At 54.4% G+C, this 541821-nt stretch overlaps 44 protein-coding genes across 61 annotated transcripts; 22 read left to right on the top strand and 22 right to left on the bottom strand.

The window, feature by feature from the left end:
• The first annotated feature begins 9431 nt into the window (after nt 1-9431).
• CPLX2 (complexin 2) lies at nt 9432-25292 on the top strand. 2 transcript variants are annotated; one of them, XM_059483968.1, is made up of 5 exons: nt 9432-9633; nt 14022-14118; nt 22954-23061; nt 23525-23700; nt 23866-25292. In XM_059483968.1, exons 3-5 carry the CDS (start codon nt 23031-23033, stop codon nt 24061-24063), a joined length of 405 nt encoding a protein of 134 aa, XP_059339951.1. In that variant the 5' UTR covers nt 9432-9633; nt 14022-14118; nt 22954-23030; the 3' UTR covers nt 24064-25292. The 2 variants fall into 2 exon arrangements, with proteins under 2 accessions (XP_059339951.1, XP_059339952.1); XM_059483969.1 differs by lacking the exons at nt 9432-9633; nt 14022-14118 and adding an exon at nt 20639-20656.
• Nucleotides 25293-26593: 1301 nt separating this feature from the next.
• On the bottom strand, nt 26594-29688 carry THOC3 (THO complex subunit 3). The gene is made up of 6 exons (XM_059483575.1): nt 29462-29688; nt 28933-29089; nt 28004-28208; nt 27517-27678; nt 27328-27428; nt 26594-27001 (listed from the first exon to the last, which is right to left on the bottom strand). Exons 1-6 carry the CDS (start codon nt 29642-29644, stop codon nt 26838-26840), a joined length of 972 nt encoding a protein of 323 aa, XP_059339558.1. The 5' UTR covers nt 29645-29688; the 3' UTR covers nt 26594-26837.
• Nucleotides 29689-29729: 41 nt separating this feature from the next.
• SIMC1 (SUMO interacting motifs containing 1) lies at nt 29730-37231 on the top strand. Of its 2 annotated transcripts, none has more exons than XM_059483592.1 (10): nt 29730-29881; nt 31238-31957; nt 32107-32327; nt 32928-32997; nt 33381-33526; nt 33990-34145; nt 34616-34744; nt 35650-35806; nt 35886-35970; nt 36466-37231. In XM_059483592.1, exons 1-10 carry the CDS (start codon nt 29780-29782, stop codon nt 36684-36686), a joined length of 2007 nt encoding a protein of 668 aa, XP_059339575.1. In that variant the 5' UTR covers nt 29730-29779; the 3' UTR covers nt 36687-37231. The 2 variants fall into 2 exon arrangements, with proteins under 2 accessions (XP_059339575.1, XP_059339576.1); XM_059483593.1 differs by having other exon boundaries at nt 32110-32327.
• Nucleotides 37232-37875: 644 nt separating this feature from the next.
• KIAA1191 (KIAA1191 ortholog) lies at nt 37876-44783 on the bottom strand. The gene is made up of 7 exons (XM_059483470.1): nt 44674-44783; nt 44400-44590; nt 43017-43140; nt 41744-41868; nt 40480-40586; nt 40033-40163; nt 37876-39599 (listed from the first exon to the last, which is right to left on the bottom strand). Exons 1-7 carry the CDS (start codon nt 44699-44701, stop codon nt 39391-39393), a joined length of 915 nt encoding a protein of 304 aa, XP_059339453.1. The 5' UTR covers nt 44702-44783; the 3' UTR covers nt 37876-39390.
• A 615-nt stretch (nt 44784-45398) lies between these two features.
• NOP16 (NOP16 nucleolar protein) lies at nt 45399-47662 on the bottom strand. The gene is made up of 5 exons (XM_059483794.1): nt 47477-47662; nt 47228-47339; nt 46571-46640; nt 46014-46120; nt 45399-45779 (listed from the first exon to the last, which is right to left on the bottom strand). Exons 1-5 carry the CDS (start codon nt 47581-47583, stop codon nt 45636-45638), a joined length of 540 nt encoding a protein of 179 aa, XP_059339777.1. The 5' UTR covers nt 47584-47662; the 3' UTR covers nt 45399-45635.
• Nucleotides 47663-47722: 60 nt separating this feature from the next.
• HIGD2A (HIG1 hypoxia inducible domain family member 2A) lies at nt 47723-48369 on the top strand. The gene is made up of 2 exons (XM_059483796.1): nt 47723-47877; nt 48052-48369. Exons 1-2 carry the CDS (start codon nt 47763-47765, stop codon nt 48216-48218), a joined length of 282 nt encoding a protein of 93 aa, XP_059339779.1. The 5' UTR covers nt 47723-47762; the 3' UTR covers nt 48219-48369.
• A 1436-nt stretch (nt 48370-49805) lies between these two features.
• Nucleotides 49806-56212, bottom strand: CLTB (clathrin light chain B). Of its 2 annotated transcripts, XM_059483390.1 has the most exons (6): nt 55950-56212; nt 54378-54421; nt 53149-53266; nt 52752-52863; nt 52316-52369; nt 49806-51815 (listed from the first exon to the last, which is right to left on the bottom strand). In XM_059483390.1, exons 1-6 carry the CDS (start codon nt 56131-56133, stop codon nt 51644-51646), a joined length of 684 nt encoding a protein of 227 aa, XP_059339373.1. In that variant the 5' UTR covers nt 56134-56212; the 3' UTR covers nt 49806-51643. The 2 variants fall into 2 exon arrangements, with proteins under 2 accessions (XP_059339373.1, XP_059339374.1); XM_059483391.1 differs by lacking the exon at nt 52316-52369 and having other exon boundaries at nt 55950-56209.
• A 165-nt stretch (nt 56213-56377) lies between these two features.
• Nucleotides 56378-70851, top strand: FAF2 (Fas associated factor family member 2). Of its 3 annotated transcripts, none has more exons than XM_059483541.1 (11): nt 56378-57082; nt 62805-62873; nt 63292-63426; nt 63897-63973; nt 65120-65258; nt 66552-66637; nt 66718-66809; nt 68203-68380; nt 69253-69424; nt 69611-69754; nt 70322-70851. In XM_059483541.1, exons 1-11 carry the CDS (start codon nt 57020-57022, stop codon nt 70502-70504), a joined length of 1338 nt encoding a protein of 445 aa, XP_059339524.1. In that variant the 5' UTR covers nt 56378-57019; the 3' UTR covers nt 70505-70851. The 3 variants fall into 3 exon arrangements, with proteins under 3 accessions (XP_059339524.1, XP_059339525.1, XP_059339526.1); XM_059483542.1 differs by lacking the exon at nt 56378-57082 and adding an exon at nt 57318-57393; XM_059483543.1 differs by lacking the exon at nt 56378-57082 and adding an exon at nt 60684-60797.
• Nucleotides 70852-73266: 2415 nt separating this feature from the next.
• On the bottom strand, nt 73267-89587 carry RNF44 (ring finger protein 44). Of its 2 annotated transcripts, XM_059483529.1 has the most exons (11): nt 89447-89587; nt 77755-77935; nt 77150-77366; nt 76497-76664; nt 76148-76324; nt 75806-75967; nt 75604-75728; nt 75364-75451; nt 75101-75222; nt 74911-75010; nt 73267-74722 (listed from the first exon to the last, which is right to left on the bottom strand). In XM_059483529.1, the coding sequence occupies exons 2-11, from the start codon at nt 77859-77861 to the stop codon at nt 74660-74662; spliced, it is 1329 nt and encodes a 442-aa protein (XP_059339512.1). In that variant the 5' UTR covers nt 77862-77935; nt 89447-89587; the 3' UTR covers nt 73267-74659. The 2 variants fall into 2 exon arrangements, with proteins under 2 accessions (XP_059339512.1, XP_059339513.1); XM_059483530.1 differs by lacking the exon at nt 77755-77935 and having other exon boundaries at nt 89447-89488.
• A 1427-nt stretch (nt 89588-91014) lies between these two features.
• On the top strand, nt 91015-100705 carry CDHR2 (cadherin related family member 2). Its single transcript, XM_059483690.1, has 32 exons — nt 91015-91106; nt 91520-91578; nt 91896-91961; nt 92041-92180; nt 92377-92430; nt 92616-92705; nt 93182-93271; nt 93577-93699; nt 93782-93925; nt 94068-94143; nt 94343-94449; nt 94529-94759; nt 94851-95006; nt 95230-95397; nt 95666-95727; nt 95808-96048; nt 96149-96385; nt 96664-96733; nt 96821-97435; nt 97722-97793; nt 98067-98116; nt 98232-98383; nt 98572-98674; nt 98754-98842; nt 99042-99116; nt 99204-99281; nt 99361-99421; nt 99528-99652; nt 99831-99944; nt 100056-100133; nt 100237-100297; nt 100492-100705. Exons 1-32 carry the CDS (start codon nt 91015-91017, stop codon nt 100609-100611), a joined length of 3999 nt encoding a protein of 1332 aa, XP_059339673.1. The 3' UTR covers nt 100612-100705.
• Nucleotides 100706-102720: 2015 nt separating this feature from the next.
• Nucleotides 102721-104681, bottom strand: GPRIN1 (G protein regulated inducer of neurite outgrowth 1). The gene is made up of 3 exons (XM_059483357.1): nt 104667-104681; nt 104266-104447; nt 102721-104152 (listed from the first exon to the last, which is right to left on the bottom strand). Exons 1-3 carry the CDS (start codon nt 104679-104681, stop codon nt 102721-102723), a joined length of 1629 nt encoding a protein of 542 aa, XP_059339340.1.
• Nucleotides 104682-113442: 8761 nt separating this feature from the next.
• On the bottom strand, nt 113443-118000 carry SNCB (synuclein beta). Of its 2 annotated transcripts, none has more exons than XM_059483868.1 (6): nt 117856-118000; nt 117124-117251; nt 115654-115692; nt 115190-115308; nt 114359-114448; nt 113443-114213 (listed from the first exon to the last, which is right to left on the bottom strand). In XM_059483868.1, exons 1-6 carry the CDS (start codon nt 117891-117893, stop codon nt 114181-114183), a joined length of 447 nt encoding a protein of 148 aa, XP_059339851.1. In that variant the 5' UTR covers nt 117894-118000; the 3' UTR covers nt 113443-114180. The 2 variants fall into 2 exon arrangements, with proteins under 2 accessions (XP_059339851.1, XP_059339852.1); XM_059483869.1 differs by lacking the exon at nt 117856-118000 and adding an exon at nt 117456-117546.
• A 294-nt stretch (nt 118001-118294) lies between these two features.
• Nucleotides 118295-119987, top strand: EIF4E1B (eukaryotic translation initiation factor 4E family member 1B). The gene is made up of 7 exons (XM_059483870.1): nt 118295-118478; nt 118632-118717; nt 118825-118920; nt 119035-119098; nt 119278-119391; nt 119493-119632; nt 119749-119987. The coding sequence occupies exons 1-7, from the start codon at nt 118461-118463 to the stop codon at nt 119861-119863; spliced, it is 633 nt and encodes a 210-aa protein (XP_059339853.1). The 5' UTR covers nt 118295-118460; the 3' UTR covers nt 119864-119987.
• Nucleotides 119988-136718: 16731 nt separating this feature from the next.
• On the top strand, nt 136719-141589 carry UNC5A (unc-5 netrin receptor A). Its single transcript, XM_059483358.1, has 15 exons — nt 136719-136989; nt 137119-137262; nt 137337-137440; nt 137552-137732; nt 137846-138013; nt 138202-138366; nt 138452-138640; nt 139059-139358; nt 139450-139537; nt 139617-139785; nt 139857-140090; nt 140185-140334; nt 140430-140594; nt 140679-140854; nt 141062-141589. Exons 1-15 carry the CDS (start codon nt 136719-136721, stop codon nt 141219-141221), a joined length of 2664 nt encoding a protein of 887 aa, XP_059339341.1. The 3' UTR covers nt 141222-141589.
• Nucleotides 141590-141745: 156 nt separating this feature from the next.
• HK3 (hexokinase 3) lies at nt 141746-147059 on the bottom strand. Of its 2 annotated transcripts, XM_059483396.1 has the most exons (20): nt 146950-147059; nt 146684-146836; nt 146528-146564; nt 146288-146450; nt 145827-145975; nt 145539-145670; nt 145311-145431; nt 145155-145238; nt 144898-145081; nt 144573-144728; nt 144220-144453; nt 143827-144131; nt 143610-143749; nt 143341-143460; nt 143160-143255; nt 142938-143037; nt 142632-142815; nt 142404-142559; nt 142015-142248; nt 141746-141887 (listed from the first exon to the last, which is right to left on the bottom strand). In XM_059483396.1, exons 1-20 carry the CDS (start codon nt 147057-147059, stop codon nt 141746-141748), a joined length of 3000 nt encoding a protein of 999 aa, XP_059339379.1. The 2 variants fall into 2 exon arrangements, with proteins under 2 accessions (XP_059339379.1, XP_059339378.1); XM_059483395.1 differs by having other exon boundaries at nt 145155-145431; nt 146962-147059.
• Nucleotides 147060-147884: 825 nt separating this feature from the next.
• On the bottom strand, nt 147885-187385 carry UIMC1 (ubiquitin interaction motif containing 1). 5 transcript variants are annotated; one of them, XM_059483964.1, is made up of 14 exons: nt 187249-187340; nt 185843-185897; nt 182875-183032; nt 174855-174942; nt 169725-169849; nt 168246-169403; nt 164682-164746; nt 162103-162191; nt 161116-161192; nt 157737-157905; nt 152264-152342; nt 150627-150747; nt 148817-148880; nt 147885-148376 (listed from the first exon to the last, which is right to left on the bottom strand). In XM_059483964.1, exons 3-14 carry the CDS (start codon nt 183022-183024, stop codon nt 148123-148125), a joined length of 2439 nt encoding a protein of 812 aa, XP_059339947.1. In that variant the 5' UTR covers nt 183025-183032; nt 185843-185897; nt 187249-187340; the 3' UTR covers nt 147885-148122. The 5 variants fall into 5 exon arrangements, with proteins under 5 accessions (XP_059339947.1, XP_059339948.1, XP_059339946.1 ...); XM_059483965.1 differs by lacking the exon at nt 185843-185897 and having other exon boundaries at nt 174855-174939; nt 187249-187385; XM_059483963.1 differs by lacking the exon at nt 185843-185897 and having other exon boundaries at nt 187249-187385.
• A 330-nt stretch (nt 187386-187715) lies between these two features.
• On the top strand, nt 187716-196117 carry ZNF346 (zinc finger protein 346). Its single transcript, XM_059483596.1, has 7 exons — nt 187716-187786; nt 187958-188061; nt 188149-188244; nt 189470-189620; nt 191089-191328; nt 193848-193941; nt 195201-196117. Exons 1-7 carry the CDS (start codon nt 187726-187728, stop codon nt 195304-195306), a joined length of 852 nt encoding a protein of 283 aa, XP_059339579.1. The 5' UTR covers nt 187716-187725; the 3' UTR covers nt 195307-196117.
• Nucleotides 196118-200034: 3917 nt separating this feature from the next.
• FGFR4 (fibroblast growth factor receptor 4) lies at nt 200035-205981 on the top strand. The gene is made up of 17 exons (XM_059483387.1): nt 200035-200139; nt 201042-201311; nt 201416-201505; nt 201618-201784; nt 201871-201994; nt 202266-202456; nt 202568-202706; nt 202790-202983; nt 203236-203381; nt 203498-203619; nt 203719-203829; nt 203966-204156; nt 204560-204682; nt 204756-204826; nt 205029-205166; nt 205233-205338; nt 205425-205981. Exons 1-17 carry the CDS (start codon nt 200067-200069, stop codon nt 205569-205571), a joined length of 2403 nt encoding a protein of 800 aa, XP_059339370.1. The 5' UTR covers nt 200035-200066; the 3' UTR covers nt 205572-205981.
• Nucleotides 205982-212446: 6465 nt separating this feature from the next.
• Nucleotides 212447-214093, bottom strand: LOC132080284 (basic proline-rich protein-like). The gene has a single exon (XM_059483360.1). The coding sequence runs from the start codon at nt 214091-214093 to the stop codon at nt 212447-212449; it is 1647 nt and encodes a 548-aa protein (XP_059339343.1).
• NSD1 (nuclear receptor binding SET domain protein 1) lies at nt 213850-268716 on the top strand. The gene is made up of 23 exons (XM_059483924.1): nt 213850-213926; nt 214138-214787; nt 228324-228456; nt 231395-231567; nt 233473-236047; nt 239376-239497; nt 239642-239936; nt 241668-241777; nt 242822-242891; nt 243206-243324; nt 246818-246961; nt 247398-247521; nt 248283-248483; nt 249869-250048; nt 250362-250518; nt 250814-251019; nt 251571-251683; nt 254122-254391; nt 255634-255750; nt 256932-257073; nt 257486-257592; nt 260712-260916; nt 263857-268716. Exons 2-23 carry the CDS (start codon nt 214158-214160, stop codon nt 266190-266192), a joined length of 8529 nt encoding a protein of 2842 aa, XP_059339907.1. The 5' UTR covers nt 213850-213926; nt 214138-214157; the 3' UTR covers nt 266193-268716.
• Nucleotides 268717-272687: 3971 nt separating this feature from the next.
• Nucleotides 272688-275274, bottom strand: RAB24 (RAB24, member RAS oncogene family). Its single transcript, XM_059483926.1, has 8 exons — nt 275110-275274; nt 274672-274740; nt 274494-274572; nt 274298-274365; nt 274120-274219; nt 273707-273757; nt 273544-273606; nt 272688-273101 (listed from the first exon to the last, which is right to left on the bottom strand). Exons 1-8 carry the CDS (start codon nt 275224-275226, stop codon nt 273037-273039), a joined length of 612 nt encoding a protein of 203 aa, XP_059339909.1. The 5' UTR covers nt 275227-275274; the 3' UTR covers nt 272688-273036.
• An 80-nt stretch (nt 275275-275354) lies between these two features.
• PRELID1 (PRELI domain containing 1) lies at nt 275355-277134 on the top strand. Its single transcript, XM_059483611.1, has 5 exons — nt 275355-275516; nt 275757-275982; nt 276060-276173; nt 276390-276468; nt 276862-277134. Exons 1-5 carry the CDS (start codon nt 275425-275427, stop codon nt 276996-276998), a joined length of 648 nt encoding a protein of 215 aa, XP_059339594.1. The 5' UTR covers nt 275355-275424; the 3' UTR covers nt 276999-277134.
• A 92-nt stretch (nt 277135-277226) lies between these two features.
• MXD3 (MAX dimerization protein 3) lies at nt 277227-278639 on the bottom strand. Its single transcript, XM_059483738.1, has 5 exons — nt 278485-278639; nt 278378-278407; nt 278163-278277; nt 277900-278065; nt 277227-277812 (listed from the first exon to the last, which is right to left on the bottom strand). The coding sequence occupies exons 1-5, from the start codon at nt 278637-278639 to the stop codon at nt 277703-277705; spliced, it is 576 nt and encodes a 191-aa protein (XP_059339721.1). The 3' UTR covers nt 277227-277702.
• Nucleotides 278640-279569: 930 nt separating this feature from the next.
• On the bottom strand, nt 279570-282956 carry LOC132080519 (lateral signaling target protein 2 homolog). The gene is made up of 12 exons (XM_059483723.1): nt 282846-282956; nt 282232-282372; nt 282022-282159; nt 281745-281947; nt 281573-281662; nt 281380-281469; nt 281157-281258; nt 280605-281074; nt 280300-280413; nt 280047-280145; nt 279798-279913; nt 279570-279718 (listed from the first exon to the last, which is right to left on the bottom strand). Exons 1-12 carry the CDS (start codon nt 282885-282887, stop codon nt 279587-279589), a joined length of 1737 nt encoding a protein of 578 aa, XP_059339706.1. The 5' UTR covers nt 282888-282956; the 3' UTR covers nt 279570-279586.
• A 1620-nt stretch (nt 282957-284576) lies between these two features.
• On the top strand, nt 284577-292278 carry FAM193B (family with sequence similarity 193 member B). Its single transcript, XM_059483653.1, is given in 11 exon segments — nt 284577-284606; nt 284608-284901; nt 286150-286389; nt 287036-287258; nt 287436-287645; nt 287894-288308; nt 289245-289440; nt 289822-290058; nt 290571-291579; nt 291688-291763; nt 291908-292278. Coding segments are annotated over 11 exon segments (3027 nt in total). The 3' UTR covers nt 292005-292278.
• Nucleotides 292279-292467: 189 nt separating this feature from the next.
• Nucleotides 292468-298596, top strand: DDX41 (DEAD-box helicase 41). Its single transcript, XM_059483806.1, has 17 exons — nt 292468-292505; nt 292591-292689; nt 292780-292939; nt 293022-293096; nt 293432-293492; nt 294161-294297; nt 294455-294527; nt 294672-294825; nt 294921-295057; nt 295232-295394; nt 295483-295614; nt 295788-295859; nt 296077-296173; nt 296481-296630; nt 296761-296832; nt 296930-297040; nt 297258-298596. Exons 1-17 carry the CDS (start codon nt 292482-292484, stop codon nt 297392-297394), a joined length of 1854 nt encoding a protein of 617 aa, XP_059339789.1. The 5' UTR covers nt 292468-292481; the 3' UTR covers nt 297395-298596.
• On the top strand, nt 298037-300985 carry DOK3 (docking protein 3). The gene is made up of 5 exons (XM_059483808.1): nt 298037-298144; nt 299419-299712; nt 299836-299929; nt 300015-300187; nt 300269-300985. Exons 1-5 carry the CDS (start codon nt 298088-298090, stop codon nt 300983-300985), a joined length of 1335 nt encoding a protein of 444 aa, XP_059339791.1. The 5' UTR covers nt 298037-298087.
• Nucleotides 300986-301233: 248 nt separating this feature from the next.
• On the top strand, nt 301234-319299 carry PDLIM7 (PDZ and LIM domain 7). The gene is given in 30 exon segments (XM_059483814.1): nt 301234-301291; nt 302536-302642; nt 305847-305998; nt 306307-306337; nt 307931-307947; nt 308539-308693; nt 309018-309054; nt 309148-309312; nt 309314-309449; nt 309451-309530; nt 309641-309679; nt 309785-309939; nt 310296-310332; nt 310981-311019; nt 311138-311292; nt 311648-311684; nt 311828-311901; nt 311904-311925; nt 312146-312184; nt 312314-312459; nt 314196-314232; nt 315004-315042; nt 315165-315319; nt 315664-315700; nt 316622-316680; nt 316765-316999; nt 317084-317264; nt 317417-317537; nt 318001-318116; nt 318396-319299. Coding segments are annotated over 29 exon segments (2688 nt in total). The 5' UTR covers nt 301234-301291; nt 302536-302537; the 3' UTR covers nt 318483-319299.
• A 2626-nt stretch (nt 319300-321925) lies between these two features.
• Nucleotides 321926-333647, top strand: DBN1 (drebrin 1). Of its 2 annotated transcripts, XM_059483453.1 has the most exons (15): nt 321926-322133; nt 326205-326260; nt 326363-326475; nt 326658-326732; nt 326809-326955; nt 327108-327185; nt 327261-327412; nt 327723-327786; nt 327901-327960; nt 328119-328233; nt 329385-329522; nt 330626-330748; nt 332078-332667; nt 332746-332848; nt 332931-333647. In XM_059483453.1, the coding sequence occupies exons 1-15, from the start codon at nt 322048-322050 to the stop codon at nt 332999-333001; spliced, it is 1971 nt and encodes a 656-aa protein (XP_059339436.1). In that variant the 5' UTR covers nt 321926-322047; the 3' UTR covers nt 333002-333647. The 2 variants fall into 2 exon arrangements, with proteins under 2 accessions (XP_059339436.1, XP_059339437.1); XM_059483454.1 differs by lacking the exon at nt 329385-329522 and having other exon boundaries at nt 321987-322133.
• Nucleotides 333648-333785: 138 nt separating this feature from the next.
• PRR7 (proline rich 7, synaptic) lies at nt 333786-338524 on the bottom strand. Of its 3 annotated transcripts, none has more exons than XM_059483732.1 (3): nt 338244-338524; nt 334549-335198; nt 333786-334419 (listed from the first exon to the last, which is right to left on the bottom strand). In XM_059483732.1, the coding sequence occupies exons 2-3, from the start codon at nt 334850-334852 to the stop codon at nt 334031-334033; spliced, it is 693 nt and encodes a 230-aa protein (XP_059339715.1). In that variant the 5' UTR covers nt 334853-335198; nt 338244-338524; the 3' UTR covers nt 333786-334030. The 3 variants fall into 3 exon arrangements, with proteins under 3 accessions (XP_059339715.1, XP_059339714.1, XP_059339713.1); XM_059483731.1 differs by having other exon boundaries at nt 333786-334446; XM_059483730.1 differs by having other exon boundaries at nt 333786-335198.
• A 1368-nt stretch (nt 338525-339892) lies between these two features.
• Nucleotides 339893-355080, bottom strand: GRK6 (G protein-coupled receptor kinase 6). Its single transcript, XM_059483729.1, has 16 exons — nt 354993-355080; nt 351978-352073; nt 349461-349573; nt 349102-349179; nt 348800-348900; nt 347496-347588; nt 347178-347241; nt 346466-346606; nt 345604-345794; nt 344838-344875; nt 344612-344701; nt 344288-344496; nt 343431-343568; nt 343081-343218; nt 342807-342941; nt 339893-341285 (listed from the first exon to the last, which is right to left on the bottom strand). Exons 1-16 carry the CDS (start codon nt 355042-355044, stop codon nt 341235-341237), a joined length of 1728 nt encoding a protein of 575 aa, XP_059339712.1. The 5' UTR covers nt 355045-355080; the 3' UTR covers nt 339893-341234.
• A 3338-nt stretch (nt 355081-358418) lies between these two features.
• LOC132080545 (alpha-2Da adrenergic receptor-like) lies at nt 358419-359447 on the bottom strand. The gene has a single exon (XM_059483759.1). It carries the CDS (start codon nt 359445-359447, stop codon nt 358419-358421), a length of 1029 nt encoding a protein of 342 aa, XP_059339742.1.
• Nucleotides 359448-360260: 813 nt separating this feature from the next.
• On the bottom strand, nt 360261-364347 carry SLC34A1 (solute carrier family 34 member 1). 2 transcript variants are annotated; one of them, XM_059483587.1, is made up of 13 exons: nt 364296-364347; nt 363966-364167; nt 363621-363803; nt 363155-363283; nt 362934-363077; nt 362709-362820; nt 362422-362617; nt 362140-362235; nt 361931-362030; nt 361549-361716; nt 361276-361392; nt 361004-361128; nt 360261-360898 (listed from the first exon to the last, which is right to left on the bottom strand). In XM_059483587.1, exons 2-13 carry the CDS (start codon nt 364069-364071, stop codon nt 360344-360346), a joined length of 2031 nt encoding a protein of 676 aa, XP_059339570.1. In that variant the 5' UTR covers nt 364072-364167; nt 364296-364347; the 3' UTR covers nt 360261-360343. The 2 variants fall into 2 exon arrangements, with proteins under 2 accessions (XP_059339570.1, XP_059339569.1); XM_059483586.1 differs by having other exon boundaries at nt 363966-364085; nt 364296-364341.
• A 1514-nt stretch (nt 364348-365861) lies between these two features.
• Nucleotides 365862-374016, bottom strand: RGS14 (regulator of G protein signaling 14). Its single transcript, XM_059483605.1, has 15 exons — nt 373862-374016; nt 372527-372548; nt 371288-371442; nt 371090-371182; nt 370451-370594; nt 370151-370300; nt 369866-369986; nt 369664-369788; nt 369384-369587; nt 369210-369286; nt 368571-368697; nt 368224-368305; nt 368003-368061; nt 367674-367788; nt 365862-367405 (listed from the first exon to the last, which is right to left on the bottom strand). Exons 1-15 carry the CDS (start codon nt 373904-373906, stop codon nt 367176-367178), a joined length of 1749 nt encoding a protein of 582 aa, XP_059339588.1. The 5' UTR covers nt 373907-374016; the 3' UTR covers nt 365862-367175.
• Nucleotides 374017-375744: 1728 nt separating this feature from the next.
• Nucleotides 375745-377927, top strand: LOC132080529 (ADP-ribosylation factor-like protein 3). The gene is made up of 6 exons (XM_059483737.1): nt 375745-375913; nt 376249-376392; nt 376480-376596; nt 376703-376753; nt 377436-377621; nt 377693-377927. Exons 1-6 carry the CDS (start codon nt 375896-375898, stop codon nt 377738-377740), a joined length of 564 nt encoding a protein of 187 aa, XP_059339720.1. The 5' UTR covers nt 375745-375895; the 3' UTR covers nt 377741-377927.
• A 1141-nt stretch (nt 377928-379068) lies between these two features.
• LMAN2 (lectin, mannose binding 2) lies at nt 379069-383345 on the top strand. The gene is made up of 8 exons (XM_059483516.1): nt 379069-379222; nt 379303-379421; nt 379500-379617; nt 380025-380104; nt 381231-381392; nt 382082-382196; nt 382579-382698; nt 382845-383345. The coding sequence occupies exons 1-8, from the start codon at nt 379081-379083 to the stop codon at nt 383003-383005; spliced, it is 1017 nt and encodes a 338-aa protein (XP_059339499.1). The 5' UTR covers nt 379069-379080; the 3' UTR covers nt 383006-383345.
• Nucleotides 383346-383614: 269 nt separating this feature from the next.
• Nucleotides 383615-386319, top strand: B4GALT7 (beta-1,4-galactosyltransferase 7). The gene is made up of 6 exons (XM_059483709.1): nt 383615-383698; nt 383875-384228; nt 384701-384926; nt 385146-385229; nt 385393-385497; nt 385661-386319. The coding sequence occupies exons 1-6, from the start codon at nt 383652-383654 to the stop codon at nt 385814-385816; spliced, it is 972 nt and encodes a 323-aa protein (XP_059339692.1). The 5' UTR covers nt 383615-383651; the 3' UTR covers nt 385817-386319.
• Nucleotides 386320-389193: 2874 nt separating this feature from the next.
• Nucleotides 389194-394278, top strand: N4BP3 (NEDD4 binding protein 3). The gene is made up of 5 exons (XM_059483642.1): nt 389194-389317; nt 390893-391336; nt 391518-392072; nt 392250-392507; nt 392909-394278. The coding sequence occupies exons 2-5, from the start codon at nt 390923-390925 to the stop codon at nt 393479-393481; spliced, it is 1800 nt and encodes a 599-aa protein (XP_059339625.1). The 5' UTR covers nt 389194-389317; nt 390893-390922; the 3' UTR covers nt 393482-394278.
• Nucleotides 394279-394518: 240 nt separating this feature from the next.
• On the bottom strand, nt 394519-395828 carry NHP2 (NHP2 ribonucleoprotein). Its single transcript, XM_059483829.1, has 4 exons — nt 395595-395828; nt 395431-395500; nt 395256-395361; nt 394519-394781 (listed from the first exon to the last, which is right to left on the bottom strand). The coding sequence occupies exons 1-4, from the start codon at nt 395740-395742 to the stop codon at nt 394656-394658; spliced, it is 450 nt and encodes a 149-aa protein (XP_059339812.1). The 5' UTR covers nt 395743-395828; the 3' UTR covers nt 394519-394655.
• A 780-nt stretch (nt 395829-396608) lies between these two features.
• Nucleotides 396609-400934, bottom strand: LOC132080285 (bromodomain-containing protein 8-like). The gene is made up of 6 exons (XM_059483361.1): nt 400890-400934; nt 400310-400492; nt 398949-399094; nt 398170-398272; nt 397760-397828; nt 396609-396831 (listed from the first exon to the last, which is right to left on the bottom strand). Exons 3-6 carry the CDS (start codon nt 399010-399012, stop codon nt 396609-396611), a joined length of 459 nt encoding a protein of 152 aa, XP_059339344.1. The 5' UTR covers nt 399013-399094; nt 400310-400492; nt 400890-400934.
• Nucleotides 400935-405093: 4159 nt separating this feature from the next.
• Nucleotides 405094-419771, bottom strand: BRD8 (bromodomain containing 8). Its single transcript, XM_059483828.1, has 21 exons — nt 419731-419771; nt 419391-419487; nt 418487-418556; nt 418174-418223; nt 417476-417598; nt 417241-417321; nt 416753-416817; nt 416038-416174; nt 415401-415616; nt 414042-414186; nt 412689-412898; nt 411997-412277; nt 411052-411507; nt 410615-410708; nt 410358-410404; nt 409807-410021; nt 409455-409547; nt 409203-409271; nt 408327-408504; nt 407585-407689; nt 405094-405507 (listed from the first exon to the last, which is right to left on the bottom strand). The coding sequence occupies exons 1-21, from the start codon at nt 419747-419749 to the stop codon at nt 405448-405450; spliced, it is 2811 nt and encodes a 936-aa protein (XP_059339811.1). The 5' UTR covers nt 419750-419771; the 3' UTR covers nt 405094-405447.
• Nucleotides 419772-420001: 230 nt separating this feature from the next.
• On the top strand, nt 420002-430522 carry KIF20A (kinesin family member 20A). The gene is made up of 19 exons (XM_059483578.1): nt 420002-420036; nt 420419-420590; nt 421050-421139; nt 421252-421371; nt 421811-421949; nt 422045-422232; nt 422321-422465; nt 423185-423385; nt 423617-423728; nt 423833-423904; nt 424443-424586; nt 424664-424829; nt 425060-425224; nt 425772-425911; nt 426008-426110; nt 426770-426977; nt 427365-427456; nt 427701-427838; nt 428633-430522. Exons 2-19 carry the CDS (start codon nt 420435-420437, stop codon nt 428903-428905), a joined length of 2652 nt encoding a protein of 883 aa, XP_059339561.1. The 5' UTR covers nt 420002-420036; nt 420419-420434; the 3' UTR covers nt 428906-430522.
• Nucleotides 428972-451028, bottom strand: SFXN1 (sideroflexin 1). 2 transcript variants are annotated; one of them, XM_059483579.1, is made up of 12 exons: nt 450929-451028; nt 449996-450096; nt 442118-442292; nt 441351-441521; nt 440275-440373; nt 438917-438992; nt 438275-438360; nt 436922-437049; nt 436351-436400; nt 431292-431341; nt 430602-430649; nt 428972-429350 (listed from the first exon to the last, which is right to left on the bottom strand). In XM_059483579.1, the coding sequence occupies exons 3-12, from the start codon at nt 442279-442281 to the stop codon at nt 429254-429256; spliced, it is 969 nt and encodes a 322-aa protein (XP_059339562.1). In that variant the 5' UTR covers nt 442282-442292; nt 449996-450096; nt 450929-451028; the 3' UTR covers nt 428972-429253. The 2 variants fall into 2 exon arrangements, with proteins under 2 accessions (XP_059339562.1, XP_059339563.1); XM_059483580.1 differs by lacking the exons at nt 428972-429350; nt 430602-430649; nt 431292-431341 and adding an exon at nt 434645-434732.
• A 10769-nt stretch (nt 451029-461797) lies between these two features.
• Nucleotides 461798-466511, top strand: DRD1 (dopamine receptor D1). Its single transcript, XM_059483923.1, is given in 3 exon segments — nt 461798-462702; nt 462705-462720; nt 463446-466511. Coding segments are annotated over 3 exon segments (1482 nt in total). The 5' UTR covers nt 461798-462606; the 3' UTR covers nt 464816-466511.
• The last annotated feature ends 75310 nt before the right edge of the window (nt 466512-541821 follow it).

Consider the following 541821-nt stretch of genomic DNA (forward strand, 5'->3'; position numbering starts at 1 on the left):
TAATCCAGAATCACCACAGGTTTCTCTGCTGGCCCTGCAGCTCCTGCCTCTCACTGTGTTTGGGGGAAATTTGAGGGTGGGCATTGCACCAGTGTTTGCCCACAGTGCCAGGCTGGGGGGAGGCAGGGATTCCCCTGGCTGCATTTCTCATTCAGAGCAGGCTGGCCGTAGTGCTCGGCTCTCCCCAGAGATTCCCTTCATAAGAGGGAGCAAATTCCACTTATCTAACCAAGCGAAATTTGCATTTTAAATATCCCAACTCCAAATGTCACCCAGTTTGATCCCCTAAGCTGAACAAATGCAGTGGAGCAGGGAGGGGGCCAGGGTGGCTCACCAGTGTGAACAGGCAGGAAGAAAGGAAATAAAAAACAAGGTTAAAAGCATGTTCAGATGTTTAATCTGTGCTGAGGGTGAGGAAGGGAGCAAACATGGCAGAGACCTTCCCCCTCTTGCAGCCTCCATGGGGCAGGACACGGGGGAACAGGTATCCGAGGCTCCAACCATTAAGGATTAGGGATTTCGTGTTGGAGATTTTGTTTACACAATAAGACTTAAGACTGCATGGAGTGTAGGTGGATTCTCCCCAGTGCCTGCAGAGGGATTAGTGCCTATAAAGCAGCCAGAACGAGCTAAAAATTGGAGAGATCAAAGTGCAGGAAGAGGAATCACGTTCTCAGGGATGGGAGGAGAGGGGAGGAAGAGGGCAATGGTCAGGCCTGAGACAATTGCAGCTGCTGGCCCTGCAGAGCGTGGGGAAGGCCTGGAGCATCCTCCCACTGCAGCTGCAGCGATGCCAGAAGGGATCTCAGGGAGCAGCTGGACCCCAGGTGTTTTCCATCCTCTCCTGAGGCTGCCAAATCTCCCTGACCAGCTCCAGTCTGCAGGAGAGGGACGACCCCAGCCCTTCCTGAGCTCTCTGCTGCCCCAGGACCATCTCTGGGGAGCAGAGCAGGGGAGGGGTGTCCAGCCTGAGCCACTCTGCAGTGCTGGGGCACGGGGAGAAGCTCCGCTGCAGGGAGGAGAGCCTGATCCTGATGTTCCTACCAGTCCCCTGTGACCAAGGTGACACTGCCACGAGTGAGCCCATGCCACACGAGGAGGGGACACACTCAGCAGGGCCTGGGGGGGCTCTGCCAAGCCCTGGACCTGCAGTGCTCAGCCTGCTCTCCCTGCCTGGCTGAGCAAATGAGCCTTCTCCTCTTCACCTCATTAAAGCCATGAGCTGATTCGATTAAATCGGGGCACCAGCCCCGGTCCCCAGAAGGCAAATGGGATGGATGTTTAAGGCATGAAGTTTTCTGGCCCCAGCACCTCATTACCACTCCAACCCCCCTCCAGTGCACAGGGCACTGCCTCCTGCCAGCTCCCTGCCTGTTCTGCACCTGGGGACAGATACACTCACCTGGGGCACAAGCAGTGCCAGCCCTGCACTACTCTTGGCCCAGGGACTCCAGCCCAGTGGGGCCACACATGGAAAAGCAGCCAAGGCACAGCAGGCTTAGAGTCACCTCCAGCACAGGCACTTGGGGGTGCCTCTGGCTGCAGCAGCCCATGGCTGTGGGGCTCACAGGTGTACAGGCAGCCCCTTTTCCTCCTTGGCATCTGCAGTGACTGAGTTTGCTCCTCACTCTGGGTTTTGGGAGGCACAGGCTCCCCTGCACAGCCTCCCTGCAGCCCGAGCCTCTCCCACACTCAGGCACAGGACTCAAGTTTTATCCTCACCCCTGTCTCCCAACCTGCAGGCAGGCAGGCACTCCTTTGCCAGAAATGAGTCTGAAACGGTTCAGAGAACTAATTCCCTCCCTCCTTAATGCATGGAAGCTTCTTACACTAAATCTATACAGACACAATTAGCATTATTCATATTCCATATGCTCCACTCCCTTGTGATGAATATTAATCTCCTTCCCGCTCCCAGGCATCAGAGATAACAGCATTGCTGCAGTGGCACAGAGGGTCTGAGGCAGTGATGCTGCAGGTGCAGACAGCCTCATCCCCATGTCGGGAAGGGCAGATTTTGTGTCCTCTTGGAGCTGGTTTTACAGCTGCAGGGCAGGACTGGGCTGGTCAGGGCTGTCCTTTCTGCTCCCACTCTGAACTTGTCTCCTCTGGAGCTGCTTCAGTCCCCCTAGGGCTCGTGGTTGCGTTGGGCATCATGAAGCCCCAAACCTCCCTGCACCTTCCAACTGCCCACAGGTTTTGGAGGTGGAGTAGAGCTCAGTCAGACCGTCCTGCTTCTGCCAGCTCACATTTCACAGCATTTATTAGGCTGAGAAGTGGACACGGGCATTGCAGGAGCTGAACTGACGCCTCTTGGTGCTGCCCGGGGCAGGAGCAGCTTTGCCGGCATCCCAGAGCATCCCAGAGCATCCCAGAGCATCCCAGAGCATCCCTGCTGCTGGGACTTCATGCCTGGAGTCAGCACAGCTGGGGCACTGTCCCAGGGCTGCTCCCAGCTCCCTGCCCAGCATCTCGCCCCAAACGGGGCACGGCAGCACCGCCGGGGCTGCGAGAGGAGCACAAGGAGGAAGCGATGCAGGCGATGCAGCTCATGCACCGCCGCTGTCACACGGGGACAGGCGGCATTCGCAGGCCAAGGAGGGGCCACCCCGCACGCAGGCAGGGCTGCCCGGACCCTACACAACCCCGTGTCCGTCTGTCCGGCCTTGCTTGCCCTCGGCACGTGGCTCCAGGCCAGGCCGGGGGTGCTGCGGATGGAAACGCCATTCGTGTGGTGGGGGTGGCGGGGATGCAGGCCAGGAGGCTCCGTCTCCACACACCCATTTGCATGCCTAATCCGCCGCCGGGGAGGGGAGCGCCAGGTCCCCCATCTGCTCCGCAGCTCACATCATTAGCTGGCTGGTTTCCGAGCAGAGGTGGGAGTGGAGCAGAGAGGGGAGAACGGAGGCTGCTCCCATCCCCACGCACCATCACATGTCGGCAGGATGGGGAGCTTGGGAGGATCCTGCCCCTTGCCGGAGCTGGTGGGCAGCACACAGGGGACAGAGAGGGGCGTGGGTGGAAGAGGGGGTCCATTCCTATGGGTTCCTGGGATGCTGCTGTGCTCCAGCTTCCCCCTGGGCAGTGTGGGAGGCACAGGGCATCTCCTCACCCATCACGGGTGCTGCCCACACTTTAACTTTTCCCCGGGGCAGCAAAAGTCCCCATAGGTTGTTCTTTGCTGCAGGCAAGCCAGGAAGCACCCAGAGCCAGCAGCCCACTCACGGAGCTCCGCTCCACCTCGGATCCAGCCACATCAACCATCCCCACTGCCACCAACGCGCTGTGACGGCCCTGGGACACAGCCCCTTTAAATCCCCACACTCACAGCCTGGGCTGGGACACTGTAAAGGGAAAAATAAGGCAAAGAAATTATTTTCTTCTCGCCAGCAAGGCTGGATTGCTGCCCGTTCCTCGGCTGCGCTGCCAGCCCGCCCACGCACGGCACAGCGAGCACTGCAGAGGCCAGCGGGGGCTGGGGGTGCCAGGGGGGTCGGGGGGCAGCCAGGGACCCCTCCCCATGCTGGACACCTCTGCTCACTGGGATGGCACGGGGGGAGAGGTCCCACGCGGCCCTTGGCTCCCTGGGATGCACAGAACATTCTCTGCCCCTTTCTCTGGGGCTGTTCCCGTCTCCAAGCTCTAAAAGGGCTCAAAATCTCTGCTGAACTGCCGAGGTTGGGGCCACAGTGCTGGGTAAATGGGGGTTTCTCAGCAAGCAGCAATGAAAAGGGGGTCAGAGGGATGAAGGGGATGGGGGACAAGGGGAGCAGGGAGAAAAGAACCACACATTCCCCCAGGGTTACTCCCCCCCTCTGCTTTCACGCCTGGCTGGGTTCCTTCATTACTTACCCAAGCTGTAAATTGTCTCATTTGGAGCACACCATTTATCCCTGATGTGCACTTGAGCAGCCAGATTTTGTTTTCAGGTGTGTAATTAATTTTTTTTAACGTGATTTCTCTCCTAGGAAACTGCAAACAAACAGTTCTGGCTTTCATGGCTGGGCAGCTCGGGTGAGCGTCAGGGCAGGGATTAGGCAGACAAGGACCCGAGGCCGGATCTCAGAGGATGTGAGGAGCTGGGGTTTTGCAGAAACCTCTTGCTCCTACTTTCCAAATCCTTCATCCTTCAGTGCAGCCCTCTGCCTCCTCCAACATCACCACAGTCCCCATGGGCACTGGAGAAGGCTTGAAAGGGGAAGCAACAGCCACCTCCCCTGTTCCCAACTCAATCTGCTGGGAATTACCATTTTTATTAAGACCTAACATGTCCTTGGCTGCTGGGGATGTGATTTGCTCCTGGAATGAGATTACAGCAGCTCCCGTGGATCCCATATCAGCATCCACCTCACTGCGATGATGCTCCCACCCCCAGACAGAGGTGTCTCCATCAGTGGATGCTCACAGGCATCTCCACCAGCAGGAGAGGTCGTGCTCAGGCACAGTACAGATCCATGGGGATCCCCCATCCTGAACTCTTTGCCCTTCTTCTCATCATCCCTGGGATGTTTGCTGTCTGGGAGTGATGCCGGCTATTTTTGCATCACCCCTCACCTCTCACAGGGCAGGCACAAGGCAGGATGGAGCAGAAGCAGAGCCGAGGGTGGGTAATGTCTGCCCCTCTGCACGTCCCAGAGCCCCGCTGAGTGTGGCCCGGGGTCACAGGGGCTCCCTGAGCTGCTCTGCATCCCGAGGCAGAGTCATCCTCCTCCGATGGAGAATCACCTGCTGTGAATGCGAGAGAGAAACCTCTGCAACGCTCCTGCTGCCAGGGAAGTTGTTAGATGAGTTTTGCCGGCGGTTTTCCAGATGAAAGGAGGTGAAAATCACCTCCATTAGTCGGCAGAGGCAGGTGGGAGGGTGTGTGGAGAGCGGGCTGACTGTGCAGGTCCCAACCCTCTGCCCTGACAGCCCCCCGGGCATGGGGTGCCAGTTTGGGGGCAGGATTTGCTCTTGTGCCACCCCAACAAGGGCACCTGGGATGGTGCTGAGGCTGAGGGAGTTTTGGGGTGGCTGTGGGGAGCAGCCATGAGGGACCATGCAACTCCAGCTGGTGACACCCCTGGGACAGGTCCCGTGCATTCCTCTTCTTCCTGCCCCACCAGCACTGCCCCACCAGTGCCCCTCAAAATGACCCTTCAGGAGTGGATTTTGGCCACCACAAAACAGGCTGTGACCTCTTGAGGGGGGATTCCACCAGCCAGACCTCCAGAAACACGGGCCAGACTTCCTGGGGTTTTTTCCCTATGAGTTTGATTATCTGTTGTGACTTTTGGGAGGAGACAGCGCAGTCTCCAGGGGCCACAGGAGGGGGCTGAGTGCTCTGCTCCCCCATCCTGCTCCCCTTTGTTCTTTGAAGCTGCTTTCCAAGGAGCTGCTTAGCATCCGGAGCAGGCGCCCACACCGATTCAGGGCAAAAACTCTGGTTTGCCTTCAAAAACACATCAATCTTCTGCAGCCTGCCATGAAGGGCAGCTCCTGCCCTCCAAAACAGGACAGAGGGCACATGCAGGCTGCCTTGGCTTTCCCAAATGTGTGTGGTGTAAAATGTGCATGCTCCATCCTACAGCCCCTCACCCATCACCGCCCAGCTCTGCAAGCCCCTGCCTTCAAAGGAAAAGGCATCAAAACCCCAATCTCTTCCATCTCCTTTTGGTCTTTTTTTTTCCCCTTCTCCACTGAGGGAGTTCAGCTCTCAGATACTGCATGCACAGACACTGAGAAGAAAATTTCCAGGAATTGCTGCTCTCTCTGGGAAATTCATCATAGGGATCCAGGCAGCTCAGTTGATGCCAGGCACTCCCTGCCCAGCGTTTGGGGCTGTGGGCAGGCTGTATCTGTGTCTGTGATGAGCTGTACCCTAGCATTCACCAGAAACCAGCACTTTTCCCACCAAGGTTTGGTTCCACATGAGGGGTACAAGCTCATCTTCCTAAGGAGAGTGTCTGATTTATCTGCATTCCCTTTCCTGATGGAGGCCTGGCTGTGGGCTCACCAGGCGGAGGAGGCAATACTGAAACAGCTTCTTTTCTTATACTTCACGTGGGGATTATTATTATTATGCCTCTCATGAGTCCCCCCTCTGCTGCCAGCACAGGAAAAACCCCCGTGGTGTCACCATCAGCAGCCCTGCCACCAGGCAGGATGGGGCCGTGTCCCCTGGCACTGCAGCCTGGCCCCTGGCACCATGGGCTTCCCTCTTCCACCCACACACGGTGGGAACATCCTCCCAGGCACCTGCAGTGGCACAGGCAGAGCTTGGAGCTGAGCATCTCCTCCTGCACTGCACCTGTGCAGCACTGCTGGCTGCCATGAGGGGTGAAATGTGTCCCTGCAGGGGGAAAATTCCCTGCACAACACAAACCCTCAGACCTTTGCTCTGAAACGTTTATTTATGACTAATCACAGCTATCCCAGCGCCAGCTGGGGACCAGTGCCCCCTGTCCCCCTGGCCTTGGCAGCCAGCAGCTCACGAGTGCCTGGTGACAAAGCCCCAGGCTGTGACACCACCGCAGCTCTCAGGGACTCTCACCCTAAGGGTGCAAAGGAAGAGTGGGTCCAACCCCAGCCCACTCATGGCCATCTCCCCTGGCAGCTCTGGGCTGGTGGCAGGGCTGGTGGCTCCCATTAGTGAGGTGAAAAACGAGTATTGATCATTGCTGTGAGTCCAGCACGAGGCACGCACAGCCCAGGGCCGGATCGATGGAGCCGGGGAGGCTTCTGCTCTCCCTGAGGTTTTGTGTCCGTCTGGGGCTCCGGGAGGAAGCCTGAGCTGTGCCAGCATCCAGCACAGCCCCTGCACAGCTCCATCCTCACAGTGCAGCCTCTGCCCAGCTCTCCAAGCCCATATTTCCACCCGGAGGAAGCTCCAGGGTAGGGATGCTCACATGTGCATGGCAGGGGTGAGAGGGCAAAGCAGCCATCCCACAGCTGCAGGCTCTCCATCCCTCAGTTTCCACGCTGGTGGCATGGAGACAGCCCCAAGGATTGTCTGCCTGGCAGGGCTTCCTCTCGGGCTCCCATCTCGGCAGGGATGCTCTGTGCACACAGGCTCCCCTCAGAGCTGCGTTCCTGTCCTGCTCCACATCCCCAGGGCTGACTGTCCTGGTGTTCCATGGGGTGCCCAACCTTGGTGCAACTGGAGGAACGGGCTGAAAATTCGGGATTTCCGTCCCTCCGGAGAAGGATGTCGGCAGAGGATGAAGGCAGAACTACACTTCCCAGAGTGCTCCTGGCACTGCCGGGGGAAAGGCTGAGGGACCCAGACACCAGCTCCTCCCTGCTCCTATATTATTCTCCTTCTTGTTTATTTGTGGGTTTTCTGCACTTAACTGTCTGCCTCATCCACTTAATTGGGGGATTATTGCCGCTACCTGCCCGCCCGCCAGAGCCCAACTCATTACTGGGGTTTATTTATTAGCAGCGAGGCTGCAGAAGCGCACCCTGCAGCTCCCTCCTCTGCTCCTCGGGCACAGACGGCTGGAGGCCATGCAGGAAAGCGAGCAGGAGCCAGTTTGGCCAGGAGCAGGTCAAAGCCAGCCTCTGCCATGTACGGAGGCATTGCAGCATCCTCCTGCAGCGCCTGGCACCTGCTGGGGCACCGCTGCTCTTGGCAAAGCACAGGAGGAGCACCAGAAGCCTGGCTGCTTTTTAAAGTGTTCCCTGAGCTCGGGAAAGGCCAGCACAGCACTGTCCTTCTGCTCACAGCACGGCACCCCTGTCCTCGGCACGGTGGCAGCTGGTGAGAGCCGTGTGGCAGGGAGGAGAAGGGACCACTGCCCTCCGAGCCCAGGAGGAGCCAGCAATGAGCGCCCCACGGCTCCTCTCCAAACCCTGCTCCCGTTTCCAGCCGGGAGAATCTGGGGGAAATGTGGGACAGCAGGAGAGAGCTGCATATTGAGCGCTTTGATAAATAAAACATGTGCAGAAGGCAATCAGAGCTGCCCACTTGGCTGCAGCAGCAGCAGCAGCTCCGTCTGCGGCGGCTGCACGGGGGGAATTCACAAATTCACAAGCGGTGCCGCCCCGGCCGCCAGCCCCGGCGCTGCTCCTCCGCTCGCATCCAAGTTTTGCAGCCTCAGCACCGAGGGGGATTGATTTATTCATCAGCCTCTCTCTCCATCCCGCAGCAGCCCTGCAGGAAGGAGTGGTGCAGTGGCTGCTGCGCGATGTGACGAGCGGCACGGCGGGAGCAGGGAGGGACAGCCGGAGGTGGCTCCCGGGTGACCCGCGTCTGACCCTGCGGTGATGCCTGGGGAGGAGGAGGGATTCCCCAGGGTGGGAAATGGGAGCAGCAAACTCCCCTGGGGCCGTGGTGCTGAGAGCTCCTCGGGCATTAAGGCACAGCTGTCTTGCACCCCCTTTTCAGGAGGGAGAGACAGGACCCCCCTGTTCAGAGAGAGATCAGAGATCACAATGGCCAAACAGATTGCAAAGACAAGTTGCAATGCAAGGAGCCCACCAAGCATCTCCAGGGCTTGGTGGGAGCTGTTCTGGGCATCCACAAACCCAAAACAAAATCTAGGGAGAAGAGGGCCTCAGCTGCCTGCCAGGAACACAAGGGAGCAGCCTGTGGGCAGGGACTGGGAAGGGGAAGGATGAGCTCCAGCCCCTCAGGCCAGTGGGGATCTTGCAGTCTTCTTGGCCATGCTCTGCACCAATCCCTGAACTAGAGTTTTGGCTTCTTAAAGCCTGTGTGGACAAGTTCTTGCTCTTCTCACGCCCCCTCCTTCTGCTGTTCCCCACTCCATGCAGCAGCACGTGGCCAGCCTGGCCATGTCCCCATCCCGGAGCTCTGCAGCTCCCGGAGCAGCCCCTGCTCCAGCCCCTCCACCTCCTCTGCTCCCCCCTGGCTTTTCTGTGAGCCCTGCAGGCTCCAGCAGGTTCATGGCTCTTCATCATCCCATCCTCAGGACACCCTGTGAGAGAACCTGGGCAAGGGCTTTGTGCAGCAGGGATCTCTGATCTGGGGAGCACCTGAGACACCCAGGGGTGCCCTGTGTAGAGACCCCTGCTCTGGGGGCTTGGCAATGCCACGGGAGAGGAATCACCAGCTCAGGGAGGCAGAGAAGCACCGGGGCCTGTGGGGAGACAGCAAATATTAGAAGGAATGGCTGAATGGGGAGGAACTGGCAGGGCCAGGGGGTCCAGAGGGATGGCTGGGGAGTGGGGGGAATTGCTGGGCACTGGAGAAACGGGTGGCCAAGCAATGGGGTACTGGGAGACACGGCCACGCACTGGGGGTGGCCGTCATGGCACCGGAGGCACAGGCGGTACCGGGAGGGACGCTCCATACCGGGGGTGATGCGGGGTGAGGGGGGCACAGCCGGGCTGCAGGGGCGGATGGTTGAACAGCGGGGTGAGGCCATCTCGGTACCGGAGGAGCAATTACCGGTACCGGAGGGAACGCGGCCGGTAGCGGGGCGGAAGGCCGGGCCGGGGGCTGCCGCCCGGGGCGCGGGGCGGTCCGGAGGCGGGCACGGAGGCGGCCCCGCCCGGGAGGCCGTGCGGCGGAGGGGGAGCCAGCACCGGGCCCCCCCTGTACCGCTACGGCTCCCGCCTCCCTTCCGGCGGCGGCTCCTTCTCCGCGCCGGGGGCGGACGGGGCGCACCGGAGCCGCGCCGAGCCAGCCAGGTGGGTGCGGGACCGGGCCGGGCCGGGCCGGGCCGTGCCGTGCCGCAGAGCCCGGGGGGGGCGGCGATCGGCCCGCCGAGCCTCCCGGGGCCGCCGGCTTATATAACGGGGCGGCGGCCGCGGAGCGGCGGGATGCGGCATGCGGGGCGGGATGCCGGGAGGATGCGGGGAGGATGCAGGTGATGCGGGGAGCCCGGCAGGTGATGCGGGGTGCGGGGAGCCCGGCAGTGATGCGGGTGCGGGGAGCCATGCAGAGCTGAGCGGCGCCCCCCGGGTGCCCACCCGCAGCTCTGGGGAGGGGGGACACGCCGGCGTGCAGGGATGGCAGGAGAAGGGCTGTCACCCCCGCACCGGGCTTTGGATGCCCCTCCGTGCTCGGCCATGCCCTGCAGGAGGCTCCGCAGAGCGGGGCTGAGGGCAGGGAGAGGGTGAGACCTGATCCCGCCATCACCCCCTGCCCGCAGCCGGGGGCTCCGTGCTCCTTTCTGCCGTGGGGATCTCGGTACCTGCCGGGCTCCTCCCGTGCCTCCCCATCAGGGGCTCCCTCCTCCACCCTGCTCTCCATCCACGGCTCAGTCCAACCACTGGTGGAGCATCCCAGCCTCACCGTTCCCAGTCCCCTGAGATTCAACCCCTCTCCCCTGTGCACTGTCCCCACAAGGCTGAGCCCCCCAGCCCAGCCCTGTCCCCGCCGTGTCCCCAGCAGCACAGGGGCAGGTGGCTGCCGCCATCCAGGCCTTGGCACACGCGGTGGCAGTGCCACCCGCATGGCACCGGCGTGACCGGGCAGCCGCTGCCCGAGGCTGGCAGAGCAGTGAGTCAGAGCACAGAGGCAGGGCTGGCACCTCGCTCAGAACAGGGCTCAGCGCTCAGGGCTTCTCCTGCAACCTGCCAGGCTCCCTGCTCAGGCTCCAGCAGCTGCTGGCCAGGGCTGCTGAGGGAACCGGAGTGGTTGGAGTCAAGCTGAGGGGCTGGGTTTGGAAATCGAGGATGAGGAAGGATGGGCTGGACTCTCAGAGAAATGCCCTCCCTGCCAAACCTGCACTTGTGCCTCTAAGGCTGCAGGACCCCGAGGGTTGCCAGGACAGGCTCCAGCATGGAAACAAAGGAGCTCAATCCCATCCAGTAGCACTGCTCACAGTGTCTGATCCCCACTCCTGGGGAAACTGGAGATGGCTCAGCTGAGACAAACTGGCACAGAAAAATGTCTCAAAGTCTCACTTGGCTCTGGGCCGAGTGTTTGTTTCTTCGATTGCCTTGCTTGATGACATTAGTATTGAAATGACCCGGAGCAGACAGAGCTCAGGACACCTCACTGCCCTGGAGGGTGATTGTGGTTCACACCTGGGCTCTTCCCTGGGCTTCTGCAGGGGCTGCTGCCAGGCAAAGCCCACCAGGCCCATACCAGGAGCCAAGGGCAGCTGTGCTGAGTTGCCCAGCCTGGTTTATGCTCTGGAGATGAGAAGTCCCTGTGGAAAACCCCTCTGGGGAGGAGGTGGTGATCACTGGCAGTGTGGCACATCTCCATTCCTACCCCTGGGCACCAGTGTGCCCCTGTGGCTGGAGCTCTGGAGCTCTGGCATGGCAGGAGAGCATGGTCACTGCAGCCCAGGCTGCATGGCACCGAGCCCAGGCCCTTGGGCATCACACACTGCCCCAGCAGCCAGGGCTGGACCCAGAGGATCTTCCCCGTGGCCAGAGGATCTCTGCTCTCACCCACAGCCTCTGTGCTCCTGGCCAGGCCTTCCCATTTGTTCTTATGCCAGCATCATCCTGGAGTTTAAATGCTCCCTCTCCCTCCCTGGTGTTTATTCTCTGGGTGTATTTATAGAGAGCAATCAGGCCTGCTCAGCCAGGGTAAACAAGCTGTGCTCCTGCTCCTGCTCTCGCCTGAGCGCCCTCTGCTCGTCCCAGGAGCTTTCCCCTCTGCTCTCCTGCTCCCCCCGAGCCTCCCTGCCTGCAGAGACCCCGACCAGTGCCTTGTCCAGCTGTGGGCTCTGCCACTGCCACCTTTGCTGTGTTGTTCTGCACCACCCTGCTCGTCCTGCACACAGCCAGAGCAGCAGGTCCATCCCTCCCTGGCTGGTGCCACCAGCCCCTCTGTGGCACTCAGAAACATTGCTCATCCCAGTCACATCCCAGAGCCCCACAGTGGTGCAACCCAGACCTGCCCCAGTGTGAGGTGGGAGGAATTGTGCCAGAGCAATTGAGATGTTTGAGGCTGAGGATCTTTGCTTTTTGAAGGCAAGGCAGGACAGCTCAGGTGCAGACCTCACCTGGGGAATGCCTCTGGGGGCTGCCCAGTGTGGCATGGCACCCTGAGTCCTCTGCATCCTGCATGAGAGCCAGGACAGCACGCTGCCAGCACAGGCTGTCCCCAGACATTGTGACTCTGAACCCTCCTTCTCATCTGCTGCCCAGGCTGGAAACTGGTGCCAGACCCAGGAGCATCTCCCTTAGGCAGGGGAAGTGATTTGAGATGTGCCTGAGTTTCTCAGCCTGTGCACCTCAGTGCTCACCCTCCTCCTTCCCCAGCCTCTCCCCTCTCAGACACTTGCACAAGCTCAGCTGCTCAGGCAGGGTGCTGAGAGCTGGATGTGCCAAAGCAGAAGAGCTGTGGGCTCACTAATGTCTCATCTGGAGCATTCAGTTTTCCCTGGGTGCTGTGTCTTGTGTCCAGACTGGATCAAAACGTCCCTGCCAGCACCTGGGGGCACTGCTGTCCCTGGAGCTGTTCTGGCACCATCACCCTGCTCTGCTGTTCCTGTCCTCTGCTTTGGCTGTGCTTGGTGTCTGGCTGCCTGGACAGACAGACAGACTGAGCTGGTGCAGCTGCCCAGGTGAGATGCATCTTCATGGTACTGCCAGGCTCTGCCTATTGCAAAGGAGATAAAAACCTCTTTGGTCTGGCTGAAATAAAAAATACCCTGCAGGGATTAGAGCAGCACCTGCAGGGATTAGAGCAGCACCCCTCAGGACTCTCTGCTTTCTCTCAGGGGCCTGGGCAGGGTGTTCCTGCCCTTCCCACCCTCTGGGGTTTCAGCAGACAAATCTCTGCTGCTGTGCACCCCAGGCCATGGCAGCAGAGCCACCCTGCCTCTCCCAGCCCAGCTGTGTCCTTGGCACGGCGCTGTCTGGAAACCAGACGCCCCCAGGAGCACATCCCTGCAGCTCTCTGCATGCAGCCCGTCTCACCCTGCTCCAGAGCCTTCCCACATCCCAAAGGAGGCAGTGGCTGTCCCCAGCAAAGGTCACCTTCACACTGCTGCTGCTGAGCCCTGTGCAGGCTGAGCTCTCTGCACTGCATTTCCCAGGGCACCAGGCACCCTTCTGGGGTCTCCCACTGGGGGCCCTTTGCCTCTTCCCACAGCCAAAACCTCCCCAAACCTGTTCCCAGGGGCTGTCAGTGCCTCCTGCTCCAGGGCTGGGATGAGGCATCCCTGCTCTGTGAAGCTTTTCAGAATGCAGGCTCCATCCTTCCATGGCAGCCCTGCTCCTCCACAACATCGGTGTTTGCCTGGGTTTCCCCTGGTTCACAGATTTATCTCCAATTTGCCAAAGCCTCCCTCCTTCCCCAGGGTGGAGGAAAAGCCTTTGCTTGAAGTCAGGATGAATTTGTAACTTCCCCAGGAACCTGCTCCTCCAGTGCAGAGGAGAAATCACACTCATGACACATCTCACAGTGACATGAGCCACACCACAGGGACAGCCCACCCCAGAACTGCCAGCGTGGCACCCAGAGCTGGCACCCAGCTCCCTGCACAGCCCCTGCCCATGCCAGCATCTCCCCAAGCCTCACAGGGGCATTTCAAGGGCATTTAGGAAGGGATGAGATCCCCAGACAGAAGTTTCCTGAGGCCCAAAGCAGCACCAGGCTTCCTCCAGTTGCTGAGTCTGAGCAAAGACTTCTGTCTGCTGGCTTGTTTTAACTTGCCATTATGTTCTCCAAAGGAGAAATTCATCATGTGCAAGCTAAGGAAGGCAGAGTCAATGTGAAATTTTAAAACCTTTAAAGAGTTGAGAGCCTTCTAAATTTTTAATGAAGGCATCCGAACTGCCAGGTACCTGCAGAGATGGCCAGGAGCCCTCTGCCAGCAGCAGAGTGGGTGCCCCTGATCCAGGAGAGGAAGAGCTGCCACCTCCTGCACCTCCTCACCCTCTGCACGCCCTGCTGGGCTCCCTCCTGCAGGGACTTGGTGGCTCTGGGCAGTTGCTCCATCCTTGCAGATGGGGATGCAGGGAGCACACAGAGCCACCCAGGAAGAGGAGAGGGCAGCAAGCAGTGGTGTGCTCTGTCTGTCCCCCATCAAGTGGCTCCCCTTTGTGTGTCCCCCCGGTGCTGTGGCCCCTCCAAGGCGCTCATGCTGTCGCTGTTGGTGTCTCTGCAGGCCCTGCTCTCCCTGCGATGCCCAGCCACCCCCACGAGGTCCCTGTCCCCTGCGTTAGGTGCTGAAGCAGCAGGCTCCCGGTGCTGCACACACCAAGGTAGGCAGCGCTGTGGCTCTTGGGGGGCTGGGGGGGCCATTTCACTGCCCGTGGTGTGGGGGGCACAGCAGAGTCATGGGGTGGATGGGGAGGCTCAGAGGTACCGCCTGGGGCTGCCTCGGTGGAGCCAGTCAGGTCACCCAGGATGGGGGGGACTCATCTTGGTGACACTTTGATGCAGGCAAGAGACACCTGAAGCAGCTCAGGGCCAGGGGAGTGAGGACCAGCTCAGGATCTCAGCAGATGCTGGGCACGGTCCCACCTGGAGACCATGGCAAGTGATGGTGACTGTGGAGGTGGCACAGAGCCAGGGCTTTTTTTCTTTCTTCCTTTCTTCTTCTTCTTTTTTTTTTTTTTTTTTTTTTTTGGTTCTTTTTTTTTTTTTTTTTCCATTTGAAAGCCCCCAGATGGGAAAGGTACGAGCCAAACCCCTCTGAAAGCAGCCAAGAATGAATTTCCTGGCCCGAGCCCCAGCAGCTCTTGGAGCAGCACGGTGCCTGTCCGGCGTCACGGCGCAGCAGAAACCCCCAGCACAGGCAGCTGGGGGGCAGCAAGCCCCACACCCAGCCCAGCCACTCCTGGGGCCCCTCCCCAGCTCCCCAGGCAGGGCAGTCAGGCTCATCCTGCTGCTCCCACCGAGCTGCAGCTTGGCCCCAGCCCAGGCACCCAGATGTCCCCCCAGGCTGCCACGGAGCCCCCACCATGCAGCCATCTGCTGCCAGCAGGGTGTTCCTGGTGTTGTCCCCCCTTATCCAGCTCTGTTGCCCGGGCCATGGGGCATTCTGGGCTCCCAAATCCTCCCTCTCATGGGATACAATGAGCCCTTCACCCACAGAAGGCAGGTGCTCTGAGAGTTTGGGCCAAGCATCCCTGCTCCTCACTCCCTCCCACCCCCCAGCACTGCTGGTACAGAGAGGGGTTAAAGCACCCCTGTCCTCAACTCAGGTGCCCCAAAGAGCTTACAGGATCTTTACAAAATCAATGCTTTATCAACATGAGGCTGAACCTCAGGGGGCAGTGCCAAGGGTCTCATTTTTAGGGTGTTTTGGCTGGAGAGGGGACAGGTGGGGGCTGCCATTGCTCTGTTCTGACCTGGCTGCCCAACCTTGAGCCAATCATGCCCTTGTCCTTCATGTCTTTTTCCTGCCAGTGAGATGAGGGTGTGTACAACCGCTTTCTGTGGGGAGTGGGTGCCCAAATCCCCTCCTGACACAGAGCCAGGAGATGATCCCTGTGCATCCACCACCCACACAGTCCTGACCACCTCAGTCTGTGGTGTCTGCACAGGCCCTGTCAGTGTGGCAAGGCTGAAAATCCGTGTGTGCACAGGGTGAGGGGCTGGGCAGGCAGCACAGGGGCTCAGGGGGGTTTTGCTGCTTCCCCAGCAGAGCCTGGTGTGCTGTGCCCAGCCCGGCTCCGCGCCGGCCCTGCAGAGCTGCGGGTGTGCGTGCCTGCCATAAATATTGATGGGGTGCACTCGGCGCCAGCGTGCCCTTGGAGAGGCCATGGGGGTGGAAATGCTGTCCCTGCTGCGTGGGCAGGGCAGCACAGCCTAGGGGAGAGCACCAAGGGGAACACAGAGTCTGTTCCAGGGAGGTGGGAGCCATCCTATAGGGATGGGGGCTTGGAAGCGGGCAGGTGAGTGAGGCCAGGGGTCATAAACCTGTTTGGGGAGCTGGCCAGACCTGCAGTGAGCATTAATGTGGCAGCTGAATGTGCAGAGAGCCACCAGGGCCTGTCCCCAGCAGCCACAGCAGGATAAACAGCGAGGGGCTGCAGTGCCTCTGTTTAACAATGCACAGCACAGAGGCACCGGGCACACGCAGGGAGTCGGGAGTGCAGGCGTGAGGAGTCACCACTGCAGCACTCCAGGGGCAGGGTCCACCCCAGCAGGGACCCCTGGCACTCCCAGGTCCATCCTGGTGTGCCTCAGTGCTCATGTTGTCTCCTTGGGGTTCTGGGTGGCTCTGAGACCAGGGCTGGGTGAGCAGAGGGCTCAGAGCAGTGGTGGCAAAGCCAAGGTGCTCGGTCACACCGTGGCTGACAGCCCAGCCACACTGGAGTGTTCTTAGCTGGAGCCTGGAGCTGAGTCCCTGTCCTCTTGGGAGGTCCCGCTGGGAGATTCAGCCCCTGCAGCACTGTGTGACACAGATGTGGGTGTAGATGGCAATTTTGGGGAGCTCTGGAGGGCTGAGCAGCACTGGGAGCACCCCTCTCTCTCTGGTACCCTCCGGGGGCACTGCCATGCTGGGAACAGCTGGAGTTACGGGCTCGGTCCTCTCCTCTCCCCATCCCTGGCTCAGCCGCAGCCTCCCCGGCCCGCAGGCAGGGCTGGGATGAGCAGGTGTGGGATGGGGCCCTGCAGGCAGGGCTGGGATGAGCAGGTGTGGGATGGGGCCCTGCAGGCAGGGCTGGGATGAGCAGGTGTGGGATGGGGCCCCGCAGGCAGGGCTGGGATGAGCAGGTGTGGGATGGGGCCCCGCAGGGGTGAGCTCACAGCCGGCTCCTGTGGATGCCCCGGGCTGTGCCCTGTGAGCAGCACTCCCGTGATCCAGCCCCATCTGCTGTGGCAGCTCCCTGCACCCGCTGCTCCCCAAAGCACACTGCACCCCGAGAGGGGCAGGATGGGCTGGGGGTGCCCCCTGCACCCCTTGTCCAGCCAGGAGAGAGTGGCAGTGACAGGGCTGTGGCAGCAATGCAGATGGGCAGTAATGCAGAGGGTTGTGATGCAGGGGATGCAGCAACAGCCGCAGGGTCGGCCCAGAGCCCCTCTGGCTGCAGGGGTGCACAGGGGGGGCAGCAGGATCCCCCCCAAGCCAGCCAGCAAAGCCCAGAGCCAGGGAGAGCCCCAGGGCTTGGGGCTGGCAGAAGTTACCCCATAAGGGTGGGTTTTGTCTATTTGCTGTGTCCCTCTCTGTGAGCTCAGGGGGCCCTGCCACAGCTGGAGCTTCATGGTGGAGCGGGGCTCAGGCTGTGGCATGTGCCCACCGCCCTCCCCCAGCCCCAGGGCTCCTGGTGAGTGCTGAGCAAACAGACCCCACTCACACCCCGTGTCTGACCTGGCTGTGATGAGGGCTGAGTGGGTGCTGGGGTCTCTCTCACGGTGCTGGGGGGTCTGTGAGTTGCTGCAGGGACACGGTGGTGGCCGCAGCATCCCCAGGGACTGCACGTGGGTGGCTCTGGGCACCACAGAGTCTCCTGGCCCTGACACAGCATGGGGGAGTGACGCCGGGTCCCGGCTGTCCCCAGCAGTCTGTGCTCAGCGCTGAGCTGGAGGGGCTGCTGTCTCCAGACTGACCCCACAGCACGGCTGGTGCCTGTCCCTGTCCCTGTCCCCCCCAAGGGACCAGAGCTGCTCTTCAGAGGCTGCAGCTGCTGCATGTTTCGTGCTGCCTCTTCCTCTTCTCCCCGCTGCTGTTTTTGTTTTGTTTAAGAGGCTGGGTTACGAATTTTAAACAGGCTCCTGAAAAACCCAATTACCTCCAGAAGACAACCTGATAAAAGCTGCCTAAGTGGCACTGTGGAAATCGCCTTGTGCAGCAGCTGAGGGAAAACCAACATAACAAAGCCTTTGGAAATGGAGCTAACCACTTTTAATCCCTCGGTGCAATGAGAAGGACCAATAATTATTTTCTGCAAAGATGTTGGGGGGCGGATAAGTGGAATAACTGCCCTGGGCTAATGGGTGACAGCAGGCTGGGCTGCAGTGCTGCAGGGATGGGTGCAGCTATTCCCTCTGCCTGGGGGCTTTGAAAGGGCCCACAGAGGCTGTGACCTTGCAGAGTCCCTGTCTGGCTGTCAGGGGACAATGGGGACGATGCCAGCAGGCAGGTGCCACTCAGGGATTGCTGTGGCTGATGTGGTGGCACCAGCCAGCCCCATCCCCTCCCTGGGTGCCAGCTTGGAGCGGAGCACAGAACTGCTGGGGCCCTGGCACCTGTGCTGACTCCACAGAGGCGTTTGCAGGGTTTGGAGGTGCTGAGAGCTTCCTCCTCCTTTTGGCTACGGTGCTGCTCCCCAGCCCCTCACACCTCCCCACATCCCTCCCCTTCCTGCCTCCCCAGAGCTCCAGGCAGGCACCCAGCAGGTGACACTGCCCAGGATGATGCCAAGGAACAGCTGGGCCTAAAGGAATGCCCACACTGGGCACAAGCCCCGGGAGCATCCCCCAAACACCAGCTCAGCTCTGGGACTGCGGGGGTCCCCTGGATCCATCCCTGTCCCACAGCAGGGGTGTGCAGGGTAGGAGGCAATGCCCAGGGCTGCTCTTCCCATGGGATCCTGGCCAGCAGGGCAGAGCAGGGAGCCCCCAGCCCAGCAGCTGCGGTGGCACTGCCGGCACTGGCAGCTGGAGTGCTGGGGCGGGCGGCCTGAGCTCACACAGCCTCGTGCTTCCCGCAGCAGCAGGGACGGGGGCTGCCCGCCCACCTCCCCCGGCCACCCAAACCCACGCGGGGACAGTGCCTGGGGACAGTGCCTGGGGACAGTGCCTGGGGACAGTGACTGGGGACAGTGCTTGGGGACAGTGCCTGGGGAGAGTGACTGGAGACAGTGATTGGGGACAGTGCTTGGGGACAGTGCCTGGGGACAGTGCCTGAGGACAGTGCTTGGGGACAGTGATTGGGGACAGTGCTTGGGGACAGTGCTCCAGGCCCCTGACCCCCAAGAAAGGCAAGCCCGATTTAGCACTGGGCGCTTGCACAAGGGATGTCCCTGCCAGTTTGGCCTGAGCTGATACTGGGAGCAGTCCTCTCTGGCACACTGGGATCTACTGGAGGAGGATGTGCTTAATGAGCCGAGGCATCTCCAAAGATTGAAAGACTCAAGGACCCATCCCAGGAACAAAAGGAGGCGTTTGTCAGGCGCTGAGAGACGGGCTCGTTAATTCCTCCTGGCTGTCACACTTATCTGTAATGAATTTGTGCTCCGCTGTATTATTTTTAATACAATAGGAGCGGTGCCGCCCGCCCACCGCCCGGCTGCCGGGAGCGCTGACGTCAACGCCCGGAGCAGGGCTGCCGCAGGACGGACGGACGGACGGACAGACGGACGGGCCAAGCACAGGCCTGTCTTGCCGCCCACGTGCCCGTCCCGCCAGCTGCCAGCAGGCAGAGCGGGGCCGGGCACAAGGGCAGGAGGGGTTTTTACCCTGGAGGTGGAAGAAGGAGTTGTTGGTCAGTGCCAGGCTGAGGCCTCGGGGCTGCTGGACATGGGTTGTGCCAGGGGGTGGTTTTGGGAGCAGTGAGAGTGGGTGAACAAGAGGGACGAGTCCCTGATGTGCTGTCCCTGTACTGAGGTGTCCGTGGCAGCGGCCGTGCGGTGAGGCAGGAGCTGGCAGCGGCTGTGCACGCGCAGATCTGCCAGTGCATCTCTCTGGAGGTGGCACTTGCAAGCCAGTTTTGTCCCCCCTAGCTGTGAGATGTCCCCCCACTCCTGCCCCACATCCTGCATCTCCCCCAGCCTTAAACAGCAGCCCCAGCAGCATCTCCTGAGCCCACCCCAGGGGGCAGCTGCAGCCTGTCCCAGCTCCCTGCAGCCTCCTGCGTTTAGGGGGGGCCATCCCTGAAAGGACCCTGCACCCCGACCCTCTGCAGTGCCCTTCTGGGCCCCCACTGGCTGCTGGTCCAGAGCGTCACTATCAAACACGGGCTATCCCAAAGCCCGGCTCCAAGTGCCGCTGGTGAGATTCGCACAGGGCTCATGTTGTCTCTGAGAACCCAGGGCTGCATTAATGAGGAGGCACCGGCTGTGTGAGGAGCACACAGCGTCCCTGAGCGTCGGGACAGGGGTGGGGAGCCCTGTCCCGCACTGCAGAGGATGAACACAGGAGGGGCTGCAGGAGCCCATCTGCATTCGGGCAGGTGCAGGGGGGCAGGCAGGGTGGTGCACCCCGTTTCCTACCCAGGAACCCTTCGCTGAAGGGGGTTCTGAGCTCCGTGGGCATCATATCCTCGATGCCACTCTAGACCCCCTCCGGCATCCCCTCCCTGCCCTGGGAACCCCGCGGGGGGAGCAGCACCAGAAATCGAAAGCTGGGGCCCCCGAGCGGCAGCTCTTGGCGGAAAGGGGAGGGAGGGTGATATGATTTATCAGGGACTTTAATTAAACTCCCGCAGCCGCCCCGCATCGCTGCAGAGGAGGCCGGGGAGCTGCGGGCCGGGGGTTGAGTGAGGGAGCCGGGGCTGCGGGACCGGGGGCACCTCGGGCTGATGAGCGCCCCGTTTCCCCGGTAATTGCGGCGGCGGTGAATCATTAACCCCGCGCGGGAGGCGCTGCCCCGCGGGTGCTGTCCGAGGGGCCCCGTCCCGGTGAGCGCTGCGGAGCTGCCCGGGACGTTCCCGGGGGTCGTGCGGCGTTTTCCGGCAGGGGTCCCACACCCCGCCGCCCCCGCGGGGGCCGGTCCGCGCGGTGGCGGTGGCGGTGGCGGGGGGTGTCGCTCCGGGCGGGCCCACGCGTGCCGCCGGGGGCGGGAGGGGGCCGGGCCGCGGCGGGGCGGGGCGGGGCGGAGCGGCGGCAGCGGCGAGCGGCGGCGGAGCCGGTGAGTGCCGGTGCTGAAGGGACAGCGCCGCCGCTGCGGCACCGGGCGGCCCCGGGCGGCGGGCGGGGCCCCGCGCCGCAGACCCCGGGGTGGGCTGGGGGGGAGAGGGGTCCCCGCGGCACCGCGGCCCCTGCGCGACCCTCGCCCCCCGCGCGGCTCCCGCCTTCCCCGTGTCCCCGCGTTCCCCGGTGTCCCCTGCGCCCCCGGTGCGCGTTCCCCGACCCGGGTTCCCCCCTCGTCGTCCTTGTGCCTGCGCCCCACCTTCCCCCGCTCCCCACGGCGGCGCGCCCCCCGCGTCCCGCACCCCGCTGCGGTGCCGCTGTCCCCCGCATGCCGGGTGTCCGCTGCGTCCCGTGTCCCGTGTCCCCGCTGTCCCCCGCCTTCCCGGCGCCCCCCCGTGTCTCCTGCGTCTCTGCAGCCCCTGTGGCCCCGGTATCCCGGTGCCTGCCGGTGTTCCCCCCGTTTGCTGTGTTCCCCATGCGTCGCCCGTGCACCTCCCCATGTCCCCCGCTATCGCTACGAGCCCCCCCGCGACGCGACCCCCGTGCTCCGGTGCTCCCCGTGATCCTTGCCAACGGTCCCGGTGTCCCTGCGCTCTCCGGTGTTCCCCCGTCCCCGGTCCCGCCAAGCCCCCGCTGCAGTCCCAGGGCTCAGCACTGTACTGAGCCCCCCCAGATTGTCGCGGGGTGCCCCGGGGCTAGCAGCAGCAAACTTCCCGGGGTCACAGCTCCCCCAGCCCCAGGGGGGTTCCGGGGAGCCGGGGTGGGGGTACCCGCTGGGCTGCAGTACCCACCGGGCACGTTCACACACACTCACACACACACACACACACTGCAAACTGCACCCCCAGGCTCTGAGCACAGCCTGCAGCACCCCACTCACACGGGGCACGTGGGGGGCACGGGCACCCCCCCCACACACACCCCCTGCCGTAATCCCCCGCATGCACACACAGCACACAGGCAGCCTGCAACACCCCCACACGTACACACACGCGACACAGTCTGCAAATTTGTGTGCTCAGCCCCCCGTGCAGCCTGCAAACCCACGGACCTGCACACACAACCCCCCCACACTCACACTCGCACCGCCTGCAGCACCCCCCGAGTGTGCAAACTCACGCACACCCGCAGCACAAACACCCAGCGGGCAGGCACAGCCCGCAGCCCTGCGTGCACACGCATCCGCAGAGCCCGCAGACCCCAAAACTCGCGCACGCTCGCGCTCCAAGCTGGCAAACAGGCTGCAAACCCGCTCATCACGGGGGCACACGCAACCTGCAGCCCCACAAAGTTACCCACACGCACCCCCCATGCAAACACAGCCTGCAGGCACCCGCAAACACACCTCTTGAGCAAACACAGCCCGCACGCAGAGCTCACGCGCAGCGCGCGCAGGCACGGCACACACCCGCTCCATCCTGCACAGGCAGTGCCCCTGCACAGTATCACCCACCTGCACAGGCAGTGCCCCTGCACGGTGTCACCCACCCGCTCCATCCTGTACAGGCAGTGCCCCTGCACGGTGTCACCCACCCGCACAGGCAGTGCCCCTGCACAGTATCACCCACCCGCACAGGCAGTGCCCCTGCACGGTGTCACCCACCCGCTCCGTCCTGCACAGGCAGTGCCCCTGCACGGTGTCACCCACTGCACAGGCAGTGCCCCTGCACGGTATCACCCACCCGCACAGGCAGTGCCCCTGCACGGTGTCACCCACCCGCAGCACCAGCACGGATCACACACACAGGGATCACACACCAGTCACAGGCTGCTGCTGCCTGCAACCCCTGCAGCCCCCAAGCGCTGCCGCAAGGTGCCAACAGCCTCTTCCCCATCCCTCTGCAGAGCACTCGTGCTGCTGTAGACACACACACACGCACACACAGCACCCCAGGTCCCCCACACAAGATCTGTCACCCTCTCCTGCAGAGCAAGGGCACACAGTGCATGGTGGCGTGGTGGGTCCCCATCCCACCAGCCCCCAAGCAGCACACCAGGGCTCCTGGTGCCACACCAAGGGCGGTGCTGAGGTGGAACATCCCTCTGGAGTCCCTGCCTTGGTGCCTCCACAGGTCCTCAAGGCCAGAAGGGATGTAGGGAGGGGGCTGAGGGGAGCAGGCACTGTCACTCTCTGCCTGCAGACCCCAGAACTTCCTTCTGCCCATCCTGGAAGGCATTTGGGCTGAGGATGCAGAGGGTGCAAAGCACAGCCCCAGAGATCATTCCATCCCTCAGCCTGGGCAGCAGGGAACCTCAGTGTGGTATCCCCAGCCTTGTCCTTCTCTGCCTGCACAGGTGGCCCAGGTCAGCCAGCCCGGAGAGCGGTGGATGAGCGCTGGGCACTGGCCTAGCCACACGCACACACCGGCACCATGGACTTCGTCATGAAGCAAGCGCTGGGCGGTGAGTGGGGGCTGTTCCCCCTCAAGGGTCCCCATCTGTGAGCAATGCTGGCCCAGCACCCCAGTAGTGCAGTGGGAGGGACATGGCAAGGGGACAGTCACACAGAGAGCCACCAGCAGTGGGGAGCTGCTGTTGGAGCCCTCCAGGTTTCCCACTTCCAGTGCTGTCAGCGGCTGGCTGGGGAATCCTGGCTCTTCTGCTGTTAACTGGGATTCCCCAGCAGGTCCCCTGGGTGCTGAAGAAGGAGCTGCTGGCATCTCCCCCAGCTGACAATGAACTAGGGCAGAACATCCAGCCCGTGGTACTCCCCATCCCCACAGCCTCCCGAGCCTGCACTTCAGCGCAGGTGGCCCTGGGGATGTCCCAGGTCCTCCTTGCCAGGGACCTCCTTGCCCTCCCTGCTCCTGCAGGAGCTTTAGCAGCAGCACACTTGGGGACCAACCAAGGGTCTTATTATGTGCAGGGGCCACCAAGGACATGGGGAAGATGCTGGGGGGCGAGGAGGAGAAGGATCCCGATGCGCAGAAGAAGGAGGAGGAGAGGCAGGAAGCCCTGCGCCAGCAGGAGGAGGAGCGGAAAGCCAAGCACGCCCGCATGGAAGCGGAGCGGGAGAAAGTCCGGCAGCAGATCCGTGACAAGGTGGGCACACACCTCCCCTGGGCCCTCCCCTGTGGCAGCCGGGCTGGGGCTGGGACAGGGAGCGGCATGGCCGGGAGGAGGGCGGACGAGCCGGTGGCGATGGGCACGGGGCACAGCACGGGCAGTGCCCACTGCCTGCCCTGCTGAGAGCCTGTGTCCCCTCAGTACGGGCTGAAGAAGAAGGAGGAGAAGGAAGCAGAGGAGAAAGCTGCTCTGGAGCAGCCGTGTGAGGGCAGCCTGACGCGCCCCAAGAAGGCGATCCCGGCAGGCTGTGGGGACGAGGAAGAGGAGGAGGAGGAGAGCATCCTGGACACCGTCCTCAAGTACCTGCCCGGCCCACTGCAGGATATGTTCAAGAAGTAACAGCACCGTCAACCCTGCCATAGGGTGCTGGGGCACGGGCGCCCTCTCTCCTACAACTCCTCCATCAGTTCCCTTGGCCCCGGAGAGGGGGTCCCCACACCCCCTCCCGTCCCCTCCTGCCCTGTCCCCCGACCAGACCAAAAGCCCGCCCCGTCCCGTCCAGGCAGGGCCCCCCCACCACGCCAAAGGGGAGCAGCCCTGGCCGGACAGGGCGAACCGGGACCAAATGCACTGATGTAACCTCGCGGCAGGCGAGGGGCACCCAGGCCCTAACGGCCCCTGGGGTGGCTCCTCGTGCCCCCTGCCCTGCCCCTTCTCTTCTCCCAGGGGACCCCAGGAGGCCTCTGCTCGCCTGCCCCCGTCCCCAACACTGCCATCCCCCTGCCCCCTCCCGCCCTGGGCCAAGCCCGAAGCACAAAGCCAGGCGCCCTGCCCGCAGCTCCCCCAGCCCCGGTCGTCGGGCACGGGGGTCCCCCGGGGCTGCCCGGTGTGCTCCTGCATCGGGGGGTTGGAGGGGACCCCCCTCCCCGCATCTCTGGCCCCATAGTTAAAGCCATATCAGTTAGACTGCAATACTTCAGCACCGGGAGCAGCGGGCGCCGCGCTCCGCCAACCGTGTACAAAGGCACGCGCGGGGCAGGGGCCCCCCTGCCCCGTCCCCGTCCCCGCCGCTCGCTCGTCCGTGTCTTGGCCCCGCTGGCCCCCGTCCTCGCATTAGTGTCTCCGTGCCAGGGTGCGCCCCGTCGCTCCGTGCGTCCTCGTGTCCGCTGCTCTGACTCCCACCCCCGCGTCCCCACTGTCCCCGGGGGCCGCTCGCGGCGCCCTCGCCGCGCTGCGGGACCCCCGCTCTGTCCCCTGCAATAACGCCAGCGCGGGCCGAGGGCTGCCGGGCCACTCCCGGGTGGGGACACCCGGCTGCCCTCACCCGACGCTGGACACGTGGGTCCCCGGGCCTGGGAAGGGATCCCTGGGCAAGCGCCCCGGGGTGTCCCAGGAGCCGCTGCTTGCACCCCAACCGGGGGAGGCAGGGGCACAGCCCCATCCCGGCCCGTCTCTGCCACACCGTGCTCCCCCTCCCTCCCTCCCTGTGCTTCCTCAGCCACGGCCCCCGGCCGCTCCCCAGGGCCCTCCCGGGAGGTGGCGGGCAGCTCGGGGCCCCACAGACATGCTGTGACCATCCTGCTCGAACTAGTCTTTGACGATCTAATAAAATAAAGGGATTTGTACATTGCTCCGGCCTCTTCTCATCCGTTGCTTTCCTGGGCCCCCGTGTCAGCTCCCTCACACCCCACCAACCTCAGGGCTGAAATCTGGTAGCTCATCACACCTGGGCTGGCCCCCAGCCAGGCCCCTACACGTGCAGGAAGCAGCCACATGTGGCTCCCAGAGTTCTGCTCATTCCTACTCCACAGGCACCTGTCCTCTCTGGGGTTGGGGACAAGACAAAGGGGATGTCCCACAGACATGGCATGAAGGTTTCTCCCCCTTCCAGGACTTCCCTCACTGAATGACTGGGTATACCCAGGGCTCCAAGGGCTGTTTCTGATGGGTCTCAGCATTCCACCACTCCAAGGGAGGAGCATGAGGCTCTGGGCATGGTGCATCTCATGCCCCCACACCGAGGCAGAGACCCTGGCACTGCCCAGGCTTGGCACAGCTCCGGAGGCTTCAGCCTGGTGCCAGCCTCAGCTCTGATGATGTGCCATCATTTACCAGCAAAGAGCTCAGCTGTTACCCAGGCGGCATCAGCAGAGCAGTCACCCAGAAAAGCTTCTGTCAGAAGGAAATACGAGGGTAGAGAACGGCAGAGATCTCGCAGGCAAGGTCTCCCCTGCAGGCAGGCTGTGCCCTGTGACCCGGCACGGTGCAGGCAGGCAGAAATCCCCAGAGCCCTCGCTGGGCACGGGGCAGGGGAAGGGCTGTGCCCGGGGATGGCAGCGTGGCACGGAACCCGCAGCGTCCTCCATGTCCCGATCCGAGCAGTGTCCCCGCTGTCACCTGTCCCCACCGCGGGGACGCAGCGCCCCCTGGTGTGGTGACATGGCAGGACAGGGGACACCGAGAGCGGGGACAGGAGCGGGGACAAGAGCGACAACGCCCGACAGACCCCTTGCCAGGGCCCTGCTATGGCCAAGGGAAGGAGGCAGGGGAAGGGAGAGCAGCTCAGCACCCCCCTTTTTTCCCTTCAAACAGCCACAGGCACCTTCGTTAAGGAAGAGGATTTATCAAAATTAGAAAAAGACATCACAAATATTTTAAAAAAGCCCCAGCTGGGAAAACATCTACCAGTTCAAATCCCCCCACCCACCCTCCCCTCACTGCCCCAGCACAGGGAAGGGACATGGGATGTCTGGGAGAGGGAGAGGCAGGCTGTGTTCCCAGAGCTGCCCTTGCCACCAGGCTTTTGGGGACAAGGGGACAGTCACGTATCTCATCACTGCTGGGGAGCCTGGTCACAGCAGAGCAGCTCCCATGGGAGGCTCCTCAGCAGCCGCCTTCAGTGACTGATTTTCTTTGGCCACTTGCCTTTGGAACGAGCCCCCCACGCCCCAGAGAGGAGGCAGCAGAGGGGGAGCCCTGCCAGAATCCCCCCATTCTCCCCAGCACACAGCTGCCTGTTTATGAAGCTCCCAAGAAGAGGACACACCAAGCTGAGCCCCAGGTCACAGCCCTGCCAGGCTGGCAAGGAGATGAGCCAGCTCCTTGGCCCACCTGTGCCAAGCTCCCACCCTCGAGGGCAGGCAGGTGTTGCCTCCCTGGGGGCAGCAGCTTCATCAGGAGTCATTGGGGAGCCCGAAGAGCTTGACAGTGCCAGCCTCCCTGCTGCTGTCATATTTGCCATCTTTGTCGTCACAGGCGAAGGCCAGCAGAGGCCTCTTGGGGTGCCAGGCCACTGTGAAGGTGGGGGACTCACACTGCACCTCCCAGAGCTTCTCTCCTGCATGGAAAAGGAGCCACGTCAGCCTGGAGAGCCTCCAGCCCCCTCTGCTGCTCACCTCCCCGAGCCAAGCACCTGCTGCTTCCCTCAGCGAAGGGGAGAGGCAGCACAAACGCTGCTCCAGCGCCTTTTAGACACCCAGTGACAAGGTACAGACATGACAGGCAGGCCTGCCACAGACTTCTTAGGCACAGGCTCCCCCTCATGGCATTCTCTGCACAGGAAAGCTCTTCCTTAGCAGACAGATTCTCCCTGTGTGCTCCCAGCTCCACCAGCACTTCTCCATCCAATTCCCTTCTTACTGTTCCCCAAAATAAAACCATTACCTGTCTCCACTTCAGCAATGTCAATGAAGTGATCTTCTGATGCTGAGGCCAGCATCTTCCCATCATGGCTGAAGCTCAACGTCCGCACAGGCCAGTCGAGCCTGCAGCAACCCAGGGGAGCAGACAGTGAGGCACTGCCACCACAGTCCCCAGAGAGGGGGAAAACAATTCTGGGACAGCTCTACCTACCTGGAGAAGCACCTCACACACACCAGCTCATCCACGTCCCAGAGGCTGACCAGTGCATCAGCACTGCCCGTGGCAAAGTACTTCCCCATGGGATCAAACTTGATGCAGATGCAGTTGGAAGGATGGGCGTTGATGGACTGGATGGGTTTCAGCTCTGGGTAGCTGTGGAGGAGAAGGGAGAGGGCAGGGAGCAGTGAGAGAAGCGCAGGGATTCCCTACACCAGGGCAGGCATGAGGCACACCAGGACTGGAGCAAACCCTGCCGAGGCAGGACTCACTGAGTGTCCAGTGAAGGAGGCAAAGCACCAGGGACCATTCTGGGGAGCTGAGCCCAGCCCACAGCTGTGGCAACCTGAGCTCCAGGCAAGCTCATTCCCACCAGAGGGCAGGGGATTGCTGGGATGTGGGGCTCAGCTTTCCCAAAACAGCAAAGGCACTTGCAAATGACTGCAGCCAGCCCAGCCCGCCAGCAGCCAGGGGCACCTGCCTGAGGATGTTGATGCAGCCATTGCCATTGGTGAGGAAGAACATGTTGTTATCGTTGTTCCACGAGATCTCGTTCACCTCAAACTTGAACTGCTCCTCAGCTTTGGAGCGATGTGTCTTAGCATCAATGAAGGTGACCACATCATCCTTGTTCCCCACGGCAATGGTCTGCCCGTCAGGGCTCCAGCAGATGTTGATGTTCTCACCTGAAAGGACAGAAAGGCAGCAGGTCCCACTTCCACTCCAAACCACTCACAAATGGGAAAGACTGCCAGTTCTTCAGTCTAACACACAAACCCTGCACAGCAGCTATCCAGCAAAACCAAACTTGTGACAAGTACAGCTTGAAGACAATATGCCACAGCCCATTTCAGCCAAGATGGGGCCACAGCAATCACCAAACAAGGTCACGCCAAAGATCCTCTGAATCCAGTCATCTCTGAGATCCAGAAGATGCAGAAGCCAAAAATACCTTTGAATAAAGGTAAGAACATGGCAGGTTGCTGTTATACGACTTTACTGTGCCATTCCCAGCCCCAACAACTCAAAACTGGACAGACCATAGATGGTATTTGGGTTAAACATCATATGAATTCAAACTGTTTTCTGAGTCCACACAAACTTTTATTTCCACCACGGTTCTCTATAAACATGCTCTTCCCCAGTGTCCAGCCTCACAGCCCACTGACTTCAGAGACAAGTACAAAGAACATTTTAACAGCCAGCAGCATATTTCAGCAGTTCTACCAGTCCTGACCCTACAGGAAATCAGCTCTCACATGATGAGTGCAACACAAATATAAAGCAGTGAGCAAAGATGTCCCAGTCAGAAATAACCACAGGAAAGGTGCAAAGAAGCTCTGTGCCACTGCAGATGGGTCCCACACAGCTGAGCTCCTGCCAGGACCCACTTGGGAAGGCAGGACTCACCTTTGGTGTTGACAGTGGCGATGCACTTGGTGGTGCGGACGTCCCAGATGCGGATGGTTTTGTCCCCTGACGCTGTGACAAACAGGTCCGGGTTGCTGGGGTGCCAGCAGAGCTGATCCACGCTGTCCCCGTGGCCGCGGTAGTTGTTCTCCTTCACCTGGAGGGAGAGGGCAGGCGACGTGAGGCTGTGCCCAGCCCGGCTCCAGCCCCTGCCCACATCCCAGCACGCTGCATCCCCGCTGGGACACATCAGGAGGAGCCCCAGCCACGCTCCCGCCCACGGCCGGCCAGGATGGAGAACCCCGCCGGGCACCGCCAGCTCCATTCCCGGCCCGCAGCCCCGGCCTGCGCTGCCCCGGCGCTGCTCCTGTTCCGGTGCACACCGGGTACCCACCCAGCCCCGGCACCGACCACCGGGACACTCTCCCGCTCCCGGACCCCAGCCCAAGCAGCCGCGCCCGGGCTGCCCAAAGGCTCCCGGTGCCGACCCGCACCGCCCCCGCCCGCCCCGTGCCGGCGGATCTCTCACCAGCCGGTCCTTCTCGAGCAGGAACACGCTGGCGGTCTTGTCGAAGGAGCCGGAGGCGAGGCGGCGGCCGCAGCAGCTCCAGGCCACCGAGTGCACCTTGGCGCCGTGCGCCGGGAACTCGCGGCTGCGCGTGTTGGCGCGGAACAGCTCCTGCATGGCCTGCACGTAGGGCGACACCGCCATGGCGGGGCCGCCGCCACCGGCACCGCCGCCGCCGCGCGCGCCCCGCCCCGGCACCGCGCCTGACGCCACTTCCGCCGCCCCCCCCGCGCCCGGCGCGGCCCCTCCGGCGGAGCGGAGCCGGCGCCCGCCGCCGCGATGGACAACAGCGTGGTCCTCGTCAGCGATTCCGACTCAGAGGGCGCCCGCTCGCCGCCGCTCCAGCCCTGCCGCTCCCGGCACTCGCTGCCCGGCCCCGCCGTGAGTCCGCGGCTCCCTCCGGGCACGGCGCCCCCGCCCCACACAAGATGGCGGCGCTGCCATGGCGGGCAGGGACGGCGGGCGCGCACGGACGAGCAGCCTCGGGGGCAGTGGAGGGGGTGGCCGTGTGTTCCCCGGTCCCGTCCCGTCCCAGCCGCCTCCTCAGGGAGCTCCCACCCTCTTCCCAGCCGGGCTCGGGTCGCCGCGGTGCCTCCCGCCAGCAGAGCCCCGTTCCACAAGCGCGCTCCCCGCAGGGGCCCCGGCCTCCTTGGCCATATACCCTCAGAAAGAGCCCGGTGCCTGCCATAGCGTGTCGCGGTGCCCTCGCTGCACCCCGAGAAGGGTCCGGCCCTGCAGGGCTCAGCCCCCGGCGGGGTCGGGATGCGGTGGGGCGGCTGCCGCCCCTGCTCCCCGTGCCGCTCCTCGGCCCTGTCCCGCTCCGCCGGCGGCTGCGGGGCCGGTGGGGCCGTGCGGCGGCGGTTCCGGCACGAGGCTCGGGCCCGGACGGGGAAACGGTCCCCGGTCCTGCACCGCTGTCCCGGGTCCTGAGGCGGTTGGAGCCCTGTACCTCCCTCCCTCCCTACCTCCGCAGCTCCTCTTGCGTCCCGCAGCCCGCTGGGCTTTGCCCTCTGCTTGGGGAGGCAGCAGGTTTGAGCCGGGGGAGGAAAGTGAATTTAAATTCTCTGCTTTGAGGTGCTGAGGGAGATTTTTTTTTCCCCAAGAGTAAAGAGGCTGTGACCCCTCCTGGGCCTGTTTGGGAAGTGCAGTGTGTGGTCTGCTGCTGGTGCAGGCACAGCTGCCTCCCTTGCTGCCCCTCGGAGCCTGCATTGCCCAGCGAGGCCCAGATGGGAGTCCCCAAAGTGTCAGGGTTGCTGTAGCTCCGATTGGTGCCACAGATCAAAAGGCAGCTTTGTTTCCTGCCACTCCTGTCCTCCAGAGCAGGCGATGTGATGCAGAAGAGGTGGCAGGGTTTGGATCCTGTGCTGTTCCTGCCAGCACCTGGATACAGGAGAGCTCCCTGTGCTTCCGTTGCCCTCCCTGGACATGGCAGCAGGACTGGCATTTCCCTGTCGTGGGAAGGAGCTGAGCAGGCAGCCAGGTCTGCTCTGAGCCAAGGCACGAGGACATGAGCCCTGAGGGGAGTGGGGAAGAGCCTGGGTTGGCTCAGGCTCAGCTGTGCTGCCAGGGGAGGCTGATCCCAGAGCTCAGGGCCACAGTCCCCCTTGGACAAGCAGAAGGGTCTTTGCCCCTTTTCTAGGCTAGTGCCCTTTTCCCTCTTAGACTGGGACTACAGTGCCACCATAGCAAGGGCTCCTGGCAGGACAGGACATTGACACTGCTGCTCTGTCCCCACAGGAGATCATTGACCTGACCTGTGAGGATGCAAACTCAGACCCAACAGCGTCGAGCAGCCTCGCCATCATCGACCTGACTGAGGACATGTGCAGCCTTCTCCATTCCACCCTTGGTGCTGCTCAGAACTCCAGAAATGCTGCCCCAGCAGCACACACGTCCCATGCCCAACTCTGCCCCACTGCAGAAAAAGAAACACAGGCAGTGCCAGAGCCAAGCCCTGCACCAGCATCACACAGCACTTCTGAGAAGCTCAGCTCCACCATGGTCACAGCAGAAACCAGGGAGAACTGCAGCTGCCTTTCTCCTGTCTCTAGGCACCACAGCTGGAGCCTGGAGCAGGATTACAGCACTACTGCCTTTAACAGCAGCTTGGACTCAGAGTCAGACTCAGACTGCCAGTCCCCATCTCCCCCCAGCCTGGACAGCAACAGCAGCATGGGAGCTGATGGCCCAGAGGAGGATCCTCCCCAGCCCTGCCTGGAAAGGAACCTCCCCCCAAGGCTGAGTCCTGCCCCAACCATTCCTGTAACACCAGGAAAGCCCCAAAGGTCTTTGCCAGAAGCAAGTGACTTCCCAGCACACCAGCCAATCCAGCAAGCCACCCCAGCCAGGACTGATGCCGACAGCAAGGCCTTGCTGGATAAACTGCACAACTTCCGCAGAAGTGGAGTCCAGCACCTCTTCCTCCAAGGCATCACACCCAACAGGGACACACAGAAGGTAAACAGGGTTTGGAGCAGCCCCTGCTCCCCTTTGCCAGGCAGTTGGGGGCTCTGGTTATTGCAGATCCCTTCACAGTGGGCCCCACATCACAGCTGGGTTTCTCTGTGTCTGGGGAGCTTTCACCCATTGTCTTGCCTTGCACACAGCAGAAACCTGGGCTCATCCCCAGGGGGAAGCTGAGCATGGTGCACACCACCATGGAGGAGAACATCCTGGAGGGCACCTTGTGTTTCCTGAACGAGTTTGTCTCCTGCCAGCACCGTCCCCCCAAAGATATCATCTGCCACCTCATCAAACAGATGCTGTTGGACACCCATGAAGGGGAGGTCCTCAATGACATCTACGCAGTGCTGATGAAGATCCAAATGTATGTGTTCCCCTTGTCCCAGGGCTGGCTGGTTGTTCCCAGGGGTCTGCCCAGCCTAAGGGTTATTTTCTGTGGGGCTCACCCACAGAACAGAGAGTGATTTCCCCTTATAACCCAGGATAATCCTCCTGCCAACTCAGGCACACCCTGGGCTCTCTGAGGGTGGCTAAGGGACAGCTTGTGACACAAGGGAGCCCCTGGGGACAGAAGAGTGTGTTTGCTTTGCCCTGAAGCACAGGTCTCATTTTTCACTGCTGTGACATGGCAGAGGTGCCTTTCCTGGGCTGCAGCAGCACCAGCAGTGGCTGGAGCAGCTCCCTCAGTTTGCTCAGGCTTCCCACAGAGAGGTACAATGTTTTATGAGGCCACAGACATAGGAGTCCTGGGCATCTCCCTGGAGTATAACCCCTGTCTGGTACTTCCAAAAAATTAATGTGTTATGGGCAGGAGAAAGGGTGAGGGCAAAGATGGAGAGGGGAAGGCAGGGAAGGCACCTGAGCAGGTGGGACTGGGAGTGGCTGGGGAAGGGCTAAGAGGCTGCCATGCCTCCAAGCAGAGGGTCAGGCAGTTCAGCACAAATGGACATGGCTGTCCTTGCAGGCTCCATCCAGCCAACATCACCACGGTGGGATGGGACTGGACACTGGTGAAATTCATCATGGAGCAGCAGGTACTTGGCACCTTGTGTGTCACAGGGGGCAGGGATCATCGAGCACATACTGCCTAAGGGAGGGTGAGTGTTCCTAAATGCTTCCTGTGGCTGTGCTCTGCTGCAGAGCTGGCCAGTCCAACAGTGAGTGCCAGCTGGGAATTCCACATTCATCCACAGTGCTCCCTTACTTAGCACAGTTTCAGGCAGTTTGTCCCACTGAAGAAGGTGCAGATAAACTCTGGGTCACAGCACCAGTGCAATGCCCAGCAATGCCCCTCAGGCAGCTCCTCCTACAGCTACTCCTCAGTATGTATATCAGTACATTCCCAAGCCAGCCAGCTTCCCTGGTGTCCCTGGGCCTGTGGTCCCACCAGACTCACATGCTCTCCCTCTGCCCCCAGGAGAAACCCCCTGGCTGGCTCCTCTTCCTGCAGTACGTGGTACAGACCCTGGAGGATGACTTCCAGCACAATCTGAAGTCATACCAGCTGCAGAAGTCAATTGCCAAGAAAGTGCTTTCATGTGACTTATGCTTCAACAATGTCAAGTAAGGGACACCTCCTCCTTGTTGTCTAACCAGAAGCTCAGAGGCAGGGCCTTAGGGAACATTTGTCAAGACTCCAGCCAGAGTTTCAGACTTTCCAAGAAGCAGACTTGGGAGACAAAGGAAGCGTAGGGCCAGCTATAGGGACTAGGAAAATATTTACAAAAGCAAACCACCACAGATGATGCAAGGCCTTTCCAGTCACAACAGAGTGGGCTTTTTCCAGGGATGAGGTCAGATTTGCACTGCTCAGGACAGGACTGAGAAGGAGGCAGTCTGTAGGCAAGTGTACAAATCAAGAGAGCTCTTTTGTTGAGCTGTTCAACAGAGCTACTTCCTAACCTGTCCAATTGGGTGGAACATAGTCTTCATAGTCAGGGCCTTTCCTCCAGTTCTAAGTGGATCTAGAGGTCAGAACACAGCAAAACGAGGCACATCCCCAATAAAATTCTTGTTTTTGTTCCAGGGAAGTGGTCAATTGGTTGGTGGCAGCAGTTACAGGAGTTGGGTTCTCTCAGCCCCGGGAACAGCTGCAAGAAGCCAGGGCTGAACACAGCTCATCTTCACCAAGGCTGGCCAGCACTCAGACAGAACAGGCCCAGACTGCTTTCTTTGCCCAAAAGTAAGTTCCAGAATTCCAAACTCCCTGCTGGCATTATCATGGACCCAAGGCAGGCAGAAGCCAGAGTCACTCTCACTGTCAGTTCAGGGAAGCCAGGCTGTACCTGTGACCAGTTTTGCTGGTTCTTCTTTGGGTTAAAGACTTGGTGAGCAAAAGACTCACCTGATAGAAAAGTAGCTCAGTGTCATCCTCTTGCATGCAGTGTAAGGCTGGAGCTTGTGGCCCACAGCTCAGGCAGCCCCATGCTGCTCCCACACTCAGGAGAGCCACCAAGACTTCCAAGGGTCAATCTGGGGATGAGCTTTGCTTGCAAAAGCATCAGATTCAGAAGCCACCAGGAGACACCAAACCTGGCCCACTGCATTGCCATACCCCTCACCACACGAGGCTGAAGCAGGGGCCATTCCCAAGGCTTTGCTTGGCAAGCTGAGGGGCAGAGCCCCCTGTGCTGACTGTCCCCTCTCACCCAGGACAATGCTCCTGCTCCAGAGGATGTTGGCCATGGCAGTGGAGGTGGACAGATCTCCCACCTGCAGCTCCCGCAAGATTGCAGACGACATCTTCCCCTTCATACTGAATATCCCCCTGAGGAGCCAAAGGTGAGACAAGCATGTGCAGGGCAGCATTTGCCTGTGTGATCAATTATCTTATTCCAAATTCACATCCAAGTCTGGATGCACAAAGTTCTAGAGGGTATAGAAAGGCCAGGCAGCAGCAGCGTGGCTGTGTCTCCCATGGAGCTGCAGCATCACCAGCTGAGCAATGATGTGTTGATGGAAACACACCCAGGTGGTGTGATTCTCCCACTTGGTAAAGTTGTGACCTTAAAACTGTAAGGAGGATCTGAAAAGCAGTACTGTGCAGCACAGCCAAGCACTGGCAAAGACATCACTATTCCCATGGGCAAGCAGGTAGTCAGAAATATGATGCAGTTCCTACAGCTTTGCCTTGACATCTTTTGTTTGCTTCTTTAAGAAATTCAAATGTGAAGCCAAAGCACAAGGGAGTGAAGACCACTAGCCCCCAAGCATTTCAAACCCATCTTTCAATGCCCAGCAAGCAGCCCTTGACATCCTTTCAGCAGAACTCTGTGCACACACCAAGTACAAACCAAGCCAAAGTGACTCTAACCAAGGTGTCACTTTGCCCAGGACAGATATCAAGCCTTCCACCCCTGACCCCAGGTCACCCTTGCTTGGCTGGGCTCCCTGCAGATCAGCAGGAATGAGCCACAGCCACACAGGCTGCTGGGCAGGGTGCAGTGAAGCAGCTCAGTTTGCTTTAGAGACTGTGCTCACTTCCAGCTGCTGCAGGTCACACCTGAGGAGGAAAACATGGCCAACAAAGGTCTCTCACCACATCTGGTGGTCTTCCTTCCAGGCCATGGCTGGGTAGCCCCTGCAGTCACCCCACATCTGCACTAGGTCAGCAGGAGCGAGCTGGAACAGTTGTCTCTGGTCAGGCTGTGCTGTCTCAACCAAAGTAAATTCCTTTTGTGTTCCAGGGAAGCTTTACTGAACACCATGGAGAGCCAGCTCCTGCGCTGCAGACTGCTGGAGCTGCTATTCCAGCATAGCTGTGACGTGCCCACAACCGCATCCATGTCTCTGGACAAGGTCCTGTATTTCCTGAGCCACTCCTCTGTGCTGCCACAATTCCAGGTATCCAGTCCAACCTCTCCTTTGACTTCTTTTCCCTCTGAGAAAACTTCTAACAACCAAATACTGTCTTCTGTCCTAGGATGAAACAGCAACGTGGCAAAGGTGGGATGAGATGCTGCAGTACTTGAGTTTGCTGCTGCTGAGTTACCACAGTGTAAAACTGGGTAAGCAGTGCTTGTTCTGGCCCTAACAGTCTCATCAAGAGGCTGCAGCAGAACAGCCAAATTCCTCTTCCTCCTCTCACCACTACTGGTCAGTGAATCTTAGAAAGACAGTGTGCCTCTCAGGGAGAGTGAGACTTTGCAGAAGAATCCACCATCATATATGTAAAGTCTCACTCCCCCTGAACTCCTAGAATAATGACTGTTGTTGGGCTCTTTGGAGACTCCTTTGCAGCTGCCCATTTTGCCATTCACTCAGAGACAAGGATTATACAAGCCTTGTCCCTTCCCCATTCCCTGGGCTCTCTCTCTCTACATGCCAGATGAGCTCCAGGAGGGGCCAGTTCCTTCTTCCCAAAGTCTTGTGCAGAACCATGGAGGATAACAAGAGGATCAATCCCATTTCCAGCACTGCCTGTGGCACACTGGGTCCATCCCAGCAGCTCAGGCAGCCCTTTGGGTGCTGCCTCTCCCCAGCAGCATTTCCTGTTTCCCCAGAGCACCTGCGGACCTCTGTCAGCGACCGGATGAAACTGATTGCTCAGAGAGCCAAGGCCAGGCTCCAGGACAGTGATGACATCAGCCAGCTGGACATTCAGCTGAAGATGAATGACTTCATCAGCAGAATGCAGAAGACCCTGGGGGAGCCTTTTCCCCCACAAATTCAGGAGAAATTGTTCATGCTGCAGGAGTTGTTCTTCATTGTCACTGCTGCCTGATGGAGACAACCACTGCAGCAAGGGGACAAAACTTCATGTTCTCCCCCACATATAAACCCCCACATCTCATACTGCAACCTCAGCATCATGAGGTTGGTTTATACAGTTCTTTTGAAAGACTTTTGGTTTATATTGTCTCCAAATGTCCATTCAAGTTTGCCTTGTTGTGCAGTTTTGCAAAGCACTTTGTACACTTTAAAAAAGTGAGTTTTTTTCATGTGTGCTAAGACATTTTGTTTTAATGCCAGCACTGAAAGTATTTGCCCCTACAAATCCAGGAGAAATTGTTCAAGCTGCAGTTGTTCTTCACAGTCACTGCTGCCTGATGGAGACAACCACTGCAGCAAGGGGGCAAAACTTCATGTTCTCAATATAAACTCCCCCATCTCATACTGCAATCTCAGTATCAGGGAGGTTGGTTTATACAGTTCTTTTGAAAGATGTTTGGTTTACATTATTTCAGAATTTCCGTTCAAGTTTACCTCATGCAATTTTACAAAGCACTTTGTAAATTTAAAAAAATAAATTCTTTTCATATTTGCTAAGAGTCTTTAGTCTTGGTGCCAGCTCTGCCCAAAGTCCAGAGCTCTGTCAGATCACACCACAAGGCCATGCTTTAAACCCCAGCCTTCCAAATCCATGAGATTCACTTGTGTAATCAGAACCACAGCAGCAGCTGTACCTCAGTACCTGAGTCTGTTCCATGACTTGGAGCTCAGCTACACTCCAGGAGCACAGGGAGCACCAGCATTCAGAGCTGAGACTTCCCCAGCCCAGGTCAATCATCCTCCATCAGCAGCACTTTAAAGGGCAACACTACAACAGCACCAAAGGGGAACTGGACATCTCTAGGGAAACACCAGCCTAGTTCCCACACCTGTGCCCACCTCCACAGTACAGGTGGAAACAGCACTCAAGCAACAAGAGACAAAATCTCAGGAACATGAATTTGGATTGCTCAAGAAAACACCAAGATGTCATGTTTAGTTTCACCTGCACAAGCCCTAAGACAAAACTGAGCCTGGCTGTAAACCAAATCTCCCTGTGAAAGGGGAGTGTATGGGCAAGTATTTCACCCTAGAGAAGTGCTGCCAGAGCCTTATCCACCAGAACCTTGACCCCACACTCACTGGACAGCCCCAGATTTCTCCCACAGATGCTCTGCCAGCACCAACACACACTGTGAACCTCCATTCCACAAGGATTTTATTGTCCTGTAACAAACATACACACACATTAGGAGACATGAATACAGTCAACAAATAAATTAATGTCAAATGAGAGCCTGATTGCCAAGGTGCAAATGAGTGGTGACAGAACTGCTGGTTTGGTGGGAAACTTTCACACAACACATCACTGGCAGTGCTGCTGAAGCTCGAGAGAAAGCAGTGCTACAAAATGTGCTGCTCAGAGGGGCCAGCAGCCAGCCAAGGCAACCTCAGGGAGAGTGTTTGGTTTAAGTGAGAATCTCCAGAGCTCAACAGTTACCACCTGTTAAGTAACTTCTGTAGAATGTCCTGGCAACAGAGAAGCTTCCACTTCCAGATGCAAGGCTGCTGCTGGCTGAGGGACTCTGCAACACTATGCTGAGATCAAGAGCAGATCCATTTGCCACAGCACAGGTGACGATTCCAGAGCAATGCTGCCTATCATGCTTAAGGGATTAGATGGTAGGCAGGAGTTCCTTCCACTTTCCCTGAAGGCTGGTGTTAGCTGTTCCCAGGAACTGGTTCAGACTAGGTCAGGGATCACATCCAGCTGGACCTTAGCAGGGAGATATGTTCAGCCTTGGTCTGCCCTCAGTCCTTCCCCAGCCCTGCAGAACACACTTAATGCTGATAAAACAAAATACCCTGTCTGAGAAGTGTTCCCAGTGTCTAATACATTCTATACAATTCCAGGGGAAAAAACAAACCAACAAAAACAAATCAAGCAGCATCCAGAGTGCCAGAACACGTGCAAATCTGCTGTCTAGGACACAGGACAGGGTTGTTTTGCAGAACAAAGAGAGGATTACTTGCTTCAAACCTCACCAGCTTTGACTACTTCCACCTTCCTAGGGGAACGTGGAGAGTTGGAAGAAAAGGAATTCTTCCTCATTACTTCAAAGCTCCATTAGATTCTGCTCCCTGCCTTTCCAATGAGAGCATCTTAGAATAGTCACTAGTCCCTTTTCCCTTTAAAAAACACTCCAAGAACAAAAAACACTGGATAGTGAGGGAGTGCCACATTTATACTGACCTACCACACACCCCATCTTCCTTCTGGCAGTTGATGGTCCAGTTTTCAGTCCTTGCTTGTTCACATTGTTTTCTGCTTGATCTCTTGACAGAACCAGTCCTCCTGTGGGTCCTTCAGCACTGAGCAGGACAAGATAATCAGATTCCAGGCATAAAGCCAGGTGCTCACACACCACATGGAAACCTGTCCAAAACAAACAGGCTCAGGGTTTCACTGTGGTGGGGTGTACTGGGAAGCACTGGCAGCCCAAACCAGTGCAGTGCAGCAGACAGGACAGTTTACATTGGTTTAGGACAGTGCAGGAGTTTTTCCAAGACTGGCTTTAGCAGGACAATCAGGACTGTTTCTTTTTCTGAGATGAAGAGCTGGAAAAGGAGCCTTTCCTACTTTAGTGCAGCACACAGGACAGGGAAGCAGAGCCTAAGACACCCTGTAGCCTGCTAAAGACACTGGAAGCTTTCCTCTAGAACCCAGTGGGAGTGAGCACGTTCAGATCCCGAGGTTTGATATTGTGGGAACGTGGAGATTGTTTCCTCCCATCTGTGCCTGGAATGTCCATTTTGGGTGGCTTGAAGGTGCCTGGATCCTCTGTCATCCTTGTAGCCTGAGCACGCATCAGCTCCATTGGGGATGGCTTCTGGGCACCCTTATAGGACTGAATGGTAAATCCTCCTGATGAAAAAAATCACAGTAAAAAACAGGAAAACCAGTCAAATCCCCTTCCAACTGCTGCCAGGAGGGAGCAGTGTCACTGACACTCAGCACCACAGACAGCCTATGCAAATTCCAGCAGCTTTGTATGATCTGAAGCCTATTCCACATCAGGAGTGGGCACTTCCAGTCTTGTTTGCATCACATATCAGAGAAAGAGTAAAAAGCTGTCACCCTCACACCCTGCCCCTCCCACTGCAGCTCACTGCAAGTTATTTCTACTTGCAGATCCTTGGCACAGGTTTTACCCAACTGCTCTATATTTAGGCACAGAAATTCTATGACTAACACACATTCCCAAGGTGGTCCTGGGGAGTAACAAGGCAAGCAGGAAAGGACTCCAGAAAGAGCCAGCAAGTTCCCTCCTTGGCAAGGCAGATTTTCAAGGACATACCTGCATCACTGACTGATTTCTGGACAGCTCTGGGTCCAAAAAAGCTCCATCTCTCAGATCTGTCCCCACCACCTTCCATAGCAAAGTCTGAGCCAGTGATAGAAGTAGAGGATCCCTGACTAAACCAGCCCCTATGGAAAAAAAATAATTGAGTTTAAAACGTGAGAATAAATACAAGTGACATAAATACAATTCAAGTGACCCCACTATGCCAGGAACTTTTCATGTAGTCAAAAGGGGCAATTTAAGAAATCTTAAGAGGTTTGTTACCACCCAGGATAAACTATGCACGCTCAAGTTCCAGAGGCTTCAAACTTTTGGATCAACCTAACACAAATCCTCATGAGGCTCTGAATTTCACCTTGTGCAGTCTCTCACAGGATTGGAAGGTTATTTGCAGCAGCTCCCACCCCAGCAGCCTGCAGGAAACCAAAGGAGGCAGAGTACCTGTTTCTGTGCCTGGGGGAGGAGTGGGGGGTGCTGCTTGGAGTGGACTGAGCAGAAGAATTCTGTTTGTCATCTTTTGTTGTGTCTCCATTCTGCATTTTTAGGTTCTGTCAGGAGAAGCAAGAGAAACAGAAGCAACACAGCTTAAATATTGGACATGAGGAACAACACCCAGTTTTTTTTTACCAAAACCAGACTGATAAATTGTTTTTATCACAGGTGATAAAGAATAAGTGTCACCACACCTAAAGTTGTATCCAGTATTACAGTACCTGTGTACACCCCCTTAAGTTTCTCTTCACATCAAATATAAGCATTTTTAAAGTTCTTTTAGGCTACAGAAAGGAACACCAGCCCTCATAGGGAGGTTGTGGATGCAGCAGAGCTCACTTCAGCTACCTGGTAACTGCTCTAAATGCCACAGCATCCATTTGTTTCCAGCACTAATCAGAGCAACAAAGCTTTCAGTTGTCTAATGAGGGTGAGACCAGTTCTCACAGAAGGTACAAGATCATGAATACCAGACCCTGTGAAGCAATTAGTGTACACCAGGATGGAAACACTGCCCTGGAACAGAGATGAACCTGGGCACAAAATAAACAGGAACTGCCTGCATGCATGTTATTTACAAGCTGGACAGTACAAACTGAACTTTGAAGAAGTCATTTGAAGGGCAGTTACAGTTCAAACACAAAATACACCCTGTAATGTTTCCTGTGGCTATTCAAGCCACACTAATGCAATTCATGGACGCAGGCACTGAGACTTTGGCCGCCTGCGAGGACACTGCAAGGGTTGACCATTAAACTCCAACTGCAAAATTTTTTAAGAGCTCAGCAGCCCACAGTAACAGCTTCATTCAAGACTTTTGTTTTCACTAAGACACATCTGCTAACTTCCACAATGGAAATGTACACTTTACAAGTTCTCTTTGGACACATAGTTGCAGAATTCAACTGCAGGGCACCATTCAAAAGTACAGCAAGAAATTCGATTGTGTAGGGTTGTCTCCACTTGGAAAGACAACTGTCATAGTTTGATATGACAGTGAAATGTGACAGATTTGAGAATAAAAAAGCTGTTTCAAAGCTAATGTTAATTTTAAAATACAACTGGGTAAACTTTACTACACAAAGAGCTAAAAGCCTTCAGAGGAAGCAGCTTAAGGAAAGTTTTAGCAACACACTCCAGAAGTTCTGTCAGCAGGTAAATGTTAAACCAGACCCATCCTACACAGAGAAATGCAGTGGAAAACAAGCCTTACATGGACTGCCTCAGCCACCCGGTGGTACTTGGTCTCCTCAGTGGTGAGGCCTTTGTGGGGTGTGTAGCCAGCTTCCCTCAGCCCTGCCTGCTGCTCAAAGCGCTGGATGCTCTCCTGAGTCTGCTCTGGAACACACAAGAGCACAAAGTCACACAGGAATGCCACCACAAGCAGTTCTAGCAACTGAATGTAAACCCTTTTTCATCCTTCACACACTGCAACAAGCTGAGGCAGAAAGATGTAGCTGGTGAGATATTCTGACATGCTTGAGACAGGGGCTAAGTGAGATAAGCAGTGATTTGTCCCAAATCACCAAACACATCACAAATGCAACACCTGTAATTAATCCCATCTCACCCCAATACTGCACCACTCCGACTCACAGCTCCATAAAATCCAGGAGAACCCAATAAGTTGGACACTTTAAGTGGCTCACTGCATTCAAGGGAGCCTTGCAGGTCATGTTTTAAAGACTCCCAGTGATTTTAGACCAGGTAAAATATGCCATTTCAGCCAGACACAGAGCCAGCATCTAATACACTGATATCAGCTTCAGTTCTGGAAAACACAAGCACTCCCTCCAAACCCCAGCATAAGATGTTCATTCCCTGGTGGAACAAGGAGAAAAGTCAAAAGGAATCAGAGCACAAAAAGGTTAGTGGAAAAGCCCACTGTCTTCTTTAAACCAGATAACAATCCCTGTGTTTTGTAGCTGCTGAAAGAGGCAGCATGGACAGATTAACACAGAAATAATTCCTCTTATTGCAGAAGGGCACATCTTCTCTGCAAACATAACTGACCCCATTTTATTTTAAAGCATCATGGGTCATGTTTAGAAGTGTTGCAGTTAGCAAGGCAGCTGCTGCTATTAACAACATCAATGCCAGAAGTGCTCCATTAGCACAGTGTGTCAGCTCCCCTCGCTGCCTGGGTCAATGGCAGAGCTCTGCCTGTCACTCAGAAATAGTTAATAAGAGTTAATAATCAAACAGAGCAGCAGCAGCCTCTGCACCCCAGCAACATGGACTGTCAGCAAACAACAAACTCTGCACTCCTTCCCCACCCCTGCAAACACACAAGCACCACATGTGGCCTCTTCCCCAGTTCCTTGCTTCCTTCCAGAAACATCCTCTGAAAAAAACAAACTCACACGGCACCAGAGCAGAGCCAGTCTGAAGCCAAGAGCTCTCCAGGAATTACCCTGAGGCATCACCAAGCTGGAGCCCCCTCAGTGCCCAAACCACACATGAGAGAGTGAGAGGTGAGTTCTTACTTGTGATGAGGGAGTTCATGATGATGTGAGTGGCCTTGGCCTTCACCACAGGCACCTTGTTCACACTTTCAGTGGATGATGAAGGAGTTATGACAGGCTTCATGTTGGCCTCCCCTTCCTCATCCTGTGGGGAAGCAGCAGGGGACAGTTTGAGATGGGGATCTCAGCACCTGGCAAGGACACATCTCTAACTACACAAGTGAACAAGGCCATGCTGCTCTGGCAGCCAGCCTTCATCCATGGGAGCAATCCCTGGGCTGTGCACACTGCAGCAGGAATGGTCAGAACCTCAGAATTCAGGGCAACGAACAAGTGAAGTGACTTCCATCCAACATCTGAGCCCCTACCAGGCTCAGAGCAAACAAGCTGTTAGTCCAAGTACAACAAAGTCAACAGGCAAGAAACCAGAACATCTGTTCTTCTCCTAAATGCAAACTGGACTTCAAGGTCAACTGGGCAAAAGCAGCAAGAGCACCTTCCCAGGCAGCTCAAGCACCAGCTGTTCACAGAACGGCAGGCACAGAGCAGAGCCTGGAGTGAACAACTTGTTTTCCCCCCTTATTCCTTACATGTTTCTTGCTCAGTGTGTCTGGTGGTCATAGATCAACCACTAGATCCCAGCAAAGAAACAGAAAAGAAATGCTAGAAAACAAAGTATCCTGTGAAACACTGACTTCAACCAACCAACACACGAGCTCCCTACTGGAAAGTTTATTTTTTGCACCAAACCACAACTTCTGGTTGTCTCTCACAAGAGATTTAAAAACCAAGGAGGTTTAAAGTAGAGGTTAAAGCTCAAAGGGATACAGAATTACATTCTTCCATCCAACAACATTTAGTTTCATTTCAAACTTAGAAAACCGCCTCTACATTTAAAAGGGCTGGTCCTGCACTCAAAGCACAGAATCCCAGAATTGTTTGGGTTGGAAGGGATCTTAAATATCATCCAGTTCCAACCCTCTGCCATGGTGGGGGGACACTTTCCACTAGAGCAGCTTGTTCAGAGCTCCCACCAACCTGGCCTTAAACACTTCTAGGGATGGGGCAGCCACAGATCCCCTGTACAAACTGTGCCAGTGCCTCAGCACACTCATCGTGAAGGATTTACATCCAGCCTAAACCAGCCTTATGCTCTACTTTAATTACACCTGACTGCTGGGGATTTTTTTAACCACTAACACGGAGGAGACACTCAGCACACGTTTGTCCCATCCACACTCCATGTGCGCATTGCAAGGCCAGGCAGCAGCGCCGGGCTCTGCCCCCAGCCCCTCCCGAGGGTGCTGCTGCGGGGGCAGGAGGGTGCAAGGACGGGGGGATGCCAGGGCACGGTGCCAGAGCTGCGGGGCACCCAAGGACAGCCGGGGCCAGCCGGGCCCGTACCTTCGAGAGCTCCTGGTACTTGCGCTCGGGGATGACCGGCTGCTTCCAGAGCACGCTGGCGCACAGATCGGCGGGCGGCGGCGTCATGGGCGCCGTGTCCTCCAGGGCATCATCGTAGCTGAAGGCGCGGCGTGGAACGCCGAGGGGCAACGACATCCTGCCCGAGCGGGGCCCGCCGCCCGGCTCCAGCGCTGCGGAGAGAGCGCAGCGCTCAGCGCCCGCCGCCACCGCCGCGCCCGACCGAGCCCGGCGGGGAGCGGGTGCGGAACCTTACCGGGAGCGTCGGGCTTCCCAGAGCTCATGGCGGGGGCTCAGCGGGGCTCGGTGAGCGGCGGCAGGAACAGGCCCGGGGCGGCCATAGCGGAACCGCCGCGAGTCTCCTGAGCCGGAGGCTACTTATCCCTGCGGGGGGCGGTTTTATAGGGGCGAGGTCTCGCGAGATGTGGTTTGGCGCGGGGCACGCTGGGAGCTGTAGTTCGGGCGGGGAAGGCGGGGTTTGCCCGTTCACCGGGGCCACAGCGCACCCACGGCCCGGTGGCGGGGCTGGGGTCGTGTCCTGCCCAGGTGTGCCGTCCTCCTGCAGACAGGAGGTTGCTGGGTCAGTCCACAGAGCGTTAGGTCCTGGAAAACCAATCCTGGAAGCTGGCAAGCCCATCAGGAACAAGAGTACGTGGCAAAGAGTCTCACTGTGACACCTTTTCTACAGCTGCTCCTTCCTCTTTATCAATGAAAGGCTGACTTCTCTGCTGCTCTCCAGTTCCTCGGCAGGAAAGGGACCCCAGCCGGCTCTCCCAAGCTGCAGGTACAGGGAAAGGCCACAGCACATGGCCCTGCTCCAACTTACCCTGCCTACAGGACAATCAGCCAAAGTCTGAGTGCTGCCCACACCCAGCCCTGTCACCGCAGGGGGGACACGTGTCCAAGGCCACCATCACCAGGAGCTCTCCAAAGCAGGACTGCACCAAGCCAGAGCCCACAAACAAGACATTCACAAGCAGCTAGAAAGAGTATTTTATTTTAGCAAAGCTAAAGAACTGCTGGGGGCAGTTCTTTCTGCTGCCACACAGAAAGTGAGCAGAACAGCACAGTCAGTGCCAGTGCCAAAAGAGTCTTTCATGCATAGTTAAACCCCCTCTGCCTAGTGAGGGTTCTTCCTCCATCACCAGAGGCTGTTTCAGTTTGGAAAATATTCACGTCAAGCCTGCACTTGCAGGTAAACCTGAGGAAAAAGAGCAGTCACTGCACTTCCATTTTTTCTGGCTTGAGCGATGCAATAAAATTCTTGTACTCCTCGGGATAGAAATTCTTGTACACATTGATCTTCTTCTTAATCTGTTTGGGAGTATCCTGGTAGTAGTTCTTCTCATCTCGAGCCATTTCCTGTGACAAAGCAGAAGGTAAGTGAGAGGAGCAGCCCCAAGAGCAAACACCAACCCAGCCCACCCCCACCAGTGCGATCACTGCCTGACTCAGATGGAGCTGGCCACAGTTCAAAGTGGTTTTTCCCCTTAAGAATCAGCTGACTGCAAAACAGGATCCAGGACAGAAAGGATTAGCAGTTCTCATGCTGCTGTTTGGTAAATCCAGGAGTGAATCCCTTGCTCTGGACTGTACCTTGTAGTTCTCCCCATGGTTCTGGATCATGTATTTCACGTAGTCAATGAGGTCCCGTGACAGCGTGTTCGACTTCTTCTCAGGGAGGCTGGCCTCCAGTTCCATCTCTGGGCAGAGGGCAGAGGCAGCATGAGGGAGGGGAAGGAAGCAACAACACCTTAGAGGTCTCCAACCTCCCCTCAAGGTTCACCCCAGCCACACAGCCTGGGGTGACATTTCCCAGCAGGTTGGTGCAAGAAAACAGCCCAGACAACACCCAGGCCTGCACTGCAGCTCTTCTCCACCTCACACAGGAGCAGACCCTTTCAGCCCAGGCTGCTCAGCCCACCACTGAAACACCAAACACTGCCTCAGGGCTTCTTGTCACCCTGGAGCCATGCACCAGCACATCTCGCAGTGACAAGAGCCCTCCTGAGGCTGCAGGGACAAACACTGTGGAAAAGACATGATCCTCCACGAGGTTGGATAAGAAACAACACCCTTCCCTACCCCTGGCACAGCACAGAGTGACAAAATAGCCCAGAGGGGCTCAGGAGAGCCCAAAATGCAGCACTGACCATTCACCACGTACGGCTTCCGCACTATTTTCTTTCCTGGCTGTTGTCCATCACTTTCCACTTCCATTCCCTGAATTATAGCAGAGAAAAGACAAATTAAGAAAAGCACAATTGGAAGAGTGCTGTGTCCCCACACATTGTTCCCAAAACTCCAAACTGCTTCTACATGGCTGCAAGGGCAGGAAATCCCAGATGGCTTAAGCAGAGCTTTACTTGTGCCATTAAATGGGCTTGTGGGTGAGGCTGTCAGCTGAGAAACCCTGTGTGAATGGAGACAAATGGCAAACAAGGTCATTGCTACTTCTTCCTTGAGCTTCTGGGGGCCACCTTTCACCTGAAAGTGCTGCTCTCTTACACAGATGGGCCTGGCTGGCACTGCTGTACACAAAGAGCCCTTCTTTGTTATCAGGAACAACTTGGCTGCAGCGCACCCAACCCCCCCGTCTCTGGCAAGTCTCAGGACTGACGTTTTTATATTTGTTCTAAAGTCCATTATGTCTCCAGAGCGCTGTAGCTCGTTCCCACGCCAGGATCTTGGTGAGATAAGCGCGTAGATCAAGATAAGAAACTTGTCCAGTGCAAGAGACTCATCCAGACTTAACCTGCCCAGGATACCTCCCCCAACAAAGGAGCGGCCCGGGCCAAACCCTCCCTTACCAGCTGCTTCTTCGGGATGGGGACAGCCTTGTTGGGATCCTCGGCGAGGCCCATCTCGGCCAGGTTCTGCGCCACCGACTTGTGCGGGTCCCAGGCATGGCGGATGTGCGAGCTGCGAGGGGACAAGCGACATCACGGCCGTGTCCCTCACCCCGCGGCCCCGCGCGTCCCCCTCCCCACCGACACGTGCAGCGGCTCCCGGCCGCCCTGCCCCAGCCCAGGCCGGCCCCCCGTGCCCGCGGCGCTCACCAGGCGATGCGGGGCGCGGCGCGGCGGCGGGCGCTGCGGTAGAGCCGCTTGCGGTTGAGGTTGTAGGAGTATTTGTGCCGCCGGCTCTTCCCCTTGGCCTTCGGCATGGCGGACACGCGCGGGATGGCCACGGGGCTGCGGCGCCGGCCCGGGGCACCACGGGAAGTGTAGTTCCGAGAATGCAGCGCCGTGCCGTAAATGTGCGCGTCGGACCGCAACCCCCGGCATGCACTGCTTCGGAGGCGGGGCTACGGCAGCCGGAAAGGGCCTTGCTGTCACCTTGGCCATGGCGGCCGGGCCGCCCCCGCCGCTGGAGCCCAGCCCGCTGCCCACGTTCCCTGAGGAGGGATTCGCGGACAAATTCCTGCGCAAGACCCGCGAGAACCCCCTGGTGCCCCTCGGTGAGGGTGGGGCAGGGGGTGGCGGGACGGAGGCGGAGTGAGGGGCGCGGGCCGGCGCGGTGGCCGCTGGTGAGGGCCGGTCCCTCAGCCCCGGCCGGCTGTCCCCGGGAGGCGCGGCTCGGCTTTGGGAGTGCGGGGGAAGCCGCGCCTCACGGCCCCCGTCCTTCCCCGCAGGCTGCCTGTGCACCGTCAGTGTCCTGGTCTACGGAATCATCTGCTTCAAGAAAGGCAACACTCGGCGCTCCCAGCTGATGATGCGGGCGCGTGTCATAGCCCAGGGCTGCACCTTCGCCGCGCTGCTGGGGGGCATGGCGGCCACGGCCTTCAAATCCCGACAGTGACCTCGGACAAGAGCGAAGCGGCGGTCACGGGCAGGTGTCTACCAGCAGCCCTGGCTGGGGATGGAGTTTTCTGAGGCTGTTGTGATGTCTCGGTACAGCCAGTTCTGGAGCACTGGAAATGGGGTGAATACACTCTGTGATTAACATGTAATTTAGGCTGTGGCGCTTTTTTTTTGTTTCTCCAAGAGCTCTCCTGCAGCACTGAGGCTGCATGTCACCCTGTCAGACTTCTTGTTCCTGCTTGATGCTGTCACAGGCTGATAAAATTGTGCCTTCTCGGTCATGGTCTGAGGCGTGGTTGTAGTCAGGCAGTGACCAGCATTTGAGAAATGAGCTGCCGATGAGGAAGGAACACTGCTTATGGCTTGGTCCTGGCAGGACAAAGTCTCTAGGCACTGGGGGAGGCAGTTTGGGAGGTTGTGTGAGCTGTGTAATTAAAACTGGTGAGTAATAAAGTGAATTGCAGCAAGATTCTGACTGATACTGGATTGCAGAGCACTGAGAAGCCATAACAGTAAACAGTGAAGGGAGAAGAAGGAGTGGGCATGGCTGTCTTGAAGCTATGGTGATGCAAGAAACAAGACATGAAACTCCCTGTGTAAACAAGTGGGGAACTCACATTTCTGAAATGAGGTCTGGCTGTGTTCTCTGGGATGTGCTGCTGCTTTGGCTGTTCTTGCTGAGGAGTCAGCAACACCTTCTTCTCCAGGGGACCTGCCCTGCCTGTGTCCTGGCAAACATGGTCCCACTGTTGGTTTTGGATCATACCAGGGCTTTGGTGATCCATGAGGCTTCGCCCTCCCATGCCAGGGCCAGAGCTGGGAGGACGTGGGGCCAGGGTCTCTGTTCATTGCACTGTGGCTGCAGCAGCTCACACCTGCAGGGGAAGGGGCACAGACACCTCTGCCTGTGCTGAAACACCTCACCCAGCAGCCTGGGCTGCTTCCAGGTGCTGTTCTGTGAGGTGGTGCCTGTGCCACGAGTCCCTGTAAGGATGTGCTCAGGGGTGAACCCTCTGTCTGCAAACAAGGACATGCATTGTCCTGTCCAGGGAACTGGGCTGGTGGGCCTTGGCAAGGAGAGGGAAGGCTCTTGCTCACCAGAGCTGATCTCTGAGTTGTGAGGGTGGGCATCAAGCCATCACCAGTGCTGAGCAGGGTGAGCTCCACCTTGGCACAGGGAGTCCAGGGCCTCTGTTCCTTCTACAGCTGCCTGCACAGGACATCCTTCACAGAAGAAACTGCTTCTGCCTGCCCCACTGGCACCTCCAGCCCAGCCAGCTTGGGGCAGGGTGTGAGGAGCAGCAGGTGGACAGATCCATGAGCACAATCCCTTGGCAGCTGGAGAAAGGTGCAGTGGACAGGGAGCAGCTCAGCCAGTTTGGACAAGTCAGAGCTTGCAGTTCCTTGGGGATAGTCAAGCCCCAGGTCCTGCCGACATGTTTTGTCCCCCTCTGGCCTTCCTCTCACTTTTTTTTCCTGAAGGATGTTCCTCTTCCAGCCCCATCCTTTCCACACGAGGCTTCATGGCTGTAGGTTCTCCTAAACACAGCGTGCATCCCTAATGCAGAAATACAACAGTGCCCTGTAGGATTGGAGATGTTGGTTTATTGTAACAGGTAATTTGGACAGTCACAGATACCAAAGCTGAGGGGATGTAGAACAGCTGTGGGCACGGCTCCCCGAGAGCTGCCCCGGCCTGACACGGAGCACATGGCAGCTGAGGCACCCAGGGGCCCAGCTGCCTGCAGGGCTGGAGGGACAGAGCACAGGGGGCACAGTGTCCCCCACAAGTAGCCAGGGGTGCTTCCTGCTGCTCTGCAATGCAAGGCTGAGGCAGGAGCTGAGTCCCCAGGTGTCGTGCAGCACAGCAGAGCTGCCTACGCATGCTGGAGCTCAGGGGGCCGAGCAGGAATGATCAGCCCTATGGGCAGGGGGCACAGTCCCAACACACAACAGCAAGTGATTCCCTACACACCCTTTTACCTTCCCAGCCCACTGGTGAGATCATGCCCCAGAGCCCTGGGTGCCCAGGCACCCCACAGCTGCAGCAGCAGGAGTGGTGACATTCTGGCCCTGGAGCCATAGCTGCAGGGCAGGAGAGCTCTGCACACTCGATTTCCAGCTGAGCAGGGCTCTGCAGAAGGGCTCAAGTGAATGTTTGTGGGCTCTGCTCTACGTCCTCCCAACCTGCTGCAAGCCCTTCCCAAGCCTTCAACAGGCCAGACCCAGAGCAACTGCTCAAGGCTGTCCCTCTCCTGCTGCCCAGGAGTTGTGCAGGTTCCCAGGACTGGTGCTATCCCTGCCAAGCAGAGGAGAAAAAGTTTGAGCAGGGAGCAGGACTGAGGCATCTCCCCACACTGCCTTTCGTGGGCAAAGCCAGGGGGCAGAGCAACTGCAGACAGATGTGCAGGTTGTTCCTAGGGCCAGTACAAGCCCCAGCACCAGAACTCTGCCCAACCCTGCTCTGGGTCCCTAGGTTAGGAAGATGGGGGTTTGACCTGCCCCACAGCAGCTGGACCTTCCTACCTCCTTCCCTGCAATTACACAGCCTCCATCTCCCTTTCTGGTAGCAAGGGAAGGAGCAGAGCAAAGCCAAGGGTCCCCCAAAGCCTGGAATCCCACATTCCCAACTGCTGGTGTTCATAGGGGAAGGAGAGGAAACATCCTGAACACTCCACAGTCCCTCCCAGTGGCCCACACCACTGTGCTGCCAGCACTGCAGGATGGATGGGACATGGACACTGGAGCTGCACCAACGTTTCAGGGCATAGCCAGGCTGGGCAGAGTTCTGATGGGCTTGGGGCAGCCACTGGCAGTCCAGGCCCAACCTGGGCACCTGTACTCACATTCCTCAGTCCCTGCCAGTCTGGCAGTGCTGCAGCCATGCTCCCTGCAGGACCCAGCCGTGTGGAGACAAGCCAGGGCTGTTTCTTCGCCCTCCCAACCCTGCTCCAGCTCTGCTCTAAATCCCATGGGAAAGGCAGACAGCAGCCCAGGATCCCATTGGGATCAGGACTGAAGCCTATACATGGGGCTGCCAGGACAGCTGCAGGCAGGTTTATTCCCAGCACAGGGCTGAAGTGGGGAACACAAGATGGGATATTTCTGCTCATTTAGCCAGGCCCTCAGACATAAACTCCTGAAGAGCCTGGGCTGGGACTTCCCCACTAACTCAGCTCTGCCACCCAGTGCCACTTCCCGGGGAAATGCCACAGTGATTTATAAATAAGTGTAAAAAGAGACCAATGCACCTTTTAAGCAAAGGAAAACCATGGGGAGAGTTATACAACCAGTGACTCGAGCACAGCCGAGGCGCAGATCACGGAGCAGGGGGTGGGAGGCCCTTCCTGGGCCAGTCCCTGAAGCCACCTGGCTCAGTGAGCCCAGCCATGCCCGCTGTGCTCCCAGCTGTGCCAGGCACAGCTAACGGGACAGGGGCGTCTGTTTGAGGGAGATGAGCACCGAGCGCATCCGCGAGACATCCTTGCTCTGCTTGCTGCTCTTGGGGTTGAAGTCACACAGCTGGGCCACCTTCTCCCACTCAGAGCCTGGGGTCTCCTCCTTCGACTCCTTCAGGAATGCTTCCTCCGAGGCCCTGCAAAGATATTGAGGGTTGTCACTGGCAGACCCCTTTCCAAGGAGATTCTTCCTTCTGTCTTAAAAACCCTTGTGTCCCTGCTTCCTGTCCCTTTACTCCAGCTGATGAGCTCAGTGTTCTCTGGGACCAAGAGACACACGATGCTCAAGTCTGCCTTTGGCTGCACTCACCCAAAACATTGCTCATCCAGGGGCGCAGGAGTATCTGCCTGCTCCCAAGACTTCACCCCCATAGAGCCATCCCCAAAAAGAGGCATAAGAACCCATGGCTATGCATCTTCAACCAGCTCCCATAGAGATATTTCTAGGAGCTCCACTCATCTCCTAAAACTCCACCATTTGGAGACGCTCAGCTGCATCATCCTCCCTCTGGTACCTCACCAGGCCAGTGGTGATGCCACCTCCCAGCATCCCCCCTTCCCTTGGCTGGGCAGGCAGTGCTGGGGCCAGGACCCCCAGAGCCTTTGGGGCAGGATAGGGTCTGTAAGAGGCACATACACGTAGCCAATGACATCGGCGTCCGGCTGCTGGTAAAAGGCTTTGTCAGCGATCCTAGCCCCGGGCACAGAGAGAGAGAGAGTGGAGCGGAGTGGAGCGACAGGCAGGCAGAGGGTTAGAAAGAGAGAACAGAGGGGGTTAGTCCTCCCAAAGAGTCACCCACACACTTCAGCACACCAGGAGAACCTGGAGCCCAACCCTGCCCCCCTGCGAGCCCCATGCAGGGGCAGGAGGCACCGAGATCCCAGGGTGATCCCAGTGTGGTTCCAGCCAGAGTGGCTCTGCACAGCCACCAGAGCCACTCCAAGACCTGGGAACTCTCCCCTTGCTTGGCAAGGCTCTGTCCCTGCAGGGCTGGACCCCACTGTGGGCAAAGAGGCCCTCAAACATCCCAGGGAAGCAGACAGTCCTTTTGGCCATGCTGACCACAACATACCTGTTGTTTGCTCGGTTCTTCTCCATCTGCTCATTCTGACGCAGGTTCCACTCCTCCAGGTCCTTCTTGGCCTTCTCACGCCATTCCTGCTCAGTCACCTTCGATGCCGCATCTAATGCCCGAGTGACACAGAGCCCATCAGCCACACTGGCACCTGCTGGGTGTGCTGAGCAGCCCCTTGGCAGGCAGGACAGCTGCAGCCCCTCAGACCCATCCCCAGTCCCCACCAATACTGGCCAAAAAGCACCACAGCCCCAAGGATGAGAGATCTTTGGCAGGGGCACAAGACCTCTGGGATGCAGCAGGGTCACCAAGAGGTGAGGTACCCCAAGGGCCCTGACTGCCATGTCACAAGGTGCCACAAGCACAGGGGGCTACAAAGGGCCTTGGGTCTCACCCAGCTCCTCCAGGCGCTTCTTCTGCTCCTCCCTCCACTTGCGGATGCTCTCGGGTTCCTGGGTCAGCCGGTCGGCCTTGGCTATGGCTGCGTAGGCATCCGTGGGGCCGTTGGACTCCTGCGGCACACGAGCACCTCACCATCAGCACCAGTGTCCCCAAGAGCCCAGCCCAGCCACCTCTAAGGGCTGGCAGCAGTCAGGACTCCACACTCCCAGCACTGACAAGCCAAGACAGGAAGCAGGAAGGGTGACAGCTTGGGACATGTGGGACAGCGTTCCCAAAGTGCTGCTCAAGCCCAGCCTCAGGCTCTGTCACCTGAAGCTGTCCCAGCAATTCCCTCCTTGACTTGCTGCTCACTGCCACCATAGCTCTTGTATCCTCCGGGCAGCCCCAGGGCACAGGGCAGACACCAGCCTTGGAACTGCTCCCCAGGGATTCCTGGCCCTCACTGGGGCCCAGGCAGCTCCTGGACTGAGCTGCTTCCCTCACGTCTGAGCTGAGGGCCCTGTCAGGCCCAGCACCTCCCTTAACACCTTCCACTGGCCACATGCCCAGTCTGACACCAAGCTCTGCAATGGGATTACAGCTTTCTTCCAAGATCCTCAATCTAATTAAGTCTGTCTCATTCCTGATGCGATTATCATCCTGTAAACCACGCCTGGGCAGGGCATATGCTCCACTGCTGGGTACAAAGTGGGGTGATAGGCTAGTGAGAGGCTGGCACTGCTGACAGCAGAGCTGGGCTTCAGGCTCCCAAAGTGATTTGAGATCCAGGTGGGTTCCCCCAAAAGGCCCCTGGCCACAGGGCAAGTGGTTTTCATGGGAGATCCAAGTCCCATGGCAGCCCTATCCTGTTTCTGGCCTGTCAAGAGATGGTCCTGCCTGCCCCAGAGGCCTCCAGAAGCTACCCAGGCTGGAGAAAGGGGACTTCTTGAGGAATGGGCAATTTGTCACCTGCTCTTAGGGCCCAGGCACTCCTTCATGGCACAAGCCACCTGCAAACAGATGTGGGGCAGATCATGGCAGGTGGGACACATCTTCTCTTCAAAGAGAATGGAGCAGCCAGGACTCCCACGGGAGACCCAGACCTTTCCAGGAGCACCGTAGCTGTTCTGCAGCTGGATAGCAAACTCCAGTCAATGCTGGGGGCAGAACAACAAATTGCTGGCCCCATACCCACCCAATGTTCCTTAGCAGCCCTGGGCCAGCAAAAGGCTGAGCTCTCACCTGAAAGACATCTCCATTGACAGTGGCTCCTCCATTCTGAAAACCTGCTCGAGAAAAAGGAAAAACACAACTATGGCAGCTGCAGGTAATCCCAGAGGGGCTGGTGTCCATGAAACTACATCAAATCAGCTCCTGGGAGTTTGTCTGTGCCTTTTTCAGCCCAGCACACCCATGGCACAACACCCTCCCACTGTCCTGGCCTTGGTGGGATTCAGCAAGCACCTCTCACTCTCCCACACAAACTTCTGCAAGTATTATGTCTTTATGGTGTTTTCACTGGTATTTAATCTTATCTGAAGATTAGGGAAACTGCTCCAGCAGAAGACTGACACAGGCTGCTGCTCTGACTGTAGAAACACAACCTGACCAAGCCAAACCTGCAGATGGACACAGCTGATGCCAGAGCTGCCGGCCAAGTGCCAAGGCAACTCTCCAGGGACACGGCCCATGGAAACACTCCTTGTGCTCCACCAGGACAGGAGGGCATGCCTGCAGGCCCAGGTCCTGGGAGCCCACCTGGGATGAGCTGCAGGGTTAGGGTTGGTAATGAGGCACCCATCTACCTGCACAGCCCCAGAGAGCTGCACACCTGGGGCACAAAGCCAGCCCAGGCAGGGGACTCTCTGCTGCCAGGAGAGAAAAGGCTCTGAAGGATTCACGCCCCAGGCCCTGAGCTTTCCCCAGTGACCACAGGGCTTCTCCTGGCCAGCCAGCTGCAGGCACAGACCCAGGCCAGCACTGTCCCCAAAGTGCTCAGCCCCATGACTACACCCAGCTCCAGCCTGTCTAACTGCATTTATCACTGTGGCTGACAACACCTCCCCAGGCCCAGATCTGCCTCCATGGCCCTGTGTGCAGAGCTCTGCAACCACTGCTCCACAGACAGCACGAGGAGACCCTGTGGGGCTGGGTTAGGGGAAGGAGTCAGAGCCCTGTGGCAACAGTGCCCCCATGTCCATACAGAGAGCAGATGCCAAAGCCCCTGCAGACTGGAGACACAAGAGAGCAGAATTAGCACATTCTACCTGCAGGGCCCGGGACCACAACGTTCCCAATGGCAATGTCTTCCATTTTGCATCCCAAAGGGCGCTCCTGTCTGTGGGGACAGTGACAAGGCTGTCACTGCTCCTCAGTGCCGCCTGGATGCCTTTTACACTGCCATAGCTGGGAGCACTGAAATATGGAGTCGGGAGTCCATTCAACCCGGAAAACCCAGCACAAGGGGGAGAAATCCCCCCACGGCTGGCACATCCCAGCTCAGGGTTCACCCCACATCCCCGAGGCTCGAGAAGTCCTTTGGGCACAAGCAAAGGCCCAGATGACCCTGGCTAGGATGCCAGCGTGGCCCACAGAGTCACCCCGCCACCGGCCCATGAGATGCCGCACAGACCCCATCACCCACCGGGGATGCTGTGGATCCCCCGGGGACCGCAGCCCCGCGTGGATGCGGCCCGGAGGACGCTTCCCTGCCTTCGCGGCAGAAGGGGGACAGCCCTCCGTTACCCCACAAGGTCGGGAGCCCGCCCGCAGCCAGCGGGAGCGCGGCCGGGCGGCCCCCGCGGGCGTGCTCACCCTGTTCCGGCGGGGCCGCCTGCCCGCCCGGGGCGGCGGCCGCCTCGCCGTCGGTCGGCCCGAAGCCCTCATCGTTCTCGATGCCCGCGATCTCGCTCTCCTGCTGGGCCAGAAAGGCGGCGGCCGGGTCCTCCTCGGCGCCAGCGCCCTCGGATGAGGAAAAGAAGCCGAAGTCGTCGGCCATGACCGGCCCGCCCGCGCCCCTCCCGGTCCGGCTGCGCGGCTCGGCTGGGCTGGGCCCGACTGCGCCCGGGCGGAGCTGTCGCTGTCACTGCGGCGGCGGGCGGGGCGGCCGCGCTGACATCAGCGCCGGGGCGGGCCCGCTGGCGCGTCCCGCCTCCCCGCCAGCCGCAGCGGGCACGGGGAGCCGGGGCTGCGCGCCTGCCTCCCCTAGGGCTCGACTGGCCGCGGTCCCGCCGCACCGACCCCTCACGCGGGCGCTCGTAGCTGCGGGTGGGAGCGGGGCCCCTCACAGCCTCCTCCATCTTAGCGGCCGCCGCCATCTTGGGCCCGGCACACGGGCGGCCCAGCGGGACGAGGGGTGCCGGCCAGTACCCACCCTGGGGGACCGGAGGTAGCGGGCAAGACCCACGCTACGGGACTGGAGGTGCCCGGACAGGACCCACTCGGTGTCCGGCAGCCCCCGCGGTGACGGGAACACAGCCAGCTCCTGGGGGTCTTCGGCTCATATCCCCCCACTCAGGGCCCGCTCCCACAGCAACAGGCTGCCCCCTCATCCCCGGCCTGTTCCGGGAACACCCGAGCAGCCCTTAGCACGCTTCGGAACTCCTCGTTTGTCCGCCGGGAACACCCGAGCGGTGCTCGGCACACTTCGGAACTTTACGTGCGCCCGCCGGGGACACCCGAGAGCGGCCAGCGCCGCCGATGGGATTCGGGCATCTCCGGACAGGCCCTAGAGCGCTTCGGTTGTGTCCGGAATGCGGCGCGGCAGTTCCGGCCGTGGCCGATAAACAGCCATTGGCCGCGCCGCGCGGGGCTGGGGTGGAAGTGGGGCCGGCCGACGTCACTTCCGGAGAGTGACGGAGCGGCGGGTCAGAGGCGGCAGCAAAATGGCGGCGCCTGAGGAACGGGAGCTGACGGCGGAACAGACCGAGAAGCTGCTGCAGTTCCAGGTGCCGCGTCCCGGGGGGCCCGCGCCGGCCGGCGAGAGCGGGGGAGGCGGTGCATGGACACGGAACGGGCTGAGCTGGGCCCGCCCCGCCCGCGCTGGGGGGTACGGGGCTCACGGAGCCGGATAGGCCCGTCCTGGAGAGGGGTGTCGAGCTGGGCGTGAGGGGACGGTGGGAGGAGAGACACCTGTGGGCCCAGTCCTGGCCAGGGTGAGTGAGATTTCCGTGCCCTTAACGCTTCTTTGGGGCGATGTTCTGTCATGGCTAATTGAGAGCTGCCTGCTCAGTACACTCCTTGCAGGAAAAACTCCTTGGTAAGTCCCGGCCATTTTAATTAGTCTGAAAATTTTCCTTGTCGTAGCTGGAGAGCCTTTCCTGGCACCGAGGCAGAGTTATGCAGTGGGTTTCTGTGGAACATGGTTCCTGCCCCTCACGATTGGGTAACGCCGCTGGAGACTGTAATGATCTAATCTGTGTCTGCTACACAACGCAGGCAAGGTCGCTTAACCTTTGCTTTGCGAGGCCCGGGGCTGTGTGGCAGATGAATGATCACAAACACAGTCTGAAGATGTGGTTTATTCGGGAGAAAACAGCGCTGGGCAGCTGAAATTCCTAAGGTTGCTCAGTGATTAGTAACTAAACGTGCTGAGCTATGAAAATTACCTTCAGGTGTCTTGGGTTTGTTTCTGAGCTGTAGGACACCATGTGGCATCCCTTGGATTGCAGTTCTTTTACAAATACCACGATCACTTTAAAGAGTGCTTTGTCTGCTTTTGTTGCTATACATTATCTTTTAAGGCTGTGCATTGGAAGTTTGGTGTAACTGTAGATTTAAAGGGGCTCAGAGGCATCTGGCCCTGCCTTCCCCAGGTGACCCAGTGCAGGTGTTCATCATCCACTCATTGACTTCCCCAGCCTTCACCTGATTCACAGCCCCTGACTTAATTACTGTGCTGAGCTGTTTTCCTGTGACTGGACCCAGGAGGAAACTTGTTTTACAGATGTCCCCTCTAAGGCTCCTGCACACTGAGCTCTTTGGGCAGTCAGATTAAATACAGACTGAAGGCACAGAGCAGTGGCAGCCATTGCTGTCCCTGTGCTGCCTGGTGAGGGTTTGGCACGTGTCAATGTCCCATTCTCTTGCTGTGACAGATCCTGGTTCTTGCTCCTCTGCTTGATCTGGACAGGTAGCACCAGCTGCTCACACCACTGCCTCTGCTGCTGTTTTCAAACCCCTGTGGGCAGCTGGGAAGTGAAATAATCCTATTTCCCAATGCTGCCTGGTGTTGTCATGGACAGAGGGCTGCCAAGAAACCAGAAGGAGGGATTCATGCTTTAGTCCAGCTTCCTGTCAAGCTCTGCTTTGAGGCACAGGGAAACACTCCTCAGGGTGTCAAGGGGAGACATTTTTTCATTTAGACCACTGCTGTGCAGAGCCAGATGTGAAAGCTGTGGTCCAGAAGGCTTGGATGCCAGCCAGGATCCTCCCTCCTCTGGGGTGTGTTGGATCAGCTCCCTCCAGGGCTAATGGCAGCCCCCACTGGTGATTCCCTCTCCTCTGATGTGTCCCACCTAGCTGAGAAGGGCTCAGCTGTGAGTCCTGCTGCTTGCTCAAAAGTAAATCAGTCCTCTTGGAAGAGATTCTTTTTCTCAGACTTCAATAGGAAGAATGAGGTGTTTGGAGAGATTAAATAAGTGTCATTAAAATAATTTGTACATTGCTACAAGTCAGCTCGGAAAGCCTTCGGGGATCCCTGCTGACTTTGCAGGGAACAAACATTTCAGTGTTTTCAAGGATAATTTCCCACTTTGTGATGTGGCTGTGCAGCATTCCATGGTGACAGAGCCCTGCCCTTCCACAGAAGGGTCTGTCCCCCTGCACTGTGCTGAGAGCAGCAGAGCACGCCAGGAAAGAAGGCAGGATGGCAAGGATGAGGTAAGGAATAGAGAAGGCCCTCAGTGAAACTGAGATGCAAAGGGAGGGAAGCACTGAGCAAGGACTGCTGCTCACCCAGCAAACAGCTCTTGGGGGGAAATGCTGTTACCCTGAGCTGTTTATCCTGCCCCTGCTGCAGTGTGCACCTCTCCAGGCAGAGGTGAAAGTGCTGTCCTGTCCTGCCTGAGCTGTGGGGCACAGCTCTGTGTTAGTGCCTGCTCTGCGTTAATCCCACTGCTGTTTGTGTGCTGGCTTCTGTACTGCTCATACAAACAGCTGTGCTGGCAGAAAGCTGAAACCAGCAGCTTCCTTCTCGTGGGCAGGGCTGGGACAGGGCAGCTCTCTGCACCATGCTGGGGCAGCTTAGTAAAGGGAATAAAACAGTAGAAAAAACTGGGATAAACTTGAAATGAAAGCAACAAAGCCTCTCGCATGCTTTCAGCCTCCCATTTACTGCCAGAGAGCTGGCTAATAATGTAAGGGAATAAAAGCACTCAATTTTTCATCTGTCAAGACCTTGCTGTCCTGACATTTGGAGAGAGGAGTTTGCTGTGAACAGTTCAGGAAAGCTGTGGAGATGTGATTCATTTGGGAGATGGAAGAAGCAGCAGAGCAGCTTTTCTAGGATCTGGTTATTGATCTGTGCCCATTACACTTGGGCTGATGTCTGATATTGTAATATGCTAATGTGAAGTAATGGAGTGTTATTTGCAAGAGAGTTGGCACTCATAATCTCTGACTTCAGCTGGGGAAAACAGAATGCTCAAGGCTGGATATGGCTCTGATTTAGGGGAAGGGGGAAACATGAAACTCCAGGCAGCTTTCCCACTCAGTGAATCGATCACAACCCTCAGAAAGGCATTTGCTGTAATATGCAATGAGAAACTCTTGGTTAAGGCATTTTCCAGTTAGAGCTCAGATGTTCTTTACCCTTGGAAGGTAATTCTCTGGATTTGGCAGTGGGTTGGGAGGGAAGAGCAGTGCCAGGCAGCGCTGTGGGTTTGCATCTCCTGTGCTGCGGATCTGTGGAGGCAACGCTTTTGTCAGTCCAGTTTACAGCCTCTGTCCACTCAGGGTATTCCTTTACTTTTGAAGCATGAAATTGTGCTTTCCACTGCTTCAGTATTGAGAAGATTCTGAGCAGTCTCAAAGGTGAGAGATACAAATCATTACCTCCAGCAAAATCTTCCTGATGCTTTACAATAACACTTGCTTTGTGTGGTGGTCGAGAAGGCACTGTTGAACTTTTCTGGCATTTGTGGAATTTAATATTTTGTTTTAGAAATATTAGCCACTGTGTTGAGCTTGGATTTATTGGAAGGTTTGAGAGTGCTGGTTTAATGGGACTAATTTTAACTACTTATTATGTCTGTGAGATCCATGCTCCTAAAGACAGCTAATAAGAGGTGAGAGCAGCAAGGTTTGAAGATGCTGGTTATTCTCTTAGCCCTGATGATACTAAGCATGTGCTGGTTGGCCATGTATGTTAGTTTGCAGCTGATCAAAGTTCACCAGAGATGCTGAGGCAGTGGAAATAATGTGGAGTTTCAAGTTTCTGATCTGTTTCCATGACTTGGTGAAGCAGGGGCCGTAGGAATGCCCTGGGGGTGATAATGACCAGTATCAGCGTTTGCCAGCAAGAGCTGTCTGAAGTGGCAGTTGAACTGTGGTGCTGCCATTCCTCCCATCGGGTGTGGGTCATTCTGAGCCCTGCTGTCTCTCCCGGAGCCTGGTGCAGCTGTGCTAAATCCAGCGGAGCACATCAGAGTAGCAGCCAGCAAGGTACCGAGTGTTAAAAGCTGCCTGTGCTGGCAGCTGTTCCTGCAGTGTTTAATTGTTCAGCCTCATTGGTCAGACAAGTGGCAGGAGCTGCTTGGAGTGGCTTTGTCACTTCTGGTTGGAGTTGAGAGCAGCTGAATTAAGATGCTAAGGAAAAAAAAAGTAAAAGGAAATTCACCTCCCTGAGAAGTGGCTAGAGCTGCCTGTCACTGTGGTGGTCAAAAAGGACGGAGTTGGTTGGCTCTGGTGTTTCTGTGGAACTCAGATGGTCTTGCAAATGCTGCAGTGTTTCAGTGCTCATTAAATGCTTGTTGATAGCTCTGCTGCTTTCTGACCTAAAACTGCAGAAGAATTTTGCATAATTTAAAAAGGAGGGAATGCTCGGTGGTGTTCTTAGTGCTCACAGATAATCCAGGCATTTAGAAACAAAGGTGTAAATGAGCTTCTGAATCTTGTAACTTTGTAAACACCACCAGAATTTCCAGAATATTGGGGAGTGGTGATCAGAAGACTTCTAAGGCTCTGCAATAAACACATTGTGACTGTAAAATCAATTAATTGAGTAGATTGCAGGTGCCTTTAATGGTGTCCTTATAAAAAGACAATGAAGTGCCTGCTGTAGGAATTCAGGTTGAAAAAATAAAGTCAGAATGCAAAATAAATTGAATAAAAAATAAAGTCAGAATGCAAACCCTAAATTTTACTCTGTGAAGCACATCTTCAAAGAAAGATAGCTAAACTAAACATTAAATGATGAAACTGCATGATAATCAAAGGTATTCTAGCAGCAACAGCTGAGTTCACTGAGCTTTATTTCTTCTGTGAAATCCAGTTCTGCAGTGTTCCCTTGCAAGGCTTGCTGCAGACTTACTTTTTAATAAATATTTATACACCACTGAACAGTGACTTGAAGTGGTTTTTTTTTTCTGAACTTCTGCAGTCACAATGCTTTAAACAGTCTGATTGGTCTGTGCAGCAGAATGAAACAATGATTTTTGCCCAGTAGATTGGAGAGAAGGTGGTGATGTGGAGATTTGGTGAGAAAGAAGCCAAGAAATGCTCAAAAGTTTGAACTGAGCCCAGAGATTGAATAGGGCATTTGTGCACAGTGTTTGTTGCTCGGGTGGAAATGGCATGTGGAATGTATGAATGGGGGCAGGGAGGGGAATACATGCACCATCCTTCTCCAGTAAAAAAACAATTCAGTGCATTCTTAACTGGTCAGCCTGTCAGGAGCTTTTCAAGAGAGCAAGGAACACATCTGCTCAGGCCTTAAAGCACCTGCAGTGGGGAGAGATGTGTCTGTGGCACAGTGACAGGGGGGTTCCTTCAGCAAACGTTTGTCTCTGTTCAGGAGATACTGATGTGGCTTCCTGCAATAACCAAATAATGGTTTGATCTCTTGTGCAGAAATTCTGATTGGCACAGGGCTAAAATCCACCCAGTGGCTTTGAGGTTTGTCAGTGTGTTTGGACTTTTTCTGTTTCAAGCCCTGTGTTGGACTGTTCCTGCTTTTTTTACTACACTGTTTACTGTGCTTTTTTACTTCCCCTTTGGTGCTGGGAACATCACCTTCAGTAATGCCTGGCTCGTTTTGGTTTTAGTTTCTGTTTACGCTGGCAGTGAATGGAGTAACAGTCATCTTGAGTTTTCAGAACTGCTTTGTCAGTATTTTGAGTTCAAGATGTTTGAGGGCATTGGCCCAGCACATCTTTTCAGAGTGAAGCCTGTGGGCAGTACTGTGTTAAACCCTTGACCGTGCTGAGTGCTGCTGTAGTGACAGACCTTGGGCACACTGAGAGTTGGCTGCTGCTGGCAGAGTGCAAAGGCCTGTTTGGGGCCTCCTGTGTGTTTGCAGGTCACTCTGCTCTTAAACTCAGAGCAGGGCACTTAAAAACGGAGCACTGTGATAATGTGTTGTGGTAACTCCTACCATGTGCTCAGGCCTTGTTAAGAGCAGTCAGGATGCAGCACTTCTGGCACTCATCTGCTTTTATTCTCCTCCTTTAGGACTTGACTGGCATAGAGTCCATGGACCAATGTCGCCACACACTGGAGCAGCACAACTGGAACATAGAGGTACCACTGAAAATGAGACTTGCAGCACTTTCCAAGTACCTGGATTAAATGCAGCCCTCTATGGGAGGGGGGGGCCCTACCACTCAGATTAATCTGTTCCCCCCTGGATTTACCCAAGTAGCTCTTTAGAGCTGTGTCTCCACACACCTGCAGAGCTGGTCTCAGCCAAGCACAGCAGAGTTGTTATGGCTGTGAACAATCCCTTGAGTGGCACAGGATGTGCCTCCCGTGGAGCCTGTGTGCTGGCTGCCATGGAGAAGCCTTTCCACATGGAAGGGAGCCCTGGGGGTTCCTGTTTGTCTGGAGCTGTGCTTATCCAGTGCCCTGGGGCTGTGGACAAGGAATACCCACTGTCACTGTCCACAGTATAAAAACCACACAATGCCTGAAACTCCCTTTGCTCTTTCTTGTGTCAAAGGCAGCTGTGCAGGACCGACTGAACGAGCAAGAGGGTGTCCCAAGTGTCTTTAATCCTCCTCCGCTGCGGCCGCTGCAGGTCAATACAGCTGACCACAGGATCTACAGCTACGTTGTCTCAAGGCCACAGCCAAGGGCAAGTTATCTTACAGTGGATTTTGTCCTGCTTCTTGGCTCACTCTCTATGAATACAGAACTTGAAAGCAGGGAAAGAAATTGTTTTCTTTGCATGCTCTTATCTCCTTTCTAAATATTTTATCTTACAAAAACAAAATGTAGAGCTATTCCTTCAGTTTCTGTTACTGCTGTGGAGATTTTCTACATGCTGTGATTCACAGTATGAGGACTTTTTTTTTTTGTCATAGCCTGTCTTGTTGTGGTGTAGTAAAGCCTTTAGATCAGTGGAATTGGAACAAAGGACTGTCCCTTCCATGTGGCAGTGATAATGTTTTTCTTTTTAGAGCTCCCCTTAAATGTGTATTAACTAGAATACAGTATTACTTTCTTTAATATTTTACAAACAAATTTGCACGAGCACCTGTAAGACTTGGTACCGTTACTCTTTTTGTATAGGTAAGAAAATTAATTATTTCTTTGTAATTGCAGGGCCTGTTAGGATGGGGCTACTACTTCATAATGCTTCCATTCCGATTCACCTATTACACGTTACTTGATATATTTAGGTAAGTCCTTGTTTGTGCTGACTCACTTATTGACTGCATCAGGGAACACACTAGCTGGGATTTGGCTGGAGCTCTGTCACTTAGATCTTTAAGCCTCATGGCAGATTTTCCATTTGTTTCCTTAACTGGCATTATCTGTGGCCTTGTGAAGTTCCTATGCTGTTTAGGAAGAAATAAATCTTGTTGCAGAGAAACAGAGCAGCTTGCAGCTCTGTAAATGAAGTGTTTAATTGGATCTCTAACTCCACTCAGCCTTGCAGTCTGAGTGCCACACAAAGGGGTTGCAAAACAGTGTCCAGCTGTTTGGTGTTCTTGGACAAACATCAGAATCGTGTCCCATTGGGCTGGGCTGCAGATTAACCTGCCCTAATTCCTGGACGTTATTTGGCAAAAACCAAACTGGAAACACCTCTGCTTTATTCCCTTTGTGTCAATTGTCTCTTCTCCCTTTACTGCCCCAAAGCACTGATTCTTGTCTTCTTTACAGCATTGTAGAGGGAAAGGGCATGGTAGTGGTGATCAATAGCCAGGAGTCCTGCCATCTGCCCTGGTTTGCCAATTTTCCCTGTTGTATTACTTTTTTTCCCCATTAAAGATATTTACAAAGTTCAATGTATCTTCTGTGCATCAGTAGAACTAAACAGCACTGATATCTGCCTTGCAGTGAAGCTGTTTCAGCTTCAGAGGAAGGACAGTTTCATAGGACTCATAGTGTAATGTTCTCTTTCTGCAACTCTTTGTACACTGAAATTGTTAGTTCTGGATTGGCAGAAATGCAGTTTTCAAAGTTATCTGGACAAAACCGTGTGGCTTTTAACAGCCCATCTTTGACTAAATTCTTCAAACCTCCTACTGTTGGTGTGGCTTATGCCTGATGCTTCAGAGGAAGCTGAAGCTGTTTAATCACACAGAACTTGGATCCTTACTGATCCCTGGCATGAGATGAATCTTCACTTGGGGCTGGTTCTGTAGCAGTGGTATCAGTTTGGAGTGGGTGCCAGTTTAGGTTCAGATTATAAATGTTCAAGGGTCTCAGCTATGACTTTTTTCCTCTTTATGAATCCCAGTGACTATCTGTAGAAAAGAAAACCTGTGCCTCAAGAAGTCAGTGAGCTGAATTTGCAGTGTCCTTTGCTTCCTTCCTAGGTTTGCTCTGCGTTTTATACGCCCTGATCCTCGTAGTCGGGTCACCGACCCAGTGGGTGACATTATTTCATTTATTCATATGTTTGAGGAAAAATATGGGAGGATACACCCTGTCTTCTACCAGGGAACTTACAGCCAGGTCAGTGTCATGTCTTGGTGCCTAGGTCCTGGGGGGTGATCATTTTGCCACATGGTATCAGGGCCTGCATGGCAAAATTGCTTTTCATCTACAAGCCCAGCATTTATCCCCAACTCTCTTAACAGGGTAATGGAGAGCTAGTGAACAAGTGTACTGGGAAACCAGTGTCTGCCAGGCTTGATGGTTTGCCAAGCCTGCAAAGTTGGAAAGCAAAGCTACTCTGGCTGTTCCTCGACCGTCTGTGTGACTCTGTAGCCGACAGCTTTTCTTTGTAATCCTGCCTTTGTTTTTATAAACTGGTGTGCTGTGCCAGAGTCTGTCCTTCTGTTCCCCAAATTGGGATTAACTGCCTGGGCTTGTATCACAATACAACTTCACAACAGTTCAGGGCCTCAACATTGAGAGGGACCCCCTAAGAAATTGTGGGAGGTGAGTGTGCCATATATCAAATCTGAGGGGGCTCTCTGTAGAAGAGGGACATCCCCATGGACAGTGCCTCTTGCACAGCTGCTCTCAGCCTGGCCAAGGGAAGGGTCTCCTGCAGAGCATCCCATCAGACATTGGATCAGCACTGCTTCCTTCCCAAGTGCCTGGGGAAAAGCTGTCAGTGCCTGTCTGCTCCACACTGCACAGTGATGGAGCTCACCGCCTCTGCAGCTCTTACAGGCTCCTCTGTAATGATTCCAGTCATTCCTGGAATCCAAACTCAAGTAATTGTGGAATGGTTGGGCTACCAAAACTCAGTGCCAGTAAAACAGGGAGCATATTGTGCATTTAAACTGTGATTTTGTTAAAAATGCTCTTGGGTGGGTGGAATCCAGACACTATAGATGTGGAAAGGGAGGGATTCTTTTCTTTGTTGTCTGGTTTTTTGGAGGCTTGCAGCATTATTTATTACCTGTTGTAATAGAATTTTCATTTGATGTGATCTGAGGATTGTGTCCTGCACAGGCCCAAGGGAAAGCTCAGGGGATGAAGGAGGTTTTTCACTGCTAGCTGAGTCTGGGGAGGCAGCTCAGGTGTCAGTCCCTGTCATTGCCTACCCAGTTTCACTCTGAGTTCAGTGTCCCCCAAAGCCACAACCTGAGAGGACATGAGAGAACACCCCTGTAGCCCTCTTAAACAGAGGCTCATTTAGAAGGTCTGACAGGTTCATCCTCCACTGCTGCTTCACTCAAAGCACTCCAGTGGCAGAGTAAAGGCCTGGGTCTCACAGGCCGTGTGGGTGCTGCATTGCTGCATTCCCCTTGCCCAGATCCTGTGTAACTTTACCTGCTCTGCTCTTTTGCCAAGGCACTGAACGATGCCAAGCGGGAGCTGCGCTTCCTGTTGGTGTATCTGCACGGGGATGACCACCAGGACACAGATGAGTTCTGCCGGTAGGTAGGAGAATTTCCCACATAGCTGTCCTTGGATTTGAAATGCAGCTGCCCTCACATGGTCTCTTCTCATCCCCCAGCAATACACTGTGTGCACCTGAGGTCATCACCCTCATCAACACTAGAATGCTCTTCTGGGCTTGCTCAACCAATAAACCAGAGGGATACAGAGGTGAGTGTGTCCCTCCTGGGCTTTACCTGTCCCCTCTTGCCTCTGGAACAAGCCAGATGCTCTTTGACACATTTACACATGAAACACACTCTTGTCTACTTGAACAAAATACAACATATTTCAGGATTTCATGGGGGAATACATGTGTTGGTTTCCTGGGATATCTCAAAGGTTTGGATGCCAAGGAAATACATTCTGATCTTCACCTCCACTATTCTGTGTGTTCCTGGGCAGTTCTGTGCTCATTGCTGTGGGCATTTAGGCTGCTTTCAGTGCCTTGTCAGTTGGAGTTGGTGGGTGTGTGCTGGGGATAAACTGAGTGGAGAAACAAGTGTCCAACTAGATCTGTCCTTAACCCTGGCTCCTGTGATGCCTGAGGCCAAGAAAGACTTGTTAGGTGCATTCTTTCCCTTTCTGAGACAGTCACCTTAATCCACAGCCAATCTCTGTGTCTCCTCAAAAGCCCACAGTGTCTGGGAGCTGTTGATACCTGGCCAGACAGAAGTTTGGTAAGGATTTGCTGCAAGTGGAGCCTTTTCCCAAAGTTCTGTTAATGGCTCCTGTGTTGTTCTCACCATTTCTGGTTTCATGGTCAGGAAAATGCTACATTTGGGTCACTCTTTGCTCCATAGTTGTGCTCCCAGTTATCAACAATTGGAGAGAACAGCTCTCTGAGGAGACAGTCTTTTACTTATTCCTGTTTCATTGCTGCAATGCTTTGGAGTCACAGCCTGGGAAGCAGAGCTGGAAGGGACCACGATCTTCCATTTAATCCTTGAGCTGCTGTGGTTTTGTATGGGGGCCTCCATTGGTAACAAAGGCTCCAAGTTGCACGATATACCATGTGTGTTTTAAGGAGGGCTCAACAGCCATATATGAGCAGTAACTTAAGCACACCATCTGTTCCATTCCCTGCTTCAGACAGAGCCTGCCTCTAGCAAAGCCAACTTGAGTTTGTTCAGAAATGTTCAACATGGACATACTCCCATTTCCCCCGTGACAGTTTCTTCTAGAGTCCAGCTATCCCTAATCACCTGAGCAAATGCTTACATGTACTTGTCCTGTGTTTCTTTTCCTGCAGTTTAAACCCATGGCTTTATCCCATTTTCAATAGGCATTCAGAGCCATTTACTTCCTTCCTGCTTGAGTTAAAAGTGCCTTTTTTGGTTACTTGAAAGCTTGGGTTTTTCCCCATCAGTCTTTGTGCTCCCAAAGCCATTTCCTCCCTTTGCTAACTTAGAGTTTGATTTTCAAAATGGAGCCTGAGGCCTTTTTTGCCTTGGAAGAGAGAATATGTGGGGAAGGTGCTTTCCTTGGCCCTCAGTGATGGGGAGCCCCTGTGCTGTACCCTTGGTGGCCCTGGTGTGGGGTGGTGACGTTTGTGCCTGTTCAGTGTCGCAGGCGCTGCGGGAGAACACGTACCCGTTCCTGGCCGTGATCATGCTCAAGGACCGCAGGATGACCGTGGTTGGGCGGCTCGAGGGGCTCATCCAGGCTGACGACCTCATCAACCAGCTCATGTTCATCATGGATGCCAACCAGACGTACCTGGTGTCCGAGCGCCTGGAGAGGTACGGTGGGACCGGAGCTCCAGCAGCACAAACCGTGCTGAGGCAGGCTCTGCTCTGTGCCCTGCCTCCCTCAGACACCGAGTGTAGGCACACAGCTCAGCACCTCCCCTTCCGTAACACAGCCCCACGGGCTCTCCTCTTACCAGGGACACCATCAGTGCATACATTCAGGCCAGATGTGTTGCACACACAGTCCCACCACTGAAAGGTGGATGTGAGTACTCTGTTCTCTGCAACTGGAGCACACCTTTGGCATGCTGGAGCTTTGCAGGGAAAGCTTGGACAATAACCTGTAGGATCCAAGTGGGAGCAAAGGCATTGCAGGCAGGAGAGCTGGTGTCCACAGCTGTGTGCTGCTGCCTGGGCTGGCTGTGCTGAGCTCTGGCTGCTTTTCTGGTGGGGCCTCACAAGTCCCTGGTGACTCTTAGGGATGTACAGGTTGCATCCAAAACAGGATCCTACCATTTGACTTCTGTCTGTCCCTCCTCTGCCCCACGCCCTGTGTGGGGACCCAGTAACACATTCCAGTGTATGAAATGGGCAAGGAATTACTTGAAGGAAATGAAACCAGGAGGAGTCTCAGGTACGAGGCAGGAATCTTGAGCATTGTTCTTGTGCTGTCTGTCAGCTCTGCCAAGCTGCAGAGGTTCAGAAGCCTTTTAAAGGGTTACCCACCCTTGGAAGCAGTTTGATTGTGAGGGATTGTGGGGACCTGGCTTGGCCTTTTGGGAGCTTGTGGTACCCCAAGGCATTACCTGCTGTGTGCTTCTGTGAGTTGGAGGCTGTCCCTGCCCCCTCGGGCCTGCCCTCAGCCTGCCATCCCCTCACTCCAGGGCCTGTTAGCCCTGACCACTTCCCACTCGTGTTTGCAGGGAAGAGAGGAACCAAACCCAAGTGCTGAGGCAGCAGCAGGACGAGGCTTACCTGGCATCCCTGCGTGCAGACCAGGAGAAGGAGCGCAAGAAGAAGGAGGAAAGGGAGAGGAAGAAGAAGAAGGAGGAGGAAGTGCAGCAGCAAAAACTGGCAGAGGAGAGGCGGCGGCAGGTGAGAGCAGAGGGGCTGCAGGAGGGGCTGCAGTGTCCTTGGGATTCCTGGCCTGCAGGAGGAATTGCTGTGTCTTGCTTGGGGCTTGAGCATTCCCGAGGCTCCTGGAGCAGCTGTGCTGCAGGGGACAGGCACCAAGGTCAGCTGAGTGCACAACCATTGCTCCTGTCCCTCCTTGCCTTGCAGACACTGCAGGAGGAGAAGGAGAGGAGGTCAGAATGCCTTCCTCCAGAGCCACACCCCGATGACCCAGAGAGCGTCAAGATCATTTTCAAGCTGCCCAATGATTCCAGAGTGGAGCGGCGATTCCACTTCACACAGTCACTGACGGTGAGCTTGGGGCAGAGCTGAGGGGCCTTCCAGAACATGGGTAAAGAGACTTGCAGGTGGCTTTTTTCCCTTGGACTTGCCAAATGAGGGCCTTTGCTGAGAGCCTTGGCAGGCAGAGCTGCTCCTTGGTAAGGAGAGTGCTATAGGGCCTGGTTCCACCAGCTTGGAAGAGCAGAAAAAGTGGCAGAAGCTTTTTTTTGCCTCCTGAAAAGCTGGAAGGTGTCTCTGCCCATGATCTCTAGTCCCTCCCAAGAGCAGGGTGGGACTAGATGATCTTTTGAGTCCTTTCCAACCCTTAACATTCTATAATTATATAGAAGATATATATTCAATTATAATTCCACTGCTCTCCATGAAATAAACGTGTAGGAAGAGTCAGAAACAGTCTGGTCTCCCCGGTGCTCTGTGCCAAGCCTAGTTTCATGTGTGCCAAGGAAATGGCTGTCTCAGGTCTACAGTGCAGTGATGGTGCAAATTTGGGAGCCTTCCCCCACGAGATGCCAGGGAGTCGCTCTGGCTGTGTCACTGCTCCCCTAGCTGGCAATTATTTCTGTGCTTCTTTCCCAGGTGATCCACGATTTCCTGTTCTCCTTGAAAGAAAGCCCTGAGAAGTTCCAGATTGAGGCCAACTTCCCTCGCCGTGTCCTGCCCTGCCTCCCGACAGAGGAGTGGCCCAACCCCCCGACGCTGCAGGAGGCAGGACTCAGCCACACAGAAGTCCTCTTTGTGCAGGACCTCACGGACGATTGACACTTCCTTTTTGGTTTTGTTTTTGTTTGTTTTGTTTTTTCGTTGTTTTTTTTTTTTTTTTTTTTTTTTTTTCCAGAAGACACAAAACGGAAAGAGAAATTCATATTATTATTATAATACAATATTTTTTTTAAAAGACTGCGTACAAACGAGGGATCAGAGACCACATGGCCCGTGCCAGCCGTGTGTGCGCTGGCGAGAGGACACACGGCCATCCCCTGCGCCGGGGGGCACACGGGGGGAGCTGCTGTTGCCCCTCTGCCCTCCCTGGGGAGGAACAGGAATGGCAGCTCTTGGTAATTATTGCTTTTATTGATGACAATAATAATAAAACCCCAGCAACCCAACATCTTGTGAAGATTTGATACTCTGCTGCTCCTGAGAGACACAAGACCGAGCACCGGAACGTGCTGGGATTGGGGTGGGGGGAAAGGGCTGGACAGACTCTCTTCAGCTTCCCTCTGTGTATAAATACTGTTCTTTTAATATTTCTCTTGCTTTGTAATGACCAAAGGAGATTGGGGTTGACTATAGTATTAACTTTTTGATAAAGAGCTGGTTCGATTCTTACCCATGTGGGGCCTTGCCCAGGGTTCTTAGCCTGCGTAGTGTAATAAACTCTGCCTCTAGCATGTCTGTGCTGGTGCTTTCTGCCCTGCCCGGGGAGGGGGGCAGCTGCTGTGGCACTTGTGGCTCCCAGGAGTGGGGGTACACTCAGCCTCTGCTCTCACACATGGGATTGTGTGCCCATGGAGCTGTTGGGTGAGATGAGAGAGTGCCCAGCATGGGCCACGGCAGGGCTGGCGTTGTGCTGTGCCACCTCCTGTGGCATCAGCTCTGGGCTTATGAGGCCGGGTCAGCCCTCGTGGAGCAGGTGGGAGGTGGAAAAGGTGTGGGAGGGGAGTGTCAGGCTGGTTCCTGCCAGGGCTGCCCCAGGGCAGAGGGGCGGGAGCCTGTTCCTGCAGTGACCTGTTCTGGAGCCAAGAATGGTTGGGGGTGGAAGGAATCTCAAAGAATATCTCATGGGCAGGAGCACAGGGTTAGCCCCTTCCCTGGCCCAGCATGGGAGTGCTGGGATGGAGCAGAGGTGGAAGGTGTCCCACTGCTGTGGCTGGAGCCACCCAGGGAGCTCTGCTGTCCTGGGATAGCAGCCAGGAGGAATTTCCCATCCCTGTGCAAACTGTGAGGGGTCGCTAGGTGAGAAGGAGGGGGTGTGTGGTGCTGCTCAAAAGCAGATCCTGCTGGGGCAAAGCAGCCAACCAGTCCTGCTCCCACCCTCGGGCTCTCCTGGGCTCTGCTCCAAGCCTCTCTCCAGGGCCCTTCCAGCTGCAGCAGCTCCTTCCCATCCCTGGCCCCCACTCTTCCCCTCAAGCCCCCATGGAGACAAGAGCTGGGCCCAGCGTGTTGGTATACATCATACATTTATTAGTGAATATCCCTCTCAAAATCAGCCACAACATTAAAAAAAATAATGATTGCACTACTTGGTCAAGCAGAACTAGCAACTTTCATTTTAAAAAAAGTACAAATCTGTTAAAAATTTCAATCAGTATAATACACATATATATAATACAACATACTAGTTATGTTAAATGCTACAAAACCAATATGATTCCAATGGAATGGAAAAAAACAAACACTTTTAGAGCTTTAAGAACCTTTTTTTTCTATATATTAGCCTTTTTTCAAATACATACATGGGAAAAATGAGGTAACTGTAAAATGTGCAAGTAACAGAGCAAAAAAAATTATATATATATATTTATATATATATATATATATATAAAAACTTTCTAACACAGAACACACGTCCTAGCACCTTCCGGGGAGCCGCGGGGAACGCGGGGGTCCCACCGGAGGGCCCGGGGACTGGTATAATAGAACAGTAAACAGTCCACTATCCCACCACAGGAATTCATTGGTAAACAGTGGTATCTACAGCGCAGTCAGCAATCACAAACACCCTAAATAATTGTTTTTTAGGTTTTTTTTTTTGTCATTTTTTCTTTTTGTTATTTTTTTTTAATGATACTTTTAGCTGCTCATTGGAATAAATTCTGCAGCACACGAGCTGTGAGCTTTCGAGTCGCCGTCAAAGGACCGTAAGGCTTTCCTGGCTCCCTGGGCACCGCGAGGGCGGGAGGGGAGGAGGGGGCGTCTCCGGGGGCGCGAAGCCGGGGACTCCTTTGGTTATCTGTCACTGAGAGAGGGACGGGGAAGGGGCCGGGGTCCTGCCCAAGGGGCACCGAGCCCAGCGGTGCCGGCACCCGTGCCACGGCGGAGCGGGCGGCGCCGGGCCGGGGCGCTCGGCCGCAACGCTCCGGCCGCCGGAGGGGTGGGAAAGGGCGGCGAGGGGGAGCCGGCCCGTAGCCCCCCACCGCTCGCCACCCCCCGCGCCCGACCGGGCGGCGTCCGGGGCCGGCCCACGGTGGCCGGCACTGCCCTCTGGCCCTCAGCGCGGGGAACAACGCCACCGTGCCCGCCCGGCCCCTCACCTCGCAGCCGGCCGAGCCGCCGCCGGGGCCCGCCCCGCGCTGCCCCCCGCCCCGCGGGGAGCGCCCCCTCCCGCCCCGGTCCCTTGCACACGCCGCCGCCGCGGGCGCGGACCCCGCGGGGACGGCCCTGAAAGTCTCACGGTCCTGCTGTGGCGTTGCGGACATGTGCAGTACAGTGCATGGCAGTATCAGCTGAGCACAAAAACCCCTCTCCCCACCCCCCTCACCCCACAGCCGGCTAGACGTAGCCAAGACCACGTTCCAAGCTGGTCAGACATGCATGCATATTTGTGAACATTTACATAGGGCTGGCGTCCGCTCGGAAGCTCCCAGGCGTCAGCGACGCGCCGGGAGGGGAGGGCGGTGCTCTCACCACCACCCCTGCCACCGCCTCCCGTCACCCTCCTCGCTAATTAATCATGCAAAACAACGGCCACGCGGGATTGATGGAGCCGGGCGGCGGCGTGGCGGCTTCTCCCCCAGCGCCTGCGAGGGCAGGGGGATACGGTGGCAAGGGGACCGCTCACAGCTTCCCCCGCACCAGCCGGGCCAAGGCCAGGGTAGCACTGAAAATACTCCACGAAGTTATGAATAAAACCCCCCCGCTCCGGGGGCCGCAGCCCAGCCGGCCCCTCGCTGCCCACGGCCGGGGAAACCGCGCCGTCCAGCCAGCAGGACGGGGCACGGGGCTACCTTGATTTACGTCGTCGGGACAGAGATACGAGCAGGAGCCGGGGGCCGGGCAGCACACCGGGGACACCACATGCCCAAAGCCCTAGGGACGGGGTTGGCGTCCCCTCCCCAAGCTTGGCTGCCTTGCGGGATGCCACACGGCCTGGCCCCGGGAGCTGCGCTGCCCAGGCACAGGGGAATGAACAGGGAGAGGGGCCAGGGCTGCGCCAGCACCATCCTCCCACTGGCGAAACACCCCAAGCAGCCACAGCCCTCTGGGGGGCTCCCCGGGGCAGCCGAGGCAGGAGGGAGCCGTGCCAGGCTGCGCACAGGAGCGGGGACAGAGGCATTCCTGTGTTCCTGCCTTTCTGCCCCAGCCACGCCGCGGGGTTGCTGGTGTCCCACCTTGGCCACACTCCGCCAGCCTCCTTCTCCGGCTGTCCCCGGGGCCGGGGTGCTGCCGGCATCAAACCCGCAGCGCTCCCTCCTCTCTCCTCCCCGCGTCCTCCGAGAGCAACGCTGAGGGGAGGAGCCGCCTGCGTGCCCCTAGGGCAAACGGCCAAGGAACCAAAAACATGACGGAAATGAAAAGGAAACAAGGGGGAAAAACAACTATCGTAAAAAAAAAAAATAGTGACAAAGGGAAAAACCACTAATTCCCTAGGAGAGTACAAAGACCTGGAAAGTGATGGAGCAACAACAGCGTCTTTGGAGGGCAGAGAGCACGGCCACGCACCTCCCGCCTCCAGCACAACACGATTCGGGGCCCTGGGAGCGCGGCGGGCAGGCGTCCGGCTGAGTCCATGCCCTGGCGGGGAGGAGGAGGGCTGGCCGGGAGCCCAGACTGCTCAATGCTCACCACATCCGAGGAGAGGCTTTGGGGAGGGGGGGTAAGCGCAGGGTCAGGCCCCAGCAGCGGGCAGCAGCCCCCGCCCCAGCCCGGCGTCCTTGTCCTCTAGCGAATTGTGCGGCACAGCGCCCGCCAGCCTCAGTCCGCCTCCCGCTGCACCTCCGACGCGTCCGCCCGGCAAATCGGGCACGTGCGGTTCGCCTGCGGGCAGCCAGAGACGGGGCAAGTGAGCAAGGCTGGAACCACAGCCCAGGACTGCCTGATCCTGCACAGTGCTCAGCCCCAGCTCCCAGTGTGTGCAGGGCACTGAGGCCACCCAAAAGGCAGCACCCCACACCCACAGCACCCCAAGAAGCCACCCCGCTCCCCAGAGCAGGCACAGGCAGTACCTTTAACCATTTGTCGACACACTTGGCGTGGAACTCGTGGTTGCAGGGCAGGACGCGGAGAAGCTGCCGGGCCTCGAAGTCGCTGAAGCACACGACGCACCTGGGGGAAGCCGCCATCAGTACAGCCCCACTGCCAGCCAGCGCCCCCAGTCCCTGCCAGGCCCCCCATGTGCACCCCGAGCTCACTCACAGGGTCTGCTCAGACTGGTGGCTCTCAGGGTTGAAGCGGTAGGACGGGAGGTGCTCGATGTCTGCTTTGGTGAGTCCCCGTGGCTTGGCCTCCCCCAGCCGCTCGGCCAAGTTCAGCAGTGCCTGGAGGGAGATGCAGAGGCCGGCTCAGCTCAGCTCCTGTTCTGGCACAGCCTCCCTCCAGGCTTCCCCCTCCCAGCACAGCAATCAGCAAACCCCCCAGCTCTCCCATCTCATCACCGTGAGGAAGCCAAGCAGACTCACCTCATAATTCTCCATCTCCACATCATCCACGTCCAGGTCTAAGCTGATCGTGGGGCCCACGGCTGTTGGCGACACAGGAAGCATAGAACTGGGGGGAAGGACAGGGCAGTCAGCATGGGGCTGCAAACCCCAACATCCACCCTGGCACAGCCCCCCGTGCCATCACAGTGCCACTGCGGCCCTCCATCCACAGTGCCACCCCTGCCCTACACATGCTAGAATACCCCCAGCAGTACTCACAGGAAATAGGGCAGGAAGCTCGGATAATACGGAGGAGGCGGTGGAGGGGGTGGCGGTGGGGGCAGCGCCTGCTGCAGCCGGTACCGCTGGGTGTTCAGCCGCCGGGGCATCATGTGGGGGTATGGCTGCAGGGAGAGATGGGGCACTCAGAGTCGTGCCAGCCCCACAGCGCTCCCAACCCCTCCCCAGGATGGGGACTCACCACGCCAAATGGCAGTTCTTGGTGCAGCGGGTCGTGGGGGAGGTAATGCAGCGGCATGGAGGGCGACAGCGTGGGAGCGTGGTGAGACGGAGGGTATGTGAAGCCTGCGATGGGGTGCTGCTCCCCTCGCAGGTCCACGTCATTGTCTATCCTCTGCAGAGGCTGCGGGGAAAGAGTTAGGCAGGGAGGAGCATCCCAAATTACGCCTCCCCGATGCCATGAAGACAGAGGCACCCTGCCCACCACCCCCAGCTCAGACCCACAGGGGTTGCAGAAGGACAAGACCCCAACCAAGGTGGTGGGTGCATCATGTCCCCAGGCTGTCCCTCCACCCCAACTCACCATACGTGGATGCTGGGCTTGGAGAGGTACGAACTGCCCCAGGGGGGCCATGTGGGGCGGCTGGTGGGGGGGCACTGGTGGTGGGGGTGGGTGCAGGATGTAATGGTCGCTGGAGATGATGGGGGGGAATGTCTGGTAGGAGACGGGAAGTTGTTGCATGGCACATGCCTGAATCAGCTGTGGGGAGAGACAGAGAGAAAAACAAGGGTCAGACACCCCTGCCCCCTCCCCAGGGCCTCCAAAGGACCCTGTGCTCCCAGAAACTTGCACTACAGTGGGCCTGGGTACCCAGAGGACTCTGGGCACTCACGGCCCAGGCTGTCCCCAGGCGTCCCCCGCTGTGACTCACCGGGGGTGGGAGGCAGCAGAGCGGGTAGTGCTGTCCGCTGAACATCACTGAGCATGCTGGGAGCTGCTGGGTGCTGCACCCAGGGATGTGCTGGCCAGCGTGGATGGGGAAGCCTTGCGTCGTTACGGTGGTAACCGTGTAGGAGAGAGGGACAGGTCCCTGGTGCACCTAAGGACAAGGTGCCGAGGGCACAGTCAGGGCACAGCCCTGTCTGAGCTGTCCCTGTCCTGACAGGGTCACAGCAGGACACTGGGCACTCAGCACTGGAACAAAACACCTGCATGCCCATCCTGCTGGTGTGGCCAGAGGAACGGGCTGAGTGAGGGCTCAACTTGAGGGAGTTTTGAGCCCTTCTTTCCTCCACACAGACAGGCTGTGTAACCACCATTACCATGGATTATGATGACAGTCGTCACATGAACGACCCTACAAGGGGACTGTGCCCAGCCCCTGGGAGCAGGGACCACCCTGGACATCCCCAGAAGGCAGAGGGACCCCAAGATTTAAATCTCAGAGAACCAGAGTACCAGCAGGCTCAGGGCTGGGTGATCCCAGCAGCAAGTGGCCAGGGGGGACCCAAGGACAAGTCACCACTCCAGACAACAGCCCCCAGGATCACACTCAGGAGTGGGGCTGGGGGCTGCAGCACCTACCTGGTCATGCAGATCCACCATGAATGGGTTCTGGTGGGGTGGGTGAGCGGCTGGGTGAAGCATTCGTGGCGGCGTGCTGGCAAGAGCGTAGGCACGGGGCTCATCTACAGGGACGTGCGGCTGCTGGGGGAAGGCAGGGTGCACCTGGGGCTCATCCTGGCCCAGCAGGGTTGCCAGAGGTCGATCGCGTCGTCCCCACTGACGCCTGGCAGAGGGGCTGTGGGGCCACCGCAGGAGAGAAACAGAGCAGGAGTGACCCCCCAGGCCAGAGGGGCACCACAGCCCCCGGCAGGATGGCTACAGGATGATCAGCCCAGTGCCCAAGGTGACATACTCAGGGCATTGTACCGGGCCACGTCAGGCTGGACAGCTCCAGAACCGGCTTTTCTGCTCACCCTGCAAGTGCCCTCTCCGTGTCCGCAACACAAAAAGCACCCCTGCTCCCCAGGGACCCCTCATTTGGGCCAGGTGGATCTGCTTCCCTGCCAATGTCCCCCCAAGGCCCGCTGGGAGCCAGCCGGTGCCTTGCCCCAGCAGGAGCAGAGAGCCGCCCCGCAGCCCCACGTGCACAGGGGACGGGCTCCACACGGCCCTGCAGCCCGTACCTGCGCCGGAGGTGGTCGGGGCTGCTGCAGGGTCCCCCCGAGAAACGGCGCTGGGCAAAAGGGGCAGAGGGCGGCCGCCTATTCACTGCCAGTTCCCATGGTCGCATTGGTGACGTCGGGAGGCGGGTGGGCACGCGGGACCTCGGGCTCCAGGCAGGGCAACACACCAGCACCTTGGACTCTGCAAGAGGGACAGCGGGTCATGGCACTGTCCCGCCACCGCTCAGGCTGCTGCTCCATCCTCACAAGGATGGCGGAGCTGACAGCTGCAGCTCTTGCTGCTCCTCCACCCACCCCATCTCCCGGGGCTGCATATGGCCCTGAGAGGGGCTAGGAAGAGCCTGTTCCCAACTCCCTTGTTACTGTTCCTCCCCTTCGTGGCCAGAGTCACCTCCCATGCACAACACAAAGAGAGAGAGAGCCTTATTTTTGCACTTATTTTTGGCACAGAGGAAAGAAAATGATGAAGAGCCCTGTGGCTGTGGCAGCATCCCAGCCTGCTCACCGGCCAACAGGGAACCTAAGCATGGCATGGGGAGTTCCCAGCAGGTCCTTGATGCTGCTCTGGGGGGTGCTCTTTGTTGCTGAGCTCCTGCACATCCTGCTCTGGAGTGACACTGCTACCCCAGTGACCAGCACAGGGGCTGGTGGTGGCAGCAGGGCTCATGGCCCCTCTCTGTCAACTCCCTGCTGCAAACAGGGCGCAGCCACACATCCCCACAGAGCAGGGGACAAGCATGGGCTGTGCTGAAGCCATGGAGGCAGCTCTGCTCCCCCAGACGCTCCCCAAGGCAGTGGGACAGTGGGAACACTGCCCTGGCCCTGCCCCATCTCCCCTCCTGCACCCAAGCTGACTGGTGCTCCTGCACCAGAGCCCCTCCCAGGGCACAGCCCAAAACAACCCTGGCACTGCACAGAGGAGACACCTGCATTTGGGGCTGGGCTTCCCCAGGCTCTGCTTTCCAGGTCCCAAAACAGCCTTCCTTGCCTCCATGTGTACCCAAGATCCTCCCTGGGTACCCTTCCAGTGCCCAGCGTCTTCAGCTTCCACAGCATCAGGTCAGGCCAGCACACGGCAGCAGCCTGGCCTTGGCACCACACACCCGTAAATCCAGCTCACTGCAGGCTGGTGAGGTCCCCCCCAAAGCTTCTTCAGCTCCACCTCCTCCTCAGTGCCCATGGCAAAGACACACCCGGGACAGGAAAGACACTCGGGGGACCTGGAGCCTGGGGAATGCTGCTCAGCACGGGGATCTCAGCCCAGCAGAGAGAAGCTGCAATGTCACTTTTGGGTGATGGGTATCAACAACCACTGGGACAAGTCCTGTGCCACACACAAGTCTCTTCTTAATCTCACCTTCATCTCCACACTACTGTGGAAGCTGAAAGCACATTTCTCTCTTTGTTTTGGTAGGAAAAAGGAAGAAGAAAAGCAAAAGCCACAGGCTGAGCCCTCCCGGAACCTGTCTGTGACTGTCACCAGGGAAGGGGGTGTGTCTGCCCAGGAGGTTCCTTCCACGGGGAGTTTATTCTGCCCACCTCAAAGCTCTGCCCAGCTGCAATATGCCCCTGAGTGGGCTGGCAGCCAGAATGCAGCAATAACCCAGGTTCAGCCCCACTCTGAAGCCTCCCTGAGGTGTTACCGCTTCCAGTTCCACATCCTCACTCTCGGAGCACACGTGGTGCCAAGGTCCTGTGTGATCCAGCAGGCACCTTCCAGACCACGCACCACAGCAATGGGCTTGGGGATGGGCAGCACGTCCACAGAGTAACACTGAAGCCATGCAGGGGCTCGCCTGTTCTGGGACCTCCAGAGCGGAGGGCTGCCTGCGCTCCTGGAACCCAGCACGGCACCCGAGGCAGGACGGCACCCCCGACTTGCGGGACAGCGCTGGCCCGGCCCTGGTCCTGCCACCAGCAGCACCCGTGAGGTGCCCACCCTCCTGTCCCAGGCGGGCACACCCGGCTCCCCCCGCACCCGCGGCTGGAAGCCAGCGGCCACGCCGAGCAGGGTGACCGTGACGCCGCGTGGGGCACCGCGGCTCCGAAAGGAAGGGGATGGCGGTCCCGCAGCCCCTCGGAGGGGCGGGGGGAGGCGGCTCCCGAGCCCCACCGAGAACAAAGTTAGCAGCGCGCCAGCGCTCACGCCCGGTGCCATCTGCTCGGGCAGAGCCGGGCTCCGGGGCTGCCGGGGAGCCGCCCGCCCCGGGGGTCCTGCCGCCCCGCTGCCACCCACCGCCGGCTCCGTCCCGGCACCCCCGGAGCCCCTTCCCCGCCGCTCCCAGGCGGGCGCCGCCAGCTCCCCCGGGAGCGGGGTCACCGCTGGCCCCGCCGCACCGGCAGCCCCTTCGGAAGGCCGACCCCGACTCCCAAGCCCACCCCAGACCCGACCCGCACCCGACCCTCGGTGTCCGGGACGGCGGCGCACGGCGGGGCGAGCAGCACATCCCGGAGCGCACGGACGGAGCGCCCCGCCGTGCAGCAGCCCGGGGAGGCACCGCGGCCACGGCAGCCGGGAGCGCACCCAGCCCGCGCCCCCCGCCGCGGAACCCTGCCGGTGCCGGTGCGGATCTGTGGCTTTAAGAGCGGCCGCTCCGGGGCCATGTGCTCGGCGCCAAACAAAAGCAATAACAAAGGCGGCCGCCGGACCCCGCCGCCGCCGCCCGGGGCAGGTGCCGTCGGGGGTCCGGGGGGCGGCCCCCGCCCCCGCCCCGCTCCCGCCCCCCCCGGCCCGCACGTACCTGCACCGATGGCCTGGGCCGCCGCTCCGGTGCCGCTGCGGCGCCCCCGCCCCCTCCCTCCCGCCGCTCTTTGTTCGCCGACGCCGGGCCCGGGCCTGCCCCCCCCGCCGGCCCGCCGCCGGCCCTCCCCTCCCTCCCTCCCGCCCGCCTCCCGCCGGGCCGGCCCCCTCCCCGCCGCCGCTGTTTCCGGTGCCTCTTTGTTTTCCGCGGCGCGGGGCGGCCGCGGCGGGCCGGGGTGCGCGGGGGGCTCCTGTCCCTTTAAGAAGCGGCGGGAGGCACCGGACCGAGTCACGGCGCTCGGGGGCACCGGGGGCGCGCGCGGCTGGCGGAGGGGGGCGGCCGGGGGCACCGGGGGGGGGGGGGGGGGCGGCGCGGCGCGCGCGCGTCCCACGTGACCAGGCGTGTCACGGTCCGCAGCCATCTTGGAGCGCGGGGCCGCCACGCGGGGCAGCGACCCCCGGCCGGAACCACCGGGCTGGGCCCACAGCCGAGGGCACCGGGCACGCACCGCCCGGCCCAAGTGGCCTGGTGCCGCTACCGGCCACCTCGCCCCGCTGCGACAGCCCCTAAGGCTGGTGGCACCGTACCTGCGGCTGTGCCCCCGCATCACTCCCGGGCCCCTGCTCACCGGGCGGCAGCTCCGTGGGCCCGGTGGGCCGCGGGAACGGCAGTCCCGTGTGCCCGGAAGTCACCGTGCTTCTGTGCTGGTGGGCACAGGGGTGGGGAAGCAGGGCCTCGGCTCCCCAGCACCTTCTGCGCTCGGACGAGAGCGTGGAGGAGCTACTCCGGTCCCGCTTAGGACATCGAACCCTTTGCCCGCACCGACAGCTCTCCCACAGCATCTGTGGCCAGGTCAAACTTTTACGCAACAGAAAAGCCCCTTTTGCTTCAGAAACGCCTCCTATTCTCTCACATTAATTAAGCAAGAAGCAGGAACTACTCGGACCATCTGCACACTTCCAGCTCACCTGAGCGAGTCACCCGGCTGGTGGCTAACGCTGAGAGCTGCACACCGAGAGGCCGAGCCAGCGGCTCCCCGGGAGCTGCACACCGAGAGGCCGAGCCGGTGGCTCCCCGTGTGCCCCAGCAGCACCGCTCAGGCACCAGTCAAATCCCCGTGCTCAGGACAGCACATCGCAGCAGCTTCGCTGAGCACCAGATGCTGCATCCGAGCCAAATTTCCCCCGGTTACAACGCACACTTAGAAATTCCCAGGTAGGCGAGCGAGCCAGCCGGCAGCCCTGATGTAATGCCTATAAACCAGCCCTCCCCTGACAGCTGGGCTTTAAAGTGCTAACAACCAAAAGGGAGCTAATTAATTTGTAGCATCACCCCTTTCAAAGAAAACCTCAGATTGACAATTTAACAATTCAGTAGCTCGTTGTTGCCATGAGCAGTCGGATTCAGCTTTGCTCGATTCCAGCCCTGTGCCCAGGTCCCTTCAGGCCCCTCTCCAGGCTCTCACCTCTTCACCCCAAATCCAGGTGTGCAGGAGGAACTACACCAGGCTCAAGGATCCTCCAGGACACAGAGCATTCTGGGGCAAGATCACTCTACCATGACTGTCAGTAGCACCACAGCCAACTGCTTCTGTCCCCATGGCAGGGGACACACAGGACAGGAAGGCACCACAGCAGGGCAGAGCTATGATGGTGTCAGAGCCACGCACTCAGGCAAGAACTCCAGAAGGAAGAGCCAAAGGATTGAATCAGCCCAAACCTGAACAACCACCCTCCAGGTCTGTTCCACTACAGCCTCTTTGCTTCAGGAGCTGGGGAACTACAGGGAAGAGAAGGAAAACAGCATTCTGTCCTTTGACCTTGCCATTGTTTGTGGGCAGAGGCAGCACTGCACCTTCACAAGACTGCCAGGACCTGGTCTGATCCTGGGCAGAGCAGCGGCAGCAGGCAGAGGCCACAGATGGTGGATATCTGTGCAGACACTCCCTGCAGACCCGCTCCAGCAGCACCAGCTTCCCCGTGGGCAGCAGCTATCGATGTCCTCAGGAGGCATCAGGAGAAGCCATCGATGGGACACAGCTCACACGCTGCTCACGCTCCCTGCCCAGCCAGGCTGGATCATTCCCCTGGCACAGCCACGCTGCACATGGCTGTGCCCAGTGAGGATGGGGCACCACACATCCAGCCACAGGATCAGAGCATGCGGCAACAGCTCTGCCCACACTGTCTCAGGGACACAGCCATGCACACAGACCCCACATCACACTGTCCCAGGCACAGAGCTCTGCCTGAAAAGCCATGTGAGGGGCCCAAAGGAAGCTACAGCAAGGCTGGTAAGGCTGGTCAATGCTTCTGGGCCAGGACAAGCGATCCCAGTGCAGCCACAGAGACCTGTGACACCCCTGGTGAGTGGGACAGCCTGTCAGCTTTAGATAGCTCCCTATGTGCAGGGGCTGCTCAGGCTGAACCTGGATGCTCTACAGCCGACAGGTGGCCCATCCTTTCCTTCAGGATAGCCAGGGGCCAACAGGACAAAGTCTCCCTGAGCCCAGGCTCTTTAAGAGACCATCTGCTGCTACAGACATGCCACCTCCCTCGCCCCATATATAGGTCAGGTCTGACTCAGGATTAGCCAGGGTGATCCAGTGGTGAGAACACATCTCCCACTGGAGGCTTGGTCTGCCCTGTGCTCTCCCCAACACTCAGCATGCCAATGCTTCATCTCCACACTCTCCTGGGCCTCTCACACAAGTCCAGGGAGAGAAAGACACCAGATCTTTTCTCCCCAGGGCCCAGAAAAAAAGCCTGAAGAAACTGTCACCAAGAACACAGAAGCTCTCAGACTGTAGGGAGGGAGCAGCAGTGGGAGTGTCCCTACCCTATCCAAGGCCCAACGCAAGCACCAGGGGACATGGGACACCCCAATATCAGCAGGGTAAAACGCTTCTCCACTATGGAGATGGGGGAGCAAGGAGCTCCCTCCCTGCTCCACACACCGGGTGGAGCTGAGTTCACTGGCAGTGGAGGCAGGACGCCTCTGCCATGATCACACACCACCCACTCCCACCCCCGGGCTGACAGCACTCCCATCAAACGCCTCCAGCCACACACACGTGGAGGATGCTGACATGAGGAGCGAGTAGCTGCACAGGCAGCGGAACTGATAACGCCCAGTTTCCTGTCGATCTCTCCCACGTGGATTCTCTGATGTCTAATAGCATGGCTGAGCTGCACTGCAGAGGGAGAACCAGCAGCACCCCTGAGCCAGAGCCTGTAGCAAGCCAGGACCTCAGAGGCAGCATCCACACCTGACACCTACCCCAACTGACACCATCCAGCAAGTTCAAAGCAGAGTGAGCACAGATAAACAGTAAGCTTGCAACAAGCCTTCATTTCCTTAGAACAGGGTAAATAATCTGCAGAGATCTCCACCTTCCTTCCTTTGCCCTAGAAACACCAGCACAACCTGAATAGCATGACCAGAAGGCTGCAGGTGCAGCAACCGAGTCCAGCTTGGCCACCTCTGTAGCTCAGCAGCACTAAGGAATGGGTTGTGTCCTCCTCTCTCCTGGGTGGCCTCTTCTGCCCTGAACAGAAGCATGCTGAACTACACACACCTCTGTCTGTCCAGGTATCCCGCAGCAGCCACTTCCACAGTTCAGTTGCACATGGGTGGGAGGAAAAGAGCAAATGCCACCATGTCCATCTCCAACCTGCTGCCTGGGTAGACTCCCTGGTCCTTCCTTTCCTTCCTACTGCAAGATGCTGCTTTTCAGGACTCCACACTCCTCTGCCCTTCACTTTAAGTTCTCATTTCAGACAGCCCTTTCCTAAACCAGACCCAATCTCTCCTGGGACAGAGGCAGCACAGGGAGGAGGGATCACCCGTCTGTCCTTTCCCCACACAGCATCCCTGGAGTCCCCCAGCTCATCTGTCACTGCTCCACAAGTATCCCTCTGAGTCCAGCCTGCTGTCTACAGGCTGTGGACAGTGTTAATGGCATCTGCCAAGTGAGTGGCCAAGGGTAGGAGGGGCCAGGCTCCAGACACCTTCCCCACTGCTCTCGGTCAGAGCAGCTCCTGCAAAGGGACACAGGCAGAGGCAGGAGCTGGGGGATGGCAAAGAGCAGCTTCGTTACCACTCAGCAAAACGAAGTGTCTCTTGAAAGCGCTAGTGACAGTCAGGAAGTTGGGCTGGGTGGTTTGTTTTGCATTTTAAGAAGCCTGCAGGGACACGGACAACCTGCAACGATCATTTTCAGAAAGGAGCTCAGAGAAACTCAGGATTTTCAGCAACCATTTACCCTCCTTTGTCCTTGATTAAAAATTTGCCAAGAGACTGCTTATAAGATGCACCAAAACAGGGAGTGACCACTACCTTAAGTGCAGAGGAGGTTTGCTGCAATATGTCCCCGTACATCACTCAGAAAACCCCACACCAGAGCCTGAGGTTGGTTTTAAGAACAAAAACACGACTTTCGAGCTGACAGCCCCCGCGCACAAAGCGCAACTGCGGTGACAAGAGAGCAGCCTGGGGCACAGGAGCTGCCTGACCTCTGCTACAGCTCTCAACGGCAGATTTTTATTGTTCACCACTTTCCCAAAGCACAGGCATGGAGAGAAAACCAACTAAGACACTTGTCTCAAAATGCAAATACAGCTAGGGAGCCCCACCAGCCCAGCAGGGGAAAGACAACCTGCTGGAGGGGACCGTGCCTCAGCACTGCCAGGCTCAGGGGAAGGAGGACCAGAACGTGGCCCTCCCTTCCCAGGGGCAACAGTGAGAGATGCCAGAGGCCTGGATCACCAGGACACAGGCTCACCCGAGAGAAAGCAGCTCCTAACACACAGTACTGCAGGCCAGTCCTCTGCTCTGCATGGCTGAGCTAAAATCCTACTTTCCAGGGTAACCAAGGAAGACCCAGAACTACAGCTCTGCAGCCAGTGAGAGCAGGTCTCCAGGGACCAGCCTGCAGCTAGAAAATAATATTCCCAAAGCCTGCAACGAGTGCTGTTTGTTGGGGACACTGTTCAACCTCACGCTCTGCCATGCACAGAGCAAAGTGTGGAGCCCTCCCAAACCACCCCACTCCAGAAAACCCAGACATGCCACACTGGACATGGGACCCATGGTCTGCTTGTGCCCTCCAGGAAACAGCTCCGGCCCTGAAATGCTGAGGACTTGCAGTTGCAAGGGTGGAGGAAAGGATAAGCACCATGGTGCAGCTCTGCTGCCCAGAGAGTCAGCAGGCTGACTTCTCCCAACACCCTTGTGAGCTGACAGCACAGACCCACACTGCTCCCCTCGGGAACTGACCTGTCTCAGGGAGCCACGCAACATCCTCATGCAGCTCCATGACCACAGGGCTTGGCTCTCCCAAGTTCCTGTATCAATGTCAGAGGGCTCTGGCAGAGCTCCCCAGCACCAGCAGCTTCCTCGGATGTTTTAGCAGCCTCTGGACAATCAGACTGGCACCCTACATGCTGTGCCTGCAAGGTGGGTACACAAACCCCTTGGCCAACCAATTACCTACACACAGCAGGTGACAAACCATGCTTCTCCAGACTGGTCCAAGCATGGAGCCACGGGATCGTGGGAAAATGTTGTGTCCCAGCTCCTCAATAAAGGGGTGAAAACCCCAAAAGCATCTGGGAGCCAGGCTTTTCTGCCGAAAGCCAGCGCGGTGCCCTGCCACCAGCACCGAGCCGTGCCCCGAGGGCAGCCTCACGTGACAGTGGAGTGGATGCACACAGGAGGAGTGGCTGTAGTGACAGCGTTACAGCTTGTGTCCAACACACAGCTGAGCCCAGCAAATCCCAGCGCTCTGCAGCTCTCCCTCACAAACTCCACACACTGCGCAGGTACGCGAGCGTCAGTGAGAGCTCAGTGCCCACAGCCCCAGGAAATGACACCTACAGGGAGACAGCCCAGAGAGTACAGGGCTCCCAAACTCTCTGCTGTCCACGAGCACAAGGACTGCCCCACACCAAGCCCCAGGGACCAAGGACAGCTGTTCTTACACCAGCCCCAATGGCCAGGGTCAGCCCCTCTGCTATTTCAGCACACGTACTCCCAGCAGGAAGCAGGGACACCCAGCAGGATAAGCAGGACTCTGTCTAACTCTGCTCCAAGTGACTTTACATCATTCCCTACTCTACCCTGGGTGGCAGGACTTGGGCAGTTCTGCAGACAAACCTGAGAGAAAAGTGATGCAAGATGAAGCCCAGCCCTTACCTGCCAGCTGTTATTTCATTCCTCTAACAGGTCCATAAACCAAGGATAATTAAATCTCTCCTAAACTCTCTTCCATTTAAAATAAAAATCTATAGTCCCTATTTCATTAGCTGGCTCTAGGTTTTACAGCTTGATCAATTCCCCTCACAGGGCCCTGGTCCTGGACGGGCAGATGCAAACACGCAGCTTCCATGGTGTGGATCAATGGGATTCACAAAGTCTCCCACCCCATTCCTTGTTCCTCACTCACCAAAGGGCAGCAGGCAGGGACAGTGTGTTTCACTGCTCAGGGGAACACCACTGCCACGCATGGCTTCAGAGGTGGGAGTGAGCACCTGGCAAGAACAGAGGCAGCAGCGACGCTCCCTCTCCTGAAGGGCCCCAAGAACGCAGCCGTGACCCTAAAGGTGAAGCAGCCCAGCATGCCAGCAGGGTGACATCTCCCTGATTGCTGCACAGTGCAGAGGGACAAGGCTCAGCTCCCACAGCTGACAGCTGGAGCCAGAGCCCACCACAAGCACCAGCTGGGAACCAAGAGCAGCCACCACCTCTGTGACCTCCCTGCACACAAAGCGGAAGGGACTCGTCACTGAGAGCCAGGCACACGGGCTCGGTGCTTCCTGCCCTTCCCAGCCCTCTGCTGCTGCCCTGCCACACACACAACACCTTCCCCCTGCCGGCCTGCCACAGCAGCAGCCAGAGCTGCACCAAGAGCATCCAGGCAGAGCCCCGGGAGTAGACATCAAAGTGCTGGGCAGCCCTTGGACAGCACCCAGGTGCCCCCCAGCACCTATCACATCATTTCCCTCTGTTCCAGGTGCATATCCCTCCCTCCCACCTCTGCACAGAAAGCAGCAAGTTGCCAAAGTCTGAGTCCTGTCAGTGCCAGGACACACCATGGCAGCACCACAGAGGGAAGGTCCGGCAGCCCCAGCTCCGTGAGCTCTGCCCTGGCCACACAATGCCAGTGCTGGACAGACCACACCACCAGGGCCCAAATCCTGATCTGTACTAAACCAGCTGGTACTTGCCAGAGGATATCAGGAAAGATTTCTGTGCACCACTTGGAGAGTGCCCAGCTCCAAGCAAGGCTGGGGAACAAAGCTTTGCCATCCCACCAGGACTCCCTGCATGGCTGCATGCAGGGAGGTGGCACTGGAGCCTCCCAAACACACACAGGTGCCTCCTGCCTCACCTGCCATGCCAACACCTGCCCTGTCTCCACTGGCACCGTGTCCCAACGCAGGGGGGAACGGAGGGTTCACATTTCACCTGCTAAACCTAACCCACTGCTAGAAGGGTGTGACAGCACCCGGCCAGCCCCAGAGCAGACACCCAAAGGTGACAAACAAAGGCGCCCAGCAGGCACTCCGCATTAGCAGTATTTTTAGACACCACTATGGAGCCGGCCTTATTATTTTCATTGCAACGTGCATAATTACCCACCATGCACCGCAGTGACATCAGACGCAGCCGGCTCTCCTCCGACAGCTGCTCCTCCTCCTCCCGGGGCTCCTGCTGGCCCCGGGGACACACCTGCCCCGCCGGGCCCTGCCCTGCGCATCTCCCCGGCACACAGGACCCCACCTCGAGGGCGGCCTCGAGGTCCTGGGCCATCAGAGCCGACATGGGAGCAGGTGATAGAGGGACAGAGCAGGGCACTGGCACAGGACAGCCAGAAGGCAAGCACAGGGATGATGTCTGGAGCTGCAGGCACACACAGCCAGTTGTGCTGGAGCACGGGGCCGGTACAGAGCTGATGAACAAGGTACCAGCACAAAACAGAGCCACGCTCCTGTGAAGAGGGGCTGACCCCAGACAAGAGAAACAGAACCTGCCTAGCCACAGAGCTCAACTCCTGCCCGATACAGCAAACCCTGGAGCACATCCCAGCTACCCACAACGCGGTCCCACACGTCCTCCGTGGGACAGGGCTGCCACGGGCCCACACACAGCCCGCGGTGCCAGCACAGATCCTGCCGGGCCGGCAGCACGGCTTGTGCCACTGCCACCACCCCGTCACCTCGGACTCATCTGTTTCCTACCTCCTCCCCAGGGACAACTTTCCGAAGAGTTTCACCACTTCCCCTCCCGTCCCCCGTCCCACACCGGAGCTTGCCCCGAGCTGGCACAGTTTACCGGGTCCGGGGGAACGGCGGACGGGACACCGCGAGGTGCCAGGCGGGACGCGGATACAGCCAGTCAGAAGCCCCCAACTGAAGCCAGACAACCACCTCAGCAGAAGCCCCTGACTCCGCCCGGGGCCGGGGTCGCGGGAGACCCCAGGAAGGGGCTCCGGCCGGGGCAGGCTCGCACAGCCCCCACGGGCAGCCGCGCTCCGGTTCCCTCCCCGCTGCCCCCCCTGTCCCCGCGGGGCTCCCCCAGCAGCGGGGGCTCCTCCCACCGCCCTGCGGCTGCACCGGGCCTGGCTGCGCTTCACGGCCGCTCCCCCGAACCCCAATGCCCCGGCAGCCGCCACCCCCGCCCGCGCCGGCAATCCGCCCCCTCCGCGCACCGGGCCCGGCCCGGCCGCCCCCGCCGCACCGGGCCGCGCTCGCTCCTCCGCCCGCCGCACCGGGCCCCGCAGCCCCGCATCCGCCCCATCGCTCCGGGCCCTGCCCGCCGCCTTCCCCGTCCCGCTGCCCCGGGGCCGCCCTCCCCCTTCCCCCAGCCCCGGGCCCTGCCCGCCGCCTCCCCCTGGTGCCCCGGCCCTGCCCCGCACAGCCCGGGCCTGCGGCCGCCGCCGCGCCCCGTACCTTCGGGAGGCGCGCCCCCGGCGCTCGGTGCCGTGCCCCGGCGCTGCCCGCCCCTCAGCCCGCTCGCATGGCGTGGCGGCCGGGCCCGCCGGGCTCCGTGTCCGTCCCGGTGCCGGTGCCAGTCCCGGTGCCGCTCCCGCTCCGGCCTCAGCCCCGCCTCATGGCGCCCCCGCGCCCGCCGCGTCGATGGAACCGGCCGCGCCGCGCTGCCCCCCCCTCCCCGCGCAGCGCCGCCTCCCCCCCCGCGCCGCGGCGATGGGCGCGCCCGCCGCCTCCTGCCGTAATAAACCGAAGAGCGGCGCAGCAGAAATGCACCGGGGGATCGCGGCCGTAATGCTCCGAGCGGCAGCGCACCCGCTGGGACCGTCACCGGAATTACAGAATCACAGAATCAGTTCGGCTGGAACAGAGCTCTGAGATCATGCAGCCCAGCCTATGACCCAACACCACCATGCCAACTAAGTGCCACATCCAGTCTTGCCTTAAACATCTCCGGGGACAGTGACTCCACCAACCTCCCTGGGCAGCCCATTTCAGTGCCTCACAAACCTTTCCGTGAAGAAATTCTTCCTGATGTTCAACCTAAACCTTCACTGGTTGCCAGAGGGAAGAGGTCGAGTCCCACCTGGCTACAGCCGCTTTTCAGGAAGTTGTGGATGCCTCAGGACAGCCCTGGGAGGTGTGGAAGTGCCACAGGACAGCAAGGGGCAGTTTGCAGAACAATGTCCAGCACCGGCCCCAGGAATCTCAGGGGAGGCAGCCCAGGACAGCCCTGGGGGACTCTGGGGGTGACCGCAGGCAGCTCATGGGGTGTCTGTGAGGATGTCCTGGAGCAGCCTTTGCAGGAGCTGGGCTGGCCCTGGACCCACTCAGGAGAGCTTTGCTAAGGGGTGCTCACAGTCTGTCCCCTGCAGCCCCTGCTCTGGGGGTGCTCTGACCCAGGTGTGGGGTGAGATGGGAACCTCAGAGCAGGCTGAGTCTCTGGAGAGGCTCCAGAGTTTCTGCAGTATCCAGGCCCTGTGGGTTCCCCAGGGAACAGGGCCAGGGATGCAGGGGTCCAACAGGCTGGCCATGCCCCCCCCAGCGCCACCTCCCAGCCCTTTTCTGCCTCAGCAGAGCTGGACAATCCACCCTTGTCCTAGCGGGTCTGAAGTAGGTCAGGGAGACTGGGCCAAGCTCCTGGGAGGGGAGTGGGTGGCAGGGGGTGCAGAGGGCCCCAGGCACCCGCCCCAGTGGCCACACCACAAGGCTGGTGCCCAGCCCCTGTCCTGGTAGGACCCCAGTGTCCCCAGCCCAGGGGATGCAGGGCATTTCCCTAAGCCCCCTTTTGGTCTCCTGGGGTGGTTTGGGGTCCCCCTGCACCCCTGCAGGCTCCACACCCCTGCTGGGAGCTGGGGTCCCATGGGTGCAGGCTGGGGTGGCTGAATGCTGAGGGACAGCACCCAGCATGGAGAGCTGGGCACTTGGTTTGGGGAGTGAGCCTGGAGATGAGCTGGGTGGGAGCTGCGGGATGAGACCATGCAATACAGAAGAGGGGGGAGGGATTTCTCACCCCTTAATTGCAGTTAATGATTGACGAACATGTTTACTGCAGGAGGCAAAGGTCTGGCAGTGTCAAGATGAGCGAGCAGAGGCAGCATCCCCAGGGACACAGCCACAGGTAAGGGATGGCAGCCCCTGCCGCGGTCCCCACGGGCACCCTGCTGCAGGGGGGGGTGTCTGCCAGCTGTGGGGGTGCCCACAACCCTGGTCATGCCATGGGTTACTGTTGGATTCAAAGCTCTGCTTGGAGAGGCCCTGTTGGGCACAAGCTGTGGAGCTCCAGCCATGCCCAGGACAGGCTCCTGGGGTCCCCCAGGCACACCTGGAGGTCACCCCTGCCCTCCCATGCCGTGTTCTCAGAGAGCCCATGGCCAGAAGATCAGTGTGGAGCCCGGTGTCTGCTCACCAGCCCAGCTCAGCAGAGGGGACTGTCCCCACCAGCCCCTCTCCTGCCCTGCTGGCTGCTGCCCAGGAGGGGTTTGGGGGCAGCCTCAGCCTCTGAGGTGCTTGTTCCCTGCTGTGTGCCCACAGGCATCCTGGCAGGATGGCATGGCGCTCTTGGCTGCTGCTCCCCTTCCTCCTGCCAACAGGTAAGGGCTCTCTTGGCGTTTGCCATGGGTGGCTGGGAGGTGTTGGAGCTGTTTTCAGCCCCCAATACTCTTTCTCCATTCTCTGGGGGAAGCTGTGACCCCAAATCAGCTGCCTGCCCCGCTGGAGATGCAGGGCAGGGCAGGGCTGGACAGCAGGGAGAGCGTGGGGGCTGCAGGTGTGGGATGGGCACGAGGGGTTCCCCTGCCTGCCATGGAGACCCAAAGCATGGCTGGGAGCTCAGGTTGGAGCTGAGGAGGTGCTGCCAGGCGTGGGTGTGCCCAGCACGGTGATGGTGCTCAGCTCCTCTTCCCTGTAGTTTCAGGAAACACCGTCCCCATCATCAATTCAAGCCTCTTCTACGTGCCTGAGGACCTGGAGCTGGGTGAGTAGGGGGGTCTCCAGAAGGGCCTGGGGTGTCAGAGCAGTGACTGGGGGGGTTCTGACACTGCCTGTGCCCCCAGGCCAGTTTGCTTTCCAGCTGGAGGCTTATGACCTGGACCACGACCCCCTCACCTACCAAATTGAAGGCACAGACGCCTTCTACTTCTCTGTGGACTCCAAATCAGGCAGAGTGACACTGAGGAACTCCCTGGACCGTGAGGTGAGGGCAGAGCATGGGGTCAGTGTCCCTGCCTGAGTGGGAATCTGGGGGTATGGATGGAGGGCAGAGCCTATGGGTCACTCCCCGGCCCCAGAACCCCAGGAGGGAAAGCTGTCCTCACAGAGATTGGGGCTCAGCCATCCGAGGATTGAGCTTCACCTTGGCCCTGACCAAGTCCTGCCTTGTGTCCCCTCAGCTCCAGGCCAGGCTCACCATCACTGCCAAAGTGTCAGATGGTGTAAACTCTGAGGTGAGTGCTGGGGCAAGGGCTGGGGGCTGCAGGGGTAAGGGAGCCCCCATGGGCAAGGGGAGGCAGTTGGAAGCAGGTGGGTGATGCTGGCTGGCCAGCCAGGGTGGGCACAGCATGCCAGAACTGCACCCAGCTCTGCTGGCCACCATCTCCCACATCCTTGGGCCCTCTCTGACACCTGGCAGGTTTCCAAAAAAGTCACCGTCATCGTGGAGGACCGCAATGACAACGTCCCCGTGTTCCAGCACCTGCCATATAACGCTGATATCCCCGAGGTACCTCGAGCAGCAAGGGCAGGGGTGCTGGGTGGCTCCCGGGGCATGGGTGTGCCAGCAGTGGGACAACAACGGGCTGGGAACAGCGTGAGCTTGCACCTGGGTGTGTGGTGACAATGTGTCTGGGCGTGGGGGTGCACTCTGTCACCAGGGCAATTCCCAGTGGGAACCTGTGTGCCACCCTGAGACAGCTGGGACTCTGCCCTTGCAATGAGCTCAGGGTGTGCCCAAGCTTCCTGCCAGCCGGGGACACCGTGACACTGGATCAAGGGGTAGATGGGGCGTGGGGCTGGGTGGGTGTGCCCTCCCAGGGACGGTGGGGAGGGGGTCCAGCCCTGCCCGGCCTGAGCGAGGGCAGCAGCTCATCCCATGGCACCGGGCAGTACCTGCAGCCCTGAGCATGCCAAGGCAGGGCTGGCGGGGTCCAGGCACAGCATCACCCCCTGCTCAGTCACCATCACCCCCTGTGTGCCCAGAACACGACTGTGCACAGCATCATCTACACCGTGTTTGCCAACGACAGCGACACCGGGAACGCCTCCAAAGTCAGCTACAGAATCCAGGAGGTGAGCACAGAGCACTGTGGAGGGGTCACGCCACAGCCAAACCCACCACTGGGCCACCCCTGTGCTGCTGAGGTGCTGGGGGACACGGCCAGGACAGACTCATATCTCTGGGGGTGCAGGGAGGTTTTGGGCAATGGGTGGAAGGTGATTTCAGTTTCAGGCTGGGGATGAGCCAGGTGGTTGGGTGTAAATGTCGGGGGTCCCCATGGGCCAAGCCTGGCAGAAGGATGGGGATGGAGCCCCCATCTCTGCTGCAACACTTCTGCTCCCTGCCTTGGTGACAAAGGCTGATGTCCCCTGCTCAGGTGATCCCAGACAACGTGAACAATCTCCAGCTCTTCTACATCCTGAGCAATGGGAGTCTGGTGCTCAATGGTTCCCTGGACTATGCCAAGAACACTTTCTACCAGATCAAGATCCTCGCCCAGGTGGGGACCATCCAGGCTGGGGGTGCAGGGCTGCCAGGTAAGGGGGCTGTGTGACTGACAGCTGCTCTGCTCTGCTCCTCAGGATGGTGGAGGATGGCTGCACAACGTTTGGACCGTCCAGAGTAGCTCTACTTACCTGTCCCTGACCATTACAGATGTGCCCAACCTGGACCCACGGTTCCTCAATGAGCCCTACTCGGGCTCTGTGCCTGAGAACTGTGACCTGGTCAGGAGCCTGCCTGCCCCAGTGTCATGTCCCTGCCCCTGGCCCTCCTTGGGGGCTCTTATGCCCTGAAGTGTCTGGGCCAGCATGCCTGTGGGCAGCTGGAGATGCCATAGGTCCTTCCCTGATGGTCATGTCCCCACAGGGCACCGTTGTGCTGACTGTCACCGCCATGGACCAAGACACAGGGGTGAATGACAACATCTCCTACATCATCACCAGTGAGTGATGGGGCAGAATGGGGCAGGCAGGGGATGATGACACGGTGGGAAGAGCAGGAGGGGTGGTCACGCAGCAAGGGGTACCCTGGAAACTGGTTCTGGGCACCCAGGCTCTGCCAGCCTGACCTGCTGGCAGAGGGAGGGTCAGGCCTGCCTTTCCCAGTGGCTGCCACTGGTTCCTGCTGTCCCCTTGTCCTAGATGCCAGTGTTCCTTTTGTTATCAACAATACAACGGGTGCCATCACTGTGAGTGAGCCCCTGGACCGTGAGGAGCTGCCCAGTGAGGAAGTGCTGCTGCAAGTCACGGTGAGTAGGACACAGCAAGGGGAACCCCATCCTCTTCCTCTCCCTGGGCCCCTCCAACCTGCTCTCCCCTTCTCCCCAGGCACGTGAGGAGCACCCAGATATCTACGGCAAGAGGGCCCAGGCCAGCACCCTGGTGACAATCTTGGTGACAGATGTCAATGACAACAAGCCCCAGTTCTACAACTGCTCCCTGTCCAGCTGCAACTTCTCTGCCAGTGCTCAGAACAACTTCATAGGCAGCATCATAGAGCACTCCTCCACCAGACTGCCTGTGTCCAACCTCAACATTGTTGCCTACGACCCAGATAAGGTAGGAAGGAGCCTGTCCATGGTGCTGGGCTGTGGTGCTGGTGTCTGTCCTTGCTGCACCACTCACCCTGGCTCTTGTCCCTCCCTGACAGGGCATCAACAGCAGTTTTGAGCTGAGCCTGCAGGGTCTGAATGCCAACGCCTTCACTGTGTTCCCCACAACGATTGTGGGTGCAGGGGAAGTCCAGATCCTGGTGCAAAACTCATCCTTAGTGGACTACGAGATAAGCCATGTCATGGTGGTGCAGGTGGGACTTGTAGGGCTGGCCTGCTCTGTGGAGGCAGCTCCTGCTCCCTGCCTGCATTGGGCACAGTGGGGACATGACCCTCCTCTTGCAGAGCTCAGGAGTAAAGCAGAGCAGGGCTCTGCCCTGGCAGTCTGTTTGGTGTAGGGGAGCTGGGCTGGAGTGTGACAGGTCTCTCTAATGTTTGGGGGCTCGTGTGAGACACAGTCCCTTTTCAATCCTGCAGATCATTGCTAATGACACAGGGAACCCTACAGACTGCTGCTCCACGGCCACCGTGACCATTGAGCTCATCGACAGCAATGACCACATCCCTGAGTTCCCCCAGAGCACCTACAGCCTGTCTGTGATGGAGAACAGCCCCGACGGCACCGTCATCTCCCCAAACATCACGGTCAGGCCCTGAGCAGGGAGAGGGCACACCTAATGTCCCCAAGCAGGGCCCTGGGCACACCTAGCACTTCTAGTACAGCTTGTACTGAGGGCACTGATCACTCCATGCACACAGGAAGGACTCAGGACCAATGGGTACTCAAGGATGGCACCCCTTGCCCATCAGCGCCACATTTTTGGGGTGCTCACTGCCAATAGCCACTGCCCCACACTCATCACTGCTCTGAGGGCTGAAACAGACTGACCAGATGGTTCCTTCTGTCTTTCAGGCCTATGATCCAGACAGCGGTGTCCTGGGCCAGATCACCTACCAGCTGCTCCCAGAGAACATGTACGTAAGGACAGAGCCAGCCACGACCAGGGCATCACCCTGGAGGGTGGGCTCCACTGAGGGCTCTGTGTGTGCCACAGCCACAATGTCTTCATGGTGAACGCCACAAGCGGGGCCCTGCTGGTGCACAACGGGAGATTGCTGGACAGGGAGACTCGCTCCATCTACTATGCCAACCTGCAGGCCAGGGACGGGGGCGGCCTGGTGGGCACCACGGTGCTGGAGATCACCGTGCTGGATGCCAACGACATGGCACCCATCGTCATTGGCTCCTACTTCATCTCGGCAGAAGAGGGGCAGAATGTTAGCACACAGATCCAGGTATGTGCCAGCAGAGGTGGGAGGGTTGACAGGGCTCTCAGAGGGGAGAGACTGTCCCCAAGGTGACCCACAGCCCTGTTCTAAACGCTGACCTTTTCAGGCCATCGACAATGACATGCCTGACAGCCCCAACAGCAAATTGGGCTTCATGATCTTGCCAGGACTGTTCAGCAACAACTTTACCATCAATAGAGACACAGGTGAGATGCACAGCACAGAGCCACTGGACCGTGAAGCCTTGGAGGATGAGCATGGACAGATGGTGGTGACAGTGATGGTGTATGACCACGGCGAGCCACCGCTGAACACCACGGTGAACGTCACCATCACCGTGGGGGTGAGCCCTGGGCACAAGCAGGGACATGCTGGGGCAGGCTGAGGCTTGGAGCTGGGATGGATGGGCAGGGCAGGGCTGTGGAATCCTTGGTTGTGGCAGAGGTGCCGTGTCTCCAGGCTTTCTGTGGGGGCAGAGTGAATAGTTGATGCAGGGAGGCAGGAGAGGGCTTGTGTAGCTCCTGCCTGTGGGCAGGCAGGTGCCCACACTCCTGTCCCCAGCTGGCTGTGGGGAATCCTGTTTCCTGGAAGGGCTACAGCCATGGGCTTTGTCTTCTGCAGGACCTGAATGACAACATTCCCGTGTTCCTCAACCAGTCCTATGAGTTCTCCGTCTTTGAAGAGTCTCCAGGTAGAAGTTGCATGGCCAGGTTTGTGGGACCAGCAGTGGCCCTGAGTCAGTGCCCACTGCCCACTCAGTGTCTGTCTCCACCTGCAGGGTCCTTTGTGGGTGAGGTGAATGCCACAGATGCCGACAGGACGGAGATCAATTCCCGCATTTCATTCCGGCTTGAAAGAGACTCTGGCTCCAGCAACTTCTTGATCCGCTCAACCCGCCTGGGGCCAGGGAACTACAGTGGGCAGCTGTCTGTAGACCCCGAGATATTCCTGGACTACGACACGCTGGATCAGAAGTTCTTCACCCTGACGGTGCTGGCAGAGAACACGGCTGCAGACAACGCCAGGGACAGGGCCAACGTCTCAGTGACAGTCCACATCCTCGATGTCAACGACGAGCCCCCCACCATCCAGCCAGGCTCGCTGCAGGACGTGTCAGTGGCTGAGAACGGGACACAGCAGGGCCTGATCCACACACTGAATGCCTTCGACCCTGACACAAATAACTCACTGCTCTTTGAGGAGCTGGCAGTTGCCTGCTTCAAGGGGGACAGCAGTGCTGGGGACGTGTGCTGGGACTGGTTCCTGCTGGCACCCAATGGCTCAGTGCTGGTGAACAGCTCAGACATCGACTACGAGGTGTGTGACAGGGTCCTGCTCACACTGAGGGTGGAGGATCTGTACACTGAGAAAGGAAACCGCTACAGCCAGAACGGTACGGCCCCAGTGCCCCCTCTTCCCCACCATGGGCAGGGCAGGTGCTGGGTGGCACGGCCCCAGTGCCCCCTCCTTCCCCAGCACTGGGCATGGCAGGTGCTGGGACTGCCTCTCCCACCTCCCACAAGAAGCTGGGAGTTGGATGGTTTGGCTACAGAGGGAGGGTGTCCCCAGTTCTCTTGACCTGAGCTTTTTGGGAGAACAGAGCTCCCACAGGAAGCAGAGGATGGTGCTGCAGGGCTGCTATGTTGGTGATCAGAGCTCTGCTTTTGGGACATTTGCAGAAACCCTGAGGATCACCATTACTGATGTGAATGACAACGCGCCAGTCTTCGAGGCCATCTCGGAGACTTTTGGTGAGCAGCTGGGGTTGGCACATCTCGTGGGCTCCTCACTGCACCCACACATGCCCTGCCACATTCACCAGCAGCGAGGATCTTCCCCAAGCCCGGGGCAGGGCTGAGCAGTGCAGGGGCCAGGCTGGGGTTACTCAGTGCTTTCCATGGAGGCTGTGGGGCCAAGGGCAGCAGGGGGTGCTTGGAACCCTGGGGCTGTGTGGGCGTGGGGTCTGCAGCAAGTCTGGCTGCTCACCAGCATGACTGCACCATCCATCTGTCTGTTCCTGGCAGTGGTTGTCCCCGAAATCTCTCCTGTGGAACTGCAAGTGGCCACTGTGAAGGTGAGGAGCTGCCCTACCTGTATCTGTCAGTCCGTGGAGCCTTGCTCACTTGTCCCCACCGTGGGCAGGCCGGGGCCATTCCCACCCATGCTCCTGCCATGCTCTGTCCCTGCAGGCCACAGATGCTGACACAGGGCTGGGGGGAACCATCGCCTTCTCCATCGTCAGTGTGGTGCTTGTGGAGGACAGCGGGAGCAGTCGGCCCTTCGAGAACCTCTTTGGGGTATCCACAACACCTGACAAGGGCGCCTACATCGGGAGTATCCGGTGAGCCCCTGGGGCTGGGCCGGGCTGGGAGAGGGGATGCAGCTCAGCTCCTGCTTGCTGCAGGGCCAGCACAGGCTGGAAAGGGGACAAAGCCTTTTTGGAGTCCTGCCTAGGCATGGAGGCAGGATGGGGCTTGAGGGATGGCAGGGCACAGTGCAGTGGGATCACTGGTGTCCCTGTCCTCACAGAGTGGCCAGCAACCTTGATGAATCTCTGAAGGGACAGTACAAGGTGACAGTGGAGGCTAAGGATGGTGAGGAACCAGTGCACAGAGCCCAGACCGTGCTGAGTGTGAGTGTCAGCCCCAAGCCCTGTCCCAGGACACCACCCACGCAGGCCAGCTGTGCTCACCCCTGGTCCCCACACACAGATCTTCACAGTGGATCAGAGCTACCGCATTCGGCTCCAGTTCCTGACAACGGTGGAAGAAGTCCAGAGTAACTCCGAAAATATTAAATTGTAAGGGGTGCTGGGCTGGGCTGGGGGTGCATGGATGGACCCACCAATGTGATCTCTCAGCTTCATGGACTGTGAACAGGGTGGGCCAGGCAGGTCCCCACCAGAGGAGGGGGCTTCAGGGGGTCAGTCTGCTTCCTGTGCCCGTGAGCAGAACAGCAGGATGTCCAGCCCAGCTTCCCCCCCTGTCTCTTGTTCCTAGGGCCCTGACCACTGTGACCAAGGCAGCAGTCTACGTGGTGGCCATCCGAGGCGTGGAGGACACCCGTGACACCGAGTGAGTGCTGGTGGGGAAGGGGACACGGTGGTGGCATCAGGGGTGTCACCCCAGCACCTCACTGCCCCCATCTCTGTGGCTCTGCAGCGTGGATGCCAAGTCGGTGATGGAGGCCTACTTTGTGTACAGCAATGGCACTGCCCTGGATGTCAATGACCTGATCACGTGAGTGCTGGGGCTGTGCACAGGCACTGCCTCGTGCTGGCACCAGCCCAGCTGCTCACACCTCTGCTTTCCTTGGCAGACTCATCCAGTCCGATCCGGTGGGCTTGGCTGAGCTGGTGAAGCTGGGCCTGGCTGTCATTGTGAGTGGGGCCAGGCAAGGGGCAGGGGGAGAGGGCAGCAACCCCTCTGGGGCTGGCTGGGGGGTTCCCCTGGCTGGAACTGTGCCCTAACCCTGCTCTGTGCCAGGGCCCCGGGGAGGTGACAAAGCCCACCAAGGAGGTGGAGCTGATTGGCATTATCGCAGGGTTGGCAGCATTCCTGCTCATCTTCATACTCATCATGACCCTGGTTTTGGTGCTCACCACCAGGAGGTACTTCACTGCCTGCACCCCCTCCTACCACCCCCCACCACCTGCATCCTCACCAGCACCCCCATCCCCATCCCCATCCCCATCCCCATCCCCATCCTCCAACCTGCTTCAGCCCACCCCATCCCACAGCCCAGCTCCTCCCTGCCCCTCTCACCCACCCCATCCCTGGGCTTTGCAGCTACAAGAGGAAGCTGAATGCCATGAAGGCTCTGAAGGTGGCCACAACATTCAACCCTGCAACAGCACAGCAGGGAGCTGGCATCCCTGGGACCAACCAGTACAACGCTGAGGGGTGAGTGAGGGGCTCCCTGCAGCAGGAGGGGAGACACCAGGCTTGTCCCCACATCCAGGGGCTGCAGTGCCCCAAGGGGCAGCACTTACCTGGCCACCCATCCCTGACCAGGGCCAACCCCATGCTGAACCGCCCGCTGGATCCCTCCCATGACCTGGGCTTCCACGAGGACTCCATCTCTGTGACCAGGTGAGCTCTGTGGGCAGGTCCCAAAGGCCACAGGCTGTCACCTCATACCTCACTTCTCCATTGCCTGGGTCCATTTTTATCTCCCACCCTCCATTCTCCACAGCATGAATTCCCTGGATGAAAATACAGTAAATGCACCAGCAGATGACAACTTTGAGGTCGAGGTAAGTGTGCACAGAGAGTCCTGAGAGTCCTGCCAGAGAACCCTGCATCTTCTTCTCTCTGCTATGGTCCCCAGGGCCTCATGGACCCCTTATGTCCTTTACTCTGCACCCCTCAACAGAGGGGAAAGGAAGGACAGGTGTCTCTGCCCTCCATCTCTGTCCCCATCCCTTCTGACCACACTCTCCTCCTGCAGCAGGTCAAAATGCAGCCAACAGACCCCATGGACAAGGAGGTGCTGGTGGCTGCCCTGAACATGAAGGAGCCCACTAGAGCAGCATACCTCAACACCACCTTCACCACCACGGACTTGTGAGCGGGCTCACAGGGCGCAGCAGGGCCAGAGCAGGACTCAGGCAGCTGCTCCAGTGTTGATATGTTCGGTGTCTGGCAATAAAACTGTTCCACGGAGGTCACAGTGTCCTGTGGTCATCAGCCCATGTGCCTGGGGGGCTCAGTCAGCTTGGAGTCATCTCTCCCAGCATGAAGTGCTGCTTTTGGGCCAGCTGGTGCCAGAGGGGAGGTGCCACTGTGGGGCTCAGCTGGGCTCCTTGTCCCCAGGACCCTCTCTGCCCCGGGGGAGGGAGGTGCAGGCAGCCCCCAAGAGGTTTGTGCAAGGTTTTATTACCCAACATCCACATTGACAGACTGATCCTCCCGCCCCTTCCTCCCCCCGCCCCACCCCCAAAAGAAATGAAGAGGAGAAAAGGAGAAAATGGGTGATGAAGCTGCAGCGCTGGTGTGCCAGAGCTTGGCAGTGCAGGGCTGGAGGGGAGCACAGCCTGGGGCAGGGTGGCAAGGGGATGCCCCAGGGCTCCTGCTCTCCCTGGCACGGCCGTGGCACCGGTCCCACAGCCCAAGGCACTGAGCAGAGCCAGGTCCCAGCGAGTGCCACGGCACTGAGCGGGCACTTGCCACGGCCCTGGCTGCCAGCTGGCACTTCAGCAAGCCCTTTGCAGCCCCACAGGGACAAAACAAGCCCAGGATGTACAGTGTGGGTTTAGGTGGGCAAGAATTTACCTTAACAAGGGAAAACGGCCGCAGTGGTGACTCTGGCACCTCCTGCACTTCTGCCCAGAGGGGATGGTGCAGCTCTCCAAGCACCCCTGGTCTGCAGCCTCCTGCCCATCAGGTGCTGGACATGGCCTGGGCCCCCCTTGCTGTGGCACTGTGGGGCTGGTCCTTTGTATGAGGCCAGGCTGGGGGGACCAAGATCCACATTTTGGCAGGACACTGAGGTGCTGCCAGCCACAGGGATGTCAGCCCAACCACAGGGATATTCACCCCCCTGCAGACTGACCCCTCACTCCCAATGCTCTTCAGCCTAGCAGAGCACAGGCCACGTAGGAAGAATGTTTGGAAAGATGGTCTCAGCCCCACAGGCCACCACGGGGGAGGTGGCTCCAGGCAGGATGCTCATGGCTGAAAGTGTCTCTTAAAAAGCTCCAAAAATGCAAACACAGTTCAATAAAAGCTCCCTCCCCCCCACCCTGTAAAACCCCAGCTGTAAAAAGTGGCAGCGTTTGCAGTCACCGTGTCCCAGCTGCCATTGAAGAGGAGAAGCCAGCGGGCCCAGCAGGACATGTCCCCGTGTCCCCAGCACAGGGGGCCTTTCCAGCACCACTGGGGCAGCTGGACAGGCCTGGAAGCAGGGCAGGCTCCATGTCCACCACCAGCCATGGTCAGGATGTGCTGCTCCCAGGCAGGTGGGGCTGGGGGCCATGGGGACAGACTCCCCAAGCACCTCCAGCCACGGTGACAGGCACAAGCAGCTCTCCATCACACACGGGGTTGGCCTCTGTCTCTCTCAGATTTGAGATCTGTCCTGGTGCCCTGTGTGGCCACATCCTCCCAGCTCCAGGGCACCCACAACATGGCAGTGGGGCAGAGAGAACAGGGAAGCTGGGGGATTGGTGCTTGCCATGGGTGGCTGTGGGGACCCACGCACGGGCTGGTTGGAGGGTGGCCAAGCCCTGGACAGGCAAAGCAATGGCAGGGTGATGCACCAGTGTCTCTCCAGCATGGGAAGTGATGCTGCTGCTTGGGGTGCCAGAGTTCAGGGCAGCCAGCAGCACACACCCTGAGCCATCTTCAGACCTGTGCCACGGGCAGGAGACGCACAGGAGCAGCTGCCTCCATCTGGAAGGAGCCACGCGCTTCCTCGTGCTGAAAAAAGCCACCAAGCACAAAGACAGGGCACCAGTCTCATGTCCCAGGGCACCTCCACGGGGCTACACTCACGGGGGAACCCCAGGCTGACAGGGAAGACCCCAGCAAAGGAGATACCCTGTGCCAGTGTGCAGTGCTCCATCACCAGCACAGCCCTGCACACTGGCACCGGGTGTCTCAGGACGCCAGGGCAGGGACCCATCCCCAGTTTGGAGAAGCCCCGAGGCACCCCCACCCTGCCAGCACGGGCAGCAGCTCACTCCATGGCAGGGCCGGCACGGGAGCAGCACCGGGGCCGCCGGACGTTCTGCAGCAGAGCCCGAAAGACGCTGGGCGGCCGCTTGGGCTCGCCCTGGCGGGGCCCGCCCTTGACGGAGCCGGTGCGGGTGGCCTGCGGGGTCACCACCCCCTGCCGCCCGTGCTCCTCGATCTGCTTCTCCAGGTGCTTCTGGATGGCCATGCCCAGGACCTCCACCTCCATGGAGGCCCCGTACACCTCCCACGTCATCCCCTTCTCATCCCAGCTCACCTCCCGGATGGGCTCCGGAGGCTCCTCCTCCACCACCTCCGGCACCGTCCCCTTCACCTGCACCTCGGGGTACGAGGTCTGCGGGGACTTGGCCACCGGTGTCATCGGCCCCGTGGCCACTGAGCGGGTCTCCACAGGCATGGACACCTGCATCTCCGCGTCCTTCTTGGAGGGCTCCAGGCGAGAGGCTGCAGAGGCTGCCTCTCTCTTGGGGAAGGTGAAGGCAGCAGCCCCACACGGGGGGCTCATGGGGCTTAAGGCCACCGACACCAAGGACACACGGTTGTCCACTTGCGTCCCCATGTCTTGTGTCCCAGTGTCCTGGGGCGGGGTCACTTCAAAGGAGTAGGATTCACAGAGCTGCTTGGCTGTGTGGGGCTGCTGGCTGCTCCCAGCGCCCCCACCCTGGACTGAGCTCCCCTCAGCTTTGCCCTGGCCCAGAGCAGTGGAGCTTGGTCCTGCCTCACTCCGACCCCCAGTGCCCGCGGTGCTGGTGCTGGGGGGGTCTGCTGTGCATCCCTGGGGGTCCTTGGGAGCCTCACTGCTCTTTGTCTGGGGAGCAGCACCCAGGGATGTCCCTTTGCTGTCCTGGGGCTGCTCCTGGCTTGGAGGCTCAGCTGTCCCGGTGCTTGCAGTAGGCTCCACGAATGCCACGTGTTTGGCAAGAGCTGCCGTGCTCCCCATGTCCTTGCTGGTTGCCTGGAGGCAGGGATCAGAAACAGGGGAAGTGGGGGCTGCTGCATCCTCCTTGTGGGTGTTGGGGACCCCCATCCCTGTGGCACCACAGGCAGAGGCAGCACCACTCGGTCCTCCGCAGCTCCCTGTTGCTGCTGCCACACTCTGCTCTGTGCTGTTGTCCTGGAGAACTGTGCCAGGAGCTGGTCCTGCTGGTGATGGCACCTTCTTCTCTGCCACTGAGTTGGCCTTGGTGCCCTGAGACTCTGCCTCAGGCACACAGCAGGTCCTCATGGCACGGGCTCCCGCGGCACAGCCGGAGCCGGGCAGGCACTCGCCTGCCACGGGGCAGCCCGGGGAGCTGGCACTGGGCTCGCAGGCGTCCTCAGCCCCAGCCTGGCAGCTCAGCACCTGCAGCCCCTCGGGCTCCTTAGCGCTGCCCATGCCCAGGGAAGGCTTCTCCCATGCTAGTCCCACCACGGGTCTGCAAGAGAGAGGATGGGGCAGTGAGGAGCGAGCAGCACACGGATCCCCATCACACCTCAGCTGCCCGCTGCCTTTCTCCATGCCACCCCTGACAACAGGTTGGGTGGCCACCTGGAGCACTGGCTGTCCCTGGCACAGCCTGTGTGGTGGCACACGGTGCCCAGGCACACGGAAGGGAGGAGCAGTGTCGGCTGCTTACCGTAGAAGTCAGCCTCCTCCCGGCGCAGCAGGACCGGGAGCGGGATCCAGGCGCTGCTGGGGCTGCTGGAGCGGGAGACGCGGTGCAGGCACCCCTGCAGAGAGAGTGTGAGCTGGAGAACGGTCCTGGGCACCAGGCTGAGAACCGGGGGCTCGGCAGCCCCCTCCCGTCAGTGGGAAGCTGGGGGGCAGTGAGGGGTGAGAGCAAGCTGGGCCTGGGGTCCAAGGGAGGCTGAAGAGAAAGTCAGGAGCCCAAGCCCTTCCCTCTCGACATGAGGGGAACACGGTCCAGTGTCACCTGGCTGTCCGCAAACCCTTCCCAGCCCCATGGGGCAGAAACAGAGCAGGAAGCCCCAAACATTCCGGGAGCTCTGGCAATGCCAGGGAGTCCCTGCAGAGCTGGGAGCACATGGGTCCCGCAGGCGTGGGGCACTCCATGCCTCCGGACACGGCCACCCGTGGGTCCCGAAAAAGGCAGAGCCGAGCGGACACAGCTGGAGCCGAGCGAGTTCCCCCAAAGGGAGGCGACAGGAGCGGGGACCAGGCGGTCACCGCTGTCCCCCAGCAGGGCTGAGCCCGGAGGCGATGATGCCCGCCCCGTCTGTGGGTTCCCACGGATCACCCCGATCCCCGGAGGGCCGCGCCGCCCGACCTGCCCCGACAGCACCCCGACCCCGCGGGATCAGTGCCGTGCCCGGTACCGATGCTCCGCCAAGGAGCTGCGAGCCCCGGCACACGCGTGTGCACACGCACGGGCACGCACACGCCAGCACATGGCCACGGGCACACCCGCACGCACGGACACGCGTGTGTGTGCACGCCCCGGCCCCTGTTCCCCGGCCGAGCCCCGGACAAAGCCGGCCCCGCGGCAGCCCCGGCCGGGGGAGGCCGACCCGCCCTCGCCGCCCGTCCCGGGGCTGCAGACCACCCCCAACCCCCCCGCCCCGGGGGTGCCGGTACGGAGCGGGCGACGGCAGCGCCCGGCCCGGTCCCGCCACGTGCGCCCCGGGGCCGCCGGTACCTGCGGCGGATCCTCCGCCCGGTGCCGTCCTGTCCCGTCCCGTCCGGCCCCGTCCCGCTCGGCTCGGCTCGGCGCGGCGGCGGCAGCGGCGGCGAGCATGCGTAGGGCGGTGGCGGCGGGGGCGGTACCGTGCCCCGGGCCGCTCCCCCCGGCTGCCGCCCGCCCCGGCACCCCCAGCAGCAGCGGGGAGGCGAGGGACAGCCGGCTCCGCGTGGGGAGAGGGGGTTCTGGCACTCCGCATGTTCCCCGCTGTCACCGCTGTCACCACAGCGGCCCGCCCCGGGAGCCCCCCGTGGTCCCAGAGGCCCCCGGTACCCAAAGCATCCCCGCGCCGTGTGCCCCGGGGACGAGCATCCCGGCTCTCCCGGTGCGCTCGGGCACAGCAGGACACACAACCGGCACCGGCAGAGTCAGGGGATCCCAACCCTCAGCGCAGGTCCCGCGGGTGCGGGTGACAGCAGCACAGAGCCCGGTCCCGCTCCTACCTGGTGATGGAGGCGGCCGCTTCCCTCCCGGGCATTCCCGGGGCCGCGGCTGCGCCCCGGTCAGCCCGAGGGACCGGGCCAGCGTGCCAGCGTGGCGGGATGGAGATGGGCTCCCGAGTACCCCTCGCCCGAGGGTGGGGGAGGACGGGGAGGGGAGAACGGCCCCGTCTAGCTCCCGGCAGCGCTTGCCTCTGCTCCCGGGCTCAGGCTTTGTCTAACTCCTTCCCACGCACTCCCGCTCGCGCTGCGGGGGGGAAGGCGGCCTGCTCGCCTCACCTGCATCCCTGCATCCCCCCCAAAACCTCCAGCATGACCCCCAAACTGCCCCTCAGCGCCCTATGGGACCAGGCTCTCCTCCCGGACCCAGAGATGTCAGCTCAGAGACAGCAGCTATCGATCTATAGGGTCCGGAGGGGTGGGTGCTAAGGTTAGGCAGGTGTCCCCATCTTGGAGATAACGTTAGCACCGGTCCCCCAGCCCTACAGATCTATGGGGTAAGGCTGGTTCCATGGGAGCTGGCACACCTGGTTGCTTGGAGACAAGGGAGGTTGGAAATGCTTCTTTCAGTAAACAGCCAGCCTGGAACAAAACCCCGAAGGCTAAAAATAGGGAGGCAGGATATGGAAATTAAATAAAAATCCTTGCCCCCCTCCCTCTCTGGGGCAGAGCGAGGCACTGCAATGTCACCAACGGGCACTCTCAGATGGCTGGAGAGGCTGGAGTGCAGGGTGTAGCCCTGCACCCATTCATGTGTCCCCTCCTCAAGGTGCTGGTCCCCACACTTGGTCCTGCCTGCTGCTCCCAGTCCTGCAGCATTGACTGGACCCAACTGCATGCCTGCAGCCGTGGGGGAACTAACTCCCTGTGGGGCACAGGTGTGGGGTTACATCCCATAGTGCCCTGTATGGGATCAGACCCAGTCCCCAGCACATTCCTTTTTGGGTCCAAGGGACACCGTGGACTGGGACAAGTCCTGGCAGGGGAGGGGACAAACACCCCCCGGCCTCTGGCTGGGACTGTACCGCAGGCAGGAGGCTGCGGGGTCACATCCTGCTGCCATTTGCTTCCACTGCCCCTCTAAGCCCCGCCAGCAGCGTCTCTCCCCATCCCCATCGGCACCTTGCCACCAGCGTGTCCCCGTCCCGCCAGCGCTGGCCGGGGCTTGGGGGGCCGGGGGGGGGGGGGGTGGATGGGGGGTGCCATGGGGAGCATTTTTCCCTCCCCGCAGGCAGCCTTCATCCCAGGCTGGCTGCCTTCTCCTCCTCCTCCTCTCCCCGCCCGGGCACCTCAGGGCTGGCAGGAGAACAATAGCGAGGAGGATGAGTAAGATGGTCCCCATCGCCTTGGCAACGCACTCCCGCGCTGCCGGCTCGGGAGGAGCCAGGCAGCTGCCTGAAAAGCGCCTTCTCCCTCGGCGGAGGGGGAGCTGGCGCAGGTAGCGCCGCACCCCCTCCCCGGGCCCTGGCCCACCTCCCACGCCGCACGGGCAGCGCCACGTGAACGCGCACCGGGCTCCCCCGCAGCCGCCGGGCCCGCACACGGCGGAGCGGCAGCGCCCGGCCCCGCACGGCCCCGCGCCCGGCTCAGCCCTGCCCGGCTCCCATCCCCGGCTCCGGTGTGCCCGGGAGCGGTGGGACACAGCCGGCAGGCGCTGCTGCGAATGTGACCCCTGCCAGGAGAGAGGGGGTCCCACGGTCCCTCGGCGGGCAGAGGTGTCGGGTGAGGAGGTGGTGGGGTGTTCACAGATGGCAGTGGCAGGGCATGCCCAGGGGCACCAGGACTCCATCTCCAGCCACAGCCATGTGTCCCGTGTTGTGCCCCAAGTCGTGTCACCGGCAGGAGGACCCTCAGCGTGCCCAGCGCTGTGAGTGCCTTGGGATGTTACCCAGAGACCCTGTTACCCAAAAGCACCAAGCACCCTAAAAACAGCGCTGTTTCCCCAGCTGCCTCAGTGTGGATATGCTGGGGGGGGATATCTGATCCCTGCCACCACCTCGTGTCCCAGGTGCCCCAAAACACAGCCCTTGCCACAGCCCCGTGGGATGGGAGAGCACTGCATCCACAACACTGCAGCCTGGTGGCTGAGGACATCACTCAGGGTGTTCCTGGGTACAGACAGGGATGTGGCCCCAGGGCCAGCTGGGGCAGAGAGAGGGACAGGGGCACAGAGAGGCCCAGCTCTGCCAGCTGCTCTGTGCCACTGAGAGGGACCCAAGCGCGGCATCAATCAGCCAGAGCTGGGTGGTGACACTGGGGAACAACCCAGCCACACATTTCACCTCTCAGCACAGGATGAGGGAGAGCTCTGGAAAACAACAAACACAGAGAATCATATAAGCAATGAATGGTTTAGGTTGGAAGGGATCTTAAAAATTATCGAGTTTCAACATCCCTGCCATGAACAAGGACACCTTCCACTAGATCAGGTTACTCAGAGTCCCATCCAACCTCACCTTGAAGGGATGGGGCAGCCACAGCTTCTCTGGGCAACCTGTCCCAGGGCCTCACCATCCTCACAGGGAGGGATTTCTTTCCAATATTTAACCTAAATCTATCCTCCTTCAGCTTAAATAATTCCCCCTTGTCCTATCACTCCACACCCTTGTAAAAAGTCCCTCTCCAGCTCTCCTTAGGTACTGGAAGGAGCTCTAAGGTCTCCTCAGAGCCTTCTCCAGGCTGAACAGCCCCAGCTCTCCCATCCTGTCTCCACAGCTGAATGCTCCTGCCCTCTGATCATCAATACCCTCATCTATCACAACCAGATGCTGCTGTTCCAGAAGAGCAAAAACCTTTCCTACAGTGCCTCTGTGCCTTTGTGGCAGACAGGCAGGGACTCTTCACCTCTCCTCTCTCCTTTCCCAGGGGTTCATTTCAGCAGCTCAATCCATGCCCATGAAGTGAAAGCCTGGCTGCATTAACAGCACACAAATGCACTGTGGTGGGTCAGTACAAAGGGAACAAAAAGCACACGGTGACTTGGGCATGGGATGGGGCCACGAGTCAGAAAAGCTCATTAGGTGCTGTGAAAAACAGCTGGGCTTTGGAAGAGCAGGATGCCCCCCTGGGCACAAATGAGTGAGGGCAGGTCTTGCTGCAGAATACCCCCCTGGCAGCCCGGGATGCTGGTGTTGATCAGGAGGTGTCCAGCATGGTGCTCCTCAGATCAGCCTCTGTGCCTGGGTTGTCATGGATTCAGCTCTGGCTGGTGGCATTTGTGGCAGGCTCAAGGTCCGTATCCCATCCTGCCTCCAGCTCTGCTCTGCAGAGGCTCCATGGCATTACCAGGGAGCCACGTGTGGCACGGGGGAGCCGTGGCCCCTTGCCTGGATTCACCAACACGGTCACGACTGCCAGAGTCACTTCCTCCCCCTGGGGAGCAGGTGAGCTGGCAGGGAACATCTGTCTGCCTCACCCAGCCTTCTCCAGATGTTCCTTTTTGTGTTGCCATGGTGGGTGTGAGGATGAATCCAAGGAAATGCTGGGTGAGTTCACTCCTCGTTTCCCTGCCGACAGCCCATATCTCACGCTCCATTTGCACAGCCCTCCCTCTCCCGGTGCCAGTGTGCTCTGACGAGTGGGGGGAGACGTTTGTAGTGAGTAACACTCACCCAGCACTGTGAAAAGCAGCTTGGGGCGGCACAGGGGGGTGAACTCTGGTTTATGGGTCGGTGCATCTGCCTGGAGACACGCTGAGGGAGCCTGGACTGGGGATGCTCCCACCCCTGCCTGCTGTGCGGGGGGAAGGGGCAAATCAGCACGGGCTTAGAAGGGCAGTGAGCAAAGGGAGCAGAAGTTCACACATCTCTTTATCTCTTTTTTCCATTCCTGGGTCCCCAGCTGCTGTGACTAAACTCCCTGGAGCCAGCAGGCAGGGCAGGACAGCTGCTGGATGCTGTACTGAGCTCTGTGATTTTTCCTGGGGCCTCTAGTAAAAACTGTGTTTTGTTGTTCTTGCACAGGAACACGAGCCTGAGAAAATAACAAGGCCTTTTACTACAGAAAAGCCAAAGAAGGAGTTTGTAGGTGGTGGGTTTGTCCCTGCTCTGTAAGCAGTGTGTGCTGGCAGCCAGGGGAGCAGGCAGCAGCTGCCTGGCCAGGCAGATACAGAGGATGCCACCATCACTGCCTGTCACTGTCCTGGTGCTCCACCATCCCTTCACACCCTCCTTTGCCTGCACTGAGAATTTGGGGTAGAGGGACTCAGAATTGTCCTACTGGGCAGGGCCTCACTTGGACATTATCCTGTACTCCCTGCTCAGACTCAGGCAGGAGTGAAGGCTTTTCCTGCCTCAGCATGTGAGAGAGAGTTCAGTGAGTGCTGATCACAAGGGAGAGACCTCTACACTCCCTCTTGGTAAGGGCCAAGGCAAAGACCCTGTGAAAGCCAAAGCCATTCACACCTGAGGAAATCTGGGGTGGCCCTGGGACATGGGTAGCACCACATTTTGGTCAGGGGTCTCCTTGGTGTCTCAGAGACCGTAACCAGCCTGTGGAAATCACCCAGTTCTAGATATGCTTCAGTTGGAGCTCAGCAAATGAGTTGCAGGACAAGACGTGGCTGATTTTTCTACCTCCACAGGGCCTGGGATTGGTGTGCTGGCCCCTGATGTCAGTACTTGGGGAGTGGGAGATGGATAGCCAACAGCTACACCCGCTCAGTGGGGCACCGGGTAAACTCTGATAGCGCCAGTTTGGAGCCTGGGAGCTCGGTGGACCCTGAGAGCACCAGCACTGCATTTTTTCCTCTCCTCCCAGGGAGGACCTGCCCTCCCTTCCCTGCAGACCAGGTCGAGCTCACAACTGCGGTGAGGTGCTTCCCCCTGCTGTAACTCCAGGAGCTCCTGCTCCTGGCCAGGCGCTGCTGCCCCGATCCAGCGCCCGCAGCTGCCCATTCCCAAGGCCATTGACAGGGAGGAATAAACTGGAAAACACACAGCTGGAGTGCTGCTGGCACTCTGTGCATCCCTCCAAGCCCTCTCTCCTCACAGCAGCTCCCTTCCCCGTGAAAGAGGCTTTGAACCAAGGCTGCACCCTGAGCTCCTGCCCGCAGGAACGGCCCTGTCTGTGCTGATCCTTTTTCTCTCCAAACATCCTTCTGCTTCGCTGGTACAGCTGATACAGCAGAGAATGAGACAGCTGGAAACCCTGACTACTCTGCGCATAGTTCTGCTGAGTTTTGGGACTCGTTTTGCAGTGTCAGTTTTGCTTTTAGGAGCTGTACCAAGCTGGTAAGGGCTTCGGGGCAAACAGTGGAAAATCCTCTGTCCCAGTCAGGAAAGTTGATGTCCCTCATGGCCCTGCTCTGTGCTGGTGCTGCGGCAGCCAATGGCACAGGAGTGTGAGGTGCAGGATTGCTCAGATTGTGTCTGGATGCTGCGTGGTGCCCACCAAGGGACTGTTTCTCACTGGATCTGTTTTCTATCAGGATTGGCTCCTAGGAGCTGAACAGTATGCTGTGCTTGGAACACCACGTCCAGGAGCTCTGTGGTGATAAAGACAGGATGAACTGGAAGGTGAGCCGACTCTGCTTTTCACTATCCTCCCACCAGCCAAGGAGATCTCTGTCCTGCCAGGTCCTAGTCTCCATCCAGCCAAAATATTCACCAAGAACAGCTATGCTGAGGTTTCTATTTGTGCTTTTCAGCAAAAGCTCCTGAGAAGGAGTTGTTACCAGCACAGAGGGTCAAGTTAAATGTTTGTCCCCACAGCTTCCCTCTCCCCACACCCCAAATCTCTGCTCCATGTCACTGGAGGTTTTGGCAAAGTGGGCTGAACACCTGCACACTTGCAGGGAGCAAGGACATTGGAATGACCTTGCCTGGCTCTTCTCCATTCTCAGTCTCCATTGTTTTATTAGATCTTCCCCCAGGGCAGAGGAGAGGATGCTTTTGAAGGTAGTGGGGCATCAGCCTGTTGGCACTGAAAATCATGGGCAGCATAAAAAAGTGAGCAAGTTATATTTGGACAAACACCAGCTTCCTCCCACCACTGTGTGTAGGATTGTCCTGCACCATGGAACAGTCAGCTGAGGTACCTGAGGGCTCTTTGCCTCACCCATCCTTGTTCTTGGGCTCTTTGCCTTGCTACAGAGACCCTTGGCTGTATTTGAGGGGTTCCCACCCATGGCACCTCATCACAGCTCCTGGCAGGTCAGCACAAGGTTCATCTTCCCACAGTGACTCCATCCATCTAGGATAAAGCCTCATGCTCAGCAGCTCCTTGTTGCTGCTGGGTCCCTGTCCCTGTCTGTGCTCCCACAAAGCTGTGCACCCCATTTCCAGGGTTGTGCCAGGCTTGTGCCTGGTGCTCACACCTGGCACTGCCCACATGGGGACCTCTGCCCCCCTTTCGCTGCCAAACCCTCCTCACACACACCAGCCTCACAGCTCTGCCCTCTCTAGAAAATTCCAGCCACGACTCAAGTCCAGCCTGGGTGTGGGCAGGGAACCTGGAGCAGGTGTTCACTGTGAGCAGTGAGGGCAGCTGCACCCACAGACACAGCACCAGGGGAGCTGCCCCCTGAGGGTCACAGCCCTGCTGTGCAGGGGGTGTGCGCAGAGGGGACACCCTGCTTCCTATAAAGCATGGTTTGAGCAAGTTCCCTCCCTGCTCTCTGGCTTCCAGCTCTCACAGCTCTCCTGTCTCCCCCCACTCTGCCCCTGCCCCAGCCCCAGCCATGCTGCTCCTGGTTTGGGTCTGCTTGCCCATGGATAGCAGAATTGGCAAGGGAAGGAAAAAACGCTCTAGGGAACAGCCAGGCAGCCCCCAAAGAGCTTTTTCAGTCCTTCCAATAACACAGAGTGAGTGCTGTGAGCACTGCTGCAACCAGAGCCAGGCTGGGATTTGCTGGCATCAGCAAACCTGTTGTGAGGCCATGCTGACGGCTGCAGCTTCACTCCTCGCTGGCAAAGCTGGAGCCAGCACAGGTGGGGGATCTAATCTGATATTCATGGCAGGGACACTCAGCCCAGCCTCTCACCCCAGCTTGTGATGCGGTCAAGGGACTAAAGGCTAGCTGAGAGCCTAGGCTGGGCTGGTGGTCCTGCCCTGGGAGAGCTGAAGACTCAAGAAAGGCGCTGTGGGGTGAGCACAGAACCCTGGACCCACAGAACCCAGGGACCCCACAACCATGACAAACATCCCACAGAATGTGCGACACCCACCTGCCCTTCCGGTGGTCACACTGCATCTGAACAAGCTGCGGGTGACAGCCATGTCCCCTGCCTCCTGAGGGGAGTAAGGGCATGTAAAGAGAGGGGAACCAGTGCTGGAGCTCAGGGCTGTGTCTCTACCCTCATCCTGGCTTGTTGTTCTCAGCCCCACAGGGCCCCCTGCAGATGCAAAGTCCTGCAGACAGGCAGGTGCTATGGGGACACTGCCTGCACCCCAAGTCTCAGCCAGAGTCTGGCTGGAGTCAGGGCACAGTGACCTGCTGTGCTGCAGCAGGCAGCAGACAGAAAGGCATCTTGTCCTCATGAGCAACCAGCCCTGCCCGCTCCCCCAGCACCAGCCCCAAAACTTCCCCTGCCACCAAAGCATGGGGCCAACCCCTCCCCAGGGACCCCACAAGCAGGACCAGGGGGCTACAGACAAGAGTTGGCTTTATTCACGGACACGGGGGCAGCTGTGTCACTGGCAGCTGCCCTCGTATTGCACATCCAGCGACGGGGGAATATCCATGCCACGTCACAACACAGCGTCGGCACTATGGGACCTCGGGGGAGGCGCGGGCACCGCCACCACCCAGCAGGCTGGGGAGCAGGCTGGGGCGCCAAGGGTTCACAAAGGCAAAAGACCCGTCCACCCATAGATAGAGAGAGATATATATATAAAAAAAAATAGTTCCACGATGACCAGAGCAGAACCACAGGGACACGCGTGCAAGCGAAATGTACAGCAGCCCGCGAGCAGGTAAACATGCTTTGTACACACACAGACACACCGGGACATGGCCAGGGTTTATGGTGCTGGGAGGGAGACAGAGCCATAAACCCGGGCCTCACACTCACACTCACTCACACTTACACTCACACACACTCACACTCACACACACCGGCCCCTGTGGGCAGTGCCCACGGCTCGGCCACACGCCAGGGCTTGGGGGCTTGGACACAGCGGGTGTTTCTCACTGCTAGACATGGTACGGAGACACGGACACGGTCCCTTGGAACGGAACTGGAGGAAGAACTCGTGAGCGAACGGGGCAGGGATGCCCCTGCTCCTCCCCGGCGCACGGGCACCGGCCGGGGCCGGCTGGAGAGGAGCAGGGGGCTACCGGCGGTTCGTTGTGCTGCTGGTGGAAGAGGCAAGGATGGGGGTCCATTATGCCTCTGGCTCGTATTCCTGGTATTCCTCCTGTGGGATGGGGAAGGAAAGAGCCAGTGTGAGAGTTCAGGTGGGGCACAGAGCCCCTGTCTTCTCCAGCCCAACAGCAGCTTTGCTCTGGACAGTGCACTGACCACTGTCCCACTGTGTCCACCGTGCCACCCTGTCCCCTCACCTGTGGGGGTTCCTCGTAGTTCTCCCCCTCTGGCTCCAGCAGCGGCTCAACCAGTGGCTCCTCCACAGCCTCCTGGGCCACCTCCTCTGCCTGAGAGTGAACCAGGAGGTCAGTGCCCCACATACAGACACAACACCCACCCTGCCTACCCCTGCCAGACCAGCAATGCACCCAGGATACAAGGTGCTCCATGGGGAGCCAATGGGATCCTGGCACACAGCACCCAGCTGGGAGGTGACATCCATGAGTCTGTGGGATCAGGGGCTGTGTGTGTATGTCCCTATACACACTATTCCCAGCCCCAGCCTCGGGCAGGCAATGAGTGCTGGCACCACGTGGGCCTCGGCAGGCTGCAGGAGCTGGCAGGGAGCTGCAGGAGCATCCTGCATCCCTGGCAGGGGAGGGCGGCGCTGGGTAACCCCTCCCCGGGGCTGGCAGCCGGGAAAGGGGGGCAGCCAATCCCCCCGTGCAGCGGCGGTGGCGGCGGCGGTGGCCTCATTTCTTCAGCTGATGCTATTTTGGGCTAAGCTGGAAGCCAAGGGCTCATGGGGCGGCGAGCTGGAACCCGCTGCCCCTCCCGCAGCTGTCAGGTCACCTCGCAGCACTGGAGCGCCGCAGGCCCGGGCCAGGCCCGGCCGCCATGGCAGGCCCTGAGCGCGCACACGTCCGCACAGGCCGCGCACGAGGCCGTGCCCGCCCGGGGCACGAGGAGACCACCTGGGCACCCTCATGCTCTCTGCTTTGGGGCTGGGCAACAGCCAAAGGGCTCCTTGCCAAAGCCGGGCACGTGCCAGCCTCCCCACAGGCATGGCAGTGCCAAGGGACTCTCACCTTCAGGTCTGCAGGGAACTCCTCCTTCTTCACCAGCCCGGTGGCCGCCGCGATGTTGCCAGCACCGGTGAAGGCGGCCTCGCCCAGCTGGGACGCCTGCTCCTTCGCTTTCTCAGCCACTGCAAGAGCCAGGGGTGCCCATCAGTGCCCCCCGTGCCACAAAGGGTGCCCAGCAATGGCTTCATGCCCTGTGCCACCCACAGGGGAGCTGGCGGGGAGATGCTGGGCAGGATCAGGCTCTCCTCACTTCCTTGCCCTGGTGGGGAGGGGAGGGGGCCGTGACACTGCTCTGCAGCTGGGCAAGGAGTGTGAGCAGCCGCTGCAAATCCTTGGTTGCCAGCCCTGTTATATAAGAGGCTTTAGCAGAGTGACATCAGCCCCTCAATTAGCCTCTGATCTTGTTAGTGTGGCCATGCTCTCAGGGCCGGAGGGGTACCGCGGGAGGAACACAGAGGGGCTCGTACCTGAGGTTACGCCTTGCACCACACCTTGGGTTTTACTCCCTGAGGGTAGAAAGAGACAGAGATGGGGTTAGAGGGACTGACAGCTGGGCTCCAACATGTGCCATGCCCAGACCCTGGCAGGGCTCTGATCCACGACAGCAGCCTGTCCACACCCCATGCCAGGGCACCTGGGGGGCTGAGCACTTGCCTGGCTCCCCTCAAGGCTCCTGTTGTCCCTGCAGGAGCCAGAACTGGGGCAGCACGGAGCTGCCACCACGTGCCAGGCAGGGCAGAGACCCCAGGGCCCAGCACTGTGTCAGGGCACAGCCAGGCAGGGTGAATGCCAGCAGTGCTGCTGAGAGAAACCTTCCACAGGATCCAAACCTACAGCTGGTGCCAACAGAGCATGAAAAGCCCCACAGCTGGAGTGCCTGGAGTTGGGTGCTGCTGCTGGCTGTGCCAACCCTGCCAGGCTCCCTCGAGCAGAGCAACACCACCCAGGATACCCCACGGAATGGGAGTGGGGTGTCTAGGATGGAAGGAAAGGAAGGGCTGGGCAGCCCCTGTAGGATGGGGCCTCAGGCTGTTCCTTGAGCTGCTGTACCAGCAAATACACCCTAGTGAGGATGGGGACTCAGGGCATGCACCCACCACTGCCCAGGGGAACAGTTTTGGGTCCTCAGCTCTCCCACAAGAGCTTGTGCCCTCTGGAGCAGAGCAGAGCCTCAGCCCTGCACCCTCCTCCCTCCCACTGCAAGCAGAGCTGGCCTCAGCTCCCTCCCTGGGCATTCCAGCACCACAGACTGCCCAGGAACTGCTCCTCCTGCCAGCCATGTCTTCGAGGACTTGACCCCGAACAGATCCCGCCCCCGAGGGGCAGCACGGAGGGACCCCTCAGTCACCAGCCGGGGGCAGGGGAGATGCCGGTGTGGGATCAGCGCCAGGGCACTGCCTCTCCAAGGGGGACAAACGCGGTCCCCACCCCCCTGCCCCAAGACAGGCACATCCCAACACAGGGGTCACCCCCTCCATCATGGTTCCTCTGCTTTCCTGCCCCAAATCATCCCGGGCACAGAGCTGAGAGACCCTCAGGCTGGGAGCTGCAAGGGGTCCGATCCCCGAAGGTTCCATCCCCTCAGCCTGGGGACCAGCCCCCGACTCTGCTCCTGCCTGCGGAGCCCACTCTCCTGCCCTGCAGATTCCCGGTGGGCAGCGAGGCACTGCGGGCACCGACCCTGTGCCCCGGGGCACTCTGCCGCAGGGTGGTGGTGGTGGCGGGGAAGGAGCAGGGGACAGGGGGAGCGGGGCCGGGGACAGGTGGGAACGCCAGGGGGACGGCAGGGGGATGGGCTGGAGGACGCAAGGGCAAACGCAGGAGCAGGCAAGGGCAAGCAGAGAGAGCCGGCAGGGCAGGCAGGGACGGGCAGAGATTAGCCGGGGATGGAGAGGCAGGGGGCAGGCAGGGGGCTGGCAGGGCAAGCCGGTCCTTACCGACATAGAGGACCCCTTCCTTGGTCTTCTCCGCGGCCTCGGCCACCCCCTGCTTGGTCTTCTCAGCTGCGGCAACCACCCCCTCCTTGGCCTTGGACAAGCCCTTCATAAACACCTCCATGGCGGCTCTGCGGGGAGAGGCCGCAAGGCTTCACCCCGCCCCGGCCCCGTGCCCGCCCGCGCCGCGCATCCCTTCCCCGCGCATCCCTTCCCCGCGCATCCCGTCCCCGCGCATCCCGTCCCCGCGCATCCCGTCCCCGCGCACCCCTTCCCCGCGCACCCCTTCCCCGCGCATCCCGGTCCCGCGGCCCCGGCCCCGCAGCCCGCCCGACCTGGCTCGCTGTCGGCGGGGACGGGCGGGCCGGGCCGGGCCGGGCCGGGCTGCGGCGGGGCGGGCTCAGTGCGGCTGTGCCGGGGCCGCGCTGCGCCGCGCTGCGCCGTGATGCGCGGGGGGGACCGCGCCGCGCCGGGCTGCACCGGGCTGAGCCGGGCTGAGCCGTGCTCGGCCGTGCCGAGCCGTGCCCCGCCGCCCCGCGCCGCCCCGCGCCGCCCCGCGCCGCCCCGCACGGCAGCGGTGCCCCCGGCCCTTCGCCGGCCCGGCCCCACAGGCTCCCTCCCCGCGCTGCGCGTCCCCCCGGGGCTGTCGTTCTTCCCATCCCCATCGTTCATCGCGATCCCACCCCATGCTGTCCCCACGCTATTCTGTCCTGACCCCCATCGCGTCCTGCCTACCTTCTCCCGGTCACATCTCCTCGGATTCCTTGTCCCATCTCGTCCCGATCCCACTGCTTTCCACCTACAGGCTGCCCTTATCCCATTACATCCTTACTGCCATCCAGCTCCCTCCACATTCCACCCTGTCTCTATGCCATTCCCATCCCCTCCTCGTCATGTCCTCTCCCCACCTCATCCCACCCCATTCCCATCCCACCACATCCAGTTCTGAACCCATCCCCTCCCCATCGCATCCTGTCCTGACTCCATCCTCCCCATCCCATCCCATCCTGTCCCTCCCTTCCAACCCGCTGCTATCCCACCCTCCCTGGGTACCATCCTGCCCTCCCCGTACCACACCATGCTCCCCACACATGGTGCCCAACTTACACAACTCTACTCCCTCATCCCGCTCTGAGCCCCTGTCCTCATCCCCCAGCTCCCTGCCCTAGAGAGGGATCCCCATCTCTCTGCTCCCCAGGAGGGGCAGGACTGGCTCCGTCTCCCCAGGACACCACCCACCCTTCCTCCCCACCAGGTGCAGCTGGGATAGCTCCTCATCCCCACCTGCCTGTGGGTACTTAAGGGCCGGAGGCAGCCTAGGAGAGCCTCTGCTGGTCAGGATGGCTACAGGGGAGCAGGTGGGTGCTCGCCCTGTGGGCTGGGGAGGCTGCAGAACACAGAGAGCCCCACCGGCCCTCGGGGTGCCCAGTCCGGGAGGCGGCTGGGGGGCTGCAGGCTCCCTGTTGGGGTGCTCATGGGGCTCCTCGGGGCTGTCCCGCCTTCCTCTGCAGAGGCACCAGGAGCGCCGCCGCCAGAGGGCTCGGCAGCAAGAGCTGCTCCCGGCAGAGATCCAGGGCAAGCACCCCCTGCAGAACAGGTATGGGAGGCCTGGCCATGGGCAGCCTCTCCCAGCACTGGGAGGGGTGTAGGGGCCGGAGAGGGACTCTGGCATGGCTGAACACCCCATTTCCCCTGTGTCCCCAGATGGGCACTCTGGTTTTTCAAGAATGACAAGAGCAAGATGTGGCAGGCAAACCTGCGCCTGGTCACCAAATTCAGCACTGTGGAGGATTTCTGGGCGTGAGTGTGCATTGGGTGGGCACACCCACCGTGTCCCTTCTGGAGCTGTTCTGGTGGGGGGGTCTGAGCCTGAGGCACCCATTCTCACCTGCTCTGTGTCTCCATCTAACCCAGGCTGTACACTCACATCCAGCTCGCCAGTAAGCTCGCAGCTGGCTGTGACTACTCCCTCTTCAAGGTATGACACCCATGCTCAGAATCCCCCAGCACCCAGCATTATGGGGGTGCACTGGCTGCTGGTAAGGGTGTCAGCATGCCCTGCCATAAGATGGGAGGGGAAGCCTGGCTGGATGCAGCTCCCCAGGCCAGCTCTGGCCAGTACTTGGTGCTCCTGACTGTCCCTTTGCCCGCCCCCAGGATGGCATTGAGCCCATGTGGGAGGACAGCCAGAACAAGCGCGGTGGGCGCTGGCTCATCACACTGGCCAAGCAGCAGCGGCACACGGAGCTGGACCGCTTCTGGCTGGACACAGTGAGTGCTGCCCATCCCAGGGTCCTGCTGGGGCTGCTCCCCCTGCCCCAGGGCTGAGCCCCAGTGGGGACTGTGCCAGGCTCCCCTTCTCCTCCCAACAGCTGCTGTGCCTCATTGGGGAGATGTTTGATGAGTACAGCGACCAGGTGTGCGGGGCCGTCATCAACATCCGCACCAAGGGGGACAAGATTGCCATCTGGACCCGGGAAGCAGAGAACCAGGAAGGGGTCACCCACATTGGGTAATGCAGCTCTGGGGGAGGCTGCACGGGGCAATAAGGGCTCCCCCTGCTTGGGGGAACAGGCACAATGGGAGTAGAGGTGCTGCCCTGTTCATGCATGCCCTTCTCTCCTCCAGGCGTGTCTACAAGGAGCACCTGGGCCTGTCACAGAAGGTGGCCATTGGGTACCAGGCTCATGCAGATACAGCCACCAAGAGCGGCTCCCTTGCCAAGACCAAGTTTGTGGTGTGATTGTGGGGAGCTGCCTATGAAGTCCCCATGTTCTGTCTCACAATAAATTTCTGCATCTGAGCATGGTCTTTGTCTCCAGGGCTCCTGGCAACCTCGGATGGCCCATGTTTGTTGGGGACATTTCCTGGGAGGAAGAGGATGATGTGCCAAATCCTGGCACATTCTGGGTGACCGGGGCCGGGAGCACAGAGCTGGCATTGTGGTGGGCTTGGGACACTGCACATGTCCCCTCACCTACCCTAGAGCCTGGGACCAGTGCCCCTCTCCCTGAGGCTATGGGGGTGTTTGCTGTGTTTTGGGGGGCCTTGGATAGCTGCCAGAAGGTCCTGTCCTCCCCTGGCCAAAGCATGGGCACAGCTCACTGCCCTGAAAACCTGGGCATGGGAGGGACCAGTGAGGCCCAGCTCATCTGGGTCAGCTCAGCCTGGGGAGCTGGTCCACTTTTCTCCTAAGTCCCTGCACATGTGTGGGACATGGGTCTGCCTTCTCAGGAAGATCTGAGGGCTGGCAGTGTCCCTGCAGGGTGGGTGTTGGGCTGCAGCACAGCATGGTCCCCAGGCTGCATCCCCTCCCACAGACACTCACAGCACAGGTGCTATGAAGCTCATTTCCTTCCCAGGATTTTGTTGGTGCCAGACCTGCAGGTTTACAACCTCAGTCATTTGAGCCCTGGGACTTTTCTGACTCCTCCTTTCCATGGCCCATGTCTTCTGCTGCCCTTTCTGGTGCTCCTGGCCTCCCATACTCTCTTCCAGCCCCACCCCACACTCTGTCCTTTAATCTTTTGTGTGTTTGATTGTTGTATCTGTGCTGCCCTGCCTAGTCAGATTCCAGAGGGGGAGCTGTCTGCTCACCCCCTGACAGTGCAGCTGCAGTTCTGCTCTCATCCAGGATATCTTCCATTCTCTCCAGCAGCACCCAGGTTCCATCTCAGCCCAGGGCTGCACCTGCTCCAGGGCCACATGTCCTTAACAGTGCCACCTCATCAGCCCAGAGCCAGGGCGGCTTGTCCCTGCTGTGATGGCTCAGTGCCTGCAGACAGGCTCTGCAGAGAGCTGTCCTGCAGAGGGATGAGGTATTGACCACTCTCTGCTCTTTGAGTGTTTGTGACCTGTCTGCTCACAGCTTGACAGGCAGCTGCTGTGGCCGCGTCACCCCAGGTCTGGCCTGCCTGCAGTGCAGCCTGCAGTGGGGTTGGGCTTGCTGAGCCCTGCAGCTGCCATGGCTGCAGAGAGCTGTCCCTGGGACTCAGCTGCCTTTCTCCAGGAACATCAGCCTTGCAGCTCCCCCAGGGCAGTGCGGGGCCCTCCACACCCAACATTGCTCCTGTTCCAGGCAGAGGATGATGCTAGAGACTGAAGACAGGGGCTCATCCCTGGCAGACAGCGTGTCAGGCCATGTCCCTGTGTCCTTGCATCGTGTGATGGCTTTGGGTCATTTCTCTGCTTTGGGTCATTTGTGCAAGGGCAACAGCACAGCACTGCCCTCCCCAGCAGGGGCACGGGGCTGGGGAGGTCTGCAGGCAGCAGGACTGGGATGAGGAAATGGAGTATGGGGGAGATAGCACCCCACACTGGGGGTGCTGCTGGTGGCAGGGCTGGGATGAGGGGATGCAGTACGGGGGGTAGCACCCCACACTGGGGATGCTGCTGGTGGCAGGACTGGGATGAGGGGGTGCAGTATGGGGGGCCAGCAGGACTGGGATGAGGGAATGGAGTATGGGGGCAGCAGGATGGGGATGCAGTATGGGGGGTAGCACCCCAAACTGGGGATGCTGCTGGTGGCAGGACTGGGATGAGGGGATGCATTACGGGGGTAGCACTCCACACTGGGGGTGCTGCCAGCAGGGCTCAGGGGTGGCTTTGCCCGCCGGTCCCGCACGGGCACGGTGCTGCCTGTACCGCCGGAGCCTCGCCACGCGATGGTGCCGCTCGCCCGGCCTTGGCGGCTCCGGCGCGGCAGGGATGGCAGCCTGCCCTGCCTGCGGTGCGGTCTGGCTGTCTGTCTGTCCGTCCTGCCCTGCCTGCGGTGCGGTCTGGCTGTCCGTCCTACCCTGCCTGCGGTGCGGTCTGTCTGTCCTGCCCTGCCTGCGGTGCGGTCCCTGTCTGCCCTGCCCTGCCCTCCCTGTTTGGGTCCCTGCCTGCAGTGGGGTCAGCGCTACCCCAGCCGCCCCCACTCCAATCCCCCCCAGAATGAGAGACAGGCAGGGCCACGCGTGGGGCTGGCAAAGCTGAAACTGGAGGAGGGATTGCAGAGACCCCCTGAAATGCACCATTAATGCCCCTCCCCAGCAGTGACAGCATGCAGTGTGTGAGAGGCAGGGGTTGTCTGTCCCTTTGTCCCTTCAACCTACTGCACTGTGTCACATGGCCCTGTCACTGCCCCTCTAGAGCACCCTGCAGCCAGGCTGTCCTTGTCCCATAGCCCAGTAAGGGCGTTGTGCCCATGGGGTGCCCTTGCCCCATCACGTCACAAGGCCAAGGTCAGCTGGGGCGGGGGGGGTGCAGAGGCTGCTGCAGTGCCGTGGTTCATCACCATTCTCATGTAGCCACAGTGGGATTTCTTTTGATTGGAAAAATAATAGGAGCCATTTATCTCCATGGCTTTATGGGTTCCCATCAGCCCTGCAGCCCAGCCAGGCTGGGGGGCTGGCAGTGCCCACCCAGAGCCTGCCCTTTGGGGACACAGTGACCTTCATCCTCAACTTTTGCATCCCACAGTCCCTGTCTGAGGACCAGAGGGTGCTGGGGGGCACAAAGTCACCCCCTGGGTGGGGACAGCAGTTGCCAGGAGTCACACAGGGAGTACAGCAGTGCCAGGGCTGCCCCTGGCCTATCTCATGCTGGGCAGCTGTCCCAGCTGGCAGCCGAGCTGGCAGCCCTGTCAATAATAATAATTAAAAATTAATACTAATCAAAAGGGAGAGGCAGATGGCAGCAGACATGCGGCAGGGCTGGAGGTGGGGGTGGGAGGCAGGACAGACAGAGGGGCTGCAAGGACAGGGCTGGGGGGGGGGCAGGAGTGCTGTGGGGTCTGGTGGGGATGGGAGGAGCAGGTCAAGGAACCCACATTGGCACAAGAGGGGTGGGGGATATGGGGCTGGGGCTGCTGTGGGGCACAGCAGGAATGGGATGGACTGTGCTGCTGCAGGGATGGGGTCCTGTGTCCCCATTTCCGTGCAGGACTTGTGGGTCAGTGGTGCTGGGTGCCCACGCTGGGTCACCTTGCCAGCAGCTGGCATGCAGCCATGGCCAGGCACTGCCAGTCCAGCTTCTCCCTGAGCCCCCAGCTCTGGCAGCAAGGACAGATCATGCCCCTAGCACACCTCTGGTGCAGGCACCCATTCCTGCAACCAGTGAGTGCTGCAGGGTTAAAATCCCCCAGAAAACTGGGGAAGGAGCTGCTGGCTCCGTGCAGGGCGTGTGGGCCGGGGAGGAACAGGCAGCGCTGGCTCACCGTGGGAGTGGGCAGGCAGCGTGGCTGCCAGCACTGAGGCTGTGCCACGCTGTTCCCGCAGTGCCTGAGCCCACCTGCCTACCCTGTCACCCAGGCAGGGCCCAGGGGACTCTGCACCTTGCAGGAGAGCTGTGGGTACACAGAGGACCTCTGTCCCTGGCTGCCACCCACATCCGCCTGCATTCCTGGAATGGAGCTCCCCGTGCCCTCCCTGCCAAGCCCTGGAAGGGCACAGGCTGTGCCCACCCTCCATTCGGAATCACCGTGGCGTGCAAGGAGGGGTACCCAGGGTGAGGGGTACCTACAGCACACCGTTCCCATGACAACCTCCCGGCAGAGACAGCAGCGGTGCGGGAGATGCGGGAGGTGAGGGGCCCGTGGGCCTGGGCAGGGCTGGCAGGACACAGAGGGGCACAGCACAGGGGCTGCACCTCTGGTTCTTGCTCCCCCACTCGGGCTCTGCTGCTCCATCCTGTTTCTTGCAGCCTGGGACAGGCACTGCTGCTGCAGGGCTGCTGCTGCCCTCCAGCTGCAGCTGCGCGGTGGGGAAGGGGTTAAATGCCTGCAGGGCCGTCCCCAGTGCCAGCAGCAGAAGAGGCAAAGACGGGGACAGAATCTCCTGCCCTGCGCCTCAGGGAGTCTGTACCTGAGAAGGGTCCTTTGCTGTCACTTCTCATCTGGGCGGATAGCGGGCTCCGAACACGGCTGAGCACTCTCGTTCCCCGCAGGGACGGGCTGGCGCTGCTCGCCCGGCAGCGGCGGGCGGGGGGAGCGGGCGGGTGGGATGGGGACAGGCATGGGCACAGGGACGGGAGCTGTGGCCACAAACCTGCAGGCATGACTGCGGCACGGGGCTGTGCAGACAGTGCCACCAACCCTTTGGGGTGCGTTATCACGGCCTGGGTGCCCCCCAGATGGCTGCACGTGCCCACAGAGCCTTCATCTCCACGAGTCACCGTGTCCGTGCTGTCCCTGAGAGTCTGGTACTGCCCCCGCCCTCAACCCCTCCCTCAGCGCCCACAGTGGATGCCTCAGCTCCGAGGGACCACCCTGACCTCCCTCAGCACAGACACATCCAAACATCAGCACCACCACGGGGAGCGGCCGCTCTCCCGGTTCACAGGGGAGCAGGTGGCAGCCCCGAGGCTGCGGGGACACAGGGCAGTGCCTGTCCCTTCCCTCCTGGCCCTGTGCACCCCGGTGTGCCCTCACAGGGCGCTGCCGATGCTGCACCCGCAGCCATCCCTTTCCCGGGGCCGGGGCTGCCAGGCTCCTTGCGTGCCCCAGCTCCTCAGCTCTGGCGGGGAAGGCTGGAGTTTCCCGGGCGGTCGATGTGCCCATCGATCCCCACAGCTCTGCCGGCTGCTCTCCCACCGCCCTGATAATTAATTGGCTGCTGCTGCTGCTGTGGGAGTGCTGGGCACGGGGTGCTTGGGCTGCCTGCATCGTGCCCTGCCTGCCCCCTGCCTCACCCTGCCTGTAAAGCACAGGGGCTTTGCCCCACTCATGTCAAGAAGCCAGCACCCACTTCAGACCCACCTGTACCACAAAGTGGGGGCTCTGTGTTAGGCTGGGAATGGGACTGATGGGCCCAGGGCAGGGTGAGTGCTACAAAGGATGCTTGGGGACAGCAAATGGCCACTTGCAGCCCGCTAGCTGCCCATGCCCAGAGCAACCTCGCACTGTTCACAGCTGTGCCCACCCTGCCTACCCCCAGCCTGCTGTGGGGACAGGGATGGGGACTGCCTTTGTGCCAGTCTGTAATGAGATTTCTGCTTGGCTGCCTGGATAGAAAATCCCAGCCAGAGGATGTGAAAAGCCTCTCCAAGCCCCAGCAGCCTCCTGCCCCTGCTCAGAGCATACAGAGGTGCCCCTGCCCCAGCACCCACAGTGCTCCCAGGGGGGCATCAGCACCAGCTCCATCCTGAGCACCCACTGCAGTGCTTGGAGTGGGTCATCCTGGGTGCCAGGATCTGCATCCCACTGCTGGCAGATGTCAATTCTCTGTGGTGAAGTCCTGGCACCCTGGTACCGTGTCTGCAGAGCTTGTGTTTGCAGAGTGGCACCATGCTGTGCTTCTGGCCACTTCATTTTCCCCCACAGCAGCAGCAAATCCATCTCCTCAAAAAGCTGGGAGTGACTCTTTGGGTGCTCAGGGCTACAAGGAACAGGCTGTGCCCAATGGGCTTTGTGCACATCCTAAAGGAGCCCTTCCCACCCCCAGCACTGTGCGTCGTTAATCTACTCTTGCAAATGGCTAATTTTGAAAATCCTCTTATCAGAATTAGGTCCTCAACATCCATATTTATTTACTTTTCATTTTCATAATCTTTCTGCTCCTTGTGTGGCTGGGGTTGTTCTTACTGGCTCCATTTCTGAGCATCCCCGTGCAGGATGACACCTGGGATGTCCCACACCATGCCACGTTATCCCAAGCCAAGCTGTCCCATGCCAGGCTGTGCTGTGCCATGCTGTCACCTGTCTGTAACACAGCACACGTGTTCCTCACACCTTTGGCTCTGCCAGTGGTACCATCAGCACCAGTGCCCACCCTGCTGGAGCACCCTCTTGTCCCATGCCCTACAGAGCCCTGCCTGGTGCCAGGGCTGCCACATGCTGCCCTGGGGCCCTGCATTATGCATTGTTTACCCGTCAGCACCTTCCCTGTTTGTAACGCAATTAAGCAGGCGCGGTTTTGCTAATACAATGGTGTTTAATATTCGCCTTCCTTAAATACCACAAATGGAGAGGGAGGCAGCGCACGGGCGATCCATTATACATGAGCTCAAATATCTACTTAAATATTTGATGGGAGTTTAGAAAATCTCAGGGCTGGCCTTGCCCGTGGCTGCCAGGGCTGGGCAGGAGGTCGGGCAGGGCACAGGGCCCTTGCCAGGCTCCGGGGGGGTGGGAGCTGCCTCACCCCAGCTGGCCCAGGCTAAAGGGGCACCTGGGGCGTGTGGTGAGAGGTGAGCAGTGCCAGGGAGCTGGCATCCCCAGGGAGCTGGCAGCTGCAGCCCACAGAGGCTGGGTGTACCACTGCTCACCAGGTGATGCCCTCCCCCCGCCTCCACCTTAATCCAGTCATTTTCAGAAGAAAGCCCTGACACAATGGCTGCAGCACGTGGCTGAGCCATGACCGCGGAACACTGGAGAGGAGAATTAATTTTTAATTCCACCTAATTACTCTGAGTAATAATCCATTTACAGCACCCAGTGGGACCGGTGTTTCTGGCATCCCCCTGGGGCTTGCAGGACACCCAGGTGCTGAGCATGTGGGGTTGGAAGCACTGGGCCAGCCAGGCTCTGCAATCTCCTCCTCAAAGACTCTGATTCCCGTGGCTCCCCATGTGCTGCAGCCCCTCACAGCACCCTGCAGGTGGGCAGGGGTCCCAGATGCCCCCACGGGCGTGAGCCTGGCAGACACTGACCCTTGGCAGCAGGACTCAGGGCTCTGGCAGCTGCAGAGCAGGATCTGGCTCATCCATCCCTTCAGTTTTTCCTCAGCAAGAGGGAAAGCAAGTGGAATTAAAAGTGATCTCCTCAATCTGTATTAATTAGAGTTTGTTCATTCGTCAGTGCACCCTGCCACTTCTCCACTGATGACCCAGCCACGCTGGCCCGCAGCACAGGAGGGACAATGCAGGGTGACACCACACAGCCTTGGCATGGCACCGAGGGAGCTGAGAGAAGCTGAGGCTGGGCTGGGCACCACCAGCACCCCCAGCTGGGCACGGGGACCGGGAGGATGCAGTGGGTGCCCAGGGGGTGGGAGTGTTGTTGCTGGCACTGCCGGCGCCGTGCCAGGAGCAGGAGCTGGAAGCCATCCCGGGAGAGAGGTGCAAGGAGCAGATGGGGCTGGGCTGGCACCGCACGTGGGACCCCCAGCCCCCTCCCCACCAGGAGGAGGGGAGCCCCGTGCTGGGTGCCCACCTCAGGTGGTGCCATCTGCACTGGGCACCCCACCTCGCCCTGTCCTGCTGCTTGCCTGGGGCTTTGGCACCGGGGGAGCCCGAGCTGGGGGTCCCGGCGCAGCGGGAGCTCGCCCCCGTTCCCATGGCAGCCCCCCGAGCTCATGTGCAGAGCGGTGACTTCAGCAGGAGCAGATGGAGCCGCAAGGAGTAAAAACATCCTGTTTCCATGCAAATGCCATCAGTAATAACGAGCCAGCCTGAAGGAGGGCTGTTATTGCTGCACCACAGCTCTGCTCACAGGGGCTGGGGGGCTCCTCTGCCGCTGGCCCCCACCAATGTCCGGGCAGATGTCCCGGGACTCGTGGATCTGCCTGGGGCAGCATGGTGGGATGAAAATGGGCACCCACGGGTGTCACCCCACAATCTCTGCCCTACCTGTGTGCATGGCTGGTCCAGGACTGCATTGGCACAGGAGGTCCCAGGAGGTGTGTGGTGATGGGAGATGGCTCTGACCTCGTCCCAGAGCAGTGCTGGCAGTGGGCTCGACTTTGCCTGGCACTGCCAGCATTGCGCTGGGGTGGAGAGAGGCCACAACACAGCCGGTGCCACCCGGGAGAGCTGCGCTGGCTTCACACACGCTTCAGCTCTTGGAGGCATCAGAGCAGTTGTTAATTGTTCCTGATGCCGCTAATGAAATTATTGCTGCACGACGCTGGGAGCCACTGCCTGGCCCCTGCTGCTGGGGACAGGGCTGCTCTGCACAGCTGCCACAGGCTTTGGCTGCACAGGGTTTGGGGAGCACCCCGGGCACCCCAGTACGGCCTCAGCCCGCTCTGACCTTTGCCCCTTGCCCACATTGCCGCTGCCCGCTGGTGACAGCAACGCTGCTCGTGGGCACCTTGGCAGGGTGCAGGGAGGGGACAGAGAGGGAAGGGGCCACATCCTGCGGCTGCATCCCCTGGGAGAGGCCAGTGTGGCTGAGCATGGGGTACCTTGAGGCCAGCAGAAAGGTGGGGTCCCACAGGTGACCCACGCTGCCGCAAAGATTGTGGTCCCTCTTCTGTGACATTTCCCGGGGGATGCCAGGCTGGGCTGGGGTGCATCCCTGGGCATCACCCGGTGGTGCAGCAGGGCTGGGGGTAGGGTTGGTCGTGGAGGGGAGATGAAGCCGTAGCAGGTGTGAGCTGTCCCGGGGGTGTCCCGGGGTGTGCAGAGCCCGAGGGCGGCCCGGAGAGGGGAGTGCCGCCGTGCCGGGGATGCGCCGTGCCCGGGGGGATGCAAGCCGGGGGCGCCGCGCTGCTCTGCGCTCGGGGACGGCGCGGACCCCCCGTGCGGGCTCGGGTGTGTGTAGAGGCGGGGGTGCGGAACCAGCGGGGGGAGCGGTGCCGGCGTTGCGGGCGGGGGGCGGCGGCGGGGGCGCGCCCAGCTGTTGCGCCGTCCCTTCCGCGGGCGGGTCCGCGCTCCCGCCCCGCATTGGCGGCGCCCGGGCGGAGCGGAGCGGCGCGGCGGCGGGCGGCAGCCGCGGCGGGGCCGGTGGCGGTGGCGGGGGCGCCATGGCCCGCTGAGGGCGGCCCGCCCTGCTCCCTCGGCCCGCAGCGCTCCGCGGGGCGCGCCATGGGTGCGCGGCCGCCCCGCCGCCGGGCCCCCCCCGCCGCCGCCGCCGCCGCGCCGGGGCCGCTCGGTGTCCTGCTCGCCGCTGCCCTGCTCGCCGCCGCCGGTGAGTCACCGCCGCCGCCTCCCGCGGGCACCGCGCTCTGGGCGGGAGGGGGGAGCGGCGGCGCGGCGGAGACCCGGCACCGGGACTGGGCGCCGGGCAAGGTCACCCGGGGAGCGGCGGCGGGTGCGCGTCCTGCGGGACACCGGAGCCCTCCCGGGGACGGGGACCGCTCGTTCTCCGTGCGGGATGCCCGCTGGCTGCGGGAGGTTCGGGTGCTGGTGGGGCGCCCTCCCGGAACGGGGATGTGTCCCCCGCCCCGCGGCGGCACTGCCGCCCCCCGCCCCTCGCCCGAGCGTGTCCCGCCGGCGCTGCCCCGCACGCTGCCCGCACCGGGGCGTTCTGGCGCTCCCCGCTCCCCCGGGGCCCTGGCAGCGCCGGGCAGCGGTGCCCGCAGCGCACCTGCCCCACGCGTGCTGTCCCTGCCCCTGCACAGCATCCCCGCCGCTGGCACGGCGTTCCTGCCGCTGCCATCACTCGGCCGGGACACGGGGGACCGCGGTGACGGGACAGCCCGGAGGGTGCCGTCACCCCGCGGGGGTGCGCGTGGGTGGTCGTGACGCGGGGAGCATGCGGGACTGTATCGGTGCTGCTGCAGACGCGGACGGTCCGGAGCACGGCTGCCCCCGGCGATGCCCCCCAGGGCAGGACCCGGCGGGAGCGGGAGCGGCCGCGGGGACCCCCGGGCTCGGTCGCTCCGGCGGCCGGTGCGTGGGGTCGGCGGGCGGGAGCGCGGTGGGTGCCCGGGGCTCGCAGGTGTCACGGCAGACGGGAAGTGGCGGCTGCAGACAAAGGACCGGGCTGGAGGCGGGGAGCTGCGCGGGGCTGGACGTGAGCTCTGCGGGGTCCCGTGAGGGGGACGGGACCCCCCCTCTGCGCCCGAGGGTCCGCTGACCCCCCACCCGCCAGCAGAGATGTCCCCTGGTGTGGTTTCAGTGCGCTGATGGGCACGGCAGACGCTCAGAGGGGCTGCAGCCCCAGTGCTCCCACAGCCGTGTGGGCATCCCCAGGGACCTGCGTTCCCAGCATGGCCCCGTCTGCAGGGGGACGCTGCAGAGACGGCGCGGTGGGTGGGCACCTCTTGGCGGCAGGGGACTCTCTATGGAGGGTGCTGTGGGTCTCCAACCCCAGCTGGGCACGGACACGGCTGTCCCCGCAGCACCCGCGGGAGCTGTGAGGATGGATGAATGGATGGATGGATGGATGGATGGATGGATGGATGGATGGATGGATGGATGGATGGATGGATGGATGGATGGATGGAGGTGGGGGACAGAAGGGCAGGGGGTGCACCAGAGCACCTCATGCCAGCTCTGTGAGGAGGTGTGAGCAGCCCGGAGGTGCCAGCCTGGCTCGGGCAGTGTGGTGTGGTGCTGGTCCCCATCTCTCGCCTGGCACGCAGCTCACAGCCAGCCACGGCACGACTGAACCCAGTCACCTGCACAGCCACTGCCTGGCACAAACGGGGCAGGCTGAACCTCTGCTCCAGCCTGGCAAGGCATGGCACAGCGTGGCGTGGCACAGCTCCCCTCACCAGGCTCGTCAAGCCACAGGCTGGGGACAGCAAACCCAGGTGTCCAGGCAAAGGGCCCCTGCCTGCTGGTGGAGCAGCGTCCCTGGCTGTGGGCTGCTCATCCCCTGGAGCCCGCAGGGGCAGGGTGAGAACAGCAGCGAGGACTGGGGGTCACCCATGGGAGGCAGGGAGAGGCGAGCCCCCAAGGTGGGGTCTGCCCTGCTCGGCTGCTGCGCCGGCAGGGGGACAAGGGCAGGGGGGCAGGGTCCTTCCCAAGAGCTGCCCCTGGCCCAGTTGTGCCATGAGCCCTTCCCCTTGGCATCATTGCAGCCAGTGCCAGGCCCTAGTCCATCTGCTGCCCCGGCCCCACAGCGGCTCCTGCTCCAGCTCCTCTGGTTGGGGCCAGAGACTCTGCTCTAACAGCACAGGAGTCACGTTGTGCTGCTGACTTCCCCAGGCTGCCAGGGACCCTCAGGATCCAGCAGACAGCCCCCAACCACTGCACTCCACAGCCTGATGCCCCACAGCCTGGCGCCCCGGGTCATTGCATCATACAGCACCTACAGCCTGTGCCTGGCTGGGCACAGGTGGCTCCGTGGGGCGGGCAGGGCTGGAGTGCGCCGGGCACCAGGGATCTGCCGGGCACCGGGAATCTGCCGTGCCATGCCGGCTGTCAGCACGAGCACGCGGCAGACGCAGCCTGCCCAGGGCTGTTTGTTCTGGCTCGGTGCCACGCGGGGCTGGCACTACATCAAAGCGTGTGGAGCCTGGCAGGTGCTTGCGGGAGGGAGCCGGGATGCTGACGGTGCCACCAGGGGCTGGGCACCCCCGAAGTCACTGCAGGCTCCTCATAGCCTGGCCCACCGGGTGGCCAGCAGCACACCAGACCGCCCTGTTAGTGATGCTGGTGCCCAAGGTATGTTGGCATGGGGATTGATGGCTGTGCATGTCCCACTGTCCCCCCTTCCCTGTGCCCAGGGCTGCGCCCTCCGTGCCAGCACTGCTCTGTCTGTCAGCACCATCGCTGGTGCATGGATTGCATGTCTGCCTGTGGGAAGGCTGAGGTGGGCTGGCTCCAGACTGGGCACACTGGGACCCTGTCCTCACCCAGTCAGTCCCAGTTGCCCAGGACCCCTTGGCTCTGCCATCTGCCTGCTCTTTGGGTGCTGCTCCCAGGGGGTGTCAGGCAAGTTGCTCCCCATGGGTCCCCAGACCCTGCTCTGCTGGGGCTCCTGCAGGATGGGGTTCTCAGGTCCCAGGTCCCTCAGACAGCCCTTGCTGCCATAGGGTTGTGAGGTGCCAGGGCTGCCATCACCACTGGGTGACACCCGTGGGTGAGAGGGGAGAGTCTGTGCGGCTGGACACTGGCGCTGGGACTGTTGTCCCCTGCCCGTTCTGGTGGGATGCAGGACTGAGGGTGACCTTGACACTCCTCCCGGTGGGACCAGGGCTTGGCAGAGCTTTTGCTTCCCATTGTCAGTTAAAGGAGAGCCAGGAAACCCTCTCGGCTTCCCGGGATCGAGACCCCAGAGACAGCTCCTGCATGTTGCACTGGGCCAGCCTTGTGTCCTCAGCTGGGCTGGGGGATCCCCTCATCCTCCACTGAGCACGGGACCCCTTCCCCATGCCGTGCTGCTGAGAGGGGCTGGCAGGTCTTGGCACGAGTCCTGCTGGCACAGCACAGAGGGTCTGGGCTCTGTGGGGCCCTTCAGCTTCCCAGAGCTGGTGGGAACGTGTCCCCTCTCGGGCTCTGTGTGTGCCTGGGGCAGAACACCCAACACTGGGTCCTGGAGCTGGTTTAGCCCTCAAGCAGGCAGAGGTGGTCCCTGGGAAGGGGCTGCCAGGTCCGGCTGCCTTTGGTGGCACTGGCACCATTGTCCTCAGCCCCTGGTCATGGTGCAGCGGGGTCATGTGCGGGCACAGCCAGGGCAGGCAGCCCCGGGCGGGCGCTGGGAGCCCTGCCCGCCCTGGCACATGCTAATTGCATGTAATGGGGAGAGCAGTATCAGCTCAAATCCCTAATTAGGCAGCTCCATTGTCATGCAAACCCGCCTAATTCATTCACAACCAGCACTCGCTTCATCAGCGCCCAGACGCTGCCAGGCACTCACCAGGAGACGGGCACCCCCACCCAGCCTCCCCCCGGCCTCGGGGCTGGCACACGGGGGCCACACACCCGAGGGGCCCGGACAGTGGCCAGCTCGTGGGGACACAGTCCAGGGTAGGGGGAGCACGCCCGGGACACGGTGCCCATTGGAGCGTGGAGGTAGCGTTGGCATCGTGTGCCCATCGTGTCCGGTGCTCAGCACGCACCAGGCTGGCCAGGAGCCAGGTCCTGCTGCCCAGCACTGGCATCCGACCCTGCTGGCGCTCTGCCCAGCCCGGGCTGGCACTGGCACCCGCCTGGCGTTGCTGTGGGGCTGTGTGGGGTGGGTGTGAGGGAAGTGTTTGCCGATGTCCTGATGCCCCGGGTGAGGCTCAGAGCAGCTGGGCAGTGCTGGGCAGTGCTGTGGCCCTCGCCTGGGGGGTCTCCCAGAGACAGCAGCAGCTGATCGTGCTCAGAGCCAGCCTCTCCCAGCAGGACGGTTCCCAGCTCAAAGCCTCAGACGAGCTTTTTGATTGTGGTGAGTTGTGCCAGTTCCCTTCTCTGCACCCTGCAGAGAGCAAAGTGCCAGCGACGGGGACTCCTGCGTGCAGGGCTGGCACCCCCGGGCTCCCCTGGGAACAGCTGGGCACCCTCTGCCCTCCCCCTGATGCCCACCCTTCCCTCGTTAAGGCCGGAGCAATCAACAGCAATTATGGCTTTAATTACCTGATGCTGGGGCGAAGGCTGAGCGCCAGCAAAGTGCGAGGAAATCTTTCATGTTAATGGTGTGCCAGGCCTGGCACACTCCATGGATGGGGCACCAGCTGGGAGCGAATCTGCGGCTGCAAAGCCCACGGGGACTCGGGGAGGTCCATGAACGGGCACAGGGCTGCAGGCAGGGGCTGGCACTGAGGCCCCAGAGTGGCAGCAGCAGGCAGGGGAGCACGCAGAGGGTGGGGGCACAGGGAGGATGGGGTGGGATGCTCCATCGAGGGTGGTTGATGTGGTGGGCAGCAGTGTTCAGGCAGACGCGTGCTGCTGTCCCACTGCAGGCAGCCACCTGATCCCTGCCAGGGGCAGCTGTGGCTCCCTCGCAGGGGCAGCTGTGCCCGTGGGCACCCAGTGGCGGTGCCGGTGCCGGGGCTGGTGCTGCCGCAGCCTCTCCTCACCAAGAGCACGCTGACCTTCTTCTCAGTGTCTCCCCGCGGCAGGCACGGAAGCACCCACCAGGCTGCTCCCGGCACTGCTGGGGGCTTTGGCACCATCACCCAGGCAGGGTCAGCCCCTGGAGGGGCAGAGGGACCATACTGGGGCACCCATGGGAGCCTGGTGTGTCCCATCAGTGCCCCCCCCACCCCCAAAATGGGCAGTGCGGTGTCCTGCGGCCTCTCCTTGGCCAGAAACACCAGTACACCTGGTGTTACTGCTGCTGGGGAGAGGCTGTGTGACCACCTGGGGTGGCAGAAAACGGGGAGCTTTGTGCATGGGGGGCAGGAGCAGCTGGGGGTCCCACAGTTCTGTGACGAAGGCAGGGGTGGGTGCCAGAGCTCATAGTGGGGTGTCCCCATCCCCTCTGCACCCTGAACTGGCTGTCGCAGACTCGTTCCCCAGCCCACCACCCTTCCCCTCCATCAGGCACCGCTCGTTAGCCCACGTGTTGGGGGGATAATTGATATTAAAGCCCTGCTTAATGCACCGACTTTGCAGGCTGAGATTTATCGGCGCTGGAGCAAACCGTGCTCGCAGTCACTGCTCTGGCTGCGGGGAGAGCGGCCGAGGCTGTGCCCGGCCACGGGGAGGGAGGGGCGGGGGGCGGGTGGAACCCAGGGCCCCCCTCCCCTCCCCGCCCGCTCGTTCCCCGCCGTCCCCGCCGAAGTTCCCCGGTTCCCTTTGCCAAGGTGACATAAGCATCTCGCCTGTTTCCATGGCAACGCAGCGGCAGGTGAGCGCGAGGCGGATGCGGGAGCCGGCACGCGCCACGTGGGGGCCGCTGCCCACGGGGCGCCCACGCTGAGCCCGCACCCACCCAGGGCTGGGGGGGACCCACCGGGCACGGAGGGGCTGCAGAGAGCGGGGCAGCCGTGGGGTGCAGGGAGCCCGTGCTGGGGGAGTGTCTGTGCCGTGGGAGATGCCCACGCTGTGGGGAATGGCGGTGGTGTGGAGGGGCCCACAGGGCATGGAGGGGGCTGAAGGGCGTGGGGATGTGAGGTGCCCACAGTGTGTGTGACATGCATCCACCGTGCATGAGGTCGCCGAGGTGTTTGGATAACTGTGATGCGTGGGGTGGTGGCCATGGTCCATGGGATGGTCACAGGGTGCGTGGGGGGCTCGTAGTGCCCACGGTGTGTAGGGTACCCATCATGAGGAGCGTGTCTGTGGTGCACGGGGTACCCAGATCATAGCTCCCCTGCTCCCTCACAGGGCTCCTGGCTGTGCCACATTGCTCCATCCATACCCACAGCACAGCACAGAGCCTGGCACAGTGCTCAGCAGCCAAGCATCCAGGCTGGGCAGCATCCTGCCTCTGCTGCTCACTGCACATCCCCAGCTCTGTTTGCTGCCCATGCCCCCCCCCGCCCTGCCCACAATGCGCCCAGCACCCCGCTTGGGTGGGCAGCTGCAGGGGCTCCATCGCCATCCTGCCTCCTCCTCGGCTTGCCGCTGGTCCCAGGCTCCCTGCGCCCCTGCACTCAGCCGTGATGGATAGACACGCAGCTCGGCAATCGCTGTACTCATTTCACGTGTGATTAAAAAGCCGGTCCCGCAGCACAGTTCACCCGGCGCGTCTGCCGGGCGGGAGGCAGCCGCGACGCTGTGCAGCAGCAAACATGGCATTTCATAAATAAATTGGGTTTATTTACCCGGAGCCCACATGCCAGCACGGGCAGCGCAGTGTGGGCACCCGGGGTACCCGAGCAGCAGGCACAGCGGTGGGTGATGCGGCAGGGACAGCACCGCAGCGCCGGGCACCGCAGCGCCGGGCACCGCAGCGCCGGGCACCGCAGCGCCTGTCCGTGCCGTGACCCCCGGGCCGGCCTCAGGCTGCGGCTGGGGGGGGTCGTTAAACCGGTGAAATATGAAATGCCTGTATATCCCCGACAGGAGTTTTAATTAAATTAATTGCCAGTGACATTGTAAAAGTGCTGATGGGGTAATAACCGGCGCGTTATGGTCGCCGTTTATCTTCCCCGCGTAAATTAGCTGCCGCACCTTGCCCGTCCCGGCGGGCATCGCGGCGGGCTCGTCCGCACCCGCTGCCCGGCTCCGAGGGGCCTGAGCCGGCCGGGGGGAGCGGCAGGGCCTGGAGCCTCCCTGGGGGCTCAGGCAGGGCCCAAGGGACCCCCGTGTCGCTCCCGTTCCCGTCACACAGGCGGCCGTGCCGGGCGGGAGCCAGCCGGGGTGGGCACAGGCAGTGGGGTCCCACGGGCACATGGGGAGTGGCTGGTGGTTGCCAAACGAAGGTACTTAATTACTGCGCATTCCATCCCATTTAATTGCTTATTAAATCCTAACCAGCCAATTAGCAGCAGCAATTACAGCTTCATTCAGTGACACAATCGCTATTTTATCGTTTCTTAATCAAATGCTTATTTAGGGCCCTGGTTTATTAACTCTTTCCACAGCAGGCACCGGCGGGGTGGGGGGAGTAGAGACACCTGGCCTTGTCTGGGTTGGGGGATGTGGATATCATGGGAGTGTGCCATGTGTCGTGTCCCCAGCACTGCTGTCCCCATGGGGGCATGTGTGTCCAGCACTGAGCCATCCTCACCACCCTGGTGACAGCCAGCCCCCATGTGCTGGGTGTCAGGGCCACAGGATAGGGCACACTGCTGTGCCACCCTGCTGTGTCACCACCACTTGCCCAGCATCCCTGTGCCACTCTGGGGTGCAGCAGGGCAGGATGTGGCTGGTCAGTGTCTCTCAGTGTGCTGGAGAAGGGGGTGGCAGGCGCCCCAGAGGCGTGAGCGATGGCCCTTGTTGGTCACACTACATTTCCTTTTCATTAGTGCTAAGTGTGGACATGAGGGATCGGCAAGGGTTCAGCGGGCACGGCCACTGCGTGGCTGCTTTCCCTGATGGATGGCAGGGTGGGACAGGGCTGCCGCACTGCTGGTGGAAGGGACACTGGGGAGGCACAGGGCCACTGGCACGTGGCTGTGCCAGCGTGGGTGATGTCCCAGCCAGGGCACGTGGAGGTGGCCGAGCCCCATCTCCCCACAGGTGCTCAGCAAAGCGCGACCGTGGCCAACCCGGCGTCTGGCGCATCCTCGGACCTGCTGCCACACTTCCAACTGGAGCCGGAGGATGTCTACATTGTGAAGAACAAGGCAGTGAGCCTGGCCTGCCGTGCCACCCCTGCCACGCAGATCTACTTCAAGTGCAATGGCGAGTGGGTGCACCAAGGTGACCACGTTACGCAGCACAGCACCGACCGCAGCACCGGTGAGCGCCAGCAGGAGCGGCGGTGCCAGCCCCACTCCTGCGGAGCCACATTTGGCAGGGCTTGCTGGGGCTGGGGCATCGGGGACAGCTCCTGGCATGCCAGTGTGACGTGCCACTGTCCGGTCCCAGGGCTGCCAGTGATGGAAGTGCGCATCGAGGTCACCCGTCAACAAGTGGAGAAGATCTTTGGGCTGGAGGAGTACTGGTGCCAGTGCGTGGCCTGGAGCTCCTCCGGCACCACCAAGAGCCAGAAGGCCTTTGTGCGCATCGCCTGTGAGTGTCTGCGGGTGTCTGGACTCTGTGGGGCACCGGCCCCAGCCCCCCATCTCACCCCTGTGCCTCCCCAGATCTGCGCAAGAACTTCGAGCAGGAGCCGACAGCCAGGGAGGTCTCCATTGAGCAGGGCATCGTGCTGCCATGCCGCCCTCCCGAGGGCATCCCCCCGGCCGAGGTGGGTCCCTGCAGCTGGGCAGGACAGGCTGTGGCTGGGGATACCCCTCACCCAGGGCGATGATGTGTGTGATCCCAGGCAGGCACCCAGTGACATCCCTGTGCCCTACAGGTGGAGTGGCTCCGCAACGAGGAGCTGGTGGACCCAGAACTGGATGCCAATGTCTATGTGACACCAGAGCACAGCCTGGTGCTGCGTCAGGCCCGCCTGGCCGACACCGCCAACTACACCTGCGTGGCCAAAAACATCGTGGCCCGTCGCCGCAGCGCCTCCGCTGCCATCACTGTCTACGGTATGGCCCCTCCACGCCAGTCCCCACCACGCTGCCCTGGTGTCACTCTCCCTGTCCTGTCCCTCCCTGCGTCCCCTTAGCGGCAGGGCGCTGACGGGTCCCTCTCCACCCAGTGAACGGCGGCTGGTCGACGTGGACGCAGTGGTCAGGCTGCAGCACCAGCTGTGGACGGGGCTGGCAGAAGCGGAGCCGGACGTGCACCAACCCCACACCCCTCAATGGGGGTGCTTTCTGTGAGGGCCAAAACGTGCAGAAAACTGCCTGCACCACCCTCTGCCCAGGTACCTGCCCTGCTCGGGGCACCGCCACCGCCCCGTCGTGCCGATGCTGCACTCCCCACTGCGCCCATTGCAGTCCCCATCCCCACCAGGTGTCTTGTCCTCCAATTCCCCTATGTGTCCGTCTCTGCCAGCCCCGGGGCAGGGAAGGGGGGTGGCAGCAGGGCGCTGACCCCAGGCTGTGCCTGCAGTGGATGGCGCCTGGTCGGAGTGGAGCAAATGGTCGGAGTGTGGGGCTGAATGCACCCACTGGCGCAGCCGCGAGTGCTCGGAGCCAGCGCCGCGCAACGGAGGCCGGGATTGTCATGGCCCCGAGCTGGACACCCGTAACTGCACCTCTGAGCTCTGCACCCATGGTGAGCACGACGGGGATGGCAGGGTTATCCCCTGGCAGAGGGGACCAGGGGGTGACCATGTGTGCTGATGCCCTGCCCCACACAGCTGCCCCCGGCGCAGAGGACGTAGCGCTGTACGTGGGGCTGGTGGCCGTGGCCGTGTGCCTGGTGCTGCTGCTGCTGGTGGGGGTGCTGGTGTACTGCCGCAAGAAAGGGGGCCTGGACGCTGATGTGGCTGATTCCTCCATCCTCACCGCCGGCTTCCAGCCCGTCAGCATCAAACCCAGCAAGGCTGGTGAGTGAGAGTTGCAAGGACAGTGCACCCACACTGGGACGTGGTGTCCCTTGGACCTGCAGGTGGCCATACCTGCCAGGGGGTCTCTGGGCAGGGCCTGTCTGCTACAGGGCATCCCCCGTAGGTGGGAGTCTGTGCCCTGTGGGTCCCTGATCTTGAGTTGACTCTTCACCATATGGGGTATCCTGACCTAGGGATGGGAACTCTGCATCTTAGAGTCCCTGACTGTGGGATCAGTGCTCTATGCCACATAGGGTCAGATCTTCAGGGGTGGTGGCTGTGCCCTATGGGGTCCTCACTATGGGGCAGAGATTGTGTGCCCCATGCCCTCTCAATCTGATTGTGCCTGTGTATCATTGCTGGAAACCCCCTGTTTCCTCCTTGCCCTGGCACCACAGTCGCTTGCTCTGTGCTGCAGACAACCCCAGCCTGCTCACCATCCAGCCAGACCTCAGCACCACCACCATGACCTACCAGGGCTCGCTCTGCCCACGCCAGGACGGCCCTGCCAAGCTCCAGCTGCCCAACGGGCACCTGCTGAGCCCGCTGGGTGCTGGACGGCACACGCTGCACCACAGCTCGCCCGCCGCCGAGGGTGCTGACTTCGTGGCGCGGCTCTCCACGCAGAGCTACTTCCGCTCCCTGCCCCGCGGCACCAACAACATGGCCTATGGCACCTTCAACTTCCTGGGGGGAAGGCTCATGATCCCCAACACAGGTACAGCGGGGTGGGGGTTCCAGAGCACTGCCCAGGCCAGGCAGGGTCCTCATGGGGCTCACCCCCTGCCTGCACCCCTCTTCCCACCCAGGGATCAGCCTGCTCATCCCACCCGATGCCATCCCACGGGGGAAGATCTATGAGGTCTACCTGACCCTGCACAAGCAGGAGGAGGTGAGGTAGGTGCTGGGGCTGCTGGGGCACGGGGCTGTTGGACGGGGTTCTGTCCTCACTCAGCTGCCCCCATCGCTGCCCCAGGCTGCCCCTGGCTGGCTGCCAGACGCTGCTGAGCCCCATTGTCAGCTGTGGCCCCCCCGGGGTCCTCCTCACCCGCCCCGCCATCCTGGCCATGGGGCACTGCGTGGAAGCCAGTGCTGAGAACTGGAGCATCCGGCTGAAGAAGCAGTCGTGCGAGGGCACGTGGGAGGTGAGCAGGGGCGAGGGGTTTCAGGGATGGAGGAGGGACAGGCAGGGCTGAGGTGCATCTCTGCCCGGTAGGACGTGCTGCAGCTGGGCGCTGAGCCGTGCACAGAGCTGTACTACTGCCAGCTGGAAGCGCAGGCTTGCTACGTGTTCACGGAGCAGCTGGGGCGCTTTGCCCTGGTCGGGGAGTCCCTTAGCATGGCGGCCTCCAAGCGCCTCAAGCTGGTCCTGTTCGCGCCGGCCGCCTGCCCCTCGCTCGAGTACAACATCCGTGTCTACTGCCTCAGTGACACCCAGGACGTCCTCAAGGTACAGGGTCCCCAACCTGCCCGTCCCGGCTTGGAGCGAGAGCTGCGCTCCTGGTGTGCGGCATCTCCTGCCTGACCGCTGCTTGTGCTGGCAGGAGGTGATCCAGCTGGAGAAGCAGCTGGGAGGGCAGCTGATCGGAGCCCCCCGGGTGCTGCACTTCAAGGACAGCTACCACAACCTGCGCCTCTCCATCCACGATATGCCCAGCTCCCTCTGGAAGAGCAAGCTCCTCGCCAGCTACCAGGTGAGGAGTCTGGCCGGTGTGTGGGGATCTGGATAGAGGTGTAGGGAGGTGTCCCTTCAACTCTGACACCCCCCAGCTCTGTCGCCCCACTGCAGGAGATCCCCTTCTACCACATCTGGAGCGGGCTGCAACCCTTCCTGCACTGCACCTTCACCCTGGAGCGCTTGAGCACCAGCACTTGTGAGCTGGCCTGCAAGATCTGGGTCTGGCAGGTGGAGGGAGATGGGCAGAGCTTCACTGTCAACTTCAACATCGCCAAGGTGAGGGCAGGACTGGGCCACTCCTTGGGGTGGCCATAGCATTGCCTCACATCCCCTTCCCTCCCTGCTCATGCTCTCCCCTAGGACACAAGGTTTTCAGACTGGCTGGTCCCTGACGAGGTGGGCACGCCGGCTCTGGTGGGCCCCAGTGCCTTCAAGATCCCCTTCCTCATCCGCCAAAAGATCATCAGCAGCCTGGACCCGCCGGGCACACGGGGAGCTGACTGGAGGACACTGGCACAAAAGCTCAACCTTGACAGGTAATGCAGACTGAGGAGAGTTCTGGGCATGGGTGGTATGCTGGATGGGGGCAGGGGTTCTGGCCTCATCCTGCACCTATGGATGGATGCTGGAATGCTGTGGGATCCCAGCAAAGGGCTGCTGAACAAGGTGAGGCTAGCACGGGGCTGATAATGGCATGTGGAGCCATCCCTGTGCCCTGACATGGTCCTTCTGTCCACTTCCAGCCATCTCAGCTTCTTCGCCTCGAAGGCCAGCCCTACAGCCATGATCCTCAACTTGTGGGAAGCACGGCACTTCCCCAATGGCAACCTCTCCCAGCTGGCTGCCGCCGTGGCCGAGGTCGGCAAGCAGGACGGTGCCCTCTTCTCGGAGGCTGAGTGCTGAGCATGGTGGGTCCCAGGGGACCACCACCATGGGGCTAAGGGGGGCCCTGGCTGGCCCACCAGGCTCCTACTGCCCCACAGCGCACAAGGAGGGCTACCTGGCCCCCTTGGGAGGGCAGGATGCCCCTGCCCCATGGCAGTCAGGCCCCTCCAGCACTGTGGCATCGGGACTCAGCCCAGCCCTGGGGTCCCAGAGCCCCATGGTGGGGGACTGGGGGGGCACAGGGTGTGCGTCGTGCGTGCGGTGCCGTCGTGGTGTCTGCGTGTGGGGCCAGGCGGCCCCGGGCCCCGTGCCGTGTTGTGTAAAGCCCGTTTTTTTAATTCTGTATTAAGTGCATTCAAGTATTTACACTTGGCCTTATGTACATAGCGGTGCCGCGGGCGGGGGGTCTGCCGGACGTGAATGTAAATAAATTCGATATATATTGCTACGTGGGGCTGTCCCCGGCCATGCGCTGCCCCACGCCCCTCATGATCCCCCCAGAAGCTGGAGATGCAGACCAGAGAGCTTTATTGGAATGGTGACTATTCCTTGGCTTTGGCAGCGCGATCGGCCACAGCTGCTACGAGCGCGGCCCCTTTCCCTGAGCCATCCTCTGATAGCATGAAGGTCACATTACACTTGGGTGCCAGGTCCTTCAGCGTCATCTGGAGGTTGTTGGAAAAGCTAGGCAGGATGGAAGGGGACGGTGAGGACTGATGCTCCCACCCTATGCACACCATGCCTCCCACCACAGATCTCTTCATTGGACAAGGATGCCCCATGGGTGCCTGCTGCCCCTGGCCCCACTCACCATGGGTGCAGCTTGTACAAGGTGCCATCCACCCCAACAGTGACAGACAGTTGGTCCACGCCTCGGCTCTCCCGCATCTTCTCCACCACAGCAGCCAAGCCAGCAGCGCAGAGCTGGGCCGCGCGCAGGGACACGGTCTGGCACACCTCCCGCATCAGCACGCAGTCCTCAAAGCTGGCATCAAGCTCCAGTTCGTTCAGGATGGTCCGGATCTGACGCAGGGCCAGCCCATTGCTGTCCAGACCAATGCCATTGTTAGCAGCAGAGTCCCCATCCCCATCACTGTCCCCATCACCCTGTCTGTGCCACATCATGTAGCCTGGCTCCTCACCTGGTGTTCTGACACCCCCACCCTGGGTTCAGGGAACCCATAGGAACCCAACACTCACAGCTCGATGGTAGAGAGGAATTTGGTCTTGAAGATGTCCTTGGTCTGCAGTTTGGGGCTGGGTTTCCCTTGGAACAAGAGCTCTTTCTCTGTCATTACCACCAGGATCTGACGCACGATCTCGCCCAGGTACATGCCGCTGATGAGCTTCTCAAACCTATCCAACGCACAGCCTCAGCTAGGCACAGCCACCCGCTCCCACCCTCTCTGCCCCAGGGCCCTCACCCACCTCTGCTTGCCCGGGTTGATGGTGGTTTCATCCACCACCAGGTCGAAGTGGGTGAAGAGATGGTCTAGGCAGCCGTTGTCCCCAAAGGCCCCCCACTCCATGTTGATGCACATGCGGCCCTGGTCCCCCTCCACAGTGCCCACGTTCTTCATCTCCTCCATGTAACAGGCATTGGTCCCTGTCCCTGCAGGCCCCATGCTGGTGTCACCCCCATAGCAGGTCTGGTAGAGGCATGTGGCCATGCCGTGGGGGGTAGAGGGGTGGTGAGGAGATGGGGAACTTCCTGGATGCAGAGATGCTCCTCACCCACAATGAGGCCAATTTCACATTTGGGGTCATCATAACCACAGGCCATCATGGTTCCCACTGTGTCGTTGACCAGAGCCACCACCTGCATCCCTAAGTGCTGCCAAATAGGAGATGGAGACACGTGGTCTAGTGGCATCCAGACACCTCCTGGGGCGGACACTGTCTGGATGCAGGTCCCCCTACCCTAAAGACAGGGACAGGCCACCAGACATTCCCTACCCGTTTGCGCTTGGCAGCATCCCGCAGCAGCTGGACAACATCCTGTCCGACGCAGCCTGAGGCGCTGAAGCCTTTGGTCCAGGTCAGCAGCAATGCCTGCAACAGTGGCCAGATCAGGAGCCAGGGCAGCACACATCCTGGGGTCCTTCCCACCATCCTGGTGCTGGAGCCACCCCCTCACCTTATCCAGGCCCACTTGCTGGCAGGGGAAAGAGAAGGTGAAGCCAAGAGGCAGCATCTGTGCCACCAGGTTCTGCTTCGTCTGGAAGTCTATGATGCAGTCGATGATGTGGTCGAAAAGCTGTGGAGAGTGAGCATGGTGAGCATGGCCTAGGCTGGGGCAATGCTGGGGGGCCTCTCCCAGCCCCATCATGGCCCCATGGAGAGCAAGTAGGGAGGCAATGCCCACACCCTCGCCCCAGCCACTGGGTCACAGGTCCTCAGTCTCACCTCCTCGCCACTGCCCTGCATGACGCCAACTGGGATGACGTAGATCTCGCTGGCCATGGTGATGCCAGCCTCTGCAATGCGTACCACCAGCACACGGAAATTGGTTCCCCCCAGGTCCAGCGCCAGGAAGTCACCTTTCTCTGCGGGGAGCCAGCACAGTGCATTAGCAGGGCCACAGCCTCCTCAGCACCCCACTGCCAGTGTCCCCGTTCCTTACCAGTGCCATCAGGTGTGTGAGTAACGTAGGTGGGCAGCATGCGGACAGAGGCACTGGGATTGGTCTCCTTACCCAGGCCCCGATCCATCTCCTGCCTCATCAGTGTCTGGACTTTCACCAGGTCATCGCGGCTGAGCCGCAGCGGGCCCAGCACCTCATTCACTGCACGGCGCTGGGCTGCCAGGCGCAAAGCCACTGCTGTCACCATGGCTGCCCCCCGCCCAGAGCCATCTCTTGAGGCCAGGATGGTGGCCATGCACTCAGGGGCCAGTAGCCTTGACACACTCACCACGATCTCCTCAAACCTGCCCAGGATGAAAAGGATAGCATGGGCTGGGTGTGAGGCATCCCACTGGGGTAGCACCCCACTGGGAGCCCTCTGTTCCTCATCACCTGGAGTAGCCCGCGAACAATTCTCCTTCCACCCCCACGTTGACCATCAGCGACTCCAAATCCCGGGTCTGGCACATGTAGCTGAGGATGGCAGCCAGCCCAGTGGCGTGGAATGTGGCAGCACGCCCCATCACTGCCCGGCAGATCTGCTGCATCCGGCCGCAATCCCGCTCGCTGGGCTGTAGCCCCACCGCCTCCAGAATCCTCTTAACTTCAGTTATGCTGTCCTCGTTGCTAGAAGGCAGATCACAGCCTTGCAGCAATCTGCAGGTTCACCAGCCCGCAGCCAGGAACACCCATCCATCACCCCCCATCCTCCCACCCCCGGCAGCTCCTGGTCCTCAGACACTCACTTGACAATCTCTTGAAGATGTTGCATTGTGAACACTCCCTTCTCCTTCAGGACAGCAGTATCAGTCCCAGTGAACATAGCTTTCTCAGCAGTCAGGGCAATCAGCACGTGCCTGACAATCTCCCCCAGGTACAGGGTGCCCACCATCTTCTCAAACCTGTGTGAGTTTGAGTCACCATGGGAGTCAGTCATGCCTCCCTAGCAGCACCTCTTGGCCCTTTAAGAGCACCCAGGAGCATTGCAGGGGAATGAGTGCTCCTCTTGGTGGGGCCTGACATGCTCAGGGATAGATAGGGAGCCTGTCTTTTCTCGGGAAGAAATAGCACCTCTTTTCCCCAGGGTTGGAAGATTCCTCATCCACAGCTTGATCGAAGGGTGTGACGAGGTCTTTCAGGGCGCCATCATCCCCAAAGCAGCCCCACTCAGTGTTGACACACATCCGCCCGCTGGTCTCCTCTGTTGTTTCCACCAGGTACGCCTCGGCCATGAAGCAACAGTTGGAGCCCTTGTCTGCAGGAGTGATGGGGCTGAGCACCAGCACAGCCCCCCCACCACCACGGCACATGCCGTGCCCAGGTCTCACCTGCAACCATGGCGACCTCACAGGCTCTCCCCTCCATGCTGCAGGTCATCATGGTGCCCACAGTGTCATTCATCAGGGCAACGACTTCCACATGGCGGGACTGGCTAGGAGCAGATTGAGAAGATTTCCTGCCCTTAAACCAACCGCCTCCCCCACTGGGCTCCCCCTCCTTATCTGGCCAAGCGTGCTTATCGATGGCTGTCTGCAGCATTTCCACCACGTCCTTCCCCACCACGCCACTGCAGTTGAAGCCCTTGGACCAGGAGAGGAGTTCTGCCTGTGGAGAAAATGTAGCAGAGCCATTGACCTCCGGCACCAGGACGGTTCCTCTCCCCACTGCTGCTGTGCTGTGGTCACAGCCTGGGGCAGGGCTCTCCCCCTCACCTTGTTCAGCTGTGTCTGTCGGCAAGTGAAGGGGAACACAAAGCCCAAGGGAAGGTATTGCTCAGAGTTGGTGTCAGGGCTGGTGGTCTCAGACAGGAACTGGGTCACGCATTGTGCAATGAAGTTAAAGAGCTGCAAAGTTATGACTGGGGGTAAGGGCTGCTTGCTTTTCTCAGTACCCAGGCTTTGAAAGGCAGCCTTGAGCTCCAACCAGCCCGGTGCCCTGCCGAGCCTCCGTGATGCTGGGCAGCCCAGCACCAGCCACCCTTTGCCATGACCTCCTCATACCGCTTGCCCCTCGCCCTGTGTGATGCCCTCTGGCAGGTCGTAGATCTTGTACATCATTTGGGGACTCAAGTTTCCATCTCCGTAGAGGGTCACCAGCAGGGTCCGAACCTGGGTCTGGCACAGCTCCACCACCAGAAAGTTGCCCTTCTCTATGGGGAAACAGAGACAGTGTCAGGCAGAGACCTTTCCTGTGGCAGATCTCCCAAAATCTGCTCCTTGCCCTCTCCCAGGGATAGTCACTGACCCAGGGAGGAAGATCCTGAGATCCTGAGACTCTAAGAGGGGCCAAGGAAACAAGCCTCTGGCTACTGCCCCTGCACTGGGGAGTGGCAGAGAAGCTTATGGACCCTATAACTCATCCAAGAGTGGTTTACCCCTCCCAGCATCCCCAGGTCAACTCCAGTGAGGTGTGCAGGGCTGCCGGTAGCAGAACAGTTCATCCTCAGGCTGGGCTGCCTTACCAGTGCCGTTGGGAGTGGAGCAGATGTAGGTGGGCAGCATCCGCACTTTGGCGTGTGCATGTGTCTGGCGGCTCAGCCCCTTGCACATGTCCTGTATCATGTGGCCCTTCATAACATGCAGCCTCTCCAGTGGGATGCTGAGTGATCGCAGGGCTCGTTGTATCTGGGGATGGTGCATTAGGGCAGAGGTGCAGAAACTAAGGGCAGGGAACTTACGACAGGAGCAGGTACAGGCCTTACCGGTGTGCTGTGGGAACTATCAGGATTGCCCCCTGACCTGCATGGAGGGAGGTGGCATGTCACCCACTGAGCTCTGGCCTGCAGGACAGGACAAATGCCTGCCCTTGCCCAGGCACACAGTGGGGCTGAGGGGCCTGTACCCAGCTCTGCTCCCACCTGCTGTCTATGTCCATGGCCATTGAGGGGTCCATATGGTCGTCCTTGTGCGGTACCTTCCCACTGCCTCTGCGGTCGTGGAGGAGAAGGCTCTGCCCCGTCACGGTCATAGGGCTGAGTGTGGGGGCGGAGGAAGCAGAGGGTCCCCACGACCTGCAAGAGGCCAGAGGCTGATGTTTGTCCCCTGCAACAGCCTGAGGGATCCGGGGAACCTAGCGGCCCCTCCCGGGCCCCACAGCGCTCTCCGCAGGGCAGGAGCCGCTCACCGGCCCACGTACCGGCTGTCCTGCTCGTGCGCGCCCAGGCCTTGGTCTGCTCTATCCGCCCCGCCGGGCCGGCCATTTTGGGATGTGGGCCGGGTGCTGCGACTGCCCATGGCGGCGAGGCAGGGGCCGATGGTGGGGGCCGGTGTTTGGAGCCGGTGTGGGGCCGGGGCCGGCGGTGGCCGTGGCCGGGGCCGGTGTAGGGGCCGATGGTGGCCGGGGCCGGTGTAGGGCCCGGTGGTGGCCGGGGCGGCGTGCGGGGCCGGCGGTGGCCGCGGCCGCTGTGAGGGGCCGTTATGGGGCCGGCACCCGTGCCGGCGAGAGCGGGGCCGTTGCCGCCGCCGTCACCCTGGCAACAGCCGCGCCCAGGCTCGCCATTGGTCGGCCCGCCGCGAGCCGGCCCCGCCGCGGCCAATGGGCGGCGCCGCTCCGGGCCCCACCCTCGTGAGGGGCCGCTCCCCGCTCCGCGCTCCCGGCCGCGCGGCAGCGCCGTTTAAAGCCCGGGTTTAATGAGCTCGGCACCAGCTCGTGCCATTAATTAGCCACGGGTCGCCCTCCCCCGTTCCTCGTGAGGATGCTCTCGGGGAGCAGATCCCTCTAAGGCCCGGTGCGAGACAGGCAAAGCCCCGGGGAGCGACAGGGGACAGGGAAAGCACCAAGGACACGGGGACACCGCGGCCGTGGCTCCTCCGGTCCTTGCATCCGCTGACTGCGGCTGTCAGCTGGCACCAAGGTGCCCTCTGCCCCTCCCGGCTGGGAGCGTCAGTGCTGTGCTGCTGCACAGAGCACAGGACACTGCAGCCTCTGCCCCGAGGCCTCCCCACCAACCCCAGCTCCCTGGCAGTGGGATTGGGGACCCATTGCCCGCTGCTTCTTCTCTCCTCCCTCCCGTGCCCTCCCATTCCCCAGAGAAAGCCAGCACAGCTCTGCCGTGGTGCTGCAGTTTCATAAAAACATACATAAATATATTTCCATTTCTGTAAGAGAGAGCAAAGCTGCACAGGCACCTATAAAACACACAGTCACTTCTCCACCCAGCGCTCCCAGCACAGGTCGTATAAAACATATAAAAGGGGCGCAGGAGACAAAGGCTGCAGGTGAAGCAGGGGTACAGTGCCAAGGAGACCCTCGCTGGGGCACAGGGAGCAGCTGGGGGTCCCTGCAGCATTGCCACCCTCAGAACTTGTGCCTTCTCCGGCGGCAGCCTCTGGGCCGGTGCTGGCTGCCTGCACGGAGAGCCGTGCATGGCTCCGAGTCCACCACGCCATCCATGGCTTCCAAGGAGATGCCGGGTTTGGCGGGGGAGCCATGGAAAGGGAGGTGCTGAAGGGAGATGGGGCTGTCTGCTGACGGCTCCCCATCGGCGGCTGAGAGTGTGGGAGAGGAGTGCTGGTCTCCTAATCCAGTGAGGGGAGTCCCCGCGTCAGCACCTGCAACAAAAGCACACATCAGCCCTCCTGTGTGAACCACGGGTGCTGCCAAAGCACCTCTCCCCCCTCTTCTCCTCCTGTCCTTGGATCCATGGAGGGAAGCACTGGTGCACAGACAGGGACAGCAGAAGTCTCCCACATGCCCCAGGAAGCTGGACATGTCTTGGGGCAATGGTTCAGAGGACCCCCCTACTCCTGCAAGGGCTCTGGTGTGGGTCCAGTGGGCACACACCCAGTGGGTACTGGCAGGAATGTGTGCAGCCAGCTGGGGAATGCTGACAGCCAGCTAAGCCCACAGCCCCCTGCTCTGCTCAGAAAGAACAGACCCTTCCAAGGGGAATTTACTCTCCCAGAACAGCCCAGGCTGAGCCAGGACCAAAAGGGGAGAGCTGGGAAAAGCAGCAACAACCCAGCCAGGCTGGAATAGGAAGTTTTTCCACCTTCAAATTTGCTCTCCGAGAGCTCCAGCATCCTGAGGAGTCCTCTCTCCTGCCTTCCAGTGTCCTGCCAAGGAGAGGAGAACAACCATCACAGCACTGCCACGAGGGACCCCTTAGCCAGGATGGTGCCCCCAGCCCGCAGGGTCAGGCTGGGCACAAGAGGGACTGCTGCCACCCAAGGGAAGGGTACTGCTCTGTGCCCAGCCCAACCAGTGCTCAAGCAGAGGCAGCAGAGAGCAGTAATCAAGCAGAACCTGGTGAAGAGGGAGGCCAGGGTACAGGATGCCACCCCCAAGCCCAGCCAGCAAGCACAGGGCTGTGATAAAAGGGGGCATCAGGGGCTCTGACACCACTGGAACACATCCCCCAGCACTGCATGTCCAAGGGCAGACTCAGCCCACTCTGTCCACGGGTATTGGTGCTTGGTGCTGGAGGGAAGGGTGTTCCTTCAGGGCACAGCCAGACAGGGAACACACCTTGTGCCCTCTCTCTGCCCCTGGGAAGATGCAGCCATGCTGGTCACACATGCTAGGGGAAGATCACTTGGCCTGACTGCTTTGAGCCTCACTGGCCCAGCAGAATCCCCCCTCCTGGCTGCTCCCTGCCCCCAGAACTGCTCTGGAAGGCACTGGCATCCCAGCTGTGGTGTTGGAGTTGCAAATCCCCCCAAAATGGGCCACTGCAGGAAGCTGCAAGCCTAACTGTGCCATTAGGAAGCTTTGCAATGGCCCAGCCAACATCCAGGCTTCCCCAGTGAGCTGCCACTGCAGTAAAAGACAAAGCCAGAGGTAACAGCCTTGCTGAACCTTCTCAAAGAGCCCCCTGGCTTCAGCATCTTTCCCCCATCCCCTGTGCCTGCTTGCAGGACCCACACACACCAGCCAGCTGTGGGGCACAGGGACAGAATCAGAGCCCCCACAGAGCTGGTCACATGCAGGAGCAGCCATGCCCTGCAGTACTCTGAACCACACAGTGCTTGGCTGTATCCCAGCCAAAATCATCAACCAGAAATCTCATCATTTGCATCTGAATCCCCAAAGGGCTGAGGTCTGTGATGGATTTAAGGGATTATACAAAACTAAGACATCATGTTGCATCTTCATGCCGTGAATCACATTTCTGAGCGCAGGCAAAGCCGCAGCACGAGGCTTTTGCCTGCAGGAGCCAGCAGGAAGGCCTGGAAGGACCCTCTGTGCTCCCCTGGGACTGCCACGAGCAGGAAAAAACACGGTGGGGGCTAACACCTGGCGAGTGACTGTGAGGCAGCTGCCACCCACGCTCCTGCCTCCCACCTCCTCTACTCTAGTGAGGCACATTCCCCACACCCAGCACACCTCCACTCCAGCACACTCACTCCCCCACAACTCCCCTGGGACATTGCTGCTGCTCGCTCCCAGCACTGAGCATTTCCCCTGCTCTGGCTCCAAAGCCTTCCCCAAGGGAATGGGCCTGTGGATATCCAGAGAGGTTTGTCATGCTGACGCTGGCCTCCCCTCCATCGACATTCAGCAGAAGAAGGCTGCAGGACTGAGGCTGTGCTGGCTGGCAGCAGGACAGCCCTGGCTGCCTGCCCACTGGAGAGGCTGCTGGCAGCTCTGCTGGATTAGCTCACCCCTGGGACCGCTCCGTGCTCCCACAGACCGTCGTGGGAAGGAGGGCAATGAGTTCTCTGTCCACAGCAGCCCACAGGGACAGGCAATCCTGCACCAGGTCAGCTCATCCCTGCCAGCCAGGCAAGCAGCTCCTGCTGCCAGCCCGGCCCCACAGGCAGCACAAAGCAAAGGAGATGGTGTGCAGGGGCGCCCCTCACCTTGGCTCTTCGCAGCCTCCTGGTTCCCTGAGCTTGCCTAGCAGCCTGAAGGCAGCTGTCCACGTGCCTCTGATACAGCAGCAGTGGCACCAGTGACTTACAGAGGTAGCACTTCTCACACCTGCCAGGCAGCAAAGGACAGAGCACTGCATTAGGATTCACCCTGCACCGGGCTCCCAGACACCAGCAGTGACTCCTCTCCCCCAGGCCATGCTGTGGAGAAGACGTGTCACCAAATCCAGTCTCACCCAGTGGGGTCAGGCCGGCACCAATCTCAAGGACTGAGTGATTATCAGTTCTCCCTCCCTGCTCCTCTGTGTCCTGCTGCTGCAGCAGCGGGACAGTAATCAAATCTGCTCATCTAACTATCTCAAACACCACTGATTTTTCCCCAGACATAAAGCACCCTGTCAAAATCTACAGAAATCAAGTGCAAGGGCTTTGCAAAGGGGAGTTAAATTCTGCCTGAAAAGCAAACCAAGTGTGTTAAATCAGAGAGACATTTTACCAGGGCTGGATGAACTTGTCTGACTAGTAAATCAAGCCTTTCTCTGCACTGTCTCCATTTTACATCGTGCCATGCAGGGAGAGGAATTGCAGAGCACATGCTCCTGCTGGGGGGTTGGCTCAGCTTGTTTCTCAAACCCCCTCGTTAGGGGTGGAAGATGCTCAGGCTCATGCAGGACAACTGAGTGTTCTTGGGAAGAAGATTATTCTGGGTGAAAGGAGATGAAGGTCAGGCATAGATTTACACAGCTACACTCACTTCCACACCAGCTCTCAGCAGGGACTGAACCCTGCAGAAGAGGACACTGGCTGTTCAGGAGGGAAGCTGCATTCAGGAATGGACTATCTCCAGGAAGAGACAAAGCCCCCAGGGACCGGCCCCAGCTACATTGTGTTCAGTTTGATAGTGGTACTCTCTGAGTGAAACACCCCAGGCTCTAAAATGCATATGGAGAGCCCCCATCGAGCAAAACTCTGCAGCACTTTTTCCCGTATTTTCTTTCCAGTCAGTGCTGATTACCCAGATAATGTGTCTAAACAGAAGCTGTCCTCTCTATAATTAGCCTAATTCCATTAGTGATGTTGCCATCCACTGTTTGTAACAGCAAAATTGCTTCCATAGCAGGGATTTTACTGTCAGATCCTCTCTTATGATGCTTTGTGTGGGTGGCAGGAGGAGGGGCTGCATGGAGAGAGATTAAACAAAGCCACTGCTATTCTGAAAGTCTAATTTAATTAAGAATATCACTACAGGTGCCATGTTGACATCCTCCATGTCCTGGCCTCTTCTTTTGCAGGGGTTACCAAGCTCAAACCTCCCATCAGAAACTGGCTGAGTTAGCACCATTTTAGCTACAGCTCCCCCCCAGAAGCCATGTGCCCCTGACCCGTCATGGATTGGGCTGAAAGGAAATCAGTGCAAAAATAAACAATCTGAGAACAGCAAATTCCTCTTGCTTCTGTTTAAATATAGCCAGCACTGCAACAAGAGGCACTGAGGAAAAGCAATTTCTTAGGGAAACACTGTTATAAGGCCAACGGCCAGCATACGTACAGGAATAAAGACATCCATAGCCAAGCTAGTGCAGAAGCACAGAGATAATCTTGGAGGAGCAGGCATACCTACTTACTTGTCAATGTCTGAGGATGGTGGGCTACTTTTACCACTGGCAGCTTTATTTCTTGCCTCTCTCTGACGCCGGGTGAGCACTGGAGAAAAACAGAAAGGGTTAACAAAAAGGGTTACTACCATTCACCCCAAATCATCCCTACATCATGCTCAAATGCACCAAGTTTCAATCACTTCCACTCAAAGCTGCAGCAGTAGTGATGGCAGAGGTGAAGAAGCAGTGGACTGGGACAAGCAGGGTTTTCTTTCCTACAGAAGAGGTTGCTGGACAAGTGTCCTTTTTTCCTGGGGGGATACTGAAAAATTTACCTTTCCCAGACTGGAGAGCCAGCTGACCACTTCACACCTAATTTGCCAGAAACAGCTGGATTGGCAGTCTGTAGTTTACAGGAATTTCAGAGCTGCTGACAGCAGTGTGATAGCCTGAGAGCAGCGTTACCCAGCTGCTCTGGCAGCACAGCCCAGCTCCCTGCCAAGCCAGGCTCCCGTGCCTGCTGCAGGATGGGACAGTGCCAGCTGTGGGCTCAGGGGAGTGCAGAGCCGAGGCAAGGGCTCTGCAGAGGCACCAGACCTTTGATGGAGAGCCTGGCTGGGAAGGGACACAGCTCACACTGGAAAGGGAAGTTACAACATTAGCCCACACTCACTGCTTTCCCACTGCCCACGTGAACTGTGGTGCTGTTGTCACAGACAGCCCTGGCAGTCCCTTGGATGAAGATCTCCAGCAGGAGCAGTGCTGCTCTCCAGAAGCTCCAACACATGAGCAGCCAGTGAGATCCCAGCTGAGCAGCTGATGACGGGCCCAACCATTTCTGCTCCCCCAGCAAGCCCCAGCAGCCTTTCCCCACTGGCTCTGCAGGCATCTGCAGGGAGCACGTTGGAGTGTTGTCCCTTTCAGTTGAATTCCTCTCAGCGTATTCCTGTTGACATACCACCAGCAAAGATCCTCAGGGAACATTTCAGATAGCTTAGCTTGCTTCACCAGGGACGTTCAAGACTCCAGCTCCAAAACAGATGTCACAGTGAGCGCTCTCAGGCATGCTGGCTAAGGGGACAATGCAGGGAGCTGTTTTACGGCTTGGTGATGCTGCTTCCCATACTCATGAGGACAAAAGTCTGACTCCAAGGTATAGACACAACAAACCTGTTATTGTTAGCACATCATCTGTGATAAAGAAAGCGAAGCACAAAATTCTGTGCGGAACAAAGAGAATTCTCCCGAGTTTTAGCAAAACTCCATTTCTAGAATGTTGGGCAACCCCAATATCTATCCACAATGCAGCACAGCCTTTCTTTCAGCAGCAATCACTGATCTGCAGCTACAACCAGCAATGTGCTGTGAAGTGCTCAGAGCTGGTGGGGCTGATGGGAGACAACCATGCTGAAGAAACAAGCTCAAGGCTTCCTGGGATGTGGGTATTGTCTCCTAGGCGATGACTGATACCAACAGCTCATCGCTCACAGGAACTAAAGCAAACGCCTCTCTTCAATATAGCCTGGCCCAGATTTGAAGTGGCAGCCTGACTAGGATGACTGGTAACAATGGCCACCCCCCAGGCCATCCAGCCTCCCAAGAAGCCAACCAACACGTGTGTTTGACAGCGTGGTGAGAACTGCTCTCCAAATCAGCGTGTGCTCGTTAATATTCTTTAACGAGCCTTGTGCACCAGCTCAGGTGTTAATCACTTCTATTTTCTTCCAAAAGCAGTGAACACATCTGGCATAATGGGCCCATTAGAGATGTCTGGGACTAGCTCTGCAGCTGCCCAGGAGGAGACCCTCAGCTGCAACGCTGAAAGAAGCATCAGAGGAGAGAGAACAGGGCCAGCTGGTGGAACAACCCCTGCCCCCAAGAAGGGGGTTCTGAACACAGGAAAAGACTTGCCACAGGCAAAATCTCCACCACAGAGCAGTGCTGACCTGCTTGTGTGACAGGAGCCTTGTAACCCTCCCAAATGCAATGCTCTTTGCTGGGTCAGACATACTCCATGGCCCAAGAACAACCTTTTCCCTCGCTCGGCAATAATTCTGGTTGACAAGTCATTCTTGGCCTGTTTGGCTCCAGCATTCACTCTGGGGAAGAGCAGCAAACCCTGCCCAGTATGGCCCTGCTATCAACACACTCAGCCTGGGCACCTCCTGAGGCTGCCAGCTCTGGCTGGCATGTGGAGCAGTGAGGTCAGAGCCACTGAGCTCCTCACCTCCCTGCTCAGCCCACCTGCAGTCTGATCCACCAGCTCCCTGTGCTCTCTGTGCCACCTCCCTGCAGGATCCATCAGTGTCTGGCTCATGGCATCTTCTCCCCTCTCAGAAGCCACACAGTTTTCCTCTGCACCCATTTCATTACTCTTTCTGCTGTATCAGTGCCACTTCTACTGATGTGAAGAGCTTTTTAACAGCATCAGTGCTGCTGCTGAAGACTGACAGCTGCATCAAGACTGCATTTGAGCCTTTGGGAGGAAGGGATATACCAAATCCTCATTTCCTGGGCTCGCTTGGGAACTGAGAATGCTGGATGGATGTAGATGAAGGGTGAGAGGCATTGAGTATGTCACAAAGCCCAGGAGTATTTGCTGTACTCAGCTGCAGCCAAGACTCCCTTCCAGACTGAGACCAGCAGATCCCTGCACTGGCAGCAGCAGTGGGAGATGGATGTGGTGACTCCAGCAGAGCCCTCTCACACAAGTGAGCCCCTTCAGTTGAGTGCATGAAGAAAGAGGGAGCTGGCACAGAAATTCCACAGCTCCACTCATTCACTTGGAATTAACACCAGTCACTGAGCTGGAAACCCAGGGCCTCAGCCCTCCCCAGCCTGGTACAGTGGCTAACACAACATCAGGCTCTTCTTTTTATTTACTCAGATCACAGGAAAGTGGAAATTCATGATAAGATTTTCATGCTGCCCAGGTACGTGGCGGTCTGGGCATCCAGCCAGGTTGACCATGTACGTAGGGGAAGCAACTGTAGCTCATCTTGCCCAGCTGCTCATTTGAAAACTTGCCCTTAGATATCAGCCAGACTGACTGGGCTCCTGAGACCTAAGACTGAGAGACTTTGGTGCATGATTATAAGAAGGAAGAAGAGAAGTAAAACCAGCAAGACCCCATCCTTTTGTAGTATTAAAATGAAAACCACTGACAGCTATAGTTTGTAGGGCTGCAATTCCAGAGACATCAGGAGAAAGGCTAATTAATAAATCTGAAGACAGACTAAGAACCCCTGATCCAGTGCACCAAAGGAAAACTGAAGCTATTTTTTTCTTAACAGATCAGGGCATGGCTTAGAGGGCAGAACTCTGACTTCCTCTCACACAAGGCTGCTGCTGTGCTCCCGAGGAAGCCAGCAGCCAGCCAAGAGCACACAGGGCTGCAGCACTAGAGAACAGCTTCTGGACCCACACAGGAGCTGGCATTTGATTCAGAAGACAATTCTCTCACATCTTTTTTCTCCCCATGCATTAGCTTTACCTGTGGATGTTGTGCTAGTGGTGGATGCCAAGGCAACAGCCCTGGAAACAGAGTCCTTTTGTACCTGCACAGCTGTGCCAGGCTACTGTCTGGCCTCTGCTCAGAGCTGAACATCATCTCTGCCTATTCAACCCAAATCCCACAGACTAGCCCAGCAGCTGAGAGCCCCTCTGGGTGCATTTGCCTTCCAACAGCTGTTGGAAACTGGCCTGAAGTGCCCCACGAGCCAGAGCCCCACAGGCAGGCAGGATTCTGCCCAAGCCTGGGAAGCCCATGGTACTGCAAAGAGCCTGGGTGCAAACAACACAGGTGGCTTAGACTGTTATGGCTAATAGAGCCTGGTCTCTACAGGGAAAATACTAGAATAACTGGCAATAGAAAACTCAAATTACTGTGATTTTTGTCCCAGGCCCATTGCTCTGCTTACAGCCATTATTACAGAGCAAAATTCCTTTTATTCCAGGCTGGTTTCCTTACAGGAGGATTGTTCTGAACAAGCCAGAACAGCAGAGTAGCAATTCCAAAATAATAACCCTTACAAACATCCCCAAGGAGACCAGCCTGGAAGCAGAATGGAGAGGCCAGCCTTAAACTCTGTCCTGCTGAAAGCCAATGCCAAAGAAAAGAACAAATTCCCTTGCACTGCCAAAGACTTCAAAGCCTTTTCCTGATCACAGTCGGGATTCCCCAGGATCAATGGATACACTCTCAGTCCAGCCACACCAGGGACCAGAATACCACAAGGCCAAAAACATTCCTGCTAAAAGGCACACTAGAAATTCTGCTCCATTTTTTAACACAAATAAGACCTTTATCAGTCTCGAGGATGGGAGAGGAACTGTGATAATTTGTGATTTGCCTGAGCCAAATGCTTTGCATCAGTAGCTGGGCTGTGCCTGCAGAGACAACCTTCCACCAAAATTAAGCACCAGCAAGCATCAGCCTTTACTCTGGCTCCAGTTATCTTGACAGGACCCATGTCACATTCCCAAAGATTTAGTATAGCAGGAACCTTTTATTTTTAAACTACATCAACTCTGCATTAAGATTACATGGTGAAACTTCCTCCTGCTAGAGGAATGCAGAAGTTACAGTTCTTGTACTAGCTATGATTTGCTCAAACATCATAGATTTAGGCTGCATTTAACAAGCCAGTATGTAACTGAAAATTATATATTCACAGCCTGAAAAGTTAATCTTATTACAAGCTACTACTTTGATATTACCTGACATTGTGCTAACACAGATTTTACATTTCAAGCAGCAGCTAAAACATAACTTACTGAATATGTTGATAACCAACCAGTGTATTTGTTCACTTAAGCTCTACAAAGGTTGGCTATGGAAAACTGATATGAAAAAGAATAAAAAGAGGATTACTATGGGCATTCTGACAGTGCTTCTATGCCTCATTCTTCACATGAAGGAGAAAAATCCACACCTCTAGACTGATAATTATCATTTTGCAATTTTAGTGAAACAAGAGGGAAACTTTTCTGCAGTCTCTGCCACCCAAACAGGCCCTTTTTGCACAAACAAATGTCAGACTCCATGCAGAGCACAGGCCATTCTTGCAGTAGTACAGAACATTTTCCCCTCTCAACAGCCCTGAAGGACGACTGCCCACATGGCTCAAGCCTTCCATTTTCTACCACTGCCACATTCTTTGCAGGTCCTCAACAAAGCACACAATAGACAAATCTTACAAGTACTGCTTGAAGCATCCAGGACTAGATCCAGGGGTAATAATATTCAGGAGCTGATAATGTGGTGAATTATTGTGTGAAGTCAATCGGAAATGCCATCTCTGTGCAGGAGATGCTGGAAATACCAGAGCCTCCAACAACGCTCCTGGGTAGCGTGGAGATGGAACAAGGCAGAGTGAACAAACCTCCCAACACTCCAAATATCCTGAGAGAGACAAGCCTGCAGCACCTGCCTGCCAAGTACCAACAGGGAAGGGGGTGAGCATGAGGAGCAAAGCCGTGGAAGCAGCACGTGGCAGACCTGGAGCGTCCTGGGCAGGCTGCGGTCGCGCCGCGCCGTCGCAGTACATGGCGTGCACCTCGATCTCCTCAGCTGGGAAGCTGTGGTCACACAGAGGGCACGACACAGGGCCACCAGCTGCAGGACTGCACTCAGACATAGCCCTGCCAGCGTCTTCATCCCCACCAACCTAAGGAAGAAGAAGAAAAATTAGCCAGACAGAGGAGTTTATTTTACTTTGCTTAGCTGCAGAGCTCCATGCTGTCTGGTAGCCGCTCACCTTCACACAGACTCAGATTTTCTTGATAACTTTTACTCTTCCTTCATCACCTAGTGCTCAGAAATAACACCACTGGCTAAATGAACTACACTGCACTAATAACTAATTTTTCTTGCAAAGGCAACATGTCCTTCTGAATCATGGTGAAACTCCCTGCACAGCCATGCACACCATTTAAGGCAAACATCACCTGCACTAAAGTGGAAAAACGGCAAAGCTTCCATTAATCAGGAAATCTCAGAAGCGAAACTGATGGAAAATTCATGGGGCAAAGCAAGAGTTCAACACCTGACTTGTGCTCATCAGTTTCTGGACATGATCCATGCTACACAGGCAGCATTGTCTGGGAACACAGCTTCCCCCAGGATGAAAGGAGGCTGCTGTGGTGTTAGGAACCCTGGAGAGATCACTTGAAGCTCCTCCTTTACAGAGGAGGTGACTGGAGCAGTCATGAGAGGGGACACCGATCAAGGAGAGAGGGAATACCATTAAAAATCCGCGTCACACAGAATTACTAGCAGAGGCTTTTCGCCAGGGCAGAATGTCACAGCTCGTGTACGTTCTCAGGGTGCCACTACCACTTATGGACACTCTCTTTTTGCATTGGTGACACAGCTGCAAAGGTGCTCCACTACAACCCACAGAGACCCAGCCTGCTCCCTATGCCACTGACATTCCCAAATGCAGCAGACTGCAGCCATCTCACTCAGAACTGCATCTCTGCCTAGTCAGGCTTGCTGTAAGATTTTACCACATTTAAGGAAAAAACCTTCCCTTCCCCACGATGATTAAGAAAAGCTATTTAAATATTAACCACGTAGAGAAACCTATAGAAAAATAATATGGGAGAGGTTTCTGTCCTTAGAGCTAAGCAGTGACATGTGGACAGTGCGCAGCAAAACTGCTGTCTGCTTCCCTCCAACAGTATCATTTCAGGGAAGCAGTAATTGGGGTCAGCCAAGATGCCCCGTGCCACTGGAGCGCTTTGCTGTATTACTCGCTTTATTACTTCCTTTCCCAAATGAGGATCTGATCCTGATTTTTATGCCCTAAAGGGAAGGAGGGTGCTTTGTTGACTCAGGAGGTAAGACAAAAATTGCAGTTCTGGGATTCAAACTGAGATTCTGACTCTCAAAATGCATTTCTCCCCAATACCAGTGAAAGGCTACAATGGCGAGCCCCAGGAACATCCCTCATTCCCAGGGAGGCTCTCTGCCCTGAATTTCTGCAGAGGAGTTGCCACAAGAGTTCCTCCAGCCAAACACAGGCTGCTGAAGTACATCACTTACAGCATTAACACTCGTACCCCTCTCTCACATCTCAGTGTCATTACATCTTGTGAAGTCCTCACTGTGGGGCATCACACTCAAGAGCCATAAAACACAAGACGTGTCAAATATGAATGATCAGATCAAACCTGTGCTACACAGACAACACACATAAAAATATGATGGGAAAAGCAGCAGGCACTGCTCCTTCTAGCTGCCTTTCTTAAAGCAATCTTAGGAGATCACCAATTCTGCACACCCTGCCCGCCTACATTCAGCGGTAAATTACTAATTTTAAATGGAAATGCAACATTCTGTAACAAAAGACTGCTTGTACAAAACCTTGCTGTAACAGTCTGGAAAACCTCAACTGCAGAACCAATCACCCCTGTCAGAGCCAGAGACAGTTGCCTCTGCTTTTTAGCAGAGGAAATTGCCTACAAGACATAGTACTTGCAGCCAAGAGCCAGCCAAGAGCAATGCTAGAGGCTGAGCTCAACAAGACTCCTGTGTCCTGGCTCAGCATCTGCTAGGAAGAAGTCAGTCCCAGTGCTCTCTGCTTGGCTCCTGCAAACCACTGATGCCATGGTAGCTGTTTCTGCTGTTTCCTGAAAGGCTGCAGGCTCTGGTCTGGGACCTGCTGCCAGCCATAATGATGTCAAACAATCCCTAGGAACCTGCTCCCCACCCCACCCAGGCCGAGGTGTGAGACACAGGGCACCCTCTGCAATGCACAAAGGGACAGGGCAGTGTCCTGGCCACAGCCAAATGGGTCACAAATGTGCTTTGGTGGCCAGCTCAGGACTGCCTCTCTCCTTGCTGCAGTCCCTAATTGACTGAGCAGTGCTTGGAGATACCTGCAGAATGAAAGGCACACGAGAGCAGAAGATGGTTTATTAAGAGGCCTCTGAGAATGAGACATTGGAACTGCAGACGTGCTGTACAAGCTGCAAACTCCCAGAATGAGCTTTCCACAAATGAATCCTCTTGTCAAGAGCTGTATGATTCTGTATTCATGTACCCTGCACCAGAGGAGTACTTGGCAACCCCTTTGATATCGCTCTCTAAATTAATAGACAAAGGGAGTTTTATCAGAAGCAGGAACTGAAGTCAGATGTTGGTACAGTGACAGCTGCAAAGCAATTGCTGTGCAGGTGTGACAACATGGGGAAAGGGGCTGCACACAGCAACATCTGCAGCAAGAGGTAAGAGGATGGCCCTGCCACTGACTTGCTATTAACTATTACTGCACAAAACTCAAGATTTCCAGACTCAGGACACTCTGCTTGGCCTGAAAACTACCACCAGCCCTCAACACTTCAAGCACATCTTTACACCAGTCTGACCTCTGGGTGAAGCTCTCCTCTTAGCCTCTTGGATATAGTCTGTGGAGAGCAAACTGGGGTTCAGAGCACTGTAACATGAAAAAGCAGGTGACAGCACAAGTGACTGAGGTTTACTTGGACTCCCCTCAGAGCTCCTGGGGTCTCTGTGCATTGCTGAGCATCACAGCTTGTGCCCCTGAGCATGGGCAAGCACAGCACTGCCGCCCACGCTGATGGCATCCTCCAGCTCAGCAGCACTGGGATATAAAAGAACAGGCTGGAATTGATAGCAGCTCTCCAGCTATAGGACTGAAAGGCTTCAGAAGCAGCTGCATGCAGTCCCCAGCCAAAAGGGACTGGAGATATGAAGCAGCAGAGAAAAGCAAAGAGGGAACTGATTGTGAGGATCCAAACAGCAGAAGTCCAAGCTTCCAGCTACCCAAAGGGAAATGCCAGCAGAGCTCAGCTGAACCAAGGTCTAAAAGGTAGGATTGGAAACAGAACTCTTCAATTTTAAGCTCTTTTACCTGCATTGGTGCACCTCTGCTGTCTGAACAGAGCTCTTCTCTCTCCTCAACAGCTTCCAGTGGGCTTGGCTGTGTCTCTGCAGAAAAACAGCTCCATGAGCAAAGGTTTGCAGCCCCCAACTATCTCTTCACTTGTTAATGTAGCTTAGTCCTTAACGCTTTTTTAGAGTTTTCACAGTTTCAAGACATTCTTTAGACCTGTCACAAATGTTATCAGACAAAGTGCAACAACACAGCCAGATGAGGGGTTAAAGTCACAGCATGGTAGTGTGAGGATAAAGGCACTGCAGCTGTGCAGCTTCATGGGGAGTGAGATTAGACACAGGGAATGTGTGTGGGACACTTGCTGGGATGGAGACAAAGCAAGAATAGAGCTGCTTTCACATCAAGACAAGCACAGCTCCCATTCCATGCTCTGTCTCGCAGTCACACCTTCTTCAGACCTCCACATCTTTGTTAGCAACAAAATATGCCTCCAAGCACCACCATGATCTATCCTGCTACAGCTGCTTGTGAACAGGAGCAGCCTCTTCATTATTTTTCTCCCTTAAAACCCTGGACCAGAAAATCTCAGACACGGTAGGAGAGACCAAGGAAGAAAAACTCCTTAGTCCCAAACATGCTTAATTAATATAAACAAAAATTATTTCAGCTCTCATGCTTTGCACATTATCTTCACACTGAAAAATCTGAAAATTTGATTGCATTGCAGAGACACCTTGTTTTGAGTGATCCCTCCATGCCCAATGCACATCCAGGTGTCTCTTGAGCAAGTCTCCAGCAATCCCTGTCACAGAACTGCCTTAGAGGAAATGGGTCCAAAACTAGGAGCTCAAACTAAATTATCTGAATAATTTTAGCCTTGAAAAATGGAGAGGGGAAAGAAATCTCATTTTGTTGAAATAACTTGAAAATTCTCTTTTCTCTGAATTTCCTAAGCGTGTAACTTGCGGTACAAAATTCATAACAGTCTCAAGTGCCTCTTACCTGGGCAAACAGAGATCTCTTCTTCAGCTGAGTTTTCTGTGGCAGTATCTGGGTTCCTTTTACTGCCAAGTTGGGTCATTGTGGAGATGCTGTTCAAAACATAAATATAACATGAGTCTCCAACCCAGTAGGAGTGAGTGCCACACCTGCCATTCTCACACAGTTCAGAACAGCAGATGATGCCATAATTTCCAAGTGGTCAATATCTGACAGCCAGAAATGACCAGAATAGCAGCAAAATATGGGTCTAAAATGCCATCGTAAGCAAAAACCCAAAAGGGAACATTATTTTCTTCTAGAAAGGCAGAAAGGGTCATTATCTCTCCTCAAGGGAGTAAAAATACCTGCTCACAATTGTGGGACTCTCTGTGGGAGAAGTGCAGGTACCAGCACTGTGCCTCTTTCTGGCTGGGGAAGGAAATCCTCACAGAGGAAAGACAGACCTGCTTTATCCCACATTATCCTCTCCCTCCTCACACTGCTCATTTTCTCCCTTATCCCTGTGCGGCCAGCAGCAGCATGGATGTGACACAAGGCATTTTCCTGCTGCAAAGCCCTTACAGCATTAGTGTGGTGGTTCCTCGGAGCAGCACCCAGCACTGCTCCTCTCATTTCGACCTTCGGATTCCTCCTTTTTTATTTTTTTTCTCCCACCTCACTGCACAATCCTTTTTTTTTTTCTCCCACCTCACTGCACAGTGTCTTTCTGACACAGACAGGCATTGCTGAGTAAGTCTGGCACCCATGCTGACACACTCTGCGCCTTGCGTGGCTCTCTGATTAGTCTGATCAAGTATGCAAGAACACACTTTAAAAACATGAATCCCCACACTGACAAACACAAGATTTATTAAGCTCAACCACAGGCCTTAGAGAAGAGAGAACAGCCACTGCTGATTTATGATAAATAACAAAATTCTGATAGGAAATCACAAGTGGCTTTTCTCTCTAAATAAAGCATCTCAAAGCATTTGTTATGAATCCAGGCTGAGCGTGTTTTACTCTGTGTCTAACATCAGGGCTCTCTTCAAAAGAACTCACACAAAACAACTTGCTATGACATTTATAAAATGGGCTAATCAATTTGAAGTCAAACCACATTTCTTGCTACACCAACTATCTCCTGGTAACAAAGCCTATAATCATTTATTAAAACCCCAATCTTCCATGCTCTGTACAAAGCGTGGAACAAGCGGGGAGAGCAGCCCACAGAAAGCAAAGCAATTTCTTCACAGGACTGGCACTTCCTGAACTGCTCCACTCCCTCCAGACAGCTCAGAGCCATGTTTTCCTATTAAGAGCTGCTGAGGCCAGCCAGTTGGGGTGCCTGAGCCATACCCAAGAGAGGCCTGCGCTGGCAAATTACCAGGAGCCAGATGGCAACACTTAATGTGCACAAAACTGCAAAGACTGCAGCCATTTCTTGCCTTGCTGATGTTCCAGCTGCTCGAGGAGGGGCCAACACATCCAGGTGCATCCCACCCCAAAGCAGGCAGCCAGGAGCTCCTGGGCAGCTTGGGGAGTGTCCCAGACTAACCCCACCAGCTCCACCAGAGAAAAGACGTTCCTGTCCCTTCCTATCCTCCCCACCCTGGGCTCTCAGGCCCCAAGCAGGCGGGAGGCCAGCGCTGCAGAGCACACACCTCGCTGCCTTCCACGCAAGCTCAGACCTCAGCTGGCACAGGCTCATCAGCCTCAGCCTGAGCAGCAGCTGCAGGTTCCTCCTGCTCCCCAAGGCAGGTTTTAAGCTTGTTAGAAAGGTGCAAGCAAGAGGGATTTTCATAGTCTGCATATTGATATTAACTGCTCAGGCCAAATGCTGTTAGATCAGAGGAAACCTGGCAGTTTTGTTCCAAAGCAGGTTTAAATTATAAAACCCAACAAATTAAAAACATAACATTATCTGGCCTTTCTTGTAACTTGCTCCCTGAATCCTCTCCCATTTGTCCTTCTTCTCCATAGCCTTTGATGCAGAATTGCATCCCACAGGAAGGAGAGGGGGAAAAAAAGGAAAAGAGGAGTAGGCTTAAATCTGAAGAAAAGCATGTTGACTTGCCCCACACCTGTCATCTGCTGAAGTGGCTTTTCTGGAGCACTGCACTCTATCTTTGGCTGATAGGCAGTGCCGTCTGGCTTCCTCCTCCCTGCTTTCCTCTTCAGCAGCAAGGCAAGAACATAAAAATACACACAGAAATCCAGTAAACCCTTCCCCATGCTGCCTTCCCCGACAGACAAGCGATGGCACGGCTGTAACTCACCTCCAGCTCCCCATGGCCTTACTGCACCACGTCACCGGAGCTTCAGAGGGCAAGGAGCAACTCCTTCAACTTGTACAATAAGGCACCTTGCACATCTTATCAAGTAACAACAGCAAATGATCCCTTCTCCTCAGCTGTGCCCCTCCTCTCCCTTGCTGCTCCAAAGGCATCTATTTCCAGGGATACTTAACAGCAGGGAGTGCAGCCAGCCTTTCCATCAGGCTGTGGGAGGACTGCACCCCAAAACACTCCAGGGAGAGTGGAAGAGCCCATATCACAAGAGAGAACCTGTGAGCCCCACACTCTGATCACCCTACTCACCTCTGCGCAATTTGCATGGGTTCCCCATCTTCAGGCACATCCTCTGCAGGCAGTACCTGGGAGGGCTGGAAAGGGAAATTCTGGTGTTACATAAAACAATGTGCACAGCTGACTGGGGTCTGCTGGGTCATTGGGCTCTGTCCATGACACTGCAGCCAGTCTGCTCCATATTTTTATCTGAAAATGGCTCAGTATCCATCCGAACGAGTCAGCTTTTTCTCTCCATCCCTGCTTTTGGCAAGGTGCTCCCTGCAATAAAGCCTGGCAGTACTTTTTGTTACCTTGCTGCCTAGACATGTTCCTGGACAGCCCATGCCCATCCACTCCTCCCAACATTGCCCATCATCTTCCATGCTCTCTGCCTGTTCTCAGCATCCACCTCAATGTGTTTGTAAGCAGCAATCATAGCTTTTCTCCACCTCTACCTGTGCTGAGCTTGAAACAACCCAAAGTTTTTAGTGTCCCCTACATTCCCCCAGGTACCCTAGCAGCCCTCACCTACTCCACTTCAAAATTTATTTTCCTAAGCCAGAATGACCTGATCAACTGGTACAGCTGATGCCTGACCATGAGAAGCACTTTTCTGAAATTTCCTAGAGATAAAATCTGTTGCATTTTTCTTGCCTGGGAAATCAGCTGTCCCATCTAAGGAGGGGAATAGATTAACCTGCACAATCTACAGCTGGAAAATCTGTGTGCATTTTATCCAGTTTTTCATTTAGCTCTACGACTCCACTTATTCTTTCCTTTAAAATTTGTTCAAAAGCCTCATGCACTGCTGAGGTCAGGCTAACATGCCAGCCATTACCCAGATCCCTTTCTTCTTCTGCAGTGTACACGCTACACTTGCCATCCTCTAATCAGGTGGAATTACAACGGTTTATTAGCAGTCCTTGCAGTCAGGCCTACAATTTCTCATGCTAGGTCTCAAAGAAACCCAAGGAGTTTTCCTCCCCCTTCCTTGAGTCTATCAAATGCTGTGAGCTTGATTTCCACCAAAGGTTTCAACTTCGATCAGCTCCACCCCTGGAGATGCTTCCCTAGCAAGTTCCAAATCAAGGCCTCTCCTGTCAAATTTCCCTAACATGACTCCAACCCCCAAATATCCCATTTTATCTACACTTTCTTTACTTCTTTACAGCCTAGCTCATCATTAACATAAAATACCACACCTCCTCTTTTATTTTTATTTGTCTTTGTCCCATATTGTGCATTTCTTAAAAATACCTCTGCCCTGGTCATGAACACTCATCCATGTTTCTGTTTTTCCTTGTACATCTGTTATAAAATATGGCACTAATTCAGGTCACCAGACTCTAAATCTCCAGAATTGGATCTTTTCCCTCTGAATCTTTTAAACACCGAGAGTTCCCTAACCTTATATGAAAGGCTCTGAAAAAAAATTGATTCTATTAGCACTGAAGTTTGTTAGTGCAGGTTCACAGGCTGTGAGATCTCCTGACAACCAGGATTTGCTCTGTGCAAACAACCCCTGGCTGTGGGAGGCAGTGGCAGGAGTTGACTGCTGCCAGGGTGGAAGGTCTGTGCCCATTGCAGGTGAAGGTTTCAGGGCAGGAGTAGAGGCAGCCTCCTCAAGCACATCATTTGCACCTTCATTTCACACATGGCATGAGGCCATGTCCTTTTTCAAGGACGGTTTTGAGTCCTCAAGGATGGTTTCTACACTCAGCACAGCCCAGTATCTCCCACCAGCCCCACCAGCAGAGCAGCCCTGGTGGCACTGGGGGAGCCCCAGGGCAGCACAGGCAGCAAAGGGTCTCCAAGAGACGCAGCAAGGTGGAGACATGACAGCTCTGAGCCCCTCCTTTGTCACTGCCAGTGGAATTGTATTTGATAGAGGGAAAAAAAAATGGAGACAAGGCACAAGCAAACATCAAACATATTGATTTTGCAAGTAAATCACCTGCTCTGGCCTCAGTGTGCGACTGCACAGAGAGGCGAGAGAAAGGAGCTGCCTCTCATGCTGGGTGTGATAAAGCAGATGAAAAGGCATTTAGAAAATATTTTCTCTCGTGTAAATAAAAGACTGGCAAATTTTAGGCTATGGTTGAAATTGTAAAATCTGCTCCCCCTCCTTTATTTTTGCACCTTGAAAATATCAGAAAGGCTACATCTCTGGGCTGTGGCTCTGAGACAGCTCCCATGGTCAAGAGGAGTAGGTTACAAGTTACCACTCAGCACCACTAAAACCTCTTTTCTCCCCAAGAATTAATTAGGTATTAGCATTAAACAGATAATATTTTAAAAAATACCACACAATTTTCAGTACTGATTAAAAGTTCATGCCCTTCCCAGCTGCTGTAGCTTCCCAAGGCTTTAGAGTACACATCCAAAGACCTCTAGTCACCCCAATCTTCCAGCATAATGACACCTTCATTTCCAGAGGAAAAGCTACAGAAAAAAAGTGCAGTTTGCTTTAAGAACCTCTCAGGTCTTTTGTATCTATCCTGAGGAAATGAAAAAGGGCACAAGTCAGTTCCTTTCCTCTGCAGATCACCTCTAAGGCTTGTTTAAATCTCCATCTGCTAAACCCGAGCCAAAGCACTGTCATGAAAAGTCACATCTCAGCACAGGCTGCTCTGCTCTTTTTCTGCAACCAGAAAATGCAGACATGACGTTTTTCCTAAGTGTTCAATATTACAAGACAGAATATAAATATCACAAAACAAGTTAAGTATCTTTCTAACACCAGGGTAAATGATCAAATACACTTGAAAACAGGAACAACAGAGCCAAGGCTTCAGTCATAGAGAAGATAAAGTTATACAATGATCCGGGAGTGAAGTCATTATGAAAAATGAGGGTTGGAAAAGGCTGACACAAACCTAAAATACAGCAGTAATAAATACTTCATCTGACTAGCAATCTGTTTAAACTTAGCAGTGACAGAAAGCTGCCTTCCGCTCCAGCAGGAGAGCCCTGACAGAGACAGAGGCTGACACCTAGTGTCTAACACACCCGAGCCTGGTGCCCAACACCAGCACAAGGACAGGGAGCACCACCGTGCTGACAGATCACCAGGGCAGGCAGAAGATGCCTGTGACCACACAGAGCCTCTCCCAGCCACGAGGGAGAAGAGCACTTCCAAAGTGAAGCACTTATGGATGCAGATAAGCATGGAGGAGCAAACAAGAAAGGCTGTGCTGCAAGGACAAACCCACATCTGTCTGCAAAGGGAAACCAAAAGCTCCCCACACAGCCACAGGTTTATAAACCAGAGCTGGTGGTGGTCAGCATCACCTCTGTGTCCTCTGCCTTGGCACACTGCCAGGCTGCACCTTTCAAAGAAGGATCAGCTGGATGTGTTGCTTTCTGCAGCATTAATGATGACTGCCACGCTGCTCAAAGGCCCCTGTCTTGTGAGAACTGGGTGTCAGCCTGTACACTTCTCTCCTTTCCACACAACCTGTGTGGCTGGGGAAGGAAGTCCCTAAATTTAAGAGGGGCATTAAATAGCAGTGCCTGCTTTGCAGAAGGGACTGAACCATAAAAAGGACAGAAGGGCATGGCTGCTCAACCTCTGCTCAGTGACAAAGCTCTTACCTGGCAGTAGCTGGTGGTCGGTTCATCATCAGAAGTGGAGTTCTTCTCTTCTTCCATGCTGTGCCCTGGAATCTCTGCCTCCCTCCTCTTTGAAGGGTGGAGCCAGGTGATGTTTTCAGACTCTTGTCCTTCTGTGTCTCCATCTTCTGTACCATCAGCAACCCCATTCTCCCTGCCTATCTCTTCTCCTTTCCCAAGCTCGTTTTGGCTTAAGGAAGGACTGGGCACAACCGGGTTACCAAACTCCTTCTTATGCAACAGCTGCCTCTGAGCCTGCTTCAGGCTCTTCTGGTAAACCTCCAGCTGACACAAGATGACTTTGGTGTACTGGTTGGGGTCCACCCCTTTGGGGCAGAAGGGGATGCCCCAGTAATAGTGCACTGTGTTTCTTGCCTCCTCCTGTTTGTGCTTTTCCTCCACAGTCAGCATGGAAAGATCTGGGGTACTGCCAGACCCCTCACTCTGCTCTGCTTGCTCTGTGGAAACACAGACCTTGGCAGTGTGCCCAGGCTGTGAGCTGTGTTTGGTACCTGCTCCTCCAACACTCCTCCTGGGGCTGTCACACTGTTCTGTGGTCCTACTCTTCCAGAGTGGAGTGGCTGAGCTCCCAGCACCAGCTTCTCCTGCAGAATGGCCAGTGCAGGGCAGGAGCTGCTCTTTTGGTTCATGGCCTGCTGCTTCAGAAGAGCTGGAGGGGCTGCTGAACAGTCTCCGAGGTGTGAGTCGCCAGGAGCCTCCTGAAGCCACCTTGCCAAAGGTGGGACTCAAAGACATGAAGTCCCCTCCCAGAGTGCTGGGTAACATGTTACTGGAATCACTTTCTGCTGGTGAGGAAGACTTTTCACTTGACCTTGTCACAGGCTGGCCCTTCCCCGGAGACACGATTATGCTGGATACTAGTGAGCTTTCAACGATTTCCTGGCTCAACCTCCTCAACACTACCAAGGGGCTCCGGGCGACATCCATCTGTCCATTCCCATCAGCTCTGGAGCTCTGTGAGTGGGAGCTGCAGTCAGAGGGAGGGGTGTCAGGGCAGAATGCCAGGTCTCCCAGGAGCTCAGAGCCTTCTCTCTCAGCAGGCTGGCTTGGGCCCTGTGAATCCAGTGCTTCCACTGACAGATGAGGAGATGCAGTCGATGAGTCTGAGGGCTGACAGCTCTGAAAAACAAAAGGTTCACTCTCCTACAGATGTGTTCCCTATCAGCACAGCACAACCAAGGGCTACCCCAGCACACTGGACTGCAGATCCCCCTATCCCAAATCAGAACTCAGTACCCCAAAACAGGGACAGCTGGGGTTAGACTTCATGTTCCTCTCACGAGGAACAGTATAAAGCAACTCTGCAGCTGCCGTCATTCCAGTTTGTGCTGGGAATATCTATGTCCCCCAGTAAAACTTTCTTTTGCAGCATGGTAAAGCAAGCAGAGACAGCAATGTTGCTAAGAACCCTAGTGAGCCTCTTCACAGAAGTGCACTTACACTAAGGCTCTCAGCAATGGCCTTCCTCAAGAGCTCCTCCTCTTCCTCTTCCTGACAGTTCACTTGTCTAGCCTCTTGCTCACTCATTTTCAGGGCCAGTGCAAATTGTTCCTCTTCAGTCATCTCTACAGCAGAAGAAACAGGATAATGTCAAGTCACAGCTGCAGGTGTATGTAAACACTCAGTGAACATCCAGCATGTAGGGAGAAATGGGTGAGAGCCCCACCTTCCCAGGAGGAATGCAGAGAAAATCATCTAAACCTCAGCTGTCCTGGAAAGGTGTCAACAAAACTGGAGCAGGCAACACTAAATGAGAAAGGTAACTCAGGTCAGGAACTTCACCTCAGGTTTCTACAGCAATCTAAGCTCCCATTCCCCGAGTATATTAACTGCAACATGACATTTTATTTGCCATCAAACAACACACACTGCAGCTGCAGAATGCATGTTCAAGGAGAGAGGAAAAGGACAGATTTCTGAAGTGTGCTCATTTTTGTATTGGCTAGGCTCAGCAGCAAAGCAGGATAAACAACACATCTTTAAGATACTTTTTTACTAACTGAGCAGCACACCTCATTGTCTTCTGACACAGATACCTGCAATACCACAGGAGACCTATCAAGAGAAAAAGAGCTACATGTTTTTCACCCGAGCCTCAGGTGGAAAGCTCTATGGAGGATAATGTTACTTGCTTGATGGTATTATAGAGGATATTTCACATGCATACAACCCCCTTCTGCTCACATCACCACTCTACTGCATCACTAAGTCAGTCATGCATGGGAAACAGGTTTCCTACAGTTGTAACTGCTATTTCAGCAGAAAATTTATTCCTGAAATATTCCTCACTCCAATCAAACCAAAAGTCTAGACTGGCTATGTAGAAACAAAGCAGTTAGTTACTTTGGAAAACACTTATTTACTGAGATTCAATCCAACACTTTCACTCTGTTTAAAATATACAATGCCTGCAGAATGGAGTGCAGCTTGAAAAACAACTCAACAGCACTCTCAGGAGCTGAAAAAATACATCTTCTCACTTGAAACAAATTGACAGATTTCCTTCAGAACCCGCTCCCTCCTCCAGGCAGAATCCTGCACGCGCCATCTCATGCATGAACCAAAGGCTCGCGCTCTCCGACGGCTACAACATCTTTAAGACATGCCATTTGAACAGGGAGGCTGCCCAGGCACACAACATGCCCTCACTGCAGCCAGCTCCAGAGACAGGCATTTCCCTGGATAAAGCTGCATTCACAAGTTGCAGGCTCCCATTTTCCATCCCATGCTCTCCCCAACACAGCAGTGCAGCCGCGCTCTGGCCGTGCTGCAGCCTGTCCATGACAGCACTGCTGCAAGCAGGAGCATCCACAGAGCACAGCTCTGCCCTTCCCCCAGCTCCTGGATGGTGGCAGCCTCCTGCTCCCCCACCCAAGCAGGGTCTGAAGCGTTTTTGGACTGATTACCTTCAGATTCCTTTATGTGTCCTACTACAACAGCACATAGCTTCAGGTTGTTGGTTTGGGGTGGGGTGGGGGGGGTAATTTATTTGAAAATTAGGAAAGGGGTTGAAGGGAAAGCAGACTGCAGCGCTTTCAGGGCTCGTGGGGATCTTTTGTCCTTGGACAAAGTCACTCAATGATGTTACAGCCAGGAGGGACCAGGGCAAAAAAAAAAAAAAAAACAACCATTCTTTAATGGAAAGCACAGTCCAGCGTATGGAGAAAGCTCCCAGCCCCAAGAACAGCAGCATTAAACAGCATATCACAGAGTCAGTTAGGTTGGAAAACACCACTGAGATTGAGTCCAACCTTTGACCAATCACCACCGTGTCATCCAGACCATAGCCCTTAGTGCTACCTACAGTCTTTTTTATTCCCATAACACCAAACACCTTCTGAGCATTCAGAAAGTGTGTGCTGATTTGTTTTCCTACCTAAACCATGGCAGCAACCAGGCTAGAACCTGTAAACTCAGACGTGCAGGAAAACTCGTGCACATGATCAGCACCCTGCAACACACGACTTTCCACGTGCTTCAACAGGGGCCTGAACATTTGCCAGTTCAGGCTATCAACATCCATGAAGCTTAATAAAAAGAAACATTTTTTGGCGAGTTACTGCTGTACATTTTGTTTTCTTCTCCCTCCCTGGCACAGCAATTTCCCCTCTGGGGACAGGGAATGTGCCAGACAAATGCTGCCTCTGGCAAAGAAACCAGTGACAAACAAGATGCGCTTAGTGCACGTTCCAGTTGAGTAGGTGCTCTGGAGATGGGGAAAACTCGAGTTTAAAATCCACCTGGCATTACTGTGGGGAGAGCAAAGAGCAGCTCTGCTCGTGCCTTCCAGCAGACCTGACCTGCTTTAAGTGAAGCTGACAGTATTTCATGCTCCAGGACTGATCACTTCTCAGCACCGTGTGTTTTATTAAACTTGATGCTGATTGCAGCCGTCATAATTTATGATGATTAGAAACCCAGAGTGCTGCGTTAGCCCCCGACCACTGTGTGCAAACAGAGCTGGGGAGAGAGCTCAGAGCGTGTGGTGGGGGCTCCACAGATCCCAGGAGAAACGAGCCCTCTCCATCTGGAGCGATGCTCAGCTCACACTCATCACTCGCCTGCCTTGCAGGAGCCCATCCCGGGGGAAGCACCGGCACTGGGAATCTCACACTCCAAAATCCTCTCGTGTCACAGGTCCATCCCAGCGCGGCAGGAAATCCCAGCGCCCCTCTGGGGACCGGGGCATCCAGGAGACCCGCAGATGGCAAGGAGGGGTCAGAGAGAAACTGTTTTTAAGATACTGCAGCCCTAAACAAATTAAACCGTTTCAGAGCCTTTTTAAATGCTAATACGGCAATTTGCAAAGCGATTTATGTTCCATTTTGACATTTGCAAAGTGAATTAGATGCAAAACCCCACTAGTTGTAGTTATAACACTTACTAATAAGAGATTTACTCAAAAATAACAGAAATGCGGGATCTCAGTATTTTTACATATCCAAAGCGCAATTACAGTAAAAACATTCAAATGTGCTTTAAAGCACTGACTTCCTCTGGAAATAGAGAGAGACTTCTTTAGGTTTTGTATTTCCATTTATCCTGTCAGGATGAAACGTCACAGATATATTTTAGTTATGGCTCTAGGTTAAAATGAATAAAACCACAACAAAGCAAAAAAGGGAGGATACGCTTTATAACGAGTGCCTGCCAATATCTGAAATTTTCCAGTTTTGAGGAGAAAGAACTTGCTCTACCCAGAAGCACCCAATCTTTACAAAAGACCAATTTGCCTCGCAATTCAAAGAATTTATTTAAAGACACTGGGAAAAATAATTACTACTTCAAGTCTTAATTTGCCTAAAAGCAAACACCAAAAGTCTAATTATAGCTTCCCACAAATGAGAACAGCCCCACCATCACACGTGCTTAAATAAGCCCCTGCTCGCCGACTGTGTGGTGCCAAGCACCCCAAAACTCAGACAAGCACACTAAGCAACAAAAAAAGACAGCTTGTGCCCCAGGAAAAGAAAAACTATTATTAATAATTTCAACATCTAGAAACACAGCAAAACTCCTTTTTTTACACAACGTCTGGAGAGCCGGCCCTGTCTCCTGTGGATTTTCTGGAGCACACTGAACACCTTTTGCACAGCACCAGCTCCTGAAACCCTACATGCTCAATGATGCAACGAGGACATCCAACTTCAGCAGATCCCTGCTCTTAGCACCATATGCTTGGTCACATTTTAGTGGCATCTCCAAGGGGGGGTTTCAGCTTTAATTTGGTGCTCTGTTTCCTTTGGGAGAAAAAGAAGAATGAGAAAAAGAACTCTTTTCCCATCTCTGACTTTGCTATCTTACTTGCTCAACACTGACATGCACAGTGGGTTGCAGCTCCTACAAAGAGCTGGGCTGTTCTGTGCTATGGCCTTAGGCCTCTATTAAAAACAATTTAATTCACACAAGCCCTGTGAGGACTGACAAGCCCAACTGCCGCTGCTTGCGGAGCACTGGCATGCTCCATTTTGTTCAGTGATTGCTTTGGGTTTTGCAGGAGGCAACATCCTTCCCATTCTAAAAAAGTCCTGAATTTTATGTGCTGGATGGACCACTGCCTCACAGAGCACAGGATCATGAGTGGGGACCCTCTGGGGCCTGGCTGCTGTAATATGTGGGGCAGTACAGGGAGCAGAGGTATGGTGGCCATGCTCAGTGGGCCCTTCTGCCTGTACATCAGAATATGAGCAGGAACATCCCAGCCTTTAGCATCTGTTCACAGATTTATTGTTCATGAATGCATTTAATCCCTTATTAAAGCTGTTGATGCTGACCTCTCCATAACCTCCTGTGACACAAACTTCCAGGAGTTCACCCCATGCTGTGTGAAGCATGAGTGTCCTTCACCCATTTTAAACCCATCTATTTTTTGCTGTTTCCACTGATACACCCCAGGAGCTGGTAAACAACAGCTCTGAGCTCAGCTGAGGCGTTGCCTTCCCAATGGGAACTTTGATCCTACCATTCTCTCCTAACAAAGCAGCCCCAATCTTCCCAGACTCTCTTCACCAGGCAGCTTTTCTACCCCTCCATGACTTGGGCTGCCCTTCTCTGGATGCACCACTGTGTCCTTGCTATGCAGAGGCCAGCACTGCACACAGCACTGTGACAAGGGTGCACCAACACTTTATGTAACAGCAAAATTACATCAACCAAATCCCTTAACACCCTTCCTTATGATGCCCAGCGCTGCTGGTGCTCTGGCTGCCCCCACACTGTGAGCTGATGATTTCAGAGAACTGTCAGCTGCGACTCAGATCCTTCCTGAGCGGCAGCTGTCGGGTCAGAGCATGGTGATGTTTCAGGGACAGACAGGAGCAGAGGGGCCTGGACAGGAAAGCAGTTTGTGACTGACGACGCTTTCACATCAGCCTCAGACAGCTTTGAACCCGGTGAGGTACCAACACCCTCGCACACTGATTTTGGAAGTGCAAAATTTAGCCCTGTGAAGGGTCTTTTCTGCATCCCCAGCCATGTCACAGCCTTTCTGCAAGGGAAATAATCTCTTACACAAAGAGCAGAAGCTGCTCAGCACCAGACAACTTCCCCAGCCCCACAGTCGAGACGTACGTGCAATTTTTCTTTTAGCAGCAAACTTTGTTCGATCCAGCTGCTTTGTTCTCTTCTTTTGCAAGCCACTCTCTTCCTTTGACTCCTGCTGCAATGGAAAAGAACATGGTGAGTGCATGCAATATGTAAGAAATACTACCAGCCCCCTCCCCCAAACTACTCAGACACAAACACTGGTTCAAGAACAAGCGTCTATTTGAGTGAAATTTGAATTTCAAACGTAATTCAAACACATTCTGTAACTATTAAAAGCTGTGTGATAAGCATAACGAGCAAAAAGAGTTACAGACTGACATAAACAGAGAAGTAGGAGAGACAATAGACTTCATGCCAGTCACCACCATGCACTGCACCTGCTACCCATGATTTTACAGAGAATTTGTTTGGCCTTGCTAAAACATTGATATTTGTAAGCACTCAAAAGACAAAAACAGAACCTTTTTATAACTGAGCATCACACACCTGCAAGCCAGGGCTGTTTCCTGCAATGCAGCCTCTAGTACTATGCCCAGACAATCTTAGGTGGTCCAAACCAGAAGCCCTGGCCACTTTTGGAGACCCACACCAATGCAGCCTGAGGGCAGGAGGGCCAGCTGTATTTCTTCCTCATGCTATTCTCTCATTGTATTTATAGAATCAAAGAATGGTTTGAGTTGGAAGAGACTTTAAAGATTATCTAATTTCAATTCGGCCATGGGCAAGGGCACCTTCCACGAGATCAGGGTGCTCAGAGCCCAATCCAACCTGGCCTTGAACACTTTGAGGGGCATCCACATCTTCTTTGGGCAGTATTGCCAAAAGTTTTTCATTTTTGAAATTTGAATACTTGAGAAACTTGTTGTCTCGAGGCTCCCTGGAACAATACTCCCACGAACAACTTAAATGTGTGTTGCTTTAAGCACAAGGATTGCAGCACAAATGGGCACAGGCTTAAATGACACACATTTCTGCAAGTTGCTGTCCTAATGGCTTAGGCAAGGGCACACACATTACCCAAGGCTGGCACTGGACCCCTTCCAATTTGTGTCTCTAAATCAGGTAGGATTAGAATCAAATCCAATGTTTCAGGCAGAGACCCATGCTTGGCCAGGATGGGCTCTGCACTGCTTCCTCTGCAGCTACATTGAGTTTTGCTGCCCAGGAGACACATGGGCCACATGCTTGTGCCTCACTCCACCTCCTGTGCCAAGAGAAGGGTTCAGGGAGGGGCACATGGCTTGGGCTACTTTAACACAAACAGATGTAGTGATTATTTTTGAGTGTCATCCATTTCTTTTGTCCTTTGCCCATGTTTCTGAACCTGTGAAGTCTTTCAGACTGCATCTGTGTGCTGAGTTTTGTTGAAGACATCTCTGGCTTTAGTGTTATCTGTAGATTTTATTAATCTATATACACCACTTGCTCCCTCTTACAGATCATTAATGAGGATGTTAAAAGACACACAGACCTAATATTGATCCTCTTGGCCTCAGCTTTACATCTCCCCCAGATGAGCCTCTCCTTTGTTCATCAGCAGCTCTTGCTGACAGTCTTTTAGCAGCATTTCAATCCAGGAATGCTGCTATCTAGACCAAATTAAATTATTTATCTAACTAAGATTTTGCAAGACATACTATTAGGTGGTTTCCTGAAACCTTAATACATTACAGCTTTTGCATGCCCTAATACCTACACCATTCCTCACTTCCACTGACTTAAGAATCACCTCACAACACAGCAGCAATCATGCTTGGCAAGCCCACACACACTCATGCTTGTGCCTAAGGGTTTTATTCTGTGAGTGATTTCTTCTCTTCCCCACACAGACTGGTTTAGGCACCCCCTTTCCAAGATCTGCCACTGTGTCTCCAAAAGGTTGCTTCACATACAGAGTCTCTCTTCCTAGGAGATGGATCCCAAGCTCCTGCTCAGGAGGTGAAATCCTCTCTCTTCCTGGCATAGTGCCCCTCTCCACAGCTTTCCATAAACCATGGGATGTCCCACCCCAAACTGCCCTGCCTTGGTCTGCAGCAACAGCTCCATGCTGACCTCGTGGGCTGCTCCCACCTCAGGGGATGGGGAACAGCCCGTGGGATAACACCAGGACTGCACTAGTATTATACACTGGAGGAGGTTCAGCAATAGCTCTCCTGCCCTCCCCCAAAACCCTGCCTAACAATGCCAAACCCAGCCCAGCTTAAAGCAGGGGCAATTTAATCCTAACAGGCTCTGTAAATCCCCAGCTCTTCTCTCTAGGCATCAATCTTCCCCTCATCACTCCTGCACTTGCTGGAAGGTCAACCCTGACACTCTCATCTGCAGCTCTCTTGCAGGGCACGGATGTGATTTATGAGCACACCAAACTTTGCATGGCTGGGAGTGCCTGCTCTGTGCACAGAGACACACTCACAACTCACACCAGGGCACAACGTGGGGCTCCAGCACCTCCAGGGCTCCTGAGGGGAGCAGAGCACAGGACACACTGCCCGCACCCACAGCACAGCCAAGTACGTGCCTCGCTTCCCTGTGCTGCTCCTGAACAATCTCAACATTTACATCAGTGGCAGGAGCAAAATTATTGCAGGACACGTTGTTGTAGGAACCTCATACATTCGAGAAGGATGTTTAAATTGCTCAGCAGCGTTCACGCTACAGTGAACCGCTGAAGCAAATCCAATTAATCCTGATGGGCCAAAATATATACACACATCTCAATTCCAAGAATTCTCAAATCTTTTTTAGTTTTAAACTCAGAAAATAAAACATACCTTTTAATTAGGATTTATGGCTGTTTGTACCTCTGCTGGGAGAGAGCCCCACAGGCCCCAGAGTGCTCTGCATAAATGCAGGCGGGGATGGTAGAAACAGAAGGGGCCAAGAAAATTCAGAGAAGACAACAGGGCCTGCTCCTCCTGACCCAACCTTTTAATGCTCATCTATCTACAAGGATAATAGGAACTCAAGGGGCCTCTCAACCAACTGCCTTTCTAATAAGATCACTAGTCCAAAAATAATCTTAATCAATTAAAATATTCCCAAACTGCAGCCAATACTCTCAGTTACAAGGTCATCTCCAATACACATATCTTCCAAGGGAAACTAATTATTGTAGTGGAAGCAAGGTAGGGACTGCACACCTCTGCTCAGTGCCAGACAGGAGAGCACCCCTCCTCCTCTGCTGTCAATTCAAGGCAGAACGGCCAGAAGGAACCCAAATTCTCTTCCTGTGTGTCAGGCTCTGCACTTTAATTTATGATGCTCTCTTATGAGCAATTTCACTGTCAGCATTGTACACAGATGAAGAAATAGACAGGTTTCCAAAGTCTTCCACACATTTAGTGGAAGGCAGCCACTATTATTCTTCCTTGTTTTTGTAACCTGCTTGGTTTCACCAGACAGCAGGAAATCAAATTCCCATTTTAAAAATGCTTTTGCACATACTTAAGAGAACCTGATTCTGCCAGCAGAAACAGATACAGCTCCAGTAATTTCTAAAAGCCCATAAATGGAAGCCAGTAGCCAGAATCCCACATCCTGCTCCCTCAAATCCACATGATAAACCACAGAAATCAGCTTCTACTGACTCAGGGAAGAAAAGGCTACAGCAGAATGTCTCCACCCCTAACAGTGCAGACTGCAAAGTCAAAAGGTCTGGGTAATTTTACTGCTCAACAGCAGTTGGGACCATCTAACAATAGGGCACAGCCAAACAGCACACATCCTGCATGGGAAATATGCAGATGAAAACCAGACTAATTTATTTTTAAAAGCCAATTAGATGTTGGAATTACCATGTTTGGCTCTTGCCAAGGCTGCTGCTGAAATTAATATCACACCCTACTTTATTAGTCTCTGACTTCAGTTCAGAATCTGTTTCAGCTTTGCTCTTTCAGCTCATTAGAACAAACCTGCTGGAAGTGGAGATGAACAACAAGACACAACGGGGCTCATGCCAGGATATGCAGTTCCTGACACAGGGAGAGAGGACTCTGTAGGAAAAAGGGCTTTTACTGGGCTGTGAGGAGCCTGGATTCACATCAATCTGATTTTCAACAAGTGAGCTCAGCAGAGCCATGAAGCCTCCTCCAGAACCAACTCACATTGCATTCTCCCCTGGGAGATGGAGGCACTGGGTCCCTTGGCAGCAGCAGAGCCCACGGAGACAGCAGGGCACTGCAGCAAACTCCTGTGTGGCTCTGCTTTGCTCCAATGGTCAGTGGTGTGAGGTGGTGTCCTGGGATTAAGTTATTTTTATTCCAAGAGCTGGTGCAGTGCTGTGTTTTGGATTTAGTACAAGACTAATGTTGATGGCACACCAATGGTTTATTTGGTGCCAGGCAGTGCCTGCTCTAAATCAAGGACTGTTCAGTTTCCTGTGCTCTGACAGTGAGCAGGTGCACAAGGAGCTGGGGGAACTGGGCAAAGGGAAATTCCACAGCACAGAACCTCATGGCCAGAGTATGAACGGGGGGAATTGGCTGGGAGACACCGACTGCTGCTCAGGGACTGGGTGGGCACTGGTCAGTGTGTGGTGAGCAACTGCATTGTGGCACTGGTTTCTTTTGGGTTTTACTCAGAGAATCATGGAAAGGTTTGGGTTGGAAGGAACCTTAAAGATTATCTCATTCCAACCCTCCTGTCCTGCACACTTCCCACAAGACTGGGTTGCTCACTGCCTGGCCTTGAACACTGCCAGGGATGAGGCATCCACAGCCTCTCTGGGCATCCTCTTCTAGTGCTGCACAACCCTCACAGTGAGGAATTTCTTCCATATATCTAACCTAAATTTCTCCCCTTTCAGTCTGAACCCATTCCTCCTTGTCCTATCACTACAGTTCCTGATGAAAAGCAGTTCCTCTCTCCCTTCTTTTCATTACAATTATTCTTGATATTATCATTAGGATTATTAATAGTATTATTATATTTTATCTTGTTTCAATTATTAAGCTGTTCTTATCTCAACCCACGAGATTTACTTTTTTCCCCACGATTCTCTTCCTTGCCATGGGGTGGGAGTGAGCAAGCAGCTGCCTGGTACTTAGCTGCTGGATGGGATTCAACTATGACAGGTGGGCACTGCCATCCTGGCTGTGACATTTCCAGTGCCACCCTTTCCATAGCAAGATCTCCCTCAGGCCATGCCTGGTCCTGAGGTGAGTGTCCACTGTCACAGATGATGGAAACAGGGCAGTGGTTGGGTATTAGCCAATGCCTAAACAGCCAAAATCTGATCTGGAACACCAACACATGCTGCTGATTACCCCGACTGTGAGCATCTCCAAACACAGGAACACTCAGGCAAAGGGATGTTCCACACTGAAGGGAAGACAGGCCATGCAGAAATAGATGGCACCATCACCCTGGAGTCTTGTCATATGTTCCCTGAGGGCTGGCAGAGATGATGGATCTGGCAGAAAGAGCTTGTGAGACTTGATGCCAACTTTCTAAGTGCAGGCAGGTACTCTCAAAGCTCCCAAAGGATCTATCCTGGCAAAAGACCCTTCCAAAAGGTCCCAGACCAGTTCAGCAGCATGTGAGGATCAACTGCACTAAAGGCTGCAGATCAGTCTAACAGGTCAGCACAACTTTTGGGCTGTGCTCAGAGTTCATGCTTGGCCAGGCTCTGTGCTGAGGAACAATCATCATTCAGACATGGCTTCAGGGGTCAAACCAACAGCCCAATGCAAGCATGAGGTTCAGGAGACCAGGAACGGTCATGCTCAGAGAGCATTGTTGGGCACTACTTGAAATATTGTGTGTTTGTGAATGAACATCCATCTTCTGGCACAGACAACCAATTCCCAGTGGGATTAAACAGCCAAGGGAGATGGGAACCACTCTACTCATTCTGCATGTCTGCATTTTCAGAGACACAGTCTGCACAAAGAAGGTCATCTCCTCTGGATTCCACAGAGCCAGAGAGACTGTTCTTATTTTGTCTGACCCTTTCCAAAAGAAGAGAAGTGTTCCCCGAATCCAGGATTATATATAGCAGATATCAGAAAGCCTCACGTCCAGAAAACTTTTTTCTGATGCAGCTCTGCAGATGCCACAGCATAGACATGAGCAAAGAAAGGGAACTTGGCAAAATAACATGGATGAGCTTGATAATCCAGTATGACTGAAAAATTCCTGGGAGAGGCAGTCTGCCAAAGATCATCAAAAGTGAGAAGCTGGAGGCTTTCCAGGTGCAGCTGCTACAAGATCTGCTGGTCTGGAAGCAGAACTAGGGACTTGTTCTATAGATACCTGCCAAGAGACTGCCAAGGAAGAAAGCCATCGAATCAATGATGCCCAAATTGTCCTTGTAGCTTTTGATTCATAAGGAACCATGTCCTAACAGATGCAAGATTAATTGAGAATATATTGTTCTCTAAAATTGCTATTGATCTGAGCTTCCCACACCTCTTTTTGAACACACAACAAGGTCTTACCAGTGCAAGAACAACAGTTACAACGTCCAAAATTGAAATTCAACTTGATGTACACAGAAGAACTGAGACAGTTACAGAAGGCAGACAGTTATTTTTTTGAGATCCCAAGTAAATCAGTATTGCGTTTGATTTTGCAGAAAACAACACGACAAGAGACTGTGGCACTGGATCTGGAAGCTGATGACTCACAGAAAGAGAGTGAACTGAATAAATCCACTCATTCAACTGACTGAACTGTTGTCACTTAAACACAACCTAATTGGCTCTTTAACGGCCTCTCTGAGCATATCCTTTTCTGTAATATGACCGATTATGCCATCAGAATTTATTGTTTATAGACAAACTTAGAGAACAGTGAGGGAGCCTAACCTTTTTATAGATGTGTTTTAAGAGACGTTTGTTTCCTCTTTTTCAGATACGTGCACATTGAGATGAATAATTGCAGACAATAACAGGTCCTGATCTTTTATGTACTGCAGCAGCTCTTATAGCTGCTGATTTCTTTTTTCCTTATAGGTTTCACAATAAAGGCCAGTGATGCAGCAGACATCTGAAGTTAACTTAGCATATTGCAGAGCTAAGGGTTTAACCCCACTGAACTATTACTGCCATATGTTCCATTTCTTTCAGGGAATTTCCCAATGGGAAAGAACTCAGACAATGTGAAGAAAAAACATCCAATATCGTTTGCCCTACAGCTTCTTACTGTTTATTTCTAGTGATTTTCCCCTCCTCACATGATAATCGCCTTATTGGAGAGCAGCACACTGCAGATGTGGGAGCAAAAGGGACCTGATTTAAGATCTACAGCTTGAGAGTGAACTGAAATGCTTTTGAAAATGGTGGAATTACAAAAAGCAGCTTAGGATCCCCAATCACCAGCAAGACAGAGCAAAGCTGTACGAGTCACACATAAAAAACTGATTGTAATAATTTCCTCTGGTGAGCCTCACTCAGTCAGGCACAGGTTCTGAGGGCTCTGGGTTTCCCCCAGGCAGGAGTTCCCATGCTCATGCCGTGTAACCAACACAGACATTTCAATCTTGAGGGTAATGCTGATGTGCATAAGCTGACGCTGGGGATCAGCGATCTGAGCCTTGATGCCTTAGCCAGGCACTCCCACACCACATTCACCTTTACATCCTTTGGAGCTGGGTTACAAACTCAGGCTCCTGTAATTCAGAATCAGTTTACCAGGCACTGCCTGTCTCTGAGCTACTCACAGCCTGAGTTCTGAATCATTTTCTTATCTATTTGCACATAATACAGAATCATGTTGCTAAGGTTTAGCTGGAAATCAATCAAACAAAAATTATGAAAAAAAAGATTTGTAAAGGGATTGAGGAAAGGTTACTTTTAAATTACATTTCAGATTCAGTTCTGAGAGGATTTGGTTATCAAATCCCAGACTCATAACTCACCCTCATGAAGCACACCATTCATTTCCTAGTCAAATAGGATTTAATTCATCTCATATGTAAGAAAAGGAACAGCACAGGACCCTCTGTGCAAAGCCTGACCCCAGCACGACAGCAAGGGCTGCTCTGGCACTGTCCTGCAGCAGCAGGGCCCAGCCCAGGCTCTGGGCACCCCAACCCATCACTGACCTCTCCATCACTGTCGGATATAACAATAAATGCATCCACAAAACTGCGCTTCTTCCTGGCATTGGCTGAGTTCTTCTTCTCTTCCTCCTCTTCCTCCTCATCCTGACCTCGAGACTCCAGGCCCTCTGCAGGCTTCTTCCTCCTCGGCATCCTTCACTCTGAAACAGAGGGAAAGATTAAAAGCCATTTGTTTCCTTCTGATTTAGATTTCCCCTAGCACTTTTTTTTTTTTTTGCTATATTTAGGCAAAAGACCCCAGGCACTGAAACCTTATTACAAAGCATGGTGGATTTAGTGTTACTGGGAGCCACATGCACCAGTCACCACTCATCTAGTTAAGAACACTTTATTACAGCTGATTGCTAAAAAGGGGTTTCAGGGGAACAGCAACACAGACCAAAGCCACTCTGAATGCCTTGTTCCAGAGCAATGAGGCTTTCCTCTAAAAGCCCATCAGCAAACTCCTCCACAGCATCACTTCACAGCGGGTCTGCCACCCTCCAACACAACCTCCCCACCTCAGCCCCACATCTTGACCAAAACAAACCAGGCTGCGGCAGTGAATCAAGCTGACATTTGCACACCAGACCAAGAAACCACCACAGCACAGCCCTTTGTCAGCTTTTGTATTTGACAAAATCAGGGGGAAAGGCATTGTGCGTTCAAGGATGCTGTCCTGCTGTCTGCACAGCTCAGTGCATGGCTGCTCCAGCACTACAGACAGGGAAAACACAGACAATGGCAGCAGGCAGGCTGGAAACAAGACAACAGGTTTATCTGGCAGTGTGGATTTCTCAATGAGCAGCAGCAGCCTCCGGAAGAACTCCATCCAGACATGCCCGAACCATCCGCATTAACGAAGGCACTTAAAGAGCAGCGAGCAACCTGCTGAGTGTTATTAGTGCAAACCTGAGTGCATGGAACAATTGAGAGCAGGTGCCCACACAATGCAAACTGGTACTTCAGCATCCCTTCCCTTAGCAGCCCACAGACTGATGGAGAGGGATGCACAGCAAGCATTAGCTGTCTGGATCCATAAGAGCTCAGAGGCGAGGATTGGGAAGAGATCTCAGTAAAGGAGAGCAGCAGGATGGCACAGAGTTAAATCACCCTTTCCTGCCTATGCTTGCTCTTTGCCTGGTAGCTCAACAATAACATTCAGTGCTTCTTGAACTGTGATGTAAAAGAGCCTTACAAAGCAGGCTGAGCATGACCAGCTCTGCTGAAGTTCAATTAAACATGAGCAGACAGAGGTTGAACAACAAGCCCCTGGTTCCACATCAGGGAACAGCAGAGCTGGAAATGCAAGTCAAGCTGGCCAGTTCCCAGACCAGTGTCCTTCCCCAGAATCACTCTGCCTTCCTTCAAGATCACTGAAATAGCTCAGATCTGTGCAGCGATCTAAAATAAGAGTCAGAGAAGATGCAATAGAAACCCTGCATCACCCAGGATAGAGCCAAACCCTTCTCTGTAACACCACAAAATTGCAAACAGCCACGACGTAGAGAAACACTAAGGGAGGCCAAAATCCTCATCAGCACCGAGAACAGCAGTGCATTGCTCCATCTACAGTCCGAGCAGCAAGGTGAGGAATAACCACTCTCCCTATCTGCAGCCTTCCTTCTGCGAATACATGCACACACACGCCCAGAGACAAAAGGTGATTATCCTGGTGAGTCATGATTTGCACCAAAGGTTTGCTGAGCCCTCTGAAAGCAGAAGGTTGCACAAATGGGCAGTCATGGCGCCAAAGTGACTGCAAGGACCTCTGCAGTCCTCCAGTGCTTGTCTGTTGAGGAATGATAGAATGGTTTGGGTTGAAAGGGACCTTAAAGATCATCTCATTCCAAACCCTTTCTAAGACATCTTCCACTATCCCAGGTTGCTCCAAGCCCTGTCCAACCTGGTCTTGGTTGCTCCCAGGGATGGGGAAGCCACAGCTTCTCTGGACAACCCGTGCCAGTGTCTCACCACTCTCACAGGGAAGAATTTCTTCCTAATATCTAATTTAATCCTGCCTTCTGTCAGGATTTGGAGCCATTAAAGGAAGGGAAAATAAAAACAAGCTCAGCTTTTGGTGAAGCACTGGCTCTTGAAAAACAAAGCTGTTCAGTTCCAGCTAAGCTGAACTCCAGTGCTGTCGGAATATCCTCACTATATGCTCTCCATTTTTTTCTCTTTTGCTACAAATGGTCTCTTTGCCCTCCCTGCTCAGGGAGATGAGCCAAGCCTCACACCCAGCTGCTGTAAGCTGCCTCCACGAAATGCATCCATGGTGGTGGAGAATGTTCCCTTATCTTTGGAAAACCACTCACTCATAAGCCATGAGGAGCACAGAAGGGCCGACACAGGGTCACTGAGGCTTTGGAGAGGCAGCCTATAAACCTTCTTACCCCCACAACAAAAGCAACAGCAAAAAACAACTGCTGCGCTGCCTCTTTTTTTTTTTGTTTTTGTTTTCAATCCATGCTGGTATCACCATCGCTCCTCTGACTCTGCGATACATCTTCTCCTCTGTGCTCTGTGCTAAATAAGAGATCACTGAGAAATATCAGCTGAAGTTATGATGAGTCACCTACCTTCAACATTTAAAGGAGAGAAAAGAGGAGATGTAAGAGATGTAACCACACAACTCCCACAGTGCTTCTGAAAATGAAGGGACTTGTGGCAAAGAGAGTCTCTGAAAATGTAACTAAGGGAACAAGACAAGTAAGAGATCACTGGTAGCTGTGCTAGTCTGAAGCTGTGAGTAGGAGAGCAGTAATAGCTTTTATTAGACAAGCTGGTGTAGCTGAGGGAAGACAACACGCATCAGAGCACAGACCTCCTCTTCAGGAAGCGAAGTTGAGCATATTTTGCTTTTAGCACTCTTGGAAAGGATAGTTGTGAGTGCCTGAGGGGAAGGTACCTGCTTTCAGACCCAGCAAAAAAAGAGAAAAAGGCCAGAGACTGAATTATCTAAAATTACCTTTGCAGTCCAGTCTGCAGACTCATTTTGCAGTTATCCAGATTTTTTTCCAACTCTGAATTTAAGAGAATTTCTTTGTAAACGCTCTGACAGCAAAGGTGACCTCCTGACAAGGAACTCGCACATGCCACGCTTCTCCAGTCACATTTTTAGGGATATCCTTGAAGATCCCCAACTTGTGATTATTTGTCATTTTCCCTCTCATCTATCATTTTGATGAATCAGAAAGCAATTACCGACAGAATAATTCTAAATCTTGACACTGCAGCTACAGACCTGCCAAGCTGTGACAGCTTGAAAAATGCTCGAAAAAACCAAGCCAAAAAAAATGAATGACTCTCATCCCCGGATGAGTTCCTGAGTGGTTGGAGACACAGGCTGTCGCTTTGTAAACAACTCCCCCCACCTCGGGAAGCAGAGGCACGACGCTCCCCGCGCTCAGGAGGGTCAGCACCACCCGCTTCCATGGAAATACCATCCCCAGACCCTCGGCTCGACCCCGCACGCAGGGCCCAGCTGCTGCTCCGTGAGCAGGACACGAGGGCTGGCAGCGCCCCGGGGAGAGAGAAATTGTTGAGAGGATTGATCCATTTAAAGAGCTGGCTCTGCACAGAGGGGACAGGGCACTGCAGAGGCCACGCATGGCCGGGCGCATCCGCGCAGGCTGCTGAGCTCTCGGGAGATGCTCCCTGCTCCAGCGCCCTCGAGTCAGCCCGCAGCATCTCCCTCCTCCAAGGGCAGGGGAGGAAAATGTTTTCGTCCCTGTACATGGAGGAAAAGCGACCCTCACCCCAGAACCCACCTACGGTCCTTTCCCTTTACCCGCTGCCTTCGGGCACTGCGTGGAAATTTACAAGGATGGGGTCAGGGATACTCGACAGGCTGGGGAGAAGCATGGGGGATCCCCGGCGGGAGAGGCGTGAGCTCTGGGGAAGGGGATCGGCCACAGGTGGGCAAACCTAAGGGAAGGGAGCGTGCAGAGGATGCCCAGAAAAAGGGGAGGGAGCCGAGCCTGGCAAGAGGAACAGGAGAGGCAGAAGCACCTCGATCTTAGGGGATGCGATCAAGGCAGAGCTCCGGTTTTCTGGTCCTCTCCCCAGGGGACGGTCCAGGAGGAGTTCCAGGGCATCCCCAGGGACAGCACCTGAGATCCCTCCAGGCAAAAGACAGAGGAAGTGCCCCTAGAGGGAGACGCAAGGTGTCCTTTCCCCAGGGGACAGCGCTGGGGGCCAGTCCCGGGCCGCCGCGGGCGGGGACCGGAGGTCATACCTGGGGGAGGTCAGCCCGGGGGCAGGGACCGGAGAATGGCCCCGGGCGAGGGAAGGGGTTTCCCTGGCAGCCCCGGGAGCCCCGCGGCTCGCCCGGGACCCAGCAGCGGCATGCCCCGCAGGGCACAAGGTACTCACCGGGCCCGGGCCGCCCCGTTGCCCGCGGCCTCCCCGCCTGGTCGCCCGCACCGGCCCCGGTCGGCGGGCCCCGCACCCGCGCTCAAGTTGGCGGCGGAGGCCTCATTGCCCTCAACCAAGATGGCGGCAGCGGCTTCGCTGCGTTTCACGTGGGCATCGGGGAGCTGAAGCGGGCAGCGCCATGTCCGTGGCTGGCGGACAGCAGGCCCAGATACATCTAAGGTGCTCGTGGTCTCGCCCTTATATCATCCCGGACGCCGCTTCCTCAAGAGAAGGATGCGCTGCGTCGCTTAAACACCCACACAAACGAGCCGCCACGGGGCTGCCGCAATACCCCTGTGCCCATAACCAACATGTCCGCCGCCACCTCCCTTGGAGGGCGCGGTGCTCTCGCGGGATCCGCCCCGCCGTTGCTAGGCGCGGAGGGGGCGCGCGGGCGGCTTCTCGCGAGAACAGCGTGAGGCGGCGACGGCGGCCATGGCGGACGGGGCCGGTAGCAACGGGGACGCTGCGGGGCCGCTGGTGGGCAAAGAGGCGGGTGAGGCGGCGGCACCGGGAGCGGGCGGGTGCTCGGGCCCCACGTGGTGCCCTCTAGCCCGGTTGGATCCTGCGAGGTGCGGGCATCCCGAACAAGGACGGCCCGCACCTCGCGGGGTCCCACCGGGCCGCTGACGCCCCCGTTTTGTGTCTGACCCCTCTCACCCCACAGTGGAGCGGCTGATCCGGGAGAACGGACACATTTTCACCGAGGCGCAGTGCAAGGTGTGCAGCGCCCTGCTCATCTCCGAGTCCCAGCGGCTGGCTCACTATCAGGTAAGGAATGGGGAGCCCCTCGCCTCCCCCCCAGCCCAGCCCCGGGCTCGGCCAGGCACCGAGCGGGGCTTTCTCTGCTTTCCCCAGAGCAAGAAACACGCCAACAAGGTGAGACGCTACCTGTCCATCCACGGCGGCGAGGAGGGTGCCCACGGGAAGAAGATGAAGCTGGAGGTGAAGCAGGTGAGAGGAGAGCTGATCAGTGTCTATAAGTAATGTCTATAGTGTCTTAAGGTCTAGAGGGTAAGTCCTGTGAAGAGCAACTGATGGGGATGTTCCAGAAATGTGAGGTCCCTCTTACTGGGGATATTCCAGAACCGTTTGGATACAATCCTGTGCAAAGTGCTGAGATGACCCTGCTTGAGCAGAGAGGTTGGACCAGGTGGGCCACTGTGGTCCCTTCCAGCCTGATCCATCCTTGTGTTCTGTGAGCACGGGATCCACCAGGGCTAAATACAGCTCTGTGGGACCTGCAGGGCTCAAGGCAGTTGCACAGCCTTGTGAGTTAACAAGGAAAATGCTCTCAGAAAGGGCTTTGTGAGAACTGAGAAGCTCAATGGCAGGTGTTTCACCAGGCCATGTCCCAGTTCCTGCTTCCCTCTCTGCTCTTTGAGCCTGTTCTCCCCATTTAAACAAATGCATGTTCCTCTTTTTGATAGTCTTGCTCGAAATGACAGAGAAAAAACAGGAGCAACAGCTTGTCAGGAGAATCGTTGTATATCATGCAGAGCACATTGGGTTCATCATCCACAGGAATTCTCTTCCCAGAGCGTTCTTTATTTTACTTATTTAGGTTCCTTCAGCTGGTAGCTGGAGCCTGTTGGTCAGTGAAGGCCCCACGTTCCGTTCAGCCATCTGTCTGCCCCGTGACTCCCTTGGGGAACAGATTCTACTTTATGATTGCTTCAGCTGTAATCCCCAGCTCTGGCATTTGCGGGGAGCTGGGGGATAACAGCAGATGCCTTTGCACATAGTGTCAGGCTGAGAACTGCCTGCTGCTGCCTCCTCAGCTGGTGTTGTGTTGCAGATGACCCAGCTGATAGTGATGTTTGTGCTGCTCAGTTCGCGTCTTGCAGGGGATGAGGCTGTGTGGTCCAATTTCGGCAGCCACAGGCTTAACCTTGTCCTTAACCCAAACAGGCCAGAGCTGCCTCTCTGCCTGGAGTGTTTGCCAACAGGTTAAAACCAGCAATCTGGTGTAAGAACACTCTCCAGGGAGGGAGAGGGTGATGCTGCATCATGGAAGTTCTGCCTAGTCACGCTTCATCGACTTAACACCCAGATGTCTTTGGTGATTTTTATTTAGACCCCCAAACTGTAGTGTTTCTCCTCAAAACCAGGAGGCTGGATGGGATGACCTGCAGAGGTCCTTCCCAGCCTCTGCAGCTCAGTGTTTCTCTGTGCACAGGACAGCAAGCAGGAAGGCAGCAATGGGGAAGACAGGAACAAGTGTTGTCCCATCTGCAACATGACCTTCTCCTCTCCGGCCGTGGCAACTTCTCACTACCTGGGCAAGACTCATGCCAAGAACATGAAGCAGCAGGCCCCCAAAGCAGAAGGTATGAGTGTCTGCAGCACCTTCACGTTGTCCCAAAGGGCTGTTGAGATGGTTGTTGAACCCCAAGTGTGAGCTCTTGTAAGAGTGTGTGCTCTTTGCCATGAAACAGATTAAGCCAGCAGTGCACCTCCAGAGAACTGGCTGTGCCGGCCTGCTCAATGGACTGGGATTGGCAAGAGGTTGTGTGGGGTTTTTTTTTTTGCTTTGTTTGGGGGAAATGCAGGTGGCAGCAGGCACTGTACCCATCCCTGTATGCAGGGACCAGGTGTGTGATGTTAAGATGTAGCACTGTCTGCCACAGGGTGTGATGCTCATTAAATGTTAGAGACTGAAGTGACTGGTGAAACTCTGATCTGGCAAATTCCCCAGGGCTGCTCAGCTACAACAATGTGGCCTCTGAGGTTCACAGACTCAGGAGCTGCAGATTGCTGGGGAGAATACAGCTGGGGACACATCAGTATGTGCTTGTTCTGACCTTGTCTGCCCCCACACAGCTGCCTGTGTGTCCCATCCCTTTGCCAGCAGCCAGAAAGGCCTGGTGGGTGAGGAGTGACACCCTCTGTCCAGGGCAGGCAGGGGTGGCCATGGGCCAGGGGGGCTTCAGCTGGCCAGGACAGAAGGAAAACACAGCCCTTGAGTGCACCTGAGATGGCAGCTTGTGCTAATTCCAAGCTGGGGACTTGTGAGTCACCCAGACTCCCGACTCCTGGGATCTTCCAGGCAGATGTCTGTCCCAGCATGTCTTCATGACTTTGCTAAAATGTGTGCACAGCAAAGCCCACCTCCAGGATCTTCTTGTTCTTTGGAGCTCTTGCTTTTAGGTATGATAGGAGCCTGCAGGAAGATGTTCACTGAGCAGTCTGGTGTGTTCATTTGGTGAGAGGAACTGTCTGATCCCTAGCAGGTTACTCACTCTGCTGTTTGGCACCCTGGAGTGAGAGGGTGCAGGTTTCTCCACCACACAGAAGAGCTGCTTCCCTCTGTGGATTCCCTGTGTCAGACCTAGTCCCATTTGTGCTGTGTCTCATAAGACAAAACTCCTTATGAATTCAGGATCAGGTCCTGTTGCTGCACGGTGCTTCCAGAATCCTTTCCAGAATGCCTTTGCTGTGCAAGGGCTTGTGCCCATGTTCTGTCTGGGAGATGATAACAGCAGGTGGAAGCTCATTCATACCCAGTGTTTCTTGAATAGAGTCATGCTTATGTTAAGGAGAAATATGCAAATCTGTTGGATTTTTTAAACCCTGAAAGTTTTCCTGGCATACTCTGAGTTATGTTACCACATCTTTAAATTCTGCAGCATTAAGGGAAGAGCTAGCAAAATCATTAATTGATTGAGATATTTTACATTGGCTAGGTTTGGGGTTTAGATATAGTGTGTTACTGGTTTTAATGTGGGTTTGGGTGAAATAAAGTAGTTTTTACCTGCGAGTTCTGTGACTGACCAGGGGTTTGGATTCACCCTACAGAAACGGTGCCCCCACAGAAACACCCTGCTGCCCTCCCCACCTCTACTGCATCCTCTAATGAAGAGAACAAGGACATTACTGACCCGGACAAGTTCTGTAGCCTCTGCCATGCCACTTTCAACAACCCCCTTATGGCAAAACAGCACTATGTAGGCAAGAAGCACAGAAAGCAGGAGACCAAACACAAGCTGATGGCACACTATGGACGAACCCCTGATGCACCAGCATCATCCTTCATGGGTGAGTTCTCAACAGGGAGGTTGATAACCAGCTGAAGAGCAGAGTGGGAGAGGAGCAGAATGTCTGACAGGCCTTTGGACAAGAGAGTGTGTGGGGAGGGAGCAGGGGAGTATTGCTTGTGATGAGGAACTTGATGATACACCCTAAGATTGATTTGGTTGATGTTGTAACCCCCAGCAGCAGATGTTTTAGACTGTAGCTACTCGTGACAGGCTTTGGGTTGTGTTGTGCGGTGCTGTTTAATCGGGGACGTGTCCTTTTTATTCTCTGTGCGGATAATCCAGGGATTTTGGCCAGTACTGTTTCTAGTTAGGTGATTGCATCCAAAATGGAAAGATAAAAGTGGCATTTGATGCTTAAAAGTCGTCTTTGAGGGGACTAGCCAGAGATGGAAGGAATAGGTTTAACTGCACCTGCTGCTTCAAAGCACATGAAAGCCAGAAAGATTTCTCCCTGAATGCCTTTCTGCCTCTGTGTGGGCACTTCCATCTGATGAACTAATGCAGCTCTCTCTGGAGCAAGCAGGAATGTGGAAAAAAAAGCCCCAGAGCTATTAAGGAGGAACTTTAGGCAGACAGTTAAAACTCTTTTGGTTTATGATCTGCTGCTTATGAGCACTTGTACGTGATGAAAGCCCTCTGAGTCCAGTGAAAGCATTAGGCGCTCACAGAAAACTCCTTTGTTCCTCCCAGCAGCCTTCTGTTGGGCCAGGAAGTCTTAGTACCTGCTGGATACTTGAGGTAAATAATAAGCAGACAGATCATCTTAAAATCTTCATCAAGAGCTTCTTTCTCTGTCATAAAAACCCACACAAGCAGAAGATTAATTATTCTAATTCTTTGCAGGCCACCTTTAGATACCGGTAGCACTTATGACAAATGAGGCTCAATTAGCCAAGTAATGTTCTCTCCCACATTGCGTGGCCGTGTGGGAGATGGAAAAGGTGCTCAGTATCTCACGTTACCCATCTGCTCTGCACCTAATTAGTGGGGTCTGATGAATGGTTCCACTTGAGTGTGACTCAGGTGCTGACAGGGGCAGGAGCCCCAGCCCAGGCAGGCTGGGTAGGTGGGCAGTGTTTTTGCCTGGGTAGGTGGGCAGTGCCCTTTCCTGTGTGATTGATGTGTCCCAAGAAGTGCCTGCAGAATGGGAGTGTGTACAGTCACATCTCCAGGGCACTTCAGCTCTTCAGCAAAGGTTTCAGAGCTGGGCTATTATCAGGGGCTTCTCAGATGAGATGGGCTGCAGTCAGGGATGTTTTGTCCTTCTCTCATTGCCTGTGTCTCTGTGCCAACAGCCACAGTTGTCCCTAAACTCTCTGCTGAGACCTGACTTGTAGCAGATAAAGATGTGTTCTTTGCAAATGCAACACTGAGGTGGTTGCCTGCTTAAAGTTCTTTGGGAAAAAGTGGTTTGGAGTTGAGGAGTGGAGTTTAGACAACTTTGTTCATGTGCCTGTTGGATGGGTTTGCAACAGAGAAACCTTGACATTGATGGTGCAGGGAAGCAGACCTGAAGGCTGTATCAGCTCCTCTGACCTTTACTGCCCAGATCCAGCTCCATTTTGAGAGCTGAGTGTCCCACTGGATTCTGACATATCTGAGGTGCAGCAGCCACATGGCAAAGTGTCTGCTGCATCCAGAGTTGAGCTTCCCAATGATTTACTGCTCTGCACTCCTGGAGTCCATCTCTCTTTCACCTTAAGGAAATGTTTTCCTTGTGAGAGTCCCAACCAGAGCCCTTCCCCAGTGACCCAAAATTTAGGAGTGCTTACTGTCTTGAGGACAACTGCCAGGATTTTTCCCTGTTTGAGACTCCTGTGCTGCAGTACTTGCCTGTTTGGTATCTGTGACCTCCTGAACTTTCAGTCCAGCTGGAGTTGTCATGTTACACAAAACCAATGATCCTGTCAAGTACCACTATTGTTGGAAACGTTTTTTTCCCTGGCAGTTAACTGATCCACTGACTGTAACCAAACTGCTTGAGGACAGAGCTTAATATCCTCAGCTGGCACCTCAGCAAGGCTTAGCAAAATGCTGCATTGTGGAGCTGGACAGTGGGTGTAATCTCCTCTGGCTGCCTTTTTTATTGAAATGTTATAAGCTTACAAGTTCAGTATAGCTTTATTTTCTGTTTTGAGTTGTCCAGATGAGCAGAAGTGGGAATATGGGAGAGAAATGGAGTTGCAAAGGCAGTATAGCCTTTGGGGTTTGGGGTCCAAATCTGAAACTTTTACTATGCCTGATGCTATGAACTGTTTGCAGGGAACATGTGTGTGTTTTTTAGCGATGAACAAACTGTGTTCTGATCAGGAAAGCTTTTTTAGTGATTCCCTTGCAATAACTGGCTCATACACGGTGAGGTAGTAGGATTCTGTGGTCTCCCTGCCTGGTCAGATTGTTGACTGTTATTTGTGTTTGTTTAGGGTTTAATAAATCAGGTGATGGAGTATCTTGCTTGTTTCTAGCTCAGGCTCGGGGATTGGCTTCTGTGTGTGTTAACATTGCTGTCTGTTTCAGCTGGGAAGGGCTACCCCTGCAACACATGTAACATAGTGCTGAACTCCATAGAGCAGTACCAAGCTCACATCAGCGGCTTCAAACACAAGAATCAGTAAGTAATGTTCTTGTCTAAGTGTGTTTCCAGCCTTGCTGTTCAAATCGATGGCCTAAATATAACCTAAAATGCAGTTTTGAGCACGTGTTTCCAGCTGACTTCCAAACAGAGCAGCAGGGTCTGTGCAGGCTCTCTGTGTCCTGACGCTGCTCCAGGAGCTCCCTCTGCAGACAGCCCAGTCGTGCTGCCGAGGTAGAAGTGCCTCCAGTTGCTTTTGGTTCCTAATAGTTCAGCTCAGCACAGACCTTTGCAGTGAACCTGACACCTATTAAACACAGTTTCTCTTAACAACTGAGCTTTTAATTTAATTAAGGACTGGCTCAGTGGAGATCTGCTTGCAATTCTAATCCCCTTTGGGATTGCTTGTTTTAAAATTTGGCATATAGTCAGCACGCTCCAGAAACCTGGACTGTATTGCTGAACTCACTCTTGCAGCTGGCAAGTTAAATAATGGCATCCCCTGCATATATTATTAATTGAAAAAAATTATGCTGCCAGATGATTAATACCAAAAATACTTGTTCTGGAAACTGCCAATCTTTAATTTAAGAGCCTTCACTTAAAGAGCCTGGGTAATGAGCCTGGGTTGGTTAGAAAGCTTTTTAAAAGGAAGAAGTATTAGGAAATCCTACCTGAAGGGAGAGCAGGCTCCTAGCCAAATTCCCCAGAAGGGATAGGAAGAAAACTGGAATCTCTTGTTGCATGTCTGTGGAATAACAGCCTCCTGGTCCCTGAGCTCTGGGGAGTACTTGATGGGAAGATGTCTTTCATCCCAGGGAAGTTCCAGCTCTCAAACAGCGCAGTTAGATCAGTGTATAGGAAGTATCCCATTCTAGAGAGAAAACATGTTCCCAACACACACATTAATGTTCTCTTTAAGGACACTGCTGCTGTCAGAGCTGTTGCAGCCACACAACTCCCTTTCAGAATGCTGCTCTGGATTCAGCTGTGCAGTCCTGTTCCAGCTTCTGCAGCCTGCAGAGAGGCAGGATGCTTGCTTTGTAATGGGAGCTCTTTAGCAGCCCTTGAGCTCTGCCGCAGCTAATTCTGCCATGCTAAAGGTGTCTGTTTACACACAGGCACAGAGAGCAAGGATTCACTTGGAAGATTTTCTGGCAAGTTATTGCCTTGGCTGCAGTAGGCTGTTGCTCTGCTGACAGCCTTGCCTGCTGAGCAGTGATTGCAGCTGGCACATTTCAGAGCATTTGTGACATTGTCTCCTTTTTTTCCTTTCTCTTGCTCCCTTCAATGTGCAGGATGCCAGGAGCAGTGCCGGTTGTCGGACCGTTCCCGCCACAACAGTATGTCCGGGAAGAGTCAACTGGCCCAGGAGGCTACAGTTACTTCAGCCAAGACCTCTAGAGCAAGTTGCAGCGCTATTCTTGGAGTTGTTGGTGGCCCCAGAACGCACATCCTTTGCCAGCCCACAATGGTTTCATTATCCCTCTGGATAAGCAAAGCCCTACCCTCCTGTATACACCCGTTGAGCAGAACGGGGACTGAATCTGTCAGGAAAAGGATCCAGCTGGAAGAGACTTGCTAGACAGCAAATACTTCACTCCCTTAGAGTAGTTTTCATTGTGTAATTGCTTCCTGTGAAGGTGGGTGCGGTGTAAGAGGAAGTGTCTATCTGGTGTAAGGAGGGTTTGGCAGCAAGCTGGTAGTGGCACCTTCTCCCTGTCCCCTCTGGGGGGCTGCCCATTCTGCTGCTGGGCTGCTCTCAGAGGGACACCAGCACCCATGGGCACTCCCAGGCATGACAAGAGGGGACCTCGAGCCTGGCTGTGGGACCAGAGCCACCCACATGGCCAGGAGGCTGAGGATGGAGTATGGCCCTTGTCCCTAGGTGTGCCCTGGTGTTGGTGCTGTTGACCCAGCTCTGCTCCTCCCTGCCCTGGGCCAGGGCTCTGGCTGCCTTGCCAGTCTGAACTCCATTGCCTTCTGGGCTGGCAGAGGATAGAGCCACCCACCAGCCACATCCTCCACAAAAACACCACAATCCCCTGCCCAGGCCACAGCCAGCTCTGTGGAGCCAGTTGCTCCTGCAGGAGCACACCCAGGGTCCCTGCCTCAGCCAGGAGAAGCTCAGTCCTGGCCACAGCCCCAGCCACTGCCATCCCTCGTGGCCCCTCAGGCTCCATTGAGTAAATCAAGTGCAGATGTGGAGTCAGGACCGGGTGCCTGCTTACAATTAGGGGCTGGGAAGTTTGGGATGGCCCTGTTCTTCCTTTTCAGTTCCTTGCCATGGCTGCTGCTTCACTGGGCTGAGCCCCCAATGTTGTGCAGGGGACAGGGCTGGTGAGCAAAGCTCCTGCTTTCTTGGCCCATAGATCAGCACTGTGGTGCCCAACCCAGCACATGGTGTGTGCCATGTCCCCATGGGGAGCAGGACATGCTGGCCCCATGCACCTCGTTCCCTGTGCCAGCTGTGACCGCAGCACTTCCCCACACAGAGCAGGAAGAGGTGGCTGGGCTGCAGCAGGACAAGGCATGACGCTGCCCACCCTCCTGCCATATCACCCTCAACTTGTATGTTCCCTGCCCAGCCTTTACTGCCCAGATTTGTGGATGCTCCTGTGCCATGCTGGAGGCTAGAAGGAGCCTGGGCCCCTGGTGTCCCTGTCCTGCAGCCCCTGCACTGGGCCCCACATTCTTGGCTCCCCAGAGGGAGCAGCAGGTTTATGTTTGCCAAGTTCTGCCTGGTTAAACCTTAACCGAGCTGGGTTGCTCCATGAGTCCCTCCCAGCTGAGATAAGGATGGGCAGGCAGGACCAGGGCCTGGTGGGACGCACTGCCCCAAACCTGGCTGCTTGCCTCCAGGGCAGGACCCAGCCCCTGCAGAGCACCGTGCCCAGTCTGGAGCAGCTGCCTGCCTGCCCAGCTTGCCCCCTGCCTTCCTCAGCAGGTGCCCACTGATATGAGGGCAGCAGGTTGTGGCTGGGCTGGAAGCTACCCCGTTGAAGCCCGTAGGACTGCATGGAGCTGGAAGCCCTTGTGCTGGCGCTCACCCCTTGCTCCAGGGCTGACCCACTCCCTCAGTGCCAGAAGGTTCACATCACCCCAGCCCATGGAATGAGCCTGCTCAGCCTCAGATCCTATGCACGTACAGGGTACTGTGAGCTGGGGCTTCTGTGCCCCAAACAAGAGCCGTTCAGGGGAGGCCAAGAGAAACTTCCAGGAGGAAAGAGCCCCCCAGGCTCCGGCCCCCACAGGAGCCACCGTGCTGCGCGGGCTCTGGCTGGCCGCAGGTGCCACCACAGCGGGAGTGGCGGCAAGTGCTGGGGCCAGGCACAAGGGGCGGCTGTGTTCCCGCAGCTCCGGCTGCCTTCCAAGAGCAATATTGTTGGCACCAGGCAGGCTCCCTGCACCGGCAGCACATACATGGGCCTTTCATGAGGAGAGTGGGGATGATTTACTGCCTGGGGGAAGGGGCAGGGGCGGGAGGATGGAGCCCCAGCACGCCGGCGCCCGGCCCCTTGTGCGTGCTCGCTGCCGCGGGGCCCCGCACACATAACCAAGGCCAAGGGTCTGGCCAGGGGGTCGTCGACTCTCCCAAGGGGACATGGGGCAAGAGGGATCCTTCTGCACCATCTGTGGAGTTCTGAGAACACACTTCATCTCTGGGCACCCCGCTGTGTCTGAGCTAAGTAACCACGGGTCACACATCGCTTGTGCCACAGTGATGGGGGCAGCTCATGAGCTGGGGGACACAGGGGCACCAGAGGAGGGTGCTGGGGCAGGGGTGCACCCACAGCACAGTGCTGTGCTGGCACAATCCCCCCTTGTTGAGCTGCTGGCGTGGCAGAGGCCGCTGTGGTGCTGCCGGCAGCGGGTGGCAAGCGGTGGGGCTGGGCTGCTGTGAAGGGCTTTTTGTTTGCCGTCAGTTGCTGCTATAAATCAAGCCAGGCAGCCCAGCCCCAGCCCTGCACTGCCCCACGGCAGGGAGGTGACCAGTTCCCAGCCGCCTACAGCAGAGCCTCACCAAGCCCTGGACTGTGCCTGGCATTGTCCTGGCCCAGTGGGGATGTTCAGTGTGACACTGGGCAATGTGCCCACACTGGTCTGCTTGCCCTTCTTCCACTCAGCATTGGGGAGCCCTGGGATACAGGGAATCTTTCCATGTTCATCCCAGGCTGTGGCTCCCACAGACTCCCCAGAGTCCCAGCTCTCCCTCGTGTTCCCAGTACTGGGAACATCCCCTTCTCTCTGGTTTTAATTTGGTTTTGGTTCGAATTGAGATGAACCCAACATTTTTCTGTGCTTCCGGCACGCTGTGAACTCTGCAGGGGCGGCTGCTGCTCCATGAAATTGATGTTCTCGTCCGCTTCACGCGTCAGCAGGAATGAACAGCTGCTGGGGGCTGCTGGCCCCCGGGACTGCTCTGTGCACCTCTGCACCCCAAGGGGACACCAGTACTCCAGATGGGGGGCAGCACAGAGTGGATGGTGCTATGGGAGATTGTAGCACCAACCAGACCTCACAGTGAAACCGCGTCATGCTGGATGGTTTGGCACAGCATAGCATGAACAAGGCTGTGCCCAGGACTCACAGTGTGGCCCTACAAAATGAGGGGTGACAGTGACAGTGTACCTCACTCACAGGGCCTCAGGATCCACACCAGACATGGGCAAGGCTGTGTGTGGGGCTCAGCTCAGCCCTGGAAGATCTTGCTGGAAAGCAGGTGGCGAAGCAGACAGTGATACAGGAAAGGAGAGCAGCTCTAGGGCCAGACCCTGGCCATGTACTGGGGGACACTGACCCCTTTTGATGGCAGCAGGATGCTCAGGGGACATTGTTCTTTGGGATCACACCAGCTCAGATTGTCTGAGGCCAGGCTTGCCCCAGTGCCCAGGGGTCTTGCATGGCCCAACGAGCAGCAAGGCCAGGGCATGGTGGGGTCTGCCTGCCCCAGCCGAGGCAACAGCACAGGGAAGGTGAGGGCAAAGTGTTTATGGGTTGGATTAGGCCACTCCAACGCTGGCTTGCACCTTAGCCACGTTTTATGGCACTCCGTTATGGGCTCCTAATGAGGGTCACAGCCACTTTATGGCACTGACAGCGATAACGCTACAACTAATTATGGCACAATTAGCGTGTGGGCTGCTGGGCACCCAGCAACGCTCAGCGCCCAGCCTGGGCCACCACACCTGCTTGAGGCTGGAGTGCTCCTCCTGCCAGCAATCGGGGGGAAACGGGGGTGGCCTTGCCCCCTGTTCCATCTGCTGCTCCCCACGCCTGGAGGACAGCACAGGGGAGCCCCCGGGTGTTTTGCACCCCCCTGCGTGCCCCACCCGCGACGGGAGGCTGCACCGCCGGAGCCGGGATGGAGGGGCCGGGGCCGCATCTCGCTGCTGGGGGGGGAAGGCCGGTGCTCCCCCCCCGCTTCCCCCGTCCAGCTCGGCGGCAGGTCGGTTTGCAGAGATGCCGGAGAAGCGGGGCCGGTCCCCGTCCCCCCCTCCCGCCTCCCCAGCGCTCCGGGCGGGGCCGCTGTAACCCGAGCGCGTCCCTACAAAGTGCCCGCGCCCCCGAGGCGGCGGCAGAGCGGGGCCGGAGCCAGCCCGGAGCGAGCCCCAGCCCTGCCCGCAGCCGGAGCCGTCCCGAGCCCGCAGCCGGAGCCGTCCCCGGCCCTGCCGCCATGGGGCCGCGGTGTGGGGCTCGGCGGCGCTGAGCCCGCTGTCCCCGGACTTTGCCCCGGCCCGCGCAGCGCAGGCGGCTCCACCGCGGGACCCCGTCACCGCCGGTAACCTCGCCGACCGCGACCCTCGCCCCCGGTGCCGTTCGGGCCCCCCGTTCCGGGACACTCTTCCCCCTCCCTGGGATCCCCCGCCGTCCCCCGCCCCCGGTTAGCCTCCCCGAGCGCCCTGCCCAGGCTGCCGCTGGCTGAGAGGTCGGATTCCCGGCACCCAAACGGGGTGTTCCCATCCCGTGCCCCCTCCCATTCCTGCCCAGGGACCCCCGTGCTCTGCCTCCCTTCCATGCCCGCCCACCCTCGCGGTGACCTGGGGACCTCGCACTGCTTCTCCCCGGTGCCTCGGGAGAGGAGGGGGCTGCCCGCCCGGATCCGCTCACCCGACCCTGCCTGTCCCGCAGGGTGGGACCCCCGCGCTGGGGGGGCCTGGAAGATGCGGCCCCTCTTGCAGGTCGTGGCGGGGCTGCTGCTGGCGGCGGCTGCACGGGGCAGAGCAATGGAGCCAGGTACGGCTGCGGGGGGCGAAGCGGAGCCGGGGGGCGGCGGGAGTGGGTTTGTGCTTTCTGGGGCGGCGACCCCACGGCTGGGATGCGGGTGCTTGCCCTGGGCACGCAGCCCCACCGCTCTGCCTGCAGGGCAGGGCTGGCGGGAGCTGAGGACACGGCATAGGGACCGGCGTTTCCATCACTGACAGGGGCAGGGTGGCTCCAGCCGGGCTGTCCCTGTGCTGCGGGGGCTTGGCTCGCTCGGTGGACACGCGTGGCAGAGAGGGGTTGCGAGACCGCTGTGGGCTGTGGCTGCTGTGTGTGACTCCTGGCGAAATGCGGGCACTCTGTGCCTCGAGGTGGTGGGTGCGGGAGAAGCGTCCCCTGGGACCAGAGACCAGCTCCCCCACATCCCTCCTGTGCTGGCCATGACCTGGGCTGGAGACACACTCGTGCGCTCCGGGCTCCTTCCCGTGGGCAGTCGGGCTGCCGTGGGATTGCTGTGCTGGCGGCCAGGTTGTTTCTGCCCTCCAAGTGCACATGCTGCTGCTGGCCGTCGGCAAGCTGGGCTCCACTACCAGGGACAACCCGGCTGTACATGCTTGGGGCATGTAGAGGTCTGACTTTGGGTGTCTGGAGGGGTTTGTTAACCTCCTTCAGTAAGGCAGAGCAAGCCGGAGCACCCTGTGCCACTGGGAGTGGTGGAAGACAGTGGCATGTGTGGCCTTGGACGGGGACATGCCATTGGGGAAACCGTGTCCCTGTGTTCAGGGCAGAGTCCAGCCCTTACCCGCTTCTGGGGTGGCAGAGCCAGGCTCTGGGCTGTGTCACACCACATGCTCTGCTCTAAGATGGGCATATGGAGGGGTCCTGCTGTCAGGGAGGGGTGAGCACTGGGGTGGATGCTCACCACATCTCTCCAGAGCTATTTGAGAGACCCTTACTGGAGTCAGAAGATGAACATCTCCTCCTGGACCCCGGCAACACATTGAAGCTGTACTGTGATGCCAACCAGAGTGGTGCCAGTGTGGTCTGGTACAAGGAGTCCCGGCCACTCCTCTCGGGGGGTCGCATCCATCTCCATCAGGGCCTGCTGGAGATCTCAGAGGTCACCTACAAGGACTCAGGACTCTACGTGTGCCGGGCACGGGGAACTGGAGAGGTCCTGCGCAACTTCACCATCTCTGTCGTGGGTAGGAGCCCAGCAGCACCCAGCTACCCCCGGGGCAGCGAGGCAGCCCTTGCCCGCCCAGCCCTGTAGGCAGGGATGTCCCTCCCAACCCGGTTCCCTTCGCAGACTCCCTGGCGTCAGGTGATGATGATGAAGATAGCGATGGGGACGGTCCCCACGGAGACCGAAATGAGGAGTCAGTCTATGTGCACAGAGGTCAGTGCCACGCCGGGGCACTACAGGAGAGGGCAGGTGGGGCAGAACCAGGGGCAGGGGGCACTGCTGCTCCCTGCACAGCCCCTCCCACTGACATCCTGCATGTCCCCAGCTCCTTACTGGACTCACCCGCACCGGATGGACAAGAAGCTGTACGCAGTCCCTGCGGGGAACACGGTGAAGTTCCGCTGCCCGGCCTCGGGCAGCCCCAGCCCCAGCATCCGCTGGTTCAAGAACGGGCGCGAGTTCCGAGGGGAGCACCGCATCGGGGGCATCCGGGTACAGGCCAGCTCCTCCCACCACAGCTTCCCTCCCAGGAGCCATCCTCCCCAGCTCACCTCACTGCCTTTCCTGCCCCTCTGCAGCTCCGGCACCAGCACTGGAGCCTGGTCATGGAGAGCGTGGTGCCCTCTGACCGCGGCAACTACACTTGCCTGGTGGAAAACAGGTTTGGCAGCATCCGCTACAGCTACCTCCTGGACGTGCTGGGTGAGGGCTCCTCAGCTTGGTGCTGATCTGGGCTTCCCTATGCCTGGCAGAGTCAGGAAAAGGGGTGCAGGAGCCTCTGTTTGTGGTCTATCCACTGGTGTAACTCACATGTCCCTCACAACCCAGGGACATGGCATGGAGACCAGGCTTGGGTTGCACTGGTTTCTTTTAGGGCTCGGGAAGGGCTCCTTGGTGGGTGGAGGAGGAGGGAGAAAGGAGCCTGTGCTCTGGGCCACCATGTCAGTGACACTGCTCTGCTCCCCGTGCACAGAGAGGTCCCCGCACAGGCCCATCTTGCAGGCTGGGCTGCCTGCCAACACCACAGCCCTGGTGGGCAGCGATGTGGAGTTCTTCTGCAAGGTCTACAGTGATGCCCAGCCCCACATTCAGTGGCTGAAGCACATTGAAGTGAACGGCAGCAATTACGGCCCCGACGGGGTTCCCTATGTGCAAGTGTTAAAGGTAACAAGGGCTGGAAGCACTCAGGTCCCAGATACCCACGCTAAAGTGGTGACAGGGGTGCACAGAGCTCCCTGAGGAAGAGGGATACTGACCTCCATCCCTCTCTGACAGACTGCAGATATCAACAGCTCTGAGGTGGAGGTGCTGTACCTGCGCAATGTGTCCATGGAGGATGCTGGCGAGTACACCTGCCTGGCAGGGAACTCCATCGGCCTCTCCTACCAGTCTGCCTGGCTCACCGTCCTGCCAGGTAGGGGTGGGGTCCTGGTGTGGGGTCTGGGATCCCCAGCACGCAGAGGCCATGCCTCAGGCCAACTCACTCACTCCCTGCAGAAGAGGAGCTGGTGCGGGAAGCTGAGGCCCCTGAGACCAAGTACACGGACATCATCATCTACACCTCAGGCTCACTGGCCGTGGCCATGGCCATCATTATTGTGGTGCTGTGCCGGATGCAGACTCAGTCCAGCAAGCAGCACCTGGAGCCTATGGCAGTCCACAAGCTCTCCAAATTCCCGCTCATCCGACAGGTGCGTACCAAACTTGAGCCCTAGTAATGCAGCTAGGGGACCTTGGTGACCAATGGGCTCCAGGAGTGCCACTTGTGCCAGTCACACCTTACCCTGCTGCCAGCCTTGGAGCTGCCCTTCCCACTTCCCCCTGCAGCTCTCTCACCCCATTGCTCCAAGTGAGATCTCTGCTTTTCTGTTGCATCTTTGTTGGGCCCTGGATCATGGGATGAGATGGGATGGATGGCTGAGGAGCTGTGTCTCTCTCCACAGTTCTCCCTGGATTCCAGCTCTTCTGGGAAGTCCAGCACGTCCCTGATGCGGGTCACTCGTCTCTCCTCCAGCTGTGCCCCAATGCTGGCTGGTGTCATGGAGCTGGACCTGCCCCTTGATGCCAAGTGGGAGTTCCCCCGGGACAAGTACGGTTCTACAGGGCAGGGACACGGGCTGCAGCATGCAGGTCATGGATGGGGAGGCCTCTGGCCACCATCAGGCCATCCCTGTGATCTCTCATGGCTCTGCTTGTCCCTGCCAGGCTGGTGCTGGGGAAGCCCCTGGGGGAAGGCTGCTTTGGCCAGGTGGTGCGGGCAGAGGCTTACGGCATAGACAGAGACCGGCCAGACAGAGCTGTCACCGTGGCTGTCAAAATGCTGAAAGGTAATGGCTCCTGTGCCAGTGTCCTGGGAGCAGAGGTGGCATCAGCACTGGGCAGGGGTGCCACCCAGCTGGCATCGTGACACAGCCTTCCTTCCCTAGACAATGCCACTGACAAGGACCTGGCTGACCTCATATCTGAGATGGAGATGATGAAGCTCATGGACAAACACAAGAACATAATCAACCTCCTGGGAGTCTGCACACAGGATGGTGAGGGGGCTGTGCAGGCAGGGTTTGGGCAGGGCATGGGCATGGAGCAGAACTGGGGATGCAGGCACTGGGGTCGGTGGCTAACTGGGAAGGGACAAGGCAGGGCAGGAGCTGAACAAGTGGCCACCCTTCCCAGGACCACTGTACGTGATTGTGGAGTTTGCTGCGAAGGGCAACCTGCGTGAGTACCTCCGTGCCCGCCGCCCCCCGACACCTGACTACGCTTTTGATGTCATGGCAATGCCTGAGGAGCAGCTGTCTTTCAAGGATCTGGTCTCCTGCGTCTACCAGGTGGCCCGTGGCATGGAGTACCTGGAGTCCAAACGGGTATGGCTGGCATGGCCTGCATGGCTACCTGTGCTGGGCACAGCAGGGGAGGGCATGGCAGTGACAGAGGAGCTGTGTATCCCCGCCGACCCCACTGTCCCTGTGGAAAGGGAGCCCAGCCAATTCCCATGGGCTCTCCAGAACCTCCCAGCCCCATCCAGCAAAGCTCAAGGCAGTACCTCCCCAAAAATATGGGACTCAAAGCCTGGCCCACCTCCTGGGGAAGTGTATGTGGCTGCCCCACTGTGCCTGTCACTGCAGCCAGCCCGGTGATGGGATGGCCCCACCACTGCAGAGGTGCTGGGGGGTGTGTGGGAGGGAAACAGTGATTTCAGTGTTGAAGGGGACATGTGGAGCTGGAGTCACCATGTCACACCCCTGTGGGTGTTGCTCCCCCTGGCAGTGCATCCACCGTGACCTGGCTGCCCGCAATGTGCTGGTGACAGCGGAGAGCGTGATGAAAATCGCTGACTTTGGCTTGGCCAGGGACGTTCACGACATCGACTACTACAAGAAAACCAGCAACGTGAGTGGGGCTCCTGGGACAGGGGCACAGGGACCCCCACCAGGGCTGAGCTGAGCAGGGGTTGCTCTCCTAGGGTCGCCTGCCAGTGAAGTGGATGGCCCCTGAAGCCCTGTTTGACCGTGTCTACACCCACCAGAGCGATGTGTGAGTCCTTGGGGGAATGGGGGTCTGTTGGCTGTGGGTTGAAGATGCTGTTGGTGTGGGACAAGGCAGCACTGTGGGGTTATGCATGTGCTGGAGGGTTCCCGTAGCAGAATGGGGATACTCCGTGGGAACAGTGCAGGGTGCAGTGGGCCAGGCTGGGGGAGAGCCTGTATTGACCCCCCTTTGCTATCTGTGATCCTAGGTGGTCCTTTGGGATCCTGATGTGGGAGATCTTCACGCTGGGGGGCTCCCCATACCCTGGCATCCCTGTGGAGGAGCTGTTCAAGCTGCTGAAGGAGGGGCACCGCATGGACCGGCCATCCAACTGCACCCACGAGCTGTGAGTACCAGCCAGGGGGTGGGCAGGGGGCATGGTGAGACCCTGCTAACACCCCCTTATCCCCAGGTACATGCTGATGAGGGAGTGCTGGCACGCCGTGCCCTCCCAGCGCCCCACCTTCAAGCAGCTCGTGGAGGGGCTGGACAAGATCCTGGCAGCTGTTTCAGAGGAGGTGAGAGGAGGGGAGTCTGGTGGGTGAGGGGTGGGCAGTGTGGGCATTGACAGCACTGGTAGTCATGGCACCATCCCTCCTTGCAGTACCTGGACCTCTCCATGCCCTTTGAGCAGTACTCGCCCTCCTGTGAGGACACTGCCAGCTCCTGCTCCTCTGACGACTCCGTCTTCACCCACGACCCGCTGCCGCTGGCTCCTCACCTCTTCTCCTACCCCAGCGTGAGGACTTAAGGGAGGGCAGGGAAGGGTGATGCTGAAGCCACCTCTGCCCTTGCAGGGAGGGGGTCCGAGTTACCAAAGGTGCTTTGTCCGGGCTGAGCAGTGGGTGGGCAGGGCTCTGAGCCACAGCACCAGGGCAGGGTGTCCCTCTCCCCAGGCTCCTTTTGGGCACTGAGCCATCAGCCCTGGCTGAGATGTGCCTGGTATTGTGGGGCAGCAGGAGCCAGAGCCTCTCCATGTGGGCACTGCCTGGGATGCCCGTGGCATAGCCCAGGGAGATGGGCTTTGGCCAGTGCTTCAGTGGAAGTGTCTCTGGGCAGGAGCCCCACTGCTGCCAGGCTCCTGCTGCATCTGTACATAGCCACAGAGATGAATATTTATGTACATGAAATTTCAACCTGATAAATTATTTTTTTGGAATACACCCTGGTGCAGTTTCTGGGCTGCTCTGGAGCACAAAGGGCTCACCTAAGCTTGGAGGGCAGGTCAGGGTGTGCCTCCTCGCTGCCTCCTTGCTCTAGCCAGTTCAGGGGCTGCAATCACTCCAGGGGGACACAGAGACAGTGCCACAGGTGCAGGAAGTGATGTCCCCACTTCTGTGCCTCCAGGCCTGCTCCAGCACAAAGCACCCTTGCATCTGTTCCCCATTAGCCACTGCTGCACTAAGCCACCGTGAACTGCGCTACCAGCACTGCCCTGAAACTGATCCCCCAACTGCCACGGGCTCCCAGGCTGGGAAAGTGCTCTGGGGCCCAGCCCCACGCACTGGGGACCCCCCGCACCCTCCTGCCCAGGCCGGCCCAGCACTCCAGATTAAAGTGAGTTATGGGCTCTGTCTCCCCAAAGCCCATGGGAGCACAGGTTGGGGGTCTCCAGCCCCTGCTCTCTGATGCCTGTGTTGGCCCCCTTGCCCTGTGGTGCCCAGCAATGACGGCAGCGTGGGCAAGGAGGGCTGCAGCTGTCTCACCCCCTCCTGCCAGCCTGCTCCCTGGTTCTAGGGTTTCATCCAGGCCCAGGCTTTGCCGGCCGTTAGTCCCAGGATCTGGTTTCCTCCTTCAGCTCCCAGCTGCACTCACAGCCCCCCGCCTGGAAGCTGCCTCTTCCAGCATGGAAGCTGGCTCTGTGGCACAGCCTGCCCCAAAACAGCCAAGGTGATGGGGGCTGCCAGGTGCTGTGGGGCAGGACATGGGCCCAGGGCAGCTGGAAAAGGAGTCCCTCAATCCTGGCTGCTGCTGTGGTAGTGCCCAGGTCTGGAGTCACAGGAGACACAGAACTTGGGACTTGACACAGCCCTGGGTGTTGTGAATTCTATGTGCTGGGAGCCCAACAGCTTTCAGAGCCATCCTGGTGTCCCTTCCTTTTCACAGCCCCTCACAGGGCTGCTGTGGGTGTCCCATTCCAGTGTCACGCTTGCAGCCTCCATGTCCAGCCCAGCTCCCCTCTCTGCTGGGAGGAGCCCCCCATTCCCCAGGGCGGGTGGGGGCAGACAGCCCCCTGGCAGGTGTGAAACCTGCCTGTGCCGGCAGCCTGCCTGCCCGGGAAGGATCCCAGCTGTCCTCTAATGTGCCAGAACCAATGCATTTCGCACAGCCCTGAATGGGGCATTCACACGCTGAAGGGCAAATTGCCCAAGCTGCCCACAGGGGCAGCCCAGATCCCGGCTGGGACTGAGACTGAACACGGGGAGGGGCTGTGCCCAACTTGTCCCCACCTCACTCCAGACCGGGGTTTCTGTGCTGAGGGCAGCACACAGGGCAGGCAGTTCTTGCTCACCTTGCACTGCCCTTTCCCTGGGTTCAGGGGGAGGCATAGGTGGGTTTGCTAACGCTTAATACTAAAGGGAAGGAGTGGGGCAGAAGGGGACATTGTGAGCAGGGACCTGCCATCCCCTGCCAAACCTCACTCACTCCCTGCACATTTAAAAGTCTTGCCACAGGTGCAGGCATTGCCTGCTACCCAGAGCCCAACAACCCACACCAGTGCAGCCCACAGGGTCCTGGCTGTGCCCAGCACTGTGCCCACCTGCCTGCCCCAACTTGGGGGAATGGCCCTCAGCACATCCCCAGGCACCACCACATCCCCCATTGAGCCCCCAAAGGATGGGGCAGTGGGCACATGGGCTGTGCCCGAGCCAGCTCTGCCAGGCACAGGGCAGCCGAGGCCACGGCTGGGCAGGGAAGCAGCCCCACGACAACTGGAGGCAGTTTTTATTGTTTAACATTCCTGGTATTTTCTGTCAGGGCTGAACCAATTGTCCTTAATCCGCCAGGCTCTGCTGGCCAAACAAGTGTGGCTGAGCCACCAGCATCCTGTCCGCACGAACAGGCCCCTTTTGTGAGGGGGATTTAGTGTGTAGCCCAGTAAATCCTGCTGGTTTCCTGAGGCAGCGTTCCCACACCCCCACCATTACAGCCCCCCTTGTGCCTGCTCCCAGCCCCTGGGCCCTGGCACAGATCCCTGCCCGGCCATGCCCACAGGCATCCCGTCTGCCCAAGTTCTGGGGCCATGTACCTGCTGCTCCCCCAGAATCTGCCGCTCCGGGGCTGCAGATTCCCCTTGTGTGTTTCTGGGATATGTCTGTGAGTCCTTATGGGATGTGGGGTGTTGGTGGGGCTAAGCTTCACAGCCACCCCACTACACTGCTGGTCCTTCATGGGATGTCGGGTCCCCTGTGGGGAGTACAGTGGTTCTGGAGGGGTGCTGTGCTCCTGGAGCAGATGCTGTGATCCCCGGGAAATGCTGAGCCCTAGGGAAGGTGGTTCTGGTCTGGGGTAGGGGAAGGGTGTGTGCAGGGAAGATGCTGGGTCCTGGGGGAGCTGCTGTAGTCCTTGGGGAGATGCTGAGTGCTGGATCTGGTTCTGGTCCTGGAAGGAATGCTGAGCCCTGGGGGAGACAGCACCCCAGGGGCCAGGACACCAGCTGGTTCCTCATTCCAGCTCCGGGATGTGGCTCCCAGCCCCTGCCCGGAGATGCCTTTGCTTAACGACTCTGTTGTTTGGCCGGGAGCTGATGTTGTCTTTTCTCCACAAAACAAAGGCGACAGGATTTTATCTCTGGGGAGAATCTGGTTTCTGTGAGATGCAGAAAGCCTCTGCCCCCGGGCAGGAGAGGGTGAGGCTGGCAGGGTGGAAAGGCACCAGGCTGCCGTCTGCCCCACAGCAGGAGGAGCTGGCACTGCCCCTCTGGCTGCTCCTGCCTGCCCTAGCCCTGCTCCCCGACCTGCTGTCATTGTCCCATGCCTGTGCCCCGTGTGCCCAGGCAGCGACGGGAGGGAAGAGCCCCCATGGGCCAGCGGGCAGAGAAAAGGGGCCCATGAGCCCCCACACATCGGAGTAGAGGCTGAGGCACGGCCCCATCTCTCCTGTGGAGGAATCCAAACATTGGATCCCGCCAGGGACACCTCACACACTGATGTAGGCACACGCAGAGATGTAGGCATGCACCCGGCCCCCATATCCATAGAGAAGCACCTGCACACTCACCTCCATGTGTGCACACTCACTTCCATGTGTGCACACTCACCTCAGGCACACCTCCAGGAACATCTCCCCATGCGTGCATCCACTTCCAGCTACGCACATACACTACATCCCCCACAAAATCCCCATGCATCCTCACACATCTGCATGCACCCACTTGCACGCACACACATGTACAGCACAATCCCTGTCCACACACACACACGCACACGCACACACACACACACACACACACACACACGCACCTCTGCACCTCCCTTCATGCACCCCCAGCGGCAGAGCCGAGGCTCCAGCGCTACTGCGGACCCCCAGCCCCACATCGGACCCCCAGCCCCATCCGGACAGGCCAGGCTGGGGGTGCCGGCGAGGGCGGTGGTCCCATGCTGCGGACCCCCCGCCCGCCGCCCGGACCCGCCGGTGCTGCGGGAAGCCGCGGACTCTCAGCCCCATCTCCCGGCCGGCGGGAGGAGCTGCGCGGGGCGGGCAGAGCGGAGCGGGTGAGCGGCTCTCCTGTCGCACATCCCCCGTATTTGGCTGGTGACAGTGGCCTTCGCGGCAGGACAGGCACGGGACTGTGTTGGAAGGATGACAAACGCAAGTGGGAAAAACGGTCTGCGGCATGGGGATGAATCCTGGCTCTGCTCTCCATCACCCGCACCGATGGATGGGGCTGAGAGCGGGGCAGGGCAGGGGCTTGGGCTCCAGAGCTGTGTCCCAATGTGCATCTCTTTGTATCCTTCCAGGTGACAGGAGCAGTGTGGGGAGGGCAGCCCATGGGCACTCGAGCCTGGTGAACCTGGCTCTACCTGGGATGGATGGATGGATCAAAGCCCAGCGTGAGCTCAGCCTCCTTGCTCGCGGCTGAGAGCCCTGCGCACCCCCTAAGCTTGAGGATGGGGGGCAACCCGAGGGCTGGGGAAGCAGGGCAGTCCCGAGAGCAGCTGCAGCACCCAGACGGGCTCCCTGGGCCTCGGCCCCTCGGGATTATCCCCATGCTGCATATGGCTGCTGCAGAGAGCAGCCTCCAGGTGACAGTGCAGCGACAGCTCTTCCGCGCCGGGCGGATTTGCTCAGCAGTGATGGCTCCTGTCCCCTGCAGCTCCTGCCAGCGGTCCTGCCCGCACCCACCGCCCTTGTGTGTATCTGGGCTGCCCCCGCAAGGTTTCGGGGGGCTATGGAAGCACCTGGGCAGGGGGACTGCGAGGTGAGGGACCTGGGAATCAGAGGTCACCCCGGCAGGAGGAGAAGCCCCCGAGCCGGGGACACCGGGCCGGTGCAGCCGCGCCTGCGGGCACGGAGCCGGGCTGAGCCCCACCCATGGCCCCGGCTCCAGCCGCTCCATCCCTGCGGTTTCAAGCCACGCAAGCCGCTTCCTGGGGGAAAGGGGGCCCCAGGCAAACCCTCCGGGCAGGATGCTCTCCGCTCCTCTCCTCCTCTGCTTCCTTCCTCTCCCTTGGCCGGGCCAGCCCTCCCCCTGCCCGCCGCGACTCCTTAACCCTTTCGCCCACGCTCCCGGCCGCGATCCAGCCCCACGGCCACGGATTCCAGCCACCGCCCCCGGCCCTTTGTGCAGGGTCCCGGTGCTGCCCCCGGGGTCCGCGCTCCCCCCAGGCCCCGCCCCGGCGAACATCCGCGGCCGGAGGCGACTCGCAACCAGCCCATCCTGCCCGCGGCTCCCGCGGGATCCGCACGGGCCACGGCTCCCTCCGCGCTGGGGTGTGGGGCTCCCCGCTCCTCATCTCCCTCGGGGAAACCGCGGGGGAGCCCCCGGTGCGGGGCCGCGGTGCCTCCGGCATCCCCGCGGGGGCGGAGCGGCCATGACGGGAGCCGGGGATGCATTCCCGCCGGGCGCGGGGGCACCGGGCCGTTCCCGTGGGGGCGCCGGGATGCGATCTGTGCGCGGGCACCGGGGCCTGCAGAGGGAGCCCGCAGTACCGGCGGTTCCGTGGCTGCCGGCCTGACCGGCCATAGCGCTGGGCGCGGGGCTGGGCTGGGGGTGAGCACGATGGCGGGGTGGGGGCTGAGGGCGAACCCCGCGGTGGGGCGGCCGCAGCCCCCGCGCCCCTCGCTGCAGCCCGCAGACAAAGCCCTGAGGCGGCGGGGCCGGCCACGCTGCCCGGCGTGCCGCACATCCGGGCGGGAGCGGGCGGCAGCGGCCGGGATGCCATTTCCCTGTTCTCCGCCGGAAGAGACGGGCCGGAGCAGGGCCCTTCCTGCGGGCCTGGCCGTGGCACGGGCAGAGGTGACACAGCAGATGGGAAGTGCGTCTGAGGGCACCCCGCCACCGCTGCCCTGCTCTTCCCAATACCCACAGGGCTGCAGGTGGATCGCTGCGGGGCCCCGCTGGGACAGCGGGGTGTGGACGTGCCTCGGGTGTGCGGAGCTGCCCGGGCATCGCTGCCCAAGCAGGACAGCCCCTGCACACCAGTGTCCCATCGGGGTGTGCTGTGCCCTGTGCCCACGGACCAAGGGCTCACCGGGGGAAACCAGGCTGGGACGTGTCCTGATGGTGGCCCTGGCTCTCCCCCCTCAGCCTAAGAGGGGGCACTTGTGCAGAAGAAGGGCAGCTGGTGACCGTGCCCAGGGTACAGTTCCTCTGCTTGGAAGAGCCCTAAACATCTCCCCAGGTTGCTCACTGGGCCTCAGATACCAGGCTCTGGAAAGACACCAGGCATTCCTGCTCTTCACACGCCCTGCCTGCCCCTGGGGGGTATAAATAAACCACTAGCTTCATTTTGGGAACGTGGCAGAAACGTGCGTGGCAGGTGGCTCCAATGAGAAAGGAGGAAACTTGGCTGTTGGGGCCTCTCCCAGGTGTGCCAGGCTGTGGCTGCCAGTTGATCCCTGAGAGATGGACAATATATTTCCCCCATTCAGGTGTAAACCAAGGGATCCAGGCACACTGGGTGATGCCCCAGTTCTCTGAAGGTGGGAAGACCTGTGTCGATACTGGAACTCAGTGCCAAGTTCATTCACAGCGTGGCCCCAGCTCCCACATGTCACCATGGCACATGAGCATGGAGGGAAAGGGCCTAAAATAGGTCAGGTGGCACCAGCTGAGCCCTAGGCTGGGACCTCGAAGGCACAAACATGTCACGAGCTTCCTGCCGAGCCACCCCACCCTCCGTGGGTGTGCTGGAGTGGCATGAGCTGAACATGGCAGTCTCTCCTTGGCTGCAGCACACCAGTGGGGTGACAGTGGGTCGGGGACCTTGGTGTGGCTCCTCAGGAGAAATGGTTGCTCCATTACCAGCCACAGACAGGGCAGAAGGAGTGCATGGGCAAGACGGCAGGGGCACCAGGAAGGCAGGTGCCCTCAGTGGGGCTGCCAAGGTGCGCAGGCAGGGAGGAGGCAAGTCTTCAGTGCCCCGCTGAGGTGCCAGCCCGCAGCCGCTCCAGGACAGCATTTCAGCGGGGAAAAGCTGCGCCTGCGGGGCAGCGAGGCCCGGGCAGCGGGCGCTCCCTGCCTGGGTGCGCAGAGCGGCTGCTCCGGGGCCCAGCCCGGCGGGGGGAGCGCGGCGCCAGCACGGCCGGGGGCTCCCGCACGGCCGGGACGTCGGAGCGGGGGGCGAAACAAAGGGCAGCGTTGGCGGCGGGGGGAGCGGGTCCGCCCGGGCAGCGCCGCGTCGAGCCCCGCGGCGGCACCCCGGGGGGCGGCAGCGCGGCCCTGCCCCCCGCGCGGCCCGGGCAGCACCGCCCCGGTGCCACATCCCCGCGCTGCCCCGGCTGCCCCCCGCCCCGTGCCTGCCCAGCCGTGCCGGTGCGGCGGCGGCGCGGCGCGGCGCCCGGACCCGTGCGGCTGGCGGCGGAGACCCCGGCCCGCAGCGGAGGTAGCGACGGAGCCGCCGCCCGCCGCGGGCCGGTTGCGGGGGGCGGCGGTGGCAGCCCGTCCCGGCGGAACGGGCGGGCGCGGGGCCGGTGCGCGCCGCTCGGCGGCGGGAGGGCGGGTGGGAGCGCGGCTGTCCGGGAGCGGCGGAGCCCGGCGAGGACAGCCAGGCCGCGGGCACCCGGCGCCGCTCCCCGGCGGGCGAGGCTCGGGCAAGGCTCGCACGGCTCTGCACGGCAGCCCCGCGGACGGCGACGGCCCGGCCCGCCGGTGCGCGGGAGGGCGGCGGGGGAGCGCGGCGAGGGCGCCGGGCCGGCCCGCGGGGCGCGGCGGACAATGGCAGGGGGTAACCCGAGCCCAGCGGGGGCGGGCGGCGACCCGCGCCACCCGCCCCGCTGACCGCCCGCGGGCACCGGGGCCGGGAGCGGTGCCGAGCGGTGCACGGGGACCGGCTCCGCCCGGGTGCCCCGCCGGGGCGCAGGGCCTGGCGGACTCCATTTTGTTGGCGCCCGCTCTGCCGCCGTTCGCAGGCCCGCGGCCTGCCCGGCGTGGGGGGGAGCGGCGGGGGAGACACTGCGGGGCCGCCCCGTCCCGTCCCGGCCGGTGCCCCCTGCCGCTGCCTGCGATGGAGGTGCGGGCGGCGGCCCCGAGGCCGCGGTGCCGGGCGGGGGGATGCGGGGAGCGGGGCAGGCCGGGCCGGGCCGGGGCGCGCCGGGGGGGGGCAGCACTGAGCGCCCCCTCCCCACCTCCCCCTCCCGAGATGGGGGGGGGGCATCGGGGGGGGTTGCTCGTGCGGGGGGGGTGGAAGGGGGGGGGCAGGCCCGCGCGGGCGCGCGCGCGCTGATTGGCCGCCGCCGCCGAACCCCAAGAGCGGGGGCGCGCGGGGCGGGCGCGCGCCCTCGCGGGATGGCGGCGGCGGTGGCGGCGTCGGGCGCGCGCATGCGGGGGAGGGAGGAGGAGGGAGGCGGCGGAGCGGCGGCGGGGCCTGGCCGGGCCGGGTCGGAGCGTCTCCCCATCCGCCCGCTCCGGGGGCAGGCGCCGAGCCGCCCGCGGCACCCGCAGGTGAGCGGCGGCCCTGCGGCAGCGTTCAGTAGGGGGAGCGACCCCGGCGCCGGCCGTGCCGAGCCGAGCCGAGCCGGGGTGGCCGGGCCGCGGCCTGGGGCCTGTAATCCGGCAGTGGCGGAGCGGGGCCGGCGGAGCCCAACGCGGCCCCCGGGTGCGGCTGCCATTTTGCGGTGCAGGCTGGGCTGACCCCATTGTGCTGTGCCCGCAGGTGGATGCCCGCCGCTCGGCATGGAGCAGGCCTGCGAAGTGAGCCGCCGCAGCTGCCTCGTCCCCTTCGGCACCTCGCTGTCGGCCGCCGAGCCCAAGGGCGGCCCCTTCGGCGAGGCCCGCGGCCCCGAGCCGCCCGCCATGCAGCTGGCGGCCGCCAAGCCCGGCTACGGCCAGGACCCGTCGTCCTGCTACATCCCGCTGCGCCGGCTGCAGGACTTGGCTTCCATGATCAACGCCGAGTACCTCGGCGGTGCCGCCGACGGCGCTGAGGCCCTGCCCGACCCTGGCTCGCCGGGGCCCCGCCTGCCCGCGGCGCAGGACCCTGCGGCCGAGATGCCCCGCGGGGCCCGGGCCTTCCCCCTGCTCCTGCGGGACGGTGCAGAGGAGGCGTTGGAGGAGGAGGAGGAGGGCGCCGAGACTCCGGAGGAGGAGGAGGAGGAGGACGACGACGACGACGACTACGACGACGACGACTACGAAGAAGAGGACGAGGACGACGACGAGGAGGAGGCGGCGACAGAGCCCGGCCCGCGGAGCCGCGGCCGCTCAGCTCCGCAGCGGGGCCCCGACAGCCGCCTGCAGCCGGCCGAGTCCGTGCCGGACGGCGGCCCCGGGGAGCAGCCGGAGTCCTCGGCCGCCCTGCAACTCGTAAGCACTGTCGGGGCGCGGGCGGGGGGGCCGCGGCCGCTGCCATTTTGCGGTGCGGCAGGGCCGGGCCGGGCCGGCCGCGCTGCCTCCCTCGCCCCGGCACCCCGGAGGATGGGAGCCATCTTACCGAGCGAGGGGAGCCTGCCGGGGCCGGCGCGGGCTGTCACCGCGCTCACCGCGCACCTGTGTCCCGGCGCGGCCGCCCGCGCTCCCCCCACCGCTTTTTCTCCCGTCAGGAATAAGAGGCATCATCCTTCTGCCCAGCGACTCGCTGCGGAGTTCGGTGGAGTTTTTTTCCCCGTTGGAAGGGGTTTTTTTGAGCGCGGTGCAGATGAGGAGGGCAGGAGGGAGCGTTCCCATCTCCTGCCGCTCCGGCTGAACGCTGTCAGAGGCTCTTTGTCTGGCCAGGCCTGAGGTTCCCGAGCTGTGAGACCTTGGCGGTGGCCGGGGAGAGGCCGTGTCATGGCCTGACAGACCTCACGGGCAGCAGACCTTGCCTCTTATTCAGGCGGACTTTTTTGTTTGTTTCTTTTAATTCCTCTCTACACTCACAAATTCCTTTAATTATAATATAATTAATAAGAAGCAGAACTGATGGAACTGTAGTAGGAGTTCTGAAAGGAGATAGATGCATTTAGTAATTTTTTTGTGTAATTTGCTTTTGAATCCAAGTATAAGAGATGTTTCTCAGTGTAACCTTTCATTTGCAGCCATATATGTATATTTCCTTCAGTTTTCGGTTGTGTGGGGTTTTCCTTGTTTATTTCTTCAATATGTTTTTCAACCTCAAGGTTCCCTGCGGGAGGATACTCTGGACTTTAAAGTATTGATGCAGGGTTTGAAGATTAGCTCCTTTGACTAGGACTAATACCGAAACCATCTTGCTCTCTTAATTTCAGTAGAGCCGCTGATGCCGGACAGATCATGCTGTGGGAGGCAGGATTGTGTTCCTTTGGGAACACTCCGTGTTCCTGCTGCCTGCTCTGGGAGGTGGGCAGCCCTTGTCACAGAGTGCCCGTGCAAGGGGCGATTCCAGGAAGATGCTGACAGCAGCTGAATTTGTTTGTGGAACAGTTTTTACTCTTCAGCGTTCCTTGGGAAGAATCCCTCTGTCTCTGGTGGTGAGAGGCTGCTGTGGGTCTGAGGTTTGAGCATCTCTTCAGCTTTGTTTTGCAGAGGAAAGCGGGGAATCTCTCGCAGACATGTGCTCGGTGATGCAGTTGTGGGAGGGTCTCACTTTGTAAACAGAAGCTCGCAGAGGTACTTTCACAACACTTGCCTTTACAACGTGCTCCACAGAACTGCAGCTGGTAGAGTGACAAAACCGTCCCAGTGACGGGAGCCTGTTATTTGAATATGCAACGAGGGTTGACTTTTCAGTGAAACTGCCTTACCTGTGTGCTGTAGTTAGCCTTGCTGAGTTGTTCTGGTGACTTGAGAGCACAGCTGCATTCCTAAAAAAATGCAAATAAGAAAAGCATTTTTTAGGCAGCCTGGGGTCCTGCTTTTCCTAAGTCTTGCATTCTTTCTTCAGTGAGTAAATGCAGTAGTCCTTCATTTAGTCCCACTGCTTGTGGAATGGGAAAAGACAGGGCCAAGTGCCAAGTTACCTCTGAGGCAATTTAAATCTTTTAATGGTTGAACATGACATAGTAGCTAGAAATATCCAGGTTTGCTCTTCAGGTCATGTATTCATTTAGGTATTCAATGCCAGTCTCATCTGTGTTTGGTAACTGGAATGATTTTTTTTTTTTTTTTGAGAACTTGCTAAAACTTGAAACAAAAACCCACCCCAAAAAGGGCATCACGAATCCCTGGGAGTTCTGCACAGCTGTCTGTCATAGCTGGGCTACTCTTAACAGGTATCAGCTTTATGCTGCTTCTTGATGGGTCTCCACCTTACAGCATGACTGTCTCAGAGCTTTCATTTTTGAAGCTCATGGCTCTGAGTGTGCCACTGCTGCTCAAACTTCCTGTTTTGCCAAGAGGGAAGTGTGTGTGTGTATTTCCCATGTCTGTGTCTGCCCCTTGTAAGAATTGATGCTTGCCTTGAAAAGGCACAAATGTCAAGAGTGCTCGGAGCAGAAGGGCCAGAATTTGGTTTAGTCTTAAGTGAGATGCAAAATACAGCATTTAAGTAATGCCTCTGGGCAGGAGGGGTGGTGACAGGTATTGTTTTGCACGGGGATTTGTTAATAGCCCTGGCACCTGCTGCTCTCAGACATTTCCCCAAACAGGGGACGTTGCTCAGGTGCCATTCAGTTGTAAAGAGGGATGTGCATATTCTGAACTAAAACTATTTTAAGTGCCACCTTAATCTTCCCTTAAGGGTGTCTGAACTTTCCAGCCGCTCCTGACAGATTTTGTGTTGTGGAGAAGGAAATTATAGCATCAATTCTTGGGTCATGTTCTCCAGAGGTGGTGAAACAGTGACTGCTGGCAGCTGCTGGCTTGGTGCCTTGTGCACATGTTGGGCGATGGCCATTTAAATTTAAATGGGTGGTTGTTCTTGGTATCTCTGTTCTTTACCATCCTGATGTGAGTTTGTCTGTGGTGCTCTCCTGGCATTTCCAAGTTGCAGGGGCCCTGGGCAGCATTATGTACGTGAGACCAGACTCCAGTGCTGGGGAAGGTGAAACTCTGAGTGCCATAGATATTGCTTGAATTTAGATGCTGAGGAATTGGAGCAAGGTGGGCTTGTTTCTTGCAGAACTGTCACCTGAAAATTTTGCTCTTCTAATGTAACTTTTGATGCCTTAATGCTTCAGTTTGTTGGCTTGTTGGCTTTTAGCTAGTACACACAAAGTATGTTTGAATAATTCGATTTGCAGAATTGAGCGTTCGAGGAAGCAGAGAGTTCTTGGATTCAGGTACATCTGGGCCACTCCTGCTGTGCATACATTTTGCATTCTCAAGCTGTTTTCTCCATGAGACCCTGATGGTTTCAGACTTCAGGATGTGCAGAGGCTTGCATGAGGCTCAGTGTTGCTTTCATTATCATTTCCTTGTCCATTCCCACGATGCAGGACTGTGATGTTCGGGTAATGATAGTGAGGAAGTGAGGTACAGGGAAATTTAGAGCCAGATGTTTTGTCCCTAAGAATTGCTGCTTCCAGAGGCTGGGTGTGAGGAATGAGTGAGGCATGTTTGTAAGGTTCCAGGAAGGTTTTTGCTTTACCAGAATCACACTGTTTGCACTGTGTTAGAAGTACTGAAGGCCAGCAGAGTCCTCTCTAGAATTAATCCATTATGACCTTGAGTTGTGTTCTAATCTGCAGCTGTGGGAGGGTACTTTTATTATAAAGTGTTGGTGTTGCCTGTGTGAGAGTTACTCTGGTGCTTGGTCTATTAACTGATGTGTCTGGTGCCATTTCTCTCTCTGCTAAAAATAAAATGAAGGAACTAAAGCCACGTGATCCTCCCTACTCCTGTAAACATTTCTGAAAGAATCTCCTACTACAGACTGTTGCTCCCAGGTGTAACTAACTACTGATAACATTATATCCCTGAGATACAGCAGATATGGCAGTGGTTTGTTTTAGCAGGGAACATAAATTTCCTTGGTCAATTGACATCTTCCTGGTGAGGAGATGAATTCTGTTTGGCTCTCAGTGATTCCTGCAAGCATCATCTCCTGCTCTGTGCATCTGGAGAGAACGGGGTCTTTGTGTGCTACTGTCCCCACGCCTGTGATCTGGCACACATCCCCCTTTGCCACTAGGATTTACACTGTTTGGAAGATGGCATTATTTCACAGAAAAGAGCTTGTAGCTGGATCTTGCCTTGCTGTGCAGCCTGATGGCACCCACCGGGCCTTGTACTGAGGGGCATTCCTGTTTCAAATAGCTCTAAACTCACCTATAAAGGACTTCAGCCATGGTGAGTGTCCAGAAGATTGGCAATTGCCACCGTGAGGGCCCTGTCCTTGCCTGTGTTATTGCTTGAGAATAAATTTTCAAGGTCCTTAATGACTTTATTCTTTCACGGTGTGGTGATGCTGCATTGCCCCTTGGTCATGGGGAGGTGTGAGTGAGGGGGTGTTAGGAGCTGTCACAGCAGGACCTGCAGTGTGTGAGAGCAGCTCCTTCTGAGGGTTTTGAACAGTCTGCAGGATCCAGAGCTCTCTTGCACAGCCTGTTGGATCCTGGAAGTTTTATCATAGCATTTGGCTGAGATTGCCCTTCCTCTTCTTGTTTTATTGTATTTGTTTTCTGATTGCTGATTAGGTGTGAAATATCTGTGTACGTGGTTTTACAGGAAATGACTTGGTTTCTCTAGAAAATACCTGGTGTGCTGTGTGAAATTTGAATGACTGATGCCTTTGCAGTTCATGCTCTAAAGCTGAACCTGTCTGTTTGCAAATAGCAAAACCAGAGGTATGTTCTTGCAGATGGGACAGTTTTGAAAGTGATGTTTTACTGCATTTAATGACAGAAGCCTCTGTGTAATTTCTGCTTACCAAATTTAAAACTTACTTTTAAAACTTGAGCAGGAGAGAAGCTGTTCAAGCAATGTCCTGGTTAATATCCTATTTGCAGTTGTGAGTCTGGCAATAGTAGCAATTAAATTGGCTTTTGCAGGTGTATTTTTGGGCTGGATGCTGCCTCTCAGACCCTGCAAAATGCCTATATGTGCTGGGGATTTCTTTTGGAAGAGTGTGTCTCCCACAACTTGAACCTTTTCTTCCTAATGAGTCTTAGGTTGTTGAGGGTAGTCATTCAAGTTTTACTGTTACAACTCCTCCTCAAGCCTTGGTAAAATTAAAATCAATGATAGTGGCTCAGTTTGATGCTGTAGCAGTAACCTTTGACCTCAGAGCAGCATATTCTGCATGAAGTCATGGATTTGTTTATTGCCTCTTGCAATGTAGCAGCTTCTTGTTGTACCTTATTACACTCTTGTTCCCAGAAGTGGGGTTAAACTGTGTGATGTACAATTATTAAGTGGTTTTTTTTTTAATTTTTCCCAAGTTAACTGAACAAATCTGTAGCTCACTCAAGAGGTGAACTCTAAATATGTCAAGTTACTTTAGCCCTAAGAAAAAAGCAGTGTTCTCTAAGATATAATTGAGATGGTATTAAAAGTATATTTGTAACTCAGAAATTTGTGTTATAGATGATGGTCAATTTTCAGTGCAGTTGCTTGGAATATACTTCTGCTTTTCTTGCCTGCGAGTGCCAGCTTATGTATAGTAATTTTGATTGCTTTTCAATTATTTGCTCTGGCATTTAGAAAGGCAAAGGGAATAGAAGCATCAGAAAGAAGAAATCAGGGAGTTGTCCTAGGAGTTAAAAAACTCAACAGCTTAGGTGAATGCCACTTTTAAGACCAAAAAACGATGACCTGTGTTTGTTCTGTCTGCACAGAGCCATCTGGTGAAGAATGGTAACACGGGGGAGTTTGTCTTGGCTGCAGAGCTGTGGTGCCATGCTGAGGAAAGCAGAGGTGCAGAGTTTGGAGCCCCAGTGGTTCAGTCCTGGCTAGGAGCTCAGGCATTGCTTTGGCTGGTCTGAGTGGGTGCTCCTGACCCCAGTGCCAAGGACAGGGGAAGATGCTGCCCTGTGCTGGAGCAGGTGCCAGCTGAGGTGCTCTGTTCTTGTTGCATTAGAAATCTGGTTCCAGTGTGGCTGCTCACAGCAGTGATTAAATGTGTGACAGAGATAAAGATGGCCTGGGTGTGCATCCATCTCTTTTGTGTCCAAAAGCATTGATGAAGCCCAGAGGAATTTCAGCAGTGTGTCTTGCCTCTACTGAAGGATGGTAAAGCACTTGTTAAAATTGACGTGCTGCCTCTTCTTGGTTATCATTAAGATTTATCTCACACAGTTCTTTGGAAAAATGGCAGAGAAGTTGGGAGAAAAGTCACCTTGTGTATCACTTGTTTCCCTCTCAAGGACAGGCTGGTCCTGGCTGGGTGCCTTCACTGCTGTCTCTAGCACAACCAGAGCAGAAGGGTTGTGCTGAGTTGTCCCAGCTCATTGCCTGCACTGGTTGTAGCCTTGGCAGTGATGGAGCTGCACAATCCACAGGTGGATTCTGTGCTTTTCCAGCAGCATTCCTTGCTGTCTCTGTGGGGCTGAGGTGCTGCTGGGGTTCTGGGTGGAGAGCAAGGCTGCAGTGGAAGGGACACCACTCGAGTGCCATCAGGGAGGGGAGAGTTTTGGGAGCTCTGTTGGTGGCTGAATCACAGGGAAAGGGCAGCACATCTCTAGTCCTGGAGGCTTCCCCTGTGTTCTCCCATCCTCCTCCCCACGGAGTACGCCACCGGGGTAGGAAGGGTTGGCAAGAAAAGATTTGAGTGAGTTCTTGGTAGGGAATTTGTTCTGTTGGTCACGTGCAGTCATTGGGACAGCTGTGGATGCTGCTGGAGATAGCTCATCCCACTGCTGGGCTCTTCAGGAAAAACAGCTTTACAGTAAAATAATTATACAATAAAATAGCAGAGTAATTTGTTTTAACCTTCAGACACTCATCAGAAATAACGCACTGGGACTCCTTTTATATTTTCAGGCATTGACTTTTGCATGTGAGACACCAGAAGTGTTGAGTTGGGTGGAGCAATTCAAGTGTTGCATCCAAGCCAGAGGATGGAATGCCTTTTGGTGAGGTATTCTTTAGGAAAAAGTGAACAGTGAATTTCCTGCACAGTAGTATCTCAGCACACTGGAAACTGCCAGTTTCTTTTTCAGCTCCTGTAGTGCCTGCAGTGTTGAGTGTGCAGGGAGGCTCTCACCCTCAGCCCTGCTTGAAGCTTCCATGTTCCACTTGTTTTGGAGGAGTGTGTTCATGACTTTCCCCTCCCATTGTTGATGGAAAGATAGAAACCTGCTGTTGCCTCACAAGAAGGGTGAGGAGCAGAGTGGTTATCACCCTTTTAATAGTTCCTCCCCTTGCCCTGATGTTACTCTGTTGTTTGATTTTCCCCAAGCACCTGTTCAGACTTCCTACTGTTCTGGCTAATGTGACTGCCCGCAGATTCCTAAATAACAGCAGTAAAACAAGTCAGGTTCCTCTTGATTGTGGTTGGCAGTCCTCTCACAGTGTTCACCATGTTTAGGAAGCTGGATTCATCACAGAAAGGTTTGGAAGCATAAGTTTGTAGTACCTGGTGCCTGAAGCATGAACCTTCCCCAGGTCATGGCTTTGAGTGTGGATGTAAAGAAATAAATAAGCACCAGATAAATTTGTTGCCCTGTTAGTGTTCAAAAATTCTGATTTCAATATTAGTAGGAGTTCAGAAAAAGCAGTCGAAGTTATAAGTGCAGATTCAAACTTAATTTTGTATGAATAGAAATTTTGTTTCTTTTGGAAAAATGGTGGTTTTGGGTAGGGGGACTTACATGCTGAATGCCATCTCATTTTCAGGAGGTTATGGTTATGTGTAAGAGGCATATCTTTTTATTTGGACTAGCAAAGTGGGATCATCCCTTCTTTCCTGTGGGTAAATAAAAACTTCTGCAGAAAATGAGATTTGTAAGCCCCTCCTTAAATGTTTGTTGCTTTTAAAGAATCCCATGGACTTAAACCCAAACAGCATCAACAACCAAACCAAGCAACAAGCCAGTTCATTTTATTTAAATCAGCCCAAACTCACACTTTCTAGCTCTTGAGGTTTTATTACAGTATTCACTCTTTGCACTGTACATGTTGTTCTCTAGTTCTGCTTCATTCTGGTTACAGCTTAAGCTGTAATGAATAGAACATACATATATAAATGAGAATAGCCAAGTTTGAGAATAGCCAAGTTTCATTTTGCACAGTTTGAATCTGTTTTTCATTTTATAGATTTAGAAACTTCATGTCTGAAAAATGGGTGCTGTGTTTAACCAGTGTCTTGCTTGTGAGCAATTTGATAATACATAGAGGAGCACAAAAGTAAGGCTGAAAAGGGGGAAAATCTGATGACCTGGTTTCAGTTTGTGGTTTTTTTGTTTGTTCTCTGACACAAGAAGATATTTGTGGGTAATTGTTCTTTGTGAGAATTTGCAAACTTTTGGTAATGCCAGCGGTTCCTCTCTCACTGAAACAATTAGTGCTGATTAAAAGAGCCAGATTTAAAGAGAATGTGGTTTATAATTTAAAATGTGTGCAGATAAGCAAGTGTGAGAGTCTGTCCTCTGCTTCAGGCTCCTGGAAGTGGTCTGAAGTCTTCTGTGTGTGAGTGGATTTCTCTCCACTGGGATCTGGATGAGTTCACATCCCTTCTCTCCCCCTTCCTCCTCCTGTCTCTCTCAAACCTTGCTGTCAGGTGCATTTCTGGTAGTTGGGGTGCTGAAGTGCCAGAGCTTTCTCTTGCACTGCTCTTCCATCCAATCTGTAAGGAAAACTATTTCCACTGAATGAAACAGGGATGCTGTTACCCAGTTATCTTGGAGACTGAAACTTTGTGTTCTCTCCTCAGTACATTCTTTATTTAATATCTGTACGTGGATAACTCCTGAACTTGATAGGAATGTTTCAGGCTGTAGGAATTACTCAAAGTAGTCCAATCTGCTCTCTTGATTTTAACCTTTCAGGATGGTTCATAGCTACATATGGACCCTGAAAAACTTCAGTACCCTGGAAGATGGTAGTAAAAACTGGCCAAAGACAGCAAATAACCTGCAAGCATGTTGATAACAGAAGTTTGGTCTGTATCATAATTTTTGCTGTATTTTTTGCTGGTGAATATTTGATTAGTGAGTATTTAACGCTTCTGGATGATAATGATCCCAGATAAGAGGTGGTGTCATTCTCAGACATGAATGTAGGTCAGACGCCTGTTTGCTTTCTGCTGCAGTGCTGAGGCTGAAGAAGACTGGAGCAGTTGGGATGAAGAGCATGTCCCCAGGTCCCAGCAGCACAGGCTGCCCATGGGCTTCCAGCAGGCTTCTCCAGCTGCTCTGTTTGATTTGAAGCTTGCCATGAAGTGCCAGTGTGATTATTACTCTGGTTTCTTCAGATATGCCATTGTGTGCTGTGGTTTGGGTGGAGGTTTTGTCCATGTGGGCTCCAGTTGGGCCTGCCCCTTTCCCTGTGCAGGGATCAATTCCTGGAAGTTTTGTCACAGGGAGTGCAGGGTCAGCATTGCAGCTCTCTCTGTAAAGGCTTAAAGCTCCTGTGCTTGGTAATGGTACTTGGTATGGAGGAAACTTTGGTGATCTCTTGCTTTGTTTCAAATATCTCTTAAGCTATCAGGCACATACTATTTAATTATCTTTCAATTTTTGGTGGGTTTTTTTTAATCAGTTTGGGTTGGATTTCAGAAAATGTTCTTTAAAACGTGAATCTTTGCTAATGAGAATTATTATTTCTAGCTTCCATCACAAGGAGTTACTAATTTTGCTTTGTTGTTGTTCTTAGTCTCCTCCTTTTTACCTTTCCATGCAGCATTCCCAAGCAAAGGTTATTTCCCAATTCCTCTCCTTCTCTCTGTGTCTGTTCATTTCTCAGTGCCGGAGTGCTGGGGCTGAATGAAGTAATGAACCATGGATCACTCAGACTTCTTTCCATTCTCCCTTCATTAAGAGCAGTGCAGAGGTGGGAGTTGACCTTTTAACTATCTGTCAGCAGCAGTCACTGCATGGGAGTTGCATCCATTGCTGCTTGGTTTCTATGAGCAGAGTTAAAGGATGTGGATCCCCTGGGACAGGAGCTGTATGGACAGCTCAGTGCTGAGGTTATAACTGCTCTGCTTTGTATTAAACTCTGCTAACTCAGTGACGATGTGCTGTAGCTGAAGGGAAGTTCCATCTCCTGAAGACTCTTGGGGTAGCTTTAGCAATGCCCTTCCAGGCTTGTTCTGGAATTATTTTAATAGGAAAAACTTGCCCCAGTTGCTGCCTCTCCTTTGTGAGGGCAGAGGGTGAATAACCTGTTCTGCTGAAATGGCAGGAGCTGGGAGTGGCCTGTCCTAGGCACAGGGCACCTGTGACACCACTGTGGGGTTGGTTGTGTCAGTGGGTAACTTCTGTATAGAATCACAGAATGGTTTGGGTTTGAAGGGGCCTTAAAGGCAATGCAGTTCCAATGCCCTGCCATGGGAAAGGACACCTTCTGTTAGATGAGATTGCTCAGAGCTCCATCCAGCCTGGCCTTGAACACTTCCAGGGGTCCAGGGGCAGCCGCAGCATCTCTGGCTACCTGTACCAGGGTCTCACTACCTTCACAGGGAAGAATTTCTTCCTCACATTTAATCTAAACCTACTCACAGGTTATGGCCATTCCCCCTTGTCCTGTCACTCTGTGTCATTCTAAGTCCCTCTGCAGCAGACTGTCAGGCCCAGGCTATCCAGGTGCCTTCAAATGTCTTTCCCTCAAGTTCACTTTGGTAGGGTTTATTTCTGGTAAAAAAGCTGGTGATCTTCAGCCAGTTCAGCCATATCTGGCTCACAGGAATTGGATGGGCTTCTTATCATCTCATCCTGTTAAGAAAAAATAATGATCACCAAACTTCAAGGCATAAGAGGTGGTGATGGGGGCAGGCTGTGGACTGATCCTCAGCAAGCTTCCAGTTGTAACTAATAAGAAATAGGTATTGGGAACAAATTTGTCCTGGACATAGATGGAATGCAGAGAGAAGCACAAGAGTTGCTGGCCTGGGAATGAGACGTTTGAAGAGAGCACTGGAAGTTTGTGGGGCAGAGTTGTTGCTGTTTGTGCCCCTGGCAGTGATGTTTGGGCCAGCTCATGTGTGGGGTGTGACTTACCTGCAGCTACCAGTGTGGTGAGATCTGCTCAGGAGATATCCCCGTGCCATGCTGCTGCTGCAGGGCCCTGGGCAGGTATCTGCTGTACACTCAGAGGAAAAGATTATTAGTGTCATTGTTTACACTCTATTGGTTAATTACCCTTTGGATGTGGCCACCTCCTTTTATGTTCATCCTTGGCTTTGATTCTCTTCAGTTCGTGCCTGAAACAGGCTTGGCAGAATCTTCCTCCATTATTTTTGGGGGATCAGTGGCTTCTTTCTTGCTTTACTTCATCATCCTTTACACACAGTGGTTTTTGCTGCCCCAGCCTTTCTGCAAAACATGTTCTGTCCCTGGCTTCATTGAGTAACATTGTTTATAATTAAGTCAGGAATAAACTGTAATAGGGCATTCTTGGCCAAGTATTTCCATGATGGCTTTCCAAAGCAGGTCAGAATTGGGAGTGTGCAGGGCTCCAATGACTGCAGATCACTGCTTTGGGGCTATAATTTTTCTATCATGCTGCAGAGTTTAAAGGAAGCGACTTAACTGTACCTGGGAAGGACAATAATTGCTGCTTTTGCTCCTCTGCTCTTGGCTATTCAGTGTTACACCTTTTGAAAGTCTAGCAGATTTTTTTCTCCTGTAAAGAAAAAAAGTGTTAAGGCATCTCTGGCAGGTTGGTAGGATTTAGGGAGACTGGAGAGGAAAAATATGCAAGACAGTGACCTGCTGCAGTGCATCCTGTCACGAGGCTTCCCTCAGGACATGATGCTTCCTGATCTGCCTCTGTGCCCCACTGGTGGGGACTTTGTGGTGGGTGATGGTGAGTCCAACACCTGACTGCTAATGCTGGGGAAATGAGAGAGGAAACTGGGCAGGAATGAGAATAGCTGCTGACTTCTTAGAAAGAGGTTTAGGCATTGTCTGAATAGTTTCTTGAAAGCCACCTTTTCACTCGGCTGGGGTGTTGGAGGTTGACAAAGAGTTGATTTAAATGCAGACTTGCCTAAGGGCAGGGGCTGCGGGTGTCGTTCAGGTGGATCAATGTGAATGGCTCTGGCAAACCTCCAGTGAGGTTTTACTGCTCTGTCCAGTGCCTGTGCTCAGGTTACAGTTGTCAGTAGGATGCACATCCATTGTATGTGTATGCACAGCATTGGAGATAATCAGCTGGAATATACCTGTATCCCTCAAAACCCAGGCTGGAAATCTGTAAAAAAAATTTTAGGCCAAAGTGGCATTTACAAGAGCTCAGGCAAGGGGTTTGCATCTGAAAGTGCATCTGCATTTTAAAGGAACAGCTGAGGCAGCACCTCTGGTCCTGTGCTCACAGATCCAGCTGCAGACACAGAGGGTGCAGCAGGGCAGTGGCAGAGAGGGGCTGCAGCCCCTGCCCCGTGCTGTTCACATTCCCTGTTCCTGAACTCCTGCTCAGCAATAAGTTATTGTGTGGCTTTTGATGAGTGAGTGAGAAGAATTTCAATAATGTAGTGTGTAACATCATTACGTGCCTTTTTTCATGTGACAGGGTTTATTCTTTTGTGTTTTCTTTAACCACATGAAGAAGAGCCATAAAACTCAATGAGAAACGGAATATACCTTTTATTAGAGAGGTCTGTTGTGTTTTAGTTGCTGGGATGTTGAACTGGGTATGGCAAGAGACGTGCCTGGAGCAGGGTGGTTAGCAGGATGGAGAAGAGAAGCAGAAAGGTGTGTGTTTGTGCTCTGACAACTTTAATGAGGAGCATTACTGGCAGGAAAAATACCTGGGGTGCTTCTTGGAGCTCTTAAAATGCTGAACCCACCTGGGACATGTTGGTGGGTGCTGCTAAAAAGACAGGATACCCCACAGCTGGGTATAGGGACTCTTGTATCCTGTGAAAACCTATTGTATCTCATCTTGGCTCAGTTATTCACAACACCAAAGCTCCTGGATCCTCTCCTTGGCACAGGTCCTGCACATGCAGCCAGAGAGGCTTCGTGCTTCACAAACAGCTCGGGATCTGCTCTCAGCTCCTGGGCAGTGACACAGAAATGGCATTAAACACTCTAGGGTTTGTGTATTGAAAGATTTCGGTGTTCTTGTGGCTGCTGCGCAGCCCTGAGAAGCTGAGTGGATTTGGGTGACTGTGTGTGCAGAGTTGATAGTTGTGAGCAGCTTTTGGAGACAGGCAAGGTCAGTGTTGTGTGTGTGTCCTGGAGGGGGGTGCCTGCTGTTACACTCCCTTTCTGCTCTGTAGTTATGGAGCAAAGCAACACCAGATCTGCTCATACAAGCTAAACATCAGAATATACATTTTTTTGTGATTGTGTCTGCCTTTGGTTTCAAATATTTTCTGGTGAAGCTTTTTCCTGAGCACATATGAGAAGCAGGAAAGTTACTAACTTGTACATACCAACCTTTTTTTTTTTTTTTTCCCTAACTGATAAACACTTGCTGTTTTATCATGTTTCAGTCAGGAAAATTTCACTGTCTCTTACTGTTACTTTTTCAGTATGTTGCCACCTTCGAAATTAACAAACTAGTGGTGGTGAAATAATGGGGTCTAGTAGTGACTCCAAATATTTACCTGTTCAAATGTGTGAAGTTTGAGTGCAGTAATTTACCAGAGGTCACGATATTTACTAAAAAAAAAATAACAAAAAACCTTCTCAAATCCTCTTATTGTTTTGTTCTTGCAGAAGAATGGGGAGAACCATTGTGTTCTTTGAAGGTGTAGGAGCCACTAAGTAAAATCAGGACTTGCTTTTTAATGTAAATGTCTCTGCTGTCCCGTGTAATCTGCACACAGGGGGGGAGGCAAATCTCTTCAAAAGCATCTGGAGCTTTAGTGATTTCTTGTGTTCTGGTTTTTCCCCAAAGATCCGAGTCAAGAAGAATCCTCCAGTGAAGTATGAAGTTGGGGATCTTGTTTGGGCCAAGTTCAACAGACGCCCATGGTGGCCATGCACAATTTGTCATGACCCAGTGCTGGACTGTCACTCAAAAATGAAAGGTACTGTATCTACTCAGACCACAAAGTGGAGGTGTTGTGTATGGCAGGATGCTGCAGTTTTTAATTAATTTTAAAAGCATTTCTGGCCTTTGAAAGGTGTGAAGAAATAGACTCTGCTGTGGAAAACAAGACCTGGGTCCATAAAGTAGAGCTAAATGAGGGAGGTGGCAGGAAGAAGAAGGGGCTGGGGGTGATGAAGTGGCACAGATATCTGTGGGGCATTTAGGCTGTTCTTCCCAGACTGTAGGAAGGACAGATAGCTGGGCTAAGCTCAGGGCAGTGCAGAAGAAAAAGCAACCTCTCAGAAAAGTTATGCAGAGAAGAAGGAGATGGATCAGAGCAGTGGAACAGGTGAGGAAGCAGAGCTGGGAAGATCGGAGTGTGTGAGGACACAGAGTTGTTGTTGGAGAATGGGAGGCTGGAGAGGCTGAGGAGTGGAGTGTGGGGTAGTGCAGTGTAGCTGCTAAGTGCCTGAGGGTGTGATGGGAACACGTGCATGGAAGTGAAATTTTTGGGTCTTATTTGGCACAAAAAAGTAAGGGGTTGTTGACAGGAAATTCTGGAAAAACCAAGAGATGGAGCCATGTATGTGACTGTTCAGGGTATAGTGTGAGTGAGCTGAGTGTGAGGAGGAGAGATGGGCATAAACAACAGAGCTGTGTGTGCTTGGCCACAGGAGAGAGCCAGGAAGGGAGAAAAAGAGTCTTGAAAGATCAAGGCAGAGATAGGTGAGTGATGGAGAGAACAGAAGGGAAATGAGGAATTGTTTGCTTTTACTATCATACCAGATGCCACGGGGAGACTGCCACAAACAGAAAGGCTTATTATTTGTTCCTGGTTTCCCCTTCTGATTCTTTCTGTTCTCTGGGCAACTCGAAACCCCTTGAACAGGTGTCCTCTGCCACTGACAGCTCTAGACTGGTGAGATTGCCACTCACTACTGGTTTTGTGTCCAGGTTTTGTGGCCCTTGCCAGCCTAAGCACAAGTGCTGTGCATGAGTGGAGTTCTTTTTGAGTGGCCATCGGCTCAGAGCCACGGCTGTTTCTCTAGACATGAAGTAGCTTTTCCTACGTGATGCTCACATAATCCCCAAGCCTGCTTGCTGAAGTCTTCTTTCTTCACCTCCCCCTTCATCCTTTGGGGAGGCATTTATCCTGATTCTAGAGAATAGTGAATGTGCTATTTTAAATAGTCTGTTTCCAGCTCTCAAAATCCTGTCAGAGATGTTTCCAGAAGATATGCTGATATATATTGTCTCCCAACATCCCTCCTCATGAAGTTTTGGGCAGGATTTAATGTACATAGCTGTCCAGTATTCCCCTCTCAGCCTGTGCATGAGGATTGACAATAAAGGAATTCTGCAGGGAGGAAAAGCTCTGTCAGCAAGTTCCAGGAAGGCCTGATCTCCAGCCACATGAGGGACTCTCCCACCATTGTTTTATCTGTGTTCAAACCAGTGGAGCTCATGGGAAAATTATATTTTCCAGCTGTGGCTGTATGTAATCTGCTTGTCCTCCCTTCCCAATGCCAAGGTGGCAAAGCAGATGGATCAGAGCTCGGGCACTTTTGGGCAGGAGGAGCTGGGCTCTGTGTGCACTGCAGGAAGCTCAGTCCTACTGCCTTGGCTCTCCTGTTGCCAAGGGAACAAGCCCTTCAAAACAAGGCAGGTCGCTTCAACCTTGTCTCTTGTGCTGAAAGCTCTTCTCTTGGGATTTCAGGAACGGTGTTTAGTTAAAGGCAGTTTACCTTTTCTCAGCAAGCTCTTGGCTTGGAAGATTTTTGAAGCTGGAAGGTGTAGGCTCAGTGGCTTGAGTCCCAGAACTGTGAATGGGGTGGATGCAGCCTGTGATCTTTGCACTTGGTTTGATGTTGTTCTGGTGGTTGTTTGTCATCCTCTCAGTGGTCTTGGTTAGAATCTCAGTTTCAACATCACTTAAGGCCAGGCTGCCACACTGTGCTGGCACCCTGGAAGAGGCAGCACAAACCAAATGGGCTGGGAGTGTAGTCTGCCTGTTCAGAGGGTGAAGGTGTTTCCAGGAGAAGGTTAATGCATTGCAGCAGACTGTAGGGAGAAGTTTGTATCCCATAAGTGTTGTTTGCTCTGTTCCAATGCTTGTGACCTGTCCTTTTAAACCCAGTACTGATTCAGTCTTTATTTGTACCATGTGTGTTCAATTTTCTTGCATAGAAAGTACCTTTAAAGCATCTTTGGATGCGCCCCTATGATTGAATTTCTTCTCTTTCTCTGCACCTCTTGTGTCTGAAGTATGGAGAAACTTACTGCAACTAATGTTGTGTCATATTGCACCTAATATTTTCAGTGTGTGTGCACGTGTTTGCTTAAATCCTGCTGTTCATGTTTTATGTTCCAAATAAGACTTTGTTTGGTATTAAAACATGGAAGAGGATGGGATGTGTTGTGATGGGGGAGGCTCAACCTGTGTGAGTAAATCCTATCCAGAAGGATGTCAGTTCTGGGTGTTCCCAGCACTGTTGTGTTTTCCCAACGGTCAAGTGCTCTGGACTGTTTAATCATTAATCAGGGAGTAGCAGGAAAAAATGTTCTGCCTGGTGTGTTGTGTCTCTCAAGGAAAAAAAAAAATAGATATTTTTACCTTCTCTTTTTATGCAAGCAATCTTTGCTGTAGGAAGATGACCAATCATAGGCGTGTTAATCAATTGTTTGTAAAAACCAAAAAAAGCCCAAACAATTTAAAAATAGAATAGTAATGTAGAGTCTAAATATAGACAGTAGCAAACAAAGGGATCTGCCTTAGTTGTGAGTAGAAATCTCCAGAACTGGCATTTATGTGGGAATGTTGTTAAGCAAAATTTAATTGAAAATTACTTCTCCAATAGTTACTGTTTTCTGTGTCTCTTTTTGTGTCTTTATTCTGTTACATACAAGGGATAATTCTGTTAAATTTCTTGAAATAGTTTCCAGTGGGAGACCATACCGAGAGTATTATGTGGAAGCCTTAGGAGAACCTTCAGAGAAAACCTGGGTTCCTGGGAAAGCTGTTGTCCTCTTTGAAGGGAGACATCAGTTTGAAGAGCTGCCTGTTCTCCGGAAAAGAGGAAAGCAAAAGGAAAAAGGATACAAACACAAGGTGAAAGAGCTGTTTTGTGTAATATGTTTTTATTTCTTTGAATCTGCACAGTACAAAATATTCCTTTATGCCTGAATTTGTACTTTGACAGCTTCTGTGAGACTGACTGCAGCAAGTCAGGGAAAGGATTCTTTGTGTCCTTACAGCAGCATAGTTTATAAACTGCCAGGAGTTTCCAGGCTCTCTTCTATGCTGGGGTGTGGCCTGCTGCTTCTATTGCCCTGGACAGCTCTGGAAGGCAGAGGAATCTGGGCTCTGTTGGTGTGGGATCTGTTTAGCAGCACAGCCCTCTCCTGCTGTGGATTGCAGCACTGCTAAAAAACTTCCATGCTCTCTGGCAGCCTCCTTTGGCTGCTCTCAATCAGAGGTGGAGTTGCATGCTTCACTAGATCACTGGCTGAGATAAAGCAGTGGGGTTTTTAGCACTGCTTCGGTAATTCTCTTTATAGAAACCTGTTAGGACTTATAATTTGACTTGGAAAATGCTTTGTCAGTGAGCCTGTGGGAATGAGTTTTGTGGCTCATCGCACCATCTCCGTTTCCAAACATAACAGCCCTGAGCAGTTGTAGCCAGTTAATGTAATGTGACACAGGGGTCTGGTCTATGTCTTTAGGAAGGTGACTGCAGAAATTAACTCGTTGGAATAGCTGAAGTGAGGAACTGCAGAGGCTACTGTGTTGCTGTGAGAGAGCAAATAGTTACACTAGGCAATGGTATCTGGTTTTTCTTTTTTTTTCCTACTCTAAAGCTTTATAACCTGTGTTAGTGCAGAACCATCAGATTGAATGTGCTCTTGCAGATGTGAGTCCCTGGGGGCAGTGGCCTTATTTGGTTTTTCTTTTCCAAGGGCATGTTCAGTATCTTCTTAAAGGACTTCTCTCCTTGTGCTCTCAACAACTAGTGACTTGCTCCCAAGTAACTTCTCTGGTCCTAGAAGTGCTGCGTGGCTGAAATCTCATTCTAAATGTAAATGGAGTGCCAGCATGCCTGCAGTTGAGGGAATCAAACATTTGTTACTCACATAAATGTCCAGGTTTGCACCCCTGGAAGCCAAAATTGATGCAAAGCTGAGAGTATTTGGCTGGATTGCTATCAGGTTTTCTTGAATCTGCTGAGATGAGACTTTGTTGGTTTGGGTTTTTCTTTAGGAAAAAAGTGTCAGCAATGTGAATTGTTCCTCCTGCCTTGGACTTGGTTTTGATTTTAGGAGCAATTGTGAAGCTCTTGGTTTGCTGTTGTGCAGCCAAAAACTATACATGCAGATAAGAAACAAGTTTCTTATTGATTTTGAGTGTTAGCAGAGGTTCCTGTTAAGTATGCAGAGAGCTTTCTGGTTTTCCTACAGATACAGAGTTATACTGGGAGAATTCCCAGGAATGAACATTGTGAACTTGATAGAGCACATCTTAGATGTGTGTGGAGCTCATGTTAGTCCCGAGGTGAGTTGATGGAGAGGGCAGATCGTGCTCTGAATTCAGGGGATGCAGGAAGAATCAACAATGAGGACAGCAAGCAGCTCAGATATTTTGAGGAAAACCGTGCTGCATTTGCCTTGTGAGGCTTGCTGGCTGTAGCTTTGCATTTCTGTGCCAGGGATCCATACCATATTCATTGCCCTTTACAGGCTGTTGTGTTCAGGGTGTGTTGGCATGCCAAGACATCCGATTCTTCAGAGACCTTTACTTTCCAGGGACCTTTTTACTGTTCTGGGAATGCACAGGGCTCAGCTGGAATGCAGGGTGCTTACCCAGGAGCAGTACTTCCTGTGTCTGCCAGACACAGTCCCAGGGAATTGTCTTAAAGATGCAAAATGCAGGAATGTCTCTCCGTGCCTTGTGCTCCTTGCTTTTACCTCTTTAAGTACCTACTCAAATTTTGTCTTCTTTTTGTCTCCAACTTTTAAGGTTCCTCAGAAATTTAGAGCTAAATGGGAAGTCAGTGTTGGACAGGCAGAAGACATTCTTCTTGGGGGTCCAGAGGATCAGAAGTGCAGCCAGAGCTCGAGTGAGCCGGACAGCGAGAAGGACGTGCAGCTGGAATACTACAGCAATGGCCCTGGGGCAGAAAGGGACACGCAACTGAACGGCTGCTTAAAATCCTTGGCTTTTGACTCCAGACACGTGGCCAGTGAAAAAGGAAAATTGCACATCAAGCCACAGGTGAAAACAACCTCTGAAAGCAGAAAAAGGACTAGAGTAAAAAAGAGTGGCGCCAGAGGGGAAACATCGAGGGAAGAAATCAAAGACAAAACACCAGAGAGCGTAGTTAGAAACGTGATTGTTGGGGACCTACCAGAGAAGCACGCGTCTCACGAGCTTCGGCGCATTGCCAACAGCCTGACAGCAGCCAGCAGCACCAGGGAAAACCATTTGCTGTCCTCCTTTGGAGAAAGACGCTTTGAAAAGACACCTCTAAAACCAGACTATGAGAATCGTAAAAGTGACACTCTGAAAAGCACCCTCCAAGGAGATTTGTTTTCCAGCCCATCTTTTGAGAGAGAGAAGAGCTCTCTGGGCATTTTGTGCAGTTCCAAGTTACAAATACACTATTCTGCATCTGATGGTGGTGTTGAGAAAAAACAAACTGAATCAGATTCATCCTCTTCCCTCTCTGATGGTGGGAACAGCGATGTAGATACCATGGACCAAAGTTCAGAGAGAGCCTCTAGTGCTCTTGAAGTTAGTGATTCTTCAGATAAAGTGGAGAAGGACTTTGCTATGACATCAAGTGGAAACATTAAACTTTCCATGTATCTTTCTCAGAAGAGCAGCAGAAGGGCCAGGAAGAAGTCACACAGAGATCACAAAGCTCTGGGAGGTTTGGTAACCAACAGACTTGATGCTGAATTTGTGGATGGGGAGCTTGAAGTAGGTTTGTCTGATGCTGAGATGCCATTGACACCTCTCGAGTGCTCTTCAGATGTGAGAAATTACAATCTTTCCCTAGCAAACAAGCACACTACCCCCCAAAGTGTTTCCAAGGATGGCTCCTGGCCTGCTGTTACAAATCAAGCAGTCTTGAAATCAAAAAGCGTGAAATTACCCGGAAGCAGAAGTATAAAATGTAAACATAAAGAAAAGGTTGCTGGGTTGGAGCCTTCTCTTGCGGAAGAGGAGGGTGGTGTGAATCACTGTTCTTCAGATACCAAAGGTTTCTCTGGCCTTTCAAGAGATTCTCTTCAGAGAAGTGGAAAAGTTGATGGTCAGAAACTGTTAAACAACATGCATGAGAAACCCAGGGATTCTGCTGAAATTGAAACAGCCGTGGTGAAGCACGTTCTGTCAGAGCTGAAGGAACTGTCCTATCGGTCCATGAATGATGATGCCAGTGACTCTGGCGCTCCAAAGGCCACAGTACCTTTGCTTTTCTCTTCTGCTTCTGGTCGTTTGCCCATTGAACCAGATTACAAATTCAGCACCTTGTTAATGATGTTGAAGGATATGCATGACAGTAAGACAAAAGAGCAGCAACTGATGACTGGTCAAAATATAGTCCCATTTCGAAATACCAGCACAAGTGATGGTTCTGGAAGCAATTCTGCAAGTGGTCTCAAGTCTTTGTCCATTGTAGGTCCCCCATATAAAATAGAAAAAAATGGAGATTGTGTCCAGGAAACAGTAACTCCAAACTCTGCTCTAAGCAACTCCTCATTTTCACGTGGTCCTCCAACCAAGTTGACAGGGATTGGTACTGGTAAAAGGGAGCCTGCGAGTGCTGCTGTTTCTGGGACAAACGGCACAAATTGCCTGTCCAAACGCAACTGTTCAAAATCTAAGCAGTCATCAAAGCTTGGAGATAAAACAGTTTCAAACAGAAAGGACTTAAAACCAGGAGGGCCAAGTAAGTTGCTAAGTCGGTTACCCAGAGATTCAGGAGAACGTTCATTCCGTGGGCACAGTTCGGTTACCAGTCCTCTAGGGAATGAGGCAGAAGATACTGAGAGGAAGGAGTGTATTGATTTAACAGAGCATTCAACTGATGAAGACTCTGCCTGTTTATCTGATGACAATTTAGGTCGTATTGGAAGGAGACCTGAAGCTGGTAGAAAAAAAGAGAGCTGCAATTCTACTGAAAATGGGGAGAGTCCAGACTTGGATTCAGAGGCAAATAGTGAGAGCTCTCTTGGTGATGAGTCTAATGATACCAATCACGTAGCACCCAAAAAGCGATGGCAGCGTTTTAACCAAAGCAGTGCTAGATCTAATAAGCACACCAGTAGATCTAGGGAACAAGGAAACTTGGAGAGTGCCTTTGGCCTGAATTCTCGTGGCTTTTCACTGAAGGGAAATGAGTGCTTGGGACGTAGGCATTCCCCTCATTCAAAGGTGCTTGAGGGAGACTTGGCAGTTCAGGACTTTGAGAATCGTTTAGACTTAGTTGATAAACGTTTGAATGTATGTGGTAAGCCAAACACCAGTCTGATGGACTCAGAAACAGAGCTTGGCAACTTTGCTCCCCAGTCTGAATTCTCTGCACAAGGTAAGGGAGCTGGACTTGCGCCAGAGTATTTGTATACATTTTACACTTTTTCATTTAAAGGATAAGTTACAGAACTTGTGGCTGACAATGTGAAGATATCTACATCTGAGCAGAAGAAAGTGTGGGACCTTGGTTTGAGTTCTGTAAGCATGGAGGACAAAGGAGGCAGAGTCATTATGAGTTTGTACTCAGGTTATTGGTCAGAAAATTTTGCACACATTAAAAATCTTTAGTTCTTCCACAGTGAAAGGTAAAATAAGAATCCTTCTGACCCTGGGATTTTTTTTTTTAACTTATGCCTTCATAATGTGTTCCTTAGAGCCACAAATTTGATGTTAGTGGGGTAGGTCAATGCTAGAAAGTTCCAGAAAACTGAGCCTCAATGGCTGCTCTGTTCTTTATCTTTCATAGTCCTCTTTGACATAGTTTGTCTTCAGTTGGTTCTGTAGGATTTCCTCAAGACAATGTGTTGGGAGGTTTTTAGTTCTTAGTGTGGAATTTTATTAGCTGCTCATAGTGACTTGTGGAGCCCTACAGATTTCCTAATTTACAGTTCTGGTGTGGCTGCTTGATGGGTGAGAGAGAACAGAAGAGAGGGAGGCTGAGCTGGAGGTGGGTCTGGAATATGGCAGGCAGAAGTAAGGCAGCAGCACTGGAAGGGAAATGATCCAAGCAGGAGGAGGCTTCTGAGGGCCTCTCCCACAGAGGTGGGGACATTTGGTTAAAGCCAATGGAAGAAATAAAAGAGTGTGTGGAAGAATAGGGCGAACAGAACCTTATTCAACATGTACCATCTTCTGGCTTCTGCAGGGAATCTGGGGAAACACACCTTAATAAAACCAATAAAATTAGGTTTTTGCATAGGTTTCACCACACTAATTGCTCTAATCTAATTGTGATATCATAAAATGATACAACTTATCATTATTTTGAGCCTGTGTGCATTCTGTCACTTATGTGTTCTCTCAGTGCAGATTTTGATGTGTGTATTTTGCTTTTTGTGGTTGCTGGAGGCAGCCTGCACTTCTGTTACAATTGTGGCAAAGACAGCTCTTGGCTTGGTGGTTGTGGGACCTGCCCAAGGCAAGTTGCAGCAGGCACAGAAAACAAGCCTATAGGGTGTAACACCTGGGGTAGAAGTTCTGGTTTTCAGTCATGACCAGCTTAATCATTCACTGACTCTGGCTGGGTCTGTGTGTTTTTGAGGACTGAGGTCTCTGTAGAGCAGGTGAGAGGATGCACGTTCTGGGGGTTCTTCCTTCACACTGAGATCCTGGCAGGTTCTTACAGCCTCATGGTGGTTTGGCAGTTGAAGCATTCCTCTGTGATGCTGTGTGAGGTGAAGATGAAGGTGTGCAGAGTGAGCTAGGGAAGAGGAGGTGCTGAGAGGCAGTAAAGTTGGGAGGGCAGTGCCAGAGGAAGGCAGCAGGCTCTGGGGAGGTGGCAGCAGTGTGAGGACTGTACAGGGATGCAGCAGCAGGCAGGGCCTGGGTTTGCTGACAAAAGTGCCAGATCAACAGCTGCAGCATAAACTAATTCCCCTGCCCTACACAGCACGTGGGCTCTGTACCCACCCACCCCCTTTGTACAGATGTGCTGTGGGGAGGCACCAGTGCCACTGGCAGGGCTGCTGTGACATCCCCAGTGCAGGTGGGGCTGAGTCAACCTCTAATGCTCTGTTGAGACCATTCCTTTATGGTGGGCAAGGTCTAGAAAGCAAAGAAGCTGATGCTGGAAACTGGACTGACTGCAGTGCTTTGAGATGTGAGCAATCCTTGCCCACAGCAAGCAGCTTCAGTGTAAGAGAAAACAGATTGCAGTCACAACTGTCCCATTTCCACTAAGCTCAAACTGCATAAAGTCTTCATCATAGTTAAATGGCAGCATTGGGCATAATTTTGCCACAAACCTTGTACAGTGGTTTAGAGCAAATAAGGCAGATGTGAAGATTGGTGGATTTGGCTGATGTAAGCCAATTTTATAAATAATAGTTTCATCAGGTCTGTGATTTGCCACTGTCAATCTGCATTTGGGATTCTTGTATGGGATTCCTTTTGGGAACAAAAAGCAGTTAAACCAGCCCTTCTGGCACAGTGCTGTGTATTCTGCTGCACAGTTTTGGAGCTCTAAATAGTTGCCTGGTGAGGATATTCATCCCATAACTGCTTATGTGCTGAAATATGTGTTTCACTCTGACACCTGTGCGGAGTGTTAATAGAGGCTGAAAATAGCTGTGTTTGAGAAAGTTGTTTCTTTCTTCTCTTTTGGCCAAGTTTGACATTTTCATGCTTGTTTAACCACAAAGCCACAATAAAATGTAGCAATCTTGTCCAACATCCCTGTTCTGAAGCATTGCATTGAAATGCTTTGTTATAAAATGCTTCCGTTTTAAAGAAGAAAAAGCCACCTCCTACAAATGAAATGAAGCAAAGAGAATATTTATTGTTTGTTCCAAAACTTCCAGGAGATGCAGGTATATTCCTGACTAGGGGAAATCTTTGGGCAGTATTATTTAATGACTTTGAATGGTAAAAAGGAGAAAAGTCAGAGATATTCAGAGGTATTCTGAGAAGTGAGAAAAAGACATAAATGTGCATCACCTTGCTTTTGCAGCTTGCTAAGAAGAGTTGTTCTAGTGTCAGGGATGAGTTTTTTGGAGCTTGCCTTGTGTTGTTGTGTCGAGGTGGTGTGGTTAGGGTTGTGGTGAGGAAACACCTTTTACCTTGCAATGCCACCACACTGTGCAGAGACAAGAAGTGCTGCAGTCACTGGCTCCCTGATTTCACTGTGGAACAAACAAAGCAATAAATGGGCTCACAGCAGCAGATGGGGAATTTGTAGTATATAAAAAAATGCCAGGGAGGAGGAGAAGGGAAGGAATTAAGCTTATGTGTTCCTAGTGAAACTAGTGACTGAACTGTGTTATAGGAAAGCAGTATTTTCCTGTGCCCCTGCACTAAAACCAAAAGAGTTTGAGTAAACAGCAAAAGTGTAACGAGTTGCTAATGACCTTTGGTTCTGGTAGAAGTACTGCAGGCAAGTTAGATGTAGCTTGTAGGGACATGTTGGGTGAAATTTCAGGAGTCTCTCAGTCTGATGTGTTTTGATTTCTTACCTGAACTGCATGAAGTCTTTAAAAATTCCCCCCTGCTAAGTTGGGATTTTGGAAAATAGGAGACTCAAAAATTCTTTGGGCTGTCTCTGAGAGAGAATTATCAGCTCTTCCCACATGGAACCTCTGGAAGAGAAGGCAGGAACAGCTATTATCCACAGATGTCTTGTGATCATCTCAGAAACACAGTCTTGAAGCTGCTTTCCTTTTTCTTAGCACATTCAGAGAGGAAGCGCCTTAGAAAGCCGAGTAAACGGCTTCTGGAATATGCAGAAGAATATGATCACTTGTTTGCACCCAAGAAAAAATCAAAGAAGGGCCAGGAGCAATCACAAAAGGTGGGTGAAGGCTAACGAGCTCTTTGTGGTTATTTCTCCAGGGCTCTGGTCTGTGTGTGTTTATGTTCTTTGTGGTTGAGTGTTCTTGCTGTGTGCAGTGCCATGCAGAGTGAATGTTTTCACCAACATATTTCACCATGGCAGGTGAATTCTGTGGCGAGGTCTGAATGTGAAGGAGGTGCTCCTGCACAATGCAGTCCTGACAGAGAGACCCAGCGGGGGCCAAGTTCTTTGGTTTCAACTCCATCTTCAACCAAAGAGTCCCCTCCTGTCCTTGAAGCAGAGTGTTCCTTCTCAGAACTAGGATCCCACTCCACTGATCCCCCTAGTCAAGCTCAAGGAGGATCTTCAGATTTTCCAGAGGTGGTGGTTCTGTCTTCCTCGGATGTTTCTGAAGTTTCTGCTTCTCCAGATGCAGAAGAGGGATTCCTGAAATCAGGTAAGTGGCAGGTGGTGTGATGCTGCTTTTGTAAGTGAAAGTAACTCAAGTTCCGTGAAAAATCATTCTTGGGACAGCATGAAAAGATCAGTGGCTGTTGCCACTGTTTGTTCTTGCCTTCTTCACTCACTGACTGTTACTGTGTTGAGAAGAGAGAGAGGGCAGGTGCAAGGGTGTCCAGTGACCTGGTACTGTTGGCTTCCTATAGACTGTGGTGGTCCTTCTTAGATCCTTGCGCAGAATGCTTCTTTTGTCCATATAAAAGAAGCCACAACTCCTTCTCTGAGTCCTTTCTGTCTGTGCTTCCAAGCAGTGACATTCCTTCAGCCTGACAGTTTCTTGTTGCTGTAAACCCCTTTGGATGGACATTGCTGTGCTGAGGGTGATGCACAAAGTCTGAGCTTCATGGAGTGATCTTTGCTGTCCTAGAGAGCTCAGGGAGCTGTAGCACAAAATTCCCTCTGGAAGAACTTCCTACTTAATTGGTTCTAAGCATCTGTAGAAATTTTTGGGGATTTGTGTGAGCAGCAAGCCAGGTTCTTGGTCTTCAGTAAGGCACAGTGTAGAAGGAGTGTGGTCTGAGGGGCCTTTTCCCTTTCCAGCAGTGTCAGTCCCAGAGATTCCTTTCAGTGTGTTTATTCTCTGATAGCATCTAAAGACGTGTCCAGAGTTAAAGCCCTGGTGTTCTGGCTGTGCTGGCTTGGAGGGAACACTGTTCCTAAAGGACTTGCAGTCAAAGAAAATAAACCAAGTCAGCAGATTTTTGGTCAGTGGGAGGTCAGTTAGCCTCTCATGTGTGAGGGAAGAGGAATTGCCTCTGGAGACTTGTGGGTGTCACAAGGAAGGGAAGTTGGAGAGGATTAAAGGAGGAAAACTGAGAATGCAAACCCAAGATTGGAGAGGCAGGAGAACACAACAGGCTGCAGCAGTGGGAGCAAACCTCCAGTCTGCAGAGGTTGTGTAGCTCTTTTCAGTCATTTCCCCTCACCTTTTGCTGAAGCACACAGAGTGGGCAGAAGCTTGTCTTGAGGGTTAGGAGTGTGGTGGATGAGCTGTGCCTGCAGAGGTGTCAAAGGGCACAGCTGAGACTGTCGAAGGCAGCGGATGAATGGGGTGGGATGGGTAACAGGCTGTGTCTGCAGAGTGTCTGCACTCAGCATCAGCATTTCCTGGTTCTAAGTTTATACTGTTGCCAAAATTAGTGAAGGAACCCAGGTCTAGCAACTTGCTACCTCCTGAGGGCCAGGATAAAGCTTGAGGAGGAAATAGTTTTGTTGGGTTATCTTTTCTCAAGTAGTTTTAACCAGGATTGTGATCTTCAGCCTGTTTACTGCAGCAGCATGAACACTGATGTGAGGGGTGTGGGAGTGTAGGCAGGGCTGTGTCAGTGGTAGGACTGGCTTATGCAGATCAAAGTGTTTGGGAAATTATGATGTGAATTGGGCTGCCAGCATGTGTTACTTGCTGGCAGTGAGTTCCCAGCCTCTCTTCTGTGGGTGGATTTTTATATTACATATTGAGGTGAGCCTGAAGGTCATGACAGACTGAGGTCTGTTTTTATTGAAGTTGTACAGAAGCAGGTAATTGGCATCTCTGCCCTAGGAGCTTATGATCTCAAAGACAGGGTGAAGCAGATTATTTTGAACTGTTGGCTGATATTTACTTAATGGCCTCAATCTGATGGAAGACAAGAAAACCCCTGTTTGTCTGATGTGAAGGGTTTCATTGCAGGAAACTTCGAAAGCAAGCGTCAAAGGAAGCCCACTAAAAAGCTCTTGGAATCCAATGACTTGGACACTGCCTTTATGCCAAAGAAGGAGGAATGGACTCCCCAAAAGAAGGTACTTCCCTTCCAGCTCTTTTGAAAACTAGATAGAAAGCAGGCCCAGACAGCAGATCCTGCTAAACAGGACACAATGCAATGGGATGTGGTTTTTTGTTGGCTGCAGCCCAGGAGCAAAGGTCCACCCTTCCCAAAGGTGCTGGTTGCTGTGTTATGATGAAATAATCCACTGTCCCCCACCCCTCTCCACTTGTAAAGGGGGATTGGGTAGTTTTGGTTTAAAATCTTCTTTTTAAAATTGATTTATATGGAAAAGGAGTCATCTGGATGCTGGCTGAAAAGGTATGAGCAGAAATGTTCTGCACAGTGGCTTTCTGTCACGTTACAATGTAGCTTGAACTTGAACTCAAGGCTTTGTCCTTTTCCATCAGATTTCCTCTGAGCAGTATTTTCTTTGTTACCTTCCCAAGTGAGCTGGTAAATGCATGTAAGTGCAGAGCTTGAAGCAGGATGGAGGCTTGAGGTGAATGATATGTAGGATACCTTGTTTGGTTCAGATTTTTAAAGAAAATGCTGCTCTTCTCCAGTGAATACTCAAAATTCAGTGATGTGGTTTGGAAAAATGCAACTTATTTATTTCAGATCATGTGCCTGCACAGAACTTGTTGCCACTGTTCCTAAAGTTGACTAATAACACTTCTGTCCTTTTTCTTTCTCTGTGAGGTACAGTTATCTCTGTTGCAGTAATGTAGAGGCCAGTGTATTTCAGTCTTAAGGTGTGTAAAAGTGTAAACTCAGAAGAGAATGTCTTCTCCCATCACCTTGCAGAGTATTAGCAGCCTTTTTGGGAGAGCATAGGAAGCAGTGAATGGTGTTGATGAGCACAAGACACATCAGATTCCACATTCCTCCCTTCACAGAGACAGACTTTTACATGTGTGTTTTATCACACACACAAACCAAATATTTTCTTGTAAAATTTCTGATGAATTCATGAACTGGATGGTAAATTAGGTATTGCAGTCATTCCAAAAGGTTTCACAGCTGAGGAGAGTGTGCCTCTGTTTTCATCTGGTGACTTGACTCTCTCTCCTGTTTGTAGGGTACTGGCCCTTCAGAGAGTGACAGCTCTGAGCTCTACTCACCAGCTCACTTCCAGGACGTGGGAGAAGGTAAGTGAAGGCAGGGATAGCAGGGCAGACTGTTGGGATATTGGGATCAGTGCCTGTGGAACTGTGTGTGTGTAAGTGCTTGGTGCTCTGGGTTCAGCAGCCCAGCAAAAGTTGCTTTAACCAGTTTGAGTTGGCGTTTGTGTGGTGGCTGCAGGGCAGAGGGCTAAGTGCCTGGAGGATGGTATTGCCCCAGCCCTTAGGCCCTCAGAGAATACAGGACCCAGCCTGAAGCTCTCAGGCTGCAGAACTTACTGGTGTCACCTGCAGCAAAAGAATTCTTTCTGCATTTTCCTTGAATGGTTTTTCTGTTGCAGCTTCTGAAAAGCTCTTGGAGAAGCAGCGGAAGCGGAAGAGGCAGCGCCACACCTCTGCTGCAGTCCATTCCAAGAAGGAGAAGAATGAGGAGGGGCTGGGGGAGACCCCACACTCTGAGGTACTGTTGGATCTTCGTGCTCTCATCCCTGTAACCTGTTTGCTGCTTCCCAGGGTACTTGGCAGAGCCTAAGCCAGAGGCATCTTTGGGCCTGTCATTTGAGAATTTGTCCCACTGATGCAGCTGCATGAGCTGGGGTTAGGCTGAAGATACTGCCTTGATCTAGTTGCTATTTTATGATGATGCTTAACTCAGGCTCTGTTTTCAAACTGCTACTCAGCTAATTCTCTGTGAGAGAGGCTGTTCTGAATTCATGGAACCAGGTTTTACCTGGCATCTTGCTTTGCACCTCAGAAAATCAAACTGCTGTAAAAGGTCTTCTCTGGGGGTGGGTCTCCTGTCCTTTTACAAACTAGTTTGAAGCACAGGCACTAGACTGGACTTCAGCCCCTTCTGCTTGCACTGGAACACCAGACTGAGCCAAGAACCCCATTGGAGGGGCTGGGAGGGACTGTGTGACTGCTCACAAGAGCCTCTGGTTGCATTCTGCCATTCAGCAGAAAGGGATAACTGGGGCAATTCCCTCTGCTTCATATTAGCAGGTCAGTGTACAAATATCTCTGACAAGCACATTTTGCCTTTTAGGAATGAGCCAGTTATCAGCAAGTGTAGGGGAAGCAAGACTTCCTGGGAGAGGCAGGACACCTCTGGGCCTCTCGCCATCGCCTCTCACTTCCAGTGGCCCAGGTTCAGCAGCAGGCAGGATAGTCAGTATGTATTTCAGGAGCCAATTATAGATCAATATTGTTATATTTGTTGTTGTAACCACAGTTTACAGGAGAACACAAACCTTACACCGCTTTAAACAGTTCCAGCCATCCTGTTGCATTTTGGAAAGGGCGTTTGTGATAAAGTTGATAAATTGGGGTAATACCCTTGGTGCATGTAAGCTTTCCTGTGCTGGTGTTGGTGTTCTTTTTTGAAGTGTGCACAACTGGACTAATGTTTTAAAACAGCCTGTACAAATACCTTTGCCAGTGCTGGGCATGGCCAGTTAACATTTTCTGCTCTACCCACTAAGAGACAGCAAATTCTCTGTGAAAAGAGAGGCAGCTCAGAGCAGCAAAGTTCTAGGCCATGGCTCTGAATCCTGTACTCACTACTCACTGCACAGGAAACCCAGTCTTAACTGCCTCTAGATATAGACATTTGTGTTGAGTATCAGAAGGCAGGTATGGTGTAAACTATGCCAAACAAAAAAAAGGTCAATGCTTGGCACCTTTGCCAGCCTTCCTTATTATGTAATTGTGTCTCTTCAGCTGCTGTGGTGGGTGTTCATCCCCTGGCTTAGGTGAGTATTGGGATGCTGTGGGGATGCAGTTGTGCTTTCATGTGGAATTCAAACCATGCTGCTCCCTCAGTGGCTGCACACACTGGGCAAGGAACTCCACTTTGCTAGAAAAAATACATGGTTTGATGCTACAGCCCAGTGAAGCCTTCCAAGGGAAAGAGGGCAGAGGAAAGCTTGTCGGCCTGGGCTGAGCTAAGCAGCTTTCTCTGACCTTGCCCGTCTGTGGAGCCAGGAGTGCAAATTTACAACATCAGGGCAGTAAGAGACTGACAGAATGAGATGGAAAATGCTGTTGAAATGCTTGTCAAGGTTGTGAGCCAAGGTCAGGCTGTGCCAAAGAACAGGTCAGGCTTTGGGATTGTGCCAGACACAGCAGCAGGGATGGTTCTGGAAGAAGACCTGGGATGAGCCTTTCTTTCTGCAGGAGGTATGGAGTGTTGCGGTGCTTGTGCTGGGCAGAGGAAGGAGGGGACACAGTGGCAGATCCTTGAGTGGCAATGCCTTTTTCCATGTTTACAAAGGATGGGCCTTGCTCATCCTGTCTAGCTCTGCCATCCCTTCCCTGGGCAGTTCTGGGAGCAGTGTTAGAACAAGGCTGTACTCTGTAAGGTGTGTTGGACTGGCAGTAGCCTGTAGTTGGGACTTTGCTTTTTTTCTTTTTTTTTTTTTTCTCGCAATAAAGTCAGTTTATACCATTCATCTTTGTAATGTATGCTTCAATATACCTTCACTGCATCTGTGCATCATTGCTCCACAGAAGGCACATGGCTTTAAAGTGTCCCCAAATAAACTCATACTGCTCCATTCAGGGAATAGGGGAAAAACCAACAGTTCAGGCAAAGAAAGCATCATTATCTGAGCAGAATACTAGCTCCAGGTTCTTCCAGCTTTAAACTTTAGAAAGTCTTTATGTCCTTTGTCCTTTTTTTGCCCAGATTCAGAATGTGTTCAAAAGGCATTCAATTCAGCTTACAAGCTTTAGTAGCACCACAGCTCAGACTTTCCCATACAGAAGGTGGTGCAAAGCTCCCTCTCGTGATTGTTAGCTGGACAGGCTTGCACCAAGCAGGGCTGGAGGTGTGGGAGTGATGGCTGCTGCTTCTGCCAGCACTTTGAATTCTCACAAGGTCTCTCAGGTGTACTATTTGTGCCTGGGTGTACAGTGGCTACAGCTTGCTGACCCAGGGAGGAGCTGGCAGCTGTGCTTTGAGATCACTCAGCTGCCTTATTTAAAAGTGGCAGAGTCCTTAAAATGTTCTGCCTCAAAGCACGGAGCTAAAGGCATCATTTTAGTGCAGAATTAATGTCCTTAAATTGTCCCTGCTCTGGAGTGGCAGCTGGAGCTGCTGAGGCCACTGAAGTGTTCCCTAGACCTCCCAAGTAGGCTGGAAGCTGGCAGGATGGTGTTTTCTAGCCCTCATTTGCCTGTCCTGACAAAATCTGTGGCACTGCTGCAGGATGTAGCTGCAGGACAGCCGTATTTTGTGCTAGAAACAAATGTCTCTAGGATACCTGCTATTCTTTCCTCCTGACTGCCTGGGCAGGTGCCATGGACACTGGGAAGCCTTGTGGCAGGATCCTTAACTTGCCCTGTGAGTGTGTGGTTGGACCTTTATAATTTGAAACCCATCCTTCCCCCAGGATGGTTTTTACCAGTGGGTGTTATGGGCAGTGCTGTACACTTGTACAGGACAGTGGGAGAGTCAGGATGGGCTGTGAATGCCCTGCTGTGCTCTCCTTTTGGGACTGGCTGATCTCATACTAACACAGGGCTTGTGTACCTTTGAGTCTATTTTACGTGGCTTAGAACAAGTTGAGATGAGTGTAGAGGAAAAATGTAGTTCATTTAGTGTGTGATAGGTGCTCTGAAGATTGAGGTTTTTCATTTCTGTTTCTAGTGCAAGTAGATACTGGAGTGCTTCTGACTTTTTCTACCTGATTTGCTTCCATTCAGGGCTCACTCCTTGATCAGAGAGGGGTTATGCACAGAAAGATAATTGTGCTGAGTGTGTATTTTTAATCATTTAGTAAACTAAGAGCTCTTTCCTTTCCTGTAAATCTTTTGGAGGAACTGTAAAGGGGGATGTTCTCTCCAGGGTGGGTAACACCTGCCAAACCCATTACGTGCTCAGTGACTGAATTTGTAGTTTCCAAGTCAGAAAGGTGCTACTGACAATCCTAATTCTAGTTTTCTCTTTAAAGGGGGAGACCTCGGTTCATGGGGCTGCAGCAAGCCCCAAGGAGGGTCATGAGGAGGGGTCAGAGAATGACCATGGAGTGCCTTCGTCCAAAAAGATACAGGGGGAGCGTGGAGGAGGAGCAGCTCTCAAGGAGAATGTGTGTCAGGTAATGTTCTTGAAGTAATCTCTTTGAAACTATCCCACTGTAAAGTATTTTTGTGTGAGTTCTGAGATACCTTGGTGCCCTAGGTAAGCCCAGGTAACTTCCAAGTGCTCCAATTATTGTAGAACTAACCATTTTTTTGTGCTCTGTATCAAGCATTTCTCCTACAATATCCTTTCTTCCTCTTAAAGTTCCCAGAGGTTAGGGAGAAGTGACCAGTGTAAACTACATTTTACCAATGTAGGGTATCAGGGAGTTGGATGGTAAATAACAGTGGTTACACACAAACCACCAGAATTAACTGACACAAGGAAAATGTAGCATTTTTCCCCGGCGGGGGTCTCTGCTGGCAGTTCTGGCCAGCACGGGGGGTTGCTGCTGTGTGGGATGGTGCTGGGAGGAAAATTGCTCAAGCTGATACTGTGTTTCTCTCGCACAGATCTGTGAGAAGCCGGGGGAGCTGTTGCTGTGTGAGGCGCAGTGCTGTGGTGCTTTCCACCTGCAGTGCCTTGGGCTCTCCGAGATGCCAAAGGGCAAATTCATCTGCAATGAGTGTTCCACAGGTAGGGCAGGACTGTGGGCTTTCCTGGTGCTGCCTTGGCTGGAGTGATGTGCCTGCTCTAGGGCTGCTGAGTAGCTCTCAGTCCTCACATTATTGGTTTGATGTCTGATAACTTTCTGATGACTTTCTAATTAGAATCACAGGGTGATTTGGGTTGGAAGGGACCTTAAAGGTCATCAAATTCCACCCCCCTGCCATGGGCAGGAGCACCTTCCACTAGAACAGGGTACTCCAAGCCCTGTCCAACCTAGGCTTGAAGACTTACAGAAAAGAGGCATCCATAGCTTCTTCTGTGCTAGGGCCTCACCACCGTCATTTTTTCCTAATGTTTAATCTGCTCTTTGTTGATTTGAAGCCACTAATAATGACTTCAAATATTTACCAGCCTTACTGTTGATTCAGACTTGGTGTACAAAATGAATGTCCATGATCTGCTGGGAAAGAGATAAATTGTTACCTGGGACTCTGGAAAGGGGTCTGGTGGGGAGGAGAAGCCTTTTTCAGGCTGGAAAGGAGGAAATCTCAAAGTAGGGTTAGTGATTTTTTAAAAAATTTTCTTTTTTCCCTGGCCTGAAGTCCCAGCTGTAATAATATTTATTTTGATGTGGAGTTCTATTGCAGCTTCAGGCCAAAGCAGCCTGAAGCTGCTCTGGGATGGGTGCAGCAGGCTGGGAAGTTGTGCTGTGCTGTTAGACAGCCCGGTGACAGCATCAGGCCCTCCTTTAGCCCTCCTGTGTGACCAGTGCCTTGCTCTTTCTGCAGGGGTCCACACCTGCTTTGTGTGCAAGAGCTGCGGGGAGGATGTGAAGCGGTGCTTGCTGCCCCTCTGTGGGAAGTATTACCACGAAGCCTGCATCCAGAAATACCCGCCCACAGTCATGCAGAACAAGGGCTTCCGCTGCTCCCTGCACATCTGCATGACCTGCCATGCTGCTAACCCAGCAAACATCTCTGCCTCTAAAGGTACCCAGTCCTCCAGGGTGGTCTGGGGGGTGCAGTCACCTGGTTTTTCTTTGTTTCGTGTCCACCTGGTTCTTTGCACTGTTGCCTTTGTGTCCTTGCCACACACGGCACTGGCTGTGTTTGCTGAGGAGTAGCTGCTCCCAGGGGAGTGGAAGGGGTGGTGTCAGAGAGTGAGGCTCAGCAGCACTCCCCATGGTGGGCCATGGCAGCTGGAATGTTCTCAGGCTGTCCCCAGGCTGGGATTCCTGCATGCCCAGCCTTGCCTCAGGCCTCAGTGGGTTTCTGAGTAAATCTCTGGAGCTGTACAGACACACTTGTGTTTCTCCCACCTGCTCCTCACTGTGCCAGTGCTGCAGATGGTGCCTTGCTTAGCAGCACGGGCTGTCAACACAGCAGCATCAAGAGCAGCACAGGGCAAACTACGATATTGTTCTACTAATCCATTTTTTTCTATGTAAACTCTCATCTTGTAGAGGAGACACCCTTGGGCTAAGCTTCCTAAGCAAACATTTGTTTGAGCTGTTTGCAGCAATACCTTGACCTTTATCTCACATGATCAAACTTAAAACTTTTGTGATTGCTGTGTATGTTTGCTTCTGAGGCTGCCTTCTTTAATCCTTGGTGTCTTAAGATGGGTGACAATAAGACTAGCTCTATTTTTATCCTCAGAGTCTGTGTCAAAGTTGGCTTTTCTGCCCCCATTTATCAGTATTTGGTGTAGAAAACAACACCAAGGCCAAAACAACACCACAGCCAGCCACTTCCCCACTGAACATTTGTTGACTGGCTGCTGCTTCTCAATGGTCACATTTACTCCTCATCTCCCACCTCTTCTTCCTGTTTATAGTCTCCTGTGAGGAACTGAAAACTGAGCTCCAAAACCTCACATAAACTAGGCCTGTAGGGAAGTCTGAATTGCCTGGAAGTTCTGGAATTTCAGGGTAAAATCTGATAAACAAGAGGCAAGTGCTTGTGTTTTCAGAAGCTACATGGATTGATTTCATTATGTGCAGCTAAGCACTTGGAACACCCCATCTGTAATTACTGTCGGAGCTGATTTAGTAATTATTTGTATATGATAGGAAGCAGTCCCAGTCTGTGAACTCTTGAACTGTTTCTACACAGCATGGAGGATATTTTTCACTTCTAAATAATGCAATTTTATCTATGGTATAGGTATTACAGATTTTTAAATTTTATATATATATTTAGTTACATTAAATAACTTAATAGAAATCCAGTGAGTATATCATGGGTGATCTATAAAAATTAAAGATCATCTTCCTTCTCCAGAGGTCATTTGGAGCTTAGGTAGGAGTTGAGTCTAGTTTGAGCAGGAAGGAGGGGTGTTCCTGCAGGGGCTGACTGTGTGGCTGCCGTGCCAGGTCGCCTGATGCGCTGCGTGCGGTGTCCGGTCGCGTATCACTCCAACGACTTCTGCCTGGCCGCCGGCTCCGTGGTCCTGGCCTCCAACAGCATCATCTGCCCCAACCACTTCACTGCCCGCCGGGGCTGCCGCAACCACGAGCACGTCAACGTCAGCTGGTGCTTTGTCTGCTCGGAAGGTGAGCTCCCCTGGCCCCAGGGAATGCCCTGCCCAGAGTTCATTACAAGAGGGAAGAGCTTTTCCCATTCCCAATGGGAACTGTAGAGAGCAGACTGCCTCCCTAGCTTTCCACATTTAAGTCCAGCTTCAGATTACAATTTTTTTTTTGATTTCTGCATTCTTAGAAGGTTCTTTTTTTACCATGAATAGGGCCCAGCTTTTGAAAAGGGCTTGCACTAGACCATCATTCCCTTTTTCCATGTCTGTCTGGAAATGGGGAGTGCAGGGCTTCTGCACAGTGACTGATAAATTTCTCCTCTTTCTCTTTGCAGGGGGCAGCCTTTTATGCTGCGAGTCGTGCCCGGCTGCGTTTCACCGTGAGTGTCTAAACATTGAGATGCCAGAGGGAAGCTGGTATTGTAATGATTGCAAGGCAGGCAAAAAGCCACACTACAAAGAAGTAGTCTGGGTGAAAGTTGGGCGCTACAGGTAGGTGAAGATAGAACAGACTTGTCCCCGTTCCTCCTTCATGCAGTGCTCATGGTGGTGGAGGTGAGGAGCTGCTCCTCTCTGCAGGGTTCATTGCAGCAGGCCTCTGCATTTTTTTGCATGCACATTGCTCATAAAATGTGAGCTTTTCTCCTCCAGTAGCCTCTTTTCTCCCCACCAGCCTTGCTGGTAAGCCCTCACACACTTTTTCCCATGCCTCCATGCAGTAACATACTTTTGAGGTGTCTGGAAATGGGGAAGCCAGAGGTTTCATCTGCCCTTCCCTGTGTTGCAGGTGGTGGCCAGCTGAGATTTGCCATCCTAGGACAATTCCTGTCAACATCCAGAAAATGAAACATGACATTGGTGAGTTCCCTGTGCTGTTCTTTGGCTCCAAGGACTACCTGTGGACCCACCAGGCTCGTGTGTTCCCTTACATGGAAGGTGATGTCAGCAGCAAAGACAAGATGGGGAAAGGTGTTGATGGCATATACAAAAAAGGTAACTTGCCTTCATCCAGGGAAGTACATGGTCTTACCTTCTTCATTCCTCTTTGGAAAAGTGCCATTCATGCAGCAGTGAAACATGTCTTCTTATAACTGAAGTGAAATTAAATGTGTAGAATAAGCTGCTGCTTATGTAACATCCAGCATGCTCAGAGTGTTTGTTTGACTCCCACAGAGGGAGAAGGGTGTGCAGATCTCAAATCTTTGTCCAGTTCTGACATAGCATTTCAAAATTCAAGTGAGCTGCTGCTGGGTCAGCTTCCCTCTGTGCAATACAGTCATTATCTTGATATTAGCATGCACTTGAGAGTTGTGGATGTAGCTGTCTGGCATCTCTGCCCAAGAGAGCAGGCAAAGATAGCCAACAGATGGGATGCTTCCTCACCCATGAGCAGGCCCTTGACTGTAATTTCTGCACTTCCCTGCTGCATTGGCCTTTTCTTCACCCTCCTCTGTTGAACCTTGTGAACACAGGGTGGACAGTGGCTGCCCAGCTCTGTGTGAGCAGGGGGAGTTCCTCACAACAGAGCCTGTTCTCTCACTTAGCTCTTCAGGAAGCTGCTGTGAGATTTGAAGAATTGAAAGCACAGAAAGAACTGAGACAACTTCAGGAAGACAAAAAGAATGACAAGAAACCTCCTCCCTACAAACACATCAAGGTGAGGGGAGGTGGTGGGGGGCAGGTGTGGAAGAGAAGCCTTGAGCTCTCGGTGCAGGCGATTTACAGGTATACAGAAACATTTCTGATGTTTGGATGTCTTGCTGTTCTTGAAGGTGCCTTTGATCCTCTTTCTATCCTCAGCAAGCTGGGCTGCAGTAACAGAGGTGCTCTGGTTTGCTGGAACAGATCTGATCATGTCTGTGCTGTCTGTGTCAGTTGTGTGGTCTGAAGGAAGTGTTTCTGTACCTTGAGAACTCAGGGGAGAGGGCTGGTAATGCTCAGTGTGGTCAAATGCTCCATTCTGCTGGTGGCAAGGTGAACAAACCAGGACAGGAGGTGGTCGTGGTGCAGTGCAGCAAGGCTGTGTGGAGGGTGTGGTAACACACAGTATCTTCTATCATCTGCTATTGTTTTATATCTCTTTCTGTATCAGTTGGTGACTGAACAGAAATACTGAAGCAGGTGTACAGGCTGCAATATCAGCCCTTTTCCTCAGTTTTGGGGATCTATTCACATTAAGGGCTGTTAAATATTATTGTTATTATAGAGTTAGAATTGGAGCAGCACTAGCTACAGAATGGAGGTGACTTGAGAGGAGAGCTGGGACCAAGCATGTGCCTGTGTCTGAGAAGTGGATCCCAACTGACCAGAAACCCATTGACTCAGGGACTGTGTTCTTTTTTTCTGTCTGCTCCTTCCCTTTTTATGTGGCAAAATATGAAAGCTTAACTGATTTCTGGCACTTCTTGTATCTAGCTAGGATTTTTAGGCAGGCAGGTATATCCTGCATGAGTTACTCTGTGGTGTAAAGGGCACAGCTGAATGCTGTGGCAGCAGTATGGGCCTGGCAGCTTCAGTGGAGGAAGTAGTTTCTCATTATAGCTATTTTTAGGACTCTCTGGCCACAACATGAAGGAACTTTGGAAGCAGTTTAGAGCCTTTGAAATACCCTTTCATATAAATAATGACGGTTGTGGTCATTAGTCATGGCAGCTCTTCTGAGGTCTGGGTGCAAGCTGTTTGTCTCTGAAAGCAAAGCAGTTTGCAGGAGCAGATGGTGAACTGGAGAGGGCTTCAGGATGGAATGGCTGAAGCTGTTTGTGTCCACTCCTTCTAAGGAGATCTGCATTTCAAGTCCATCCCAAGGAACGTCCACGTGAGAGGCTGCTGCAAAATGTACTTGGGATCCTTCATCACATCAGGCTTGTGATGAGTCCAAGCATTGCCCTGTTTTGGTTTTTTCCCAGCAGTGTCTCAGAGAATAGGGCAGGTGTGTGCTGGGTATATGTGGTGTGCAGTGGCAGTGCTAGAGCTGTACCAGTAGAGGATTGACCAAATCCTGTGAGTCTTGCCACTCTTAGTGAGATGGGAAACAGCAGTGGAGAACCTGAGTGACAAGGAAGGCTGGAGGTGGGGCACAGTTCTAGGAGGAAAGTGGGGGAGGCTGTGTTGAAGTGATTAATGAAGGGTTTCTGCAGGGTTTGTGTTTAAACAAAGGGGGATCAGGACTGGGCCAGCCTCAGACAGGCTGTTAGTGTGGAACTCTGGGGGTGGGACTAGGTAACTTATATGGGGGCTAGAATAGTCTTGCTAAAATCCCTTCCTTTCACGTTCTGGGAGAGGAAAGTGAGACAATGGTTCACCCAGGGAAAGAGCAACCAGGAGCTTTTCTTCAGTGTCTCTCTCCAAAGTCCTGACTCTCTGTTGCCTGCTTTTCAGCGTTTGCTGCCTTTAACCAAACCCCAAGGACCCAGCTCATGCCACAGACACGTCAGTCGCTTCTCCACCTGGTGCTGCACTCTGCTTCCTCCTGGAGTGGTTTTTAGAGAGCTCCTTGCCTTAACTCTGAGCTCCTCTTTGGGCCTTCCAACCCCAGCCTTGTCTGGTTTGGCTTCCATTTACATCTGCAGGACAGTTGGGTAGGGAGGTAACTGCATGGTAGGCCTTCTGTCACAGGTGTGACAGCTGAGAGCACAAAGCAGCTTGAAGGTAACATTCAAAAAGCAGGGCAGTAAGGGAAAGCTGAGGAAAAGCACCTGACACTCAGACTGGAAAAGGTGTAGTTTGATGCACAAAGGGGTTTGGTGCTGATCACAGGGATGCTCTGTGCCCAGCAGGAGCACTGAGCTGAATGTGGCCTCAGTGATGATGGGAGGGGGACACTTGGCAGCCTCTCACCTTTCCAGGGTCACAGAATACACACTGCACACTGCACCAGGTGATGCTAACGGGGAACCTGCATCCTCCTGAGCTCTTTCCTCTAACCTTCTGCCTCTCCAAATAGCATTCCCAGGAGTACAGCTGTGCCTGTACTTGTGTCCTTCTACCCCTCGCTGTCACTATGTCACTGCAGCCCGTAGGCAAGGGTGGAGTACAAAGTGCCTGTCAGGCTAACCTGTAGCTCCCAAGAGCTCATGTCCCTCGTGTGCATTGAAGGTGAACCGGCCCGTTGGGAAGGTGCAGATCTTCACTGCCGACCTGTCCGAGATCCCGCGCTGCAACTGCAAACCCACGGACGAGAACCCCTGTGGCCTGGACTCGGAGTGCATCAACCGCATGCTGCTCTACGAGTGCCACCCCCTGGTGTGCCCCGCCGGGGAGCGCTGCCAGAACCAGTGCTTCTCCAAGCGCCAGTACCCCGAGGTGCAGATCTTCCGCACGCTGGCACGGGGCTGGGGCCTGCAGGCCAAGACTGACATCAGGAAGGTACCTGCGCTCTTTCTGTGTCGTTTTCTCTTATTGTTTCTCTCTTGATCACTCTGGGTTTGAAAACTGGGTTTCTTGCTGTACAATGCCATTTAGAAAAAAAATTGAATTTAATCTTTACAGACTTGACAAGAGTGTTTTGGTTCAGCTGACCGGGAAAATTATTTGCATGTCCCACAGGGTAAGAAAGGTGATTGGTCAGTCTGCTTGTAAGAACAATGGGATGGTGCTCAGGATTTCCAGATGGGGAACAGTGATTATTCCTCCCTCCTATTCTTGACTAACCAGGCTTATCCAGCATGAGAATCTTGTGTTAGAAATAGAAACCAGGGCTTGGATCTTAAAAAAGGGCAGTGTCTTGGACATGGCTGTTTTTGCTGCTGAAACTGATTATCTCCACCTAAAACACTCGTATCTGTTTTTTAAATGCAAAGAAGAGCAATTCTTTGGACACACATCTGTGCTGAACGAAGAAGGAGGAATGTTAAATCCAAAAGAACCCCAAAGCTAATAAAAGATAAAGTGAAACAGGACTGTTATCATAGTAAGAGAAGAATGTCTGAAAAGGGAGTAGTGATGACATGATAAGAGGGAGGTCTTGATAGAAGAGGCAAAATGTGAGTCTGTCCTGTTGAAAACTTTGCTGTCTGCTGTGCCCTAAGTTAAAGGATATTTCTGCCATTCCATGTGCTTGTTTCACTTTCAGCAGACAGTCTGGAAACAGAAACAATCAGTTATTTAGTGGGGGAACCAATTAGCCCCACTGGAGCAGAGCTGGGTTCTCCTTAGTGACTGGAGTAGTCTCTGCAGTACTTACTGCAAGAGAACTGCACTCACTGCAGGAGCAGGTGCTCCAGGTGCATCCTGCTGCTCCATGTGGTTGGTCCCCAAAGGGATATTGTTTTCAGCTGGAATGCAATTAGGGCAGTGCTTTGAGCTTTGCAGCAAAGTGCTGTTCTTGTGGTTAACTTCTGTGCTCTCCCTGGATGCTAATTCTTTCTTTGGCACAAAGAATAACCTGATGGTCACAGTTCTTTATTTAATTTAATTTGAGTTGTTTGAGCATGTGAAACAGATGTATGGTTCAGAGCTCTTGGTGAAGGTTATAGGCCAAACTGGCTGCAGAGCACAGGGAGAGATTTTTAGGAAGGAAACAGGAGCTGAGTTCTAGCATAAAGGTGGACGTCCTTCCATCCTGCAGATAATTTGTCTTGTCTTATCAGCTTGTTTTGTGTCTGGCAGGGTGAATTTGTTAATGAGTATGTTGGGGAGCTAATTGATGAGGAGGAGTGCCGAGCCCGAATCCGCTACGCTCAGGAGCACGACATTACCAATTTCTACATGTTGACACTGGATAAGGTATGTGCAAGGAATGTCCTGCCAGCATCCTGAACAGAAATAAAAAGATGGGAAGGAAGGCATGATGCTTCATGTAGCAAAAAGGTGCTAAGCATTGCTGATGAGCTGGTCAGCATTTCCTGTGAAATGACAAAATTAATTAATGTGTAATAGAGGAGCTTCAGGCTGGATTTCAGGGTTAGGAGGAAAGTCTGAACAGGCATTGCCTGAGTTTGTTCAGAAGAGGTGAGGACAGCTGTCTGAGGAACTGCAGATCCTACTTCAGCATAAGAGGCTGAATTTGGGAACATGGGGATCCTTCCCAGCAGCTGAACTTTGGAGAGCCCAGAACAGGGTTGGTGTGTGCCAGAAGAGGCATAAGTAAGTTATAGGCACAGCAAGACCTTCATCTGAGTTCAGATCTCAGGTCTTGCTGTTCTCAGTAGACTGATGGATTTAGTTACAGCCAGAGGGTTCCCAGTGGGTCCTGCAGGCCAGGTTGGTGCTATGAACTCCTGATTTTTAGAGGTTTAAGTGATTGTGTCAGCTGCTTTCCCCACTTTGTCACTCAGCCATGGAAAGATGAGAAAGAAACCATGAAAACAGACATGGGGAGGAAACTGTAGAGTGGGGGACAGGATAACAGTGACTGCTTTGTCTTTCCCCTCATCCTGCTGCAAGTTCACACTGACCATATCGTGTTCTCCTTGTATGGCTGATGGGGCACACCCAAATGTTAATATCTCCTCATTGCTACAAAAGCAAATCTCAGTTGCAGCTTTCCTCTCCTCTCCAGCCCCATTGCAAGCTGTGCACCAGTGTACCTCAGCTTGCACACTCTTCCTGTTTTCCTTCTATACACTGACATGTAAGAAATAGGAACTGCTGGTTTTGCTTTTAAGCAGAAATTGGGGCCTGGAACCACAAGCACTGCCTTGGAAGTGTGCTGGGGTGGTGTTTATCCAGCACTGATGCCACAGGGAGACTTTATTTCCCAGAAAGCCACAGTGGCACTGTCCTGGCTGTTTGGGAGAGTGTCTTTGTCCCTTGAAAGTGCTGTGTCTTTGAGGAGGAGGATGATGTGCAGGAGGCTGTACTGATGTGATCTGCCAGCCCTGGCCAGAGGCATCAGAGCTGGCTGATTGCAGCTGATGACAGATGATTGAAATGTGGTTTTCTGGGGGGTTTTTTTGCGATTCCAGGATCGAATCATTGATGCTGGGCCAAAGGGTAACTATGCTCGGTTCATGAACCACTGCTGCCAGCCCAACTGTGAGACTCAGAAATGGTGTGTGAATGGTGACACTCGGGTCGGGCTCTTCGCACTTGTAAATATCAAAGCTGGTAAGGAACGGCACCGTCAATGCCTGCTGTAGCCTCGGGGGATCTGTAAGGAAAAGGGAGGGTTTGTAGCTCTCTGGAAGGGGATTTAATTTTTATTTTCATTGTGGTATTCATGAGGCTGAACAGCAGCACTAACATAATGAAACACACACATGGTATCAGTGGAGGTTGATACAGGGCCCTGCTACAGGATCAATGCCCTTTTTAGCTGTAGAATCTGGTAGGGGAGAGGGTTTGTACTGAATTTTCAATCTACACAGATCTTTGGGGAGATTAATTGTTTGGTGTCCTTGTGTAGTGGTGGCAGTCATTTGTGACATTGTATTTTAAAAGTGCTTTTATTTTAGCAGTAAAACATTCTACTCTATAATTCATTAACAATTTGCTTGGTTTTGATCTGCTTTTGTGCCAGGGACTGAGCTGACTTTCAACTACAATCTGGAGTGTTTGGGAAATGGAAAGACTGTTTGTAAATGTGGTGCCCCAAACTGCAGTGGCTTCCTTGGAGTAAGGCCGAAGGTATGATGCATCCTTTAAGCTTTTGTTCCTCCAAATTGCCTCTTTGCATAGATGTGTATCAGTCATTGGTTGCAAAGGTTTCTGGTTGAAGAGATCATTTAAGTGTGGCCATGGGAACAGTGCTTGAAATGAGTTAAATATTCGAGTTTTCATTCTGAAAGCAAGTCTTAGTCTTCAGTTATCAGAGTTGCTATAAATAATAACAGGAAGCTTTATTTTACACTGGAAGAATAAAAGAAAGAGGGTGGGGTTTTTTTAATTTTTTTTTTTTAATTCTGCTTCTTATCATGACATTTTCCATAGCACTAGAGGAGCAAAGGACAGGCATGGGAAAGACTTCATTAGATAACCAAGAAAACACAACTCAGCCCGTTTCCCAAAGTAAAGGCTCCCAAAGTAAATTATGAGCATGCATGGAAGGCCAGCAAACTCGCATTCCTTCACACTGAAGTTGCTTTAGAGCCAGAAGGCTGCTACCTCACCATCTATTCTGCAGTAAAGTTCTTGGTTTTATTCTGGTTTTAATGAAATGACTGATTTTTACACATGAGACAGACATGAGAAATCTGCCATATCTGTAGTTGAAAAACCACCAGCTTTTAGAACTCACTGACTTTTTGAGGGCTTCGATTTGTAACTGTAATGTTGCAGAAACAGGAATTGATTTCAATTACCTCCTTGTGTGAGCTGGTTCTCAGTGGGAAAAGGAAATAACAGGAGCAGTTGGCCGAGTTCCCAGCTGTCACCCGCTAAATCTATGTCTCAGCTGTTGGTTTGTTACAAGTGCTTCACCAAATCAGCCTGTAATCCCTCTGCTCTGGCAGGTGGATCCTGCCATGCCCACTGTTAAGGGTTAAAAACCTCCAGCAGCAACAGTTGTTGAGCCCCATCAATATATAGAGAAGGTTTTATAAATTCTCCAGTGATTTAGTTCTTCAGAAAAAATTAACTTACAAAAATAAAAAATGGATGTCTTGAGAAGCTGACAGATGGGGGAGTGGCACATCTGATGTATTTAGCTCGTTTTTGGGTTGCAATTTAAAGTTCAATCGATTTTGTGCTGCCCCTGTGTTATACATGGTTTGACTGTCATTTTTGCCTTGAAATTGCAGGTTGCACGATGGAAATGAGAGAAAGGTGCCCTTTAGTTGGCATTCATGTTCCATTGTGATATCTGAGGCGACTCATTGCATCTTGATGAGATGGGCTAAGAAACAGTACCAAGACAACAATACCTTGGGGTGGTTTTTAAAAAAAAATTCTCACAATAGATGCATTTTTAAGCTTGCTGAAGATACAGCAAGACAAAACTGATTATACTCAAGTTCACTCTTAAAAATGCCTTCTAACTGGGAGTGTGGAGGAATGTTTGGGAGTCTATGGTACTGCAGGGAGCAAGTGGGAATCGCTTAGTCCAGCTGTTAGACCTCTCTTAGACATTCAAATTAGCTGTGAAGGGATTTTCTTGTTCTCTTTGTAATTAGATGGTTGAAAATCGGTGGCATAGTTTAGATGGAAGCATTTCAGTGCCTGCATTTTCAGTGATAAGAAAGGCCTGGCTTGTCCCCATTGTCAGGGGGAATGATGGTATGAAAGCAGAAACTTCCACGTGTGAAGGGGAAGGAAACAATCAAGAGATGTAACTCCTTGGTGACAGGAAAGCTGGATAGCCAACTGCAGAGTTCTGAAATTGTAGGTCTGGAGACCAAGGCTTTTAAATGTTTTGATGATGAAAATATTATGCACAATATTTTGGTAAAATAAAGGCTGTAAAAATTGCTTCACAGGCGTTGTCTCAGCACACAGAGATATCCTGCATGGAGAACACAGATTTGAGCACAAAGAGATGTAGAAAATGGCACAGAATTTAGCTCATGTCTCCTTAGATAAACTAAAGTGATGGTGCTTTGATAAGGTCAGGACTGGGTCAAGAAGCATCATCTTTGTGGAGCTGAGTGTTCCACACAATGGGAGGCTCATCCTGGCTGGAGGGGGAGTTGGAAGAGCAGGGTTGGAGGAAGCCTTAGGCCAGAGAAGAGAGCACTTGAACCATTTAGTTGCCTGTCCTGGGTCCATCTGTAGTTACTTCACGAATAATTTAACTGCGCTCATGATGCAGAGTTTGGTTGTCATTGCCATGGGAGAGTGAGAGGATGGGGCAGTTGCAAAGGAATAACTGAGTGTAGGGGGAATGGAGATTGGATATTCCACAGTACACACCTGGAGAGGTTAACAGCAGAAACAAATCCACCATGAGAAGGTCATGGCTGGGCAGTCGTGGTGGAGAAGGAGCCACTGTGCAGCTCAGCTGCCACAGCACTGAGCTGTGGTGTGACACAGTTGTGGAAAAGGCAAATGAGGGCAGTGCTTTGGGGGAATTTCCTGTTCTTTTGGCTAAGTGTTGATGTCTTTGTATGAGAGGTGTTATGTGAGGTAGCATGTGTAATTCTGTAACTTTTCTTTGGGATAAATATACTCAATAAGGGCAGAGAAAAGCCACTGGGAAGACTTGAGTGTGCAGACTGTGAACGTTTCAGTTTGCAAGCAGGAGAGTGTGACCCAGGGGTTTCTTCAGGGAGATAGAAAAGCTTCAGATGTTGAACTTAATGATCTTGGAGGTCTTTTCCAACTGTAAAAATTCTGTGATTCTGGTGCAGAAGGGCAGCATTGACACAAGAACAAATAGGTCTAAACTGACGACAGATAAATTCAGACTGAAAACGGAGAGGGAAGTGGTGAATGTGAAAAATGCAGGAAGGCCCTGAATAGACTCCTCATGAGTCATGTGTGCCAGGAGACCTGACTGCTTTGACCTGGAGAGTCTGGGAGAGGTGGCACGAGCTCAGTGACACCAGGCAGCCCCAGCTCCTCATTCTGCTGTTGCTAGTCATATAAATCCCATGTCCAGTCAAGCTTTGCTACATGATTTCCAGGCTGTTTCAGAATACCTGGGAGCAATTTGCTGTAGTAACTTGGCTCCAGATACCGAGCAGCACTAAAGATGCTGCACAGCTCTCAGTATAGCTGGCAGTGGGATTTGTGTCAGCAGGGTTTGCAGCAGCAAGGGAGCAGGTGGATGAGGCAAAGCCCTGTGTTAATCAACATCTGTTCACCCCCAGAGCCAGCCCAGCCTGAGCGAGGAGAAGTCCAAGAAGCTCAAGAGGCGGCCGCAGATGAAGCGCAGGTCGCAGGCGGAGGTGATGAAGGAGCGGGAGGACGAGTGCTTCAGCTGCGGGGACGGAGGGCAGCTGGTCTCCTGTAAGAAGTCAGGCTGCCCCAAGGTGTACCATGCTGACTGCCTCAACCTGACCAAGAGACCTGCAGGTCAGTGCTCTGCACAGCTGGGCTCTGCTTGGCTCACAGTGTTGGCTCTGGGTGTCCTGGGTGCTGCTCGTGACCTTGCACTCTATTCACAGCTTCTTAACATTTAGAGAAATCTTTCTCAATTAAGCAGATGTTGTTGCCCAGCCACCCCCACCCCTGGTTTGCACCGCACTGTGACTGCAAAAAGTTGCTGAAGGGGGAGTTGGTCCTGGCCTAAGAGATGGTGCTTGTGAACTGACCCCATTCTTGGGGCATGGCAGAGCATAATCCCAGCAATAGCTGAGGTATTGGTCATCACACTGGCTGTTTTCCCAAAGTTGAAGACAGTTGTGAGATCACTGGTGAGGAGAAGGAAAAGCAATGCTGGAAAATAGGAGTTAGAAAAGAATCTCTTAAATGTCTGAACAGCCATTAGCTCACACATAAGAGAACAGTACCAAAGCATATTCTAGTTTGTAGAGAAATGAGGGTAAAAATTTGAAATAAAAAATACTCAAAAAGTACAGTCCAGCCCTCCAGCCTGTTCCCCTTCTTTCCATTTGCAAAGTCTCTCCTAACAGCCGGACTTTAAAACACTAAGGATTGCCAGCTCTCTGATACTAATTTTTTTACATAGTGGAAGATTGTTGTCCCAGTCCTTTTCCGGCTTGTACAAACATAGCCTCAAGTTTTTATTCTTGATCTACTCTGGACTGTGTCCCACTTGCCTACACATTTTTTTAAAACTGGAATCAAGTATTTTAACAGCACTGTAGCCAAGGCCTTGCTTACTCTTGACAGAAGAGAATAATTATATTTTGTTTTTTGCATAAAATTCCTTCAGAAATGATGTTTTACTTGTTTTGCAAAAATAACTTATACTGGTGGAATGTTGATGGTTTGCTTTATCCTTCTTGAGTTTTCATCTTGATCCTTTTCTCATATTTATTTCTTCCTTTTGCAATCCTGTTTTTCACCTGTGTTTATTTAATTACACCTTGTTGGTGCAAGAGCATTTGTCCACTTTAAATTCTGAGCCTGTCCAACTGGATTTTTGCAGTCCCTTACAGGCTCGATGTTATCTACCTGTATGTGTAAGAGGATTTGCTGTTCTGCTTTCAGAAATTTAAATTATTGTACACATTAAATACATTCCTGAAGGGTGTAATTTGAAATGCCTTTTCAGTTTGCCACAAGACCATTAATAACTGTTTTTAGAGAATGATTTTCAGTCAGTTGTAGCAATTTTACTCTTTTTACACATAGGCAATGATTTTCATAGCCTGCTCCTCGGAGTATGATTCAGGACATGAAAGGTTCAGCACTTTCGGCTTCAAATGTTTCCTCTGCCATGGGCATTGCTGTCAAGTAATTGGAATTTCCTGCTTGTTTGCATGTTTGCTAATTGTGTGATCTTACTTCCAAGAGCTCTGGGCTGTCCCTGGAGAGGGTGCTTATTCATTAGACCATTTTATCCTGTCAAAGACCATTAGAGTGGTTTGAAAGGATTTATCCTTTCTGCAACAAAGGAGCAGGTTTTGACTTCTTTTACTTTCCATCTGTACAAATGACCTCTATAAGAACGGTCCCAGGGTCTTTGCAGTGTTGTGGGGCTCTCTGGGATGCTGCTGGTGCAGGGGGAGCAGTGACAGCCTGTGCTGCAGCACCATGAGCCAGGAGCAGGGGAGACCATGGGAAGTGTTAAACATCCTCACTTGGAAAAAAATGCTGAAAAATTGGGAAAGACACATAAGAGCAGCGTGCATATTCAGAGACTGGAACAGAAGCCTTGGACGGGCTTCAAAGGAGGGGAAAAACTTACTCTGTGTTGCCTTCAGCCCCAGGGGAGAAGCAGCGTGAGAGAGGGGAGTGGAGAGCTGCTGTTGCACAAGGCTAGGGAGCAAAGCCCACAGCTGCTCAGTGCTGTGCTGCAGGAGCCAGCCTCCATGAAAAGGAGCTGCTCCCTACAGCCACAGGTCTGTGGGCTTGGTTCAGGCAGGCTGGCAAGTGCTCTGGCCTGGCTGGTGGCTGTGATTGCCCTCTAGCTCAGAGCTCAGTGTCAGGGCTGCTCTGCAAGGAGCTGCTCCCCACAGCAAGGCAGGGAGCAGGAGAGATGGGGAATGTGGGGTGCTGGGAGAGCACAGACGCAGGAGGGGTATTTGGAAAAACATCTTTGCTCATCCTGTGGTCAGGAGCTCAGCGTGTACCTGGTTGTGTCCATGAACTGTGGAAGCATTTGGTGGAGCCAGACACAGCCTTGGCTGCGGGAGCAGGAGGCTGAGCCAGTGAGGTCATCTGCAAGTGAGGAAAGCAGCAGTCTCTGAAGTGTCATGTTGTGTTTTGCCTGCTGGTGGTGTTGGTCCTGATGGTCAGTAGGTTGTGTGAAGATGGAACTGCTGGGGGAGCAGCTTTGTTTTATCGTGGCCATACATGGCCAGAGGTTAAGGATGTTCCTTTGGGTTCAGAGACAATAGAAACATAGCCCTTGTGATCACTGCTCTCTCACTTCTTCTTTCTGAAAAACAGGAAGGGAGGTTTTTGACCCAGAATTAAAAGATGAATCTGACATGTTAGCTTAAAAAGTCCTTTGGGTGTAGTGCACAGATAGCTGCTGCTGTTTTCTGTGGAAGTCAGAGCTACAGAGATGTGCAAACTGAGGATGTCTGCTCCTCTCTAGACACCTCTGTTGGTTAGTGCTGTGCAGGAGCACAAGCCACATCAGGTCTGAGCTGATGTGGCTTGTGTTTGTCATGATTATCACTGCCCTTGCTGCTTCTGAGGATGCAGATTTGTGTTAATTGCATGTTGAGCTAAGGCAGAAACTGAAGAGGACATGTAGAATTGTATGTGGGTATTACAGGAGTGTTCTCACTTTCCCCTGAACTCCCTTTGCAGCAGCCTTTGTCTCTTGCCCCTGTCCCACTTCTAAGGTGTGTCTTTTCTCCCGTGTCTGTGCTGCAGGAAAGTGGGAGTGCCCGTGGCATCAATGTGACGTGTGTGGTAAGGAAGCAGCTTCGTTCTGCGAGATGTGCCCCAGGTCCTTCTGCAAGCAGCACCGGGAAGGAATGCTCTTCATCTCCAAGCTGGATGGACGATTATGCTGCACAGAGCATGATCCCTGTGGGCCTCACCCTCTAGAGCCAGGAGAAATTCGTGAGTATGCACCTCCCATAGAAGGCCTGACTAACGGCGAGGACACCCAGCCACCAGAGCAGGTGCCTGCAGAAACAGAGGCAGACACAGACCTGAGTGTTCAGCCCCTGGACAGCCTACCTCAGTCTGTGGCCCTCAGACTGCAGTCACCAGAAAAGCCCCCTGCTACCCTAGCGCTGAGGCTGCCTTCTTCAGACAAGCCCCCCACCACCCTTGCCCTGAGGTTGCAGCCATCAAACAAACCCCCTACCACTCTGGCCCTCAGGCTACCTTCACCAGACAAACCGCCTGCCACCCTGGCTCTGAGACTGCCGCCGTCAAATAAACCCCCCGCCACCTTGTCACTGAGGCTGAAGCCATCCAACAAACCCTCCACCACCCTCTCGCTGCGGCTTCAGCCTTCGGACAAACCTCCCACCACGCTGTCGCTCCGCCTGCAGCCCTCAGACAAGCCACAGGCCGCCCTGTCCCTGAGGCTGCAGTCAGAGAAGCAGCCCATCATTGTAGCGCTGCGGCCCCAGCAGCCCGACAAACCTGCCAGCAACGCCGTGCTCTGGCCGCTGGACGAGGCCTCCAGCGACGCCTCGCAGCCTCAGCTGCCCAGCAAATCTCCTCCAGGATCACCTCAGTCCCCGCTGGATGAGTCACTTGTCACTGCTGCTGACCTGCAGCTCCAGCTGGCAGATGAGACTCCTGATGCCCCCGAGGTTTTGGAGTTATCGGACGAGTCCCTCATTGACAGCAGGGTGCAGCAGCCCGAGCTGCTGGATGAGTTCCCTGTGAAATGCCTGCCTCCTCCACTGTCTGACAGACTCCTGGCCACCGTGGGGATGCTGCAGTCCCAGGATGAGCCTCCTGAGGCCGATCAGCTCCAGCCCCTGGATGATTCCTCTGCCCAGAGTCCGCAGCCACAGGCTGTGCAAGAGGCTTCCAGCTCTGTGGTGCCGCAGGTCCCAGAATTGGAGATGGCTTCCAGTCCTGAGGTGCTGTGGTCTGTTTCTGTTGAAAAAGTCCCAGACTCCCCAGTCTCACGGATCCTGCCCTCAGAGAAGGCTCCTGGATCAGCAGTACCACAATCCCCAACTCTAGAAAAGGCTTCCTTCTCTGGGGCAGTGCGGGTCCCAGACACAGAGAAGTCTCCCAGCTCTGGGTCACCCCGTCCCCTGCCTCCAGAGAAGGCTGCTGATTCGGGTGTGCCTCAGATCCTGCCCACAGAGAAGGCTCCCAGCTCAGGGCTGCCATGGCCCCTGTCTCCAGAGAAGGCCCCTGGCTCCCGGTCACCGCACGTCCTCCCCACGGAGAAGGGTCACAGCTCAGGGGCCCTTCGGCTCCCGCTCACACAGAAGTCTCTGTCCTCCGGGGTGCTGCGGCCCCTTCCTGCAGAGAAGGCTGCTGACTCCGGGGCCCTGCGAGTTCTTCCTTTGGAAAAGGCTCTCAGCTCTGGGGTGTCTCGGCCTCAGCTCTTGGAGAGGCCTCTCACTCTTACAGCCCCGTGGCCTCAGGCATCAGATAAGCTGGCTCCTGCTGTGGCTCCTCGGCCTCAGGCCTCGGACAAGCCTCTGGCTGCATCAGCTCCGAGGCTGTTGCTGTCGGAGAAGGCGCTGCGTCCCGTCGACCAGAACGCTCAGCTGAAGGAGAGAGGAGCCCCAGCCATGGAGCCGAGTCCCCAGCAGAAAGAGAGGACCATGTTAGCTGGGGAGCAAATCTCTTGGTCTGCTGGGAAGGTGGTGACACAGGTCGGACAAGTACCTTGGCCTACAGAGAAACTACAGACGCACGAGCAAAGCCACTGGTCCACCACGAAAACGCTGACGCCTGCGGAGCAGCCTTCCCGGACAGCAGAGAAACTACCAGAGCCAAGCCTTCAGCCCAGCTGGGAAGTGGCCTCAGCCCCCTCGGAGCAGAGCCCGTGGACATCAGAGAGATTGTGTGCATTCGAGCAGACCCCTCGGCCAGCCAGGGAAGCTCCCCCGGAGCAGATGCAGTGGCTCGTCACGAACGTTCAGGCAATCGATCAGATTGCTTGGCTGAGTGGAAAAGCACAGACTCCTCGGGGGCAGGACCCTTTGCCTGAACAAAACACAGCGCTAGCCCGTAACCAGGATTCTGTCTGTCGTGAGTTGGCTGACTCAGAGCCAAAGTGAGGTTGGTGAATATGGGAGGCAGGTTTCAGTCGTTTAATGTTTAGGGAGGGGGAATCTTTGTTTTGTTTTTTTTATTCACTTCCCTGAGCCCAGCCCCTAACCCATGCACATCCCATCCATATTCTCTTGTGACATGAGCAAGGACATTCTCTTAAATCTGAATCTGGCCCAGTCAAAGGGAGAGAGCATCTGTGACCTTTTCCTCTTCCTTTTACAAATGGTAAAGCTGAAATAAAGAGTCCACTCTGGGTAAAAATCTCCCAATTCCATTGAAATGGTCACATTACTGATCCAGCGTGTTCAAGCTCCAGGTTTGATTCGTAGGTGGGTTCCTAGGCACAGCCAGGGCCTTGCTCTTGTTACTGCATTTAAAGAAAATGGATCAGTCAGGCTGCCCTGGCACTGGAGATGTTTCAGGGATCATCTGGTGAGCAGTCAGGTGTGTATCCTTGCCAGACTCCAGAAGCAGGGAAGGGATTTTATGTCACCTGCCCAGGTCTCTGTCCCTGCAGGGCGTTGCTTTATGAGGTTTGTCCGTGTGTTTACTGGGACATGCTGTGTGTGTGGTTTGCTCAAGGACAGGGATCGTCTCCAGTGAGATGGGACAGGAGCTCCTGCACTTGCTCAGTGCAGTTTTCTCCAGCAATAGGCCAATAGGCAGTATCCATTCAGGCTCCTTTTTTACAGAGCTTTTTGTCCAGGCCCAAGAAGTGGGAAATCTGGAGGAAGTCAGGGAAAAGAGATCTTGGAAGAAGTCATCTGGGAGTCTTTTCATTCTTGTGTCTTAATCCTTTAGCACAGGACACACGGAGTGTTTTCCTGCACTTGACAACGTAGTGACCCATAAAGTAGCAATAGCAGAGCAGAGTGGGTTCCTGGAGGTGCTGAGCACTGCCCTGCCAGGGGCACAGCGCTCCCTTTCCAATTTCCATCCAGTCTCTTCTAGACCTGTGTTGTCAGCGTGAGCCAGCGGACTGAGCAGTCCTTTCTCCCTTTGCCTCAGATGTGTTCAGAACACGTTCCCATCACACCTGGTGTTGCCAGCAGCAAGCCAAGCCTGTCCTGCTCACTGCACAGAGGCAAGGGTGCCCTAGCTGGATCGGGACCCATCTCAACACTTTCCCCTTGTGTAGCTTCTGGCTTAACTCTTCTACAACCAAAGGAGACTTGAATTAACTGGACTGTGTTGGTGTGCATGTGTGTGTGCGCGTGTGCGTCCATCCAACTGAATTGTAGTTCTCACACTGGAACACGGTGGGCTCCAGCAGCTGCCTGGCTTTCTGTTTTTCTCTTCTCCCTTTTACAGTGAAGGCGATGTTTAGTACCTGGTGGTCATCGAGCTGGTGTCCAGACTAGGCCTGCTGAAAGCCGCTCACTCAAGCGTTGAGGCAGAAGTTGGTGTGGCTGTGGTGCTCGTGGGGCAGGCAGTAGAGTCCCAGGGACCTGCAGCAACTCGTGACCACCGGCACCCTCGCAGGCAGGAGGAGGACAGGCCTCCTTTGGTGGCACTGCCTGGCCTGGATAGGGTTGGTGTCCTGCCAAGGAAACGCTGCTGACCAGCTTTTTCCCACTCTCACAACACATTACCTCTGTAATTACCTGAGCTCCACCGATCTGGGGCCGCAGCCTCGGATCTCCGTGCCGCCGCCAGACCCTTGCGCAGCTCCAGTGTGTGTGTCCTTCTCCTTCTCCTTCCAGGCAGATCCACAGCCCCTCCCCAGGAAGGGAGAGTTCAGCCCCCTGCTGACCTCCTTCCTCCAGCATGGGAGCAGGTCCTTGTTCCCACCTGGCTTGCAAGTGCCTGCTGCTCCCAGAGCAGACAGTCATGAGCTTTGCAGTTTTCTATGAAGGGAGGCAGACACCTGTACCAAGACAAATCCTGATCCGTTCTCATTTCCTGATGTGTGCACCCTGAGACAACGTCCTGCTGTAGAGGCCGGGCGTGCTGGGCACAAGGGGACATTACCAGTGCTATCTCTTCTCTAGTCCGAATCATTTCAGATCTTTGTAGAATAGCTCACAACTTGGAAAAGCTTTATGGCTTATGGAAACTTACTTGTTTAATGTTTTTTTTCCGGGAAGACTGGCAGGTCAGTTCCTGCTTGCTGCTGAAACTAGGGAAATGCAAGCAGCTTGCATTTCTGTGTGACTGCTCCACAAAGGGAATCAGGACAACTCAGATCCATTGAGAGAGATTACCTTAAGGGCATTCATTAAGGTTTTTAAACAAAAATAAAAAAAAAAAAATGGCGTTCAGTATATTAAGTATTTATCATGTGTGAGAAGGAAAATAAATCTTGAATTTACATTTATAAACCTTCCCATGAGCTGGACATAGTCATGTAGATTGTGTAAGTAGGGTTTCCTCAGTGCCAGCACCCAGCTAGCTCCCACTGTAACCAGAGAGGTCTCTGCACTGCTCTGTCCACCTCCGCTTCGCATTGTCACGTGTTAACTAGTTACTTGTTTCATGAAAAAATAAACTGTGAATATTTTTGGTGCAGGCTTTTTTAAATCTGTAAAATGGAGAAGTTCTCAGTGAATTCTCACAAGAGCAGGTTTGAAAAAAAAATCACTTCTATAAATCGCGGGCTCACGTGGCAGGGTGAGGCTCATGGCAGCAGCCACCCTTCATGCCAGCAGGTGCTTTCCCAAAAGCTTTTTTGGAGCAGTGAACGTGGATTAAACCTTTGCATGGCATTTTCCACAGCCTACTTTATTGCAGCTACTGTACCCTGTCTCTCTTCTTGTCTCCCTTTTCCACAAGGATCCAGGTTTCTGGCTTCTTATCTTGCAGCTGCTGTTGGGAAGTTGAGTTCAGCTTAGCTCGGAGGCTGCTTGGCTAAACTGGTGTTGAGGAACTTGATTGAAGGAGGAAGCCAGGAAGCTGCTCTTCCCTCTTTGCTCTTGCTGGAGCCTTGGGTGATGCTCTGTCAGATCAGGAGGGAGTTGTGGTGCTTTGGGGAGTCTGGGCTTTTCTGGGTCACGTAGACAAGGCTTGACCAGCTGTAGAGAGAGGTCCCAGCAGCTCTGCCCTTGTCCAGCCTGCCCTCATCAGGGAGCAGGAGCTGGGGAACAGCTTCAGGCAGCAAAACCCTTGTGAAGGAAATGTGGGCATCTTCTGTACTCGAGGTTACAGGTGACTCACTGTGGTGGCAGCTGGCAGCACTGCCTTGGAGGAGGAGAGGGACATGTCTGTTTTGAAGCAGTTGGGTTTGTTTGCTGCCATTTGTTGCTGCCTTCAGAATTCAGCCAGTTTGAATCACGAGGGCTTTTAAAAGTAGAGGGTAGAGGCAAAGTAACCCATTCCCCTGGCAGACTCTGTGGGAGACACTGCTGCAGCCTCGTGCTGGGCTCAGACCTGTGCAACAGCTCCATGCCAAGGCTGTGATGCTCTTGCTGGGTTGGAGGGATCCAAGCACCTGGTCACTTAGTCCTGGGTCAGCCCTAATTGCACCCCAGGTGGGTGAGAGGTGACTCCTGTGTTGATTCACTGCTGTGGAGCACTGTAGAGGGAGAATCAAGGGTGTAATTATCTCTGTCCCTTCCTTGGTGTCCCACGATGGCTCACAGGAATTTTCCAGACTCATTCCTGGTAGGAGTAGCTCACTCTTCCCATTTCTGAAGGGGATGCAGGCTCTGCTCCTGTGCGAACACTTTGTTGGTCACCATCCCTGCTGGCCCTGCTCAGAGCAGTGGGCTGTGGCCTCCACCCCACTGGAGGACCCACTTTAGTGGGCAGGAGAGTCCCAGGTGTCCTTTGTGACAGAGGAGCCCTGATGAGGGGTAACAGCAAGGTCAAGGCCTTGTGCCCTGTGGGGATGAGGGTTACAGAGGAGGAGCCAGCACGGGGTGTGTGGGATGTGTGGGCAGGATGAGGGGAGCAGGCACAGGCCACTGTTCTGCAGGGCTTGTCCCATCTTCCCCAGTGCCCACAGTCAACCAGGGCTCTGGTGAATCTAGCAGGAGAGTTATCACTGTAAGGAATAATCAACTCACCTACTGCACGTCTGCAGATGCAAATTAGCTCATGGTAGCTTGCTTTATTGCTGTTCTCCAGTTAAACTTTTCCTATTTAACAAAAAAAAGCTCCACAGGAACCAGAGTCACTTCAATACACAAAGCATCTGGGTGGTACTGTGGGAGCACGTGTTAATTCAGGGTTAAACCCCTGCAGGCAGAGGCTCTGAAGGCGTGGCTGGTGTTAGAGTTCAGGAGATAAGAGAGATGATTGAATGTAAAGGACATTAAAGAACTAAGGTGAGACAGTGCATCTGCTGGAAAAGCTTCAGCTTAGTTTCACAGAAAACAAAAACGGATGAGAAAGAAAAAGCAGCCCTAACTTTGATGCTCTTGGCAGTGTGTTCGCCCTGAGCATGCTCTGGGTGTGCCCAGCTCGTATCTGGACACCACAACCAGTGTTGTGACAGGGCAAGGGGAGTTTGAGAAACTTCAGACCTTCAAGACCTTCTGTTTATTTTTAATTTCAGCCTTAACTTCTGACTTTGCTTGATGTTTGGAATAACCATAATTGTAACCTGCTTGTAATGTGCTTTGCCCTAAATTACTGATGAGGCTTTTTTGCCTTTGCTAGCCAGTGAGTGTTAAAGCAAAGTGGCAAATCGTGCAGCTACTCTGAAAGTATGGGGGGGATGCTGTGTTTGATCTCCCAGGCTTTGCCCGTGCTATTACCCACCCTCCTGTGATAGTGATAACGCTGGTGGCAGCATTTGCAGCCAAGGCTGCTCCTCCTGCAGCAGCACAGCTGGGCTGATGGGTGCTTGGGGCTCCCAGGGCCTGGGACACGGGACACTGGAGCTTGGGGACTGCTCTGCCACACGCCTGGCTTCAGCAGGAGTCTCACCTGTGGGGTGGCAGTGCCCTTGTTTAGCAGGAGATGGGAGGGTGCAAGATTCCTGCTCCGGGTCCTACAAAAGTGATGTGAGCAAAGTTTGGTGCCAGGGGAACAGGACAGGTTGTGTGAGCTCGGGCTGGAGGAGCAGCAGTGATGGACAGTCCCTACAGCACTGAATCTACCTCCTAGGGAAATCTGAGAAATGGGTGTTGCTATGGCCTATTTCAAGGTAAAGTTTTAATCATGTTTGCCCTTGGCAAAGCCCTTGGGCTATTGTGGTGCTATTGTAAACCGTTGGCAGCTTAGCACAGTAGGGCTGGACTCACGGCTCCTGGCCCATGGGCTGGGGCTTCTTGGCCAGCTGATCCCATCCCCCTGGAGCTGGGGCCGGGCTTCAGCACTCCTTGTGACTGAAACAGGGCAAGGAGTGACTTGGTTCCTTCAGTTTATGGTGGTGTTGAGACTAAACCAGTGTGCCACTGAGCCCCTGGGGAGCCCGTGGAGCCACGTGAAGCAAGCAGGCATCTGCTACTGCATGTTCTTCGTGTCCGTTTGGTACTGAGCTGGTTTCAGTTTTTGTTTCTTTTTCTGATGTTTCCGAGTTGTTGACTTCAAGGAACTGGGTTTTGTGTATTTTTTGTAGACACTGGGAACTTGTTGAAAGGAAAAGCAGCAAGCACCGGGAGGCTCAAGGTGGAGCGTGGCTGGAGCTGGTGGCCCCGGCTGGTGTGGGTGGGAGGTGAGATGTGAGATGTGTTGGCAGCAGGGGGGCAGGCTGGAGGGGCCCTGGAAGCCTTTCAGCAGTGGCGCTCCCAGCCCTGCATATCCGTGGTGCTGAGCTCACTGCCCCACCAGCCTGCTCGCCCCCGAGACACTGACCATGCTGGGCACCGTGCCTCGCTGGTAATGTCCCCTGCCACCCTCCAGCACTGTGTGCTCACAGCTGGGGACCTGGCTGCCAGCTGGCCGACGGCCCTGGGGAAGGGGGCTGCCCACTGCCCCTTCCTCACTGCCTGGGGACATGGCGGGACACTCATGGCAGCAGTGTAATTTGTGCTGGAGCCATGAGAGGTTTGCTTGTGGGAAGAACCTCGGTGTGAGCAGCCCCATGCTGCCTTCCTTCCCCTCCGAGGTCTGCTGCCCACAGGGTGGTGGTGAATGGGGGTCCCCCACAGGGTCCTGTTCTGCAGGCTCAGGCAGAGGGAAACACATCAGGAGTCGAGGATCCCAGCCAAGGCAGAGGCCAGTGCCAGAGCACTGCAGGGGGCACAAAGGGGTGCTCAGCCCTGGCCTGGAGTCATCTGTCAGTTGTAAGAAGGAATGCCAGAGCAGGTGAGAGTAAACTACATATTTCCAGCATGTATATTATTTTTAGAAGAGGGAGAGGGGAGAGTCTTGGACCATTGATTACTTTCATTTTGCTCCCCTTAGACTGTTGGCTGTGTATGTGAAACTTATCATGAAAAGAGGGTTGCCCTGCCCAGGTGCTCCCAGAACATGTACTGTAATTCTTTGTATATAGAAGAAAAATTACTGTAAAGTAAAGTTTAACTTTACTCTCGATGTCCTCTTGTGGTTTGTCTTGCTGAGTGGGGGGAGGCAGGGAAGGGAGAGCCCTGAGGGCCTGGCGCGCAGGGGGGTATGGCTCAGACCACAACGCGTTTTATTTACATTGTACACCTCGAGAGAAGACGCTTAAATAAATCTGCAAAGAATCGAGCATCTCTGAGAGAATAAGTTACTGGCCACCGCTGGGCCACCACGGCTCCCACAAACACCACAGGTGGCAGGGAGGGGGTGCCCAGAGTGACAGTCCATGGTTCCTGGGAGGGCACGGCAGAGCTGTGCCGCTCTGTGTGCCAGGAGAGCAGTCCGGAGGCTGGGCTGGAGCCAGGCCCAACAGCTAAAACACAGCAGGTAAAAACCCGGAGCAGTCCGGTGAGCGCCAGCTGCCCGTCTGCAGCAGCAATTCCCTTTTGGCACGGGGGCTCAGTGGTGGCAGCAGCTGTAGAAGTAGGGACTGTTCCTCTGGCTCAGGTTGACACCCTTGTCCTCTGGAAGAGAGCGTGAGCGGTGGGCTGCTGGCACGTCCACGCCACCAAAGCTGCTGGTCCCAGCTGTGGGCAGGTGCCCTGGGGAGGGTTTGGTGCCCCATAGAGAAGTGCTGAGGTTCAGGGTCATGGCATGGCTCACACAGCACGGCCCAGCCCAGGGCAGGAGGCACAGCCAGGCTGAGCATGCCTGGGCAGGCCTGGTCCTGCAGCCCAGCAAGGCTCCTGGCTCCCAAAGGCCACCATGAGCCAGCTGGGTGGATGTGCTGAGCCCGGCCTGAGCAGGCAGGAGGATGCTGTGATAGAACTCAAACTCTGTGAGACAATCCCTGGCATGGAGCCACAGCAGCCCCAAGGGAAGCAGTGCCAGACCCCCAGAGCTCATGCTCTGCACCCAGAGGCACAGGGAAGGGTGCCAGGGGAGGGCCAGGTCCCTCCTACTCACCTGTCATCACCTGAAAGGCGGAGAAGTTGACGTAGTCCTCGGCCACCTTTTGGAACAGCTCATCTGGAGGCAGAGGAGGCATGGCACGTGTGGGTGCCCCCCTGGCAGGCAGAGCCCCCAGCCCTGCTCAGCCAGGACACAGCCCCAGCAAAGAGGTACTCACCCACGCTCTGGCCCGTTTTACTGGAGGTCTCAAAGAGGTCTGCTTTGATTTCTGAAATGAGGGCCCAGGTTGGCACTTGCTGCAGGTTCAGCAGATACAGCTCCATGGGCACGTCTGCCCCAGAGTCACCCCTTGGGCACAGCTGCTGACAGCAGGCTGGCAGGGACACAGGGCAGGGCTCCCGGCCCCTTGGCCCAGCTGGCCACGAGCCTGCCCCTGTCAGGACACGCTGTGCCCAGGGAGGTCCCTGGCAGAGCCCGTGCCTCACCATACAGGGAGCCCCAGTGCCATTGGACCTGCTGCGGGCCCACGGCAAGGGCAGAGCTCCTCGTGTGGGAAGAGCAGCTCAATCCTCCCTCACTCCCCACCCACTCAAAGCTCCTGGGCCCGGGAAGGGCCAGCACGGCCCGTACCATCAGCGTAGTCCTGCGCGTCGTGGAAGTCAACCCCCCTCTTCCTCCTGTCCTCCTCCAGCAGGTCGCTCTTGGTGCCACACAGGTAGATCCGGCAGCCCTGCGGCAGGAACAGGGATGGGAGGGATGGTCCCCACCACCAGCCCCCCTTGTCCTCACAGCCCCCAGACCCCCGTACCTCCTCACAGTTCTGCAGCTCGTTCACCCAGAACTTGGCTCGCTGGAAACTGCCACTGTCGGTGAGATCTGGGGGGAGCAATCGGGTCTGGTGACACTGCCCCTCAGTGCCCGACCCACCGGTGTCACCACCACCACCCCAGCCCGGGCCCTTTGCCCCCTCCAGCTCCTTCCCCTTCCATTCCCCGTGCCCTTACCGTAGCAGACCACGGCAGCCCGGGCTCCCCGGTAGTAGATGCGGCTCATGGCCTCATAGCGCTCCGAGCCCGCCGTGTCCTGCGGGCGACAGGCAGGTGACAGGCTCGGAGGGTCTCGGGTCCCTCACCAGGGGTGGCAAGGGATGTCAGCGGGGCACTGGCACAGCCCTGCACTTACCCATATGCCCAGGGTCACGGTCTGGTCCCCCACAGTCATCACCTTGGCCACAAAAGCGGCTCCGATCGTCTGCAAGCGAAGCAAGAGGAGCGGTGGGAACCGGCCCGGGCATGCGGGGGCACCTGTCCTGGCAACACGGTGGAAACCGGGGCAGGGACACGGGGGAATTCACCCGAAGCATGCGGAAAGAGGCTGAGACACGCGGGGACCGACCCGCGGCGGCGGGAGGGATGTGGCGGGTCCCAGCCCGGACACGGCGGGGACAACGCGAGGGGACGCCGTCCCACAGACATGGGTGGCAGCATCCCGGGGACACGGCGCGGAAACGGGGGGACCACGGGCAGGACGAGGGGGGGCCACGCGAGGGGCTCATCCCGGGGAGGCGAGGGAGACGCGGGGGCGCCACGCCGGGGCCGCGCGGTGCCGGGTGTCACTCACGTTCTGGTAGGGCCCGGCGCGGAAGCGGCCGTGGGCGCAGCGCTCCACGAGGCTGCTCTTGCCCACGCCCTCCTGCCCCAGCAGCACCACCTTGGCGTCCACCCGCCTCCCGCTCATCCTCGCGCCGCCGCCGCCGCGGGGCGGGGCCGCACCGGGCGGGGCGGGGCCGGAACCGGGCGGGGCGGGACCGGAACCGGGCGGGGCGTGCCGGAAGTGCGCAGTGCGGGGCGGAAGCGCGCGGCGGGGCGGGGCGGGGCGGGGCGCGCGGGCCGCATGGCGGCCGCCCAGCAGGCGCGGGCCTGAGCGGCGGCCCCGATGGGGAAATACTGCGCCAGCCTGGGCGTCCTCAAGGGGCCCTGGGACCAGGTGTTCGCCGCCTTCTGGCAGCGCTACCCCAACCCCTACAGGTGCGCCGGGGCCCTCCTCGATCCCCGCCTCCTTCCGCCGCTCGGTCCCACCCGGGATCGGTGCCACGCCCGGTCCCCAGCCCAGCCCGTTCCCCGGGGGTCCCGCGGGCTCCGGCCGGCGGGGATGGGTGTCCCGCACCCCCGGTGCCCTCCCTGCATTAATCGTTCCGTTCCTGGCGATTGCCAGCCCCGGGGGGAGCCGGCGAGGAGCAGGGCGTGATGTTTCCTTCCCCATTTTAGCAAACATGTCCTGACCGAAGACATCGTGCACCGGGAGGTGACGCCGGACCACAAGCTGCTCTCTCGGCGGCTCCTGACCAAGACCAACCGGATGCCGCGCTGGGCAGAGCGCTTCTTCCCAGCCAATGTCGCCCACTCCGTCTACATCCTGGAGGACTCTATCGTGGACCCCAAGAACCGAACCATGACCACATTCACCTGGAACATCAACCACGCTCGTCTCATGGTAGGTGCTGGGCTGGGCGGTGTGTGTGGGGTGGAGGGGACCCAGCAGTGCCCATGGCCGGGCTGTGCCTCCCGCAGGTGGTGGAGGAGCGCTGCGAGTACCGGGTGAACCCCGAGAACAGCAACTGGACCGAGGTCAAGCGGGAAGCCTGGGTATCCTCCAGCCTTTTCGGCGTCTCGCGGGCCATCCAGGTGAGCTCAAGCACTAAAGTTGCTGCTCGCCCCTGCTCTACCCTTCCCTTGTGCTGGTTTTACACCCTTTCCCGTTGTTCCCCCCTATCCTCATGAGCTCTTGAGGCACCCAGAACCATCACTATGAAAGTCACTGTGATTTTTCCAAGCTAGGATAAAGCCCCAGGGACTGTGCGTGTGACAGGGCTCACACCTTCACTGACTTTTCTCTTGCAGGAGTTTGGTCTGGCCAGGTTCAAAAGCAACGTGACCAAGAGCACTAAGGGATTTGAATATGTGCTAGCAAAAATGCAAGGTGGGCACCAAGGGCAGGCTGGGGCTGACCGGGATGGGTCTCTTGGAGTTAGAGGTCACACTGGGAACACTCCAGTCCATGGGCAGGTTGCTGCTTGAACTAATCTGACTGTGAAATTCTCACCCCTTGCCTTTGCCCTGTGTCTTGGCACAGCCTGCTCTTCCCTGAGTGGATCAGGCCAGCAGTGATTGCAGGGCCGGGCACGGGTGTTGTGCAGGCAGGAGGGGGTGGAACGTGGTGACAGTCACACCCCTGCGGTTCCCCTTTGGACGTGCCCTGACCCGCTGGGGGCAGGAGCGCCGGGCTCATCTTCCTCCCCGCGTGGGGAAGTGCCGGGGTGGTGGGGCCGGTCTGGCCGGCACTCCTGGGGGGTTAATGGCTTCCATGTTGTAGGAGAAGCTCCATCCAAAACACTGGTGGAGACAGCCAAGGAAGCGACCGAGAAAGCCAAGGAAACAGCTCTGGCTGCTACGGAGAAAGCCAAGGACCTGGCGAGCAAGGCAGCCACCAAGAAGAAGCAGTACGTGTGAGGGGCCAGTTGCACCAGGACAGATAGGAGACTCCTTAGATTTTATATTTTTAAAGAAACTGTATAAGTCTGACAATCAGCTGCTGCTTGACCCTTTCTGAGATGTAATTATCATTAAAGAATCTCCTCCCACCTCTGATTTGGCTGAGGCTGGCCTGGCTAGAGCAGAGCCCCGGGCTGCTCTGCACTTTGGGGGTGCAGCTCTCTGCAGGAAAGACACAGCCCAGGGTTTTACCAAGTGCCTTTACTATAAAAGTGTCGGGTCTGTACAAGAGAGCGGGGTGGCTGCAGGAGCAGGAAGGCAGGTTCCTTAATGCACTCATTTCCCCCTCCTGGCGCTCCGGGGGCAGGAGAGCTTTTCTGTAGTCATGTCTGCAGTGGGCAGCACCGCCCCATGCCCACACCAGGCAGTCCCCAGGCTGCCCGTGGGTGCACAGGGGGAGGCAGGAGAGTGTCCTCAGTGACAGCTGGGCCTTCTTCCAGCACCTCTTCCAGTGCCTTGTGGTGCACAGCAGGTGCCACAGCACAGTGCCAGCCCCACGCACCCAGTGCCACAGCCAGTGCCACCCAGCCGTGCGGGAGTAGGGCCGGACTCTGGCCCCCATCTGTGGCCCCTTAGCCCGGCAGCTGTGCCGAGGCTGGCCGGGGCCGGGTTTCCAGCAGGAAGGAGGCGGGCAGGCAGCGCAGGGAAGGCAGCGGGCGCCGTCAGGAGGCGGGGCTGTGCGGGCTGGAGTAGCTGTGCTCCCTCCCGGTGCCAAAGCCGGGCAGCAGGTCCCCGCTGAACACCACACCATCCACCTCTACCTCGGCATCCTCTGCGCGTGGGGAAGGCCGGGTCAGGCCCTTGGCTGCTTTCCCTCCCTGCCCACCCTCGTTCTTTCTCTCCCCTTTCTTTCCCTTACCTTCCTCGGAGAGCTCTGATAGCCGGGAGGAGTCCAGGCTGTCAGCCCGTGCCCGTTCCCCATCAGCGGGCAAGAGCAGCGACTCCAGCCGCCGCTGCAGGCTCCGCTGCCGGTCCCGCAGCCGGTCCTTGGCCCTTCGTGCCCTCAGTTCCTGCTCCTCCAGCCTCTGTGGGGCCCGGTGAGCCGTGAGCGGGGACCGAGCTGGGCGGCCCTGTTGTCCCCCAGGACCTCCCGAGCGCTGCCGGTGTCACCACCCCGCTCACCTGGATGTGGAGCCGGGCACGGTGCAGGAGGCTCAGCGTGGTGGAGCGGGCCGGCCCCACGCCCAGCGGCACCTGCTGCTTCAGCCGCTCCAGGCAGCACCGGAGCTGGGCTCTCCTGCCAACGGGCACGGCGGGAACGACACGGGGGTCAGCCAGGGGAGAGGAACGGGCCCTACCACCCCCTGCCCCGCCGCTCTCCCCCCACGCCCCCGTACCTGTGCTTCTCCAGCGCGTTGTGCACCGACCTGCGGGAGAGACCCGGCTGATCAGCACCGCCGCCACCGCCCGCTGCCACCCACCCACCTACCCATGCACCGCTTACCTGACGCTGCCCACGGCCCGGCGCGGCGGCGCGGGGCAGAGAGCGGCGTAGCCGTGCTCGGCCCCGGCCAGGCCGAGCGGGTGCCGGTGCTCGCGGTGCTCCAGGAACTCGGCCGCCTGCAGCAGCACCTGGATGCGGCTGCCCGCGGGCTCCATGGCGGGACGCTGGGGGGGCCGCGCGCCGCGCGCTCATTGGCTGCGGGGCGCCCCGCGCCGCTGACGTCACCTCGGCGGGCAAACAAATTCAGGCGGGAAAGCGCGTGCTTCAAATTTGAATCGGCGGGAGGGGAGGGCGCGGGCCACGCCCCCCACGCCTGGGCCACGCCCATGTTGGTGTTTAAGCAATTGTCACCCCTATGGCCACGCCCCCCAAAGGCCACGCCCCCGGAAAGGTGCGCCCGCCCACGTGCGCGCCCGGTGACGCGCGGGGCGCTCCCGCCCGTGTCCGCCCGTGCGGGAGCGCGCCCGCCCCGCTGCCCACAGCCCCTCGTCCCCCGCCCCACCGAGCCCACGGGTGTCCCCACACCGGCCGCGCCCACCAGCGCGCCCGGGATCGCCGCGGCCCAGCGGCACACGGCCCAGACAGACGGGTTTATTATCTCTTTATTAAAATCCATGGGGTGGAGGCGATAGGGAGGGAAGGGGAGCGCCGGGCCCAGCTCCCGGGCACTGCACGGCACGGCACGGGCGGCCCCGGGGCACCCGCTGTCATGTGAGGGCTGTTTGCACCTTCTCAGGCCAGGCCCCGGGGGGCAGACTCTGCCCCGGGCCCAACAGCAGCCAAAGTTCACCTGAAAAAAAACCACCACGAAGCACATTTCCAGCCGGGGGGCAGGTGCACGGCAGCTCACCCAAAGCAGGGCAGGCCAGGTGCTCCAGGAGAGGCGGTCCTGCGCCCACCATCACTCCGCACGGGCTGCTGCCGTGCGTGGGGTCCTGCCCCTGTGCACCGGGGGGAGCCCAACGCCAGGTGGGGGGGTCCTGCCGCCATGCCCACCGAGCTCTGAGCAGAGCCACGGGCCGAGGCGCTGCCCGGCAGCCCCGGAGCGGCCCTGGGCACCCAGCTGTGCGGCTCCCGCGGTGCAGATCGGGCACAGGGGCTCTCACTGGCTCCGGGCACAGCGGGACGCGGGCGGGAGGTGCGTGCTGTAGCAGTGGGTGCAGACACGGACGGGTTTGCTCTGGCTGTAGTAGGGCAGCACGGCGGTGTTCGGTGAGCAGCGGGCACAGAAGATCTGCAGAGAGGCCAGAGAGGGGCTGAGCAGAGCTGAGTCCCTCAGGAGCCCCAAATGCCCCATCCCAGCCCTGTCCTACCCTCCCACAGCTGCGGCAGTGGTGCCGGCGGCGCAGCAGCGTGAAGGGCGAGCGGCAGGCAGAGCACTGGCTGCATGTGCTGTCCGGCACCCACTCGGGCAGTGGCCGGGCACCTGCTGGGCAAAACACATCAATAAAACCCCCTCAGCCTGGCTCCCCTCACAGCCAGACCCCCTAAGGCAGGATGGGGCAGGATCAGCCCAGCCTCACACCCTGCCCCAGAGGCACAGCACCTGGGCAGCTCCTCACCTGCCCTCCGGAGCCTGGCAGCCTCTGCAGGGCTGGAGCACAGCGGGCAGTCAGCCACACGAGGAGCATCTGTCACACGGGAGTCACTATCTTTCCCCTCTGTGGGAACAAAGGTTGTGGTCCAGCCAAGCAGAAGCTGGGCTGGCACAATGGCCACGTTTTTCCCAAGCCTAGGGCTGTGGCCTTGTCTCACCAGGGATGGGCAATGGGCAGGGCAGAGAAGCAGTACCACATGTCCCTGGGGATTACTCACTGTTGTAACTCTGCTCCTCTGAGGGCTCCGCCTGCGAGCACACGATCTTGAAGACCGTTTTCAAGATGCTTCGCATGTCACTGGCAAAGTTGGTCTGGAGCTGATCGGCCACCCCTGCACCAGGAGGATGGGGGGGTCAGGGTGCTGGGGAGGATCAGGGTGCTGGGGGATCAGGGTGCTGGAGGGAATCAGGGTGCTCGAGGTATGAGGGTGCTGGGGGGATCAGGGTGCTGGGGGATCAGGGTGCTGGGGGATCGGGGTGCTGGGGGATCGGGGTGCTGGGGGCTGGCTTGGGGGTCACTCACCCGAGATGCAGACGAAGAGGGTGTGCAGCATGTCCTTGGTGCTGCTGTAGCGGGAGCGCAGCTCCGAGCAGCGGGCACCGGGGCTGGCACTGACCCCCACCCCTGGGCTGCTCCCCAGGGGCTGGGGGCTGCGCAGGGGGGAGGTGACCATTACACCAGGGATGGTGTGAGATACCCCTGTCCCAGTGGACAGGGATTTGCCATCTTGGCCCTCTGCACACCCCTGCTGCCAGTCAGTGCCCAGATCATCCACTGCACTGGGGGGTCCCACTTGTGTCGTGCAGGTGGGGAGTGGTTGGGTGGCATTAGGGACCTCCAGAAGACTGAAGGGAGCAGGAGGGTCCACACTGGGCACAGCTGCCCCCCAGACTGGGGGGGTCTCTGGACTGCAGGGCTCCTCCTGTTCAGCTGTGCACAGGCTCCTCTCCAGCACGCAGAGCTCCTCTGCTGACAGCACCCGCAACAGGTCCCTGCAGCGAGGGGTTGGCATCAGCCCCATGTCAGGCCCCACTGCTGCCCCACAGCCCTGCCCAGTGCCCCCCCATTGCACACCTGATCTTCTTCAGGAGGTTGTAGAAGGGGCTGAAGACCCGGGACATCTCCTCAGGGCTCCGCTCTAGGCTGAGGGGTCCCTCGGGGTAGATGAGGAGACCACTGTGAGGGAACAGAGCCCAGCTCATGTCAGGAGTTGCCTGGGAGCCCAAGTCCCCATGAAGAGAAGGGGCTGGTACAGGGCAGGGAACATACCCCCTTCTCCAGGGGCTGCTGCACCCACCTGATAATGGCCAGGCGAGGGATGGTGAACATCAGCAGTGGCTCATAGCCATCAATCATCTCCTGGGTCAGGTAGCCCAGGTGCAGGGCTCTGGGGACACACAGACACCCTTACAGAGATCTGAGCCTAGGGATGGTGCCCATCCTTGGGGCTGGAGTCCCTGCAGACCCCACACATAGCAACCCTCACTCACCTCTCCACGGTCTCACAGAAGAGCACAATGATCTCCTGCTGCCTGTAGATCTCATCAGGAGACTTCACTGCCACCAGCGAGGACACGTAGCTGGAGAGATGGGGAGACTGTGAGGCCCCTACAGCCCTGGCACAGCCCACCAGGACCCCAGCAGCCTAACCCTGCCCCTTACCTCAGCTCAAACTCTGCAAAGAGCCGGTCGAATTGGATGAGCACAGCCCGGACAGGCTCTGGGTAGGAGTTGGGCTGGCTCAGGCTCTGCTCCCGCAGCACTGTCCGGACCAGCTCCAGGCTGCAGAGCAGATTCCTGGCCTGGGGCCGCAGCTGGGCCCCGTCTGACTCCTCCATCTCCAGGAAGGTCCCAGCCAGGAGACACTGCCGGGACAGGGACTGTCAATGCCTGACCCCAGGGTCAGCTCCCGGTGGGGTGTCCATGGCCCCGGGCTCACCTCGGCAGCAAACAGCATGTGGTTCCCCAGGTTGTCCACCAAGAGCTCCTCGGGGAACTTGACCAGGTAGTCCCGGCTGTGGCGCTGCGTGGGGATGCACTCGTCCATGATGCGCTCCAGGACGGCCAGCAGGTGAGCCTGGGGACGGCAGGGGTGTCACCGCGGCCTCGGGGGGACCGAGTGACAGCGGGCTCCGGGCTGGCCCCGTACCTGGCTGAGGTGGAGCTGGTTGAGGAGCACCAGGTACTGCTGCGGGTCCAGCTCGGCGTCCAGCCCGTTGATCTCGGCCACCACGCGGGCCACCCTCTCGTCGGCAAAGAAGAACTGGGAGAGCAGGCGTGGGTCGGAGCGCTGCGGGAAGGGCAGAGCGGTGATTGATGGCGGGGACACCCCACATCTCCATGTGCTGCTCCAGCGGGATCCCAAACTCCCGTTCCCACACTCGCGGGGGGATCGGACCCCTCGGATCCACAAACACCTATCGGGGCAGGTACGTGGGACCTCCCACGGCAGCTCAGGCTCCTCCCGGGGAGCGCCGCCCTCCCCACCCACCCGTGCCTCAGTTTCCCCGGGGGCAGAGCAGGATGAACAAGCTCAGCCGCATCCCGGCAGCTTTGGCACCGATCCGTGCGTGCCTGTAAACACCGGGAAAGGCCCCCCGGAGTCCCCCCGCTTCCTCCTCCTCCTCCACCACGAGGGACCCCGGCCGCCCCCGCTGCTCCCGGGATCCCCGCAGCTCCGGGATCGCCCCGACGGGCTCGTTCGGGGGCTCCGCCGGTCCCGGGCGCAGGGAGGGCGGCCCGGTCCGACCCCCCCGGTCTCACCTTGGGTCGGCGGAGCCATCGGCGGAGGACAGCGGGCAGCATGGCGCGTCCCGCAGCTCTACCGCCGCCCGGCTCCCCGCGCCCGCCGCTCGCCGACGGGGCGGGTCGGCACCGGGCACCGCCCGCGGGGCGGATCGGAGCGGGTCCGCCCAGTCCCGGCACCGGGACGACCCGTCCGCTCCTCGACGGACCGGTTCTCTGTGATGGGAAGGGTGAGGGCGCGTCTGCCGTGGGGCGGGATGGGTTTCACCGCCGGCTTTCCTTCCCGGTCTTGGTTCCCGTCTCAAATTCCCGACTGCAGCCCCGGCTATCCTCCCCCGGTTCCTCTCTCCACGCAGCCCAACAATCTGGGGACAGGGACACCTCAGCGCTTCCCACAGCATTCCCGGGGTGATGGGGAGCACCGGGAGAAGCACCCGCAGGCACCACGGGGTGCGGAGCGGGGTAATGCAGTGGGAAGAGGGTAAAGTGGCCCCTCGGTGGGACAAAGAGGAACCAAGTGGCCAAGAAGAGGTGCCGGGGGATATTCGGGGTGTTGGCCACAGCCAACCACCCCGGCTGTGCCAAAGGACGTGTTTGCTCCAGACCTGGCACTGCTGACCACAGGATGTGGGTGCCGATAATTCAGGTGGCTGGAAGCCTAATGGGGTGGAATCATGGGTAAAGAATCCGTGGAGGATGGTTGAACAAACACGGCAGTGGCACCTCCTCGGCTTCAGAAAGTCCCTGAGTCATGGCAGAGCCCCGGCTGTGCTGGATGGGTGCAGGTGTGGGACTGGCCCTGCTCTTGGGGCTCCCTGTGTACCCCTCAGACCCCGGCTCTGTTTTCAGCCATGTCCTGGTTCCCCTGGATGGGGATCCCTGAGCACACAGTGAGATTGGAGCCCTGCTTGTCCTACAGGTCCTCACAAATCTGGGAACCACAATAAAAGAAGAATAAAGCTATTAGAGAGTGTCCAAAGGAGGCTGCAAAGAGTCTAGAGGGGAAGTCACATAAAAAGCTGCTGAAGTCCCTTGGTCTGTTCAGTCTGGAGGAGAGGAGACTGAGGAGAGACCTCATTATGGGCTGCAGCTGCCTCAGGAGGGGCAGCCGAGGGCAGCTCCAATCTCTGCTCTCTGTGGTAGTAACAGGACCCAGGGAATGGCTAGAGCTGTGTCAGGGGAAGATTAATTTGGATATTAGGAAAAGGTTCTTTGCCCAGAGGGTGGGCAGGCACTGAACAAGCTCCCCAGGGAAGTGATCATGGCCCCAAGGCTGACAGAGCTCCCGGAGCATTTGGACAATGCCCTCAGGCACAGGGTGAGATTCATGGGTGCTGTGCAGGGCCAGGAATCACAGAATCATAGAGAAGTTTGGAAATTACCTTAAAGATCATCTCGTTCCATCCCACAGCCATAGCAGGGACACCTTTCACTATCCCAGGTCGCTCCAAACCCCGTCCAGCCCGGCCTTGAACACCTCCAGACATTGGGCAGCCACAGCTTCTCTGGGCAGCCTGGGTGTCTCCCCACCCTCGCAGGGAAGAATTTTTTCCTAATATCTAACCTAATCCTGCTCTCTTTCAGTTGGAACCCGAGGATCTGCACTCTGATGATGCAGCTGGGGACTCGATCGCGATGCACCCCCGGTTTCCCTTTATGACCCGCGGGAGCCTCGGGGCGGATTCGAACCCGCGGAGCTGCCGCCGCTCCCCCTGCCCGCCAGAGGGCGCAACGCTGCCCTCACCCAAGATGGCGGCGGCGGCTTCACGTCCCCGAGCGTTTCCCCCCTCCCTCCCTCCCTCCTTCCCGCGGGCAGGGGCCGGACGGGCCGCGCCGCCATATTGGCTGTTGTCCTGGCTGCGGCGGGCTCGCCATGACTCGCCGGCGGAACAAGGCGGCAACGGCGGCAACGGCGACGGCAGCGGCGGCAGGTGGCTCCGGGCCTCGCCGTGACAGGATGGCGGGTCCCGACGTCGGGCCTCCCCCGCCGCCACCACCACCGGAACCGCCCGCCCCGCCTGAGGTGGCGGCGGCGGCGGGCAGCGGCGGGGAGTCGGGCAGAGGCAGCGCGCAGGTACCGGGGTAGCGCTGCGGCGGGCACGGGGCTGGCTCCGAGGGGGGTTCCGCCTGGGCGGGGACGGGGCCCTGCCCCTCGCACCCCATCCCCCCCGGGCCCTGCCCATCCCCGCCCCGACCCCCGGCTCGGAGCATCCCTGCGGATGGGGCCGGGAGCGCTCCCAGAGCGCCCCGCGGGCGGGCCCAGCCCGGCACGGCCCCGCACGGCCCCGCGCAGCCCCGACGCTGGGCGATGGCAGGTGGCTCCAGCATCCTCATTCAGCGCGCTTCTCCCTGCTGGACACACCTGGCTGCCGCCACCTGCTCCGGGCTGTGGGCAGCGAGGCGGGGCTCGGCGCCGGGTGTGGATGTGCTGGGTGCATTAGGGACAGCCGCGGTGTCACCAGCCGTGGTGTCACCCGCCATGGTGGCGGTGTCAGCTGGGACACGGGGTGGCCCCGTTGCTCCCCCCTCGCCGTGGGTGGGCAGGGGGGCTGTGCCCCCACTCTGCTCTCCTTGGCCTCTGACCTTTGCTTCACCTTGAGCCTGCAGACGCCATCTGTTTGGCAGCAGCAGTTCAATGCACGGCTCATTGTGGCAGGGCCCCGCTGCGCCGGCAGACAATGGGGGCCCCCTCGCCCGCGCCACGCCGGGCTCGTCACGGCTGTCAGGGCTCCGGCAAGCCCGAGGGATGCAGCCCGGCTCCTGCAGGGAAGCCCCAACCTGGCTGTGCCTGTGCAGGGAGAGCGTGAAGAAGCACGGGGGGCTGCACCCCACCCTGGCGCATCAGCACCGCTGGCTGTGCAGAACAAAGAGGCAGGAGAGAGGGCTTGGGGCTCTTGGGTGACACAGTGGGGGCATCTTTGATGGGCGAGGAGGGAGAGCTGAGGCTGTCAGACCCACCCTTCATATCCCTGTGTGGGATTTCTGTGGGTCTTGCTTTGCCATGCAAGTACCCTCAGTCTCACTGTACCAGAGGTGATGATGGGAGTTGCTGATGGCTTCCCAGCCTCGCTGGTGGCAAGGCTGGCTCTTTGGCAGGCTGTGATCTTCCCAGAAGTCCAAACACTCCCAAGCTGGCACATGGCAGGTTGGCAGCAGCTGGTCAGCCTGAGGCTGCTCTGCTCCACTGGGAGAAGGTGCAATACCACATGTAGCCTGTAAGAATTTCCTTGGTTTGGTGTCAGCGTCCTGAGGCCTCCTTCACTGCCCCACATCTGCGCCAGATCACACCTGGGTGACTCACGGTCTGTGTGTCCTTCCCCAGGTGCTGCCCACCGCCAACCAGTCCGTGCAGACCTGCTGCCTGCTCTGTCACCGGGAGCGCAAGGACTGGGGAGGGCCGTCCCACAATGGGCTGGTTTCCCCGGGCGAGAGGCTGCCACCCGACTTCGTGCCAACGCTCGTGCAGAACCTCCTGGGAGAAATGCCCCTGTGGATCTGCCAGAGCTGCCGCAAGAGTGTGGAGGAGGAAGAGCGGCGGGCGGTGCAGGAGCAGGCCCTGGCGGTACGCGCTCACGGGGTTGGGGTTTGGAAGGCAGGGCTGTGGCTGTAGGGACAGGGCACTGACCACCCTGTGGCACTGACTGCGTGTGTGGGTCCCATCCTCACTCTGAGCTGAGTGTCTCAGACATCCCAGCCTTCACTTCCCTGCCAGGGCTGCCTCTGGCTCAGCAGGGACAGGCCCTGTTGGGGCAGTGTGTGGTGCTGTGGAGGCTCATCCAGCAGCTTGGAGTGCCAGGCTGGCAAGGCTGGCAGTGCCACTGCTTTCCTCTGCTGCACGTTGTGCCGCGTCCCCCAGCCCCGGGGCTGCTCCCTTCATGACGCAGAGAGAGGCAGTGGCTGCCAGGGCAAGTGCCTGCCTGTGCGTGGGGTTTGGGTAGAGGAGCTGGCTCCTGACTGGCTTTATTTAACTCTGCCCTGGTGTGAGTGGGACCAGCACAGGGACACAGCACAGGCGTGTGGCCCTTGGCATGGCCCAGCCTCTGTGAGCCAGGCTGTGTTGGTGTGGATGGAGGGGGTGTTTGTCACTCCCAAGACAGTAATAAAAATGGTTCACGAGCTGAGCCCCTGCTGCAATGGAGAGGGTCAGTGCTGACACCTGGGGGCCAAGGTGTCCCCTCAGCCACTTCATTCTGTGTTTCCTTTGATAGGTCTCCTTATCCCACACATCCTGCAAGTCGCAGTCTTGTGGGGGTGGCTCACACTCCTCTTCCTCCTCCTCCTCATCTTCTTCCTCCTCGTGCCACGGGAACTCAGGGGACTGGGACCCCAGCTCGTTTTTGTCTGCTCACAAGCTCTCGGGCCTCTGGAACTCGCAGCACACCAACGGGACCGTGCAGGGCAGCCCCCTTGGGACTCCCCCAGCTGCACTAGGTGAGCTGAAGCTGGCTGTGGGGTTGAGCAGAGCTTTCTGGTCAGTTCTTGGCTTAGCTGGTTTCCTCGTGGGCAGGGCTGGGTAGGGCTGGGCCTCTGAATCTCAGTACCAGCAGCACATTGGGTGAAAAAGGCAGATGGTGCTGGGATTCAGCCCCAGCTCTGGTCTTCTTCCAGGTGACAAGCACCCCAGCCTTGCTCTGTCTCCGGAGTGCGCCAGCCAGCTGTCGGCCATGGCGCCGGGGCTGAAGGCCTGTCCCTACAGCCACACGGCCTCTGCCACCTCCAGCACCGCCACGCCGGGCTCGCCTCTGCCTACCTCACTCGACTTCTGCAAGACGCTGCCGAAGCAGTTCAAAAGCTTGTGCCGGAGGGCCACCCCGCCAGGTACCTGCCCAGGGACGGCACCAGCCATCCCCTCCCTCCCTGCTGCTCCAGAGCCTTTCCTCTTGCCCTGTTCTCCGTGGGGCAGGGCTGCATCCTGTGGGGGCCACACTGACCCCAAGGCCCTGTGTGAGCAGAGATGGCTTCTATCCCAAGCTGTGAGGAGAAACAGCCAGTGCAAAGGTGGTGGGTGGCTCTGAGCATGGCCTTGGTCCGTGCAGCACAGCCATTGTCTGATTGTCTCTCTGCAGGTGAGGCCTTCCACTCCTCAGAGCATCATCAGCACTCCGACCTCACTGCTCCTCCCAACAGTCCCACGGGCCTCCCCTCGCAGCCCCCGGCGCTGATCCCCTCCAAGCAGACGCCTCCCCACGCGGGGCCCTTCAGCTCCGCACCGCACATCCCGCTGGGCCCCTCGTCGCAGGCCGGGCTCTTCCCCGTGCCCAGCGCGCAGGCGGCCGCCCCCAAGCCGGTGTCCGAGTCCCCTCCGGCCAGCGCGGCCTCCCACAGCCCAGGGCCGTGCAAGAGCCCTCACCTGCCCCCCGCCAACGTGCCCCTGCTGAAGATGCCGCCGCCGCTGTCGGGCTGTGCTCATCCCTGCAACGGGCACTGCAGCACTGCACTCATCCCTCCTCCTGCCTCCCACCAGCTGCCCAGCACGAACAGGTGAGTAGGGGAGCCTTGTCTGCTTCCATCCTCTCCTTGTGGGGCCACGGGCCTTTTCTCCCATCCCTGACCATGCACTTCTCCCTGTGGAGGGACTGACCACCCTGGCACGGTGGTGCAGGAAGCTGCTGTCTTTGTGGGCCAGTTCCACTGCTGCAGGCCGAAGGCGAAGCTCTTTCCCAGCGTGTGTTCCTCCTGCTGTTGTCCTTTGGGTCTGTGGTGCAGAAGAGGCTGTGCTTCTCCTCCAGCTAAATACCCAAAGGAACACCCTGATCAACCTGCAGTTGGCCAACAGGATCTATGTCAGTGAGGCCTGTCAGGCAGCTGTGGCACTGAGCAAAGGTCCTTGAGAAGATGAAGCCTGTGGACTTGTTCTGCTCACCTGTTCCTCCAGCCCTCTCTGGGCTGCCTGTGCCCTGGAAGAGAGCACATTGCTTTCTCTCTGCTAATTAGCTCTCTCTGTGGAGAGCCACTTGGGTCCTGAGCTGGATCTTGAGGAATGACACTGTGGGCTGTGCCCTGACCTCCCTGTCTCTGAGTTGGGTAGCCTGTGCCTTTGTGAACTGGGCCAGCCTCACATGGAGATGTCTGGCAGCTGCACAGTCCCAGTGTTCCTCACCTGTGCTACCCAATACCCCCAGTGAGTACTGTGCTCTGCTTTGCTCCCAGCCCAGGGCCTGGCTCACTGGGGCTCTGCTGCACCAGCCTCCTGCTGGCCAGAGGCCCTGAGGGCTGGGAGAGACAGATGCTGCTCCTCTGGGCTCCTTGGGCATCTTCTCCAGAAGAGGAGAATGCAGGGGAGGGGGTTTGTCCTGCAAATCCTTCTGCTTGGGCACAAGCTTCCCCAGGAGGGCTGTTCCTTCATGCATAGCATGGGGCAATTTTTGAGATATCCTGGAACCTGCTCACCTCTCACCCTTCTCCCCTTCTCCTCAGGGACCCCTCTTGCAAAGGGCACAAATTCCCAAACGGTACCAGCTGCCACCCACCACAGCCCTGCGAGGCAGACGAGGGGCTCGGGGAGGATGAGGACAGCAGCTCCGAGCGCAGTTCCTGCACCTCCTCCTCCACCAACCAGAAAGATGGGAAGTTCTGTGACTGCTGCTACTGTGAGTTCTTCGGCCACAACGCGGTGAGTGAGGTGCTGGTCCGCAGCCACTCCTGGTCCTTGCTTTGATGGGGAGACATCACTCGGCCCCTGTGCCCAGAGTGGGAGGTGGGCAGGTCTGGCCACAGCTGTTCCCTGTAGGCACGTACATCCCCCACTTCCTTTCCACCCTGCTCATCAGCCTGCTGGTCCCTTGCTCCCGACTCGCAGCCACCTGCCCAGCCCCAGGGCTCGGAGCAGCCGGCCAAGCCCTGTGGCTTCACGGTGGAAGAGCTCAGTAGGGCTGTGCTGACTTGTCTTACTGAGACTGCAGGGAAGGGAGTGGCTGGAAGGTCACAGGGGGCTGTTGGGGGAGCTGGGGCTGCCTGCCCCTCATGTCTGGCTGACAGCATTCCCCTTCCACAGCCCCCGGCCGCGCCCACAAGCCGCAACTACGCTGAGATCCGAGAGAAGTTGCGCTCTCGCCTCACCAAGAGAAAAGAGGAGCTGCCACAGAAACTGGGGCACAACAGCAGCTCAGGGGAGCCCGCTGTGGACCACCGCAATGTGGATGAGCTGCTGGACTACATCAACAGCACAGAACCCAAGCCCTTGAACAGTGCCAAGGCAGCCAAGCGGGCACGGCACAAGCAGAAGAAGAAGGTGAGACTGGGCAGGGGCTGGGGCTGCAGAAGGAGGGCTGGGCAGGGCTGTGCTGCTCGCAGGGCTTTTCCTTCTCTCCCTTGCATCCATTTGGGTTCTTGAATTCTGTGTCACTCTCACCCAAGGTGGCAGCAGTCCCTGTCCCTATGTAGGGCTCTTCCTGCCTCTGTTCCTGTAGAAGGTTGCCCAGCCCTCCTGGGTGCTTTGGGCTGCACTCTCCAGTCTGCCCCATGCCACATTGTGACACTGTGCATCTCTGGTAGGAAAAGGCAGTGCCATGATGGCTCTTTCTGGTGCCTGGTGCCCAGAGCATAGTCAGGTGTGCAGTGTCCAGCTGTTGCGGTGTCCATGGGGGAAATGTGACAGTTTAGGGACTGTGGAAGATGTGGTGTAGCTGTGCTGAGCACTTGCACTTGAGTTTGCTGTCAGTCAAAGCTGGAGCAAAGCTCTGTGTCCTGCACCCATGGTTCTGTGGCCCAGCCCAAATGATCCTCGTGGCACCTGTGTTGCAGGAGAAGGAGAAAGCCCAGCTGGAGGCAGAGGCCCAGAAGCGGGCAGAGTGTGCCCCTGCAGCCAGCCAGGCCAGGGAGCCGGCCGAGGAGAAGCTGCTGGAGTGGCCGGAGCTGGAGCTGGAGCGGGTGAACAGCTTCCTCAGCAGCCGGCTGCAGGAGATCAAGAACACCATCAAGGACTCCATCCGGGCCAGTTTCAGCGTCTACGACCTCAACCTGGATGTCAACGACTTCCCCAAGAAGGCAGCTGTCCTGGAGCAGAAGAACCTGCTCTCCAACCTCAACGGGTCTTCTGACCTGCAGGACATAGACCTGGCTCTGGCCCCGCTCAGCCTGGGCCCTGCCAAGAACCACACGCTGCTGCGGGGCGAGCCGGGCCCCCGATGGGCCGAGGGGCCCGGGGAGCCCCCGCCAGCCCCGGCGGCCGAGAACGGCGTGGTGAAACGCCTGAGCGCCGTGCCCAGCCTGTCCCGCATGATCTGGGTGCAGTCCAAGGCTGCCGACTCCGCTGTGGAGGGCCCCGCGCCGGGCCTGGAGCCCCAGGAGGGGCCACAGCCCAAGGGGCCGGAGCCGCCGGAGCCGCCGCCCGCGGGGAGCCGGCAGAGGAAGAACAAGCGGCAGAACGGGCAGGCAAAGAAAGGAGAGGGAAGCACGGCCGTGCCCAGCGGCCAGGCCCGGCTGGAGAGCCCTGCTGGGAAGGGGCAGGTGCTGGGAACCAAGCACCCTTCCAAGGCCAGTGCCCCAGAGCCAGCGCGGGCCAGCGGCTGCGCCGAGCCCGGGGAGAGCGGCAAGGGGCAGCCCTGGGCCTGCGGCAGCGCTGCCAGGGGGGACAAGGAGAGACCCAGCGAGTGGAAAGGCCGGAGGGGAGAGGGCAAAGCGGAGCTGCCAGAGCTGGCCCCGCAGCAGCCACCTGCCCTGGCCACCCACCTCACCCTGGGGGGCTCCCCCCAGCCCAAGGGCAAGAGCAGGAAGAGCCGAAACAAAGTGGAGAAATCCAATACCTCGATCGGTGAGTGCTGGGAACACTTCTGTGCGCCACCATTCTCTCTGTGGCCCCTTGCCCAGCTGGCAGCCCCTCCCTGCCCTGCAGTGCTGACCCTCTGCTCTGCTTTCCCAGATGATGTGTTCCTGCCCAAGGACCTGGATGGGGCAGAGATGGATGAGACTGACAGAGAAGTGGAGTATTTCAAAAGGTGAGGGGAGAACTACGTGGGGCTGAGCTCTGCCAGCAGGGCTTTACGCATGAAGGGGCTGGGAGCTGGCTGGGGCTGGGGTCACAGAGGGGCTGAGGGTCCCGCTGGGCTGGAGGCTGACCGGGGCTGTCCTCTCCCTGCCAGGTTCTGCCTAGACTCGGCCAAGCAGACGCGGCAGAAGGTGGCCGTGAACTGGACCAACTTCACCCTGAAGAAAACCACTTCCAGCGCAGCCCAGTGAGGTGTGGAGGGGCCACCCCCACCCACCCACGGCCGCTCGCCTCTCCTCACTGTGCCCCCCGCCTCACCTTGGTGGGATCCCCTCCTTCGCGGGGGGCCCCGGTGCTCTCCTGCCCCGCGGGGACCCCCGGGGCTCCCTCCATCCTCCTGCCCCTCCCCGCGGGGTGATCCCGGCCGTCCCGTCCCCCTCTCCGCGCGCACGCGGCTCCCTGTGCCGCGGGGAAGGACCGTGCTGGACCCAATAAAGATCTTTTTAATTTTTTATTTTATTTAAACCCCGGTGTCTGCTGCTTTCTGCCGCGCCGGGGAAATCGGGGGGCAGGAAAGAGATGTAAAACGCATTATGCGCAAGTTTGGCCGCCGCGGGGACCCGTCGTGCCGAGTCGCCGCTCCCGCCCAGTGGCGCCCCCTGCGCGTTGCTAGGCGATGGCGCTGTGCGCGATGACGTCACTTCCTGTATCCCTTCCGGGAAGGAGCCATGGAGGCCGTGGCGGAGCGGAAGGTGGGAGCGGGCCCGGCCCCCGGTACCGCCCGCTCCGCGCTCCCGGTGCCGCCCCGGGCTCCCCTCACCGCCTGTCTCCCCACAGAGGCAGCGCGAGGAGCCGGCGGACACGTCCGACCTGTCCGGAGAGGATGATGAGGACTACGTGCCCTACGTGCCCGTCAAGCAGCGCAAGCAGCAGATGGTAATGGGGTAACGGGGCTGCCCGGGGAGGGCTCCGAGCGGCCCTCCCGCCGCCGGGCTGCTCACTCCGCCTCCGTCCGCGTCCTTCCAGCTGCAGAAGCTGCTGCAGATGCGGCGGAAGGTGGTGTCCGAGGAGGAGCAGCGGGACAGCGGGAGCGAGCAGCGCGGGGACGAGGATGACATCCCGCTGGGACCCCAGTCCAACATCAGCCTGCTGGACCAGCACCAGCACCTCAAGGAGAAGGCGGAAGGTAAGGGAGGGGCTGGTGGCGGCACTGGGTGGCTTTCAGGGGACAGCAAACCCCTCCCTCATTGTTTCTTGTATTTCCCCAGCTCGGAAGGAGTCAGCCAAGGAGAAGCAGCTGAAGGAGGAAGAGAAGATCCTGGAGAGCGTGGCAGAGGGCCGAGGTGAGTGGGAGCTCTGTGTCTCAGATGTGTCCCCAGAGCTCCCAGGGCAGCAGGAGAGCTGTTCCCTGCCTTGGGAGTGCTCATACTCAGGGGTGGGGCTGGAGGTGACAAGAGGTGACAATGGGTGCCCTCAGCTGGCACTGCCTGCCTTAGCTGAGACATGGCTGTGACAGGGCTCTGGGCATGGCAGCACTGAGTGTTCCTGTGCCAGAGGGGCTGTCTGTGCTGCTGCTCCTCCTCTTCTGTCTCCAGACATGATCTCCCAAGCTGTTTGCCCAGTGAGGCTGACGTGGATGAGGAGAGTTTGCTCTGACTGATGCTCTTTGTTCCTGCAGCTCTGATGTCAGTGAAGGAGATGGCCAAGGGCATCACTTATGATGACCCAATCAAAACCAGGTAAGTTCATAGCACAGCTCAGAAGTTGTCCTTCTGAAAACATCACTTCATGGTGGCTGAAGAGGACTGAAACCCGCAGAGTCTTGCAGGAGCAGTGCAGCTCTGCAGCCTCTTGCCTGAGTGACTGGGTTTGTGTTATTATCTGTAAAATCAAACAGCTTTTGAGTCACATTGGATGTGACTGTGTTGTTTTGTATAGAATAAGGTTTGATAAAGGACATTTGTGTTAAACTAGAAGTTCTGAGGGTTGGTATTCAGGTCTGGGAGGTCACCAAGCCAGAGAAAGAGTCTGGAGGAGCCTTTGGAGCTCTGGGGACACAGCTCTGGAGACAGCAGTGTCGAGGTGGTCATTGATCAAAGATTGGACTCATTGATCTCAGAGATCTTTTCCAACTTCAGTGATTCCGAGGCAGTGTCAGAGAGGTAGTTGAGGTGTGTCCAGGTGTTTTTGGCATGTTCCATCCACCATCCACAGGCTGTTCTCAGCTGTTATTCATGGAACTGGCTCAGATCTGCTCCTGTGCTCACTCCATGGAGCCTCTTGGGGCTGCCCCTTTTATCTGGGAGGATATTGGAGCCCAACAGGGAGTTCCCCTGAACTCCTCCATGGGAGCTGCTGGTTCTGGAGCCCTGGCCTCATGGTGCACCTGTTTGTGTTGCTTCCACAGCTGGAGGGCCCCTAGGTACATCCTGGGCATGTCGGAGGCGCGGCACGAGCGCGTGCGCAAGAAGTACCACATCCTGGTGGAGGGGGAGGGCATCCCACCCCCCATCAAGAGCTTCAAGGAGATGAAGTTCCCAGCAGGTAGGTCAAGAGTGGAGCCTGGAAGGGATCCCACCTTTTTCCTGGCTCTTGGCCTGAGGGGTGTTTGGCACTGGTGGAGGAGCTGCTGCTGGGACCTGAGTGGGAAAAGAGAGGAAATGGTTCAGGTCATGAACGTGCCAACCTTGTTCTCTGACAGCTATCCTGAGAGGCTTGAAGAAAAAAGGAATCCAGCAGCCAACACCCATACAGATCCAAGGCATCCCCACAATGTGAGTGCTCTGTCCCCATCCCAGAGTAGTGAGCAGTTGTTCCCACTCAGGGGTGACAGATGCACCCTGTCACCCTGCTCAGCCCTGGAGGTTTGAGCTGTTCCATGGTGTTCCTCCTCTCCATCAGTCCTGTTTCTCTGGCAGACTCTCAGGAAGGGACATGATTGGCATTGCATTCACTGGCTCTGGGAAGACCTTGGTGTTTACCCTCCCTGTGATCATGTTCTGCCTGGAGCAGGAGAAGAGGCTGCCATTCTCTAAGCGAGAGGGACCCTATGGACTCATCATCTGTCCCTCGGTGAGTGCCAGGAGGAGGCTGGGATTGACCTGCAGTGGCAGTTCTGAGTTCTGCCTGCTCAGAGGTGTAGGAACAGGCTGGTTTTGTCTCTGCAGCGGGAGCTGGCCCGGCAGACCCACGGCATCCTGGAGTACTACTGCCGCCTGCTGCAGGAGGATGGGCTGCCCCCGCTGCGCTGCGCCCTCTGCATCGGGGGCATGTCTGTCAAGGAGCAGATGGAGACCATCAAACAGTAAGACCTCCTGGGGGAGTCCATGGGGCTGGAGCTGCTCTGTTTTACTGGCAGGGAGTTAAGGAGTGGCATCCTGGCTTGAGGAGAGCGTGGGGTGAAAGTTGTATGCCAGGGAGGTGTCCTGCACGGGGCAGGAATGCCAAGGGCCTGATGCAGCCTCCTCTCACCCCACAGTGGGGTGCACATGATGGTGGCAACCCCCGGGCGCCTGATGGACCTGCTGCAGAAGAAGATGGTGAGCCTGGACATCTGCAGGTACCTGGCCCTGGATGAGGCTGACAGGATGATCGACATGGGCTTTGAGGGGGACATCCGCACCATCTTCTCCTACTTCAAGGTACTGAGCTGCCACAGTAGGAGCACCCTCAAGCTCAGTCCTGCATATGCCAGGTTGGGTGAGTGCTGAAGGCTTCCTCCCTGTGCAGGGCCAGCGGCAAACCCTTCTCTTCAGTGCCACAATGCCCAAGAAGATCCAGAACTTTGCCAAGAGTGCTCTGGTGAAGCCCATCACCATTAACGTTGGGCGAGCGGGTGCTGCCAGCCTGGATGTTGTGCAGGTGAGGTGTTTAGGTGCTTCCTTGTGCCTGTGTGGGAGGCCAGAAACATTCCTGAGGGCACTTAATTCCTTTCTCTGCCAGGGGCTGGGGTTCATGGCCCTCCTTCCCAGCTGAGGGATACCAAGCAGTGGCAATTCCTCTGCTGCCTGACCCATGTCTCTGCTTGTTCCTAGGAGGTGGAGTATGTGAAAGAGGAGGCCAAGATGGTGTACCTGCTGGAGTGCCTGCAGAAGACCCCTCCACCTGTGAGTATGCTGGGGACATTGTGGTCACCCTGGGGCATGGGGGAGTTGGGAGGAGGGACCCCTGTGCGGAATGGACACGTGACTGAGCCATGCTGGGGATCAGCAGTGCTGTGTGCTCTGCTCAGCAAGAGGGAATGGGCTTCCCCAGGGGCTGTGCTGGTGCCAGCAGTGCCATCCTGCAGTAAAGGGCTCTGATATGATGCCTGTGCTGCCCCAGGTGCTGATCTTCGCAGAGAAGAAGGCAGATGTCGATGCAATCCACGAGTACCTGCTGCTCAAGGGTGTGGAAGCTGTGGCCATCCATGGAGGGAAAGGTCAGTGAGGGTCCCAGAGAGGCCTGGGCTCCTGTGTGACCCCACTCCTGCCAGGAATGTGTGTGGCCATGGGAGGTGCCAGCCTGGAGCAGTTGTTGATGGTGTGAGGAAGGGCTGTGACCGTGTGAGGAGTGAGCTCCGTGTTGTACACAGCAGCTCCCTATGGGATGTAGAGACCCCTCTGCTCCCTCATTGGGAGAAAGGCTGCCCAAGGAAGCAATGCTTGACTCTGAGGCCACAGTGTTTGCTGCAGTAGGTGGGGCTGGGAGCTCTGCCCTCACTGATCTTCTCTGCTGGGCCTTTGCAGATCAGGAAGAGCGGACGAAGGCCATTGAGGCCTTCCGGGATGGGAAGAAGGATGTCCTGGTTGCCACTGATGTCGCTTCCAAAGGCCTGGACTTCCCAGCCATCCAGCACGTCATCAACTACGACATGCCAGAGGAGATTGAGAACTATGGTGGGCACTGGGCCTCGTGGGAGGGGTCTGAGGCCAGCAAGGCTCTGTGCCTGTCCCTGCGGTGTCCTGGGGCAGGGATGGGCTGTCACACTGTGCTCACCCGGGGCTGATCCTGTCCCTGTCTCCGCAGTTCACCGCATCGGGCGTACGGGCCGTTCAGGCAACACTGGCATTGCCACCACCTTCATCAACAAGGCTTGTGGTGAGGAACAGCACGGGGCTGGGGGCAGCTGGGCAGTGCTAAGGGGGTGTCCTGAGCAAGTAGGATGGCTTTGCCTGACCTATGTCTCTGTCCCCAGATGAGTCGGTGCTGATGGACCTGAAGGCTCTGCTCCTGGAGGCGAAGCAGAAGGTGCCACCTGTGCTCCAGGTGCTGCACTGTGGGGATGAGACCATGCTGGACATCAATGGTGAGAGACCCCAGGCTCACACAGGGACCCCTGTGGGGCTGCTGCAAAACCTGGGCTCTGGAAGGGACCCTCCAGCTCCCAGTGCCACAACACTGGGGAGACACTGGGGATGTAGCCCCTTTGCTCTGGGGTGGGAGCTGCTGTCCTGGTGTGGCACTGTACTGTTCTGGCATGTCACTGTGCTGTCCTGGCTTTGACCCCATCCCTCTCATTGCAGGTGAGCGGGGCTGTGCCTTCTGTGGTGGCCTGGGCCATCGCATCACCGACTGCCCCAAGCTGGAGGCCATGCAGACCAAGCAAGTCAGCAACATCGGCCGCAAGGACTACCTGGCCCACAGCTCTATGGACTTCTAGCCTGGACAGTGTGCTGCCCCTGGATGGGCCTGGGTTTCCTGTCAGCCCAGGGGCCTGTCTTGCACTGCTTTGTGTGGGCCCTTTTCCAGAATTTTGGTCACTGGGACTGTTGCCAGCTCAGCCTGATGAAGCTCCTGTCCCGGAAGGAAATGTATGGAGCTGTGCTGCAACAGCCCATTACATCAGGGTGTGTTGGGCAAGCAGGTAGCAGTGCCTCAGGGCAAGAGAAAGCCCCAGGTGGGGCGACTGCTCTGCTGCCTCTGCCAGCCTGGTGCAGTGGTGAGGTCAGGTCTTGTGTTGCTCCTCACAAATCCACCCAGTTTCTCTGGGCCCATCTCCCTCACCTGGATTTGTGCATTCTCTGGTGGCTGTTCTGTCTCCCCAGCCGTGCTGGGAGGATGCAGGCAGGGTGAGGTGGAGCATGCCATGCTCATGTCAGGCGCTCCCCGAGGTGCTTCCTGTGCTCTGCCCCCGCGTTCTGCCCCACTGCCCTGCTCTGAGGGGGAGGGCGGGCACACGGACACCTCCTGTGGCCCAGCCTCTGCCCCCCATCCCACACCCCAAAAAGGGGAAGTCTCTGTGAGACGGAAGTCTGCCCCATGCCTTTCCTTTGACTGCAGCAGTCACATTTTCTGCGTTGCGGGTAGCCCGAGTCCCTCATCCTTGCGCTGGCTGCCAGGGTGAACTGGGCCTATGGAGAGACCAGTGAAGGATGGGATCCTTTATGTGCAGCACACCAAATTTGGAAAGGTAAAGGGTGGATTTGGGGTTGGTAGAAGGTTTTCCTTGATTTGCCATGAGGCTGGGCCCTCAGCAGCCTAGGAAGGGGTGTCTGGAGCCAGACCCATTGGAGCTATCCTTGGGGGAGCCCTGGGCTCAGCAGCTCTGTAAGTGGGGCTTTCCCATGGGGCTGAGGGGACTCTGTGTGGGCACCCACTCTGGCTCGCCCATGTGTTGGGTTCTTCTTGCTTGGTCACCGTGTGAGTCTCAATGGAAGAATAAACACGCGTTAATATGGCGCAGCTCCAGCGTTGGTGTGTGTGTGAGTGGGGCCCTGGGCCAGCACGTGGGACATGTCCTTGTGCCCTCCATCGCCCGGCCCTGTGGGGCCAGCACCATCCAGTGACACTTTCGTGGCTTGGGCTGCTCCTTCATGCCCTTGGAGGGGGCACTGAGTGCCACAGCCCTTGGCACAGGGTATGGGTGACACGGTGAGAGTACCTGGGGTCGGGCCAGCTCCAGAGAGCTGTCGGGTGTTGGCGAAGTAGGTCCTGCTGGTCACGCCATGGCAGGGTGGCCATGTCCTGTGGGGGTCTCAGTGGATGTGTGGGGCTGCAATCTCACTCTGACCTCCCTGCTGAACAAGAACCAAGCCCTGGAAGCTCAGCAGGCAATGCTGTGTGTGAGGATCTGGTGCCCTGCCATGGAGGAGGCAAGTGGGCTGGGGGTGGTGGGTATTTTGGGTGCTTGGCTGCATCTGGTTCCTGCAGGGCGGAGGCTCTGTGCACTTTTGAGGTACATGGTGGCACGCGCCCCCGCTATCCCATGACGGACTGGGAAGGTGCCGGTGCTGCAGAGGCTCCCCTGGGAGGAAGCAGGCTGCTCAGCAGATGTGAAGCTGCCAGCAGGAGCCTTTGCAGCTCAAAATGGCTTTAATTTGCATCAGGGTCTGTCCTGAGAACAACTCGAGAGCTCAGCTGCAGGTCGGCAGGCCAGCACTTGCAGCAGGGAACAAAGAGCAGGACCTGGTGCTCAGGGAGCCAGGAGTGAGTGTGACTCACCCCCTGAGCCATGCCAGGCCCGCTCGGGGCAAGGCCCCCTCAGCCCAGCTTCAGGCCTGCCCTGCCCCACAGTTCAGGGGTCTGTGCTGGTCCCTGTTCTCTATGCCCTCCAACAACACCTGGCAGGTGTGGGCTGGGACTCCCCTGTGCCCCTCATGCCCTGTATGGAGGGCAGTGCTGCCAGATGCAGCAGCCAGCTCTGCTGACCTGTTTTTTCCCTGCCTTTGCCCTTTCCATGCATAGAGGTCCTGGAGGAAGATGCGAGCCCAGCTGTTCGCTGCCAGCCCGTCCGGCGTGGCCCGCATGGAGAAGTTTGACGTGCGGGATGATGGCACAGTCCCAGAGAAGGTGTCCCTGCAGCGCTGTGCCCGCCGCGTGATCCGCCTCTCTGACTGCGTCTCCGTGGGCCCGGCGGGCACCCAGAGCTGCCCCAAAGCCACTGCTGCCTTCTACCTCACCACCACGGAGAAGAGCTATGTGCTGGCAGCCGAACGGCGCGATGAATGGATCACCCAGCTCTGCCAGCTGGCCTTCCAGGTACCAAGGGGTCTGGCAGAGCCAAGAGCCCCACTTGGGTGAGCTGGGAAGCTCCAGGGCAGGCAGGGGATTTGTGCTCCCCCCTGTCTTGTCCCAGGTCATACTCACATCCCTTTGTTTCAGGGTGGAAAAGAGACAGTGCCGAGTAGTGCCAGGACCCAGCTCAGTCCCGCTGTCCCCATGGAGGAGAACTCTCTCTACTCGTCCTGGCAGGACCGTACGTGCATGGGTGGTGAAGAGGGCTGGGGTGGGCTGCAGCTCAGTGCTGCAGTGCTGACCCCTGGCTTGTTTGGCTCCCACAGTGACTGAATTCTTGGTGCTGGTGGTTCAGACAGACGCGGCCACCCGCTGTGGGCTGCATGGGCACTACCTGCTTTCAGCCCTTCCCCAGAGCCTGACGCTGAAGGACCCCCAATCCCGCCAGCCCCTGCTCACCTGGCCCTACCCCTTCCTTCGCAAGTTTGGCCAGGATCAGGTGAGTCCCCCACTCCCTTTTTGGGGCTGTTGCCTGCCCAGGGTGGGTGGCAGCCCCTCACTCTCCCATCTGACCCTGCAGGCTGTCTTCTCCTTCGAGGCTGGCCGCCGCAGTGACTCCGGCGAGGGCACCTTCACCTTCAGCACCCCACGGGCCCCTGAGCTCTGCCGGGCTGTGGCTGCTGCCATTGCCTGCCAGCAGCAGGGCAAGGACACTCTGGAGCCCAGACTCTTCTGTGTCTCAGAGCCCCAGCTCTTTGCACAGAGCCTTGAGCCCCAGCCCTGGGGGCCTGGGAATGATGAACCCCAGCCCAGCTCAGCGCTGGGGGGGACACAGCCTGCCTCCCACCCCCCTGCAAACCTCCTCTGCTTCACCCCACCTGAGCCAGAGGCCTCATGCCCCATCGTCTATGCCTCCATCGCCCGGGGCCAGCAGCCCCTCTTTGTGTCAGGGCAGCCAGGCTCTGGGGAGCCCTGGGCCGTGGGGAAGCCGCTCCCTGAGCATCTCTACGAGAACATCTTCACTGCAGAACCACGTCCAGCCGGGGCCCAGGAAGAGGAGGAGGAAGGGCAGTGGGAGCTGGGGTGCCGACAGGCCCCCGAGGGCCACAGCAGTGAGGGGGGGCCCGTCTATGACAACCGGGCCGCCATGGCACCGACCCCCCGCGCCGCGGGCTGGGGGCGCGGAGGGCAGGAGGCGCTGTCAGGGCGCTCCGGGCACAAGCCGCACAGCACCCTTCGGGCCAAGCTGGTGCGGCTGCTGAGCAGAGAGAGTCCCGGAGCGCGGGACTGGGCTTGATGTGGCCGGTGCCGGTCGGTGCCGTTCGGTCAATAAAGGCCCTTCCCGGACTCGGTTCCGCCGCCGCTGTGAGGAGTGATGGGGCGGGCGGGGCAGCTCGAGCCTCCCCGCTAGAGGGCGCCGCCGTGCCCACCCCGGCAGGCAGAGGCGCGCACGGTGATTGGCCGAAACGTCCGCTGGCTCCGCCCCCGCCTGATCCTATATATGGTGGGGCCGTGCCGGGCGGGGGCGGTGCCCGGGTTCGAGTCCCGCGTCGGCCCGCACCGCTCCGCTCGCGCCCGCTCCGCCGGGCCCCGCTGGCCGCGGGTGAGTCCGGGGAGCCGCGCCGAGGCGGGGGACTCCGTCCTCTGCCGGGGGGCACGGGGGCGTGAGGGGTGGAGGGCTGAGGCCTGGCGTAAGGGGAAGGTGGGTGATCAGGGTCGGGCCCATGCGGGGCAGAGCCGGCGTCTCCGACCCCTGGAGGGGGGCGGCGGTGTGGGATGGGGAGGGGTCCCGTGGCCCCCGCGGGTCAGGGTGGGGCTTCCCAGCAGTAAGCAGAGCTGCTGCCCAGCCTGTGCACGCTGGGGACCCCCGGTGCACTCGGGCCCCGTCCCGCCGGGGAGGGGTGGGGGGTATCGCCCGCTCCGGGCCGCCCCGTCCCGGCGCCTCGCTGGGGCTTGCGCGGCTCCCGGGCGCCGGGAATGCCTGACACGCAGCTCTTCCCCCGGCCCTCCCGAGCGGGGAGCGGGCTGGTGTCGTCTTACACGCCTTATATAGACCGCACCGGCCCGGGGAGAGCGGGGGCACGCTGGCCCCCGGCCCTGCGGCCGGGCCGTGCGAGGCGTGGGGAGCCCCGCAGCCGGCCCTGCCCGCCCTCGGGGGGAAGGTCCTGGGGCCGTTCGCAGGGGTCTGGCGGCTCCTTCCAGGTAAAAGGTGACAGGAGGCTGGCGCTGGCCCGTCTGTCCCGAGCCTTGGCCGGCTGACAGCTGTCAGGCAGGGGAGCGCCGGGATTCCCTCCTGCCCAAGCCCCGGAGATGGGCTCGCTCCCAGGGAGCATCTGCTCGGCCGGCTGCCGGAGCGCCAGCCTGGCTGCTGTGCCAGCGCCTCGGGTGGCATCACGCAGCTCCTGTGCTGCTGCTGCTAATTCATCCGGCAAAAATGCTTCTGGTTCCTATCCTTCTGTACCTGCTGTTGCTCCTCTGTGCTCTGAACAGCCTTGGCTCTCAGCAGCAGAAGTTCCTGGGGTGCTGCAAAGGAGAGCACATCCCAGGTTGGGGAAGAGGGCAGAGCCCACAGACACTCCACTGTGGGTGGCAGCAGGGCTGTGCCTGGCTCCCTGGTGCTAGTCAGTGTTAGCCTGGGCCCCTCAGCTCTGACGTTGCTGGAGGAGATGCTGATGGATTTGGGGTGCGTCTCTAACCACAGTGTAGGATGGTCAGGGTGGAGTTACAGCTGGAAACGGGACCTGCCTCCTGTCCTACCCTGCCAGGCACTGAGCCCTCTCCTCTCCTGCTCTGCCTGCATTGTTTCCACATTCCCTAACACTGGGATCACACCCTCTTCCCTTGCAGAGATGGGCGACATGGAGTCCTACAAGGTGATGCTGAACGGGCCAGCACCCTGGGGCTTCAGGCTGCAGGGAGGGAAGGATTTCAGCATGCCGCTCTCCATCTCCAGGGTAAGAGAAACCAAGGCTGGTGACACCCATCCTTCCTCCTGCCTCTGTGGGAGGGAGGCCGCAGTGGCTGAGGCAGAGCCGTACGGGGGATGTAGATGAGCTGGGGCCCCGGGAATGCAGCATCCTGCCCTGCCTGGCTCCACGTAGCCTCCTTGGTCCCTTATCAGCTGCAGCCCAGCACGGGGGTGTTCCGGGCAGAGAGCTGCAGGCAGAAACGTGAAATTCTGCACAGCCTCTGCCGAGGGGGGCAGGGGAGGCCCCTTCCGGACTGTTCCCACCGCAGCAGGAGGGGATCTGCTCTCTGAGATGTGGGACTGGCTTCCTGGTCTGCACCCCAGCACTGGGCTTGGCATCCCAGGACTGAGCCAGTGCCCTTCTGCCCTCCGTTCCACAGCACAGCTCCCAGCTCTGTGCCTGAGGTCACTCCTGAAATGGGCATGGAGAGGAGGAAGCTGCGCTGCTGCGTGCACAGGGATGTGACTCCCTCCACTAAACTCTCCCGTTCCTCCAGTGAGAGCTGGTTGTGCCCGTTAGTTTGAGCCTCTCCCGTTGCAATGTTCCCGGGTTTGACCCCGGCTGTGTGCAGGTCCCCGTCCCTGGGCGGGTGCTGGCCACAGCTTTGGCCACGCAATTGCCTTATAAGCCTTGGAATGTGCCTGCATCGCCTGCGCCGCTGGCGCTGGGGCAGCTGGCATGTACGCTGCTTCTCAAAGGACAGCTTTGCTTTGTGGCATCGAGTGCTGTGTGGGGACCTGCCCCTGGCACGAGCCGGGCACTGCACACCTGCCCCAGAGGGCACAGATGTGCACAGCATCCCAGCACAGAGCACGGGCCCTGGGGCACTGAGTGAGGCTGGAGTCGCCTGTGCCGCTGCCCCGGGGCCTGCTGATCTCTGCTGAGCACGCAGAGACAGATTCAGCCAGTTTATTCTCTAAAAAATGTTTCTCTTGGCTGTGAGCCAGTTTTTAACAAAGGGTCTGGTTGGATGGAGGAGCCTCCCAGAGCCTGGGGCAGGGGCCTCGTGAAGCAGTTCTTGGTGAGGCTTGGGCAGTGCTGCAGTCCTGGGCAGGGCAGGAGGAGCAGCAGGGACGTTCCCAGGGGATGCAGCCAGCTTTGGGGGCTCTCTGGTGAGGCTGGGCTGCATGGCAGGGCGGTGTGCTCTGATGGGAAAGCGTGAGGCTGTGCTGCTCTGCACTCCAGAGGCATCCCCAGACCCAGAACATGCTGCTGTCCTTGCCACTGCTTCCTGTGAGCTGTGCCTGCCACAGCAGCTGGAAGGAAGCATCCTGCCCCAGCTTTGTGGGCTGCAGTGGGGCCCTGCTCTGCAGGTCTGCAGGGGTGGGCAGCACAGGACAACACTGGTGTGTCCATTGGCTTGGCTTTCAGCTGTGTCCATTGCTGTGGCACTCCTGGGTGAGCAGTGAGGCAGTTTCAGCTCACTGATCACACAGAAGAGGTGCCACCATGGCCCTGTGACATGTACCTCCTGTGGCATGGGGCTCTGCTGGAGCTGGGATAAGGACTGCAGTCTGGATGGCTGGATGCTGTGTGGCACATCCTGGCATCTGCCAGCTGGGAAAGAAGAGAGACACTTGGGTGTTACTGGCAGGAAAGCACTGAGGGGGGCTCTGTCTGGACAGGGCAGTGGGTGAGCACCTCTGGATGTGGTAACGGAGGTGCAGGGAACAAAAGGCTGGGTGGAGAGGGGAGGAAGGAAGCCCTGGTTAGCGAGTCAGGGTGGGAAGTGGGAGGGCTGGCACTGCCATGGCTCCTGGCTGTGCTGGCACCTGTCACAGGGGTTTCCTGCACGTTGGCATGGAGGGGAACGGGAAGTGCTGACCAGGCTGGGTGAGGCTTTGTGACGCAGCCTGACGTGCTCTCCCCTTCCTGGGCAGTCGTGTGAAAACCTCTCCCAACTCCTGCTCCTGCCTCCAAGCCCACGCAGCCCCATGCCTTCCCCAGCCCTCCAGGGCAGCAAGCTGGGGCTTGAAGCAGCGTGGCCAGGAGCTGGGGGCATCACTGCTGTGAGGGCACCGTCGTGTGCCAGGCTGCAGGAACAGGAGGGCAGTGTGGGAGTACCCATGTCCTGCTGGGAATAGCAGTGGGATACAGGTGGAACTGGGCCACATCCAGTCCATATGTGGTGTTTGGCCTGCATGGAGGGCTGGTGTTGGCCTAGAGGAGGGATGTGTGACTCCAGGGTGAGCCGGGTTCTGTAAGGAGGGGCCAGGACTCTGTGGTAAGGATTTTTCAGCCCTCTGACAGTGCTGGGAATCTGGCTCGCTCCTTTTATGTTCATGTCGGACAGGACTTGAGGAAATACTTGGTCTGGGTCCAAGCGCCTCGAGTTCTTCCATGCTGGAGGAGCAGGAATGGCTGCAGCCTGCCCACGTCTGTCTGTCTGTCTGTCAGTGCCTGGGAGCTGTGTGCAGTGCTCTGGGCCCTGCTCTGGCTGTGCATCCCTGGTGGGAGTGCAGGGCAGCCTCCACTTCCCAGCCTGGTGTTGACGTTCAGCCGTGCCACGGAGCCAAGCAGGGCCAAGGCGCATCCCTGGCACCGTGGCCAGGGGAAGGGAAGCTTGTGGCTGTGCTCCCGGCTGTCCCAGCGGGATGACAGGGAGGGGGCGGGTGTCTCCGTGCCCCGGCAGGGCTCCTGCTCCTCTGTGGGAATGAGGTAATGTCTGTGCCTGGTGGGAACGGGCCGGCAGCGCCGGCGGCTGGGGGAGTGCCCCAGGGGTGCCTCCCCTGTCCTTCCCCGCCCCAGCAAAGGGCTGGACGTGCCTGTGGTTTGCAGTGAGATGAGGGCTGCCCGGCAGGCCCTGACTCACTGTGCTCTCTTCCTGCCCTGGGACCACAGGGGTGACTCCAGGGGGTGGCTGGGCTTCGAGGCTGAGGCAGCGCTGCCTCCGTGTTTGGTGTCGTGGAAATGAGGCCCTGGGGTGCTGGCAGGGTCCCCAGGCATGCCACAGGGCAAGGGCTGGGCAGTGCCCTGGAGAAGTGCTTTGCCTTCTGCTGCTGCCAAGGGGAAGACGCTGCTCTGGGCTCACGCACTGGGAAATGAGGAATAATCTGGGGGTTGCCACTTTTCCTGTGCTGGGCTGGGGATCCTGGGCCTTGGAAGGCCCCTGCCCTCATGAGGATGTCCCTCTGCTCCCACGTCACTGCTTGGCTGTTCCAGCTGTCCCTAACTCTGTCTGTCCTGCAGCTGACTCTGGGTGGGAAGGCAGCCCAGGCCGGCGTGGGAGTGGGCGACTGGGTGCTGTACATCGACGGGGAGAGCACCAGTGCCATGACACACATCGAGGCCCAGAACAGGATCCGTGCCTGTGGGGACAGGCTCTGCCTCACCTTGAGCAGGTAGGAATCATGGGTCCCTCAAACATGGGGTTCTGGTATGACTGGAGTGTAATCAGGGCCCTCTGCCCAGTGCCACCTCCTGGTATCTCCATCTCCCAGCATCACTGCTCCTTACTTAGAGCCTGGAAGTCCCTGGCTGTGTCCAAGGGCTCTGCTTGCCTGGATAAGGCTTAACCTGACTGCAAGCCACAGGGCAGTGCCAGCTGGCCATGTTTCCCCTCGGCTGGGTGCCGCATCCCTGGGGTACCAGCATGCTGGTGGTGTCTGGACCAACTCCAGTACCTGCCCATCTGTCTCCTCTTTTGCAGAGCCCAGAACCAGCTGGGGAAGCCGCAGAAGGTACGTGTTGCTCCTGATGCCACAGTGGCAGCTCAGCCTCATCTCAGGGCAAGGGAATCTCAGTGTAGTGAAGCAAATGGACTTTGCTCTTGGGGCTTTTAGGGGGCTGGGGTGTGTTTGAGGGTCTAGAAAGCCCAGCTGGAGGAGCAGCTCTGAGCTCTGGCACTGTGGACGATCTGCACAGTAGGTGCCTGGGCCCAGAGTGTCTGTGCCCCTGCTGGTGCTGGGTGTGGGCAGGGATGCAGAGGGGCCAGCGCAGGGGAGGAGGCTGGGCAGGTGCAGCACCATGTTTGCTAGTGCTGGGGAGTGCCCTGGCACAGGGAGGCAGGGCTGGGGCTGGTGTCTGGTGGCTCCTGGGCAGAGGCCACCTGCATGTGTTCAGCTTTGTGCCGTGGGACGGTTGCAGTCGGCGTGTGTGCATGCACCGCCCTGCCACAGGCAGCAGCGAGTGTCCGGGGCACCTACTAATCTCCAAATGACCCTCAGGCTGGGTTTGTGACCTGCTGTCGCTGGCCAGGTGCCCGGTGGAGCGAGTGCCAGCCTGGCAGAGCCTGGTCTCCAAGGTGCACGTGCTGTCCGGCTTCCCTCCCTGGCTGCCTGCTGCGCTGCCTGGCCCAGGGCTGCCCCTTGCATGCTGCTTGACGTGTGAGCCCGTGTCTGTGTGTTTTGTCTCGCTCAGGACTCACTCCCCTGCTCTGAACCCCTGAAATATAACTTCGCTCCCAGCACCGCCCTCAACAAAACAGCCCGGCCCTTCGGGGCCGGCTCACCTCCGAACCCGCGGCCCGGGCTGGTGACGAAACCCGTGACGTACGCGCCCCTGGCGCCCGCCTGCACCCCCCAGCACAACGGGTACGTTGCTGTCCCTCCTGCTCCCCGAGCATCGGGGGGAGCCTGCTGCCCCGCCCTGCTGCGCCTTGCATGCCAGGCACCCTGGGTGGGAGCGGGTGGCAGTGCCCATGCCGAGCAAATGGGGGCTGGCACAACAGAGCTGTCTCACACAGGGACACACAGCCACACTGGTACAGCCACACTCGTGCCAGGCCCTTGCTCAGGGATGTGTCAGCCTGTGGGGGCTCCTGCCAGGCTTGACACGGTGGCTGTAGCAGGACACTGGCTGGCATCTGCAGTGGCAGGGAAATGGTGGCTGGCTGTGACCACTGGCCGGTCCCTGCCTGGGGAAGTCCTGCCGTTCCCCTGGCTGCTGGAAGGGGCTGGACAGAGTGATGGTCTCCAGCCCCGCCACTCTGTTCCCTGGCTCTGCTGCATGTGTGCAGCAGCTGCTGGTCACTGCTCCTCGGGCCAGAGCTGCTGTAGTGCCCAGGAGCCGGGCAGTGGGGCAGGATGTGGCATTGACTGCTCTGGGCATCCAGGCCTGTTCTGGGGGCTGAGGGAGCACAGTCTGGTGCACTGGCATCTGCCCCTGTGCCCCAGTGTGCTCTCAGCCCTGGATGAGCTGGGTGTGTGATTCAGGGATAGGGGGCTAATGCAGGCCATAGGTGAGCTCTGGAAACTTCTTGGGTGCTGTGGGTCTAATTTCACCTTCCTTTTTCTTTCTTTCTCTCCTCCCTTTCTCTTTCCCTCTCCCTACAGGTGCTGAGCCTTGACAAGTCAGTAAGCCTTTTACCTGCTCTCTCTATTCTCCCTGCATGCCTCTTCCCTGCCAGTGCCCTGTCCTTCAGGGCAGGGCCAGCCTGGGGATGGGCACCAGGCACTACTCTGCCCATGTGGGTGGGTCACTGCTGGCACCAAGCTGTCCCCAGTGTAGAGGGGACAGCTGCCTGTCTCTGCCAGCTGCTGGGGCCCTGGAGTGTCCTTGTGTGTGATCCATTCCCTGTTTCCCAAAATGTGGCTGTACTGGGCAAGAGCTGATGGGCTGTGCTGGGCCCATGGCCAGGTGGCACTGCCATAGACGGCTGTGGTGCAGCTTCCCTGATGGTGTTTTTTGACCTTGGCTTATTCTTGCTCTGTCCTTTCTCTTTCTGGTCCTTGGGGCCAGTTTCAAATTGCCAGGAATGGTGGTGGTCATTCCAGAGTCAGTCCTTCACAGGCCCAGCCTTTGTGAGGGAGCAGTTGTGGGGTGGGGAGGAAGACAAAGTGCGACGTCTCTGGTACCGGTGTGCTGTGATTGTGTGCTGGGGAAGGGGGGGGACAGCCCCAGGAGATCTGTCAGATTTGACAGATGGCTCTGTCACTCACAGGCAGCCCCCCCAGCTGCTGGAGCCCCCCAGCACCCCTGTGTGTGACCCTGTGAAGCTGAGGATGTTAGAGGACATTGATGACTCAAAGCCCCCCAGCTGGACCTCCCAGTCCCGCTCCTTCCGCAAACTGTCCCGCCTGGTGGGCGCCGACGCCAGTGAGTTCTGCAGGGCCTGGCACTGCCCAGCTTTGCTGGGGAAACTGGAGCTGGATAAAGGCTCTGGTGCCTCGTGGAGTGTTGGTTTTGGCCCCATTTGGGGCAGTTAGGCCAGGCAGAGCTGCCTCGGGCTGTGTGGGCTCGTGCTGGTGCCGCTGGGCTGGGGCCGTGCTCTGCCCCGTGGCCAGGGCTGTGTGTTGGGACAGGTGGGCAGTGGGAGGAGAGGGCCTTTTCCCTTTTCTGTTCCTTTCCCTTCCTGCTGTCTCTGGGCCTCAGTTGCTGCAGACTGACTCCATCTCCCCCTTTCTCTCCTGCTGTGCTCAGTGGAGGATGGTGAGGACGAGCTAGTTAAAAAGCCCAGGTAAGGGGAGTGTGTGCTGGAGCAGCAGCAGGAGCCACAATGTGCCCACCCCAGGCTCAGCCTACACACCTGGTTCTCTCTTGCTGCTTGCAGTCACTCAGGGGAAGCTCTTTGCTCTGTGGCTATTTTTTCTCTCTGTCTTCAAGAGTCGAGCTGTTGGTGGAGCTGCAGAGCTCGTTCTGCACTCACCCCACAGTGGGCACTGCCAGAGCTCAGCCACTGCTCTGGCCATCACCTTGGGAGGGTCCTGCCAGGACACACCAGCCAGACAAGGTGTCCTGTGCTGGGTAGGACCTGCTGGGCACTGCTGGCACCAAGCTGGGGAGGCCAAGCTCTGCCATTGATCCTTGAGGAAGAGGGATCTGGAGAAGGCTGGTGCACTGAGAACACCTTGCTTGGGGGTATTGGGAGGTGCTAGGCAGCAGCTGGACAGTGTGCTGTGAGCCTGGCATGGGGCTGTGGGGTGGCAGGGCAGGGCTGGCTGAGTGTCTCTGACTTCTCCTGCTGCTGGAGTGCATTTATGAGGGATGGGCTGTGCCGTGGTCAAATACTGAGTGTTGTGCTACCCTTCTCTTCAATATCACAGGGATGCCCATGGGTCCAGCTGGGGCACAGTGGAGCAGTGGTGAGTGCCAGGGTCTGGTGAGGGCACATTTGGCAGCACTGCCCTGTGCTGAAGCAGGGTCTGTGCTTGGTGCTGGCTGAAGTTCCTGCCCTCTTTTGCTCACAGGCAGCCCCCGCAGCCTCTGCAGCCCCCCAGCACCCCCGGGTGTGACCCTGGGAAGCTGAGGATGTTGGAGGACGCTGAGGGCTGGCAGCCCCGCACCGGCACCTTGCAGTCCCGCTCCTTCTGCAAGCTGGCCCAGCTGACGGGCACAGGTGGCAGTGAGTTCCCACAGGGCCTGGCACTGCCTGGGGATGTGGGGCTGTTTTGGGGTAACCAGAAGCTGGGAGGAGCAGTGGGGTGATGTAGCACCCGGGAGTGTTGGTTTTGGCCCCAGTTAACTCCCTGAGGGCAGCTGAGCCAGCGGGAGCTGCCCAGGGCTGTGTGTGGGCTCATGGTGGTGCTGCTGGTCTGGCTGCTGGTCTGGGGTTGTGCTCTGCCCTGTGGCCAGACAGGGCTGTGCAATGGGGCCAGGTGAGTGGAGAGGTTGGTTTTCCTCCTTTCCCTTCCTGCTTTTCCTGGACCTTGGTTGCTGCAGACTGACTCCATCTCCCCCTTTCTCTCCTGCTGCACTCAGTGGAGGATGGTGAGGATGAATTTATTAAAAAACCCAGGTAAGGGGATCGTGTGCCAGGGCAACAGCAGGAGCCACAGGGTGCCCACCCTGGGTTCAGCCCACAAGGCTTGTTCTCTCTCACTGCTTGCAGTCACTCAGGGGAAGCTCTTTGCCTGTTGCTGTTTCTTCTTTCCTCTCCTTATCCTCCACCCTCTGTCCTATCCTTTCCTTCTTCCTAGAGCCAAGCTGTTGGCAGAGCCACAGGCTCACGCCACAACAGGCACTGCCAGTGCTCAGCCACTGCTCTGTCACCTCAGGAGGGTCCTGCCCAGACACCCACCAGCCAGGCAGGCTGTGCCCAGATGAATGTCCTCATGCTGGGTGTGCAGGCAGGACATGCTTGGCACTGCTGGCACCAAGCTGGGGAGGCCAAGATGCAGCACAGTGTGCTGGGCACAGTGGGCAGGGGTGGCTGCTGGCACTGACAGCACCTTGCTGGGGGTGTTGGGAGTTGCAGGGTAGGAAATGGGACCAGACTGGGGCACAGTGTCATGTGGGGCCAGGGAATGGCTGCAAGGCTGATCAGGAGTGAACACTGTCAGCATTTCCACAAGGCTCGTGCGTCTCTGGGGCTGTGGATGTGTATGGGGAGGGATGGGCTGGTCAAACACTGACTGCTGTGCCACCATTCTTTCTGATACCACAGGGATGCCCATGGGTCCAACTGGGGCACGGGGCAGCATCGGTGAGTGCCAGGGTCTGGCAGAGGTGTTGGCATGTGCCAGGGCATCTTTGGGGATGCGTCCCTGTTCCACAGCAGGGTCCAGTCCTGGTGCTGAGCTCCTGCCCTCTGTCACTCACAGGCAGCCCCCCCAGCCCCTGGAGCCCCCCAGTGACAGTGTATGTGACCCTGTGAAGCTGAAGATGTTAGAGGACATTGTGGACACAAAGCCCCACACCTGGACCTCCCAGTCCCGCTCCTTCCGCAAACTGGCCCGGCTGGTGGGAGCCAGCAGCAGTGAGTTCTGCAGGGCCTGGCACTGCCTGGCTGCCCAGCTGTGCCCAGCTGTGCTGGGGCAGCTGCTAAAGGCTGTGGTGTGTTGATACAGCAGGGCATTGGTTTTGGCCCATTTGGGCCCTCTGTGGCAGCTGAACCAGCAGGAGCTGCCCAGGGCTGTGTGGGCTCGTGGTGGTGTCACTGAGCTGGAGCTGTGCTCTGCCCCGTGGCCAGGCAGGGCTGTGTGTTGGGGCAGGGGGGCTGTGGGAGGAAAGGACATTTTTCCTTCCTTTCCCTTCCCCTTCCTTCCTGCTGTCTCTGGCCTCAGTTGTCACAGACTGACTCCATCTCCCCCTCTCTCTCCTGGTGTCCTCAGTGGATGAAGGTGACGATGAGCCCGTTAAAAAGCCCAGGTAAGGGGCAGCAGCAGGAGCCACAAGGTGCCCATGCCAGGCTCTGTCCCCACAGCCACTTCACCCTTGCTGCTTGCAGTCACTCTGGGGGTGCTCTTTGCACTGCTGGGGGTTCTCCCCTCCCTCTCTGTCCCCTCTCCCAGACTTGAGGTGTTTTCAGAGCTGCACAATGGGCACTGCCAGCACTCAGCCACCGCTCTGACCATCACCTCAGGAGGGTCTGCCTCAAGCACCCACCTGGGTAGGGGTGGCTGGTGGCAATCACAACACCTTGCTGGAGATGTTGGGAGGTGCTGGGCAGCAGCTGTTCTTGGTGCTTTGCATCCTGAGCAGCTGTGGAGCAGCTGCAAGGCTGCTGGTCAGTATTTCCCTGTGGTTCGTGCCTCCACGGGGCTGTGGGTGCATATGGCAGGCATGGTCAAACAGTGACTGTTGTGCTGCTGTTTCTTCCAATGTCACAGGGATTCCCATGGGTCCATCTGGGGCATAGTGGAGCAGCGGTGAGTGCCACGGTCCAGCAGAGGTGTTGCCATGTTCCAGGTCACGTTTTTCAGCACTGCCCTGTGTTGCAGTGTTGGGCAGGGTCTGTGCTCTGTGCTGGCTGAGCTCCTGCCCTCTGACACTCACAGGGAGCCTCTGGAGCCCCCCAGCACCCCCGGGTGTGACCCTGGGAAGCTGCGGCTGATGGAGGACGCGGAGGGCTGGCAGCCCCGCACCGGCACCTCGCAGTCCCGCTCCTTCCGCAAGCTGGCCCAGCTGACGGGCACAGATGAGAGTGAGTCCCCACAGGGCCTGGCACTGCCCGGGGGTGTGGGACTGTTCTGGCAGTAGGGTGATGTGGAATCAGAAATTTGACTTTGGCCCTAAGTCACCCCTTGAGGGCAGCTGAGCCAGCAGGAGCTGCCCGGGTGCTCATAGGGCCATGCTCTGCCTCATGGCCAAGCAGGGCTGTGTGATGGGCTGAGGGGATGGTGGGTTTTCCTCTTTTCCTGTCCTGCTTTTCCTGGGCATCAGTCACTGCGGACTGATGCCATCTCCCCCTTTCTCTCCTGCTGCAGTGGAGGATAGTGAGGATGAGATTGTTAAAAAGCCCAGGTAAGGGGAGCATGTGCTGAGGCTGAATATCCCAGGTGTCTGGGCACTGCTGGCTCTGAGCTGGAGATGCTGAGCTGCACCTTAGCCTTTTGAGCATACAAGGAGTGGAGGGGGCTGATGGCCCTGGGAAAACCTGGCTATGGGATGTTGGGAGGTGCTGGGAGTGCCTGCACCTGGGGCACATTTTCCTGTGAGCCTGGTGTGGCAGAGCTGGGTGAGTGCTGCTGGCTCATTTCCCCTCAGCATCACTACTTCTCATGACTCAGGGCAAACTCTTTGCCCTGTTGTGGATTCTTCTCTCCCTCTTTGTCCTCTGCCAGAGCTGAGGTGGTGGTGGAGCTGCAGAGCCCACCTTGTACTCAGTCCACACCAGGCACTGCCAGTGCTCAGCCACTGCTTTGACCTTCACCTTGGGAGGTTCCTGCCTGGACACCCCCTGGCCAGACAGTTTGTCCCCAAATGGGTGTGCAGGCAAAGTCACTGGGCACTGCTGGCACCAAGCTGGGGAGGTTAATATGCAGCAGAGTGTGTAGGGATGGCTGGTGGCACAACACTTTGCTGGGCATTTTTGGAGTCACAGGGCAGGCACTGTACCTGGGGCACGATATCATGTGGGGTCATGGAATGGCTGCAAGGCTGGCCAGGAGTGAATGCTGTTGGCATTTCCATGAGGTTCTCGTATCTCTGACATTGTGGGTGCATATGGAAAGCATGGGCTGAGCCATGGATCAGCCACTGACTGCTGTGCCACCGTTTTTTCTGCTGCCACAGGGATGCCCGTGGGTCCAGCTGGGGCACGGTGGAGCAGCGGTGAGTGCCAGGGTGTGGCAGAGATGCTGCCCTGTGCCAGAGCACCTTTTGGAGTGCTTCCCTGTTCCAGAGCAGGGTCTGTGCTTGGTGCTGGCTGAGCTCCTGCCCTCTGTCACTCACAGACAGCCCCCACAGCCTCTGGAGCCCCCCAGCACCCCCGGATGCAATCCTGGGAAGCTGAGGATGTTGGAGGATGCTGAGGACTGGCAGCCCCGCACCGGCACCTCGCAGTCCCGCTCCTTCCGCAAGCTGGCCCAGCTGACGGGCACAGATGAGAGTGAGTCCCCACAGGGCCTGGCACTGCCCGGGGGTGTGGGGCTGTTTTGGCACAGCCAGAAGCTGGGAGAGGCAGTGGGATGATGTGGCATCAGGAGTTTGATTTTGGTCCTAAGTCACCCCTTGGGGGCAGCTGAGCCAGCAGGAGCTGCCCGGGGCTGTGTGTGGGCTCATGGTGGTCCTCATGGGGCCATGCCCTGCCCCACGGCCAAGCAGGGCTGAGAAGGGACGGGATGGTGGGTGGGGAAGTTGGTTTTCCTCCTTTCCTGCTTTTCCTGGGCATCATTCACTGCAGACTGATGCCATCTCCCCCTTTCTCTCCTGCTGCAGTGGAGGATGGTGAGGATGAGATTGTTAAAAAGCCCAGGTAAGGGGAGCATGTGCTGAGGCTGCATGTCCCAGGTGTCTGGGCACTGCTGGCTCTGAGCTGGAGATGCTGAGCTGCACCTTAGCCTTTTGAGCATACAAGGAGTGGAGGAGGCTGATGGCACTGGGAAAACCTGGCTATGGGATGTTGGGAGGTGCTGGGAGTGCCTGCACCTGGGGCACATTTTCCTGTGAGCCTGGTGTGGCAGAGCTGGGTGAGTGCTGCTGGCTCATTTCCCCTCAGCATCACTACTTCTCATGACTCAGGGCAAACTCTTTGCCCTGTTGTGGATTCTTCTCTCCCTCTTTGTCCTCTGCCAGAGCTGAGGTGGTGGTGGAGCTGCAGAGCCCACCTTGTACTCAGTCCACACCAGGCACTGCCAGTGCTCAGCCACTGCTTTGACCTTCACCTTGGGAGGTTCCTGCCTGGACACCCCCTGGCCAGACAGTTTGTCCCCAAATGGGTGTGCAGGCAAAGTCACTGGGCACTGCTGGCACCAAGCTGGGGAGGTTAATATGCAGCAGAGTGTGTAGGAATGGCTGGTGGCACAACACTTTGCTGGGCATTTTTGGAGTCACAGGGCAGGCACTGTACCTGGGGCACGATATCATGTGGGGTCATGGAATGGCTGCAAGGCTGGCCAGGAGTGAATGGTGTTGGCATTTCCACGAGGTTCTCGTATCTCTGACATTGTGGGTGCATATGGAAAGCATGGGCTGAGCCATGGATCAGCCACTGACTGCTGTGCCACCGTTTTTTCTGCTGCCACAGGGATGCCCGTGGGTCCAGCTGGGGCACGGTGGAGCAGCGGTGAGTGCCAGGGTGTGGCAGAGATGCTGCCCTGTGCCAGAGCACCTTTTGGAGTGCTTCCCTGTTCCAGAGCAGGGTCTGTGCTTGGTGCTGGCTGAGCTCCTGCCCTCTGTCACTCACAGACAGCCCCCACAGCCTCTGGAGCCCCCCAGCACCCCCGGATGCAATCCTGGGAAGCTGAGGATGTTGGAGGATGCTGAGGACTGGCAGCCCCGCACCGGCACCTCGCAGTCCCGCTCCTTCCGCAAGCTGGCCCAGCTGACGGGCACAGATGAGAGTGAGTCCCCACAGGGCCTGGCACTGCCTGGGGCTGCTGGGCTCTCCATGGGCTGCCAGGGTCCGGCAGAATCTGGACTGGCACTGGAGTGTTGGTTTTGGCCCTGTGTGGTCCCTGTGGGGTGGCTGAGTCAGGGGAGCTGGTGGGGCTGTGCGCGGTCTCGTGGTGGTGATACAGGTCTGGGGTCTTGGTCTGCCCTGTGGCTGGGCAGGGCTTTGTTTTGGGGCAGAGGCTGGTGGGAGGAGAGATTGGTTTTCTTCTTTTCCCCCTTTCCCCTCTTGTTGTTCCGGGGCCTCTGTCTGTGAGGACTGACTGTTTCCTCCTTTCTCTCCTGCTGCGCTCAGTGGAGGATCATGATGATGTGTTTGTTAGGAAGCCCAGGTAAGGGGAGTGTGTGGCAGCAGGAGCTGGGGGGCTGCACATCCTGGGCAGAACCCCTTGGGCATTGCTGCCCCTCAGCTGGGAATGCTGAGCTGCGCTGTGGTGGCCCAGAAACGTCGGGTTGGGAGTGGCTGATGGCACTGGCCAATCTCACCGGGTTGTTGTAATGTTTGGGTGGCATCTGGACCTGGGGCACAGTGTCCTGCAAGCCTGGCGTGGGGCTGTGGGGCAGCTGAGGTCATGGATGTCACCAGTTTGTCAGGGTTGTTCTTTGTTCTGTGCAGCCAGGCGGGGGGGTGGACAGCACCCCATTTTTTGCCTTTACCTGTCTGTAAAACCTCCTGCCTTGGTGCTGTGGCCCTTGAGTACCAGCTCTGCGCAGTTTGCTCTGACTCAAATAAAAGTTGGGTTTGTTGCCATCTCCTTTTTGAATTTGTCTTGGAGAAGCACAGAGCCGCTGGCTCTCCCTCTTTCCCTGTCCCCCCTCTTTCATTGGGCTGTGCCTCTTTAGCCCTGGCTTGCCCTGCCTGTTCCCAGCACTGCTGAGCTGGACCCTGGGGCTCCCTGTGTCAGGCCACGTCCAGGTCCCCCTGCACCCCAATGAGACTGGGGGTGATCATCACATATTAGTAGGCAGCCAAAGTCTGTGTGTTCCCTGGGGTCCCTGGTCAGTGTGGAGAAGCCCAGAACCTTCCCTCCTGCCTCTCCCCAGACCACCACAGTGGGTACCAGAGACCCTGGGAGTGCTGTGTCTTGGCAGGACTGAAGGCCCTTGGCTCAGTGCCTCATCACTAAACCACTTACTGCTGGCCATGGGGGCTTGGCCAGCTCCCTCCTGCTTGTTGGGGTGGGGAGCCCTGCCTGCACCCCCTGGGCAGTGGGGGCGAGCAGGGCAGGCTGGATTAACTGCTTGTTCTGTAGCCAGGTCTCCATGCCGGACCCGTCCCCAGGAGCAACGATGAAGACGGAGCCAGGACTGGGTGAGCAAAACATCTCTGGGCGTTTTGGGGAGGGGCTGCCGAGGGATCAGGAGCGCTCTCCTTAAGGCTTGTGTGTGTGTGCAGCCCCCAGGACCCCCAGTGCCACCCCTAGCCCCACCAGCCGCCCGCCCTGGGCTGTGGACCCCTCGTTTGCCGAGCGCTACGCCCCGGACAAGACGAGCACGGTGGTGAGCAAGCACAGCCAGCCAGCCACGCCCACCCCCATGCAGAACCGCAGCTCCATCGTGCAGGCAGCCCAGCAGGCCCCCGAGGGGCCCGGCCGCACCCCCCTGTGCTACAAATGCAACAAAGTCATCAGGTGAGCCCCGGCTGCCACCACTGCCACGGCATGTCCTGAGCCCTGGGCCCTGGACATGGCTGACGTGGCTCTGTCCTGCCGCAGGGGACGGTACCTCGTGGCGCTGGGACATTATTACCACCCCGAGGAGTTCGTCTGCTGCCAGTGCAGGAAGGTGCTGGATGAGGGCGGCTTCTTTGAGGAGAAAGGCTCCATCTTCTGCCCCAAGTGCTACGACACGCGCTACGCGCCCACCTGCGCCAAGTGCAAGAAGAAGATCACTGGGGTGAGTGTCCCTCAGCTGCCCTCCATCTCCTCCTTGCCTTCTGCTGTGGGTGCCTGGCTCTGTCCCTGCCCACCTTGGTCCAGCTCAAGGGATTCCTTGTCCCTTCCTGCCCTTGCTGCTCCTGCCCCTGGCTGACAGTGGCTCCCCTCCAGGAGGTGATGCACGCACTGAAGATGACCTGGCACGTGCAGTGCTTCACCTGCAACGCCTGCAAAACTCCCATCCGCAACCGAGCCTTCTACATGGAGGAGGGACAGCCCTACTGCGAGAGAGGTAGGAGCCAGGGGACCCCATGTGTCACCTCATGTGGCCCTGGGGCACCACTGGGACTCAGCAGCTGCACACAGGACTGGGGACGTGAGCTGCCCTGCTCCTCGGGGCTCCCCCTGGGCTGTGGGGGGCAGAGAGACCCCAATCCCACAGCCCTGAGCGCTCCATCCTGGTTCTCCCTAGCTGCAGGGTAGTGCCATGCTCCTGTGTTGCCATGGCAATGAGGGAGGATGTACATCAAAGCTACTGCTGCATCCTGGGAGCTGAGGTTCTCCTCCTCCCCCTGGAGCCCTGTGGTGGCCGAACCACCCTGCACCTTTCAGGGTATAATCTCACCTGGATGGGGGCTGGCAGGGCTGTCCCCAGGCTGTGCCTGTGGGATCCTGGCTGAGCTGCAGCCCTGCTCCTCTGGGATGAGCAGCTGTAGTGCATGGAAGTGCTGACCTGTGCTCTGCCTTTCTCACAGACTATGAGAAGATGTTTGGCACCAAGTGCCGCGGCTGTGACTTCAAGATCGATGCTGGGGACCGGTTCCTGGAGGCGCTGGGCTTCAGCTGGCACGACACTTGCTTTGTCTGTGCGGTGAGCAGTGTGCCTCCCTCCCCGACTGCTGCAGGGCCTGTGCCTCTCCCTGGCAGTCCTGCCCTGGGTGGGGTACACCAGCAGCACTGGGGACCTGCTGCCACAAGATTTTTCCCACTTGCCTCCATTCTGGGAGCTTGGGATTCTGCTCTGAGCCTTCTGGTCCCTGGCAGTGTCCCAGACCCACGTGGAGGTCCCTGTGTGACACCATGCTCGGCTGTGGGGGATCCAGAGGCTGACTCGGCCCCTCAGCCTGACCACCTGCACTCTCCTCCCCAGATCTGCCAGACCAACCTGGAAGGGAAGACGTTCTACTCCAAGAAGGACAAGCCTCTGTGCAAGAGCCATGCTTTCTCCCATGTGTGAGGGGTGGAAATCCAGCTGTGTCTACACATGCCCCTGGCCCTGCATGCTCCTCTCCCCCTGCCCTGCTGGCCCTAGGGAGCCAGGCTGGGCCCTTGGCCCTTTCCCTTGCTCCTGCCCCCTTCCTAGCAGCTCCTGGCTCAACTCCAGCCAGATAGAGTGCTGGGTCCAGCCTTTGATAGCTGGGTGGCTTCTTATATGCTTTTCAGCTGGCCCTAGGAGCCCTGGGAATGGGATGCTGCATGGATCTCCTGCCCCTGAGCCACGCAGCATGGTGGGCACAACCATGCTGAGGCTGGAATTGGAGAGGGTCTGCCACAGCTGGGCTGCTCCCTTGCTGCCTGGCAGCTCATTGCTGGGGCAGGGACACTCCTTCCACATCCCTCCCCGAGTGGGTGAGGACCAGCTCCTGTCTCACTCTCCCCAGCCTTCCCTGCTGTGTGCTTGGGGCTGGAGACCCAGCCCTGCTCCTCTGCTGGGGCCCTGCCCATGCCAACCCACCAGGCACCCCTCACACTGCTGCGGTGGTTTCCTGCCCCAGCTGCATTCCAGGGGTGTCTGTCCCTCATGCCCCCCACTCTGCTGGCATCCCCTGGGGCTGGCATCACCCCCAGCCATGGGCTGGCAGCGTGTGCTGATGCCAGCCCAGCCAGGTGACTGCTCCTGCAAGGCTTGGGCACAGCTTCCTACCAAAGAGCTCTCTGCCACTGCCATCCTGGGGCCACCGAGTCCTCCCCCCACACCACACCCTCTGGTCGGGCTGCCCTGATGTAGCCACGGTGCTTTTAGTGCCTTTAATAAACACATTTCTGCAAGTGCCGCCTGTGTCCCGGCCGTGGTTCTGCCGAGCGAGGTGCGGCCGGCTGGGAAGGTCATGCTCTGCCCTCATCCCGCTCCCTCTGGGGCCTGACTCAGCTCCCTCCAGCTTTCCAGGGAAACTCTTTGCCTCACATTTCTCCTCCTCTGCCCGCGTCAGCCCAGGCTTGACCCCATGTGTTGGCTGGGTCATCCCTCTTGTCACAGGCAGGGCCGCTAATGGAGGCAGTAATAAATCTGGGGGTGCAAAATGCAGCAAGGAGAGATGGGGAAGGGGTCAGACCTTATTGGGGGCCCTTGTGGGGCAGTGTCCTTGTGCCTGAGCACTGTAGAGGGGTTGAGGAGCCATGGGGCACGCATGGGCCACGTGCACCAGCTCTGGGCGTTCTCCAGTGTGGAGCAGCCAAGCGTTCACTCATGTGCTGCAGCTGCTGTCCCAAAGGATAGGGCTGAGGCCACAGCAGCACCTCCAGCTGGAACGGGCCAGAGGGCAGCGGCTGTGGGGAAGTGGCTGTTCTCCTCCCTCTCCACTCTGACAGCTGGAACGGTCATTAATAATTGCAGCTCTTGCCATGATGAGCAATTGTAAGGAAAATTGTCTTGCTCATCTACTGGAAGGTTCTGCCGGGGGCAGGAGCCGGCTGTGGGGAGCCAAATGCCTCCTGGCATCACCCAGATCTGGGCTACGGTGCCGTGTCTTCTCATTGCCAGTTCCAGGAGTGCAAAAGCACATCAAAGATGGGGTGAGGAAAGTCGAGGGATAAAGACAGGCTGGGGCTGGGCCAGGCGCTCAGGCTGGGGCACAGGAGAGCAGTGGGATGGTCACGCTGAGAAGCAGCAGGACACGGGTGCAGCAAAGGACAGAAACAGCTGGTGCCTGCCTGGCAGGGCTGGCAGGAGCAGGGCTGAGTGCCCCGTGTGAGTCCCAGCTGGGCAGCCAAGGTCAGAGGAAGCACAGGGGAAGGTGAGGCGGCTGTGGCCCCACGTGGGCAGCCCCTGATCCAACCCTGGCTTGGATGGACAGCAATCCATGAGTGGGGGGTGGGAAAGGGGCAGGGGCGGGCAGTGGTGCGGGACGGAGCCTGCTCTGGGAACAGGTTCTGCCAGATCAGCCCCGAGGTGTCCAGCAGGGCCAGGGTGCTGCAGCCAACCTGCCTCTGCCCTGGGGAGGGCCAAGCATCCCCCTGTGCCGCTGCAAGGTCTGTGCTCTTGGCTCTGCTTGGTTCCCTGTTGCCTCTGGGCCATCCTGACAATGGCTCTACCACCCAAGGTGCCTCTGAGCCTTGCCAAGGGCATCTCTTGCCCACCAGCTCTGCGCACCATGTGAGGAGCTTGTGCTCAGGCAGCGGAAGGAGGGTCTCGGGTGGGCTGCGGAGGTGGAGCGTGGGGAGGGGCTGCAGCCTCGCTGCTCCGAGAACAAAGCCTGGCGGCGGTAGGCTCGGAGCTCCCACCACATCCCCGAGCAGTGTCCCACCACATCCACCCCCAAAGCCATCTGAGCCGCTTGTGGGGCGCCTGCCGCGGCCCCAGCCCCCGCGCTGGCCCCGGCAGCTGCTCCACAGCTGCTCCCAAACTCTCAGAGCCTCTAAGGGCGGCTCCGGCTCCGGCCTCGCTCGGAAATGCTGGTGTAAGGAGGGCGTGGGGGGAGCGGGCGGCACCGCCAGGGCCCGCGGCCCCTGTCCCGTGTCCCTCGGGGGTCATCCAGGGGCCTGAAGGGCTTGTCTTGGGACGGGCCACTCCACCAATATCCCCATCCTGCAGGAATCAGGCCCTGCGCGCTCTCCATTGCTGCTCTGGCACAGAGACCCCTCCAGCGCGGGGCTGGTCCGGGCTGGGGACAGTGCTGGGGACAGGGAATCGCTGCAGGACGTGGCTGGGAGCCCCTGCAGAGCCCTGCGCGGGTCAGTGCAAAACCAGCTGTGGGCTCACACTGAGACAAAACTCCTGGAAAAGGTGCTCTGAAAGGACCGGGGGGCTTGGGAGTGGTGGGGATAGAGGAGCAGATGGGCAGCAAAGAGGCCCCAAAGAGGCTCTGTCCACCGAGCCCTTGTGCAAGCAGCGAGGGCATGGCAGGGTGTGTAGGGCAAAGCCTGCGGTGTCCGTGTCCTTGGAGAGGAAACCTTGGACACGGGGGCCCGGTGTGGTAGCGGAGGGCACAGAAGCCAGGTGTGCCACGTCCTCTGGGTGTAGAGGACATGGGAAAGGGGAGAATATGGGAACGGAGAGGACCACCCAGCAGGAGGGTATCCAGAGTGCAAGTTCCCAGGAGGGGCAGCACAGGATGCGGGGACCCCAGGGCGGAGGAGAGCCCGGGATGCGAAATCCCCCGGCGTGCAGGTTCCCGGGAGGAGCCGAGCCGGGGTTCGGTGTCCCTGGGGCGGGGGCTGGCCCGGGGCGCGGTGCTGCGGGGGCAGAGCGGAGCCCGGGCTGCGGGATCCCGGGGGCGAGCCGTGCGCGGGGGCGGCGGGGCGGGGGTGATGCTGCTGCCCGCACCCCCGGGGTCCCGGCCCGGGCCGGGCGGCGCGGCCGGCGGGATGCCCTGGGGGCGCCCCGGGGGCGCGGCGGGGGCGGGGGCCGGGCGGGGGGGCGGAGGGGAGGGGAGGGGGGGCCGCCGTTCGCGGCGCTAGGACCGGGCGCGGCGGCGGGCGGAGCCTCCCCGCCGCTCGCCCCTCCGCCCGGCCGCTGCGGCAGTGTCTCGGAGGCGGGCAGGCGGCCGGTCCCTCCGGTCCCCCGGCAGCATCCCGGCCCCGCCATGGCTGGCGTCGGCTTCGCGGCGCACCGCCTGGAGCTGCTCGCCTCCTACCAGGACGTGATCGGCGAGGACAGCCCCACCGACTGGTGAGCGCGCCCGCCGCCGCCGCCCCTTTGTCCCCGCCGCCGCCGCCGCCCTTTGTGCACGGAGCCGCCCGGTAACACCGGCCGCTCCCCTAGCTGCGCCCCCCGCCGTCCCCGGGAGCCCCGGCACACAAAGGCGGGCGGGGCGGCGGGGGGTGTGCCCGGCTCGCCGCCCCCGGTGCCCGCACCTGCCCGCCGCACCGGGCCGGGGCGCGGTCCCCGCTTTGTCTGCGCCGGGCCGGCACGTGCGAGCGCCGGGACTCCCGGCACGGCCCGGTCCGACCCCGGCCGGGCAGCGAGAGCGGGGAGCGGGGCAATTCGCGCACGGCGGGGAGGGCCCGCCCCGTGGGGCTCCCCGGTGCTGGGCCCGGCACCGGGTCCTCGCCATTGTCTGGAGCAGGAGCCGCGGGCAGGGGCGCCCGGGGAACGGGGGATGGGGAGGGGATCGGGGCCCCGCAGCACGGCCCCGCTCCCGGCCGGTGCTGCTCCCGACCGGCTCCGCCGGTACCCCGGCAGCGGGCGGTCCCTCTGCCCGGCGGAGCGAGGCCTGAAGCCGCGGGGGCACCGAGCATCTCCCGCCGCTCCCGCTACCCTCCGATTCCCCCAAGCTCCGGGGCTGCCACATCCCGGGGGGTCGTGGTGTCGGCCCGGGATTGCCGGGCCGGGCCGGGGTTGCTGTTGAGCCGGGGAGGGGAGCGGCGCTCCCCGCTGGGATCCCCGGCTTCTCGCGCTGCCCGCGCCCCGCTGCGGGGCACCCGGTGTCGAGGCCGGCCGGATCCGGGCCCGCTGCAGGGAGCATCACCCGCTGCCAGCCCAGCCGCCTCTCCCAGCCCAGCCGGGTGCCGGAGGCTGGCGGGGACCATCTGCCCCGCCATCCCCTCCCTGCCCTCCAGGGCGCCTCTGTGCTGGGTGGGAGCGCTACCGGCGCGCCGGGGCGCATCGCGCTGGGCACAGCCGGGGCGCTGGGCAGGGCTGGGTGCATGCTGTGCATGATGCTTTTGGTGGGGGGCGGACGGAGGGGAGCTCTGTGCGCCCACCACCCAGTCAGGGCATCCGCCGCCCCTCCGGGATACACCCACCACCCATCCGGGGACTCCCACCTCCCAGCTGGGCTGCACCCACAGCCCAGCCCGTCACGCGTCTATCTCTAACCAGGTCCCTGCTCTCAGGACAGGGCTGTGTGGGCCCGGGCAGGTGCAGGTCCCCGCCAGTCCCTGGGGTCTCCGGAGGGCCCCACAGTCCCGCTGTCAGCCCAGGGGCGCTGTGGGCAGGCGCCGTGTGCGCTGCCGGCCAGGCGGCAGCTGTCAGCCCCGGGTACATCTCGCTTCCCGGCATCCGCTGCAAAGGAGCCGTCCCTGCCAAAGCTGCTGAGAGCAGCAGAATCGGTTCCCGGGAAGGCGAGTGCCGGTGGCGGCTCCCCCACGCACACCTCCAACGCTGATCCCGGCCGGGCAGCGATCCCCTGCCAATCCTACCCGTGGGGCTGACTTTGCTCCATCGTCCCCAGCTGCTCCACCGTGCCCAGCCGGTGCCCCATTGTCACCGGAGCGCCTGGCACTCAGTGCCTGCGGGAGCAGCCTCCCCGCTGCGGGGTGCGGGACGAGGGGTGATGCTGCTGGGGCTGCAAGGTGATGGGGACAGTGCCACGGGGAGGAGGGCCCGGCCTGGCCGACCTAGGGAGGACACTGTGCCAGAGCCTGGCCCTGGGCCGGAACCGGGGAATGCCGCGCTCATGTCCGGACGGGATCCCTCTGTTTAGTCTGGGATTTCCCCTGCTCCAGCCCGGTCTTGGAGGGTCCGAGCATCCCCTCCCCCTGCCCGGCCCCGCTAAGGCTGCTGGGGCCCATTACTCGATCGGAAAGGAATTCGGTGCTGCTTTCTGAGCACGCCGACTCCCTGGAGCTCCCAGCCACATTGGAAACACATGTGCCGGGGCTGGGGCGGGAGGCTGGGGCGATGTGACCCCTCCCTGGCCTGGCATGGGGGGTGGGCTGCCGCGGGAGCCCCGCTCTGGCACCCGGGGACGCTGCTCCGCCTGCTCCGGTGAGCAGCGGGGCCACGCCAGGGCACTGGGCTGAGGGCTCTGTGGCTGGGGTGATGAGGGATCCTCGGTGGAGCCCCCCGGCTGCAGGGAGCCCCCCCCGGGCTGCACGGGGCATCTCCACCCACGGGTGACCCACATACCTGGAGCCCGGGGGTGGGAAAGGGCTGAATGGTTTGGGTGGAGGGATTAAAACCCATGGAAGTGAGGTAAGCAATGCGTGATGCTGACAGCACCCGCTGTGACACAGCTGGTCCCCACTGCCAGGGGTTGTGGTGCTGCTGTTGGGCTCTGGGTCCCTGGGAGCACCCCTGGGGACGCTGCTGGCCCCAGCACGGCTTCCCTGTCTCCTGGAATGGAAACCTCCATCCTGGCATGGAGTCAGGCTGTGCTGCTGAGCTGTGTCCACAGCAAGCCCCATCTGCCCTGGGAGCACCTAGCAGCAGCCTTGTGCCCAGATACCACCGGGCATGGCCGTGTTCTGGGGAGGAAAAGCAGACAGTGGGTGCCCCCAGCACCCACAGGGCTCCCCAGGCACTGATGCTGTGGCTTTGCCCTACTTCTTTTCTCCTGCCTGCTGCCAGCTGCATCCCACCCTGCCAGCTCCCTGCTTGCTGCCCTGGGCTCCCCCAAACTGCTGCCGTCCTCCCCCGTTCCGGGGGGCTCAGGGGCTGCATTTGCCACCCTTCCCTGTCACAGCCATCTCAGGCAGCACTTTGCAGCTGTTCCAGGCCTGGAAGTTGGCGCCGGCTGGGGCGGCCGATTAGCGGGATCGGGATGTGCGGATTAAAGTCAATCTTGTTGGTGCAATTATCTGCGGCTCCCTGCCAGGGGCTCGGGGAGGCAGAGGGAGGCCCTCTCTCTCTTAGGCACCTGCCTGCCTTCCCTTTGCTTTTTAGCTCCATCCAGGCCCTGTTTAGGGGGCGGCTCTGCCCGCAGGGACCCTCAATTCCTGTTCCCCGGGCTGTGGATTGAAGCTGCAGGCTGGAGCGAGGAGGGCTTTGCTCGGCTCAGCGGGGATTTGGGGCTCTGGGAAGCGCCGTGCGGGCAGCAGCAGCCGAGAGCTGCTGGGCAGAGCCGCCCACCCGCGGCGAGCGGGGCCGTGGGGATCCAGCACGGGCGGCCCCGGCGCTCCGGGCGCAGCGCGTGACGGTGGCGGGCAGGGTTGGGTGCCTGCCAGGCCCCGCAGGTCCCCGCTGCCTGCCTGCCTCCCCCGCTCCCCTCCACTAATCACCTCGTCATCGGGGCGAGCTGCATCCCAGCTGGGATGGGGGGGTTGCCATGGTGACGGAGGATGCTGGTTGCCTAGCGACATCCATCCCCTCGCCCACCCGCCCTGGACCAATTTGGCATGCGTGGTCCCCCCTCCGTGGCTGGCTGTGTGCCTCTGGGGAGGTGCTGGCTGCTGGGGGTCCCCGCGGAGCCCCCAGAGGGGCTGGCCAGGGCACGCTGGGAGCGACAGGGGGTTTCCCATCAGCTGGGAATGGTTTCCAAGGAACAGTCTCCATGACGGCCCCATCACACTCTGGCGGCTCATTGATTTGCTGCTGCTGGTGCTCCGGCGTCCTCCCCCAGCCTGGTGCCTGCTGGGCTGGTGGCTCACGCAGCCGGGCACGTGAGTGGGCCTGGGTCCTTACTGGGGCACAGGGTTGTCCCCAAACCTGGTCAGTAGCTGGAAGGGTCGTGAGGGGACAGGGATGGGCGAGCAAGTTGCTGTGGGACTGTGTTGGCTTGCAGCACAGCAGTCAGTGGGGCCCTGTGCCCAAGTGACTTTCTGTCCCCAAACCTGGGACCCTTCCCCACAGCTGCCACCAAGGGCTGGGGAATAGGCCCTGCCCCACATCCTGTCTGCCTTGCCTGGCAGTCTGGCTCTTGGTGCTGATGATGGACAAGGGTTGCTGTGGCTGTGTGCTGGTTTTGGGACAAGCAACCATGTCCCAGCACATACTCTGACCTCAATGTAAGCAGGATGGGGAGGCTGGGGGCTGCCCCACACTCCTCCTGGCTTTGGCTCACCCATGGTGTCTCCCCAGGGCCCTCTACACATATGAGGATGGCTCTGATGACCTGAAGCTGGCAGCATCAGGAGGTAAGGTCCTCTGTCCCCTCTGCCAGCGCTCACCTGTGCTGGTGTTTTCCCCGTCACCTGTTCCTGGTGCTGGGTGCACGTGGGCTGATGGTGCTGTGCCAGGTGGAGGTTTGCTGGAGCTTTCTGGCCACTTTGAGATCCAGAAGGTGATGTATGGCTTCTGCAGCGTCAAGGACCCGCAGGCCGTGCTCCCCAAATATGTCCTCGTCAACTGGGTGAGTCTGGGGACCCTGCTGAGGGGGGCTGTGCTGTGCCCACAGGGACATGGCTGGGTGTGAGGGAGCTGGCAGTGCCCAGGGGCTGTGGGTGCCCCACGGTCCTGCTGCCCTGCTGAGGTCAGTGGGGTGGGGATCACCCTGCTGCTCCTCTCAGCTCAGTCCCTCCCTGGCTGCCACAGGTGGGTGAGGACGTGCCGGACGCCCGCAAATGCGCCTGCGCCAGCCACGTAGCCAAGATCGCCGAGTTCTTCCAGGTGGGTGACGCTGGGGAGGGGGAAGATGTTGCCAGGGCACTGATGCTGAACCCTGATGGCTGCTTGCACCCCCCAGGGTGTCGATGTCATAGTCAATGCCAGCAGCGTGGAGGACATTGACCCCGGGGCCATCGGGCAGCGTCTCTCCAACGGGCTGGCCCGTGTCTCCAGCCCGGTGCTGCACCGCCTGCGGCTGCGCGAGGACGAGAACGCCGAGCCCGTGGTAACGTCCCCACGGCAGCGCTGGGGATGCTGCTGGGGCTGGGGCGTCCCTCCTGCCCAGGGCTCCTGTGTGCCACAGCCCCATGTTCCCCTTTACTGTTATCCCCATCACTGATCCCAGCCCCTCCATCCCCTCGCCTCTCCTCCATCCAGGGCACCACTTACCAGAAAACCGACGCCACCGTGGAGATGAAGCGGCTCAACCGGGAGCAGTTCTGGGAGCAGGCAAAGGTGGGTACGGAGGGACACCCCAGGGAGAGGGGTGAGCTGCTGATGGGCAGCCCCCTCATTGATCCCCCACACCAGAAAGAGGAGGAATTGCGTAAGGAGGAGGAGAGGAAAAAGGCCCTGGATGCCCGGCTGCGGTTCGAGCAGGAGCGGATGGAGCAGGAGCGGCTGGAGCAGGAGGAGCGGGAACGGCGCTACCGGGAGCGCGAGGAGCAGATCGAGGAGCACAGGCACGGCTGGGGGCGGGTGGGATGTGGGTATGGGGTGGATGCACAGCTGGGGTTGGGTGGGATGTGGTACAGGATGGCTGCACATCTGGGATTGGGTGGGATGTGGTATGGGATGGCTGCACAGCTAGGGTCAGGTAGGAGGATGTGGTACGGGATGGCTGCACACCTGGGATCGGGTGGGATGTGGGCACAGGATGGCTGCTGTGCTGTGAGTGGCTGGCTGGGCACATGGGTGTCCCTCACAGGCTGGGGTTGGGACAGGGGCTGGCAGGAGCCGATGCCCAGCGCCTCTCCCGTTTCCCCGTTGCAGGAGGAAGCAGCAGAGCTTGGAGGCGGAGGAGGCCCGGCAGCGCCTGAAGGAGCAGTCCATCTTTGTGAGTGCCCCCGGTGCCAGGATCAGGGGCAGGGCTGCCACTGGCATTACCCCAGGGAAGGGCTTTCCCCAGCTGGGTGCCCAGGCTGGGAGGTGATGCTGTGTCTCTTCCCAGGGGGACCAGCAAGACGAGGACGACAGGCAGCAGTTTCGGAAATCGGAGTCAGAGGTGGAGGTGAGTGTGGCGATGGCCGTGCCCGGTGCTGTCCTCCCTCCCCATTCAGCAGTGCCCACAGCTAGATGGGAATGAATGAAGCTGTGGGATGCAGGGAGGGTGGTCCCACAGCCCCACAGCCCCGGAGCAATGGGGCTCAGCCTCCCCTGTCCCCACAGGAGGCTGCTGCCATCATCGCTCAGCGGCCTGACAACCCCCGGGAGTTCTTCAAGCAGCAGGAGCGGGTGGCATCAGGCAGCAGTGATGCTGTGTCACCAGGCAGCCACAGGACAGGTGAGGGGCTGTGGGGGGCTGTGGGCGCAGGGGTGGGCACCAGGACACCAGGGCACAGGTGAGTGAACTGCAACAGCTCAGATTGCAGTGGGATATGGAAAGACCAGGGATGCAATGTGGGGAGGGGGTGTACCCTCTGCCATCACTGGCACTGTGGTTCTGGGTGCCAAGGGTATGAGGATGGCAGGGGACATCCTGCTCTGCTGTGCCACCATCACTGCCACCATCACCGCCACTGCCACTGCACCTCACGTGGCCCCTGCAGCTGGGGCAGCTTGTCAGGGGCTGGATGTCAGGTTTGTCTTCAGCAAAACAGGGCTCACCCTGCTCCCTGCTGGGTGTTGTCCACTCGCCTGTCACAGCACTGTGCCCACAGCCAAGCTGGAAGTGTGGTTGGTGTGTACGGGTGGGCAACTGGAGGTCTGGGGACGACTTGGGAATACATCCCATGGTGACAGCCAAAAAGGACAGGAGAGAGTGAGGGAGATGAGGGTGCTCAGCATGCTGCCAGCTGGCAAGGAGAGCCCCATGGAGCAGCTGGGCTGCGCACAGTGTGAGATCCAGCGCTGAGACTCCTTTTGTGCATCCAGGGAAGGACTGTCTGTCCTGGGGGTGCCTCCAGCCATGGGGCCGTGTCATGGTGCTGTGCTGGGGAGCTGTGCCATGAGCTGTGCTGGGAGGGAGCCTGTGCCGTGTGTTCTTGTGTGCCATGCCATGGGTTGTACCATGGGTTGTGCCGTGGGCTGTGCCGTGGGGATGTGCTGTGGGTTGTGCCATGGTGCTGTGCCATGGGGCAGTGCTGTGGGTCGTGCTGCGGTCTGTGTGTTCTGGCTGTGCCGTGGTTGTGCACAGGTTCACGCTGTGGGGCTGTGCTGTGGCTGAGCAGATAGTTGGTCCCACAGCCGTGTCCTGGCCTTTCTCCCCACCTGGCCAGGCAGTGCTGCCTCACGTCCTTCTGTCCTGCTGCCTTTCCATCCTCTTGTCCTGCCACTCTCCCACCATGCTGCCTTCCACCCTGCTGTGCTCCCATCCCGGTGCCCTGGTGCTCCAGCCCCGCCACGACCGCGCTGAGCAGGGACTGACCCATCTCTTTGCTCTCTCTCTCTCTCTTTCTCCGTCCGTCCGTCTGTCTGTCTGTCTCTCTCTCACAGGTCGTCTGCACTGTCCTTTCATAAAGACAGCTGACAGTGGGCCACCATCTTCCTCCTCCTCCTCCTCCTCCCCCCCACGGACCCCCTTCCCCTATATCTCCTGCCACCGCACTCCAAATCTCTCCTCTTTCTTCCCATGTAGGTAGCTGGGAGCTCCCGGGCGCAGCTCCGGGGGTCGAGCCGGGGGCCCCACAGCCCACGCACCCCACGGCACACCGGAGCGGCAGCGGAGGCAGCACGGGCACCCCAGGGGAACAGGCATCCCAGGGGAATGGGCACCCCCAGGGGAATGGGCACCCCGAGGGAAATGGGCACCCCGAGGGGACCGTGCCCCTGCTGGGGCTGACCCCATGCTGGTCCCTGTGCCCCTGGGAGGGGGGACATAGGGCAGGCTGTGCCCATGGGGCAGATGGGGACAGGGTAGAGCTGTGCCTGGGGAGGTGATGGTCCACACTGGGATGGGAGACACTGTGCCTATGGAGTAGAGTGGGCACAGGGCAGCTCTGCCCATGGAACGGCAGAGGGTAGGACAGCTGTGCCCTGTATCCATGCAGTGCTCATGGGCAGGGTCAGGCAGCGTGCCAGAATCACGTGCTGATGGGGCAGAAGGGAAAGGGACACCTCTGCTGCCCTGCACCAAGCAGGTCTGTGCCCGTGGGGCAGCATTAGGCAGTGTGGAAAAGGCAGTGCCCAGGATCATGTGAGGCTGTGCCAGTGGGGCAGAAGGGCATGGAACAGCTGTGCCATGGGCAGGACTGCAAGATTGTCCACAAAACAGCGTGGAATGGAAAAGGCTGAGCCCAGGAATGTATGCGGCTGTGCCAATGGGGCAGAAGGGGCCAGGTGGTTGCAGGGCTGTGCCCCCACAGGCACAGCTGACAGGGCACAGAGCTGTGCCCACAAAAGCTGTGCCAGGGCGCAGCTGAGTGACACGTGGGCAGAGCCAGTGTGCAGCACGGCAGGTGTGGGGCTGCCTGTCCCCTTGCCCAGCAGATGTGGGGGCTGAAACTCACGGGGATGGTGGGGACACCTGTAGGGCACATGGTGCTTGCTGCACCCATAGGAGCCTCCACCCCACCACGCAGAGGGGACGAGGTGGTGGCAGGTACACAGCGATGTGCACCGTGACGTGCACTCTGCAGCGCACGGCTGGGTCCGTGAGGGGCAGGAGCAGCGCTGGGGCTCTGGTTCCCCCCTCAGTGCGGGCAGACCCCCACGCCAGCCCATCTCCTTGTCTGCAGGCAGCCAGTCGGACGCCTTCCGCAAGGCCTCGGCCGCGGGCTGCAGCCCCTGCGAGCCCAGCCCGGCCGCCTCGCCCCCGGGGCCCCGCGCGCCCGCGGAACCGACGCCGGCAACGCCCAAAGGTGGGCGCAGGGCTGGCACTGCCCCCCTGCCTGGGCTGCCGGGAGCAGCCCCACTGCAGCCCCTGGGCTCTGCTGCAGCCCCGCCAGTCGTGCTTGCATGGCTCGCTGCATCCCTGGCTTGGTGCATCCCTAGCTCGCTGCATCCCTGGCTTGGTGCATCCCTAGCTCGCTGCATCCATGGCTCAGTGCATCCCTGGCTCGGTGCATCCCTGGCTCGGTGCATCCATGGCTCGGTGCATCCATGGCTCGGTGCATCCCTGGCTTGGTGCATCCATGGCTCGCTGCATCCCTGGCTCGCTGCATCCCTGGCTCGCTGCATCCATGGCCTGGTGCATCCATGGCCTGGTGCATCCCTGGCTCGGTGCATCCATGGCTTGGTGCATCCATGGCTCAGTGCATCCGCGCTGTCCTGCCCACATCCCTTGGCACATCCCGCCTGCCCTTGCCGTGTCCCACAGTCCATCCCTGCTGCAGCCCCCTCGGCTAAGCTGCAGCCCCTCAGCTGCCCTTGCATGGCTCAAGGATGCATCCCTACTGCAGCACCCGCAGCTGCCCTTGCATGGCTCGGTGCATCTGTGCTGCCCCATCTGCCTCCCTCGGCGCATCCCGCCTGCCTCTGTTGCGCCCCCAGCTCATCCCCGCCGTCCCTGCTGCTCCGTGCCGCTGCATCCCCGCTGCATCCCCGCCGCCTCTGCTGCATCCCCCAGCGCAGCCCCACCATCATTGCTGTATCCCCACCGCCTCCAATGCATTCTCTAATGCCAGTGCATCTCTGCTGCACCCCACACCATGCATTCCCCCACTTCCAGTGCATTCCCCCTGCTGCACCCCCCAGTGCAGCCCTGCTGTCTCTGCTGGGTCCCCCACGGCGATGCTGCCCAAACTGCGCCGTCCTGCCCTATGCCCTTTCCAGGGCTGCTGAATCCCTCTGGATGTCCCCTCTGCCCCACTGCGTCCCCAGGAAACCCCAGCCAGCTCTGCTGCTGTCGCTGTGTGTCCCTGTTGCGTTCCCACTGGCCCCTTGGCATCCTCTGGTGCATCCCACTTTCCCTTCTGCATCTTCCCAGGGCACCTCTCCTGTTCCCTCCCTTTCTGCCTCCCTGCCACTCCCCAGGGGATCACCTTGTCCCTCCCCATGTCCCCTCACTCCCCAGTGCACGCCACAATCCCCTCCCTGCCCAGCCAACCCCACCCATCCCTGCAGCATTCCCCGTACTGTGCCCAGTCCAAAGGACTCCAAATCCCCCTGAGCTGCATCCCTGTCCCCGGGTGACCCCCAGCCCTGGACGAGGTTTTCTGTCCCCACTGACTCGTGTCCCCTCCTTGCAGAGTCCCCCAGCCCCAGCGCACAGGAGCCCGGGCCAGCCACGCCCGAGCAGCACTGGCCCTTCCCGGGGCCCGAGGACAAGGCCACCGAGCCCCCCGGGGACGAGCCCAGCCCCAGGCCAGTGTGGACAGAGGGGGGTGATGCCCTGGGGGACCTGGTGACCCTGGAGCCCACCGAGCCCTCCCTGCCACCCGTGGCTGACGAGCCCCAAACTGGGGAAGCCCCCGAAGCCCCCAACCCCGAGAGCCTCATCGACCTGTGGCAGAGCGACAGCGACGGGGTGGCTCCCCCAGCTGCCTGGCCCCTGCCTGCTGCCCCCGTCCCCGAGACACCCCCGGCCATGCTGCCCGAGGAGGGGACCTTGCTGAGCCTGGACGAGCTGCCCGAGCCCCCTGCCACCTTCTGCGACGCGGAGCAGGAGGAGGAGGATGAGGAAGAGGCAGCTGGCGAGGGGGAGCCCCAGTCCCAGGATCTGGGCTGCCAGCACACGCCCCAGGAAGACACCCAAGAGGACACCCCGGGCCGAGAGACGCCCCCCATCACCAATGGGGAGATGGCCCCCAAGGATGGGACACCGGGCCGTGGGGAGCAGGTGAGCATCACTTGTGGGGAGAGCTCAGGGGGTGATGGGGGCTGGGGGGGTCCTGACAACCTGCCCCCACCCCCCCAGGCCAGCGAGGGCTACTTCAGCCAGTCCCAGGAGGAGGAGGTGCCCCCCACCGAGGAGCTGTCGGCCAAAGCCCCCCAGCCCGTCTTCTACAACAAGCCCCCAGGTGAGTGAGGGCAGCGAGGAGGGGGCGCCTGTCCCTCTCTGGGGCGCCCCGAGCCGTGCTGACCCCTCTCGCTGTCCTGCAGAGATCGACATCACGTGCTGGGACGCAGACCCTCTGCCCGAGGAGGAGGAGAGCTTTGGGGGGGCCCTGTAAGGCGGGGCCCCGCTGCCGGCACGGGCAGCCCGGCCCGGCGGGGCACGGGGGGGCTGCAGCCGGGGGCCGGGCCCCCCTCACCCCTCGGGGCCCCGCAGGATGAGGCCTCCAGGTGGCGGCCGCCCCGCTGCAGCCCCGCCCCGGGGCGCCTTTTACAGCCCCCCCTTGTCCTCCTCTCTTTTTTAAGTTGTCGGTAGGAGCCGTGTCAGCCCCCCAGCCCTCCCTTAGCAGCCCCCCCCCGATACCCCCCCAGCGCCCCTTTTGGGGGGGACGACACACGCTCGCATCCCCTGCCCGGCTGTGGGACAGGGTCCTCGTTCTCTTCGTGCCCCCCCCGGGAGCCCCCCCAGTACTTTGCACGAGTTCAAGGAAAAAAAAAAAAAAAAAAGAAATAATAATAATAATAAATGAATATGGCAATAAAGTGACCCGAGCGAGGCAAGGCTGCGGCCAGCGGCGTCCCCCCCACCCCAAACCCCGGCAGGGAGCTGATGTGGGGGCTTTTACCCCTTCCCCACTCCTTCTTTGCTGGGAGCCCCGTCCTCCCCTGCTTGGCCCCTGCTTGGCCCCTCTCCCCCCATTCCCCCCGGAAACTTTTTGGAAAGCACAAGTTCTGTACCGGCGGTGTGCTCATGTCTGTTAATAAATAAAGCGTCTCCCACGGGGGCTGCAGCCTGCTGGGGCGGCACGGAGGGCTGGGAATGGGGCTGGGGGGGGGGGGGGGCTACGGCTGCCTTGGTTGGGGAGGGGGCGGTCCCACCATGCCAGCCCGCCAGGAGGCAAACCCGAGCCACAAACTTTTATTCTCAAACTGTAACAAACAAAAAATTTAAGAAACAAGAGCAGAGTCCGGGTCCCCAGCGCCCCCGGCCATGGGGGGGCCGGCGGGGGCCAGACGGGGAACCAGCCCCTTCCGCGCCGGCGGCGATGGCCCGCGCCGGGGCGGGTGTCCCTGGGGTGACACGAGCAACCGAGACCCCCCCGCCCCCCAGGCGCACGGCAAGGTCCGGGCATCCCCCGCGGCCGCCGTTAGACAGCGGTAGTCCTGCCGAAGAGGGGCATGGAGACCGGCAGGTGCCAGGGTCCCGTCTCGTAGGTGTCCCTGCTGCTGAGCTCCGAGTCCGTCCAGCTGGGAAACATGCGTGGGGAGCATTCCTGCTGCAGGTAGAGGTCCGGGCAGGCAGGGCCGGGGCTGGCCGAGCGGGGCAGGTGCAGCGCTGACCCGTAGCCGGCGTCCAGGAAAAGGGGTTTGTAGCTGGGAGGCTGCTCCTGCTTCTCCAGCCGCTCATGGCTCAGGAAAGGGGCGTTGATTTTGCGGTAGAGCCCCCGCGTGTCCATCAGCACCTCGCTGTATGGCGGGGGGGGCTCCGCCATCAGCAGCGCCTCCTCATAGCACGGCGGCTTTGACAGGTCTGACTCTGCAAGGCAAAGCCCCCCCCGGACCCCTGCTGCCGTCAGCGCTGCGCCCCGGCTCTCGCGTCGTATCCCCCCCAACACCGGGGGAGGCCCGTGCTCCGGGGATGCGAGAGCCCCTCCCTGCTCCTTACCGTGCCGGCAGCTCCAGGGCCGGGGGGGCGGGATGTGGTGGGGGTGGTGATGGTGATGGTGGGGCTCGAGGCGGAGGCGGTGGGGAATGGCGATGCCGGGGGGGCTGCCCCCGTAACCCTCGTAGTGCAGCGGCTCCATCTCCAGCGCGCGCAGGCTCTGCTCCCGCAGCCGCTCCTCCTGCTGCCGCTTCACCCGCCGCCGCAGGTAGCTGCAGAAGCAGCACAGCAGCACGATGAGGCCCCAGATGAGCCAGAAGCCCGCGAAGCAGGTGAGGAAGGTGTAGGTGCCCTGGGACATCACCATCTTGGCAGCCGGCCCCGGGGGGAAGGCCCCCGCCTCTCTCCCTGCCCTCGGGATGGGGGACGGGATGCTCAGGGCGGCGGCAGGGTCAGGGAGGACCCGAAGCTGTCAGGGCCGCCGAGGGCATCTCCCCGGGCCGTGCCCGGCGCCGTCTCCTGTGGCCCGCGGGCGAGCCTGCCGTCAGGGGTCCGTCCTCGCCATGGAGCTGGGGGGGGCCGGAGCGGGCGGGTCAGGCCTGGGTGCGCCGGGCGGGCGGCGGGGCGGGGGGCCGGCGGGGCGGGCGGCGGGGGGACGGGGCTGCCGGGGTCCCGCTGCCCATCGCTGGGGGGGGACCGCCGGGGTGGGGGCCCTGCAACGAGACAGACGCGAGCGTGAGCGACACGGAAACGTGGACGCCCTGTTCCCATGGTGACTCGCTCCACATGCGCCGCAGCGCCCGCAGCCAGGGGGAACCGTGCCTGGCACCCCGTGCACCCCCCGCCATCCATCACCCCCATGGAAGCAAACCCCCAGAATCACCCACGGCACTGCTGGGCACCCTGGGGTGGGAGACGGATGCTGTGGTACCACAGCATCATCTGAAGATCATGATCTGAAGATCACGGGTGAATTACTGCTTCAGGGGGGCCACCATGGATCCCCTTCTCCTGCCCACCCGGTGCACCCTAGATTGCTGCTGAGCCAGGCAGCTCATCCCTGTGCTGGCACACATGGTGGTGCCCTGGGGAGCAGGAGGGACGAGCAGCGGTGCCGGGTGCCTGCGGCACGTGGCGCTGGCAGGAACACGTGCACCGAAGCCATCGCTGGCCTCGCAGGCACTGGGGATGGCGGCACCCCAACACAGCAATGCAGGGCCAGGCGTGGTGGCGATGGGAACCATCACCTTTGCCCTTTAGGCAGGGTGACAGCTCGCTCACATCCAGCCAAGCATCAAATGTCCAGGGTGTTGGCCAGGGGCAGGTCTGCTCCTCAGCGAGCGGCGAGCAGCACCCATGGGTGCTCACAGGCAGGCACATAAGCGCCCGTCAGGATTCTCATTATCGGGGTGTGGGAGAAAACGGGCTCGGCTGCAGGGAGGAGGGTGAGCCTGGAGGAGCGTCCAGGGCTGGGTGATCACGGTGACACCACCGCTCCCTCGGAGCAGGGCGAAGGGGCGTGGGCAGCTCCATCCATCACCCCGCAGGGCCGCGCTGCCGGCCAGGGATCACGGCAGGGCCACCGAGGCTGAGGGTGCCGGCGGGGCCGGAGGGCCGAGCCCGGCGGAAGGAAGAAACGATGGGGAAGGAAGGAGCCGGGGGCCCTGACCGCGCTCCGGCGGGCAGCGGGGGCTGCTCCATCAAGCAGACAAACGCGTGGGCTGAGGCAGCGCCGGGATGTGGGGCTGTGGGGAGGGGGTGCCCTGGCTGGGGCCAGCTCGGCTCGAGCAGCGCTCGCCACATCGGCTGCAACAGGCTCCGCGCCGGCAGCCCGGGCATCCCCGGGGAGGAGAGGTACCGTGCGGGAAGGACCGCGGGTCGAGCCCCGGGATGACGGCCGGGGAACACCGGGAAGCGGTGCAGGGCGGGCTGGCGGCGCCGCGGACCGGGGGCGTTCGCAGCTGGGGCGTGCGGGGGGAGCGGGGCTGCCGAGGACGTGCGGGCTGGGGGAGGAGCGGGGCCGGGCTGGAGACACTCACGCCGGGCGGAGAGCGGAGCGGCCGCCGAGCCGGGCCCCGCCGGTAGCCCCGGGCCGCCCCGCTGCCCCCGGCCGCGGCCTGGGCCCCGCTGCCCGCGCCGCATCGCTGCCCGCTGCCTCCGCGGAGAGGGTGACACCCCGGCGGGGAACCTCCCCGCTCCCCGCGCGGGGCGCGGCACCCCTTCCTCATCCTCATCATCCTCCTCCTCCCCCGGGGCGCGCGCCCGCCGGGGCCGGACCGGAGAGGCGCGCCCCGGTACGCGCCGCGCGCCCCCGCCGCGGCCCCCGGTGGCGACGGCCCCGCGCGCCCCCGCCCCGGCCCCGCTGCCCCCGCACCGCGCAACAGGCGGAGGCGCCGCGCCCGCTCCCTCCGCGGCTCCCGTTACCGGCGGCGGCGGCGCACGTGGCTCAGGCGGCGGGCGGCGGCTCCATCGGGCGGCGGGGGAGGGGGCCCGGTGCGCGCCCGGTGCGCGGCGCCGCCGCCGCCTCCCGGCGCTGCCTTTGTCTCCGGTGAGCGCTCCCGCGCCGCCGCCGCGCGCCGCCCCGCCCGCCCGGGCTCCCGCCCCGCCGCTCCGCCCCGCCCTCGGCTCGGGGAGGGATCCGCGGGCTCCCCGCACCCCCCGCCCCGGGACCCGCCGCCGCTCGGGGGCCACCGGCTGGGCTCCCGTACTGCCAAGGGAATCCCCCCGCTCCGGCCCCGGGGGAACGGCGGCGGGATCCCGGTGCCGAGAGGGCCGGGGCATCCCCGGGGGTGGCCGCGGGAGCCCCACCGGGCGCGGGCCGGGGATTCCCGGGTAGCGGCTCCCGGTCCGGGCGGGGTGAGGGCCCTGCGATGCCCGCTGGGGTGGTGCCACGGGCTCCCACGGTCGGTGGCCCTGCACTCGCCCTGGAGGTGCCCTGGAGGTGCTGCCACCCGTTTCCGCAGTGCCATCCCCAGCCTCCTCAAGGGGTGACAATGGCGTGCTCCCGGGGTGACGGCCAGCACAGCAGGGCCACAGGCAGGGGAGGGCAGCACGGCTGCTGGCAAGAGCTGAACGGCCCCTGCACAGCCCAGCTGGGCACTGCAGTGACACTCGGGGCTCTGCAGGGCAGCGGCGCCAGCCTGGCCCCAGAACAGCGAGGGACCGAAATGGCACTGGGTGTCCTGGGGTCACCCCGCACCCTTGGGTGCCATACCCCCAGGCAGACCCCTCGTCAGCCTGGACTGGCAATTGTCCCTGAGCTAGGGCTCCCCCAGGCACTGCCATCGGGTGTTTGTCACAGCTCTTCTCTGCTGTAACTGCGGCCGGTGGTCGTGGCCCCCATGGGACACCGCTCTGGCTCCTTCGGGCTGCACCGAACTTGGGGTCGAGTCCCGCCGTCCCTTCGCTGTGCCCTGGGCCGTGCCAGGAGCGAGGCAGAGCGGTTTTGGGGGAGATGTGCCAGCTGCGGGTGGGTGATGGGTGTGGGTGCCCCTGCAGGCCGTGACCCCGGCGCCGTTTCCTCCCGTGGGCAGGGTGGCAGGCGCCCGCTGCGGCGGCACACACGGCGCATTGTTCCGCCGGGGGCCGCCCGCAAGGATTTCCTCCATCCCGGCCAGGGTGACCCGGGCACTCCGGGCGCTGGCAGCCCTCTCCACCGCAGCTGGGCACGGCGGCTCCGGTGTCCGGCTCGGCCCGAGCGCCCCGCCCGCAGCAGGGCCGCAGCGTCCCCCGGCCCCTCGGCTCTGGCCCCGACTCACCTTGCTGGAACTCAGCTCCTGCGATCCGACCTCACAGCGCGGCCACGGCAGCCGGGCTCTGCCGGCTCGGTGCTTGTGCGGGTGCCCCAGCAGCATCCAGGGCGGGCAGGGGGCTGCGGCCATACGGGGGGGCCGGGGTGGTCCCTTCAGGCATGGGGACCGCAGGGACGGGGGGCACGGCGGGGCCCACGAGCATCCTCAGGGCAGGGCAGGGGCGGGCGAAGGGAGCCGGGCCTCCGGCCCCGCCAGCGCCGGGGGCCGGGAGCTGCCTTCCCCTTCCCCTTTCCCTTCTCCCCTCGGCAGCGGGGGGAGGCAGGCGGGGGAGCGCTCCCCGAGCCACATGGTGGGCTGGAGGAGGAGCCGTTGCCCAGGCAACAGCTGAGAGCATCCTTCACCCCTGAAAATGGTGTGCGGAGCTGCTGCCACAGCCCCACAGCGCGGGGCAGTGCTCAGGACCCTCACAGCTCTCCTGTGTCCACAGGGTCCAGATGCACCCACTCCAGCTCTGGACACACACCAGCATCCCCTCACCGGCGTGCTGCTACACCCATCAAGGACAGGGATGGGGATGAGACACCCCCCAAGTGCTGGAGCACCACTGGGCAGGTGGAAAGATGCAGAGCCACTTCCCTGTCCTGCTCAGGGCTCGCCACAGCTCTGTTCACACTTCAGCTCTGCCCCAGAGCCACCCTGAACATGTGACAGACACACGAACACGCTGGTGGCCCCAGGACCTTGGTGCCAGGGTGCCATGACCCAGGCTGTGCCAGGAGGGCAGCATCAGCATCCTGCCTGGTGCGTTGGGAACAGCAATCCCAAGCATTCCCACCCCCCTGCCTGCCTTCCTTCCTTCCTTCCACGGCTGCAGCAAATGCCTGGATTTTACCCCAAGATGCCCCCTCTGAGTGTGAGAACTCCTCCTCGGCCCGCTCCCATGGCAACTGTTCCCTGGTTACCCAGCCTCACTTGCTATTCTCATCCCGGTGCAGCTGCGTGCGGCCCCCCCGCGCTGCGCACGAGGCTGTCACCGCTGCCACCGGCCCCGGACCCCAAACCCACCCTGTGTCCCCCACCAGGCTGCCCCCTTTGACTGCCTCACCCTTGGTGACCGTCGTGACCCTCACCCCATGTCACCATGCATGGTGTCCCCTTGGAGGGGCTGTTCCTTGGGCTGAGGAGAAGCACTCCGTTCCCATTCATGGTGGCCCCCCTGAAGCAGTAATTCAGCATGACCAGAGGGCAGCAGGACTCTGTGCTGGCCCCACAGCACACCTGGGACAGCCCAGGAGGGGCTGCGCTGGGGATGGACATGTCCCAGAGGGGACCACAGCATCCCAAGAGCACAAGGCCTCATACCTGTCGTGCCCTGACACTGACTCAAAATATGCAGCAAAGACACTGAGGGTCATCTGTGCGACTCAGGGCTCAGCCAGCATCAGCCTTTTTGCCCTGGAGAGCAATTCCAGCCCTTCCCTGCAGGACTGGAACCAGCAGAGCCCATGGCAGCCCAGAAACAAGGTCCCCACTCCCCTTCTTACAGCCACCAACCCTGTATGGCCCAGAGCAACCTCCCCATGACATGAGAGCAATACAAGGCACAGCAAATCTTTACACTTAACAAAAGGTTAAAAATTTAAATACTCTCCAACTTTAGTGCAAGGCAAGCAAATGATACCACAGGTCCAAGTAGGTGCTCAGCCCCCCTGGGGGGCCTGGCTCAGAATGAGCAGAGGCAGCAGCACACGCACACACGTGTGCACACACACACACAGAGGGGACAAGTTATTGCTCAGGACACAGCTGGGACAAGTGTACACAAGAGGGGACAGGACAAGCTGAATGGAGAGGTGGGCTGATCCCCACGCTGCTCCCCACACAGGGCTCCTGCCCGTGGGTGCAGGAGCTGTGCTGGCTGCCCAGAGCCCCTGGGGACACACACTAAGCTGGTCCCAGCCCACTCACTGTTGGGTCACAGCTTCACATGACCCCGGGAGGGACATTCCCTTTATCACAGCTTTGCTCCCTGAGAGCAGAGTGCTTAATGTGTCTGCTCCTCCACCACTGAGCTGGGCCTGGGGACGGCCACACCTCTGGAATGCACAGAGCTGGTAGAACAGTGCTGCCACCGCCCTGCAGTGTGCCAGGATCAGACCAACCCTGTGGCCACAGCAGCAGCAGGTGCTGGGAGTGGCTGTGTCCAGCTGTGCCAGTGGTCTGGAGAGGGGCTCGGGATCAGCTCCCTGGAGCTGGCAGCACGTGTGAGACAAGGCAGGAGGCAGCAGGCTCCAGCAGACAGGGACACGAGGACAAGGCAGTGACACTCCGCTGCCAGGACACAATGGGGGACGCTTTGGCACAGCCCTTTCCTGTGCCTCGAGGCTGAGCAATGGACTCCGCTGGAGCCAGGACACCTCAGCACGGCCAGAAAGGTCCAGGAAAGATGATTTAGACACCTCAAGGCACAGAAGGCCTCTGTCCAGGACTCCCTGGAACAAAGCTGGGACAGTCACTCCTCCCATAGGAGGACATTTGTGCCTGTGACAGGGTGGGGGCAGTGCAGGCCCCCACCCATAGACTAAAAACCAACATGTGATATGTACAGACCGACATATATAAATATACATCCAACCTGCAGTGCCACTCGGGCACTGTGGAATGTGTCAGCAGAGCTGCTCCAGCCTGGCCTCGGCCCACGCTGGCACCACCCCTCCCTCCTCCCTGGGCCCGGGGCAGCAGCAGCAGCAGCACCAGCACCATCCCAAGGGGCAGATTTGGAAGCGTCCGGGTTTGTCTCGGGGCTCGCCCGCGGTCAGAGGCGCCTCAACCCCGAGTCGTGTGCGGCTGCCAGCCTTGGAATCATCCTCAGTCTTCACATGCAGACGTATAAAACTGTAAACAAATCCACCTTGTGGGGCCACTGCAACCGTGTCCTTCAGGCTGGGCACTCGGGAGAGGCCGGGGGGTCCCGGGGGCTGGAGAATGAGCTGTGCTCTACAGCCGGGTGGGCTCTTCCTCGCTGTCGCTGCAGTTTCCACAACAGTCCTGAAGTCACAAGGGCAAGGGGAGGGAGGAGGGAGGGAGAGAGGAGCACAGCAAGCAGAGGGTGAGCATGGTCACACAACCCAGCCTACAGCTGCCCTCTGGCAGGGATGGGCCAGGTTCCCTCCCAGCCTGTGTGCAGGAGGGTTACATGGAGGCAAGGGGCAGGAGGGGACCCCCAGACTGCAGAGAACAGTCCAGCTGCATCTGGAGGTTCAGCCCCTGGCAGGCAGACCGGTGAGCACACAGCTGGCTAGCTCAGAAGCTGTGAGAAGCTGGGCTCCAGGGACTGCAGCCACCCAGGGACACAAGCTCAGTGCCAGCACAGACGCTCGGCCCCGCTCAGGGCTCAGCTGGCCACGAGAGCAGCTGAAGCCCTTTTTGCTGAAATGGGAGTCTGAGCACGGGGCAATGCCAAACCCTTCACAGTTTCTCAACCCTTCTGTGTGTCCCAGACATCCGGAGAGGAGTGAAGGGAACTTCCCAGAGCCCCCTGGGAGCAGAACTCCCAGCAGAGCAGTGCAGGGGCAGTGCGGGGGCAACTCTGGCTCAAGCTGAGGGCAAGGCCTCCCCCACAAAGGCAGCAGGAGCAGGGATGCTGGATTAGTGGCTCAGGGGGCAGTTACAACAACAAGCAGGTTGTGCTCTGCCAGGGGAAGGGAAAAGGCACTGAAGGATAACACTCCTCTTTCCCAGATCTTGCCATGTCCGTGGGCCACCGGGTATTTCCCTGAGCAGAGCAGCCAGGAGTGACTGCTCACCTCTGGAAAGAGAAAACACGTGGGAAATCACAGCTCAACCCCTTCTACAAACAGCTGCCCATCCTCTAGCAGGTCCTGGCTGCCTGGGGAAGGGCTGGGTATCCCCAGAGCTGGCTCCGGCTAGGGCAGCCCACTGAACTGCAAAGCACAACTCGGAGCTTGCCAAGGAGCAGGAGTCAGCACCAGGTGGCTGAGTGCATCCAGAGCCAACCATGCTGGAGTCCTACAGCTGCACACAGCTGCTGAGGCAGCAGCCCAGGCTTTGCCAGGCCTGGAAAGAAGGCAAAGACTGTCCCAGGCAGACAAACAAGCCCACAGCAGCTGCAAGATGTTTCTGTTCTCCTCATCCCTCAAAAGAGCTGCTCTCTGCCTGGCTCAAGATCTGGCAAAGTGCTCTGGGGAGCCCAGACAGCCCATTCCAAGAGCAAGGACTTGTTCAGGGATGGTATTATTCATGTCAGAAGGGAGATGATTAAATATTTTATAGTCTTCAGCATCTCTCTGCCTAGGTGACTCCAGCATGTTTAGCCAGCACACTCCTTTCCAGCCCCCTTGACTCCCCCAGCACAGGGAGTGCCAGCCAGACAAGGGCTCCTTGCACAGGTGCCCCTGAAAGCTCTGGGCTCTGGCCACCCAGCACTAGGGGAGACTGCTCACTGCCCTCTCATGCCCACCTCCCTGCCAGCCCTGCCTGGCACAGGCAGGAGCAGGATCACTGTTGCTGAGATACTGGCTGGGGAGGAAATGCTGGGCAAACCCTTACCTGTCTGCTGAACAAGCGCTGGAGTAACCCTTTTTTGGGCTGTGGAGAAGGCTGTCCTTTCCAGTCCAGGTCTGGGGGCACTGTGCCATCTGTGCTAAAGACATTCAGCTCCTTAAAACACTCTGTCTCGATCATCTGGAAGAGGGAAAAGGAGGCTGCAGCAACTGCCACATGGAGCCCATCACCGAGGGCCCAGAAGAGCATGAGAGCAGTGGGGACAGCACAGGGACACTGTCCTTGGCCATGGTGGGCGCAAGCAGGAGCAAAGACCCACCTCGTTCTGCCAAGGAATGGGCACACTCCCTGTAGCAAACTTCTGGTAAAAGTCGTTGTCTGTGGGCTCCAGCTCCACCCCTTTCACCGTGGAGAACTGCTCGATGTCCAGCACATCCTTGCAGTAGATGGCCTGGGGCTATGCAGCACAAAGATTGCTCTAATGCCAGGCTCCACCTTGATGCCACCACCTCCAACTGCTGCTCATGGCTAAGCCAAGGCCACCTCTCCCTGCAGCCCAGAGCTTGCTGGACCCCTGTTCTGCCAGCTCCAGGGAAGGGGATGGGCCCCATCTCCCCATGCCAGGGCTCCCTCCTCCCTTGACAAGGTCAGGAACAGATGGGCACTTACATCTGGCTTGAAGGGAGGGTCCAGCATGCCAGCTTCCAGCCTCCTGAAGTTGAGGTGCTTGAAGAGAGGGTGTTCCTTCACCTCCTTGGCCCCAGCTCCTCGGCACCCCAGGCGCTCCAAGGGGTCCTTGCACAGGAGCTGTGACACAAAGGAAATCATTGTTCAGGGTGAAGGGTGCTCTGTGCAGGAGCAGCCCTGGGTTCCTGCAGTGTGCTCTAGGGAGAGCACAGGCCTGCCTGGCAGCTGGGCAAGGAACGAAGGCACTTTGAATCCTCCTGTGCTGCCTCATCAGAACCAAGGGAAGCTGCTGGAGGGAGAAGCCCCAATGTCTTGCTGCTGCATGCACAGGAGTGGTGGGAGTGAAGGGACAGGGCTGCACAGCCATACCATGGTGCAGAGGGAGTGACAGGGCTGCATGGTGCAGAAGGAAGGGACAGAGCTGCACAGCCACACCATGATGCAAAAGGAGTGACAGGGCTGCACAGCCATACATGGTGCAGGGTGAAGGGACAGGGCTGCACAGAAACACCATGGTGCAGAGGGAGTGAAGGAACAGGGCTGCACAGCCACACCATGGTGCAGAAGGAAGGGACAGGGCTGCACAGCCATACATACCATGGTGCAGAAGGAAGGGACAGGGCTGCACAGCCACACCATGGTGCAGTGAAGGGACAGGGCTGCACAGCCACACCATGGTGCAGTGAAGGGACAGGGCTGCACAGCCACACCATGGTGCAGTGAAGGGACAGGGCTGCACAGCCATACATACCATGGTGCAGAGGGAAGGGGACAGGGCTGCACAGCCATACATACCATGGTGCAGAGGGAAGGGGACAGGGCTGCACAGCCATACATACCATGGTGCAGAGGGAGCGGGCGCAGGGCGAGAACTTCTCCGAGTACTCCTCCTGCACCTCCTTCACCAGGCGCTCCACCTCCTCCCTCTTGATCTTTTTCTTGCGCTGCTGGAAGGGGGACTGGCCCTCGATCATCTCGTACACCAGGCAGCCCAGAGCCCACCAGTCCGGGCTGAACGTGTAGCGCTCGTTCTTCACCACCTCCGGAGCTGTGGAGCAGGGTGAGGGATGGGTGAGGGATGGGTGCGGGATGGGTGAGGGATGGGTGAGGGCAGGGACAGCACAGCTTTGGAACCACTTTTTGGTTAAAGCAGCGTCACTTACCCATGTAGCCAACTGTCCCCACCCGGCCCTTGATTGTTTGGCCCTCTGGCACATGCACAGCCAGTCCCAGGTCTGAGATACGGATGTGCCCTGCACAGAGGAGGGGACAAGTTAACAGGAGAAAGCCATGGGGCAGTGTTTGAAGCTGCCAAAAACACAGGGAAACCCTGGTTCAAGCAGAGTAAGAAAACCTCAGGCTCACAGCTCCTCTTGCCCCTGCACTCACCATGGTCATCCAGTAATATGTTCTCTGGCTTCAGGTCCCTAGGACGGAAGGGACTTGATTAGCAAGAAGCCTGTTGTCAAAGCAAAGGACACGAGCAACAGCCACATCTCAACAAGTCACAGATAAGGATAAGCAACTTCAGGATGCAATGCCCCTGCCTCAGGCACACAGATAACCTTCCCCTCACCCTCTGTCCCAGAGCTGACCCTGCAAGCTCTCCCCTCCTGGCCAGAGAGGTGGAACACAACAACCTTCAACCCTCTGCACTGAGCCTGAGGATGGTTCCCTCTTTGCAGGTGCAGAACTCAGTATGGAGCAGAGGCTTCTCTGCTTATCCTGCCCCAGGGCAAGGAAGGACCAGAAGGGACTTCCTGGCCGTGTTTAGCCATGCTATCCTAACACTGCATCACGCCCCTGTGAGTCCACTTGTTTTCCCTCCTCCCCAGCTCTTGAGCACGTTGGGGCAGCCTACCCTCCTTTGTTCTAGTGTCAATACTGCCCAGGGAGCTCAGTGCCTGCCCTGAGCCATTCACAGCACGATCACATCCTGTTCTTGGCGATCATTTACCAGCACAAGGAAGCCAAGCTAAGGTCTCCCTTTCTCCCATAAGATTAGCTTTCTGTTCCCGATTCCTCTCACTCAGTTCTGTGCTGCTTTCAAGCCTGAGGTTATTTTGTTGACCCAACTGGGCTGGTGAGAGCAGCAGGAACCCTCTTGCTGCTGCAGGCCCTACAAGCTCTCCCAGCAGGGGCAGGCAGCACGCACCTGTACACAATCCTCTCCTGGTGCAAGTCCTCCAGGCCACAGCAGATCTCAGCAGCATAGAAAGCTGCCCTGGGCTCCTCGAAACCAGCCTCTCCCATGTGGTAGATATGGAACTTGAGGTCCCCTCCATTCATGAGGGTCAGCACTAGGCAGAGAGCATCTTTAGTTTCATATGCATAGGCTAAGCTCACCTGCAATTCAGGGCAGAAAGGCTGTTAGAAGACACAGCTGGAACAGGGAGGTGCCCACACTGCCACAGACACTTTGCCACCCAAGCAGCCACTCACAGGCTCAGGGCTGGGCCTTTGCCAGCAGAGGAGGAACTGTGCAAACCCAGGGAGGACATGGCAGCACCCAGCAGTCCCAGCACACCCCCAGCTCTCCTCAGGTAGGACACTTTCCCCAAGACAAAGCTGCTTTTCCCCATGGGCAGGCAGCACTCAACAGCAACACTGGTGTTCATCTGATGAACCCTCTGCAAAGGGAGGCTCAGCTTTCCACACCTCAGTGCACCAAGGCAGAGCTCCCAATCACACAGCTCAGGGCTGGGCTTCTCCCCAGATCACTGTCTGGAGAGGCAGTTCTCACTGTTTACTTGTGCCCCAAAAGTCACAAAGGTGCCTGTAACCCAGATGGGTGTTTGGGGCTGACTGTGGGGGCATTCACAGCATGTTATGGAGGCAGTAAAGGTCCTGCCACACCCCAGCCTTGTGAGAGATGTGCAGCCACCAGGACCCTGCACCGTGGGCAGAGCCTGCTCCTGCCTCTCCACAGCAGGTGAGGAGCACAGAGGGGCCAGGCCGGCTGGTTGGAGGAAGAATCCAGCATTGCAGCGAAGTGAGAGCAATTCCTATGTACTTACTACAAACCTACTGTTCACTTTTTCCAGGATCTGTTTTTCATTCAGGGCCATGGCTTCTCCCTTCCTCTTTTTGATCCTTTTCTTCTCCAGTTTCTTGCAGGCATACATCTTCCCTGTGGCACGCACCTGGCAGGCACACACCTGGAGGGAGGACAAGGCTCAGCATCCTCCCTTTTCCAGAGGTTCTGCTCTCAGGAAGGGGCACAGGAAGGCAAAGAAGCTCATTGTCAAAGCAAAGTGACAGTGACAGCTGCTCCAGATGTTACAGAGAAGCAAGAGCCAGCTCTAATGCCTCAAACACCTTTAGCAGCACCATGGCTGGTGCATAGGAAGGCAGAAGGCCACTCCATAAACAGAAGGAAGCCTGGCAGGAAGTTTTCAGGAGTGCAGTTTGCCCTATTGAGACACAGGGAACTGACCTACCTGACTGCCCAGTTAGCAGTAGGCACCACAGGGCTTGTGCTATCAACCCCACCCAGCACCTCCCACACCTCCAGCAGCTGGACAGAGGTGAGCTCCTGCTTCTCAGAGAGGGCTGACAGGTCACACAAGGCCCAAAACACAGCCCAGCACAGAGCCCCACAGCCAGCAGCAGCTGCCTCCAGGTGCTGGAGCAGCTGGTGGCACCCTGATGGCCAGCCCAGATGTGCCTCTGGATCAGGCAATGGGGCTGCCTGGTGCCCTGAGTGCAGAGGAAGCAGTGGTTACTCACCTCCCCAAAACCGCCCTTACCCAGCACGCGGTACTGGCGGAAAGTGTTTTTGGTCACTGGCTGCCTGTGAGGGAAAGGAAACCAGAGTGAGATGTGGCAGTGAGAGGGCTCCATGCCCTGGCCTGACAGACTGTGTCTCACCCCAAACCCCTGCCCAACCCAGCCTTGCCTCCCCACGAGGCTGGGGCTGCTGCTGGTGCCAGTAAAGGCCAGGCTCTTGGCTCCTGCCAGGGCCCAGCATGGGAAGGAGCCCTAGGGAGCCCTCAGGGAGGCTGTGTGAGGAGGGTGCAGGTTCCCCAGAGGGGAGGGCAGCGTTACCTTTCCAGCCATTTCCACTGCAGGAAGCGGTTGAAGTACAAGCTGTCGAGGTAGTCGGCAAAGGGAGCCACGCTCAGGTAGTCGTGGATAAGCCTAGGAGAGAGCAGAGCCAGCATGGTTCCTGAGAGCTGGTCACAGCCCTCGAAACAGCCAGCAGCCCCAGGAAAGAGGAGGTGAACAGCCCCAAAAGACTCTGCCATCCCTCACCCAGCCTGGTGCAGAATCACCCACACAGCCCCGCTCCATGCCGAGCCTGGTGCAAAGGGAGGTGCGTGGGAGGTACCACTGTGACAAATGCAGCACCCTGGGACCCTGCTGGCACTGCTAATTGTGGCCTCTTGGCATCAGCCAGGGCTGCAGGACAAAGGGGTACAACGGGACCCTGGCACTGCCCCTCTGCTCACAGGGCAAACGTGCACACCGGCTGTAATCAGCTGCCAGCAACATTCAGCAGCAGGCGCTGAGCTGTTCACTATCAGTGAGTATCCAGCACAAAAGGCCACAGGGGATCCTGCTCCAACGAGCTAACTGCCTTGGAGAGCTGTGCCAGGGCTGCCCAGCGGAGTGAGGAGCCTTAGACACAGTGTCTAGCCTGGGAGCACGCATCAAGGAGAGCGGATGGGCTCTCCCCTTTCAGAGCCTGCCAAGAGCAGGCAGGGCCCAGCCCGGAGGCTCTGCATTCAGACACGGCACTGGTTACCACACACCGAGCTAACGCTCCCCAGAAGACTGCAGCAAACGTGTTGCCACAGCCCTGCTCTCAGTGAGGCAACAACTCCAGCTACTGTGCAGGGAGGGGTGAGCTGCAAGCCTGGCTTGCCCAAGAGCTTCCGCTTCACACCCGGAGCCGGGACCTCGGCCACTGCCTCTGTGATGGGAACAGAGGTGACCTTAGAGCCCTGCAGAAGAGCCAGAGTGACCCAACCACACCAGCCACTGCTGCACAGGCAGGACAGGACAGCTGGCTCACACTGCAGCTATGGGCTCAGCTCAGCAGGAGCCTACAAGATTCTGGCACAACACTGGGCATAGCATTGGTACAGGGTCTTCCCAAATGGCAGCTCCAGCTGGGAAGACTGACAGAGGTTTCTGCAGCAGCTTGTGATTCCCAGAGCACAAGATATCCTTGTGCTTGCTTTCCTGGAGCTGGGCTGCAAACTGCTGGTCCAAAACTCCCCAGGCCCCAGCCTCAGCAGCAGCTCTCACTCTCCAGGAGCAAGGGACCAGGGGCACAAGGTGAGTCAGCTGCAGATCATCCCCGTGCCATGTGTGACCTGCAGGCACAGCCCAGCCCTCCAACTTACTTAGTGCATTCCTTGAAGAGCTCCTTGGAAGGTTCCTGCTCCAGCCTCTCACAACAGGCATCCACCAGTTGTGAGGGAACTTCAGGCACGTGGTCCTCACTCTGGGGACAAAGGGATGGAGTCAGACATAGGGAGCAGAGCACAAGGGTCCTGCTTAAGGGTCAGTGGGCAAAGCAGTGTGGCAGCTTCTGAGGTGGTGGGGTGGCTCAGCACGCTGGCTGTGGCAGGACATGGGCAATGTCAGCTGTTGGCTTTCCAACTGTTCTACCCTCACAGGCAGCAAACACAACCCTCTTACTCACGTTCGGCTTCAAGTACTTTTCAATCAGGTGCTGCCCACATTCCTTCCTCTTCTCATCTGGAGCCACTTCGTACCCTGCCTGGAGAGAGCAGTGTGAGGGGCAGTTCCAGCCTTGCTACTGGGCAACAGCTGTGGAGCAGCTACACTCTCTGCTCAAAGTTTCCCATACTTTCCTTGAAAACCAGATCTCTAGCAAACATCTCTCAAAGCAAAAGGCCCAGCCCTATCTGGGCTCTGACTCATGGGCTCTTCTTACAAGAAAATCCTACTGCCCAGGAGTACCCAGCCAACCAGTTCATGCCCAGGGTGTCAGGAACATCCCTGCCTCCCCCAGTGAAGCCTGATGGGCTCTGCTCTTACCACAGCATCCAGGAACTTGACGCAGCGCGCGAGCTCGGGGCGCGTCTCGCAGAACTGCCGGAACAGCATGTGCCCGATGGGCTGCTTCTCGCACAGGCTCTGGTAGTCCCGCTCTGCAAACGAGGGCAAGGTTACCCCAACAAACCCCAAAGGAGCAGTCCCAGCCCAGGCAGTGCTGGGGGTACTGTGACTCCTCAGCTGGGCTGCTGACAGGTGCCACCAGCCTGAGACTCCCAGGAGAGTGAAGCGCATCCAGTGGGACAAGGGACACTGCTGAGGTTTTATGTTCCCCTATGGAAGATGCTCTTCCCTGAAAGAGGATTGACCTTGTGCTCTGTTCAGCCTGAACCTCTTGTTCCTACCAAAGGACCTCCATATCAGCTGCTTGCCTCTGATCAGCTGATCAGCTCTCTCCTCTCTCCATAGAGATCAACCAACTACTCCAGCCACACAACTTTCCTTGGAACATGAAGAGCACACCAAGCTTATCTCAAGGCGGATCTTCCAAGCCAAGAGTTGTTCTGATGGCTCCTTCAAACCACTTGTGTTCCCAAAGGCCCTGCTGGAAGCAGCAGCATCAAAATGGGAGGCACCATTCCCACAGATGCCTTGCTGATGTGCACACAGCAGTCAGAACTCCCCTCTCCATGGGACAGCCACTTGCTCGTACATCAACTCTGGAGGATTCCTCCTACCCCTCTCTGAACTCTGGCAGCCCACGCATAAATGCCTTTGACTATCCAGAGCACTTCCAGTTCTCTGCTTTCTTCCTCTCCTTCCACTCAAGAGACGTCTGATCCCAGGCCAGAACTCATTTCTGTGACAGCCACTGCCACCAGGGCTGCCTGCAGAGCAGATGTGCAGCTGCCCAGGGGATCCCAGCGCTGGGTACTCCCAGCCCTCCCCTCCCTGTGCAGCAGTTTCTCCCGAGGAAGCTGCAGCTTCCTGAGGGTGCAGGAGAGTGCAGAGCCAGGCAGGCTGTGCTGGGGGAGGAGGCGGCCTCACCAGCTCCACAGCACCAGCCGGTTTCCTTGTGTCTGCAGGGGAAGGAGTTCCCCTCAGCTGGGGAGGACCTGAATCTGCTGTCGGCGAGATCAGAAGCTTTCAGCTGCCCTGCTCGCTGCCCAGGCTCACACGAGGTTACTCCCTGTGGTCAGGGCACAAAAAGCTTAATTCTGCAATGGGCAACCAGCCCACTGTGCCCACAGTCCTGCCAAGACTCCGGAATAGGAAAGAAACGCCTTTCCAGAGACTGTGAGGTGGAAAGAATGACACCCCAGCCAAAGAGTGCCCAAGCACAAGGAAGAGGGTCATCTCTACCATGGGAAAACCAAGAGAAACTGCTGGCACCTGGGTCAGAGCACTTCTCACGTGCCTCTCTGAGGGGAAGTGAGACACTGGTGGTGACAGCCACTGGCTGAGAGGGACTTGCTTCCCAAATTTTCACAAGGTCACTGTCCCAGATAGCAGGACAGCACACACAGACCACCAGCACTCAGCGCTGGCAAATGGGTTAAGTTCAAGGCTGGAAAACATCGTGACAGCCACAGGAAGGGTGGCTGCAGGCACAGGGTGCACCAAAGCTCAGGGAAAGTTCTGCAAGTCAAAGAAGGGATTTGGATGGTCAAGATGGGAGCTGCAAGGAGAGCCCAAGCCTGAGCCCTGTTCAGAACTGAGACCTTGCTCCAGAGAGGCAGCAAATCCAAGGCTGGAGTCACCACACAGTCACTCTGACCGTGAAGCCAGCTCCAAGAGATGGTGCACAGGTTGTGTGGCAGAGGGAGGTGGGGACAGCCTGCACTGGGCTGCTGTGAACTTGAGGGTTACAGTGTGGATGAGTGAGGTTGAGGTTCTCCAAGCACCACAGTTCCATGGGGCCCAAAGGACTGCCAGGACTGGAAAACCTGGGCAGGGTAGAACTGGGAATTTGAGCTGCAGAAACCTCCCAAACCCATTTGTTTCAGTGGCACTGGCTCTGAAACAAGGCCAGCGCTGTGCCACTCTCCAGCTTGCACCCTCTGTGCCCCAAAACAATTTCACATGATCTCAGGACCAAGCCTGCTGCACAAACAACATTAAAACCATGAAGAGTACAAAGTACAGACTGAAAATGACAGGCCAAGCCCTGCTCAACGCCAGTTCTCATCCACTCCACACAGCAAGAACCCATGTTTACTGCTTGAACGTTAGAAGCTGAGGTCTATGGAGCTGAGCTGAATCCAGCCAGGGAGAACAGAGAATGTTAGCAGGACTTTTGTTATTTTTGCAAAGGCACCCCAGAGTGACACTCCAAAACCCTGCAGCATGGAACAGGTCTGTTTGACACAGAAGGTGATGTTCCCCTAGAGAAGCTCATCGCAGCCTTGCAGATGTATGGCTACATCATCAGCCACTTACCCAACCATTATTTCCTCCCTACACTCTGCACTCCAAGTAATCCTGGCTGGGATTTGCCCTGTTGTACGTCCCTGACACTCAGCTTGGGGTGCACACCTCCCACCCAGCCCTGCATCTCACCCAGGCTCTGCCGAAGGTCCTCGCAGAGGCTGATGTGGGGGAACTGCAGCATCTGGCGCCATTTCTTGCTCTTGCCTTTCCTGTTTCCTCCACCACCTGCAGGGCACACAAAATCAATACCATGAGTCAGGAAGCAAAGGTGTCTGGCTGCACCCTAGCCTTGCCTCCAAGTCCAGGCAAGGAAAACAAGAATGACGTGGTGACACCATCTCCTCGTGGGACCAAAGTGTTGGAGCCTCGGTTGGAAATGGACAGACCAACCTCTGGCTGCTGAACAAATCCCAAACAAGAACCTGAAGACTTTTCATGATGGGACAATCCCACCAGTGTCCACAGCCACAGCAGTTCCTGGCTCCCAGGCCTGTCCCCAGCACCTCTGCATAGCCAATCACCCCTCCAGGCCATGCCTTGCTTGGTGTGAAACTCTTCGTGCTGCTGTAATGCCACCTACTCATTCCAGACTGATTGCCTACTCCAGGGAGGGGCTCTCACATGGAGGACATGAAGCTGGGAGACAGGAATTCCTGCTCTAATCCTGCCTCCACAGACAACTCGCTACATTGCCTGGGGCTCATCGCTTCAGTTTCCCACCTCTGAAGTGGGGACACTCCCACCTCTCTCCAGAGATAAGCCAGCCTCAGAAAATCCAGATCCAAGAACCAGGTATTACCTCAGCTTCAGCTGCTGGAGTCAATGCCCAGTGGTGGGAAAGCTTCTAGATAGACCAAAAAATTTACATCATAGCAAGCACTCAGTACCGATTGCTGGGATCAGCCAACCTCCAGGGATTGCTCTCCCAGTGCCAACACACACAATTTCCCACCTCTGTTTGGAAATTCATTAAATCACCCTGCCAAAATGGTCGGGCCAAGAGTTGGGCTCAAGGCCCGGCCTTCTGAAATTACACGGGGGTTGAACATAATTTATCAGCTCTTGAGAAACACACTCATAACACTTTCCTCCACTGCAGATGCAGTTCAGCCCCAAACCCTAGACACGACACGGAGAACCAGGTGGGATGGGGCCGTCCTGGTCATTGCCAGGTGGTTCCAGCCCCAGGTCCGAGCCCCTGGCACGCCGAGGGTCCCTGCACTGCATCTGCCCCGCAGCAGCAGCAGCAGCAGCAGCAGCTGGGCTGCACAATTGTACAAACTCAGGAAGGAAGTGACTCAAGGGTGAGCAGGGCTGGAAGAAACCAGCGGCGCAGACACCTTGGTGTCAGCCACAATGCGGCGGATGGGGGCAGCGAAACCAGGGCAGGGGAGGACAGGCCATCCTCACCCCAAGAGAGCTCAAGGAAAGGCAGAGCAGAGCCCCACGGCACCCGGAGGTTGCCTTTCCTTGAGTTGTTTGCTTTGAAAGGAGGCTCCAGTGGTTCTCCCCCGCCCTCCCAGCACTGCAGAGGGGAGCTGGGCTCCTGCACAGCCACCTCCAGCACCCCTGGCCTGGGGATGGGGCAAGGAGTGAGCTGCTTCCACCCAGAGCTCAGCAGGAGCAAGCTTCAGGGCTGGGTGGTGGATGAGAACTGGTCTGTTGTCCCTCTGTCAGGGCAAGGGGGACAGGGATCCTCCAATTCCCTGGGCAACACCAAACACAGGGCACGGTCATGCCGTGGTCGGTTGTCAGCAGCCCCATAGCACACTCCAGCTCAGCTCTGCACTCCCACACCAACCTAGGAAGCTCCAAAAAGGCTGGGCTGGAGCTAAGAACCCAGCCCTGTTGGTTCTGGCCTGCAAAGCAGCTCTGTCCTGTGACAGGAGCTGTCTGAGCTTACCCCAGTGGCCACCACGGACAGGCAGCACGGCCACCTGTGGCTCTCACGGCCCCAGAACCACCTGGCACAAGGGTGACACTGGGCTGTTCCTGCCTGCAGACTGCAAACAGGAGCAGCAGCCGGCCAGCACCTCGTGCTGCATCAGTGCCAAAACTCCACTCCCCAAGGGCACCACAGGAGCCGGTCTCTCTCTGGGTCACTCCGTATGGAGCTGGCCCCATGCCTGGAGGTCACAAACCCTGCTGCTTCCTGAACCAAACCCTGCCCTGGTTTTGAACCAAACCCTGCTGCTTGGTTATGAACCAAACCTCGCCATGATGAACCTGAACGTCACGGTCCACCACGGTCACTGTGCCAGGAGTACTTACACTTAGCCTGGTTCTAAAGCAGCTTGGAAGTGCTTCTGCCCATGCAAATTTAATTTCGCTGCTTTTTGCTCCCACAAATCTAATCTCCAAAGCGCTCTAACTGGATTTCAGCGGCTCTCTCAGGCTCTAGCATGGCTCGGTCTGGCCAATTGCACCCCACGGGGCAGGGGGGACCGTGTTTCTCCGGCATAAATGGGATTTAATGAACTCATCAATGCCCGGCCGGAGCGGATCTTCTGTGCAATGGACCGGGTTCCTGTGTGAGACATCCCATCCCCTCCTGGGCCTGCTCCCCTGCATCTTCAGGACATCCCACACGGAGGGCTGGAATTCAGCGTGGCCCGGAGCAGCGGGAGCGCTGGGGCTGAGCAGAGCTCCGGGAGCCCCGCAATGGGGCCGGGACAGAGCTCCGGGAGCCCCGCAATGGGGCCGGGGCTGCTGTGAAGGCGGCGGACGGGACGGGACGGGCGGGGCTCCCCGCCGAAGTTTCGGGATCGGCCCGTGTGTGGGAAGCAGCATTTACCGGACTGAAATTAACTTTTTTTTTCCTCCTACGGCACCCAAAGTTGCCTGTCCGCTGTGCCGGGGGAGCTGGAGCAGCCCCGGAGCGGGCACGGCGGGACGCGGATGGGGCGATCTGCACCGGGGAGGCGGCGAGGCCGCCCGGGACGGAGCGCAGCACCCCCGGAGCGAGCACAGCACCGGACGGGCGAGCCGAATGCCTGTGCCCAGCCCGCGCCGCCACCTCCCCGCTCCCCGCCAAGGCCGCGATGCCCCGGGAGGGACCGCCCCGGCCGAGCCCCGGGGCGGCACCACCGGGGCCCGCAGCCCGGGCCTGCCGCCCCGCCAGCTCCGGTGCCCGGCGCCGCTCACCTTCGCGGGCCTTGAGCAGGACGGTGTTGGCGACGATGTTCTCCAGCTCCATGGGCCCGCGGGCGCCGCCGCCTCCCGCCGGCTCCGCTCCCCGCGCTCGGCCCGCGCCCGCCGCCCCCCGCCGCCGCCGCCGCGCCCCGCCCCCGGCGCCCCGCCCGGCCAATGCCTGCCCTCGCTCCTCCCGCGCCGCGCTCCCATTGGTCCGCCCCTTCATTAAGCCCCGCCCCCTCCGCACCACCACGGCCCTCCAGTAGGTCCCGCGAGGTGCTGCGGACGGGGCGGGGCTAGAGTAGTGACGTCATCCGGCGGCCACCGACGGAGGGCTGCCGGGACGAGGGGACGGGCGCTGATTGGAGGGTGAGATGTCACTCAGGGCGCGCCGCGAACGGATTGGGAGAGAGTCAAGTACGCCCACACGGGAAGCTCCGCCTTCCACATCATCTGATTGGGCGTGGAGCTGCCACTCAGCCGCAAGACGAGTCGTGATAGGTCAACCTATGGGGTGGGGCCGATTTGTTGAATATAAATAAGCGTCGGGGCTCAGTGGAAGCCGAGAGGGTTTCCTGGACTTTGTGGGAGGTCCCGGTCCCGGTCCCGGTCCCGGTCCCGGTCCCGGTCCCGGTCCCGGTCCCGGTCCCGGTCCCGGTCCCGGTCCCGGTCCCGGTCCCGGTCCCGGTCCCTCGGGCGGGGCTGTCTCCGCGGTGTCTGTCCTGTTCGAACCAGTGACATGTTTAGGGGAGCCTCCCCACCTTCGCAGCCTCAATAAAGCCCGAGCGGCCTCGCGTGTTTCCCGGTGTCTCGGTCCATCCCGGTCACGGGATGTGCTCCGGTGCTGTGCCCCGTTTCTGCAGTCACCGCTGCCCTGGAGGCTTGGGTGTTCTCATCCCCCAGCGCAGCTGACCCATGTGCCGTTCTGGTGTTTGAACTCCCGCCAAATTCTTTACACCAATTATTCTCTCTAAAAGCCATTTTTTAAAACTTATACCAAAATTAGCAGCAGCGTTACCTTGTCTGAAGAAAAGCTGTGCTATGGGAACCTCTTCCCACCTGATTCCCCACACACCTGGTTTCCCTGCAGAGCTGGCCTGTGCTCGAGCATCCCTCGATGACCTGTCACTCACCTGCCCATCTCCCTGCCTGTTCTGAGCACAAAACCACTCCTTAATCTTCTTACACCAAGTGGTGTCTGCCCTGCTTTGTGCTGCTCCTGGCTTTGAGGTGAGGACATCACCTCTGCCTTCCCATGGCTTCTGTCCCTTGCTCCAGCCCACAGGAGATGTCTCCTTCCCAGCAGGTGTGGGGCTGGTGCTGGCCAGGGCAGGGAGGAGATGATGGGCACGTCCCTCCTCTGGTGTCTGTCAGCGGCAGCCTGGGCCCACGGCAGGAGAGGTTTTGGGTTCATGTCCTCAGGCTGTAGTGAGGATGATAATAACACAAATTACTCCAAGCACTCACTGTCCCTGCAGTCAGTACTGCTGTGCCCTTCAGCATCCACTGGGAATCAGATGTCACATCTTCAGGGTATGAATCTGCAGCGATTAGGAGGAGGAGGATGCTTTGCCCTGCCACACCTTGGGGGTAATCTCTCTGTCACTGCCTGGAGGGATGAGCTCATGGTGTGAGAGCTCCTCTTTTAGAGCTGCTTTCCTTACAAAGCATGTTTATTTTGAACTTAAAATGAGATGACTCTGTTTCCATCCATTTCCAGCATTAACCCTTGGGTTGCTATTTTCTGTTTCCTCCCACCTGGCATTCTATAGTACCGTTCCCATCACTGACAAGGCCCATGGACAATGGGAGGCTGCTGGAGCAGCACCAGTGTCCAGAGGATCCTGATGTCCCCAAGAGACCCAGCAGCAGCTCAGGTGTGGCACTGCCACTCTACTTTTCAGCTCTGTGGAGGGGAGCTGTGTGCTCACGCCCAGGAGGATGGGCAGTGCCTGGTACCCTCTTGGCACCAAGGTGTGTGGCCAGGGCACTGTGGGTGCTGCCAGAGGGCTGGTGCCCCCGGGAGAACTGACCTGGCCGTGTCCCCACTAGTTGCCCTCGTCTGGGTATTTTTAGCAGCAAAATGTTGTTTGGTTGTGAGAAGGAGGAGGGCGGCTGCGGGAGGGGAAGCTGGGTGGCTGTGATAGGGCAGCTCCTTCCGTGGGCAGTGCCTGAGCAGCTCCAGCCACCGGGGCCAGACCCCTCTGAGGGTCAGCACTGGAACCCATCCCATCCCATCCCATCCCATCCCATCCCATCCCATCCCATCCCATCCCATCCCATACCATCCCATCCCATCTCATCCCGATCCCACTGGGAACCTCTGCTGACTCCAAAGCTCACACCATGAGCCTCCCCACATGGGGCCAGTGATGGCCCAGGGATCCTCAGTGCTGAGAGTGCCCCCGTCCCATCCCGTCCCGTCCCGTCCCATCCCATCCCATCCCATCCCATCCCATCCCGCCCCCGCAGAGCCCAGCTAAGCTGCACCCACCCTGACAGGGGCTGGGAGGGCTGGCAGGGGCCAGTGTTCCTTGAGCTCCAGCTCCCAGGCGCCAGCAGCTGTTTTTAGCCCAGAGAAAGTCCAATGTTTTGAGATTTTCTATTTTAAGCAGCAAAGCTGAAGAAGTGGAGCAGCCCCTGACCTCCGGGTGTCTGTGCAGAGCGAGGCAGGCAGCCAGGCAGGGTGGGTGTGGGGCGCTTTTTGCCCCCCAAGGGGGATGTGGTTGTCCCTGGGTCTTCCCCCCACAGCTGCCTCTGTGGCCTCTTGCACGTCGGGCTGTGCTGGAGCCTGTTCCCATGCGATCCCATCTCTGAAACTCTCCCAGGGGAGAACGGCCTTTCTGGCTCTGGGATGTCATTCCTGCTTTCCCTCCTGCAACAAGATCCCACAACAGTCCCCGAGCAGGATGTGGAGTGTTCCATGCCAGACCTGCAGTTCTTGTACCCTGTACGTGTGTGCCCTCACAGAGCCCCCATGGCATAGCACAGCTGTCCCAGAGGGGACAGAGAGGCACAGGGCTCGGGCTGGGCTGCTGTGGTGGCACAGCCAGTTCAGCCCAGAGCCGGTGACACTGCCACGGAGAGGTTTTGTCTCCTCGCAGCAGCTGTGGAGTCCATCCCCCACACAAGGAGAGTGCTGGGGGGCACAGACATTCATCTGAGAGTGGGGAGGGCTCACTCAGCAAGTTGTCACCACACTGCTGTGTGGGGTGATGCGGGTGACAAAAGGTGCTGGCGGTCAGTGCTGCTTTCTGGGCTCCCTGCAGGCAGACGCCAACCCCAGGCACAGGATTTGGTCCCGTTTTATTCAATCCTGCAGTTCCAGAAGCACCTCGAGCTGCACACTGGCACTGCCATCCAGGGCCTGTGGTGTGGCTGGGTGCTGTGAATGCTGAGCAGGGCTGGGGGCCATGTCCCCAGTGTCCCAGCGGGTCCCTAAGAGCGGTGCCGGTGTGGGACGGCCAGGAGCTGGCGGAAGGCAGCTCGGAAGTCCCGGTTGAAGAGGGTGTAGATGAGAGGGTTGACGCTGCTGTTGCAGTAGCCGATCCAGAAGAAGAAGTTGAAGAGGGGCTTGGAGACACGGCAGCCCTGCCCACAGAGAGCCCCCAGGCTGTAGGTGAAGAAGAAGGGGAACCAGCACAGCACGAAGGCGCCCATCACCACAGCCAGCACCACAGTGAAGCGCCGCTCCCTCGCCCTCACCAGCCGCCGGCGGCACAGCAGCATGCTCTGGTGCTGGCTCCGACGGCGCCATCTCAGCATCCCCACACCCGACACCTTTCTGTCACCGCTGGCAGGGCACGGGGAGCGGGCAGCGAGCCGGGCGGCCGTGCGCCCGGCGGTCAGGCGGTAGATGCGGCAGTACACGGCCACCATGACGAGGCAGGGCACGAAGAAGGAGGCGGCGCAGGAGGCCAGCACGTACCAGGTCTCCTGGCTCAGCTGGCACTCCCGCCCACCCGGCCGCGGCCGCAGGAGGGGTGGCAGTGCCACCAGGGCCGCTGCCGCCCACACCGCCCCGATCATGGCCCTGACCCACCGCGGGTTCCGGCGCAGGTTGAGCCGCGCCGCCCGTGTCACGGCCCAGTAGCGGTCGAGGCTGATGGCGCAGAGGTGCCCGATGGATGCCGTGCACAGCAGCACGTCCAGCGCCAGGTACAGGCTGCACCACAGCCCGCCAAAGTACCAGTAGCCCATCACCTCGTTGGCCAGCGAGAAGGGCAGCACGAGGACGGCCACCAGGATGTCTGCCGAGGCCAGGGACACGAGGAAGAGGTTCTGTGGGGCTTGCAGGGCCCGGCTGGTGGAGATGGCCACCACCACCAGAGCGTTGCCCAGCAGCGTGGCCAGCAGGATGGCCAGGGCTGCCAGCAAGATGAGCCCCGTGGCTGCAGGTGAGTGTGGGGCACTGCCAGCGCCGCTGCCGTTACCAGAGGAGTTGGGAAGGGCGCTGCCCGGCTCCATGCTGGCCCGGCCCCTCACGCAGATGAAGCCCCATGGGGCTTTCCCCCACCCTGCTCACCGGTCCCGGAGCGGCTGTGGGCGCAGTCCCAGAATCGCTGAGTCCCTGGGGGTTCTCCTGGCTGCCACCACTCCTGCACTGACCCGGTCTGGTGGCGAGGTCGTCCTGGCCCGGTGGTTGCCCGGCTGGGCATGCAGGACAGCGGCGGGGTCAGGAGCACCGAGAGGCTCCCACGGCAGCGCTACTGGCTCTGCTGGTCCCAGTCCGGAGGAGGGCGGGCGGGAAGGAGGGAGGGAGGGAAGGGTGGGCCGATATCACTGGCAGGAACCCAAACATCTGTGGGCAGTGGGAGAAGCTGTTATTGCCATTTAAAGGGCTCCCTTCAGGGTCACCACGGCAGGAGAGCTCCAGCCACGCGTGCCAGGGTGCCCGGTGGTGCAAGGGCACTGCAACCCAACCATCCTGAATCATCATCCTGCTGATCCCAGCTCAGCAGCACCAAGCAGCCCAGGACCTTGCTTGGCTGTCCCGTGCTGTGCCTCAATCACTGATATGCTGCTGTGGCACAGAGTGGGGCGCTTTGGACCCTGCCAGCTCAGCCCTTTGGGGACAAGGTGGGGGGAAAGAAGATGCTGCTTGTGACAGCTCAGTACAGGTGGCTACAGAGCTCGGGGTTTAGCTGTGGAATCATCACCATGTGCCCCACAGAATGAGTGTTTGGTGTGTCCCCAGCACGAGCTGGGCTGAGCAGTGATAGTGTGAGGGGTACCTGTGACAGAGGGAGGACCCAAAGAGACACACACAGGGGTGTCAGCACTCCCCCTTTATTAGACACAGCTGAGCAGGGACAGGGGACACCAGCGGCCACAGGAGCAGCAGCCCGGGTGAGCACAGCCAGCTAGAGCCGTGTGGCACCGTGCGGGAGCGGGCGAGGGGAGCCCACCCGCGTGCTGGGGCTGGGCATCTCCTCGGGGTAGGAGAGGGCAGGGTTGTCCAGCCCCAGCCTGGCCTTGTCGCGGGGAGCGCCCTCGGGCTCCTCCCAGCCTTCGGGGCTGCGGCAGCGGTCGGTGCAGCACAGCGTGGCCTGGGTGATGACACGGTCCAGCGGCTGCAGCGAGTGCATCCAGGCCGGGAGGAAGTCCCAGGTCTGCAGCCACTTGGGCAGGCGCCCGGGGCTGTGCGCCTGCAGCGCGTTCACCAGCCCCACGAAGAAGAGGAGGGCGAGGAAGGGCGCGCCCACCCCCACCAGCGCCCGCCAGCCCGCCATAGAGATGCCGAAGATGAGGGAGGGCAGCAGGAGGAAGCAGATGATGAGGTAGAGCACGGCAAACCAGCGGTACTTGGCCGTGCGCTCGCCCAGCGCCTTGGCCATGCGGATGGGCAGGCGGGTGAAGGGCAGCGGGTACCACAGCAGGATGCCCGAGATGTTGAAGAAGAAGTGGCACAGAGCAATCTGCAAGGATGGCATCCCCATCAGGTGGGGCACGTGGGCATCCCCCAGCCTCTCCCCTGCCTGCTGGCCCCATCCAGCCCATCCACAGCCCTGGACTGACTGTACCTGGAAGGAGCTGGCCAGCTTGTCCCCAGGGCTGGCCAGGGCAGCCAGGATGGCAGTGGTGGTGGTGCCAATGTTTGAGCCCAGGGTCAGTGGGTAGGCACGCTCAATGCTGATCACCCCCAGGCCTGTGGGAGAGGCACCCTGTCACTCCTGGCAGTGCCATCCCCATGCTCTCCCAGGTAGGCCCAGCTCCTTTTGTCCCTCTGAGTGCTTTAGCACCCACAGGCCAGAGGATGGCACATGGCAGGGCATGAGGAGTGTCTGGGACTCACCGATCAGGGGTGTGATGGCCGAGGTGAAGACAGAGCTGCTCTGCACCACGAAGGTCATCCCAGCACCCACCACCATGGCGAAGTACCCGGTGAGCCAGCTGAGCGGGTGTGGCAGGTCTGCCAGGGTATGGCCAGGGCATGGACACAAACAGGGACATGGCCACGGCCACATCAGGCCTGGGGGCCAGGGGCAGCCAGGGACGGGTCTGAGGATGGCAGGTGGAGATGGGCATGGGTGGCCCATGGGTGGCATGTTGTCCCCATCCTACTCACCAGTGTTGATGACCTTCTGGATGGCTTTGGCCACCTGCCCCTTGAGCAGGGAGTTGAGGAGTTTGACCAGGAGGATGAGGCAGGTGCAGAGCACGACAAGGGACCCGGCCAGCAGCACCAGCCCCACGGCCAGGTCGGGCAGTGGTGTGTCGGTGAAGAGGTGCTCACCTGCCCCACAGCACGGCTGGACAAGGGGCTGGGGCTGGCCCGGCCCCGCTCACAGCCTGCCCCCGCAGACAGCCCCACACCTGGACCCCAGTGCAACATCTCCCAGCCCTCTCCAATACTTCTCCATCACACATACAACCCCCAGCCCCACTTGCACCTCTCCAGCCCCATGCCCTGTGCCCCAGCCCTGCCCAAGCCCTCCACAGCCACTCACACTTCTTCCTGGTGACGTTGTGAAGGACCTCAATGCCCTTAGTGCTGCAGTGCCCGGGGGATGTGCAGTTTGGGGGCGTCCCAAGCCCCACAGAGGCCATCTGCAGGGAGAAGGTGGGCTACAGCTGGCTCCACAGTGTCCTCTGCCAGCCCTTGCCAATCCATCTGTGGGAATGTTTGGTGGCCCCAGCAAGGCCATGGGCCCCTCACCTGTGGGGTTGCAGGGCCACACCAGACGCGGATGAGGCTCCGGTTGCGCAGGCTCTCGTCCCCTGTGGCGATGCCCGTGATCACAGACTTGTCCAGCTGCAACAACACACGTGTTGGAGAGGCCACCTGGGGGCTAACAGCACCCTCAGGCTGGGGACATCTTCACTGGCATGGGGACACCACTGCCAGCCTGGGGACACTGGGATACAACCGCCATCAAAGGGACACCAGTGCTGGGGGACATCACCACCAGCCTGGGGCATACATAACAGCTGAGGAGACCTGGATGATGAGCTTGGTGAAGGGCTCTGTGATGATCTTCAGCAGGTCAGGGGCATCTTTCCCGCTGCGGATGTTGAAGGTGGCCACAACCAGGCGGGTGACGTGGTGCAGGTACCCACTGACTACCTCCAGCGGCAGCAGCACCAGCACTGACAGCCAGTTGAAGCAGTCGTGCACCGTGGCACCAGCGAAGGCCCTGTGCAGCATGACGGGGCTCGTGGGTGTGAGGTGGTGCTGAGGAGCTGCCCCCAGCCCCAGCAGTGTCCCCTGAGCCATGCAGCTCTCACCGTTCAAACTCGCTGCGGTCGCCAGCCTGCATGAGGGCCACGATGGTGTTGGTGACCGAGGTGCCGATGTTGGAGCCCATGATGATGGGGATGGCAGAGCGCACCTCCAGCACTGCGGACAGACAGACAGACCTGCTAGCTTTGCACGGCCCGGCTCAGGGTGAGCCCAGCCAGCCATCCTCTCCCTCAGCCTCTGGTCCCCAGCAGCCTCGTGGGCACACTCACACCCTGAGGAGACCATGCTGACGATGATGGAGGTGGAGGTGGAGGAGCTCTGCACCAGCACGGTCACCAGGATGCCCACCACCAGCCCAGCCACTGGATTGGAGAGGATGGCGTTGTCCTTGAAGATGTCCCCTGCCACTTTACCTGTAAGGGAATGTGAGTGCAGGCTGCTGGCTCTGCCAGTGGCACCAGGTTCCCGGGCATCCCTGCCACCCTACTACCTCCAGCCAGCTGGAAGGCAGAGCTGAGCACGTCCAGAGAGCACACGAAGAGATACAGGAACCCAAACATCAGGGGCACCTTTAGAAGGGAGACACAGAAGGACTGGACCCTGGCCCAGCACCCGAGCTCTGTGCAAGACAAGAGAGAGTGTTAAACTCCTGCTGTGGCATGGCTCCTACAGCCTTGTGCCACTCTCATGGCTCCTGGCAGCCCAGGGCTCATGTCCCCAGCTATGCCACCTGGCCCAGGGTCCCCTCCATCTCCTCCCACCCTGGAGTGCCTTGTGCCAGCTGCCCCATTGTCCCTCAGCTCTTCCCACATCCTCCCAGGACACTGAGGGTCTCCATCAGCACTCCCCTCCCAACCTGGCACCCCACAGTCCTGGCACCCCAGGCGCCTCTGTCAGATCTCTGGGGTGTTCCCCAGCCCAGGTGCTGTGAGACCCCCATGCCCCTGGGGTCTCACCTGGCCTCTGCAGCTCGTCCAAGCCCAGGCAGTGTCCCTGCCAGGGGAGCGCGTCCAGCTCGAAGCGCTCGCGGCCCTCGCGCAGGCGCCCGGGAGAGCCGGGGCAGGGGAAGCCGTGCTCAGGGCAGGGCACGGCGCTGACCGTGAAGGGGCAGCCGTGGGCACCCGGCAGCCGGTGCAGGGCTGGGGAGAGACAGCAGCTGTGTTACAGCACAGTTACCTCCCTGCAGAGCAGGGCCCAGCACTGCCTGGGACAGCGCCTGGTCAGAAGCAGAGCTGAGGAAGAGGAGGAGGAGGAAGAGGAGGAGGAGGAAGAGGAGGAGGAGGAGGGCTGGGGGCACCTACCTTGGGGGCTGGGGCAATAGGCAAACTGTGGCCCGTGCACAACCCTTCCTCCCCGCACTGGGCAGCGCCCGGGCAGGACGGGGCTCTCGGTCCGGTAGGGCAGCATGGCTCCTGCTGAGGCTGAGCAGAGGTGGCTGCGTGTCACCACAGCCGTGCTGCACCAGCTGGCACGTCCCCCCAGATCCCTGCAGTGCTGGCACTGCTGAGTAGCACCACGCCATCATCAGTTGGGCCGCCAGCTGCTGCCGTGCCACCCCAAGGGCAGGCAGGGCAGGCAGGGCAGGCGGGGCAGGCAGGAAGGGGACTCCTCCTGCCCAGGCCCCGGCTCACCTGGGGCTGGCCGGGCACTCAGGGCAGTGCCACTTCCACATGCCACATCCACGCGTCCCTCCAGCGAAGTGGCCTGTGGGGCACCACGGCCCTTTATACACAGGCCAAGAGCAAAGTCTAAGGAGCCCCGTGTCGCCCCTCGCCTCCGCTGGCTGCTCACCTCCTCCCCAGAAATTCCTGCAGTTAATGGGTAACCCCCACCACATCCTGGTCAGCCAGGGCGGGATGGGGCACGTGCCCCCGGGGTACCGGGGCACTCCTGGGCTCGGGGTGAGCTCAGCTGCCATGGGGATGAGCAGAGCCAGGCACTGCTGGGGCCCAGAGCCCAGGAGGTGATGCTGGAGGAGCCTCAGCTCTCCATCATTTGGTGCCAGGTGATTCATCCACTGCATGAGAGGAGGAGGAGGAGGAGGAGAAGGGCTTGGTGCTGGTGCTGCTGGGGTGTCACAAACCAGAGGTGAGGCCATGCTCACCTCAGTGCCACCACAGCATCAGTCGTGAGGGATCAGCTCTGCCCAGGGCACAATGGCCTCACTCCCAGAGCCTTGGAGATGGCTGATGCCAACAGCACTGTGATTGATCTCCGTGTTCTGCCACTGGTGGTGATGGTGGCACACAGCCGGGCTCAGTGTGGGGCTGAGGACTGTGTGGGGCAGGGCCTGCATCCCCCTGGCACCACATCTTCCCTGGCACCACATCTTCCCTGGCACCACATCTCCCAGCATGTGCAGTGGGTGAGCAGGAGAGGAGCGAGGCCAGCGCTGCCGTCACCACCTCCTTGGCCCTGTTTATCATTACCTGCCGCTTACACACCTCCAGCCAAGTTTCCATCCACCCACAGGACACACAGCAAGCTCATGTCCACAGGGGACAGACAGTGGCCAAAGGCTCCTCCAGCCCTGTGCCCGTGGGAGTGGGCACAAAGGGGTGTTCAGTTGCCACATCTCCGTTTCTCCAGGATGAAGCACTGCCAGAACTCATTACCATGATGAGCCAGGTGCAAATGAAAGGAAAGATCCCTTGAGTACTGCAGGGCACTCAGGGACAGCCTGGGGACACCTGTGCCACTGCTGGAGCATCACTGAGCCACCTGCACTGCGTCACAGGCTGATGGAGCTGGATGCCCGGGAGGTGGCACAGCAGGGGACGTGTCCTGCCTCCGCAGGGCCTGGGGACCCTTCTGCCCAGGGGTGCAGCCGGTGTGCCGGGGGCTGGTGTCCCTGGTGTCCGCACTTGCCCCGTGCCCAGGGGCTCTTGGCCAGCTGCCCCCACAATCATTAACCCAGTGAGGCCCTGGCAGCTCTGGCTGTCACTCATTGACAGGGTTGGGGCTGAAGTCCTTGGCCATGCCGGCCCTGCAGCTTCCCCTGCTCCACCAGCAGCGCTGGGTAAACAAGCTCCTGGCACTGCCCCTCGCTGCCAGTCAGGGTGGCACTGGAGCCCAGGGCTGGCCCAGCTCTGCCATGGCCCTGGGAAGGCTCTGTGGGGAGAGGAGGGTTGAGGGGACATTGCTGCTGGGAAAAGCACAATCCAGCCCTGATGGCAGAGGAAGGACAGAAAGGAACCTCCAGGCAATGCTCTTTATTTCCCCTGGTTCCACAGCACAGACAGAACTGAGCAGCATCACAGAGACACAGGAGGGCTCTGACTAAGGCCACAGGGCTGCGGCTGGCTGTGGCAGCATAGGGCTGGGTGGCCATGCCCCCATCTCTGGGCAAGCCTGCGAGCCCTGGGTCACCCTTCTGCCTCTGGCCAGGCAGTGGTGGTGCAGTGGTTACCCAAGGCACAGGCAGGAGGGGCTCTGGCAAGGATGGAGGGATCTCCTGGCTGTTGTTGGGGGAACATCTCCATTGCAGATTCTGTCTGGGACCTCTGCGGACACCGGGCTGCTGGGCATGGGGACCAGCAGTGCCCAGCCAGGACTGGCAGATGGAGGCTCCAGGCTCCTGGCAGGAATGACAGGCTGGGCACACGCTGGGGACCGGCACACCAGGCTGAGGTGCTCACACCCAGGGCTGCTGCATTCTGCTGGCACCAAGCAGAGCTGTCCTACAGGCTGAGCACCCACACCCCAGTGGGGATGGGGCAGGGGAGATGGGGATTTGCTCCTGCCTGTCCCTCAGCAGCCGCCCACACAGGATCTCCGGCGGGGAGGAGGATGAGGAGGAGGAGGAAGGCTTTTTTGGCACCATCTGCTGGCTCTGCCTCTGGCTGCCTGGGGCAGGAACCACGTACCCTGCTCCAAGCAGTGCTGCTGTGGCAGGATCAGGCCACGCTCACGCAATGCAGACGTAACAGCCTGCCCGGGGCACAGCCTGGCAGGGCCACGCTCACCCTCCCCAGCAAGGGTGGACTTGCAAATCAACAACAGGGCAGCCCCGTTCCCACGGGGCCAGGGCTGCATCTGGCTCTGAGCTCGGGGCACAAGTTCTGCTGACCCTGCCTGCCCACAGCACTGCAGCTCAGGACTGGAGCCTGCCTTTCCTCCCCACCCAGCCTGTCCATCCTGCACACCCTGCAGCTGGAAGGGAGCTTTCCCCACCCAGAGAGCGAGCGGGGCTGTGTGACACAGGCAGGATGTGCTGGGCAGGGCAGGGGCACTGGGCAGGGCAGTGCCAGGGACGTTGCAAAGTGCTTTGCAACGAGGGTTCAGACTATGTACAAGAGTCCCTTGGTGTGCACCAGGATGTGGCCCTACAGCGGGGCATGGCAGCTGCTCAGCCACTCACAGGACACGACGTGACAGCGTGGGACAGGACGTGGATGGATCTGCAGTCTGGGCAGTGTCAGCGGTGCAGGGCAGGGGCTGTCGGGCCCCTCTCGAACCCTGGCATGGCCTGGGGGTGCCACACGCCGGGTGTGGACGTGCAGCAGCACTCATCAGAGCTTGTGGTCCAACGAAGGCTGAGCCAGAGCAGGCTCGTCCTGAGGGCAGCTGCTTCCCTCAGAGCCAGCCTGAGGGGCACTGGGCTGCTGTGACCCCTCACAGGCACTGCTGTCCTGCACGGGGAGCTGGAGGAAGTCGGGCAGGACCAGGTCCTCCTTAGAGAGCAGCCCACGCTGGTCGTTGGCCCGGCAGCTCTGGGCACGGTTCAGCAGCTCCACCAGCCCTGGGGAAATGCAGATCATGCACCTGAGCCAGGCACTGGGGCTTTGTCCCAGCACCTCAGCTGCCCCCTCCACCTGATATGACCCTGAACGTGTCCCAGGCACAGCACTGGCACCTTCTCCCCGCTCCACACCAGACCCCAAGTTCCCACAGCCCATTCCCATCTCAGTGGGACCCTGCAGCTGTCCCCAGCACACCAGGAGGGGCTCTGCATCCCTCAGCCCGTGCTTTGCCCCAGCCCCTCAGCATTCAGACATGCCAGCTCTCACCTTCCAGGTCGTACGTGCGGCGGTTGAGGTTCATGGCAGCTGAAGATTGTGGCCTGGAGAAGGAGGAGGGCATCTCCCATCGTGTGTCAGGCTCTGCTCCTGTTGGGCTCCCCTCCTGCAATGAGCAGCCCAGGCCTCAGCCACAGGCAAGGAGGCACCACAGCCTGGGCTGTGTCCCCATCGCCCTCCCACAGCCTGGCTCCTGCCCTGGCACCACTGCCCAGCCCTGTGGCAGGTGCTGGGGCCACAGCAGGGCCCAGCTTCCCTGTGGAGCATGACAGCAGCTGAGAGGGCATCTCTGACCAGGGCTGGTGGGATTTGATGCTCACCTCACTCCGGAGCAGAGAGCAGGCAGCCGCAGCCTCAGCGCTCCCCACCACTCGCACGTCTGCAAGGGAAGGGATGCTCAGGGCCCCATTCCAGCATCCTGGTGCTGGCCAGGCAGGGACAGGATAGACCCTGTTCCATGGCCAGCAGAAAACAGCCTGACCCTCTGGGTGCCCTTCAGGGTGATGTGGCTTAAGGGGACATAGTTTGGAGGACACTTTACCTGCTGGTGTTTCCAAGACAAGTTTCTGAGCAGACACTGTGCTGACCAGCTTCTCCAAGTCCAGGGTGGCTGGCTCACCTTGCTGCAACAGGAACAGCAGCCAGTGTCACACTCACTGTGGCACGGAAAGGCAGCCAGGCTGAGCACCCGTCTGGCCAGACAACACCCCCTGGTCCCTCCCAGCACAGAGCAGGATGTCACAGCCCATCCCAAAACAGGGCTTGTAGGAGCTCACAGGCACACAGCGCTGCTCCCCACTGCCTGCTGAGAGCCAGCAGCCCCTGGCCTGACCCCAAAGGCAGGGTTCCCCCAAAGCAGGGGGCTGGCCGTGCCCCCAGGCTCCTCACCCTGCGCAGCAGCGCCTGCTCCACGCTCACACCGTACTTGCCCAGCACGGGCTGCAGCGCCTCCCGGATGCGCTTGGTTGACTTGGCTGTGATGCGGATGGTCTTGTTGAGGGAGGAGATTTCCAGGCTGCAGAGGGGGACAAGAGGTGGCTGCAGGCAGGAGCAGAGCCAGGGCACACGGGACTGCCTGGGGGACTGGGTTTGAGGCACTGTGCGTGGCCAACAGCATCAGCCCCAAAGCTCCCTGTCACAGACATCTTTTATGAAAAGTCCTTTCTTTAGGATTTTTCCTCCTGAGAAGCTGAGAGGCTTCAAGAACAAAATTTAAACAATGCTTATCTGCTGCTGTGAAATGCAACAAGTAGATCTTTGATTAGCCCATGTTAGTTGTTTTTAATTAACAGCTAATCACAGTCAGCTAGCTCGAACAAAGAGTCCAAGCCACAAGCATTTGTAATCATTCTTTTTTCTATTCATAGCTGGCCTTCTGATGAAATCCGTTCTTCTATTCTTTTAGTATAGTTTTAATGTAATATATATCATAAAATAATAAATCAAGCCTTCTGAAACATGGAGTCAGATCCTCATCTCTTCCCTCATCCTAAGACCCCTGTGAACACGGTTACAGCTCCCACTCACTCAAAGCTTATCCTGTTCTCCAGCTTCACCTCCTGGTCTGCCAGCACGGAGCACTCCTGGTCCAGCACCAACGCTTTCTGCAGGACACAAACCATCAGGAGAGAGCCAGCACGGTGGTCCCGGCACAAGGATGGCTTGGCTGGCACAAACCCTGCTCCCCCCTGCCGGCCCTACCTGCTCATTGCCCACCAGGAACACCTTGATGTCGGGCAGGCTGAAGCCGCGTTTCTCGCACAGCCCGGCCAGCATGTCCCGGATGGAGTGGCCGGGCCGGACAGAGGCCAGCGAGGCCGTGCCATCGGGCAGGTACACACAGCAGTACTTCATGGGCTTGCCTGGCAGCTCTGCCTCGCTGCCCCCCAGGCTCTTCTGCTGGCCCTGAGGGAGGGATGTGGCAGGATGAGCCCAGCCAGCGGCAGCGTGGTGCCCTGGCAGTGCCGTGGTGCCCACTCACCTCCGTGCAGGGGCTGGTGGCTGTGCTGGCCGAGGACAAGAAGCCGAGGTCCAGGCTGGCTGAGGAGTTGAGTGAGCCCTGGGACTCCCTCCACAGCATGGCGCTCCTGCTGCCTTCTCCCCCCTCTAGGACAGACAGAGGGACGGTGGTGGGGACATGAACACCCCTGAGGCCCCTCTGTCCTGCTGAGCAGAGCACCCACCTGCCCAGGAGGGCTCTCGCCGCTCTCCCTTCCTGAAGGAGCGCTGCAGGCTGCGGCTGGCACTGCTGCCCGCCGTCTCCACGCCCATGGGCAGCGACTTGCCCAGCTTCAGCTTCGTCTTCTGGGGTGAATTGAGCAGCATCTCAGCATGGCAACACCTGAGGGTCCCCCTTCCCTTTCCCTGGTGCCCTGGCTGCTTGTCTGTGCCCAGCCTGGGGCTGAGCAGCAGGGAGGGGACCCAGCACCTTGGGGATGTGTCCCCATTGCCCTTTGCCCCTGACTCACCTTGCTGAGGTCAGGAGGGGGGCTGCTGCTGCGGGAGTGGGGCCGCAGGTCAGGCAGGGGCTGGCCCTGGCTCTCTGCCTGCAGGCAGGCCTGGTACAGGGGGGATTTCACAAAACGTGTGTAGCTGTCAAACTTCATCAGGTTGAAGATCTGGAAAGGGAGGATGTGTGTCCTTCAGAGCCCTGCACAGCTCCAGGCTCCGGGCACTGCCCCATGGCACAGCCCCACGGTGACAGCAGTGATGCTGTGTGACGTGTGGGGTGGTCCCACAGCCGCCCCATCCTGTGGGTGCTGCCTTACCTGGAGCTGCTGGATGCGAAACATGTCTGGGGAGGGGGTGGCCAGCATGTCCTCCCCAATCCAGGCCTGCTTGTCAATGTTCACAGGACTGACCGAGTGGCTGGAGAGGAACTCATCGTAGATGCGCCGTGCCTCCTGGGCCAGCTGGGGGGACAGGAGGCCAGGCTGGGACCAGCAACCCCCTCCTCTACACCACACCAGGGGAGCCCCTGCTCACCCCACAGAGACACCTGAGCCCTGAAGAACCAACCTGCCCTGGGACCAGCTCAGTACCTGGATTTCAGGACCGAGCTCTGGGCACAACACAGCAGTGTCTCCACAGAGGCACAACCTGAGGGAGGAACCATCCCCTGCAGCCACCTGGCTCTGCCCCATGGTCCCCTGTCTAGCTCTGCCCTTGGTCTTGTTTGTCTCCCCAGAAACACTCTCCACCCTCTGGCAGGGGAAGCACATCCTGCTCTGTGGGGCAGGCAGTCCCAGCTGTGGCTTTTCAGATGCGCATCACATCCATCTCCTTATTCCTTCTGCAAGAGCCCCCAGCCTGCTCAGGCCCCCAGAAGAGGGGACTGCCAGGACCCCTGGACAGCTCTGCCCACATCCCTCCCAGCAGCTGTGAGCAAAGCTGCCCAGAGCTGGTACCTGCTGCGTGTCACTGGCTGGGATCTGCTGGAAGCGCTCACATGCCTGCCAAAAGTAGACATTTTCAGCACTGAACTCCTTCTTGAGGAACTCCTGCAGGGCAGAGAGAGCTGCTGGCCTGGTGGCACCGTGCCTGTGGGACAGTCGGTGTCCCAGGGTGGACGGGGCAGGGGCTGAGCTCTGGGCTGTGACACTCACAGTGAAGTAGGTGACAGCCACACGGTCCTGCAGCAGCGTCTCGAAGGATTCAGCCCAACTGACCACAGAGCCCTGGGTGGATCCACACGAGGCTGGTGGCCCTGGCAGGCTGTTCACACTGTGGTTGCTGCCACGGGCCCGGGAGGCATTCAACTCTAAAAGAGAAAAAGTGTCACTTCTGGCTGTCTCCCTGTCCCCCCTGTGTCACCCCCCAGCACCAGCAGCCTCCACCTGCCCCATCTGCATCAGACCTGGTGAGTGCTGGGTAGGGAACATGAGGAGCACCACCGTGGCATCCTTGGAGGATTGAGCACCAGGATGACACAGTTGGCACTTCCTGGCATGACAGCCCTCCCTGCCAGGGCTGGCAGTTGTGCCCACCCTGGGTGTCACTGTGACTCCACCCGTGACTCATCTCCTGGGGTAAGACAGCCATGGGGAAAGCAGAGTGGAAGGGGACACAGAGGGCACACAGAGTAGAGGGAAGCTTGGAAGATGGGCAGAGGTGCCTAAGCCCACCTTCTCTACTCCTCTGGCCAAGATGAGGGACAAACCCAGCATGTGGAGGGCACAGAAAATGTAATTTCCAGCTCCCAACCCTGAGGAAACCCCACTTTGGGGAAACCCAGGGTGGCCATGTGCTCACAAAGATGGAAGTTCCCAGGGGCAAGCCCAGCTTTGGAACTGGTTTGACTGGTGTGCAGCTGAAGCAGGGGGTCATTAACAAGAGAAGATGAGGCTATGGAAGCAGTGCTGTCCTGGCAAAGCTGGCAGGAACAGAGGAGGTGTGTCAGGCTGCTCCTCTGCCAGGCCCCCTGTACTTATCCTCCTGGTGGGATAAACCACGAATAAATGGGGCCAATACAGCTAAATAAACCATTTGAGATATCCAGTGCACAGTCAGACCGACAGACAGACAGAGACTCCCTTAGGGAACCTGGGCCTGGCTGGTACCCAGGTTCTCCTTGCCCCAGGAAGCCACTCAGCCCCCTGCACCCCAAAGTGCCAGCTGAGCATCCAGAGGGAGGGACAGGCATCAGGGGCCGTGTGGGAGGGATGGGGGGACATGGCCAGTGCTGGGCAGAGGGCTCAGCCCTGCACCCTCCCATGGCACAGCCCGTGCTGACACAGGACCTCGCTGCCTGCTGGCTCCCTGCCCCTGGCACCCCCTGCCTGTGGGCTTCCCCCTCCCCTGAAGGTGATGCTGGGCTCCTGTCCCAGGGCAGAGAGCAGCCTTACCTCCATCTGACACGGCCGGGCCCTGTGGGAGTGGAAAGAAGAGAGGTCAGAAGGGCTGCGTGGCATTGCTGGCCCGGTGGAGTGGCAGCAGCACCAGGGCAAGCCCAGCTGAGCCCAGAGCGAGAGGCACTGCCAGCAAACACTGCTCTGGTGTTACCTGCCCTGTGGCAGGGGCAGACACAGCACTTCCAACCCAGGGCAGCCAGCAGAGACCTACAAAGGGGGCACAGCCTTTCTCCTACCCCTCCATGGCCCAGGGCCAGGCCAGCAATTGGGGAAGGGCAGCTGCTATCAGATGTAACCTGCCACCCAAACAAGAAGGGAGGAGAGAAGCAGCCTCCACGGCACAGGAAGAGGAGGGGAGGAGGGGAGGGAAGGAAGGAAGGACAACCACAGCCCCAAGCAGGCAAACTGCCTGTTCCCTCCTTCCCTGGAGCCTGGAGCTACAGGAGGAGATGCCCAAAAGAAGGGACCAGGTGCTGACAGTGCAGGGCACAGCAGGACAGGGTGTCTGGGCCACCCCAGACAGCAGCCCTGGGGTGGAGCGGCCAAACAGGGAGATGGGCAGAGCCTCCATGGCCAAAGCCCAGCCACACACTCGCTGCAGGGTGCTGTGCCTCATCCCCTGCTTGGGGCCACTGAAGGGGTGCCCACATTGCAGTGATGCCCCTGGAAGGGGTGCCCACATTCCATGATGCCCCTGGAAGGGGTACCCACATTCCAGGATGCCCCTGGAAGGGGTGCCCACATTCCATGATGCCCCTGGCCCAGCTGGCCGTGCCCCCCACACAGCTCCCAATTGTCTCCATCCCAGACCCACCATCCCAGCCCTGCCTCTCGCTGCCACCCCACCCCACATTCCTCTGCCATGTCCCTTACCCCGGTCCCACGTCCCTCTCTCCTGCCAGCTCCTTGCTCCTCCCCATCCATCCCTGCTGCCCGCATCCACACGGACACCAGCGCTGCTGACTCCTGTGACCCCATCCCCATCCCCCTGTCCACCACCCAGTGCCACACATCCCCTACAACGCTGCCAAGCCTCACACAGCCCTGCTGCTCACCGCCCCGGCCCCACACGCGTTACCCACCCCGGACACCGCTGCCTGCCCTAAACCCTACACAGCTCCGCCTGCTTGGGATGCCCATCCTGCCCTTCCTGCCCAGGAGCCCCACACCTCCCACCTGCCGGTTTCCTGACTCCACACATCGCTCTGTGTGCCCGTTATCCGCTCCGCACCCTCTGCCCGCCCGCTCCGCACTCCCGGTACCGAGTCCCCGCCGCGCCGCCGGCCGGGGCAGCCCCGGGGGATGGGCACGGGCGCCCCGGGCACTCACCATGCGCCCGTTGTGGACCACCAGCAGTTTGCCCTTGCCCTGCATGCCTGGCTCGGCCCGGCCCGGCCCGGCCCGGCGCGCTACGGGCGCGGCCCGCGGCCCCGCAGCATCCCCGGCCGGCGGCGCGGCTCTCCCGGCCCGGCCCGGCCCGGCGCTCCCGGCACCGCCACACTACCGCTTTCGGCTCCCACAGGAAGTGTCACCATGGGAACCGAGACCGCAGCGGGGGAGCGGGGCCGCCCCGCGCCGCCGGCCCCGCCCCGGCGGACACCGGCCCCAGCCCCGGGCCCGGAGCCGCCGCGGCGCCGCTGCGCCTCCGTGCCCGTCCCCGTCTCCATCTGCATCCGCATCCGTTATCCCAGTCCCATCTGCATCCCCGTTTCCCGTCCCCATTCCCATCTGCATCCCTGTTTCCCATCCCCATCCCATTCATTCCCCATCTGCATCCACATCCGCGATCCCGTCTCCATCTGCGTCCTTGTTTCCATCCCCATCCCTGTCCCTGTCTCCATCCACATCTACATCCGTGACCGCATCCCCATCTGCATCCCTGTTCCCAAACCCATCCCAGTCTCCATTCCCAGCTCGGCTGGGGTCACCAGCCCTTTGTCCCCTCCCCGCAGCCTCCCGGCCATCACATCACCCCGGGGAAGGGGCTGCAGGGGCAGGGGGACATCAGCAGGCCCAGCCTGGTGCCACCAGCCTGGTGCCACTTGCCCTGGTCACAGAGGGTGTGGGGCTGGCCCCAGTGACAGCGTTTGGGGAGGGCTGCCTGTGGTGTGTGTGCCAGCAGAACCTGGCAGGGAGGAGCAGTGGGCATGCAGCTTGGAGTCACCAAAGTGATGCCTAAGCAGTTTTGCCCATCTCCTAAGGCTGGGATTCCATGTTGATCAGCAACCACAAACCAGTGGAGGATATTTTGGGTTATTTGTTAGGAAATCTCAGTAACTAAGAGCGCAGGATAAACCACAGAGCACCATGGCAACCTGCTCAGGGAAATGCTAATAACGGGGATGTAAGGTGGGTGATTAACCTAGCAAAAGCAGAACCCTAACATTAAGTTGGATGCAGATCTGTGCAGAAAAAAATGAAGCTTTCCCACTGTGAGCAGGCAGAAAAGCAGAGCACTACAAGGAGCCAGAGGGCTGGCAGGGTCTCTGGGTGAGGGGAACAAAGGGTGGCACCTCTGGCTGCCCCTCTGCCTCCTGCCATGCATGGAGCAGCAGCGGGATGAGGGGTGATCGTGCTGCTCCCCTCTGCTTTGTTGGAGTGTGGCTGTGTTGTTTGGCTTGGCTTTGCCACCAGAGTTATAAATAAAAATGTCTCTCCAAGAGTGCGTGACTCATGGTCCTCACCACAAGGACAACCTCTCTGCTGGGAAACCTGATCTGAGGATGGAACTGCAGCATGCAGGAATCAAAGACATTGCTTAATTAATGCACTTAATCCAAACGGAGAACAGATGAGCCCCTCACCCCACCTGGGCTGGGGGTGGGCTGCTGGAGAATGTGTCTGAGCCCCTCTGGTCCTGTGTCATCCCCAAGCTCCAGCTGCTGCCAAGCCAGCCTCAACCTGCTCCAGGGCCTGGTGGTTTCCCTTGGGCAGCACTGGGGAGCTGTGGCAGGCGCTGACGTGGCCCCAAGCAAGCTCAGCAATTTCCTCTGCCACCCTGCAAGGGGACAGCTTGGTGTTGCCTCCATGTGAGGTATCCCAGCGTGTGGAGCTGTGCCAGCCCTGTGCCTGTGCACGGCATCCTCTGTGGGGAGAGGGATGGCCTGTGCCCCAGCCCGGGGGCACCTGGCTTATCCCGGGGGTAGGCGACGGAGGGGCGACAGCTGGCTGGAGGATTTGCCGAGGGCATTATTTAACACTGTGGGTAAATGGAGGAACAGCAGCTAATTCCGGAGCCCGTAATCCTCTTCCTCCCCCGGGAACAACGGGGAGCGTGCCAGTCACGAACCCACCGGCGGGCCCCGGGGACGAGCCCCCGGCAGCTCCCCAGGCGGTGCCGCGGGCCGGAGCCACTCCCGGACCATGGGGGATGTGCAGAAGGTAAGCGGGGTCCGTGACATCCCCCCGGCTCCAGGGGGGAGCACAGCACCAACACTCAGTGCCGCCAGGAGGGGCTGCCAGAGCAGGGCTCTGCCTGGGGCATGGCCTTACTGCGTGCCCAGGAGCTGGGAGTAGTCCCACACCCGGGGAGGGGGGAATTGGGGCTGGGCAGATCTGTGGGGCCACCCCGAGCCTGAACACCTTGGGAGCCGGGCCTTGATGCTCGCTCAGGCCATAGACACAAGGTACCCAAAGCCAGCAGCGTGCCCAGCTCCCCCCTCCCAAAGAAGGGACCCAGCACCCCAGAGGGCTCCCCCAGCACCCCCTGCCCCCAGGGGCTGCTCTCCGTCATCCAGAGGCTGAAGGGATCCCCGGAGCAGGAGCTCCGCATCGTCCTGCTGGGGCTGGACAACGCGGGCAAGACCACGCTGCTGAAGCGCCTGGCGTCTGAGGAGGTCAGCACCATCACCCCCACACAGGTAGGGGCTGCTGGGGCCACGGGCAGGGCAGAGGGCGCAGGGCACACCCATCCCTTGGGTGACACTGGGGTTTGTGTCCCCATGCAGGGATTCAACATAAAGAGCGTGCAGTCCCACGGGTTGAAGCTGAACGTTTGGGATATCGGGGGGCAGCGCTCCATCCGCCCCTACTGGAAGAAGTACCTGGGCAGCACAGACCTGCTGGTGAGTGGGGCAGCACCCCCAGGCCTGTGCAGGCTGTGTGGGCCCCACAGAAGGGCTGTGCAGTCAGGCAAGGAACCCCTGACTGTCCCTTTTGTCCCCACGGCAGATTTATGTCATTGACAGCGCTGACCAGAAGCGTTTCGAGGAGACAGGGCAGGTATGAGGGGTGGCTGTGGGGTGCTGGGGCTCAGATCTGTATGGCACCAGCTCTGCGGGGATGAGGGGGAAGCAAAGCTGCTCTGAATTATGGGGCAGTGCTGCAGGAGGACTGTGCTGTCCTCAGAGCTCTGAGGGAAGACTCAAGATCTCAGCAGGCAGAGATGCCCCACTCCATGGCCCTGAAGCTCCCCCTGAGCTGGGATGCTCCAAGCACAGGGTGACAGTGCCTGGTGAAAGTGACCCCTCAGTCCCCAGCCCTCACCCTACCCAGCACCCAGTTAGTGATGCGGCCAAACAAAGGTTTATGAGCAGCAAATTCAGCTACAAACGCTGGGATTGGAGCTCTGAGAGGGGAAGGTGAGACTCCAAGTGCCAGCCCCGGCTGTGAACAGCCGGCCGTGTGGGTGTGCCAGACAGCTCGGCACTGCCAGGAGCCTCCTGCAGCTGCCCTTTGCCCAGGGCTCTCAGGGCTGCGAGGATTTCAGTGCTCAAGCAGCCCTGCATGGGGCTCCTGGGCTGATGGAGCTGCAGGAGGTAAAGCTCCTTTGGGAGCTTCTCTCCCTTGGAATGTCAAGATTCCTTATCTGCCATGAGCACCAGAGAGGAGGAATTTGGAGGGCTGAGGTGTCCAGCTCCATGGAGGGGGACAGCAGCCCTGGGAGAAGCTTCTCTCTTGGCAGGAGCTGGCAGAGCTCACGGAGGACGAGTCCCTGACGGGGGTCCCGCTGCTGGTGTTTGCCAACAAGCAGGACCTGGTGACTGCAGCACCTGCAGCTGAAATCGCAGAGGGGCTGAGCCTGCACACCTACCGGGACCGGGAGTGGCAGATCCAGGCCTGCTCGGCCCTGTCTGGGGAAGGGGTGCAGGTAGGGATGGGGCCCTGTGGGCTCTGCAGAGCTGGTCTCAGGGCCTGTGCTCACATCCTTCTTCCCTCCAGGATGGGATGAACTGGATTTCCAGCCAGATCATGAACAGGAAGAAGTGAGAGCTGCCAAGTGCCAGACGGGACTGAGCTACAGGTCCCTACGCCACAGCCAACCCCTCATGTCCCTCAACTCCCCCCGAGCCTCGGCTGGGCCCTGAGCCTCAGACTGCCAGGCCCGGATGATTTTCCCACCCAGTCTTCCACAAATCAATCGGCTTCCCCTCTCCCTGCCTCTTGGGCTCCTCACAGCCCCGATCCCCTGCAGCCCCCGTGCTGTTGGAGGGAAGCACGTGTCCCACCGTGCTGAGGGCGTGCACACCTCCAGCATGAGAACCTGCCCAGGACTTGTGCATCCACGCTGCTGTCACACCCCACAGGGGCTGCTGTGACCCACACACTGCCCCGGGCACCCTGGGCACCCCGACACGGCGCTGGCTGCACCGCCAGGCACCCGAGTGTTGTGTCCCCTGTGCTCCCGCAGGATGGGACCGGTGCTGCCCCAGGAAAGCCTCAGTTCAGCATTTCTCGCTGGCCAGGGGAGCCCCATGTGCGCACAGGACTCGGGACAAGCATAAAGACAGGACCAGCCACCACCGGAGGGATGTGCCCGGTGCCGCCCAGGGGTCCCCGCACCCTGTCCCTGTTGGTACCACACGCGTTGTGTCCCAGCCAGGGCTGCTGTCGCCGGGCGGAGGTGCCCATCCGGAGGGCCGGGAGGTTCCGCTCCACGGCTGCTGTGGCGGAGGGACGGAGGGAGACCTGCGGGAGCGGGGCGGGGGCTGCCCTGCAACCCTCAATAAAGCGGCTGTGACCTCCTCCATGCTACCTCGGCCTGTCCTTCCTGAGCCCATTGTTCCGGTTCCCCGTGCCCATTGTCCCCGTTCCCCGTGCCCATCCCGGGGCCGTTCCCGATCCCATTGTCCCCGTTCCCCGTGCCCATCCCGGGGCTGTTCCCGATCCCATTGTCCCCGTTCCCCGTGCCCATCCCGGGGCCGTTCCCGATCTCATTGTTCCCGTTCCCCGTGCCCATCCCGGGGCCGTTCCCGATCCCATTGTTCCCGTTCCCTGGACCCGTCGGGGCGGGTCACGTGTCCCGTGGGAGGCACGAGCCGCGCACGTGAGGCGGCCCGGGGAAGGCGGGCGGACTACACCTCCCGGCACGCCCCGCGCCGCCGCGCACGCGTAGAGCACGCCGCGAGGCCGTTCGGCCCCCTGCTCCCGCCTCCCGCCGCACTACGGGACCTTCGCGCCCCGCTAGCCCCGCCCTCCTCCCCTGCCATAGGCGGGCAGTGATGCCGCTCACGCCTGGGGGTAGGATCGCAGTGAGCGCGGGTTTCTAATTGGCTGCTGCCGTTGCGAGAAGGGCCTGAGGGCGGGGCGGGGGAAGGCGGAAGCGGAGCATGGCGGCGGGTGCGGGCGGGTTGGTGGCGGCGGTCGCGCTGCTGTTGACCCTGGCCGGGCCGCGCCCGGTGCCCGCCGAGCTCACGGATGGCAACAGCGAGCACCTGAAGCGGGAGCACTCTCTGATGAAGCCGTACCAGGGTGAGCGCGGGGCCGAGGGGACGCTCGGGGCGCCCCCCGAGCAGCCCGGGCTGATCCGCGCTCTGTCGGCCCCTTTGCAGGCGCGGGCTCCGCCGCCATGCCGCTGTGGGACTTCACGGGCAGCACCATGGTCACCAGCCAGTACGTGCGCCTCACGCCCGACGAGCGCAGTCGGGAGGGCTCCATCTGGAACCGCGTGGTGAGAGCCGGGGCGGGACGGGCGGGGGTCGGTGCGGGCCGGCGCCTCCCGCCTGACGGGGCTCGGTGTCTCCCACAGCCCTGCTTCCTCAAGGACTGGGAGCTCCACGTGCACTTCAAGATCCACGGAGCCGGCAAGAAGAACCTGCACGGGGACGGGCTGGCGCTGTGGTACACGCAGGAGCGCCTCACGCCAGGTCGGTGCCGGGAGCCGCTGGCCCGCAGCACACGGGGCCCGTCCCGGGCCGCAGCTGGGCAGGCACGGCTCGCAGCTCCCCGCTCTGGTTTCGCTGGCCAGGCACGGCTCGCAGCTCCCCGCTCTGGTTTCGCTGGCCAGGCACGGCTCTCAGCTCCCCGCTCTGGTTTCGCTGGCCAGGCACGGCTCGCAGCTCCCTGCTCTGGTTTCGCTGGCCAGGCACGGCTCGCAGCTCCCCGCTCTGGTTTTGCTAGGCTGGGCTGACGTGTCCCGTGTGCTCTGCCCGGGCAGCAGGTGCCATCAGCCACCTGCTTGGCAGCCAACAGCTCGTACAGCTCAGAACTCTCTGAGCACAGATTCTCACTTCCTTCTGTCTCTTCCTCTCTCCACTCCTCTGCCCTGTTCCAGGTCCTGTCTTTGGCAGCAAGGACAACTTCCATGGGCTGGCTATTTTCCTTGATACCTATCCCAACGATGAGGCCACGGAGGTGAGTGCTCCAGATAGCTTGTGCAGTGTCTAGCAGGCTGTTCCCTTCCTGCTCCGAGTGCTTCTCACCTGATCCAAGGAAAAGCCTCTCCCTAGTTGGGCATGGTCTGCTCTTCCTGTCTGGGAGTCGGGAAAGAGAGGAGTTTGTGTGCATTGATGGAGATAAGAAGCTCCTTGCTCTTTCTTGTGCTGCTCTTGGCTACACAGATGTTTCCAAGGCATCTTCTCTGCACCGGAGAGCAGGCACAGAGCTGGTGTAAACCCAGCACCACCTGCCAATATTCATCCTGAGTGCTATTCCCTGACCTCTGGGCTTTGGATACTCATCCCATGATGTTTCTGCCCTTATTTTCTCTTTGCAACCTGTGTATGTCTGAAAGAAACTCCTGGGCTGCCTTTTTGCTCCCGAATTCTCCATGGCCACAGGATAGATCAGTCCTGTGAGGGCTGGGGATCCTTTTCTTGTGTCCTGCTCTGTGTTTGTGGATCACGTTACGACACAGTCAGAAAACAAAACTCTGCTTTTGGGTCTGTACCATCAAAACCATGATAAAAAAAAGTAATGAAGCATCTGGAAATGACCCATCTCCCTCTTGTCTTTATGCTCATGGGAGGTGAATTCCTGCCTCCAGTTGTCCTCTCCTGGTGTAGGTAATCCACTGATCACAAAACCCTGTGTGGTTTTGCTGCTTATGTAGATTTCTGTCCATTCTGGGTCTTGTGCTCAGGGAGCAACTGGATGTGGCAGTCAGGGTAGCTGACAAGGTGGGGATTGGTCACAGGTTGGACTGAATGCTCTCAGAGGTCTTTTCCAACCTAAATGATTCTGGGGTTTTTACCCAGCCACTCTGCACGTGTGGGACACTCTGGTTGCCCTGGCCATGGAGTACAGGGTGGGTTTGTTTACAGAATCACAGGATGGGGCTCTTGAAATGGGAGCTCAGGAAGGGAGGCTCTGCTTTAGGCAGCTCAGACTTGGTTCAGAAGCAGCTTTAGGTGGAGCAGCAGCCGTGCCCATCCCATGCTCCGTGCCTGACCAGGGCTGTGGTGCCGCGTCCTGCTCCCACCCTGCGGGCTCTCTCTGCGCCCCAGAGCTCCCTCAGCGTGTCCCCTGTCTGTCCCCACAGCGTGTGTTCCCCTACATCTCAGCCATGGTCAACAACGGCTCCCTGAGCTACGACCACAGCAAGGACGGGCGCTGGACGGAGCTGGCCGGCTGCTCGGCCGACCTGCGCAACCAGAACCACGACACCTTCCTGGCCGTGCGCTACTCCCGCGGCCGCCTCACGGTGAGACCACGGGGGGAAGCTGCTCAGGGGCAGGGCTGGCTCCACCAGGGGCTGGAGATGCTGTTCCAGGCTCAGCCAGTGCTTCTGTGGCACTTCCATCTCCAAAAGAGGTGCAGCCAGGCAGGATAGTGGCGTGCCAAAAGTGATTGATTGCCTGGAGAGGGTGTGCAGTGTCCCTCGCTGGAGATGTTAATGAATCATCTGGACACAGTCTCTGTGATTTGGGGTGATGGTGTTCGCAGGGGTCTTAGGATGAGGGAAGAGATGAGGATCTGACTCCATGTTTCAGAAGGCTTGATTTATTATTTTATGACATATATTATATTAAAACTATACTAAAAGAATAGAAGAAAGGATTTCATCAGAAGGCTAGCTAAGAATAGAAAAGGAATGATAACAAAGGCTTGTGACTGACTGAGAGAGTCCGAGCCAGCTGACTGCGATTGGCCATTAATTACAAACAACCACATGAGACCAATCATAGATCCACCTGTTGCATTCCACAGCAGCAGATAATCATTGTTTACATTTTGTTTCTGAGGCCTCTCAGCTTCTCCGGATAAAAAATCCTAAGGAAAGGATTTTTCAGAAAATATGGCTGCAATTTGGGATGGCCCTGCTTGAGCAGGGAGGGTGGAGCCTGTCCCATGGTTATGAACATTCCTGGTGTGACTCTCATGGTTTTGCAGGTGATGACTGATGTGGAAGACAAGAATGAATGGAAGAACTGCATCGACATCGCAGGGGTGCAGCTGCCAACCGGGTACTTCTTTGGTGCTTCTGCTGGCACTGGAGATCTCTCTGGTGAGAGGGGCTTTGCTCAGGGGAACACGTGGTGGTTGGAGCCTGGATTAGGTGGCACTGTCTTGGCAGGGGAGTTGGATCTCCAGAGGTCCCTTCCAACCCTAAAAATGTAATTCTGGGATTGATGCACTGGATAGTTTCCATTGATTCCTTGCTCTGGATTGCTCACCGGGCTCTTGAAACCCTTTTGGGACCTATGGCTGGGGAAAGGAGGCACCTGAGAGCTAAGGAACCTCTTTGGATTGCTGTTTGATACCTGGGGCTGAGGGTGGCTTGAGAGGGAAGGAGACTGGACCTGGCAGAGGATGCTCTGAGGGGTGCTCTGAGTGTGTGGACATCTCAGAGCTTCTGATGGTGTTTGCTGCTCACGGTTGTTCCTCAGACAATCACGACATCATCTCGATGAAGCTGTTCCAGCTCATGGTGGAGCACCCTGTGGAAGATGAGGCCGTTGACTGGACCAAGATCGAGCCGAGGGTCAGCCTCCTGAAATCTCCCAAAGGTGAGCCTGTGAAACCTTTTGTGGGGGATTTGGAAACCTTCCGTGGGCGATTGGGAGGTCTGGGAGGCACTGAAGGCGTGACACCTGGCAGAACTGCCTGGGACCCGAGGTTCTGTTGGTGTCTGTAGCTGTTCTTTCCCTTGCAGACAACGTGGATGACCCGACGGGGAATTTCCGGAGCGGGCCGCTGACGGGCTGGAAGGTGTTCCTGCTCCTGCTCTGTGCCCTGCTGGGCATCATCGTCTGCGCCGTGGTGGGAGCCGTGGTCTTCCAGAAACGCCAGGAGCGGAACAAGCGTTTCTACTAGTGGAGCACCTGTGCCCAAACCCATCTTTTGTTATGGGGAGCTGTAAAAAAAAAACTGTGGTTTCTAAATGCTGTTTCTGAGAAATACCAGAAGTATTTTCTTACCTGTCTGTTTGGCTGTAACCCCTGCCTGGCCCTTGGCCTCCCGCGGGTTGGACTGAGGGCAGTGATGCCCGCTGGCTCCCCAGAGCTCTGGTGAGGGAGCCTGGAGGTTGCTCCCCGGTTTTTCCAGCGCTCCCCCCGCCTTGCTGGGACTTGCTGTGCTGCCTGGGGCAGGTGTGAACATGAGGGGCTGAGGGGAGGGGGTGCGAGTGGGGCATTAAAGGACTGACACCACCCGAGGCTCTGGCTCTGTGTGCTGAGGAGAGAAGGGAGCAGGGTGGGCAGTGCTGAAGGGACTGGGGGGATGGAGAGAGGCAATCCTGGGAGGATCCCCAAGGCTCCGCGGGTGGCTCTGCGCTCTCGGCATTGGCGGGGTTGCGGCGCGGGGTCCCCGCGGTTTCCGGCGGAGCCCCGGGAGGGGGTGGCGGTGGGACGGGGCGGAGAGGATGGCCCCGGCGGCCGGTCCCGCCCCTTCGGCGGAAGAGAGCGGGGCCGTGTTTCCGGGGGAGCGGGGGAGCCGCCAGCGTGTCCCGGGGCCGGGGGCGATGGGCCCGGCCCGCCGCAGGGACGCGCTCCGGCTGCGCGGCGGAGGGTGAGCCCGGCCGTACCGGGGATGAGAGCCCGGCCGTACCGGGCGGTACCGGGGGCTGAGCCCGGCCGTACCGGGCGGTACCGGGGATCGCACCGGGGGCTGGGCGGGCTCGGGGGATGCTGTCCCGCTGCAAGGGCGGGGGTCCCACGGTGCGCTGACCCCGCTCCATCCCGCAGGTCCCCGCCGCTCCTGCGGCTCTTCCCCGGCCGGCTCTCCGCCTTCCCGCTGTTCCTGCTGGCGCTGCTGCTCGGCTTCGCCTCGCTGCTCTGGCTCCAGCTCAGCTGCTCGGGCGAGGGCCCGGCACCGGCGGGGCAGCCCCGGGGCGCTCCCCGGCAGCCCTGCCCGGCCCCGGCCCCGCCGCTGCCGCCCCACGAGGAGCCGTCGTGGGCTCCGCACCGGCTGGCGCTGCTGGTGCCCTTCCGAGAGCGCTTCGAGGAGCTGCTGGCCTTCGTGCCCTACATGCACCGCTTCCTCAGCAAGAAGAAGATCCGCCACCGCATCTTCATCCTCAACCAAGTGGATCATTTCAGGTATGGCGTCTCCCTGTGCCGAGGGGTCCTGCCCGAAGCTCTGGGAGTGCTGGGAGGGTGCTGCAGAGAAGTGTAGGACCGGAGCAGCGGGATGTCAGGGCAGTGTGTGATGCACTCCCCAAAGCTGCTCATTCTAGAGCTCAGAGATGGACAAAGTGCTGGTTTGCTTCTTTCTTGCTTAGCAAGAATAGAATCTGAGCATAGAATCCTTTATCCTCGTGTATTTCAGCTTTCTCCCCAGTGTCACAGGTCTGCAGCGGCAAACATATGGGGACTGTGGAAGTGAAAGACAGGCCATGGGGTGTTTGGAAGTGCTGTCACCCCCAGCTCACTGTGCAGGATGCAGAGCTGTGTTTGCATGTGTCCCTGTTTGGGGACCGGTCAGACACTGAGCATTGATGATTGTGGCAGGGGGATGTGGGGACAGTGGCTGCTCTGCTTGGTGGCACTGAGAGCCCCCAGTCCCTGGCAGGTTTAACAGGGCATCCCTGATCAACGTGGGCTTCCTGGAGAGCGGCAACGACACCGACTACATCGCCATGCACGACGTGGATCTCCTGCCCCTCAACGAGCACCTGGACTACAGCTTCCCCGAGGCAGGGCCCTTCCACGTGGCATCCCCCGAGCTGCACCCCCTCTACCACTACAAGACCTACGTGGGTGGCATCCTGCTGCTCACCAAGCAGCACTATGAGCTGGTGAGCTCCTAGGTGGCGTGTCCTGGACAGCTGGGGCAGGAGCTATAACATTATCATGGTCAACTTGGGACGTGGGGACAGGAATTAAAATGGTTTGGGGAGAGAGGCTGTGGTCTGAGCTGCTGGGGGCTGGACAGGGGAGGCTGGGCTGGTGCCAGCTCCTCTGAGGCTGTGGAGCTGTGCTGGGCCTTGGCTGCTATGGTGCTGCTCTCGTTGCAGTGCAATGGGATGTCCAACCGCTTCTGGGGCTGGGGACGGGAGGACGATGAGTTCTATCGACGTATCAAAGGAGCTGGTCTCCAGGTAAGGGGTCTCTGCACCCTCCTGCCTTGAAATTGCCCTTTTTTACATCTCTTCACCCGTCCCTCACTGTGACCACCCAGTTTGGGCTGTGGGCAGCCCTGCGCTCCAGCAGCAGGTGCAGGAGTGTTCCAGTAGCTGTAGGGAAGCTCTGCTCTTCTCCCAGGTCCGTCGTCCCTCTGGAATCACAACTGGATACGAGACTTTCCAGCACCTGCACGACCCAGCCTGGAGGAAGAGAGACCAGAAGCGCATTGCTGCACAGAAACAGGTGAGAGCTGTGGTCCAGGGGAGCCACAGGACCTTGGGGCTGTGGTCACCATGTGCTCTGAGCCCTCCTTGCTCGTGTCCTTCTCTGCCAGCTCTGGCTCCCTCCCCGGGCCCTGGGTGCTTCTCCCTTCCAGCCTGGGCCGAACAGTCTCTCTCTCCCTCAGGAGCAGTTCAAAGTGGATCGGGAGGGAGGCCTGAACAACGTGAGGTACAGAATCGAGTCACGCACAGATCTGAGCGTGGCAGGAGCCCCTTGCACCGTCCTCAATATCCTGCTGGACTGTGACACGAACGAGACCCCGTGGTGCACGTTTGGCTGAGCCCATCCCCTGTGCCAGTCGTGGCTCTGTGCTGGTGCCAAGGCTCCCTGGCTGCCGTGCAGCTGCCTGGAGCAGGCAGGGGTTTGCAGCGGATGAGCGTGGCAGTGCTGGCGAGACACAGAGGAGCAGAAGAGGCTGAGAACTGGACTCTGCTGGGAGCTACAGAGAGGAGGCTGAGAGTGGGACGCGCTGGTGCTGCCTCCCAGGGCAGTGCAGGACGTGGCTTTCCTGTGCTGGACATGGCTGAGCTGCCACGCAGCTCTGAGGACAATAAAGAACTGTCAGGACACCTGTGAGTTGTGAATGCCCTGGGCTGTGCTGGCATCACTCCATTTTCCTGTTCCCTTCACCTTCCTTCAGCACACCTGTCCTGGCTTGGCCCCAGCTCCTCTCTGTGTGACAGGTGAGCCCTGAGCTGCTCTGGCTCCGAGGCCAAGCCAGTCTGAAACGGGCTCTGAGAGAGATGGTGCCTCTTCAGTGCCCCCAGGGCTGGGCTGTTGGCATTTCAGTGCAGGAAGTGGTTGTGGTTGAGCCGTGCCCGAGCCCCAGCATCCACAGCCCTGCTGGGCGTCAGCACTTGTAGGCCAGAACCTCTCTGGGGTGAGGAGGAGAGTTCTGGCTGTGCTTCCCTTGCCTGCCTTCCATGTGTGTGCTCCCTCAGCCTTTCTGGGGGGTTGGAAAATCGGATGTCTCCTCTGGGGTCTTGGCACAGGTTGTGGGTGCTGCTGCCTCCTCAGGCTGGGCAGACCCAGCTGAACAGCCAGTACCTCTCTGTTCAGCCCCACCACTAGCACTGGCACCAGGCCCTCTGCGCTTCCTGGCCCCTTCTGTCCTCATCTCCTGCCTGCCACTTCCTGGAGTGGTTGCTTTGCATCCTCAGAGAGAAGCTGTTGCCATCCTGGGAAGACGAATAGCTCCAGAGAGGAGGGAGGGAGGGAAAAAAGCATCAGAGCCAAGTGCAGGGCTCATGTACCCTGTAGGAGCTGTGGGATGGGGTGTCTGGAGGGATCTGGTGCCCCCTTTCTGTGCTGCTCTGGAGCTGGGAGAGGAGTCTGGAGCCCTGGGACAGGGTGTCAGGGTGGTGCAGGATGGTGAGGATCTGCTCTGCAGCATGGAAGCAGCAGGCTCAGCCTTGGGGCACTGTGGGGCTGTGCTGTCCAAGAGCACCTGATGGCCTCTCCAGCCTGCTGGCTCCAAAGCAGTGCTGGTATCTGGTATCAGGTATCTTTGTGCTGGTACCTGGCATGAAGGTGCTGGTGAACTTGGACAGCTGGTGCACTTCTCCACAGGTGTTCCAGGACCAGCCATGCCCTTGCTGTGGGCAGCCAGGGGGAGAGACTGGCCCAGCAGCCCCACTCTGCCTGTCCATGGCACGGCTTTGGGATCAGCCATCTGTGTGGCAGCGCCTTCCTGGTGCCTGAACCGCAGCCAGGGCTGGTGGAGGCACATCAAAGTATTTCTCTATGCCATTCAAAATAGATGACACAAATCGGGGCAGGTTTCATGGAGACGTGGCTGTGCAGAAACAGAGAGCATATGTGCACCTCGCACTTGGCTCAGCGCTCCAGGCTCCTCTCCCGCTGCCTGGCAGCTTTTTCTCAGCTCTGCTCGCAGCCCCCTCATCCCCCGGTTGCTTTTGTGGAAGAGGCACCCTGCTGGAGACCCGGCTTCCTTTTATAGCCCTGAATGTGACTCGGAGGTCGCTCGGCTCTGCTCCCCCCCACGCTTCGGTTTCGGCAATGGCCCAGCAGGAGGGGATGGAGTTTTCCCCATTGCCTTTCACAGATATATCACACCCTGCCTGCCGTCCCAGGAGCCCTGCAGAGCCCAGCCAAAGCCTCCCGGCGTTCTCATGCTCTCAGCAAGCCCGAGGAGAACATCAGGATGATCAGGGGCAGAGAGGGCCCCTGAAGGGCCAGCCCTGCCCCTCTGTGACCCCCCCATTCTGGGGTCCCAATTACTGTTCAAGCAGGGGCAGCAATCAATGGCTTTTATTGCCAGGTTGTTATAAAGTGGATTGTTCCAGAGCTGTTTGCTGGTGGACTCGTGGAATTGCTGTAGTATCTTAGAGGGGAGCACAGGGTGGGTGAGGCGAGCAGAGAGAGGGGACTGGGGGAAAACTCAGAGGAAGCTGAAGCATCTCTGCCTGGAGGAGGTGCCATCCCTGGCTGTGCAGTGACCCGGGCAGGGCCAGGCTCCCTGTGGAAATTCCAATCCAGGCAGACGTGCTCGGGGTGTGCAGCCCGAGGAGGAGCAGGAAACGGGGCAGACGGGCAGAAGGGTGCGGCCGTGAGCAGCATCACCCTGTGAGCCTCTCGGCATCGCTGAACCCACCCGGTCCCAGCCCGTGGGGCGATGCCAGTGGGGCCCTTTCACAGCTGAGCTCCCGGCAGAGGGCCAGGGCATGGCAGACAGCCCTGAGGCCAGCAGGGTGGGACAGGGCACCGCTGGGAAGGGCTCCCGTGTTCAGAGGCCGCGCTGGTGCCACAGGAGCTGCGGGGAACGGGGGCTGAGGCCCGAGGGAGCGGAGCGTGCCTTGGCAGCGCACCGAGCACGCTGCCAGCTTGTGAGCCCGGCGAGCAGGGACCGGGACAGTGTGTGCGTGTGGGAGAGCACTGGCAGCACAGCTTGAGGACTCGGGTGTGCGGCGGAGGGAGCTGGCAGCGAGCGGGGAGCGGGCACGCCGGGCTGGGGACGGGGCGGTCCCTGCCGGGCACAGACGGCACCGGAGCAGGGCTGCTGCTGCAGTGTCCTTCTCCCAGCGACACCGCTGACCCGGGCCACCCCGTGCCGGGATCCTCGCTCCCTGCGGCTGCCAAAACCGGCTCCAGGATGTGATTCATGGGGATAGAGCGTGTCCCGTCTCACTGGCGCCAGGCCAGCGGGAGCCCCACGGGGTACGCCGTGTCCCCGGCTTTGTGAGGCTCCTGCCCACCCGCGGGTGCTGCTGCGAGTGGGGGACACGGGGTTAAACCTGCTGGAGGACGGCACAGATAGTGTCCCGTGGAGTCGAGACCCCTCTCCACGCCGCAGGTACGAAGCAAAATATTTCTCTCCGCCCTTGGTGGGCGATACTCGGGAATACCAGCCCGCCTGTCAGGGGTTACCGGGAGCCCACCGGCGCCGGTGCTGCCGGTCCCGGAGCTGCAGCTGGGGGGATTTGCGGGGCTCTCCCTGCCATTGGGAGGTGGTTCCGCGCAAGCGGCGCCGCACGCAGCCAGCGCGCCCTGCCCTGCCCCGCCCCGCTGGTGGGCACGGCCGGGCCGTCCCCCTCCTTCCTCCTCCTCCTCCTCCTCCTTCCTCCTCCTCCTCCTCCTCCTCCTCTTTCTGCTGCTGCTGTTGCTGCTTCCCGCCCCTCCCGTCCCGCCGCCCCCGCGCCGCGATTTGCCGGTGCCGGCTCCGCCCGCCGCCCCGCGCGGCCGCGGCCGAGGGGCGCGTTCAAACGCGGCGAGGGAAGGAGCGCGGAGCGGAGCCGAGCGGGACCGCAGCGCCGCCGGCATGGTGAGTGCGGCCCGGCCGGCCCGGCCCCATCCCCCTCCCCGCGGCCAGCGGGGCTTTGTCCCGGGCTCGGGCCCGGGCACCGGCTGCCCCCTCCGCCCTCTCCGAGCCGGAAATTCCGGCGGGGCTGCGGGAGGCGCGGAGGGGCTGCGCGGGACCCGCGCCCGCCTCCCTCCAACCCTGCCGTGCGCTCCCGGGTGGAATGGGAATGGGAAAGGGTAAAGGTTTGTGGCCGTATCCTGCCTGGGCACGGCTGGGATCGGGAGCAGAGCGCGAAGGAGCCAGGCTGGCCGGACCGGTGTTTTGCCGCCTGGAGGGTGCTCCCCTCCCTGCCGCGGGCAGGACACCCCCGGGCTCCCCCGGCGCTTCCCAAACCTCCCACAACCTGACCTACTTCCTCGGCCGCCTGTGCCGGGAGGAGCCGCTGCGGGGCTCGGCCGAGCTGCTCCCCAAAGCCGGGGGCTGGATGTGCATCCTTCCCCCTCCCCAGCACGGGAACATCCCCGTCCCCCATCCCCGTGCACGCCCGGTGGCGCCGCAGGCAGCCCCGATCCTTCCGGAGGGTCCATCCCCGGTGCCCTTGGTGGGGTGCCGGTGCCCGGAGCAGGTGTTGGGCTCGCAGAGGGAGGTGACAGCGCAGGCCGGGAGCTGTCAGACAGGTTTGTGCGTGGCAGCAATTAAAAGCGGGGTGTTTGTTTACCCGGCGCGTGGTGCTGAGAACCAGGGCAGCTTCCTGGGTGTAACCCGGCCCCGGAGCCCTCGGCGAGGCTGGGAGCGGTGCTGGGGGCTCTGCCTCGCCCCTGCCACACTCTCTGTGTCCCCTGCACTGGTGTGAGGCCATCGTCCCCTCCCTAGCGCTCCCAGAGCCGAAGGCATCCTCTCATCCTTTCTCCCCCGGCCACCTGCGCAGGAAGCTGCATTGTCCCGTCAGCATCCTGCCCCTTCCCACCGCCCTCCCTCGCCATGTCCGGCCGCGGGGTCTCCGGCACGCAGCAGCAGCAGCTGGGCTGTGGCCGCCTGCTCCCTGCCCGGGCTGGGGAGGGAATGCTGTGGATGGAGGATGGAGGGGGCTGTGTGGAGCTCCCCTGCGAGCTGCAGAGCCCGTGCTGTGCGGGAATTGTCCCCGTGGTGCCGCAGAGTGCCCATCCCGGGGAGGCCAGGCTGGTGGGCATCCCAGGGGCATTTTGGGGCGGTCTCCAGAGGGGGTCCGCAGCCGGAGGTCCCGGCGGGGAGGTTGGTGCCGCCGGGCCGGGGCTGGCGCCAGGCCTGGGCAGGTGCTGCCGGATCCCGAACCCGCCCGCCTGGCTGGGCGGCAGGTGCCTGTTCTGGTGGCGGCCCCGGCCGCGGGCGGGAGGTGGGGCTGGGTGTGGGAGGAGGCGCTGCACCGTGGTGGGGGCAGCGGCGGGGAGCCCCCGCCCCGTGCCGGCTGTGCCCTGTCCCCCGGGAAGCCGCACGGGGGGTGGCAGATCCATCCCGGTGCCAGGGGCCCGTGTGGGCCCTTGGGGCTGGCCGGGAAAGGGGGTGCCGGGGGTGTGTCCCGGCTGCCCGGCATCGCTGACTCTGTCTCTTCCCCGGCAGCGCTGGTTCTGGGCTTTTCTGTAATTCTCCATGGCAGCAGCACAGGGTCCTGTGACCTGTGAGCCCGACACGCGTGTCCTCGGCACCTACCTCTCCTCGGAGCCCGTCGGCGTGGTTGGCAGCATGGGCAGCGTGGGCAGCCTGGTGGAGAAGCAGGATCTGTCCCCCCTGGAGCTGCGGGCCCCGCTGGGCGGCTCGCGGGGGCTCCGGCAACCCGACGGGCTGCTGCGCAAGGGGCCGAACCAGCGGGAGCTCTTTGGGTACCTGCACGGGGCCAAGAAGGAGACGCGGGCGGAGCGGAAGCACCAGACATCGGGCGCCTGCTACAAGCGGGACTACGAGAGCGACCGCGAGAACCGATCCCCCGAGCGCTGCTCCCGCGAGCATCACCGCGGGGCCGACTTCTCCAAGAGCTCCCTGCCGGAGCGGGGCCGCTTCGACAAGGTGAGGCTGTGGGGCCCTGAAATACAGCCTGGTCTGCGAGAGGGTGGGGATGGAGCAGGATGATCTGCACCCTCGTGGATGGGACGTGGGGATTTGAGAATGCTCAGGGATATGAGGCTGGGAGTGTGGGGGTTCTCTTTGGGTGTAGAGGCTCATGCTTGACCTTGTTCTTGTTTTTCAGTGTCGGATCAGGCCCTCAGCCTTCAAGGCAGTGGCTGGGAAGGGGCTGGTGTCCATGCAGGGCTTGTCCTCGTCCAAGGGGCAGAAGCTGTCCAAGAGCAATGGGAGCCTGCACACGCTGCTGTCGCAGAGCAGCACCGCGGCCCCGCAGCACGGCCCGCTCCGCACCCACCTGCTCCACGCCATCAGCCTGGACGAGGCCTCTGACTCCAGCCACAACTCCATCCAGAGCTTCCCCTCCTACGGCTCCCGCCTCAAGCCTGCTCAGAGCCAGTTCAGCGCCTCCATGGGCCACATCAACCACATCGGGGGCTCCCTGGACAGGGTTTCCCGGAGCCCCAGGGATACCCTGGCCCCTGAGAAGATGCCCCTGTCCTGTAAAAGCATGGCCACCCTGAGCAGGCTGCAGAGCCCTGGCGAGCCCCCGCCGCCCTACGAGTTCTCCTACTCGCTGGAGGACGCGGTGAAGCAGCTGGAGGACCGGCTGCAGGAGACGGGAGGGGAGCTGAGGCAGCTCAAGAGGAGTCTCAGCGAGACTGAAGACCCCTTCACACAGGTGAGCTGTGCTGGGTGCCCCACGCAGAGACGTGGGGGTGGAAGGAGCAGTGAAGGAGCTGCCGTGGTGGGTGATGGGCTTGGAATGGCCCAAGCGTGGGAGGATCAAATATCACAGGACCTCTTGGGATCCCTCCTGGGGCTACAGCCTCTCACCAGTGTCCTCCTGTGCTGGCAGGCATTTGAGGACAAGCAGCGGCTGTGGCTGGACGAGCTGGAGGACCTGAAGCAGATGTACATGGCCCGGCTGCAGCAGGTGATGCAGCAGGCGCAGCGCGGGCAGCGGGCGCTGCAGCTGCAGCTCTACAAGGCGCAGCAGGAGAAGAAGCGGCTGCAGGAGGAGCTGAGCCTGCAGCAGTGCCAGTGCGAGGAGAGCAAGCTGCGGCAGCCCCAGGGCGAGCATGGCAGCCCCAAACTGGAGGAGACCAAGTGGGAGGTGAGTCCCCTTCCTTTCCTTTTCCTTTCCTTTTCCTTTCCTTTCCTTTCCTTTCCTTTCCTTTCCTTTCCTTTCCTTTCCTTTCCTTTCCTTTCCTTTCCTTTCCTTTCCTTTCCTTTCCTTTCCTTTCCTTTCCTTTCCTTTCCTTTCCTTTCCTTTCCTTTCCTTTCCTTTCCTTTCCTTTCCCTTCCCTTCCCTTCCCTTCCCTTCCCTTCCCTTCCTTCCCTCCCTTTTGCCACCCTCCTGGCTGTGTTCCCTGCTCTGGTGTTACTCGGGGTCACAGTACGGGAGGGATGAGCCACGTGTGGTGCTTGTGGTCTCCCAAGAGGACAACTTGGGGTGCTGCCACCTCTGGGGTCCTGCTCCCCCAGCCCTTCCTCACTGCTCGCTGTGCCCTGCAGGTGTGCCAGAAAGCAGCAGAGATCTCCCTGCTGAAGCAGCAGCTCCGGGACACCCAGGAGGAGATGGCTCAGAAGCTGGGGGAGATCTTCAGCCTGAAGACGCAGCTGCGGGAGGCCAAGGCAGAGGTCCAGGCCAGGGACTCGCAGCTGGCACAGCTGGCAGACTCCTTCCAGAGCCCCCCCGAGCCCGGCTCCTCGCTGCCCCTCGGTGATGACCCCATGCCGTCGTGCCAGGACTTCCCTGGCTGCGAAACTGATGACTCCAAGTGCCGGGGCCTGCAGAGCGACTCGGCCGAGCCCCTGGAGCGGCAGGTGGAGTGGCTGTGGGCAGAGCTGCTGCGGGAGCGGCGTCAGGGCCAGCTGCAGGCCGTGAACTTTGAGCTGGAGAGGAAAACGTGGCAGGAGGAGAAGGAGAAGGTGCTGCGGTACCAGCGGGAGCTCCAGGCCAGCTACATGGAGATGTACCACCGGAGCCAGGCGCTGGAGCGGGAGCTGCGGCAGCTGCGGGCGGAGCCCAGGGATGTCAGGATCGATTCCCCCTGGATCGAGCGGGTGGAGTCCTCCAAGATCTGAGGGCCGGGACGCCAGTGGGACTGAAGGGGGAAGGTCTCTTGCCGCTGCAAAGGGACGATCTCAGGGTGTGCACAAGGACTGGCCCCGCTCGGCGCTGCCCTGGCCTGAAGGACCCATTGCCACAGGGGAGCTTCTCCTTCTTGCAGCACCTCAGGCCCTCCTGGTGGGGTCTCTGGAGGGCAGGGGGGTCATCTGTGCCAGGGTGGGGGTCTTGCATGTGCCCCCTGCTCTGACTCCAGGAGTGTTTGCCCTGTGATTCCTTCTGCCATGAGGGCAGAAACCAAGCACCCTGTGAGACATTCCCTGTCCCTCCTGCTCTGCTGCCCCCGTTTCTACAACCCATAACCTAATGTGAGGAGAAGCTGAAGCCCTATCCCCCACCCCACTGCCTTGCTGCTCTCTTGTCAGCAGGGCCCTGGGGCTGGTGGTGCCTCTGGGCAGGCAGAGGAGGAAACCCCGAGGAGTTCTGGTGCTGCTGGGAGGGGGCAACTGCCCCCAGGTGTGGAGCTGCTCTACAGTGGAGGTGGTTGGTGCAGCTTTCTTCAGGCTGAGATAGGGGAATGCCTTGTGCAAGGAGGGATGGGAACTGGTGCTCTGCCACACTGGGAGGAACTGGGGTGGGAGAGAGGACTGGGGCATGTGCCTGAGGTGGGGCAGAGCTGGGGTCCCCCCTCCCAGGGGATGTGAGGGGGAGCTGGGGAGCCCAGAGGCGCTGGAAGGAGAGCCCCACACTCTGTGTGTGTTACAGCAGAACCACGTGAAGGCCGGGCCTGGCCCCACACTCCGTTCCTGCAATAAACTCGTATTTCTCTCTCCCAGCCTCTGCTCTGTTTCCCTCGGGGTCGGGGGGCTCCTGGTCATGAATGTGGGATTGAGGGGAATGGTGTGGGGCCGGGCTGGGCGGTACAACGGGCGGGGCATGGCCGTGAGTCACGGTGGGGCTGGGCGGGCTCCCAGAGCAGCCTCACCCCTGTCCCCGCTGTGCTTTAATCCAGCCTGGATTCCCCAGCCCTCCCCCGAGCACCAGGACCACTCTGTACAAACCCGCAGACCTTTATTGACCCCACAGCGCTCAGCATCCCCCCATCAGTCCTCTGGGCAGAGTCCCCAGAAGCAGCCGCGTGGGCCCGGGCAGGGGGACAGGGCCCCGCAGGGCACAGCCCGGCCCCGGCTCTCACAGCGGCAGGGGAAGGGCCGACACCTCCTCCAGGCACTCGTCGTAGGCCTCCTGGTACTCCTCGTGGGGCTTGATCAGGATGACACAGGTCGGGCGCTTGGAGCCGGCTGCAGCTCCCAGGTCCTGAGGGAACACAGGGAGACAATGAGGGGCCAGCTCCCTTCCCGAGGTGAGAACCTCAGCAACCTTTTCCCAGCTTGTCTCCTACAAGCTGGGCTGGCAGAAGGGACTGGCATTTGGCTCATGTGCCATAATTCTTCCCCAGAGTGGGTCTGCAGAGCTGCCTGCACCGGGGCTGGAGCTCCAAAGACCCGACTGCCCCCCCCAGAACTCCCTGTCTGCAAAAGAGCCGGCCCCAGCCCACAGAAGCCTGGCAAAGATGTGCTGGCTCTGTCCCGGAGCTGCTGCAGGAACTCGATCATGACAAACAGCTCAGTACACCTCGCCCAGTCCCTTCTGCGCCTCGTTCAGGGACAAACACCGAGTTCTTTATTCAAGCACCGAATGTGCACCTCCTGGGAAGGCTCCGGCCACAGCCCGGGCTCCTCACCGTGCTCCCTGTCACCAGGGCTGGTTCCTCCCCCGCCCCACACTCACCGTTTTGGAAGGGACGTACGCGTACGGGAGGCTCCTGTCCTCGCACATGATGGGGATGTGGCAGTACACATCGATGGGCAGCGTGTCCCCGGCCAGCACCGTGATCCTGCGGGCACAGCCGTGTCAGCGCCCGGGCCGGGGCCGCGCGGGCCCAAGGGGCCAGGGCAGCACTTACCCCTTCTCGCCCTTGTTGATGAACTTCTGCACCTCCTTCACGCCGCGGCGGAGCTGCTTGTGCTTGGTCGCTGCAAGAGAAGGACGGCGTGAGGGGCTGAGTGAGAACCGAGCGCGCGGCACCGCACCGCGCCACCGCCATCACCCGGCCCCTCCCCGCCGGACCTTTCCTGATGCACTTGAGGAGCTTTCGGGTGAGCTTGCGGGACGCGAGCGGCTGCGCGATGGGGTTCAGGAAGTCGAGCTGCTCCCGGTACGAGAGCTCCGGTGTCGCCTCCGCCTCGGCCGCCGCCTCCGGCTTCTCCCGCGCCATGGCCGCCACAGGCCGGATCCGCTTCCGGGGCGCGCGCCGCGCCGCGGCCGGGACACACGCCGGCGAGCTCTCCGACAGCCAATCGGAACCGCACTGGCAGTGACAGACAGCCGGGACGGCCAATGGCGAGCGGTGTTTGGAGCATTCCCGGCCGCGCGCTCCATCCCGCGTTGCCCACCCCCGGTCCCGGTTCCAGTTCTGGACCCGGTCCCGGTTCTGGACCCAGTCCCAGTCTCAGTTCCAGTCCCGGTCCCAGTCCCAGTTCTGGCCCCGCTCCCAGTCCCAGTTCTGGTCCCAGTTCCAGTTCTGGACCTAGTCCCAGTCTCAGTTCCAGTCGCGGTCCCAGTCCCAGTTCCACTTCTGGACCCAGCCTCAGTCCCAGTTCTGGCCCCAGTCGCGGTCCCAGTCCCAGTGTCAGGCAGGCCGGGGCAAGCTTCAACACGGGCCTTTATTGGGTGTGGTCAGTGCCGGTAACGCCGGACCCACCCGACCCAACACAACATCAGACCAACCTGAACCTGGGAACGCTGCAGTGCCCGATGTGCAGCCAGCCACCCTCACGGGCTGTGCCCGCCTCATCCACCTGGCCACATGCAGGATTCTCTCCCTTGCTTTTCATCCCAGGGAACTCTTCTCCCTGCAGGGCTACATTGCTGCTTTTCCCAAAAACAATGGAGGCTTCCAACAGGGTACCCTCCCAAAAACTGCTCTGAATCAACCCATCACCCCAGCAGCCAGCACTGGGGATAATGAGGTCTACCCGAGGCCATGGCAGCACATCCCCTGAGCCCAGGAGATGCCCTGAGCCACGGAGACATTGCTGCTCCAACTAGAGAGGCTTCAGGCAGGGCTGGTTACCTTCTGCCTCACTCCAGCCTGTCCCTGGACAACAGGAGGGCTTCAGCCAAGACTTGCAGTTGCTCCAAGACCTCTCGCTGCATCTCCACAGCCACGTGGAACACGTGATGGTCGGAGCTGTTGTACATCACAGCGTTCTGGAACATGAGCATCAGGTCACACTGGAACTGCATCACGGACTGAATGTGTCCCTTTGAGAGCCTCCTCTTTATGCTGCTTAAATCCATGGGCCTACAAAAGACAGAGAGAAGAAGAATGAAATTGCAACCCAGGCCCTGGCATCCTTTGGGATCTGCATGAATGTGCTTGTTCTCATTTCAGGGTGGCCCTGAAAGCACAGCTATTTTCAATCAATTTTATTGCTCAAGACACACAGGGGGAAGTGAGAAAGGCTTTTCTTCTGAGCCAGACAAAAGTGAGTTCAGCCAATGCGACACTTGCCATCCAATCAACTTGGCAGGTCATTAGCAGTCACCTCTGGAAAAAATGGGATGCTGAGCTCCAGAGCAGGCAAGCAGTAATTAGTCTTCAGGAAGTCAGTCCAGGTCTTAGTGGAGAAAGAAAAGTTACTAAAATAGGTATCTATTAAACCCCCTAAAGATCGAATGGTGCCACCAGCAAAAATAGCAGTGCTGGTAAGGGGAACATGATAGGGAATAAATATTACTTCCCTTACTTTGACAGAATGGGAAAAAGAATGGCTGCAGAGAGGACAACTGTGACCAGAATAGAACATGATTCAGCTCTGAAAAAATGCCATTAATCTCTCTGGGAAATATTCTTATGACCCACTTCTGTGCTGGGAGTGAAACATCTGGGGCGCTCGCAGCGGGTGAGGAGGGGGCACCTCCTGAGGCACATTCCAGGCACGGGGAGAAGGGACTGCAGAGCTGCAGGGCCTGGATCTGCCCAGGGACTGCCCCTGGGATGAGCCAGCCATGCAATGCCTGCACAGGCCAGGCACAACTCCCACCAGCTCCAGAGTCAGTGCAAGCTTCCAGAAGGGAGTTTTACTGAAAGAAATCAGTGGGAGATGCTGGTGACAGCCAAGCTCTGGAAAAGGAGGAAGGAAACAATCCCACTGGCCCTTTGGAAACCAGAGAAGGCAGAAAACAACCTGAGAGAAATCAGCCAGTGAGCACTTCCTCCACAAACTCACCTCTTTACCACATCCCTGTATCCAGGGGCTTGTTTCTCTGACACTGGCTTCAGGAACGGGCTGCTGAACCTGCAGGGACAAGGACAAGGACAAGGAATGCTCTCTGCCTGCCCCTGCACCACAAACATGGAGCAGGGCTTGCCTCTCCCTGCTGGCCCTGATGCCACAGCCAGTGTTGTGCCAGCTGTGTAGGAAAGCAGCATTTGGGCTCTGCCACATTAAGCAGAGGAAATCAATATGCAGTGTTCTCTCCAGCTCTGCAGCAGGCAGCTGTTCCCAAAGCAAAGTCCTGGAACAGCTTTGGGAAGCTCCCCTCCCTGGGAGGGGAGGGCTGGGACAGGGGACACAGGAGCTGGGACTCAGGGCAGAGTGTTCAGGACATGCTGATGCAGCCCTCTGCTCCCACATACCTGTGGCTGGCTATCATCCTCCAGATGGACAGGAGCTTTTTTTTGAGGATCAGGTGCTGGAGGGGGTTATTCCAGCTTGGCTGCAGCCTGTGGAGTGAAGATACTGCCAGATCATCACACTCGAGACAAAGTAGGAGGTGACAATTCTGCTGGCTCCCACCACATCCAGGTGGATGAAGCTACAAAAAGCCTCTGAGTGTGATGGTGGGAGTGCTCTGCATCACAATGCACAACTGAACATCCAGAGTGCAGGAAGATGCAGGACAAGGGTAAAAGCAAAGCTGAGATAAGGAACAGGACCAAATTGGATAGAAAACCTCAAGCTGCTCTGCAGTTCAGAACTTTACTGAGGTGGTTTTTATGAAGTTTCTCTTCCCAAAATCCCACGTTTTCCCTTGAAAGGCAGTGCAAGTTATCACATGTGTGGCAGAGCCTGCATGTGACTGACACACCTGCACCTGCTCAGAGGGGTTGGAAATGCTGGGCTGTGCATTGCCTGACAGAGCCTGGTGTGCAGCTCACACCAGGCCTGTTTGACTTGAGAAAACATAAAACATGTATTTTCCATTTAATCTCTACTCTTCTCACTTCACCTTAGGATCAATGCCCTACAATACCAGCAAATCCAGAGACAGCACAAGTTACCTCCTTCCCTCCTGCTCTGCTTGGCTCTCTCACCTTTCTGGATGTGACCTGGCCATGCACTTGTTCTCACGTGTGCCAAGGGAAAGAAATGACTGTTCTGCTGCACCTGCAAGAGTGCAGAACCAGCTACTTACAGGTGCACGTTGGGAGAGCCTGTGGAGTCCAGCACTGAGGCTGCAGAGCTGCTGTCACTGCCATCTTGATCCAGGGCCTGAGCACTCATCTCAGGTGAATGCAGCTCATCTGAAGGGGGTTCTCCAGATGAGTCTTCAGTCTCTCCCTGAAGAGCACAGAGGACACATCTAAAATGGCAGCACAGGACCTGAATCCCTTATCTAGCAGCCAGCCTGCTGTAAATCCCTCTCCTGCATCCAGGCTCAGCTGGGAGCTGCCTGCTCTGTTACTCAGAGGATGCTGTTTGACCTCACTCAGACCTTCCAGCAGGAGCTGTGTCTGATCTCCTGGATGCCATCCACCCCTGGCTGACACAAACCTGTGGAGATGAGTGGTGCCCAGTGTTGTGTCTGCTCTCTGGAGGAGTCATGGATGTAGAGAGGGCAATCAGGAGCTGAGGTAAGAGCGCCTCAGGCTCGTTAAAGCTGCAGATACAGATAACAGGAACCCCCAGAGTTAACAAGGTTGTTTCCTCACAAACTCCCACGTCAAAATGACAGGGAATAGACTCAGCCAGGAAGGAGAGTGGTGCTGTTGTTGTAGTGGTTTGCCAGTAAAAAGCTCAGTGGGATTTCATGCAGGAGCACCTCGGAATCCTTAACAGATCTGAAGCACGTGCAGAATTCTCAGAAAGAAACTGAACACTGTGTGTTTGGCTGTGAGCACTGGGAGAACAGTGAGGGAGCTGCTGGGAGTAACAGCAGCAGAGAGCAGAGTGACTGCTGGGAATACACTGTCCTGGCTGAACAGTGAAGTCCTGGGGGTTATTTGTCTCCAGTGTCCTGAGTCTGCAAGAGAACAAGTGTGGAAAAATAGCCCTGTTCCTCCAGTGCTGTGCTGCTTTCCCAGGAACACCCAGCAGGCTGGTGGGAGCCCACAGCCCCCAAACACAGGACTGATGCAAACCCAGGCTAGACAGTGCCTGCTTCTAAGACATGACAGTCCCCAGGGGCAGATGGTTATTGCTGGCACAGCCACGTGGGCCTGAAACCAGCCAAGCTGTGCTGCAAAACACAGCAATTAGAGCCAGGCAAGTATTCCAACCTTGCCTTAAACCTGAGAGCAGCCTGCCAGCTCTCATGAGTCACCTTTACACTGCCAAGGAGCAATTCCTCCAACTCACATCTGAGGGTTTCATCTGTAACAAGCTTCCTGTTTATAAAGATACACAAAAAACACCCTTCCCTCATACATTTTTCTGTGTTCCTCATGTGTTTTATCTCCCCTCTCAGAACCTGGGGCTCCCCATCTCTTCTAGAGCTGGTTTCCTTCATTGTCTAATCTCTCACCCAGGGCTCTTTCAGGCCCACCACTCTCCTACCTCTCTTTCCAGGAAGAGTTCTTCCTCATCTTTTGCCAGGATGTCCAGCTGACTTTCCCCTGCTCCTGAGGTCTGTTCCTGGCACCTCTCTTCCTTCCCATCACTCTCCTTCCCCCCAGAGGCACAGTAATCCCACGGAGTCTCTGGTGACTCTGTGCTGCCAATGCAGCAAGATTCCAACATCTGGGTTACCTGCAAGACAGGGATTTATTACTTCAAATTGTGAAGGCAAAAAGGAGAAGAAATAAACAGCAGAGATGCTATTTTTGCAATCCCTCACGAATGCCTTTCCATTTTTAGGAATCCTTGCAAAATCAGAAGAAGCCCTGTGTTATTATTACAGTGTCAGTTCACTGACATTTCTGTGCTTAAGGGTGAGCTGGGTTTTGGCAAAGCAGCTGCTTGAATGCAGAGGGAGCTCCAAATGGGAGGAAAGGCTGGGGGAGAAAGTGAACCCAGAGCTTCTGCTGTGCCCCCAGACTGTTTCTCTTGGTGTGGATGGTGCAGGCCCTGCAAAGCTCAATGTTTCAGGAGAGCCTGAACTATGCTGCCCACCCTCCTGTAATCCAAACTGCCCTACCTCCAAGAGGAACTGGAGAAGACTGTCGTTTTCACATGGCTCCTCTGCCTCGTGGTTATCTTCACTGTCATCCTTCCAGAGGGGCTCACTCAGCTCCATCTCAGGATCTGCTTCTTGGCTGCTCCCCTCCAGCCTCCCCATGGCCTCCTCTTCAGTATTTCTCCAGCTCATCACATCCAGATCCAAGCTTGAATCCCAGTCAGGAAGGGACTGGAAATCACTGCTCTCTGACTTGATGGGAGATTCCAACTCAGACTTCCAGGCATGGCCCATCTGCAAACAATGAAAATACAACAATTTCTTTGCACCCTGATCCAGAACTGCCAAGCCCAGCTCATTTCTTGCCACCCTTGGAGAGCCACAGCATGGGAAGGACTCTGAGGTGAGCAGCCTCCACCTGAGCTCACACACAGCACATGGCAGGGCTGCTACACAAACTGGATTTCAGGTTTTCTGCTGCTTTTGCTGTGCCCTGGTCAGTGGGTCACTCTGCTCAGGGCATGCTGAGCTCTCTGGGAGCCTGGCTTTGCTGATGCTCCATATTTCAGGGGCTGAAGGCACCCAGCAAGCTCAGACCGAGCCCTGCTGGGGCTCCTCAGCTGCTGAGTGTTGGGAACAACTGGTGACTCCAAGGGCAGCTTACTGAAATTCCACTGAGAACTTTTTATACTGGAGATAACTTACTCCAAACCTTACAGAGAGAGTTTTGAAAGTGACAGGTGGGATTTATCTGGATGTGATATCTCATGTACCTGAGCAAGAAGAATTATAACCACACAGTCATACCAACAGGCACAGTTTATCCACTGCAGAAAATAAAAGTTTGTATTCTCTTAAGAAGGAAAAAAACACTCATTTAATCTCTGTTCATTAGTCCATGCCTAAATAAATGTTTTCTACTGCATGAGTACACTCTGAGTCCTCTAAGCCTGGGGAATTGATTGCAGAGCCACAGTACAACAGTAAAGGATGTCACAAAATCCTCATCTTGCCACTGAATGGAGTTGCCTAGATGCTGCACCTATGGAGAATTCTATGCATTAATTAACACTGGCTTTAGAGTCAGTTAATTATGTACAACCTGATTTTTTCAGAGTTTTGAACATTTCTCACTGATTGTCTTTTCCATTCTCAGGACTGCTAGCACAGCTCTGAATTCAGCTTATGGTGCATAACAGGGAGAAATACAGAATCCACCGGGTCTGGGATGAGAAAACTGCTTTGCTGATTTTGTGAACTTGCAAGCAGAGCTGGGATCTGCAAGTCTGTCCTTCTGAAACCTCTTCCAAAGTTCACTTCAGTGGCAGCAGATGAAATCTGATGAGGCAGAGATAACATTACCTGCTCTCAGCTTCCAGGTGAGGGAGTTGGGCAAACTGAGATTCCATCTGAGGAGAAACCCTGTGCCTGGAGCTCTCTGCTGCAGCCTCAGCAGAGCTGCCACACACAGAGGCACAGCAAAGCCTCAGCCTGGGGTAATCTGATCACTTCTGATCATCCTTCTGTGCTCCAGAGGGATAAATGTAGAAAATCAGGAAGTCCTGGGAACTTGGGCATAAGATTAAAGAGATCTTCAGCCTTATGTTCAGTTTTACCAAATCTTGGAAGGCTCAAGATGCCAGAGAGCAGAACAGCAGGGTTAGTGCAAGACATGATGAGTGAAATAATCACAGACAGCTCAGCTCTGCACCAATTCCGGACAAAATGACACAGGCTTGAACTTTTAATTAAGAATTGCCTGACAGTTCTTAATTATGTTGGCTAGATAAGTCACCAGCAAAGAACCTCTCTCAAACTGGAAAGTTTTAGTTCACTTTGCAGAGATCAGACACTGCACAACCCTCGCTGTTCTGGGAAAAAGCTGTTAGAAATCAAAAAGACAGCCTTTAAAAAGAACTTACATGTCAAAACAAGAAAAATGATAAAAGCCTGAACTCTAATAAATGAAATGTAGAATCCACATAAAGTAGGCAAAAAAAAAAAAAAAGAAAAAGAGAACAATTTGCTAAAGACATAAAAGCAAATAAAAACAAAAAACCTCATCAAAAACATCAGAAGCAGAGAGCTGCCAGATGATCAGTGGGGATGACACATGATCAGTGCCAAACATCTCAGTGGAAAATAGGGCCAGTTGGAAAAACCAAATTAATCATCATTATCAGCAGTTGCCACAGAGGAGCTCACATGAGACCTTCTCTTGGGATGGGTCTGAGAGATATCTAATTAAAATGTCAACAGGGGAGACTTTAGAACAATTTGAGACAGTGAATAAACCTTAGAACCCATTGGGATTCATTTGTGAGCCCTAAAGAAGCTTAAATATAACGTGACCAAGTCTATGCTGTGTAACTTGTCATTTAAGAAGAAAACCAGAAAGGGGTGACAGTTTTATCTGTCTGTAAAAGGGTGGGTGCTGGGAGATGCAGCACAGTAAAACATCAGCTCTGTACTAGACAGATTAGAACAAAGTATTAGGAAGAAGAGAATTAGTAAGTAGTCAGAGCAAGAGATGATGAATTGGGGAAGACGGAATGAGGCTCCATAGGGAAAATCCTATCTTGGAATTTTAGAGCTCTTAAACATCATTAAAGACTATTAAAATGTCATGGGACAAGAGAAAAGGCTGAGAGAAAAATACCTGGTTAGGAGAGGAAACCAAGGGTAGGAAGGAGCAGCAATGATTGCTATGATGAAAGCAAATTCCCAGAGGTCTGAGAAAGGTTTTCTCCTGTGCTGCACCTCCAGTGTCCCAGCAGAGACAAAGAGGTGTCACAGAGATGGAGCCAGACCCTTCTCAGAGCCCAGCAGTGAAAGGACACAGGGATGACAAGCTGCACCACAGGAGATTCTGACTAAGGTAAATATTTGAAGCTGGCCCTGCTCTGAGCAGCTCAATGAGTAAAGGAATGCACAGAGGTTCTTTCCAACTCAGAATCATGGAACAGGCTGGGTTGGGAGGGACCTTTAAAGGCTGTCTGGGTGCAGCCCCCCTGCCATGAGCAGGGACACCTCCCACTATTCCAAGTTGTTCAGAGCCTCATCCAACTTGGCCTTCAGCACTTCAGGGATGGGGCACCCACAGCTTCTCTGGGTAACTGTGCCAAGGCCTCCCCACCCTCACTGTAAAAATAATCTTCATCCAGTCTAAATGGGCCCTCTTTTAGTTTAGAACCATTACTTTGCCTTGTCACAACAGGCAATGCTAAAATGTTTGTCCCTAACTGAAACCACTCCATGAAATGCATAAAAAACAAAGACCTCTATAGCTTTTTGTGCTATGAACTGAGAACAATAAAAATTCAAACCAGAAGTTTGCTCCCGGGTTTAGCAGCAAAAGACAAGGAACCAATCACCAATCCAAGGGAGTTTCAGCATTTCCACATCAGTAAGGTGACTCCTGGTGAAAATTCACCTCAGCAATACACAGGACTTGACACAGCAGGCACGGCCAACTTCAACACTGAACTTGTGAAAATTGAAAGCTCTTACTGGATAAGGGAACAATGCCTCTGCTCTTAATCCCAGTGACTCAGTTTCCTGAAACCTGTCTACCAGAAAGCTGCACCCTGGATATGCTGTACGGAGGGCAGAGCACTCCCAGCTGCTGCAGCAATCAAGGATGGTGTCATTCTGTTGTTTTCTTTTCCCCCATGAATGGTTGTGTGGGCAGAAAACAGGCAAGTTTCATCTCAGGTCATATGAGCAGAAAAAGTGACTTGGAAATTCTTGCAGAGAACTTAAACCTTCATGTTGCTGAGGAAAAGGACTGTAATTCCCAGTAGGAACAGGGCACAAACTCAGATGTGAAACCAGGTAATGGCAATCCTGCCTACAGCTGCTGGGATCACAGATTTTCACTCTGACTAGTGCAGCCTCCACAGATCTCTGGGGAAACAATGTCAAGTCCTTTGCAATGCATTTTCTCCTAAGGAAAGCTCCACCAAGACTGCAGTATTTAACTTCTCAAGGTTTGATCTCCAGTGTCACCACAGTGGTGCTGTATCCTCACACACTCAAGCATGGAATCCTCCTGTCCTTGCAAGCACTGTGCAGCATTCCTGTGATTTATGGATTGTCTCTAACATCAGAGCTATAGGGATAACTGGAAAATAATTATATTTGCAGGTAGTCCAGGTGGGGATCCAGGCTTGTAGCACAGGGCTCCTCCCTGCAGAGCTGTGATGCTCAGTACACTGCACACGGGTTTGTTCCCAGATTTTAATATACATCACATTTACACATCACTAGTAAAAATCTGTACACTTCACATTACAGTACGTACGAGCCACCAGCTGCTAGCTAACACCAGAACACTGATGAAGCCCAAGACAACTGCCCTAAAACAGGCAGGGGGGCTGGCCTTCCCCTCCAGGGAAGTTTCTTTGGGTTACATATTCTGACAGGACACTGCTTTCCAGAAGGGCAAGCCAAGGTGGTGAACCAGGTCCCAGAAATGGACCTGCAGCTTTTCTTCCTCCTCCAACAGCTGCTAAGAGCTGCTTGCTCACACTCCAGCTCCGGATGCCTGGGATTCTGCTGGGATTTTGTGTCTGCAGCATCATTTCTTCATCTTCATGTCTGCCTCGATGGCGCAGCGCCGCCCTCTGGTGCCTCCGTCCTGCTCGCAAGGCAAACAAACAGAGTTACACAACCCACAGGAACGGCCCTCCGGCACAGGGGAGGGAGGGACACAGGGAAGGACAAAGGGAATTCTGCATCTGGCAACAATTTTTCATGCCTTCCCATCAGGAGAAAGGGAAGCCGTCCCTGCCAAGGCCTGCCTGCAGACCTACCTAAAGTTGGATGTGGATGCAGCAGGGTGCTGGGCTGGGCAGCATCTCTGCACTGCTGGAGCCAGGGCACAGACAGGCAGCACCTCTGGCCCACACAGAGGCTTTTGGAGCCTGGACAGTGCAGGCTTCCTCCTAAGCAGCAGATTCTAGCTTAAGGTGGGAAAAGGAAAACTGCTGACTAACCTACCTTATCAGCTGCTGATCCCTATGGAAGTGCTGCTCCAGCTGAGTGACCCTGGCACTAGCTCCCTAGTTCCTCCACACAGCTCCTTTCCACGAGCAGAAGGTGAGCTGAGAGCTTCCTCTGATCCTCTCTCTGGCTGATCTGCTGCCTCTCCTGGAGTACTCCTCTGTCTTTAGATAATGTGAGAGATAAGGACAGCTCTCCATCTTCCTCCTCTCTCTCCTCACAGTAACTCAGAGACTTGGGGTTTCCCAGAGGGAATATTTTTCCAAACACTTCCAGATCACCACGGGCACAGAGCAAGATATTTCTGCAGAGTCTTTTTTGCTTTCTGAACCAGGAGCAGATAAAGGACACACAGCTGACTCCTCACTCTCCCAAGACCTTTTGTACTGCCTTGGCCGTGTGGAAGGGGCAGCTGTATAAACATGAGAGATGTAGGAACTACAGGACTGCACCACTTGGGTTTGTCTTCCCACTTACAAGGAAAGAAAGCAGGAGAGAAGTCATGGAAAAAAGCAAAAGCAGATGACAAAACAAAAAACACTTGGAACCAGAAGAGAAGAGTGAAGCCCCACCCGCTCACCCATTTTGAGAGGAAGGGACTGAGATGTCTCCTCTCAGCTCACAGTGGTGCAGCCCCCAGGTCAAACACACCCTGCTGCAGTGCTAAGGATGCTGTGACAGTGCAGGGATCACCCAGACAAGGAGCAGAGCACCTGGCAGCAATACTGCAGAACCTGCTGGAGCCTTTCAATACTTACAAAGAGAGAGAGAAGGAAGGCAGGAGAGCCCATTGGGACACTGTCCTGTTAAAAGGCCAAACAGAAGGACTCATCAGGCATCAGCTACGGAAATGCACACACCACACAGAAGCACTGAGCCCACACATGAGCATAGAGGAACATGTGCCCCACTCCCCTTCCTGCAGGGCGTCAGTCTTGTGCAGCAGGAACATAAAAACAGACAAAAGAGGGATACTGAGAGAGCCAGAATGCCAGGAAAGGGATATTCCCTCCACAGCCACAGCAAGTTTTCCTGGTCTACCAAACAATTCCTGCTCAGTCCAGCTGTCACTAGAACTCAGCAGGCAGCCCCTGCTGTCACAGTGTTGTGTGCACCAGAGAGTACCTGAGATCACTTCATCAAGTTTGCATAGGTCTTTATAAAAGTAAAAACCACAAATCTTCATTGCTTAGATCAGCGTGGAATTCAAAGGTTCTCTGGTGTATTTTACACAGCAAACCAGAGGTGACTTGATTCTCTAGCTCTAAAAACCTGACTAGGAAGTGAAGGATATGGCAATTCCCTTCACCTTTCTGCCATACCATAGAATCACAGAATCTGTGGAGTTGGAGGGGAACCACAGGATCATTGAGTCCAACTCCCTGCCCTGCAGGCCCATCCCCAAGAGTCACACCATGTGCCTGAGAGTATTCACACCTCTTCCAATACTCTGTTCATTTCCCTACAGTTTTTATCACCTGTTTTTAAGAACAGGTAATAGAAGTGTTTGTATTACAGAAAAAACTCATGAGACCCGCCTCTGGCATGCTGTACAGAACTGAAATCTAATCAATAGAGACATTTAAAGCAAAGTTGTTCATATGAAGATGCTGGTGTGAGAACTTTTGCTTCAATGTGTGGGAACTTCATGCAGTATCTTGGGATTCTTCAGAAGATCCCAAGCGCCCTTGCACAGGGTGCAGCATTCTCACCTTCTCTGAAGCATCCTGCTTGCGAGTGGAGTCTCGCCCCCGCAGGCTCTTTGCACTGATCCCTGACTCTGATGTTTGCATCATCAGCTGTGTGGCCAGAAATTGCTGCAAGGAAACCACACTCTGTTAAGATTGTCAAGCAAAACAAGCTCAGTAAGTGCATGTCAGTTACCTATCACAGACCACAGGCTGGGAATGATTGGGTCAGAGGCAGTTTCAGTTCCTTGTGCGCTGCTCAGAATAAGTTCCCCAATTTACCTCAGAAGCCACAAGTCCTGAGGAACTACAAAACCCCGATTCAAACTCAGCCCTGCCAGCTGGAACATTCTGCTTCAAAGGATATTTTAAATAGCATAAATTCACAGGGCAGTTTCATGTGCACTTTATATCAACATAAACCAGCACAGCCACCCAAAGGAGCCGTGGCGTCCCCTGTCATTCACTGTTCTTGTTGCTCGTTTCTGTTCCTGAACCACACCCTGGTTCTTGCTGGCCTAAGCATTTCCCTGAAGGAAATTACATCTGACATTGGTCTGGGATGAACATATAAAATATTCTGCTGTGTTACTTTTAACTCACCCACAATCTAGTTCCACACAAACACCTGAGCTACCATGAGAGAGAAGCAGGGAAGGGCAGGACCCACTGCATTCAAACACACTGGGAGTGAAACTGTGGCACAGCCAGACCTATGGACCAAGGCAGATCTCTGTCCTGCACTGGCCTCAGCTCAGTACTTCACCTGGATCTGCTCCAGGACATCTCTCTGCATCTCCACAGCCATGTGGTACACGTCATGGTCAGAGCTGTTGTACATCACTGCATTCTGAAACATCAGCATAATGTCCCGCTGGAACTCGGCCGTGGTTCGGATCAGCCCGTTCTCAATGTTCTTTTTGATGGTAGATAAATCCATTGGCCTGTGAAAGAAATGCAGGCAAAATTGCAACAGAAATGCTTAACTCTTTCCCATCTCCTTTAGAAACAGCCCTGGGTCTATAATGTGCTTGGTTATAGTGTCTATTTTATTGAGCTGAACAGGTTCTCCCTCATGGGCTGTGCTCCCCAGTACCAAGGCCTGGGTCTCAGAAGACCCAAGGTGTCCAGCAGTTTCCTGGAATAGTAACAACAGCCTCAAAGATCTCTCAGGAGAGGCATCTGCCTTCTCCAGGCACCACTGACAGAGAAACTAAGGAGCTAGAGCTGCAGCCACTGAGCTTGAACTGTTTACAAGAGATTTCAGCAGCTAGCAGGGAGTTCTGGTAATTTTTCCAGAAAAGTCCACCATCTGGGACAGCAAAAAATACTCATTAGAGAACAGCTTTTAGGAATTTCAAAGGTTAAATCCTACTCTTGGACAGAAACTGGGAGAAACAGATCAGTTTCACTTTACTGATAAAATGTTCTGCGTAAGCCAGTGTACTTCACTCAAAGTCAGGACTGTGTACAGACACGTGTCTGATGATGACTGCTCTTGGGGAAACCTGCTTCTGACTGAATCATGTCAGAAAAAGAACACTTTTCCAAGTCTGCACAGCAGGCAAAAACTGCATTGTTGCCAGAAATCCCTACAAATATGCAAACTGAGTTCTGATGACAGAAGACTGCTGAGACTCACCTCTGCACGATGCTGTGGTAGCCTGGTGCTATGTCATCAGTTACAGGCTGTAAGAAGACATTGGCATACCTGCAGAGAAAAACAGTCCGCTCAGTGCCTGCTCTTGCTGGTAAATATTTGTTTCATGCTCTCCTTTTAATTTGTCTGTAACAATATGATTCATCATCTCCCAAGAGAGATAAGCCTCTGAGATGGGAGAGTGGAGACTTGTCTAGGATTAGTCACTTCTTTCTGCCAAGACATCAAACTCGCCTGTGATTAGCTGCTGCTCTCCAAACCAGCATGATGGCTTTCTTCCAGATCTTCTGAGCCTGTATTGCTTCCTGGTCCTCACTGCACACTGAGCTGGGAAGAGAAGAACATAATTCCTTCAGGAGCCTGATCACTGCCTCAGAGCACAAAACTCGTCGTTTGTTTTGTCCTTGACATGCCCATGCTAACCCACGCCAAAGACAGATGGAAAAGGCGGGAGCTGGTACTGGAGTGCTGTCTGCACACTTGTAAGCAAGAACCAAACAAATCACCAACAAATTCTCCCTTAGGATCCACTCAGCAAGCCAGAAATGGGGATCCTGCAGTCCCTGCTGTGTGCCCTGACACTCACAACTGCGAGGAGGCCGGGCTGCTGGGGATGGAGTCGGCGAGCGCGTGCGACTGCAGGGGCGCGTTGTGGACGCTGAAGCCGTCGTCGCTCTCGCTCACGGGGGGCTCGTTATCCATCTCTGAGAGATACCCCTCACCCTGGTCTTCTTCTTTGGGCTCCTCCAAACTGGCAGCCTCACTGGCACCGTCCTCATCATCCTCCTCACCCTGCCCATCCTGAAACACAGAGTCCATCAGCTGGCACAGACAGCTACAGCAGCCACTCAGCGCCTACAAAGCAACTACGGTTCTGTGAGCAAAGTGGTTTTTTTGTGAGGCTGCTGACAACTGCACAGGCACTTCCACAAAATCCCAGTCTCTCCAGCCTGCCCAGCTTGTCCCCACAGACCCAGAAGCACAAACATAAACACCTTTACATTCTAAAGCCATCTCCCCTTCAGCTGCAGACTGCTCAAAGTGCAGAAAGCTGAACACAAGCTTTGCCTTTCAGCAGACAGCAGCAGCAACATGCTGCTAATTAACTCAAGATGACTAAAACCAACAGGGAATTACCTTCATCTGACTCCTAAACAGGGCTTGGGCCTCCTCCTTCATTGATTCTGTGAAAGAAAGAAATGCAGAAAGATTGATTCTCCCAAGCAGCCTTTCCTACAAAAGCTCCTGCACCAACGCCTACTGTCCTGCAGTAATTACCACTGTTCCTACAGGAATCTTTTCTCCCTCCTCCCCAGAAAACCTGAACCAGATAACTAACAACTATCCAGCTAATAATGTTGCATGTAAAAGATTTCCTAGCTTAATTAAGTTACCTGACAGCTCAAATTTGTGCTGAACATCAGCCTGTGAGGAGTCTTCACTCACATTTGGGACTTGTGGAGGGGATGAATCATCATCAGGTGGGGTCTGGAGGGAAGAGAAATGCACAAATCTAGATGTTTGTGTCAGCTTACTTCAGTGAAGGTGTGGGCACATCTCACTCACCCTAGCCTAACTCCAGGCAATGAGGTTCACTGAGCACCTTCCCAGCAGCAGTTCTGCACATGGGTGGGGGGAAATACACAAAGGTACTGCCTAAAGCAGAGCTGCTCTGCACATCAGCAGCCTGACTCCCAGGAAAACAGTCAGTCACATTCACTGAAGGGTCACTTCAACCCAGCACTCATCCTTCCTCTAAACTTTGCTCCTACCTGCCACAACTGCTCCTCTTTCCCCACACCAGTTCCAGGCAGCCTCTGTGACCACATACCTCTGCCTTCACTGCATTGAGCACTGCATCTTCTCCCTGGGATGACTCTGTTTTGACTTCAGGAGTCTCTCCCGATGTTACAGCTGCTCTTTGATCTTCTTCTATCTCTTGGTTTCTAAGCTCTGGAGTTTCTGTCACTCTTGCAGTTGCTGGTATGGTTTCTTCAGGGCCCAGCTGACTCTGGTCCTGCTCTGCAATCTCAGTCTTTATTTCCGACCCCAGCTCACTGATGCCCATTAGGTCTCTAATTCCTTTTGCCTCTGGCTCCTCACACTCCAGTCTCTCCTGCTTCACAGTCACAGACACTTGTGGCATCTGGGCCTGTTTCTCATGCTCCTGACGAATTGAATGCTCCCACGGGCCAGGAAGGGTCTGAGGGTCATCGGTATCTTCACAGAAAGAAGACAGAGCAGCTTCAACAACTGCTGCATCCAGGACTTCAGGGTGGTCGTCTACCTTTATTGTCAAAAGAAACACACAGCAGTGCAGGACGAGGTCAGAAACAGGGATTAAAGAAAAGTTCAGGTTATTTGCTACTGAGACAATTGTGGAAATCCCAGTCTATTCCATTTACAAAGTTGCCTTTTTTGCAGCCAGATTTGTATCACTCCCTGTGAGAGTTTCTCCTGAAGCTTCAGTTTCAGAAATATGGCACTCCTGGAAAGGATTCTGTGAGCAATGCTCAGCTGTCTGCCAGAAACATGACCCAAACCCTACTCTCCAAGGAATAAAGACATTTCTTTTTGTACTCTGAAAAGGAGCACCAGTGTCAGACAAGCAGCAGTGGTGTCCTGTCCTGTTGATCTGGAAAATGATGGTGAGAATGTGTATTCTGGAATAGTTATTTCTTGTTCGTTTAAACTAAATTGGTGAATAGCAATCATTTGAGATTAACCCAACTGAATGTGCAGCAAAAGGCACTGGCACTCTGCTTTCCCCATTTACCTTGTCCTCAATGATGGCTATAATATTTCCAACCGTATCAAAGTCCAGCTCTTCCCCCGTATAGGACACTGCAATATCCATTTTTTCAGCGAAATCCAGATCTTCTTTCCCATCCATGCAGTGATCTTTGGAAGATCCTGCAGTGCTGCCAGCCCCAGAACCCAGGCACTCTTTCTTGATGGAATCAATGATCATTGATATTTCACTGCTGTCCATGGACACTGTCACAGTGTGGGAATCAGCCACTGCCTCCATGGAAACACAGGCTTCAGGCTGGCTCACTGCACAAAGATGAGAGGGACAGTCAGAGACCAAGCTGGAAAAGTCCCCACATAAACAAACACTGCAGTGGGTAACACCAAGCATCAAACACAACTATCCCAGGCCCATCCACCCCACCACAGCTTAGATTAATAAAAGACAAATACGGGTTTGCTTTCCCACAGGAGAGACAAAGTGAGATTCCAACCCTTGAACCGCAGTCAGCAAATCACCAGCACCCCCCCCAACACCCAGCAAACCCTGTTTAAAACCATCTGTTTCCTCCAGAACCCAGCCATAACCATCCTTCTTGGCCAGGATGGCGAGTCTGAGGTGACAAAGCCCAGCTGAGAGCTCGCAGGGCGCTGATCCCACGGGAAGTTCTGCCTTCCAGCAGGACGTGAGCTCTGAGTGCGTGGTTGGGGACGCACCTGTGGCTACGCTTTCTGCAGCTGCAGCTGGTGGCACAACGGCTGGTGCTGACAGCGTGGGCATCATGACAATAGTGGCCTGGGACACAGGCTCTACGGGGGGTGGCAGGAGCTTAGCTGGAGGCTCGCTGGCAACAGCGGAGAAGGAAGCAAGAGGTGAGGTGAACTGTGCAGGACCAGCTTCTAAAAGCCGGGAAAGCGTAGGAGCACCTAACAGAGAGTAGAAGGGAAAAGCACATGAGCAAGAAGCAGCCACCACTGAAATCCACAAAGCCACCACTGGGCTCTTCACTGCCTGGTGGCTTCTTCTGGGAAAAGACACAGAGATACCTATAAAGAGTCCCAAAAGCTGTACAGAGAACCTGCACCAAAAAATGCACAACTCCCATTGTGTGTGGAGTCTGAGGCAGAATCATGCAGCTACAGAACACTGTACCCACTGTAAGGGCTGGACAGACTAAGCCACACATTCACAGAGATGCCCTTCCAAAGGCTCATCCCAAAACAATGATGGGAAATCTGAAAAACAGTGCTGAGAGAGCCACACAAGGTAAGCCAAGACAAACAGTCGTCACAGGAGCTGGGAGGGAGCGGAGGGGATTTCCTTGCAGGTTTTTCCTGGAGAATTCCTTTTACATCAAAGGCTGCCATTCATCTTAGCTGTAACTTCCAGTCTGAATTTACTAAACTGTCTGGACTAAATTAACAAGTCTTAAAAAAACAGATGTGGATAAGAAAAGCCATATTACTTGTATGGAAGTCTGTATGAATGAATAACACATGATCTCAATTGCAGACAATGTGATTAAATCACTGGTCAGCAGGAGCTGAGGGAAAAAAACTTCCTTAGGCAGGTTGTTCTAAAAGCCCAATACAGAGTCTTGTACTGTCCCCCTTCCCCCCACTCTGTGGAACTTCCTCTGGAGCTCAATGGACGAACTCTCAACAAATCTCTAAGATACAGCAGAGGGAAGGCACATGAGTTCTCCAGATCCACAGGGAGCTGTGTTTGACATGTTGGGGATCAGATCTAGACCACTTTTTCCCCAACTCCCTGTGAACAAACCCTTTCATTCTACATTCAGATGCCTGGTATTAGCCAGTGTCCAACCCAGAAAACCAGACTGCATGGATCAGGACTGGATCAGACCAAATTGTTTCAGTCATTCTTTTAAGGATTAGGGTCTTCTTAAAAAGTAGGGGTGAGATGGACAGGGCTACATAAATAGGAACACAACTGATAGAGAAGTCCCCAGACCAGCCAGGTAGGCATCATCCTTCCCCCAAGAAAATCCACACACCAGTCTGAAGGTAAATCTTAAGGGAGAACTGTAAAGGAAAGGCCCAAGTTACCTGAAGCAGCTGGAGATGCAGGGACAGCACCAGGTGCTGACTGCATTTCCCCACTGTGCAGCACTGGAAGGACACTTCCTACCTCCAGCAGCACTCCAGAGCTGTTCATGTGACCAGAAGCCACTGCCATTTCGTTTTCACCAACCTGTCAAAGGAGGATGAGACTCAAGTTCCTGGAGATACCACCACACCAGTGATTCTCTGCCAGATGTGCATCTCCATGAACAGCACCAGCATCTGGTGTCCCAGCATTTCCTCTGCAGTTTTTATTCAGGTTAGTCCTTGCCTGAGGCCCCTCACACAAGTGCAGAACATGACAGTCTGAAACTGTTCCTGTTCTCAGCTGTAACACAGCTGCAGGCCAAGTGCATCTTTTGCTCTATCACAGTTCTTCTCTTCAAGGACCTCACAATCCTTTACACATATGAGTCTCCCTAGACCCTGAGATGGCACACAAATATCCCTTGTTTTGAGTTGAGAGAAGCAGAAATACCAAGATGGAAAGTAACTTGATCAAGGTCACACAGTGAACCTATGATGGACCTTGAAACAGATGCAAACCCAGTCCTGTTCCTACAAAGGAAACTCAGCCTTCCACAGCCAGGACCTTTCCCTGCCCCACTTTATGTTACATCCTGCAAACACAAAATCCATGGAACATTTACCCAAGCTAGCAAATAGAAAAAACCCTATATCTGACTACTATGAAGAAAAAAGTCAACAGCAACACACCTACTCCATCACACAAGCACTAACCCAGGGAATCTGTGTCACAAGCAGCTGATGGCTGCTGTTTTCACACTGGACAGTGTCAGCATCTCCTAAGACTTCCCAAGTCACTAACACCACAAGTGGGTTTTCATCACAGTGATTTTAAGAGCTGTCTACAATTAGGAGAAAACTGAAGCAGTTCTGTATAGGTCATAAATGCCATTTAAGGATTCCCTACTCTTGTACACATTAAAAATACTGAAACAGGACTTCTTGACAAGGTGTAAAGAATTGTGAGCCCAGTGTAGGAATCACCAAGAATGTCACAGAGGCTTATGGGGATGATGCTGACTAACAAATTCCCTTCCCTGGGGAGAACAATTTCCCCTAGCAAACCCTGCAACTCCAACTCCTTATGACTGAGGGGACAGCCAGTCCTAAGTGCTGCACCAGCCCTGCAGTCCTGCTGGAAAAGGGGCTGACCTCTGCAGCTCACAGGGGTATTTATACCTCTCAGATTATCACTTCTGCTGGGACTCTCACAAAACTGCACATTTTTAAAAATTCTTTGCAGATCCCCCTTTTTCAGTGGGAAAGTCTGGAGCAAATTGTTTGTGTGCTTGCATATATGAGCAGAGAGCTCCATACCAGCCTGGGGCTTGTGGGCAGGAGACTGCCCTTCTTCAGCAGCTCTGAGAGCAGAGGGGAAGGAGGCGGAGTTGCTTTTTGTCCTAGCATCTTTTTCTGGGGTGAATCATCAGTGACTGGGGTCATGGGGGCATCCAGGGGAGCAGAGCCTGGAGGGGTGTCAGGGATTCCAATGAAGGAGGCAACTGGGGTGCTGGGCAATGTCCCTGGCGTGACCTGAGAAAGAGAAAAACCACACTGTTCAAAGCCACACTCCACCACACGGACCAGCCCCGCTTGCTGCTTCCCCCAAGAGCATTGATCCAGCACACCACAGACACCTACTCCATTCACTCACTGCCCCTACTCCAGGCATGTGCTTTCACCCTTTCCCTGCCCTGCAGAGCCAGCTCCCAGGCACTCACAGACTGCCTGGCCAACCCACTGATGCCCCTACAAGGCCTCTGATCCAGGCACTGGATCACCACAGACAGGGAAGAGGAGATGGATCTCGAGCAGCACTGTCACCAACCACACTGCAGCACCTGAAAGCTGCACAGCAAGGCAAGGGCTTCTCCCCAGGCCCCTCCTCTGTGATGGGTGCAGAGCCCCACGTCCCAAGCTGGGCTTTCCCTCCTACCCAGAGAAGGATCCTCACCCCTGGGCTGGCCTCATCCCCAGCAGGCTGGGACAGATCTCCGAGGGAATAATCCCCGCCCGGGGAGGTGGAGCCTGCAGGAGAACGAACCATCACCCCCGTCAGCCTTCGAGGGGGGTTCTTAATGGCCTGGCGAGCTGCAAGAGAACAGAAACTACAGTGAGAGTCTGTGACTCCATCGTGGACAGTCCCCAGGAGTTACCTTTGACTTTAACCTGAAGGATTTTAAGAGAACAATTTATGTTATAGGAATTTCTTGCACCCCACTAGGCTCAGTTCCCAAGTAATACTGACTTTGGGTAATGCCCTCCAGCTGCAGGTTTCTCTAGCAGTTTGGTGTTCACCACCTCCCACCACCACATTAAATGCCCCAAGAGTTATGAAGAACTAAACATTCAGAATAAAAGTTTCTTCCTCTTATCTTGAGTGACCAAGGGAAACTAAAGGTGTGAAAAGCCTGACATTCTAACACAGAGCTCCTTACCAACCCTGCTTTCCCTTGGATACACCTTTCCTGAAGGTTTTATTCCTTTTTCAAAAGCCTCTGCCTTTTACCCTGTTATAAATATAGTGCTGGAAAGAGAATACAGCCTCTCTCTCCAACCCTAGGGTCAAGGAATTCCTCCTGCAGGTCTTAACAAGAATTCAGTATTTTCTAAATGTTCTTATGAATATATGCATTGAGGAAAACGAAGGCACCTCATTTCCAGCTCACCCTGATAAGCAGCATCTGTAGCCTTCCTCTTGACCTCTGCTTCCTCCTCTTCCATTTTTTTCTTTCTGTAAAAAGTACAAAAACCTGCTGTCACAGGGTGTCTCAGTTCTCCTTAATTCCCCCTTCAAAATTCCCCCCTTTTACTGATGCCCACCCTGTTATCTCCAGACAACATCAAACCACTCAGGCTCAAACCCCCCAAGGCGAGCAGCAGAGCCAGAGAATGACACACAGGGCAGGAAATTTCACTTCCAGATGATTGCCAGAATGGAGGCTGCAAACATGGTTCTGCAAGCCATGGCCAAGCTCTTTACTGAGCAACTCCAAAGGATGTTCCACACCAGCTGCTCTCCCCCAGTGCAAGCTCTCAGAGGCCAAAGCATCTGCCCAGCTCCATTTCTCTTAACCCAAACTATGTGGAGCAAGAGATGCTGCCAAACAGAGTGTCAGGAAACCACAATCTGAGAAGAAATAATGAAATAACCCACATCATAATCTCATTGCACAGCTCCTCCAGTCTGTTGTCCATGTGTCCGGCCTGGATCAGCTCTGCATCCTTCTTGAGTTGCCTGCAATCATAAAATCTTTTTACATTCTGATCACTGAACTGGACACCTTAAGCAGCATTTTCACCCCAATCACCCCCAATTTTCATCCCACTTGGATTACTTTTTGAGGACAGGACTCTCAGGTGTGCAACATTTTAAAACCTCTGTCATGTACCTGTATTTTTCCTGTGTTTCTTTAATAATTTTCTTCAATTCCTCAACCCTCTCAGCAGTCAGTTTCCGCACAATAACATCTTCCACTGTCTCCACAACTTCTCCCTTCTCACCACGTTTTCTTCTACAGAATAAGAGAAAAGAGAAACTTAGACACAAACCACAAGAAAACTCAGTTCCTCTTTCATAAATGGCTGCTTTCTGTCACTCATGACATGCTCATCCAAAAAAATCAACTTCCTCCAATTCCCTTAAATTATATTGGGCAGCACAATGTTCAAACAATCTCTTCAGAAAATTTCACTCATATCACAGAGCTGTAGTGACAACACTGATAAGAAAACTGTAAGAAACCATTGCAAAATAGTGACAAATACAAAACATCTCCCATCTCAATCCTTCTCTTTTCTACCCCTACTCTGAATGATAAATTTATGTGTAAAGTTTCTGACCAGTAAGGCAAATATGCAGTGTTTTATTCCAGCCAAATAAATATTAACTTTCCCATCTGAAAAACCCTGATGCCACTGTCCCACAACAGCTATTCCAGCTGAATTTTCTCATTCTGAAATGCTCCTTTTGGGAGGAATTGGTTGGAGGACAAAAAGTAATTAAAGAGTGACAAGGACTTTGCTGCAAGAACCCAGGAGTGCCCCCTGAGCTGCTGCAGGCTGTGCTGAGGTCACACTTTGTACTCACTTTGGGGTCTCTGTGGTCTCCAAGAGCTCTGAGTACTGAGATGCACAGTGCTGAAAAGAAACAAAGGAAGTCAGAGGACAGTCTGCTTGCCCAAACAGCAGGACACACCAAAATACATGGACACCCACAAATTCCCAAGGCAAGGAATTTCACAGCTCAATCGCACGCCTGGTGAAGGATCTCATTAGTTAGCCTTACTTAGTAACTGTGCACTGGATAAAGCATGGAACAATGAATCCTAAATTCATTCTCAGTCTGGCTTTTCTGATTGTGCAGAGATTTTGTGTCCAAGATTCCGATGTCAGTGCCTTACCTTTTGTGAAAACCAGTCAGGTGGGCGTCCTGGCTCTGCAAAAGGTTTGATGGCTCTGCTGACTGAGACCCTGTGGGAGGGAAATGACAAGTCACCATCAATTTACCTTTTCCCCCAATCAACATGCAGAGAAAAGATGAAAACCTCTCTTTACCTCATTGAATAACCCTGCTACACATGATAATCTCACCAAGGATTTACAAGTCTCAAAAATATTTACCTGCTTCTAATAAACCGTAATTTCACTCCTTTGCTTTGAAAAGCAAGTTTCTTGTATCTGATTATGTGACTACATTTCCACAAAACCCTTACTTTAGGGAGCATAAAAATATAGTAAAACAGAGCTATAGGTTCAGTGCACAGGAATCTGTTACCAAATATCTTTGTTGTCCACAACTCACCTCATCTAATTATGAACACAGAATCATAGAATGGGTTGGGAAGGACCTTAAAGATCATCTTGTTCCAATCCCCTGCCATTGGCAGGGACATCTTCCACTATCCCAGCTGCTCCAAGCCCTATCCAACCTGCCCATGGACACTTCCGGGGATGGGCAGTCACAATTTCTCAGGACAACCCTTTCCAGTGCCTCACCAGCCTCACAATAAAGAACTTTTTCTTAATCTCCAACCTAACCCTCCCTTTCTGTGTCTGAGGCCATTCCCCCTTGTCCTGACACTCCATGTCCTTGTTCAAACTCCCTCTCCAGCTCTCATCGTTCTTTATCTTGATTACCACACCTCTGGGTTCACTCAGTAGTTATGAAGCCAACAAAATGCCTGTGCAGGTACACCCTGCACACCTCTTACACCCCATTTTTGTTCTGAACAGAGGCAGCGCGGTGACAGCCCCGTGCCGTGCCCGGGGCTGTGCAGATGCCGCCCGCCTTTCCCGCTCCCGTACCAGTTCTGGTCGCCGCTGCGCATGACGGAGGAGGCCAGGCAGAGCTTCTCGCGGATGGACCAGGGCTCGGTGGGGCCGGCGCTCAGTAGTTTGTGCTCTGCGGGACAGGGCAGGAGTGTGGGGACAGTCCCGGCCACATCGGAACTCGAACCCGCGGCTCTACCACCTGGCCCCGCCCCTCCCCAGACCCATAGGCCCCGCCCCGCGCCCCCGTTGGTTCTTCCCAGGAGGGTCCTCCGGAACCGCTCCGTTCTCCTCGGGCCATTCCCCTGCCCCTTCTCCTCCCCAGCCCCGCCGCCGCTCGCTCCCCGCCGCGTCTCCCGCCCAGCCTCGCACTCACTCCCCGGCCCCGCCGCCATCTTCCCCGCCCGGCCCTGAGGGCGGCAGGGGCGGCACCGCGCGCAAAGCCCGCCGGGAGGCGGCCGAGCGCCGCCACGCCCCCTAGCCGTATGCGCGCACGCGCGAGCGGCCGGTTGCCCGGGGTCCCGCCCCCTCCGTCCCAAGAGCGGGCGCTGATTGGTCGAGGGGCTCTCATGCCGAGCTCCCATTGGCGGAGCGGGCGGGCGGCGAGGTTTGAAACGCCGAGCGAGGGGCGGCGTGAGCGGCAGCGGGGCCGGAGCGGCGAGAGGGGCGGCCGGTGGTGTCGGTGGGTCCCTGTGAGTGCGGCCGGACCCGTGTGGTGCTGGGCTGTGTGTGTGGGGGAGCGGCGACGAGCTGCGTCTGGGCTTCGGGGTGTCCTGTGTGGTGGTTGGTGTGCGCGTTAGGTCTGTTTGGTACCCTGTGTTAATGGGGTGTCTGTGTGCATGTCACCCGTATGGTGTCCGTATGTCCGGGAGGTGGATTTGGAGTCCTGGTTGGTGTTTGTGTGTGCACGGGCTGTGTCCGGGGTTCTGTGAGGTTTCCCCGTGTTCAGGGGCTGTGTGTATATGTGTGCACGTTGCAATGCCTGTAGGGAGGGCTCCACGTGGGGACCGATGGATGTGCAGGGGTTGCTGTAACACCACCCTGTCCCTTCCCCTTTTCCCCAGGAGCGTGTGAGGCACCATGGCACAAGCACTCGCCTCCCCAGGGCTGTTTTCTGACGATGAGGCTGCAGCCTCCCCTGTGCTCGAGTCCACAGCTACGGGCTTTGGGGCTGACCTGCGCAAGGACCTGCTGCCGGAGTTCTCTGCCATCTCCCCGAACCTCGAGGGCTCTCAGGTCAGCTTGGAGCCCTGTAACAAACAGGGCAGCGTTTTCACTCGTGCCTGCTGTTCTCTGTACAAAAGAGGTGTGATGCAAAAATAACAGAGACTCTTCAGAAGAGGCAGCAACAAAATACTGAAATTAGGGGGAGCAGTTCCTGGGAGAGCAGTGGGCAGTGAGTGCTTCTTGGGGTGATGCTTGGTTTTGGTGTTAGGCCCTTGGTGTTAGGCCCTTGGTGTTAGGCTTGTTGGTCTGATCCATTAGATAAACAAACAAAAAAAATAATGCTGGTGTGCTTGGAAATGCCTAAGAACGTTTCTGGCATTGTTGGTCATTTTGGGACCAGGGAAATTCCTCAGCACTAGCAGCATAGCCAACATGTGTGCTCCATATTGTTGTTCCTGTTAAGTGTTCCCATGGGGGGTGTGTGCTGCCTTTCTGGCTGCCATGTTTAACTTGTGCTGATTCTTACAGGCTGTAACTGAAGACAATAATGGAAAGTTAAAGGTTTACCTCAGAGTTCGACCTCTGAAATCTACAGAAGTAGACAAAGGAGAAGACCAGGTAAGACACTGAAGAGTCTGAGCTGGCTGTGTGCCTGCTGGGAGATGCTGTTGTCCTTCGCTGTCTATCCTCCTGTAAGCCACTGCAATGATGGATTTTATGTGTTCTTTAGGGCTGTGTCTGTATTGAGAACTTGGAATCCCTTATTCTGAAAGCTCCAAAGAATTCTTTCACCATGCGGAGCACAGAGCGAGGAGTGGGACAAGCAGTGCACAGATTCTCCTTCACCAGGGTAGGTACCTGGGACAAACAACCCATCTGGAAGTGATTTCAGCTTAAACCAGCCCTGCAGCTTGAAAAGCAGCCTTATTCACATCCACTGACCCCAGGCCACTGCCTGAATTCTGCAGTCTCAAGCAATCAGGTTACTTCAGGTTTTAGTTGCTACTTTATTAGTTTTTTAATTTTAAGCTGTTTCTGATAACTCATTTTTGGCAGCAAATGGCAAACTCCTGTTCATGAGGCTCTAAACAGGCTGAGGGCTGCAGTGATGTGAGATGTTATTGGATTAAATAAAGAAGCAGCTTGTTTTTCTAGGGAGCTCAGCTGGAATTGCTGGTAGGTGGCTCATGGCTACTGCAGGGAACAAAGGACCATGTAATATCACTTGAGCAACCACCAGCAAAGGATAGGCAAGATCTACATGAAGCCATTTTTCCTGTGTCTTGTAGATTTTTGGACCAGAGGTGGGTCAGAAGCTGTTCTTTGATGAGACAATGAAGCAGGTGGTAAAGGATGTGCTGAGTGGGCAGAACTGTCTGGTTTACACCTATGGCATCACCAATTCAGGGAAGACTCACACAATTCAGGGTAAGGACAGCACCAAGTGTTGTGGGGCCTGTTGAAGGAATTATTTTCTGTCTTCTGCCTCTGAATCCTCAGCTTTGCTGCTGCTCTTGCTGCAGGCACTGCCCAGGACGGGGGGATTCTGCCTCGCTCCTTGGCCACCATCTTCCACAGTGTGGGGGACCGGCTGTACCAGGCCATGGACCTGAAGCCTGCCCTCTCCAACGAGGTGACCTGGCTGGACAGCAGGCAGGTGCGCCAGGAGGAGACCAAGAAGCAGATGATGCTGCAGAGGGGACTCTGGGAGGTAAGCACAGGCCTCTGGGCGTTCAACAGCAAGAGGAAAGGGGTGGTGTCACACTACCTGCATGCTCCTGTTCCTTGTTTCCTTCAAGGAGGAACTGCTGACGCCCATGAAGAGGAGTCACAGTGCTGAATCTCAGCTCCAGGCCACCACCAGTGGCAGCTTTGACAGTGGAGTTGCTGGGCTGTCTTCATCCAGCCAGCTCACCAACCGTTCAGACCTCAGCCAGACAGAAGGTATTTCTGGAAGCCTGTTGGGTGCTACCTGCTGCTTTTTGCTGGAGGATGGGGGAAGAAAAGGGTGATGGCTGTTTGGATGCTGTGTTCTGGGTAAGGGAGCAAAGGTGCTGTAGCCTCAGATTTTCCCTTTGAAAGATGCCATGTCAGAAGAACTCTGCATATATTTTGCCAATATCAGAGGAATTCACCACTCCATAATAACCAAGCCTTATGAAATGAAATACTGCTTGACATTGTCACTTCATTCAAGGAATGTGGTTATTGAGCAGCTGATTGCTGTGAGATGGGGGTTACTGGGAAGCAGGATGCCAGAGTGGCAGGCTGCACTGAGCACTTGTGCTCTGACTGTCAAAGCCAGGAACTACCAGCTACTCAGGTATCCAGAAGCACGGAGTGATGGAGATAACAAGGACTAAAACTTCAGTTATGCTGGAAACAGTTCATGTTTGAAATATCTTGTAATTCTGGAATCAAAATTGAGTATGTAAAAATCCTTACAGAGAAGGTGATACTGATAAAGGAAACTTTAGACTGTCTCACTGGGGACAGGCATTAGAATAGATGCAAATGAGAGGAAGGAAATGAAAGGATTTGTGCTGGGGTGGTTTTGCTGGGTGATGGAAGTATCTTACTGTAGACCTAAACCATTCTGTTGAACCCATGAAAAGCTGCAATCATGATTTGTTTTCCTTCCTTTTTTTTTCTTTTTTCCCCAGAACTAGGCCCTTGCTGGGCTGACCTGGAACGCATTTCACTCACCAGCCCAGAAGATGTGCAGTTCTCCATCTGGGTCTCTTTCTTTGAGATCTACAACGAGTTAATCTATGACCTGTTAGAACCAGCTCTGCCTGGGCAGAACCGCAAGCGGCAAACGCTGCGGCTCTGCGAGGACCAGACTGGCAACCCCTATGTGAAAGGTGGGTTTGCCTGCAGGAGAGGGGTGGAGGCCTGCTAGGGAGGTTTTAGGACTGAGTGGGTGGGTGGCTTGGCAGTGATGTGCTGGAGAGCCCCACGGAGAGCTCTGATGTTGGGATTTACAGGATTGTCAAATTGGTTGATGTCAAGGATATACAATAGTGAGGTTGGGGCTGAGATAAGTTTTCTGCCAGTCTCCCAACTGCTGTGCCCAATGCATGCTTGCTTTCCAGATCTGAACTGGATCAATGTCCGGGATGCTGATGAGGCCTGGAAGCTCCTGAAACTGGGTCGGAAAAACCAGAGTTTTGCAAGCACCCACATGAACCAGAACTCCAGTCGCAGGTCTGAAGGGAGAGTGATTGTTTAGGCAGAAATACAATTCTGAGAGGCTTTTAAAGTTTGTTTTTGTTTTTTTTTTTTGTAAATATTTGCATGTTTCTTTACAGTCACAGTGTGTTCTCTATTCGCATTCTGCACTTGCAAAGAGGTGCCAGAGAAGTTGTTCCAAAAATCAGCGAGTAAGTTTCATGGTTTTTTAGGATTTGGGTGTAATCTCAACTTTCTTGTCTCTGTGATTGAGGGCCTGGGGTATGGGAAGTATCTTGATGATGGTGGTGTTGAAAGTATACTTGGAAGGAATGAATGTTAAGTCTTGGAATTGACAGGAGTTTGAGAAGTACTGCAAGGTACAACTTGAGGTAGTTCTCAGGCTTTTTGAGTGAAGGTAAATGTGAGCATCCTTACCCTTTGCAGCAGGCCGATTGGAGTGCTGCTCTGGTGCCTGTTCCTGGGATGTATTTATCTGGAAAGTGGCTGTTCTGAGGAATGGCAAAGGATCTCAGAAGTTGACACTTCAAAGCTCATTTTGCTGTTACTTTGTGTGACCCCTACACTTAAGGCAGGCTCTTCTATCTATCAACAGCCCAGGCACCCCAAAAGAGTGGTCTGTGCCCTTATGGGGAAGCTGGGAAGGTGACTGCAGGATGTCTGAATGGTAAGCCTGCTATGGCAGGACAAAGGCTGTAAGAGATGTGAGTATCACTGTGTTTCCCTCAGGCTGTCCCTGTGTGACCTGGCGGGCTCCGAGCGCTGCAAGGACCAGAGGAGCGGGGAGCGAATGAAGGAAGCCAACAACATCAACACCTCCCTGCACACCCTGGGCCGCTGCATCGCCGCCCTCCGCCAGAACCAGCAGGCCAGGTGAGCAGCCACTCCTCCAGAGGGAGGGTGTGGGGGTTTGTTTTTGCTTTCCCAGCTCACTGGTGTCTCTCCCCCAGGACAAAGCAGGCAGTGGTCCCGTTCCGGGACAGCAAACTGACCCGCGTGTTCCAGGGCTTCTTCACCGGGCGCGGGCGCTCCTGCATGATTGTCAACATCAACCAGTGTGCTTCCACCTATGATGAGACTCTGCACGTAGCCAAGTTCTCAGCCATTGCCAGCCAGGTGAGTAACACACACCAGGATCATGGCATGGTCAGGGTAGCTTGGGTCCCTTCCCACCACAAGGAGAGGGGCATGCTTGTACCTTGTCCCTATGCATCTCCAGTGGTTATTGCTTTCAGATTCTGCTAAACTGAAATGGCTAACAGGTTGCAGAGAGGGGCTGGCTGTGTTTAAAGACCACACAACTTCCAGGCTTTGCAGATAGAAAATAGAGGTCTTTTCTCTTTCAGCTTGTTCAGGCACCTCCCACAAAGCTGGGACTTCCATCCTTAAAGTCCATCATCAAAGAACACAGCAGGCGAATCAGCCAGGGTCCAGAGGCAGAGCCAGAGGAAGATGTGGAATCAGAAGAAGACACAGAGGATGAGGCAGATGTCTCTATGTATGAGAAGAAGGTGGGTTGTGATTTGTTTTACAGCCTTTATGTGGATGCAAGGTCAAGAACATGAGTGTTAGCTTTGGCCTGGGGAGCTGGGATTGGAGCTCAGAGAGAGCCAAGAGAGATGACACAACCTCAGAAGGAAAAAGGACCCAGGAAATTGGGAATCCTTGACAAAAACATTCTGCAGTTGGTCTAAATCTGATACACGTGCTGAATTTGAAAGCACTTTGTCATCTGTGGAAAAGTGGCAGTAACAGTGCAGGTGCAGACCTGTAATTCTTTTTCTGCAAGGGAAATCTAGAAAATATGCAGAACAGGAATCTAAATGGGGGAAAAATAATCAGACTTTCTAGATAAAGCAGGCAGTGGGGATAGCTGAATGCTCAAGATGAAGTCATCTCTACAGAGACTCAAACTGTCATGTGCTGAGGTAGCAAACCCTGGCGACTTTTCTTTCCTTAAATCTAGATCCCTGCATCCTGCAGACATGGCATCACTTAGTTTACTGCAGGTCTGAGCTCTGTAGTGCAGCGTGGGCAGCAGAGCTGTGTCTCTTGCAGGACCTGCTGCGTGCCGTCGAGGCTGCGCGGGAGCTGCTGGTGCAGGAGCGGCAGAAGAAGCTGCAGCTCGAGATGCGCCTGCGCGAGGAGATCTGCAACGAGATGCTGGAGCACATGCAACAGAAGGAGCAGTGGTGGAGGTACAGCCTGTGCTGCTCTCCCTCCCTCTGCTCAGGATGAGCTGCAGCACCCAGGACTGCCAGATCCTGATGTGGGATTGGTTGTTCTCTTTGTAGCCAGCACGTGGATGCTCAGAGAGAGCAGCTGGAGGAACTGTACGAGGGTAAAATGAACATCCTGAAGGAGTTACTGACTGACCACTACCAGGAGGAAATGCAGGTTTGTTCAGGACAATCAGGAAAGCAGCAGTGGGTTGGGAAGGGACTCGGGGTACTTGAGTGCAAGGAAGATCTTTATGCAAAGTGAAAAGAAAGATTTTGCTTTCTGAGGTATTTTTGGTGATATTATTTCATCCCTTGGTCCAGAATTTTTGTTTCTTGTCTCCTACTTTATGTAGCCCACGAGGCTTCTTAATTTTGAACAGTCAATCTGGAAGCTAATGTACAACCATCTTGATTTCTCCATTTGTTCAACACGATTCTCTTCCCCCCTTACTCCTTACACTAGTGGCTGGATTTGGGCTCTTCAGATTCACACAAGATGTGTTAATTTCTCTTCTTGCTCTCAGTTGTGATGATGGGTATGGACCTGTCCATATTTTTATGCCTACAGCATTTGAGTGACCTCTGGGACTTCTTGCAGACTACTCTGAAGATACCAACTCCCAAAACAATCCCTCTTCTTTAGAGCCTGTAAAAAGGTGGTTTAGGCTCCCAGGAAGTGGGTTTGCTGTACTCACTTAAAAGTAACCTTAAAGGCTGGGTTCAATGTGTGAAGTGTAGGATTGAGAAATTCTCCAGGAATAAAGACACAGAACGTTTCACACAAGTTGTGCTACAAAAATCTTGTTGACTCTCTGAACAAACTTCCTTTCTCAGGAGCGTGACGAGGAGATTTCGGAGCTCAAAGCTGCTCTGAAGGAGACCAAACAAAAGCTGGAGAGCCTGGATGCCAAGCAAAAGGAGTCAGAGCAGAGTGTACGTCGATCCAAGCGAGCGGGCGCCTCGTCTGCTCTGCAGCAGGAGCTGGCAGACACCAAAGCCAGGCTGGAGCAGTGTCAGAAGGAGTTGAATTCCACAAGTGCAGGTACAGCAGCAATGCTGCACAGGTTCTGAACCCTGCTGAGAGCTCTCTGTGCAGGGTTAGAGAGACTTCCTTCAGGGTACATTGGATTTAGGCACCCTCAAAACATGATTTGACTTGTAGGTGACAGGAATAATGTGCTGGATGGGCAGTTTCATTTCATTTTCACAGGAAAATGGACTTTAGCACAGGATAATCCTTCCATTCAAATTCTTAAGCCCCTTTCTCTAAGTGAATGGGAGAAGCCTGGAATGTGTGTGCCTTTCTGCACAAACTCAAAAGCTTGTTCCAGCTTGCCTGTGGCAGCTTGTCTCAAGGGAAGTCCTGAATTTCAGGAATACTGAAAGCTGATCAATGTCCTGTTTCTCACTACTTTTTGTCTGTTCCTAGAGTTGCACAAGTACCAGAAATTAGTGGAACCACCTCCCTCTGCCAAACCCATTACTATGGATGTGGATAGGAAGCTGGAGGATGGACAGAAGGTAACTCCAGTTCTGTGTTACAGAAAATAACATTTGCAGGGCCAAGTGGTTGCCAGCTTAAAGAGAGTTTGGGGCTGCTGTTTCCAGGTTTTTAAACAAATGAAATGGGTTTGTTGAACTTAGAGGAGTTGAAGATTGTAGTATCTGATCCTCCCTCAGTGCTGCATGTCTGAATTACCTTGGGGTGGCTTTGTTTGCAGAGCAGTGCCAAAACCAGCTGTTGCATTAAACCTCTCTCTTCTAGAACGTCAGATTGCTGCGTGCAGAGTTACACAAAATTGGGGAGTCTCTCCAGTCTGCAGAGCGAGCGTGCTGCCACAGCACAGGGGCAGGGAAGCTGCGAGAAGCCCTGGGCATGTGTGATGACATCCTGGCAAGACAGGTGATGTGTCTGCTTTAGTGTGGGCTGCAGGGGAGAGAGGGGTCCAGTCTGTGTGCTTTGCCATAATCACAGCAACCAAAGTTCTTGCTGCTGCAAATCAAATTATTTATTTGAAGGGAGCTCTATGACTGATTTTTTTTTCAATGGCTGAGTTGGTTGTGTATTTACCTCTCCACAGGAGACTCAAATTGTTCCTGTTCAGTAGGAGAATTCAGAGTTCTCATTTCCTTATCCACTCCATCACAGTTGCTATGGCAGCATATTTGCAGCAGGATGGAGTCAGCTTTGTCCCACCCTTACTGTTCCTATGTGCTACTGAACTGCTACACTGTTGACAGTAGAAGCTTTTATGCATGGTCTTATTTAGCAAACAGTGAATTTTGGCAAAAGGCTGTTTATCCTCCTCAGTTCACAGTAACCAGGGAGTTAAGACAACTTCTCATTGTACCTGATGGGAGCACAGAAGAAAGCTGGAGGGACTTTTTGTACAAGACCAGGGGGAATATCTTCATATTGAGGTTTAGATTAGATATTAGGAAAAAATACTGTTAAGGGTGCTGAAGCACTGAAAATACATTTCCTAGAGAAGTTGTGGCTGCTTCGTCCCTAGAAGTATTTTAAGGCCAGGATGGACAGGGCTTGGAGCAAGCTGGTCTAGTAAAAGCTGTCCCTGTCCACAACAGAGAACACGAGGATCTTTAAGGTCTGCTCCAACTTGGAATGGGCTTTTATTTCTATGGGCTTTTATTTCGATATTTTTATATTTTAAAAATATATTTGTATCTTGTCTTCAGGACCAGACCCTGGCAGAGCTGCAGAACAACATGATGCTGGTGAAGCTGGACCTGCGCAAGAAGGCCGCCTGCATTGCTGAGCAGTACCACACGGTGCAGAGGCTGCAGGCGCCGCCCACCTCCGCCCTCAAGAAACGCTTCTGTGCCAACAGGGAGAACCTGCAGCCCAATCAGCCCCCTGGCAAAAAGCCCTTCCTGCACAACATCCTGACACGTTCAGCCACCCGTCCCGCGGCTACCAGAGGCTGGCAACTTCGTTCAGTTGCTCTATGACTTTTCAAAAGGAGGTCCCTACCCCGCTGTTACTGGAACAGGTGGCAAATCCAATATAATAGCATCTGGTTTTCATTGTGCGCTTCTTTATTGTTATTGTAGCTGCTTGAGACTTATGTAAACATCTCTGGATATGTATGTTTAAACTTTCAAACAATACCAAAGTGGACAAAGTGACCTTATGTGATTTAAACACTATACTGAGGAAAGTCTTCAACTGTAAAATAACGCAGATGATCAACCTGTTTAACAAAAGAACAAGATAAAGGTGTTCTTGTCTATGTTGGCACACAATTCAAAAAATAAGTTCATAAGTTCCTCCTTGAAAGATACTTTGCCTTCCTTGAATTATAATCCTTTATTGAAGTATACACGTTCTAGGCCAGGGTAGCTGGCTCGGATCTTGGCTTGCAAATCTGGCTCCAAGCGTGACACCGACATGGAACTGAGCAAAATAAACAGACAAGGGGTTACACCAAACAAGCACCAGAGGGAAAACAAGATGGACAATGTATCTGTCAAAAGAGTTTTCAGATCTTTTAAAATATCTTATCCAGGAAACAGGCTGACAGACCAGGGCACACGAATCCCTGCTCCAAGGGCAGTGGGACAGTCCATGGAGTGAGGAAATGGCTGTTGCTATTACCATGAGGGTAAGGATCCACTTCCTTGCTCAGGTTGTTGCTGGCAATTAAAACTTACCTTCCTAAAATTATTTTTATTGAATAGAATATATTTTCCTATTTAACTTACTATGTCATTTTATTCAGTTGAATAAAAGGTTTGTTTTTATGAGAGCTGGTTCACAGTAAAGTGAAGTAAGCTGCCAGGTCATTTGAACAGCTGCAATTTCCTGAACACAGTTCAAGGTCTAATCTTCCTCTGAACTGGAGAGCCCTGGCTGAAATCAAGAACTGTAGCACGTGTGCTGGGTTGGTTTGTCAAGTCATCTCCAGGTAGCCTAGTGACACTTGTTTACCAGAGTTCCCTGTCCTAGGCCAAGCAGGGAGACAGATGGTGTCAGCTCTGTTGTACTCAAACACCACTGAGAATTGGCTATTGTTTTCTGGAAGTCAAAAGCTGCCTTAGTTCAGCATTTTAATGGACTCAGCTCCAGCTTGGGCTGTTTAAGGTACAGCTGGGAGCTTGTTGAGTTTAGACAACCACTATTAAAATGAGAGGGACAGCTGAATTTAAGGCCCTGGCCATACTATGTACCAAATTGAGCAAAGTTTTTTGAGTAACTCATTCAGATTTCATAAGGATTTCAGCTATAATGAATATTGTTTCTAAGACTGCTTTCAGTACTGAGCTACTTCTGTATTGATGAAAAAGTCTGGAAAAATATTAACCAAATAACAAATGAGCACAGATATTCCAGTGCTGTTCTTTATAAATAGAAGATTTTTCAGCTGAAAATAAAATGGGCTCTGACTGTATTTAGTGCATCCATAACCTTACTGGACATGAATATATTGTACAGAACTCATCTTGAGCTGCTGGGGTTTGTAAACAACTATTATGTATTACTGATGAATAACATAGTTATTACTTTTCTGTATATTCTCTTGTTTATCACCTTTGTTATATGGGAATTAAAACTGCTTGAGCAGGCAATGACCTTGTGTTTGTGTCTGTGTGCAGCCACGACCAGATCTGGAATAACACTGAGGTAATAATTCACAGCAGTACCCACCTCTTCTGAGGAAACAATGCACAACACAGGGGAGTTGCAAACACGAGACTAGAGGAGACAAAACCAGGTTTACAATATTTAGGTGCTAAAACAGAATTCAAAAATCTTATACATGACTTAAGTAAAAAGCTTGTTTTCTGTACACAGTGAGGTAAAGTTCCACAAAGTGCTTTGTAACTTTTATTTCTCACTGCATTGTACCTTATGAAATCATTACCTACAAACAGCACTAAATGTTTCAATATAATGTTCCCAAATTTGTCTAAATTTACCATTTGATGTCCTTACAGTGCTTTACCTTTGTGTGCATGACAACAGAAAATGCCAGAACACAGCAAATTAAACCCCATTAACCAAATGTTTCCAGAGTTATCACCCTCCAGGATGAGATTCCACTGACTTGTTAGAGGTAGCAGCCAAAGCATCTTTTCTAATCAAGCTGCCACATTCCTTTTTTTGCCACTCCCTTTCTCCCCTCCCTCTGCTTTTCTTGGCAGCTCCTTCCCTGCTAACGGCTTTTTAGTTTTTAACATGATATTTTATCAGTTACAGAGATGGAAATAAATGCTGTGCCCTCAGTAACTCTCAACCTTTTTTCCTTAAAAAAAAAAAAGGCAAATATTGCTGCATTCTTAAAACCCCTACAAGTATCTCTTAAGATAGCACACCCAACCCAAGGAAACCACTTACCAGAATCCAACTATTCCAACCTGAACGGGAGCGTTCATCCAAGGAAATTTCTGTTGAAATAAAACCACACACAGTGAGTATGGACTCTTTTCTTCCAGCTTCCCACCTTCCTGGAATTCTTTTAAGAGACAGATTGCACCTAAAAGACTCTGAGATGTGAAGGCAAAGCCCTGACCAGTGTGGCTTCATGCTGAGCTCCACTTTGGGAGCCAAATCCCTTTGGAGAGCAGCAAGGAAATTCCCAGGGGGATCCATGTACACAGTGATCCCGAGGAAGTGTCAGAAACTCCAGTGAGTAAGCTTGTTTGACTCAGGACCTGCTCCTGGGCCTTTGCTTTGGGTCTCACAAGCCCACAGTAGCAGAGCTGAAATTTGGAAGTTTCCAGGTGGTGCTGCCCCACCTCTGCAGGGCACAGGGAATTCTGCCCAGGCATTCCAAGGAAGAGCTCAGTCTGGTTACAGCTCCTTCCCTTTGGTGGCATCAAATGGTTTTAACCTGCAACTGGAGCCACCAGCCATAAATAAAGGAGATGTAAACCTGCCTCTCTTAGCCCTTTCTCCTGTCATAGCATTTCCTCTGATGTGCAGGAACTCGTCCCTGTAGCAACACTCCAGTTCTGCAAGAGTTCACTTTTTATTGAAGAAAAGAAGGGTTTGAGGACTGGGAAAACCAAGCTGAAAAAGCAACACATAACCCACATGCCTCATTAATTCTGTAACTTTTGCAGAACTTGAATATATGCCAAGAATTTTTTTTTGCAGGCTTTTAAAATTATTTAGGAATCCACTCTCATTGGTAGAATTTTAGTTAAAATTCATTACCAATGAAGTAAACCCAGAACAGTTCAGTGGCCACTGCTGCCTCTTGCTCCATTAAGAGCAGAACAGACTCAGCTGCTGCCATAAAGACACAAAGGGAATTTTAAAACAAAATAGCTCATGATGTAAAAATCACTTGAGACAGTTGATGATATTTTCAGTGAAGATGGTGTTTCTGCAAGAGGAATTTCTCAAGATATAGAAGTTAGAGGGAAAAAATGGTGAACAAAAGCTGGGCACTGTTTGAGAGTAGAAATGGGCAAAGGAAATGTAGAAAGCTCAGGAGGACAAAGCTCAGGGCTGAGGGAGGTCACAGCAGTGTCTGAGGCAGGGAAAATGAGCCTGTGTGGAGCAAAACTTCTCCAGAGCCTGAGGGAGAAGAAACAATGTAGAAGACTGCTTCTCTTTTCTTTAATTTTTTTTCCTGGAGTCTGGAGTCAATCTGTAATGCAGAAATGAGTGCAGGAAGAACTGGGCAATTCAGCAATAACCTGCAACAAGAGATAACAAGTGGAGACAGAAAACAACAGCAAGAGTGAAGAGTGAAGGCAGCAGAGCTTTGCTGTTCTGGCATTCCCTAAACACCTCCATCTGACCCTCAGCTGAGATAAACTCACCCCAAATTTTCATTTTATGCCCTGGGAGAGTCCATGACAAGAGGAGGTGAACACGAGCCAAACCCTGCAGTGTCTCTGAGAAGGGAGGGAGGGGGATGCTGTGCATTGCAGGGGAGTGTGGCACCCAAGGGATTTAACAGAAAAGCCCCAAATACAATTTTATAACTGAAAAGGCTGTTGGAAGGTGCCCTGAGAGGAATAAATGGTTTTATGCCTTTGTCAGAGTTAGTCACTGATCTGAGAGAAGTGTCTAATACAGACTCCATAAAGAACATGGAGTTTGTGTGCTGGAACATTTTTTGCCAATTTGATCTGAATTCCAGCCTTTATTTTTCAAGAATGTTAGCAGGCTGCACTAATACAGAAAGATGGGGAGGAAAAAGTAACACTGGGAGGTCAGAATTAAGAACTGGAGTTGCCCAGGGAACAACATAAAACAATAAAATTCAAATGCAGGCTGCACACCCCCACAAAGAAAGAAAATGGAGAAACTACAAGAGAAAGAGCAGAAGAATTCAGTGTGTTAGAGAACTATCATTTAACTCAGGAAGAAGGCAGTTCCCAATGAATTAGGATTTCATTTCCAGATGTCTTTATGACATTTTAGTGGTTAGTGCAAGCAGAGAAAACGGAGAAATGATAATTAAGCAAACAAAAGCCATAAGGAGAATCAGCTTTTCTCTAACTGCCTCCTTTCTTTGTTGGATATAGAAATCTGTCAGCTTTCCTATGTCCGTTTTCAAAAAAATAAATAAATGAAATGACAGTGAAATTAGGAATGTGTGGAGGACTTCAGGGCATAAGACATTCAAGAACAATGCTTGAAGGAAAAGGCTCTCTGTTCTGGTTTTGTAACAGCTTTGAATACAGATTTTAGCTGCAGATTGAAAGATCCCAAGGAGCTTGTTTCAAGGATGCATGAGGAAATTTCTAGAATCAACGTGGATGTTAATACAATTTACAGAATAGAAGAGAAACTGTAGCTAAAGGTGTGTAAGAGTAGTAATAGAAACTAAAACTTTAGTGTTGATTGGAATTTTCATACGTTTATATGAAAAAAACCAATCAATTTCTTTAGGAGAAAAGTTACCTGTAAATAAAATCTATAAAACCTGTGCAAGGTTTTATAAAGAGGATCAAGGTTTTATAAAGAGGATGCTCTTTATGGATCCTCCTGTGCAGCAGGTAAAATAACCTGGTTCTGCACAGAGCTGGTCAGGAGTATGGCCACAGGGATAATGAAAATAAACATTCTGCAGCCCAATCAATTACTGCTATGCTGCATAATTACATAAACAGGCCCCAAAGCTGCTGCTGAAACCAATGGCAAAAAAAAACCTTCTACAGATAAAAATACTTCTTCAAGGCAACTTCTTTTTGAAGCAGTAAATATATGCTTGTGTTCCAAGAACATTCTTGAGGCATCTTCTAGCAGTAACTTCTGGGAATGTTGTTAATTCACACCAATGCCTTGGTGCAAAACCCTGTGGGAACGTGGGGGATGAGCTGGGCTGCATGACCTACATCTTATCCCAAATATCAGAGCATGACAGGCTGCTCTGACACCAACATCCCAGCAGCATTTCCTTCTCTCTGTCTTACTGCAGACCAGCTTTCTAATTTCTTTTATCATTTCACAACCATTTGCCTATTTTTTGGCCTTGTGTGTTGCTTAAGAGGCTTTGGCAAGCGGTCAGGAATTATTTCCAAGAGTGGTGGAGAAGCAGAGGCCGAGGGTAGTGAGTTAATAAAGCAGTGTGGGGATGGTGGTGGAGTGCTGGCATGGGATGGTGCTTCTCAAACTCCATGAGGACATGCAGAAGCTGCTTGTTAAAAATGCAGCTCATTCCTTAATGGGTTTAATGCTAACCTCTACCAGGTGTTACCACTGGCTACCTGCAGAGCAGTGTTTCACCTGGATTCAGTCTCTGAGGCTGAGGGACAGGACAGGATGGTACCAGAGACCACTGAGTAGTCACTGCAGAAATCGCTCATTTTGGCTGATCTGAAAAATTCACAACACCCTTATGTTGATTACACCACACAAAACCAACAGGTATTTGTCTCCAGACTCTGAGGATTGCTGCAACTTCTTCACAAATGTCATGTATTTGCCAGCTGAGGCAACAGCTTTGTGACATTTCTCACATGTCAAATACATACCAAATAATTTTTCCCTAAATTTTTTTAAACAAGGGTTAATTTTCCAGGCAATACATTCTCAGGAACATCACAGTATCACAAGTTGTGATGTGTTTGGATGCCCTGCAGGCTCACTTCTTCCAGGAGATAAAAGCAGCACACACTGATTCTTACCCTGAAACTCAAATGCCACGTTTCCTGTTTTTACACTGTGAGCAAAAATGTTTTCTGTTAAAAAGCGGGAGGGAAGCAAAGCACTTCAGGGAAAAAGAAGTTTTAAGATTGGAAGACAATCACAGAACGGTTTGGGTTGGAAGGGACTTTCAAGACCATCCAGTTCCACCCCCTTCACTATCCCAGGTTGTTCCAAACCCTTTCCAACCTGGCCTTGGACACTTCCAGGGATGGGGCAGCCCCAACTGCCCCAGGCAATCTGTTCCTGCCTTTTAAATACAGGAACACCTTCAAATGGGGTGTGTAACTGGGTAATCTCACTCTGCACAAGAGACACAAAGGCCAGAAACAGTCAGAGATAAAATTTAAACACTTTAGAAAGCTTTATCTTAGACCAACAAAACTATTCCAAACAAAACATTCCCCTGCTTGTCCTCCTTGTCCCCACACAAACTTTTCCAAGGCAGGGTCTGGTTTTTTTTCCTAATTTTTCTAACAGGAAGGAGACAGATTTTCTTGGGCTTCTTGGGTGGGTCTCACAAGCAGAGGCTTTGCCTGGAGCTACCAAATAATTAAATCAGTGATATCAGCAGTGAGGATGAAACTGCCTTTACTGGTAAAGAATTAAAGGGTTCCTCACCTGAATATAATTTCCCTTGTGTTAGACAACCCTGTAACTAATTCCATGATTGTTCTTTTCCCTCTCATGCTCACACAACGCAGAATGTTGATTTAAGTAATGGATTTATCAACACCAAGGGTTTGACTTCACACTACATTAGCATAAAAAGAATATAGGAAATAAATAATCTTTGATAAAGATTGCCCATTCTATGCCTGCCCTACACTTTACACCCAGTAAATTTTAAAGGATCATTTTCAAAAGAGATTTTTACCATCATTTTTGTTTGCAAACTCAGATTGCTACTACAGCAGATAAGCAAAGCCTCCTTATTGGTATCTTGAGAAAACCAGCATTATTAAAATGTTCTTTTTTTTTTCCCAATAAATTGTACTGCAAGACTCAGTACAAGGAAGGTTTATTTCACAGGAGGAAATGTGCATTCTAAGAACAACTATGACAGTAACAAGGATGTTCCTATTTTCTCAGTGTTACCTTGCACTGTGACAAAAGAACCAAGTTATCTCTAAGGCAGAAGGAAAGAGACAGCTGTTAAGCAAGTTCTACAGGGATGTCCTCCCACAGTGTTTGGGAGGCAAATATGAAGATTCAGGAAGTATTTAAAATTCATTAAAATATTAACTTAGAGTATGAAATACATAGAGATTGATTATCTAAGACTAACCTTTAAAAAGGCTTTCTTTTCCAGGGTATTCATTATGAATGGAGGAATTGCTGCAAATAAGATAAAAAAGGGCATTAACCTTGGAGAGAATGGCACTTTGTTTTCATTTTCTGTTTAGCTGAACTAATGCCAGAATACAATTTCCACAGCTTTTTGTCATTCATTCACTGAATTTTCATCTCACATTGCCAGCTAGATTGGTATTTACAAAGGTGAATAATAAAATAAAATTAATAAGTAAAACCTGCAATTTCACAAGTAACTAAACCTGAGCTCAGTCATTTGGCACTGGCAGAGCACCTAAACCATCTCCAAGCAAGTGGAATTTGCTCCCATTCCTTTGCTCTCTGCATATTTTCTGCAGAAGCATCCCAGGAGCTTCCCTGCTGCAGCTCAGTGAAACACACTGAGGATGTTCCCACATTTCCCTGGGGAAGTTCTAAACAGAAAGGCAAACACTGCCTGGGGAGCTGTAAGGGAATTTGAACCCTGAGGAAAATCTCTTGGATAGAACAGAATCTCCCTCTCACAGCAGGGACTGATGATCAGAGTGCACAGGATTTATCCTTACCCATGCCAGGAGCAGCCATCAGAATCCTGGATATCACCACCTGGGCAATTGCCTGCTGAGCTGCTTTGGATGACTCACCCACTCTTTTTCCATTCTCATCCGTGACAGGAATTCCAAACTTGATTTCCCTGTTGAATAAGGGGTAAAAAATTAAGCAGTGATGGATGCGAACTTATTTTTTCACCATTTTTTGTCACCTTATCTTTGTTCCTTAAAATTGTCAACTGTAAGAATTGGGTGGTTTATTTTATTTTCTAAGCGAGTCTGTTTGTAACATTCCTTGGCACAAGAAAAAAATCCAAAAGGCAGAGAAAGATCAAGGAAAAATATGTTGAGAAGTTACCAACTGAATATTTGTAACAGCAATCTGCTGCTTGAGTCTGGTCACAGCATTCCAAGGGGAAAAAAAAGGAGATGATTTTCTGTGTTCCACAGAAGGGAGAAGACCCTTTACACATTAATTCAGAAAAGTAGAATTTTCTGGACTGCTCTGGAAGTGGAGCCTGTCCTATCTGACAGCTCATGGAACACAGGAAGATTATTTTCACTGAGTTGAAACAGAAGGCTCTGTGAAAATTCCCCCCTGGCATTCTAGTCTGAGCTGTCATTTCAACCATGAAGAATATACTTGAAAGTATAAAAGGAGGCACAAACCAAACTATGTTTCTGTAACTGAACTATTCTCTATTAGATCTTTTGCTCAAGTGCAGGGTTAGGTGTTAAACTCACACTGGCAGAAAACAGCAAATATCCTCAGGACTGCCTTTATTCTTCTCTTCAGATTTTACAAAAGATAAAATACTACCACAGATCAACTTCCATTGTAAAGTCTAAATATTCCCTTTTCTGCCCAGAACCTTGTGTTTATAATAGGATGCTTTAAATTTGCTTTTCCCTACTACTATTCTATTCCTAGTCAAATCACAACACAGAAAAAAAGTTTGTTTCTGACAAGCTGCACATTTTTGTCACCTCAATGATTAAACAGAACTGCAGAGCCTGACTTCTATGACTAAGCTCTGCAGGTGGGATTTCAAGCACCATTTTTGAAATGACTGTTTTTCCCAAGTGTTGCTGCTATTCAAAGATCCATGTGATCAAAGTTTTGAAGGAACCAGTAACTGGTTTCTGAGATCCAAGACTGAAGAACTCTTTGGTATTTATCTGAAGAGAATTATTATATTCTATTTTATAGCTGTTACAAACAACCAGTCAAAACCTCATGCATGAGGTTTCTGCAAGGTTCTGAAACAAGCTAAAGATACAAAATGTGCTTTATTTAGTAACTTGCTGATCTACCAACTGAAAAACATCTTTTTTTCCAGCATGAGTGATCTTTGTTCTTTTTCCTACCTTTGTCTCATTAGTGGAATATTGATGCAGTTGGCAGCAGCAACAGCAGCAAAAGGAACAAACCTCCCTACAAGAGGCGAGACGCGCTGGAAAACACAGAGAGAGGGGAGAAAAAAGGAAAATAAAAATGTACATAATTATTATCTTTATTGAAATGCTTCAGCTGGTAGTGACAGACCAGATTTATTTCCTTTACATTAAAATCCAGTGAAAACACACTGGTGGGGCAGAGGTAGAACAAGCTTCAAACAAGAAATAAGTCAAAAATGCTTCTCTCAGGAGCGAGCAGTGGCAGGAGAGTAACAAAACCATTCTGAGTTTAGTAGCATCACAGGGAAGTGTAATTAAAACTCCAATTAATTTCCCAAGTGCTATTAGATGCCTTGAAAGGTGAAAAAGAAACTGGAAAAAAGGCACCTTATCAGACAGAGTCTGCATGAACCTAACATGGGCTGTTTGATAGATATGCATAAACCCATCTTCACAGGGAAAAAATAAAGTTGGGATCTAAAGAAAGGAGCAGCCATAACAACTCCACAGTGGGAGCTGTGCATGACACAGATACAGCAGAGGAGAATGAGCTGTGAGCTCTTCACAGGACATCACAGTTTAGTAAGAATAGAAAAAAAATACCAGCAATACCTTAGCTAGGGAATTAAGTCCTAAAGCTGTAGCGACAGCACCTGTGGTGGCAGAAACATAGGCAGTTCCCAGCTGGCTAAAACAGAAATGAAAATGTTTGTACATGCACAGCTACATTGAAAAACAATTACATTTTACACACACAGTTATGCCCCCCCAGAAGTTAAATAGGATTTCCTGTGCTACTGCAATAAGGTGGGGATGAAGATCTAAATGGGACAATGAATTAAACACTTTGATTTCACTAGCAGTAAAAATCATATTCAAGCCACATTGTAATACTGAATCAGGTTCTGCTGGTTGTGCATTGCTGCCTGTTCAGCATTTTCTCAGGTACCTGAATGAACACCTTGAAGGGTTAGTTCTTTATTTAATTTCCTAATTGCTTAACCTAGTAAAATCAGTTTGGATTTCCAAGGCCATGTCTATAATAGTAATTAAAATCAACCATACCAAACCCCATACACCCAGACCAGCTGTGCTGCAAACACTCAAATCCAACCCAACCTGCCCCAAACCACACTTTACATACTTCCCAGCTAGGAGGTGTCTCTAGATGCTGGAATTCACAGTTTGCTCCCAGACATCTTTAAACAAGTCAGCCCCAAAACCAGAAAGTCAAGTACTGCAATTCCAGTTTTCTATTCATAGAATCATAGAATGGTTTGGGAGGAACCATGAAGTTCATTCCATTCCACCCCTGCCATGGGCAGGAACACCTTCCACTGTCCCAGGCTGCTCCCAGCTCCATCCAGCCTGGCCTTGGGCACTGCCAGGGATGGGGCAGCCACAGCTTCCCTGGATAACTGTGCCAAGGCCTCACCACCCTCACAGGGAAGACTTTTTCTGTTTATCTAACCTAAATTTCCCCTCTTTTGAGTTTGAGATGTCTTGCTTTCTGCATTTATTTAATCTCTTTCCCAGACATCAAGTAGAAACAAGCATAGCCCAGCTGAAGGAATCTCTTTTTGTAAATGAACCCTCAGTGTGGTGTGAGCTAGCACTGAGAAGGTTGCACAGTGACACAACTAAAGGCCCCCACAAAATATCAGCTTAGAAATATCCTGGTAGGACACCAAACCGATGAGGAAAACTTGCAAATGTTTTGAAACACTGACTTCTGTTAAATCCTGCTAAGTGCTCTTGATCCAAGTGCTCAGGCTTGTCTTTAATGGCAGAAAAAAGCCATTTTTTTGGCTCAGCCCTTCTCAGACTTCTCATCTGTGCATATCAAATTAATAATTACTACAGATTGAAAAACTTATCCCTGTCTCATCTCAAACTTTAATGCCCAACCATTTTCATGTACACCAGAGAGCCATTTCTACTCATCAGAATAATGAAGTTTAGTGCCTTACCCGACAGTGATGGGGGCATCCCCACTCCTGTTGGTGTAGTTCACTATAGCATTGAAGGACTGGTTGATCCACTGCCAGAAAAGCACTGCTGGTGTCGTTCTTAAAAAGAAAAACAATTGTTATTATTGTTATTAAACTCACAGTTGAATTAACAGCACAAGAAAATAATGACAAATCAAGAAAAGCCACTGCAAGCAGTAACCATGCAGAAGTTCTTGCATGTTTGAATGCAACAATACAGTCAGTGAGATACTGATACTTGATAGTCAGAGTTATTTTAGAAGAGGAATTAAAAATCACCTAGTTTTGAACCTGAATAACAATGCCAAGAAAAGGTAGAGAGCTTCTCTTAGTGTTATAGATAATAACAGAACAAACAGTCTGCAGGAGGCAGTGCTTGGGAATGGGCACCTGTCCTGGGGTTCATACTCTTGACAGCAATTTAAAGCATACACACATTTTATAAACACCATCCAAAACTGGGGGGTGTGTCAGGAGTTTGTACAATCTCAGCATTCAAAAGGCTGCTGCTGTTTCCTCTGACCTCCCACCAGTTCCTGCATCCTGTGTCAAAAATTGAGGCTGCTAGGAGAGCACTGGCTCTGCTTCAGAGGGCTTCACTGTCCTGGAGATTCCAGAACCACTGAGGAAATGCAGGGGAGCTGCAGAAACTCCACAACCAATGGCCATGTGTACAACAGTAATTAAAATCAACCATACCAAATGGATTGAAGCATTCCGAGTACTCACGGGGCAGACAGAACATCCTGCATGCCAGTAAGGCTGGAAATTCCCAGGGATCTCCTTCTCTTTGTCTTCCACACAGATGGGATTTTGGAACATATCCCAGTTTGAGGGAAAGTGGGATGGTGTAGGAGAAGGGCTAAGGACTTATCTCAAAACTACTTCTAGAAAGAACTGTTAATCAAGGTCAGGGAATGAGGAGAGAGAAGAGGAAAAGGAAGCAAAATTTCACATTTAAAAATATTCACAATAAATCTTTTGAAATAACATTGATTTTCACTTCTCTAATTCTCTCAGGCAAATGTTTTATGTGTTTTACTGCCCTCTCTCACCTGTAGAAGGTCATCATGCAGCCTGTGATAGTCATGTTCATGGGCACCTGGGCAGACATTCGGCCGATCACGAACATCTTCTCCCCAGTGTCAGGGTGAAAGGCTGAATCATAAATGTATTTTGCTCTCCACAGCTCATCTTCTGTCAAGCCAGGTGCCACAATACCTTGTCTTGGGACAGGTTAAGAGACAAGACAACAGCAAAAAGAACAAGTGTTATAAAATGCTGCAAATGCCCGTGAGAGGCATCAGAGGATTTGGGGATGTTCACCCTCAGTGAATGGAGACTCTCAGATAGCTTGTAGAGATTTGTCAGCTTTTATTGGTGAAATAAAAAGAATTTAAACAACCAGCAGTGTTGGTGCTGGCTGAGTCTATTTACTCAAAGCTGCACTTAGGTTTTAGAGCTAAAATGTGGAGCCAAAATCTCTGAGGTCATTAGTGTGAAAGGATGAAAATTCACTTTGAGAGTATTTAAGAAATCAACTGCTCCAAATGCTACACATAAGAGGAAGTTTTAAGCTTTGTTGTCATATTAACTACCTTCAGAATTAGACTCTTCTGTATTTCAGAACCCTTAAGAGGGACATAACTTCCCCATCCATTAGCAAATTTGATTAAAAATAAAAGGGTTTCAATCTCTGAAGTGGGAATAAGCAGTTACAATGAATACAGTGTTTTAAGTATTTCCTTTTAAATATTTCACCATGTACCTAGCATTGACTTGGACTATTTGGGACCAGTAGTAGAAGTAGTCAATGTCATACCTGTAATCATGCACAATTTTTCTTGCCTTTTCCAGTGTGGCATTGGATAACAAAATATTCCTGGGGTCTGTGACAGTGAAGAAGTGATTGGCTCGTCCAGCAAAAGTGCTTTGATCCCATCGAGGCTCCTTGATATTAATATTTAATGGGATAGATGGTGCCATCTTCAAAAGCTCTGCCAAGAAAACATCAACATTTGCAATTCAAAACACCACTCATTTCCTAATGTATTTAGAACCTGCGAGATGAAAACTGGCCACATTTAGAGTAAAAAACCCAGAGAACAAACACCAAAGAATTTGCAGAACAGGGGTTTAAAGGTATAAACCTGCAGAAATGCTTCTGTGTCCAGTGCCCCAAAATGTTTAAACATTATTTATTACATTTGTACAAATACCTGAGGATGAGGCAGATGTAAAGGAAGCACAGAAATTTATTAATAAATAGACATACCAAACAACAGTATATTAATCAGAAAGTGCTTTATTCCAGTGAAGAATTATTGTTTGTTGAAAATGATGTATTGAAGGGAATGAGAAGTCAACTGTTTCAAGAAATGCCTGAAGTCCTATAAAGTGCAGTGACAGATGAAATATTTAATAAAATTCAGTTAACTTCTCTGGAGTAGCAAAACAAACCAAAAATTAGGAAGCCAATTTATTTTAATAAATGTTGTTTCTCTAAACCCATGTTTTAACAAAACAGAGATTATATAATTCAACAATTGCTACATTAAGAACACATGACCAGATCTAATGATACTTCAAAGATGGTTAAAGAAGGAAGGACACTGAAGAGTTGTGCATTTATGGGGCATAAAGCTCAAAAAAGCAAAAATTACTTCAGGATGACTAAGTTTACTTCAGCATCTAATGAAAAAAGGACAGCCCCTCCACAGCACAAGTGTATGGATTTTAACTTTCTTAAAAGAAATTTCTGCAACATATTCAACCACCAGTGGAAAAAAAATCCTCCTCCAAATAATGCTTGTTTCAAATGGCAGAAAGATTTGGATCTACATAAGCAAATTTTTATATATTTATAAATAAAGATTCAATTTTAGATGAACTTTAAGGTCCCTCCCAACCCAAATCCTTCTGTGATCCTATGATATCAGAACACTAATAGATCTGGCAGGGGAAACTGATCTTTTCCCCTTTTCTCAGTGACATTTCCCTCACTGTTAAGTTCATTATTGTACAGCACAGTTTATTAGCAGAGTTATTTTCATGTGTACCTCTCTTAACCAGGCACGCTGCAGGATGAACACAGAAAAAAGACTCAGGACAGATTTGGAGAACAGATTTTTCATGCACAGAATCTCAACAGGACATGCCCCTTAGTTTCTTTTCCTTTTCTTAGAACTTTGCCATTAAACAACACCCTCCTGTGAGCAGTGCTGTGTTGTGAATTAATAGTCCATCTTCTGGTCTAAAATGGGAACTGCTGGTTTTGCAAAGCCCTATGAAGGCAAGTGCACTCATTTATTCACACCCTCTTTTCCACCAAAATAAAGATAAAAATCAGGACACTAGGGCTGGTAACTTGTTCTGTGACTGCTTCCTTTATTTGCAGGAAAGTTCAAGTGTAAATATTTTCTAATTAAATTATCCTTTTCATTAAGAAAGATTAAAGCTGCTTTAGAATGGCTTATGATAATCTGGTTAAAGCTGTCCAATGAATGCTGAATAAAACAGTGCATCCACAGAAGCTTTTTTCTTTCTTTTCATTCTGGATAATTCTTTTCATTCTGATTAGAATATACACTACTGGCTTCTCTGGGAATTCCCTTTATTTACTTCTGATACCTCTGTTCACAAAGCCAAGTCCCTCAGTAATAAGAAACCTAAACATTAACGATGTGCCTTCACTGCAGATGGTTCAATTCAGGATTGTTGCAGTCTGAAACAATCAGAAAAGGTGAATGTACAGAACAGGAGATCAAACACATCCTGACTTTATCCCCTCCCACTTTATCTACTCTGTGTCTGCTCTGATGATCCTTGACCCAGGTGTGCTGATGGAATTTACTATCTTGGCAGGAAACTAATGCAGCAGAGAGATTGTACTGGAGGGAAATAAACCCCTGCAGCTGTGTGATAAACCACCCCAGCTGGGGTGACCTGCTGGAGGCAGCTCTGGAGTCCTGCTGGACAATGAGCTCTCCACGACCAGCAGTGTCCTGGTGACCCAAAATGCCAACAGGACCCTGGGGTGCATTGGGAAGAGCATTTTCAGCAGGTCAGGGAGTGATGCTGCCTCTCTGCTCAAGCCTCTGAGGCACCTCTGGGCTGCTGTGTCCAGCTCTGGATCCTCAGGACAGGGAGCTCCTGGAGCAGGTCCAGCAGAGGCTGCGGAGCTGAGGAAGGGCCTGGAGCATTTCTGTGCCCAGGAAAGGCTGAGGGAGCTGGGGCTGCTCAGCCTGGAGAGTCCCTGGGTGTCCCTGGGTGTCCCTGGGTGTCCCTGGGACAGGCTCTGACCAGAGGAATGGGCAGGGACCGAGCCAGGAATTGCCCCTGCACCAGAGGCACAACTCTGCCCCAGGCAGTGCCTGAGCCCTGGGACAGATCTTCCAGATGTTTCCATGCCTCTCCTCCTGCTGTTACCCATCCTAGCCAGACTCAGCTACCAGAGACAGGTCAGCAAGGGTTTGGTCTCTCTTTCTCCTTGTAAATCTACAAAGCAGGCTTAGTGCTGCTGTAACAGCAAAAAGCAATCTAGCAGGAAAATGGAAAATATCCATTAATTCATGTGCTGCAACAAAAAATCATGCTTGAAATGTCTGTTTAAAAAGATGGGAACAGAGAACATGGAGTTCACTATTACTAATCTTAATAAAGGACATTCAATCCTGCAGAGGATGGGGAGTGGGACAGCTGCCTACCCTGCAAAAGGGTTGAATCTCCTGTAAAAAGGGGTTTAAACTTTAGGTGACAGCTATTTAGGTACACAAACCCATTTTCTTCCCTCAGTGATGTGGCTGACCTGCCCTTTTAGCAGATAAGTAGGAACAATGCTGGTCTAAAGAACTCAAACCAGACAGACCCCCAGTGCCCACAGAGAAAGAGCAGATACACACAAGGGAGTGTAAAAGTTGAGAATACAAGATTTGGAGACAGGTAAAATTTGCAGTGAAGTAAAAAAGGTGGCTGAGCTTGCCTGTCACGGGACTCTGAATCACAGACCTGTTACAACAGTGCCTAAGAGAACCAGGGAATTTCTGTCTTGAAAACTCAGAAGTTTTCCAGCAAAATATTTTTACAACAAAAGCCCCATGTCTTGTTTTAAAGAGACTGCATAATGCTACTCATGACTCATCAGACCCCATTAGTAATGTTGAAAATGGAAATAAATCCCATAAAGCAAAACCATAAGCTAATAAGTGCTGATAGACTTCAAAGGGATCCCTTGTAAAACAAAATGTCCAACTATAAAGTAAAAGTGGCGACTGCACAAAAAAGGATTCATCAATATATTGTCTAACAGCCATAGTCATCATCATAAATTAGATGGCTTTTTTTTAAAGTTTCATTTTTTATTTAAACTGTAAAACTGTAAGAAAGAGGTGCAACACCCTCAATTTAAGTTGCTGCAACACTATTTTTACCTACCTGTCACCATAATTTTCAGATACAATTTCAGAGGGGAGCTGCTGTTTGCATAATCCATTCAAATACTTAATAATAAAAGCACTGGAATAAAACTACTTAAGATTTAATTATTATTTTAACTACAATGCTTTGTCAAGGGTGGAACTCCACTACTTTCAGTGATCTAATTTTCCCTCTGTACTAAGTGTACCCAAGATTTAAGTTCTCATTATCTGTAATCGAATTTGGTACAGAAAAAATAAAGGACATTAGGATTAAATAAAACTTAAATAAATCCATATGAACCTTGAGATAAGCTGAAAGTTTGCAAAGGAACTGGAAAGCAAAAGCATAATAAAGACAAAGATAAAACTGTTTGTTTTGCTACAATCAACAAATGAAGGCAAACTACCCAACCACTAATTAATTAATTAAGGTGCCCATACATGTAAGTACCTGAATTTATTGCTGCCACCTGCTGCTACCCAGAAAATACCAACTAAATCTGAAATAGGATAAAATTTCAATCAGCAGCACCTTTACTTTTAATGTGGAATCAGCAAAATTGCCCAGGCAATGTGCTCTTCTCCACAAACAAAGCCACGAACAGAGGATTTGGGAAACAAAATGAATTTTACAAACATCAGTTGTTGTAATAATCCATACTGAAATGTCACTTTGAGGCTGTGCTCACACAGGAGGATCAGCACTACTGGAAAGGATAAAGAATGACATCAAAACACAGGCAAACAATTAACAACTCTTATGGAAAACGTGCAGTAAGGGAGAAGATTATCCCTATTTTCACTATTTCACATAACAGATCAATTAGGAAGGTATTTAACAGAACCACTTGTACCTGGAAACCCTGCAGCTGTTTTCCCCAGCAAATTAAATCAGCACTGAAGGCTGGACTATGCTCTCTGGCACATTCATATCTCTAAACCTTTTCAGTTTCCAAAGCAGAGCAGCGAACCCAAAGTGCCCGTGGAGCAGAGCAGCTAAACCCTGCCTCGTGCTGTGCTGTGGGATTGTCTGGCTGAGCATCAGCTGCGCTGGCCAAGCCCTGAACAATGCCAGGGGTGGCATTCTCGTGACCAGGGACATTTTTTGGCACTCTTTGTCTCCCCAGGACTCACACAGAGGTTTGATTATCTGTGTGTGGCTCCTCCTATGTACCACATTTTTAGTCATAACTGATGGTGATAAAGTTTTTCCTCAGCACATGGCTGTGTTCTCCTCCAGTGAGGAAAAGCTGAGAGACTTGGGAATGCTCAGCCTCATCGTGGCCTTCCAGTGCCTGAGGAAGGAGAGACTTTTCACAAGGGTCTGGAGGAACAGGACAAGGGGCAATGGCTTCAAACTGAAATAGAGTAGGGTTAGATTGGATATCAGGAAAAAATCCTTCCCTGTGAGGGTGCCCAGAGAAGCTGTGGCTGCCCCTGGTCCCTGGAAGTGTCCAAGGCCAGGTTGGACAGGGTCTGGAGTACCCTGGTTTAGTGGAACATGTTCCTCCCTGCCCATGGCAAATTTCTTGCCATCTCTGATCAGATGGAACCATCTGCCAGGCCACACTCTAAAGTTTAATACTAATATTAACAGGGGGGAATAAACTGGGGCTTCAGAATAAGTGAGAGTGGCCTGCCTTAACAAAATAATTACAGTCAAAACCTGCACAAAGTCTGATCAACAATTTTGGTACAAAGGCTACATTTAGATTTTCCACAGAACCAGCAATAACAGAAGACTTTAAACCTTGTTTAAAGGTTAACAGCAGCAGTTGCAACAATTGTACAAAATGCAGATTCAGGAGTTGTCGGGAGTTCAACTCTCTGCTGGTCCTTTACAAAGTTTGTCTTTTAAACATCTCATTTGAAGGTCATGCAACCACTTTTCAATTTAAAGCAACAGTGAGAAGAGTAGCAATGACTATTTAATTTATTTCACTCAATTTTGAACAACCCAGATATTTGATAACTTATTTTAAATTGTGTTGCATGGCTAAACAATACAGATGGGCAAATGATCTGGGAAATTCTGGGCAACTTAAACTCATGCAGCAGTGCACAAATGATGAAATGCAGCTTTGCCACCTTCCTTGGAACCATTTTATTTTCTTATGTTATTGACACCTTGTATTTTAACCTAAGCCTTGAAAAACTCCACTCCAAAATTACGAATTTTTGTCAGTTTCTTTACAGTATCAGCTAGAACTGGGACTAGAGTGACAGAAAAGGAAATTTCATTATGATGTAAGTGTGAATTCTACTAAAGAGAATTTCACATCCAAAAGCAGGGCAGATATAATTGTGATAATGCTCACTGTGACATTTGACTTCTTGGTGCCCAGCTCCCAAACTGCCACCTCCTGCTACAAAGCACGGGATGAGCTGAGTAATCCAGCTTAAAACAGAATTCCAACCAGCCTGAACAAATGCTGAAAGAAAGATGTAACTTTTGTGCTGTCCTTTACCAGGACTTAGACCCATAAGTTCTGGTGAGGGAACAGTGCTCAGGTCAGATAATGATTCACAAAATCTTCTAGAGACATCTAGGAACTATTTTTTTAAAGAACAAGAGTGAGGCTTTTCCCTGAAAACCCAGTAAAAATAGAAGATACCAGCAGAACCTCTGTTTTCACAGAATCCTTTAGAATAAGAATAGCTCAAAAGTTAGAGCCAGGTGCTGCTGATATTTCATGTGCACTGGGAGAGACAAAAATAAGATTTGAGACACTTAAGCCCCTACATCTCCATTCTTTAAAGCAGTGCCTTAACAATTTGATGTCCAGCTGTCAGTGCCTTGTTCTGGGAAATGAGAGGCAGCCTGGAAATCCTGAGGTAGAGAAAAGTACCTGCTGCTAGAAAATGGGGAGAACAGCTCCTCTTCTTCCTTCTCTTTGTAAATCAAAGTGCCCACAGCTGCTTGTTTTTGCAGAGCTGAGTTCTTCTGAAGCATTACCCTTGCCACTTTGATAGAGAAATACTCCAGAGTCCTGTAGGCCTCTTTATTCCTCAAGTAACACATTGTTCCCTTTTTGGGGCTCCTTTGTCTGAACAAACTCAAGATTTTTCTTTTCCAATGATTAATTTTCCACAATGCCCACCCAAAGGGCTGTTATGTTGGCTTAGGAGAAAAGACAGGAAATAAACCTCCCTCTGATTAGGAAAAAGTGACCTGTTCTACTTTAAAACCACAGAACATTGGCAAAGCAACAGCAGAAAGGCAAATCCATGTTTTAATTGCTCTGGCAAAGAAAGGAACACAAGGCCTTCTCCAGGGATGTCACTCATGGCAGTTAATTAGTTCAAATGGGAAGAACTAATAGACTTTCTGGGGAAAATAGCACTTTTGTGTGGTGGCAAAGAACACATGTGAGACTTATCAGGGTCTGTAAGCAGTGGGATTCCTCTATTTGCAGGACATTTGCTGCCACAGTTTGGAATAAGCAGCACAGCTGATGACTGGGAGTCTGATGCAATGTACTCACACCAAATGTTAAAAACACTTGCCAAGTTTTTCTTACTCAAGGCACCTTCCACCAGTAAAATGCCTATTTAAATCACCAGGGGAAAAAAAAATTTGCTTGCACTGTGATTTTTCCTACTGCAGTCCTAAATGGAATGCTGGAGAAGGCAAAGCATGGCAACACTACAAGATGCTTGGTTTTTCTCTTTTTTTTTGCTTATAAATGTACATCCCACTTGTAGCCTAGCAACAAAAGCAGCAGCCATGGTGAGACGAGCCTGCTGCTGGGGCTCTCTCCTCAAAACAGGAGCCATCTTTGGCGTGTAACTTGACCAGAGATTTCATCATTCTGCATTAAAGCCAGCTCCAGATGTTAGAGGTACCTGCAGCCAGCTCAGCTCTGTCAGCTTTGCTTTGCCACCTCCTCTCCTCTGCATGAGGCACGTCCAGAGACGCTGCATGTGTTCAGCTCATCTCCACATTCAGGAGAATAAACCTCCTTTGCTAACCAAGGTTAGTGCAACCTCTCACTTCAGTACTGACTGCTGCAAGCTTGTTTCTGCTCCTTGTGTTTTAACCCCCACTAATAAACTGCAGTAGCTTTGGCTCTACCCCAGGTGTGTTCATGGCTCTCTTATGTACTTTTCACTATTTCATTTATCTTTTTCTATCCAGGTGATATTTCAATTGTACATTGGTACAAAGCCAATCTTCACCCCGCCCAGTAGTATAAATAATATAGATTATTTATAATTCAATAAATTAAAAAAATATTAATACTCATATTTAAAATTCTGTCTCTGACTGCTAGGTGTCTGACCTTGGAGTTATCTGGCGATTTCCTCCCCTGGAAGTGATGATCCTGCAGCAGGGAGCCTTGTCTCTTGCAGGCCTGGAATTGGTGCCGCTGTCACGCAATCCCTGTGACACAGACAGCGCTGCTCAGGGGACAGGGACAGGTTTTGGGAGCTGGTACGTGTGCAGGGAGGAGGGGGCTGTGACAGACAGCCCCACACTGCCAGCATCCAGGACAGGGTGGCACATGGGGCTGGGACCCTGGGGAGGTGACAGGGGTGACACACAGAGCTAGCCCCGATGGATGCAGGGGATGACACACGGGGCTGGAGCTTTGTGGAGGGGACAGGGTGACAAAACAGATCAGGGGCTCTGCAGGGTAACGGAGGTGGGGCTGGTTTTTGTGGAGGGGCCTGGGGTGACAGACGGGGCTGGGTCCCTGTGGAGGGTTTGGGGTGACAGACGAGGCTGTTTTTTGTGGAGGGGCCTGGGGTGACAGATGGGGCTGGTCCCTGTGGAGGGGCCTGGGGTGATGGGGCTGGCTCCCGGTGCAGGGGCCTGGGGTGACAAATGGGGCTGGTCCCTGTGGAGTGGCCTGGGGTGACAGATGGGGCTGGTCCCTGTGGAGGGGCCTGGGTGACAGACCGGGCTGGGTCCCTGTGGAGGGAGGAGAGCTCACAAACAGATCAGGGCCTCTGCAGGGCTAACAGAGGTGACAGATTGGGCTGGGCTTCTGCGGAGGAGCCGAGGCGACACTGAGGGGGCCTGCTCCCCTGTGAAGGGGACAGAGCAACACGGGGCGCTGGGTCCCTGTGGAGGGACTGAGGTGGCAGATGGAGCTGGGTCCCTGCCTGGTCAGCACAGTACACAGCACTTAGGAGCGCCACCGGCTCCTCCGCCCGTCCCCGGCCGCAGCCCATCCGCGCGGGGACTGCCCGGCCCCGGCCCCGCTACTCACCCGGCCCCGGCCCCGCGCCGCTCTGGCCCCGCTGCCCGGAAGAGCCTCGCTCGCTCGGCGCGGCGGGCGAGGGGCCGGGAGCCGCCGGGGCCGCCTCGCTCCGCCTCGCTCCGCCCCGCCGGGGCCGGGCCGGGCCGGGCCGGGCCGTGCGGGCAGCGCTTGGGGCCGCCCGCGCCTCCTTCAGCCCCGCTGCCCTGAAGGCCCGGGGGTGGATCGTGTTTCTCGCACAGTTACTGCTGTTAATTATTTAATGGAATATTTAATGGAATTTAATGGAATGGCGGGGACCCGCTGGGATCGGCAGGGTCCCACTGCTGACCCCCCACAGCCCCCCCAAGCCCACCGTGTGCCGAGAGCACTTGCCAAACAAACGCTCCTTGTGAGGTCTCTTGGGATCCTCTGTAGAACCCAGCCACCCTCTGAGTAAAGAACCTTTTCCTGGTTTTCTCCCCTGACATAGCTCCAGGCACTCTCTCGAGTCTATCACTGGTCACAGAGGGCAGAGATCGGTTCTGCTCTTCCTGAGGAAGCTGTAGCCCATAAAATCACAGCATCACAGAATCACGGACTGTTCTGAATTCATGGGACCCTGGAGGACCATCGACTCCAATCCCTCAGTACGGCCCCGAATGGCCCATACAGGGACTGCGGTGAGGTCTCCCGTCAATCTCCTCCAGGCTGCACTGGATTGGGATTCTTGTTTCAGGGTTATTACCAGAAACCCAAGCCACACGAAGCCCCCAAACCTGACGATGAGGGACAATAAATTGCCACATGTGAGGACAGCACAGCTCAGGAGGCTGCTGTGAAGGGCGCTCAAGTACGAGGCTTGTCACAGCGCCCGCACCTGAGGGAGGAGATAACAACTCCATTAGCAGCCAGATAAGGAACATCCACATGTCACTGTCACCCCCTGCTCACAACATCCCTTCCCCAGCCCTGGTGTGTGCTGTGGGCACTTGGAATGCAGCAGCTCTCAGGGCAGGACGTGTCTTCATCTCTATTTCAGCAATTCAGAGCTGCTGGCACCCAGAAATGATGCTCTGGATGCAGCTGTGGAGGAGGAAACCTGCACAGGGACAAATGGTGGCCTCCGCACTGCCATTTTCCTTCTTCCTGTTATTCCCAGAATGGCTGGGCTGCTGTGACAGTGGAAACACTTTGAAACTTCAAACCTTCTGGTTTGTTTTTTTACTTCCTGTGAGGTTCACATCAGTCTTGTGCAACGTGGAGGAGTGGCAGCTGTGCAAGCAGAGCAATCCTGCTCTTCAGCTTATTGCAGGACACTGAATGGGAATTTTATGTTAAAAAGCCATGACTTTACCCAGTTATCAAGTGTTTGTGGAGTTGCACTTATTGAAGAAAGCTTTGCTGTTAATACTCAACTTCTATGAAATTATATATATCTATTTCATAAAATAGAATTGTGTAGGCTGGAGTTTGTTTTCAGTTTTTAACTGAAAGCCAGCTCAGTTCATGATTTTTAATAAAAAATTAAGAGTCAACTTTCATTCTGACACAGCCATGTCCGATCTCAGATGTCTCCTGTTCTATTTCCCCTGTGGCTCCACAACTTAAATCTTAGAGATATAAATGTGTCAATTGCAGCTGCAAATATACCAAGTGAGAGTCCATCATGAAAGAATAAAAATTGGCACTGATATCCTTGCACTGCACAATGAAATTTGTGCACAATTCATATATTTTCCTGCTAATGTCTAATTATTTTTAATCTTGTTGGTTGGCTCCCAGTCTCCATGACCAGTGACAGATCCAACACTGATACATCTGTGGTGGTATCAGGCCATAACATTTGTTGCTAAAAAACATGGCAATGACTGAACAGGAAAAACACCTTGTTCAGGAAATGGAAACAGCTGGATGTTGTGCAGAGAAATAAATTTGTTATTGTTGGGTATAACTGGGATTGTTTTGTATGGTTTGCATTCTGAGGACTGATGTGTTCTGCCTGTAATAATTTCCTTGTATCCCAAAGATGCAAACTTATAAATCTGATTTAAAACCCCATGTGGACTTTTCTTCATGTCACAATTGAAATTCTGCTTGCAGAGTATTTAATGCGGATATATGAATGCCTAAATTCTTTCTCTGAGTCACTACATGCAAAGCTGCAAGAGTTAATAGTTTGCTGTGTGCTCAGTGCAGATGGTTTTGAGCAGCCACATAACTTCTCTTTCACTGGACGAGTCATTTCTCCCATTGCTGAGTAACAAATCTGATATTTTGCCATGAATCCTGAGAAGCTCAAGATGGCTCTGAGCAATCATCAGCAGCTACTCATGAGCTACAAACTGAAAGGCAAATGGGTGAATATGTGTAGTCACAGAGAATATCTGACCTCTATGTCTTTCTTCATCTGCACTAATTTTCACACTAAAATGTTTTTGTCTCTACTAAAAATGTATGTCTGGATTAATGAAATAAACCCCACCCCAGCTCCTTTTGAAGCATTCCTTGCAGTTGCCTCATTTCCCAAGGGATATATTAATAAATCCTGCAAACTCCCATGTACATTTGTTGAACTAGGGATGAATTTGACCATCTGCATGTTTCCACCTGGAAGAATTCCCAGACTATTACAGGGCAAATTCTTCCCTACACTGCCCAGAAAAGGAGGATTTCTGTTCCTCCACAATTACTGCCTCATCTAGGAAACAAGCTTTATTGTATTTGCTTTCTTGTATTCCTAAATGAACACTGGTGTATTTTATGTTTTTTTCTCCATTTCAAATTAGCCCTGAGAATCAACTGAGTAAATGAAGAGCTGCTGCACATGCTTTTATGAACAGAAGTGTCCAGTAAGTGGCACTGCAGGACCAGGAATTTCAAACCCCGGGTTGAAAACAGTGCAGAATGAAGGGAAATGTGAGAGATGTCAAGACTTCTCTGTTCCATGAAAAAAATAGTGGGGAATGATGTGATGATGTTCCCAAAGGCACATGCAGGGATCTGGGCTGTTTTCAGCAGCTGGATCAGGAATATGATGTCAGGAGCTGGCCTTGGCACCAAGCTGGCTGTTATCAGGGCTTTGCCAGAAGAAAGCAGCAGCATTTCTGGGAATGATTCATTAGCACTCGATGGGAGGTGCCTGTGAAGGCTCTGTGCTGGGTTTTGCTCTCAGGAGCAGAATGCTGGGCAAGGTGAACCACGTATATCCAGCATTTCCTGTGCTTTCCTGACGTAAAATACATTCATTTTATGTAGAAGATCCAAACTTCAGACTGGGGCATCGGTACACACTGAGAGAGTTCAAGGATTGTTTTTGTAAATGAGCCAGTGATTTCTGTGAGTCTGTGGAAGTGCATCAAAAACCACCACCCTGTCTTCCCAGTCTCAGCTGATAAGGAATAAACGATTATCTTGGGAAATTTGATCAAACAGGGAAGTAACACAACATTTCTTGGCAATATAAATTGTAATGAAACTCTTATATAAGCTGATAGAGTGTTACTTACAAAATCACTTAAATGCTTTGGCTCCATCTGCAATATTTGAACTCAGTTCCAGGTTACTCATGCTCTACTGTGCCAAGCTAAATTAATGCATACTCAATTTTCCTCTTTCTCTAGATGCACAGTAATATTGGATAAGAATGGAAGGGAATGAAGATGAAAAACCAATCTGCATTTAGAAGGGACATAAAGCTGTGTTTAAAGGGATAAACCAGCCTTTCAAAGGGATTAGGAAGCCATTTCCTCTATGATGTGGCTATTTAATAAATGTCTCATGTGGGATCATTGCTGCCATGAAAGATCCATGCCAGCTCTCACAGCTCCTTCAAACAGACCTGACAATTTTTTTTCATCAGCATCTAGGGACCAGATATTGATTAATCCTTTCACTTTCACCTCCTGAGCCTTTCTTGTGGCTTTATTAAATAGTTAAAAATATGAGAACAAGGTATGTCAGCCCACTAATGACAAAATCTGTCATATATGACAAAACAGGACACCAGAGGACAAGTGGGCACATCACAACATGCAGATACACAACCAATATGGAAAAACCCTTGACACTGGGCCACAACCTGGTGGATACAACTGAAAGCTGACAGAAGTGCCTAGAGAGAAGTGAGAGATTCATAGAGGCAGGAAATTCCTGGAAAGGTATGGAAATGTCTAGAAAAAACACAGAAAAGTCCAGGAAAACTACAAGGAACTCATAGAAAAATGATGGGAAATCCTTAGAAAGGAAAATTGGATTCTTAGAAAACTGTGGAAGAACCCCAGGAAAGCAAAATGTGAGTTCTGAAAGAATTTCCTACAAAATCCCAGGCAGCTGGAGGGAATTTTGTATGAAGTGAGGAGGAATTGCTATAAGGCAGTGGAGAAATCCTAGAAGGAAATGCACAGCTCTTAGAAAGCTGTGGGAGATTTCTAGAGAGCAGAAGGGAAATTTTGGAAAGCAGAGGGGAATTCCCATAAATAGTACACAATTACTGGAAAGCATCAGGGAACTTTCTACTGACATGGGACTTGTAACTTTTAGCCTCTCCTAAATGGAGAGGGCTGGTTTGATGGACTGAGAAGCAGCTCTGGATGCCTGTCTTGGTGGAGCTGAGCCCTGATGAGCTTTGTGGGAAGGGAGCAGGAAGAAGTGGCTGCCTTGGAAGGCCCCTGACCTTGGGACAGATGTTGACAAGTGGATGATGAACCTCAGGGAACGTTTCCAGCCTGGGAAAGTACAGCCTGTTAGAGACTGTCTCAGCAACAGGGCAGGGAAAAGCCAAGGACATCAAAGCAGGATGCAAGGAGGGAGAAGTTACTCATGTTAGGGGGAAGAAATAGTTCTGCCTGATGTGGTGAGCCTGGCAGAAAGGCTGGGACAGGATAACAGATCCAGGTGAACAAGGGTGAGAGTGGATTTGGGATAACATCATCGTTTGGGGCAGTTGGATCACAGGGTTTTTCAAAAGAGTGAATGGAAGTTACATCAGGAGGAGTGAAGCAGCCCAAGGCTTAGACCTTGGTACAGATTTTTTTGTTTGGAATATTGTTCCAGTGTTTTATTGAGCTTGGTAGGATGTCTCTGACTGCTGTCAAGCCCAGATTATGTGGTTTGACTTTGACAAGGAGCCTTGGAGAGGAGTTTAATCCCAGAACCTGAAGGTGGAACTGCAATATCGCAACAACAGCAGGGCTGTGTGGGGAGCTGCAGGTGGAAAATGCAGCCTGAGACAGCAGAGCTGCAGGACTGGCACATTTGGAGTGGTCTGCTCCTTGCTGGATTGACCCTTTGTGCTGTGGCTGGACCTGCTGTGCTCTGTGGGCACCTGGCTGGGCTCCTGTGGTGCAGCTCTGAAATGATGGTGACACTCTTCACTAGGAGTGAGAAGTAATGCTTCTAATTTTTTGGTAAGTATTAGTTTAGTTATCTTTAATTCAAGGATTTGTAGCCTGCCAGTGGCAGGGCTGTGGAGCCTGACCACGCTGGATGTGTAATAATGTGAATTTAATAACCAAATGTAAAGCAAACTGTTGTCTACTTGCTGTGGGTACCAAGCACACACTTCATCATCACGTCCTGCACCAGAAAACCAACAAATCTGCTGTTAAATAGTTCTGTTAAACATTTCTCCATCCATCAATCAGGGGCTGGGCTGGAATATGGGTAAGGATCTATTTGATGCTGGCACACAGCTCAGGAGTAAATCTGTAAGAGCAGCTTAGGAGGGAGAGTGCCACCTACCAAGCCATCTGCTGAGAAAATGGTATTATCCGCAGTCTCATCCACTGCTGCTAGCAATCACTGTCACACTCATTGGTGAAGAGTTTTGCTGCTAATATATCTATTTGTATTATTTTTCTCCATCCCCTCAGAGTTAATTATTCCTCAGATTAATTTCATTCTAATGAATCATTCGGTATCGCTGGCTTTATTTCATCTCTGAGATGCTAATTAATATGTCAAAGCCATCTTTACCATGAAAAGTGCTGTCATTTTCTCTGCGACTTTTCTTTTGATTCACATATTCAGGTTTCTTTTTTTTTTCTGAGGGCCTAAAATGTCCAGTGGAGTGAAAGAATTAAAGCTGTATAGTAGTAAAAATATGCATATGCAAATAAAGCCTAAATTGAGAGGCAATGGCCCACTCTATATTTTTGTGCTGACTTACTACTTTATGAGCCATTTCACATAGTAGGCCCTTAGCAATCAGCTAAAGCTTTTATATACATGGACTAGGATATAAAATTACAGGATTACATCCAGTCTCTACACTTGTCAGTGAAATGATCAGAAATTTTGAGGTATTTCACAATTTGTTGGTGTAGATCAGGTTTTAAAGAAAGAATCCTGTTAGTTTGCTGTGGATTCCCTGGCACCGTTCTGTGCCGCAGGGATGAGGCAGTTGGAGGATGCGTTTTCCTTTCCTTGGAGCTCTCCTCTCAGCTATAATTTATTCTCATCATCCTCTGCAGTTTGGCTCTCTACCCACTCTGGAGGGAAGTGTTGGCAGGGCAGTAATCCCTCTCCTGCCCCGTATCTCTGGCAGATGGAAATCCCAGAAGGAAAAGGGGGGAAATTTTAGGTTTCCCTGCTTGAGTGATTTCCAGGGTGATTTAAGATCCTGTAAATGGCCTTTGGATTGGCAGAGCAGGTTGAGCTGCAAGAGGAAGGTCACTCCAAGTATTCCTTGTGGGAAAATTTTCCTTCTCTGATCCTGTGGGAGTGAGTGGGTGGAACTGGAAAAACCCCATAAAAAGTCACTGCATGAGCTCTGCAGATTGAATAACACAGTTATTGGCAGCATCACACTGAGTTTAAATTACCCACAGCTCCTGGGGCTGGGCACTGTGCAGGTGACAGCTTCTGCTTGGACCCCTGGCAGCAGGTTTGGTGCTTCTCTTTCTTTCCTGTCTTCCTCATCTCTCCCAAAAGAGCCATTTTGTTGTAAAGTCTGGGAGGGTTCCAGCTGAAATCTGCTCTGGGGAGATGCAAAGAGGGATCACTGGGGAGGGGGGGAAAGGGGAGCAGAGCTTGAACAGGCTCTGAGCAGGAGAGGGCTGGGAGGGGAAGATGGAACAAGCAGAGGATGGTTTTCAGCACTCCTAAAGCCTGTGGGTGACACGAGGCTGCCTTTTGAGAGGCTGCCTGATCTCCTGCAGAGCAGAAATCCTTTCTGCAGGTTCCATCTGCTGTGGCCCAGGGCTGCACTTGGGCTCTCCTGGCTGGGGATGAGGCTCTGCTGATGCATCAGTGCCTGAGAGGGGAGATGATTGCAGGGGAGCAGCAGTGCCTGGTCCTGCCCCCTGAGCACCCTGCACCAGTGCATGAGCTCCAGATCCCGGGGAGCAGCAAATAAAAGCAAATCCTTGCCTTTCATACCCTCCTGCACTACCCTGTGTGTCCAGCCTGAATGAGCCCCCTCAAATGAATAATTTAAATTCAGACTTTCATACATGGTGCTCCTCTCTGGGCTTTTTTTGATTTTCCTTTTCCCTGCCAGTGTTCAAATTTCCTCACATACTTCACCGTGACCTGATGCAAAGGGATGCTCTGTGGCTGCCACTGGAAAAATAGTTCACAAGTCAACATGTGCTGATGTGCTTTTTGAGCACTGATGTCCTTTTTGAGATCAGCCCTGCTGAATCTGCCAGGCACTGAGGGCCAGCTGCAGTGACTATAATGTATAGTCAAAAAAACCCACTGCCCACACTCAAATACTGAATATTTAGGTCTCTTGTTGTCTGCCTTTGGGGACTAGAAATCATTTCTCTCACTGATCCTTTCTCCCTGCTGATGGATCTTTATCATTCAAGAGTGAGCTTGAGATCCTTGGAGATGTTAGCAGTGGTTTTTTGCTCTGTGATTTTGTAGTCACTACTGTGGTTTTCCTCATGGAATACACAACGTTATATAAATTTAAACAATGTACTTCACTGATCTTTAAAAGACTTCAGAGCTGTTTGGTTTCCAGGAACACTTGACTTTTCCAAGAAGGTTACATTGAGGCTAAATTTATTTCAGTTTATTAGTATAACCAGTTATTTACAAATCTGACAGCTCTTTTAGACAGTATTTTTGAGAATATGCCTCAGCTGATTTCTTGTTTAGTAAATTCCATTCTTGCAGACATGAAAAGTCCTCCTGAGGGTGATGTGAGTACAGTTTGTATCCACATACTACAATATATTTTGTAAATTCAGCTAAGCTTTCTCCATGTCTAGTGTGTGCACTATTTAGGTTAAAGAATGTCCATCTCTGAATGCAAGATCTGGGCTTTGTTCAGCTCAGACTTGGTCTTCCAGTAGCCAATTTCTGCTTGAATTAAGATTATTTGAATCAAAGTGCTACGCAGTGTTTATATTTTTAAGTCTTCATAAGGTCTTGTCCAACCAGCATCTCCTGGGAGGAGCAGGTGGGAATAGAGACACAAAATCTCTCCTTTGCTGCCCATTGCTTTGATTCCAGCAGCAGCCAGTAGTGATTGAAAAACATTAAATAAAGTTAAGCAGCTGTTTTATGTGGGTACCCAGGGAGAATTTAACAAGCTCTGTGCTATTTTCTGAATCTCCAGGAAACACCTGCACCATCATCCTGTTGCTGAGAGTTTCAGGCAAGCTCAGAGCTGGACCAGAGCTGATTCTGCTCACACTGGCTGGGGACAGCTTGGTCAGAGGGCATCAAAAGGAAAAATGACCCAACACTTGTGAAACTGGCTCCCAGAGCTGTAGCAAACTGCTGCTTAATCCCAGCATTAAATTTACCTAAATAATAATAGAGGTTTTAGTGGATTTCACTTTTGTTCCTCACCTGGGTATGGCTGTCAAGTCATGAAAGTTTTAAAAGCTCATAAATTAGCAGGAGTGACAAATGAGTTCAGCAGGGTGCCCTGGATGAACTGCTGGTGTTTGAAACTGCTGGAGGGGCTTTGCAGTCAGGGCTGAGCCAGACCTCACATTCACCCCTGGATTGGTCACACAGACTTAGGGGAGAGACAGGAGAGAGGCTCTGGCTTCTGAAACTGATGCTTGAATTGCCAGGAAAATAAGAAAATTGCTGTGAGAGCCTTACAAGCTGCTGTGAGTAGTGATCCAAAAGGATTCTTTAAATGTCAGATTCAAGTGAAAGCCTCACTCATATCAGCAGCATTAGGTTCTTCCAATGCTGAGCCCAGCCTCTCCCCCAGGAAAGGCCACTCCCTGGTAAAAACGAACTGAAAAGAAGAGTTCACTGGATGAGCTGATGAGCAGATGCTTGAGAGCAGACTTCTCTCTTCTCTGCAATGTGTACCTCAGTATTTCCCTGCAAAATGCCTCAAAAATTTTGCTTTTCGGGCGATTGCAAGTTGTGATTTCTCCTGGAATAATTCAGGATGGCTGTGGTTGAAAGTTGATTTAGAAGAGCCTCTGGAAGTTATTGCAAATAAAATTAAGTGTGTTCAGTGGCTTCTTCTGCAGGCAATGTTTCCTCCAGCCCAGGGTTTCTCTGGAAAAGCAGGAACGTGCTGCCTTTGCAGCAAATACTTATCATGCACTAAACCTCACCTGTGTGGAGCTTTAAGAACAGGAGACAATAGAAAAAGGATCTTGAAAATAGAAAAAGAAAACTCACAGTGAGTTTCATTAGAGATCTCTATTACCAAACAGCACAGGATTAATTTTCTTGTCTATTTTCACCCTCCTCTGGGGATGAATGATGATTAAAGGACAGGATAATGAGCAGGGGGAGGGCGGGATGAGAACTTGGTGAGAAGCAGTTAAAATTTATAAAAAAAGAAAGAGAAGGGGAAAGGAAAACAAGTGTTTCAGTTAACTAGTCAAGGTTAGCTTAGCACTGTGTCTCATTATGAGAAATAGATGGCTCAAAAGGAACTTCACAAGTGCTGGACTCCACAGAATTTATGTTGACAACTTATTAAGAGTATTTGTTCTTCTAGTACAAATGTGATGTCTTTTATATTTATCTCCTGTTTTTTTGGGGGGTGAGATTCCTGTGCAAAGGCTGCAAACCAGCATGCTCATCTTTCCCTGCCTGTTGCAGCTAAGGTAAGCAAGGAAAGAATCTGTTTACTTTTGTAAACAGAACGATTTGAGTAACAACCGCTCCGGTTTTGGTGCTCACTACCGAGCGGGGCGGGGGAGTTTCCAAGAGGTTTTGGAGGTTTTGGGTGTGCTCTGACTGGCTTTCCGTGCCCTCGGGGCAGTGTTTGTGTCCCGCACGATGCACTCGGGAGCTGTCCGTGGCCTTTCCCCGCTCCCTGCCCGCAGGACGCGGCGGTGTCAGCCCGGGGCCGGGCTGGCAGCGCCGTGGGACGCTGTCCCCGCTCCGTGCCGGGCTGGCAGCGCCGTGGGACGCTGTCCCCGCTCCGTGCCGGGCTGGCAGCGCCGTGGGACGCTGTCCCCGCTCCGTGCCGGGCTGGCAGCGCCGTGGGACGCTGTCCCCGCTCCGTGCCGGGCTGGCAGCGCCGTGGGACGCTGTCCCCGCTCCGGGCCGGGCTGGCAGCGCCGTGGGACGCTGTCCCCGCTCCGTGCCCGCCCGCTCCGCCCAGGAGAGGGAGCCCGGCGGCCGCGGCTGCGCCGGGAGCCGGGGGCTGCGCCAGGCGGGGGCGGCGCACGGAGCGCTGCCCCGGCCGAGCCCCCAGCCCCGGCCGCTGCCCTGCCGCGCCCAGAGCGGCTCCCGAGCGGGCTCCGCGCTCTCTCCGCTGCCCCGGCGGCGCCGCCTCGCCCCGCGGCCCCTCCCGAGCATCGCCCGTCGCGGGGGAGCGGGGCCGGTACTCACGGTCCGCAGCAGCGCACCGGGCTCGGGCAAAGTAATCCCGGCTGCGCTAAACTCCGCGGGAGCCGCTCCCGAAACCCCGCTCTGCCTCCGGCCCCGGCTGCCCGGGACGTTGTTCCCCAGGAAAAGCTGCCCAGAAGAAGCGGCGCCCGACAGAAGATGTTAGATGAGGAGAAGGGGGGTGGCTTTTTGCCTGCTGCGTGTCTCCATGCCTGTCATTCCCTTGTGTTAATCCTTTAGGAAGGAGTCGCCGGGCAGACAGAGCGTTCCTGGAGGGGCGATGCTGCCGAGCCCTGCCCCGGGCACAGGGAAGCAGCCGGGAGATGCGCGGCCCGGGGCGGGCAGCGGGAGAGTGTGAGGAGCTGCCTCCGCCTGCGCCTTTCCGAGAGGGAAACAGCATGGTGAGAGCTGGACCCGATCCCTGGAGCGCGGCCCCGCTGAGCGGGAGGTGGGATTATTCCGGAGTAGTTATGGAGAGCTATAACTTGGCAGCGGAGTGTTAAAGCGACTCGTTCCTGCTGGGAGAGGAACCCACTGCGGGTATCGCCGGCGTGGTGGCCGAGGGAAGGTCGCTCGGGTCCTTCTCCTCCTCCTCTCGCCTCTTTCTTCATCCGGCAAACGACCGAGGGAAAAACTGCTAATCGGCTCTTGCCAGCGTTGGGAATACCGTGCCTTTTGCTGGGATGATTTGCCCTGATGTGCCGCCTCAACGGGATGTACAAAGCGCGACTGGGACTGATGCGGCCAACAAAGTTTGCAGAGTGATCGGCAGGGGCCGTGGGATGGAGGGAGCTGGGCACACACCAGCAGGGTCCGTCACGCACGGTCCGACGGCACAGACCTGCTGCTCCCCTGAAAAATAACTCCTGGTGGTCCAACTCTTACTTCTCCCCTGCCAGTTTGCACTTTCAGGGAAAAAAACCCACATACACGATGCAATGCAGTGCTCCTGTGTTGGTTTTGTATATAAGATTTGCTATGCAATTCCAAAACTAAAAGAGGAGGAGAGACGGCCCTGCATCCCAGAGCAAGCAGGGAATCAGAGGTGAAAGGTAGGAGCCAGCATTTCTTGTTTAAGTCAGACTAAATAACCTGAGCTACTTCTTGCTGAAAACCTTTAAAACACACCTACTGTATGTTTATTTATTTTGTCTTGGAAATGTAAAACAGTTTGAAACAAAGTGAGGGTTTGCTTTCTGATACTGCCAAGAAACAGAGTGAGAACTGGTGCATTTTGTAACAGGAATGTAGTGAGGAGGAAGGATGGAGTGTTTCATCAGTGAGACATTTAGGGAACCAGAGAAAAGGCATCTTTTCTGATACGCTTCAGTAAATATGAAGGACTGGTGCAGTGGACACTGGAAACACTCGATCAATAGTCTATTGAAGTGGGAATAGATGCAAGCATGGAAAAGTGATTGCTTTGCTGTGTGTGGGGTGTGTTTGCAGAGGACGGCAGCAGAACATTCACAGGTGAGCTGTCTGAGTTAGGCTACTCCATGCAGGGGTGGTGCAGTGTGTTTCTGAAGGGATTGCTAAAAACCCTCTCTTTGTAGGGTGGACTGTGTTTGTGAATTTTCAGTTCCTGCCCACAGAGCTTTCAGGATGTTGTTAGGGTGATTCAAAGAGGGTGAGGTCTGTCTGGGGGCGAAGGGACTGTAGGAAAAGACCTTTGCTTTGTTTGGTGATGAGTAATTAATGGCCGTCTGATCTCTGTGATCTCTGCAAGGAGAGGAGTTGACGTCGTCATGAAAATCATGATATGATTTTCCCTCAGGAGAAACTATGACTTGGAACGACACCACTATGGACGGGGAAGGGCTGCTGGTGGAAAGGGACTCCTCTTCCTTTCGGATCCTCACGGGCTGCTTCCTCTCGCTGCTGATCCTCTCCACGCTGCTGGGGAACACGCTGGTCTGTGCAGCTGTCATTCGCTTTCGCCACCTCAGGTCCAAGGTCACCAACTTCTTTGTCATCTCCTTGGCCGTGTCAGATCTCTTAGTGGCAGTTTTGGTCATGCCTTGGAAAGCTGTGGCCGAGATCGCCGGTTTCTGGCCTTTTGGTTCATTTTGCAACATCTGGGTGGCCTTTGATATTATGTGCTCAACAGCCTCCATCTTAAACCTCTGTGTCATTAGTGTGGACAGATACTGGGCCATCTCCAGCCCGTTTAGGTACGAGAGGAAGATGACCCCCAAGGCAGCCTTCATCATGATCAGCGTGGCGTGGACTTTGTCCGTGCTGATCTCCTTCATCCCAGTGCAGCTCAACTGGCACAAGGCTACGACCACGAGCTTTTTGGACTTCAACGCCAGCTTAGAAGGTGTAACCATGGACAACTGTGATTCTAGCCTAAACAGGATGTATGCCATCTCCTCTTCTCTGATTAGCTTCTACATCCCCGTGGCCATCATGATAGTCACCTACACCAGGATATACCGGATTGCTCAGAAGCAAATCCGGCGCATCTCGGCTCTGGAGAGAGCAGCAGTGCATGCCAAGAACTGCCACAACCCGGGTGGCAACAGGAGCAGCATGGACTGCCAGCAGCCAGAGAGCAACTTCAAAATGTCCTTCAAGAGGGAAACCAAGGTGTTAAAGACCCTCTCAGTGATCATGGGGGTGTTTGTGTGCTGCTGGTTGCCATTTTTTGTGTTGAACTGCATGATTCCCTTCTGCGAGCCCACCCAGCCCTCCAAGGGGGCAGAGGCTTTCTGCATTAATTCCACCACCTTTGACGTTTTTATATGGTTTGGATGGGCCAATTCTTCCCTGAACCCCATCATCTATGCCTTCAACGCCGACTTCCGCAAGGCATTCTCCACCTTGCTGGGCTGCTACAGGCTCTGCCCCCTGGCTGGCAATGCCATCGAGACCGTCAGCATCAACAACAACGGGGCCGTGGTCTTCTCCAGCCAGCACGAGCCCAAAGGGTCCAGCCCCAAAGAGTCCAACCTGGTTTATCTGATCCCACACTCCATTATCTGCCCGGAAGAAGAACCTCTTAAAAAGGAAGACGAGGAGGGTGAACTGTCAAAGACCTTGGAGAAAATGTCTCCAGCACTGTCGGGTATCTTGGATTACGAAGCTGATGTTTCTTTGGAAAAGATCAATCCCATTACACAGAATGGGCAGCATAAAACCTGAACAGTAAGGTTTACTCTGCCAGACCTAATGGTGTATATTGTAATAATCTTTTTTGGGGAAAAAAAAAAAAGATACGCGAGATTTTTTTGGTAAGAACCTAAGCTCTAAGGGAGAAAAATGCACATTTACACCAAGCCCAGAATTAATTTTCCTGGCATTCAGAGCAAATTTAACATTTCAAACAATAAAAAGAAAAAGATACTGGAAATTGGTTATAAAAAAGGATGCTGAACTGTACTGTTCACACTGAGGAAAATCTACAAATTTAGATACAGTGCAGTTACAAAGAAAATGTTGCTTCTTCTCTGTACAGAGAAACCAATTTCTAGGTAAAAGTGAGGCAAAAGATAAATGTTGAGTATTTAAAGATTAATGTTTACTAGAAGTTAAAAGATCGCTTTGTCTTGTGGTAGTGGGTGTTAACAGGTCCTAATTAATGACTGAGGGATTGTAAAGGTAGGTAGATGCCTTCTTTAAATTATTTCTGACAAATAATTGAGCCTTATAACGAGAATGGTTATTTTTAAAGCTTTGGGAGGTAATATGTTGATACTGGTTTTATTTATTTATTGTTTTAAATTGATATTTTTCATATGTTACAACAGATCTAGCTTTATTTATGTTATTTAAGATGTTTAAATAATGGGATATTTTTGGAGTGTCATAACTGCATTTTGACCAGTCAACCAGTCAGCACTTTATTACAAGCTCTGATAGTCTGGAGAGCTGGTGAGGAGAATGGAGCAGTGTTAAGGAGCTAAGCAAGAAATGAAGGAATCAACAGAACTGATGCTATGTGGAGTTGGTTTGCTTGTGGGCTTTTTTTATTTTTAAGTGGGATTTCTTTCAAAAGATAGGACCAGAGTTGACTGAGTTGTGAATTTTCTTCCCTTATAGAAATAAAAGAAATTGCTGCTATTTATTTTTAAAAAGTTTCATGTTACAGAGACTTTACTAGAATGTCAAGTTTGTGGATCTGTAAATACCTTAAATATGACTACAACCTTAAGAAGGATCCAATTTGGGAAGGAAAGCTTCTTAGATAACAATTCTTAGTATATAGTGTTTTGTATTTATGTAAGATAAACAGCTTTCTCAGACTTTTCTTATTTCAAGTCTTGGATATCTTTTCTGAACAAACACACTGGGTTATAATGGCAGCTGGGAGGACATCACAGTTTAGAGATTGCCATGTCAATACTCCAATCTATAAAGGAATTGTGGCCTCATTACCATTTAGGATTAAAACATTTCTAAATCCGGCTGGAACTGCAGCCTCCATCTCAAAACCCTCCTGTGAACTCCAAAAAAGTTGCCAATTTTTAATTAAAAAAATCCTGCTACTTTGCCACTGTCCTTCCCTGCTGCTTTCCCTCTGTAATGCCAAAAGCAATCAGTGAGCATTAGCAACAGGAACGTTGGGTGTTAATATTCAGCAGCATTCAAAGGAATCCATTTCTTTTCTAAATGGGAGAAAATACCCTTTGGAGCAACTTTTTCGTAACATATATCAAAAGAAATGTGTTGTCAGGAAAAGAGAACTGAGAGGAAAAAAAAATTTAAAGTCTAACAAACTATATACATCCTGCATCAGGTCTGTGTATTTATGTATTGTGAATGTTTTCATAATTTTATTGCCTGTATGCTGCTTTCATACATATAATAAAATTATTTTGTGAACAGAAGGTCAAATAAAGCAATCTACATTGCATTTATTAAATACATGCTGGTTTTTGGCAGTTGTATTGGTTGTGTTAAAGGGAAGGTTCATTCCTTTATTTTCCCATTTGCCCTTTTTTGGGATCACACCCATGAGGCAGATGGGAATTTCTGTTAAAAGCAGAGGAAAACCTCCTCACTAGAGACCACTGAGCCCCTGCTCTAAACTAGGATTTGAAAGCAGTAAAAGCAATTTGGAAACAGCCACTCTCCGCTTTAAATGTGTAAAGCTTGCCCTACTGGTGACTTTTATTTAAAAGATTATTTTTTGCCTTGGAGTAACAGCATAGTGAATGGGCTCCTTGGGGAAAATGTCCTAATGCCTGATTTTTTTAGGGGGTACTTTTGAGGAATGAATTTCTTAAAAAGAGGAGGTTCTGTGGTTTCTTACTTATTCTCAAAACTCCCAGCAGTCTGATAGAAAAGCAAAATACAAAATATGATTTAAGGAGAGCGTGTAAAGCAAGGTGCTGTTTTTGCAGGAGTTCACAGGGGATGATTTGTGTTCTGTAATAAATGTTTGCTCTGCTTGACCAGGAGCTGTCACAGAACCTCTCTGCTTGCAGAAGGATCTGAGTTTCAGGGGGTTCTGTGAAGTTTGGTGAAGTGCTGCTGTTGCTGCTGGGAGTGTCCCCTAGGTGTGAGAGGCTGGGGAGACACTTGGATGACTTTATTTTATTGCTTTATCTCTCATTTGATTTAACTAATTTTTGCTTCTGGCTCCTTTTCCTTCAATACATTTTCAAATAACATGAATTGGCCTTGATCCTCATTTACCAGCACACCCCATTTATCCTTTGTTTTCTTCCCAGCAAGTGCCTCTACCTGTCCTCTCTGCCTTTCCTCCCATTACTCCAGGGCCTTTCTGTTGCCTTTTTTGGGCTTTATTTGCCCCAATTACCCTTTGCTTGGAAGAAAGCCCAAATTAAAATCCTTCCCCTCAGCACAGCCAAGAGTCCCCATCCCACACCCTGCTCCCAGAAATGCCTCCCTTACCTGCTGCAGAGCCTGGACACCGTGTCAGGGGTGGCTGGCAGGGACAGCAGCAGGCACCTGCTGCCTGCCTCTCTATTTATGTGCTGAATTAACTGCCCAAAGCTGCATTCATTACCTGCTCTGTGCCTGCTCCCCAGCTGCTCAGAACCGGTGGTTTGCTGGAGCTGCTGGTCACAGCAATGTCAGGGGGCACCCCGGGGGCTGGAGCAGTGCCAGGAGTGCCTGGCTGGGCTCTGGGGCTGATAGCAGGGAGCTGACTGATGAGGTTTGGCTGAGCAGCCTGGGAGGATTGCTGCCTGTTCCTGTACCCTGGCAGGCAGCTGGCTGCTCTGGAACTCATTTCTGAGAGTTCTGCCTCCCCTGAGACAGCTTTGGCTGCTTTGGTGGAACCCCTCCCCAGGAAAGTCTTTTCTCACTAGTGCTGCAGTGAGTGCTGGGCAGAGGCAGGGACACAGAGGAGCAGTGAGGTGCCAGGGCACTGGGATGTCACTGCTGCCACCAGGATGGTCCCCACGTCTACTCCAGGGCAGTCAGGCACTCTTCTACCTGCCCTGCTCATGCTTTTCTCCCTGCCTTGCTCACACTTTTCTCCCTGCCTTGCTCACACTTTTCTCTCTGCCTTGCTCATACTTTTCTCTCTGCCTTGCTCACACTTTTCTCTCTGCCTTGCTCATACTTTTCTCCCTGCCCTGCTCATACTTTTCTCCCTGCCTTGCTCATACTTTTCTCCCTGCCCTGCTCATACTTTTCTCCCTGCCCTGCTCACGCTTTTCTCCCTGCCCTGTTCATGCTTTTTCCCTGTCATGCTCATGCTTTTTCTCCATGCCTTGCTCGTGCTTTTCTCCTTGCTTGTGCTTTTCTCCTTGCTCTGCTCACACTCTTCTCCCTGCCCTGCTCACAGTTTTCTCCCTGCCCTGTTGATGCTTTTCTCCCTGCCTTGCTCATACTTTTCTCCCTGCCCTGCTCATGCTTTTCTCCCAGCCTTTCTCCCCTCCAGCAGCATTTCCTCTACAGAGTGCACCTTGCTCTGTCCCTTTCCCATGACAGGACACGAATGCAAGTTTACCCAGATAAACCAAGGAACCTTTTTTTCTGTTTATGCTTCCTCGTGACTGAAGTTATTTTTTCTGTTTGTGGATGGAAGAGGTTAATAATTCACCTGGTGGCCTTGATGAAGGAGCTGTTGGCAACAAATGAGCTGCAATCACCAGATTAAATCTGAATATATTTCTCCCCTTCCCTTGTCAAGAATTTTGTGCTGATTTGAGTTTCTAACTTAACAAAGCGTGCAAGAGATAGAGGATAAATGAGGAAATGCTTTTGCTGAGGTACAGCTATCATGACACAGTTATTGGGAGCCAATCCTGGATTTTTTCAAATCAATAGCTTTCAGAAGCAACCACATCTGATTGAAATCTCAAAAACCTGCTCTGATTAGTATCTTGAAGGGCAGATTATTCCAGCAATTGTTTTGGTTTCTGGTGTAATGAGAGCAAAGTGTGTTCCTAGAGATGAGCACGTGGCCTGTGTGGCCACACAATGAATGTGACTTAGGGAACATTGTGGTGTTCATTTCACAGCTTTTAAAAGGTGGGAACACAAATCCAAGGTGTTCTTGGTCTGTGAAGCAAATGTTGGGCTCCAATCTTGGTTCAGGTGATGATCCCATCTTTGAGAGAGAATCTGGTGCTCCTGCCACAGCCCAGATCTCAGAGCTGGGGTTTCATTGTGGCACCAACCTTTCCCAAGGGATCTGCTGAGCCCTGGGCTGGCTGCTGCTCTTAATGACTTGGATGCCTCTCTGTGTCAGTACCAATAATCTGTTTTCATGGGCATGTTCATTCATCATCCATCATCCTCAATTAAAGGATTCACAGAGCATGTGGAAGGGACAAATGGTGAAGTGAAATGAAATTCCTTTGTTACAGAAGCAGGAGATGAACCAGGCCTGCATCATCTGCATTAAAAGGACAAACCTGTCAGGACTGAGAGATCAAATGTTTCAAAAAATATTGAAAACACATTTTGAAATTGCATCCTAAAAGTGCTTTAAATAAAAATTAAAAAGATTTAATGATACTTAATAATGACATATATATATATATTATAATAATATATATTATATGGTATAATGATATTTACTTTTTCGCTTTCTTGTTTACTAATCTTTTGTGGCAATCACTGTAATTATTTCAGAATTGTAAGTGGGACTATCCAGTTTCCTTCTCTTTACTCTTCTGTGCTGGTATCAGAATTTGATGTGGATTTGTGTTCTCAGCTGAACAGACTCTGCTCCAGCAGCTCCTGCAGCCTCCTGATCCTTCCTGGAACCCTGGATCCCACCCGGTCTGTTGGGAACAGTGAAAGGAACCCCCTGCAAACAGCTGGTTTTGAACAGCGAGAAATTATTTTTGAGCAAAAAAATGGCATTTTCTGTTGGTATCTTTTTTGTAAGTCCAAAACCTGATCCATTTTCATGTTTTTCTGGATTTGTTTGCAAACAGTTTGAGTTAATTTTTTCAAAAGAAAGATTATGGATTAAATAACAGCAGTATTTTTGAAGTGAGAAAGATTATAATAGTTAAAATTTCAGAAAAAAATGAAATATCATTACAATACTTATAAAGTAGAACATCTTCAATGCATTTTATTCATGTCTGGACAATCTTAAAAAAAACCCCAAACAATTTATGATTAGAACAGTTCAATGCAGAAACTTCCAGTCATATTTCAAACTTGCTTGAGAGGATAAAATACAGTGATAGGGAGCTTTGGGATAAGGTGTGGCACGAGTAAAAGCCTTTCTAGCAAAGAGTATAGGCAGTTACATTTAGACATTTGGTAATTTCAGTTGTGCTGTTTAGTTCCCCTCATTGTAAAATATTGATTATATTTTAAAAATTGATTAAATGAGTATGTGAAGGTAACTTTCATTATAATAAGTGTGATTAATTGGCCCTTTGCTGGGAGTCTCTGTGGACTTGTACCTTTTAAAGTGGCATTTTTGTACCCAGGCTACAGCACAGGAATTCCTGCCCTTTGGGACTGTCTTGCTGCTTTTCAGCAGGAACAAATTCCTTCCTGCCCCTTCCCTGTCTCTAATGCATGTTCACTCCTTCAGCCTCTTTATCCTTTACTTATTGGGATAAAGTAAATTGTAGGGATGTGATTTGAAGGTGATTTTAGCAGGTGTTTGCAGCCCAGCCAGGGCTGTGACCTGTGGGACACTGTGTCACTGTTATGTCAGATGTGACACACATATGTGATTAGGGTCTAAGAAGAAAAAAAGTTTATTATTCTGTGTGTTTTCCAGTTTATATACTCTTAACAAAGTGTGATCTTAAGTCATTAACTACATCACAATAACTTATTCATTGGTGCAAAGCAATTAGGTTCAATGTAATTAGCAAAATTTTACAGAAATTTAATAAGGCACATATACACATCTACTTTTGCACGTAGTCTAGATTATAAAAATTTTCATGTATCTTTTCTAATCTTTTTCCATGCTGACAGCTTTGTCTTCTTCCTTGCTATGGATACACTCAAAAATCATCAATGTTATTTTTTCTATTAACTCAGCTTTGCTTGCAGGCCAGCTGTCAAACCCCTCCATACTCTCAGACCTGTGTGCCCCAGGATCCTGCTGGTTGGGATCCCCCCATCCCCATCCCCAGGGAATGCTGCCCATTCTGGGCAGGGACAGGGAGAATCCCTTGAGGGAATTCACTGAGGCATTCTCAAAAAAATGCCAAAAAGTCGATGAGCTCACACCCCTTGGTAAACTCAACCCCTGGCATGCTGCTCTCCAGTGCTTCCTGCCCTTCCCAGCTCAAAAACCACCTGCAGAAACTGTTTTCATTTTGCAGTATTTATCCAGCCTTTCTGTGCAAACACCCTCAGTTCTGGCATGTGGTTGAAGTTACGACCCAGCTGCACGATAAAAGCAAAGAGAACATAAAGTTATCAATCCTGACCCTCAGGAAAAGAACCCATCAGCAAAGGGCTGGATTCCCACCCCACTGAGGGGATGAAAGGCAGGAAAACACCACAAAACTGTGCAGGGAAAACACCACAAAACTGTGCAGGGAAAGCACCACAAAACTGTGCAGGGAAAGCACCACAAAACTGTGCAGGGAAAACACCACAAAACTGTGCAGGGAAAACACCACAAAACTGTGCAGGGAAAGCACCACAAAACTGTGCAGGGAAAGCACCACAAAACTGCTGGGTGTGAGTGAGGAGCCCCAGCAGGATCTCCCCCATGGCACTGCCCATCCATTCCCACTCCATGAAGGGAACACTTTGCACACCACAGGCTGCAATCAATGGAATGTTCAATATTTCCTTCACTTCCCTTTCCAAAGTGACTGGTGATTCCTCTCCACGTCCATTTGCTGCCTCTGCTCAAAGTTAAATGTAGGAAAGAGTCACCAGTAAAAGCCTCAGGTGTTTACAGTTCAGCTGGAGGTGTCTGAGGAGAAAATACACTTTTCCCTAAAATGAAAGAGCTTCACTGCTATTTAGCTCATTATTTAAGTTTTTTAGTCTATTACATTTTATAATGTGATTTTATTTTACTGCTTTCCATTGCTCACAACTGACAAAAAATCAAAATGCTTTCCATTGCTCACAACTGACACAAAATCATTCCTGAATGCTAATTTCCTCTGTGTCTTATGTAATACTTTTAAACTACAAATACCTGTAGATAATGAAGTTCAGCTCACTTGTTAGGGTGAGAAAAAACAATGCTCCAAAAACACTGCCCAGGGAAACCTGCAGTCACAGAGCTGAAGAGAAATGTAATATTATGAAGAAGGACTTTCCTCTCTGAGAAGCTGTTTCTGCCCTCTGAAGTGAGGATTCCCCTTGTTTGGATTGAATATCTTGTTTAATTACAAAGGACTAATTCAATTTGCATTGTTTTGTAACACTGCTGCTTTTTTTAGCAGCGAGTCTGTGTTTGGTTGTACCCATAACTCAAGGGCACTAAATAGACTGTAATTGTTTCAACAGTTGAATTAATCAAAATGCTCCTTGTGTTTTAGTTCCTTCAGGAAAATAAAAGGGTGGCATGCAATGCTGCAGAGTAGTTTCTGAGGGTTTAATTTGCCTCTCAGGCACTTGTGGGTCAAAGCCTGCACTGCTGTGTGGGCACAGCTCAGGGTGTTGCTGATATTGACAGCCCATGGAAAAACCATATAGGAAAAACCCAAATGAATGGGCCTCATGGTCACCACAGCCAGGTCAGGGGATATCCACGGGCCAAGGCTCCAGGGCCGTGGTTTGTGGTTGTTATTCCATCTGGGAGGAGCTGGGCTGCCAGGGAGGAGCTCCTGCAGGCTCGGGGGTGATGCTTTAATTCCTTTAATTCCAGCCCGTTCCCATCTATCACATCTGTCCTAGTGGGAAGCTGAGATGGGAGGAACATCCATGAGGAGGTTTAAGTGCTGCTCTCAGAGAGTCATTATCATTTGTCAGTGTTGGAGGAGCTGCTGTTGTCACACAGGGCCTGGGTTTGAAGGGTTGGGAGTTCAGTTTGGTCTGAGGATCACCAAAATACCCCAATTTATCCTCATTACAGCTGTCGTGCTGTGCCCCTTGCTTGTTACATGGACAAATAGTGATGGGAGAATAGTTTTAAACTAAAAGAGAGGAGTTTTAGATTAAATGTTAGGAAAAAATGGTTCCCTGTGAGGGTGGGCAGGCCCTGGCACAGGTGCCCAGAGCAGCTGTGGATTCCCCATCCCTGGCAGTGCCCAAGGCCAGGATGGACAGGGCTTGGAGCAGCCTGGGATAGTGGAAGGTGTCCCTGCCATGGCTGCTTCCCTCAGCAGAGACCCCTGATGGAGAGAGCACCCACAGCCCCTGCCCCAAAAACTGTCCAAACTCCCTCCCTGGTATCTCCCTGCCTGGGATTTCAGTGTAAGCCTGGATTTTATTCATTCTGCAGCCAAAATTAGGCCAGCAATGCTGCCAAGAGGCACACTTCTTTGGGTTGATACGTGGAGAATGCATTTTTAATGCTCTAAGTGCTGTTCTCTGCCACTGGACTCCCATGTGATGCAGAGCTGCAGTCAGAGCCCTGCAGTAAAACAATGTTTTCTTCCAAGCAGGATGGAGAAAAATACAGCAAATAATATTTTTTCATTAAAAGTGAAAAATATTACTTTTAACTGGCCAGCTTCTGAGCTTTCTCAGATCTCAGCTGCCAAGTGATAATTCTGTCTTGTGAGGTTAAAACTGGAGTAAGAACAATTTTCTAATCAAAACCAATGTTTACCTACTGCAGGAAAATTTGTGTGTCTAGACATGGGCACCAACCTTTCAGTTAATATTGCGAAACATTATTTTATTTTCTTTCGTTGTGGTCATGCTGAGAATTTCTCCTTAATTGGAGAAAAGACTTGTGATTAAATGTGCAGCATTCAGAAATCTTCGTTCTGACCTGGGCAGAGGAATTTCAATACTGAAAACCACCCTCCAAAAAATCCCAAACTTTCTCCCCACCAATGCAGAATTTGCTGTGAGGTGGAAACAAATTTGATTCGGGACATTTGTGATTCCTTTCAGGTTTCTTCCCCTGTTTTCTGCTTAGGAGAAGAAACATTCCCTCCTGTGGGGATGCATTAGCAAGGAGGGGACTGCACACACAAGGAAGAAATGCTGGAGTCACTCAGGGAGAAATGTTGATCTATTTCTGCTGAGTAAACCCACAGTAATATAACTTACTCCCTGGGATTCGCATTGGATTTATGCTGGCATATAGGAGATCACAGAATCCCCCTGCTGATTAGCACAATGTGCTTGGGGTGAGACCCAGACCACCTCAAGACTGTCTGATCTTTCCCTTTTTTCAGACCCTTTTTCCAGTCACTTATCTCTTTTGCTGAGCCTCATCCTTTGCAGAGAGATTTTTCTGTGCTGGATCTGTGCCTCAGGCAGACCTACAAACTTCTGAAGTGTCAGTCACAGCAGTGAAATCAGTGCAGCACAAGAGAACAGGAGAAAAGCAAAGTTGTGTTTCCCACATGAAACAAAATTTGGGGCTGTTGAGAGGTGAAGCTCGAGGGTTGCTGGGTTTGGAGTGAGGACAGACAGTTCTGCAGGTTGGGTCTAGAGGTGCCTTCTGCTGGATTTTGCTGTTCCACCAGGGAAAAATACACCTGAATTTAGGTGTCCCTGGAGCTGCCTCACCTCCTGTATGCTTGGGACTGTGTGGGCACCTCACAAAATCCTCATCACTCCACCAAATGTTCTCCTTCTCCCACCTGGACCCACTGAACTTACTCCACTGGAGTTTTGAGCTTCACCTAAGACAAGCTCTCCAATTTTAAGGATTTATCATTAAACAAAAACAAAAAGGACAGGTTTCCTTTGTGATTTTTAGATCTTTAATAAAAGGATACAGTAGGATGTGAGAAAGGGAAGATATTGCTGATCACTTGCTTTAATGAACATTTGTGTACCCAAGGTGATTCCAGCTCTGTCACCCAGGAAAGGAGATCAGGAGAATCCTTCCTATTAAAGCTTCCACAGCTTGAGAGGACTTAAACAACAGAAATAAAAAGGAAAATGAGCAGCTGGAGGCTCAACTCACATTGAGGCAAAAAGCTGGGAAGGAGACATGAGAGATTTGGTGAATTTGTAGAAAGAAAGGAGCCGCGTCCCGCTCACAACGTGCTGCTGACAGCACAGACTGGTGCTGCTCCCACTTGCGATGCCCAGACCTGGCTCCAGGAGGTTTCCTTGGGCAGAATCGTGGGGGACACCAATCCCCACGGGGCTGTCAGCCTGCACTGCTGGAGTTCACACCAGTTCTGCCTCACCAAGAACAAACCCAGCTCGTGTTCACCATCAGAGTTTCTGCTGTCTGGCTTTAGGCCTCGCACAGGCAGGAACTGAAGCAGGAGTTGCTGGCAGCAGCTTTGCAGGATTGCATGGTCGTGCAGAATGTTGTGTATTTAAAATAATCTGTGATATTAAGACTCAAAATCTGCCCTGTGTGTTATGAGTCTCCCTGAACAGGAGCTCTGATGATGAGCACTGTACAAAGTGTTCTGAAATAGAAGCAAGCTGCATTCTGGCTCTGTGCTCCAATTAGATGTGGCCTTTCTGAGGTACTAAAGTGAGTGTGGAGAGGGTAAAGAATTATTCTTTTAAAGTTATTTTTATGCCTGTAGACATCATAATTACTTTTTTCCCCCCCTTAACTGACTGAAAAAATCCTTTTACATGTTTTCCTAATGGTCCCATCAACTTTCCAAACCCAAGCTTGAAGAAAGTAATTAAATTGCTGATATTTATCTGAGCCTAAAAAAGCAGAATCCCTTACAATTCCTGTGTCATAGGAATTGAGAGGCAGCAAAAAACACAGCAGCTCCATAATTTGGTGTTGCTGACATGCTCAGGCAGCGAGCATGACATCTTGCAGGATCAGAGAAAGATTTTTTATTTCCAAAACTGAATGACAAATCCAGAGCTCCTTTACAGGATTCATTTCCATTTCAAGTATCCAGGGCTTTTGATGGAGCTGATGGAAGGGAGAAAGACAGGACGTGCTCAGATTGAGGATCTGAGCTTGTCTGAAAGAATCTAAAAATGGATTAATTTTCATTTCCTGGAGAATCTCAGGAGGAGCAGGCATCTCAGTGCACAGAATCACAAACCACAGAATGAGCTGAGTTGGAAGGGACCCACAAGGATTGAGCCCGAATCTTAGCCCTGCACAGGACAAACCAATAAATTCCACCTTGTGCCTGAGAACACTGAGTTTTCTGTCTCTAGATCCTGAAAGTATTTTTTCTGTTTTACTGATGTATTTTACTTTCTTCCTTATGAATTTTCCCAGTGTTTGAAGATTTCTACAGAGAAGAAATTCTGGAAGATCTGCTCCACTGCCACATGTGCAGAGTGACCTCACACAGCAGTTTGAGCAAATCAGACATGATTTTCTTCTCTAGGCTAATGCTGCCTTGTTTATTTCATCCTAAAGCTCGGGCAAAGCTTGGGAAGGGAGGGAAAAACCCCATCCAGGCTGATGGAAAAGCTGCAGCTCAAAGGGAGAGGAGTGAGAGGGCTCTGTGGGAGCATTTCCCATCAGCTGGGGTGAATTTCTGAGTCCCACCCCGTGCTGTGGCAGCTGTGGAATTTCCTTTTTTGGGTGATTTGGGTGAGGCACAAAGCCTTGGCCCCCTCCCCTGGTTCCCCCAGCAGCAGGCACAGCCCTGGGGCTGTTTGTGCTTTGCTGTCCTGCCTGTGCTGGGAGCTTTGAATGCCCTGGGCAGAGCTGACAGGCTCCAGATGGTTGGGATGGTACCCTCCAGAAGAGTCAAAATCATTATTTAAAAAAGCCACATGAGTGATTTTGAAAGCAATAAGGTAATGCTGCCACAGCACCAGGGAACTGGGATCAGAAAAGCAATTATTTTTGGATAAGTCACTCAACCATTTAACCTTCTTAGCCTCACAGAAATCCCCTGTAATGGACTCGTGGTTATTTAGTGCCTCCCCCATCTGGGAGGCAGACACTAATATTGTAATTGTTTTATTCCTCTTCATTCTGCTGTCAGTTAAACACTGTTTTCTCTGCTAGGTAATGATAAAGCTGATGTGAGTTTTACTGTGCTCTGATACATTGCTCCCCAAATGAGAGCAGATAACTTCAGCTGAATGGCAGGCTCCAGTGAAGGAAGAAATGAACATGAAAAGCAAATAGCCCCTTGAAAGAACAGCTCCAAAATCAGAAGTTATAAGTGCACAGTGCCTGCCCATTTTTCACCAGTGTTTTGTACCATCACGGTGAGTTAGATTTAAATTGTCACTTAACAGCACTGCACTTCAAACTGGCACCTTGTGTTGAAATGCTGTGCAATGAGTGATATTTAAATCTGGCTGTGAATATCAAGAAATTGCAGAAGAGAGCCTTTTTGCTGAGGCTCTTGAGCTTGCTGCCACATCTTCTGTCACTCTTCACATTTTCCTGACAAAGAGAAGCTCTGTTGAGAGTTTGCTCCATTGCCCAGCTGCCCCTGCAGACAACATTGCCTTCCCTTCCATATTGTGTTTTTAAATTATTTTACTGTTTTAACAGCATTGCTACAGCTGCTGGGTGGGGATGAGGAGAAGGTTCCAGCTTAGAGACTGACTTTGCTCCTGCTCTGCAGCTGCTGTGGTTCCTTTTCTCTCCTGCTCCTCTCCTGCTCCTGCCCTGGCCCAGGGAAAGCTCAGGAAGGGTTGCCCTCAATTAATGCAAAAAAGACTATTCTGTATTCAGAATTTCAACCTGTATTTTCACTTTTCTTGTTCCAATTTTGTGTGCCCCTGCACCCTGAAGTTGCCTAACAAAATGTGTCTTGCACCTCTGAATTTAGCTTGTACTTTCACCTTAGTCTATTCTATCCATTATTCAATAGAAATAGATAATTCTTCAGGGGCTTTAAAGCAAAATGAAGAAAAGCAAATTCCCTGATTGGAATCAATTGCCTGTTGTCCGTTTATCTCTTCAAGAAATGGCTGAAATATAAATCTTAACATAACATATGTAGACTAAGAGAAACATCTAAAGGATGTGGCTGGGCACAAGCAATAAAACAAATTTCAAATTTAGCATCCTATTTTCTGTAATGTGCTTCTCCTTTTCACTCGTGCTGTGATCTGTCCTGGGGGCTGAGTGCACTGGCTGAGAACTCCAATAACCGCAGAAGGGAGAATTTCACCACAGGACAGTCCAGGATCTCTGTTCTGACATGGATTTAAGGAGCTCAGATGGGGCCACAAGCTTCATTTTTCTCCAAAATACTCTTCTGAAGCCTTTTCTTCAGCTGGTGCACAGCTGATGGATGGCTGTCTTCAGACAAAACTGAGAGCTTGAAAAGCTGACTGGGATATCTGCTGGAAAAAACCCTCAACAAAACCCAGCAATTTGTCTCTGGAACAATTTGGTGTTTGCAGTGAAGTCCACTTTGTCCTGGAAATCAGAGTAAAAGACAGGAAAGGAAGCTGGAGAGGGACTCATTATTAGGAGCTGTAGTGATACCACAAGTAGTGATGGGTTCAGACTGAAAAAGGGGAAATAGATATAAAAAATTAGATAGCTAGATATGTACTTAGATAGATATAAAAGAGAATTTGTCCTGGGAGGGTGGTGAGACACTGGCACAGGGTGCCCAGGGAAGCTGTGGCTGCCCCTGCATAGCTGGAAGTGCCCAAGGCCAGGTTGGAGAGGGCTTGGAGCCACCTGGGACAGTGGAAAGTGTCCCTGCCCATGGCAGGGGTGGAATGAGATGAATTTTAAGGTCCTTAACACCCCAAACCATTCTGTGATTCTAATAACAGAGGAGAGGTTTAGTTTTGTGTGTGTAGACACAAAGATGTGTTCACAAAGGGCTCAGACAGCTGAAAATGCAGGAAATAGCAACATGCAGTGAAGGAATTCAGCAGGAAGAGAGAAGTGGATCAAGACAAAAGAAGGTACTACATTTTCCAGAAAGGGGCATGGGCAGTGAATCTTGAGAGAAATTAGGAAATGGCCTGAACCCAGAGGAGCCCAAGGGGGGATGTGTGAGTCACAGGCTCAGCCACAGCCCCAGAGGTAGAAAGGGAGCTCAGAGCTCCAGCCACCCTCTCCAGGCAGGAATGAGTCAGGCAAGGAGACATTTGAGGATGCTCATTCCAGAGAGGAGCTGGAAATTCGCAGCAGGGAGAAGAGCAGCAGCCTGTGAGCAGGGCAGGGCATGGGGAGAGCTCAGCCTGGGGCAGACTGAGGGCTGAGGGCACAGCTCTGCCTTTTCCAGGCTCTTATTAGGAGGGCTGGGATAAAATCCTCATCCAGATGTGTTGCTCTGGCCCTACAACAATAATTGTGTATTGTGTAAATAAAAATAAAAAAAGAGCATTCTTGTGTGCTATTACTTGCTCCGTGCTCTGCTCTGGATCTTTTGGTGTTGGTTTGGAGCTGATTTACTCTGTGCCTCTCCCACATTTGGCACTGGGGATGTGTGGGGGTGTTCACAGGGGTCCCAGGACGAGGGAAGAGACGAGGATCTGACTCCATGTTTTGGAAGGCTGATGTATTATTTTATGATATATATATTATATTAAAACTATACTAAAATAATAGAAGAAAGGATGGGCTGAAAAGGAGAGCTCCAGGCTAAAGCAGGCAGATGTGGCTCCCCATGGAGGTTTGGAAGGGGACAAGGTCACACCCAGCAGGTGCACAGGGTGCTCAGGGACTGTGCCCCTGTCCCTGGCACTGCCAGGCCCCCAAACTGTGAGGCTGTGTAGGGAGAGTTCTGCAAAGGTTATAAAGCAAGCAAAACCCTCTATCTCAGCCCCTGTTTGGTCCCAGGGCTCTGTGCTTGCTGGTCTCAGCATGGGGAGGTCCAGCCCCACCTCTGAAGGCAGCAGAGGAGTGAGGTCCAAGCAGAACCAGAGCTGTGTAACCCCTGAGATGCCTCATTAACACACGCAGCAAATCCTCCAACCCAAACCACTTGCAGAATTTTCCCTCATGTTAAAATAAAATAAAGGTTTAAGTTTCCTTTTAAGGTAAAGCTTTTCTTTCCTTTTCCTTCTTCCCCCCCCCCCCCCCCCCCTTTATCTCTTTTTGAGTGCCTCAAATCTGCCACATTGCATAACTCCTGCTGGTGTTTTTTTCAAATATTAAAAGCCACCAGGCAAAGTGATGCTGGTGAGCTGGGACTGGAGAGATAATTATGTTCTGAATTAGGTGATGCCAGGGCTGGGGGTTGATGTCCCACCCCAGGCTGGCAGCAGCAGGAGATGTTCCCTTTTGGGCTCTGAGCCTGAACCCCCTGGTTCTGCAGGAGCTGAGGCATTTTCTGCTCATTCCACATCTGCTCCTTCCTCCCCTTTGATAAGGACACATCCAACACAGCTGGATGGGCTCAGGGTGGTCTCAGCAATCCCTGGTTTTCCTCTTACACAAGCAAAACAACCATAAAAACCATAATTTCCTATGTAAGCTACCCTTACCCCTCTGGAATTTCTTATGAGATTCCAGGCTCTGAGTCTGGATGAGGATCTCCTCCCACAGAAAATTTAAAGATAAATGATTTGATTATAGAAGCACGAATTCTTATTTAGTGTGAATATTCTCCTGAAATAGAAGGGAGAATTACAAAACCTTTTGTCTTACAAAATGAAAGTCTTTTCTCAAAAGAAGAAAAGCTTGGGATTGTTTTTTTTTTTTTTTTAGTATGTCATGGAAAGCATGTGGAATGCATACAGGAAAATGTAAAATACCTGAAACATGAGCCTTTCTGAATGCCCTGAAAATAGAAAGCAGGGCTGGTTTTGTGAGATTTGCAGTTGGAAGGTGATATTTTCCAAGCAATGCTTTCACAGGGCATTTTTTAACCTGTTTGTGTGTCAGAGTGGCTTTTTGCCCAGAGCAGAGATCCAAAGCTATATCAAGCAAAAGTAAAACCTCCAGAAGTTGAATATGTATATTTAAAAATAAAAGGAAAAGAGCCAGAACTGAACAGTGAAGAGGCAAAATCTTGCAGTTTCAGAGCAGCGTGAGATTAAGGTAGGTTTTATCACGTTGGATAACACCTAGGCTATTCATACATCAAATATAAAAAGTGGGCTATTTTAGAGGCATCCTGAAGGCTTGTTAATGACAGCTTTTTTCTGAACAACAGCATCTTCTCAGCCCAGCTCCTTTGCTTGTGTTGCCCACATCTATTAAGCTTCCTCAGCCAGACCTTTGCTTTGCCGGCCCAGAGCTCTGCTGTGCACACACAGCTCCCCCCTTCCCTTCCCTTCCCTTCCCTTCCCTTCCCTTCCCTTCCCTTCCCTTCCCTTCCCTTCCCTTCCCTTCCCTTCCCTTCCCTTCCCTTCCCTTCCCTTCCCTTCCCTTCCCTTCCCTTCCCTTCCCTTCCCTTCCCTTCCCTTCCCTTCCCTTCCCTTCCCTTCCCTTCCCTTCCCTTCCCTTCCCTTCCCTTCCCTTCCCTTCCCTTCCCTTCCCTTCCCTTCCCTTCCCTTCCCTTCCCTTCCCTTCCCTTCCCTTCCCTTCCCTTCTCCCATTGGATTCATGCCCAGGATTTGCTGGAATTGTGTTAATAAACCCATGGAGCTCCTCTGAGTGCTCTGCTCAGCACGTCCAGCCACAGCCCCATCCCTCCTCGGGTTATATTCCAAGGCTGATTGAAGTATTTGTTGGGGAGGACTCAGCTCAGACAAAGGACATGGCTTTTAGTGACATAGGTCATTAAAATCTGGACAAGGAGCAGCCCTGTCAGGGTTGATTTATTTCTAAAAAACCCAGTGACTCCTGAATATACTGAGTGCAATTTTGTCCTCTTTAACTGAACAACCAGTATCACAATATGTTTTTTTTTTTTTAATCTCAGAACATCTTGAGGACAAATTGCATCATAATATACTTTTTTATTGTACTTTCCAGTGCAGTTTTCTAAGAAACTGTCTAAAAAATCATCCTTTTATCCACCAGCTCCCTGCAGCCCCTCCTGGGCTGAAATAACAGCATTTTTACAATGTACATCCTTCACTGCAAACCAGCTTGGGGCAAGAAGGGAGAAAATATGCTGTATCCATTACCTTTGAAGGAGAACTTTAGGCAGAAGGCAGTTGATTGCTCATGCAAATATTCTTCATAGCAATTGTTGGATCTTTTTTATTTTCCTGAATTGAATTGCTGGATTTTTACTCAGCAATGAGAGCCAGCTCTTTGCTTCTCTGTTTTGCTCACATAAAGCAGCCTAACACTGCCTGCCACTAAGATAAGTACGTGACTGTCACTAATTTAAGCAGTGAGCAACAGCACAGAGTTTACCCTCCCCAAACTGCAGCTCCAGGAATTTTCTTTTGGAAAGGATCTCCAGGATCCTGCTGGAGCTGAGGGATTCAAAGGAATCAGAGCCTGTTGTGAGGCTGTAATCAAATATTCAGAGCTGCCAATAATGAGTGATGCCAGTGATGGCAGTGATGATACCGGAGTGACAGTGTAGAAATGTCACCATCTTACAAATGAAAGCCAAGCTGCATCCTAACAACTTCCATGAAGATGCTTTGATGTATATTTTATTTTTTCTATTAAATAAGTGACATGCACTCTGCTGCCTGCAGTTCCCCAGCTCCCCCAGGAAGGCTTGGAGGATGTAATTTCTCAGAGAGTTCTTCTGAGCAGGTCAGCACACAAATGAAGCCTGAAGTTAATATGTCACCAGACTTGCTGGGATGGCTGGTTTGCAGTAAATGACATTTCTGTAGGAGAGTCACCCATCCTGTGAGCAATTCATGGGGAGAGTTTGGGGGCATTCCCCAGCAGCACCCCTGGGACTGAGCCATGAGATTTTCATTGATGAAATTGCAAACAATTTTCATTGTTTTCATTTGGCTCTGGTGTGCCCAAAGGCATCTTGACTGCAGAGACCTGCCCAGATATTTGGGAATTGCCACTGTCCTGTTATTAAATGCCATGCCTGGCCATTCTCTGGATTTATCTTGCAAGGCTGATTCACCTCTGATTTACACCAGTGTGTCTCTGAAGTCTGCTAATGATTTCCTTGCCCAGAAAGAGCCTTGCTTCTCATCTGTCACTTGGCATGAGCTGACACAGGGGACCTCATAATCACCACCTGCAGCTCCCCAAAAGATGTATGTACACAGACACTGAGTGCACTCATTTTTCCAGAAATAATGTGTGGCCAGTATGAATTGGGGAGCAAACTCACTATTTTGTCTCACCTGTGATCAATTTACTTCTAGGGAAAGGTGGGATCATTGCTGTGAGTGGTTGAGTTAATAACCAGCCTGCCCTGCGCAGAGTGATGCTGTCAGATTCCAATATTGCTACACAGATTGATTTTTGCACATTTTATTTTTAAGGCAAAGTGCAGCCAAAAGTGTTTCAGGAATGAAATGTTTCTGCTGCAGAGGAACCAGCTGGCTGGGCCAAGCTGGGAGTGCAGGATGGGAATCAGGAATTGCAGCCATGACTGTGAGGGTGCCAACAGGCTCTGACCTCATGGTTTGATTTGCAGTTCCCCATGACTTTTGTGGGCTCTGGACTCTCTCAGCTCCTGTCAAAGCACTGGGAGGCTCCATCTCCTCTAGCTGGAGGTGCTGCCCTGCTGTCATCCTTGGTCCTGCTACCCTGTCCCTGCAGAACCATCTCCAGTCCCCTCCTTGGCTCTGCCATCCCCCCTCTGTGTGCAGCCAGGGCAGAAGGAACCCTCAAATCCTGGGCCAACAACAGCAACAACAACAAAATCCATGTTTTCCAAATGCATGGCTCCTCCAAGTGCAACTTCTTCCTCCGCACATATGGCTGGAAGAGATGGGCACAGAAATTTAAGAGAAAGCACAGGTTAGAAATGTGTTAGTCCTGAAAGATGTTAGTCAGTTCATAGCCAGGAAAAAGGAAATCTATAGCCCTTGTCTTGCTGACAGTGTTCTTGGCAAGGGAAAAAATGTGCATCAAGAATGCTGTTTTTAAAATCTGCCCCTGTGAAAAAGAGATGCAGAGCAAGCACACGGCCATAAAACTGGGAAAATGTGATTTTTTTTTTTTGGGTCTTTGGGAAACTTAACACCTTGTCCAAAGCATTTGGATGTCCCCATTTCATCCAGGGTGTGTTGCATGGCTGGGTGATCTGGCAGCACAGAAATGTGCTGTCAGGGACAGGGAAGCAGCAGGTGGCAGAAGGTGCTTACAGAGGGTGTGTGAGCAATAATTTGGGATAAAACCAGGAAAAAGCTCTGGCCAGGCTGCAGGGGCTGGAGGATCTTCCCCTGGAGCTGCTTATCTGTGGTTAGAGAAGCCAACAAGGCAGGAGAAATGAGGCCTTGGTCTGTGATTTTCAATGCTTTGCACCTTTGGGAGGTATAAAAATAACCTGTGCTTTGGCAGCAGGCAGGAGAGAGGGAAGATGCTTCAATATGAGATTAGAAACAAAGGGCAAGTGAGGAAACAGAGCTGTGAACAGTGCGGGGAGCAGAGAGGGCATTGGTGTGGTGGGTTTTGGTTGGAGAAGGGGAAAAGAAGCCTCATGGAGAATTGTTCCAGGTAAAAATGTTTTCTTCTTCTGCACTGAGTGAGTCTCTGGCTCTTTTGAGGAAACCAAAATAGGTTTCTTCTTCTTCTTCTGTGTCTTTTCCTTTGACATTCCAGCCTAAGGCGTAGATTTTCACGGAAGCCTTTGCTCTGGGGGAGGCCGGAAGGCTGATCCAGACCCTCCTCCTCCTCACTCCCCAGCCTTCCTCCCCCTGGCCCATCCCTGCTGCCAGCTCCTCTCCCTCCCCACGGGCAGGGTGTGAGATTGAGCAGAGCCTTCCAGGCAAGCAGCCCAGGAAATGTCACACAAGAACACCAACATTCTTCCCAGCAGAACTGAACGTTTCAGGCAGTGTTGCAAGAAAGAAACCAAAACCACCTCGAACCAAACAAGCCATGAGGATGGTTTGCTCAAAAGAGAGAATTCTTGACCCAGGGAAGTCTGTGGGGTGAAATGGTGGGAGGTCCCTTTTAATGCCATGTGCCTGAACCTGCTCAACTTTCCCTTTTCTATTTGTTCCCTCAAGCAATGGAAATTTTTCTCTTGAGTGAAACTTGAAAATGGAAAAAAATAAAAGAAAAAGAAAAATAAAAAGAAAGAAAAAACAATGTTAGAAATATGCTACACCATCACTGTCAGAAATATTTCACTTTTTTCCCTCAAGGCCACCACAAATCCACTTTTTCCATTTGCTTTTGAAACATCTGCATTCAGAAACTCCTTCAGCTCAGCTCTGTCATTTCAGCTATTATGTGCAAATCATTGCTTAAAATGTTAACATAAGCTAACTTCTTTTTTGTTAATCATAGTTAGAATTTTTCCTGGAATTTATACATGGATTCTTTACTTTGGGAAGAGGTGAGCATGATGGAAAGGTGCAAAGTCTGATCAGTGAGCAGAGGGTCAGAAAATTCTCCATGTGTTGTGTTACCTGATCAAAGGGATGTTGGAAGGTGGGAAGCTGCTGGCAGTGGGGAGTAATTTCACAAAACATTCACTTAAGTCATTGAGAATGTGAATTTTGACAAGAATTTCAAAGGAATTTGGGGCTTATAAGAATATCAGGAATATTCAGTTTCCATTGTTGATTAAAACTGCAAGTTTGGAAAAGCCTCTCAGCTTTGTGCCTTTCATTGCTCATGACCCAGTGGTTTTCAGACACTTATTCACTCCCTGAGCTGTAAACTAACATTAAATCCATGTGGATTCTGTCCTTTCTGACCAGTTTTCAGATAATTTGAAAATCTGTTTTTCAAGCAATAAATAAACACAGTTAAGATGTGATTTGGCCACTTACACTCAGAGGTGATGGTTCCCAAATCCTGTCCAAATCCTGTCGCTCCTCTTGGGTTCCATCTGACCCTGGTGAATAAATGAGCTCTGAAAACTTCAAGCTGCTGGAAAAACTTGAAATTTTGGGTGGGGAAAGATCCTGAGCATCCCAGTCTGCTTTGGATTTCATCAGAGCTAAAGCAGAAGGTGCTGGAGGAGCAGAATTGACCCCAGCATTTCAGGATTATTTCAGCTGCTCTGCTTGCCCATTGACAGCATGTGGCGGAGAGGATAGAGAACAAAGAGCTTCCCGTTTATCTCAGTGGAATTTTAACTTTCTCACTATCTTGCACAATCAACCCTTGGAGAAATTCAGTTTGATGACATTTTGTGTTGGGATAGACAAGGATTTCTCAAGAGCTCCATAACAGGAATTCCTGGAAATTTATCACTGTTCCAGTCCTCTCATCCTTTCCTCTGTCCCTTTGTTCCTCAGTGAAAATACAATTTTCTGCAAATAATTTCTTTTCATCAATCTGCAGACATGCAGAAACACCAATAATATTTCTTTTAAGGAAAATCTTGGCTTGGAGAGTGGATCCTTCTGTAACCCTATCAACGTGGATCTTGAGTGTCTGAAACCTCACCTCTCACTAAAGTAGTAGCAAACACGCACTGAAAATTTGGGTGGCATCAATACACTTATTTTTATAGCTCAAACTCGATTATCACTTGTTACAAACAAGCTCCCAACTTTATATACCTGATGTAAGTGAAAATGAAACCATCTGTTGAATGGCTTCCCACTACAGAATAACAGATGCATAAAACATGTGCTGGTGGTGCATTAAATGGTGCTGGTGCCTTTGAACCTCCTGTGGGAGGCCAGATTGTTTTCAATCTCCTCCCACAGTGATTGATTACCCTGTGGCTATTGCTCAAGTGCCGTGTTCCTCTTCCACTCCTTGTCAGGCACGAGGCAAAATCGTGGAGATGCTGGGAAAAACTTGAAATTTTTGACCAGGAAAAATTCTCAGCATCCTAGTTTTCTTTTGCTGTCATCAGTAATAAAGGACATTAAAGGAGAATGAAGGAGAATGAAGGAGAATAAAGGAGAAGGGGCTGTGTGGGAATCCACAAAATTAGAGGTTTTTTGGGAAAGCTGCAAAAGGCAGGCCTAGATACAGCAGAACTGTGAGTAGAGCCAAGCAGCAGCCATGAGATAGGTCAGCAGAAAAATTATTTAAACTGTAGAAAAAGGAAGGGCAAATAGAACAATGACCTGTGTATTAATGTTTGTATGAATAGCTCTCTAAGCTGCAGAAAGTTTATCTAGCAAGATATTAGGAAGGTTAAAACTTAATAATGGAGCTCTGTGCTTTGTGTTTTAAGGCTTACAAGTAGATATTGTATTTGAAGTAAACAAGCATTGCACAATCAACCCTTGGAGAAATTCAGTTTGATGACATTTTGTGTTGGGATAGACAAGGATTTCTCAAGAGCTCCATAACAGGAATTCCTGGAAATTTATCACTGTTCCAGTCCTCTCATCCTTTCCTCCGTCCCTTTGTTCCTCAGTGAAAATACAATTTTCTGCAAATAATTTCTTTTCATCAATCTGCAGACATGCAGAAACACCAATAATGTTTCTTTTAAAGAAAATTTTACAGTTTTTAAAATATGTGAATACATGTAAGGGATTTCTTTGAAGATCATTTTTGGTCTGCTGAGGCTCACAAAAACCACTGAATATTTATAACAGCCACCACAACAAAAGGAAAAGAGAAAGATATCAAGTGTAGACTAGAGAAACTGTTTAAAAAAGATCTCCAACTCTTTGGTAAATGACTTTAAATGCAGTTGTCAGAGAAGCCTTTGGGAGTTAGGTGCTCAAATTCCATTAAACTTCATAAGAACATAATAATCTATCCCCTTGGTCTTCTAAACAGATCCAATACATATTCTGAATATTGGTGCAGAAAGAAATATTTATAAATTAATGATTTGAAAAATACAGGATGATTGGATTTCCTCCTCACGGGGAAGATCAGTTGTAGCTTGATCAGGTTTGCAATGGAAAGCTTCGTGCAATGCAACACCCCTCTGTTCCCACCTGCAAATTTGGGAAGAATTTAAGGATTTTTAATGGAACTAAATGGAACTCAAGCCTGCAAGGCTGAGGAGAGCAGAGGGGCTGCAGTCCAGGGTCCATCAGAGCTGCTGGGCTTGGGAAGCAGGAGAGGGAAGAATGTGTGGGCGACCAGGTGGAAAAAAAAGGAAATTCAGGTGATGCCAGGCAATGGATGTGGTGACAGCCAACCATGGGTCTCACTGCCATGATTGTTTTGGGATAAATCACAGCCTGAAAAGGCCAAGTCATCACACCCCAGTTCAAGGATCCGTCCTTGTTCACTGGCAGGACCAGGGCTGCAGTTGGCTCCTGATGCTGAACTGACCCAAAGGAATGAAGTGACTTTCTGAATGGAGCTTGTCATGGTGCCAGCTCATCAGCCTGGATAAATCCATTCATTAATTACATTATAAATACGATTTGGATGGAATCAAACCCAGGGGAATTAGGTTCGGATTGAAAAACTGCCTCCCATTTGACCCTTTTACAGTGCATTCATTTTAAAATGTATTTAAGTTAAAATGTATTTAAGTTAATTTCTAAATGCAATGTTTTTCACATTAAAAAGCCCCTAGACTTTTCACCAGAGAAATGTGAGGACCAATTCTTTTGTTTTGTAATTTCTGTCTCTGGCTTTTTTTAGCTAAACCAATGAATTTGCCTCTCAGACTTGTGACTGCTTTCAGCTGATGTAAATGAAAAGTTTTTTTCTTTGACTTGCTTTGGTGTTGAGTGGCAGATCTTGTACAACATGGTCTTGATCTGATGGGTTGGGCAATTATCATTCCATGGTTTCACCTTTCATGTTCCCACATGGGATTTGGCAAATTTAGGGGGAAAAAATAAATAAAGGAAATGGTTGATAGCAAACAAAAGGCAATGCCAAGCACCAGTTCCCTCATGGAACAGTGACCTCTCCAAGAGCCTGGGTGGGTGATGCTCTCGAGATGCTCTATGTCAGGGCTGACTGGCTGAGATGAAATGTTATGTGTCACAGTCATCTGAGATGAAACAAAATAAATCCTTCTCTGCTGTTTAGTTGACTTCTGTTTTGCTTGTTCCCATCATTTTGTGACAAATTGCATGATGGCAGACATTTCTGTCAGAGCTCAGTGCTTTCAGTCGTGCACATGGATCAGTTTTGGCTTCCTAATCATCCTCTGACCTTTGTGCTGCACAGAATAAACAAACAAGACCTCTGAAAGTTCAAGATTACATAGATTTATAATATATATATATGTATAGATGATAACAGAACAATTGTATTAATCTGCTTTTTTGGACTTGCACAAGGCTGGTGTTTGAAATTCTGAGTGCTGCATCCCCTGGTACTTTCAAACCAGGATTTAAATTCTCCCTGTGATCAGCTTTGTTAAAAAATCTGAATCTTTCCCAATTAAACTTAAGAGAAACTTGAAAGCCAGTTTAGTGGAAGTTTTAAACTTTAGATTAAAATATTTCATGTTCCAAAAGTTCATTCTCTGAAAAATTGTTCCTCAAATTGGAAAGGGAGTAGGAGCTGTCTCCTATTTAACTTTCTGTGGGTCTGTCCCCATGTAACAGACATTATTCTTCTCACAAGTATAAATTACTTCTTTTTCATCCTTTCCTCTTCACCCCTGTCACTGAATTCATTATTCATTTTACTGACATCCACTAAATGAGCTGAGCCCTATTATGATCAGCTTCAAAATATGCTAATCAAAAAGCCTACAGTATAAATATTTAAATTTCAGATTTTAGTAAACCTACCTTATCAAAAGTAGAAGAAAATGAAGCAACAGAGCACGCTTGTTATGTATAGTATTATTATAGAGATGTATGAGAAAGCCTCCACAGAAAAACCTCATATTTTTAATTAATTATTTTTTAAAATAAGGGTCCTGTTGAGAAATGTTCTTGCTGTGAGTGGGTGGGCAGGCTGTACCTACGCAGGGATGGGGATGAGATGGAGCCTGGTCGTTCTGACAGGCAGCCTGGCTGTCCATCCATCCATCCATCCATCTGATCAGCTGGAACCAGCCCAGCAATACTTCCACACTGAACTGTCAATTCCTTTAAAAATACATTTCACCAAATCTGCTTTTGGGTGACTCTCACCATAAGTTCTCAGAATTGCAGAATCATTTAGGATGGAAAAAAAAAAACCTTGAAGAGCACTGAGTCCAAGGGCTTTGTCAGTGGTACCAGAGCACCGAGTGCCACCTCCAGCCCTTCCTGTGGTCATGCTGGAAGGAAATGCTGCTCCCCCAGCACACTTTAAAAAGTCCTGGACAGGGCAGAAAAGTCTCTTGTTGAAAAGATGCAGCCTTCAGTGTGTTTGGTTGGTTGGTTTTGCCTCCAGAACTTCCCAGAGTTCAATATTCAAATGTCCATTGATTTAACAGTCCATGACGTACAGCTTTTGTTCACAGCGTGTTTTGTCAGCTCAGTTGTTGCTCAATTCTTTATGTTTTTCACATAATCAGTAAACATAAATCCCCTTGGTGTGTGGCTGAGAAGAGACTGATTCTGAACCTCTGTTTAGTCTCATCTTTTGCAGTTCCAAAAAGTTTGGGGTCTTCACGCATTGCTATTTTTGAATAGACAGAGAGGAGGAGGAAGATGATGCCAAAATGATTGAATATTTTTCTTAACTCTAAAAGAGAAAATTCCTATAAGGAATAGGAGCTCTGTGTCCCTTGCTGTTGGTGAACAGATGGAAAATGTATCTAGTAGAGGTTTCATTTCCATCAGATTATTTCCTTAGGAACTGCCATTACTGTGCAGATTAATATTCTTTGATGCTGTGCATTTTTTATATGCGACATCAAAGGTTCTGCATATCTGCTTGAAATTGTTGAAAGCATTACAAGGAAACCAAAATCCACTCTGATTTTATTTTCCAGGAGTATTTCTACAACCAAGAGCTGTATTTTAAAAGCCACTAAGCAGCTGGTTCAACCCAGAAACACGATGTGCACTGTGTTAATATGCTCTGTTTCTTCCAATAAAATTCTTACTGGTATAAATCTTTCCAGAGCACACGAGAGAGCCCAGAACCCCACATCCCTACCAACCTGAAATAAAAATATGCACAGTATGAAAATACCAGCAATCAATAATTCCCAAACTGGCTTCCATCAGTGACTGTCCAGGCTTATCAGACTGCCTGAGGACAATTTCCTGCAGAAAACCCAGTCTGAACCAAGCAATTACATGAACGAGTGATGATAATGTGCTTTGAAAGTTAAGCCAGGGGTGATTAAATGTCTGTGGGTAATAAACAGAATTAAAAGTATTTAGGAAACAAAGCATGGCTCTGAACACAACCAGAGCATAGTGTATCATTAGAGGATGCAAGCAAAAAACCCCCATTCATTTGTGGGACAAGATAATGGTTGGATGTGAGGATCTGTCCTGGTTTCTGCAGCCTGTGAGCTGAGTGCTGCTATCAGCATTTAGCGTGCTCGATGGTACATTTGTGTGTTTCATAAATCCAAGTTGCTTCAATGCCCTCAAAAGACTCTTTGGAAAATGCTTTTTGGAAAAGGATAGCTCAACACAAAGAAAATTGGGCTCTTTGCAAAATGTGCAGCATGGATGGTGGTGATGCTTGGGAGATGCCCCTGGGAGCTGGAACTAGAACATATCAGCTCACATTTTGATCCATTCACTTGCATCCTATTTCCAGGATAAAAATTTCTATCCTATTTCCAGCATAATAATCCTATTCCAATAAAGGATAATAATGCAAGATTTAAACTTTGATGGCTTCAATTGCTTAGCAACAGATTCACCAAACTCAAATTGTTTCAACTCTGAAATTCAAAGAACTTCTGGAATCTGGAAGAAAAATGACACTTCCATCTGCCTAATTTCATGATTTCTTTTGCCTTAATTGCAGGATAGCAAAGAGGTAAAATCCACTACAAGTAGTGAAAAAGGGAAGGGATTTGACCTTTAGTGAGCCATCAGAAAAAAACATTTCTATTTTGAAACAAAAAGGTTCCAGGAAATCATCCTCAGAGCTTGAGTGTAGTTGTGCAGAGCACAAGGTTTCAATCAACAGGTCCCAATTGTTGTCAAACAGATTCCCTGATTAGTGCTGAAAAAAAATAACGAAAAAATTCTGGTTTGTGCCACTAGATAGAGTCAGTTGGAGCCTGGGGATTTTTGCTATAAATATTGATTCGCCCCCGCAATCACTTTTCTGACTCATTCTCCTTCTCTTTCCTGCTCCCCTCCTTGGCTCCGCTTTTCACGCTAGTGTTGCGCTTCTTACTCACCGAGTGCTGCAGTCACTGCTGCCTCCAGCACGGCGCTAAAAGCCTCCTTCCAGCCCCGGGGAGGGAAGGCACAGTCTGACAGATCACCTTTTATTTATCCTGCCTGCTCGGGAAGCCTCGGCAGCCAGGCTGGTACTGCGGCAGCACCTGAGCCGCAAGGCTGGGGAGAACTCCCCTCCCTCCCAGTGTGGGGATGTGGCTGCAATTGGGTTTGTTGGGAGATTTCCCCTTCCCTCTTCCCCTCCTGTCCCTCCCCAGCCTTGTGCAGGTGCTGTTGGAATGGCCAGATGGAAAGATTTCCACATGGCAGAGCTTGCCTTTTCTTCCTCTCTGAAGCAGGATGCTCTGAAAAGGCCCAAAAGCAAACCCCAAAGAAGCCAGCAGAGCCTTCCCACAGGTGTTGTGTCACCATGATATTTTCTGAAAAATCCTTTTGCCAGGATCTTTTCTCCTGAGAAGCTGAGAAGCTTCAGCCCCTCCATGTTTTGCTGCTTTGGAATGTGATCTGGAGAATTGTTCACCCAGCATGTGAAATTGTTTTTGCTTGATGACCAATGACAGGCACCTGTGTCGAGGCTGTGAGCAGCCACGAGATTTTATTATCATTCCTTTCTATTCCTTGCTAGCCTGCTGATGAAATCCTTTCTTCTATACTTTTAGTAAGTTTTAATATATAATTTTCTTTTAATATAATGTGTATCATAAAATAATAAATCAGCCTTCTGAAACATGGAGTCAAGATTCTTGGCTTTTCCCTCATCCTGGGACCCCTGTGAACACCACCACAGTGTTGGAATAGGACAAAGCCCTGTGGAAAGTACATTTTTAAATGCGGGTTCAGTGACTCTGCTTGTGACCAAAGGCTGGGCCAGCTGGGGCTGGAAGGGATCTTGAATTCTTTCAGGAAGGACCTGAATTTTTTGGATAAAGGCATGCAGGGATCTCACAGGGCTGTGGCTGATCCCTGGTGACATCTGGAGGGCTGCAAAACCAGTGGCCACTCACTTCTCCTTTCCAACTTTAAATTTACCCTGCAGGTTTCCAAGGTGCTTCAGCCAACATCACCATTCTGTGGGAGATGTGAATTACCAGTCTTGGCTTTCTGCCTTCCTTTGAGTCTGATTCCAGGTTTGCCGAGTTAAATTCTTTTCACTTCTGTACTGAAGAACAGAGTTCTTCACCAGTTTTCTACCAGGATGGTGCTGTCACCTTGCATCTCAAAATACTCAGTTTTATTAATAACATATTTCGATAGATGCTTTTCAAGGAGACCCCAGATTCTCTTATCACCAATTTTTTCTTTTCATTCATTAGCCAGGTAACTTCCCTGGACTAAATAAGCAGCATTCTCCAACAAATAGCTATTGTGTTTCATTTGGAGCTCCTTTTGTTTCTCTGGTAGTTTTATTATTTTATCTCTTTCTATATTTTCAATCAACATTTTTGTAAACTAAGTCAAACTCTATTATAAAAATTCCTGTAATCAAAGTCCTTCCCTTCAAAGGAAAGTTCCAGCTCTTGTGTACAGTTTCCAGTTTCAGCATTTTTACTGACATTGTCATTAACTCTTTTTCAAGATCCTTCAGATCTCTTGCATGAATAATCTCTGATCTAATGACCCCTGTCTGGTCTTTAACTAATTTATGTCAGTCACTGCCCCAAGCCTTTTCAGTTTATTACCTTGCTTCAATTGCTTTAGTCAACCATTTATCTCTGCTAGTGAAGTGACTTTTTAATTCTGTATTTGGAAGAAATTTGTCACTATAAGACACTGGCACAGATTTCCCAGAGAAAATGTGAATTCTCCATCTCTGGAAGTGTCCAAGACCATGTTGGACAGGGCTTGGAGCAACCTGGAATAGTGGAAATTGTCCCTGCCCATGGCAGGGGGTGGAACAAGATGATCTTTAAGATCCCTTCCAATCCAAACTATTCTATGATTCAATTTGTAAATAAGAAAGAAGGATGGCTTTGTTTTATAATTGAAGTGTTATTGTCTGTTCTTGGAATTTAAAAAGAGTTTAAAAATAAAGCAAGAGCCTCTCTGAAATGAGATGTTAAGATATTCAAACACAGCTGACAATCGAATCAACCGCTCACAGTCTTGAAAGCAGGCAAGGTTTCCTTCCCAAAAACTTTCCCAAGGTTTCCTTCCCAAAAATGTGACTGGGGAGATGGAACCACTGCAGGCTGTGCTGGGTCAGGCTTGAGAAGGTTTTTCAGGTTTTACCATTTCCCCTTGATCCCTGCCTTCAGGTGAATTTATGGCAAATGTGTTGCTCTGTGCTGAACACCACCCCTGCCCCACACTAATTGCTGTATATCATTAATTATCTTCCCTCCTAATATCCAATCTAAACCTGCTCTGTCAGTATGAAGCCTTTCCCCCTTATCCTGTCCCTCCAGGCCCTTGTAAAGTCTCTCTCCATCTTTCTTGTGGCACTGCAAGGCCACATTTAGGTCACCCCAAAGCTGCTCCGGGCTGAACAATCCCAATTCTCCCAACTTTCCCTCATAGCAGAGATGCTCCGTGATCCCCCTTGGGCTGTGAGCACCCAAACACACAAGTGACAGAGTCTGACCATCCCCTTTTCCATGGGCATCTCTGCAGGGAGAGCAGGACATCCCAAATCTGCTGCTCCCCAGGCAAGGCAGGGAAGGGGGAAAGCAGGGAGGACATCTGGGCACGTGCCTGCCCTCCTCCTGCCTCTGTTTTCCCTGCTCCTCAGCTATAAATAGAGATGCCAATCTCCAGAGCTGTCAATCCAACACCCTCCACCCTCATGAAGGTAATGTTTAACAAGTGACACAGATTGAACATGTAAAACGCTCTTTAATTTTCATGTAAATTCCATCTCTGCTCTCCTGAGTCTGGAGGTGTCCAAAATTTGAGAAGCAGAAAATAGAAGACTTTGAAAGAAACATTCAGCTATTTGCCCGCTTCCCTGTATAAAAAGCATTTAAATGTGCAGTGTTCTGAGTCTTTAAATACCAAGAACTGGGCTTTATATTCTCTCTGTTTTTCATGTTCTGCTCGTGATTTGGGTGTCAATAAGTTGAGCTGTTTGTTGTCTGAGCACTTTTGCTTTCTGTTTTGCAGAGTGTTGTCCTTGTAGCAAGCAGCGCTACCATTGCCTGGGTTTGCCAGCTCAGCAGTTAATTACTGGTCACTGCTTGTGCCAGACTGGTTTCTGTGAAGGTGGTGAGGTCTTGGCACAGACACCCAGAGCAGCTGTGGATTCTCCATCCCTGGAAGTGCCCAAGGCCAGGCTGGACAGGGCTTGGAGCAAGCTGGAATAATGGAAGATGTCCCTGCCATGGTGAAGGGCTGGAACAAGATATCTTTAAGATCCCTTCCAACCCAAACCATTTTCTGCCACCCAGCTGAGGTTTGAGCTGGAAAATTTGCTGGAATATTATTTTAAAGTGCTTATTTCACTGTATTTTAAGAGAAAATGCACAGGGTACTGTAGGACAGGAAGAAGAAAATCAACTGATGCCCCTTTTTAGTCCATCCCTGTCACAGCTCTGATCCTGTCCTGTGCCTGTCTCACCTCAGCTGACATCACTGCAGCAAAGCTGCTGTTCCTGGGAAGAGTGCTTAGAGGAGATACAAGAGATCTCAGCAGGCCTTAGCACTTGATTCACATACTTCTTGTTGAAAAGAAAAAAAAAAATAGTTGCACCAGAGAGCAAAAAGATCAAGGCAGAGGCAGGCTGTGAGTGCCTGCAGGCAGAGCAGCAGAGACGTGCCAGACTTATTAGAGGTCCCTCTCAGGTTTCCAGAAATGAAGATGAAAACCCATGCTTTTATCGTCCCTGAAATATTTTGTTTTATCCTTAAGGATCCCCTGGTGTGCACGCACACCCTTTGCCTGGGTTATGAACAGAGATCCCAAATTATGCTTCATTTTTGCTCCTGGCTTAGAGAAATATTGAAACAAGATTAAGGCTGCTTCCAGTCAACTGAGGATCTGCTTCATTCTTGAATAATGCAAGGTGAAACTATTTACATGGGCTCAGAAGAATGAAACAATGGTGTGGAGTGGACTAAGCCTTGTGTTTGATTATGGGATGCACCAGGGACACTGAGATTAAACAGAACTGTGCAGGCTGATGTGTTTTCCCCTCTGTTCTTCAACATTTAAATACAGGAGGAATTTCCCCTTAGAAGTTTATTCCTGGTTTTTCAGTGAGACACAGAGGATGTGGGGATTTTGCTGTGACAGGGCAGCTTTGGGCAGTCACAGTGGCAAAGTGGGGCTGGGGAATCCACTCACAGAATGGAATACATCATTATTTATTCCAGCCTTTCTCCACTGACAGCTGATGTGCAGCTCCTTTTCCACATCATGCTCAGTACTGGGGGCTCCTCTGGGGTTTTCAAGTTGCCTAAGGGGCCTTTGAAATGAAAAGGTATTGCAGTGAATTTTGTCTTTTTATTCTGGCTGCAAACTGTGAGTAAGGAGCTTATCTCAGATCTCTGTTTTTTTTTTTTGGTCTTTGCCTACATTAATTGAATGATTTCTGGAAGCAGGTTGGGTTTGTGACACCCTGTAATGATCTTTAACTGACGTATGATATCAGGTGGTAAAACACTGCTCTTCTTGCTGCACATTATACTCACAGAGTGTATTTTTCTCATTTAAATGGATTTATAAATATGCAGAAAAGCTTCCTGGGGAATATCATACCATCCTAATTTTACTTTTGTTGAATGATGTCCAATCTCTGCTTAAAATTCCCTGTACTGATGAGTATTCCAGCTGGCAAACTAGAGCAGTCAGAGTAAATTCATTTCAAAGTGCAAATTAATATTTGCCAAGATGTACTCACTCTCTTTGCAGCATTCAATCAGCTCTCCCTGAAGCATAATGGGTGGAGAGTGAAATGGATGAGATACCTATTGCAATTCACATTAATGTTACTAATGGGAGTCGTAAATGAGAGTTGGATCAGGCACTAGATAAATTCATATGTCTCTCTAGTACTTAATTAATCAGTCAGTTTATCAGTAATTATGAATAAAGCACTTGATCTTCAGGAAAAAGCTCATCCCCCTCCCAGAAGCCATGCACAGATCTGATTTTCATGGCTGAGAAGTGAACATTTATGAGTTGCTCACTACAATTCTGTTTTGTTTGTGGTTTTTTTTTTTTGTGTGTTGTTTGACATATTTTCTTTTGTTTTGTGATTTTGTTTTTGTTCTTCCCAACTGAAAAATTTCTTGCTTTTTTCTGGTTTTACTAATTGAGCATTTCCATGGAAAGCACACATTTCCACTGGAGAATTTATGTAAAAGCAGACTTTTAATCACCTTTTGTCAGAACTGTTTAAAATATAATCCAGCAATTTGCTGAATTTGTACATGCTGAGAGTCATGCATCACTAGAAATGTTCGTGTCCAGATGTTTTGAGATTACATTAATTTATTATATCTAAGACAGATTTTTATACTGGTATTTCATCAGATAGTTTAGTAGATTTCAAAATTAGTGACAAATTAATTACACAGAGTTTGTTTTGTCATTTGAGGGTATCAATCAACCTCCCCTGTTTTACTGGCTGAAGAAGAGAAACAATCCCTCAGCACAATGTGCTCGGATCTGCCTCCTCTTCCATTTCAGGTGCTTCCTTCAGCTGGGGCTCATCTGGAGAAAGAGCAGCCCAAAACACTGATATTTTGAATTATCCTTGAAATTCAGAGGCAAAGGCACTGCAGGAACCTGCCAGCACAGTGGGAGTGGGAACTGTGGCAAAGCAATGTGGGCATGAGGAGAACATTTGGGTTTGTGCCCAAAAGCTGCTGAGGTGCTTCAGCCCCTCTTGTGGCTCTGGGGACTGGGGGAATTTGGGGTTTGGAGGACTCAAAACAAGAATTTGCCTTGGAGGGATCTTGGCCTTGGAGCAAAGTTTGTGTCCTGGTGCTTTGGCTTTCTGAACTGTGGTGATTGTATTGAGAACCCTGAGGGGAGGAGGAACGGAGAGCTTGGGCAGCTTGGAATTGCTTCTTTTTCTGGGAAAGATGTTGGGAATGGAGCAAATGAGCTTGAATGCAAAATGGAAAATTAATCTGTGGAACTGATTTTTTTTTTTCAGCTTTTAAGTCTGTGTTTTCCTCACCAAGACATCAAACCATAAAAACCCTGAATGTAGCAAGGCCAAGATAATTCATTTTTAGGGTTTTGTTTCTGTGGTGTGGGATTGTGGGGAGATTTTTAACAGTGTCTTCATCTTGGTTGATTTATGCTGCAGATCTGTGCTGGTCTTTGTTGTGATGGGGTATAAATCAAGAGCAAGAAACCCAGGAAGGAGTGGATTACAGTGTATTGGATTAAACTCAGAGCTTGTCATCAGTAACTCTCTCTTTTGTGGGTGATTAGTGGAGAATTAAATTACCCATGTGGATAATTTGAATAAACATTCTGGGAGCTGGCAAACTGACATTTTTGGTTTGGCATTATTTTTTCCTTTCATTTTGTTCTCTCTTTTCTAACTTTAGTATGCATTATTCACTTACAAAGATGACTGTATTTTCAGTATCAAATATATATTTTCTAAAAAAGGAGAACAAATTCAAATATTTGTGTCGTTTGAAAAGAGGCATATTAGCTGTTTTTTTCCTAAACCTTTTGTAAAGTCAGCTCAGTTTCAAACTTTTGAAATATATTTAAAAGATTGAACTTAAGGAAGCTAGCAGGATATATATATGTGTGTGTATATATATATATATATATATATATATACATAAATTCAATCTCTCCCTCAATTTCCATCTGTACTGAGTTTAAAGTAGGCTTGCATTAGGTAGCAGATTTTCACACACCACTAACCTCATGGGCCATTCTCTTCCTATAAATATTGAAGATCATATTGAGTTTATACTGGAGAGCACGAAGATTTCCCAAGGTGATAACTCCAAGGTGATTGGTCCATGCACTGATTTTCTGGGAATGTGGGGGCACTAAAATATTTTGCTGAAGCCATCCTAGTCAAGCTGAACTGTTAAACACGACAGTCAGAGTTTTCTTTCCTCCTTCTTTACATCCTTGGCTGCCTTTTGTGGTTGTAAATAAATAACAAAATAATTGCTCATAGGGAGCAGTTCATTCCTGTGGTGGTTACACCCCCTGATCAGGAGGGTGAGGGCTGGATTTTAGGGTTTTAACCATTTTCCTGTGTATCTCTGTTCTTTTTTGAGTTGCTGGGCAGGGAAGGTGCATCACTGCACGGAAGGTCAGGAGCTTCTGAGGATGAGGAGGGCACAGTCCTGTCCTGCTCCCAGCTGGGCTGGACTCAAGGATTTTGTGGTGGGATTGTTCTCCAGATGATTCCCAGCATGGAGAAAAGGGGATTTTCCCCCTCTGGTTGGTGCAGGGAGCCCGGGCAGAGCCTGGTGTACAAACATCCCTCCCGGGCTGTGTGTGCGCGCTCTCAGCTGACACTGGAAATGTTCAATCGATGTTTTCCCAAGGACAGCTTGAATTTTTGGTTGGTGATGGGGATGCAGCAGCGTTTCTGACCCCACAGGACCTTTCTCTTGTGAGCAGTTAACAACCATTTAATGACTGAGCAGTTCTGATGTTCTGCTAATTCTCCTTCCCTTGTAGAAGCTCTTTTCCAGTTCCTTGAGCTTCCCCTGCCTGCCCGAGCCAAGAGCTTTGCCATTTTAATGAGAAAGGAATGGCTCGCTAAACTCGGGCATAAAGGTATTTATTTGCATTGCACATCGTGCAGGCTGGAAGGAAATCCTTTAATTAAAGACCTGAGAGGTCGAGGAGACAAATGGGATGAGTGAACCCGACTCATTTATCAGTGTGTGTATGAATATGTATGGGTTCAACGAACTGGTGAAAGCACAGGAAGAGTGATCCATGCAGTGAAAATTTAAATAACGGAAAGGAAAATCCACAGAGGCTTTTCTGCCTAAATAATCGAAGTGAGAACAGTGCGGGGATCAATTAAGAAAACCCATACATGGCCAGACTAAGCCCATACATGGCCAGACTTCCCTGTGTTAAAAACACCTCCAGAATCACTGTTCAGTCATGAGAAAGGATTTGAGAAACTCTGAGAATGTTTCAATAGTTTTAGAATATTTTTTATATATATATATATTAAATACAATAAATAAGAGGAAGAGGAGGAAGGCATAGTTACAGAAGTATGTGGTGGATGGTGGAAGGTCCTATTTACAGACTAATGATTTTGGATTTGGCTATTTTGGAACCACCAAATCTGAATGGGATTTCATTAATGAGGGATTCAGCATGTCACAGGATCCGTGGGTCTCTCTGACACCATGAAATGAAAAATTTGCAGTTGAAAAAAAGCATTACAATATAGGAAAGTTAAGAAAGAACTGACAATTTTAGTAAAGTTAAACAAAAGACTGCCTAATTTATAATTTGATTTTTTTTGTTGTTTTTAATGAATTTTATTTTTGTAATGGAAAATTCAGGTTCTTTCAGCTCACCAGTTTCTGACACCAGGTGCCACTCAGTGCATTAAGGGAAGACACGTCTGATCACAGTGGGGAAGTTGCAATGTGGATGGAGAAATTCCAGAAGAGCAGAGCTGCCCTGAAGCCTCCCTGCAATGAGAATTTGAGCCCTGGGACAGTGGAGCAGCTGTTTGAAAACATCCCTGTGTTCAACTTGGAGATAAAGCAATGGGAAATCCTGGCTGCAGGGAAATCTGTGATAAGGAGTGTACACTGTGATAAGGAGTGTACTGAGAGAGGAAAACTCCCTTCTGGAGTCTAACTTGGGTATTGCCATCTCTTTACCAGCCCAGGTTTTGGTCATCTCTGCTAAAGGAAGACTGTGCTTGGTGGTAAAACCCCCAGAATTCCCCCCATGATTCAGATAATCTATATTAATCCCTTGGTTCTTTTATTTCCCTGCCATTTTGGCCCCAGATCCATTCTGGTGTGGATATTTTCTTTCAGTGTAACCAGCATGGTGCCGATTCCTGCATCTACAGAAATTTGGCCCATCCTTTACCACTGCCTGAAAACTCTTCAGCTTCTTTATATCTCTCCAAAAATACTAAGTGAATCCTTTGTGTCCAGCCCCATTTCTCGCCTCCAGGGAATGTGCTCTGTTGACTGGGGCAGCCTTTCCCTGGGGCAGATTTTCCCTGGCTCTGGGAGGCTCCTTGTGCTTGGAGCATCCCCCTGTGCAGAGGCTGAGCCTGCTGGCCTTGGTGCTGAACTGGGGCTTTCCTTCCTTCATTTATTTCCATGGAATTCAAACTACTTTGCATCAAAAATAATGACTAACTAGGGCAGGGAGTTAAAAATAAGCTGTGACATGCTTCAAGCATTCCTTCATGTCCAGTTAGATCTGGTTGCTGAGCTGCTGCAGTGACCACTGTCACAAACATTTCCCTGAATCTAGAAAAGAGTGAATGCAGCATCTTCCTGACTGCTGGGCTCCAGGACTGGGGCTGCAGAGGAAAATGCAAAGCTGCACTCTCCCAGCCATGGCACTTGATGAGAAATTGTCTCTCCTGGCAAATCCAGCTTTAAAACCCTGTACCAAAATCATTGCTCCATTATTTAAGGGTGTGGGTGGAGCAGGCTGATCACCAGCCACTGCTATTTCTCTGTTACTGATGCTCTAAAGGTTTTGGAAGGAGACAAGCTGGAGTTGTTCAGTTATTAACAGAGATGTTATATTTTATTCATTCTGAATGAAAAAAACATAGGGTGTGATATAAGATTCCCTGAAGTTGAAGGGCCACATGTTTTCAGTGCATGGAATCATTGGAGAGAAGTCAAGTGAGTGACATAAAAACCTCAATTCTGAGGGAATCTTTTTATACAAATCTTTCACTGGTCTCCTCACAGCATCCAACCAACCATACCAGCTGCTCTTCAGGTCCTCTCTCCTTCATGGGGACTCTAGCAAATGTTCCTGCATCCTGTATTTATACACTGTATTTACTGCCCAAATGATTTAAGCACAGCCCTGCACCTCTGCACCACAGAAACCACACTGTGGGATTGTGATTTCTGTCCTGCCTCCTGCCTGGGTGCACCAAAGCAAGCCAAAAAATTCAGGGCTGAGTTTTTGGGTGCACATTTTGCCTTTGGTTTAGGTCAAGGCTCTGAACTCTGTGCCAGCATAGGGTGATGAAGGAAAAGAGCAGCACAGAGTGTTCTGTCTGAGCTGAGAGCAGGACAGGCTGGGTGGTGTGAGTGTGGGGAAGAGTCTGGTGTGTCCATGAATTCCCCCTTGTCCACAGGTGTGGATGTCTTAGGTTGGAAATAGGGGTGAGTATTCTATTACCATCTGTTATAGGTGGGGCAGTTATCTTCTGTTGATTGTGCAGTTTTCTTTAACTCTTCCACAACCTCTGCAGATATCTTCTGTTAATGGGCCATTGAGTGTCACTGCATAAAATACATTGTGACAAAAAAAAAAAAAAAAATTACATCATCCTATTGTGAGAAGCTCCACCCAGGGGGAGGAGCCAAGTATTCCTACCTGGATATAATCTGAGGCTTGGAACACCAGAGCAGCCTTTGCCCACTGCATTCCCAAAGCAAGACCAGGCCCATCTCCACCATCCCTGGACCTTCAGAGGAAAACTCCCCCCTTGTGCAGGATCCCTGCCGCAGCAGAGCCACAGCTGGCACTGCAGGAGGGCTGAGCCCCCATGGGATGGGGCTGTGCCACCACCCTGACATACAGGGGGGATCAGGTCACGTTCTGACTCTGTCAGTGTTTAGTGTTTGGTTTTTTATTTTTTGGTTTTTTTTTTTTTGGGTTTTTTTTTTTGTACTATTGCATTTGTCTTTTATTTTTCGTTTTCTTATTAAAGAACTGTTATTCCTATTCCCATATATTTGCTTGAGAACCTTTTAATTTAAAAATCATAATAATTCCACAGGAGGGGGTTTTTAATTTTCCATTACAGGGAGGCTCCTGCCTTCCTTAGCAGACACCTGTCTGTTAAAAAAAAGAGTGGATAACTCAACTGCTGAGTAACTGCACTGGTTTAACTGGGTGAAGCCTGGTCAGCACTGACAGCTTGGATGGAGCAGGTTCCCACAGCCCTGGAACAAACTCAGTTCCTGTTAATGCTCAGAGGCTGTGACAAGTGCAGAGCACTTGGGGGTTGACACCTGTCCAGTGCTGGTTAATCCCGAATATGTCCCATTAAAATACAATCATGCTGTCATTTCAAATGTGGCTGTTTTCTGCACAGACATGCACAGAACTGAAAATCCTACCTTTTTTTATTCCACTCCAGCTGCCTGGAGGAGATAAGTCCTATCAATATCTCAGTTCCATGCTTTCTATCTACCAGAGGCAGGAATCCAATGCACAGATATCACTGAGCCATCCCCTGTTAATGACTGGGTGGATATAAATATCACACTATGGGCAGATGCATATTTTGTAATTCTTCTTTATAGATTTTATTAAGGTGAATTTGCAGGTTTCCTCCCCTGCCTTTTTTGTAATCATCAGTGGGTTTGCTGCTCATTTGCATTTTCAGCCTAGCCAAAATTATCCCAGTTTCTCATTTATTGCTTCCTGAGGGTTAATCCAGTACACATATTTTTCCTAAACACTAAATGCAAACTCTGTCTTGCAGGGAAAATAAATTGTGTCATCAGGTAAGATGCTGATACCAAAAATAACTTCAAAAATAAATGGAAAGCAAAGAAGTAATGTCTGTTGGACTTTCAAACTGTGTCTTAATACAGAAGTTTTGCTATAGGATTGTTCAGAAAGAATAAACACATAGAAAAGGAAATGCCAAAACCAAAAAGTTACAGGACACACATGCTTTCAAATAAATGGGGGCACCAGAAATTAATGTTAAACCCCAACTTTTTCCAAAGACTTGCTTCAGGTCCCTGATGATAATGGAATTTTTCTGGTGGGGTTTGGCTCTTGTTCTCTCAGCCATCTGCAGACTCACGCAAGGAGACATTAAAACTGGTACCATCTGTGGCTGATAGTTTACAAGCCTTAATTAGTCAAAGTTTATCCTTACGCTGAGCACAACCAGTGTGTTCAGCTGACAGTGGGCCCACACGTGTCAGCAGGGAGATTTCCTCTGTCTCTGAATCCCCCATGTCAGAGGAGGGGGGCTCCAAGGAGAAGCCACAAAAGGCTACAAAAAGAGACTTTTCCCCGTGGCACTCCAAGGACAAGGTTTTCACAGCCATTCTGGTGTATCCCATGGGAAAACCACTCTGTGACTGTCAGCAGAGAGTGGAACACTCGTGCTGGAAGCTTGTAATGCTTCAGCTAAAATGGGGGCTTGGGGTCATGCCTTGGTGACATCTGTCATCCCCAGCACTGCCACACAGAAAGTCTCTGATTCTAGAAAATCAGTTTTAACAACTTCAGCCTTCTTTGAATCGTGAGCAAGGCACATCTTGGGCTGTGATTCCTATAATCTGATTTTAGGCAGGTTTGACAGCTAGTTTAGCAGAATTGTTGGTGATTGTCCCCACCCTAAGAGAAGAGCCAGATGTCTGTCTCTCTCCTCTGTCTGGAGGACTTGTTTTGATTCAACTTCTCCTTTCAACCCTAGGTGAGGGCAATCCTTTGATGTAGAGGTGCTTCACAATATTTTCTATTGCTTCCACCCTCACTCTGTCAGGATTTAGCTTCAGGTGTCTGGAATTAAACACCAGCAGGGCAATCCTTACTGTCACTAACAGATCCAGTAAATGCATTTTTCTTGCTCTGGTCCCACCCAGCTCTGCTCCAGGAGCATCACCAAAGTTAGGCCAGGGGTTTGCTCCAAGCAGCTCTGCTGGGGAAAGGAGATAGCAGAGAATTTATCTCTGAGGTTAATCCCGCTGAAAGCTGGGCGATCACAGCACTGACCCTCAGCTAAGAGAGCATGAACTGCCTCCCTGTTTCATGTTACTGCCTGATAACTGGAGCAGAGCTGGCTGCAGTTCTGGAGGCAGATGCAAAACAATTCTTCCAGATGGAAGCCAGAGTGAAGCAGGCAAGATGCCATCTGGAAAGAGAGGGCCCTTGCTGTGCAGATGCACATTGCAAAAATGATAGAAATGTAAAATTGGAAAAAATCCCCCCCTTGTCTGTGGTGAATGGGAGAGTTCACTGAGTATCTCGCTGCTGGCTCCTGCCTTTCCAAAGAGTGCACTGTGCACAGCAGCCTGGTAATAAAGCCTGGAGTAAGAATCTGTTTCCATATTTCTGGATTTAGCTTCATCTGTTTGGGTTTGGTTTGGGGTTTTAATTTCTTTTTTTTTTTCAGTCATTCTTTATTTTATGGTGTGGCTTTAACCAGATTTTGCACCCATCTAATGGATACAAAATGTTTCCAAGAGCTGTTGGTAACAGTGAGAGGTTTGGGCTCTGGCATTCTCCAGCTCCACACACTCCACAGTATTTTGGGCCAGGGACTGAAAGGACAGACTGGAGGATCTGCATGGCGGATAGAAGAAAGAATGTTCTTACTTAATGCTTCTCAGTTTGTTAATGACCATATTCCCTCAGAAGAATCTGATGGTATCAGAAACAAGAATGGATGGAGGAGGAGAAGTGGGAAAGTGAGAAAGCCAGGATGGGCTGGCTGGTGAATATGGGAATCCCAAAAAGCTTCTCCCTCTTGTTGTTACCCACCAGGCTGTTTCTGTGCTGGGGTTCAGGATTTACCTGGGGCCAGTAGAGCTCAGCCAGTGGCTCTGGCAGTGACCTGTCCCAATCTGGAGGCTGCTCAGTGGCCACTGAGTGCTTGACCTTTCCAGGGTGTGCTGGGACCTCATCTGCACCTCACAGCCCCTTGCTTTGCCTTGCCAGGGCTGTGATTTATCTCAAAACAGCCTCATTTAGAGAGTATCAATTCACACCAATCTGAGGACTCTGGCTGTGAATTCATTACAGACTGAGGACAGTTTTCAGAGGCAGCTCCTCAGTGCAATCCTGTCTGCAGATTCCTGACTGCATTTCTGTTCAAGAGCCATCAAATCTCAGACAGGCTACATCTGCCACATCATTTCTCAAAAAACTTTTTGTCATGGGAACAAATGTGACAGAAATGTGTGAAAAGCAGAAATAACAACGAACCACTCCAGATTCTTCAAATACCCTCATGAATTTGGGACCACACATGGATGGAGCCAGATCTGCTCTGTGGTGTGGCACAGCCCATCCTGTCCTCACCTGGAATCAGGATTTGCTTTAGGGCATTTTTCTTTCAGAGAGAACTGTGACAGTGCAGAGCTGGCAGCAGTTCTCATTCACTCTTTGGGCTTTAAAACACAAAGCCCCAGGAGCTTCAGGTTTTTATCTCCTCTTGGATAGAAAATCCAATGGTTCTCCCATACTTATCTCTGAAAATTAGGGCTACAAACCCTGGGTTTCAGGCAAATTTTCTGCAGAACTGACTGGACTTAAATGATATAAATCCACTGTACCAGCTCATAACCAGTAGTAAATATTGATCTGTAGGAATCTTAATATAATTTAATGGAGATTCAGGGAGGAATTTTGACTGTTTAGAAAATCCATTTGAACAAAATCCCTGGAAAAACTCACAGTTTTTTATGATTAGAGAACGCCAGGCTGAAGGGTTGATGGACTGAGAGCAGCTCTGAAGAAGTTGTGAGAGGGACTGTGATGCATCAAAAATCAGAGTGAGAGTGCTGGGGATGAGATCTTGCTGGATCTCCATGTGAAAATATGAGGGAAATGCTGTTTATTCTTACCCACCAAAAGAGCTGCCCATGGTTTGCAGGCACAGCCCCAGAGCCCTGCTGCTGTTTGGGACTGAGTGGCTGCACTGCTGCTGGACAAGGCAGAAAATTGGAAATGAGGAAATATCCCTGTCGGATGGTGCTTTAAATGAGCAGGTTATTGGTGGTGGGCTCTGAGCTGGGGGTCCCACAGCAGCCAGGGTGGCCCAGGGCAGGGGAAAGGTGCCTTGGCAGAGCTCAGAGCACTCTCTCCCCGCTGGAAGTCTCTCCTGGTGGGGTTTGGGGGTGAGGAGAAGGCAGCTGCTCACCCTAAAGCTGTTCAGAGACCCTGACCTGGCACTCTGAGCACTGAGTCCAGGTAGAGGGCATCACTTTGCTGGTAAAACACTGAGTTTTTGTTCACATCAACCACTACCACCACCAAAATCCTGGGAAAGTCTGGAGTGAGGAGTTTGGAAGCAAAGAATCTCTCTTAATGCTGTTTATGGGCTGGAACAGAGGAGCTGAGAGCAGCAATTCAGATTTTCAGCTTCTCTCCTAAGCAGTATTAATGAGGGTGAAATGTCAATTGACTACACCATGCATTGAATCAGATTGTTAGTGCTGGACTGACACCTGACAAACTGGAAAAAATGAGCAGCTTTGCAAATCCATTCTTTATATACTGGCAAAGATGAATAAATCAATCAGGACTAAGATGGAAACAGTAATATAGAACTGAAAGCTGTCACAATACTGGCCAGATGTACATGAGTGATGAAAGAATAAACAAATCATTAAGTGAAACAGTTTCCTTCTGGTACCATTACTTTTCTGAAGAACTGAAAAGTGTAGACAGTCATTTAATGATTTCAAATTTTTGGTGTCTTTATTGCTCTGAATGTCCAATTTCAAATTATGAGCAATAGTGTAGGGAAGTGTGGAAATGTCCCACTGGATCCATAAACACCCAGTGCTCTCCATCCATCAGGGACAGCAGGAGCTGCTATTTAGGAATACAGAAAATGGTCCCATCCTCTGGCCCATTCCCCCTCCATCCCTGGCTCTCCCATTTACTGCATTTAGGATGTCTCTACCTGGCTCTCCAGCTATCCAAACAAACCCAGCCCTGAAGGAATTTATCTCATCCCTTTGTCCTGCTGTGAATGCCAGAAGTGCCTGGGGCAGCCAGTTCCATTTGTCCATTGCTGTGCAGTTACTTTGATTTAGCTCTGCAGCTCTGTATTTACTTCATTTATGCTCCTTCTCTCCAAACTGAAGAAATTTGTCTTCAGTTTCTTGGACACAACTTCTTCCTCTTGGTCATTTTAGCTGTCCTTTTTCACCTCTCTGCCTCCATTACTTTTTTCTTGAGGTGTGGAGACTGTGGATCCACGTTACTCAAAGACATGAACATGATCAGTGGAATTTTCTGAAAAAAAAGCAGCTTTGAAATGTATTTCAAGCCATTTTCCATTGTGTATTATCATCAGGATGCTGCTGCCTTGGCTTATAGTGCTATTTATTAGATTATATATATATATACATCATCATCATCATTATTATTAACTGCTAAAATAGATTATTTAATCTATTAAAATTAGATTAGAATATAAATTATATTCTAATTATTAATTACAATATAATTATTATTATTATTATATGTAGCGCTAAAGTTAAATTATTACTAAAATTATTATTACTCCCTGGCTGTGAATTTAAAAGATGAATTTAAGATTTTAAAACTGTAAAAGTCTTTAAATGTAAGAATTTAAAAGGCATTTTGGTCTAATTTCAAAAGAATTGAAAAATAATAAATTTGTTATACATTTTATAGACTGTGCAATAGAATATGATTAATATGGCATAATACACAAAAATAAATAGAATTTAATAATTTAAAGATGTTATTGCCTATTTTTTCAGTAACATACTAACATTATCATTTATGGACTGGTTTCTAACCACACATTGTCACAGCTTGCTTGTGCACAGGAAAACAAGCAATTCAGAATAGAAAAATCCATATTCTTCAGCAGCCAGCTCCACCTCACAAATCCCTTCAGTGACCCTGTGCAAATTACTTTCTGAAAGTAATTTTTTGGGCTATTTGGTTTGTTTGCTCTTTCTTAGCAAAGCAGCTGCATAACTTTCTGTTAAAGAGATCTTAAAAATGTTTGTCATATCATGTCAACTGCTTCAAGACATGAGCTGGTGCAGAGCCTAAAAATAGCTCCATGGAGATGACTGGGCTGGCCTAGAGCCAGGCTGGGATCAAGGAGGAATAAATGTGACTTAAACTCACTTCTGCTCACTCGTGTCCTAAATTCAGGCTGAGGACTGGATGAAACCAACTCAAACAATGAGACTGTGAGTAACAAAGAGTGAGAATGAGAAGAGAGGGGAATTTTTACCCCAGTTCTCCTGTTGTTTCCCTCCCTGCAGCACATTGGAGGGCACCACAGAGTCTGAGAAATAAAACATTTGGCAGCCACTGCAGAAATCAGTGGAGGGATGTTCCCCCAAATGGAGCACAAAGGGAAGGAGCTGCTTCCCATACTGCAGCTCCCCATGGAGTCTGTTCTGCAGCTGAACCCCTCTTTAAAGGGGTTTAAAACCCTCCTAGGGTTTAAACTCCTCTCTAAAACATGTTGTGTTCTGAGCTGATTGGACACGTGAGGCAGGGGGATCACTGGAATCACCACAGGGATAACAAACACCTCGGCTGGGAGAAACTCAGCTGCCCAGAACAGACCCCCAGTGCCCCTTAAATAGATCCTTACTTAACTTTTGGGACTTGGAAATCTCCATGAGTAGGAATTCTAATGAAGGAAATGCCAAGTGAAGCCATCTCCCTGTGTGGCTGGCTTTGACATTTCCAGGCACAGCCTCTCTCCTGGGCCATCATTTTGCACCCACACTTGTCTGACAACTTGCTGAAGAAGTGCATCCAAACAGACAATGAAATGCCTGCATGATTTGTGCAGGAGGGAAGTAAACAAAATATCACTGAGGATAAAAATCTTTTCAAATGCAGCTAAAAAAAGCAGTATCAGACTCTTCCAAGTGCTGGAAAATTGCTTCTCCCGCCGCTGCTGGCTCATTTCAGTTCCCTCTTTTGGGATGAGATTTTTCTTGATTAGGTTTGACCAGACTGATTTAAACATCTGAAAGTTCCACAATAATTGTTGTGAAGTGTTTGGTGCAGTTAATGTTTGAGAGCCAGCTCATCTCCATGGCACAGGGAGAGTGATTTGCTCAGAAATCTGCTGAGAACAAAGATCAGCAGTAAATTGGGAGGCCAGGGAAAGTGTAAAGTTCTCTGTCCTGTTCCATTCCTCACTTCTCATAATTGATGGTCACATCTGTGCCTGCTACAGCAGAAATTGTCTTTTCTGGAAAATTCTCCACCCTTTTCCTCTTCAACTCAGACTCTGATCTCCCCTCAAATAAATAATCAGTGTTAAGATTTGCAATGTCTCTCCTTCTGCCTTTTCCCTTCATGCCTGTGTTGCTTCTCTCTTAACAACAAAATGCAAAAATGAAGTGCAAAGGGTTCTTTGCCCCATTTCACCCAGACAGGATGTCAAGAAGCTCTGCACAAAATCTGTGCTGTGCTGCTTAAACAAGTGACACATTTATTAGACTCAGCTGAGCATGGGAGGAATATTGAAGATGATGTGGAAGCTGTAAACAGGTCACCTTCTTCAAGATAAAGGGGATTACATCAATGCAAGACATAATTAAATGCAATTTCTTTTCACTCTCCCTTTTGTGGTTTAATTGATGCCTGTTTGGGAATGCCAGATTATTTTATAGCAGTTTGACTTTCCTACTTGTGGATATATCTGGTCTAAATTCCTTTTTTTTTTTGGCTCCCAGGGAGCTTATGATTTACAGGTAGGGATTTTTCCATGTGACATGGGGTGACATCTGAGTTTGAACAGACCTCCTGTTTCAAAAGGAAAGATTAAAGAATGGAGAGCTCCCACTTGTGAAATGCAGCTCCTGATGAAGGTACTGATTTCTCCATTGTGTGACAAACTGATAATACACAATGGAAAGTGGTTTGAAATACGTTTCAAAATTGCTTTTTGCAGAAAATTCCACCCCTATAGAGTAGTCCCATCAGCCTAGCACTGGGCCAAGGCAAGTGAAATAATTTAAGAGGTGGGAATCTCCAAAACACTCTTCTGGTGAAAATGTAATTGCTTTGTTTTGAAAGTGCCTAATGATCCAAAAAATGGGTTGATAGCTTTCAAAGCTTTCAGATCTGGAGATGCTGACAGAGCAAATTTAAGAGTGGAAGAAACTTTGGTTTTAGCGTCTCCTTTTCCAGACTTTCTCCTGACAACCATTATTCATTAGCCAAGCCCAGGGAAAGGGGAAATGCTCTAGAGAGTTTTCCACACAGCTAGCACAGAAAAGCAGAGGACAGAGCTGTGAAAGAGATGAATCTTGCAATTTATAAGCAGATAAAAGCCTGCGGGAGTGCTGTGCACTGAGGACAGCATCCATTTATCCTTCCTCCCCTCCATCCTCCTGCTTTGCCCGTGCAGGGGGAAGCAGGGCAGCAGCAATGCTGGTCCTCCTGGTCTTTTCCATGGAGAAATCAGCAAATTTCCAGCCATGGGATCAATGCATCCTCACGATGTGTCCTGGCTGCAGGCTGGAAAGGATCCATCTGTTTGGGGTGCACACACTGAGCCAGCTCAGCTGCGCTCTGAATGGGGCACAAGGCTGATTCCCATCTTGGAAATTACTGAAAACAGCTCCAGAGGAGGTGTGCAAAACAAATTCATATTAAAACCAGGCCTGGGACTGCAGAGAAATGCAGGAGAGAAGGCTGAGGAGCAGCCCCAATATTCAGTGAAGGTGAAACCCCCAATATTCAGTGATTTTCCCAGTGGGTGGAGGCTCTGAGGAGAAGCTTGGTGAGAGGATGCTGAGAGAGATGAGCATGTTCTGTGCTGAGGAGCAGGGGGGAGGCAGCTCCAGAACATGGTGGGTGGGAAAGCTGATCCCAGCAGAGCCAGGACAGGCAAATCCATCTCAGGAGACGCTCAGAGCAGCGCTGCCAAACCTTCCCTTCACACCAAGTGTCTTGTTTTCGCCTGCACATGTAAATAACAACAGCAATTTCAATCAAGAAAACAACATTCTCTCTTCAGAGGAAAGAGATTGCAGATCTGGGGGTGGAAGTGTCATCTGCACAGAGTGTTGAAGCTTCAGTGACAGGAGATTCCTGACTCCTCACAAGCCATACGAGCACCCAGCCTGTTTGCATCAGGCCCTGGGATTTGTTTTCCTGTAGGATCACTCCAGTGAATCCTGCCAGAAACACCAAAAGCTGCACACTGAGGTGCTCAGCACGAGGGAAACATGGGTGGGGAGTATCTCAGTTCACTAAAACTGGCATTAAATTAGTGCCAAAGTGAAAATGCTGAAAATAAACCCCCTGCATTGATATAACAGAATCGCTCTTCAAGAGGGCTCTAATGCTAAAACCTTTGAGGGCAAAATGAAGGGGAGAAGAGGTCTAAAACAAGATGTTGGCCTGGACACAGAGCACTCAAGTGGGAACAGGGAGAGTTGGGGTTTTTTGTTCTTGCTCAGAATAGTTCTGTGTGAAAGATTTTCCTGGAGATGTCACACACACCCATTAACCCAGTGCTGTGCACAAGCAAATGCATTCTGACTCAGAGAAGCTTAAAAAGCCTTCCCAGCAGGGCATGCCAGGAGGCTGGAACTGCCTGTGCCCAGCTCAGTTAGCAAAATAAACCTTTATACATTCCTTACATACACATATGTGTGCAAAATGCAATTAAAATCAATCTGTGATGTGTAGACATCAAATGTAGTTTGTTACTTCCATGTACATTTTAAAAAACAAAAAGGCAAATTTTGAACATGGTTTCTGAAGTTTTTGAATATGCTTTCTGAAATTTCATTGCCATTTAGAAGTAGGCAAAATGAAATGAGCATTAAGAAATGACCTGAAAATCAAGCAAATCCTCAGATGCTGGGGTGTGCAATGTACTTCCCAATGCCACTAAAAACTTCATAGCTTGATGTTTTTATGGTCCACTTTAGTTAAAAAGCTTTCGTTTTTAATGCTGGCAGTTTTCAAGTAACTGCACTGAAATTGCTTTGCCTAATTAGGGTGATCACGCAGTTGTAATGATTTAATTTCAGATTTGGAGGGGTATTATAGCTGAGCAAGGCAGGTCTGGGGAGCAGCTTTCTCTGCAGCGTGCTATTAAATACCTGCAGGTGTGCTGGATTCAGGGAACATCCCTGGCATTAACACACACACATAAAAGGAAGATGGTGTTTCCAAAGATCTCAAGAAGCCTTGAAGGTCAGATGAAAAATTGAATAAACAGACACGCTTTTAAAATTATCCTCTGATCTTCTTCAAATACTGTGCTTTTTTCTTCAGAATCTTCACTTAATCTTTTAAATTAACCTCATTATGTTAAGGGTGATAGAGTAGATAAATGCTAAAATAGAAGTTGAAAGACCCTGGCATTTTAATTAACCAAAATGAAGTCTTACTTTGCTAAAGGTTACAGTCTGTCTGATGAACACCAGCACGTGAAGGACTCAGGAGATTGAATTTTTGTGCTGTGACTTAACAGAAAATGTGAAAATGTGAGCTCTGTATTGGGCCCATTCAGGGATTTGATAAGCCATGAAACCTGCGTGTGCCTGGATGCCAAATACTCCTTGTATGAGCAAATTTGGATCAAGGCTTATGAAAACAGGTGCCACAACTTGTATTTCCAACAGCCAAATAATCTCCTAATTTTCTGAGGAATGTTTATGACTTTAGCAGTGACTCTCAGTTTTATCTCTACAAGCAGAGGAAGCTGTAATGGGAGCAGTTCAGTTGTTCAAACAGGGCCGATATTCTTTATAAATCCACTGGATTGAACTGTGTATAACTTCATATTTTACTAAAACTGAGGTGCACAGAGATAGCACTGATTGTAATGGAACTTCTCTTTCCAAATATATCCTTGGAATTAAACAGTGGCTGGAGGAAATTGTGTCTTGGAGGTCATAAGGTTGTGAAAAAAAGTCAATAAAATCCACAGAAGAACCCACTTTAAAGAAAAATTGTTTTTCACTCTGCATTCCTGTCTTCCACTGCACTTAAGACATGGTTCACACAGGTCAATCTCTACTGAGCATTAAAGTTACTTTTTAAGTGAAAATAAAAACCCCACTAAGAATGAGTCAGCAGGACTGCACTCTCTGCACTTGCATTAGCAGGAATTTTTATTTTGGGGAAATGCCTGAAATTTTTCCTCCTGTTTTGGTGACCCAAACTTGCAGAGCTGGGCCACACTTTTTCTTACTGCCATGGGTAATAAAGGTTAGATTATTCTCCTGGCTTCTGAGGGAAACCTCCTTATTACTGGGCAGCTGTCACTGAGGGATGGTTTATGTTCAATTTGTTGGATTATGCAATTGTCCTGGTTCTGACACAACTGCAAACACAAAACTGCAGGAAACTCTGGGGAGGCAGAGGGAGAGAAATCCCTTCTACTTTCTCTCCTTCCTGAAAACAGTTTTTCCTCTTGAAAACATACATCAGGAGTAAGATAAAATCCCTCAGTCAACACCACTAATGTCCATTTGAAAAGGGAATAATATTTGCTGTGTTTTATAATATCCCAGCTGAGATAAGAAAAAGATAGCAAGCTGCAGGAATATATCCTGTATTACATAAAAGAACCACAAGATTAAAGCTGACTGTGATCTTGTTTGCTCAAGATTTAAATTGATGTTTCTCATAGATATCAGTGGCCTAAACCTGCATTTACAATGGCAGAGGGAATATTTGGTCATAAAAGCTGAAGTCTGATGTCTTAAAGAGAAAAACTAAAAGCTCTTCAATATTTCCGCAACATGATGGTGTTTCCATTTGATCTTGACAAGTTATTTATTCAGTGGGTGCCTCAATTTCCCAGCAGTAAATTGGAAATAAAACTTCTGTGAGTGCCACAGTGCTACTAATTCTTGTGGAAGGATTTGATGGTCTGAATGACAGGCACTAAAAAGAGGTTTTTTATTGACATTCTCTGCATGCAACATCAAGATATCAGCGTTTCTCTTCCCCTGTGCTAGTTAGAGAGAAATATTTGGCCATCTTTTTCCACTTAAGCACATTTATAGCTCTCTGAAGGGCCCCACTGTCTCCAGTGACCAGCTGAAATTACATGGAGCTGCTCATTGGCATTTCCAGAACAACTAGTGAAAATCAATTGTTGAATTTAGCTACAACATTGTCAGTAAATAGGCCTTCTGATCCAATTTCAAGGTCAGCGCACACCAAGCTTAATTAAAATGGTGTGGTGTGTTACCCATTGCTATTGAGTGATTTTGAATATTCAGGAGGGCTCCAGAATTCACTGAAGCAATAGGAAAAAAAACCCATGAGGAAGACTAAGAGGACCTAGAGAGCTCTTATTTCTGCTTCCTTTTATCTTATTTATAAGTTGCTAGGAATAATTAACCCAGAGAGTTTCTTGATTGGTTAAAGTGGCTAAACCCAGCACCGTCACAGAAAGAAGGGTCCCCTTTTTGCCTCCAAGAGATTTCCTCCTGCAAGTGTGAGACCCTGCTGGACTTTGGGAAGCCTGGCCTAAGTGAAAACAAAATGAGAAACATAAATCCTGCACCTTAACTTCCTGTTAAGTATGTAATTGCTTGAATTTTAAACCATGTAACATGTTAAATTTAGCAAAAGCTACTTATTTTCATGTGCAGAAGAGAGATCAATATCTGCAGCCACTGCGTAATTTAATTACAGGAGAACACGGATTTTTTTATTTTAGTTACTTTATAAAATGACCTCCTGAACCACATAAAAAAGAAAGTACCAGGAAAGTATAAATTAAGATGTAAATTAAGGTGAAAGACACAGTGGGAGTCATTCTCTACTCCCACCTCTTGTTACACCCACTGAATGCAGGACTAATCTGAGTTTCCCTCCTTTCCCTTTGCTCCTACTGCCTCCTGAGAGATCTGGGCTGGGCCTTTTATCTGACTCAGTTTTGCTGGATGGGATATGACATCATTTCAGTCATTTTCTGGCCCAGTGGGACTCACTTTTCCCATCCACTGGCTCCTTTTGCAAGGGCAGAATTCCACCCACTGCCTCGACTTTCTCATCTCAGCACGTCAAAAACATTCAGAGGGCACCATTATTCCTCTTCCTAATTAATAAGAATATGAGCAACTCTTCTGCCATGAAATATTCATTGAGAATTTGCTAATAAATATTCATCAGTGTTAACAAATAATTTTTTCCTTTGCATACAGCAGTGACACTTATGAAAATGAGAATACACACACACAGAGCTGTGCTGTATTACAAACCACTGCTATTATGACATGCTGCAAATCTAATTTATTTCAGGAGCCTTGAACACAGGTCATGGCAGTAAAATGTCTCCTTTATACACATCAGTGGTTGTTTGTGGCACAACAGCACTTCCATGTTTTAATAATGTAACTACTGCCTTGAACTGTGCTGATTTCCTCAGTGATGGATCACACAATTATAGCAGCAGATGAAATGCTTGCAGTGACATTTTAGTGCTGGAAATCAGAGCATTTATACCTGGTGTAAACTCAAAATTGTCTCTATTTTCTACAGCATCTTAGTACTAGAAAATACTTTCACTGGGGAAAAAAATATAATTTTTCACTGGGAGAAGGAAAAAAAGTTTTATTTTAAAATGGTAACTGCAAGAGATGCTCACTGAAACTATGAATAGTTCAGATTATTTCCCTTGCTCTCTTGCCTAAAATAGAGCCAACTGGATGATGGCAGCTCATTCTGAGGCTCTCACACAGCTGATTTCTGGGCTCTTCACCAAGCCCAGCCCCAGTTTGCTGCCCTCAATTCAGAGGATTCACTCGACTCCTCAGTTTGGCAGCAGCTCCCCAGCCTCCCCTGGGGTCACACTGGGACATTCTCCCCTCTCCATCCTTGCAGCTCTTCAAACAGTTCCTGACATTTCCTTTCCTATGGGGAAGGCCAAAAGAACTGGGATTTTAGCCTGGAGAAGAGGAGGCTTTGGGTCACTTCATTCTGGCCTTCCAGGGCTTGAAAGAGCCACAAGAAAGATGGGAAAGATTTTTCCAAGGGCTTGAAGTGACAGGACAAGGGGGAATGGCTTCAACTGGCAGAGATGAGGTTCAGATTGGATATTAGGGAGAAATCTTTTCCTATGAGGGTGGTGAGGCCCTGGCACAGGGAGCCCAGAGAAGTTAAAGTGCTTATTTTGCTGCAGAAGTCAAGGAAATGGAGGGATTAAAATGCCTGCATTTGAAAAAGAGCAGAGAGATGAGGCCCCAGGCCTGGCCTGTGTGACAGGCTGTGTGTGCTGCTCTTCATCTCTTGGGGCCAAACCTGGGATTTTTGGTACCCCATAACAAAATGAGATGAAAACTGCTTCATCTCATGAAGGTCCAGGACAAAGAATCTGCAGCTCCCAGTTAATGAGAGGTTTTTCACCAGCTTGAAGACACCCAGGAGGTTTGGTGGGGATGGAGGAGCTCCTGTGGGGGATTGGGTCTGGAGCTGCTCAGGGAAGCGTTGAGTCAAAGTGACAAATGAGGCAGAGAGGGGAAGGTGTGCTCAGGTGAGGAGAGAATCACTCACCAGCAGGTTTGAAAGGGAAAATCTTCACAGGAGAGTAATTAATCTCATTTGGGATCTTCGTAGGAGGGCTGTTGCTGGAATCTATAAAATTAGAGGGTTTTGAGAAAGTTGTGAAAAAGACAGTTGTGAAAAGTCACCCTTTCCCATGTGGTGGGAAGAGGTGACTTTTCCCATATTTCTGAGGAGATGTGTGTGATGAGCCCCACACTGTGATTACAGGGCTGGCAGCCCTGTGTAAGTGCTCAGAATTAAACAGAACAAGGCAGATACCATCAAAGAGAGAAACCTCAGTTTACAGAGAGCTGTGGAGTCAATAAAGCCCTTCCCCTCACCCCCCTGCCTCCCATGTACTCAGCCAACACCAGCTGTGGCCCAATTAAACTCAACTGCTTGCAGAAATGGATCTGTTGCAGACAGGTACACAATGGATTATGATTGTAATCACTGAAGAGGTCACAGCAGCTCAGTGCTTGTGTTTCCTGATCTCTGGGTGAGACACAGCACCGAAATTCTGACCCACTTTGGGTGGCTACAGCCCCTCCAGCCCCTTGTTGTTTGTTAGGATGGGGAAATGCCACTTGTGGTGTCAGCAGGCCCAAGCTGCCTCTTCATCTGCTCCAAAGGGAGGTGCTGCCACCAGGCCAAGGAGGAGCAGCAGACACTGAGATTCCCACTTGCAGCATCAACATGGTCCTAACTCCAGACTGTGAGCTCCAGTCAAATGGAAATACCTCGGGGCAGATGGGAAAAGAACCTGCAAACCCAAAGGTCCTGCAAGGTGGGACACTCTCAGTGCTTTCCTTGTGCAGGTAAATCCCTGCTGAGGTGGGAGAGCCCCTGCTGCTGTTTGACCAGCACCCTCCTCCATGGGGACACTGCTGCTCCCCAAAAATGCTTCAAGGACTTCAGGCTCCACACCTGGAGGAATGAATTTGTGTGCAAGGTGTTTTACAGTGGCATTTAATATGTTTCACTTTGAGACAGGTAATTGTTTTCTGTCACGACTCGCCCAGCCCTGTCAGCTGAGGAAGTTCTTACAGACACTGAGTGCAGCTATTTTTCTTCTTTTGAGTTCTTTTCTGAGGATCTTTCTTCACTGGGGCCTCCCTGGAGGCATTAGCCCGTAATCTATAATGCCATCTGCTTTGCTGGGCTGTAGCCAGGTCACTTTATTGTAGATTTAAATCAGCAGGGAGTAATTAATGGCATTGTTTTCACTGAGGGACAGAGGAGTGTCAGGGAGCAGAGGTGCAGAGCAGCACGAGCATTTCTGTTCTCAGGGACCTCAGCAACAAAAGGGGGGAAAAATGGGGCTCCTCTTCTCTTGGGGTACTTTTGGTTTCGGATATTATTGAGATCTACAAAACCACTGCTGCATTGTGGTGGTGCTCACAGGGGTCCCAGGACGAGGGAAGAGATGAAAATCTTGACTCCATGTTTCACAAGGTTGATTTATTATTTTATGATATATATTATATTAAAATTATATACTAAAGCTATACTAAAAGAATAGGAGAAAGGATTTCATCAGAAGCTAACAAAGGAAAGAAAGAATGATAATAAAATCCTGTGACTGACCAGAGTCTGAGACAGCTGGGCTGTGATTGGCCATTAATTAAAAACAACCACATGAGACCAATCAAAGATTCACCCTTTGCATTCCACAGCAGCAGATAATTATTGTTTTTCTTTTCCTCTGAGGCCTCTCAGCTTCCCAGGAGAAAAAATCCTAATGAAGGATTTTTGATAAAATGTCCATGATTCTGCATGAGCAGCCCCATGGCAGGGGCAGCTTTGGCAAGGGAAAACCCAGCAGCACTTTCAAGGGGTAGGGCTGAGGTGAGGAGCACCATGTGGAAATCAGGAGATATTTATTAATGTAAGAACCAGACAAAAACCTCTCTTTGAGTAGAAACTTATTCCCATCTGGCCCTTTTAGCTAAACTTAACTTGTGGCTGCTGCTGCTGCTTTGTCTGGAAAGAAAATCTGAAGTGACTGATAGAGAGGGACAGTTTTTATTAGACAGATTTGCTGGGAGCTGCTTTGCTCAGCTGCCTGAAAGGCTGCAAGAAAATATCTGCACTGTGGGACAATCCCAGCTCCTGCTTACATACACATAAAGGGAAAAAAGAGAAATATTTTCTTCTACTTGGAGCAGCAGCCAAAACCTTCACTTTAAAAAAGCACCTGAAAGAGTTGAAATTGCTTCCAAAGTCTTGTGAAGGTTTAATTAAATTTTTTGTTGTTTTCCACCCTCTGGTCTGTATTTTGCTCATTTTCACGTTGGACAAGGGGTTATTTTTATTCTTTTGATTAAATTAATCTCAATCAATTTTTGCTAGAGCTCTGGGCATGGCGAGGCTGGAATGTGTAATTGTGCTTGTTAGTGGTGTGAATATTGAGCATTATACAGAAAATGAGCAGTGCTAGAAGAAATAATACATGATAAAAGATAATCCAGCAAATAAAAACACCACAATAATAATAATGATAATGATGATGAGAATAATAATAATAATAATAATAATAATATTGGCAAATAAAATGCCTGCAGGCTGTTACATTTATTGTATCTCAGAACAAAGCTGAAAAAGCACAAGTTAATTTTGCCAAATAAAATTTAATATTTATCTGTATCATTGAGTATAACACACTGAACTACCTGGAATCTGTTTAAGGGAAGTCCAGGTGAGTCTCTCTGAATTTCCAGGATTATAATGAGGAATCAGATGAAAAAATCGAACATGAAAACACCCAGGCTGGTGTTGACAGCCCATGAACCCTTTTTAAGCACTGGTGACTGCAAAGTATCTTTTACAACACATTGTAAGAAGCCCCAAAGTTACAAGGATCTTTACAACATCGAGACAGCAATAAAACACCTTTCAGCCTTTTATGAGAGACCCAGGTCATGGATGCACTAAAAGAAGTCACTCAGTAAAATATACAGGTTATCCCAAGGAATTTCAATCCTGCAGGAGCAGATTTTGTTCTTTGAGGTTAAAAATACTGCAAATAATACCCACAAAAAAGAAAATGTTGTGCTGGAGAACCTCCCTTGGTATGAGCTGGGATGATTTTGTTGGAATGAGAGTCTGATGGAACCTGGTTTTGCAATTTTTCCTAATTTGCTTTGGAATATTTCAGCTTGGGAAACTCAGGAAAGCTGTCATCTTTTGGGAAACTCCAGACTTATGTCTTCAAATGGACCAGAAATGACTTCAAAGGATCGTCTGTCATTGTTCTTTTTGCTTTGCTGCTTCTGGGTAGGAAGTTGCAAGGATTCTGAGTGATAACAATTTTCTATTTCTTTCATTCTTTTAATTTTTCAAGGAGCTGGTTGCAACATTTTTGGTTTATGATGATGTAGTCTTGTGTTGAAACACATTCAGAGCCTCAGGACATGAGGACCTTGAGAATTAAGGGTGAGGAGAGGTGCATCCAACAGCTGGTTTTGTTTTGCATGCATCAGAGACCTTGTGTAAATAACGTATCTGAATATAACTTTACCCCAAATAATGTCAGAATTGTTTGATTAGTTACCATTTTTTCAAATATGCACCATAATTTTATTAAAAGCTGACAAAATCAGCTTGGATAAATGTGTTGATAGCATTATGCTGCAATCTGATCACTTACTGTCATTAAATTGGGAAATTCTTCAGCTTCAACAGATTCTGCAGCCAGCCTGAAAACTGAAAACTTCCAACCCAAACCATCCTGTGATCCTATAAAAGGGAGAAAGGGGGGAAAAACTCTTCTTGTGAAATGGAGAACAATATAACATAGTCATTAGTAATAATAATATAATTATTTTTCTAAGTACATGTTTGTGCCGGAATCTGAGGTTTCAGGGCTGCAGCAAGAGTTGCATTTTCCCCAGAGCAGAGTTCAATCTCTTTTAAAGCCCATTAAAGTCACAGAGATGCATCCATCAGTTATTCCACTGAGGGAATGTGGTGACAGGAGACATCCTGAGGAGAGGAAGAGCCAAAGGATGGCAGGATTAGCACAGATAATGACACTCATTTGTCTGCACGGGGGACATTCGCTGAGTTGTAGGATTTTTAAATTGAATTGAACTTTGGATGATCTCCAGGTCTGAGGTCTCTAAATAATCCTTATCTCCAGGTGCTTTTCACAGAGGTGGAGGAGCAGCTCCCCAGGGTCACTCATCTTGTGGAAGATGCTCTGCACAGCAACTCCTCTATCTCTGATTTGGCAGCATTTTCCCAAGGCCACTTGATTGCCAGTTCTTGATAACACCAAATTATTTTCCTCTATAAATTCTAGACCTGATCACTTAGGATTAAAACAGTGATAGATCAGAGTCTTTTCACACAAGGAGATTTCTGCCTGGTTCCCTGAACTGGAAATTCACATTTCTAAAGTCATCATCGAGTCAGGGAAGGTTTTGAGATTGAAAGAGTCAGGAGTAACAAAACCTGAAAGTGAAAAGTGTTATCAATGAAAATGCAAACTGGTCTTATAGGGTGGAGCAATAATCTGGGGAAAATGCAGAGTAAAATCATTACCCTCACAAGGAATGTTTGCTGCAGATTAAAGCCACTGACTCATTACATTGAGAGGCTTCTCTTGACCTTCTCCTGAAAGGCTGCAGCCTTGCAAAAGCCTTTAGTGGGAATGTGTGAGGAAATTCAAAGGTCAAATCCTTCCAGGAACTGTCACAGGGAGGCTGCTCAGCCAAGCACAGTCAGGGATGCTTTTGTCTATTGGACAGAAGAGTTCAGCTTGTAAAAACCATTTTCTTATGTATTTTATGAGCAACATTTCAAACAAAACAAAGCAAAACAATTGTACTTCTCATGTGCTTTTATTGTAGGCTGAAATTTCTGTAAGGATGTGTCTGGCTCAGGAGCTATTTTTAAATTTGCACGACACTAAGAATGCAGGCAAAATGTGAGCTGGTGCAGAGGATGAGACAGCACCGGTTTGTGGAGCTGTGTGGAGCTTTGCAATCTGGATTTGGGGCTGAAAATGTACAGAAGGGGGCTTGGAGGGAATATGCAGAGCTGTGGGAAATAGAGAGACAGAAAAGTGTAAGAGACTGAGAGTGGAATTTCCTCAGTTGTCCAGGGGGATAACTGCAAAACAGAAGTGAGCAGAGGAGTGAACAGCCTGCTGGAAAGAGTAATTCTCACAGTAAATAGCACTTTAATGCAGCAGGAGAAGAATCAACACTTGGGTGTTTTCAATAATATTTTTTAATAATAAAGCATTGGGATAATGTAGCCAGGAACACAGAGGGTTCCTATTCCTGTAAGAGTTTTTTTGTAAAGCTATGCCCTAGATGAATCAGAAGCCCTTGTGCAAAGCTGAAATTACCAGCAAAGATGATTTATGTGTATTGTGCAAAAATTCTGAGTATAAGGTCATAATAGTGACGTCTACACTTAAAACCTGCATTCATTTTTTATTTTTAATGAAAGAGTGTGGGGCAAGGAGGGCCTGGGATTTACAGCAGTGCATTTAGTCATCAGAAACTGATTGCAAGACCAAGTTCTTACTCACTCAGTCCGAGCCCAGCTGGGTTCAAACATCAAACACTGGAGGCCTGAGTGGTTTTTGGAAGGGAAGAGAAAGAAAATCCACCTTTTGCAAAACACACAGGGAGAAAAAGGAGCAACAGATGACTAACAGTGCTGCTGTGATTGCACAGTTCTGTGAACTGTGATCAGCAGTGACATTTCAAGGAGTAGAGCATCAGCTCCATGGTATTTACATGATATCCTGCATTTTTACCCCAATATTGTGGTGATTCTCTGCAGCCAAGAGAGGGAATTCCATAATGGCAGGAGAATGAGATGAATTCCTGCTGGAAATGAGGTGGTTCATGGGCATCTCAGGGTAGTTCAGCCTGTTGAAGAAATTCTGTGAAAGCTGTGAAGCTTTCCACTGCCTCAGTGCCAGCAGCTCCTCGCCCCCATCCTGAGCATCACCTGGGCCTGAGGTTTCACATTTCTGAAAGCTGTGAAATCTCCTGCTGCCATTCATGTGGAAAGGCCACGGCACCCTGAGCAGTCTGCAGTGGCAAACATGCCCAGTGCCCTCATCCTGACAGACACAGAGGGGAAGGGAAGGGCAGGTGCTTGCAGCTCTTTGACAGCCAGGCCCTGCAAGGTGCCTGCCTCTAAATATAGAACCTGCACAGTTTTCAGCTGCTCTCACCTTGCAGCAGCAAAGAGGAGCTCTGCATTCAGTTCAGCTGCAGCTCCTTGAGAAGCAGGAAAAGGGAATGGGGTTTATTTCTGGAGAACAAACTTCCTCCAAGCACCACTGGCTGGGGGTGTTGTCTGGGCACTCTCTGGGCTCTGTGAGATGTAGACTTCTCTGTGGTTTCTTTAGACAGGAGGAAATTCTGTGGGACTGGACCAACCAAGAGCAGCTCATTGAACTGTTATTTTTAGAAGAACACTGAAAAGATGCCAAAACATCACTGCTGTGTCCCAGGGCCTGTGCAAGTCACAAAGGAAAATGGTTTGTTTAAAACTTTCCCATAATATGAAATCACAGAATGGTTTGGCTTGGATGTGACCTCAAACCACCCCTGCCATGGCAGGGGCACTTTCCCCTGTCCCAGGCTGCTCTGACCCCTGTCCAGCCTGGCCTTGGGCATTTACAGGGATCCAGGGGCAGCCACAGCTGCTCTGGGCACCTGTGCCAGGGCCTGCCCACTCTCACAGGGACCATTTTTATTCCTAACATCCCATCTAACCCTGCCCTATGTCAGTGGGAAGCCATTTCCCCTCGCTTTGCCACTCCAGGCCTTATTTCCTCTCCTCTCCTCTCTCCATCTTGTGGGGTCCCTTCAGGCACTAAAAGGCCAAACTTTGGCCACCCCAAAGCTTCTCCAGGCTGAGCAATCCCAATCCTCCCAGCCTTTCCTCACAGGAGAGGGGCCTCACCCCCTGAATCCCCTGGTGGCCTCCTCTGGGCTCTCTCCAGTCTGTAAAACAGGTGAGGGAGGTTTTGTCTGGATTTTGTCCTAATCTGTTCTCTTCCCCACCCATGGAAGTGTCTGCAGAGCCCCAGCCCTGTGCAGGCAGCTCACCCAGAGATTTGTTTGCCAGGCCCCGTCAGAAACAATTTTTAAAACACCTCTCAGTTGTCCCATCTCTAAATCAGAAAAAAGTACTGTCCAACAAATAATCAAAACCCCACTATTTCCTAATTACAAACCACTAAAAACGTTGCTTAACCTATCAGCTTTTTACCATACCATACTATAAATACCTTAAAACCAATCATCTGAAACTACCCCTCAGAAGTCCTACTAAATATTTCAAAATTCTATTACTCCAAAGTATTTAGTCTTATTTAACAAAACCATCCTTTAAAACTTATTTCTAATTCAATTTCTCTCTCAACAATGTCTATCCTATTCCATAACATTTTAAGTCAACATTTCTTACCTCAAAGTTTACATACAAATACACACTATATATAGTATAAAGTATACAAACCTTCTATCAAACTGCAAGAATTTTCTATAAATCCATTTCTCACAGGTCCCATCAGAAACCAAACTTCATTCACCTCCCAAGCTCTTCCTTTAGCAAGGCTCCTGCAGGAATGGGAAAACAAAATCCCTGCGCAGGAGCAGGATCTGCTTCAGTGTTGGACACCCTCAAAGACAGACACAAAAAGAACTTTGGGCCTTTTACCTTCTGAACTTTGAAGGTATGAAAACCTTCAGAGGTTGCTCCATAAATAGCCCCTTGTCAGTTAGTCAGCTGTGAATATTTCTGCTGCTATTACACAGATCTTGCAAGCTCAAGTCAGTGGCTAAAAAAAATACTGAGCACAATGACTTTTATTTCATTGTTATTCAATCCACATCTCAGGAGAGGTGACTAAGAGGTGAATGAGAGATCTCAAAGTCTCTTAACTCTCTAATTTTGCACACAAAAAATAACTTTGGTGCAGAACATCGTTTAAGATCTGTCTTAAGCCCTCATAGGGAATAATTCTCTATTAAATCTGACCTTTTCTCCTCCTAGGGTGAATTTACCAAAAAAATAACAATAAACCAATAAATATATTTGCTAACTGCAACTACTTTAACTCTATGCAAACACATTGGAGCTTATGGAGCTTTCTTGAGATATTTATTTAGAAGAATAACACAGCTCAGGCAATAGGAGCTGTAGAACTGTGGGAAGTTGATGAAATTTTGCTGCCCCTCACTGAGTGACTGGTTCTGATTGTTTAAGCATATTTAAAAATTCATATACAAGTAAACACATCAATACAGTTTCTTCTGAATATTTACGAGTTAAGATTAATTCATGAAAATTATCTGTAGGACAAATTGACACAATATATCTCTTTTCTAGGTAAGGTATTTAAATCTAAAGGATTTAAAGGGTTACTTTCTCATATATTTGGGTTGTTTTCATAATACCTGTCTTTCTCTGTATCAAAGGCAGTGCACTCAGCTCAGACTTTCAGCTGCTCCAGAGTGCAGTCATGCAGACTGATTCTCCATGTATTTGTCAATGTTTAAGTAGTTGTACTACAGTAAGTGTTGTAAGGAGATGACAATTCAGTTCAGTCTGCAGTGCTGTCAGAGATTTCATCCCTCTGTGACAAAAGAATGCCATAAATCACTGTGCCAGTGTCCAGAGAAGAATAATGCACCACCAAATGCACAAATAGGAATTTCTTTAGCACCTCCTGCAGGCTCCCTCCTTGCAGATTATCTCCTGTCTGTAAGAACAGGTTTCATTTGACAAGCTTTCAGCTCAAATCAGCACAGCATTGTCTCCTGAATATCTGCTCTGGGGTGTCTTAGGGAATAGCCACCTTTGATGGGAAGGCTCAATTTTGATACATTAGGTTTAGAGAACACAGAAGTGCTGCACTTACTGCAGGAATAAATCTCTTTTATTTTTCTCAGATCTCTGACTTTGAGCCATCAACATTTTATACTCAGAGAAAAACTTCATGTGCCTCAGAGGGGAACTTCATGTGTCTCTCCTCTCCTCTCCTCTCCTCTCCTCTCCTCTCCTCTCCTCTCCTCTCCTCTCCTCTCCTCTCCTCTCCTCTCCTCTCCTCTCCTCTCCTCTCCTCTCCTCTCCTCTCCTCTCCTCTCCTCTCCTCTCCTCTCCTCTCCTCTCCTCTCCTCTCCTCTCCTCTCCTCTCCTCTCCTCTCCTCTCCTCTCCTCTCCTCTCCTCTCCTCTCCTCTCCTCTCCTCTCCTCTCCTCTCCTCTCCTCTCCTCTCCTCTCCTCTCCTCTCCTCTCCTCTCCTCTCCTCTCCTCTCCTCTCCTCTCCTCTCCTCTCCTCTCCTCTCCTCTCCTCTCCTCTCCTCTCCTCTCCTCTCCTCTCCTCTCCTAATATTTTTATTGAATGAATCTGTTTCTGGGTCAATGACATTTTGGCACTTGAAATGCAAAATTAGGAGCTCATCCAAGGGACTTCAGGGTCTCCACAAGCACTCCCACATGTCAATGGGAGCTAAAAAAAAATATTTATTTCCTAGCAAAAGGCATGGAAGAAGTTCCAGTATCCCAGCATGGGGTGCAGCAGGATATCACAATTTGCACAAGGATGAAGTTGCCAATGTGGGCTGCTGGCAGCTCCTCTCTGGTGCCTGCTGGCCTGGCCCTGTCAGTACCACTGAGAATTTTCATAGCTACTGCTTAGATAGCAAAAGATAAATTGTCAACAGTCTCACTCCAGAATACTGTTGGCATTTTATTTCCAAGCAATACATATGGACACAATTTGTTGCTCCTTTTTTTTTTTATTATTCCTCCCCTTTTTCCACTCCTAAAGTTTTAATGAGTAGTTTTCAGAACTTATTTTTCCTGAAGGTTTAATATTCTGCTGCTCTCAGGATTAGGAGGAAGGTGATCTCAGTCTGGAACTCCCATTTATTTCCTCCAATGCCACTGTATTTATTAGTGCTGGGAAATACAGTGAAGCAGGTTGAACATTATTTATAATCTCAAAGGATTGTTTTGTTCAACTTGGGGTGTGATAAAAGTTAATGGCATTGAATTGTTTCCTCCCCAGCTTCTAGCTTTTCACATGATTTAGGGAATTAGTTTTTCTTCTGGACCTTATTTTTCTCCTGACACAGCCTGCATTTCTCAGGAAGAGATTTTATAAAGTGTTATGGATAATGGACATCCTTGGGGGCCCATCACAGGAAAATGCTTCAGGAACTGAAAAGCCAACTGTGATGATGGCCTTCATTTCTCTGCTCTTTGGTGGCAGCATTTCTGCTTTTGTTACAATTTTCTATATATTTTTCTTTTCAATATAGATATCACTTCCCTGGCACTGCAGTTATGTCTTTTACTTTGGTCAGGGGAGCTCATCCTTATAACACAGTGCTTAGATCCACTCAAGCTGAACCCCTGGGATCTCAAATCATTTTTAGGATGGCAGAAAGTAGCCAGGCTGGGAGAAGTGTCTTCTAGATATGGAGTTACAAGAGAGACAATGAAGCTTCCTTTAAGAAGCAATAAATTCTTTCATTTTCAAAATCTCTCACAAAAAAAAAAAAAAAAAAAGAAAAAGAAAAAAAAAAGAAAAAAAAAGAAAAAAGGCTAAATATATATTTTCACTTTCCATTGATTTAGTTGCTTTTGCAAAGTGAAGCTAACAAAGAGAGGCATTGCTGGAAACAAAAGGCAGTGATTTGTCACTGACAGTTCATCGTTAATTGTAACCCTATTTGGTCTGAAAGATTGAGGGGAGAGTAATGAAAGGAGACTGAAATGAAAAACCCAACGTGAATGCAGGAAAATAAATCACAACTCCCACACACAGCCACGACTGCAGGAGGCAAAAAGCATCCTCTGGATCTGTGGGAGAGGAGCAGCCACTGACCACGCAGACAGATGCAGACAAGACTGTTTTAGTCCTGAGCCCTGGAAATTTGGGATATCAGGTCTGCCCCTATCTGGAAATACTCTGGAAATTTGGGATATCAGGTCTGCCCCTATCTGGAAATACTCTGGGAATTTGACATATCAGGCCTGCCTTTGCCTCCTGCCTTGTGCAGGAGTGGAACAGCCCCAAGCCAGGATAAAGCCCCTTTTTAGACATTTCCATGAGGAGAAAAGGTGGAAAGAGAAACAAAGGCAACATCCACAACCAAACCCAAGCATGTGACTTGTCAGCTCAAAGTGTTTGGTTTTTTTTGTAAGAAAAGGTTTATTTTGTGGGGAAGGTTTGGCCAGGGCTGTGAGGGTTATCAGTCAGTGGATGTTTTATAATGGGAATAATGTGATTATGCACAGGGATTTCCATAGAGTGGGTGCAGGTCCAAATGGAGGAGAATGGAATGGGGTTTGCAGATCTGTGTTATGTCAGTGCTGCTCCTGGGAGGGGACAGCAGGGTGACCTCCCCCTCAGAAAATCTGATTGTGCCCAAGAAAATGGGGAGCAAAGAATTATCTAAATCAGAGGTAGCACAGCTCCATCCTCAACAACTTACAGCAGCAGGGAGTTCAGGGATGAGGCAAGAGAATCACCCCTATTCCACAAACAGATAAATGGGAGCAAAATGAAACATCTTGAATCACCAGGAATCCCTCTTGCCTCCATGTGTCTGCATCCCCAGGAAGGTGCTTTTGGGGCAGTATTTTCAGCTGAAGCTGATGCAGTGCTAAGGAGCAGACACGGTTCTGTCTCTCAGGGAGATTTGTTGTTCTCATGCTACTTTTTCTGCTAAGAGAAAAGTCCATTTTTAATGAAATCTTGTGGTTCTTGTTTGGATGCAGGGACTCATAATAATGTTCCTCATGTGGGGAAGTTTGCAGGCAGCCCTGACATGGGAAGAGATGAGAATCCTGACTCCATGTTTCAGAAGGCTGATATTTTATGATATATATTATATTAAAAGAAAATTATATACTAAAACTATACTAAAAGAATAGAAGAAAGGATTTCATCAGAAGGCTTGACAGGAATAGGATAGAAGGATAATAAAATCTTGTGACTGACCAGAGAGCCTGAGACAGCTGACTGTGATTGGCCATTAATTAAAAACAACCACATGAGACCAATCACAGGTGCACCTGTTGCATTTCACAGCAGCAGATAATCAATGTTTACATTTTGTTCCTGAGCCCTCTCAGCTTCTCAGGAGAAAAAATCCTAAGGAAAGGATTTTTCAAAAATATCATGGCTACACTCATGTTCAGGTGAAACTTCCTGGGCATCAGTCCCTGCCTATTCCCCAAACTCCTTTCAGTGTTTTGGATCATTGCTTTGCTTCTCTTTTATCCCACCACCCTTAACTGGTATCAATCCTGAGTAAGTTGCCTTCATTTTCACGTTTCTTATCCTTTCCTTGTCTTTTATTTGTCTTTTCCCCTGGGATCAGCCCCTGCTGTCCCTCAGGCTGCAGTGTGTGTCTGCCCTGATCACATCAGAATTTCAGCCAAGTGCTTCCCAGCTCCCTCCCACGTGGCTCCTCGTGCTTCACAAGAGTTCACCAATGTCCACATCACTGATTTTAACTGATTACAGTTGCTGGGATGCTCTAAAAAAAATTACCAGATTAGATATCAAGATTAGTATTTATCCCACAGATGTGATTGTGTCAACCTTAACTGTACCCATTAGCTATTAAGACAAAAGGCCACAATTTTTCTTGTTTGCACTAAAGAAGAGCTGACTTTCTGAGTAAGAAACTCATGGAATGTGCACAAAGGTTCTCCTGCAGAGAAATTACAAAAGATACAAGAAGAAAGCAATTTGAGTGAACTGGCTTCTACACAAATGTATTGCTTAAATAATGAATAAAGGAGCTTTTGAATGGATGAGCTTATGGAAAACTGAAACTGCCATTCTTTTCCCTTTGCAATATTAGCAGGAAGAAACTACTTAAAATACAAGCAATTTTTCAAATGTGAAAAAAGAGGGAAAACATTATTTTCTATTTTCTATTACCATTGCTTTTGCTCCTCTTGTTTACTGTCCTGTGTGTGTTGCAGCCCTTAAAACTTGATTGAAAAATCTCATTCCCATTTTATGAGAGATTAGCTGGAGACGCGAGACCTGCACTGACCTCCCTGCTTGGTGGTTGTGTTTCAGCTCAGGCTTTTTGTTCTTTCCACAAGGGAAATGCAGTCAAAAAAGCTGATCTGGATTTGAGTTTGAAGAATTGAAGCTGCCCTTTCTTCTTCCATCAGCCTCACAGTCAGGAGGATTGAAAACTGCTGTGAGTGGGAACAGAAGTGCCTCCAAATTTCCAAATTTGAGCAGCCTGAGTGGGTTTGAGCAGCCACCAATATTCAATATTGTCCAGTGCAGCCAATTACACACAATTTTGCCTAAATAAGCAATGTTAAAGAGCAAAATCGGAGTAGTGAAGCTGTGTGTTGATCACTCCTACACTGGGATTCCAAGTCATCCAAGAAATGTGAGATTCAGCAGCTTTGCCTTTGAATCCCTGAAACCAAACCAAGAAAACTTTGTGAGGATAAGAAAAAAGCATCATCAAAGTTTCCAAAGTGACAAACAAGCACAGTTTTTCATTAGACTCTGCAGCTCCCTGATGTAAACATGCACTATATGCAAATATTTTGCTCTATTTGGATGTTCTAGTGCCACATCCCATCCTCTTCATTTCTAATAATAGGTAAATAAATGAGAAGTCCTCAGGGGATACTTTGGAGAATTGTGGAAATCAACTCACCTTTCCTAGAGAAGAATGGATGACAAATTTCTGTCTTTTCTGTCTGCAATATTCCATACAAAACATAGAGGTGTATGTCTAGGATCCCACAGTCACAGTCCTTTAACATTTGCAGAGTAATAAACACAGAAATCTTATTTCTGCCATGGCTTGTACCTGTCAGCTCCAGGGCACCCACTGAGATGGCACCTGCAGGATCATGTTTTCATTGAGTTGAATCTAATATAATTGTTAAAATATTATGTCAAACCCTGCTCTGGTGCAGGGCAGCCTTATTCCCCTCAGGACTATCAAACCTATTTCTACATGATCTGAGGAAAGAGATCTTCTTTCTCCCTTCAGCTCCATGACATAACTGTGCTGACTTAAGGCAAAAATCTGTGAGTTTTTCTCCCAAAGTACCCCTTAATTACCTGGGATTGATTCACTGCCCACTTGGATAAAAGGTTGGCAGAGAGGGATGGAGTTATTAAGGTCTTCAGGCAGAGGAGCCAAAATATCTAAACAGGGATATAAATATGGAATATAAATATTCCTGGTATGTAAATGAAGGGATATACATCTCCCTGAACATGGATATTTGTTACCTGCTCACTGCACACAACCCAGCTCCTACACCTTTGCTGGGGCTCCTTTTTCCCATCCTGCAGATTTCTCTCCTCCAGGATCCCTAATTTGAGAAATGTATTGTCCTGAGGCCAGGGTTAAAGGCTGCAGAACACCTTGGGTGCTTAAATTGGAGCAGCAGCCTGAGCTGCTGCTGAGAGCTGCAGGGGGTTCTAAAAACACAACCCCCAAACAGACACATCTATAACACCCCCAGCATTTCTAATTAAGCCAGTGATGGAAGTAAATTTTGCCTCAAAGCTTGTTTTGTAATAAATCTCCAACTAACAGCATGGCCCCTTCCAGAATTTTTTACCATCTGAGAAAAGAAATGGATATTAGAGGAATAGTGTGACCTTCAGATCTTTTCAGAGCTTTGCAATCATGAGCAGGAGTGTGCAAGGGTTCAGCAAATCTGCTCCTGCCTGTTTCCTGCTGTGCTGCAGTTTTGCTAATCAAGTGTAATTAAAATGAAAAAAAGAAGCAGCAATACAATACCATACACATAGAAATAGTAATCAGGGTGGCAGCAAAGTCACTTCTATGCAGGGGTTTGTTCCACATGCAGCACTGAATGCTCCCAAGCTGTTGCTCATGTGAGAAATGTTCATGGACACAATCTCCTGGTTTTTCTGGGGATGCCTGGCTGAGGAAGGATTGCAGAATCCTCTGTGGACACCAATGGACGCCTGGTTCTGCCACAAATACAATTTTCACCTTGTGGTTCTTGTTATACCAATTGACATTCAGATTTTAATTTCTTTGCTTCTTTTTAATTATTCACCAGATGATCTGCAGGAAAATTTCTGGTTGCTGGTGATAGCTGGTTCTGGTTTCTGAAGAATTCTCATAAAAGCAAAAAAAAAAACCCCATGAGCATTGATGAACACAAATGCAGCTGAGTATTTTTGGTATAGTTTATTTTTCTTCAGATTTGCTAATAATACCAAATTACAATAATAAATATTTTAATTTAGTCGTGGCATTAATCATCACCTTCACCCTCATCTCACGTCAGTGGTGACATTCAAATAATGCTCATGATTTAGCAGAATAATTCTGGATCTACACTGACACTCCCCACTAAAACAGCTCAACTTCAACAAAATACATTCCTCATTAAACCCCACAGGATGGGACCCTCCAGAAGAGAAAATTTACTTGGTTTTAAGGCATGTTATTTCTGAAACTTTCCTTTATTACGTGTGCAACCCCAAAAAATCTCAGTGCTCAGTGAAATTGCTTTATTAATAATGATTTCTGTTTCACAGTTTGGATTGGTTTTTTCCTTCTGTTATGGGTGACCACAGAAATTCTCACAAAGAAAGCAAAAGCTTTAAAATAAAGGCTAATAAAGTAAAAAATGAAGGTTTCTAGAACTGTATTTCTGTTTAATAGAATAGGAAAACAGCCTGCTAGATATTTAAATTTTTCAATCAGGGTAGCTGTTTTGCTCTTTAAAAAAAAAGAGATCAATTAAGCAGTTTTAATTAAGCTCATCTCATTTTCATAATCCTCCTTCTCACCCACACTCTGATGGAAGGTCAGAGAAGTAACTGCGGAGGAACACGGCTCTGCAAGAACAAATTCTAATTATTGCAAAGGAAAGTTACAATCTTTTCTTTTCAAACCCACTTATTTTTTTCCCTTTTCTGCTTAATTTTGAGAGTAATTTCTCCCTGCTATTCCTCTGTTTTCCCCCGAGGCAGTTTGTGCTGATGGATGGCACAAGGTTGGGGGGGTAACAGCAAAATGAAAACAAGCAGCGGGGTGCTGGCAAATGCAGCATTGTCAATATTGAGAGGTTGCTCCCAGGATTAACATTCCCATTCCCACAGACTGAAGGCACCTTATTCCAGAGCTGGGATAACTGAGCTGAGCCAGATCTCTCCTTTCCAGGGATGTGCAGCCTCAAAATCCCACTTTTCACCCCAATTCCACGACCCTGCAGGGATCTATGGACACAGATTGCTGTAGGGAAATCGGTACTGGCATTTCACAGGCATTTAGCTCCAGGCATAAATAAATAAATACAAATAAACCTGACTTTCATGTATTTTGTGCTTTATTTATGAGGTAGTTTTTAATAAGGTTGTATTATCACAAAACCTTATTACAGATAATCTTTATCATCACTCCAGCCTGCAATACGAGGCTGTCTGGGCTCAGATTTCATTTCACATTTTCCATAACAATGAAATCCTGGTGTGTGCTCAGCACTGACCATGTTGGTTTTTAATGGAGCTATCAGAGAAAGGCTCCATCCATCAATCTGCCCTTAAAAGAAACCCCCAGAGGAGGGGATTTCAAATCCCTGCCTTTTCTGTGGATCCAACACAGAATTAAAACAGAATTAAAACACAACTGACAGAATTAAACACAGATTTTGTAGGTCGTGGTGCTGAAGAAATCATTCCTTTGTTTTACCTGATTTACCTCTTGGCTAATATTTTGGTTTTTCCCCCACATAAAACTGTGCTTTTAAGAACTCCTCAGGTGTTTAACTGAGTAGTTTTTTTGCAGAAGTATCAGAAAAAACCTGCCAGTGAGCAAGGAGGTGATGGATTGTTTATCCATCAAGTGATGGATGATTTATGCATCACTTTTTGCAGTGATGGATAAACCTTGCCCAGAAATGCCAGGAACTCACACAGGCAGAGTCAGAGGAGCTCAGGGGAGCAGCTTAAAGAGAGAATGAGCCCAACAGCAGCTCTGGGCACCTGGGTGAGGTCTGCAGGTCTCTCCCTTCCTTGAGCTCACTCAAACTCAGCTTTTCCCCCTTCCTTGGCATCATTTCCTGCTTGGTAACATCACTGCCATGCACATTTCAGTTCATTCACACCACTAAAGTTAAAAGTCCTTTATCCTCTCTGTGAGAAGACACTCCAAAGCTTGCAAACTTCACTGCACTTATGTGCCCTTCCTCCCTTTTATCAAAAAAGCAAGGAATATTTATCTTTTTACATCTTAGAAGACTTTTCAAGGTCTAGTAAACAATGCAGACTAGTTTAAACCCACTCAGAAAGGGAAAGAGCCCCCTGCCTTGCTGACATTTACTCTGAGGCAGAGAATTTGATGTAAAATGATTCCTGCATGCTCCTACAGCAGGCAGCACACCCTGAGCCCTCAGCAGGGCTCAAGGCTCCACTGGAATTGATCTTTCATGACCACCTGGACCAGGGAACAGCAGCAGCACGACACAGAACTGAACTCTCCCAAACACCAAAAGGAAAATTGCAGGCTTCAAAACCATTGAGAGCTTGGGAGAATTGAGACAGACATTCCAGCCATCCCTCACACAGCCAGCTCTTTCCAAATCTGTAATTCCTGAGCTCAGGGAAGGGCACAAGCCTTAACCAGTGTGTCAGTTTGAGTCACAACAATCCAATTTACTCGGTGAGGCATCCAGGGCTTTAATACCCACTTGAGTGGTAGTTTCAATCCCAACGTTTTTCCACTGGCCAGGAAGCAGAAATCAGATGGTGCAAGGAGCCCAGAGAGCTGGCAAGTTTAGCAGCAAGCTGTGTTTGCATCAGTGAGTGTAAATAGGTCTCTGGGAGGAGGCATCAAACATCCTGCTTGTGGCTTTTCCGTCTGCGCTCACAATTAGCTGGGAGGGGAGCACAGATGTTCTGCAAAGAACTCCCATCCAAATTAAAGATGCAAAATTGTTAGGGTGGCTCTAATTAATTTTCTGCCTCAGTTTAAATGGCATCTTTATGTTGTAGCACTGAGCAGGAGGTTCTGGACCAAAATTGCTCTCTGAATTCTGCTGCATGAAATGAATTTGGCCTGTTCTGATAAGCACATGTAGAGAGGATCTCATTTAATTGAATCCCCAGATTAAAAAATATTTTCCAGAAGACATTACTGTGAAGTCTGGTGCGTTTCTGTTGTTTAATGCTGTTGTAATTTGTCCTAATTTATTCTCATTGTGCTGGTGGAAGATGGAGTGGTTTCACAGGCCCCATCACATTTGTAGTGTTTACAGGAATGGATCAGCCAAATCAAATCTGTTTGGCCACAACAGAACAGACCAGAAGTGTTTTAATCTCTCTTTATCTCAGTGCTTGGTTTTACTGGTGAGTGGTTCTAGGGGCAGAACCCCTCAGAGTGCAGGGCTTGGATATTCCATGTCCAAAGGTTGGATTTGATGACCCTGGGGGTCTTTTCCAACCTAAATAATTCTGTAGTTCTGTAGAAGAAATATTTTAAAATTATTATTTTAATTACTTTTGTTTTTAGTTATAAATATTTGTATAATTAACAAAAAATTATTATTTTGATCTACAATTGGTTTTTTCCCCCCCTCTTAACAGCCTGTCTGGTTATAGAAGAAGAAGTGGTCCTTAATGTGTTGGAATATTTAGGTTGTATTGAAAGAATATCTTGACAGGCAAGTTTGATGCTGAGATTGTAATAATTTATACTGACCTGGTACTTGTTGAGAGAAACCTTAAATGTGAAATGTGCTTTGCTTATTACAAGGGTTTTAAGAAGCAGCTTTCAGTCCCATGGGAATGCAGGGACAGCTTTCAGAACATCAGGAAGGAAAAGAAGCAGCTCAATAAAATTTGTTAGGGCAGATTCCACATCTGCAGAGGCCCAGGATGCTGTGATTTACAAGAATTAGGAGTTCGCTCTACAGGGTCTCACTTTCTCCATAAGTATTAAGGAAAACAGACCATAAAGTTGCTAATCACAGATTATTTACATATTTTTAGTTGTACTTCAGGCATTTATGAATTGAAATGTGTCGTTATTCTAACTCAGTATTCAATATTCAAAGGGTGCCTTATCCCTCCTGAAAATAACCCTTTTTTGTAGTAATCCCCCACCATGTAATTCAAACATGACTAAGCAACATCTTTTAGCTACGAATCTGAGGGAGGATGTGGGAGTGAGACGAGGGCACCCTCACCCTCTTGGCAATCCAATTTTTAATCCAAACAGAAATCCAGGGGTTAATGGAGGAGGTTTATATAAATAACACAGATAAATGCTCTTGCTCTTAAAATGCCTCAAAGTTTCACTTGAGGTGATCCTTGATAATCGAGAGAAAAATAGCAGCGGCTGTTTTGCCTGGAGGGGGAAAGTCAGTGTTCCGAAAAAAGTGTCAGGGAAAACCAGGGGAGAAGAGAGGGAGGGAGGTGGAGAGAGGCAAAACTGCTCTCCCAGAGCCAGCACTGTGCGTGGCTACCAAAAAAAGCTTTGCAGGGCTTGTTAGGAGGAGATATTTCTGTGTGTGGAGGGATGCAAGGTGGAAATTGATGCCAGTCAAGCCCGGGTGCTCCAGAGCATCCCTGCCAGCAGGGAGAGGATGCAGAGCAGCAGCAGCACAGACCCTGCAGCTAATTCTGCACTGCTGAGCATGCCAAAAATGCAGGAGGGAGCCAGGGGATGGGGTCACTGCCTGGGGATGCAGAACTGCACCAAGGGAAATACAGGCTGGATATTAGGAAGAAGTTTTTTACAGAAAGGGTGATAAAGTTCTGGAATGGCTGCCCAGGGAGTGGTGGAGTCCCCATCCCTGGGTGTGTTTAACAAAGCCTGGATGTGGCACTGGGTGCCAGGGTTCAGTTGAGGGGTTGGGGTTGGGTTGGACTTGATGTGAAGGTCTCTTCCAACCTGGTCGTTCTGTGATTCTGTGAATTCTGAGAACTTCTGGTTGGACTTTTTTGTTGAGCCCTTGGGTCAAAGCAGGAGAGTTCTCAGGGACTGGCAGCACTGAGGTTAAACTCTGCTGCAGCCCTGCCTTGGCTTGTGCCACTTGTCAGGAGAGAGGCAGAAAAAACTCCGAGGAAATGCTGCAAAAAAACCATCTCAGGCATTGCTCAGTGTAAGGGGTTGATGGGGGTGCAAGGTTTTCTTTCAAAGCTATAAACTTTGATTATTACGAGTGGAGGGAAATATTTATAACCTTGTCTTTATTACTCTTCATTTCATCAAGGTAAAGTGACATTTTTGGTGGTGATTATGGTGACCATGCTCATTCTGAACATGAAAAATCTGCTCAGCAGTTACCATTACACAGAGAAAAAGGGTGCAAGGCTGAAAGCTTTGGCAGCAGAAAACTTTGCAGCGGCTTTTTGTTTTCAAGTTAATTCATGCTACAGGCCTCGAAGACAAGAATTCTCTGCAGTGCTCACCTTCCTATGCAGAAAGGAAAGTTTCTTTGATTTAAATAATTTTAGAGACTTTCATGGAGGTCCCAGTGTCTCAGGGTTGTGAGAAGCCTTCCGTGGCAATTTGTGAGGTCCCAGCCAAACCACTTGAATCTGCAGCATCACATTTCAGGAGATCACTGCTATTTGCACTGTAACTGCATATTCCAGCAGCTGGATTCTTCCTAATGCCAAAGCTTTTCTTCCAATTTGTCCTACTCCTCAGCATCCTTTAAACCCCTTGGCATTCCTTGGGAATTTGGAAGCCCTCACTAGCAGGCACCCACAACCTGTGCTGTCAGTGCTCTGCTTTCCATATGCAGTACCCTGGACAAATTCTTGGACTCAGACTCTCAAACTGAGTGTTGTCCATCAGATCTAGAGTTGTAAATACATTTTTTGGCCACTGAGACCCTGCTGGGGCTGAGTTCCACCATTCTGAGATTAGGCCTTACACAAACAGCTCCAGAGCCCAGCTGGGCACAAAGGTTCAGGAGGATCCTGTGCTGACAAGCACAGTGTGGGAAGGGTCCAGAATGACTAAAGAGCCATTTGCCAATGAATTGCTGGTTTTCATGAATGCCCCACAGCAGAAGGATCCCAGATGACGTCTGTGAGTACAATCATTTGACCCAGCCCACAGACACAGATGGGGACTCTGGAACACGCGCCAAGATCTGCTCGGGAGGCAGATGGAGATGAAATTAAATGATATCAGCTAACTCACTCTGAACACAGAGCTGGAAGTTAGCTCTGCAGATCCTGAAATTCAGACCACTGAACTCTCTGCTTTTGGAGGCATTTGTCAAAGGAAATGCTGGGAGATTCAGACAATTCTCCATTCTCACAGGTACCTGCAGCAGGACGAGTTGTGCACTCATGATTTTCGCTGGATTTGCAGCTTTTCTTGCCTTAGCTGCTCAGTGAAATATCACCCCAGTGGCTGCTCTGCTGCTTAATCCTGCAGTGGCAACAATAAACATCACCACTAAAAGCAAGTGGCTTATTTAAGAAAAAAAATGGAAGGGAAAAAGACCAGTCTAAAATGTGAAGTGTGGTCCTTTAGCACCTGAGGCACAATTTAGGCCAGTTTTAAGTGCCCTACAGGACCTTATGTTGTACCCTCTCCATCATAAAAGTCTCAGCCCCTCTTTCTGTTGTGTTCAAGACACTCTTAAGGGAATGTCACATTTTCATGACCAACTCAAGTTATTTCAATTAAGGACTTTATACAACATTTACTGGGCTGCCTGGAAAGGTGGGATGGGAGATCAGCTATCAGCTAATTAATTGTCCTAATGCTACTGCTGTCCCTCTGTCCCTCAGGGCAGGTGGCAGGTTGTGGAAAAAGCTGTTTTCTCCAACAAACCCGAGCAGAGAAAGGGTTCTTTGAGGTCAGGCCACACTTTTGCCATCCCCACAGCACTACACAAAGGTCCCAGCTGAAAAGGAAACGCATTGAGAATTTATAGGAATATCAGGGAGAAGCTGTTGAGTGAAAAAAGTCCCTCTGAGATGTACAAAAGAGGACAGAATTGGCAATTATTTTTGGCAATTATTTTTCCCTAGAAATGTCCCTTTCTGGAGCACACTCCTTGCCGTCAGAGATTTTAACTTCTGAGAGCACCATGATCTGCTGTATGGTGTAGACATCAAACATCAAATGTTCCTCTGGAATTTCTTGAAAGAGTTATTTTTTTCCCCATTTAAAAAGGTTTCTGCTTCTCCCCCTCATCTGCTCCCATGTCTCTTTCCTAAAATCACTTATGATTCAGAGAAAATCTTGTATCCACTTGGAATTACTAGCAGGAAGGAACTGGTGCTCTCAGCAATGCTGTAAATCAGAGATTTAATCTGGAATTAACACAACCCTCCCAAAATAAATCAGTCATAGTTAGCAGATTTACCTGATAAGGTGTGATATTTATCTCAGAACAAATACTTCTACTCTGACATCAGTATATTGCTTTGAATTTATGTTGGTTTAAAAGCTCTGCAGTAATTAATGGGTCTAATGGGAATTGTACCTCGGTTTTTATTTTTTTTTCCTGGAGGTTTATTCATTCCCTTCCTTTATTCCTACTGCTCAAGATCTGCACAGGCTTCTGAATAATTTGTATTTGTTATGTTGCAATGATATAGGATCAGTAGGGAACATCAAGGAGAAATACTGACATGAATTTTCATCAGAATTAATAAATCTAGAATGCATTTCTTTGCCTTTTATTTTTAATGAAACTATATGTCAGAGCTTGCCTGTTTGTGGAGTTAGGTGAGTGGAAAATGAAGAAAATGAGATTTTTTCCTTTTGTATTTCTTTCTAACAACTATTCAAGTAAAACAGTTCATTTTTTTCTTTTCTGCTTGGGACCTAGGTATGCACAAAGTAAAACACTTCTCCTAATTTCTAAACAGAAAGGTAAAAGGATTAATACAAATAAATTCCCTGAGAAAGAATTACAGGGTTTGAAATATTAAAAAATCTACATCCAATTATACACCACTTGTAGTTTCCTTTTAGAAACACACCAAGGGTCAGGAACTATATTGCCACAAAATAGGAGTAATTTTTCTTATTCACTTTTGTTTGCTTCCTTAGCAGAACAGGATTATGGTATTTTTTGGGTTTTCAGGACAAAGGAGGAATTGAGAATCTGACTTCATGTACTTAGAAGGCTAATTTATTATTTTATATTACTATATTGTATAAAAGAATGCTATACTAAAACTATACTGAAGAATAGAGAAAGGATACATAAAGAAGGCTTTACAAGATACTTATGAAAAACTCATGACTGATTCTTCAGATTCTGACACAGCTGGACTGTGGTTGGTCATTAATTAAAAACAATTCACATGATAGATAAACAATTTTTATACCACATTTTAAAACAACAAACACAAGAAAAGCAATGAAAGAATTATTATTTTCATTTTTCTTTGAAACTTCTCCGTTTCCCAGGAGAAGAATTCTGGGTAAAGAGATTTTTCAAAAAATATGACAGTAACACAGGATTATCAGTGATAGTTTTATTCTTCTTGGACTGTATCAATAACTTTATTTTAGATTTATTTTGATTTCTTTGCTGTTCTCACACTGCACCCATGGAAGGCAGTTTGATGCTGGCTGGACATTCAAGGGTCAGTGCAAGCCCCATATTGACACCTGTGAAAGTGCAAGCTGGAGCTGCAGATCCTGAAGGATTCTGTTCCCATTTTCCTGGTGTTTATTTCACTGGAGTTTTCACAGAACCCCGCAGCTCGTGCCATTCTTCAGTGAGACAAATCCCAAATTTGGTTCCTGAAGGAATGGTGAGTTCTGCGGTGTTTTGGCTCTGGCATTTCCCTGCAGCACTCACCCTCTGGTGCCTTAATCTGCAGCACAAGTGAGCAAAGTCCTTCAGATCAGAGCTGGAGCTCTTTTTGTGCTCAGATGTCACAGTTCAGTGATGGTAACTGACTGCTGTGGCTGGATATTAATACAGCAATCCTCCACAATTTACGTTTCCCCTCTATTATTTTTAATATTGCAATAAACCAAATTTTTATTTTCTCATATCGTGTCCCTTAAAATAGCCATCATGAGATAAAATCACTACTAAACAAGTATTTCAGTAGCCAAGTCATCCAAAACCACTCGACCTAATCAGTGTAAAAATGCAGAAAACCATGGTGCAGCTCATTTTATATAGAATATATATTTTATATATAATATGTATATATATAATCTAGATAACATATTATATGTATATGGAAA

The sequence above is a fragment of the Ammospiza nelsoni genome, chromosome 16, assembly GCF_027579445.1.
Source record: "Ammospiza nelsoni isolate bAmmNel1 chromosome 16, bAmmNel1.pri, whole genome shotgun sequence".
Classification (NCBI taxonomy): domain Eukaryota; kingdom Metazoa; phylum Chordata; class Aves; order Passeriformes; family Passerellidae; genus Ammospiza; species Ammospiza nelsoni.

Coding starts and splice junctions, on each gene's coding strand:
- CPLX2 (XM_059483968.1), top strand. CDS start 23,031: ATGGACTTCGTCATGAAGCAAGCGCTGGGCG. Junction 23,062..23,524: donor CATGAAGCAAGCGCTGGGCG/GTGAGTGGGGGC, acceptor TATTATGTGCAG/GGGCCACCAAGGACATGGGG. Junction 23,701..23,865: donor GGCAGCAGATCCGTGACAAG/GTGGGCACACAC, acceptor GTGTCCCCTCAG/TACGGGCTGAAGAAGAAGGA.
- THOC3 (XM_059483575.1), bottom strand. CDS start 29,644: ATGGCGGTGTCGCCCTACGTGCAGGCCATGCAGGAGCTGTTCCGCGCC. Junction 27,429..27,516: donor TGTGTGAGGTGCTTCTCCAG/GTAGGTAGAGCT, acceptor GGGTTGCTGCAG/GCTCGACTGGCCTGTGCGGA. Junction 27,002..27,327: donor CATTGCTGAAGTGGAGACAG/GTAATGGTTTTA, acceptor TTTTCCATGCAG/GAGAGAAGCTCTGGGAGGTG.
- SIMC1 (XM_059483592.1), top strand. CDS start 29,780: ATGGACAACAGCGTGGTCCTCGTCAGCGATTCCGACTCAGAGGGCGCC. Junction 34,146..34,615: donor ACTGCTTTCTTTGCCCAAAA/GTAAGTTCCAGA, acceptor CCTCTCACCCAG/GACAATGCTCCTGCTCCAGA. Junction 34,745..35,649: donor ATCCCCCTGAGGAGCCAAAG/GTGAGACAAGCA, acceptor TTTGTGTTCCAG/GGAAGCTTTACTGAACACCA.
- KIAA1191 (XM_059483470.1), bottom strand. CDS start 44,701: ATGAGCTCTGGGAAGCCCGACGCTCCCG. Junction 41,869..43,016: donor CATGAACTCCCTCATCACAA/GTAAGAACTCAC, acceptor TGTGTGTTCCAG/AGCAGACTCAGGAGAGCATC. Junction 39,600..40,032: donor GAAATCAGTCAGTGATGCAG/GTATGTCCTTGA, acceptor TTTTTTCATCAG/GAGGATTTACCATTCAGTCC.
- NOP16 (XM_059483794.1), bottom strand. CDS start 47,583: ATGCCGAAGGCCAAGGGGAAGAGCCGGCGGCACAAATACTCCTACAAC. Junction 47,340..47,476: donor GCCGCGCCCCGCATCGCCTG/GTGAGCGCCGCG, acceptor GTCCCCTCGCAG/CTCGCACATCCGCCATGCCT. Junction 46,121..46,570: donor GAAGCCGTACGTGGTGAATG/GTCAGTGCTGCA, acceptor CCCTCTGCCCAG/AGATGGAACTGGAGGCCAGC.
- HIGD2A (XM_059483796.1), top strand. CDS start 47,763: ATGGCGGCCGGGCCGCCCCCGCCGCTGGAGCCCAGCCCGCTGCCCACG. Junction 47,878..48,051: donor GAACCCCCTGGTGCCCCTCG/GTGAGGGTGGGG, acceptor CCTTCCCCGCAG/GCTGCCTGTGCACCGTCAGT.
- CLTB (XM_059483390.1), bottom strand. CDS start 56,133: ATGGCCGACGACTTCGGCTTCTTTTCCTCATCCGAGGGCGCTGGCGCC. Junction 53,267..54,377: donor TCAATGGAGATGTCTTTCAG/GTGAGAGCTCAG, acceptor CGTGTGCCGCAG/GAGTCCAACGGCCCCACGGA. Junction 51,816..52,315: donor GCCGATGTCATTGGCTACGT/GTATGTGCCTCT, acceptor ATATCTTTGCAG/GGCCTCGGAGGAAGCATTCC.
- FAF2 (XM_059483541.1), top strand. CDS start 57,020: ATGGCGGCGCCTGAGGAACGGGAGCTGACGGCGGAACAGACCGAGAAG. Junction 63,974..65,119: donor ACGTTACTTGATATATTTAG/GTAAGTCCTTGT, acceptor CTTCCTTCCTAG/GTTTGCTCTGCGTTTTATAC. Junction 66,810..68,202: donor TAAACCAGAGGGATACAGAG/GTGAGTGTGTCC, acceptor GTGCCTGTTCAG/TGTCGCAGGCGCTGCGGGAG.
- RNF44 (XM_059483529.1), bottom strand. CDS start 77,861: ATGCGACCATGGGAACTGGCAGTGAATAGGCGGCCGCCCTCTGCCCCT. Junction 77,367..77,754: donor CCCGACCACCTCCGGCGCAG/GTACGGGCTGCA, acceptor GTGGCCCCACAG/CCCCTCTGCCAGGCGTCAGT. Junction 75,223..75,363: donor TGGAGATGGAGAATTATGAG/GTGAGTCTGCTT, acceptor ATCTCCCTCCAG/GCACTGCTGAACTTGGCCGA.
- CDHR2 (XM_059483690.1), top strand. CDS start 91,015: ATGATTGACGAACATGTTTACTGCAGGAGGCAAAGGTCTGGCAGTGTC. Junction 94,760..94,850: donor TTGCCTACGACCCAGATAAG/GTAGGAAGGAGC, acceptor CCTCCCTGACAG/GGCATCAACAGCAGTTTTGA. Junction 97,436..97,721: donor AAACCGCTACAGCCAGAACG/GTACGGCCCCAG, acceptor GGACATTTGCAG/AAACCCTGAGGATCACCATT.
- GPRIN1 (XM_059483357.1), bottom strand. Junction 104,153..104,265: donor AGGGACAGCCAGTGCTCCAG/GTGGCCACCCAA, acceptor TCTCTCTTGCAG/ACCCGTGGTGGGACTAGCAT.
- SNCB (XM_059483868.1), bottom strand. CDS start 117,893: ATGGGACAAGGAATCCGAGGAGATGTGACCGGGAGAAG. Junction 115,693..117,123: donor GGAAGGGGTCCTCTATGTCG/GTAAGGACCGGC, acceptor TTCTACCCTCAG/GGAGTAAAACCCAAGGTGTG. Junction 115,309..115,653: donor GGTGCAAGGCGTAACCTCAG/GTACGAGCCCCT, acceptor TGGCTCTTGCAG/TGGCTGAGAAAGCGAAGGAG.
- EIF4E1B (XM_059483870.1), top strand. Junction 118,718..118,824: donor AAGCACCCCCTGCAGAACAG/GTATGGGAGGCC, acceptor CTGTGTCCCCAG/ATGGGCACTCTGGTTTTTCA. Junction 119,099..119,277: donor GTGACTACTCCCTCTTCAAG/GTATGACACCCA, acceptor GCCCGCCCCCAG/GATGGCATTGAGCCCATGTG.
- UNC5A (XM_059483358.1), top strand. CDS start 136,719: ATGTCCCAGCCAGGGCACGTGGAGGTGGCCGAGCCCCATCTCCCCACA. Junction 136,990..137,118: donor CAGCACCGACCGCAGCACCG/GTGAGCGCCAGC, acceptor GTCCGGTCCCAG/GGCTGCCAGTGATGGAAGTG. Junction 138,367..138,451: donor CTCTGAGCTCTGCACCCATG/GTGAGCACGACG, acceptor TGCCCCACACAG/CTGCCCCCGGCGCAGAGGAC.
- HK3 (XM_059483395.1), bottom strand. CDS start 147,059: ATGGGCAGTCGCAGCACCCGGCCCACATCCCAAAATGGCCGGCCCGGC. Junction 144,729..144,897: donor TCCAACCCTGGGGAAAAGAG/GTGCTATTTCTT, acceptor AAACTCACACAG/GTTTGAGAAGATGGTGGGCA. Junction 143,750..143,826: donor TCACACACCTGATGGCACTG/GTAAGGAACGGG, acceptor GGCTCCCCGCAG/AGAAAGGTGACTTCCTGGCG.
- UIMC1 (XM_059483963.1), bottom strand. CDS start 183,024: ATGCCGAGGAGGAAGAAGCCTGCAGAGGGCCTGGAGTCTCGAGGTCAG. Junction 169,404..169,724: donor CCATTGCTGAGAGCCTTAGT/GTAAGTGCACTT, acceptor TTTGTTTTTCAG/AGCTGTCAGCCCTCAGACTC. Junction 162,192..164,681: donor CCCATGCAAATTGCGCAGAG/GTGAGTAGGGTG, acceptor TGTTTTGAACAG/CATCTCCACAATGACCCAAC.
- ZNF346 (XM_059483596.1), top strand. CDS start 187,726: ATGGCGGACGGGGCCGGTAGCAACGGGGACGCTGCGGGGCCGCTGGTG. Junction 189,621..191,088: donor GCAGGCCCCCAAAGCAGAAG/GTATGAGTGTCT, acceptor TTCACCCTACAG/AAACGGTGCCCCCACAGAAA. Junction 191,329..193,847: donor ACCAGCATCATCCTTCATGG/GTGAGTTCTCAA, acceptor TGTCTGTTTCAG/CTGGGAAGGGCTACCCCTGC.
- FGFR4 (XM_059483387.1), top strand. CDS start 200,067: ATGCGGCCCCTCTTGCAGGTCGTGGCGGGGCTGCTGCTGGCGGCGGCT. Junction 201,312..201,415: donor CTTCACCATCTCTGTCGTGG/GTAGGAGCCCAG, acceptor TTCCCTTCGCAG/ACTCCCTGGCGTCAGGTGAT. Junction 201,506..201,617: donor GTCAGTCTATGTGCACAGAG/GTCAGTGCCACG, acceptor GCATGTCCCCAG/CTCCTTACTGGACTCACCCG.
- LOC132080284 (XM_059483360.1), bottom strand. CDS start 214,093: ATGGCAGCCGCACCCGGGGGCCGCGTTGGGCTCCGCCGGCCCCGCTCC.
- NSD1 (XM_059483924.1), top strand. CDS start 214,158: ATGGAGCAGGCCTGCGAAGTGAGCCGCCGCAGCTGCCTCGTCCCCTTC. Junction 231,568..233,472: donor AAAAAGGATACAAACACAAG/GTGAAAGAGCTG, acceptor CCAACTTTTAAG/GTTCCTCAGAAATTTAGAGC. Junction 250,519..250,813: donor GTGAAAGTTGGGCGCTACAG/GTAGGTGAAGAT, acceptor CCTGTGTTGCAG/GTGGTGGCCAGCTGAGATTT.
- RAB24 (XM_059483926.1), bottom strand. CDS start 275,226: ATGAGCGGGAGGCGGGTGGACGCCAAGGTGGTGCTGCTGGGGCAGGAG. Junction 274,573..274,671: donor CCGTGACCCTGGGCATATGG/GTAAGTGCAGGG, acceptor TGTCGCCCGCAG/GACACGGCGGGCTCGGAGCG. Junction 273,102..273,543: donor CGCCTTTCAGGTGATGACAG/GTGAGTAGGAGG, acceptor GCTCTCTTCCAG/AGGACAAGGGTGTCAACCTG.
- PRELID1 (XM_059483611.1), top strand. CDS start 275,425: ATGGGGAAATACTGCGCCAGCCTGGGCGTCCTCAAGGGGCCCTGGGAC. Junction 275,517..275,756: donor CGCTACCCCAACCCCTACAG/GTGCGCCGGGGC, acceptor TCCCCATTTTAG/CAAACATGTCCTGACCGAAG. Junction 276,469..276,861: donor TGTGCTAGCAAAAATGCAAG/GTGGGCACCAAG, acceptor TCCATGTTGTAG/GAGAAGCTCCATCCAAAACA.
- MXD3 (XM_059483738.1), bottom strand. CDS start 278,639: ATGGAGCCCGCGGGCAGCCGCATCCAGGTGCTGCTGCAGGCGGCCGAG. Junction 278,278..278,377: donor AACGCGCTGGAGAAGCACAG/GTACGGGGGCGT, acceptor GCCCGTTGGCAG/GAGAGCCCAGCTCCGGTGCT. Junction 278,066..278,162: donor GTGCCCGGCTCCACATCCAG/GTGAGCGGGGTG, acceptor CGGGCCCCACAG/AGGCTGGAGGAGCAGGAACT.
- LOC132080519 (XM_059483723.1), bottom strand. CDS start 282,887: ATGCTGCCCGCTGTCCTCCGCCGATGGCTCCGCCGACCCAAG. Junction 282,160..282,231: donor ACCAGCTCCACCTCAGCCAG/GTACGGGGCCAG, acceptor TGCCGTCCCCAG/GCTCACCTGCTGGCCGTCCT. Junction 281,470..281,572: donor TTCTGTGAGACCGTGGAGAG/GTGAGTGAGGGT, acceptor GTGTGTCCCCAG/AGCCCTGCACCTGGGCTACC.
- DDX41 (XM_059483806.1), top strand. CDS start 292,482: ATGGAGGCCGTGGCGGAGCGGAAG. Junction 294,528..294,671: donor ATCCAAGGCATCCCCACAAT/GTGAGTGCTCTG, acceptor TTTCTCTGGCAG/ACTCTCAGGAAGGGACATGA. Junction 294,826..294,920: donor GACTCATCATCTGTCCCTCG/GTGAGTGCCAGG, acceptor TTGTCTCTGCAG/CGGGAGCTGGCCCGGCAGAC.
- DOK3 (XM_059483808.1), top strand. CDS start 298,088: ATGGAGAGACCAGTGAAGGATGGGATCCTTTATGTGCAGCACACCAAA. Junction 298,145..299,418: donor AGCACACCAAATTTGGAAAG/GTAAAGGGTGGA, acceptor TTCCATGCATAG/AGGTCCTGGAGGAAGATGCG. Junction 299,930..300,014: donor CTACTCGTCCTGGCAGGACC/GTACGTGCATGG, acceptor TGGCTCCCACAG/TGACTGAATTCTTGGTGCTG.
- DBN1 (XM_059483453.1), top strand. CDS start 322,048: ATGGCTGGCGTCGGCTTCGCGGCGCACCGCCTGGAGCTGCTCGCCTCC. Junction 326,476..326,657: donor AATATGTCCTCGTCAACTGG/GTGAGTCTGGGG, acceptor TGGCTGCCACAG/GTGGGTGAGGACGTGCCGGA. Junction 332,668..332,745: donor CACCGGGCCGTGGGGAGCAG/GTGAGCATCACT, acceptor CCACCCCCCCAG/GCCAGCGAGGGCTACTTCAG.
- PRR7 (XM_059483730.1), bottom strand. CDS start 334,852: ATGGTGATGTCCCAGGGCACCTACACCTTCCTCACCTGCTTCGCGGGC.
- GRK6 (XM_059483729.1), bottom strand. CDS start 355,044: ATGGAGCTGGAGAACATCGTCGCCAACACCGTCCTGCTCAAGGCCCGC. Junction 344,876..345,603: donor CAGGAGAGGATTGTGTACAG/GTGCGTGCTGCC, acceptor CTTCCGTCCTAG/GGACCTGAAGCCAGAGAACA. Junction 341,286..342,806: donor AGCGCTTGTTCAGCAGACAG/GTAAGGGTTTGC, acceptor TTGTGACTTCAG/GACTGTTGTGGAAACTGCAG.
- LOC132080545 (XM_059483759.1), bottom strand. CDS start 359,447: ATGGAGCCGGGCAGCGCCCTTCCCAACTCCTCTGGTAACGGCAGCGGC.
- SLC34A1 (XM_059483587.1), bottom strand. CDS start 364,071: ATGCTGCCCTACCGGACCGAGAGCCCCGTCCTGCCCGGGCGCTGCCCA. Junction 362,618..362,708: donor GACCGCAGCGAGTTTGAACG/GTGAGAGCTGCA, acceptor CATGCTGCACAG/GGCCTTCGCTGGTGCCACGG. Junction 361,717..361,930: donor CAACGTCACCAGGAAGAAGT/GTGAGTGGCTGT, acceptor GCTGTGGGGCAG/GTGAGCACCTCTTCACCGAC.
- RGS14 (XM_059483605.1), bottom strand. CDS start 373,906: ATGCAGGGCAAGGGCAAACTGCTGGTGGTCCACAACGGGCGCATG. Junction 370,595..371,089: donor CAGCCAGTGACACGCAGCAG/GTACCAGCTCTG, acceptor CTGTCCCCCCAG/CTGGCCCAGGAGGCACGGCG. Junction 367,406..367,673: donor CCGCACGTACGACCTGGAAG/GTGAGAGCTGGC, acceptor GCATTTCCCCAG/GGCTGGTGGAGCTGCTGAAC.
- LOC132080529 (XM_059483737.1), top strand. Junction 376,393..376,479: donor GCACCATCACCCCCACACAG/GTAGGGGCTGCT, acceptor GTCCCCATGCAG/GGATTCAACATAAAGAGCGT. Junction 377,622..377,692: donor TGTCTGGGGAAGGGGTGCAG/GTAGGGATGGGG, acceptor TCTTCCCTCCAG/GATGGGATGAACTGGATTTC.
- LMAN2 (XM_059483516.1), top strand. CDS start 379,081: ATGGCGGCGGGTGCGGGCGGGTTGGTGGCGGCGGTCGCGCTGCTGTTG. Junction 379,618..380,024: donor GCAGGAGCGCCTCACGCCAG/GTCGGTGCCGGG, acceptor GCCCTGTTCCAG/GTCCTGTCTTTGGCAGCAAG. Junction 380,105..381,230: donor CCAACGATGAGGCCACGGAG/GTGAGTGCTCCA, acceptor CTGTCCCCACAG/CGTGTGTTCCCCTACATCTC.
- B4GALT7 (XM_059483709.1), top strand. CDS start 383,652: ATGGGCCCGGCCCGCCGCAGGGACGCGCTCCGGCTGCGCGGCGGAGG. Junction 383,699..383,874: donor CTCCGGCTGCGCGGCGGAGG/GTGAGCCCGGCC, acceptor TCCATCCCGCAG/GTCCCCGCCGCTCCTGCGGC. Junction 384,229..384,700: donor AACCAAGTGGATCATTTCAG/GTATGGCGTCTC, acceptor AGTCCCTGGCAG/GTTTAACAGGGCATCCCTGA.
- N4BP3 (XM_059483642.1), top strand. CDS start 390,923: ATGGCAGCAGCACAGGGTCCTGTGACCTGTGAGCCCGACACGCGTGTC. Junction 391,337..391,517: donor AGCGGGGCCGCTTCGACAAG/GTGAGGCTGTGG, acceptor CTTGTTTTTCAG/TGTCGGATCAGGCCCTCAGC. Junction 392,073..392,249: donor CTGAAGACCCCTTCACACAG/GTGAGCTGTGCT, acceptor CTGTGCTGGCAG/GCATTTGAGGACAAGCAGCG.
- NHP2 (XM_059483829.1), bottom strand. CDS start 395,742: ATGGCGCGGGAGAAGCCGGAGGCGGCGGCCGAGGCGGAGGCGACACCG. Junction 395,362..395,430: donor ATCAACAAGGGCGAGAAGGG/GTAAGTGCTGCC, acceptor CTGTGCCCGCAG/GATCACGGTGCTGGCCGGGG. Junction 394,782..395,255: donor CGTACGTCCCTTCCAAAACG/GTGAGTGTGGGG, acceptor GTGTTCCCTCAG/GACCTGGGAGCTGCAGCCGG.
- LOC132080285 (XM_059483361.1), bottom strand. CDS start 399,012: ATGGCAGTGACAGCAGCTCTGCAGCCTCAGTGCTGGACTCCACAGGCT. Junction 398,273..398,948: donor GGCTCTCCCAACGTGCACCT/GTAAGTAGCTGG, acceptor ATGATCTGGCAG/TATCTTCACTCCACAGGCTG. Junction 396,832..397,759: donor TACAGGGATGTGGTAAAGAG/GTGAGTTTGTGG, acceptor TGTCTTTTGTAG/GCCCATGGATTTAAGCAGCA.
- BRD8 (XM_059483828.1), bottom strand. Junction 416,818..417,240: donor CTGTGCAATGAGATTATGAT/GTGGGTTATTTC, acceptor TACTTTTTACAG/AAAGAAAAAAATGGAAGAGG. Junction 415,617..416,037: donor GGGATGAGGCCAGCCCAGGG/GTGAGGATCCTT, acceptor TCTCTTTCTCAG/GTCACGCCAGGGACATTGCC.
- KIF20A (XM_059483578.1), top strand. CDS start 420,435: ATGGCACAAGCACTCGCCTCCCCAGGGCTGTTTTCTGACGATGAGGCT. Junction 422,466..423,184: donor AGACCTCAGCCAGACAGAAG/GTATTTCTGGAA, acceptor TTTTTTCCCCAG/AACTAGGCCCTTGCTGGGCT. Junction 425,912..426,007: donor CAGAAGGAGCAGTGGTGGAG/GTACAGCCTGTG, acceptor TTCTCTTTGTAG/CCAGCACGTGGATGCTCAGA.
- SFXN1 (XM_059483579.1), bottom strand. CDS start 442,281: ATGGCACCATCTATCCCATTAAATATTAATATCAAGGAGCCTCGATGG. Junction 431,342..436,350: donor AAAAGAAAGCCTTTTTAAAG/GTTAGTCTTAGA, acceptor TTATTTCAACAG/AAATTTCCTTGGATGAACGC. Junction 430,650..431,291: donor GTTGGAATAGTTGGATTCTG/GTAAGTGGTTTC, acceptor TGTCTCCTCTAG/TCTCGTGTTTGCAACTCCCC.